This window comes from Triplophysa dalaica, chromosome 15, assembly GCF_015846415.1.
Source record: "Triplophysa dalaica isolate WHDGS20190420 chromosome 15, ASM1584641v1, whole genome shotgun sequence".
Taxonomy (NCBI): Eukaryota; Metazoa; Chordata; class Actinopteri; order Cypriniformes; family Nemacheilidae; genus Triplophysa; species Triplophysa dalaica.
This window is the reverse complement of record NC_079556.1, coordinates 19,856,748-20,433,463: the sequence shown is the minus strand read 5'-3', so window position 1 is coordinate 20,433,463 and position 576,716 is coordinate 19,856,748. Positions and strand designations below refer to the sequence as shown.

Here is a 576,716-nt window from a genome sequence, read left to right as displayed (position 1 = left end):
AATGAACAGATAAATATAAACTATTTCTGAGTAGCTAGAGCATCTCCTGCGATCGAGAGTTCTAGACTTTATTGAAATCGACCACACGAATGGGTCAGCACAAAGTTTTCATCGAGACACGAGCTGCCATATGCCGCGGCGAGTGCTGGCCGTTACCGCGAGTTGCACCATATCCCACAATCCCTGCGATCGGCACAGATGCCGTCTGTCTGTTCAGCGCGGGGTTTGTTTATATCGTGCGCGAACTGGCGTTTGATTCGCACCCTCCCTTTCCTCTCTGTATTTCTCTTTCTTTCGCGCTGACATCCTCTTCCGCGCTGCCCCCTGTCATAGCGACCATGCGGCCATGAATATTCAGTGATGGAGGCAGTCTCTCTACCCGCTGTGAGGCAGCGCTCCGGCCAGGGGCTCCCCAGAAAGTGCTGCCCCCCCGCACCCGCACTCGCTCTCGATCCCGGCGCCGAGCATTTGGGCCCTGTCAGCGGCGGCTACCCTCAGGACCCTTCAGGCCGGAGCGGCGACCTCCGCGTCCGTTCGGGCTGGGCCGGGCTCCAGGCGCGCGGGTCTGCCTGCGAGCCCATCTGTGTGGGGTCGGAAGTCACGGCGCGCCCTGGCAGGAGCCGCGGTGCCAAGAGCTGCATGCCCGCTGCTCCGAACAGTGGGAACCCGCTTTAATTGGCAAAACTCGACAGGACGGAGCGTGGCATCGCTCCCAAAGAAGGACAAACTTTCACGGCCCTTTTCCTCTTTTTGGACAGACTTTTGTTGGAGTGCGTTCAGGTGTGCCACGGAGACGTGACATGCAGAGAGCACGCTTTTTTTTGAGCAGGTGTAGTCTGACAGCGCTTAAAAGTTAAAAGTTTTCTTAATCAAATCTTTTATACTGTTATTTAGAAGCTTTTTCAACGCACTTAACTCTAATACTCTAAACTCTAAAAAAAAAATCATGAATTAAAACGACAGCTAAGAAATTCTGCCAAATATTTTAAAATATGTAGCTATTATAATGATCTAAATATTTATAACAATGCATTTATGAAATGAACACTAGATAAGTATTGCACATAATCTTTTAATTTAAAATCTTTTCCTATTAAAATGCACTATCCTCAACTTTTTAAACAAAAAAATCAACACAATCTTTCTTCTATACTCTGAATGTGTATTTACTTCAATCGGTAATATCTCACAATAACTTTAATTAACAATATTAGTGTTGTACAAATCTCTTTCAGAGCTGGACATATATATTATTTAAATTTATTTATATTTTTCTCTATCAACCAGGTAGAAAATTCTTAATTTTGAAGGAAGTATGCACATCTACATAACATTATTAGTCTAAACTAAATCTCACTACTGATCTTTACCCAGCATTCCTTGAAATGTGTGTTAATGAAAGTCACAGGAAAGTGTTTGAATAATGAAGATCCAGTAAATTAATACGAAACGTGAATGAGAAGAGTGAGGTCATTCTAAAAAACGACTTGAAATTCTCTTTCAGAAGGCCGTCACAAAAGCCACGTTCAATCCCATCATCCCCGGCCTGTTATCCTACATTGATAACTTCTTCCTTTCTCTCAATTTTAATTAAAGCTCATTTAAGATGCCAGCCTCGTTTAGTCGCTGACAAGATTCATCTGTGTTCCCGATATACAAATAAATGCGGGCGCGTAGCGGCGCTGCTTAATATTCATGAGCGCGAGGTGACACTGACTTCTCATTTCTAAAGCGATGCGTTCAGCAGATTCAGGCCCCCGCGGACCCCCAGTCAAATTTAATGCTCTTAGTGCAGTGACATCAAAAAGCCTGTAAGTCCGGCCATGGCAAACAGCTCGTGGATTTGAACTTTTCTGCCCCTCCCGGCGTCTGCTGGAATAATGCACCGTCGACAGGATTCGGCCAGAGTTCAATGTGAAGCGTGAAGAGGTAAAGCAAACACCGTCATTACGCGGCCGCGGAGAACACCAGAGGTTTTTAATGAGGTTGAGGTGTGACCTCATGCGCGGGGTCAAGAGGGAATCAAAGGTGACATGTAGCAAAAAGACGTTTTGATGATGAATCCCTCGAAATGTCACGACTCTAAAACATGACGCTTCTCTTATTTATTCATGAATCACAGCGCAAAGAAAACACCAGAGATCTCCTATAAATCAACAAGTAACCGTGTAAAAGTTACTAATAGTTGACGTATAAGCTCCTGATGTCAGCTGATATCATGATGTTGTTTTAGAGTTTCTCTACAACCGTAACATTTTGTTGTCTGACAAAAGATCAGATAATTATTGTATAATAACTGAATTAATTCAATCTAATATTCCATAAAAGCAAAAAAATAAAAATAAAGAGTTTCAATACATAAACCACCCAGCTGTTATTTTCTGTATTGTGTTGTACAAAAAACAACAAGTATGCAACCAAAAACACAGAAACCATCCATAGCATCTAACTTGCTAAAAGTCACTCAGAATCCCTTGGCAACCATGTAGCCACACCCTAGCAACCACCTATAACACCCTAGCACGACAGGAAGTTATTACAAGGAAACATCAGCAACATTATATTGAGGAAAACTAGAAGTCTGTGTGTTTGACGATATTTCAATATTTTGTGATGTGAAATAAAGTTAAATTTTGAAGTTCCTGCTTGAAAAAATCCTGCTTGTATTATTTTGGTTTTTGATCTGAATGATATTGGTCACTGGTCACACAACTGTTTAGGTTTGGTTTCAACAACAGAAATATCACTGTGTGTATATGATCAATAAAATACCGGTTGTAATAAATGGTATAAATAGGAAATCTATTGGATTTACTATAATAACTCTATTGGAAACTATAATGGGTCTCTACTGGTAAAGTGTTGGCATCTGGCAGGTGGGAACACCATTAAATCATACTGGAATAAGACCCTGAACACACTACTAGAAGTGATTTTGTACTGGTTTGAATTGTAAACAGCTGATGTGTCATAATGATATTTGTAATGAAATTCAATAGGAGTTTGTTTGTTTCAGCAGGGTAGTTGAGCACTAGTGAGTATTACATAGTCAGCTGCATCTCAAACTAGCAGTTTTTAAATCTTTTGTGAGTCAATTGTGTACATCATTAAAAATCGCACACATCTGTTAGTAGCTACTTCGTAGTTTTGGAATTATTGTTCACAGCGGGTACTTTAATGTCCTCTATGTATAAATGACTTTGGATCAAAGTGTCTGCGTATGAATAAATGTAAATGTTTCGGTTGTGTGAAAATCTGGTTAAATACAGCAAATGTGTCTACTCACCGCCTTCATCGTCAGAGCCCTCAGGGGTCTGTGGTCTTAACCTCTGACTTCAGACATACACAGAGAGAGAGAGAGAGAGAGAGAGAGAGAGAGAGAGAGAGAGAGAGAGAGAGAGAGAGAGAGAGAGAGAGAGAGAGAGAGAGAGAGAGAGAGAGAGAGAGAGAGAGAGAGAGAGAGAGAGAGAGAGAGAGAGAGAGAGAGAGAGAGAGAGAATGTTACACAAAACACTCACATACTCCTCTTTCTGACCAATCCTGAGCTCATCAAACACCGCTCTCACGTACTGTATATCGGATATGTTTTTGTTAAAAGAAATATCGTTAATAACGTAAAAATAAATGAAAATAAGAACACAATTCAAAGAGTGTAATGCAAACAGAAAGAGAGATGAGTGGAATGATTGATTACATGAAGCAGCGCATGAAAACAGATCTGCTCTCATCATCCTGTCTTTACATCGCCGTCAATATTCTTGTGTTAGTTATAATTCCTAACAACACAAACACACATGTTATGATTGAATGTTAAACTCACTCCTCCAGCTCCTCTGCCGCGAAACGCCTGGCAGACCTGTGGAGGACAACATAAAGCGAAGGTTAAAATAATCAACAATCACTACTCGCTTGTTCATTCATTCTCTACCTGAACAACATCATCTGTTTTAAGAGCTCAATATTTATCAACAAGAATAGAACAGAATAGAAAACAGTGAATTGTACAACGTTGTAAGTCTACGGGCTTAAGGGTGCAATGAGGTGAACAACATTATACATCATAGAATACACAGTAAAAGTGCACAATAAATATATTACAATCTAAGTACTTTTGCTGTTAATATGTCAGTAAATGGACACAATCCTCTGTGTCTCTCTGCCTTTTATATAAGATAGAAAGTGTTTTCCAGCATGTGACGTTGTGTTGGTGTTGAGCGCCACCTGATGGCTGCACACTGAAACATCTGTATAATCTCACACACAACGGCACTGAATCCAGTTGACTATAATATCATAAGCGTACATATAATATACAGAAATTGTACAAGCATTTTAGCAATGTATTTCAATGTTTCGGGTTGATAAGAATTGAATGTACAAGGATTTAATATTATCATGCATTCTGTTTTTTATACTTTTCCTGACTTTTCTTTATGTATACACTGTTTTCCACCTCTCTACTGTCTGTACTAAAATGTTATTTATGGCTGTTTTGCAACTGGCAGAAGCATACAGCTGCAGAAAAAAGACCATTTCAGAGACCACTGTTCTGATTTTAAATGTGTTTAGCTAAAATAAAAATAAATCTTTCATTCAGTAAACTACTTTTTCTCCCAAATTTCAAATAAAAATAATGGTTTTATTTGTATTTATTTGCAGAAAATGAAAACTGAAGAAACAGGTAAACGTAACAAATACTACAAAGAAAACAAGCTCAAATTAACTATTAAGCAATACAACACTAATAGTTCTAATTATATATATTATTTAGTTAGGAAAAATTCACAAATAACTCTTTAAGGGTTTTAAACACAGTTTCCATGTGTCTTGTTATGCTGTCAGTCTTTCACATTGCTAACTTCTGAGGTTTGATACAAGACTGGACTGAAATGACCACATACATCTAGAAATTAACAATAAATTAAAATTTTGAATGCTCTCTTAATTTTTTCCCTGCATGTATATACACAGAGATGGAGAGGAAAAAACATGCGTTTTAATAAAAATTTTTTTGAAAATGTATAAGATCTTGGTTATAACAGACGTGAGTCCATGCTACGCTCGTGACTGCATCACTATTAAGAGACGTGTAACGCTTGGCGATAAACACAGTAAAACTGTGCAGGAAAAGTTGTTGAGGATGAAACATTGTGGCAAGCTGGCTTGAAAGGTTCATGAATAAAGTGACAGATCATTTAGTGTCAATTAGAGCTGATAGATGTGCTAATCCTGGGATTTCTGCTGTGGGATTAAGTGCTGATTGAACACCAGAGGTGACATTGACATGAAGAACAAGTCCTTGTCTTCATCACAGAGGACGAGATTACTTTCTCTAAAAGAGAAGAATCAATGTGTTCACTTCATTCAGAGAACATGACACTCATAATACATTACTGATGGACTTCTTCAAGAAAACAAAAATCTGATGACATTCGTTGAGCACAAACCTACTAACAAGTTTTACCTTCCAACTACTTTTTACAAATGATTTACAAGTAACTTTTTGCCAAATAATAGTATATTCACCAAATCACAATGAAATATGTCATTGTACATGTCATAAAAAGTACACGTCCGACGGTATGTTCTGTGATCAGACTGAACTTCTGTGGATGTAAACATAGTGAGTAATTGATATTTATATGACAGTCTAAAAGTTTCAGTTTTGTTTTGTAAAGCACATGATGTGACAGGAGATGATGCCACCGTGTGGTGAATAATAATCATTGCTTCAGTCATCTGCAGTGTGTCAAGAAATCATCAGCAGGTCTTCTCAGAATCATCATCATATCACAATATTATCATGTGCACCTCTTAACATCTTGGCACCGATAAGTCACTTCATTTTAAAGGAAAAGTTCAGCTCAAAATCAAAATGGTCTTATCTTTCAGTCATGACGTTCAACATGTTTTAAGAACTCCCGGCATCTTCGCAACACAAATAAAGATATTTTAGGGACATCCAAAAGATTTTGAGGCTTCCTTATAGACATCATGGTCAAAGTTGTTGTCGAGGAATTTTTTGAAGCGACGAGAATGCTTTATGTGCCAAAAAATAAAACAAATAACGACTTTAATCGATATATTCTGTTCTGTTTTGTCAATCTATGGTGCACGTTCATGAGAGCACATCGATGCATGCACATCCTTTTCGTGCACCGAACGTCACATGGCACATGATAGATGAGAATATACCGATTAATGTGTTTGTTTTTTATGATAAGTCACTATATCTTTAAGAGGGTTTTATCTTTGCATTTTTCCAATAAATAAAACATCTCAAAGACTGAAAGACAAAGACCGACAGAGAGAGAGAGAATATATGAGCTCACTTGGCTGATCCGGTTCCTGTGCTCTCTTCTGCCCATCCGCCCTGTCTGCGTGCTGGTTTAGGTGGAGGACCCTGAGATCCAACACATAGACATCAGTATAAATACATCATATTATAGACCTGTGAAACTAAACATACAAGTCAAGTCTATCTGACAATCTGGCATGCTCAAATCTGTCGAACATGTCTGGGTGAAAAGTCTATGAAACATAACATATAACACGTAACATAATGATGTAACAATTTCAAAATATCACTGAGCGATGATAACTTGGTGTAAAGTCCACGGCACGGTTTTAATTGCTGTTTTTTTATGACATATGATGACTTGGAAACATGCCATAAGCATCCTCTTTTTTCTGTGTTGTAAATAAAAGCATTAAATCACTTTTTAAAGATTTTGTCTAAAGAATGTAATGAATGTATGCCTGATATGTAAGCGTGTAAATGTGGTATGTGGTATAAATGTGTGAGGCGATGGGCTGTGGGGGGGATATAAGTGTGGGAACTGCTCTGGCCAGTCATGATCCAAAATAGCTTCACATGAAAAAAAGTCCCGTTCGTTCTCTGATTCTGAAAATAGTTCTGTAAAGTCAATGCCGGCGGATGAGTTCATCTGAATAACGGCCCAGCTTTAAAATGAGAGAATTCCTCGGGGTACAGCGAGGGTGGGCGACAGATGCATTTCTCATTACCAAATTGGGTCTGCAAAGAAACCAAAGGGCCTCCAGGAATTCACTTTCAACATACACGAGAGCAAACAAACTTCCGTTCCTGGGTTCCTTCAGCAGGGTCATTTGTAAATCCTGATGTCAGTTTATAGAGATGATGGTGTTCCGTGTGCAACAATATACAACTGATGATAAAATCTTGAACCAATGTCCAGTGATTTACAGAAACTACCAAACACACAGTTTACGCAATTTGAAACAAATAATCTCTTCCCTGCTTCATAAATGCAAGAAAAATAAAACAGAAATTGTACTATCTAAAGGCATTAACATTAAGTGCAACTAGCCAGAAAAGTCATTTAATTACAACCCCAAATAAATACTATACGAATGAATACACACGAAAAGATATGTTTACAGAATCAAACTTTAACAATTCACCACACGTTATAGTCTGCGTTTGCTTTCTTTTGTCATGCATTTTTGTCAGTGTTATCAAAAATATTAATAAGATGCGCCACTGCCGTTACAATGAATGGCAAGGAATGTGAAAAATTCAAGTACATAGAACTTCGGACTTGTTAAGATGTAAATAACTGCCCAGAGGCGTTTCAAACATGGCCGCCGAGTGGCACGAGTTCGGCAAACGGACTTGTGATGTTGTGGGTCTTGGGTGGACCATGAAGATATCATGCCCAGTGCAGGGACAAACCCTAGACCATGGGTTGTCTCCAAAGCCCCTACTGTATTCAGTACCCCCCACCCAATCAATATCTACCCAATAAAATATTTTGAGCTTAACTTACCTGGTCAAACATTTTGCCATTCAGATGGCCAAATAGTAAGAAATATCTTTTTTAAAGTTTTTTTTTAATGTAAGTCAATGCTTAATTAGTCTAATTTAAAAATATTGGTGATCTTGAGGCCCCTTGGAATTTAGCTGTTGAGAACCACTTCAAAATAGCATGACACTACCGCTTTGCAATGTATGTTTGCTGTTTGAGTGAAGGAAAAAGCGCATGGCTGTCACTCATCCAGCCAGAGAAATGTATTTCATGTGGATGTAAGGTCACGGGGGAGCAGAGAATCCTGGATTTACACTGGTGAACGCAGCCTAATTTGGAAAGTTTACAGGAAAATAAACATAGCTTGAATTCCGAGCTGAATTCATGTACGGCTCTCAGAAATCTTGGGGACAAACCAAGAACGGCCACAGATGCCACAGATGCCAATGGCCTGCGCTAATGACATCAGACTCAACCGGCCTCCATCTTTAGCTCATGTTCAAGAGAAAGATCACTGACTGAAAGTTTAACACTCCCGAAACAGAAAATCAGCAACATTCCCACTCTTACTTACTGGTTTTATCACACAAGCTTGGCATTTAGCATTGATTTACAAAAATCTACGTCATGTCAGACGCTAATATTTCCACTCAGAGCCGAACCTGCATGACTGTGAACAGCTGCTCGAGTGCTTTCCTATTTGTCCTCCGAATGAACATGTCACATAAGTAAATTATTCAACACAAAATATTTTATTGGCTCATTTATAAATCTTACGCGAAAAAAAAAGTTTATTAATCATCTTTAAGCCAGGACACAGTGTTCAAACAAGACAAACATGCAGTTTGGTTTATTATCTTTATTAAACTCCAATCAAGAAGACGGATGAGAGATGTTTTCAGCTTTAGCCATTTTTAAGAATCAGCTTAAAACATATTTCTTTCGCCAGCACCTGACCCAATAATACAGACATATTTATTTTTCTCTTCTACTTTTTTCTATTGTTACGCCGTGTCTACACTGGATGTGAACGCACCAAACCCACATTGGACCCGCTGGTCTGTGTTTGTTTATCAGTCTGGCTAGTGGCTATTAATAAAACTATTAATATTTTACTGTATAATAATTGTAATAAATAAACAATATGTTGCATTTTTTTGTTTGTTCATTTTTAAATAAACAATTTGTTGGATGGCTCATGTAACTTTGTCGCATTAAAGTTTAGCCAAGTAACGGTTCTTTACTGGTTACCCAAACTTAAGCCTTATACGCACGGGATTAGTGTTATCTGGGGACCTCGTGTGATTTATAAATGACCTTCCCACATCTATATTTCATGTGGCTCATTCGCACGGGATATCAAAAATCTTCAAAACGGCTTCCGTTATTCGCAAACCTTGATAAAAATATTTATGAGCCCGTCAAATCACAGACATGCCGATTCGCACGGGACTGATATTATCACAGGACATCATTGTTCGTCAACATACGGTAGGTCATTTGTGATAAACGTGTTAAATTTTATTTAACAAGTACATGAACAAGTAGCAAATATTATTTTTGCTATGTATGTAACCAGTCCTTTAAATCTGATCATAGTGGAACGATAATCATGACTGAACACCCGCAGTTATGGGGGCAGGACAAGGCAGGTGATCACAACAGACTGTGAAATCATATGAAAACGTTTCAGTTTTTTTTGAAGAATCAGTCATGGAAAATATCTTTGAACACATGGAAAACAAATTCAAGACTTTTTAAAATGGCATTTAGGGACCCATTTTAAAATAAGGACGGACCTCAGAAGCGCTACTGACTGATGAAGATGATTTCCTCTGATTAGTGTCTTCAGCAGCGGTCATCTCAGATGACTGACGGGCTCTTCTGCCTGATCTGGCCACCTGAAGAACACAGTCAGGAGTCATATTCAGTTTTAATTCAAAAAATATATAGGCCTGTTTTGCTCAAAGAATGTAACAACACAACTTAGGTTTTATTCTCTTTTAAGTATATTTTCTATTATATCTTTATTTAGGTACAATTTCGAAGAACAGATAGAAAAAATAACAACATTGTAAAGAGTGTAAAATAAAATTCAGCATGCTTAGCAGGTTAAGACGGTCCAAGTGACGACATTACTGTTACTATAGCAACACGACGCTTCACCGTAGATTGTTTACATGCGATATAAGAAACATACACGCCTTGCACGCGTCACATTCAACACATACACATTATTATATGCGAATAATCTACACAACTAACGTTAGTTCTTTGGTAATGCGTCACATCCAATGGACCGTTTAGTCCACGAGAGACTTCGTTTCTAACGAACACAAACGAACTCAAATAACGCGCCATTGTGTGTCTACACGACATGTACGTGTAGTTATTATCATACACACGGCAATAATAGTACTTAAACGTGCATTAAACTCACATTTTTAGTAAATCCACCATCCGTGAGTTGAACAGTGTCGTCCATGTCTAACTGAGCCGCCACCCGGACGTGACGTCATATCGCCAGGATCACAGAGATTCCTCAAAACATCTGTACTATTTTAAAATAAAAGAAATCTACCACCCGAATTTGATAAATAAAAGTCATATATATATATATATATATATATATATATATATTGGTTTATATTTTGTATGTGTGTTGATGTATATTGATTGTCTTTGAATGTTTATTTTTTGTTTCGTTAAACAACAGGCTGATGAACAATAATAATAGATGTTTAAATCCTTATAAATTATACCATGATATCTTAGATTTTGTATATTTTATTTAGGCTAAATTGTTGATTTACTATAACTAAGCTCTTTGGAAAACCATGAAAATCCAGATACTTTACTGTTTTAATTACTTTTCAACCTTTGTACCCAGTTCTTCACAATACTGTGGTGTCCTAAATACTGTTTGTAGAAAAGACTCATATTTTAAATGGTGTTAAATGTGCACCTGACCTGCAAATACGATATCACCAGCGCAACTGGCCCTACCTTTACAGGTAAGGCCTGCTCTGCCCTGCACCAACCGTGTAGCATCGCTCTTCCCTCCAAACACTGTCCTTCACTCTAGGCCAGGTTAAAACCCGGCCGGTCATCAGAGACTTTATTACTTCTTCATCGTCCTCTTTTTAGCTACAGTACAGTTTCTGAAAGCTCTGATTTAATTTATTTGTATTATTTTATGGGGATAGTTGGCCTGGTCCATCAATATGAGCTCTTATATTGTTTACCAAGACACTGTATGTGGATTACAATTTATGCGACTTGGACCATGCCATATATAGAAATGTTGATGTGCCAGTCCCCACTGTAACCTGATATCAGTTATTTCATGAAAACTGAAGCGTGTAATGTGCATTGACATCTCTATGAGGTTAATAGGTTCCTAAACAGTGCAGTGATGTGTCTCTGTGCAAAGCCGGAGAAAACTTCATAGAGATGGGTATAATACTATCTAGAAGTCAAATAAAGGTCAAAAGGGTCGTGTGAGATCATGATAATGACATGAAAAATCTTCTAACAACTTTCCACAATTTTTAAAACAACACAAATTCGTTTTGCAGGTCGTTGGACACACCATTGAGTGTACACAGATCATTTCAAGACATTATGCTTCGACCGAACTACAAACATTAACCATTTAAGCCCGTGGTCAAATATAAATAAATCAAATGTAAATATGTTAGATGTAATAGTCCGGTAGGGGGCGCGCAAGACTTAATGCGAGTGTGCGAGAAGGAATTTGGCGTTTAGACAATCAGGATTACAATCTCATTTCTAAAACATTCCATTCGTTTCCTTTGGTGTCGGTTACGTAACGTGCAATTAAATTCACTGATTGGAGTTTTTATATAAAGCAATAGCATGAATGGGAAAGTCGAAGCGAGCGGTTGGGCTAAGTTTTGACACGCCCACCCGACGCGTCACCCAGCGCTCTGACTATAAAAAGCAGCGCGAGCGTATTCACAGTACTGTCAGTCCAGAGTGGACGCGCACTGAGGTAGCTCGAGCGTGCACATTTGACAGGAAAGTTTGCTATAAGTCGCTTCGGGGACAATATGCAATTTGGACAGCGAGACTGTAAACATTTCATGTGTTTCAGAGGGCCAGTGGTGCCATTCTGATGATGTCATGGGATTATTGTGGGATGTTTGTGTGCAATAAATTTACGGTATGGACTTTTGTGGAGCAAAGCGCCTCAGCACTTGAATTCCAGAGGACAACCTGGAGAACACCCGTCTGAAGCTCTTTTAACTGACAGTTTACTGTATCGACATCATGCATCCGACCAGAGGACTGCTGTTCTTCTTTCTTTTAAACAATTTCACCCTGAGCTTCTCTCTGTCGACCTGCACCACGGTGGACATCGATAACATCAAGAAGAAGCGGGTGGAGGCCATCAGGGGTCAGATCCTCAGCAAACTGAGACTGACCAGCCCGCCTCAGACCCTGGGCCCTAGTCAGGTGCCCTATCAAGTGCTGGCCCTGTATAACAGCACGCGGGAGCTGCTGGAGGAGGTGGGGCGAGACAGGCAGCAGAGCTGCGGACAGGACAACACTGACACGGAGTACTACGCCAAAGAGATACACAAAATCAACATGATCCAGAGCTCACCTGAAAACAGTAAGTCATCCAGTGATCCTGTTTCGGCACATCCGAAAAGTCATAAACAGACTCTCTGCTGATAGCGACACGTTATTTGTTATTTATTGAGACGCTGTAACGTTAAAATAAAACATAATATCTCATGACATTCAAAGCAAATACAGGTAAACCTGAGGACTATCAGATATCTAGAAGGAATCTTATCACACGTGACATAATACTATAGAATTACAAAAATAAACTGGTAAAAAGTGTTTTATATATATATAGGCTCCTATAATATTCTTTCTCTCTCTCTCTCTCTCTCTCTCTCTCTCTCTCTCTCTCTCTTTCTCTCTCTCCATACATATATACCAAACTAATCATGAGATAACTGAGTAAAAAACAAAACATGTTTTTTTTTTGTGCAGTACAATTAATATCAATCAAACTGCTGTTGGTTTGTTTTGATTTAAGACATAATAACCCCAAAAATACAGCTAACTAACACAATAAAAACAAGATTATAACAGAGTTATCTCATTTTGGAACCAAATTCTTCATATATATATATATGCATGAATGTATGTGTATGTGCACTTAAGGAACACTATGGACAATATGTCCTAGTCTGAATGGGTTGAAAATGCTTTTGTTTATTAGCCAATTAGACGCAGCCTGGACAATATAGGCTATATGTGTGTAATATTTCAAGATGAATCAAAGTTTGATGAGTGTTTGAATGAATCGTCTGTCAGGTGTTACTATAAAGAGCTCCTGTGTTACCAGCAGAAAATACCAGCGCAGTCTTTTATAAGCGCTGCCGTTGGGCCGACTCAAGTTACACCTCTCTACTATTCACAGTCCACTGGGAAATATACTCAAGAACACATGTTGATTCACTCCTGTTAATAAACGGCGCAATATCTTGGCATCTGAAAATGATTTGACATGATTAGTTTGGTCTTTTTCGTTCATCTGAGGGTCAATGCAGAAGAATTTCCACCAGTTTTCCATGCGTCCCTGGTTCCAGGCCAAGTTGAGAGAGACGGGCCCCAGATTATTTGAGGACACACGAGTTGTGTGAATGTCTTTCTAGGTTCTGTTGTCCAGCGGTGAGAGGAGACACTGCAGACCGTCCAATCGAAATAAGATCAGTCAAGATTTTTCCACATTCTAAATGAAAACCTCATTGTCTTTATCACTTGATGCTGCTTGTGACGTTCCTCAAATGCTACGCTGATAGAACCTTCTAGAGAACTCTTGGATACCCTTTTGAAGAAGCTTTTGTTTTGTTCCTTAGGAACGTCATAATTACACATTTCATGTGAACTTAAGATAGGGGTACTGGAGAAACCTCTCGCAGGAACTTTTTTTAAAAGCTTGCAGTGGTTCTCCGTTGGTTTTGGCATCAGTACGTTGGTTTTGCTGACATCAGACATTAGGTGGCAAATCAACATTGGGTCTGTGTCACACATCACACAATATGTACTTTACAATACTGTATGCGTGTTGGCATCCGCCCAAGTTGTCGGGACAGTTCATCCAAAAGGAAAATTTCTGTCATTTTACTCGCCCTCGAATTGTACTAAATCTGTGTAAAGAACTGCTTGCTTTCCGACATTTTTTAAACAGAACAAAGAAATGTATAAAGTATTTTTCCTACTATGGTAGTGAATGGAGTCCATTTACTGTAAGGTTACAAGCATTCTTCCAAATATCTTTCTCTGTGTTCATCACAACAAAGACCTTCATAAAGTTTTGGAACGACTAGAGAGTGAATAATTCATGTCTGTTCCTTTATAGTGACAGACAAGTGTTTAATGTTTTGTTAAAAAAAATTGAAAGCAAGTGTAATGGCGAGATAATGTAAGAATACAGTCAAAATAATTGCGTAATAATAAAACAGAATTATCATTTATATTCAGACGGCAATGCTTGTTTTACATCAACGATTACCATTTACTATGGAATGTAAATGTAAATGTTCATTTTAAGCATCCATGAAGCAAGATTTTATTTTTGTCATAAATCTATTTCTTGAGTTTGTGTAGAGGTTAAAAGTTAAAATTTTCTCAGTATGATCTCAGGCGTTTGTGTGGACTCTGTTGAGCGTCACTCGGTTTTGCCGTCCTGACGTGTGTTATTTTTGAATCATCGGTGCTATCAGATTTTTGATCCCACAGAGCACAAGTGTTTCAGCACACTCGCTCTGCTGTGGATTGGCAGCGGAATATCTTTCCATTATGTGGTTTTCAGTAAATCCAGCACGGGAGAACGTGATGGTTGATAATGTATGTTCGCGTTCCATTCACGTCAGCTAATGGCTTTTTCATGCGCTTGCAGCATGTGGAATCATTTGTTGCTTTTCTGCGCGTTTTCTCTTTGAAGCAGCGGTCAAGAAGTGTCGTGGACACCAGCGGCTCCAGCTTTTCTCACTCATTTCTCATCAGATTCTACTAACGTTCAGTCCTGTTGAGTCTTAATGACTTTATCGGAAAGTATTTTTCACATTCCAGCCCTGTTTAGCCTGTAATCGTGCGAGATTCTGTGCATCCATGTGAGATTCTGCACAGCACCTGTTTCCCTCACTGTTTTGGGCTTATGAAGAAGAGACCTCTATACTTTTCCATGAAATGTTCTTTGTTCAGAAGGGTACACTTCAAGACGATGAACAGTATTTGTTGGTTAATGGTGTCAGTATCAGCCGGAGAGAGACGGACATGGATCCCCGGCTGCGGACAGCACTAATGCGTGTGTTAGTGAGATGATGTCATTACCGAACAAAACAGAGAGCACGTTTGCTGGCCGAAACGCACACAAGCACAGGCTTTTTCCTCTCTTTTGGTCTCTGGTTTCGTGGTCACGTGAGGCGCGGAGATCTGCATTATCTCATCTGGCCGTGTTGAGGTCTTCCAGAGTTCTGCTGCGCTCACAGTAGTCACTCTGTCAAACAGTCACTTAACACGGGTCACGACCCACCCCCAAAATATTTACCACATGACCTCATTTCACATTCTACTTGCCATTTGGCACAGGACCTGGAAGAAAACACTTGGAGGACAATCTCCTTTGATTTGGACTGTACACTATACGCAGAGATGAATAGGATGGCTTTGGAGTTCTCTGGAGCTGCCAAATGCATAAATGTTTTTTTGGGGGGGCGGGGGAGTTTGAGAAACGTTTGAGTTCATAACAGTGAAATCCCTGATGTTTGATTGCAGATTGTTGCAGTCTTTGGCATTGCTGAAAGTCTACAGATGTTAAGATACTCAGGGATTTTTGTCATGAGGAAACTTAAAGGGATACTTTACTACCAAATCAAAATTTCCCAATGTTTTACTCACCCTCAAGGAATCCTAACTGAATATGGTTTTCCTCTTGAAGAATAATCCAGTCGGAGTTATAATACCATGTATAATTGAGCTTCCAAACGGTAGAATTGGAGTAAACCGGTGTTGACTTTTTGAAGCTCCAAAAGTGCATCCATGGATCAAAGAATTGCTCGACACGGCTCTGTGGTCTTAACAAAGTGAAGCGAATCCATGCATTTGTTTATGAGAAATGTCCATATTGACAGCGTTATTAACGTTGATGTCTAGCTTTCCTTCATTTGCATCTCTAATGCAAATGTTTTTATGGGAGATGACGCTGGCGGGTCATAAGCGCTGGTTTCCATCGGGATTTCTGGGTCTTATCAGCTCATTAAAATCTGAGATGTAAAATTGAATCTGTGTTTATTTACCGTGATGTTTTGTATATTTCTGGGTGGCTTTTCTATTCTGCACCATTCAGTTCCTGTAATGTGTGTGATGATTCTTCAGTTAGCGGCGTTTTAGAGGCGGCTTTTCATTATGATGTCCTGTAGCAATGATTTGATGATGGCCTTGATCAGCCTTCACATGAGGATTTTTGTAGTGAGAGACAGTAATGACATGTTACAGTTATGATCTGGATGTGTTTTTTTTTTCATTATGATGTCCTGTAGCAATGATTTGATGATGGCCTTGATCAGCCTTCACATGAGGATTTTTGTAGTGAGAGACAGTAATGACATGTTACAGTTATGATCTGGATGTGTTTTTTTTTTTTTTTTGTAGAACAGAATTACAGCAGAACAGAATATCTCTCAGTCATTGAACCTTTAAATATATCAAAATAAAAACAATTGTTCTCATTTCTGATCTGTTGTCCGGGCAGACATCCGCTCCCTGTCACCTCTTTCCATTATGACCTAATGGTACAAAGTTTTATTTGAAAACACATTGTTCTGTATAATGTGTGGCATGTATTACAGATGCTACTTCTTTGTTATAATGTATTACAAACTGTACACAAATATAGCAAGTCGAAAGTTAATAGAAAACAATTTCATGGGTTTGTGAAAAGGACAAGGTGGATTTTTTATTTTAAGAATTCTAGGAATGTAAACTCTGAAACTGAAAGAGACAAAAAAGTTAATAATAAAAAGTTCACAGTGATTATATACTATACTCTTAATATAACAAAAACAATTTCTGATTCTCCTTTTAGATCTTTCTTACATTTTTCCAATACAATTAACTTTTTCAATATAAATTCTGTGGATTAAATTCATACAGCCAATAATGGGTCTTCAAAGGCATTGTTAAGCACCTTTATTTTAAAGAGTGTAATAATAAAAGTTGAAGAATTGTTTGTTAGAAACGGAACAAGGTTTCAGTAACACTGTTTCTACACCAGATGCGTCAAGTGTATGTGAACTGTAACGATTCAGAAAATATCTCTATGCTGGGTTCACAGTATGATAAACATCACGGTTTTTAGGACGAAATTCAAAAATAAAACTGAAATTCAAAATATTGACAATTTCAGTAACTTTTTTTGCAAAATTAATTAAAAATATTAACATTTTAGGCTAAACTCAAAAATGTGCTATTTAACATGAAATTAGAATTAAGATCATTGTCAATTTTGACACAAATTTTGATTTTAGTTTTAGTCCGTTTAGTCATATTTTAGTAATCCCCACAGTTTTGCAAATTTTGTGCATTTAGTTTTATTTGACTAAATTTACATTATGTTTAGTCTACTATAATCTAACTGGTTTAACTAATTTAATTGGTGTAATTCAATGTTCCAAACAAAGATTTAACTGTTTTGACAGAATTTTCTTAAATTATTAATTAACTTCTAAATAAATGAAACCAGGTCATTACCTTTACTTTTCAAAAAAGTTCAGTAACTATTGGATATGCATTCATTGTTGCAACACCGCGAATATCAGATGTGTAACATACGACATTTAAAAATTCAATCAATCTTATTTGGACTTAATCGATTCGTTCGTGCAGTGAAGGGCGTATTCATTCAGTACATTTAACCAATGAAACGCTCTGACAGAGCTCACACTCAGACGCCATTGGCTCACATATCCTTAAATGTTTTAATGTACAATATGAATCACTTCAACTCTTCTATGATGAGAAGAGCGCAGGTTTTTTTGGCTTTCTTTAAATTGCATTTCACGTTATCCAGCAGCCTAAGTTAGAGGATAAATTAACATTGGCAAATAAAAACGCTTCTGCTTGCCTTTGTAATGAGTTTCGGGGTGACTCGCCAGCAGTCACGATTCAAGATTGCTGCGTTTTACCTGCCGATTGTGAAGGAAAATATGACGCTTTGTAACCACGTGGAGACACAGATTGTGTCTTCTGCTTCCCCTTCTCCCAGAGACTTCTCTCTGTATCATATATATGAGATAAGCACATGTGACGAGCCAGCGAGTGGGTAGCGTCTTGACCGCTCAACAAATAGAATTAACCAATATATCGTAAAATATCCCCCTCTCTCTAAGATGCGCATCGTTACATTTTTGCTTCGCGAAATATCGTACTACGAAGCATCCCTACAACCCAAGAACCCATAATACATAAAACATTTGTCCACACTGGATGCGATACAACAAAACCATTTAGAACAAGACATTTTTGGGTTGCGTCGTGCCGGTCACGTCCCGTGTAGACACGTGCAAGTCATTGTTTTGCACTCTTAGTCCTGTTTTGAGATTTGAGGTTCTTCCTGTGACATCATCAGTGATGGTTCCAGATCCCTCTGAGGACTGTCTCAGGAACGTCTGGATAGTGTCACCTCTGTGAGGAAGAACATCTCAAGACACAGAACTTACGGACACGGATGTTAGTGTCTGAACTGAGACCCCTAGAGATTCACTCTCTCTTGTGTTTCACTCAAAATACACTTTCAGTTGAGACATGTTGTTTTACTCGGTACATGAGTCCGGACACCAGCATACCTGTGTGATCGAGTCACACCACAACATGACTGGAAGATGCTGGAAGACATCAAAAAGGTGCTGATGATAATAAGATGAGATGTTCTGTCTAAAGGGTTTTCAGGCACTGTGATGTCACCCTGTTAGCATCTGACCTACACCTGAATCTTTGAGTTATACCAACATCTCTTGTACTTGCATTCATGGAACAAATGCGCTCCACACAAGAGTCCGAGCGTAATGTGAAATCCACCTCTGAACATGCGGTGGTAGGAAAAATGACATCATTCAGAAGGAAAGCAGAGGCTTGATTAGAATTTCAAATCTGTCTGAGTGGGGCTTTCCACCTTCACAGAGGAAACACGTGGACATTACAAATCACTCTCTCGCTTTCTTCACAAATCTTGCCTCGCTGTTTACAGTGGCGTCATAACCCAACTTGATAGAAGTGACTGATGTGGAACACTACACTGTCATCTTGGATGAGTTTATCACTTGAAGTGATGCTACAGTATGATATCTTTTCTGTCTCATATCTTTATGTCAGCATGTATATAGTGTAAGAAATGTTTATGTATCAATTCAGAATCAGGGAATCGTGTCAATGTCAAATTTATCTAGGAACATTTTGAAAATGTTTTGCAGGATGGAGTGCGATGGTCTCTCAACTTGATAATTCAGAATAAAGGCCTGTTCACATGAAGACTATAAAGTTTTAAAAATCGCACCATAATTAAGAGAGTACTGGAGTCCACATCATCATAACCATAATAGAGAAAACAATATTGTTGGGATCACACAAATCTTTTTGCCTGCAATGAATACCTACATTTTTACTGATTTTTATTCAGACATTCTCAAAACACTAAAGAACGGAAGAATCTAGCACTTCACACATGAAGAATATACTGTAGTACATGCAAAAAAGTATTGTAAGTGTCACTCATGTACATAGTTTTCATTCAGGAGCCTCTTTTGACACCAGTTCTCCAGGCGTTTTTTGCACTTTTCACTCCATTCACTCAAATGAAGGCATGCATGCACACACGCAAATACACATGCTTTAACATATGCATGCATGCACACACACAAACACTCAGATATACACATGCACTGTGTACAGTTAGTGTTAAACGAATAGCGTTTGGTAAAATGTGTCGGGGACGACGCAGCCGGTTTTAAAGGGTTAATGCGTGAATGCGTTTATGCTTCTTGGGTTAAGAAACGAATTCCAATTATTATCTGATTATCTTCCAAGAAAAGATATTCTGTTACCTACAATATATGCTAAATTACCAATACTTGAATACCTTTTGATTTGTTAAATAGATTTTGAGAAGGCCAACACATGTGTTGCATAAGCATGCGGTTTGCAGGAGGTATGTGCGGCGCGCGTCTGGCGTGATTTATACCGCAACAGCCCAGCTGGCATAATCTGTTCGTATTACATAAATATTCCCCATCAGACTCGCCAAACAGCCAGTCAGGAATGTGGTGGATGGCTAATGGATTCTGGTCTGTTGTCAATGTGCTCTACAGGACAAATACAACACCAAACTTCTGCAAATGACCGTTTCAAACAGAAAAGGTGAACTAAGTAACGTTAAGGTAGCACTGCATCAGTTATATAAAATAAAGACGGTGTCAATGAAGACAAATGATGCTAGAACATCTCTGACTGCAAGCAGCTGCTCTCAATGTGTTTTAGTGGATGTCAGGTGCAGTTCATCTGTAACATTGGACGTGTCTGAATACTTCTCTTCTTCATTTTAAACAAGTCTTTGGTTGTTTCATTTCAAACCTGTGAACTTCTTGTTAAATAAATGACTCTCACTGTGACATTTGGGATGTACATTTATCAGAAGTTGAGATGGCATGAGTATGTTTGTTTGAGTATGAGTATGAGTATGTTTGTCAAATTTCCTTTTACACGTTAAAACAATTTATGACATTAATTTCAACACTTTAACTGACAAAATTGTAAACATTTTACAAAACACGGTCTTAAAAATTCTCATTACCATAACCCGTAATCCCATATCATGTAAAAACATCAGAAGCCATGATGCCTAAGCAAGTTTTTTATTAATCAAACAAGAAGTATATTTAATGGAAAATTATACATATAACCTTTTTTTAAATGTGGAAAACGACCTGTATCGGTAATGGGATTGATAACAGTTGTATACACACCATGACAGGAGAATACTATGATTTTAACTAGAAAAATATGAAGTCATTAACCTGTTAGTCATTTGAAAAGTACTGGCAGATTTGTCTCTAAAAATTAAATCAAACTTAATGTAAATATATTTGTGTGTGTGTAGACAATCAATCTTACACAGGATGAGATTATCAGTCATGAACACTTCTTCCTTCCAGTATTCCTTCATTTGTATTAAACATAAATGTTCTGTCAATATTCTTTTGTCATTTGAGATTATCTAGTAGAACATCCAATTGTTTTTTTTCTAAATATGTAAATTTTTCTCTGTTTAAGTGACAACATATAATTCACTTTGGGATGCGTTGCGGTAGTGAGAAATTCAGCAGAAAAAGCCATTAAACAAATAAATAATGTTAAAATAAGGCTTGCTCCAAGGTATAGAACAGAATTATGTTTATGATAATTGTTTGCGTAACCGAATTATGTTTTAGAACCAAACTCTTACTGCCATGATGTTTCAGTGGTTTCTTGACAATATCGCGAACTTCCTCTTATCCAACCTCCGTCTAAATGAGAAACTATCTTTGCATTAACAAGTGCTGCTAGAAACTATAACTGTTGTTAATGTTATAGATGATAACTACAATTGAAACCTCTTGACTTTCAGATGACCTTCACTACTGTCCCAAGGGGATAACGTCGAAAGTTTTCCTCTTCAATGTCTCCAACATGGAGAAGAATGCTACCAACCTGTTCCGGGCTGAATTCCGGGCCCTGCGGGTGCCCAACCCCAACGCCAAGAGGAACGAGCAGCGTATCGAGCTCTATCAGGTGTGTACAAGAGTGTTGGAGATTTGTGTCCTCTCTGACTTTACACATTGGCGTTTTATTCATAGCACTGAATGTACAGTGACAGTGATGTGTGATGTGTGACATCATGGTAAACCATATAACCTCAAGAGAAACTCCCTACATTTATAACATAACACTCAAACACATACAGTTACAGTATTAATGTCTGTAAATAGTGCTCAACTGCTTCAGTGTGTTGGATATTTTTGCTTTAGTTGTTGTTGATGTAAATAGCTTGAACATTTTAGCTTCATGTTTAGTGAGACATGTCATAATTCATGAAAGGCAAAAACTTCAATTATCTGTGAACTGATCCTGCTGTTCATCTTCTAATAAATGATTTTTATAAAATCTTTTCATCTTCTCTCTTACAAATACAACCGTCATATTTCAGCATGTATTCAGGAATAGTAAAAACAAAAACTTTTTCATGTGATAAACTGGGTCTTCTCAAAGTCTGCATGTGACTTGTCATGTTGTCAACCTTTCACATTGCTGTTGGATGACTTAATGTCACTCCTGAGGTTTTGTTGAACTGGAATGAACACAACACATCACATCAAGAAATGATGATTAAATGAACATTTGGAATGATCTCTTCATTTTTCCACAGCTGTTTGTGACCTGGCCTGTCAAAACCCAGCTTGTCATTTTTTTTAACCTTGACATTTTTAAGACTGACTGCGTAAATGTCAAAGATTGACATCAATGTTTAGAGAGTCAACTTTTGTATTTTCTTTGTGAAACAGTATGATGTGGATTGATATGCTGCTGTGACTAGGGATGGGTACCGAGAACTGGAACTTTTCTGGACCGGCACATAATTGGGTCAATAACGGAGTATCGATAAACTTCACGACAAACGATGCTGTTATGGATGAGCAGTTTTATATTGGGATCGATATCGATGAAATCTTAACGTTACTCATCCCCAGCTGTGACTGTGATATCACGGTTTTGTGTTTTTGCTTTGGTGTTTGGTGATTCATGTCAGTTGGTTTTAAACGTTTCATTGAGGAATGTTTGATTCTCATACGTGAAGATGCTTCTGGAAGGAAGTAAGGTGACTGTTGGGTGACAGCACACACACACACATAGAGATGATGATGTCGTGTGAATTCATACGCAGTCGCTCGGTCTCCGCGGGTCTGATCTGTATTCCAGGTGCTGATGGATTATACAGAAGAACATTTGCACGATTGGAGTGAACAAAAGAAGCATTCTGAGAAACCCAAAGCTTGACTTTCACAGGCTGATGATTTTAACCGCAGACTCGGACTGCTGGGACCTGTTATATAATATATGGAGAGCGCGCTGGAGTCTATGCCTGTTGTATTTTTAGGGTGTTGGGGGATGGGGAGCATTTCCTGTCAAGGAGTCATTTGTCTCGGGGCCCAGCAGACCACCTCTCATCACTGACGCCACACAGGAGAGAGAGAGGGTCACTGAGGGCGATCAGACGGGTGTAGAATGAGCGTTGGCCTGTTAGGCAGCTCGAGTGGTCTCGATGGACCGCCCCAGTCTCACCGGATGTTAGATTAGGTCTTCGCTGCTCTTATCCCACACCACTTTAATGAGCCAAACTGTTGTGGGACATGCACACGCTGATGCTGTTGTTATCTGCAAATGTTAGTCTTTAGGAAATGAGACTTAGCATTGGAGTGCAAGTTACCGTATGCTGTTTGCTGGCATGATTGTTTAACATAAAGCAATTTTCTGTTTCCTATGTGTGCGTTTGATGTGATTGGTTACTGAGATGTTCTCAGGCTTTCACATCACAAACTGTAGTCTTGTCATATTTTCCACACCAGTAGAACGCATAAATCTGTGATTCTGACCCTCAAACGCTGTGTTTCTGCTCTGTGATTGTCAGATTCTTCGTAAAGAAGAGCACATTGCTAAGCAGCGCTACATCGCAGGCAGGAACGTCCTGACTAAAGGAACACCTGAGTGGGTTTCCTTTGACGTCACTGAGACCATACGCGAGTGGCTCATGTACAGAGGTATGTTAACATGTACAGCAACATTACAAGAACCTCCTGTAATCCATTCGTTCATGCTAATGCTAACATTAACACTAAAGTGCCGTTTCGTACACGCAACTCATTTTATGAATAATTTAGATACATTCACATGATTTTTAGCTCCAATGACAGTTAGGTTCAGGGGCGAGGCTTCATTATTGCTTTTTAAGTGTTCATTTTTGTGCGATTTACATGACCGGAACTCGTAAAATGGAGTGAGATTGTCCCACCTTTAATATTTTAAAGTGAAATCTCGCAGCTCTATTTCTGCCTGTTAAACTGTTTATTTTGTGATGGTCAGAGACAAACCTCGGTCTGGAGATCAGCGTTCACTGCCCTTGTCACACATTCAACCCCAACGGTGCCATCATCGAGAACGTCAATGAGGTCCTGGAGGTCAAATTCAAGGGTGAGAAAAATTGACTCTTATTTATGTGATCTAACCGTTGAGATGTTCCATGTTAGCACTAGCCATTCACTACACTAAGTTACTTTACATTATACTGCTTTAATCTGGCCTTCACCTCGTCTTCACTAAACCGTCATCCAGCACTCGTCTCATAATGATTGTGTGGTGGGAATGCAGTGCAGCATGGAATCTCGCTTTACCTCGGAGGGTCTCAGGGGTGTCTGGGGTTTTGGGAATGTTGGCTGGAATGCAGCGGGCACTCAGACGCTTGGCCCCCTTAATGAAAGAGGGGTGTCCGTATCTAATGGCAAGGTCTCGCCTGAGAGCTGAGCTGCTTTCACTATCACACACAGATTGAAGAAGCAGATGCATGAGAGGAGGTGATGAGAGATGAGCTGGAGATCTGCTGTATGAGAGCACTTGATGTACTCTACTGTAATCTCACACATCTCTGACTCTCACAGCTTCACGCTCTTCATAATGAAGGTGCTTAAAAGGTACTTCACAGCGATGCCGTAGAACAACCATTTTTGGTTCCACAAAGAACCGTTTTGGAAACAGAAAGCTTCTTCAGATGTTAAAGGTTCTTTATGGAACCAAAAGGTTCTTCTATGGCATCAAAGCACCAAAACACCACAGCGCTGTACTAAATATCAAAGAGGTTTCCTTTGCGAAAAGTTTTTGTTTACAGGTGACAACATTGTCGGAATGATGCCTGTTCACCCAGATCGTTCCAAACCGCTGTATTATTCATGACAGGCCAGTAGTTGGCGATGTCACTTTGTAAAGAAACACTTCACGCGTGCGCCCTCATGCACATTCTGCTACAGAAAATACACATTTTGCTTTTATAAAGTCGACACAAACACAGTCCTATTTTAGTTGTCGAGTTGGATTGATTGTCCCGTGAGGCTTATAGACTGAACACGTAAAACAGACAATGTCATCGTTATCATGATCGTATACACCGAGAAAATAACGGCATCAAAAGATTGCGTCCAAAACACCACTGCTGTGTAAATTAATGGGCAGACGCAGAGAATGTTTTCAATCGTTTCTGAAAGACCGTGTGATGTGGGTGTGTTGTTAGAAGTTTCTGTCTGCTGTATTTTCAGGGATGGACGGAGACTATGATGAGCAGAGCCGCTGGGATTTGTATCGGCTGAAGAAACCGAAGGACCAGCAGATTCCTCATCTCATCCTGATGATGCTGCCGCCGCACCGCCTGGACGTGATGCCGTCGTCTAGACGACGCAAACGCGCTCTGGACACCAACTACTGCTTCTCGTGAGCGCATAACACATAAAATTATCATCTCTGTGTTGCAAAAAACAATCAGCTCTGATTTTCTCAATTGCTTTTATTTTTTCCTTTTTGTTGGTCTATACATGTATGCATGGATATTTCTCTAAGACTAAAATGAGAAAGCAGGTGAAATACTGACTTGGTCTGGTGGTCCAGTATAAAACCACATTCCATGAAAGATCAGCACGCTACATTTGTGGGCAAGCGTGAATGCTTTAATTGGCACCTGCTGGTTGAAGTGTTGGGGAGGGCTCCCTGTCTCTGTGCAAGTTCAGATCTGTCCCGGTTTTCAGACGTGAGATGCCTTCACCCTGTAGCTCGTGGCTCTCTGTTAGCACTCGACACCTGGGCACGATCCAGGAGGGAAGAAATGACACGCCTAACAGTGGAATTTCAGCGTCTCAAAAGACTGTCTGACATGTTTATAAGGGCACACAGAGCCAACATGGAAGTGCGGGAGACATCCGTGCCATCTAACATGCACGTGTTGAAATGATGAGAAACTGATGGCCTTTCTTCTTCTTTACAGAAACTATGAGGAGAACTGCTGCGTTCGGCCGCTCTACATCGACTTCCGGCAGGATCTGGGATGGAAGTGGATTCACGAGCCAAAAGGTTACAATGCCAACTTTTGCTCCGGGCCGTGCCCGTACCTCCGCAGCGCCGACACCTCCCACAGCTCGGTACGTGTCATGTAGCATGCTAATAATGAAATATCTGTTGTTGAGGCGCTCTGCTAACTCTCTCTCTCTCTGCACAGCTGCTGGCTCTTTACAACACGATGAACCCCGACGCCTCAGCATCCCCCTGCTGCGTCCCGCAAGACCTGGAGCCCCTGACCATCCTGTACTACGTGGGCCGAACGCCTAAAGTGGAGCAGCTCTCCAACATGATCGTCAAATCCTGCAAGTGCAGCTGAGGGGTCCGGAGACCCTCGCACGGGTTCGACGCTTGAGGGTTACGCAGGGCAGAAACTGGACTGGAAAAGAAAATACCTCCGTTCTCACCTACATCCACACCCTGCCCTTATAGGATGACTGTGACATCTTCCCTCGGACGTTTTTTTTGCAGTATTTTGAACTGCCTCTGGGCAAAACTCACGGGCATTTGTGAACTCTTAATGACAGACGCTGCCCGTTCTGCTGGATTCACGGTTTACTGACTTACGATAAGCCAGACAACGTGTTTTTGTGTAAAAATGTTTGTGCACGGCATTCCCCGGATTGAACTCTTCAGTGTGTGTGTGTGTGTGTGTGTGTGTGTGTGTGTGTGTATGTGTATATATCACAGTAATCGACACTGTTTGTCTAACACGACAGATCATTTTAATACAAACATGCTGGAAATATTTTGAAGAGAACAACGTGTTTCGACTCGGTTGCGTTTACCTCTGCGAAACTGCAGAAGTTTTAGGAATTTTTAGTTCTTCAAATGAAGCCGATATTTCAGTTCAACACGATGTATGGCGATAGGTTTAGATTACTGCTATTACTCTTGAAAACACCTTTTTTTTATTAAAACATAGTCTTGGACAAAAGAGCTGTGTTTGACATTTGTTGTACTTTTCTGAGCTGTGACGAAAATATAAAACAACAACAGACAGCTAAAAACACTCAAGATGCAAGAAAATATGTTTTAATAATTTTCCTGGGGTGAAACAGAGGTCACAGATGTAACTAATTCACATCTTGAAATATTTTCTAACAGTTTTACTAACACAACTGGTAGCACAAAAGTGAACATGACAAGGTACTTACAATGTTATTTAAAGATCAAGTTCCATTTCTCATTTTTGGTCACGGATTAAATTGGAAATTCAAGTAAATTCAGGACGGATAAAAAACAAGAACAAACTAAACTGAACAACTTCATTTTCCATCATAAGCTTCATTTATGACACATGAGCAGATTTAACAGGTGTGAATTGAATGCAACTGGAAATAAATTCAACGGCTAAACCAAAGTTATTTGATGAACTATCCAAAACAGTGTACATCTGTGTACACAAATGTTTCTTTCCAAAGTTTTATTTGCTTATGATTGGTTTAGAGAAAGAATTCTAAACTTGTTCTGCTCATATTTCATAAACAAGCTCCAATGATTAGACACATTTTGACAAGTGTTTTACTTAATGTTAACATTTTGCCATAACTTGGGTAGAATTTTAAAAAGTTTAATTCTACATGAAAACACAACAAGCCAAAACACCAACAAATGTGTTTTAAACATGTTGATTTTTGTGTCAAGTGTTACCAGGACCAAACGTTACTCAAATATTCTACAACAGCTACAGAAAACTGTCATGAAGGTAAACTCTACCTGATCGCTAACTGAACATTGAACTTCATTAGTCCAAACATTACAATCGTTCACATAAACGCATGTAAACTTCTGAAAGAGGCACTTAAAAAAATAAGAGTTCATGTAAACGTCACGTTTATGAGCTCTGACTGTGTGTCAGCTGTCGTTCATTCTTCAGTCCTCCTGTTTAGTTTTTGACCTCAGAATGAAGTGAAGAGAAGCATTGATGAAACCTCCGACACAATCGCACGCATCATTTCTGGAGTGTGTTGAATTCACATGATGTGTTTAAGTAGAGAGAACAGGTGAACTGATGCTTTCAGTAGATGTGTAATGTGAAGCAGCTGATTCTGACGGTTGGTCTTTGGTTCATCTGTTGTTAAAGCCCTGAGTGTGGAACAGTTTACTGTACATTGACAGACCTGTGGATGAAGAACACAATTCAGTCATATAAATATAACACACCACAATATCCATCCATCCCTTCTCTGAGCACACTGAATAATTCACTTCATCAATAATCAGCATATGAACTGTCTAATCCAATGTTTACATTTGAAGAGTTCATTTGCAAAAAACGTTTTTTGTTTTAAATCATTTTTTTATTGTTAGTTAGCTGTTTTTTAGTTATAACTTAATATCAAACTGGAGACTGGTTTGTTTTGATTAGTTGGAAAACACAATAAGAATGTGATTTTTCAAGCTATCTTTTGCAAATGAACTTTATTTACATGTATGCATTTGGTGTTTATTTAAAGTTGTTTCAAGCCGTACATGTTACAAATCTATCTGTAGTAAACTTTGAGTACACAACTAGTTTGCAACTACTTTTTTGCATATAACTCTTCTACAATTGAATCGCAAGGGAATAAGTATAGTTTACTCGTTCAAAATTTTTAGCATATTTGTTTAGTTGATAAAAGTACACTTTGAAGACTTTTGTAGTGTTTATACTGCAAAAGTACATGTATGTTTTATAGGTAAACTGTTTGTATATTATATTTTTTTGCACATTTAAGTACACCACTATCTTCCTCTAAGTATTCATTTTTATACTTGAAATAAACATTTTAAGTGTGCTTGAAGTAAATGTCCATAATGAAGATTAGCTTCAGTTTCAAACATGTTGGATTTACTCTAAACTACTCCGAACTGAACTCGTCACTGAACATGAACATTTGTAAGACGTCCAAGTATGTTTATAAGACAGTGTGTCAAAACTTTGTGAGTATATAATATACAATTCCAATCAAAAGAGTAAACACAACTAGTAAACACAAGTCAAGCACTCTTAAGATACTTCATGATACTATTACAAAGTTTATCTCCCAAAAGATTGAGTACAAGTATCGAGGAAATATCGGTCGGTGTTAGTCACGTACAGTTACGTGTCATTTTAAGTTCAGTTCTGAGACGTACATTAAAAATATATTAACAAGTACACTGAATATCATACAACCGGGTTGTACAAGCTAGTTTATCTTACGTATAAATGAGAAATGAAAGATGTGTTTACAAAGGAGGAATACCCTACAGAGTCCATACAGTCTCTGAATGAATAAAAGCAGCAAGTATTATAACTAAAGAAGATTCATCGTGACACGACTCCACACACAGACCAATGATGAGAGAACTGAAGAGAACAGGGGCGGGTGATGATGTGAGTTCATGAAGAGTGTGTTTGATATGAACACTCAACTCTTTTCATGTGTCTCTGTTTATTCTGCAGCTCTTTTACACCGAGAAAACATCACGCCTGCCTTCCAGTCCACTGACACGACTGCTTTTCCACATTCAGCAAGAAGAAACGGGGGATGGAGAAAAGATTTTCCTCTCTCTCTGATGCCAGAATTTACAGTCAAATACACACACAGACACGTCACAGACACACTTCACTGACTTTCCATCTCATGGTCCTAAAAACCAGATCAGTTTCATAGACAAAAACATCTACATATTTATTTATGCATGACCTAAAAAAACCAAACTTAAGAATTAAGGGTGCAGGATAAAGCCCATGAGCTTTGAATTGTTAAATGTTTTGGACACTATAAAAACTCTTATTCTTCATAGTTTTGATGACTTGAAAAGTTGAAGCGTTCTGCCCAATATACATCTTTAAAAGTCATACCGAATCTTTGTGGTATTTTGCTTGATTGAAATTAAATCAACCGGATTTGTATTGTAAAACTCTTAACCATAAAGTTCGGGTTGTTCGGCTGCAATGTCAGCAAATAAACACAGCAGACAAAGCCAGCAGAAACCCCGCTGATGTGTTTACCGCAGACGGGGGAGATGAGAAGAGCCAGAGATGTGATGTGTATTGACGGTTGATTTGAGAGAATGTGAGCGTATGTCACAGTCCATCAGAGCTTCTCGCTCTCATCCACACTAAAACAACACAGCGCGCTCCAACATCTCCATCTGTGTGCTTCTGTTGTTATTTAAAGCCAAAACCTTATGAAACCACACAACAATGGACAAACGCATTCGTGAAATTCTGAAGCGCTTCTCTGCCGAGAGCTCAAGCCTGAACTTCGGTTAAATTACATTTCCATGAAACGCCTCAAACACAACCGCTGCGTTTCTCAAACATTTGCAGGTTTATCTGTCAATCAGCTGATCACTCAGACATGAGAATAATGCAGTCACATACATTACTAAAATATCAACAAAACAGAAGTGACAGAACAAAAGCTGCTCTCTTTTTTGGTTAGAACGGGCAACATATATTGTATTTTTAGCATTTTTTATTCTGATTATTCTGATTCTGATGAGTCCGTCTTGACGTTCAGACGTCTGTTACTCCCAGCTACATAACACACCGCTCATCAGAGTATTGAGAGTTGTCTTGACTACGGGATTAAAATCCTTTAATGCGCAGCTAGCTGTGGATTATTCCACATATACCATGATCATTTGCCAAGTTAAAGTTTTAACTGATGTTTACAGTGACGTTTTTTATCAGACAGGTGAAAATGAACAAACCGACTGGATCTACCTGTGCGTTAAGTAAGGGTTAATGTACTAATGATAATGTATAAGGGATAATGTAATGTCTGTTCGCGTCAGGTCCTGATCACACTGTCGGGGCTTCTTTCTGCGATAACAACTGGCTCCTTGTACATTATCCCGCTTATTACACGCCTACTTGCCACATGAGAAAAAAGTAGATGTGAAATGTGAATTGAAATATTTTATTTCCGCGAGGAAAAGCCGTTTAGTTTCGGTTTTAAAGAAAGAAATAATGTTCAAAGGTCAGGAACAGGCAAATTGGTTTAATCATTTGTAAATATAATATCATATATGTTATTATACATGGGTTACAGGGTGTTATTAGTTTTGAGCCGTTGTTATTTGAAAATAACAACCCTTGGAACGTCGCGGCTGGCCAATCAGAATCAAGCATTCAAATATGCTGTGTAATAACTGGAAATAACAAACGTGCAAATGTCGAAACTGGCCAATCAGAATGAAGCAGCAGTGTAATAAAGGTTTTTAATGCACACCTTCCAGCCAATCAGAATGGCGTATTCAAACACACAATGGTATAATGCTTAAAAAACAAATAAACTAAATATAAATATGCATCTCAGTAATGTGAAACTGTTAAGTGTCAGTCAGATTGACTGTTTAGCTAATTTGGGTACATTTACCTCCATGGATGTTTATTAATGTACACAGTTTCTTTTGAATTTAAAAAATAAACAAACTGATAAAGAGTCAGATCTAATGTTACAGAATTTATGAATAGCAGATCTTGAACGTTTGATCTTCACCTCACTATTCACAACTGTTACAGGACTATCATTTTTAAACTTTCTCACTTGACCTCTTTAACATCTTGAATTCATTTCAAACTACATACAGTAGCACTATTGTAAGTTACATATAACATGTCTCTCTCTCTCTCTTGAGCCTGTCTGTCAATGCAGTATTTGACATTGAGGACCAGCACATTCATCACACGTGTGTGTTCTCACCTGTCTTTAAACAAACACTGTCATACACAACATGATGTCCACTGAAGGTGTTGTGATTGGCTGGAGGATCGGCTGATGTTCTCCTGTAGGCACACACACACTGATCATGAAGAGCATCATCACTGAATCTCAAACACAACAAGCCTGTTTAAGACCATAGTACAACCTCAAAAATAATGTCAATAACAACAGAGATGATCTTACATTTAGATTATTGTTTTTGATGATATGATGGTTTAATGGGATGTGCAAACTGGTTTGAATGGTTTGTTAGATTCACTCTAGAGAGGATGAACAGGAGAAACAGACGCTCTAATGATCTGAATCATTGCTCTGAATACCGGCGGTCTCTTGAACTCATTTCTCTGATTTGGCGGACAGGATGGGAAAACAGAGACTGAAATCCGCTAAGCGTTTTTGAGAACAATAAATAAAGCTCAGCGGGTATTAAAGTGAAGAAACACAAGCAGAGCGGCATTAATGGACTAATGAGGGAACACAGTGCTGCCTTGTACACTTCACAAAGTTCTCCTTTCATTAGACTGGAGAACACTCAAAACTGTTAATACATCACCTCAACAGAAATACTGTTACAGATAAACACATCAACAGTACATGAGAGAGAGAGAGACGTGTGCGGAGAAATACTCAAGAACTATCAGAGTGGTCTTATGTTTCAGCTGATGAATGATGAGACACTGACAGAAAATATAAATGTCTCTGGCTCTTCAGCTGTCGCTCATGTCATCTTCTGCTGTGGGTTCACACTTCTGTTTCTCCCACACAGTATAACTGCACGAATGCAGCCGAGCCGAGAGAGAGAGACAGAGAGAGAGACAGAGAGAGAGAGAGAGAGAGAGAGAGAGACAGAGAGAGAGACAGAGAGAGTGAGAGAGAGAGACAGAGAGAGAGAGAGAGAGAGAGAGAGAGAGACAGAGAGAGACAGAGAGAGAGACAGAGAGAGAGAGAGAGAGAGAGAAAGAGAGAGAGAGAGTGCGTGAGAGAGAGACAGAGAGAGAGAGAGAGAGAGAGAGAGACAGAGAGAGAGAGAGAGAAAGAGAGAGAGAGAGTGCGTGAGAGAGAGACAGAGAGAGAGAGAGAGAGAGAGAGACAGAGAGAGAGACAGAGAGAGAGAGAGAGCGTGAGAGAGAGAGAGAGAGAGAGAGAGAGAGAGAGAGACAGAGAGAGCGAGAGAGAGTGAGTGAGTGAGAGAGACAGAGAGAGAGAGAGAGAGAGAGAGAGAGAGAGAGAGAGAGAGAGAGAGAGAGAGAGAGAGAGAGAGAGAGAGAGAGAGCTGTTCTGGAATTCGTCACAGAGAGAGTAAACATGACACAGACCCGAGCAAACACTGCGGACCCCCGTCACCCATCACTCCTCCACACACACACACACACACACACTTATGATGTACAATATCACAACTAGGAACAATAGAGTGATGAGGTGTGTGTACCTGTCAGTACAATTGCTTTGGAACCTGATGTTTCAAATATGATAAGAGGCGTTACATTTCCGTCACACGCTTGCAGTGTTCAAACAATCATGTCAGGGGGCGTGGCTTGTGTTTCTGGCCCTGTTTTATTTTTTAGCAGAAAGCGACAATGCCGAATTTCATTGCATCCCTACCTACTATGGTAGTCAATGATGTCCCGGAAATGTCAGTTGTTAACATTTTTCCAAATATCTTCAACAAAACAAAGAAAAGTATAAAGATTTATAACAACTTGAGGCTCATGAAGGTAAAGAGAGTCAAAACTGAGTATAAACATTCTCATCCTAACATTTAAAAGAGCATCTTATCCAACTTATACACTTAAACATCAGATACATATGAAAGAAAAATCAATTTTTGTAATATTGTCTTATATTTTGTTTTATAAATATTTTTGTGAGGTTCAACATGAATTATTCAACATACTTATTTGTATAAGTAAAGTTTTATTTAGTAAGTTACTTAATTTTCTAATAATCAATGTACAGTATATATTTTAAAATATAATTTTAATTGTTCAACTTTTTAATTTTAAATCACTTTTTATTTGAATCTAATTTATTTCCATGTATTTCTTTGTTAATGCTTGTTATTTATGTATTCATATGTTTTATTTGATTTATTTGGATTCATCTCTGGTCCCCCGACTGGAAGCTGAAGAGCGGTGAAACAGAAACACCCACAGGGCACACGGTTAATCTTGTCATTGTTATTCTGTAGACCTCTGTGTGTAGTGTTGTTGTTGTGTAATTGTGTCAGTAAACATGATGCAGTGCAGCAGCGTGGGAAACAGTGAAAACGCTCTGCTGGACCTTCAGCATCCCAGCGCAGCTTTCCACCGCACGCATAAACACCACCCGACCGCCAACCGCACTGTTTACTTAACACACAAACTGTGTGTGTGCTCGCATGTGTGTGTGTGTGCAGAGGATGAGAATAAATACTAACGGAATTAATGTCCTTCAACACAAGCATTACTAATGCAAACCATTGAACCTAAATACTGTCAGCAAACTCCAACAAATCTAAACCTTCCTGGAGACTTTATTATGTGCTGGAATTCAAAACAGCATCACAGGACAATCACACTGCACACAGCTTTGACATTAATGATTTTCACATTATTACACATGGACTACCTTCAAAAATGGATAGCGTTCAACTCAACATTACAAAGATTGTGAAAAGAAACTTGATTTCTTACTTGTGTAGACAGTGGGCGGTCCTGCACGCAGGTGAACCGCTGGGAGGTTTGGGGGTGAGTATGGGCATCCCGGCAGTCTGTCTGCGTCTGATCGTGTGGTCGACACGAGGAGCGTCCGGTGGGCTCACGGGAGCACGAGATGGATCTGCAGGTGCAGGTACGAGGTTGTGTGTGGTCAGAACGGCCTGAGACACAAACACAGGTGAATAAACCCGAGACCACCATGAAAACACATTAAACACGTCCAAGTGTGTGACACTTTGTGTTTGAATCGATTTCATTCCACCAGCTTAATGTGAAACTCAACCACCAGTCAGTGATCTGAAGGTGCATTCCCACAGAAAGTGTAAACACTGAGACCACATTGCTTTCTTTGTCCGAGTGGACGACCTCAGGGTGGGACCATCATTGCGTCCAACCGATGCCAGATGTGAGGAAACTCTGGAAAACATTAAGCGTTCCGTTTGATGACGCGAGCGCCGCAGATCCTCTTTTATCAATAATATCATCTTCATCACTTCAAGTGAATGTGCGTGCATGCAGAGCCACTGTAAACGCTGGAATCTGCTCAAAGTTTGTGATATTTCTTGTGTATTTATTTTGGAAATGGCGCGTCGAGAAGGACTGCACGTTCAGCAGAAAATTCCACTGGAGAAGACGTGGAACGAACCGCTCCTGCTGAAGAAATGACCTTATCTCAGGCTTTATTAAAAGCAGCAGCGTTTTTCCTCGCAGTCATTCGGGGTCGAGCTTCAGTTCATTCACTAAACGGCACGACTTATCATAACAGCCCGTAAATACTTTATAATCGGACATACCAGAAGGCAGGAATTCTGCACATTTCATTCTTGTTTAGACAAGTTTTCATCCGAACGAGCGCTTGGACCGGGTAAACATATTTTCCATCCTGACATGCCATTTAATGGCTACTAGCGTTGTGTGATCGGAGGGGGAACAGGAAGGCTAAGCATTCTTTCCATGCGTCTCTTCTGCCGTGTGGCGGCTGGCGTTTGATGAATGACTGGACCCCGCTCGCCGCTTCGAGCTCCTGCACCGCGGGCCAAGAAAGGGCACCTTTCTAATTCTGCCAGGTGGCCGTCGGCCAAGACGGTGGAGGAGCCGTGGAGTCTGCGCCCGGTACAGAGCACAACGGCCCAATAACACCCTCCAGTCGTCTGTTTTCAAGCGGACCTCTCGCTCTTTTAACAGTCAGCCCTGTAACTCAATGCGCGCAAAGCTCCCCTTAAATCATATAAACTGCCTCCCGAAAGATACACATGTGGGATTCAACATCTACTTCAAAAGTGAAAAACGACACAGTGTAAGCTTAAAAAATGAAGACAAAGAACAGTTGTGCTATAATCTTGCTAAGCGTGATTTTGTTCACACTGTTGAAGTGATGTTGTCATTCAAGAAAAAATTTGTGTGCACAACGTTTGACAGCAACAGGTTTCCACACTAGTTTAATAAAGTCAAGTAAATCCGGTTGGGAGTTTGTAAGTGAGGGAACTGAAAGGTTGACTCAGGCCAAGAGTCCACCCAACAAACATTCATCTGCTTATTTATTTCACAGCAGAATCCCGCTTAGATTCAGACCCACATCTGCTCTCTATGGTAGTGTAAAACCCTCTGGAGACCCTCTGGACCGATTGCTTCAGAGTAACAGGGAGGACATCTCAGGCCAGAAACGTTTGTGGGGGTGGCAACGTTTTCCCACAATCCTCTTCAGAAAACAAACTCAACTCAAGCCAAGAAAAATAAAAAGCCCCAATTGCCTTAATTAGAGATGAACGCCAGCACAGCGCAGTGACATCAGCATACACATATTGCAACACTGTTATGAATTCAGTGCATTCAGTCATGCTGAACAGGCACATGTGATGTCAATCACACCTCATACAGAATAAATCCATAGGGTATCACGATGAGAGTCAAACAGGAGGGGAATGGTTCTTTCACGTTTAACCAATGCAAAGAGTGAGTATGTGAAACTACCTTTATGTGATGTAGTAAAATATCGGAATGTAAAGATTATTCAAGAACAGGGCTGTCAGTGGATACAAGAACAAATGCTTTGAATCAGCTGATCACATTCACTTATCGCCTGATGATGATAATATCTTAATTCATTCAAGTGAAACAGTCAGGCTCTCTTCACTGATTTGTTTGAAAACACTGTTGTGAACGCTGTGCGATGATGCTGTTATGTGTTCGGTGATGACGCTGTTAAGGGGGGATGTGTTCAGTGATCAGGGATGTTTTTGGTGATGATGCTGTTATCGGGGATATGTTCTGTGAAGATGCTGTTATCGGGGATGTTTATGGTGATAACGCTGTTATCGGGGATGTGTTTGGTGATGACGCTGTTATCGGGGATGTGTTTGGTGATGACGCTGTTATCGGGGATGTGTTCGGTGATGATGTGTTTGGTGATGATGTTGTTATCGGGGATGTGTTTGGTGATGATGCTGTTATCGGGGATGTGTTTGGTGATGACACTGTTATCGGGGATGTGTTCGGTGATGACGCTGTTATCGGGGATGTGTGTGGTGATGATGTTGTTATCGGGGATGTGTTTGGTGATGACACTGTTATCGGGGATGTGTTCGGTGATGACGCTGTTATCGGGGATGTGTTTGGTGATGACGCTGTTATCGGGGATGTGTTCGGTGATGACGCTGTTATCGGGGATGTGTTCGGTGATGACGCTGTTATCGGGGATGTGTTTGGTGATGACGCTGTTATCGGGGATGTGTTCGGTGATGACGCTGTTATCGGGGATGTGTTCGGTGATGACGCTGTTATCGGGGATGTGTTCGGTGAAGACGCTGTTATCGGGGATGTGTTTGGTGATGACGCTGTTATCGGGATGTGTTCGGTGAAGACGCTGTTATCGGGGATGTGTTCGGTGATGACGCTGTTATCGGGGATGTGTTCGGTGATGACGCTGTTATCGGGGATGTGTTCGGTGAAGACGCTGTTATCGGGGATGTGTTCGGTGACGACGCTGTTATCGGGGATGTGTTTGGTGATGATGCTGTTATCGGGGATGTGTTTGGTGATGACACTGTTATCGGGGATGTGTTCGGTGATGACGCTGTTATCGGGATGTGTGTCGGTGATGATGCTGTTATCGGGGATGTGTTTGGTGATGACACTGTTATCGGGGATGTGTTCGGTGATGACGCTGTTATCGGGGATGTGTTTGGTGATGACGCTGTTATCGGGGATGTGTTCGGTGATGACGCTGTTATCGGGGATGTGTTCGGTGATGACGCTGTTATCGGGGATGTGTTTGGTGAAGACGCTGTTATCGGGGATGTGTTCGGTGAAGACGCTGTTATCGGGGATTGGTTCGGTGATGACGCTGTTATCGGGGATGTGTTCGGTGAAGACGCTGTTATCGGGGATGTGTTAGGGTGATGACGCTGTTATCGGGGATGTGTTCGGTGAAGACGCTGTTATCGGGGATGTGTTCGGTGATGACGCTGTTATCGGGGATGTGTTCGGTGAAGACGCTGTTATCGGGGATGTGTTCGGTGAAGACGCTGTTATCGGGGATGTGTTCGGTGACGACGCTGTTATCGGGGATGTGTTCGGTGATGACGCTGTTATCGGGGGTGTGTTTGGTGAAGACGCTGTTATCGGGGATGTGTTTGGTGATGACGCTGTTATCGGGGATGTATTTGTGACGACGCTGTTATCGGGGATGTGTTTGTGACGACACTGTTATCGGGGATGTGTTTGGTGATGACGCTTATCGGCGATGTGTTCGGTGATGACGCTGTTATCGGGGATGTGTCCGGTGATGACGCTGTTATCGGGGATGTGTTCGGTGAAGACGCTGTTATCGGGGATGTGTTCGGTGAAGACGCTGTTATCGGGGATGTGTTCGGTGAAGACGTGTTATCGGGGATGTGTTCGGTGAAGACGCTGTTATCGGGGATGTGTTCGGTGAAGACGCTGTTATCGGGGATATTTTTGGTGATGACGCTGTTATCGGGGATGTTTTTGGTGATGACGCTGTTATCGGGGATGTTTTTGGTGATGATGCTGTTATCGGGGATATGTTCTGTGAAGATGCTGTTATCGGGGATGTTTTTGGTGATGACGCTGTTATCGGGGATGTGTTCGGTGAAGACGCTGTTATCGGGGATATTTTTGGTGATGATGCTGTTATCGGGGATATGTTCTGTGAAGATGCTGTTATTGGGGATGTTTTTGGTGATGACGCTGTTATCGGGGATATTTTTGGTGATGATGCTGTTATCGGGGATATGTTCTGTGAAGATGCTGTTATCGGGGATGTTTTTGGTGATGACGCTGTTATCGGGGATATTTTTGGTGATGATGCTGTTATCGGGGATATGTTCTGTGAAGATGCTGTTATCGGGGATGTGTTCGGTGTTCGGCATGCTTTCCGTGACAACGTTGTTATTGGCGATGTGTTCGGTGACGATGCTGTTTTCAGGGATGTGATGTTACCTGTTGGCGAGTGCGGCTTTGGTTCAGCAGTTGTCTGGATCTCAGTTTCTGTTGCTGTAGCTGATGGATGGCAAACTGCAGCTGATAGTTGCTGGTGGCCGCCCTCTGTTTCTGTTCAACTGACTGAGCACTGACTGCATCTCCATCACACACACAGTCGACTTCACATGCAGTTCTGATGCTGCAGATACAAAGAATCAACTGTCAACAGGACACACAATAGACTGTGGCATAGATTACACAATCTCTATTCTGTTACTATTTAAAAACTTTTGAAAGTTGAATCAAAATAATTCCATAATTTGACTCCGACAGTAATCTTAGCTATGATACATTTTTCATGATATTTTAAGCACAACTGTTTTTTTATTCCCACTATTATTAGCATACTTGGTAAATATGAGCAAAGAAGGCTGTAAACATAAATCTGGTTTGAATCTCCTTTTGATCTACAATATTCCAACATTTCATTAATGTAAAACATTTTGAAGTGGTGGAAATATAACATTATGAAAAATTCTCTAATACACCTTGGCCACAATTATTGGCACCCTTAGAAATTCTTGTGAGTAAAATATCTCCCGAGTATATTCATATATTTACATTTTCTTAGCCCACCAAGGTGACTAGAAACATGATGTTGTCCAGTCATGACTTCTTGTTGCACAGGAGAATAAATATTGGTAAAACAACGACCAAATTCCCTTCATCACAATGTGTAAAACCAAAGAATATAGTTCTGCTGTGCAATAAAGTTCTGTTGAGCTACACAAAATACAAAATGGCTTTAAGGAAATAGTTGAAACAATAAAAATTCCCATTTCCAACATCAGGGCAATAATTAAGAAGTTTTAATGGACTGGAGATGTTATAAATCGGCCTTAAAGAGAATGTGTCTGTATTTTCTTAATGCACAGCAAAGATCATATTTTGAGTGGCCAGAGACTTTAAAAGGATCTTTTAATTTTTGTGTCAGAAAAAATAAATAATAAATAAAGGAAAACTGCACCTCCATCACCACAAGTTGTTTGGGACACTGTTCAAGAAACACATCTTCTGTTCTCATGCAAAAACAAACTCAACCATATTAATTTGCCATACTGGAACTGGAAGGACTTGGTTCTACAGCCATATAAAATGCTTTATTACTGTTAAATGTCTTGCCAGATCTTTACTGTTGTGAACCAACCATTATACCAGAGGTCCTGGACATCTTGTTCAGATACATGGCATCATTTTTTATCTCAAATACCAACAAATAAAAAAATAAAAACCTGACTTGCTCTGCTAGAAATTGTATAATGTGTCGTGGTTAGATCATCAGCTGGATCACAATGAACATCAAAATCAGCAAAAAAAATGTCACAGAACTCAAAATCAGTTTCTGAACACTATAGAACACTATAGAACATGAGTGGGATGAAGTGAAGAGGAGGGAGTACCAACATTTGAAGGATCTTAAGAGAATCTGTATGAAGGAATGGACTCGGATGACTTGTTATATATTCTCAAACCTCATCAGGCATAAAAGAAAAGACTCAGAGCTGATTTTAATGCAAATGGAGGCTGCAGAGAGTTTTGAATACAAGTGTGCCAATTATTGTAACCAGGGTTACGATATGTGATATAACCCCCCCCCACTTCAAATGTACTTTAATCAAATGTTTGAATTTTGATTTTTTTTATAAAAGATCAAAATGAAAAACAATGCGGATTTATTTGTACTCATATTGTTTGCTGATATTTACCAAGGGTGCCAATATTAGTGGAGGGCTCGGTTTAAAACATCTGCACGTAACTGCCTTTAAGATGATAAAACTGTTTCTCAAGACTGAAAGTAGAAACATATAAACAAGAAATGTATGTTGAATGTTGTCAGGTAAAGACGACACGCTTGTCCAATTTGACCACAGAGATAAGACTGAGATCTTGCAGATGAGATGAATCACAGGCTGTTCACACATCACTACATAACACAGTATACTGTAGGAGTGTAGGAGCTTCTAGAATGTCTCAACAACATCTAAGAGAAAATATATTCACTTTAACAGTCATAAATAAACAGACCCTGTTTTTGTAAAGCTAGCTGCTACACTACATATAAAGTCAGTAAAAGCTGTTCTTGTGCAACAGCAGAAGCAAAGACTCATGGGACTGGAGTCATGTGAAAAGATCCATCCACCCATGCAAATGCACAACAATTCTCACAATACTTTGTGACCCGTGATCACATCTGTAACACAAGCCTTCATGTGAGCCCGGAGACAACTTCAGTGAATCAGATCAGATTATTTCCATTATAAACAAATACGCACAGCATCTCGATTTTCATCTGAAATACAGTATAGCAAAACACTGCCAGCCATCGCCGTCACATGAATGTGCTCTGGAGAATGACGTCAGACTGTGAAGGAGGGATGTCATAATACCCTGCTGGAGTAAGTGCACTCTGGGACAGAATGATGAGGGACCCTCATACAGCCAGCAGTGTCACGATGTGTTTAAATAAGGGCCCGAGACAAAACTACCAGTGACGGTTCTCATGTGCTGTATTAATTCTATGGCATTAGACCCGGCCCTCCCATTAAGCGAACTAAGCGGCTGCTTAGGGCCTCGTGAGGGCCACATTAAATTACAGATTTAAATGTATATTCGCTTTATATTCACGACACACATCCAATTCTCACGCAGGACAGTACCCACTATTTTTTGTGGTGTGTGTTCAAATTTGTGAAAATACTGACTAAACGCAACATTGAAATATCAAAATAAGTGGGGCCAATCAAATGCAAGAAGGCGGGAATTACTGATTACAGAGCCGAGCAGTGACCAATCAAATCAAAGAAGTGGAAGTTACAGTCACGTCTTCAGCTGTAGTTCTGCAAGATGCTTTAGATTTAAAGTTTAACTAGTGCTGTGCAACAAAGAACATGTGACTAAGTGACTAAACATTTAACATTTGACAACTGTTTAGTGTTTAACGATAGAAATGTTGAAAATCCAACAGTATTCACTGATGCAAACGACAAAATGCTCCTCTAGATGAAAAATATGTCATTTATAATCATCTGTCAATTTAACGTTTCACTTGGGATAAGGTTAAGAATATTTGTATAAATGATATAAAAAATGTGTGGCTTTTAAAAGGGTGTTTATACGTTGTGGTTAAAATAATTAAAAAAAAAATACAGTTGTCAACATTTGAAGTGCATTAAAAAAACGTTTATCAAAGTTGTCGTGACAAGAACGGGTACTGTTCTTGTTTTAGGGCAACTTTGATGAACCTTCTTGATCCACTTCAAATGTTGACAACTGTATTTGCAAAGATTTTTGTTTTTATTTTATTTTTTATTTTAACCACATTGTTAAATGCATTGATCAATAATGTTTCTACAACCTTTGTATGATTAGTCCCTCTATGATCTGTGCTCCAATTTAAAGGGACAGTTCAGCTAAAATTCGAAGTAATGAAATCAAATGTTTTGACAATCACAATACACTTGTAATGCAAGGTTTCTGTGTTTTTGTTTTGATGACAGTCCTACATCCCAAACACAACTACAACTAATAGAATTGGGTTTGTTAGTTTTAATATGTGCGTGCACAAACATTGACAATAGTCGATTGTTTTGGGGGCACAGGGGGGACCCCAAATAAAGTCTGCTTAGGGCCCCGTAAAGACTTGTGCCGGCCCTGTATTGCATTATGAATGACTGAATGATAATAATACTGATATATTCTATCCTGTACCGTGGATAAAACATTTACACTCATTCTCTGTTCAGGATACTTACAGTGCATTTATTCTATACAAGTTTGGACCAATTTATGGATTTTATTTAAAACTAGGCAGAGTAATAAGTATTAAAGACAATTTTTTATATTAACTGAAGTTCTAGTGACCTGTCATCTTCGTGTGTCTGTGACTCTGTAAAAAAAAAATTTTCTATCCGTGACGATCCAAGATGACTCACTATGTACATTGCGATGCTCAGAGATAACACAGGTCACTTCACATTCAACTTTGAAATCTGTTATAGCAAATGACTTCATTTACAGCATATAACATTCATCACAATACTGAAACACGGTCAGTATTTACTACTGTGACATCAGTACTCTAAACATTCTGCAGTAATGCCTTATGACACAAAACTGATTTCTTTATTTTTTGCTTATGAATACATGAATTCACATGGTTGAAAAGCAGGTTGTTCAGATAGTTGCGTTTGAAGGAACGGTGAGATATAAACATTGGTGCTGATGCGTCTGGTGTGCAGCTTCATTCATTAACACAACACTGTCAACACATAGAGGAATTTCTCACCCGCTAACCAGAGAAAACTTACGTGAACCCAAACCCTCCAAATCATAGTAAAGAGAATAAAAAGCTTAAAATGAGAAATTTCAACAATATGACATGGTATTAAGATGACTGTATTTCCACTATACACTCATGAGTATTGACTTTAGTCTTTTAAACCTTTATGAATACATCAGCACATTTCACTGCTATATAATAATCACTTCAGCTCAAAGAAACTCTTCTAAAGCAACTTCCCTCATATAACAGAATGCACACAAAAATGCTAAGAATCCTTCTTCATCAAACACATTGAGTATACAACACGTGTTATGTGGAATCCATGTTTTAATGTCATTCTTTGTAAAGGAGGTGGCAACCATTCACAAACTGCGTTTGGGTTACAAAGAACAGGTTCGAATGCCATGTGGGTGAGAGTTGTGTGTGTGTGAAGGGGGGTTTTAGTCGGGCAGTGGGAGAAATCCTGGTATACTACGGTAAGAAGCCAAGTAAAGCAGACAGTAAATTCAGCATCATGATCTCGACGGGACACCACATTCTTACCCTCCAAAACCTAAATATTCAATAATGATGACATTCCATTTCCATACCGAGCCACATTTATTATTATCATCATCACTGCTAGCAATAACTTACTGGAAATGAATTTCCATCCATTCCAAGAACAGAGGAAGATCTCGTCCAAATGGAACTAAAATCAGTCGAATACTTGTGAAGAACCATCACGCTCGGTCGGTGAAAAACACACCTGACAGCTTCAACTTCAAAGATCACAACTTCTCTTTGAACAGCGTTACGTCTTAAGCCCCTTTGGCATCAAACGCAGCGCTCTTAACGTCTTCGGCATGTTTGGCACAGACCGCCGGCCCAGAAATCTCGAGGAGGTGCTCGAAAAAAAACCCATGCATTAAAGACAGCGTTGAGTGAATAAAGGGTCAAGTGTGATGAATTAAGATTCTTCTTCACTTCTTCTGAAGACCAAAAGACTTCAGTCTCGTGTAGTTTGATGTGTAGAACACACAGTAGCCAGAGGAAAGTTCCAGACAGAGATCTAACAAATGGGACGCCACGTTTTAAACGGGAATGAAATCTTCATCCCTAACACTATTCGGAATAACTGACAGTTCATGTTAATGGAAGACATCTTTCGGTCCATCTCTTTTAAATACACCCATGCTGTGAATATAACAGATTCTGTACGAGCACCATTCATCTGTTCGTTTTGTGGAAATACAAACATTTAAAAGGGGAAAAGGCAGACATTCCAGGAATTCCCTGATATTTCCATACATAAGGAAGGGCTGGACTGGAAAAACACTGAAGGGAAGACCAGGGCTAAAGTTTCTGAGATAGTCACTCACATATCACTGTAAAAATACAAGAGAAAACCCACAGAGTTAACCCTTTCATTGCATCACATTCTCTTCTATTATAACAGCTGATCCTGGAGCAGTAATGTGATGTGCGTGTGTGAGATGAGAGTTTAACTGCTATCTGCTCAATGGTTCACACGCAGAACAAACATCACTTTCAGATAGTGTTTCAACCTTTCCTGAGAATGTTTACTTTCTATAGAATTCCTCCGTTTGAGTGACTTTCACTCTAAACTCTTGAGACAGTTCTTCTGAGGCTTTTAGTTTTGAGTGCAGTTCTCTTTCACTGGAGGAAAAAACAACCGTGACTTTTACTACTCATTTATCTACAGGAGACAGTAGATTTAGTCAAACGATTTACACAACTTAAATATCTTAAATATCGACACAGTTTTATCCGTGAGCACAGTTTAGGGATGATGTTTATTCGTATGCAGAACCCAGAAGTGAGTTCGCTTTTCAGCACTTCCAGTCCCATCACTTCTAAGTCAATGGGTTTTTCATGGGTTTTTTGTCAAATGTCTGAAATTATGTCTGTGGTGAACAAAACCTATAAATATAAATACTTTTCATTCTGTGACAAAAAACATAATCAGTAATGACCCACTTTTGATTTGTAAAGCTATCACAATTCTTAAAAATGGTGGCTGCTAACATACATGGCAAAGCAACTACAGATGGTTTCAAAGTGCCAGCATAAACAAATGTTACTGTGCATGCGCACGTCCGTGGGCTACAGTTGACCTCCTGTAGACATTCACAAACAACAGAGTGCCTGTAGATTATAATATAATCAAAAGAAACCAAGAAGAACCGTTCCTGGGCTAAATATGTCTCTCCAATATTTAGACTGCGATCTCAATCTCAACCACTAGATGTCAATGTACCATATGGTTTCTTTAAATGCGACCAGACTACAGGACCCATTTAACACATTGTTTATTGAATAAAATGAACCCTAATGTATAACAAAATTCAACAAATAATTTATTTAATGCAATTATTATACAATAAAACAATAATATAAATAAAATATAATATAAATAGTTATATTATTAGACATTAGGCAAGTACAGACCGGAAGTTAACTGCAGTCCAGGCGTGCGCATCCGATGAAACGATTTATAGACAGTGTCAAGGACATCATCACGCAGAAATACCTCACAAATAATTGAACATTGGTACAAATAAAAAAGTTTCATACATGGCGTAAAACTATAAAAAGTTCTTGTCAACTTTGACAACACTGTATTTAATCATTCATAAAATGCTGGGTTTTTCCCATCTCCTGAAAAATGTCACAAAAAATGTAAAACCTGCGAATTTGGACATCCGAGGTTTCAGACGGACAGCGATATATAAGCTGATGATTGTATTTAGTCTTCAAAATGAATAAATGCTGTGTTAATTTGTAAAGACAAACTTGGGTTGAGTTGAGTTTCATGTCTCAGGCAACTTGTGATCTTAAAGGGACAGTTCACCCATGAATAAAACTGTTGTCCTCAACCTCAGATTGTTCCAAAGCTGTCTAAATGTCTTTGTTCTGCTGAAGAATGTCAGTAGCCATACAGATCTCATCCCCCACTGACTCCAATGGCAGTAAATGTGGATGAGATCTGTTTGGTTACTGACATTCTTACAAATATCTTATATCAAATAAATGTATACAGTTTTGGAACAACCTGGGGGGTAAATGATGACAGAATAGTAATTTTTGGCTGACCTGTCCCTTAAAGTCACTGTAATGTCTGTCACACAATAAAAATAATGTGCAGACAGAGAGGTGGGTGTGTGTACTTGTACATATGGTGTCAATGTGACATGTATAATATCAAAAAATCATCCTAAATTACGCTTTTTTTTTAAAGTCTACAGTTTTCTGTGATGGTTTAGGGGTAGGTTAGGGTATATAATTTGTGCAGTATAAAAATCACTACGTCTATATTGTGTTTGTGTGATTTCTCACCTGGATCTCTCAGCCGTCGTGTCTAAATGTGAGCCTCTTACAGGAACCCCAGAACCTGCTCTACTGAAGAGTCCACCGGTCAGATTAAGACCAGTCAACTGTGAGAAAAACATTACAAAACATCACTTTCAATTCATACACACACGCATGCACGACACACACGTCTAAAATTTCAATCAAAACATAGAACACTACACATGACGTTAACAACGCGTGTCAACACATCATTCAGTTAACAGAGTTGAATTCACTTGTTGTTCTACAGTAACTCTGGACTGGGCAGCAGTTTTATATTTGGAGTTGAATGAGACGGGTTATGTTGGGCTGTGATGATGTTTTTTGCTAATGGTCCGTGATGAAGCTGAAACGTTCCTTATATATGGCTCTGAGCGTCCGAGGTCACAGGCGTCTGAAAGTCCCGTTCTGTTTCTACAGTAAACCATTTCATCCACGTTCACACCGGAGCTAATCATCATAATTCTGATGTCATTATAAAGTGAAGAGAGACGTTATTCTCAGGTCTACAAACAGTCAAACGGTGTGTTTTCACTCACTGAAACAGCAGTTATTTGAATGATGAGATGTTTAAAGAGAGCGAATCTAAATGTGGAGTTTATATTTATACACCCAATGAACAAAATACTGCCCTGCAAAACACAAACACGGCCAAATCAATCATCAAATAAAAAACAACTCCAGGTAAGTAAATGACGTTCTGATGCACAAGTGTCTTTTATCAAACTAAAGTGTGTTATGCGGGTGCATTAAATACACAAGTTATTTTTAAGAGGTGTTTTGCAGAACCAGACGTTTGATTTTCCTCCAGAAACCCGATTTCAGTTTGTTCTTGTATTTATACTCCAGCAGTAAAACAGCACGAGACGACAGAACTAAAGCAAACACTTTCTCCAGTATCATGGAGTCAGAGATCTTGTGTGGTCTCATCTTAAATTCTCACTCCACTGCTTCAGGTGTTTGAAGGAAAGAGTCAAATCTTCACCCGCTGACATTCTCCAACATTCTTTAAGTTATAAGAATGAAGTACTGGCAGGAAAGAGCCTCCGGTGTGTCTGTGTGTGTGTGTTCAGTATGTGATGCTAATGAGACCACACAGACACAAACCTTCTGTTCATACTCACACTGACTCTCACACAGCTCTTCTGATACAAACAAACATCAATCACAACACTTCTTCTTTTTACTTTAGACTCAGAAAGTAGGGACATGAAGCAGATCTTGAACCCTCAGAGCGGGTATCAAGTTCCTCTCTCTAATCACGGGATAACTTGTGTTTTGGGTCACTTGCACTAACAAAATCTGTGGAAGTGTCTAACCATACGTGTCGAAATTTTACAAATTGTAAAGACGCTGCCCGGCACCAATTTGTGTCTATTTGAGTCTTTGGATTGAACTTTGTAACTGACAAAATAGTTAGATTCACTTCTGATGTGAACATGCCATTAGATTAAGTGTTGAAACCTTATCTAATGGAATGTGCATTTATGATATGATATTTACACATTTACAGCCATAGATATATAGACATAGACGTACACTTTATGTAAATCATCTGTCACATCGGGTCAAATCTGATCCGATCAAAGTTATTTTGACTGAAATCCTACTTTTACACATGTACGAATATCAAATGTGCTGTTGTTTAGACACCAACATTATAATCACTAAACGAACACAAGACAACAAACGAAGGCGCTAGCTAATACAACATTCAAATGTGACCGTAGTTTAAAAACCTGTAATATTGAGTTAACACATACAGTATAAAACAGTCCACATCACATTTTTACCTATAAAAGGTTTAATTTTTTTTATTGACAAGTGTGTTTACTCAAGCTCATCATCTAACAGAGTTTTATCAAAATAAATTGAGTAAAATCTAATATTTCAATACAAGCACTTCGGTGAAACATCATTTCTGCCATATATTAAATCTTAACCCACGCCAACAGTTTAAAAGTAGGCCTGACCTGACAACCCTGGATCTGTCTGGACCGGTTATATGTGGAATCTACATATTCACTGTATTTTTAACACTATATAAATGAATTAAACTATTTAAAACTGAATGTGTCACATGATCACCGGTGTGTGTCCACATCATGAGAAAGTGAAATGCTAAATCGGTAGAAAACTGATAAAGGTTTAACCTGTGGTAATGTGTGTTTGATGTTTGTGAGGGCAGATAGAAACTCACGTGTTGTGTGAGGAGACTGATGTGATTGGATGAGCTGTACTGTCGAGCCGCTTGTTTCTCCAGCAGTTTACGCAGAGCAGATACGATATCCTGCTGGTTCGACTGAGCCTGAGCCGACAGAAACTCCTTTTCTTTCACAACACCAGCAGAAACCGGCCTCAGTTTACTCACATTCATCTTCTCATTCACTGGACGACACAGCGAAACAGTTCACGTGAAAAAATATGCAATTCATTCCAGTCTCATACAGTAACCGCTAAGTCACACCCAGGTTGTTAACTTTAGTAAATAATTTAATTATAAACTAACATTGAACAAGATCATCTTTCAGTATATATAAGTCTTTGTTAATGTTGGTTAATATTCAATATGGGGCACTTTCCTGTACAGGGATAAGATTAAATCAGGACTAGGTCTTGGTTAAACTAGATAAGATTAAGTAGTTTCTACAAACATGTTTTACAAAAGAATTCTTCTCTGCATTCTGTAACAAATTATTGGCACTGATGTATATCCAGATTTGTCAGTGAAAGTTGCTTGTAGTTTAGACAGCTCTAAGATTGATTTTCAGATTGCGTTTTCAGATTGGGCGCGTTTGCTGGGGTCCGAACCCTAGTGCGATTGTTCACAGCGCCTCCCACAGCGTTGGTTTGGATTCACAATCAACATCTTTTGCTTTTTAATAATTTGGTGCTATTATGCACAGCAGAGTAAACGGCACTTGATCCTACTGTATGTATGTTGCATGTAATGTTAGACGGCTTTCTGCTGATGCACAAAGACTATTTTAAGGAAACAGCGTATTAGCATTGATTTGCCGCTCTGACTGGACTCACATCGCGCATATAATGCAGACTCAATCTTGCTCAAATCCTGGGTAAATCATCAAAGTTATCATCTCTTTCATATGTTCTATTGAAGTAAATACATCGTAATCGGCTAAGATGCATGCGTCGGTCACTTTACTTCCTGAGCAAGAGCGCACCCGTTTCCATGTTGCATCCACGTGAACCACGCCACAGTTCGAGTACCTCCTTCCGGTAGTCTCTGTGCGCACCATAGTTCACATGACAGCTTTCAAATTAGCGATCTGTCATGCGAACCATGCCCCGATCCAAACTAAACTTCAAGGGCCCTATCGTACACCGGTCGCAAGGCGGCGCAAGTGTTTGCGTGGAGATGGTGGTCTAGTGGGTTAAACCACTGAACTGGTAAATCAAAAGGTTGCTGAGCAAGACACTTTACTCCATGTTGCTCCAGGAAGATTGTCCCTGTAATAAGTGCACTGTAAGTCGCTTTGGATAAAAGCGTCTGCCAAATGACTAAAATGTAAAAAATGTTTGCGCTAGTCTCAGCTCGATGCTGTTCTCTATTTCCCGTCCTGCCTTGCCTCGTTTAAATAGCAAATGCATTTGCGCATATTGTGCGTCCATGGTCGTGTTGTCCTAAAAAGAGGTGTTTTCACTCGCATTGTTGGAGCGTTGCTATGTTGAGAAACTGAAAATATACTGTGCCATAGACCAACTCAAAACTGGTCTAAAGTTACAGTGCAATATTTTTGTGTTATTTAAAGAGCGTATTAGTCGAAAAATGTGGCTCTGGGTGGGTCCACAATACGCTTTCACTTTACTTATTACACAGAGGGAAGCGCAGCACAATGTGGATGATTATTATTGTGTGCATAAAGATAAAAATCCGGCTGGTCCTGTAGATGGTCTGCTGGCGCGCATTAACCTCACGAGCAGATGTGTTTCCTCTCTGGAGAAGCGTCCAGTCTTTGCTCTTGCTAATTCCGCCGTTTAAATAGCGAATCCGACATGGTGCGAGTGCAACTGGCTCTTAAAGGGAATGAGAGATGAGACTCTTAGTGGTTTACAGCACGTTACGCCCCAAAAACACCCATTTCTCATTAGAGAATCGGGATAACCCACTTAGACCATGTGCCTGGGCACACCGACCGTTTTCCCGTCATTAAACTAGCAAAAGTGGATTCGGACACTCCCTGAGTGCACTTGCATCCTGCGCTTTAGCTCATGCGCTTAGATCGTGAAAATAGGGTCTTAAGCCTTAAGCCCGGCACAGAAAACCACCCCTTTGAAGGTTCATTGTGAACGTTCATCACATCACTCTTTATTAGTGATGAGTGTTGAGCATGATGTCATTACCTTGTCCTGCAGAGGACGGTCGTGAGAATCTCCTGCTGGAGACGGATGTGTTCACACAGGTGGACTCTTGCGCTCGAGAGGTCGTCGGGTCAGTAGAGTCAGAGCGGGCTGAAGCCCATGTGATCCTCTCAGGTGTGACGCTGAAGGAGGAGATGTTGTTCAGAGGGTTTGGGGGGGGTCGGATGTAGGGGCGGGAGGGGGTTGTGCTGTATCACGATGTGCTCACATTCTAAAGGTGCTGTGTGTGATGGGCTCTGCTCTTCAGTGTTTCTGTTCCGCCTCAAAGAATGACAGCTGCCAGTCACTTGTGAAGCTTCTGATTGAGTCAGATTGCTTGTTTCATCTTCCGTATGGTCTTTGTTTCTGCTACGTTCACGTTGTATTGTGTGAGATTTATTTCTGCTATTGTGTTTAGTGTCACGGCTGACGTCTGTGTTTTGGGTCCGTATGATTGTGTCTGGATTCTCTGAACCAGCAGAGGCATCACCCACAACAGCTTCATGTGAATGATGGATGAAACCTTGCCCGAGTGTTGCACCTGTCACACACAACATCAGAAATGAGTAAATAAAGTTTATTTATAACAAAAACTTTTATTTAATTAGTAGAAATATCACTCACTGTGTGTGGGTTGTCTCAGATCAAGCTTCCTCTCGTTTTATCGCTGTGATGTTCTGTGCCCAGAAACACACTGGCAGACTTGTTCTTCTGACTGTAGAACGACAGGACTTCCTCCAGATCACCTTCACTACAAGAATAAGACAAAACCATCTCTCATTAGACACTTATAAACACGATTCAATTATTATTAGTTATTCATTTAAGCAATTAGTCGACTATTCACATGTTTATGATTTCATTATTTAAATATACATAGAGGAAGGAGCACATCAGTTCAAGTTTTTGTTTTTCAGGGATTATCATGTAACATCTGTAACATTGCTCTACATTACAAAGAAATAAAAAACATAATAATGAGCCTTTAAAATACAGAATAGGCGCTCAAGCACACACATGTAATGATCCGCTGTGACACCTGCAAAGGCTATGATGATAAATTATATGATTTATATGATTATAAAATAAAAAAACAGCTAGCTCTATTAATGCTGTAGAAGCAACATTTATCAGCTCCATCACATGTAATGAAGCTGAAACCGCATCACAATAACTTATTTATAATTTACAATCAAATGAGCAAATTATATTTGAGTATAAAGCTAAAGTGAAAAAAAGGAATTCACTGAAATGTTAGTGCAACAAACAAACAAACAGGCATTATTTTATAAACCTTATAAATATACTAATTAAAATTTAGTTAGTCAAAATTGTCATAAACAAACAAATAGTCAATTGTTAGAAGACCGGACCTCTTAACTAGTATAACTAGTATAAACTAGTACTAAACAACTATAACTACTAATGAACTACTGATAAAAAAGAAGTAAAGAACAGTGAGTGCGTTTACATGCACAAAATAAACGGATATCTATCAAAATTCAGCTTGAAAAGAAACCTGTTTTCACGTGTTTACATGCCTTGTAATAAACCAGCTACGCGGAAAACCGCGTTTACGTGGACGTTTGAGACTTGCCAGGTTTCTCACGTGCAGTGACATCATCGTCGATAGTCTGTTTAGTAATTAAAAATGCAGCGGGAAACCGGTCCGAAGCTCTTCTTATGTCCGCAATACCTGCATATGCAACAATAGATTTTCATTTTGACGTTTCTACATCAACTGTGTTATTCGAGAGCAGACTTTTGTAAGTTATTTTACTTTTACTACTGTGCTTTCAGACAAATAAACAAAACCGAGAGAAAACTGGTAAAGGTGTTTACATGCAGCGCAAAATCGGAGAAATGGGCAAAAAACTACCTTCGCCGATTGGTTTTTTCTTTATTTTAAATTATTTATTTTCTTTATTTTCTTAAATTGATTTTATGTGTTCACATCACCTTACATATGTCAGTTTATTAAGCTTAATGGGCGTAAGACTGTGCACGTAAACGCGCTCAGTGAGTTTCCAAAATGCAAATTAAGATGGATTAATGTGATAAAGACCTCGCCTCCAGAATAAACTCCTGTAAAACACTGGAATTGATGCAGTGATCTTCATCTGGAATCTTTTCCAAACTTCTCACCATTTCCATGGTTTCCTAATGATCATGAAGAAAAGTTCATTTAAAACAAACGCAACACGTTTCTCTGTCACATTATCATCATCTAAATCAACTGCTATTAATACTCATACATTCACAAATCATTCCTCTCTATAAATGTATTTATTTGTTGAGGATGGCATTTCATTTTGAACATCCTACATTCATTTCTATAATCATCTCCCAAAGCTCGTACATTAGATCTTACACTGCTATTATCATTAAAACCTGTTAAACTAAAGACTCAAATATAAAGTTCAGCAGTCAGTGTGTTGAGGTGAAACACAGACCTGGTTATAGAGCTGGATGAAGTTTCCCAGCTGATGTGAGAGGAGACGCTGGCGGTCCGGCAGTGACAGATGATGACCGTTCTCCATCATACACACGTCCTGCGGTAGATTACTGCTGGCCCTCTTCAGAAAACGCACAACCAGCTCCTAAACACACACACACACACGTCTGGGTATATTATCCTTTTGGGGACAGTCCATAGGTGTACTGAACTTTATACTGAAAAAAATATATATTATGCCCTACCCCTTAACCAAAAGATCATAGAAAAGTGCATTTTTAGATTTTCAAAAAATATTGTTCTGTACAATTCATAAGCTTTTTTTGACACAAGTCCTCATGAGTTTATGTGCATTCAGGTTTAGGTCCCCACAAAAAACAAGGACACACACACCCTTCTCATCAGCCCCTGACAGACACACCTGACATGCAGAAAGACGTGTGTGTGTATGTGTATACCATCTGATCGTGATCTTTCTGAGTCCACGCTGAGCTTCTGTGTTGTGTACTCTCGGTCAGCAGACGCAGCTGAACACGCTGCAGATAACAGGAAAACACCATCCGCGCCTGCACTTTACTGCGACACACACACACACACACACAAGACACACATGACACTGTGGCCGAGCTGCACTGTTTTCATCTATATACTTTACAATAAGCAGTATGCACATATATTTGATATAAAACACAGTTTCATGACCAGTGAGAATATTTACAGCAGTTCTGAATACGTCATGTGAAGTAAAAAAACGCCTCCTCACTCCTTCAATAACCATCAACTATTCACATTCTCGAGAGAAGATAAACAACCAAGCTACAATGAAAGGAAAGGTTTAAACAGGCATCTGATGTACAGTAAGAGTTCTCGCTCTCGGCCCGTCCTCACACTGGCAGGCACACAGGAATTTCTACAAACTCAGACATGTCATTATAATTCCATACTCGAATTACACTTCATCCCGTCAGGCGGCGAGCGAGCGAGCGCTGGGGATTCTGGGATCTTTATTGCGCTTTGGATACGAGTGTGTAATATTCATCAATGGGCCAAAGAGATTTTTTTCAGAGCCCTTGTATAACGTGATGGGGAGGGAAAATGTCTCAAGTGTTTCCAGCACTCCAGTCAAATGTTAAACAAAGAAAAGACATTCTGACTCCAGCCATTAGACGGCCAATCAGAGCGAGCCCATCTACACAGAGGTCAAGGTGAATGAGTGGGATTATGTCTACCTAATGTCTACCTGTAAGGATGTGATAAAACAAAAAGAGAATTGTGTGAGTGCACACTGACCTGAGACTCCAGCCCTGCTGGAGGATGTGTAGCAGATTGATTTTGGGTTTTGTGTGTTGTTTCAGGGGAGCGTTGTGTAAATGGAGCTCGTCTGCTGTATGTAAATGAGATGAGTTAAGCTCCGCCCTCCTCTCGAGGCCCTCCTCATTTTCACTGACGTGTGCCGAAGAAAGTTTGGGACCTGAAACACACATCACATATTGAAATGTACTTACTTTATACTTGGTGTGTTAAGAATCAAGCACGTCTGTTTTTCTCACACAATCCTTCAGGTCACTCTCTGAGAAATATAATTTTAATGTTTTTCAGCTTCTCATTTACTTGCGTCAGGAACTAAAACTAACTCTGTACAGGTAGAATGATGTCAGCAGTCAAAATAAAAATCAGCAAAACAACATTCTTGCACGAAAAAATTGACATTGCTCCTTTCATTTATGAGTTTCACTGTAAATATAAAAATAATGTTAAAAAAAAAGAGTTCGTTTGGCCTAATCAAAACCCATTTCATTCAAAATCCATGTTTTGATCATATTTGTTCATCTGATCTGGAGTGTTTGACAAACAGAGCCTTTTGTTTAAAACAGATCTTCGTCTCTCTCTTAGAGGAATTGTATTTGTACATATTCATTCAAAAAACATGTTTTGTTTGTCTTTGTGAATACAGGGTTTTTCCTGCATTGAGAAATTGGAGGCGGTCGCCTCAGTCAATTTTCATGCCGTCTCTGACTCTCTGAAAAAATATGTTGAGTATCTTTACAAAAAACACTGCGCAATGAATTACGCCTTTACGCCACAATGGAGGCGCTGTTTCGTTATTGGCACAGTACAGTGAGGCGCTGAAGAGTTCACTACAAGAGCTATACAAGGAGCTTTATTTGTGTTATTGTATCGACTAAACATGATTTTGTCATTAAGACAGCTACAGGAGGCCAACAGGCAGACCACTGTTCCGGTAAAAGGTGTCTGCAAGCGTGACCTGAGAGCCGGAAGTCTTTTTTGTTTGGGTAAATAAATGTTATCTTTTAAATAACTTATTAGTTGTCATTTTCATTTAATATTTAGAACTTTAATAAAAGTGTTTTGTTAAGCCACTTAAAGGGAAGATGGGCCTACGGGCGCGTTGTACCACCTCCGCTTCATATTGAGCCAGGAAATACCCTTGAATATGATAATAGTGCTGGCACTGGCAACTTTTTAAAAGAACATTGAAAGAGTTCATAGAATTATAATAATAAAAAAACATTGTTTACAAAAGTATTCATGTCACCTTCTTCTCTTCTTCTGTTGGGGGCTCGTCCGGGTTTACGATTCTGCTTGCGAGCCTCCAGAGTAAGGAGTTTTCTTTCATATTGGACCACATGATGAGTGTAGAATGCTGCCACAGCTACATTACCATCGACTCTACTCCTGCATGACAAACTTCATGTTTACTGTGTGTCTGTTTGTTGCAATGGTTGAAAGTAAAGATACTAACCTTGACTTGGAGGACGAAGCCGTTTGACCAGATCTAAGAAACAAAGAACAACACAAAGGAGAAATAAAATACAAGTTATTATATTTTTTTGAGGTCAACAGCATTGTAGTTTACCAGACGCTGCACACATGAAGACACATTCAACATCACGGCCTACTGGAACCTGCACAAAATCACTCAACCGCTCATGGTTTAATAAAAACTCTATCTCTCTTACACATAACAAATGATGAAATTATTGCTTCTCATATTATGGCCTCCTAGGATGAATCACATTGCTGTTTTCTTCATTATCAAGTCACTTTGGATAAAATCATCTATTGAATGCTAAAATGTAAATATATACAGAATGCTCCTTAAAGTCAGAGAATATCAGCCGTTTTATGACAAATATAAAAAAGTAGATCAAGTTTCCTTTAAACACATGAAGATCTTTCCAAGCATGATGGAAAGTCTTACCTTCCATGGAAAAGTTTCTTAGCCAACATGGCATTCATAGATGTCTTGTATTCCAGATAATCACTGACATAGAGATAAACAGAGAGAAAGAGAGAGAGAGAGAGAGAGAGAGAGAGAGAGGGAGAGAGAGGGAGATTAATGACTAAACAAGTCTCAACTGAGTCTGAGGTTACAGTTCAGTTCTGTTATTTTCAGATGTGAGCAGGTATAATATATAAAGGAGCAGATATAATCTAATCGAGATCATCTTGTTTAAATCTGGTATAAATTACTTTATAAACATTCTAAAATTACAAACAAGTATTTTGTATTCCATCTTTATTTTTTTTATAAATGAACAGATCTGGTCATCATCATAATGAGCATCAGATTATTGACCCACTGGTGTAAAATCCCATGAGTCCTCTGAACACTTGTGTGAACTCTCTACACACACTAAACCACAGCTGATGAAGTACGTAGTGCTCTTCACATTTCACCTGAACTAAAACTAAAGTTTCAACAGCTGTTTATATGATCTGATATTCATTCACAGATGTTGTGTTGTCTTTGGTCATCTCTACTCACACACACACACACACACACACACACACACACACACATCAAACACATCAAGCATCCACAGCTGATGTAATGAGTCACATTACTGTACATTTTACTCATTTTACTTAATATAACTTGATATACATGTAGAGGCACTAAGATCTTTAACTGTAAATAAAAATATAATTATAAAACGGTCAGTTCCTTGATGCTGATTTACTGAGCAGAGTTCTAAGCCGTTATAAAGTACCCTGATTTATAACGGCTGACCGCATTACATAGCCTAAATATAAGTCTATTTGTTCTATTTTATGAAACTTTGCTACGCATGTGGAATAACCATTTTATAAAAGCAATAAATCCTGCGAAGCAGTGGGTTACAAATGCATTGCAGCGAAGCCAAGCATCTCCCTTAGTCATTATAAAATGCACCGTAACCCACTGCTTTGCGGGCATTATTGCTATAATAGATAAACAAACATATAAATAAATGACAAAGCCCAAAACAGTTAAAAATTATACTCAAATTACCAGGAAAACTAAAAATATTAAATAAAAGCTATTTAAAAATGTTAAAATATAACTACAAAAATAAATGTTTTCTGACACAATGAACTAAACATCCCTAAAACTAAGTAGGGCAGCATGTCCTTCATTAAAGCAGCATTATTCTGTGACTGTCAGAATCGAGAAAAAAACAGAATGTTTATATGACAGCACTCATCAAATGATTTAGAAACAGTTGAACATGAGTGATAGTAAATGATGGTATTCATCTTGTAGATTCAGAATGTCATCTTTTGTTCCCTACATCTCAAGTGTTGTTTTCAATGGTTGTTCACTGATATTTCCTGTCACGTCCACGGAACGTTGGCTTAACGTCTGATGCACAAGGCACACTTTTCTGGAAACACTTCAGTCGACATCTGATTCGTCATCTGATCATTTCGCAGGATTTCCGGGAGACGTGCAATAAATCACTATCCACTAAACGCTTAATTCTTAAAAGTATGCGAAGATCACGGCATAAACTTCATTTTGTTGCTGTTAACTTTTGACACGTTTGTTAATGTACACCGGCCTGTTACTCCAGGGACATTTCCACACCTCTAAACATGATGTGGCACGAAACAAAACGGGATCGGTTGCTTTACCTGTCAGTCATATGGCCTCATGGGCAGGACTTGGCCAAAGAAAGCAGCCAAAGTTCAAGAGACTAGATATTTCCCATCTCTGTTCGAGCTACATCGTGATTGGTTAATGACACAGCCAAAAGTAACTGCCATCACTAAGGTCATTCCCTAGTGTCCATTAAGTCAAGATTCATAGTATGATTTAGAATAGTACACATATTCACATATGAAAAGTCATTACAAACACAAACCTGTGATCTTTAAAAGGGACAGTTCACCGAAAAATGAAAATTCTATTATAAATTACTCACTCTCTAGTTTTTCAAATCTGTATAAATGTCTTTGATCACAGAGAAAGATATTTGAAGGAATGCTTGTAAACAACAGTTCTTGGATCCCATTGACTCCCATAGAAGGAAAAATGACAAGGGTTGTCAAAAGTGCGCCAGAATTGTTTGCTGTCCCACTTTCTTCAAAATATCTTCTTTTGTGTTCAACAGAATATAAAATTGATAAAGAAATTGTTCCTACCATGGTAGTTAATGAGGTCCAAGATCTGTCTGGTCATAAACATTCTTACAAATACATTTTGCGTAAATGATCCCTTTAAGGATCTCTAAGGTAAAGTCAGGATTATTCAAATATTACTGTAAATAAGTACAGTCTATTTTCTTATCTACTGTACCTCCAGACGTGTACAATCTTAACATTTCTTTAACATGGGCTCAATGAGTAACGTAAAATGCACCTTTATCACAATGCTAACTGACAAATGAAAGTGTGTGTGTGATAAAACACTTGTGTTCACTCTCACCTGTACAGCTCCCAGGTGTCTGCGGTGGGGAAGATCCGAACAAACCCACCCCTGCGCTCGTATTCCTCCTGAACCCTCCTCAGAACTTTCACCTGTCCACACAAAACACATCACGCATCTGAGCAGCCAATCAGAATCAAGAGCATCATCATCACGAGTACAGGACTAAAGAAGAATAAAGACCTCCTCTGCTGTCAGGCCCACTGTGCTGTCCACATGTTTGCCTGTCTGTTTGTCTCTCTGAGCCTCGGGCCGGTGGACAGACGATGGTCTCTGACGGTGAGCGACACACAAAAACATTGATTATTTCACTTTGTATCAGAAAAGAAAAACAAAAGTTGCTATAGTGCGGGGAGACATGTGGTTTGGATGAATGTCAGATCCTGTAACTTAACCATTCAACAGCGTGTAGCAGACATGAAAAACTGAAGATCTCTCTTTTATCTCGTCACCATCTGATGCCTTGTATGCAGATGAAGAACATTGTAGAGTACATGTTTGATTCATGAATTACCTGAGGCTTCTGGATGGAGTTTCTCACTCTTGAATCGAATCCAGATCTGTCTGCACGTGACTGTCGTGATGATGGATCATGACAAACAAAACCTGAGAACAAGAAACACCTTACGTTCAGATAAGAACTGAAATCTGATGATGATTAATATGTGGTTTCATTTCATGTGCAACACTGCAGACATTCAGCACAAACTGAAGTGAAATAGTAGTTTATAATCTGATGAGAAGTTTCAGAAGGTTTGATTGACAGCTCCCTCAGAACACTTTGACTGTTGACAAACATTTAACACCATCACATACAACAACACGAGAGGGAAAATCCCCCCCGCATCACAACTGATCCCAGAACAGTCCTATTGACTGAAAGAACATGTCAGCTTCTCTGTTTTCAGAGAACTCGTCTATGTAGTTTGTAAATGTCTGATGAACTTTGTTCTGTCTACACAGCAAATCACAACATCAAAACACCCCTGAGCCATGAAGAATCACATTAGGTCTGGTTTCTAGTATTCTAAAATACTAATCCTTCAATCTGGTTTAAAACAATAATAAACTATTGGACAGTGGGTTAAGAAAAAAAAGTTTTTTTAATTATTTTGTCGTGGCTTTGATTCCTGTCTCCAGGTTCTGTGTCATAAACTGCTAAGACTAGTCTTTGAAAACTTCACAGCGGGTGTCTGTTGGAGTCATATGACGCAGCTGAAACAAATATTATGGTTTGTTTAAGATGTATTTCAATGTGTATACACGATTTAAGGTTAAAAAATTGTGTTTTTTGCACATACCGTGCATGTCTGTATCTCCTCTTTGCCCCGCCTCTCTGAAACGTGCAGATTTTTTACAAACCTCATCGGTCTAAAAAGCGAGGTGTGTTATGATTGGGCAGTTAACCAGTGCTTAATTATTGGTAGAATACTGCAAGCGTGTGACGGAAATGTAACGCCTCTTACCAAATTTGGAACATCAGGTTCCAAAGCAATTTCACTGACAGGTACGACCACCTTACTTGCGTAAACATTTGGCCGGTCTTAGTCAAATCATACCACGAAATGGCGTAGATTTGTGGGGGTGTAGTTTCACAAGGCGTTTCAAACAGATCTGGGTGAGCATTCACTTTTAGATAGAATGCATCTTTTGACACTATCAGTTTTGCTATTTTACATGAATGTGCAACTTATAACACACCAAAGACACAAAGTAACACGTGTTCGCGCCATACAACACCTATAAAGTACAGATGAATACTTTCTTGTGAATACATTTTGTACCGACTTGAAGGTACAGGTTGATGTTAATACGCCATAGGTCAAAGAGCACACGAGTCACATGACCATAAAACATGGCGGATGCAGTACATCCAATTTCTATTCATACTACCCCCACGTATACTATCTAGAAGGTTCTGTTTTAACAGTCGATAGTCTGGTACTTCATTTATATCAGAACGTATTGTCATAGTATGGAATTTCAGACGCAGCGGCAGTCTTTACTTAGCAGCTAAGTTTATGCAGGGAAGAAAAGCTCATGTCTATCTTCATGAAAGAAACATGCACTGTGTTGAATCTCATCTCAAGCAGATCGTATTCAAACATGAAAGACTTTACAGCATTATAACATGAGAGAAATCCAACTGTACAGTAACATGAATCCAGTGATTTAGAGACACATTCACATTAGATAACAGTGAAGCGTGTGTTTATATGATAATGAAGATGAGATGACTCACCCACAAGAGAAAACATATCAGAGATCATGCTGGCCTTAATCTTCAGATCCAGAGGAGCGTCACTGCAAACATGAAAACACAAAATAAAGCTCCATTATGAGCTCAACTTTATTTAGCATTGTTCATGACAACAGCCAATAAACACAAGACGACACACTTCAGACAGACATATACACCCTGATGTTATGGATGACCACTTTCTGGCTGCGTTTTATGTATATAAGAAAAAAAAGTCTTTCATGTTGTTCATTCTCTCCCTTATTATCTTCAGCTTTAATCCTCCTAGTATCATGGCCTGGTGTTAAATGTTAAAGGCTCTCCTGCTTGTAAGATTCTTTTACTTGTAAGATTCCTTCACAGCAGAAAACGTGACGGATGGGATGAATGTGTAAATATTGCTCACCAGGCCAACGATGGAGAGAGATTCACTTCCAACAGCCACGGTCTGAGGTTAGAATCCACAAGAACGTCGAATCCATACAGCTCTGAAAAATGAGACACACAAACACTGTTAGACGAGAGGAACTTTCCACACCGCTTTAGGATTTTAAATACAATCATTACAGCAGGAATGGAAGAAGAAGAAACACAAGCCACGTACACACAGAGAAAAGATTCAAAACTGAGTCTTCATGGGTTATTTTCTCCGTTATTTTAGTTTAAAATCTGTCAGTGAATTGTGTGTGAATGATTGTGTGGGTTTAGATATTGATCTGTTTCTGGCATTGATGCTCTTGTTATGTGTGCTATATCATAATAATCCATGAAAAAAGATCTGTTTCTAGTTATCCAATCACCAAAGAGCTCGTGAGAGACCAGAGACCACCTCACCATTTGAATAAATGCATAACCACGTCCAGATGCTTCTCAATACATTTAACCTGATGTTTGACATGAGATACCGACACACTCCCATTAACTTTACATGTGTTTTCAGTCAAACACGAGATCATGTGAGGAGATTTTGCTTTCAGCTGATAACACACACAGTCTGTATGACAAACACCTCAAAGTCACATCATCACCGGTGTGAATCTGAATGTTCAAACATGTTCGGTGTGTCCTGATGTGAAGGCTGCAAACGTCCTACAGCTTAATTATATCAGATACATTTCAAGCTAAGAATGAAACTACTGCGATTACGTCTTTGGAGGTATAAATGTTCATTTAAATACATGTTAATTAATATTATTAGAAAATAATGCACACACCTTTTGGCCACGGTAAAAAACATTGAGCCAAAGAGGATGTTTCTGGTATTTTCATGTTTCTTTGTTTCACTGTCCCACTGATTCTTTCATGACATTTGTTGTCGTCTTCACAATGTTCACGACGTTTGTATCATTTTACTTCAGGGCAGTCTAATAAAGCCGTCACCCAATTGTTGAAATTTTCATGCTCTACATAAATATTAGTATTCAATTCTTCTCAGACAAATTGTGTGATCTGTGTATTGTGGTGGACAGTAGACTACAGAATAAACTAAAACATCAGAACAAACAATATTTCACTGTTACTTTAATGTGGTCGAGTGGCCTGGAACAACTTCATAGGTGTGTGTTTGCAGATTAATAATAAACATCCTTAGAACGCTCATTAGCAGAATAAAGCATTTGACAGCCCTTTGGTATACACGAGTAAGATCGAAAAGACATTTAAAACACCACAGGCCAGTTTCCAGGACTAAGCCTAGTCCCGGACTAACAGAAGTGTTCCTGGCATCTTAAGCGAAAACAATTTGCACTGGCATATCTTAAAATATATCAGTGCGCTTATTTCGTCTCAAGATCAACACAGTAATGTTTTAGTATAGTGTATTTTTAACACAACTTAAATATCCTAATTTAACTTAGGCCTAGTCTTGGCTTTAGCACATTCTTGTCCGGGAAACTCCCCATAAATGTTTCTCTGGGGAACCAACAATGGTTCTTCTATGGGATCTCTGTGAAGAAACCTTATTTGTCTGCAGTCTATATAGGCAGCTTTCTTCTTCAACAGCATCCTAAGGGGCGATTCACATTTTGAGTCTAAAACCAGGTGGAAAAGTTGTGCCGTACTGCTTTCTCGTGCAGTGCTCATACGGCATTCTAAAAAGTTGAAATGTTTTCATCTGGATGCGGCACACTATTTGTATGCGCCTGGCGCGTGTCTACATTTAACTTGTGCACGCAAAAGATGCGAAATGTGAATCACCCCTAACTAAAAAAGAATCTCATCCCTGTCTGATTTATAACAAACCAGACACATGAAACCACGATCACAGTCTTATCCCAGCTTTGTTTTCTAGAAATGTCCAAAAAGAAGTGATGCAAACCGAGTTTTCGTGGACATTAAATAAATAACATAAACACAAATCATGGGTTGGGTTAAATTACCATAGAAAATGTTAAAACAATCCAGCATTGACGGTTGGATTTGTCTGTTTTGAAAATAACCCCAAATGTTCTTACATGTAGAGCATCCTTCCCTAGGTTTGGAGCAACAGAAGAGTTAATCTATAAACACACAGATCGAGCGATATATCAGCATTGAGAACACACAGAAACACGCCTTCACACTCCCCCTCTGAACGCGAGGAGCCAAGAGCCCATGTGCAAGATATTTTAGTCCAATTAGGAGCAGACACGGGGCCGGCCCGCACCTCAGTCCTCACCGGCTGCTTCGAGAACCCATTAACATCACCACAAAATATTCACAGCCAACAACAAGAGAAGATCAAAAAAACCACAGCAGCAATAACATGTTCATAACATGTCAAATCATCATCATCATCATCATGTGACTGGGTGTCTCCTTCAGAACACAAGAGCTCAAGGCTTTGGGTGTCTTTTCATAAACAATATAACTGAGGGTGGAGCGCCATGAGGTCACTGCTGAAATATATAATGTTTGTCATGAAAGACTTCTACTCGCTCACGGACTGCTGAATGACACACTGAACACCCGTACAGTAAAAAACTTCATGATAGTTCATGTTGATAGGTAGAAAAATACACTGTATGCACCAGTGGTATAATCAGTTAAAGTAAAATTAAAACCTAAATCATACATTAAACATAAAAAGTGATATCAGATTAATCCTAGAATGACAAAAGCACATAAAACAATTGCTAAAAATGAAATACAAGAAAATATTCAAATAAAGCCTAATAATGTTCACATTTGACTTCTTTTAAGATGGTTGCATCTGTTTAACATTATAATCCTATGGAGTACAGTGTGTTTTCAAAAAGGGATGAGCAGCTTTTAAAAGGAATAGTTCATTTTCAAAATACATTTTCATGAAAATGTACTCATCTCCATGTCATCCAAGATGTTTATGTATTTGCTTCTTTAGTCGAAAAGAAATAAAGATTTTTCATGAAAACATTCTTGGATTTTTCTCCATGTAGTGGACTGTCAAAATGACAGTTTCAGTGCAGCTTCGAATGCTTCAATATGCTTTATAAACACAAATGGTCGCCTTGCTCTGTTCTGCGATGCGCATTAATGACTTCACAAAATACGTTATTACGTTTAAAAGGTCACACTTGACGTAGGCAGAAGTACCGAGTCAGTGTTTACAAGTTGAACGTTCATGTTTTCAACGTAAATACATGAAGTCATGAATGCGCATCGCAGAACAGTGCTTTATAAAACGTATACATTTTTATTATTTTTAGAAAATAACGGATCTTTTCGCTAGATAAGATCCTTATTCATCGTCTGGTATCGTTTAAAGCCCTTTGAAGCTGCACTGAAAAAGTCATTTTGAGCTTCAACCGTTTGGAGTCCATTAAAGTTCACTATATGGAGACAAATCCTGGAATGTTATCATCAAAAACCTTCATTTCTTTTCGACTAAAGAAAAAAATACGTAAACATCTTGGATGAAAACAGGGGTGAATTCATTCACATGAAAATTTACTTTGAAAGTGAACTACTCCTTTAATTGTCACTGCAAGCATCTTTTCAAGTTATAAACCGCCCTATGTCAAGTGCCTTTTCACCGCTGACCAAGTAGCGAGACCTGTCTCAAACGCTGCCGCTGAAATCACTGCCTGATTGGGCAGCGAGGCAACAAGTCAGCTGCCTGAGCTTTGGCACGGAGCAGAGCCATGGAGAAGGTGCCGCTGGATAGACGGCATTTTAATTGCAAAACTGTTTTTTTACAAACATGAACAAGTGGTGTTTTGATGTATAAATACTATAAAACACAAAGAAAGCTGATGGTGAGGACGGTTGTATCTCTATGATGTTTGTAGATGTCATTCACATCAATAATGTGTCTGTTTCTATCTGTCCAAGCGACTGTGTCTTTTAAACAGTAGCACACGACCACACAAATGTACACAGTCGTGTGTCTGGCTGCCTGCGGTTATATTTTAAACCGTGTTTGTGTGATGTTTGTCATGTGGTGAAGTGTGATAAAACAGCACTGACTAATCAGGAATAAAAATAACACATGTTCATGAAAGCGGCATCATGCCGGCGGCATGCTGTTAATTCATGACAGAAACACACAAAACATCAACACATATCAGTCACTCTCACACATTCACAACTCAAGACGTTTAGTCCTGTATTTCATTCAATCCAGCGCCTTTCTTAAAGTGAAAATTCTGTCATCATTTATTCACCCTCGGGTTGTTCCAAACCCATTTCGTTCTTCTGCTAAACACAAAGAAAGATTAAATGTCAGTAACCAAACAGATCTCATCCCCCATTGATTCCCATAGTATTTATTTTTCCTACTATGGCAGTAAATGGAGGTTGAAATTTGTTTTATTACTGACATTTTTCCAAATATCTTTCTCTGTGAAATTGATGCAGATTTGGAGTCCTGAGGGTAAGTAAATGATGACAGAATTTTCATTTTGGGGTGAACTGTCTTTTTAAAGTCACGTGCACATGCTGTGAATATCTGTGTCAAACATCACAACTTATCAAAGACAATATTGAATGCTAATTAAACATCATTGTGTTATTTTCTAAAGTCAGTGAACGTCAAGTGAGTAACAGAAATAATATGAATGCCTGCCAATGTTGTGTGCAAAATAAAAACACACAATGCTGTGTGCAAAAAAAGACACAATTGTGCGACCTTGATTGTTGACCTGACAATGCTTTATTGTCAGGTCAACAATCAAGGTCGCACAATTGTGTCTCTCGTCGAGAGCAGTGATTAAATCATTTGTAATAAGAGTAGTAGCTGTTATCGTTCTATGGCCCACTCTAAATCCTGATTTAAAATATTGACTAACCAGGTATTCTTTCATTTGATGATTTACTATAGATTCAAATACTTTTGCCAAAACCGGTGGTTTAGAAATAGGGCGATAATTATTCACATCACAACCATCTTCTCCTTTTAATAATGGCATAACCATAGATGATTTCCATGATGTTGGGATAACATTAGAAGATAGACTCAGATTAAAAATCGTGCAATAGGATCAGACATAATATCTGCAGCCACTCGTCGAAGGCAAGTGGTCCAGTGGACTGTGCGCCGAAATGTTGTGCAGCAGCACTTCCAGCGACCCGAGTTCGAATCCTCGGCCCGTGGTCCTTCCAAAAATCACTTAAGGAGACCTGTCTGTAAAACTGAAGTAGGCTAAAAGATCTCAAAATAGCAACACAGCATGCCGCAATCTGAAGAAATTCAAGAACAGATGAGAAACAAAGTAATTGAAATGTATCAGTCTAGAAAGGGTTACAAAGCCATTTTTATGGCTTTGGGAGTCCAACAAACCACAGTGAGAGCCATTATCCACAAATGGAGAAAGTATGGAACAGGGGTAAACTGTCCCAGGAGTGGCCAGCCTACCAAAATTACTCCAAGAGCACAACGACGACTCGTCCAGGAGGACATAAAAGATCCCAGAACAACATCTAAAGAACTGCAGGCCTCTCTTGCTTCAGTTAGGGGCTGTGTCCACCAGCGCATTTAAAAGGCTCAAAACGGCAGGAGCTCGGCTGAAGACGCCCGCTGCAGGCGCAGCGTTCTGCTCAAAGTTGTGCATTTTTCAACTCCGGGCGCTCGGTCGAACGCCGGCGCCGATCGTGGGAAAACGCAAAGCACTAGCGCTGAAAAAAACATCAACTGATGGCTGTTTTTGAAAGCGCAGCGTTACTGTTGAAAACAATTGAAAAAACACGCCGGGCGCAGATGTTAACGCCTCGGTGGACACACGGCTTAAGGTCAGTGTTCATGATTCTACAATTAGAAAGAGAATTTGCAAAAATGGCATCCATGGGTGATTTCCACAGCGAAAACCAATGCTGGCTAAAAAGAACACAAAGGCTCGTCTCACACCAATAGTCAAACATGGTGGAGGTTGTGTGATGGTCTGGGGCTGATTGCAGCATCAGGACCTGTACATAACGCACCTGGGTTATGCACCAGGACAATGATCCTACACACACCAGCAAATCCACCTCTGAATGGCAAAAAAAAAAAATTAAAGTTTTTGGTGAGGCCTAGTCAAAGTCCGGGCTTAAATCCAATTGAACAGCTGTGGCATGACATTAAAGTGGCTGTACATGCTCGAAGACCCTCCAATGTGGCTGAATTAAAACAATTCTGCAAAGAAGAGTGGGCCAAAATTCCTCCACATCTATTTGAAAGACAACGCTTTATTTCAGTCGTTGTCACAAGGGTGGCACAACTGGTTATTAGGTTTAAGGGGCAATTACTTTTTCACATAAGGTCAGAAATGTTTGAATTGTTTTTTCCCTAAATAAATAAAACTATTATTTAAAAACTGCATTTTGTTTCTACTCTGGTTTTCTTTGTGTAATATTAAAATTTCTTTGATGATCTGGATAATTTAAGTATGACAAATATGCAAAAAAACAAAAAATCAGGAAGGGGGCAAATACTTTTTCACACCACTGTATATAAGATGCAAAATGCCAAAAATGTTGTCAAACCCTCCTGATTTCTTACAGTCTAATTTAAGGGGCAGCTTATGAACTTGGGTGGGCAATATATCTGATAAATCTAACTCAGAGTATGTTGATTCCTCCGTTCCCTGTTCACTGATAACAAGTGAACAACTGGTATCTGTTAACAGACTAACTGACTTTTAAAAATACTAATATACAAATATATAAAATATAAATATATATTGCAAAAATAAAATCTGATATTAGAGATAACATTTGCTGGCTTTCCCATACACTCACATGAAATGTCTTTATGTTCCATTCTTTGATGGTACTTCAAGTATTTCTTTGCATTGCATTTTTAACATTCCTGTCATGATACTTATGATCAGGACATTTATCTTTTTTGTCCAATAAAGAAACCTTTTATTGAACAGCTACAGAAAGATACAGATAAAGCCAAACATTGACAGGTGACATCAAATATCTGTGAACACTCCTATTTTAATCCTTCTTTCTAAAGTCAAGTTACACTCAAAATTCACCTAAATAATGTATCATAATGTAGGCCTACATTTTAAAATGTAAAATAAGTTTTAAATTCTATAATGCCTATATTATCCCCTAATGCGTCTGTGTTGTGTAGATTAATGAAATATGTGAACAACAATCAATTACAAACGTGAATAAAATCTTCCCTTCTTTGTTCTATGACAGGACTGTTTGATAGCCCGTTGGTGGGAGACAGGACCACTTCAAAATGGCCCTCAGTCAAACCAGAGTCAGGCTTGAGATGACCCTCAGATTTTTACATCAGTCAAATTTTATTTATTTAGGGTCTTTTGTATGCACATTTTGGAGCTTCAAACTCTGACTCTCCATGCACTCCCATTCTAATGCTTGGATGAGCCGGGATAAATTAAATATAAATTGTATTATAACTGCGACTATATTCATCTGAACCAAGAAAGTCATATACATCTAGTATGCCTTGAAGGTGAGTAAAACATGCAGTAATTTTGTTAGAGCTCTGAAATATCCCCTTAAATTACCAACCTGTCCCCTATAAGAATGAGTAAAAGTAAAGATGATATAAAGAAAATAATCTAGACTGATATCTAGACCCTTAAGATATGAAGATACAGAGGTGAACATCACTGTGTCTGTTCTCTATCACTCCACACATGTGTGTGTGCTGTATATCACCACATAAAAGCACAACAATATCTGTAAGTGTGTGTCCTACCGAAACAGTTCCACCGATGAGGGACGAACATCTTACACGCTGTGGCGATGTGAATCTCAGCACTCAGAACCGCTTTAATGATCAGCTCCTCAATCTGTCCCATCAGCACTGGCAAACATGACCAGCAGAATTCATTTCAACAATGGTGAAGAAAAAACACAAACAATGTACTCTTAAATAGATAACTGTGATAGAAACTGAACAGACCTCAGAAGAGCTGGAATGTTGTGTTTGAAACTTATACACGACTCTAAACGTACCGCTGTAGTGCTTTTAATCTATTTTAGCCACTATAGAAAATGTTTATACATATTTATTTTATTTGGCTTTTTTAAGTGTGCTTTGAGCTTGCCGTGATCTCATTTCACAACATGAGTGCAGTCACAGATGATCATAAGAACTATTAATGGTCTATCAGGCCTGTAACGCTGTAAATGAGCAGTTATGAACATCAAGCATTTCCACATAATCGTCTATCATTTCATGAGCAAACGCTCGATCTCTACTCACATGTGGTGTCTCTGCCCTCCTGTTTCAGATATCTCAGCATTGCACTCATGCTCCATTTGTTCCCATAATCCTCCACTTCAGGGTCATCGCAGCTGAAAGAGGAGCAACAAATGAGTAGAATGCTGCAATGTTGACAGCGTTAGCAAACACATGGATTAGCCCCAGTCTGACATCACATTCCCTCATACAAACAATGACAGACTATTATTACACGACCATTACTCACCTAACATAGTCTCTGCTCTTCTTGTTGACGCTGTAGTTGGTCAAATGCATGAACTGGTTCTTAATGTTTGCTGTGGCATGGTCATACTTCACTGTGGCAAACCTGCAACACACACCAGACAAATACACCATCATCAACTCAACGTTATGAAGGACGTTCAGTGTCCAACTGAATAAACATCTACTGTACCAAATCAAAAATTCACGTGAGTTATTCATGAGTTTTTATAAAAGTCCTCAAACTCAAACACACAAGAGTCCAGAGCCATGATTACACATCATAACTGAAGGATGACAGACTGATTTCTGAACAGAGATGACATAATACAAAAACTAGCCATAGTACATTTTGACATGTTTCATTTCATGTTTAGTCTTTAGTACTATAGTGTAGTGAAAAATCTGCCATGACACATACAGACAAACATGATCAGAAATAACTTCAAATGATGATGATAAAGCACAGAGGCTTTGAGAGGACACCACATGTAAAAGAAGAATTTCCTGGCGTTCAGCGAGCACCTGAACGCCTTTAAAGTCTTTGGGATCTCCGAGATAAGAGTTGGGTTGGGAATAGTGGGAGAATGCAGCGACCACAGTTCATAAGAGAGCGTGGTGAAAACAAACCCTGTGTGCCAGTCTGTAAAGACAACTCCAGCGCCAAACCTAACAGAGGTAAGCCAAGCGTTTCACACACACCAGACCACAGCGACCCACAATGCACTGCACATTCACTTCCCACAGTCTCACACACCACACGTCAGCTTCTCTCTCTGCTTTATTTGTGGCTTATTTTCTACAACAACGTTTTTACATGCTGAGGACGTGCTCACTCGTGTCAGATTTCTTGGGGCTAAATGCGTTCTTGAAAAATAGATCAAACTAAAAAACAACATTGGTCAGTGTACTTCCAGCAATGAGACAATGGAAATCTTTGTTTGAGGTGCAGATGCGCTCGTCCATGTCTACTGAAAACACATCTGCTGCCATCTAGTGTTCACATGCTTAAAAGATCACTCTCACACACACCATCATCACTTCAGTTTAGAACAAGGTCAAGGATCAAACCTACAGTAATGCAAAACAATTCAGACGCTTTAAAAGCAAACATGAATATCTTCTGTGTTTACTTAGAGAAGATTCACAGGGTCATGACGTGAGGGAAAATAAAACCACAGTTCAAATGTTTAGCATCACAAACTCACTTATTCACGGTTTATAGTATCTCTACATTTCAGAATAGTAATTCATCAAAACTATGTAACGTTGAAAATTATGATGTTATTTAAAAAAGTATAAAATAAATGTTACTATGGTAAAAAAATTCCTATCAAGCAGCTTATTGCAAGGACTCAATCTGAGATTTAATTTCTTATCTGATTATTCTTCATTATTCAGTCGTCAGTTTACAAAACATTATAATTAGATTTAAGTTTTTCATTGAAAGAAATGAAAATGTTTGCACAGTTAAATGTTCATCTACAAAACTGATTTCTAATATATAAACACATTCAGACCAAAAGGTTTGTAATATCATGAGAAACTCTAAAGTTACCAGTGTGTAGTGATTAGTCGAATACTGCAAGCGTGTGATGGAAATGTAGCGGATCTTTCCATTTTTGGAACATCAGGTTTCAAAGCAATACAGGTACACCCACCTTACTTACGTAAACATTTGGGCAATCTTATTTAAATCATACCACAAAATCATGTAGATTTGTGAGGGTGTGGTTACACGAAGCGTTTCAGGCAGGTCTGGTTGAGCATTCGCTTTTAGATAGAATGCATCTTTCATTCCGACACTTTCATTTGTGCAATTTTTTTACATGAATGCTGAAGAGATTTGATGTAAATGATGTGAGAGTTACCTGGCAAGACCCTCCTCATACAGATAAACAATCAGCGGGTCGTATGAGGTCACCAGCACGTACAGACGCACATCAAACTTAAAATCTGACGGAGAATCACAAACACAGTTCAGTGTCACATACTGAAGATCACACACAGATGAACTGATGATGATGTTTCAGACTCACCGTCGATCAGCAGCGGATTACTGATGTACCGCGACACCAGAATATTCTCATCCAGCGGGATCTGACTCAACTGACACACAAACACACATTAGCAACACGGCTACACAAACTAAACACCTAGAACAAGTAACAGCGTGATGATTTCATGTGGACTTACACTGCTGATCAGGTAGATGCCTCGACCCCTGGAGGACGCCACAGGTTTGATGATCCACGGACCCTTTTCTTTACTGAAGGAGCCTGATGATTACATGAGGACACACAGAACGTTATTAACCCTCAAACTGCCCTCTGATTGGTCAGAAGGAGAGGACTGTCCACTCACTGCTGAACTCTTGATACTCGGCCGGAAGAAGGAAGGTCTGTGGTACGATGTGAAAGTTGTGAAAGCCGTGGGTTTGCTGCATCCTCTGGATGTTTTTGTAGAGACGATCTTTCCGGGTCAGCTCGTACGATCTGAAGAAAGATGAGAGTGTTGAGCGTATGTGTGGAGCAGAAGATTTAATATCTGACATACTGAGAGAAAAAATGAACTCTTGAAATAACACAACAGCAGAAACACACCAATGATTTGATCTGCTGCGCTCTTATAGAGACAGACGTCCAAACTAAATGAGCACAAATCAAACCACCAGTGCATTGTGTGTGTGTGTGTGTGTGTGTGTGTCTGTGAAAATTACAGGAAAATGATTTGTGTGTTTTAATATTTATTCTATCATTTTATAGTCAGGTGGAGTGTCCAAGTGTGCTGTATGACACACAGTGTGTTATTGAGGTTTTCTAATCCAGTCACACCGACACACACACGCTACCACACAACCACACACCTGGGAAAGTGATTGACTTTCTGGAAGTCCTGTAGACTGTGCAGAAGGTGAGGCTTGAGGTGTGAGCCCGTCCACATCAGATTAAAATCAGTGCTGTTTGGATGCACCTTAAAACAACAACAACAAACTGACTGTACTGTAACATTAGTGTGTATTGTTTTGCATACTCAAGTTTACAGGCAGAAGTGTGTAGTGCAGTATATGGTTGTGTTGTATTTACCTCATGAAATCCATGATTGACTAACATTCCACGCACAAGACGACTCTCCGTACGCACAATCTTAAAGGCCAGTTTATATTCCTCTACAGAGAATAAAAATTTCAAGACACTTTACTTTCTGTCATTTATCAAAATAAATGATTTATTACTGGTCAGGAATTTGGATGCTGGTCAGAATTGAATGTAAAGGTAATCGTGATACATGATTATAATCTGAACTCTGATGGTAATACATGTAATGTATAGTGAGAACTGAAAGTGATTCTGTCACAAACACACATGATGAAAGTGTGTGTGTATGTACCTCCGACAGAGCAGATGTTCACATCTTTGGTCACGATGGCTTCGGCACAGAACAGCAGTACAGGAATCCGTCTGCTGACGCCACTCCAGCCGATACACGGATGTGACCTATCACAACACCACAATGACATTTTACACACCGACACACGTGATCTAAACCATCCTGAACACGTTGACGAGTGTCTTTAGGTGTGTCTGAGGACAGCGACACTTGCAGACCGGACAGAAATAATAAATTTACATTTTGCGAGAAAAGCGCTGACGGATGCTTTAGCAACTTGACACACAGAGATGACGTGTGATAACATGTTAAGGGTTGGATGATCACTTTGATTTATTTATGCATCGACACAATAGAAGCCTCTAGAAAAAGTACAATAAATACCTGTCGGGCATTGTGTTGGGAAATTATGAATCCTTAGGAAACAAACAGCAAAAACTAATGTGTTACATCATGGTTTAGGCACTTAAGTGTGTTAAAAAACACATTTTATAAATATTGTATCTAAAAACTATTTGAACCGAGCTGAACTCTGCCAAGATCAGACCACACTGACCTACAGTACAACTAACTGTACAACTGTTTCAGAACAGACATGTTTATATTTAGTCAAGATGAAGCTTGTGTGGATTGTGTGATGTCCTGTCACTGCTGATGACAGAAGTTCTTCTCACTTACTCGAGCTCATCTTCTTCAGATGAAGACTCAGACTGGACTTTCTGTGATCTGACCGCTGGCATCTCTCACTGTGTGTGTGTCAGCTCAACGTGTTCATCTCCAATCTCGTGACGTCATCTGAGCTGTGAATCAATTTCAACATTACTGCCGCGAATCAACATTTGTGTTGCAGCTCAACCGTTAACAATGAGAGAAAAAAGCACAAATTAAGTTAAAGGGCAACGGCAGGACTAGAAAAATAAGAAATATTATTGACAGAGGAGAGAGAGTTAACTAACGTTAGTTGTGAAGAGACTTTAGCAGCTAAGCTAACCAGTCTCTGATATAAAGTAAAGGTTTAAATTTCACAAATATCACATATCGTTCAAGTCAGTGTGTTAACTAACTGTGAGTTTCATTTGTCACTTACCTGTTTGTGTTAAGTGGACGCTTTTATGTGTATTTATTAAACATTAACTCCATTGCGCACACTGCGGCTAAACTGCTGACGTCTGTTACTATAACAACCAGCTGACGCCTATCAACTGTGCATGCGTGCTGAACTCATGACCTCCGTTACTAAGGTAACCAGTGGAAAGCCTAAAACCGCGCATGCGTGTCGAACTCAAGCAGTTGTGGCTAAAGGGGACACAACTACAACCGGTGATACAAAATCTCGCCAATTTTTTTAAAAAAAGTTATAAAAAAATGACATCAGCTATCGCCTAGACCTACCGTGACTCTAAACTTAAAAAAGGAAATTAACTGTTTAAAAATGATACGGTGTGCGTATGAAGTGCTCATGCCCAGTCGAGGTAGCTGTATCCCTTATACCCATAACCCTCAAATTTGGAGATAAGTCGGTGAGTCCGCCATATTAGGCAGGGCGACACGGCATTTTAAACACATACCTTTGGTTATTCGGAATAAAAAAACGATAACCTTTACATTTCTCACCCAATGCCCACTGGTTTATAATTAAAGTAAAGTATTCCGTTATGTATCATCTCCACAGTGAGACATTATTCAAGGACATGTGAAAATTAAATAAGATGTTGAAGATCCAGTCGGCCTCGAGGATAGTGAAATCACATCAGAGATGCCAGTTCACCCATCATCATCTGTCAATAACCAGGCCTGATATACTGAGTCTCCGACCCAATAATTCGCAGATTTTTCTATGCATTTGGCTATATTTAAAGGAAAAAGTGATTTTACATAGACCACACCGTGCAAGACCGCGCCCCCATCTATGACACGACACCGACCAAGTCTACTTGAGAAAGAAGTGAAGATATTCAAAACCGAAAGTAGAGACGTTGCCTTTCCAACTGTCGTCAAACAAAACGGTAAGAATTTACTAATAAATTTCACTTCAGCTTGTGATATAATGTCTTATATCTGACCATGTCTGCACTTGTTGTCGTCTTAATAGATCTGAATGCTTATTTAAAAACGATTAAATGTTAAAGATAAAACTAGTTACTTTGTATTAGCACCTATTGTATTATTGCTCCTGTCCTGTATGACATTTCGCTTATTGCTCCCTGAACTCTCTGTAAATCGCTTTGGATTAAAGCGTCTGCTAAATGACTGAATGTAAATAAGTAAAATCCAGACGAGCTCGAGGATTCATCAGAGAATTTTGACTTCCCAGCCGGCACATGACCGACCTTCAACGTTGAAATATGGTTGAAATAATGACAGTTGTCGTTTCAACGTTGAAACAACGTTGATATAACGTTTAATGCTAAATGGTTGAAAACCAACCAGTACATGACTGACCTTCAACGTTGAAATATGGTTGAAATAATGACAGTTGTTGTTTCAACGTTGAAACAACGTTGATATAACGTTTAATGCTAAATGGTTGAAAACCAACCGGTACATTACCAACCTTCAACGTTGAAATATGGTTGAAATAATGACAGCTGTTGTTTCAATTTTGATTGAAATGCTAAATGGTTGAAAAAGGGTAATAAAAACACTTATTAATCAACTTTTTTTTTTTTACAAGATTCATATGTTGTATCAATTAATGTATGCACAGAATAAATAATTTCTGCCTTTTAAATTATTAAGATCATTATTATTATTATTTATTATCCATTTACATTTTTATCATGAACCTTCTGGTATAAATATTATCAACAGCAATAAAAGATTGCGCTGCTTTACCACACTGAAACAATTCCTATTGGTTATTTAACCTTATTTGCTTTGATTATGATTGGTTAATCTGTCTGTCATTCATGAAACTGGCCAATGAAACTGTGCGCGCCATTTTATGTTTGAAAATATGACCGTTATCCTGACCGTCTTTCTGATCGAGGACGTCATTTGAAGCGAGACTGGTCTGGCCAAGGGAAGAGCACGATAGAAAGTGGTCTGCGAGGGCGCGGGTTCAAAAGGTAAGTCTTATTTCACAAATATACGCAAGGTCATGAGTTAAACGCATTATGTCAGTTCTTGCAAAATTGTAAATGCACAGTTTGTTGAATGAATTTACTAACTCGATATTCAGGGAATGCTTTTCCACATTTGTGTCGCGGAGGGATAACGTTACTTTTACAGATGTCGATTGAGGCCTAACGTTACTCGTGCCGCTTCAGTGTCGTTTTGTGCTTTTGCGGTTGCTACGTCGATTTTAAGGGATAAGACATTATACGTGTGCACACAGATACAAAATTTCAGGAAAAAAAGTGTAACGTTACATAAGCTAAATTTTCCGTTTGTCGTCATCATTACTGTCCATTCACGGTAATATCGCGAGATTGGAAGCGAGACTGGCCAAAGAAAAGAGCATGAAAGAGATGGGCGATATGGAAAACAATCCAATCGAGTTTATTTTATTTTATGTGTTAAATATGATTCACAATATTATCACGATTCTTTTTCATGTTAGTTTTACTGTTTTGCAAGTTGTCTAAGCAAATAATAGTAACGTTGTAAAGTAACTTTGACATCCTTAAAAGCTTTTCCATAAATTTATAGCAATTTTGTTGATCTTGGCTGTTTTGATTTTTCCCTTTAGGTGCAGTCGTCAATGCACACAACCCAACCAGTACAAAAGTAATGAAGACCATGTCCAAATATTTAAAATATGCACCAGAGAGGATGGGTGGTGGTGGCCGTAAGAAGACTCTTCCTTGAAGACACTTTTTTTCCTTCTTCTTTTTTAATGACTGTTGCTAGTAAAATGTTAAGTTCTACGAAAGACTTCTTGTTCTACAAACTTTCCTTACTTTTACTTGGATTCTTTTTCACTTAATTGTTGAGATTTTAGAATGTTACGAAATGAGTACATATGTTGGTCACGAAATGAGTACATATGTTTGTTATTATTTATATATAGGCTATTGTGTATATTTGCAGTGTGTATGAAATTAGAATTAAAAGCTTTTTCCCTCTGCATTCTGATATCATTAAACCCTTAAGAAAGTGCTTTGTTGTTGAATGAGAATTATTTTCAATAAATTATGTGAAAGTGTAAATGTAGAATATAGATGTATATTTAAATTCTAAGATAATTATTTTTCCATTTGGTGTAATTGTTCAAAACTTTTTCTTTAGAAAATGAAGCATCTCATCCCTGCACTGCAGATTAATGAACATCTAATTGTTAGAAAGAGAATTTTTTTTTTATGCCGTCCAATTGCAAATCATGTACAGCAAGTTTTATTAGTTGCTGAAAACACTATGTACCGAAAATCATAGTTTAAAACTCAGTGTTGACGTTTAAGCAAAATTACAGGTACGCCGGTGAAACAGGGTTACAATATCAACGTTGATTCAATTTGCAAAATCGAAAGGTGATTCAACGTCGACAGAAGACCATAACCCGAAAGGCAAGAGTGAAACGACGTCGCGATTTCAACGGTGAATCAACGTTGTTTCTTCCGCGGTGAAACGACGTCACAATATCAACGTTGATCCGTTTTGCAAAATCGAAAGGTAATTCACCGTTGATTCAACCATGGTACCTGACGTTGTTTCAACGGTGAATCAACGTTGAAATGCCGGCTGGGTTAGATCACATCTGAAATAAATACATGATACAAGAGTGTTTGTTGTTATACTAAATTATTAAAATCATTTAAAAAAATAATCACTTTTTTTATGTTGTTTTGGACTATTAAAGCTGCAATGTGGGGAAAAAATAATAATCTATTGACAGAAAATAGTCATCAAGGTCTTCAAGGGTGTAGAGTCAGCCACTGTGCTTTGAAGTTGAGTTGTTAGCGGTGGACTGAATCTCCACATTGCGACTTTAATACTAAACTATGAGAGGCGGACTCATGGTCACCTGACCAAAACAGTTATATTATGTGTTATTGTTTTGTCACTGTAATTCCTTGGCTTGTTCTATGGACTCCCTTTACAGAATCCTTACACAAACTTCAGCTTGTCCAAATTTCAAAATCCGGGGGGCACAAGTTATTTCCAAGACTTCCATAAGCACAACTCTCCTATGCTCGAAAAATTTGTACTGGCTCCCTGTTAAACATACATTTCAAATCTTTCATGGTTTTAACTTACAAGGCACTTGATAATTTGGCTCCCTCATACTTATCCGTTCCCCTTCATATAAATACACCTGAATGAATGATTCACATTTACTCTTCCATGCACTCGGACATCGGGGTTACAAGCTTTCGGATATGCTGCTGCTCCATACCAACAGAATTCACTACTGGTGGATATTGGTAATAGTAATAGTCTTTTGGTTTTTAAATGCAGATTTATAAAAAAGGTATTTTTTTAGGCAGGCTTTTATGTAATGTTTAGTTGTAGGTTGGCTGGGCTGGCTGATGTTTGGTTGTTTTACTGATGTACGGTGTCCTTGTGTCGTGAAATGCGCCTTCAATTTAAATAACATGTCGGAAATCTCTGCCGTCCTCTTATGTCTGATTCCTCCCCTCTGTCTCCACCATCGAGAAATGGACCATCCTGGGCCTCAGGCAGGAGATTTCCAACGCTGATGTCCACTTCTCCCGGTGCCTATACAAGGCTGAGCTCTCAACCACAGTAGACACCTCTTATCACAAAGTCAGTATCGACGCAGCGACCGCCCGCGCAGGGGCCCTTGATTCCATATTGTGCTCTGCCCAAGCAGACACCACTTAAAGGTTCAGTTAGTGAAATCTAGCGCCAAGGTTGCTAACTCCACCCCTCCCGATCAAAACACTACGCGTGCTGACAGAACATGGCGATTTGTAGGTGAGGGGACCGCCGGTGTATGTAGATAGAAACAACTCATTCTAAGGTAGTAAAAACATAACACTTTATTTTGTAAGCTCTTTATACACCTCTGAAGACATAGCTTTATATATTATATTGCAAATCTGTCAATAGATCCTCTAATAAAATAAACACTGGAGCTTAAACACAAAGCCAGTATCACCGCAGCAAACTCACTCGCAGTGGCCCATGCTTCCATCTCGTGCTCTGCTGCAACAGACACCACCCTCACTCCTACTGCCGCTTTTTCCACTTCCCCACTGCAACAGCTCCCGCATAGGCCCTGTCCTCTTCTCCGAGGCCGCTTCAGCCTCTCTGGGGATATGTTGCTGCTTACGTACGGCGACAGGGGCCGTTGGCAACAGGAAGTGGGTGTGTCTAGTAGATTTCGCAGGGAAGAGTTCACAAAACTTGAACTTTGGAAGCAACGAAATGCGAAACTTTGCAGCAGAAGCTTGCATTTCCGATCTGTTGCATTCGTGTGAGTATGAATGGAAGTCAATGGAGCAAAATGTGTAGCGTGACCGTACCTTTACTATCATTGGTAGTCGTTCGCGAAAGTTGTTCATCATTTGCATCAAGTCGACAATTTTCAACTTTGTTGCATCTCTGTATAGTCTTGATATAAAGTCATGTAGATATTTAATGTGTTTTCTGTGTTTCCGTTTACAGATCTGAGCTCAGTTTCACATGATGGAGAATAGAGAGAGCGTTGATTCTGAAATAAAACATTCAGAGAGAGAGACTCAGAAAACACCCCCATCATCTCCAGAACCCAGTGATGTGTCTCAGAAGAATGTCTTCACGGATCTCAGTGATGAATCAGTATCATCTGAACCTCTGTGAGTATAAACATGTTACATGTTAGGATTAGATTACAGTTTGGTTTTAATTGTTGACGTCATTTTACTCCAGAATTGTTTGATGGTATATTTTCTCATGGAACAAAAAAAAGGTGAAACTTAATAAAGATCTTTTTTACACAGAATAATGGTGGTAGAAATTAAACGATATGACCAAAATCATCACATTTATCAGTATTATCACAGTTCTGTCAGGACCACTGTCATCAAATATATAAACAACAGTATGTAAGATGTGCGGAATGAAACTGTTGTGGAAAAACTCTATGCCCATCCATGCAGCCTTGCACATCAAGGTGTATATTGCTCTTTTTCTTTTCATAAACATTAAATAAATAGCATTAACATTAATCATTGCACAATGGGGTCATGAGGTAAATGTTTCTTTAGTTCAGATTGAACACAAACTTAAGTGAGTAAATGTTCATATAAACACAACACAAGTCAGCTGTCTGCATGCATTGTGAGAAATCGGGGGGTATTCCAGAAAGCTGTTTATGTTACATATTTTAAGTAACATAAAATAACAGTTACAAACATCTCAACAAATCTACACTTACACTTACTACAAGATAGCAATGATCAGTAGGCTATATATAAAAAATATTATTGTATAAAAATAGTGCATATATTTCTATAAATAATTAATTCATAGCGTTTATAGTTTTATGAACATATAGCTTAAATAATTTATTTTTATGATTTTTATCCCGCACTTTATACACTGATGCCACATTAAGTCTTCTGTAAAAACGTTGTTTTACAGTTTAAAACTGTCCTCTGAAAGTACTGTATTTTTCTGCTATTGTGACCTCTGCATTTAACCCGTCTAGTGAGTAGTGAACTCACACACTGCAAGTCGTGAACACATGTACATCAAGAACAGTGGGCACTGCAGCAACAGGCCATGGGAGTAAGTGGGGTTCTTGCTCGAGGGCACCTAGGTCGTCTCTCTCTGGCCCTGAGAATCGAACCGCTAACCTTCTAGTCAGAGTCTGACTCTCCAGTCGTGGTCTAACCATTAGACCACGACTGCCCACACCGTTAATGCATGCTCATTTTCACCGGTCCCGTTTGGCATACCATTGCAATACATTACCATAACCTTGTCGCAACCATACGTGACACCCTGTTGGCTAAATCTGTACTACCCCCGCTGGCACTGTTGTATCTTCCCTGTGTCAACCGCTCTGGTACATCTGCTTGCTTCCTCTTGATGACGAATCTCCTCCACTACCGGGTGAAGCTGTTCCTTTGGTATCGCTTTTCACCATGTGGGTGTGGTTGATGCCAAACCAAGACCCCCTATGCCATGTTGAACTTGTCCCATGATGTCCTTATGTCTGAGAGCTGCCTTTGCATCTGCTACCGCTGTTGTTGGGTTCCATTTCCTCCCTATCGCTACTGTAGAAGCAATTTTAATGCTTAAGGAAGGATGAGTTTTAAGTAGTGCTGCCAATTTATTAAAAAAAATAGTCTGAGTAATACAAAAAATTAGGTGATTATTTGCGAAAATGATACTTGGGATTATAACAACGACTACATTATTCTTCCAAAAGAAAATCATATTCATTGAGGATGCCTTGAGGGTGAGTAATCATGGAAAATTTTAGTTTTTTGCCTGAAATATCGCTTTAAGTGTTTAAAAGCCTTTTCATGAATAAGAGCGTGATTATTTAATTTAGCATTAAATGACAAAAAAGAATGACAAAACAAATGGATGCTTTTTTCTTTGGGTTAAATATTTGCCAGTGGTCCCAAGTCCGGTGAATGGAATACATGAATGGATCCGTTCCCTTTTCTCCTGTTTGGCTAGTTCATAACAAAATTAGTTCCAATGAAGTATACTCAATACTGCTTTATTTTATAAAAGAACCCATCAAGTCGTCCTCTATAAATCGCATTGGAATGACGGCTGTACTAAATACATCAATTTAAATGAAAAGAAGCCGCAGCTTGCAGCGTTTTGAAATACTTTATTACATGCTGATGAATACTGACAGCGCTCTATGAATGACGTAGATGTGTGGAAATCTCTTGAGGCCACAGTATTCTTCAATGGTTGTGTTTAATTGTTGTTTAATGAATTATTGCTGATTACACTGAAATTAAAGTTAATGGAAGCTTTTCGAGGGCTGCCATTTGTTAATCTTTTTGGACATTAGCAAAAGATATTTGCAAAAAGCATCAAAGAATTTGATCAAAGATTGTTTTGATGACTTATAAATTGCTAAACACGTTAACTGATAATACCAACATTGTCACAGCTTTTTTTTATTGGTAAGTGAAAAAAATTTTGGGGCAAAACGTGGCCTGTTTTTTTTTATTGACGTAACATTTAGTTACTAACATTAAATAGGAGAGGGTGGTTGGATGAAGATGCATGCAGTCTTCCTTCTCTTTTGTCCTTGGCTGATCACATGCCTGTTTATGCTAAAATTATTTCTAGATCAGATAGTCAGAGAGGAGCATCTCCAGAACCCAGTGTTGTGTCTATGAAGAGTGACACCTCCATACATCATCCAACTACACGTGGTCATGGATCAGTATCATCTGACTCTCTGTGAGTATAAACATGTCTGACTGATTATTCAACTGATGATCATTGGTGTAAAGTGACATATTAAGCTAAAGGGAGACAGAAAACACAATTTACGTTTTATTTATACACAAATGTATTAACATTCACACATTGTTTTCTGTGTGTTGTTTGTTTATTTACTTTGTAGATCAAACATTGAATGTAAAGATGACGTGAGTGCAGACATGCAGCAGGATTCTCATCATGAATCAGTGGATGATGTTCTGCAGAGAGTCAAAGACAAACACAAAAGCATCATGAAGAACAAGTATGAGAGTTTATTTGAGGGAATCAAACAACAAGAGAATCAAACCCTCCTGAAGAGAATTTACACACAGCTGTACATCATAGAGGGAGAGAGAGAAGGAGTGAATGAAGAACATGAGGTTTTACACATGGAGAGAAAGCCCAGAAGAACACAAGAGCTACAAGACACTCCGATCTACTGCAATGACATCTTTAAACCTCAATCACATCAAAGACACAAAATCAAGATTGTTCTTACTAAAGGCATCGCTGGAATTGGAAAAACCGTCTCTGTGCAGAAGGTCATTCTGGATTGGGCCGAAGGAACAGCCAATCAGGACGTAGATTTCATGTTCCTGCTTCCGTTTCGAGAGCTGAACTTGATTCGAGAGCATCGCTACAGTCTTCACCAACTTCTGCTGGACTTTCATCCTGAACTTCAAGATGTGGACTCACAGGTTTATGAGGAGTGTAAAGTTGTGTTCATCTTTGATGGTCTGGATGAAAGCAGAATGACTCTGATGTTTTCAGACCAGAGTGAGAAAGTTTCTGATGTGACTGTCGCTTCATCAGTCGCTGTGTTGATGTCAAACCTCATGAAAGGAGATCTGCTTCCCTCCGCTCTCATCTGGATCACCTCCAGACCAGCAGCAGCCCATCAGATCCCTTCCAAATACATCTCTCGTGTGACAGAAATCCAGGGATTCAACAACGCTCAGAAGGAGGAATATTTCAGGAAGAGAATCAGCGACGAGCATCAAGCCAGCAGAATCATGTCACATATTAAAAGAGCGAGAAGCCTCCACATCATGTGTCACATACCGGTCTTCTGTTGGATCTCATCCACTGTGCTTCAGAAGATCCTGACACAAGATCACAGTGAAGAAATCCCCAAAACTCTGAGTGAAATGTACATCCACTTCCTGCTGATTCAGATGAAGATGAAGAATGAGAAGTATGATCAAGAGAGAGATTCAGAGAAAGAAGTGATTGTGAAACTGGCTGAAGTGGCTTTCAAACAGCTGATGAAGGGCAATGTGATGTTCTATAAGGAGGATCTGAGAGAGTGTGGGATAGACATCAATGACGCCGCGCTGTATTCTGGCATCTGTACTGAGATCTTTAAAGAGGAATCTGTCTTTCATCAGAGGAAAATCTACAGCTTCATACATCTCAGCTTTCAGGAGTTTCTCGCTGCGCTCTATGTATTGTACTGCCATTTAATGAAGAAGAACACTGAATCACTGAGGTTACTTCTGAATGAGAAATATGACTATTATATCAGCAGGTCTGAAGAAATATCTCTGTATTGGCTACTAAGATTAGCAGTAGATAAAGCTGTTGAGAGTGAAACTGGTCATTTTGATCTTTTCTTGAGATTTCTGCTGGGCATCTCACTGGAGTCCAATCAGAGACTCTTACAGGATCTACTGACACACACTCACAACAGCCCAGGGAACATCAGCAAAATCACAGACTACATTAAATATAAAATCAAGAACAATGATGATAAATATCTCTCATCTGAAAGATCCATCAATCTGTTTCTGTGTCTGTCTGAATTGAATGATCAGACTCTGAACAGAGAGATTGAGGAGTTTGTGAGATCATACAAACACTCAGATGAGAAACTATCTGACGCTCACTGTTCAACAATAGCCTACATGCTTCAGATGTCGGAGGAGGTGATGGATGAGTTTGATCTGAAGAAATACAACACATCACAGGAGGGCAGAAGAAGACTCATACCAGCTGTCATCAACTGCACAAGGGCTCTGTGAGTCTTAACATAGTTCTTTAGTACAAGTTGCATCTATAGCAGCACAAATGTATATAGGAAATTTATGAGATATGTTACTGAAGCAAATTTGGTGTTTAACTTAATCTCTCCGCCACAAACAGTCCAAAGTTTCACATACAGTCATAACTTCTGAACCGTACACCATAGAAACAAAATTACAATTTCTTCTGAATTCTGAGCTCATGTTGTCATGATATGACGTATCATTTTTAATTATTCGAAAAACGTATTTTATGAGCTTTTGATCGATTTGTACATTATTTGGAATCTAGAAGCAGTGCTGACCTCGTTATTACTGCTTGCAGCTATATTAATATCTAACTTTCTGTTTCTGTGTTTCTCACATAAAGTTTTATATTAACATATGTTACATTGTGCTGTTTTAAAGTCCGGGTAAAGGGAAATACTATAATTATTTCTAAACACATTATACTGTGGCGGGGTAAGAGACACAACACACACACAGTGGCAGTGAAAGCAACCCCGGTGGGGAATTTATTAAACAGCTTAAAAGGCTTAGTCCAACGGTGACACCCGGGGTGCTCATGACCTGCTCTCTGCCGCTCCATGCTCGTGCAGTCTGGTCCTCCGTGCTTCCCTCGCTGGCCTTCCTCTCGCTCTCACTCGTTGGGTAGATAAGACGCAGCGTCAGGCGTCGTAAGAGCCAGGACCAAGAGTGCTGGGAGCACGCAGCTTTTTGAGACGGGCCGTTTCCCAGGTGACGCTGATCCTGGATCGGTACCTTGACACAATACATTTTAGAAATGTATTGATATTGACATAGCGGACACGCCCCCACCGTTTGCTCATTTTTCCAAGATTTTGATAACTTATTTTAATTACTTGCCTTGTTTCTTAATCATTCCTATTAATAACTCGTAGTTGTTAATGTCACATTTTCCTATGGTGTGACAAACACAAAACTAATATTTCAGATTGGTTTACCTGGACTTTAAATTGTGAAACTTGATGAGGACGAATATGATGTTACTTTTGTGAGTCATTAGAATTTCTATGACCCAGATAATAAATGAAGTGACAAAAAGAAAATCCAAAGAAGGATGATTTTGTAGGGTAACTTTGTCTGTCTGTAGGTCATTTCATCAGTTTTAGACTGTAACCTGCATACTGATAAAACTGCTGTCATGAATGTTCTTTATAAATTCTGAGAACTGGAGTTAAACTGGAGAGTATAAGTTTGTTTGGTTGTTTTTAGATTGTCGAGATGTAATCTGACTGATGACTGTTGTGAGAGTTTGTCTTCATGTCTACAATCATCAAAGTGTCCTCTGAGAGAGCTGGACCTGAGTATCAATGATCTGAAGGATTCAGGAGTGAAGCTGATCTCTGATGCTCTCAAAACTGAAAACTGTCAACTACAAACACTGAGGTCAGACATTTTCAGTAAAAATAGTTTAAAATAATAAATGATGGTGCCTGTCATACAGTAGATGTTTGTTTCGAACTCTGGGACAAGTGGAATTTGTTTTGTTAAAACTCTGTTTGTCTATTTTTGTTTTGGTTGTGTTCAGATTGTCCGGGTGTAATGTGACTGAAGAGTGTTGTGAGAGTTTGTCTTCATGTCTACAATCTTCAAAGTCTCTGAGAGAGCTGGACCTGAGTAACAATGATCTGAAGGATTCAGGAGTGAAGCTGATCTCTGATGCTCTCAAGACTCAAAACTCTCAACTACACACACTGAGGTCAGACACTTCGGTAGCACTTTATTTTACGGTCCCATTTCCCATGAACTTTACATACTGTCTACTTATTACAGTCAATTGGGTATTAACAAGGTAATAACCCTGAACATACCCCTAACCTAAACTTATACCATGTAGCTAACTTATACTACCCAGTACTTTCTTAGGTGAAGGTACACTTAAGGTACACGTACTGTTAAATAATGTGCAACCGACATTTCACTAAATATTATTTTAAACAACTAGACTTTCTTGGAAAAACTTGCATATTATCAGATGTTAACAACATTTTAAATAGAAGATAAATATATGATTTATATATAAATAGTGTGCTCTCAAAAAAGAATTGTGCTTTAATTACCTGGATGACGAAAATATGAAGTTTGGAATACTGAATCAGAAAGAGCTTTATTGCGAAGTGTGCTTTTGACACACAAAGATTTTTCCTATTGACAGAAGCTTCCAGTGCACATACAGGTTAAAAAAGTGACAGGGCACAGGTAACATAAAAGTAAAAATAGATATGTGAAAAATAATACACACTTGACAAAAAGGACAATATGCAGTATATTGTATGTGCAAATGTGCTACACACAAAGCGTTATATACAAATTATGATGGGGAATGTGGAGGCTGTATATTACATCAATAACATATGTAAAATACAAAATGTATGAGTGTTAGTGATGCACAGATGGCGGTAAAATCCGCGGCGCTGCGGATGATCTGCGGGTCGGGTAATAAAAAAATACATTATGATTAATTGAAGGTGGTCGTGGGTGTATGATATCATATACAATATTAAAAAAAATTCTCCAAAAATATGAATATGTTTTAAATGCATTTTTATTCATGCGCAGCGCGGTAGAGGACGGTCTATTTCTTAAAGCAGAAATGGAAGCAAAACAGATCCGAGAGACATTTAATAAGGGAGAATTAAAAACAAAACAAAAGGTAGTGTTAGCTGGGTATGTAATATGCAACGACTGTGAGGCACTGAATGTACATGGAAGCGATAAGACTGGTACCTCTTATATGGTACATCATGTGTGTGCTAAACCGAAATATAAGATTTAAGCATTTACAAACAAAGACGGTGCTAGAAAATGATCTGAGTAATTAAAGTGAGGATCGGGTCCGGGTCGGGTGCGGATATCAATATCAGAGAAAATGATACGTGCGGGCGGGTGGCGGGTGAATAACTTATTTGAAGCAGCGGATGCGGGTGACATTTTAGCTTATCCGGGCATCTCTAATGAGTGTATATAGCTGTGTATTGCACATGTTTTATTTCACTGTAGGAGAACATTTAACTGTTCATGAGGTAGATGGTCTGAGGCAAGAGACTTTTCTATGTCTGTTTTGGTGCTCAGTCCTCTGTAGAGCCGACCAGACGGCAGCAGTTCAAAGAGGATGTGTGAGCTTTTTGAACTGTTGCCCTCTGGCCAGAGCACCAAACACCAGGATTCCCAGACACAGAAGCACATTCTTCCCCCAGGCCATCTCCCTCTTAAACAGATAACTGCTCCTTAAGAGCAATATTCCACTTTCACTACTCCTATAGTGTACACTATAGTGTGCGGGCGCTGCCCACTGCTCCGGGTATATGTGTGTTCATGGCTTGCTGTGCGTGTGTTCAGTACTGTGTTCTGTGAGTTAAATGCAAAGGTCACATTTAGGGTATGGGTCACCATACTTGACAAATAGGTCACTTTGACTTTTACATTACCTTCACTTTATTATCTTTTATCCAAAGCGACTTACATTGCTTTATCCTATACATTTTACATAGGTATTTGCAATCCCCTGGGTTCGAACCCACAACCCTGCGTTGTTAACGCAATGCTCTTACCACTGAGCTACAGGAAAGCTGTATTTATACATGTATATAACTACGTCTACTTACAACATTATCCATTTGCACAAGTGTACATACAATCTGTTAATATGTATATTCTACTATATACTACCCTGTACAATGTCTCTTATGTTATTTTGCCCCGTTTTCTGTACAATAGTCTTTTATTTTATACATGAATATTTTAGAATCTTTTAGACTGAAAAAGATTACATTGTATTCTCATTGTACTGAATGTCTGTACTAGAAGCTTCTAACACCAAAGAAAATTCCTTGTGTGTGTCAGGAAGGGAACAGCTGTGGGGCATGAAATAATTTACAAACAATAATGAGGAAACGAGGGGGCGGGGAGGAAGACGAGACCGGAGAAAGCGCATGTTATGTCAGAACCAACAATAACATGCCTCTCTCCACACTAAACATGAGGCTCTGTCATGATCCTGCCACTAGACAAAGAAAGACATGACATGATGAGGCATAATCATAACAGCCTCTTAGGTAACAAAAATACAAACTATAACATCAGTTAGATGCTAAATGAACTTGCCAACAAAATCACCATAAACATAAAACACCCTTTTGAATAAAATAATTAAATTCTGAAAATGTCTTTCCATTTTATAGGGAAACATTTATAAAACAAATATATGACCGTAGTTCTGCCATGAAACTCTAGACGCCAAAGTCCTAAGTCTAACCTGTCCGACATAATAACTACTACACAGCGAAGTGATTGGTTCCCTCCGTACCAGCAGCCAATGAGCTTGCTGATCTATGTTTAAATCTCTGTTAGTGATTGTTGCAGCAGTGCAGCGCGTTTCAGAACCCTCCTCCTTCCCCGGCTCCACCGTATAGATCTGGTACAAGGTGTTGATGTAAGCATGGGTTTTTATTCTTTATATATTATATTTATTATATATATTATATGTGCAAAAGCAGCATTCCTTATACCCACACAGCAGCATGTTGTGGATGTATTCGCAGTAGTAAGTCTCCTTACTTGCTCCGCCGCAGCAGCAGCGTAGCAGATCTATTCCGCCAAGACCAAATACATTTATATGTCATGTACACTACCATGCTAAACCCTCCGAGAGTTATCATGACAGAAATAAACATACTGCAAACGGCATCTCTTTAAAATACTAGTATAAAATAAAATATTGAGTTGCAAAGAGTAAAAAGTAAACAATGTAAATAATAAATGAAAAAAAACAGGCCTAGACTTTGTGCAAAGATAGGCAAACAAAATAAATAAATAACAAAAACAATTAACACTTTTTTGTATAAAAATAAACTGAACAATATTATGAAGAGAGAAATTTACGAAAATGAATGAACGAATAAACGGAGCAAACGCCAAACCTTAGAATAAAAAACAACAGGCTACAAACAAATGTCTTTTTAAAACTTTGCAAACAAATATAAATCCCATAAGTTCTTTCTTAAATGGTTTAGAATTTTAAACAAAACGTGGAGCAAACAATTTAAACAAAAAGAATACAAATAAAATGATGCTATCGAGAAAAATATCAGCCCAAACTGCCATATAAAGCCGAAAGATGAGTCTTGACCAGAAACCACGATTAGAAAATCAGTCTGAAGTTTTTAATCAGAATGAAAACAACCTCTTTACTATAGAAAGTGGGGCAGTTGTGCCCTAATGGTTAGAGTGTCGGACTCGTGACCAGAAGGTTGATGGTTCGAGCCTTGAGCAAGGCACCTTACCCCTACTTGCTCTCAGGGCTCTGCAGTGATAGCTGCCCACTGCTTCAGATGTACGTGTGTTCACCACTTGCTGTGAGTCTGTTCACTTCACTCTGGATGGGTTAAAAGCAGAGGTCACATTTCAGACAAATAGGTCACTTTCACTTTCAAAATGTAATAAATAACAATAAAAAACGTATAGCTAACAGAAACACTACAAAAAAGGGGAAATTAAGCTAATTTACTGTCACTTTTTTTCCTTCCAATCTTTTATTAAATATTATGTGACAGGAACACCAGCTTATCCACATTGTTGGAGAACGGAGCTTCTTGTCTTGTTCACAATGAAGCCAGCCTTCAAAAAGATGTGCTCTGATGGTGTGAATGTGGAGGGGATACAGCGCAGGGGCATAGCTGCTTTACTGAGCTTTTGATATCGTTCTTAATTTTTACCACCATGTCAACTGTCTTGAATCAACCTTTGTTTTTCAAGTACATCTTTTTCATTCTTCTCTTCTGCAGTTTACAGATACCTCTTAGTTACGCACAATCGGTTGTAACATAGTAGCAGGACGTTAAACATGTACACAAAACATATGTAATCATAAAACACACAAGCAAACGACTAGTTTACAAAACCTCTTAGTTACCCACACTCGGTTGTAGCATATAATCAGTGATCTCATAGGAGGATGTAGGAGGCTGGGAGCAACAACCAACGAAGAATGTTCAAATAGTTATGGCCTTAACCTAATACTCTAAAGTGACAAAAGAGGGGGTCACGAATAACTAATGCAACTCCTGGGTAGTTGGAGTCAAGCAGGCAATGACTCGAACTACACAAATCCACCCGGTGCAAACATTCACAACAACACGGGTGCCTCGTGACAGCTATAAATCACCACTGGAGGATGCATCTTCTCGTTTGTCAGTGAGTGCGTTTACATGCACAGTCTTAAGCCGATTATGCTTAATGTAGCTGATGTAGTATTTAAGGTGATGTAAACATGTAAAGCTAAAGGTTTTCTTTAATCGGAAATTGGCTTAAGCAGAAACTGATCCGCAGAGGTTGTTTTCTGCGTAGCCTTTGCTGGTTTATTACTATCCATGTAAACACGTGAAAGCAGGTTTCTTTTTAAGCTGATTTTTGTTAGATATCCGTTTATTTTGTGCATGTAAATGCACTCAAGTGTCAAGGAATGACAAACTCTTAAATCAAGGGTCTAATACAGCAGCTTGCTAAATGCTGGTCGTGAGATATCCCTTCAATTCCCATCTCTTGTCATTTCTTCAGTACTTTTGTGGTCATGGTTGTCATTATCCCGCAGCACCAAATGGCGTCTCTTCGTATTTCTTAACATAGGCAGTGTTCGGGTTGATTTCGACTTGCTTTGATGTCATACACTGACCAAGCTGGGCAGCGCAGTGAAGTTACTGACTGCGTCACGTGAGTTTTTGTTTTTTCGCGACTAACCGACCACTGGCAAATGTATTCGACCAATTAAGCCTCCTTCACATCGACCAACGTTTAGTCGACTATTTGGGGGTAGACCTTCAGAAGATGTTCTTTACAGACTGACATCATTGCTCATAAAACAACTTTTGTATAATTTTGTTGTTTAGATTGTCCGGGTGTAATCTGACTGGCGAGTGTTGTGAAAGTTTGTCTTCATGTCTACAATCGTCAAAGTCTCTGAGAGAGCTGGACCTGAGTAACAATGATCTGAAGGATTCAGGAGTGAAGCTGATCTCTGATGCTCTCAAGACTCACAACTGTCAACTAGAGATACTGAGGTGATTCTCTCTACACACTGATCTCACAAAAGCATTATTCTAAGAGAAGTGAAGAGTGTGTTGACATGTTGATGTGTGTGTTTGTAGGTTATCAGGTTGTATGGTGACAGTTGAAGGTTGTTGTTCTTTGGCTTCAGCTCTGAGTTCAAACCCGTCACACCTGAGAGAGCTGGATCTGAGCTACAATCACCCACAACACTCAACACTTCAGCTGCTCGCCTATCAAAATGATCCAAACTACACACTCAACAAACTCAAGTATGACACACAACATACACGTGATTCACACACACCAGTAGAATGTCACATCATGTTTCTGTGTTTTATGTGTGTTTGTGTAGTGTGAGTCATGGAGGAGAGAGAAGAATTACAGCAGGACTACACAAGTGTAAGTCTACACACACACGTACACACATCATGACACATGCAAAGAAACGCACATCTACTCACTCACTCATACACACACGTAGATTGATTTAATGATTGTTGTGTTGTTGTGTTATAAATGTCTCTTCTTGTGTTCAGATGTCTGTGATCTCACACTGGATCCAAACACAGCAAACACTAAACTCATACTGTCTGAAGAGAACAGAAAGATCACAGGTGTGAGAAAGCGTCAGTCGTATCCTGATCATCCAGACAGATTTGATCGTCCTCAGGTTTTGTGTAGAGAGAGTCTGACTGGACGCTGTTACTGGGAGGCTGAATGGAGTGGATCAGCTATTTATATATCAGTTTCATATAAAAGCATCAACAGGAAAGGGACGAGTGATGACAATAACAATATGTTTGGATTCAATGTAAATTCATGGAGTCTGAGCTGCTCTGATGATAATTTCACTGCTTTGCACAATAAGAATAGAGCTGTCATTGAAGTCTCTTCAGGTGTGTGTAAGAGAGTAGGAGTGTATGTGGACTGGTCGGCCGGCACTCTGTCCTTCTACAGCGTCTCTGACACACACACACTTACACACTTACACACATTCTACACAACATTCACTGAGCCTCTCTGTGCTGGATTTCATGTGTTTTCTAACTCCTCAGTGTCTCTGTGTGACATAAACAGCCTCTATAAAGAACCTCCTGTTAAAATGAAGAGAGAATCACACAAAACCAGGTGAGTTATTACTCATGAATTCTGTCAAATGTTTTTTGTTCTGATTACTTTCATCTGGACATTTTCTCTCTGACACACAATAACTGCCAGAAATGAGTAAATATAAAGATCATAAGTTTTTCCTAACAGCCATTAAACTGTATTTAAATATTTGTTACGTCAGGCTTTTAGTGACCAGTTTGATTCCATCAGAGGCAAAAGTCTTGTGCGAGTGGAGAAAGATTTTCTTTTTAGTTTTCATTAGTTGGTTGTTTTTGTGTCACCGATATAAAAATCTCATGAACAAGAGCAGATAAACCTTGTTAAAATGTGACCATGATATCATGCATTGGTGCAGTTAAAGTCTTTGACTATTTCTTCTTATGTGTTCTACAGATTCTCCAAAGCTAATGATCAGAATATTCACCCACTGCTGAACTGTCAGTCTTGCATCAGTATAGTAGATTCTGATCAGTGGGTTCAAACGGAGCCGTCGATCTGTACAGATGAAGACATGTCAAAGTTCAGGGTCAGCACTGAGCCAGGCCGCTACGAGTGTATCAGGACCAGAATGCGATGGGTCTGTGACTGTGACGTCACCCTTCAGTATCATGTCGTAGACCCTCGGTCCTTCAACGCACAGCTGGAGAATCTGCAGTGTAACCGAGTTGGTCCAGTGATTGATGTGACGGTGATCTCAGGAGAACTGGAAGAAGTTCATCTGCCCCACTGTGTCTGTTTAGGAAATGATGATCCCTCTCTCAAAGATGCTGTGAAAGCCCTCAGCATAAAAGATGAAGGAACATATGAAGAGCCCGTGCAGTTGACCCGATATCATGCTAAAATTGTCCACCCATCATTCTCTCTAAAAACATTAATTACACGTTTGAAAAGGCGATGGAATGAACACTGTGATCTTCTTATGTACATGTCTTGTAAAGATCCTCTCATTCTACATGTCTACTTTTTTCCATTTGATGATCATTTTAAAAATGCTGTGGAGGAAAAAGAAAAATCAAGCTATGCAATCGAGCATCCCAGACCTGACAAGGCATTACGGATGGAAACAGCCCACTTTCTTAAAGTTCCTGGTGCCTCTGTCCATCCCAAAGAAGGAATCACACTCAGAAGAGACATCATCCCAAATTTCTTCAAGGTCAAGACGCGTCTGGAGAATGATCTTGAAATGACTCTCATCAGAGATGGGGAACCAAACACTGTCTGGACTGCAGTCATTGAGAAAGATGAACTTGATCAGATCAATCCAAAGAAAGATGAGCTGAGACTGTTTCTGAAGAGTGATGAGGATAAAGCAGCATTTTTTGATGACCACTTTTCAGATCTCATTCAGAGAGTTACAAATGTTAAGATCATTGCCGATCAACTGCTTCAGCAGAACATGATTCACCAGGAACAATATTCAGAAATCACACATGACACATTAACCAGTGCAGACAGTATGAGAAAGCTCTGTTCAGACATTAAACGCAGCAACAATGTCACTGTGAAAGCCAAATTAATCACAATTCTTCAAAATGAGAAGCTTTATGACTTCAGCACATTTGTCTGATTCCACAAGAATTTTCTACTGATTATACAGAGAAAAAACAATTATTATTATACAACTAAAATATATGATTGGATATGGCTCTTGTTCTTAAAACTACAAGCACTCATCTCTGGGAAACCCAACTATATTTGGTCAACTCCGCAGTCACACCGAGTGGATATCTCTTCTGCGTGTCCCCAATATACCAGCCTGTTGCACCGGTACTTCAATATAGTGCCTTAGAACTTCTTACGTTTTGTTTCCAGTCTCTAAAGTACTGTGACATTTTTAAGCTTTGTCGAAAATACAGTCACCGTGGGTCAATACAGAATAACAGTTTTGATTATTCTAATGCCATAATATGTTTCTGGTTCACGTCTTTTTCAAAGTAAAAACCAAGACATGAGGTCAAAATAACTGCCAGTAGAGCCATGTACTGCCAGTAGAGGCATGTAGCCTCCATAAGGCCAGCCATTGATGGAGAAGAGTCTTTGATTGAGCGGTCACCAAGAAGTTGATGATCAATCTGGTTGAGCTCCATGATCATATATGTAGAAACTTACAGAAGGACCTACATCACTACAACACTGCACCAATCTGGGCTTTATTGCAGAGAGTTGCCAAACTCAAGCCTTTGCTCAGTGAAGACAAATGAAAACTTGAAATATGCTAAAACATACTTCAACTAATCTTTCAAACTGTCAGAAACAAGATTCTCTGGTTTGAGAAATCTCAGTTTCATGCATCATATCTGGAGAAAACCAGGCTTTGAATACCATCTCTGAATTGCTTAATTTTAATTGTTAAATGACATAACAGTCATGTTAAGTGAGTTCTACATTAACATTTTGTGATAGTACTGTAACGTAATTTCTCCACTGTGTTGAATTTCGAATAACAAACTAGCAACTGCTAATTGTTTGATTATTTGTAGATGAGTTAATGTTTTATGGGTATAATATAGACTAATATGGAGATTAAAACATGAATTCCACAACTAGTGATTTGCATTGTTAAGGTAATTTGGTCTTTTGTAAATGTTTGATTTTTAAATAGCTTTTAATATTACTCCATACTCTATGGATTATGTAGACTAATTTTCTCTTCAATTTGCAGAAGATAGGTTCTCAAAGAACAAGTGGAAGTACAGTATACATAGTAAGTATTGTGTGTTGCATACTGGCATAAAATATAACATCTAACAGAACGACTCAAAGTTGTGTCAGTTCAAGTCATTAAATGGATTTAGGGTGTATTTAACAAACAAATCACTCCTTGTCACGTATGCTTAGGGAAGAACCCAGATGGAGGCAGCAGAGCAGACACAAGGATTTATACAAACACAAAACAAATGCCCATGATAGGGGAAAAGCAAGAACACAACTAATTTGAAAACTTGATAAACAACACTTCCCACAACTGGGCAAAAACCAAAAAAAAAACAGGACTAGACTTCAACTATAATATGCCTAGGAATCCAACAGGGGGAATCTAAAAAAGGAAAGGCAAGCTAACAAGAGTATACAGGAGAGTACTACAATGGCACGAACTAGCAAAACAAACAAGCACAGGACAATAGACACGAGGGGATTTTTAAGGGAGACTAACAAAGGATAATTAACAAGGGACATCAAACACTCAAGGAAAGCTAACGAGGAAACGAGATGTCAGGAACAGAGACAAGTACTGGAGAGATAGTATAGAAGGCCGAAAGCTTCAAAATCTCTCTCTCCACATAAAACATAAGGCTTTGCCACAAGACCAAGAATAGACATGACATGATGAGGCAGAATCTTGACACTCCTCGTCTGTATATCAGCTCTTTAGAAATGCAGCTCGGCCAATGAGATTCTTAGATCAAAACAATCTTTCATTTATTCTGAAATGTAATGCCAGCAAATGCTGAAAGACTCACAAACACTGCTTTGTGAATTTTTATTTTTATGAAAGAACTCTTTATTTTGATGTTTGGTTTATCATACAATATATTGTTTTCACTTATAACTTTATACACACAGTATTTCAATTTAAGACCTTTTTTCTCTGTTGCTTGTACAAAAAGAAGATGCTTCTGATTATTTAAATGACATGTACACTTGTTGATATTTGTAACAATGTGACATTGTTTTTCTTTCTTAAGAACTGTGATTGTGACAAACCCATCACCTGTCGGAGAGAGACAGTCAAGTTCCTCAACATGTACTGCATTTGGAGGCTTCTAAAAGTGATTGTTTAAAAGACATTAATGGATGACCTTGAAAACCCTTGTTAACAATATATATGCCTGTAACAATTTTTTACAGCTATTGCGTGTGACCACAAAGGAATGTTTTGACTCTCTTTTATTAGTTTTTGCATGCAGAAAGATTTTCTATTTATTATGTCTTTTGCATAATTTCCTGTTTTATACTTCTGTCACTACTTATTATATAAATATAGTCACTTTTTATGTTAATATGTATTTGATAAGCTGTGAAAGATTTTAAGCGTGGTATAGAAATATATTTGAAATGAAGAGAATTGAATTTACTTCTGCACATGTACAGTTAGAGGAAAACAAGTATTTTTAGTGCAAAATTAAAATCTTTATGTCAAAAAGGTCGTTAGAAGTCTGCTTACTCTTTCAGAAAATCAGTGCAGGGCCCAGGGGGTCCATACATCCATCCATCCATCCATCTTCTACCGCTTATCCGAACTACCTCGGGTCACGGGGAGCCTGCGCCTATCTCAGGAGTCATCGGGCATCAAGGCAGGATAGGGGTCCATACAAAGTAGCCAATTTTTTTTTTTTTTGGAACAATTACAGTGTGTTCAATGCAAGCACTTAAAACGATTTCAATTTACCATGACATAAACCGCTGAGTAAGCACAAATAGTCTACTGATCCTTTCACTCCCGGGTGTAGAAAGTGGCCCTGATATGATGATCCTCGCCGTGGTTCATTATCTGTGGCTATCTCGTCCCTAGAGAAGGAAGGCCACAGCCTGTGACGGCAGATAGTAAGAACCTCTCGTCGTTGATAAAGTCAACCTGATGCTTCACCACACCACTGGAAGGTCACCATTCGCAGTAGTGCACACTTTTGAGTGACTTTTCAGTGTCGCTCCGCTGGAGGACGTAACTCAGAGTGCTGTGGCGTTTCCTATAGGGACACCATTCTGTCTCAATACAACGTTGAGAGACAGACAGAAAAACATCTTGGTTTTGACTGTAACCTCTGTTCCCTGAAGGAGGGAACAAGACTCTGTGTCCTTCATACCACAACGCTTCTCCGTCTGCAGTAGCGACCAGGAGATGCCTCTCAGGTTCCTCAGCCCAAAAGGTGAATACATGGGAACGCCATCTTCCTTTTGGACTCGTATGAACGGGATGGAGACTGGCAAGCCAGTTCCCGAACCAAATGTTGAAATGAGGAAAAAAGCAACAAGAAGGATAACAAGTATGAAATTAATGGTTTTATGAGAGGAAGTTTTTGTTCTTTTATACAGATGATCTTATGATCCAATCGAACAAAAAGTAGGTATTGGAGTGTACATTCCTAGATTTAAGAGAAAAATACGTTTAAGGCTAAGAGACAGATTGTATTTATACTTTACAGATCTAACTGGTATAATAGTGCGATTGCAGTGGGACAAAAAAAATGTACAGATACGGATCTATCACCCATAAAAATAAACTACACAGCAGGTGGCGGTAATACTTCTAAGCAGTGAACGACCATTAAACAACAAGAAGAAGAAATTCGGTTCAAAGTCCAAAGTATAAACATCCATGAAAACTCGCGCCATTTCAAAGCCACAGACTGTCATCAAACAACCACGAACTTCAAGGTAAGAAATGAACGTTAAACTAAACTTTAGCTTCTGATATAGTGTCTTTATATCTGATCGTGTTTTTATTTCACTTGTTGTCGTGTTAATCGATCTGAACGCTTATTTATAACTAATGAGATGTTGAAGATCCAGGCGGGCTCCTAACCCATACCCTTATCATGAAATCACAGAGAACTACATCTGAAAAAAACATGATAAAAGAGTGTGTGTTATTAAACAAGACTAGATTATATACATAATTGAATTTTCATTTTGGTATTTTGATTATTCTATGAATCAATTTACGATCAAGTTATCAGAACTATATGCTGAGAAAAACTAAATAACCCAAATAAATACCATTACAGAAATCCTAATGGTTTCCATTAAAACCTCTTATAAACCATTAATTTTTTCCTATTAAAACCATTACAAAATTCATTTTTTCGGGGTAACTATATATATATTTCAAATCTCAAGCACATAAGGCAGTTTTTATCCATTCATTTTTTAATCATATGAATATTTCCTTAAAGACAAACACAAAGCTTGTTTTATAAATGAGTTAATCGAATAAACGTTAATAATACATTTTTTAACAAAAAAATCACTTAAGACATTTCCTAAATCAAGTTCTAATAACAGAATTATGTTATATAATTTTTTGGTCAATTATTTCCTTTTAAACGACGGCTGTTAATCAAACATATGAAATATCAAATTCTTCACTGAAAGCGAAGGTAATGAACAATGAACATGTTACAACGCATATATTCAGCAGCAAGATGCTAATATACATCCACATGCCCCTACAAGTCTGTAATTCACAAACAGGTAGATTCGGTACTAATAAATGGCTATTGTGGTTCCGTTGTGGTTGTTGTTGCATCAGCCTCGTCTGAACTTGTTCCTTAAGGTTGATGGATGAGTTCTCTCCCGGGTCAATACGAGTTTTTTTATATTATATTTAATGGATATTTGTTTCGACATCGCGCCAGTTAACATACAACGACAGGCTAACTGCATACGGCGGGAAAGCACTCGGACGCACCAAATGGCTCGGGCGAGGTAACCGTTAATTGTCTAACACGGATGTCAATCAAATTCTTTAAGAATCTAAAACGGTATTTTATTATTTTAAGATACGAGATGACACAGTCATGTTTGTAATAATGTTGAATACAACAACATAACAATAAAGATTTTTTTTTCTTCTAATAACTGGATTGGCGCGTGCCTGTTGGTCAGCTGGCTACGGCAATGGTATGTAGATAGAAATGTCTCATTCTAGGGTGATAAAAACATAACGCTTCATTGTGAATTCTCTTTATGCACCTCTGCAGACATATTCATGTATATAATATTGCATTTCTGTCAAAAGATCCTCACAAAAATTACACACTGGACCTTTAATCAGTCGTTGGAAGCTATGACTCACTGAGCAACATGTTCTGGCAACAAATAATGTTCATTCCGCAAAAACTCTAAGATAATACAAGTCATGTGTTTAAAGTCATGTTCAGTTAAAAATAAAAAAGATTATTATAGGGTAAGTTTGCAGATTTTCAACCCACTTTGTATTGGTAAAATGTCTGTAATACATGTAAACGCACAATATTTGAATGATGTAAAACACATTATTCAGCAGAGTTTTGTGGACAAATAATACGAGTAACTCTAAAAGAAAAGAGTAAACATTGTCTGTTCACATACTTGTCATTATTGTTAACAATACGAAGTGTGTTGAAAATCTGTAAACGTCAGTCTTCATAAGTGGAGCTACGGATCTCTAGTTACTTTAGGATGCGCATCCACAGTAGGGATGGGTATTGTTAAGGTTTTTACGGTATTATTACTCTTAATGATACTGCTTACTTTAATGGTATTCTTATAAATACTATTGATATAAATAGAAACAAATTTAACAGAATTAATATTGCTTTATTTGAATTAACCTAATTAACAATAAATAAAAAAATCTAAATAAATAAAATAAACTATTTACAACAAAATCAATTATATTTTTCATAAATTCCTCCTTAATCCTTGGGGCATCAAGAGATGAACTGGGTTAAGAAGTCAAAAACAGTGCATCTCTCTGTCTGTACATGATGCACTTTAATGCTCGTCTTGTCAATGTCAGCATCAACTTTGGTGAAATGTAACCACACTTGTGAACGTGTAGTTATCTCCGCTATCGTCGGGAATTAAGGGCTTTTTCGATGCTCCTCATTTCATAATTTTGCCCCACGCCCATATTATACCGGTGTTGTGCTGAATTTGGATTCCCCGCCAGATTATGACCCCCCTCGTTGATTTTGATGGGGATTAGCTAATCCTGACCCTAACACCTAATGTTAGTGGGGAATGGGGGAGTCATAATTTGGCAGGGGTCATTTTCCGGCACAACACCTGATTTCGATACCCATCCCTAATCCTCAGAGGATTTCTTAAAATAACAGAATTTATGTTTTTTAGGTTTACTTATTCATTTAATGTCGTACAATGCCACTCAAAAAAACAAAAAGCAAGAGCACAGTAGCATTACATTCAAACAGCCAATAATATGCCATTTAGATTCTGAAATAGTTTAGTTAGAACCAATGGTAATAACATGTCAAATCATTTTCTAACGTTTGTTAGATAAAACAACAAATGAATTATTACTATTATTACTATTAGCAATAATAGTACTTGACAGATAAAAAAACGAACCCTTTCTATCAATGAATGGGAAACACCCCACACACATAAACACAAACACACTACATATTCATGTGTTTATTTAAAAACAACACAACACAGAAGTAAACTCTCACAGACACATTTTCTTTCACTTAATAGTGTGCACATGTCAGGGCTCGAATTCTCTCTTCTCACAATAATAGAAAAGAGAGACTAAAGATTAAAAAAAACTCGGTAGACTGTCTTTAGTCCTATCATAAAGTCATGTAGATGTTTAATTGAGTGTTTTATGTGTTTCTGAATACAGATCTGAGGTCAGTTTCTTAATATGGAGAACAGAGAGAACATTGATTCCAAAATGAAAACATTGAAGAGAAAAAGTGAGAAAACACCCCCATCATCTCCAGGACCCAGTGTTGTGACCCTGAAGAGTAACTTCTCCATGGATCGTCCACCTGAATTCAGTGATGGATCAGTATTATCTGAACCTCAGTGAGTATAAACTTGCTGTTGTTTATTTGAAGTTGTGAAACCAGGATTAGAATACAGTTTGGTTTTCATTTTACTAATTTTACTATATGCTGGAAATGTCCAAAAAATACAGACGCACATCAAGTTGTATATTGATTTTACATGTTGAATGCATTTTTTGTTTGAGTCAACATCAAATCAATTAAAAGTAATCATTGAATAATGGGGACATGAGGTAAAACTTTCTGTTGTTCTGACCGCCGATGCAAAAGGAGGAGGGATGTGCGTCGGGTGAACAACTCGTCCCCGTAAAAACGTAACCACTACAGAGACAGCAAGAAGAATCAGAGCTTTTGGTCAACCAGGCGAGACTTTGGTTAGATGATGGTAGTTGTTCTCTGAGGCCTCCGACCCAGAGCCAGCCCTGCCTTTCGCCTCATTTCTTCAGCCGACAACCTAGCGTTTTGTTACCACTACCGCTGCCTGCATCTGGGTTCTTCTCCTATCGATTCTTGAGACCTTTGTTTTATTCACATTTTGCTATGTTGCTGCCTTTATGCATAATTTTTTTTACATTAATCTACGCTCCATGCACAATAATGTCAAAACGAAATTTGCAGTTCCCTTAAAATACCTCAACACACAGCCATTAATGTCTAAACCGCTGGCAACAAAAATGAGTACACCCCTCAGAGAAAAAGTCCAAATTGGACCCAGAGTGTGAATATTTTGTGTTGCCACCATTGTTTTCCAGCACTGCCTTAACCCTCTTGTGCATGGAGTCCACCAGAGCTTCACAGGTTACCACTGGAGTCATCTTCCACTCGCTGGTGAATGTTGCACCAGCCTTGCGCTGCTCCACCTTCCGTTTGAGGATGCCCCAGAGATGCTCAGTAGGGTTTAGGTCTGGAGACATGGTTGGCCAGTCCATCACCTTTACCCTCAGCTTCTTTAGCAAGCCAGTGGTCGTCTTGGAGGTGTTTTTGGGGTCATTATCATGTTGGAATACTGCCCTGTGGCCCAGTCCCTGAAGGGAGGGGATCATGCTCTGCTTCAGTATGTCACAATATATCTTTGCATTCATGGTTCCCTCAATGTGTCGTAGCGCTCCAGTGCTTTTTCAAATCAGATCAGATTTTTCTCACTTTTGTTGTCAGCGGTTTAGACATTAATGGCTGTGTATTGAGTTATTTTTAGGGGACGGCAAATTTACACTGTTATAAAAGCTGCGCACTCACTACTTTACATTGTAGCAAAGTGTCATTTCTTCACTTTGGTCACTTGAAAATGTATAATAAATATTTCCAAAATTTTAGGTCACTTCTGTCAGATACTGTAAGAGAATGCATTTCATGAATGAGAAAGATTTATTTACTACAGTTTTGAATGATGACATGTGTCAAGTTTCACAAGAGACAGTTGTATTGTTTTTGAAAGGATTATTTATGTTTTATATGCTACATTTATTTCCAGATCAAAGCGTCAGAGAAGAGCTCATCCAGAACCCAGTGTTGTGTCTATGAAGAGTGACGACTCCATGAATCTTCCACCTGATCTCAGTGATGGATCAGTATCATCTGACTCTCTGTGAGTATAAACATGTATGATTGATCATTCAACTGATGATCATTGATGTAAAGTGACATATGAAGCCATGTGCAGCCATTTTAAAAGTGGGAGGACAGCTGTCAGGTGATGTGACCCTCAAAGCCATATTAACATATGCACATCATGTACAAAGTGCATTCATGTTCATATAATCGATTTTAAATAGAATGCTTATTAGTGTTTTAGCGCGCCCTAGTGGCAATTAGGGAAATGCCATAACAGTTTACAAGAACCTGTTCATGATGTGATATACTCAAATTTGAAAAATAATTGCAGGACCTAGGACATTGAGACCACTGCTGACATAGATAATTATATGTTTAAATAAAATATATTTATTTCACATATGTAAAGTATAGATGTTGCACAACACTTGACCAAAGTCTTTTATTTTAATTTTTAACTTTTGGACAAAAAAGGTCTTTCAGAAAAGACAAAAATTATGTTTAAAACGTAAAGGCTACAAAAACAACACTAAGAGGGAACAGAGGAAGTTAAATGAGTATGCAGATTGCATTTCATTAATATTATATCATTAACATTTTATAAAAATATATAAATAAAATTATGTATTTACAATGTTTAAATACTTTAAAAAATTGACATTTTCGTCTTTCATTGCAGGCCACAAATTGTTGAGCAATCTTTTTTCTATCCAATTTATCAAGGTTGTCCTTGTGTATGTGATATACAACAACTTCTTTATTGGGAAAGGATAATTCTACTCCCGACGCGAGCAGTACGAGGCGACAAAAGACTGCAGAACCGAATATCAGTTGTCTCATTTAGCAGATGCTTTAATTAAAGTATACATTTGGGCAATTCCAGCGTTATGGACTTGACATTTTGATTTATGGACGTGACATAAAAAAGCTCAGAGAATTAATTTCTTACTATTCTATTGAAGCATCTGTTTATATTTTACTGAACCCTTGGTGATAGAGTTTAAACATAAAAAAGTCAAGTCTGTGAAAAAAAATATATATTTAAAAAAAAGGGAAATAAATATGCGTTATGGATGTGACAAAAAAAGTATGCAGATTTTGGGAGACGGCTTTGTAGGATTTCTGTCAAATTAAATGCACAATCCTGAAGCAGTAATACCCAATGAATGGAGAAGGGATGCCTATTTATAGATCATCAAATAGTTACTTTATATCAATTTTCATAGGTCCATTTATGAGGAATATTTAGCGTTATGGATGTGACAATCCTGAAAATGGCACTTACCTGATTATGAAAAATCATGCCCTAAAAATAAAACAAATGCTTTACAAATTTGAAGAGAGATCTCACATGAGTATTTGAGCAACTAAATGTTAAAATCTGTACTATTACCATGTTAAAAACCACTGCTAAAAACTATTTTCGAGGTATGGTTGACATTTTCAGGGAATTGCCCATTTAACGCTTCGTATGCATCCATTATAGTAGGTCAAATGTCATCATAACCTGAAAATTCGATCGCATGATTTATTTAATCAAACATAACACATAGCCTATTTACAGTGTGTGTTTGAATAAAGGACGAATCCTCCTCTGTTCATTTCTGTGGTGCATTTTGCTCGCTAACGGATGAATGACAGAATGAAGGAATGATCGTAATAAGATTAAATTCTCATGACCGAGGTGCCAGAGGGCTTGTGATTGGATGAATGTTAGTTCACTCAAATCCAAGTAACAAACCAGAGAACAAGGGCGGGAATATTGGCAATTGGTCAAAAGGTGCGGGTGACAGAATCACTTGTTTATAGAAGTGAGGGGGAGGTGTCCCCCATGTCCCCCGCGGCTGCTACGCCCCTGCATGAAGCTACAGTGAAACATTGAGACAGAAAATACATGCTGTACATTCAATTAATACATTAATGTCTGAACGTTTACACATTCTTTTCTGTGTTTTTCTTTTCTCTGTAGATCACACATTAGATGTAAACATGATGTGAATTTAGACGTGCAACAGGATTCTCATCATGTATCAGTGGATGATGTTCTGCAGAGAGTCAAAGACAAACACAAAAGCATCATGAAGAAAAAGTATGAGAGTTTATCTGAGGGAATCAAACAACAAGAGAATCAAACCCTCCTGAAGAGAATTTACACACAGCTGTACATCATAGAGGGAGAGAGAGAAGGAGTGAATGAAGAACATGAGGTTTTACACATGGAGAGAAAGCCCAGAAGAACACAAGAGTTACAAGACACTCCGATCTACTGCAATGACATCTTTAAACCTCAATCACATCAAAGACACAAAATCAAGATTGTTCTTACTAAAGGCATCGCTGGAATTGGAAAAACCGTCTCTGTGATGAAGGTCATTCTGGATTGGGCCGAAGGAACAGCCAATCAGGACGTAGATTTCATGTTCCTGCTTCCGTTTCGAGAGCTGAACTTAATTCGAGAGCATCTCTATAGTCTTCACAAACTTCTGCTGGACTTTCATCCTGAACTTCAAGATCTTGACTCAAAGATTTATGAGGAGAGTAAAGTTGTGTTCATCTTTGATGGTTTAGATGAAAGCAGAATGACTCTGATGTTTTCAGACCACAGTGAGAAAGTTTCTGATGTGACTGACACTTCATCAGTGGCTGTGTTGATGTCAAACCTCATGAGAGGAGATCTGCTTCCCTCCGCTCTCATCTGGATCACCTCCAGACCAGCAGCAGCCCATCAGATCCCCTCCAAATACATCTCTCGTGTGACAGAAATCCAGGGCTTCAATGATGCTCAGAAGGAGGAATATTTCAGGAAGAGTATCAACGACGAGCATCAAGCCAGCAGAATCATGTCACATATTAAAAGAGCGAGAAGCCTCCACATCATGTGTCACATACCGGTCTTCTGTTGGATCTCATCCACTGTGCTTCAGAAGATCCTGACACAAGATCACAGTGAAGAAATCCCCAAAACTCTGAGTGAAATGTACATCCACTTCCTGCTGATTCAGATGAAGATGAAGAATGAGAAGTATGATCAAGAGAGAGATTCAGAGAAAGAAGTGATTGTGAAACTGGCTGAAGTGGCTTTTAAACAGCTGATGAAGGGCAATGTGATGTTCTATAAGGAGGATCTGAGAGAGTGTGGGATAGACATCACTGACGCCGCGCTGTATTCTGGCATCTGTACTGAGATCTTTAAAGAGGAATCTGTCTTTCATCAGAGGAAAATCTACAGCTTCATACATCTCAGCTTTCAGGAGTTTCTCGCTGCGCTCTATGTGTTTTACTGCCATTTAATGAAGAAGAACACTGAGGAACTGCAGATGATCCTGGGGGAGAAGTGTGACTATGATGACAGCAGGTTTGAGGAAATCTCTTTGTATAAGCTACTAAAATCAGCAGTAGATACAGCTGTTGAGAGTGAAACTGGTCATCTTGATCTTTTCCTGAGATTCCTGCTGGGCATCTCACTGGAGTCCAATCAGAGACTCTTACAGGATCTACTGACACACACTCACAACAGCTCAGAGGACATCAGAAAAATTACACACCACATTAAAGAGAAAATCAAGGGTAGAAATATGAGTGATGATGTTGATGAGGATGAAAATGAGGATGAAGATGAAGATGAGGATGAAGATGATGAGGATGAAGAAGAGGATTATGATGTTGATGAGGATGAAGAAGAGGATTATGATGTTGATGAGGATGAAGGTGAGGATTATGATGATGAGGGTGAGGAACGTCTCTCATCTGAAAGATCCATCAATCTTTTTCTTTGTCTGTCTGAATTGAATGATCAGACTCTGTACAGAGAGATTGAGGAGTTTGTGAGATCAGACAAACACTCAAAGAAGAAACTATCTGTCGCTCACTGTTCAACAATAGCCTACATGCTTCAGATGTCAGAGGAGGTGATGGATGAGTTTGATCTGAAGAAATACAACACATCACAGGAGGGCAGAAGAAGACTCATACCAGCTGTCATCAACTGCACAAGAGCTCTGTGAGTCTTCACTTCTCATATATTACATTCAGTTTCTGTGCATATAAAGTCACATGATCACGCTGTTTAACACTGTTTGTCATATTTAGCATCATTGTTACTACTGCTTATAGTACGTGAATGAAATATCTGTTGGTTTAGAAGAGCTCCGAGCAGCCAGATAAGTCGCACTGTAAAAGAGCTAGGGCCCTATCATACACCTGGCGCAAGAGTTTTTGCCAGTTTCAGCCTGACGCAGTATTGAATTTTTTCTGTACGTTCCCGTGTTGTTTAAATAGCAAATACATTTGAGCTCATTTGTGCGCCCATGGGCGTGCTGGTCTTAAAAAGAGGTGTGTTCAAGTGCATTGTTGGCGCGTTGGTATTTTGTGGAACTGCAAATAGACTGCGCCACAGATCAACTCAAACCTGGTCTAAAGTCAATGGGTCAATTTTTTTTAATAGTTATTAGTTAAAAAGTTGCATTAGGAATATGCGCCTATGGGCGGGTGCACAGCGCTCGTACATTCTGTTTATGACCATGCACCAGGGCACGCCAACCATTTTTCCATCGTTTATCTAGAAAAATTGGATTCGGACATGCCCTGAATGTACTTTAGATCATGCGCATAGATCGTTAAAAAAGGGCCACTAGTGTGCATGGCTTAACTTGTCGATAATGCACACTTACACTTCGCATCTGCTTACGTAAACTATGCAAGCTGTAATTTACAGTATCGTCTATAAATTGGCTACTATGCCCATTAGTCAAAACTTTGCTTGCTTTATCCCACTTATAAAGACATTAAATGAGAGAGACTGGGGAGGGCTCATTATGTTCAGATGTCTCTAAATTTTAAGAAAAAACATGCTTTTGAATGCTGAAATACAGATAAGACTCAATATTTCATTAAATATTGATTACTCAAACCGGACACTCATGCAAACAAAGGAGGATCTTTCATTTTTTCCCGTTATTTTGGTTTAAAAGGTGGGATGCGCTTTTAAAGGAGACCCTTAGAGTGAAAAGTATGCAGGTGTTTTTCTTAGATTTGTCCGAACTGATCAAAAATGTTGGAGATGAAAAATAAGTGAAGCCTTTTCTTCATTTTTAAAGGGCATTTAATTGCACCCTTTTCCGTCCGATATATTTACTGCATAGCAAGTTCAGAACATCCTTGTGTCCTAGCTTTCAAAAAATGAATATGAGAGTCACTTGAATATTAATGTTAAACAGATGTAATAAAAATGCTATCGTTATTAAGTTAAATTCTGAAACTTGTTTAGGAGAAATATGATCACTAGAATATCTGTGACCCAGATGATAAATAGAAAGTAAAAAAAAAATTCATAGAGAGATGTTCAGTTTCAGTTTATTTCACTTAAAAGCACACATTAATACAACTATTGTTGCCCAAGGTGCTGTACAAAGCAAAGTAAAACAAATAAAAACCAAAAGAATTACAAAGATAAATGCAAAAATAACCACAAAAATATAGAGCCACCCCGCAATACTCAGTAGAATTAAAAGCCTGAGATAATAAATGCATTGTTAAGCGTGTTTTAAAAGTAAATATAGCCAGAGCTTCTCTAAGACACAGGGGTAAAGAATTTCCCAGTCTTGGTGGAACTACCGAAAAGGCCAGGTCACCCCTAAATTTTAATCTAGACCTAGAAACAGTTAGAAGTAGCTGATCAGTGGATCTTAGGGATCTAGTAGGCGTGTGTTGTTCAAGAAGGTCTGCAAGATATAGCGGAGCCAAACCATTTAATAATTTTAAAACAACAGAAACGCACTTGCAGCCAATGTAGGAAAAATAGAACTGGTATGATGTGCTATCGTTTTCGAGTACTTGTCAGCATCCTAGCTGCTGCGTTTCAGACTGCCTGCAAACGGGACAACGCTTTCTGGCTAACTCCTATATAAAGGGAATTACAATATTCAAGCCTTGAAAAAATAAAGGCATGAATGACTTTCATATGCAAACTGTTGTAATTCCTAAACCGTTCACCTGATTTGGATGTAAATACCCTCAAATTAAAGCTGACAGTCTGCAGTTAAAGCACATCTTGTTTGTTTCATTTGAAATCCATTGTGGTGGTGTATAGAGCCAAAAATGTTAGAATTGTTTCGATGTCCCAATATTTATGGACCTGACTGTACTTGTTGAATACTGCAAAATAAATCTCTTCCAATATCTTCAATTGTTGCGTATACCAAGCTGCAGCAGACACATTTGAATGGCTTTACTTGTACCCATTGTGCATGAGCTGTCTCTTTAATACCACGTGGGTTGTATACATGTTGCTGCTGATTGGGCTGACATTCTTGACACACCCACTAAACAAAAAAAAAAATGTATCCATCCCTGTTGCACATCGTTGCAAACCGTTTCCAGGAAACATGTCGTCGAGCTTGAACATGCTCCTGCATGACGCACATGCGTGGTGCTGACGAGCATGCGTCTGTGCAGTGTTGACCCCAGTTGCACTGTGATCGCGCATTGGAAACTAACATAGAAGCCGAGAAATTGTTGAATATAGTCTGTATTTTTTTGTGTTTGCGCACAAACCGTAACCTCGTCGCTTTATAATTAAAGCTAAACCACTGGAGTGACATGGACTATTTCAGCGACGTTATAACTCACTGTCAACGCTTTGAAGTTTGGTTGCCTTGCAGTCTAAGGAATCAGAAAGCTCCCAGACATCATCAAAACTATCTTAATTTGCATTTTGAATGTAAATGGAGGTCCTTTAGCATTGACGAACGTCTTGAGGATCATTTATGACAGAATTCAAATTTTTCGGCATAGTTCCCTTTTAACTGCATCAAATGACCCTTTAATCCAAGCATCATAAACAGAATATAAGAAATAATAGACTTTTTCATTGTCTGTCATTGTGAGGGACACCCTCGTAAAAATCTGTCGTTATCTACTATAACCCATCACTTTGTTGCAGGGTGATGTGACGTTCTAATTAGCATGTTTGTGACGTCATTGCACGTACTTGCATGTACACTCTGAACTGACTACATGAAGTCGTTAACATATTTAATTGTTCTGTTGTCAGGCATAAAACAAAAATCAAAGACAAATGTTTACATTCATATGTCCAGTCAGTAACAATGATGTGTGCTTGTAAACCCTGTTTTGTAAGCATTGGTTATGATTATTGCGCTTCTGCCGCTCACTAAACGGAGAAGAAGCCCAGAGAGACATTTTTCCAATCACTCACTGAAAGCTAATGTTTATCCAAAATGACAATAGTTGCTATCAATTTTCTCAAAGAAAAAAGTCTGCAAACAGCGCACCACTGGTTCGTGCACACCTGCGTTTATCTAATCGGAAACACGCATCCCTTTGCGGTCGTGTTTAGGGCAGGGGTAGTAGTTTTAGTCCATTCACGATCATGTTCTGATGAAAGGAAATCAATGGAACTGGAAATTATAAATTGCCCTTACTGTAATTCATCAAATTCATGGATGATCTTCAGATTTTTCCGTCAGTGGTAAAAAAAACTAAATGACGGAGAATTTTCGGTTAACGCAACCTCTGCTACAGACATCTCACTTCTCTGGATTAAGAAGAGTGAACAAACAGTTTAAATGCCGCTGTCCACGTCTTTCTAATGAGCAAACCAAAGCCTACAGCACACAAATGACTCGAATCAAACTACTGGGAACTGTGTCTGACTAAATTACAAATTTACAATTATTTTTTTCTGGTTTATAATCACAACTAAACAGTTTAAGTTACAGCAGTGCTGTTTTATAGAATCAGAGAATTGAATCTGACTGTTGTGTAAACAAGATTATTTGGTGTTTATTATAATAATAGATATATGCCAGGTTTCACAGGCAATGTTTAAGGCTAGTCCCAGATTAAATCAAACGTTTGAGCTGTTTTAACTGAAAAGATCTTATAATGATGGTATGTAAGTACCATTGTTTTGTTCAAGATGAAATGTTTTGTCTTGGGTATTTCTATAAAAATGACTTCAAAATCTTAATGTAACTGAGGCAAATTCCTGGCTTAAGAAAACGCCCTTTTGTGAAACCGGGCCATAATATATTAGATCAAGACTCAATGTATATTAGTTTTAATCAAACATTATCTATTTATTGTTCTTTTATTTCATCCTGTTGAAAGTTTACTGACCGTAACCTGCCTCCTTAAATAATGCTGTTGCAGATGTTCTATATTTACCCTGAGATAACTGGTGTTTGTGTTTTATTTTGTTTTGGTTGTGTTTAGATTGTCAGGGTGTAATCTGACTGATGAGTGTTGTGAGAGTTTGTCTTCATGTCTACAATCATCAAAGTCTCTGAGAGAGCTGGACCTGAGTAACAATGATCTGAAGGATTCAGGAGTGATGCTGATCTCTGATGCTCTCAAGACTCACAACTGTCAACTACAAACACTGAGGTCAGACACTTTCACTGAAAATACTTTAAAATAATAAAAGACTGTCACACAGTCATAATAATTGTGTCTGTCATACAGCAGATGGACTATTAACTCTTAAACCTTAGCTTTCCAGTAGCTCAGTGGTGAAAGCATGGCTTTAGCAACATCAACAAGGTCATGGGTACGATCCTGTTAATGTTTTTTCTGTTTACTTTCTGTAATACTGTAGTACACTTTGGTATTTACACTAGTAAACTTTAGTAAATTGTAAGGTGCTATTATGTTTTATAGCTTTATATAGATTTGATTATATAAATATTTAGGCAGTACTAACTATTGATGTTGTACGATAAGTTTACATCACAAGTCAAATGGTTTGTTGCTCCCCCTCAAAAAATTATGCACAAGCCACCACTGTTAGTCTCCCTAATTAACACACCAACAAGCTGATGAGTTGATTCCGGTAGTTTACATACAGAAACATCTAAAATATTATTGGAGGAGGGACCAAGGACCGGAGTTGAGAAACACTGAATTAGAACATTGAGATAAATTAATAAAATTGCTGCAATCCAATTACAGTTTTGTCATTTATCCTAAAGTAAAAACTGTCCTTGGATCGATTAAATATTAGATTATTATAATTTTACTTTTTATTTAACGTAAATCAAAATTCAAATGGACACAAAGGATAAATGTTTTTTGAGAATAAAATATAAAATATATATTTTTTAGTTTGTTCAGGGTATTGTTTCTTTTAGTGTGGAATTTTGTGATGTTAAACCTCCCTTTGTTTAATTTTGTTTTGGTTGTGTTTAGATTGTCGAGGTGTAATGTGACTGCTGAGTGTTGTGAAAGCTTGTCTTCATGTCTACAATCATCAAAGTCTCTGAGAGAGCTGGACCTGAGTTACAATGATCTGAAGGATTCAGGAGTGAAGCTGATCTCTGATGCTCTCAAGACTCACAACTGTCAACTACAAGCACTGAGGTCAGACACTTTCACTGAAAATTGTTTTAAACAACTACATTTTCTAAATATGTTTAAGATAGTATTAATTAGCATGATGTTAAAGTAATTTAACTTGATGATGGTGATAATATATATTTTGGGATGCACCGATACCATTTTTTAAAGACCGAGTACTGATATTCTTTTTCTGAAACTCCCCAATGCCGATACCTATAACCAATGCTTGTATAATATACAATTATTTTAATAAACCAGTATCTTACTGGTTCACAGCTTTCCTGTAGCTCAGTGATAAGAGCATTGTGTTAACAACGCAAGGTTGTGGGTTCGATCCCAAGGGATTGCAAATACCTATGTAAAATGTATAGGATTAAGCAAATGTAAGTCGCTTTGGATAAAAGCGTCTGCCAAATACCTTAATATTAATATTTATATATATATATATTTCTTCATTTGTTTTATGGTCTACTTAAATTTAAGAACGATTTTTTTATTAGGTTAAATTTTTTATGATAAGTAGCAAAATTTTACTAGCATGTTTACTTGAGTTTACTAGAGTTTACCAAAGTAAACAATATACTCTCTGATCAAATTGTGTCCTCGGCTGTGTCTGAAACGTCTAAATGCTGCCCTCGGAGGCACCATTTCAAGGTAGGAAGGCATCAAGGCACATCCAAATCCAATGTTTGCTTTCCTTCCTTTCTCAGGCAGCATAGATATATCCTTCGCTGCGTTCAATTACCCACAGTTCTATGTGTGTGCTCACACGGAGAATGCGATTGGTCGAGCAGGGTAGAGTTAAAAAAATAAAATACATGTTTAAACAGTATCTGAATATTTCGTTAGCTGTTACATTAGCTGCTCAGTTTTTTTGGCAGCAGTAATAAATAAAATGTATTACAGAGATCAGAGTATGGAGTATGGTGATCTAACCTCACACTAGGTAAAATAAGCCTATTCATATATTTAAAATGGATCATCTGATGTGACATGTTGAATGAATTCAGCTCTGTATTGATCATCCAACTCTGGATATGACTCTCAGATCTTATTGATGCAAAGATTAGAGCTCGCTCAAGAAGCAGACAGAGCTGCATCGACTTCCATAAGGAACACCTTCACCATCAAGTTCTCGCTCACAGACCATGACCGGTCGACAAATAAACGCTGTGCATGCTTGAGTTCCAAGCATGCAATGTCATGATTCTGCCTCATCATGTTATGTTTCTCTTGGCCTAGTGGCGGGATTCAATTCAAGTTTCAATTCAAGTTTATTTGTAAAGCGCTTTTCACAATGTGGATTGTTCCAAAGCAGCTTTACAGGAGCAAACAGGAAAAACAGAAAAGGTAAAACACAGACCAGGGCAGGGTGTTTATAGAACAAGCAAGATCATTCTAATAATAATATCTAATTAATAAATTAATGCAGTCTCCCGGTGAGCAAGGCAACACTGGCCTGCTGTGGAAAGGAACCTAAACTCCAATGATTGATTAATGGAAAAATAAACCTTGGGAGAAACCAGGCTCAGCAGGGAGGGCCAGATCCCCTCTGACGTGTCATAGCTGCACTCAGTGACCCCGACCAAAAGCCACCGAGCAAATATCCACGAGGAATAGGGAGAGCCCACCATCCGCAACCCAGAAAGTCCCACTCGCCGAAACCGAGCAGGTCCAACCCGGTCCCACTCCACGATCGACACCAGAAAACAGAGGAACAACCAGGGAAAATAGTAATGGCATGTAACTTTATTCCTCTGTTGTCCGAAATCTTCCATAAAACAAGACCAAACCTGACACACACAGCCCCAACAATTAAAATCCCCCCAACCACAACCAACGAGCCCCCCCACTCCCCACAAACACCCACCCAGGAACCTCCAATCAGGGCCACTGAATGCATCTACAACTTCAAACTGCTGACATGTGATGTAAGTTTAAATACAGTTATTGTAAATACCAAGTATTGTAACTTCAGCATTAATTTGACAAGTAGTCCGTCTTTGCTCTTGGTTGGGGATGTAGTGGTCTGAGCTGGGATGGTCTGATGGTCGTATTTATCTTGGGTGGTGGTGGAATTGCCTTAGATGGAGCTGGGATGGTTAGTCAGTCTGCAGCTGTAGTTGACGTAATCTCTAGTTGGGGATGGGCATATGTCGATCATCTGGACCTGGCGGAATTTCTCCTTACCTTGGAATGGGCATCCCGAGCCGGAGGCAGAAAGAGAATAATTAGTGTAGCTGCTGTTCATTAACTATGCTTTAGTGAAAGCTTGGCTGAAAAGATTTGTCTTTAATCTAGATTTAAATTGGGAGAGTGTGTCTGTCCCTCTTGTAGTATCAGGAAGGCTATTCCAGAGTTTAGGTGCTGCGTATGAGAAAGCTTGACCCCTTTGGTGGATTTAATTATTCTAGGTGTTATCAAAAATCCTGAGTTTTGAGATCTTGGGGAGCTTGATGGATTGCAGCGTGATAAACGCTCAGGTAAGTAGGGGCAAACCGTTTAAGGCTTTGTAAGTAATTAAAATAATTTTAAAATCAATACTATACTTAATGGGTAGCCAGTGAAGCGATGATAAAACTGGGGTTATGTGATCGTATTTTCTTGACCTGGTTATAACTCTGGCAGCTGCATTCTAAACGAACTGTAGTTTGTTTATTGATGATACAGGACAACCACTAAGTAGAGCATTACAATAGTCAAGTCGTGAGGTCACAAATGCAGGAATAAGCTTTTCTGCGTCAGCAACACATAAAATATTCGTAATTTGGCAACATTTCTAAGGTGGAAGAAGGCTGTTTTTGTGATATTTGAGATGTGATTTTTAAATGACAGGTTGCCTTCTAATATAACGCCTAGGTCTTTAACTGTATTAGTTGGAGGAACAGTCAGCCTTCAATTTGCAGGCTGTAATCGGAGATATTCTGTTTACATGATTTTGGTGTGATAAGTAATATTTTTGTTTTGTTAGAGTTTAAAAGAAGGAAATTACTAGTCATCCAATGTTTTATGTCCTCGATGCACTCTGCCAGTTTGGATAGTTTGAAGGAATCATCTGGTCTTGATGAGATATATAGCTGAGTATCATCTGCATAATAGTGGAATCTAATTCCATGTTTTCAAATAATGTCGCCAAGGGACAACATGTACAGTATTGTTCAAAATAATAGCAGTACAATGTGACTAACCAGAATAATCAAGGTTTTTAGTATATTTTTTATTGCTACGTGGCAAACAAGTTACCAGTAGGTTCAGTAGATTCTCAGAAAACAAACAAGACCCAGCATTCATGATATGCACGCTCTTAAGGCTGTGCAATTGGGCAATTAGTTGAAAGGGGTGTGTTCAAAAAAATAGCAGTGTGGCATTCAATCACTGAGGTCATCAATTTTGTGAAGAAACAGGTGTGAATCAGGTGGCCCCTATTTAAGGATGAAGCCAACACTTGTTGAACATGCATTTGAAAGCTGAGGAAAATGGGTCGTTCAAGACATTGTTCAGAAGAACAGCGTACTTTGATTAAAAAGTTGATTGGAGATGGGAAAACCTATAAAGAGGTGCAAAAAATGATAGGCTGTTCAGCTAAAATGATCTCCAATGCCTTAAAATGGAGAGCAAAACCACAGAGACGTGGAAGAAAACGGAAGACAACCATCAAAATGGATAGAAGAATAACCAGAATGGCAAAGGCTCAGCCAATGATCACCTCCAGGATGATCAAAGACAGTCTGGAGTTACCTGTAAGTACTGTGACAGTTAGAAGACGTCTGTGTGAAGCTAATCTATTTTCAAGAATCCCCCGCAAAGTCCCTCTGTTAAAAAAAAGGCATGTGCAGAAGAGGTTACAATTTGCCAAAGAACACATCAACTGGCCTAAAGAGAAATGGAGGAACATTTTGTGGACTGATGAGAGTAAAATTGTTCTTTTTGGGTCCAAGGGCCACAGGCAGTTTGTGAGACGACCCCCAAACTCTGAATTCAAGCCACAGTACACAGTGAAGACAGTGAAGCATGGAGGTGCAAGCATCATGATATGGGCATGTTTCTCCTACTATGGTGTTGGGCCTATTTATCACATACCAGGGATCATGGATCAGTTTGCATATGTTAAAATACTTGAAGAGGTCATGTTGCCCTATGCTGAAGAGGACATGCCCTTGAAATGGTTGTTTCAACAAGACAATGACCCAAAACACACTAGTAAACGGGCAAAGTCTTGGTTCCAAACCAACAAAATTAATGTTATGGAGTGGCCAGCCCAATCTCCAGACCTTAATCCAATTGAGAACTTGTGGGGTGATATCAAAAATGCTGTTTCTGAAGCAAAACCAAGAAATGTGAATGAATTGTGGAATGTTGTTAAAGAATCATGGAGTGGAATAACAGCTGAGAGGTGCCACAAGTTGGTTGACTCCATGCCACACAGATGTCGAGCAGTTTTAAAAAACTGTGGTCATACAACTAAATATTAGTTAAGTGATTCACAGGATTGCTAAATCCCAGAAGAAAAAAAATGTTTGTACAAAATAGCTTTGAGTTTGTACAGTCAAAGGTAGACACTGCTATTTTTTTGAACACACCCCTTTCAACTAATTGCCCAATTGCACAGCCTTAAAAGCGTGCATATCATGAATGCTGGGTTTTGTTTGTTTTCTGAGAATCTACTGAACCTACTGGTAACTTGTTTGCCACGTAGCAATAAAAAATATACTAAAAACCTTGATTATTCTGGTTAGTCACATTGTACTGCTATTATTTTGAACAATACTGTATATGGAGAAAAGCAAGGGTCCTAAAACCGATCCCTGAGGTAATCCATAATTTACCTGCGTAAGATTTGATGATTCCCCATTTAAATGGACATATTGATATCTGTCTGATATGTAAGATCTGAACCATTGTAGTGCCTGTCCCTGAATACCGTATAATTGTGTAAACGATCGAATAATAGTTTATGGTCTACGGTATCAAATGCAGCACTGAGGTCAAGTAGGACTAAGAGTGAGATGTTACCTTTATCTGATGCAATAAGAAGGTCATTTGTAATTCTAACGAGCGCAGTTTCAGTGCTATGATGCGGTCCAAAGCCAGACTGAAACTTTTTGTGTATGTCATTATTTTGTAGAAAGTACACAACTGAGTGGACACTACTATTCTAGTACGGGAGATTTGAAATCGGTCTATAGCTTCCAAGTTCATTGGGGTCTAAGTTTTGTTTTTTGATTAGAGGCTTAATGACAGCCAGGTTAAAAGGTCCTGGGACATGGCCTAGGTAAATTGACTAGTTGATAATGTTATAAATGGGCTCAATTGCAACAGGTAGTAACTCTTTTAATAATGTAGATGGAATGGGGTCTAATAAGCATGTGGTCGGTTTGGATGTTGCAATAAGTTTACATAAATCTTCCTGTTTTATAGGAGAAAAACACTGTAGCTTTTCTTTTGGGGCGATGGTTGATACTATTTCATCACACACAATATGTTTTATGTGGAGAGAGACTATTTTGGGACTTATGGCTCGCCATACTCTCCACCCTGCTTGTCATTGTTCCTGCCCTCTTGTTTCCTCCTTAGTGCTCATTATTAGGTCCTGCCTCGCAGCTGTCCCCTCTTGATTTTGATCCCTTATAATGCCCTTGTGTTTTCTGTCCTGTACTGGTTCATTGTCACTCATTGCTTGTCTTAACAATTGGAGAACACACTTTAAATCTTTACTTCAAAACTAGCAATAATCTTTCCAGACGTTAATTTGTAAAAAAGGTATAATTTATGTGGTGGTGACATTTGTGTTCTTTAAACTACTTTTGTATCATTTTGTTTTGTTTAGATTGTCCGGGTGTAATCTGACTGATCAATGTTGTGAAAGTGTGTCTTCATGTCTACAATCATCGACGTCTCTGAGAGAGCTGGACCTGAGTAACAATGATCTGAAGGATTCAGGAGTGAAGCTGATCTCTGATGCTCTCAAGACTCAAAACTGTCAACTACACACACTGAGGTGTTTCTCTCTACACACTGATCTCACAAAAGCATTATTCTAAGAGAAGTGAAGAGTGTGTTGACATGTTGATTTGTGTGTTTGTAGGTTATCAGGTTGTATGGTGTCAGATGAAGGTTGTTGTTATTTGGCTTCAGCTCTGAGTTCAAACCCGTCACACCTGAGAGAGCTGGATCTGAGCTACAATCACCCACAACACTCAGCACGTCAGCTGCTCTCTGATATACTCAATGATCCAAACTACACACTCAACAAACTCAAGTATGACACAGAACACACACATGATTCACACACACCAGCAGAATGGCACATCATGTTTCTGTGTTTTATGTGTTTTTCTGTAGTGTGACTTTTGGAGGAGAGAGAAGAATCACAGCAGGACCACGCAAGTGTAAGTCTAAACACACACATTTAGCAACCTTTGCAAGGACATACATAGACACAATGAAATCTTTAGCCTGTCACCCTAACCATCAGAACTAAATTCCTGAAGACCTTAACTTTAACTTAACCTTAACCTAAACCTTATTCTAATCTAAACCCTAAAACAAAGTCTTCACCATCAAACAGCCCTTTAAAGAGGTCTCAGGAAGTAAGGAACGGCCAAAATGTCCTCACTCCACTGGTCTTCAACTCAAACTGGTCCTCACAGATACAAATACAATCTCACAAACACAGGTTTGTATTGTCATACTAGTGGGACTACTTCCATAGACTTCCATTGATTTTATATCATGCTTATGATATATTCTACCCCTTAACTTTATAATCACAAGCACTACGGAATTTTGAGCCTTTTTATTTAGTGAGGACCAGAAAATGTCCTCACAAGTGGGTTCACAAGTACTTTGCTGTCTAACTGAGGACATTTGGCCCTCACAAATATAGATAAACCAATATACACAACACACACACACACACACAGATTGATTTAGTGATTGTTCCGTTGTTGTGTTATAAATGTCTCTTCTTGTGTTCAGATGTCTGTGATCTCACATTGGATCCAAACACAGCAAACACTAAACTCATACTGTCTGAAGAGAACAGAAAGATCACACATGTGAGAGAGCGTCAGTCGTATCCTGATCATCCAGAGAGATTTGATGATGTTCATCAGGTGTTGTGTGGAATGAGACTGACTGGACGCTGTTACTGGGAGACTGAATGGAGCGAATCAGATGTTTATATATCTGTGTCATATAAAAGCATCAGAAGGAAAGGGAAGAGTGATGACAGTATGTTTGGACACAATGTAAAATCATGGAGTCTGGAGTGCTCTGATGATGGAATCACTGCATGGCACAATTATAATGAAACTGTCATTGATGTCTCTTCAGGTGTGTGTAAGAGAGTAGGAGTGTATGTTGACAGTTCGGCCGGCACTCTGTCCTTCTACAGCGTCTCTGACACACACACACACTTACACACGTACAACACAACATTCACTGAGCCTCTCTGTGCTGGATTTAGTGCGTTAGAGAACTCCTCAGTGTCTCTGTGTGACATATACTGCCTCTATAAGAGCCTCCTGTTAAAAAGAAGAGAGAAACACACATAACATGAGTTACTGCACATAAATACTGTCAAATCTTACATTGTGTACATTATGCTTTTTTTATCTCTCCCTGATACACAATAACTGCCATTAATGAGTGAATTTAAAGATCATAAGTTTTTCCTAAACTTTATGTAATTATTTGTTATGTTAAACTCTTGGTCACTAGATTGTTTCCATCAGAAATAAAAGTCTTTGTGCGAGAAAGAACAATATTCACGAATCATACATAAAACCTTAAGCTGTTATTAAAAAATGAGAAATCTAGCTGAAGCAACAGTATCAATGAGAAAGCCACATTAATCACAATTCTTCAAAATGAGAAGCTTTATGACTTCTGAACATCTGTCTGATTCTACAAGACCTTTCTACTGATTATACAGAGAAAGAATACTTATTACATAAAATGCACAAAAATATATTGTTCTTGTTCTTAAAACTGCAAGCACTCATCTCTGGGAAACCCAACTATTTTTGTTCAACTCTGCAGTCACATAGATCGGATATCGTGTAGCTTCTGAGTTGATCTGCTGGTACCCACGGCGAGCCCCTGCTAGTCGGTTAAAAAATGAGGATCTATGTGATGTTTCCATGGAGCTTCTTGAGCTGGATGATGTTCTCTACAATATTGCAGCCTGTTGCATCGATACTTAAATACAGTGTCTAGGAACTTCTAGAACTTATTCCGTTTTAGTCTCTGTATCTTCACCTTCACCCAACCATTTTTAGGCCTCGTCGAAAATACAGTGACAGTGGGTCAATACAGAATAACAATTTTGATGATAAAATGCCATAAAGTGTTTCTGGTTCACATTCAATAAAATTAGAACGCACTGTTGACAACTCTGTGCTCACGCCAGTGTTTTTTAGATTCATAACAATGATACAGAGTATTTATGCTTTAGGATCCGTATATGCTGCTCTATGTAATAGGCGGATAACTGCACCACCTACTGCATAATAGTGGAAACACGGATTGCTGTAAAATTTCCAATCGTGTCTGATTGCAGAGTGCAAGACAGAGGCGTAACTGGTAATGGGCGGAACTTGTAATGGGCGGAACCTGTAATTGTCCAAAACACACGGGACAACGCGAGATATCAAACGTGAGATGTTGGCAAGATCACCTTCTTATTTTATGCCTTAATAGTATGTACTGGTTTGTGACGGAAAAAGTATATATTTTTGACACCGGAGCAAATGTGTGCACTGGTACAAACGCGAAACTAAAGTCACAACTGTTTCCTTAGGACACTATAATTATTAACAAAGACAAACAGCAACTTGTTTTTACATTTAAGCATTTCTTTATTAATCATTTATTATGTATTATTAACTGTTTAGTTTTATTAACTCAGCGACGCATCATTTGGCCTATTTATTAATTTTGTGCAGCGCAAGTACACTACTACTCGCTCCGTACCGGTAGTGGTTTTTAATTGCTTGTCTTCACCAGATGTATGCGTGATATCCTTTGTGACACACCGTTACGAGACAGGAAGGAAATATTAACTTTATTTACATGTGGAACATACGACCATCTGTGACGTCTAACACCCGACTTCCACCGGGAACACTCTTCAAGGTTGCGCAGGAGAACAGAACGACATGATAGTAAAATACGTCCTCTACTGGCCACCTCCACCCTACAACACTACATTACGTCACAGTTAAAATGTGACAAAAATTTAGTTTAATAAACAAATAAATGAAAAATGATGCGTTTGTTATACACAATTTCTGAAGATGTTAGAGTTCTAAATATTTCAGCATACTTTAACAAATCTTCATTTAAGAAACACACTATGCTTTCATTTATTAATTGTTTATTATTAATTTATACATTTCTTTATTCTTTTTCACTCTTTCAGCCATTCACTCCCCCAGCCATTCATTCTTTACTCCTTTTTGGCCATGGCATTGACTCTTAAACCGTATTCATCAACACAGGTTGACAAAAATGTTTCCATGTCTTTGAGATGTTGAAACACAAACAAAAAGTTATCTCTATCCTCTGGGAAACGACCCTCCAGGACGAAACGATACCAATATGTGCGTTCCCCTATTATTGCATGAAAATTACTTAACAAATTAAATTTAAACTTTTATCTCGGGAAAATATCCTTACCGCTTTATCTATACGACCCGCCATCTTGCCGACAATGTGACGTTTTGATATCTCGCGTTGTTCCGTGTGATTTGGACAATTACAGGTTCCGCCTATTACAAGTTCCGCCCATTACCAGTTACGCCTATGTCTTGCAGTCCGCAATCAGATCCCACTCAAAATTTCGGCTATGCCGGAAAAACATGGTCTGTTAATTCACAAAATGACTGTCATTGGTCAGGAGTGACATAAATATAATTAAAACTAATTTTTTCAGGAAATCACTCCATTCCTCTAGGTTTTGTCTACGCTTGAGGTGGGGGCCTAGCGATGCTTTATAATAGGAGATAAAAAGTGTCATGAATATCGAGGGAGACAAGGCAGGAGAACCCAATTGCAGACACAAGAGGTGCTGGTACGGAGTTAAACAGATATTTATTTTACAAAGACACTACAAAAGGACAAAACAAAACCCACAAGGAGGAAAACAAGACAAGATGAACTAATAACCAAACAAGGACACGGACTAACTAAACTAGAAAACAAATATTTAATACAATCACTAAACTGAACTTACAGAACACGGGGTAACAGGAACTTTGGAGACCAGGGGCCTGTTGCACAAAACTAGGATAAGGGATTAAGCCAGGATATCTTGGTGATCCTGGCTCAATTGATCCGTAATCCGGTTGCACTAAAACTGGATAGGGGGCAGGAGGATATGTTATGGTATAAATTACCATGGAGATTTATTCTGTGGAGCTAGCCTGCTCCAGACCAGGCTAAATTCCAGGATCTATTTAATCTCATCCCTAATGTCAGTCAGCAGTCACCACAAATGGAAACCAATAGTTATTTCACTGCTCACTATACATTGTTATCACATTTAACTAGACCCACTGTCATTATTTAAACGTTTGTGATCATTAATTTCAATCATTTTGGATAAATAATGATTTTTAGATGATGTTGCTATCTTTAGATAATTTACAGTTTCCCATAGACTATAAGGCTATATATAAAATGATAGAATATTACGGCCACAGAGGGAAAAAAAAGACAAGTCATAATATTGTAACCAGTTGTTTTAAAGGAGGACAGTTGTTAAAATGACAGATGTGGGGCATTTCGTGAAATTTTACTTCAGTATGGTTTCATAAAGAAAGACATGCTGATGTGACAGAATATTAAGTATCACATTGTCAAGTATCAAAACTGTAAAAAGAATATGTAGCTTTTCTGCAGAAAGAACCAGCCTCATAAATGTATGACTTTATCCTTTTTCCTCAGTGTGGCCCTAGTACTCTGTCATATAAACAAATACACATTCCAAATGAATATAAAAACACAATGTGTAACATCATGTTCCTTTATTGAATAAGGACAAAGCAAAGCAGGTAAACCATCAGCTCCTTTCGAAACTGAAGTCACAGTGACTCTACAAGATGGAAAGCACAGAATCAAATCATATTATACAAAATGATACATACACATTCAAAGGTCTGTATATAACACACCCTGCATGTCTCCAGACTAAAATAAATTCAGGACAAATCCATACACATCAACTGAACAGACAAATGAATGGATGCAGTAGCCTCCCTGCAGCCTTGTATTACACACAGTATACCGCACAAACATCATAAGAGGCAAAATTCGTAAAAAAACGAACCCAAAAAAACCCAAATTCCTCTGCCACCGCAGGACATATTTAACCAAAATTGAAAGCACACATACTAACTAAAATAATTCAACACTTATTGGTCCCTCAGCAGCCGACCACTGTCGTCATCAGGGAAGATTGCCGGATTGTCCCAGTCCATGGCTGGTGGCACTCTGGGAGTCCTCTCCTTCCTCAGGCAGGCCACATTGTGGAGGACAGCACAAGCCACAGTAATATCACATGCCCTAACAGGGCTGACCCTTAATTTGTGAAGGCAGTGAAAGCGTGCCTTCAGGAGGCCAAAGGTCATTTCAACTCTGGCCCTGGTCCTGGCATGGGCATGGTTGTAGGCCTGCTGTGCTTCCTGGGGGTCTGTGAAAGGTGTCAGGAGAAAAGGCTGGCAGCCATACTCCCAGCAACACACCAGAGAATTCACCTGTCAACACAAAATCTCATCATTACTACCTCATAAACACAGTGATATTCTTGACACAGCCATGATGGTTATAAATAGGGGTTGTGTGTCTTACCTTGTGATAGGCACTGATAGATTTCAGAGGCCCGAAAGATTCTGGAGTCATGGACTGAGCCAGGCCATTTTGCCACAACATTGCGGATCACACAGTCAGCTTTGCAGACCATCTGAAATCATAAGATGAGGAATATTACACCAATCAATGCACATCACTGGCAATGCAGAGTGTCCTTCAATGGACAATATCAAAAAGTTATGTTCACCTGAACATTAATGCTGTGAAAGGATTTCCTATTCACAAAATCGGCCTCATGGGCACCTGAGGGGGCTTTTATCCTTGTGTGTGCAGTCCACTGCACCAATGACATTGGGGAAACCTGTCACACAAAGTAATGAGTATCCTACTATGTGTTAACAGTTGTCCTGTAATTTGTAGATCCTCTTACCTGCAATCCTATAGAACTCCTCTTTGATGTCACAGAGTCTTCTGTGGCCAGGGAAGGAGATGAAGACATCTGCTAATGCTTTGATAGCCAGACACACACTCCTTATTGTGCGGCAAATTGTGGCCTTGTTCAGCGGTTCTGCATCCCCCACTGAGTACAGGAAGGCTCCACTAGCAAAAAAGCGCAAGGCCACAGAAACCATTTGCTCCACACTCAGTGCATGGCTCCGTGCAGTGTGGTGCTTAATCCTGGGACCCAGTAGTCTGCATAGATACCTGATGCCATCTGCAGAAAACCTGTATCTTTCATATAGATGGTCATCAGGGAAGGCCAGTGGGTCCAACCGGTCCCTGAAGACCCTTTCTCGCCTGAAGGCTCTCCTCAGCACAAGTGCTTCTTCATCCACCACATCTCGCAAGAATGGGCATGCCATTGTCAGAGCAGAAAGGAACACACAGTTTTGGGCCTTCATATAGGCTAGTGGCCACACCTGGTGCTGGGGGGGTGGGCAAAAGAGGCCGGTGCCTTATAACGATGACTTGGTTGTACTGATTGCTGGGAAAATAAAAAAAACCTTAGAAAGATGCCACCGTCCTGTGTGCTCACAATAAAAGCTCATATGTCATAGCTCACTTGACTTTACGAGAATATACCTAATTTTTATTTTGAGCTGTGTCATCTTCTTGGAGCTGGGGGAGGAAAGAAAAATAATGATTAATACATTTGTGTTACAGTTAGCATACAGTTTACATTGAAGGCATATCTCACCTCCCTCTCAAGTTTTTTTATTTCAAGGTCCAGTTTCCTAATTGTCCTCTTTTTTATTTCGGACTCCAGTGCAAGATTTTCAATCGGTTTCTTCTTGTACTGAATGTCTATGTCTGCCACTTCTATTTGGCGCCGGAGGTGGTTGCCATACAACTTTCTGATAGCTTGTGAGCTCTGTGAACACAATACAATTAGCGCAGCTGGAATTTGGCAGGATGTGGTGTCCTTTTATTAATACGCACTATGTTGCCAGGCTGGTTTTCCCACTGTATAGCATCTGGGTCCTGTAAAAGAAATCAGATTTTTTTATTTTGATGAGGACTCCTCACCATTGTAGAGTAAATAGTACTTTCACAGTCTTAACATGATACCTCATGCCTTCTGGAATCCAGAGAGATGGTCTCCTCCTCATCATCGTCTCCATCATGTGCTGTTGCTGCTGCACTGGGGCTTTCACCCTATCACATTTAATCAGATTCATATTGAAGCTAGTAGACAAGACATGCCAGGCCTACAGTATGCCTTTGATGGAGTACTCACTGGATCAGCATCGTCTGGTGCTTGTGCTGGTGACAGGAACACAGTGCTGCCAGACACTGCAAGGCAATAGGTAAACCAAAGTCAGACAGTCCAAATTGATTCAATATGAATGTGGTTGTATCCCATGTAGAGATGGAAGGACATACCTTGAATGAAGCGGGTGGCATCTTGGGAGGAACCTATGCTCGTCTCTTTCCCCCCAGAGATCCCCTCTAAGACGGGCCTGCCTTTATTTAGCTCCAAGGCCATGTCCTCTGCTGGGGTAAGGTCAGCCTTTGGTGACCCACCACCCGTGCCTTGTCTGTGGGTATTCTTTTTCACTGCTAAAACAGTACAGACAATGTGTGAGCAGGCACCTTCTGGGTACAATATATGCTTGTGCTTTGTTAAATATTAGTCAGGGACCATACCATTGTGCAGAATGTTCTTGTATTTGATTTTGACCTGCTGCCATGTCCGTTTTGGCCCGTTCATGTTTAATCTACATCGCACGCACACACACACTTTATCACAAGAACATTTAATGGAATGACACTGCAAAAAAATGACTTGGTTATTTTTGTCTTGTTTTCAGTAAAAATATCAAAAAAAAAAATCTTAAATAAAGATGTATTTTCTTGATTTGCTAAATGACCTAGCAAAATAAGTAGACAAAAAGTATAAACTTTAAGTAAATGTGTGCTTAAAACAAACAAAAAAATAAAAAATCTTTCAATATAATACGAAAAATTCTCTTGAAATAAGTTTACTTTTTCCATAAACACTTAATTTTAGAAAAGTTCTCTTGTTTCACTGGCAGATTTTTTTGCTTATTTTCCTAGGTAATTTTGCTCAAGAAAATATTTAAGATTTTTTTTAACCGAAAACAAGACAAAAATACTAAGTAAGAAAGACATTTTTGCAGTGCAGTGAGCAACCGACCTTGGGTCCTTTGAAAGGCGCTATATAAATTAAAGTGATTATTATTATAGCTCATCTATTTATTCAAGTAAATTTTATTTATATAGCACTTTTCACAATTGTTTCATTCTGTCAAAGCAGCTTTACATGAATAAAAGCAGGAGAAACACACAAAAAAACGGTGGACAACATAAGAAGCAGAGTACAACGGCTAAGATTAAACCGTACTGAGCGCAGTAACGTTAAATAATAATGTAAGGCTTTAATAATAATTTATCATAGCTTTATACAGTGTGATGGAGTTACTTTACACAATTTCACTCATATCTGCAGTGCATTTCAATTAAAAATTTAACCGTTTCATAATTACAGTACAACTGCGTTTTTGGAGATGTGAATGAAATATTTGAATTGTAATTGTGATGTTTCAGCGGAGCGGTGAGTGTGTAATTGTGCACTACTTACGCATTCAGGCGGTCTGCAATACTTTGCCACGCTTTTTCTCTTTGCTTTATCACTGTGGCGGTGTTGCCTTTCTTCTTAATTATATCCTTTACCTCCTCGTATGCCTCCATGAGGATTTGTGCTTCCGACGGGGAAAAGTACGCGGCTCTAGTTGCCATGGTAAATCAGTTAATCTGTGGCGGGGTCTATTTGAGTGAGCCGTGAGCGCGCACCTATCCAGGATTGGTTTCACCTGGCTTAATGAATCCGTGTCTGCTCATCCTGGCTTGGTCTTTGTGCAACCAATTAAGCCTGGACGCACATATTTTGGCTTCATTGAACTCAGCTGAGTCATTTATCCCGGATGTCTTAATTCTACTTTTGTGCAACAGGCCTCAGGCAACTACAGACAGCAACAGCATACAACAACATTCACAGAGGGTGCTATCACCGGCGGCGCCAGGGGGGGTCTTGGGGGGTCTCAAGACCCGCCCAAAAAACGCCTTGACCCCCCATTTGACCCCCACCCCCTTCCTGATTAAAAAATATTTAATATATATTAATATATATATATATATATATACGGGATAAAGATTTAACAATGGTCCTCTTCAAACTACGCAGAATAATAATAATTCATAATTCATTCGACAAAAATATAAACATAAGAATCACAGCGACGCCCCATGAATGTTCCTGCCGCTGCGCCTTGCGTTATTGCGTTCAAGGCGCTGCCGCGAGCCCGCAAGTGCTGCAACGCACTTTATATCTTGAAGCTAAAAATGGATCGCTTTGGCATACCTAAAAACAAATTGAGAGCAGACGGAAATAGGAGTGAAAATATACCCGTTGCATTGGAGGGCGAGCCCTGCTTGATCCTAGAATTAGAAATAGAGGACACCGAGGAATTAGAGGATGAGGAGGTGGGACCAGAGCAACTCGCATATGGAAGCATATGTGTTACAAAATTCAATTTGCAATGTAATATGCAAAATGGCAATGCAGTATGTAAATTTACAAGGCAATTGTGTATCTAATTATACATTTCAAATAACATGTGCAACATTAAGCGCAAAATGAAAATAAAAAATAAATTATATCAATTACATTTGGGAGTTCCTACACGGGTTTTATGATGACAAATGTAATTGATATAATTGAATTTTTATTTTCATTTTGCACTTAATGTTGCACATAAGTTATTTGAAATGGAATGGATTTAACGGGGGATTTAAGCCATGGCCCAGCCGAGAAACCAAGACAACCTAAATTAAAATCATAACCATGTCATTCTGTTGGATCGCAGGGGCAGCTACCATACAGGGGTTTTAGTTACTCGTGGTTCAAACAGTACCAGTGGCTTGAATATTCTGTCAAAAGATGCGGCTTTTTGTTTTGCCTGTCTTCATTTTTTTAAGTGTGCATGGATCTTGTTTTATTTGTTAAGTAGCAGTAATATAGAGTTATTAGCCGTGTCCACTGTATTTTTTTTGGTTTTCATGAGACCCTCCTTGAAATGACCAGGACCCCCCATTGCCCCCCCAATCAAAATTGTCTGGAGCCGCCACTGGGTGCTATACACAGTACAAGTACAATGAACGAGCACAGGACAATGAACACGAGGGTGTTTTAAAAGGGAGACAGACAAAGGATAATTACCCAGGACCAGGTGTAGGGGATGAAACACTGATGGAAAAGTTAACAAGGAAAGGAGATGGCGGGAAACACTGAAGAGACACGAGAAAGAGCATGACAAGTCAATATTTAACCGAGCCATAACTTTCTCACACAAAACCCTAAGGCTATGCCATGACTCCGCTCCAAGAACAAGAATAAACATGACATGATAGCGGAATCATTTCAAGAAAGTGTACTCTAAAACTACCTTCTTATGCTGCTTTTGAATCTGTGGTGTTATTTGTTAATAGACCAACACCTACTATAATAACTACATTTTTTAATTGAACTTTCAGCTTTTCTAAATGTATCGTGTTCCATTTCTCCAAATGTAATTAAGGCAGGTCATTTTAACATCCATGTTGATAAAGCAACTGCCACTGATACAGAAGACTTTTTATCATGCTTGGACAGCTTTGAACTGAAGCAGGCTACAGATCAAAACCAAACAGACATAGAGATACAAATCACATAAAAAACGACATCAATGGATTTATATGTGTTGTAGCCTACGGTGGTTAGAAATCATGCTTGAGGTCACATAGTAAAACACAAACTTTTTTGTAATTTTCCATGTTAATAACCTTCCAAGTTCGTTATCTTATTTACACTAAATCCAGAAATGCATGCCCGGCTATGTAGCTGGCCCGGAAAAGCAAAAGCGAGCGATAATAATTCAAATTCGGTGTCCTCGTAAACTACATTTACATACAAGAATATTGGAATAGTCTCGAAAATAATATGAAAAACCTGCCATTTCCTATAGCCTATAGTAATTATGTTCAAGACTGCAGAACCCCTTGCGCATCAGTGTGCCTGTTTTTAAGTAACAGTTATTTTCCTCCTATATTTTTTCCTGTAAAGCGGCATTGAAAGACTTGGAACATTGCAAAAAAGCACTCTAAAGGTTTGGGTTATAACATCATGAATAATTCAAATAAAACGAATGTGTGTCGCCATGTTGACACTGGCTGTCGTTACAGTTTGTAATCCTTCTTATGACTATTAATGCGGTGATGCGCGCCTTCTTTTATTGTAAATATTCATTATTACACATACACCTAGCGGTTACAACAGCCCAGCTCACCAACTTCCATTAGAGGTGGAGCCCTAAACAACGGAGACAAGGAAGAACGTCTATCTTTATACGCTCATGCCATCTAGTGGTTATTTGTGGGTAACGATTAGACATGTAATACACAAATGAAACATTAACATTAAAAACATGAACACAAAGGACAGAACCAGGGCTGTTAGAATCAGCAATATCAGACAACACAGGAAACACAATTAATACGAAATGAACATTTAAATGTCATGCTAAGTATGCTTGAACCCACGCAAGCACGCACACATGAGGAATTTTGATTACAGTCATAGTCAATATAGTTTTTTAAGTTTTCTTTGTTTTCTTCCAATTTTTTTATTTAGGAGGTTACTGTTGTATATTTATTACTTTATCGTTTAAAGTATAGTGTGTTTGTTTACATGTGATACTGAATTTGATAACGCATGTTTATACTTACATTTTTGTGTTAGTTTGATTGATATATGATTGTCAGTTAACAGTTATATTCTTCTTTTGCTGTTGGTTGTGATGATACTATATCAGTTTCTTAATTGATTGCACAAAGATGCATTTATTTGTAAATATTTTCAGTTATTATGTCGAATGTTTATTTTTGTTGTCTCTGTTGTGTCATGTTTGTCATTTATGACTTCTGAATAAACCCTTAGTGAGTGAAAAGAGCTTGTACGTGTGTTACTGAGGAAGGTAAAGGTTCAGAAACCACAATAAAAATGCATCATATACAAATAAAATAGTATGATGCACATAGAATATATATATATGTTTTTAGGTATTTGCAATTAAACTATGTTCTGTTGATCTCTTTCAGGCGAATTCACCACGTGATCCAAAGATACTAGTAGTTTAATGAAAAACTGCATAAAGAGAAAAACAGTCTTTGTTTGCCAGAGACCTATGAATAGTATTCCAACCTGAAAAAACATTACAAAGTGGTGGTAAAAATTGTCATTCATATTTTGTCATGATTCCACCTCACCGTGTCAGGTATTTCTTGGTCTAGAGGTGGAATCATACAGGATCCTTTGTTTCATGTGGGAGAGAGACGATGTTGGCACCTATTTGGCAATTCTCTCTCTTTGGTCTGCGTCATCGTTCCTGCCCTCCTGTTTCCTAGTTTGTGTTAATTAGTTTATCCCCTGCACCTGTTCCCTCTTGATTTGGTTTCCTTTAAACATTCTCGTGTTCATTGTCCTGTACACGTTCATTGTGTTTACCTCGTTGCTTGTATGATGTACATTGTGAATCTCGTGTATGCATTTTGTCCCAGTCCTGTAATTTTGCTTGTTATATCGTCCATGTCAAGTTTTGGTTAGTGTTAGATTTGGTCAAGTGTTGTTCTCTTAGTTTAGTCAGTCCGTGTCTTTTCTGTTAAAGGTATCCTGTCTTGTTTTCCCCCGTGGGTTTTGTCTTGTCATTTTGATAGTGTTCATTGTTATAAATAAATTTCTTTCTGTTTAACCCCTCCACCATCTGTCTCTGCCTGCACTTGGGTTCTCCTGCCATGTCTTCCCGTGTAAACCATGACATATGTGCTTTGATGCGCACAAAAAAGAGCAATACTATGAGTGTGTTCTGTCGTTTTCTCTGAAAACACAACTCGTTACCTTGCCATTCAGTCAGAACCTTTAACCAAGAGGCCTTACAATCAGTTAATGGAATTGGAATTGAGAATATGGAAAAAGGTTAGGGTAAAGCCTTTTAGAAATGTGAGACTCAAACATGTAAATGTGTATAATTATGAGTTAATGAATTGGTGATGAGTATTTTATAAAGAATGGAAAACCTTAAAGGTAATGCCATTACTCATAACAAATAAACAAAAGTAAATAAAAGTTGTAATGTCTGTTACCAAGGCCGATGTTGGCTATGTGGAATTAATAAAAAGTTTATGTGAATATTCTATTCCAGAAATTAAATAAATTTGGATTTATTATTGCACTTTTTATAATTTAGCATTGTTGCAAAGCATTTGTACTGTGAATACAAATTAGACCAGACAGTAAAGTCAAAATAAAAGGTGTAGAAATATAGGAAAAACATGACCATTACCTATAGCCAAGACTGTTATTATGTCTAGCTGTAGCTATGTACTGTGTATACGCACACCTCTTGTTTAAATACTAGCAATGCTTTTAGGCGTATTTCAACGCAAAAAACGTGTCAAAAGTGTAAGCGTGGAAAAAACGGAGGTCAGAAGAATAGAGATCACAATCATTTGACGTAATATGAAGTTGCCGTCTAACAACATGAATTACGCTTAAATAAAATAAATACAATACAAAATAATACAATGCTGCAAAACTTGTTTTCTTTCGCTTGCAGCTTGATTTACACCTTTACAAAACTCTTTTGAAAATGCAAATTTATTTTATGCTTGGAATGCCACGTACGCTTTTACAAATGTTATCCTGCGAATGCAAATCTTTTAGGCAGGATTTTACCTTCATATAACCGTTACCGGAGTACCCGTACCCTTCTGAGGTAAGTAGTGATGTGCATGGGCGTAAATCTCATTTAACAGTGGGGGGGGGACAAGACACGTAACATTTCTCAAGAGCAATTTTTGAAGGGGACACAAATAATACAGTCAAAATTTAATAAAAACTACGACACAAAGCGACAATATGCATTAGGTTCATAGGCTTATCATGCAGACTTGCAGTCATATTATAACTGAACTGAACTGTCAAAAGTGAACAAAAAAGCTTTTCCCCATTTATATATTTTTTGTCTCTGTTGTGAAGACAGGAAACAAATATAAAAACACATTACCCATGATACTACATGTTAACAATGAGCCACTTTTTAAACACTTGTTATTCTGATTTATACTGCAACATCGTCTGACAAAGTTACTCGTTGATGAATCGCCCGAGTTTCAGTAAAGTGAATGTTTAGTTTATCCGCCGCGCACATAGGCTACTGCACAAAATAGATGCTGAGAAAGCGATCCTCTCCATCTGAATGAAAGCTGTGCACCTTTTGTGGACGCTAGATTCAGTCCCACCGTCACAAAATTGTAACCGGACTGTTCGCGGCTGTGTGTGACACGGGACATGAATGTCAGGATCGGTGGCTAATTGTGGTCGTTAATGTTCACATCATGCCAGTTCGCCAAAATAAAACAATGCATGAGAAACGGCTTCTGCGTGTTAGTGACAGTGTGTGACGTCCTATGCAACAAGCTAACTTTAACTAGCTAACGTTTACTAGCTAAGTAACGTTTTAATCGCTAACATAGCAGATTGATGGAAAATACATCGGTAATCAGCATTTTTTGCAACAACTTATTCATAAATGAATCACTATCAACTACACTAAAGCGAATCACTTCATTTAAAGGAATAAAATAGCCTTCTTATTGGAGTTCAACAACCGCTGATGAACTGAGCCGCTTACCTGACTTGAATGTGTTGCGCAATGGGCAGGTGAAATAAACAGGCCAAACCACTGTGAGAGGCAGGGGAGGGGGAATTTAACAGTTTCTAAACTTAAAACGCATTTTGTGAGTTTGTATTTTCTCCTTATTACACAATTAGTTTAGGTAAACATAAATATATTTATGACAATAGAGAATGCGAGTTTAATTTATTTGAGGGGGGGGACAACCCTCGCATGTAGGGGGACGTGTCCCATCCGCCCCACCCCGGGATTTACGCCCACGGTAATATGTCGTTCGCTAAGAGCCGATTCTTTGTAGCGAACGAGAAGAGCCGACTCTCATCGGGCAGAGCCTAATCTTTAGCCACAGGTAGGGGCGGGAATTTATTTGGATGGGCACCCCATGCGGCCCAACACATGGGAGGACAGATTAGTATGTGAAGGAAGGAAGGGGGAACACGCTCCGATGACACCGAGTGTAGTGGTACAGGCCAGGTACACAGAGCGACAGAGAGGCGGGATTTAAGTGTAAGCGTGTTGTAAGAAATGAGCGAAAAACGATAAGAAGATATCACCCCATCTGAGGCATCTTATTCTATGCCAACCTTAACTAACGAAGTTTCTAAAAAGGGATAGTTCACTCAAAAATGAAAATTCGGTTATAGTTTCTCAAAATAAATTTTGAAAAAGAAATATATTTGTAAGAATGGCAGTCAATGATGTCACAGAAATGAAAATTGCTAACATTATTACAAATATCTATCTAATTTATACAGGTATGAAATGACATGAGGGTGAGCAAATGATGACAACATTTTGATTTTTGGTTGAACTTTTACTTAAATGTTAAGACGTTTGCATTTATCTTATTTGTTAGCTGTGGTTCTTTTGTTCAATTGTTCCATTAAAGTTTTATCAACAATGTTAAATATTATGAATTGTGTAATTTTTGTAACAAAAAATGCCTAAAAAGAAGTATTTTTATGAAAAACATTATACAAAATGCTTAATTCTGAAAGCGTTCGCAATTGATAATTGGGCTAAAATATAAGGTGATTCTAAGTAAAGAGCCAATTGGGAGCCGTAAGAGCCGACTCTTCCATCACTAGAGGTAATCAAATACAGGAAGAAGGAAATCATCATACAAAATCGAAAGTAAAAACAACCATGACAATTCGCTATTTTATAGCCTTAAACTGACACAAACTATCGATATACATGTATGATGGTCTATCGCGATTTGAACGGGCATGATTATTATACCATGAACAATTGCACATCTACGGTTTTACATAAAAGATGAAAAAATCACCTGTGCAACTTTTGTCCTCTGGAGAGGTCACAATCTGAATTTGCGCTCCCTGTACACTGAAAATGGCAGAGACAGACCCTGTTACATCTGTTCTCCATCCCCCGCCGAAAAAGAAGTTAAAGTCTGTAGTATCGGAATACTTTGAACATAGGAAAGATGAACAGGGGATTCTCGAGGATGGATATCATATTTCCAAAAAATGTAGCGACAACGTGGCTACAAACGGAGGAAATACATCCGACATGTTTCCTCATGTTCGCGAGCACAAGGTAAAGGTATGTTACGATTTATAACTTAAGTGTATCATTTCCATTACACAGTGGACATACTGAGCAGTGAACATTGAATGTACAGTATAACGCGGATGTCGAATATGGCCAATTGACACACAATGTCTGTTTAGGAAAGGATTACCACTGCACCTTCTGTTGTAGGCCTACAGTATCACAAGAATTAACCCTAAAATTAAGTCTTAGGTATGTATGTAGTTTTTAGAATGGTACAATAATTTACAACAAGGTGCAGTTAACTACGTCAATGCCGTTTCCATGGTAACTTATTGGCGCCATTTCGTGTTTGAACGTGCCTGTCACAGTCTGGCCAGCAACTGCCAAAGACCCGCAGCACCATTTATTTAATATATTTATTAAGATAACGCAATACATGGGCTGCAAACATAGGCGCCGTTTCCTTTTTTCGCCAGTGGGTGCTCTGAGGCCCCAACCACATGCACATGCATGTCACCAAAGATTCTTTTTTTCATAAGCAAATTTTAATTAAAATATTTTTCAAACTCACAACGAAAAATTCATAATGTCTGTGACTTACAGCGGAGCATATGGACAAGAAAGTATAAAACATTTTAACAACTTTTGTACATTTTGTATTGTAGGCTTTTATTTTTTTATTCAGTGTACCATTAGCAAATGATAACATTAACAACAAACATAGTTTAAAATCCAACAAATTTGTTTATGTTCCAAAATATCAGTTACAGGAGTAAAAGAGAAAAAACATTCTGGAAACATTCCTGATCCTGAACATACTAGCATCTTTAACAGAGGCCTCATAAAATATTAGAAAAAGGGCCTATGCTTTGAATAAACATAACTTTGAAATAGTTCTAAAATAGAACGGAAATAGATCTTCCTAAAGCGGAGCCTGGACCCATAAGCAAATCGTAAAAGACATTTTTTGTTTCTATGAAATTGAGATTTTATACACATAAGCTTATAATTAAGATAGCCACTCATTTTAAATTCAATAAATAACAACTTTAAACATTTAAACGTTCTTAGCCTATTCATCAGTTTAGTCCAACGAAGAGCGTTAATTCATACTGCCACAAATATTCAGTCAGAACCGGAGCTTAATAACAAGAAAATAACAAAATATCTACAGCTTCCTTAAGAAATATATTATGCACATTGCACAATGTTGTAACCTACAATACGAATTTTTAATTCAGCTCTGTTTTAGCAAATGATTACATTTAAATATGCTTAAACTTAATTATTTCCAGTGCTTTCGACCAGCTAGAAAAGCTTTTACGAACTTTTACATATATTTTGCTTTACAGCAGAGTTCACAAAATATCTTGTTTTTGGAAGGATTGTATCCTATTCGGAGATATGTTTTTTTCCAGTTTTCTTGATATGTTCAAGAGTTCTGCCTCTCCCTTCCGCCTTTATTTCTGCTGCTGCTGCTGTCATTACTTGATGATGCCGAAGTTTTTCTTTAAATTACGAACCTGTCCATTTGTACGCGAAATATAAAGATGAGTTGACCATACCGCAACGATAATGAACGATGAACCACGCCTAATGCTGTTTGTAAGACCTCCGAATTACGACTCGCAAGATCGATCAATCAGAGAGGCACCCGAATTTTAAAAGCTTGTTTGATTGGTTAAAATTGATTGACAAACATAGTCCAATTTCCGTTGGTGCTGCAACTAACGATTTTTTGATAATCAATTAGTTGGACGATTATTATTTCGATTCACCGACTAATCGGACAAACTTTAATGTCATCTTCTGAGACCTACGCCACTTCCCACGCAAAAAATGGGATTTATAAAAACAAACTTGGCGGAAAAATTTGAGCACCTGCACGCAAACTCTGACCCATGCGTACGGACATCTTGGAGACAGAGCAGTTTGGCGACACCGACGATGAGTTAGTGAACTCAAGTTAGACTCCAAGTAAGTGTGATAATAACGATTATAGCATTAACGCCTTACACACAGAGTTTAAAGATCCACATTATCACGAAGATTAAATCTGCAAAATGTTTGCGCTTATAGTGAGTATAATTGTTTCATACATCTTCAAGGAAATCCAACTTGATTGAATAAAAATTCAATCTAAATATTTTTATCAGGGCTGTTTCACCATCACACACAGGAGGAGATGATCCGACTGCATGGATTACAGGAAATACGATAACTGCAGAACACAGTGTAAATAAATAACTAAATACATTTTCCTTCAATGGTGCATGATCATCGAACGTCAACGTCTGAAAATACACCCATTAAGCTCTCGCACAATCGTTTCTCTTTATGTCCTCTTTATCAGTCCTAATTATGTTCATAACAAAACCTGTATGAAGAAACATTCGTCTTTTACAATTATGTCTTCAAATCTGATCTCAGATGAAGGACACCGCTATGATGTAATTTTAATGCGGACTATGCGGTGTTAAAGATCAAACAATGCTGTTAAAACTTAAATTCTGCATTGACCTTCTTTGGCTTTAATATAATTATAATAATAACAATTATTAATTTTAAGTGAATCTCATGTGTGGCCGTTTGTGATTTTGTTACGGAGATAAAGAATGGGACCCGGTGTTGTCAGCGTGCGCAGCATTGACTAGGCACGCTCGGAGGTAAGGCGCACTGTCATGGTAACAGAGTCTAGTTCTTTTCCAAGATAATAGGTGCCCTGCGTGGGGGAGAGCTTGCTCTTGTCCCAGTTGACCCGTAGGCCCAATCGGTCGAGTTGGGTCAGTGTACGTTTTATTCATTTGATATCCTATTTGAAATAAATTATAGGAAACTGAAAGATGACTCGTTTTTTGTTTTTTCGTTTAGTTCACCAAACGAAAAATTACATTTAGGCCCGATTTTTCATTTTTCGTTTGCCGTTTAAAAAACGGATTTTGGACTCAATACGGGATTCGTATATGTGGGCGTTGCATTAACGCCCCTTTCTCCCGATTGGTCAAATCGCTCACCATTCTGTACGGACTTAATTCTACCCAGCAGATTAAGAGTCTGTACGAGTGCGATACTGACAAGTGTTTGCACTTTAAAATATGTTTACTTCAACCACCAGACAGCCTCGCATATCTTAGACCCGCTAGGTTAAGAGGGACGTGCTCACTGGACTTTCTCTTGTTTGCTGTGGACCTTGTCACACAGCAGTTTTAGTCATTGTTCTGTTTTTTTGCTATAAATCAGAAATGTCAAGGTTGTATTTTCCCGCAATAGAAAGGCGGTCGCATTGTGTGGGCGTGGCCTAAATGCGCTCTCTCTTAATGCGCTATAAATTCAAAGTCTACTCCTGATGCAAGTTTGGCCAAGTTTCACTTATATTCTTGTTTATTGTTATAAAACAATTTGATGAATAGTCTCTATATCACGAACTTGGATACAGATCATTTAGATCAAACTCCAAAAATTCCATGATGACCATAATTCTTAATTCTGTCCACAAGAGGGAGTGTCAGTCTCTTTCAATCTACTTGATCCACTCTCCGTACAGATAAAGTAACAAATATATCTATGTATTTAATCTGTACTGCCATGAATATGTCGTAGCTGTATGTCTGAGAACAAACATCACACATAAGGAACATCAATGAATCTGCACAGTTGGGAGCCTGCATGCAGATGTGTATGTCAGTTTGTAAAACACAAAATTTAATTCTGCAAAAACGTTTATTTTATTCTCACAACATCACATGGAACCAAACGAAATGTGACCTGAAATGTTTAGGAAATTTGAGTCAATTTATCACAAATAATTTTCTTTCAACAGCAACAATTTTATAGTGCAAGTTTACGAACATTGCTGAACTTAAAACAGCATTCTGTAATGATGATTGGGAACATTCTTTAAGGAGAAATAGTTCATGTCATCTATAAAAACATGTGAAGGGGTGGATTCCTTAGCTCCAACTAGATAGCTTCAATTTCATCCTTTGGTGTAGTTATTATAAATAAATAAATTATTGATCAGTTACAGTATATTCCAATAATAAATAATTCAATCAATATTCTTCTGCCCAATAATTATTGTGATCTGAGTAAATTATATGTACAGTATGCATGTATGTAAGTACAGTGAGGGAAATAATTATTAGATCCCCACACTGATTTTGTAAGTTTGCCTGCTCACAAATAAATGCAGGATCTATAATGTTTAGGTTTATTTTAACTGATAGAACCTGAAAATAAACCAAAATATCAGTGGAAATAAAGGTTATAAATTGATTTGCATTTCAGTCAGTGAAAAAAATATTTGATCCCCTACCAACAAGAAAGAATTCTGGCCCCAAAGATTGGTTATGGGCCTACATGGCCCACAGATTAGTCCTGTCACTTTAAGACAGTACTCCTAAATCATCTTGTTATGTATATAAAAGATGCCTTCCAACAGAATCTGTATCTCCCATTTCAACCTCTCCACCACTATGGTCAACCAAAGAGTGGCTTAAGGAGACGAACATTAAATGTCATTGCCAGTCTCTAGACCCTAATCCTATAGAAAATCTGTGAAGGAGGTTAAAACTACAATTTACTGAGCGACAGCCAAGAAACCTTAAAGATTTACAGAGGAGTGGACTCAAATATATCCTGACACATGTGCAAACCTGGTGACCAAGTATCAGAAATGTCTGACCTCTGTGCTGGCCAACAAGGGTTTCTCAACAAAGTACAAAGTTATGTTTTGCTTGGGGATCAAATTCTTATTTCACTGACTGAAAGGCAAATCAATTTATAACCTTTAAATAAAATTTTCCCCAGATTTTTTATTGTTAATATTCTGTCTCTATCAGTTAAAATAAACCTACCATAAAAATGATGGACCCTTCATTTCTTTGTAAGCAGGCAAACTTAAATCATCAGGGGATCAAATAATTGTTTCCCTCACTGTATGTATAATTAACAATAGTTTTAGCATTTGTCTTTTGTTTTAGTTTTTAGTTTAGACATTGACTCTTTGTTACCAGTATAAAATAACAGCTTTATCCGGTTGTGAGACTGTACATATCACTATGTTTTGGAAATGTTTGAGATAAAGCTTGAGATAGCAGTGTGTGTGTATGTGTTTGGTGGTGGAATGACTATCTGTAGGTGACCAGATTTATAGATATGCTAACCGTGTTGTGCCTAAACTAGAACTTCTGTTGTCATACAGTTTTGAAGATATGCTGTGAATTGGACATCCATGTGTACTGTAGATAGTATCCAAATAACCTTTGGTTTATTTGTATCAGTACCTATTGTATGATTGCTCCTGTTTGACATATCGCTTATTGCTCCCTGAACTCTCTGTAAATCTCTTTGGATAGAGACACTCACATACAGATGTCACGGTTTGTGAGCAAACACTCAAGACAAGCAGATTCTCCAAACGTGTATAATTTAATCCACAGAGACACAGGAAAAAGCACAACACCATAAACACATTCAACACCGGACAAATAACAAAACCAAAGGAAGAATTTAAATAAGACAGATAACAAGGGGTAGACAGGTGATGGGAATAGTGTCCAGATGATGGGGATCAGGTGAGAGGGGTGCAAAGGATTATGGGGAGTGTAGTCTGGTGATGGAAGCAGGCAGACTTTTAGCCTCAGACAAAGTTAATCTCCTATTTTTTTAAATAATTGAGGAACATAAATTGCTCGCTTGTTTTTATAGCCACTTTACTTGTCATCACTATACAGAGCCCTTACGGCATTGTTCCTGCCTTTTGTTTACACAGGGAGCTTTCTGATGCAGGGAACTTTATTAATACTTCTACTACTACTACAACAAATAGGTACCCTTCTAGATCAATCCCACTGACAGCAGCACTCTCATGGAATTTTACAGCACTTTTCTGCGATCAACGTCTATGAAAGGGGTGTTAGATGTCGAAGTAATAGCATACAGCAACTCTTAAATGTCGTACAGTACAACACGATTTACGATTTCTGCGTAAATATCACGCACAGTTGACAATAAGCATTGGTTCGCGTTGCGACAATACACCAAAAAACGAACAACTGGAGGTGAATTCTTCAGGCGGGCAGAATTAAGGCCGTACAGAATGGTACGATTTGACCAATCGGGTGAAAGGGGCGTTACAGCGCCGCCCACATGTACGAATGCCAAATTGATTTCGAAATCCGTTTTTTAAACGGCAAACGAAAAATGAAAGAACGAGTCATTTTTCATTTTCCATTAATTTATTTCAAATAGGATATCAAATGAATAAAACGTACACTCAATCCGTGTATCATTCGTTCTTTTCATATTCAATTGAGATTCCAAAATCGGAAAATTAAAAAACGGTTTGTTATTTAGTTATTCGTTTATAAATGTGATACCAAAAAACAAATAACGGGTCATTTTTCGTACTTTTGATTTAATGCTCAGATCAAAAATGGGAAATGAAACAAAGGGGACACGACAGATTTTGATTTTGAGATTGAATTTGTTCGATTTGGGTAAGCCGGAAGTTATCTTCGTGTGTATGTGTTGCACTTGGAAGTTTGCCGCATTTGCAAAAAGTTAAAAGAAGCCTGAAAATCCTCAATCTTGCAGTGATTGACTAAGTAATTGTTTTTGTAATTTCGTATCGACACCATGGCCGTACTGGAATCATATGCTGATTTAATTAAAGACTTATTTGAAACTGTCAAGACACATAAAGAGATGTCAACTACGCTGCAGAAGATGGGTATCCAGCGAAGTTCTGCTACAAAATGCTACAATAAAAATATCTGCTTTTTGGCTAGATGTTAGTCATGAATACTGGGTATAACTCCAATGTAGAACGTCTAACGCACCCTCAAAGAACTCGAGATATGGCACCCCAAATTGTCCAATAACCCAAAAATGCTACAGTAAAACTGTTTTCTTGCATGACGGTAGACATCAAGACAAGGTGTAACCTAGCTGTGGAACTTTTAACGCACCATCAAAGACATACTTGTACAAAAACACAGTTCTGTGTCAAAGTTTACTTAAATATATATACATGTAACTACATAGCAGTAATATAATGTGTGTATAATGCACTGGCTAAGACCACAAGAGTATAATAAATTGTATAAGAACAATGGATCAGTAAAAAATTAGAATAAGCTTTATTTTCAAATTGTGCACACAAAGACAAGCAACGTGTTGTGGTTTCAGGAGCTCAGAATGAAAAAATACAGTATAGACAAACAAAGGAAATAGAAAAAATAAATATATAGAATAAAAACAGTTAATTATATATATGCAAAGTATAACAAAACGGTGTATACTATGTTTTTTTTTACAAATATACACGTAAATTACTCATGCATAAACCGTACTGCATGTTCTGCACCAGAATATTGCACTTTCAAACATGTAGGTACTTTTGGATTCGATTAATATTCATGGTGGACATAGGCTGCCTAAAAAAACTGTTCGATCAAAGTAATATAGAGAATGTTAAGGGGAGTGGGTGATGGAGGTTCCACGTGAAGTTCACGGTCATCTCAAGGGGCATTCAGCAGGTCATGACTTAGACAGCGAGCAGCAGCCCATCCTCTGTGCACTCTCTCTCACACACGCACGCAGGCAGGCACAGACACACGCCAACAGACACACACACACGCGCGCGCACACAGAAACACACACACAAAAAAGTTTTTATTTTAAAAACGTAAAAGAAGAGAAACGCGAGATGGTCCCTAAGAAGCTAAGCGTGAATAAGAAACTGCGAATAAGAAGCTGGATTCAGCCTCGTCTCATTTCAGAACTTCGCTGGATACCCATCTTCTGCAGCGTAGTTGACATCTCTTTATGTGTCCTGACAGTTTCAAATAAGTCTTTAATTAAATCAGCATATGATTCCAGTGCGGCCAGGGTGTCGATACGAAATTACAAAAAAAATTACTTAGTCAATCACTGCAAGATTGAGGGTTTTCAGGCTTCTTTTAACTGCAACACATACACACACGAAGATAACTTCCGGCTTACCCAAATCGAACAAATTCAATCTCAAAATCAAAATCTGTCGTGTCCCCTTTGTTTCATTTCCCATTTTTGATCTGAGCATTAAATCAAAAGTACGAAAAATGACCCGTTATTTGTTTTTTGGTATCACATTTATAAACGAATAACGAAATAACAAACCGTTTTTTAATTTTCAGATTTTGGAATCTCAATTGAATATGAAAAGAACGAATGATACACGGATTGTACACGGACCGTACACGGACCTACAAGGTCCGTGTACGTTTTATTCATTTGATATCCTATATTAAATAAATTAATGGAAACTGAAAAAAGACTCGTTTTTTCATTTTTCGTTTAGTTCAACAAACGAAAAATTAGATTTCGCCCCGATTTTTCATTTTTCGTTTGTCGTTTAAAAAACCGATTTCGGACTCAATATGGCATTCGTACATGTGGGCGGTGCTGTCACGCCCCTTTCACCCGATTGGTCAAATCGCTCACCATTCTGTACGGACTTAATTCTACCCAGCAGATTAAGAGTCTGTACGAGTGCGATACTGACAAGTGTTTGCACTTTAAAATATGTTTACTTCAACCACCAGACAGCCTCGCATATCTTAGACCCGCTAGGTTAAGAGGGACGTGCTCACTGGACTTTCTCTTGTTTTCTGTGCACCCGTCACACAGCAGTTTAGCCTCTGTTTAAGCCTCTTTCAATCTACTTGATCCACTCTCCGTACAGATAAAGTAACAAATATATCTATGCATTTCATCTGTACTGCCATGAATATGTCGTAGCTGTATGTCTGAGAACAAACATCACACATAAGGAACATCATGAATCTGCACAGTTGGGAGCCTGCATGCAGATGTGTATGTTAGTTTGTAAAACACAAAATTTAATTCTGCAAAAAATTATTTTATTCTCACAACATCACATGTAACCAAACTAAATGTGACATGAAATGTTTTAGAAATTTGAGTCAATTTATCACAAATAATTTTCTTTCAACCTCAACAATTTTATAGTGCAAGTTAATGAACATGGCTGAACTTAAAACAGCATTCTGTAATGATGATTGGGAACATTCATCGATTAATGTTTAAGGAGAAATAGTTCACGCCATGAAAGTGAAAGTGACGGATTCGTCAGGTATGGTGACCCATGCCCGAAATGTGACCTCTGCTTTTAACCCATCCAGTGATTAGTGAACACACGCACAGCAAGTGGTGAACACACGTACACCCGGAGCAGTGGGCAGATATCACTGCAGCGCCCGGGGAGCATGTAGGGTTAGGTGCCTTGTTCAAGGGCACCGCAATCGTTACCCACCGGGCCTGAGGATCGAACCGGCAACCTTCTGGTCACGAGTCCGACTCTCTAACCATAAGGCCATTATGACTATTACTAACCATAATTGCCCCGTCAGTTATATTCCAAAAATAAATAATTCAATCAATATTCTTCTGCCCAATAATTATTGTGATCTGAGTAAATATATGTACAGTATGCATGTATGTATGTACAGTGAGGGTAATAATTATTTGATCCCAACACTGATTTTGTAAGTAATTTTGTAAATGCAGGATCTATAATGTTTAGGTTTATTTTAACTGATAGAACCTGAAAATCAACAGAAATATCAGTCAAAATAAAGGTTATAAATTGATTTGCATTTCAGTCAGTGAAATAAATCAATAAATATTCGATCCCCTACCAACAAGCAAGAATTCTGGCCCCAAAGATTGGTTATGTGCCTACATGGCCCACAGATTAGTCCTGTCACTTTAAGACAGTACTCCTAAATCATCTTATGTATATAAGAGAGGCCTGCCAACAGAATCTGTATATCCCATTTCAACCTCTCCACCACTATGGTCAACCAAAGAGTGGCTTAAGGAGACGCACATTAAATGTCAGAGCCAGTCTCTAGACCCTAGTCCTATAGAAAATCTGTGAAGGAGGTTAAAACTACAATTTACTGAGCGGCAGCCAAGAAACCTTAAAGATTGACAGAGGAGTGGACTCAAATATATCCTGACACATGTGCAAACCTGGTGACCAACTATCAGAAATGTCTGACCTCTGTGCTTGCCAACAAGGGTTTCCACAAAGTTATGTTTTGCTTGGGGATCAAATTCTTATTTCACTTACTGAAATGAAAATCAATTTATAACCTTTATATAACATTTCCCCCTGATTTTTTGTTGTTGATATTCTGTCTCTATCAGTTAAAATAAACCTACCATAAAAATGATGGACCCTTCATTTCTTTGTAAGTAGACAAACTTAAATCAGCAGGGGATCAAATAATTATTTCCCTCACTGTATGTATGATTAACAAAAGTTTTAACATGTGTCTTTTGTTTTAGTCCTCAGTTTAGGCATTGACTCTTTGTTTCCAGTATAAAATAACAGCTTTATCTGGTTTTGAGAATCTATATATCACTATGTTTTGGAAATGTTTGAGATTAAGCTTGAGGGAGCAGTGTGTCTGTGTGTGTGTGTGTCTATGTGTGTGTGTGTCTGTGTGTGTGTGTTAAGTGGTGGAATGACTATCTGTAGGTGACCAGATTTATAGATATGCTAACCGTGTTGTGCCTAAACTAGGGCTTCTGTTGTCTTACAGTATTGAAGATATGCTGTGAATTGGACATCCATGTGTACTGTAGATATTATCCAAATTATCTTTGGCTTATTTGTATCAGTACCTATTGTATGATTGCTCCTGTTTGACAAATCGCTTATTGCTCCCTGACCTCTCTGTAATACTCTTTGGATAAAAGCGTCTGCTAAATGACTAAATGTTAATGTAAATATATAGTTCTATCATTTTGGTTTTGTAACAATTTCTGAACCAGCTCATGCAGACCGAATGAGAAATCCATTTATAAAGCAGAGTTATATACACTGCCCGTTCAAAAACAGTCAACAACAGCATGAATTCAACTAAGCAAATAGGTAAGAGCCTCCCATTGGATTTGAGGTCTAGGTTCAGCAACGTTATGTGCCCAGAGAATGAGGTCAGTTGACTGAATGATCAAGTTATGCCATCAATGGGTTCTTTCCTTCCTGATGGCACGGGCAGATTTCAACATGACAATGGCAGGATTCATCGGGCTCAAATTGTGAAAGAGTGGTTAAGGAAACATATACATCATTTTCACTCATTGGCCACCACAGAGCCCACACCTTGACCCTATTGAGAATCTTTGGGATGTGCTGAAAAAGACTTTGCGTAGCGGGTAGACTCCCCATCAATACAATATTAGTTTTATCGTTTAGATTTTGTAACAATTTCTGAATAAACTCATGCAGACCGAATGAAAAACCCATTTATAAAGCAGATTAGTTTTTGTTGAGAAAAACCAGCACATCTAAATTTTCAGGTGAAAGTCGAGTCTGTAAAGTACCCTAGGTGTCGACAGAGAAACTTACATACAGATGTCACGGTTTGTGAAGCAAACACTCAAGACAAGCAGATACTCCAATCTGGTATAATTTAATCCACAGAGACACAGGAAAAAGCACAACACCATAAACACATTCAACAGCGGACAAATAACAAGACCAAAGGAATAAGACAGTAAACAAGGGGTAGACAAGTGATGGGAATAGTGTCCAGATGATGGGGATCAGAGTTATTCTGCTATTTTTTTTTTTATAATTGAGGAACATAAATTGCTGAATTGACGAAATGCATGCAGCAGGCAGTGAGAAGCTGGACTGATGCAACTCTGTCAAACACCCGCAATGCCCCGTGAAAAAGGATCTTTGTTAACGTTTTTACTTATGCTATTACACATGTATGTTTTCTATGTCTGCGTGTCAGCAGAGACCTTCTGTAGTACTTCGAAGAGGTCACATTTCTTATTCTTGACTGTCTGTGTCTTTTAAGTGTTTATTGTAATGGGTGACTTTTGTTGGAAAGATACTATATCATCATAAATCATCATAAATTACTGTATACAGAGGGATCTTCAACCCTGGACCTGGTGAACTACCGTCCTGCAAATTGCAGCTCCAACCCTGCTTCAGCACACCTTTCTGTAATTATCAAGCAACCCAGGTGTGTTTGATTGGGGTTAGAGCTGAAATCTTAAGGAGAGTAGCTCACCAGGAGCAGGGTTGGAGACCCCTGGTATTCAGCATACTGCATCTCTTAAATGTCGTACATTGCAACAGATATGTCTGCTTAAATATCACGCACTGTTAACAATAAGCAGTGGTTCGCGCCGACATACTTGCAATAACTTAAAAATGAAGGACTAGAGGTGACTCTTATTCTGCCTGGCAGAATTAAGGCCGTACAGGATGGTGAGCGATTTGACCAATTGGGTGAAAGGGGCGTTACAGCACCGCCCACATGTACGAATCCCATATTGAGTCCGAAATCCGTTTTTTAAACGACAAACGAAAAATGAAAAATCGGGGCGAAATCTAATTTTTCGTTTGTTGAACTAAACGAAAAATGAAAAAACGAGTCATCTTTCAGTTTCCATTAATTTATTTAATATAGGATATCAAATGAATAAAACGTACACGGACCCTACAACCCTCCATTTTCCTTTGTTCCTCGCTCTGTATTTGAACGTCAGCACCCTGCCTTAACAGAATGTTCGAGCTGTATTACCTCAGTTGGACTCTCGGCTTAGTTAAGCTTATCTTGTTTGGGACGTATTTTTGAGGTCTTCTTGCTGGAATTACTTTCTATGTGGATTACTCTTTTTTTTCCTTGGGATTATCCTGTCGTTGTGGATTTATACTTTTGCATTTTTGATATATATTTTTGCCTGGAAAACTTTTCTGGCAATCATTAAAAATGACATCTTCTTACTACTGTCTCTCGTTCATCTTCTGGGTTCTATCAATTACTAGTGGCTCAGTTGGCGTGATAACTGTTTCTCACACCGGAGACCTGAGTTCGAATCCGGGTCCTGACACAAGCCTTTGAAGGGTCTTGTTCAGAGTGCGTAGGTCCAGCCTGTGCGATGGGCACATCAAGAAAGCACATTTTCTTGGCGTCTTGCATCTGTGCAAGGTTGAGCCAAAGGTGTGTCTTGGACCACCAGAGTGGACATAGTCGGACCCAGCGCACGCTGTCACCATAGTCTGATGGTTCTGCAGCAGTTCCTGCATAACTGCTGGGTCGTGCTTTCCTTTGTCAACTGCTTCAATGCCTTGGCCTGGTGGGTCTGCACCATGGCCATCTTCCCTTTTATACCCATATTTACGGGCTAGGGTCTGGTATGCTGTCCTACTCACCAAGTTCATTGGCCTTTTAAAAGTACATTCGGAGGTGATAGGTTCTCAAGCCAAACCCCCATTCTGCCTGTCTCGAAACAACGTCGACACAATGTCGAGAGACAGACAGAAAGGGAACTAAACAGTTCTGAGGCACCATTGACATCCATTGTAGAATTTTTCCACTATTATAGTAGTCAATGGGGCCCCAGAAACATTCTTCCAAATATCTTTTTTTTGTACAACTAAATTTGTGCAGGTTTGAAACGATCTAAGTGTGAGTAAATGATGAAATAATGCAATTTTTTGGGTGAACTGTCCCTTTAAGTGGCATGAATGAATCTTATTGTAAATTGTGAATCTTATTGTGTCTCTGCTGCAGATAAGTGAAGTCAGTCTTGATGTGAAGGCCGACACAAATTCAGCTGTAAATGCTCCTGTACTCACTGGAAACACTATAACAGGACCCGTGAACATCATCTGCAGCTCATACACTGCAGGTACAATAAAACACTAACACAAAGAGAACATGATCAATTTCACAGTGTTTCATTCATGATTTCTCTCTTCACAGAGCATCAAAACTCCACCGACACGGCAAAGAACCGCACACAAGAACAAGGTGAATCAACACTTAACATAAGAACAGCACTATCGATTCTGTCCTGACTCACAGAAAACATGACTCAGTCAGTTATAGTTAAGTGTAGAGTGAATGAAACAGCCGACTTAGAGACTCTAACTTTAAACAATCCAGTTGAGGGTAAAAAAGTGATTTGTTGAGTGAGAACAGATCTTCTATCATGATATACTACACATCAGTTTGAGTTTTGTTTAAACTTATTCAACTAATGCTTTGTTTGGAGTCACTAGCCTGTTAAAAACTCCATCATGAGATGTGTTACACATAGATGATTGGCTCATTCCAAATGATACAGAAGAACTTGAGTGTGTTTCTGTAGACTGTGTACCAGTAAGATATAAATAAAACAGACACTAGACTGACTTCTGAAGTCTCTTTTTAGCAACTTGTCTGTTTATCATTTTATTTTCTCATCTCAACATGAGATATACGTACGTGAGACAGCTCAAGACAGCTATACACAATGCTGAATTTACTTAAAAATATGCTGCATCATTTTTGTGACACTCTTTTTAACCACATTGTACATGAAATTTTCAGCTGTGTTACCTAAAAGTCTTTAGTTGGCAATGCTGAATTTTTTAGCAAGAGATTCGGCTTAGGTGTATTATTAAGTGCATATAATTTAGATAACTGGTTGCAATTTATTTAAAGGGATTGTTCACCCAAAAAAGGAAATCAGTCCTCATTTACTCACCCTGAGATTGTTCCAAACCAAACTTGTATAAATGTATTTATTCTGTAAAACACAGAGGAGGATATTTGGAAGAATGTCAGTAAGCAAATAGTGGTCACCATAGTATTTATTGTCTCTACTATGGTTGTCGATTACTATTATTTTGAAATCTGTTACTGACACTCTTTCAAATATATTTCTTTGTTCCACCGCTTCGCGTCGGGTGCATCTTGGATCCCACCTATGATCTACTGTATATAAAACATCTGAGCTATAAAAACAAAACTAAAGTAAGCAAGATTCTGAAGACTCGAGACGGGACAGATATATAAACATATCAGATATATATATGCCTCATATTTTCTCAATTTTCATTTTGCTTAAATATATTTCATGCCCTATTTATTTAATCCTACCCAATGTCATGATGTGTTGAACTGTTTCATGTGAGATTTGTTTCATTTGGTCCGTAATTCTCCATTAGATGAATTTATATGTGTGAATAATGACGAACATACTTAGTAACATTTCTGTTGAATAAAATCTCTTTTATTCTCTTCAGTTATAATAACAGAAACTTTAGGACTGCAAGAGTTTTTGATAAGTCATAAGATCAACATGAAGGAGAATTCAGAAAGTGTTTTTGAGTGTATGAAGGAAAAAAAAGTCGATCTAAATGAGATTTACACGGATCTGTTCATCACAGAGGGAGATATGAAAGCAGTCAACTGTGAACGTGAGATTATGAATATTGATGATGCCTTCAGAAAAACAACCAAGAGATCACATGATAAACACATAAAATGCAATGAGATATTTCAGTCACTGAAAACCAAGAAGAAGAAGAAGATGATTATTCTGACAAAAGGCCTCGCTGGAATTGGTAAAACAGTCTCTGTGCAGAAGCTCATTCTGGATTGGGCCGAGGGAACAGATACGGCTAATCAGGACATAGACGCCATGTTTGTGTTTCCATTCAGAGAGATAAACCAGATTAAAGACAATCACATCAGTTTTCATGAGTTTCTGCTGGAATTTTATCCTGACATGGAAAAACTAGAGAAAACAAGTGTAATGAAGTTAACAGAAGGTAATGTGGCGTTTATCTTTGATGGACTTGATGAGAGTCGCTTGAGTTTGGATTTTAAATGCAGAAAGCTGAGGAGTGTCGAGGAAAGATCATCTGTAGATGAAATGATTATAAATCTGATCAGAGGAGATCTGCTTCCATCATCTCTCATCTGGATCACATCAAGACCTGCAGCAGCCAATCAGATTCATCCTAAGTTTGTTGGTTTGTTCACTGAGGTGAGAGGATTCACAGACCAGCAGAAAGAGGAATACTTCAGAAAGAGAATCAAAGATGAGAGACAAGCTGATGAAATGATCAAACACATCAAGAGATCTCGTAGTCTCTACATCATGTGTCACATCCCCGTTTTCTGTTGGATCACAGCTTCAGTATTTCATGATATTCTCATCCAGAACAATGAAGGAAACATTGACACAACACTCACTGAGATGTACATCCACTTTCTGCTGATTCAGATGAACATCAAGAACCAGAAATATGATGAGAAAGATGAAGAAGACTACGCAAAGCTCTTAAAATCCAATAAACCCATCGTTCTGAAGTTGTCCAAGCTGGCGTTTGAGCAGCTGAAGAAAGAGAACATCATCTTCTATGAGGAAGATCTTAAAGAATGTGATATTGATGCGAGTGAAGATTCAGAGTACACAGGAATGATCGCTGAGATCTTTAAGAAAGAATATGGTCTTCACAAGAGAAAAGTCTTCAGCTTTATTCATCTGAGCGTTCAAGAGTTTCTGGCCGCGCTGCACGTCTTCATCTGCTACCTGACCAACAACAAGAAGGACCTTGAGTTTTTCAACACACGTGGCAGAAAGATTACTCTTAATGTCATTCTGAAGAAGGCCATTGATAAAGCCATGGAGAGTGAGAGAGGACATCTGGATCTGTTTTTACGCTTTCTGATGGGCATTTCAATGGAGTCTAGTCAGAAGCTTCTCGAAGGTCTGCTCACACGCACTGAAGACACCACAGACAGCATCACAGACACAACCCAATACATTAAACGATTACAAAAGAACAAGAGGATCTCAGATGAAGCTAAAGTGAACCTGTTTTACTGTTTACTGGAGCTGAAGGATCAGTCATTATACGTGAGAATCCAGAAATACTTGCATCCAGATAAATCAGATTCAGTCATAAAGCTCTCAGATTCAATGTGTACACTGATGATCTATGTGCTGCTCATGTCAGAGAATGTGCTGGATGAGTTCAACATGAACAGATATGATACACGGGATAAGAAGAGACTCGTTCCAGCTGTGAGATGTTGTAGACGAGCACTGTGAGTACATTCAACGTTTTTATAGCCTCACAAAATAACAATATTCACTCTGTGAAAGTATAGGCTGTGAATGAACACTGGAATCTTTTTGACAGATTGTCTGGCTGTAATCTGACTGCTGAGTCCTGTGAAGTTCTGGCTTCAGCTTTTCAGTCCTCAAAGTGTCCTCTGATAGAGCTGGACCTGAGTAACAATGATCTGAAGGATTCAGGAGTGAAGCTGATCTCTGATGCTCTCAAGACTCACAACTGTCAACTCGTGATACTAAGGTCAGACACTTTCACTGAAAATACTTTAAAATAATAAATGATTGTGAATGCCATACAGAAGATGTTCTTTATTCACTTAAAATGAAATGACTGTGTTGTTTATTTAAAGAGCATTTTTACATTGGTGTAAAAGAAAAGTATTGTTTGTTTTTAACAAGTGTTGATTGATTTAAAGCATCAAAAAATAAATTTTGAGCTTTTTGAGACATTTTCGGCAAAATCAACATCAGGCACTTGTCAAAGTTTGTGAGCTTGTGAGACAGTAGTTCATTGATGTGTTGGTGCCTCATTATTATTCATGAACTGCTTGTTCATGAGAGCAGATGGATAAATCAAGAAAAAGCAGAACACTTACCAGGAGTCGCAGTATGTTATTTATGGTGGAAGAGCTTCTCCACAGAAAATGATAAATACATGACAGGTGCAGATTGCAAACTGGAACTCCAGGAGTTTTTTTTTCGGCGGCCGGAGTTCCTGTGGGCAAGTTAAGCTCTTTTTTGGAATGTGTGGTTCGTGTAATATAAAGTATGAATCACTTTTTCTCGGTCCCTCCCACTCCCCACACTTCTTCTCACAGCGTTCACGCCCACTTCAGTTGCATTTTCAAAACGACAGTGATGTAGACTGTAGCTGAAAAAGGGGGTGTCATGTCCCTTTAAAAGCAAATTTCACTCCCCTTGAACAAAATGAAAGACACAATTTTGTTGAAGGTTTATTTTTGACTACAGGTGTTTTTCATGTCACGTGATCACACAAGGTTGATAATGTGAGTTATGCAGAGTTCACCCTGGATCATTTTAGCCCCGATTTTCAATCGCCGAAAATTGCAAACAGATGGTTGAACCAAAGTTAAATCAGTGCTCGTTCACGTGAGTGACAATAACGCAGTGTGAATTATCCAAGACGTGATCTGAGAGAATCGCCAACAACCATTACATATTTGTCTTGCTAGATAATTTTTGGCTGAAAATGACATCAGCAATAACCTACAGCCAATGAGAAAGCAAGATACAGGGCAGGGAAATTTCAGGACAAGTTATACTCCAAGAATATCAGCAGCATTTGTTGAATTCTCTTTGCAAAACATGCAGTTTTTGCTCCTTATTTTATTTTTCCCTTTTACTGCAAATCAGCTGAAAAACAACAACAAGCTTCTTGCAGGCTACCATTTTCAACAAGAACTTCAGTCTAGCGCGAGAACTGTCTCTTATGTGATTTGAATTATTTCCTACATATCTTGGTGCGTGTGTTTGGTTATGAAATGACCAGGCAAGACGAAGCTGTCGGCGATTCTTCCTCTTGTAAAGTTATGATGTGTTATCCCTGGTCATTGATCCATCGTGCAGTGTGCATATAGCAGCAACAAAATCCCTCTTCAGATAGTCATGCATTGCGAGAAGAAAAGTGATGCAACGACTTTCAACTATCGATCATTTCAATCTCTGACAAGGTCTTACTCAGTCAATATTAAAGATATCAAGATATTTTCACAGAATGTTCTTATGACGCTGGTCAAACATCATAAGTAAACCTCATATAACAGTATAAAACAGTAAACAAGCCCAGTTCATCACACCTTAAAGATATCGGAGCCAGATCCTGTTCCCCGTCTCTCATCCTGTAACTTCCTGTCTCGTTAAACTGTCCTATCAAAATAAAAGCTGAAAAAGTCAAGAAAAAAAAGTTAAGTCAATTTGATTAAACTCGAACCATTTAACACTGCTGATTTATTTAATGCTAGTTTTGTTTTAAGTTTGTCGAAAGTTTTTAATAAAAATGACTCAAATTTTGACTCAAACACTAAATTGTAAATATTTTTCTTTAATTATTTGTTTTGGCTCTGGATGATTTGTTTTGAGTTACAGTAACAATGGAGATTAACATTAATGTTGCGCAGCCATTAATCAAACATGAAAATAATAAAAGTACAGTATTAGTAAACACATATGTAACTACTTGAGTCTTTCCATTTTTTTCAAAATGTTTAGGCTCATTCTCTTGATCCCCGACCAACAGCTCTTCCAGCAGTGTGATTCATGTGTTCCACCATTGATGCATGGAAGTCAGAGCTATGGAGCTACCAATTATTTCCTAATAGTCTGTTCAAAGCATCGGAGTGAGAGAAGAGAATATGAATATTAAAAATGTAGAAAAAATCAAAGGCAAAATATAAGGTAAACGACATGACCTTAGTTTGAAAAAGTCGGATTATCCTACGACTAAATACAAAATACATTAAAGAGTAACTAGCATATGATTTTTTAGCTCCTACTTTGGTTTATGGAGTGTCCAACAACAAGTTTATGTACATATAAGGTGTAAAAACACTGTTATGTCGTAATAATAGGTTATTATTCTTACCTTACTTACCTTACCTTACATGCTGTGTCTTTGACTGGTTGCAGTCCCGCTTGGACCAGTTGCAGATTTTTCATTGTTGGTCTTGTTATGTTTATCTGTGTCACAGGGATTTTTTATTTATATTTCAGCATTTAATTCGTGGTCAATATATAAAGAAAGTCAGGAATAAGAGCTCTGGCGTGGCATCGTATGACGTTAATTTAGCACCAGGTGGCATTAAGAAATCGGCATTTTAATATTAATATGCCAATCCAAAGCACGCAAATTGTGATCCTGTTGGCTTACGATTTATCAAAGAATCCCATATTAAAAGTCCCCATGAACCTGAAGTTGCGATTGTTTTTACTTCTGTATTCTGATGTGCTTCCGAGTTTAATGGAATTTAGTATGTGAAAAAATTGTGGCCCTGGCTTGTTTTTTCACTGTGATGTTTAAAAAGACACATCACATGTTGAAATGGAACTGGCAGCAGACTGACAGGTGAATCGGAGGAGTTAACAAATTATCCGCAAAAGCCATCCAACTGACGTCATTTGAGATAGATAGTCACTAGAGGACAGAATTGCATTTTCAGATTTTAACTGTAGATTATTAGGGAAGATACATTTTAAAAAGAGAATGACCCACATTGGTAAGCTATTAATAATAAACAATGATACAAAACATAAGAAATGGGGCTGTCATGATCTCGCCTTCCTAGCGGTTATTTATCTTTTTCTGGCCGACGGGATCATGACAGCCCTATTTCTTGCGTTTTGTTTTGGAAGCACATTGATTGTGCCTTGTGCTCTCCTGTCTTGAGTCTTTGCCCTGCTCCCTTGTTTCCTTATTCATTATCCCATTGTAAGTTTGTGTCCTTCACCTGTTGCCTTCGTTATGCCTATTTTGTTCCTCTCCTATTTAATGCCCTTGTGTTTGGTATCCTGTGCTGGATCATTTGTCTTCATCCCTGTCTTTTCCTCTTGCCCCTGGTCTGTATTTAAGTTTTAAGTCTTGAGTTCTGCTATGTCAAAGTAATGTTATGAAGAGTGATCAGATGAATTGCATAGTCCTTCTTTGCCATGAAAATTAACTTAATCCCCCAAAAAACTTTCCACTGCATTTCATTGCTGTCATTAAAGGACCTGCTGAGATCATTTCAGTAATCATCTTGTTAACTCAGGTGAGAATGTTGACAAGCACAAGCCTGGAGATCATTATGTCAGGCTGATTGGGTTAGAATGGCAGACTTGACATGTTAAAAGGAGGGTGATGCTTGAAATCATTGTTCTTCCATTGTTAACCATGGTGACCTGCAAAGAAACGCGTGCAGCCATCATTGCGTTGCATAAAAATGGCTTCACAGGCATGGATATTGTGGCTACCAAGATTGCACCTAAATCAACAATTTATAGGTTCATCAAGAACTTCAAGGAAAGAGGTTCAATTCTTGTAAAGAAGGCTTCAGGGCGTCCAAGACAGTCCAGCAAGCACCAGGATCATCTCCTAAAGAGGATTCAGCTGCAGGATCGGAGTGCCACCAGTGCAGAGCTTGCTCAGGAATGGCAGCAGGCAGGTGTGAGCGCATATGCACGCACAGTGAGAAGAAGACTTTTGGAAGATGGCCAGGTGTCAAGAAGGGCAGCAAAGAAGCCACTTCTCTCCAAAAAAAACATCAGGGACAGATTGATCTTCTGCAGAAAGTATAGTGAAGGGACTGCTGAGGACTGGGGCAAAGTCATATTCTCCGATGAAGCCCATTTCCGATTGTTTGGGGCATCTGGAAAAAGGCTTGTCCGGAGAAGAAAAGGTGAGTGCTACCATCTAGAGGTCTGCGCGGGACAGTTTTTTCCGTCCCGCAAGATTATATTCCGCACCCGACCGCTCCCGACATGTATTTAATTCTTTGTTTACCCGCTGTCCGCTTAGAATACATTTCTTCCCGACCCGACCGTTCCCGCTAAATTTATAATTTCTTTTCCACAATAACACATTTAAATTTCCAACACTGAAAGAGAGAGATAACAAATAAAACTGTAGGTTGACCAAAACATATTTATTTGTATTCGTCTTGTCAAGATGCTTTCAACACTTAGCCGTCAACACAAAAGGAACTTGTGTTGCAGAAAAAATGTCTATTAATAATTTGTTATTTTTATTCAAAGCAAAAAGGTTTTTTTTTCCATCTGCATCTATAAAACACGAAAAAGACTCCCATACATCAGACTTGCCTGACGTTGGTTTCTTAGCAGTAAACTGACCGTTTTCCAGTCCATGTTGAACATCCTTCAAGGACAGCGCATCCACACTTTGCTCTGCCATCTTTTTTCAGTACAGCCCGCTCTGAGGAGCGTTATTTAAATGCCGGACCTTAAAAAAAAACATAACGCAGAAAGCACGGGTCCATGTTTGGAGCGTGTGCACAATAGTCCTAAATGCAGACTAGGCCCTAATTGTGGTTGATAGGAATGAGTGCAGACATGTAGTTCTGAAAGGACGACGGGAACGGGATGTTTTTAGACCGCCCGTTCCCGTTCAAATTACACTAAAGTTCCCGACCGCTACCGCATTTAATTTGGAAATGTATCCCGCGTCGCAAGAACTCTGGTCGGGTCCCGCGGTTCCCGCGGAGAGCCGCGGGAATGCAGACCTCTACTACCATCAGTCCTGTGTCATGCCAACAGTAAAGCATCCTAACACCATTCATGTGTGGAGTTGCTTCTCATCAAAGGGAGTGGGCTCACTCACAATTCTGCCCAAAAACACAGCCATGAATAAAGAATGGTACCAAAACACCCTTCAACAGCAACTTCTTCCAACAATCCAACAACAGTTTGGTGAAGAACAATGCATTTTCCAGCACGATGGAGCACCATGCCATAAGGCAAAAGTGATAACTAAGTGGCAGCACTCATTGAGTAGGAATTATGAAACACTTTATAGCTCACATTCTTACCGTCTCTTCAGAGTCGTCGATCTTCGTGGGAAAGGGACGGTTTAGCTATACCTAATTGGGACGTGGTGTGGGCCGTGGTATGGGTGGTATGCTTTATGTTCTTTAAGAATCTGGCACATCAGATGATCCAATATAAATATATTAATAGGCCTATTTTACCTAGTGTAAGGGTTAGATCTCCATACTACTGTCGTGAAAAAGTGGCCAACATTCTCAAGTCTGCCATTCTAACCCAATCAGCCTGACATAATGATCTCCAGCCTTGTGCTTGTCAACATTCTCACCTGAGTTAACAAGATGATTACTGAAATGATCTCAGCAGGTCCTTTAATGACAGCAATGAAATGCAGTGGAAAGGTTTATTTGGGATTAAGATAATTTTCATGGCAAAGAAGGACTATGCAATTCATCTGATCACTCTTCATAACATTCTGAAGTATATGCAAATTGCTATTATAAAAATTTAAGCAGCAACTTTTCCAATTTCCAATATTTATGTAATTCTCAAAACTTTTGGCCACGACTGTATATCCCAGATGTCAGAAATTATTTCAGGAGGACTCCGTCACAGTCTGGAGCTTTGTTCTTAGACATGGAGTCAAGGGACAATTTTGCATCACCTGATAGTGTTCATCATTTTTAGGAAGATGAAACTGCTGAAGGACAGATAGATGGAAGTGTTCAGAAGAACTTTTAAAGGTCTGATTCATATCTTCTGGTTGGGTACATTAAACACTGTCTCTCTTTACAACATGTATGTTTGCTCTACATTCCATCTGTTTGATCCGTGATGGTTATCATTTAATTGACCTCTCACCAATGACATAATGAGATTCCCTCATGTGATGAATGAATTCAGCTCCGTGTTGATCAATCCACCTATAGATATGTTGCTCAGATCTTATAGATGCAAAGATTAGAGTCCAGTTTTACTAGATCTGACTAAACCTTTACCGATATATACTCTGTTGGGAGTTAATACTTCAAATCAACCACAGGGTAGTTATAGAAGGGAAGAACAGCAGACAGGAGACCAAGTGATATTTTGAAAATATAATTTAGAAGTGCTCAGTGACGGATACTTGAGATGCTTCTTTATCCCATGAGCCCACGGGACAGAATACCACGGCACCGGTTCGATACGTGGCTTGATCACGACGCCAGGACTCCAGCTGCGATGCTCGCCGGCAGTCTGGGCAAGGGACACTCATTTCAGTTCTTGGTCGCTCCGTGACTGCAGGGGTCGCTGCTGTCATTTCTCTTCACCTGATTACGTGCTGATCGTCCACATCTGCGTCTCACCCTTTATTACTTTGTTTGTTCCCGGACTCTGTGTTCAAACTTGAGCCATTATTCCTGTGATCCAAGTCTAGTTTATGTTATGGTTTTTAGACCCTTGTGTCTACTTTTGTTACACTGTTTTGGAAGCACGACTTTCCATATTGTTTTGTATTTTGTGTTACCTTTACGTGAAGATTCATGTTGGATAACTCAAGTCTCCTTTATCTCTGACCTTCTGCAAATGGGTTTTAACTTACCTTTGGAAATAGCTCACAGTGTTATCTCTCACATTTAGTACACAAGAGTCCCAGGTTTCGAAACTCACTACACACAACCCGTTACAACGTCAATCCGGTGGGTGGAAGCTCTGAAGAATCCTCAGCGTCTGATGCCAGGAGGTAGCTGTCCAATGCAGCACAGATAGTTTGTCTGCCGGCTGTGGGACGGTCCAGCGCTGCCCACCAGTGACAGGTTAGATGAGCATTGCGGGGCATGGATGGAACGAGAAGCCAAGAATTATGGTGCAACATCCATGTAGTCCCCATATCACCCTCGCAGGGAATGGAAATTTGCTCCTTTAGACTTCTGTTACTCGCTACCGAAACCCAGGGGAGAACTCCGTTGAAGGGAAGGGAAGGCGCCCCTGCTCGCATTGTAAATCCAGCAGTATTATTAAACTCTCAAAGAGAAAAGCGATCAGCATTCAGTAATGCCTCGCAGGTTCCAAAGATCAGAAGTGAACGAATGGGCATGCAGTCTTCCAGTTTCCCTTCATGTACGGGTCGGAGACTGGAATGCATTTGCCGTTATTCAAGTTCATTGTCCTTTTTAAATTCCAAGTTCTCAAGTTCAGACTCCATCTATCAGGACAACGTCGAAGTGACCCACTGAAATGGAAATATGACTAATGAATAAATATACTCTGAGAAGCTCCTTGGTAAAACTAACATGTTTACAAATGTAGGTAAAAATCTGCTGATAACCGCAGAACTTCCAGTGCGATGCTTTTTGGGAAATGAAAAGGGAACACGGCTATTTTTGAGTTTTTATAAGTGAACGCTTGCGATCATGCATTATAACTTTTTTGACAATGGCACATTCTTTCTTCATATTCTGTGGCTTATTTTTAGTCTAAACAATCAGTTTTGGACAACAGGCTGTAAAGCTTTACTTTAAAACTTGCAATAAACTTGTAATTTATGTGATAGTCACATTTGTGTTCTTTAAACTACTTTTGTTTCATTTTGTTTTGGTTGTGTTTAGATTGTCTTGGTGTAATGTGACTGCAGAGTGTTGTGAGAGTTTGTCTTCATGTCTACAATCATCAAACTCTCTGAGAGAGCTGGACCTGAGTAACAATGATCTGAAGGATTCAGGAGTGAAGCTGATCTCTGATGCTCTCAAGACTCACAACTGTCAACTACACACACTGAGGTGTTTCTGAGACTGATCTCACAAAAGCATTCTTCTAAGAGAAGTAGAGAGTGTGTTGACATATTGTTGTGTGTGTTTGTAGTTTATCAGGTTGTATGGTGTCAGATGAAGGTTGTTGTTATTTGGCTTCAGCTCTGAATTCAAACCCGTCACACCTGAGAGAGCTGGATCTGAGCTACAATCACCCACAACACTCAGCACTTCAGCTGCTCTCTGATAAACTCAATGATCCAAACTACACACTCAACAAACTCAAGTATGACACACAATATACACATGATTCACACACACCAGCAGAATGTCACATGATATTTATGTGTTTTATTTGTGTGTTTTTGTGTAGTGTGAGTCATGGAGGAGAGAGAAGAATTACATCAGGACCACGCAAGTGTAAGTCCTCCCATACATATTTGCGCAACTATCTTTGTGAGGACATACATTGAAGCTATGTTATCTTTTGCCCGAAACCCTAACCATCAGAAATAAGTGCCTGAGCCTAACCTTAACCTAAACCTGATTCTAATCTAAACCCTAAAACCAAGTCTTCACCCTCAAACAGCCCTTTAAAGAGGTCTCCGGAAGTAAGGAACGGCCAAAATGTCCTCACTCCACTCTTCCAAAATTCAAACTGGTCCTTATAAAGATACAAATACAATCACACAAACACAGGATTGTATTGATATACCAGTGGGACTACTTCCATAGACTTACATTCACTTTACATCATGCTTATGATATATTCTACCCCTTAACCTTATAATCACACAAGCACTATTTAACATAATTATGAGCTTTTTATTAAGTAAGGACCAGCAAAATGTCTTCATAAGTGGTGTTTTGCAGTCAGATAATGCCTCCAAACGACATCAGACTCAAGAGAATCGTTTTGAATGCTTTAGTGCCATGGGATTACTTCAAACTGTAAAATACAAATGGAGAATTCTAAGCATACAATAATTGATAACATGCTCATGCAAGAGAAATAAAGGCTGCATGCGTCGTACATAGTCAGTGTCCGCTATAACATCCTTAGCTAGAACGGTTTCCCCAATATATAAAAGAAACTTCCTTTCTGGTCTCTAAAGACATAATGAAACAAAATATCGTGGATAATATAAAGCAGCATTATTACATACCGAAAGTGCTTTGGAACAACATAAATCGATGAGAAATAGTAGTGATCCTAGACTGCTGCTGACACTAGACACACATAAATTATGTCATCACATAGGGACTTAGACAAAACACATGCAGTACCCAACTTTGAAGGTGTCACTAAACTACCTTTATGATCAAACCCGTATGCAAACTGTTCAAAGGAAACAGGACAAGTGGGTTCACAAGTACTTAACTGTGTAATTGAGGACATTTGGCCCTCACAAATATAGATAAACCAATATGCACAACACACACACACACACACACAAAGATTAATTTAGTGATTGTTGTTTTGTTGTGTTATAAATGTCTCTTCTTGTGTTCAGATGTCTGTGATCTCTCACTGGATCCAAACACAGCAAACACTAAACTCAAACTGTCTGAAGAGAACAGAAAGATCACACATGTGAGAAAGCGTCAGTCGTATTCTGATCATCAAGACAGATTTGATGATGTTCCTCAGGTGTTGTGTAGAGAGAGTCTGACTGGACGCTGTTACTGGGAGGCTGAATGGACCGAATCAGATGTTGTTATATCTGTGTCATATAAAAGCATCAACAGGAAAGGAACGAGTGATGACAGTATGTTTGGACACAATGTAAAATCATGGAGTCTGGAGTGCTCTGATGATGGAATCACTGCATGGCACAATGATAAAGAAACTGTTATTGATGACTCTTCATGTGTGTGTAAGAGAGTAGGAGTGTATGTGGACTGTTCAGCCGGCACTTTGTCCTTCTACAGCGTCTCTGACACACACACACTCACACACTTACACACGTACAACACAACATTCACTGAGCCTCTCTATGCTGGATTTAGAGTGTTAGAGAACTCCTCACTGTCTCTGTGTGACATTAACAGCCTCTAAAGAGCCTCCTGTTAAAAAGAAGAGAGAAACACACAAAACCAGGTGAGTTATTACAGATTAATAAATTGTCAAAACTTTCTGTTGCGGTTGCTTTCATGTGTAGATTCTGCTTTTTATCTCTCTCTAACACACAATAACTGCCAGCAATGAGTAAATATGAAGGTTATAAGTTTTTCCTAACAGCCATTAAACTGTATGTAAATATTTGTTACGTCAAACTTTTAGTAACTATTTTGATCCATCAGAGGCAAAAGTTCTTGTGCGAGTGCAGAAAGATTTTTTTAGTTTTCATTAGTTGGTTGTTTCTGTGTCTGCGATATGAAAAATCTCATGAACAAGAGCAGATAAACCTTGTTAAAATGTGACCATGATATCATGCATTGGTGCAGTTAAAGTCTTTGACTATTTCTTCTTTGTGTTCTACAGATTCTCCAAAGCTAATGATCAGAATATTCACCCACTGCTGAACTGTCAGTCTTGCATCAGTATAGTAGATTCTGATCAGTGGGTTCAGACGGAGCCGTCGATCTGTACAGATGAAGACATGTCAAAGTTCAGGGTCAGCACTGAGCCAGGCCGCTACGAGTGTATCAGGACCAGAATGCGATGGGTCTGTGACTGTGACGTCACCCTTCAGTATCATGTCGTAGACCCTCGGTTCCTCAATCTGCAGTGTAACCGAGTTGGTCCAGTGATTGATGTGACGGTGATCTCAGGAGAACTGGAAGAAGTTCATCTGCCCCACTGTGTCTGTTTAGGAAATGATGATCCCTCTCTCAAAGATGCTGTGAAAGCCCTCAGCATAAAAGATGAAGGAACATATGAAGAGCCTGTTCAGTTGACCCGATTTCATGCTAAAATTGTCCACCCATCATTCTATCTAAAAACATTAATTATAAATTGGATAATGTCATGGAATGCACACTGTGATCTTCTTATGTTCATGTCTCGTATAGATCCCCTCATTCTACATGTCTACTTTTTTCCATTTGATGATCATTTTAAAAATGCTGTGGAGGAAAAAGAAAAATCAAGCTATCCAATCGAGCATCCCAGACCTGACAAGCCATTTAGGATGAAAACAGCCCACTTCCTTAATGTTCCTGGTGCCTCTGTCCATCCCAAAGAATGGATCACACTGAGAAGAGACTTCATCCCAAATTTCTTCAAGGTCAAGACGCGTCTGGAGAATGATCTTGAAATGACTCTCATCAGAGATGAGGAACAAAACACTGTCTGGACTGCAGTAATTGAGAAAGATGAACTTGATCAGATCAATCCAAAGAAAGATGAGCTGAGACTGCCTCAGAGTGATAAGGATAAAGCAGCATTTTTGATAAGAATTATGCAGATCTCATTCAGAGAGTAACAAATGTTAAGATCATTGCCGATCAACTGCTTCAGCAGAACATGATTCACCAGGAACTATATTCTCAAATCACACATGAAACATTAACCAGTGCAGACAGTATGAGAAAGCTCTGTTCAGACATTCGCCACAGAAACATTGTCACAGAGAAAGCAAAATTAATCACAATTCTTAAAATGAGAAGCTTTATGACTGATTTTACATCTGTCTGATTCCAGAAAAGACTTTTCTGCTGATTATACAGGGAAATATTTATACATAAAATATATGATTTGGATCTGGCTCTTGTTCTTAAAACTACAAGCACTCGTCTCTGGGAAACTCAACTATATTTGGTCTATTCTGGAGTTACACAGAGTGGATATCTCTTCTCCTGGTCCCCAATATACCAGCCTGTTGCATTGGTACTTCGATATAGTGCCTCAGAACTTCTTACGTTTTGTTTCCAGTCTCTAAAGTACTGCGAAATTTTTAAGCTTTAATACAAAAAAAAAAAATACAGTCACCGTGGGTCAATACAGAATAACAGTTTTGATGATTCTAATGCCATAATATGTTTCATGTTCATGTCTTTTTCAAAATAAAAACTAAGACATGAGGTCAAAAGAACTGCCAGGAGAGCCCTGAGACAGGATTGTATCAAGATACAGATCTGGGGAAGACTTCTGCTGTTCTGAAGGTTCACAGAAGTATGTAGCCTCCATAAATCCTTAATGAAAGAGGTTTGGAGCCACCAGATCTCTTACTTGAGCTGAACTTCTATCCAAACTGAGCCATCGATGGAGAAGGGTCTTGGATTGAGCGGTCACCAAGAAGTTGATGATCACTCTGGTTGAGCTCCATGATCATATATGTAGACGGCAGAAACTTTCAGAAGGACTAACATCACTACAACACTCCACCAATCTGGGCTTTATTGCAGAGAGTGGCCAGACGCAAGCCATTGGTCAGTGAAGACACATGAAAACTTGAAATATGTAAAAACGTACTACAACTAATCTTATAAACTGTCAGAAACAAGATTCTCTGGAAATCTTAGTTTCATGCATCATATCTGGAGAAAACCAGGCACTGAATAACATCTCTGATGTATTACATGCAGCACAAGCAGCAGGGATGACCGCAGGATTTTGGATTTGGGGTTTTCATGAGTTGTAAGCCATAATCATCAAAATTATGACAAATCACGACTTGAACTATCTTGCTTTGCATTTAATGAGTCTGTCTCATATTAGTTTCACCTTTTAAATTGCATTAGTGAAATAAATGAACTTTTGCACAATTTTCTAATTATTCGAGTTTTGACCTGTGATGTAATTACTAGCAACTGCTAATTGTTTGATTATTTGTAGATGAGTTAATGTTGTTATGGGTATAATATAGACTAATATGGAGATTAAAACATGAATTCAACAACTAGTGATCTGAATTGGTAAGGTAAATTTGGTCTGTAGTAAATGTTTGATTTATAAATAGCTTTTAGTATTACTCTATACTCTATGGTTTATGTAGACTAATTTTCACTTTCATCTGCAGAAGTTGGGTTCTGAACCAAGTGGAAGTACAGTATACACAGTAAGTATTGTGTGTTGAATTATAACTTCTACCAGAACCATTCAAAATTGTGTCAGTTTAAGTCATAAAGTGGATTAAATGTGTTTTTAACAAATAATCAATCTTAGACTTTATATCAGCTCTTTAGAAATGAAGCTCTGACAATCAGATTCTTAGATCAAAACAATCTTTCATTTATTCTGAAATGTAATGCCATCAAATGCTGAAAGACTGACAAACCCTGCTTTGTGAATTTTTATTTATGAAAGAACTCTATATTTTGATTGATTGTTTATCATACTATTTATTGTGTTCTCTTATAACTTTATTCACAATAATTAAATTTAAGAATTTTTTTCTCTGTTGCTTGTACAAAAAGAAGATGTTTCTGATTCTTTAAATGACATGTACACTTGTTCGTATTTGTAATGTAAGTGTGAGTGTAATACTGTTTTTCTTTCTTACACAACTGTGATTGTGACAAACCCATCACCTGTCGGAGAGAGACACTCAAGTTTCTCAACATGTACTGCGTTTTGAGGCTTCTTAAAGTGATTGTTTTAAAAGACATTAATGGATTACCTTGAAAACCCTTGTTAAAATATATATATGCCTGTAAAAAATACTTTATACAGCATTTGACCACAAATTAATGTTTTGACTCTCTTTTATTAATTTTTGTATTTACTATGTAGAAAAGTTTCCTATTTATTGTGTATTTTGCATAATTTACTGTTTTATAATTATCTCACAACTTATTATATTAATATGTATTTGTAAAGCTGTGGAAGATTGTATGCGTGGTATAGACATTAATTTAAGATGAAGAGAATTGAATTTACTTTTTTTATTGATTTTGAGTCATCTGTACATGTACAGTTAGAGGTTACAAGTACTTTAAGTGCAAAAATAATATCTAAATTGGTAGAAAAGGTCTCTAAGAATTGTAGGGCCCAGGGGGTCTATACAAAGTTGTCAAGGTTTAAGAGGCAGAAGAACCCAAATGCAGGTAGGCGGTGAAGGAGTTATTAAACAAGATTTTATTGAAAAGACAGAACAAATACCCTCAATAAGGAAAAAACATTGACACGACAAAAATACTGAACCTAGAAACAAAACAAAAGACTTCCCATGAGGGAGCAAGAATTAGACTAAAACAAAAAACTCGACACAACGTCACAAGAAGCACAGGCAAGGTAAGTATCCACAAATACCGTGTTTGGTAAGCACGACACGACACAAGCACAGGACAATAGACACAATGATCATTTAAAGGGGAAACAGACAAAGGATATTTAATGAGGACCAGGTGACAGCAAACTCTGTCCGATTTCCCCTAAGCCTCCAGATCTGCTCCTAGTAGGACCTCCAGGCCTTGATGACCCGGGCCTCACATGATGCGCAATCAAGGGCACTAGATGTCTTCAAGATCTTCTCTCCAGAAGACGTAGAATAGGTTTTCCAGATCTTTGCAGCTGTTGATACCTCACACCTAACATCCCAAATCCCCACATCTTTCTTTTCCACCCACCAGCCATTCTTCCTCTACCAAACTAATGGAGAAAAACACAACAAACACAGACATAAACATATAGATTATAATAACAATATCTTTGATATCTATATTTCAAATTTATTTACAGTTGCTATTGCTATAACATACCTTTCTTTTTTGCCGAATATGACTCACAACGTTGACCACAGCAAACTCCCTTCTTCCACCAATTTGCTGGCCTGTACGCCGACTCATCCTTTCAACTGCTGTGACACAGACCTCCCTTATTTTCTATGCCATTTTACTAAGATTAGCTGAAATGCTTTCATACATCATGTCTATATGGTGTAACCGTAGACCCTGCGAACACCTTTAAGGGCAAATAGAACATGTAATTCTGTTTATGTAAAATTACTGACATTGTATGAATTATTTTAAATAATGCACATTTTATGCAAATAACACAGAGAACAGATACAAAGTGAGTTTATGATATACAGTGGTGCGCAAAATGATTAGAACACTGGTATTTTCAGCAGCTAAATTTCTATTTAAATTTATTTTGCTTTCAGTAGGAAATATCAGTTAACATTTCAAAACATTCATTTTGCCATTAACTGTAATAATGACATGAAGAAACAGACAGACAGACTAAATCCAGAAGAAACTGTGTCTCCAAGACGCTTCAAGAAACCTCCTGCAAAGCTCCTGAGAAACTCTGCTCAAGTACACCGAGGACAAAAGATGCTTAAAACACAAAGGATGCTCACAACAAATGTTGATTTCAACTGATAAAGAAAATCTTTTTATGACATTATCTTGACAGCATCCTCACTTAACAGCATTTTTACACAACTGCCTAAAACGTTTAACAGTACTGTAGCTTTGCAGGTAGGTTTCTTGAAGCATCTTGTAGACACAGTTCTTCTGTCTCACTTTGCTCTGTTTCTTCATGTCATTCCAGACCAAGCATATTGATCTTTATTATTTCTAACCAAGCATATTGATCTCCACTGTTCGTCCTTTTCTTAATTTTCATCTTCCGATGGCATGTTCTGCATTTAATGTTTGTTTTTAGAAGTTCCTTCTCTGTAGTAAATCTCTGGGTAAATCTCATTTGTTAATGTATAAAACAATTACTTTAGATAGTGATGATTGATGATTGTAGAGAGACAGCTAGTTTGTGATCTGGTGGGCGTGAGAAATTGTGCTTCTGCTTTCATACGCAATCAGTATGGGACTCAGGAAAAGTAGCTTTTCCAAATGTCATCACCGGGAGACAAAGGAATTGTACAGCAGTATGTTAACTTAACATGGAGAACTCCAACAAAAGACGAAAAGGCCAAAAGGAATGACAGCATGGAAATGGATGCATTGGAGAAGACGTGCGTCAGCGGCACTAGTGGTGAGTATGCTACTATGTTCAATGGCACACGTTATTGTTGATGGCTAGCAAGCTAATCGCTAGACACTGGGGACGTGCAGGGGGGCGGGAGCGCTGCGAGTGGGATGTGCCGCACTGCATGCACTCTCATGCTGGCAGTCTGGCTGTCAACAGTTCACTTTTGTAATGATATTTTGACTCTCTTTGTGTAATGCACATGGGCAGCGCGGGATGAGAGTTTGATAGATAACAAGAAATTAAATGGAACATTCTCAGTTAATTCAATAATCAACATTTACTTTCCATTAGGTGTCTCCATGGCCCCCACTGCACATCTGGCAGACAAAAGAAAATCCCATGATTTGGAGATGTGTAAACTGAGAGTAGATGGGCAAAAAGAGAAGATTGATGAGCGGACAAAGAAAAATGCAAATGATGTCAGGTGAGTCTCACAACACACATGTGTTCAAAATTACAGTACAGTTGAGTCTTATTATGTGAGTTCAGCTTTGTGCTCCTGTGTACCATGTGATGAGCCTTATGTACGTATCCATTTTAATAGCTCTTAAAAGAGAGGACACAGGTTCCAGCCAGAGGCGATTCCCTTGTCTTCAGATTACTCTCGTGACAGTATCAGAGGAAGATTCATCTGAGCTATGTCTGACTCCTCTACATCCTAAAGGAGGACAGTAAGGAAAAGAGGTTAAAAAGGGGTAAAGGAAACAAGTATGGGAAGAAGTCAAAGAAAATGGAAAAAATGAAGACACGTCAGAGAGGTTAGGATGCTTTTTACACTCTTACCACTCAATTGGTTATGGTTTGCCACTGCTTACACTGCGTTAAGAGGTTCAGTTAGACTTTTAGTTTTTTTTATAGATGTTCCTGCTCATCAAGGTTGCATTCATTCGATTGAAAATAAAGAAAAAAACTGTAATATTGTGAAATATTATTACAATTTAAAATAATGGTGTTCTATTTCAATGTACTTTTATTTAAAATAAATATAATTTATTCCTCTCATCAAAGCAAAATTTTCATCAGTCATTACTCTAGTCTTCAAGTTCACATGATCCTTCATCAGTTTTAATACTTTGATTTATTATCAGTTTTTGCAGCTTTTTTTGGAACCTCTGATTTTTTATTTATTTATTTCTTTCCTGAATTCTTTGAATAAAAAAGATAGTTATTTATTCAAAATATAAATCCTTTGTAATAATACACATGAACATTTTGATTCTTTGCACAGCCCTATGACCATTCAAAGGTTTAAACTCAATACATTTTCTTTAAATAAAAATACTTTTTTTAGCAAGGATGTGTTAAATTGATAGACTTGATAGTACAGACTTATATTGTTAGAAAATATTGCTTTTTTGAATAAACGCCATTCATTTAAACTTATTATTCATCACACAATCCCAAAGGATTCTGATTCTGAAGGATCATGTGACGATGAAGACTAATGATGCTGAAAATTCAGCTTTATGTTAAAGGAACAAATAATATTTTAAAACATATTACAATTGAAAACCATTAACAATGTCACTGTTTTTCTGTATTTTTGATCAAATTAATGCAGCCTACATGAGCATAAGAGACTTGTATAAAAACATTAAAAACCTTACTGATCCCAAACTTTTGAACGGTAGTGTATGTCTGTTGTATAGGTCTAGTTGTTTTTCTCTTGGCAGGTTCTTCCTGCATGATGTCACATTGCGTGCGTGCCATAAAAATTGCATTGCTGATTTAGAGGAACAACCCGGAAGACTAAACTAAATAAGAGGGTGACTTAAGCAGCTTTTACTACATTTAATCATAATTTCATAAGGTACAGTAAACTACAGAAAGTACCATTAAGAGAAGTATTATTTGGTTTCCTAAATAAATCAGATCCACGTAGCAAAATATCATATCACATGAAAAAGAAAAAATCAGCATACAACTAAACAAGTCTGTCATACTGCAGATTGAAACAATTTATGAATTAGGTGTGTGTGTCAAAGGGTGTGTGTGAATAATAAAAACAAATAAATAATTCTGTTTTTTCTGAATGACAGCCCAAACATCACAGCAGGTGGTGGCCCGATACAAAAGATTATTCTGCGCTTCAGTAGTGGAGGGACCATGTCAGCTGCTTTCAAACATGTTGGCGTGGACCGGAACACGGTCAATGCTCCAATCGCAGAGCTTTACAGAGCTGCACCTGACAAGTATAAGGAACACCTTAAAAACCACAGCAGTCAGGTTAAATTAATTGCATGTGCCACACAGTGTGCTGCCGTAATTCAGGAGGATACAGCTGCAGAAGATCCTATCAAATACTTTAAGACTTCTGGTAAGCTGCTGCCTCTAAAACGAAAGTGAACTGAGCTAGGATCTGGGGAAGTTTTCAAACTAAATCTTAAAATAATCAAAATAAAGTTGTACATTGAACCGAAATCCATCCACAATCTGCACTTCTGTTCAGTAATGTTTAAAAGTTAGTACTGAGGTTTTGAAATATTTTATGATATTATTGTTTTATAAAAATAAAAATTGTTATATTTTATAATCCAGCGTTGGCACTGGTAAATTTGTATCCAGCAATGTTTGCACTTTACAGAAATTAATTTTTATGTCCAAATGCAGAGTCCTGGTTGCATTTTACTGCACAGTTGTATTATTTCTGGAGGTGTGCAGGAATTACATTTTATAAATGACATTGCAGAGCTTTATTTTTCATTTTATGTTCATTTATATGTTCAGTTGTAAAGTTTTAATTTTGCAATTGGTTTAGTTTAGTTTTTTATATTAAATCGTTTTGTCTTCAATACGTAAAGTTTATTTCTTTTGAATTTTGAAATAAATATTTCTATGTTCTGTATTTCTCTGTGTTGTTGTGTTTTTCTTTTTTCTGTTTAGAAGATAACTTAGCCTTTAACTCTCATTTGTAAATGCTTTACAAGGCATAAATAGTCATCACTTTAGATAATAGTGAAGTATTACGGTATCTGTGACGTGTTGGACATCCACCGCAGCCAGATGCTTCTCGCTGTATCACCCATAAAAGTAAACTGCACAGCAGGTGGCGGTAATACTCCTAAGGAGTGAACGACCATTAAACAACAAGAAGAAGAAATTACATTCAAAATCGAAAGTTAAAACATCCATGAAAACTCGCGCCATTTCAAAGCCACAGACTCTCGTCAAACAACCACGAACTTCACGGTAAGAACTAAACGATAAACTTCACTTTAGCTTCTGATATAATGTCTTTATATCTGATCGTGTTTTTATTTCACTTCGTCGTGTTAATCGATCTGAACGCTTATTTAAAACCGATGAGATGTTGAAGATTTAACATTCTACTCACCTTTCATAAACGCAAATAATCCCAATGACAATTAATTACTAAAATTGTATTACTTATTGATCCAAACGAAAAATAAACATACGTGTACAACTGGTATAGATTTATAGAGAAGGAAAGAGAAGAAGATGAGGAGAAAGTTATAGGAGAATGTGGTCGGATAACATTTGGATAACGTCCATGTTAAAACATACTTAGCACACATAAAAAACACCAGAGAAGACATTTTCTTAGGTTGTTTTTAATACTACAAAATAATGCATTTTAGAGCAATGTATTTACGAGACATCAACCAATACAGACAAAAGAATATTTGGAAGCAGTTTACAGTAAATTTGCATTTTTCTGTTACAAAACGAACATTCCATTAGGATAATCATTCTTCAAAATGGGAGGTGTGGTGGGATGCAGAAATTAAACACGTATCTAAAAGCTGCTATATTGTTTTTTATTGTTTACTTTTATCAAAAGTAATGACAGTTTTATTTTGTTGCAAATTTGCTGTAAGGCATAGTTCAACCCAAAATGAAAATTCTGTCATCATTTACTCGCCCTCAAATTGTCCCAAACGTGTATAAATGTCTCTTTTAATATATGTAATACAATTTAAAGTAGGGAAGGAAGGAGACGGGAACCGGCAAACATTTAATAAAACAACAACAAAGTAAAAAGACCGTCGGCAGCCCCTCACGGACGACTAACAAAAACCACAACTATGAGCCACACCAGGTCCTCTCTCATTGACGGTCCGGTGTTATGCTGAAAAATGCACCCCTGCCAGATTATGCACCCCCTCATCCCCACAATGGTTAGGGTGAGGATTAGGTGTTAGGGGAGGGGTTAGGATTAGGTATGGGGAGGGGAGTGGTTAGAATTAGCCAATCAGACAGCGTGTGTTTGAAGGGGGTGCTTAATCTGGCAGGGGTGCATTTTTCGGCACAACACCGGTCGCTCGTGCTCTTATGCTCCCGATATCCTCCGTGATACGAGACCGATGCATGTACAGCTGACGCTCATTATCACTCACCGGCCTTGACTCATAGTCTCGTCCCATCTACTTCACTACAATATATAACACAAAAGAAGATATTTTAAAAATGATTGAAAACTCAATAGTTCTGGGGCACCATTGACTACCATTGTTGATTTTGTACGTTATTATAGTAGTCAATTGTGCCCCAGAACTGATTGGATACAAGCATTCTTTCAAATATCTTTACTGTGAACAACTAAATTTATCAAGGTTTGGAACGATCTAAGGGTGTGTACACGATGACAGAAGGTTCATTTTTGGTTGAACCATCCCTTTAAGTACCATGAATGAATCTCATTCATGAGTTCGCCTTGCCTCTAATGAACTGAGACTTGGCGTGCTGTCCTGGGGTGTGGGCTCCGAGCTCGGTGATCCTCCTCAAACTCGGAGCACCTGCCCCTTGATCGGGGCCTGCTAAATAGCCCATGTGACTGGCAGGTATGCGATGATGTTTAGTTTTGCATGGCAAAGTTTGTGAGCGTAGAAATGTCACTGAAACTTTGGTGAACACACAAGTTCTGTTTGAGTTCTGTTTGGCAAAGGTTAAAACGACCATTACGAGTTTACATCAATCGGATGAAGTCTCGTGTAGGTGATACCTGTGATGCCTATGGAGTATTGGCAGCATGTGCGTTGTGCCTAGCTGTATGTGCGAGCAGAGAGTGAGAATGTTATCCTTAGAATTAACAGCATCGTGCGTTTTACTATTCATGATTAGGGATGCTCCGATCCACCTTTTTTGCTTCCGATACCGATTTCGATACCTGAAATTCAGTATTGGCCGATACTGAGTACCGATCCTATACTAAGGTAACATTTTTAAAGTGCACAATTACTTAATAAACTGTGTGCATTGCTGTGCAAGACATCAGGCTCGACTTAACATTAATTTCCTGACCCGTAAAACAAAATAACAAACAAATGATTCACAAATTTAGTGAATTATTTATTAAACCAGCAAAATAAAACAAAATGTTCACTATCTTAAACTTGAAATTCAACATTAAAGTGCAAATTAAGCAGCTGAATAAAACAACAGCTTCACTAGCTTGATAAACAGGTATAAATTAATGGAAACAAAATCTCTTAATAACTGTTATGTGCAAATATAATTTAAAAATCAATGCACAATAAACAATAAAGCAGCTGAAATTGAGCAAAAAAGCAATAGCTTTACTGCTTTAGATATTCAAACAGGAATCAGTTCTTTTTAATGCTTTAGTCATTAAAGCAAAGTCCACTAAACTAAGCTAAAGTTTAGTGGAAATCAAATTTAACATCCAACACCGAAAGATAGATAAAACACTAGCTTCCCTAGCTTGGTAAAACTGCACATGTAAAAATAAACGGAAAAAGATATAATAGTTTAGTTGGTGCAAATAGAAATTCATTATCAAATTATCCCCAAAACTCAGCGAATTGACATCTTTATTTTTTTCCGTATACATGTTTGCAGACTTTCTGGTACAGTTCAGGTCTCAGTTAAATATTTACGCTTCACCATGTCGTACCGAGGCTCCAGGTGGTTTATAAGGAGTCTGAAGCCATTGTTCGCAATGATGGACAGCGGTTGCAAATCCATAAATATGAAATTCAGTATGCTTTCAATGATTTTCGCTGCTTTCACACTACCAGATGGAAATTTCTGAATTCTTTCCGCTGTCTCCTCCAAAGTTAGCTGCTTCGTACCGTCTCGTTTTAGTTTCTTCAGCTTATTGAACTCGGCGTGCTTAAATTAGTAACATTATAATGAACAGCTTTATCACCACCCCTCGGGATATTTACTTCGCGTGTATTGCAAACAGCGGTGTAACTTGTTGGCGTAGCTGTTCTAAAATAAATCTAAATGGCAGATATTTTTTGTCGCTCCATAATGTTCGCTGCTCAACGTAGGCTATGTTCGCTTGCTTCGCAAAGCACAGCCACGAGAGAGTTTAAGCGCCGGTGTCTCCAGGAACTTTTACATCGCCTAGCAGAAATTTTATGTCAGCTAGATCGGGTATCGGTGCAATTTGTCACCGATACCCGATCTAGAATTTTATTCAGTATCGACGCCGATTTCCGATACAAATATCGGATCGGAGCATCCCTATTCATGATGTTTCATTTTCAAATACAAGTTTTTTAGATTTATAAAGCACATTTAAAATAAACTTGGTTGACAAAGGTGCTGTACTCAGTTTCCTATGTCTGTTAAGACATGAAACGCACAAGAAAACAGATGGGCTGGTCTGTGATCTGAGCGATCTGATCGGATTATGCTCTGTAAACAGCATCTGATGCTCAGATGTGAATGGGAACGTCACGCTATGTAGAAAACGTATGCTGCTAGATGATACAGACTGGTTTTAGTTAACCAGCAGTCGATCCGGAAGTGCCAATCACGTTTACCAATCTCCTGAAGCTTATGTTCTGCTCAGATGACGTTCGCTGAACAGTATGGACGCCGAGGAAGTGCGTCAGTGCTGGCCAGCAATATCACACGCTTGAGAGCAGTAGTTGCATCGCGAGGTGACAGAGGATAAATCAAAAAATATCTATTTTTTCAAAGTAGAATGATTGTACTCACCCAGTTTCTTGCGTAACAGCGGGTTCGTTCTCCGAACACAAGTAAAATGCAGTTTATAGATGGCAACTAGTGAAGTATCTCTAATGAGGCATGGAATTGGGGTTGATTAGAATGACTGCTAGGGACGACAGAATTAATAGTTTCTTCCGAGATGATTGTTTCACTTCCGGAAGATGTGTTCAGCCATTGAAACCTAAACCTAATGGCATTGGCGTAACGTTATTGAATTAGGTCGAAATGTGGCAATTTTGCGGCTCGAGCATGAGTACATCCGTGTTAATTATCTGCACATGTTCCTCCCGAACATTGTTAATAAAACATAATTTATAAAATGTCTCTGCTGTAGATGGGTGAAGTCAGTGTTGATGTGAAGGCCGACACAAATGCAGCTGTTAATGCTCCTGTACTCACTGGAAACAATATAACAGGAGCCGTGAACTTCTTCTACACCTCAAACACTGCAGGTACAATAAAACACTAACACAAATAGATCATGATCAATTTCACAGTGATTTCATTCATCTTTTCTCACTTTCTTACAGAGCAGCAAAACTGTACAGAGACGTCAAAGAAAAACACACAGGAACAAGGTGAATCAACATTAAACATGACTCTATCAGCTCTGTAAATTCTGTCCTGACTCACAGAAAACATTACTCCGTTAGTTAAGACCGTACAGAGTTATTGCTTTTTGTGTACATGTGGTTTCAGTTGTTTCTAAATCTTCTTAAATTTAGAATAAGTTTTTGTATAATTTTTTGTTGAGTAATGACTTGTTCTTAAAATCGTTTGTGCACATTTCACACAGAAATTTGTGCATATCCAAGCTGTGAATAGAAGCCAATGACTTGATCCCACCTCTAAACTAATGTATATAAAACATGTGCTATAAACATAAAACTTACTGAGGAAGCAAGATTATGAAGACTCGAGAACGGACAGATATTTAAACACATCAGATATATACTCTATATATATATATATATATATATATATATATATGCCTCATATATTCTAACATTTCATTTTGCCTAAATACATTTCATGCCCTATTTATTTAATCCTACACGATTTCATGATGTGTAGAACTGTTTCATGTGAGATTTGTTTTATTTTGTCTGTAATCCTCCATAAGATGAATTTAAATGTTTGACTAATTATGTGTTTGTGTTGAATAATTTCTCTTTTATTCTCTTCAATTTATAATTAGCACTGCAAGAGTTTTTGAGAAGTCATAAGATCAATATGAAGGAAGATTCAGAAAGTATTTTTGAGGGTAAGAAGGAAAATGAAGCCGATTTGAAGGATATTTACACAGATCTGTTCATCACAGAGGGAGATATGAAAGAAGTCAACCGTGAACGCGAGATTCTGAATATTGATGATGCCTTCAGAAACACAACCAAGACATCACAGGACAAACACATCAAATGCAATGAGATATTTCAGTCACTGAAAACCAAGAAAAAGAAGAAGAAGAAGATTATTCTGACCAAAGGCGTCGCTGGAATTGGTAAAACAGTCTCTGTGCAGAAGCTCATTCTGGATTGGGCCGAGGGAACAGATACGGCCAATCAGGACATAGACGCCATGTTTGTGTTTCCATTCAGAGAGATAAACCAGATTAAAGACAAACACATCAGTTTTCACGAGTTTCTGCTGGAATTTTATCCTGACATGGAAAAACTGGAGAAAACAAGTGTAATGAAGTTAACAGAAGGTAATGTGGCGTTTATCTTTGATGGACTTGATGAGAGTCGCTTGAGTTTGGATTTTAAATGCAGAAACCTGAGGAGTGTTGAGGAAAGATCATCTGTAGATGAAATGATTATAAATCTGATCAGAAGAGATCTGCTTCCATCATCTCTCATCTGGATCACATCAAGACCAGCTGCAGCCAATCAGATTCCTCCAGAGTTTGTAGGTTTGCTCACTGAGGTGAGAGGATTCACAGACCAGCAGAAAGAAGAATACTTCATAAAGAGATTCAAAGATAAGAGTCAAGCTGATGAAATGATCAGACAAATCAAAAAATCTCCTAGTCTCTACATCATGTGTCACATCCCCGTTTTCTGTTGGATCACATATACAGTACTTCATGATATTCTCATCCAGAACAATGAAGGAAACATTGACACGACACTCACTGAGATGTACATCCACTTTCTGCTGATTCAGATGAACATGAAGAACCAGAAGTATGATGAGAAAAATGAAGAAGACTACACAAAGCTCTTAGAATCCAATAAACCCATCGTTCTGAAGTTGTCCAAGCTGGCGTTTGAGCAGCTGAAGAAAGAGAACATCATCTTCTATGAGAATGATCTAAAGCAATGTGATATTGATATGAGTGAAGATTCAGAGTACACAGGAATGATCGCTGAGATCTTTAAGAAAGAATATGGTCTTCACAAGAGAAAAGTCTTCAGCTTTATTCATCTGAGCGTTCAAGAGTTTCTGGCCGCGCTGCACGTCTTCATCTGCTACATGACCAACAACAAGAAGGACCTTGAGTTTTTCAACACAAGTGTACGAGCCAGAAAGATTACTCTTAATGTCATTCTGAAGAAGGCCATTGATAAAGCCACAGAGAGTAAGAGAGGACATCTGGATCTGTTTTTACGCTTTCTGATGGGCATTTCACTGGAGTCTAGTCAGAAGCTTCTCGAAGGTCTGCTCACACGCACTGAAGACACCACAGACAGCATCACAGACACAACCCAATACATTAAACGATTACAGGACAAGAGGATCTCAGATGAAGCTTCAGTGAACCTGTTTTACTGTTTACTGGAGCTAAAGGATAAGTCATTAAACGAGAGAATAGAGAAATACTTACATCCAGATGAATCAGATTCAGTCATAAAGCTCTCAGATTCAATGTGTACACTGATGATCTATGTGCTGCTCATGTCAGAGAATGTGCTGGATGAGTTCAACATGAACAGATATGATACAAGTGATAAGAAGAGACTTGTTCCAGCTGTGAGATGTTGCGGACGAGCGCTGTGAGTACATTCAGTGTTTTTATAGCCTCACAAAATACAATATTCACTCTGAAAGTATAGGCTGTGAATGAACACTGGAATATATTCTAGATCGATTTTTTTTCTACAGATTGTCCGGGTGTGATCTGACTGCTGAGTCCTGTGAAGTTGTGGCTTCAGCTTTTCAGTCCTCTGAGTGTCCTCTGAGTGAGCTGGACATGAGTAACAATGATCTGAAGGATTCAGGAGTGAAGCTGATCTTTGATGCTCTCAAGACTCACAACTGTCAACTACACACACTGAGGTCAGACACTTTCACTAAAATACTTAAACAATAAATGATAATGACTATCATACAGTAGATGTTCTTTACAAACTGACATTTTTTGCTTTTGTATCATTTTGTTTTGGTTGTGTTTAGATTGGCGAGGTGTAATCTGACTGATGAGTGTTGTGTGAGTTTGTCTTCATGTCTACAATCATCAAAGTCTCTAATAGAGCTGGACCTGAGTAACAATGATCTGAAGGATTCAGGAGTGAAGCTGATCTCTGATGCTCTCAAGACTCACAACTGTCAACTACACATACTGAGGTCAGACATTTTGCTAATATAATTTAAACAGAAAATAAAAAACATTTAAAATCATGTTTCCATCATCAAACACAATACTGGTCAAATAAGCCCTATTAATACATGTATTAATATACATTTAATGATGTGCCATAAGGCATCAGAAAGAGTAAACAGCTGTAATATAGGAATTCTACATAAAAAAACGGAGTTATAGACCTTAGAAAGTAAAGCACTAAAAGAGGTCTTAGAGTCCAGCCGCTCCTACTAAGGTGATAGTGACCCAGAAAATGCCATCGGCTTTTACAGCTCATCTCAGTCTTAAATAGAGAAACTGAAATTATTTATAGTTCCTTGACACTGAAAATATCTTTCAGGGTATAATGGCCACAATCACACCAGGCTTTAAACTCAAGGTTTTATTACTAGTAAACAAACAATTATTATGCCATAAAAAGTGTTGTCTTGGTCAGGCGCGTCATGAACTCATTTTTTTAAGGGGACACAGTGTGCACAACACAAAGAAACATGTCCTGTATTTACAAATACACACTCTTAAAGCAATATTATAGAAAATATCTCTTATGCATATTCGAAACATTGAGAGAAAAAAATGAAAACACTTTCTGATTGATATATGAATCCATGAACTAAATAAAATTTACATTTTTAATTGTAAACTTTATTTTATATAGCGCCTTTAAAAGCAGCATCTCAAAGCGCTTAGGCAAGGCAAGGAAAGGAAAGTTTATTTATATAGCACATTTCATACACAAGTGCAATTCAAAGTGCTTTACATAAAATGATTGACAGAAAGAAATAAAACGTATCTTTAAAATGCAAATGATTTAAGATCACAAAACTTTAGATTTTAAGAAACAATAAAACAGCAATAAGATTGATTAAAAATGTGAGTGTGTATATAGAAAGAATAAGAGCAAAATAAAAATAAATTAGAAATAGAAGTGCAGTTGATGTAAACCAGCACAGTGCTCAGGTTGTGAATCTACAGCTAAACAAGTGGGTTTTTAATCTGGATTTAAAAGTAGCTTCTGTTGATGAATGTCTGATATCTTCTGGAAGCAGATTCCAGCTACGGGTGGCGTAATAGCTAAACGCTGACTCGCCCTGTTTTGAGTGAACCCTTGTTATCTCTAACTGACTTGATCCTGATGATCTGAGAAGTCTGATTGGTTTATATTCAATAAACATATCCGAGATGTATTTGGGTCCTAGACCATTAAGTGATTTATAGACAATTAATAATACTTTGAAGTTGATTCTAAAAGTAACTGGTAACCAGTGTGAGGATCTGAGGATTGGAGTGATATGCTCAGATTTTTGGTTCTGGTCAGAATCCTGGCAGCAGCGTTCTGTATGAGCTGCAGCTGTCTGATGGTCATTTTGGGAAGACCTGTAAGGAGTCCGTTACAGTAATAAATTCTAGTAATAAACTCTAAATCTTGGTTTTGGTCTAAATCTTGGCTAGGTAGATCTGAGTGTCGTATGCATAGCTGTGGTAGGCAATTTGGTACTTTTTGATTATTTGGCCAAGTGGGAGCATATACAGCTTAGCGTACATATACAGATCTGAAATAAAAAGATACACACAAAGTACAAGCGATAAAAATAAAAATAAATAAAACAAAACAAGGCCAATATAATAAAACACAGAGAAATCACCTAAAAGCTAAACAAAAAAAGTAAGTTTTAAGGGACGATTTAAAAACACTAAGGTATTCGGCATTTCTAATCCTGGAGGGTAGGGAATTCGTCTTGGTTACGGATGAAACCTCAGTTCGCCGAGTTAACCACACCCACTTAATTACATGCTGCGGAGTACACGGAATAGAAAACCTCTTACGGTTGAAATATTATTCCGCGGTAACGGAATATTCCGTCATTGCGCCCAGCCCTACGGTGGTGCATAGGGCCATTGTGAAAGTTTTTTTTTATACAGCGTTATAAATAATTAAAAATATAACGGAAAAGTAATTATCTAAAACGTTTTAGTTTAGTTTAGCATCTGTGATTGGTCACTTGCAAAATGCAACCTGCCACCTTCTACATTTACGTTGTCATTTAGCAGACGCTTTTATCCAAAGCGACTTACAAATAGTTAGGGAGCAACAAGCGATATGTCATACATTCTAGTGGTAGGCGATACTGTAAAATTTTGTATCGATCCGATACCAAGTAAATGCAGGGCCAATATTGCTGTAGAAGCATTCACTTGAATTTACATTTACTTTCCTGTGTATGAAATGTCATGACTTATCAGATGAATGCATCATTAATTTGCTAAATCTGAATACATTTTCAAGACCACTAAAAAGTTTTGTGATTCGTGCTCTTAATGTGCCTATAGGCCAATTAATCATGTAGATGTTATAACACCGGGCATAATTTAAACCAAATAAATATATTTATTTATTTCTTTCTTTAATAGAATTTGCAAGCATGAACTTTACACCAAATTATCACTGGAAAATAGTAACAATAACAGATTAACAGAACAGAAAACCGATATATAACAAAACAGTTTCTCCCTATCCTAGTATTACTTGTCTAGCTTTAAAAAAAAAACAAAGTGCACTTTATTACTGAAGAACAAAGCTTTTAAAACTGCTTTTCCCTTTTTGTTCAGTGTTATGTTTAGACACAGTAATATAACAAATTAACATGTTTCCCTTTCATTACACTTTTTTAATTAAATTTATAAACAAAGTGCACACATTTGTTTGAGAAACAAAAAAAATAAAGTGTTTAAATAATAAAGTACTTTTAATCTTTGGCTTTTAACCCCTAAAGGCCCACCGTCATACATCGCAGTTCGCCGTGTTTTTATTCACAGAGGTGAAAAATCTCCACACGATGCTGCTCCTCTTCTTTTCGCTGGCTGCAGCTGCGTCTGCGTGCTTGCACTGCTAAGTCACGTGATAGCGGACTACTATGGGATTCCTTTTGTGCCAATAAATACGAACGTGAAAAAAATAAAATAAAAAAATAAACAACACGAAAGAAGAAATACACTTTGAAAACGAAAACAATGAACTCCAATTGCAAACTTTTAACATACTTTCAAACAAACTGCATTCATCATCAAATGTTTTCTAATTATCCTTTTCGAAAAGCATTGTTTATGAATACGATGCCCGAGATTTCGTTGGCGCTTCATTATTTTTCGTTTACACTGCAAAAAGTTTCGTTCGACCTTCTGGGACAAACCTCTCGCGTGGGCGGGAGTTAAAAGTGCTTTACTCTCATTGGCTAGTCAGATTTTGATCGACAGGTCCGTGACCTGGAAGTGGAAGAAGCCTCAGTGGCGGCGCGCAACTTTAGAAAGCGATCTGGAGGTGGACGGTGAAGTTACTTGTGATTAGTTACCTTTGTTATTAAACGTTTTTTTTGCTACAGTTTGGATTGAAATGTACGGAGCCGGGCCTGTCACCCGTCAGAGAAAAAAAAAAAACAAGACCTGCTAATCCGTGGCCACAGTTTTGTAATTCGTTTCCAAGGTTTAAAAATCCGTACGCACAGATTCTTGAACGGTTCCCACAGTTTGCAAATATGTGCTCTCGGATTGATAAACTGTACCCACGAGTATACAATTCGTCCCCTCCGCTTTTGAAATCTGTACCCACAAATTCATAATCTGTACCCATGCTTTCGCAATCCGGGCGCACGGTTTTGCAAACTGTACCCACGGATTTGTGGCCCCTCCCTCATTTTGGAAACCTGGCGCCTTAAGTCAAGGAACAATACACGCAACATTGTGCGTTTAACAACATTTTACAAAATTGAGAATTTCCTTAATTTTCTTAAAAATGAGTTGGATGCAAGACTGTCAGCTTTTCGAGGGGAGAAGGTAAACCCCAGTAAAATACGAGCAATGTACCAGGTTATGACGTAAAACATTTCAATTTATTCTCGATAAAAAGTAGAATCATGGATTTATTCAAATGTTGCATGAAGCATACAGCCCTTATTTCACTACAGTTTAAAACATGATTACCGTTGTAAAATCCATGGGTTTGCCAATAATCAATACCCAAAAACAGGTGATTACTTTTATTACAAAAAACTATAAGCTTCGGAAGGGAGTAGGTTACCAGTGAGGAAACATACAGAAAGATCATGTTTTTGTCTCGATACATAAGAGAATTCAAACGGAACATTTACATAATTTAAGTATTTTTGATGCTTTGAAAGCGACGAACATTGCATTATATTATACATTTGTTTCTGACTTTGTGCAATATACTGGATCGAACCAATCGCCATGTTCTTACCACTGAGGCACAGGAAATCTTATTAAAGCATAAAAATACTTTCGTGCCAGACGATATGATTAACATGAAAATATCCCTAACGAAGGCCAGCATGAATCGAAGTGAAATTATGTTGGTCATAAAATCAAAACAAACATGTAGATGGTTTCAAACTTATGTGACCTCCTTCTGCAGAACACAAAATATATTTTGAAGAATGTTGATAACCAGAATACATTGCCCTTATTATATAATAATAATAATAATTAGAATTATTAATGATTATTATTTCTTTTAGCTGTAATAGTGGCCTTCCATCTAATGGACACCACACATTTCTAAAAATATTTTTTTTTTGTTCAACAGAAATTAAATGACATGAGGGTCTGTATTCCTGTTATACAGAAAACTTTTCAGATTATTTTGGGACATACAAAACATCAGATGAATGACTTCTGTCATATATCCCTAAATTTGGAAACTTTGCTTTTGCCATAGATGAAGCTCCTCTCTCCAGTAAGTGGGTCAGCATCTCCACGTCGTAATTATCATTGCATATCCCTAATTGTGCTGTTTTTGTGTTGTCAATAAATCCAAATAGTCAATTTCTACACAGGATTTTTTTGAGTGTCTTTAGACTAATAGTTATCCTGTGTTTGACACTTAAATATATAAAGGATCTCTTTATAATGTAGACTCAAGTCAAAGTAATATTGAATTAAATCAAATCAGTCCATACCATATGATAAGGAATAAACAATCTGCGCTGAACAGTTTTAACACATAAGGGTAAACAGAGAGAGAGAAAGAGAGAGTTACTAGACAGTATTCTGTACAATGTATTTCAACACTGGTTCCTTTTAACCATTTACATAATTGACCGCATTTGAGGAAAATAACAGCACTACTTGTTAAGAATGTAAATGAATAGTAGATGTTTCTAAAAATGTAAGGTTATGCAAAAAGACTAGCTGGGCTCCGTACATTTCAATCCAAACTGTAGCAAAAAAAAAACGTTTAATAACAAAGGTAACTTATCACAAGTAACTTCACCGTCCACGGCCAGATCGCTTTCTAAAGTTGCGTGCCGCCACTGAGACTTCTTCCACTTCCAGGTCACGGACCTGTCGATCAAAATCTGACAAGCCAATGAGAGTAAAGCACTTTTAACTCCCGCCCATGCGCGAGGTTTGTCCCAGAAGGTCGAACGTAACTTTTTGCAGTGTAAACGAAAAATAATGAAGCGCCAACGAAATCTCGGGCATCGTATTCATAAACAATGATTTTCGAAAAGGATAATTAGAAAACATTTGATGATGAATGCAGTTTGTTTGAAAGTATGTTAAAAGTTTGCAATTGGAGTTCATTGTTTTCGTTTTCAAAGTGTATTTCTTCTTTCGTGTTGTTTATTTTTTTAAAAAAAAATTTTGCATTCGTTTTTATTTGCACAAAAGGAATCCCATAGACTACCAAACACAGCAAGCCAGGGAGGAGGAAACGTGTGTAAAACTAGGTGTATGTGAAAAAATAGTTCTTCTTTATTATACAATTATTAGCTACATTAGTAAATAAATAAAATCTGTAGTAAACACACAGTAGTATCGATATTTCAGGATCAATCCGCCCACACCTAATGTGCAGCAGTTGCGAGAGCGCATATAGATTTGCGAGAGCACTCATCCCAGCCCAAACTCGCGTAGCTCCATTAATGCGCGCTGAGCAGAAAAGATCCCTAGCGAGTATTCTTTTCCGATCGTGGATCATTTTCTGCCCGCTCGTGGTGTATAAATATGCCCTCGCGGAGCAGCTTTTTCACGCTTGTATATCATTATGCGCGTTTGCATCGCACGTACGCGCGCGGATTCCTTGCGCGCGACTTTTGGGTCAAAATAAACGCCATAGAGTTTGTCTTTACTGTATTTTACTTTAATGATGTGTTTTCAAAAAAAGTGAACCACAAACTAAAAATGTTTTAAAGCAAGAGGAAAATCCAAATATTTTTTATTTATTTGCGTTATGTCTGTTATCCGTCCTATTTCGTTTTTTAATAAATGTTTAATTATAAAGTTTCATTAAAAGTTTGTTTGACATAGGCTATTTTATAAATGTGTTTCTATTAAATATTAATGAACCACAAACTAAGCATTCTTTTTAAAGTAAGCCTAAGTGAGGATAAACAAATACCGTTTGTTTATTTCCTTTATACAACGCGAGTATGTCATGTGAAACATCTTATTCGTCTTATTCTGAAAATAATGTTAATAGTATTTTTTTGTTGAAGGAAAAGGAAGAAACTAAATGTCTTTCATTGAAGATCACAATAAGTTTATTTCCTCACCAGCATATCTTTAATTGGCTACAACTCGATTGTTACTTATATTTGGGATATTAAAATAAGTTTTTTTGTTTAAAACTGGATAAGAACTTCCACATTAAAATAGAACAAATGCACAATTTCAACCCTCTAAATTCAGAGAGGCTGTACAGAGAAGATGCATCTTCAGACGACTCTTAAAGGATGTTAGAATAGGACTATGTCTAATATGGAGTTGTAGGCAATTCCATCTCTTGGACTGCAAATGCCCGATCCCCCCTTCTGTTATAATTGTTCCTTGGAATCCATAAGATTCCTAGGTCTGAGGATCTTAAGAATCTCGAATACTTATGTACCCGGAGAAGCTCTTCTAGATAGGTTTGTATACGTATACCAGAAGTTTAAAATTAATTCTGTCTTTGACTGGCAACCAGCCCAAGGAAGTCAAGATAGGGGAGATATGGATGTATTTACAGGTCCCTGTCAGGAGTCTATATACGGCATTTTGGACTAATTGCAGTGCTTTTTGGCAGATACCCACATACAATGAGTTGCAGTAGTCAAGTCGGGAGAACACAAAAGCATGGATCAGCTTCTCCAGGTCTGATTGAGATAGAAATGACTTGACCTTAGCCAGTAGTCTCCGATGGAAAAATGCTGAGCTCACAACTGAATTTATCTGTTTATCAAACTTTAAGTCGCTACCCACAAATATCCCTAGTTTCTGATTTCTGATCTACAGAAGGGGTCAGTTCACCAAATTGGGCCTCAGTTCACAGTAAATAGCCTTATTTGGGGTTTTATTTAGTTATTATAAGCAAAAGATCAAATTTGTTTACCCTCTTATCCGATTAATCAAAAAAACAATAATCAAGAATCGTTAGTTTAAGCCCCAATTTATTGTGTATGTCTGAATATTTTACTACTTTTTGTTTCATTATTTTTCAGATAGTTATTTATATTTTCAGAATTTTGTATCTGTTACCTTGTGAAGAAGTTGGAGAAGTGTTTCTGTAAAAGGAAACCTTTATGCTTCTGTTATAGATGCAAATTTGATTGTCACCTTCACATGATGTAAAATATCACTAGAATGACTTTCTATATTGGGGTGGTTGATGGGGGGACATTCGCTGATTTCGCATACCCCTCCGAAAATGCCCCAGGCACTGAGTTCTGACCCATCAAAGTCACACAATCTTAAATCTATGGGATTTTTCGCATGGCTGGTCTACGTCGTACGCCCGATCGATGGCTTATAGAAGTCATAGCACACCTCTCCTCAGTAAAGCACACCATTTGAGCCTCATTCATGGGTCTACGAGCAGATGAGTTACACCACAGAAATAAACAGAAGAAGAAGCCGGCAGGAGAATAATAGTGATGCTTTACTTCACAAACACCACCACATTTGTGATTTTTTTATTATTTTGTTTTGGTTGTGTTTAGATTGTCCGGGTGTAATCTGACTGATGACTGTTGTGAGAGTTTGTCTTCATGTCTACAATCATCAAACTCTCTGAGAGAGCTGGACCTGAGTAACAATGATCTGAAGGATTCAGGAGTGAAGCTGATCTCTGATGCTCTCAAGACTCACAACTGTCAACTACACACACTGAGGTGATTCTCTCTAGAGAATGATCTCACAAAAGCATTATTCTAAGAGAAGTGAAGAGTGTGTTGACATGTTGTTGTGTGTGTTTGTAGGTTATCAGGTTGTATGGTGACAGTTGAAGGTTGTTGTTATTTGGCTACAGCTCTGAGTTCAAACCCGTCACACCTGAGAGAGCTGGATCTGAGCTACAATCACCCACAACACTCAGCACGTCAGCTGCTCTCTGATAGACTCAATGATCCAAACTACACACTCAACAAACTCAAGTATGACACAGAACACACACATGATTCACACACACCAGCAGAATATCTCATCATGTTTCTTTGTTTTATTTGTGTGTGTTTATGTAGTGTGGATCATGAAGGAGAGAGAAGAATTACAGCAGGACCACGCAAGTGTAAGTCTACACACTAGAGGCTGACACAGGGGTGGATTTTCAAACCTTTCCAGTCCTACTCCCACAAAAAAATCCCATCCAAATCCCACAAAAAAACGGAGAGGGAAATCCCGTCCCAATCCTGAAAGAATGACTCCCATTCCCGTGTTGTGTTGATTTAACGTTATTTACCTGCTCTTGGTGTCGGCAGGTCTTACTGTGAAGCAAATTTGGTTGGAGAAGCAGTGTTCGCAGACCGGAAATGGTTAAAATTAAGCACGTTTGGCGCTAAATAAAGATATTAGAGGATATTTTAGCTAGATCATCAACATAAATGTCCCTGAGTGCATGTGATGTGTAAAGCTCTGCTATGTAGACGCGCTGCTCAATTTAAACGATATAAAATGGCTCTCTGTCCGGAAAGAATGAAGCCGAGGTCCAGATCCGGATTTGGTGCATTACTACCACTAACTGTTACCGGTAATGGAGCGCATCATTCAAATATTCAATATGTTGGGAATGCATATTTTTCGCAATAAGATAACTACAATAAAAATAAAAAGTGATACAAAAATCTAATTTGTGAGTATAATTGTAACCGAGAGTTTCAGAATAAACACACAACTCAAATAAATTAACTATCTGTCATTTACATTTACATTTATTCATTTAGCAGACGCATTTATCCAAAGCGACTTACAAAGATTTAGGGAGCAACAAGCGATATGTCATACAGGAGCCATAATACATTAGGTGCCAATACAAGGTTACTGGTTGCAACAAAAGCTAGACCGCTACCTGTTGAAAGTTTTTTTTTTTTCATTTGTCTGTCAGGTATTCACAGAAGAGTTGGGTTTTGAGTAGTTTTTTGAATGTTGTGAGAGATGTGGTTGACCGGACAGAGTTAGGAAGAATGATCCACCAGGAAGGAGATGTGATGGAGAATGAGGAGGAAAGCGATTTACTGCCATTGTAAGAAGGCAATACAAGACGCCGCTGGTTTGTTAAACGCAGGGATCTTGATGGGGTGTAGGAGGGTGTGAAAGTATGCCGGTGGAGATCCAGTGATGGTCCTGTAGGCAAGCATTAGTGACTTGAATTTGATATGGGCTTCAACCGGTAGCCAGTGGAGAGAGATGAAAAGGGGTGTCACATGAGCCTTTTGGGCTGTTGGAAGCGAGGCGCGCGGCTGAGTTCTTATTCAGCTTGAACGGTTTCATAGCCTTTGCAGGAAGACCAGCAAGCAGAGCATTGCAGTAGTCCAACCTTGAGATTACCAGGGCCTGGACTAGGAATTGTGCCTTATGCTCAGTGAGATAGGGTCTCATCTTTCTAATGTTGAATAAGGCATATTGGCAATTCCAAGCACCAATCCCTAAGGGACCCCAGTGATCATGTGGTGAGCAGTGGACAGGTTCAAGTGTTTTAGCAGTAAATGGGAGGAGAGAGACAGGTCTGTAAATGTCGGTAGTAGAGAGGTCCAATGTGTTCTTTTTTTGTGGGGGCGTGACCTGGGCCTGTTTGACTGTGGATGGAAAAGTGCCGGCGAGCAAGGAGGTGTTAATGATGTCTGTGAGTGCAGGAGTGAGTGTTCTGGATATGGCCTGAAGGAGATGGGATTGGGTCAAGGGGACAGGTGGTTGGGTGGCTGGAGAGAAGTCTGGTGACTTCAGTGTCAGTCAGTGGGGCGAAAGAGTGGAGTTCAATGTTTGAAGTGAGGGTAGTGTGTACCAAGGTCTTAGGTGCTAAGAATTGTTTGCTGATGGATGTTTTCTCAGTGGAAAAACACAGTTAAATCCTCCGAAATCAAAGAAGAAGTGGACGGGGGCAAAGAAGAGAGTTAAATGTCTTGAAAAGCTGCTGAGTGTTAGGTGCATTGCTCACCTTGGTGGTATAGAAAGACTTTTTATCTGTGGTAACACTAGCAGAGAAAGAGGAGAGTAGCGACTGGTAGTCCCTTAGGTCAGCGCCATTTCCCTTCAGCAGCCCTGAGTGAACTCTGTTGTTCACAGAGGATGTCAGAGAGCCAAGGGCAGGAGGGGGTTGGTGCGAGCTCTCTCCAAAGAGGCGTGAGAGACTGTGGCACTTGACCCACTCGGCCGACTTTCTGGGCAGCCGAGCAATGAACTGCTCCAGCACCACCCGATTGATGATGCCGTCGACATTACCTTCCCCAGCTACCAGCCATTTGCTACAGGAGTCCCGGAGCTGTTGGCCATCACGAACATCAAAAAATGGCCTCCAAGCGGCGTTCACTGTCAGTCTGAAGATCAAACAAAGCCTGATGTTGCTCGTGGTGGAGGACCGCGAGGGATGAAATAACATCCGCAAACGGCGTAGCTGGTGCGGACTGCATGATGGCAGTGGCATCCTGCTTCCTTCCCGAGTTTCGGCACCAGTGTAACAATGTTCAGCTTCATAGAGAAGGAAGAGGAGGAGGTTAGCGAGACTAATACAGGTTTTTATTAAAGGTTCACAAAAAGACAGAATCCAAAACAAAGTAAATCGCTAGTGGCTCAATCAATTCACCGTAAGATTCCGGCTAAATGAAATGTAACAATCCTTCCAGTTATCAACTGCTCCCCCTTCGATCTCCCATGTTCTGTTCGTGAGTCTCTCTCTTTGTCTGTGCTAGCTTCCTCCTTTTATAAGGTCTGTCCACGCCATTACTGGAATTAGATGCAGGTGTTGATTGTTTGCAACTGTTCCACTTAATCACCGCTCGTCTCCCAGCTCTCTCTCCCGCAGCAGACCTCGCTAAACCACGGCCCCCTCGCCACATAAATATTCTAATGTGCCTTGCCGGTGTCTTTACTAGGTGGAGACACACAGGTTGAGGTGCATGTCTTTACACTCGCCGGTCTACACACGAGGAGGGCTGAACACAAATGCTGGCGAGGTAGAGACACCACTTTAGTATGTGTCGAGATTAGCGCAAACAGAATACAGCTGAACACTCCTATTAGCAAAACAAAGACTGAACGACTTAAATGGGCCACGGATCAAACAGCGATCAACTAGCTCGGTGCTTTTAAGTGTAAAACTATAATGTCTGGACGTTAACGAGAGGCTAACGGCAGCTTAATGTGACTTCATTTAAACACAGTACCCAACAGAAGAAAAACGCTAACAACTTAGCACTCAGTCAAAAGTAATTAAATAAAAAAGCTCAAATAATCTTACCTAACAACATGCAACAGTCCAGTTCAACAGTTAAAACAGGGTAAAGAGCAGACTTACGCACTACTGGAGACTTCTGCTGACTATTCGCTTCTCCCGAGCTACCCTACTTTCTCAGGTTTGACATACCTTACATTCTGAAACAGAACACCCAGAGTTTCCCTCATTTCACGTTTAATATGAGTTTTCACTAAACCTCGTTTCTGAAATGGGCCCCAGAACCATTTGCTGTTTATGGGAATCGTTGGAACAAAACACATTCGAATAAAGATTGATACTTAATTCTTAAAATAATAATAAACAACTCGCATTACATTTTTCTTAAGGTTGCTTTGTTCTGTCTTCTGAACCCAGGTGAACACCTGCGAACTGTAGCGGAGTCCACTTAAAAAGGGAGGTCTGGGGTGCGGTTCATGCGAACTCCATCAGGCTTCGCTGCTGATGTGAAAACAATCGTACCAAATCGCGGAAGTGAACCGATGTTCATGACATATATTTTGGTGAAAATGTGCGCTTGTGTGTGTGTTTCACTCACTTTTTTGACGAACGTGACTGACGTGCTCCAAGCAGAGAGCTGCATATCTCCTTTCTGTTTCCCTTTAGAGACCTTAAGAGCATTTGCGGTAGATTTATAGATGAAAGTGACGTTATGTACGGAAGCTTTGCAAACAAAACTAATGGTTAAATTTTTTGTTTTTACAAAAGTGAAGCGAGCAATGTAAATGCACTTTTCCACCTTCTGCATCATCTTTACAAGCTGCAGGCTTGATGACGCAAACGGCCCAAAGTTCAGCCCCCCGAAAAATTATGTGAATCCAGTTCAGTGGGGCAGGGGGAGTAATCGAACTAGGATTTGGAACAGGCAATATACCAACTGAGATAGCTGGGTACTCGTGTCCCACATGACAAACCTCAGTATAATGGGCGTAGCTGAGCAAAGCGATTCTATCCTGGGAACAGTCCTAGTCGCGGTAAATAAGTATGACTTAAAATATATGTATGACATTTAATATATATTTTTCACTTCTTTTCAGTTTCGTTTGGACATGCTCATATGTTGGTGTTTTGAGATATTTAAAAATATATGATGTAAAAGATTATTATATGGTACTGGAAAAAAGCTGAGATTCGGTGTCACCCATAGCCAGTTGTCACCCACTTTGGAAACCACTAGCCTAAACAACATTTTGACCACTAACTGTCATTAATTATTATTCATTCATTTTTCATTTGTAATGTTAACTCTGTGCTTATAATTATTAATAAGCGTGTTAGAGTGTGCATCATTCAGACAAAAATGTCAGCCTCTAATACAGATACACACACACACTTCAGACACACACACACATGAGTGGTTTATTATCTGGGTGGGGACAGTCAATAGCCGTAATGATTTTTATACTCCACAAACTGTAAATTTTATCCCCTACCACTTAACCTAAATATCATAACAAATGTTTAGCATTTTTAGATGTGGTTTTGATGATATACCTTTTTTGCCCGTGGGGACCTCAATTTTGGTCCCCACGGTGACATAACCCAAATAAGATGGTGTCTATTCAGGTTTAGGTCCCCATCTGGATATAAAAACAAGGCCAACACAGAGATTGATTTAGTGATTGTTGTGTTGTTGTGTTATAAATGTATCTTCTTGTGTTCAGGGGTCTGTGATCTCACACTGGATCCAAACACAGCAAACACTAAACTCATACTGTCTGAAGAGAACACAAAGATCACATGTGTGAGAGAGCGTCAGTCGTATCCTGATCATCCAGACAGATTTGATCGTCCTCAGGTTTTGTGTAGAGAGAGTCTGACTGGACGCTGTTACTGGGAGACTGACTGGAGCGGATCAGGTGTTCTATATCAGTGTCATATGAAAGCATCAACAGGAAAGGAAGGAGTCACGACAGTTTGTTTGGATACAATGTAAAATCGTGGAGTCTGGAGTGCTCTGATAACAGAATCACTGCTTTGCACAATAAGAATAAAACAGACATTCGTGTCTCTTCAGGTGTGTGTAAGAGAGTAGGAGTGTATGTGGACTTGTTCAGCCGGCACTCTGTCCTTCTACAGCGTCTCTGACACACACACACTCACACACTTACACACATTCAACACAACATTCACTGAGCCTCTCTATGCTGGATTTAGAGTGTATGGTTCTAACTCCTCAGTGTCTGTGTGACATAAACAGCCTCTCTACAGAGCCTCCTGTTAAAAAGAAGAGAGATACACACACAACCAGGTGAGTTATAACACATGAATACTGTCCAATCTTTCTGTTATGGTTGTTTTCATTTGTAGATTCTGCTTTTTTTCACTCTCTGACACACAATATATGTCAGTAATGAGTAAATGTAAAGATCAAAAGTGTTTTCCTAACAGCCATTGAACTATATGTAAATATTTGTTATATCAGTCTCTTAGTCACTAGTTTGTTTTCATCAAAAGCAAAAGTCCTTATGCGAATGGAGAATGATTTTATATTCAGTTTTCATTAGTTGTTTGTTTTTATGTCACTAATTTGAAAATTCTCATGTACTATAGCAGATTAATCTCGTTAAAAATTTGACCAAGATATCATTCATTGCTGCAGTTGAAGTCTCACTTTTTCACTATTTCATAATTCATATAAGATAATTTCATCTGCCCCACTGTGTCTGTTTAGGAAATGATGATCCCTCTCTCAAAGATGCTGTGAAAGCCCTCAGCATAAAAGATGAAGGAACATGTGAAGAGCCCGTGCAGTTGACCCGATTTCATGCTAAAATTGTCCACCCATCATTCTCTTTAATAACATCAATTATAGATATGATAATGTCATGGGATGAACACTGTGATCTTCTTATGTACATGTCTTGTAAAGATCCTCTCATTCTACATGTCTACTTTTTTCCATTTGATGATCTTTTAAAAATGCTGTGGAGGAAAAAGAAAATCAAGCTATCCAGTCAAGCATCCCAGACCTGACAAGCCATTTCGGATGAAAACAGCCCACTTCCTTAATGTTCCTGGTGCCTCTGTCCATCCCAGAGAAGGGATCACACTCAGAAGAGACAAGATGACTTTAAGTGGCGAGGAAACGGTTAACTGAGACATAAATGTAAATAAAACTAAATTGTTAAGGAGACTTAGTCCATTCCTCCAGGTTTTGCCTATGCTTGAGGTGGGGGTCTAGCGATGCTTTATAATAAGAAATATAAATTATCTTGTAAAACTGTACCTTTTAAGGCCTGATTCACATTTTGTGTCTTTTCCGCACGCAAATTTTCTTCTTTTAAATGTAGACGCGCGGCAGTCTCGCGAAATAGGGGGTGTTTTTCAAGAGCATCGGCGCCTTATCAAGATGTAAAGATCTCAACTTCATGACAAGAACCAAGCAGCCAATATAGACAAGCTCAATGAAAATGGAGACACAGCTGACCACAACATAACCAAATCTAGTAGCAGAGTTATTGCAAGGTATTTTCAGTGCATATAATCCATAGATCCTTTGTTTATACCTCCTCGTCTCAATGGCTATATTGTCCCATGGTTGCTTAGCGATGACAGATGCCAGGAGAGTGCAAAATGTCCAGGTGCTTTGGAATAAAGGAGAACACAGTGCAGCTCACGTTTTCTGCACGGTTTTAGAAGCGAAATGTTAATCAGACTTTATGCTGCTTGAATCTATATTGTTGCTTGTTAATGGACCAAAACCTACTGTCATAACTACTTTTTACTGTCTACCAAATTGTCATACAAATATTTTAATTAAACTTTTCTTTTTTCTAAATTTGTTGTGTTCCATTTCTCCAAATGTAATTACGGTTGATATTTTTCACTTCCAAGTTGATAAAGCACCTGCCGCTGATACAGAGGTATTTTAATAAAACCTTTTAATTGTAGTGCTTGTGGCACGTCTATAACTGATCATTAACTGGTGTCTGTCAGTGTCATTTAAAAAACTGTACAAAGTCATGCCATCCCTGATCAAAAAGAAGTTTATTCAAGTGTGCTATAAGTATACTTATTTAAACTTCTACTGCTTATGTACTTGTCCCACACTGTCTGTCCTAGACCCATAAATGAGGTGTTAAATTGTGCAGCTCATACAGGAGTGTTGTGCTATGACTTTAAAAGTGACCGTGCATATGATGGCGGTGAAGCTATCGAGCCATGCCCTAGCGATCAATTAGAGCACCCTAGAAACCACCTTACAACACCTTTGCAATGACCCAGAATACCTTAGCAACACCATAGCAACCACCTAAAAACATAGGAGTGCCAAGTTTTACCACAGCAAGTAAAGTTTATTTTACACATTTCATAATCTTCACATTTCTTCTTGTTTTTCTAGAAAAAAAACACATTTTAGTCTTAAAATAAATGTTCATTTTCTAGTTTACAGAGTAACAAGTATGACTGCTTGGAATAAAATAAATTCAAACGTGTGGAACTTAAATGCTTGCTTAAAAAAAATAATGTTAATCATTCTCCGATTGGGACTTCAGGTGAACCGAGAAAGGAGCAAGCTCTCCCCGGTGCAGAGCATCCTCTTTCTCGGAATGGAACTAAACTCTGTCACCATGTCGGTGCGACTGTCCTCAGTACGTGGGCTGTGCTACACTCGTGCAGGATTTTACAACCTTCGCGTAACCCGGTGTCAGCCCACGTCCTGCATGGCAATGGATGCCAGTCCTACATGTTGCCATCCGGGGGCGGAGACTGGCATGCAAATTCCATTAGCCAAATTTCATTGGCCTCTTCTATAGTAGTCAGAGTTTATAGGTTCACAAGAGCGAACCCCATCTGTCGGCTCGACACAACGTAGAGAGACCGACAGAAAGGGAACCTATCATTTCTAATTATACATTTAAAAGATCAATGCACTTGGTGAATGGCATGGCATGCCAGTCTCCACCCTATGCATACGGGTATAAAAGGAAGATGACGTGCCCATTCATTCACCTTTTGGGCTGAGGAACCTGTGAGGCATTCTCGGTTGGTGGAGCCAAACACTGACTGGCCTGGGCAAGTCAAAAATGAGTGTTACCATGAATCGTAAGCATGCAGTGGTGTAATAAGGCATTAGTTTGAGTGTGTCGACGACTATAGGCTCTTAGCAATAGCCGTACAGGCGGTGGCGTTCCTACTCTAGAGACATGATAGCCGCCTGGCACCGTAAGGAACACTGGGAAGCGCTACCCCGTACGTCCAGCCAGCCGCCGGTCTTACCTACTGGTACCTTGCAAGACGCGGGCTGACACCGGGTCTACACGAAGGTAGTAGAATCTCGCCAAATGTCTTGGCCGTAGCTCTACCCGCAGCCCTGCAGATGTCTTCCAGAGATGCGCCCTGAGCCAGTGCCCACGAGGAGGTTACAACCCAGGTGGGGTGAGCTCTCACGTCCACGATCCAGTGTGCCAAACTCTTATTAAACACATATTCAGGTCACATCACATAAATATACCATTGTATACTTTAGATTTTTAGTATAGTAGATTGTAGTATATTATGGTAATTATCAAAATCTATAAACATACACTAAAGTATTCTATAGGATTAGCAATAGTACATTTACTGTGGTAAAGTAAAAAAAGGTACAGGAAATTCATTCTGCAGTTTCCTATAATGCATACTGTACTTCTGCATTTTTTCATGTGAGATTGTCATAAAAAATCAAAGTAGTTTCAATGAAGCTAGCATTTGTAGTGAAGCTAACACATTTTTCAGATGGGTAGCTTAATTGTAACTTAAGTACTTTCATTCCTGAGTAGCCTGTAGCTTATCTAACTACAATTTTAAAGTTGCTTCTCTAACACTGGGAAACAGTAAATCACAAAAGAATTACTATCTGGGTTTTCACAAACTGAGTCACAAATAAATTGAGACAGACATATAGATAGACAGAGAAAGAAAGAAAGAAACTAATTTTATTAAAAAAATGTATTTATAGACCCATGATCGATGGTACTCGGGTAAAAGCGACAAAGCTGTATGTTGTAAAACCAGTTTTGTTTGTTTTCTGTTGACAAAGTGAAGTGAAGTGCTATGTGGTCAGGTGGGTCAAGGTGCCTTGCTCAATAGGTTCTCAGTAATGAGAGTAAGAAGAACGGAGTCGCAAACCTGCAGATTAAAAGTCCAACCCTCTTACCATTAGGCCACAACTGCAGCACAGTTCAGAACTTCGAAGGAGTTGAATCAAAGAGGGGTATTTAATAAAGAAACGAGGAAAACAACACGCCACATCCAAACGAAACAATCGCAGACAAAGAACTGAGGAGAACATGGCATTTAAAAGCAAGAGGAATGTAATCAGACACAGGTTTATGTCTTCTTTTTACTGCTGCCTTACAGTGTCACGGTTATGTATGGGTCTGTCATGTTTTTTATTATAAAGTGTTCGTTGTAGTCATTGTCCGTGGTCTTTGTAGTCTTGTTTTTTGTTTTTATCGTTTCATTGTCATCAGGTGTGCCTTGTTAGTCTTTAGTCCTAGTTTCATGATTTTGGAAAAATCCTTTCATACAGTGTCAACCCGTTCTCGGATAATTCAATGGCAAAACCATTACTCTTTTGACGTCATGCCTGGAGAAAAAAGACCAGTGACAACACAAAAACATGAATTGAGAAAAATAAAGAAGAGTCCTCATAGAAATAATGAATTCTAGAAAAACATCTCTTTAGAGCACAATAGTTGATTTATTATTACATTTTAAAACTACACCTAAACTATGGAACAGTCTTCTAATCTCTATCTGAACTCTGAAATGTTTTCAATGTTTTTCTTCTCACATGGGTCGACGCTAGAGGTTGCTTAAGAGGTCATTTCGATATTATACTGATTTAAGACAATTCCATTTACCCTTTGTCTGGGCTTGTCATTCTTACTGATGTTATATATCATTGTGTGAGTCTGAATGTACAGAGACATGAACAGGAAGTAATCTTAACTTTACTGTTGGTTTCTGGAAGGCATTTCTTTTACAGTGCATTCATGCTGTTAAACAAGTTTCAGTAGTTCATAAGAAAAACTCAACCCCATTTCCAAAGCATTCAAAAACATCTTGGATCTTACCTTTAAAAGAGGTGCAGAAGAGCTATCATCACTATTCAGGGTAAGTTTAAAATAAGATCATACAATGACTTAATATATATAATGAATATAAATGTGTCATTATTCCGTGTTCATTCTAAATTAACTTTATTATATCCAATGTACTTCTAAAGTGCTTTTCACAATTTTGCATTGCTGCAAAGCAATTTTATAGCAAGAACATGTCAACACTAGAAGTGACAATAGTAGTGACAACACGAAAACATGAATTGAGAAGTGAGAGAGTAAATGAATTCTAGAAAAAGATCTCTTGAGAGCACTTACACTAATAGTTGATTTATTATCACTTTTTAAAACTGCACCTAAACTATGGAACAGTCTTCTAATCTTTATCTGAACTCTTAAATGTTTTAAATGCATTTATTTTATTATTGTACAGCACATTAGTGAACTGCTGTGGTATAATTGTGCGTCATAAATGTGTAAGTCTCAAAAAGTAATTAGAAGATAACAAGAATCTAAGTTTGACTTCAAACAATTATTTCACTATGATTTCAGTATTTGATCTGACCTTATTCAGTCCATGTTTAAGAAATCAAGATGTTATTTTACAGAATGCTCTTTACATTATGTAGGAAATAGCTGGAGTCACACTCTAGGTGCAGATGGTTTAATGAATAATCCAGGTGTAAATACAGGCGACGGGTGAACAAGAAACAGGCAAAAATCCAGAGAACAACGGGTAATCCAAAAATAGGTATCAACTATAACAAGCAGAACTAGGAAACAGCAAACAGGTAGGCCTATACAATAAGTCAGACCAACAACAACAAACACGACTAATAACATCAATACTCCACCGGGAAGTAAAGAAAAGGCAGGAATAGAGTCCGTGAATGAGGTGCAGGTGTGTGTAATGAACAGGGGAGTGAGCGGAACAGACTGTGTAAGAGTGACGTTGCAGGGGCTGGTGAGGGACAATCCAGCATTGTTACAACATCTGGACTATTAATGTATCTATACCAGATGAAACGCACAAGGTTTAAAATCATTACTGATATAGAAATAATTGTAGCGCTGGTTATCTCGCCTGGTGTAGACAAAAACTCTAAACAACATGGAAATTCCATCTACCTTACGTTCTACAAGTCATCTGAAAAATGTCATCTGTTGACATACCATACAGCTTTTGTTCTGACTAAATGAAATAAAGACTTCATGGTATATCACGGTAACGTTTTAGATTACAGCCCACAAGGTACTGCATAATTAAACAAATTTACAGTGTTACTAGTTGTAAAAAATACAGAAATAATGCAAAGTTTGGGGAACAAATTGTCAGGAAAATGTAAAAAAACTTTATTTTAAAACTAAAAGGTGTGCTACACAGTCTTTTGGGAGAAAGTTAGCATTAACATACACAACATTTTACCCAAGCTACAGCAGTTAACATGCAGTTGTCTCACAGATAGTAATAAAACATGGGAACGAATGGGAGTCTTGAAAAGGAAAACGTTTGGGAACTAAAGTTGAATGCATATTTTTTCCTAATGTCTTCCCGTTTGAATGTGTCATCGAATTTGCCTCAACCATTAGTATCAAGCCAAAGTCAGACCTGAGACTGTTTAGAGTAGACACTTGTACATGTGCAAGAAAACACACAACTTCCATGTCCAAATTTATTTTCATTGGGAAAGGTAAAAAGACATGAATACATCACCTTTAAAAATAAGTATACAAGTAATATACAAATAAGTATGACATTGACATGTTCTTAGCCCAACTGATCCTTGGTTTTCACCGCCAGTCTCTTCCATGTTCACTCAAAACAAAAGCTCACAAACAAAACATTGAAATATTAATAAATGAACCTAAATACATGTTATACCATATTCTGTTCACCGGATGTATGTAAATGTATATTTTCAACATTATAGCAGATTCCCGTATACTATATAGGCATAAAATATCTCATTAATAATTAAAAAAACATATATTATGTGAAGCTTACCTGTGTGGTGTGTCAGTCAGCAGGACTGTTGAGTCAGGACTGTGATGCTGGTCAAACAACTTATTAGGAGGCAACTTCCAATAACCAATTTAATTTAAACTATAAAATAGGCGCAAATAATAGGGTTCTTCAGAAAGATTGATTCTTTATAGAACTTTTAGGAGTGGCAAAGGATCTTCAAATAACTTTTTTTAGAGCTTACAAAAGTGATTTAAGTCTTAAGAGGAGGGCACACGTTTTAACTATTGCCTCAGACAGATTTGACCATGTGACACTCTAAATGTTTTGGTCACCAATATTTATGTGCTAGTGTGCTGTTCAGTGAAGTTCAAGGTTACAAATGAGTTCCTCCATTAATAAATACAAAGTGGGCAATAGTCTTTAATTAAATAATTTTGGTGCCGCACTAATCATTCTACTCACAATTGATATCATAAGTTGTAGTCAGGTTATGGTGCGTGGGTCAGATGTAGACTGAGAAGCCATGTGTTAGCGTAGCCAGAACTCAACATTACTACAGTATTTTGATTACATCATCAAATCACACCTCAATCAAAAAAAACCTCAATTGCAAACAGTCCACATGGATCCTAACTGTAATTTTGAAAGCCATTTGTCTTCTCGTCCTTCAGAGGTGCTGGATGATGGCGTCTGTTAAAGAGCTTCTCTTGAACTCACTGAGAGAACTGAAAAAAGATCAACTTAAAGAGTTTCAGTGCCACCTGAAGGATATCGACGGTATTTCAACTTCAGAAATGGATAATCCAGATGTCTTAGAGACAGTAGAGAAGATAGTGGAGCGTTATAAACAAGAAGAAGCTGTGAAGATGATGGTGGAGCGTTATAAACAAGAAGCTGTGAAGATCACACTGGACATCCTGAGGAAGATGAACCAGAACCAGCTGGCTGAAGAACTAGAGAACAAACATAAAGAAGGTAAAGCAAGAGTTTCATATCATGTCAAAGTTTATGTTGATTGTTATTAAAGTAGGGTGACCATACTTGTCATTTTTCCAGGACATGTCCTGGCCAGGATTGCGTCTCTTTAAGTTAAAAAACATTATTAAATGAACAGTTATTTATCTTAAGACGTAATCAGTGTAGCATCATTCTTACCTTGAAATTTAACAGCTGCATTTCTGAAATAAAACATTAAAAAATAAACCTTGTTGAAGTATGCGCCCGACAAATGTGAGGAAGTCACGAATTAGAGCAAATCTCTGTTAATTTACAGTAAGAACATTTGTATATGAAAACTTCAGCTTCTAAACTATGGAGATGTCTTAAATACGATAGATACTGAGAAAACGGAAACAAGTTGAACTCAAAGAGTTTCAGTGGAGCCTGACGGATCTTGATGGTGTTTCATCCTCAGATCTGCAGAATGCAAATGTCTTAGATACAGTAGATAAGATGGTGGCGCATGATGGAGCAGAAGAAGCTGTTAAGATTACACAGGACAACCCAAGAAAGATGATACAGATCCAGTTGGCTGAAGAGCAAGAGAACAAACATAAAGAAGGTAAAGCAAGCGTTTCATCTCATGTCAAAGTTTATGTTGATTGTTATTAAAGTAGGGTGACCATACTTGTCATTTTTCCAGGACATGTCCTGGACAGGATTACGTCTCTTTCAGTTAAAAAACATTATAAAATGAACAGTTATTTATCTTAAGACGAAATCAGTGTAGCTTCATTCTTACCTTGAAATTTAACGGCTGCATTTCTGAAATAAAACTTTAAATAATAAACCTTGAACACCACGGAGGAAGCCACTGCTGTCCAAAAAAACATTGCAGCAGGTTTGAAGTTTGCAAAAGAGCACCTGGATGTTCCACAGCACTACTGGCAAAACATTCTGTGGACAGATGAAACCAAAATTGAGTTGTTTGGAAAGAACACACAACGCTATGTGTGGAGAACAAAAGGCACAGCACACCAACATCAAAAACCTCATCCCAACTGTGAAATATGGTGGAGGGGTTTGGGGCTGCTTTGCTGCCTCAGGCCCTGGACGGATTACTGTCATCGATGGAAAAATGAATTCCAAAGTTTATCAAGACATTTTGCAGGAAAACTTAAGACCATCTGTCCGCCAACTGAAGCTTAACAGAGGATGGACGATGCAACAGGACAACGACCCAAAGCATAGAAGTAAATCAACAACAGAATGGCTTCAACAGAAGAAAATACGCCTTCTGGAGTGGCCCAGTCAGAGTCCTGACCTCAACCCGATTGAGATGCTGTGGCATGACCTCAAGAGAGCGATTCACACCAGACATCCCAAGAATATTGCTGAACTGAAACACTTTTGTAAAGAGGAATGGTCCAAAATTTCTCCTGACCGTTGTGCAGGTCTGATCTGCAACTATAGGAAACGTTTGGTTGAGGTTATTGCTGCCAAAGGAGGGTCAACCAGTTATTAAACCCAAAGGTTCACATATTTTTTCCACCCTGCACTATGAATGTTTACATGTTGTGTTCAATAAAAACATGAAAACGTATAATGTTTGTGCGGTATTAGTTTAAGCAGACTGTGTTTCTCTATTGTTGTGACTTAGATGAAGATCAGAACACATTTTATGACCAATTTATGAAGAAATCCAAGTAAGCCCAAAGGGTTCACATACTTTTTCTTTCGACTGTACAATGAGCGAAATAAAAACAAAAAACTTGAACTTGGAATATGTTAAAATTCCCCATGTGATGGGCTTTCCCCAATCGCATAACAAACAAATATTAGACTTCGTTACATCTAAAGCTCTAATATTTAGGAGCTATAAGGAATTAAACATCAAGAAGCCTTTACTGTTTAACAGTAATGCTGAGAGTAATGTTATGTCTTTAATGATCAAGGATTTAACCTTCTGGTTGTTTTACCTTAAAGGTGCAGCTGCAGTCGACAGTAAAGCTGAGGATTACAGTGAGTTCAGCAACAGACTGAAGAACGACTTGAAACAGAAATATGAGAGAATTATGGATGGTAATTCACACCAGAATACGCACTTGAATGATATTTACACTGATCTCTATATAGTAAAGAATCAGACGGGTGGAGTAGTGACTCAACATGAAGTGAGACAGATTGAATTAAACAAAACTGCTCCTGAGAACACGTCAGTCAAGTGTAATGACATATTTAAAGTCCACCGTGATACAGGTCGACAAATCAGAAAAGTGCTGACGCTGGGCATCGCAGGTGTGGGCAAAACTGTCTCTGTCAGTAAATTCATCCTAGACTGGGCTGAAGGGAAAGAAAATCAGGAAATCATCTTTATTTTTCCTCTGCCCTTCCGTGAGCTGAATCTGATTCAAAAGAACGACAGTCTAATGGAGCTGATTAATAAAAACTTCTTTAGTTCTAATAAACAACTGTCTTCACTGCCTAAACAAGAAGATAAAGTGATGTTCATCTTTGATGGTCTGGAGGAGTGTCGCTTCTCTTTGAGCTTTGAGAAGACCGAGAGATTGACAGATGTTTATGAAAAAACAACAGTGGATGTGATAGTCACAAACCTGATCGAGAGAAATCTGCTTCCATCCGCTCTCATCTGGATCACCTCCAGACCGGCAGCAGCCCATCTGATACCTCCAGATTACATTCACCAGGTGACAGAGATACGAGGATTCAATGATGAGCAGATGGAGAAATACTTCATTAAAAACAGCAAACCTGACATGTCAGAGAGAATCATCTCACACATGAAGAGATCCAGAAGTCTGTACATCATGTGTCACATTCCCATCTTCTGCTGGATCTGTCTCAGTGTTCTCCAGCCTCTGATCACTCAAGAGAATCAGGACAAAATTCCCACAACTCTCACAGGGATGTACATCTACTTCTCACTCTCTCAGATGGAACAGATGAAAGCAAAGAAACAAAGTGACAACGATCCTCAGTCTTTTGAAGGTGTTGTTCTGAAGCTCGGGGAACTGGCCTTCAAACAGCTTCAGAAAGGAAATCTGATTTTGTACAAAGAAGACCTTGAGGAATGTGGGCTGGATGTCAGTGAAGGTTTGGTTTTCTCTGGGTTATGCAATCATATTTTTCAGACTGAAAAGCCAGTTTCTTGCAGGGAAATCTACAGTTTTGTACATAGCAGTGTTCAGGAATTCCTAGCTGCCCTTTACGTGCTTTTCAAATACAGAAACAAAAAAACAAACCCATTCCGCCTCAGAAAAAAAGACAAATTAAAAATTAAATTCAAGAAAAATTCACTGTTTGACCTTCATAAGACTGCAATTAAAACTGCTCTTCAGGGTAAGAACGGACACCTGGATCTTTTCCTGCGGTTCCTCGTGGGTCTCTCACTGGAGTCAAATCAGAATGACCTGAAAGATCTTCTGCCCTCACTGAAGATCAAGGCAGAAGACATGAGACAGACTCCTGAATATATCATACAGACAATTTATAATGAAGAATCATCTGAGAAGAGCATCAATCTCTTCTACTGTCTGAATGAACTGAAAGATGATTCACTGATAACAGAAATCCAGAAGTATCTGAATTCAGGAGCTCTTTCAGAACAAGATGTCTCTTCTGGTCAGTGGTATGCTTTGGTGTTTGTGCTGCTGTTGTCTGAAGAGATTCAAGAGATGTTTGAGATGCAGAAATACAGAAGATCTGATGAAGCTGTGAATCGACTTCTGCCAGTGATCAGAAAGACCAGAAGAGCTCTGTAAGATTCATCTCTTCATTCATAAACAATAACACTTCACTGACACATCTGTGTAATCTGATCAAATACCACTTTTTATAGAAAACATTATAGTTTTATTATTTATATAGATGTTTATTATTCCATTGATGTATGGTTTGTTAATATTTGGCAGACATAACTTTGAATATCTAGAATCTGAGGGTGCAAAAATTTGAAGTATTGAGAACATCACGTTTATTATAGTTATTATTATAATTACTTACTTAGACCCTTTTAAGGGAAATCTGTTTTGGGAAATACAGGTAAAGCTGCACAAACAAAGTACCAACATCAATGCCAATTACAACCATCCATAAACAATAACACTCACACAATCCTACCCTTTTAACAACCTTGTAGCCTATTCTCCATGAAGCACATGAGAAGGGCCCTGAGTCATTTTCTTTGCATATTTAAAGATACGCTGGATAAAATAGATTGAAGATTGAGCTAAATCTCCAGATCAACCACTTTCATTTGCTGAACACATCAAACTACTGCAACTGAGATCTCAGAGAGAATTCTGAATGTAGATCAAGGGTGGGAAACTTTGATCCTGGAGGGCCACTGTCCTGCAGAGTTCAACTCCAACCAGCTCCAACACATACCTACCCAGAAGTTCCTTGTAATCCTGAAGACTTTGATTAGATTGTTCTGGTGTGTTTTAACATATGGATATTAACACAGCAGGACAGTGGCCATCCAGGATCAAGGTTCCCTACTCTTGATGTAGATCAATAGACCTCTGAAAAATATCTACCTATGTAGGGGCTATTTCCTCTGCAAAGGTTCACAAAATAACAGCAGAAATACCATCTGGCCAAGTTGCCCTTTTAGTGTCAAGAACTTAAAAAAACCTTAACCACATCAGACAAAGTCATCTGAGGTTTAGATACTTAATCGTCAATACAAATGCCCCCCAATACATCACTACAGTCATAAGAATCAACATCAAACCTAAACAGAAATCATTTAAGCTCATGTGCCATCATTAGCTTATTGACAGCATGCAGAATTTTTACTCTGATCACTGTCAATGAAATCTCTGTAATTCTTACGAGTTTCTCTTATTTTATGAAGAAGTTTATCTTGAAACAATTTTTGAAGTTAGGAGTAAGGTTTTTTTTAAGCCAAGTGTTTCTGATTAATACACTCTTGAACCTCCTTGGTGATGTAAAGCTTGTTATTCGAAAACTGTTTTATCTGTGTAACTGGTAGTACAGAGCTTAGTATTTGCAGCCCATTTCATTATGTCTGTCAATATCTGGATCATACAACACCTCAACGTCAGTACAGAGAAAGCAGCCTTTTAATATTCAGCAGGGTTTGAGCTTGCTATTGTTGGTTTAATTTCTACCCGGCTTTTTTATTGCAGTTGACATATTGTTGAAAACCAGGCAGAAATCTTTTGAGATAAATATGATATCACCAAGAACAATAGAGTAGCATTAGGTGGCACATAAACAACACAGAAAACAACATTGCCAAACTCCCGTGGCAATTAGAATGGCCACGAAGTAATGAACAGCACAAACAGTCACTTCCATGTCTCTGTCACTTGTAATTTCCCTAACAGTAATGCAACCACTTCACGGATCCTTGAAATAACGACAAACCCTACCGCTGCAGAATTTTCTATTGGCTTATCGCTGTAATGACATTTTGGAAAGTAGATGAACCCGAAAAAAATGAACCTGTTTCTGGCCATTTTTCACAATTTTGCAGCATCCATTCACATTACTGGCATAAATATATCCATGCCACTTATGACGGGTTTTGTCGTGCAGGGTCGCAAATATATTTGTTGTCTATTATAGCAGTAAAGGTTTAATTAAAATGTAATTTTGTTTTGCCTGCACACAGTCTTCAGAACTGTAATCTGACTGCTGCGTGTTGTGAGAGTTTGTCTTCATGTCTACAATCATCAAAGTCTCTGAGAGAGCTGGACCTAAGTAACAATGATCTGAAGGATTCAGGAGTGAAGCTGATCTCTGATGCTCTCAAGACTCACAACTGTCAACTACAAACACTGAGGTCAGACATTTTCAGTAAAAATAGTTTAAAACAATAAATGATGGTGCCTGTCATACAGTAGATGTCCATAACGAACTCTGGGACAAGTGGAATCTGTCTGTTAAAACTCTGTTTGTTTAATTTTGTTTTGGTTGTGTTAAGATTGTCCGGGTGTAATCTGACTGCTGAGTGTTGTGAAAGTTTGTCTTCATGTCTACAATCATCAAAGTCTCTGATAGAGCTGGACCTGAGTAACAATGATCTGAAGGATTCAGGAGTGAAGCTGATCTCCGATGCTCTCAAGACTCACAACTCTCAACTACAAACACTAAGGTCAGACATTTTCTGTAAAAATGGTTTAAATCAATAAATGATAGTGACTGTCATACAGTAGATGTTCTTTACGAACTCTGAGACAAGTAGAATTTGTGTTGTCATAACTTCTTTTGTATCATTGTGTTTTGGTTGTGTTTAGATTGACGATGTGTAATCTGACTGATGAGTGTTGTGTGAGTTTGTCTTCATGTCTACAATCATCAAAGTCTCTGAGAGAGCTGGACCTGAGTAACAATGATCTGAAGGATTCAGGAGTGAAGCTGATCTCTGATGCTCTCAAGACTCAGAATTGTCAACTACACACACTGAGGTCAGACATTTTCAATGAAAATATTTCAAGGGGTCATATGGCATGAACACGTGTTTTTCTGTCTCTTTGGTGGGTTATAAATTGCCCATGCAAATCTGAACAAAAGATGCATTCTATCTAAAAGCGAATGCTGACCCAGACCTACCTGAAACACCTTGTGTAACCACACCCTGGCGAATCTACATAACTTCGTTACATGATTTATCTTCGACTGCCCAAATGTATCCGCAAGTAAGTTGGGCGTACCTGTCAGTACATGTGAAGAGGAACCTGATGTTCCGAATATGGTAAGAGGCGTTACATTTCCGTTACATTCTTGCAGTATTCGACCAATCACTATGCACTGGTTAACTGGCCAATCATAGCTATTCAGAGAGATAAGCTTTTGTTAAAAAAAGACCCCAGTTTCAAGTGGGTCAAAGAGGATATACAAACATATGCATGATCGTGTGGAAAATACAACTTTTTTTAAGCTTAAATCGTGTATAAGCATTGCATCACAAGTTGTAATTTACAACTAAAACACACAATAATATTCGATTGAGCCGTGTCATATGACCCCTTTAAAACATGATTTAACATTATTTAGTATGCTTCTGGCATAATTTGCAATGAATTTACATGATGTTAGCATTTTTTTCCGACTTATTTTAACATTTAGCTAATCTCTATTAGCAATTAGCTATTCACTGCTAACATGTGTAGCCGGCATGCTACACATACTAAGATGGCGTTCCGAGCTTCGACCAAACTTTGCAGTTTTTCGTCTGTTTAATTGTCATTTTAGTGTTTTTTTGTGCTGTGGACGCTGTTAGTCTTATTTTATATGACAGAAGCACACTCATTTGTCGCTAACCGAAAACCAGGCTTAAAGTTCAGAAACGCCGGCACTTCGTTTACAAACACGGCACTCCGCTACCAACTATTCTGCTGACTAATGTCTAATCGCTGGACAATAAACTTTGACGAGAAACAAGGGACTGCTGCATTATCTGCTTAGCAGAAACCAGAATGTCTGTGAAGGTACCAGATTCAGCCATCGAGCTCACGGGGTTCTCTATACACAGCGCAGATAGAACAAAAAAGCTCACAGGGAAAAGCAGTTGTAGTTGTTTTTATCAACAACTTGTGGTGTGATCGAAGGTACAAACACTCCTGCAAATCCTCCTGCTCTCCTGACCTGGAATACAGTATGCTTCTGTTTCGACCATACTGGCTTCCGAGGGAATATATTGCAGTTATCATCACAGCTGTTTACATCCGTCCTCTGTTTTGATCATGTTGACTTAAAAATGTTCCAGGCTGCTTCTGACGATGACATCGAGGCTTGAAACATGTACTGTAACATGCTTTATCAGGAAGTGTATAGAAGAAGTGGTGCCGACAAAAAAATCTGCATCTACCACATTAAAAAAGGTTTCATCGATGAACTCTCGCTCTCGAGCTCCCCTTGATGGATCACGTGTTGCAGGAGTTCAACCCCTTATATCTTTAAGTGGACCCCACAGAGTTTTCTGAGTCTTCCAATTTTTCAAAGTCATCTGAGCCTTCCAGATCTACCAAGCCTTCCCAAAAGGCTTCAGATTCTTTCAAGTCTTCAGAGCCTGTCAAGCCTCTAGAGCCTCCCAAGCCTTCAGAGCCTCTGAGGACCGGCCACAAGAAGCACCTCCTTGCAGCGGTCTTCCTGGCTGTCTCCAGCATTCTCATAGAGGCCAAGCCGATCACCTCCTCATCCACACCCACTTGCACTGCGATGGCTGCCAGTGTGACCACCATGGCACCCCATATCCCTGACTCCCCAGCCCCACTGCTACAGCAATGGTAGCCATCCCTGAACCCCCAAGGCCCTCTGAACTGCCTGAATCTCTGTGGTTGCCCGTGCTCCAAGATCCTCTGTTGCCCCCCTCATTCCCTGTGCTGGGAGCACCGTCCAGGATGCCCATCACCCTCCTTGTTATTCCTTCCTGAGGGCGAAGACGCGCCTTACGAGGAAAGTACCGTCACAGTCTTGTCTGTTCTCTTGCCAGTTTTTCCAGTGTTCCCCTTGAACTCTGTTTCCCATAAGACTCCGTCTCCTTTCACGCCCCACGCTCCCACAACTGTCTTGTGTCTGCAGTCCCTGCACCTGTCAGCAATCCCCTCATCATCCATACTGTATATATACTCACCTCTGTTCCCGTGTCCTTTGTCTATGGTCTCTGTTGTGTTACACTGTTTATCATACCCTATAGGATTATGCTGTTTCGTCTGTATATTTGGTTTAGATAAGTGTTATCTCTGAAATCCTCCTCCATCGTATAGTATGTCTAAGAGAAGTTGTTGTGTGGCTCTTATGCCTCAGGGGTACAGCACAACTCCATTGTGGGGTATGTTTTTACAGAGCCTGCCAGCCTGTTCAAATGTGGTAACCCAGATGTTTCTTCTAAATCATCGGTCAGAGCTGTACCTGTCAAAGTGTATTTCAATGTCCTGTCTATGGGATTTTTGCTAGGGTGCTCAAAATGGTTGCTAGGGCATGGCTTGATTGTGTCACAATTAGGGATGGGTATCGTTAAGGTTTTAACGGTATTACTACTTTTATCGGTACCACTTATCGATCCGGTACTTTAACGGTACTCTTATCGGTACTTTTTGTTGTGTTTTTTTATGAAAGATAAAACTAAAGCTGGAGTTGTTTTACTCTTATCGGTACTTTTTGTTGTGTTTTTTATGAAAGATAAAACTAAAGCTGGAGTTGTTTTCACTATTTAAAACATTCTTTACTGACCTTACATATCTTAATGCATGTAAAAGATGACTGATTCCCGCCTATTATTCATAGAGAATTAAAATAAAAATGCATGGGGGCCTAAGTTTGTTTGTGTTTTTTGTTGTTGTTGTTGTTTAATAATACAGAAAAGGTATTCCAATTATGTGTTGTGGCTGGAGATCTTCTCTTTTGTGATGATGTGTGTAGTGTAGCACATGCACATGCATCAGCAACAGGCCCTGTCAGGTTCATGCCTTAGACACTTCATACATTCAAATCCTTGCTATCAGATGCCCAGATGTCATTTCAAATCATGGTCTTGTCCTGGCTGTGCAGTGTAACATGTTTGGGCTTAAAAGTTATACAGGTTTGGAACCTCTTGCAATGTACACACACACACAAAGTTTATGTATTTCATCACTACAAATTAATTTTTAGGCAAGCTCTGCTTTATAATTTTTTAAGCGTAATTTACCATTATTCATCCTTTTTAAATGCAGTACTGTGAAAGCATTTTTTATGTTTAAGATTTATTTAGGCTACTGCAGAAAAAAAAACTCTAAATATTTATATATAGGCTATTCTTTAATGTGATGTGTGTTTATTAAATTATTACATACTAATTTAAAGAAACCTTATGCAATGTTTATGTCGGCGGTATAGGCTACGTACCTCAGGACGTGGATGATGAACTAGTAGCTAGGTTGTCGAAATCTTTGCATTTATCTGTCTGCCCATTAATCACTTTTGAAAGATGTTTTGTCAGATTGCTTGTGTTTCTGCTCTTTCAAGCAAAAATCTTGTTTCACTTGTCGCAACGAGCATTGTCTGCATCCACTCGACCGTTTGATTCTCTCCGCCATCGTCACTCTATTAACGCGCGTTTTTTATGTTGTGCGCGCGCGAGCTCTGTGTAGTGTTGGACTGACGGACATTTCGCGTGCGAGATTGCGATTAACGAAAATGCAAGTAAATGTCTTTAATATTACCGCATATTAGAAATGGTTGGTCAGTTAAAATATGCTAGGTACTAGAGTTGAGCCGGATACTCGGCTGAAACGAGTATCCGGTACGGATAAAGCACTTTTGCCGAGTACGAGTATCATACGAGTAATACGAGTCAATATCTGTGCTCGGATTGAATAAAAATCCTCATTGTGTTGCTGACTGTGTCCCGCTCTGGTCACTCACACACAGAACACTGAGAAGAGAACAGCGCTTTGTCTATCTGTCTCTCCCTCAGTCACTCAGGTTTGCGGGTCTTTTCCGTTAACGTTTAGGGTTTCTTCAGCGTCAGGTTTGTTTTTTATTTCGGTTTGTAGTACTTACTTATTAACGAGAAGAGTTCTGGTAAACGTGGGGTTTGTTCAGACGTGGTGCTTGGTAGAATGCGTCTCGCGTTGCGTCTCCGCCTGTCGGAGTTTATTTTTCTTTTTTAAACCGTCAGCTGGCTCTAACCAGTTTTTAATTAAAAGTTAAAAAAATAAAGTTATGTTGAGATGAAAACTCTTGTTCATTACATTTTACTTCATAATTGCAACCGCATGTGTTGTATTGTTGCCAAACTTGTTCTGAATATAGTTCGTTTGTTATCGTGATCAAAACCATTGATCTGAAGCTCAATGCTGATGCTGTCTTGTAAATAGTTTTATTATCAGCAATAAATATAACAATTTCTGATCAACCCATATCAATTGCATGCTTAAAATAACATACCGGTTAAAGCCCCGCCCATATCAAGACAACCCGACCCACTTTCGGGTTAAATCCCGCCCATTTCCGAGTTAGGCCCCGCCCAGTCCGAGTACAGATACGAATACAGATAATTCATATGGTTGACAGATACAGATACGGATACAGATAATGCTGTACTCGCTCATCCCTACTAGGTACGTTTATTTAGCAACAAGAAATAGGAAATGTTTTTCTTAATTTATCCAGTACCGACAGCAGAACCGTTAACATCAGAGCTTATCGATACTTCGGTCTTTTATAATTCAGCACCGGGACCGATAAAGTACCGAGTTTCGGTACCCATCCCTAGTCACAATTATCCTGAAAGACTGCTTTGTTGAGTAAAATACGGCCACCCCTGTCTCTATGGCACTGATTCAAAGTCATGTTCAATACTAAATCCCTATGTAATTAACCATAGTATAAAAAAAACAATCTTCCTCTCACCATAATATCTCTATACTTTCGTGTGGCTATATAATTTACACCCGATTTTGAGGTGTCATCTTAGCCTCCACCTCTTGGTGGTAACCATATGTATCCACAATATCCTCGCTATTACCTATCAAATTTACTCACAATGTTAAGTCTATTGGATTTTATTTGCAGTCTTAAGTTTCAAAAGCTTTATTGTATGAAAACTGACAAAGACAAAATCAATGTATGTTGTCATGTTGATGTTTGTGTTTGCAGGTTATCAGGTTGTATGGTGAAAGATGAAGGTTGTTGTTATTTGGCTTCAGTGTGGATTTCAAACCCGTCACACCTGAGAGAGCTGGATCTGAGCTACAATCACCCACAACACTCAGCACGTCAGCTGCTCTCTGATAGACTCAATGATCCAAACTACACACTCAAGTATGACAATCAAACACAGGCGTCGGAATGACTAAAAATTTAGGTCGGTTCATCCCCGGAAGAAATGTTAGAGTGTAAAAAGTATTTTTGATGGTAGGCTACATTGACGCAAGTTAGAATCAGCCTTTTGATGATCTTGATCTTCGTTTTGTCAAAATCAATCTTCATTTTCACTTCACAAATCAGAAAGTACTAGCATTTATTTAAATCAAAATAAGAAACTATTTGAAGAATGGAAACAGGTGTTTAATAATAAAGTGTATGGTAAGGTTAGGGCTAGTTAGTTGTTAGTTATTATCCCAATTAGTTGCAATTCATTTAATAAATTTTATAATTATAATCATTTACACTATTACGGTTAATATGTTGTTTACCTTGCTGTGTCGAAGTGGAATGGGCCTTAATTCATATGGACTTGTATGAGCCAGGTGGAATGGATTTGAGGAAGAAGTAGTGTGGAAGTCAAGACTAGCTAAAAAGGCGGATAGTAGTTTAATTTATTAGGCATGTCTTAAGTGGAATGATTTGACTGACGGTGTTCTGAAAAGTGAACAACATATGTGCCAAATTAGAGACAGTGAAAGTGAGTGGGTCCAATATACATAAAATGTCTCCGACGCCCATGCACTCAACACAACTGACATACAAATAATTCAGACACACCAGAAGAATGTCAAATCATATTTTTGTGTTTTATGTGTGTGTGTTTGTGTAGTGTGAGTTATGGAGGAGAGAGAAGAATTACATCAGGACTACACAAGTGTAAGTCTACACACACACAGATCGATTTTGTGATTGTTGTTTGGTTATAAATATCTCATTTTGTGTTCAGATTTTCTAAACCTTACACTGGATCCAAACACAGCACACCTTGAACTCAAACTGTTTGAAGAAAACAGAAAGATCACATGTGCAGAAGAGCATCAGTCGTATCCTGATCATCCAGACAGATTTGTTGATGTTCCCCAGGTTTTGTGTAGAGAGAGTCTGACTGGACTCTGTTACTGGGAGGCTGAATGGAGCGGATCACATGTTTATATAGCAGTGTCATATAAAAGCATCAACAGGAAAGGAAGGAATGATGACAGTTGGTTTGGATTCAATGAAAAATCATGGAGTCTCAAGTGCTCTGAGAACAGATTCACTGCATGTCACAATAATAATAAAACAGACATTCGTGTCTCTTCAGGTGTATGCAAGAGAGTAGGAGTGTATGTGGACTTTTTTGCCGGAACTCTCTCCTTCTACAGAGTCTCTGACACACACACACTCAAACACTTACACACATTCAACACAACATTCACTCAACCTCTCTATGCTGGGTTTTTTGTGGATCTTTACTCCTCAGTGTCTCTGTGAGATTATAAAACTGATGGTTCTGATCTTTGATTCTGATTGAGTCATGTTGTAAATAATTTCAGAGACACACAAGATGACTATTTTATATCAATATCATTACATTTGTGTTGCTGTGTGTTTATATGATAAATTCTTGTCATGTATATTAAATAATGGTTTTGTAAAAGCAATAAGTTGTGGTAACGCTTTAGATTATGACCCGCACAGAACTGCATAAGTAAACTGAATTTACGGTGTAAGTTTTGGTAGTAAAAGGCTACGTGTAGGTGTAAGGAAACAAGATTTTAAGTTAGGGTAATAAAGGGGTAGTTTTTCCTTCATTGTGGTTTTTGTGTTTTGGTTTTTGTCCTCTCTATTCCTTAGCCTGTGTTCATAATTTGTTAATTATCTCCTCACCTGTTTCTGTTTCCCTTGATTTCGTTTCCCCATGTTTGTACCTTCGTTCATTGTCTAGTCTTAAATGTTACTGTTTCACTTGCTGATGAGTTACGTTGTGTTTTTGAGCGATTCCGCTCCTCGATCCCTCCCGCTTCAACCCCCAGCGGGGACCAAGCAGCGGGGTAGAGGAACGAAGCGCTCGGGGAAGTGCGGCCTTTCTCCACAGAGAGATATTTCACTGGTTTGTTTCTCCCTGCCTGACCAGCGTCCATCGGCATCCGCCGGTGACTTGGTCTCGTTTGGGGGAAGCGAATTCGAGGAAGACAACAGCATGTCGTTAGCGGCATCAGACGGTGAGGAGCTGTAGGGCTCGGCTTTCACCCTGCCCCCATACCATCTGTAGAGAACAGCGAACCCAGGTTTTATGGGTTAAGGAGCTGGGCTTGGAGTGGTCTTCTCCGGAGGAACCTGGGCGCCGCCCAGACCTCGTCAGTGGACTTTACCGTTCTTCCCGGAAGTTCATGATGAACTCACCAGGTCATGATGCGACCCTCTTCTTCCTCCGCTCTGTCCTTGGTTGACGGCCCAGAGGAGAAAGGCTATTAGAAGCTGCCTCCCCTGGATGAGTCTGTGGCCGCACATCTTTGTCCAACCATGGTCATCGGTTGGACGGCGAAAGCGGCTCATCCCTCCAAGCCGTGCAAAACCACCTCGGCCCTTGCTGGACGCGCTTTTTCATCCGCCGACCTAGCGGCTTTAGTACTGCATTCCAAGCGGCTAAAGCACTACTTTCCTAGGCAGGGATCCAGGTTTACCAGGCCAATCTTCTCCATGGGATGGGCGAGTCCGGCACTGACATCGCGCCCTTTAAAGAGCTGCGAAGCGCGACGGATCTTGCTCTATGTGCCACCAAGACCACGGCCCAGGCGATTGGCAGATCGATGGCCAGTCTCGTGGTACTCGAACGCCATCTGTGGCTGACGCTCACGGAGATCAAGGAGGCTTACAAGGTCCTCTTCCTCGATGCTTTGAATTCAGCCACCAGCCTCTTCGGACCGGCAGTGGAGGGTTTTGCGAAACGTATCACGGAAGTGCAGATGTCTTCGCAGGCCATGAAACACATCCTGCCCAAGAGACCCGGATCCATACCTTCTTCGGCTCACCCCAACCCAGCGCCGACTCAGCAGCCGGTGAAGGCCATGCCCCCCTCTGCTCAGAAGACAACCGAAGCTGTGACTCGTAAACACTCTCGCTCGCGGAGACGTTTCCCCACCCTCAGTGCCAGGGACCCCGGCCAAAGATCACGCTGGACCCTGCGCCTCAGGCATCATCCTGAGACCAAGGTGAGGAAAAGGAAGGGACTGTATCTCTCTGTCGCTGGACCTCCTTCAAAGAAGGCTCTTGTGTGTGCCAAGGACCCCGTTCTGTTCCAGATGCCGGCAAAAATATCTTTCCATTCATCGTTGCAAATGCCAGGTCTGTTGTAGTACCCGTACCACCCACAGCTGTTTTAGCAGATACTTTTATAAACACAAACATTGTCTGAAAAAGAGAAACCTTCCTCTTCCATTGTCCACAGGAGTCAAGCCCCCAAAAGACGGTATACCTCCCCAATGCATACAACCCCTTGCCCTACGGGTCGAGGCCTGGCAGGCCATCCCAGAGGTGTCGCATTGGGTTATGGGCATAATATCTAGAGGATATTCACTCTAGTTTGCTCGCAGACCCCAGCGGTTCCACAGGGTCATCCCCACCCAGGTTCAGAGCGCGAATTCACAGTTGAGGAACTTACTGGAAAAAAGGAGCCATAGAACCGGGTCATCCAGATCAAACCGAGTCGAGCTTCCACAGCCGTTACTTCCTCGTACCCAAGATGGATGGCGGTCTCTGCCCCATCCTTGATCTCAGACATCTGAACCGCGCTCTTATGAAGTGCACTTCAGAATGATTACACTGAAACAGATCCTCTCGCAAACATGTCCAGAGGACTGGTTCCTCTCCCTGGTACTGAAAGATACGTACTTCCACATCCAGATATCCCCCCATCACAGACGATTCTCAATCACAGACGATTTTTTTGTCCGATCGGACAGCATGACAGTGGTATCCTACAGAAATCACAAGGGGGGCCTCTCCTCAAGACGCCTTTTTCCCTGGTATCTTCGCCTCTTTGAATGCACCCAATGCAATCTGCGCTCACTGAGGGCAACTCACATGCCGGGCAGACTGAACCAGGGAGCAGATTTGCCATCTCGGAGCAACGTCCCTTCAAAGGAATAGACGCTCCACCCCAGGTCGGTTCAGAGAATCTGGGAAGTCTTCGGCAAGGCAGAAGTCAACCTTTTTGCCTCGAAAGACAACACTCATTGCCCAAATTATTTTTCGAAGGACAGGGAAGCCTTTGCCCACAACTGGCCCAATCGGCTCCTTAATGCCTTCCCTCCGATCGCTCTCATACCACAGACGATCACAGAACAGGCGCACAAGGTGCTGTTCGTAGCCCCACTCTGGAAGAACCAGCCTTGGGTTGCAGAACTGTCTGGGTTGCGGAGTCAAGAGCTCTGTCTACAAGGCGATTCTATACCCTCAAGTGGTCTGTCTTCTCCGCCTGGTGCTCAACCCGCGGAGCAAACCCAGAATCCTGTGACATATCACTAATTTTGTCCTTCCTGCAGGAGCTGATGGATTAGAGCCGCTCCCCTTCCAAGCTCAAGGTCTACGTGGCAGAAATTGCTGCTTCTCATGCCCCGATAGAGGGCCATGGAGTAAGGAAGAACGACTTGGTCATTCGGTTTTTTAAGGGTTTCAGGCGGCTACGCCCTACTCGCCCCCTCACCGTTCCCATATGGGATCTACCCACGGTGTTGAGAGCTCTGAAGGGTTCTTCCTTCGAGACTCTACAGTCTGTGGACCTTCATCCCCTAATGCTTAAAACCGCTTTACTTCTAGCATTAGCATCCGTAAAACGTGTGGGCGATCTGCAGGTGCTCTCTGTGAGCCCCTCCTGTCTTAAATTTAGGCCTAACGACCCTTAAGTAGTCCTCAAACCAAGACATGGTTATGTACCTAAGGTGCTCTCTACTCCCTAAAGAGCACAGGTAGTGACACTTTCTATCCGACACTTTCTACACCCTCCTCCGAGCAGGACCCAGAGGTGAATCTGCTCTGTCCAGTCAGAGCACTTAAGATTTACATCGAGCGTTCCGCCCCCTTCAGGCAATCGGAACACCTCTTTGTCTGCTCGTCGACCGCACCATAGGGTCTCATTAAAGGCAAAATCCAATTCTTAGGATCTCATTACAACTGACAGAGAAAGAAAGCTAATTTGGCCCGCTGTAGAACTTATTGTTTTTTGTGGGTTTAAGCTTACATTTTGGAATAGTTTACTTATTTGACATCGATTATGCCTGTGGACTCATTGAGCTTTACTAGTCAGCAATCTGAGGGTTTTGTGAATTTTGTTCCTTGCTGTTTTTTGTTTCTTCTTTTGAATGTCTATTTCAGTTCTTTCACTTAATGCCAGGGGGTGACGTATAAAATGTAAAGTGTAAAGTATTATTTTTTTGTATGCTATGTCTCATAAAACAGTTTTTTTTAACTCATTCTGTTTGCAATGACACCTCTTTTTGGAAAAACCAATGTGGCGATGATGTTTGGATGGCTCATGATTCAGAGTATTCTGCTGGGCTCATGATAATGTAAGAACATGTTGGGGGTTCAGTGAGTTATTTTGATATTAATGGGTACTTTCTGTTATTGTTAACATTATTAATAATTTTTCTTGTGTTATTGATCAATATTTATGGGTATACAGTAATACCTCCGAAAAATGGAGAGAGAATTGTATTATACCTTAATACAATCCCTAATGCTTTAGTTTGTATTGGAGGAGATTTAAAAATTGCACCTCATAATAGTGTTGATAGATTCCCGCCTTAACAATCCGCATCTCTTAATTCAAAAGTGAAAATGTTTATGGAAAAAAATTCCAAATGATAAGTCATATTCGTGGGGTAACAAGTATTAGTTGAGACATTCTCAAATAAATGATTGGGTTGTACAATACTTATTTAAAGATAACAAGGCTTCAGACAGTATTCTACCATCTGACCGATCACCACGCTATGCTAAGGTTCTAGGGCCTCTTACTGGAAGATGAATTCCTCTCTGCTTGAGCATGATGACTTAAAAAAAGGATCTTATTTATAATTATGTACGACTGGAAGAGAGCTTTATCTGATAAAAAATTCAGTCTAGATTGGGAGCTACTCAAATGTGAAGTATGTGTTTGCATCAGTTTGGCAAAACAAAGAACGTATGAAGAAGTAAAGGTTACATCAGATATGATAACCCTTGAAGAAAAAAATTCAGAAAAGGTCTATCAGATGCTTAACTTTACTTGCAGAGCTGAATTCAAAGTAAGACAGCAATTACACTTATAAAACTCAAGGCTCATTCATCCGTTCAAGGAACAAAAGTTATAAAGAACAAAAATAATTTATTTTTATGTTAAAATAATGCTTTGTGCAAGGCAGAGAACACAATTATGTTTATATGATAATTTCTGTGTTACTGAATTATATTTGTAACCTACAAATCATTACGGCAATGATGTTCAGAGGTTCTTGAGAATGACCGTCTATCTGCATCCAGGTGTATGCATTCTTCTACAAAAAGCAAGTGATTGTCCTTCCTGCACCCAGTCCTGTCTCTGAGGAGTCGCACTGAAGAACCAGGTCTTCGTCTGGACTGTAGTGCTTCAAAACAGGTGCAGATGCAATCGTTAGAGAAACCTGCCAGATGTCACGTAGGAACGCTTTTAGGAATATCCAAAAATAAGTTGAATGTCAAAATTGTGTTTTAATTAAATAATTATTCTATAACATCATGTATGTTATCTCTGAAAACATCTTGGTAAAATTCACTTGTTTATTGCTGAAAAATAGCGATTTAAAGTGGCAAGCTTATTTTTAAGGACATGCACGGCATAATTATCCTGGTGGGCAGCTGCTCATCAATGCGATCGTGAGGCATGCAAGGGATGATCAAAAGTTCGGACACTATGCCCATAATAATCAACGTAAAACTTACTTCACCACTCAATAGTTTTTGTCCTCTTCAGCTTAACGTTTGCCTTGTGTAGTGATGCAGTACAGATGTTGACAGACGTTTTTATATGGTTGTTTTTATATTCTTCAACACTAAGACATGTTTTCTTGTATTAAATTGTTTATAGAGTAAGTCTTTAACAACTGTAGAGTGATTATACTTCTGATACTTGACTGTTCCGCTTTTATTTTCAACATTTTCATCTTTTTTATTCCGCTCCTGAAAATCATAGTGTTTACCCAACTTTAGATAACAAGAACTTTAATATCATTCAACTTAAGGTATGAACGAAAATACAAACAGATTTGGAAAGGGCTTGAGCTTTAATATGGTATAAAAACCTGTCAAATGTAAAATTTCACCATGTGATGGGCAGATTGCAACACAATAGTTTCAGTTTAATGAGCACTTCTTCCTGAAAATATCTGTCCACTCCCAAACCACATCTCTTGTGTCAGCTGTCTTCATGTATCACAGTTGTCAGTTGTTATTTCACCATACCAAATCATCTCTGTAGCCTCTTCACATCTGACGGTCTTGGCAATTTCACTATGGCTCACACTTTCTCTGGGTCAATCTTTAGACCTTCTGAGTTCAGTTGTTGTCGGTCCAGTGAAGACTCTTGCTTTAGTCATATCCAGAAGAATTTGTAGGTGTTTCATAAGAGCCACTGGAACTCTTTTCTTTAGTAGCCACACCAGTTCAACATCAGGGTCCACCCCAAGGTTATATATATTTCCGCTACAGGCATCCGTCTTGTGACTCAATGTGGCCCTTGTTAAGAAATATTCTCTTCCAGCTCTCACTGATGTTCTGAGCAACTCACACTTCTGCAAAAGAAACTTCCTCGATTTGACTATTTAGCTGAAATGTTCTGGGCTGACTGCTTGGAGAGCTCTGCTGGTAGCAATTCTTGCACAGACACATAGCAATACTAGATATAATCCCAAGTAATTCTGGAAAAGATTTCTGAGGTTGGAAGTGCTGTGACTGTCAACAAGACATAACAGCAAATCCACAGAGTAAGTAAGAGTTTTTATTATGTGAGAGGTTCTCTGTTGTTGTGGTTTAGTCAAGCAGAGTAGGGGCCCTGCTTGAGCTGCAGATCACCTGTTGAACGAGAGCTTGTTTTTCCAACTTTATACTGTATTGAAATTGGATTTTTAAAGAGCATGTTCCCCACATTTTTCAACCTTTAGTTAGTATGTTATGTTGCTGTTTGACCATAAATAATATCTACAAAAAGAGTTTCAGAAGAAGGGACTTTAGACCGGAAGAAATCCAGTCATTTTGTTAGAAATAGGACAACGACGAACAATAGACTTGAAATATGTGAAATATAAAGCGTTTTTTTTATTAGAAACATGAACATCCATTGTTAAACACCCCAAAACTTCTAAAGCCTACTAAAGCCTCTTAAACAGCCAAAGACTGGGTCCATAAAGGGGATTTTGCATCGACTCTGATCAGTCCAAGTGTTTGTTCTATTTGATTGTATTTGTAGCTCAGTGTGTCTCTGTTGTTTTAACCTCGCTCCCTGAGGAAACACCCATACTATTCATAGCTCACAATGAGTGTTTCTATTGGACACAACCGTATGTAGATAACTTGGCAGGATGGAAATTTGGCGAATATGAGAAAGTATTGGGATGAAGGCACCCCAAAAGAAATAAAATAAAAGGGTATAACCAAGGGAAATTTTACACATTTAAAACCCTCCAATCTGCACATTTAAACAATAAACTTGTGTCCTGAGAAAGCGTGTCTCAAGACCCTTGGTCCTGCACTGTGAATCGTGTTTAACTTTCAGTGTCATAAATCCGATTTAGCTTAATGGCGGAGTGATACAAAAGGTGAAGCGGTTCATTCGGTGGTAATGGTGTAATATCAGATTCGAGAACCAGAAAGAACTGTTGTTGAAATGTTTACTTTGGACTCCAGTGACTGGTGAGGGTAGTTGTTTGCACTGGTGCATCGGTAAGGTTAGGTTTAAGGTTGTTGTAAGTGTAGGTGGTGGCTAATATAATTTATTGTAATTTTATGGCGAGATTTTGCATCACTTCCAGCCGTAGCTGTATCCCTTCTAGCCACAACTTTGTCTATAGTTTCCGGATTGAACAACATGTTTCCTGGAAACGTTGTGAAACAGAGTTTCAGATACTTTTTTTTCTTGTCAAATAAAATCAAATAACTTTTATTGTCACATCACCACAGCACCACAGCACAAGTGCCTTGGTGAGTGAAATTCTGAGTGCGTGCTCCAGAAAGTGCAGAAATAATTTACATATATAGACAGTACTATTTACATACATACAGACTTATACAGATGACAGTGTGCAATATACACAACATATACTCAATACACACAGTGTACTATTTTACATACTAACAGTTTCAATACACATTATACACCATATGTACACATTCTGAGTTATGTACACACAATAATATGCAAAGGTGCCGCAGATTATAAACAAACTGGATATGCATTGTGGTTTTAGTGCAGTGTGTACGTGTAGTCCAGTTTGAACTGTGTTAGAGTTAAAGTGTGGCATACCGTAAAGTGGGAGTGTGCTGCAGGGTGTGTTAGTTCTGACTGTTCATTAGCCTGATAGCCTGAGGGAAAAAGCTATCCCTCAGTCAGCTAGTGCGGGATCGGATGCTGCGGAAACATCTTCCCGAGGGCAGCAGAGAGAGCATTTTAACAATGACATTGGAGCTGTGGCTGCACAGTCATGTGTATACAGGGAGTACAGGAGTTGGCTGCGGACGCAACCCTGCGGAGCACCACTGTTTAGGGTCAGTGTGAATGAAGGGTTGTTGCCCATTCTAACAACCTGACTTCTGCCTGTCAGGAAGTCACGAATCCAGCTGCACAGAGATCTGTTTAGTACCAGATTCTGGAGCTTGCACTTACTGTCATTTATATTCCCAAAAGGTCCAAAAATATATTTTAACAAAAGAAGAGATATCAGCAGTAAGGGCCGTTCATATAATCCAATAAAGAAACTCTGACTGAACAGCAGAGTTCATATCACAGCTATACCAATCGAGATGGGCCTACAAAGAACGATATAGTTGGGATCACATTCAGAAAGTTATTTTTCCATCTGATGAACAATAAAACATCATGCCAGATAGTTTTCTGCTGATTGTATAGACGGTTTCAAACAAGAACATAAACAACCGTCACTTAACTTCTGGCACATATGTCTAACCAGGGTTATTTTGGATTAAAAGAAGAAGAAGCGTTACTTGGCAAAATGTAAATACAACAAAATTAGACGACCCATTCAAGAAATATATTATTTAATAAAATGAATATACAATAAAATTCAACAAATTGTTTATTCAATACACTTATTATACAATAAAATATTAACATAAATTAATAAAACCATATACTGTGTAAAAATAATATAAATAGTTATATTAGCCACTAGCCAGATCAATCAACAACACACAAACCAGAAGTTAACTGCGGTCCGATGACACCGTCTATTCTTTAATGTTGATCTATAAAGTTAATATGTCCCGAAGTGTTTCTTTTTCATTTTGTCTTCAGATTAGATCAGTTTCACTGGAAACATTTGAACAAACTAGTTCCTTGACCAACTGTTTTCCGATCAAAATACTATCTTGAGTTGTTAATTTGACAGGTTTAAGTCTAAAAACACTTGTTTCCTGTTTATTTGTTTACTACACAATAGATATTTTGCCGCAGTAAAAAACAGCAGTAGTCTTCAGGTCAGGTCGCACATTTGAACTATGACCTCAGACAGATTTGATAATGTGACTCCCTAATGTTTTGGTCACCAGAATTTATGTGCAGTTTGGTGTTTATTGCCGTTGAAGGTTACAAATGTGACTCTAATATGTAAAATATCCCTTTAAAACTCTAATAAACACAAAAATGGGTGACAGCCATTCATTTAATCATTTCTGTTCAGCACGTATCATGTCTTCTCACAATAGAACACAGTATCATTAGGTCTATAGTCAGTTTATGATGTGTTGGTCAGATCAGACACAGGACCCAGGTGTACAATGACTTAAACTTTACTACAGTAATTAATTTACATCAGGTGTCTCAAACTCAGTTCCTGGAGGGCCGCAGCTCTGCACAGTTTAGCTCCAACCAGCTCTAAACCACACCTGCTTGGAAGTTTCTAGTAATCCTGAAGATGTTGATTAGCTGAATCAGGTGTGTTTGATTAGGGTTGGAGCTAAACTGTGCAGAGCTGCGGCCCTCCAGGAACAGAGTTTGAGAACCCTGATTTACATCATCAAATCACTCCACGATCTGACAAACATGATAAATGTGTTCAGTCAGTATGAACAGACAGAAACACATGCAGAAGATGAACAGCTCACTTTTATCTTTTATCTTTTTTTTTAACTTTTATCTTTTCTGAACCACATTCTTGGTTTGTTTTTTGCACAGCAGATGTTAAAATGAATCTTATTGGTTAAACTCTACATGAGAAGTAATGAGTTTAGAAAGCAAATTGCCCACATGGATGCTTACTATATTATAAAGCCCTTGTTTCAATTAATAATTACACAAATCACACCCTGTTAGATTTTAGTTGAAAATGATTGCAGCACTATAGTTTAACAGTTCAGACAAGATTCTTCTCAGATGTTCAGTGACTGTAAAACTCTTCACTGTATGTGACCACTTACTGTCTCTCAGTATCAGACTCATGAATGATCTCCTCTCAGCATAATTTTAGAACAAAACATTGTCTCACCTTCAGAAACTGTCTGAGTTGGTTTTCTTCCGGTCCTGCAGAAGTGAGTCAGTGGTGGATGATGGCGTCTGTTAAAAAGTTCCTCATAGACTCACTGGATGATTTGGATAAAGCTCAGCTGAAAAGGTTTCAGTGGCACCTGAAAAATGATCATAAGCTTCCAGCTTCTGGACTGGAGGAAGCAGATGTCTTAGATACAGTAGATAAAATGGCGGAGCGTTATAAACAAGATGAAGCTGTGAAGATCACACTGGACATCCTGAGGAAGATGAACCAGAACCAGCTGGCTGAAGAACTTGAGAACAAACACAAAGAAGGTAGTTTCATCTGATGTTAAAGTTCACGAGTCTGTTATTCTCTCTGCTTCATTTGACAGTAAAGCTGTTGAATTGAGTTCAGCAACGTACTGAAGAAAATCTTATAAATTTGAGCGGTAATTGAATGGTAATGTCTGAACAATATTGAAACCTATCTCTACATGCTGAAGAATGAGACTGATGGAATAGTATCATTTCACATACACACATAACACATTTTTTCTGTACCATATTTCAGTCCACACCAGAAGCTTCCCTCAAACCACTTTCAGAAAGAATAACAACCCTCAGAGCCTGTTTACACCTGATATTAAGATGTGTTTTGGCCGATCGGATCACAAGTGGAGGACACTAAATACTGGTGTAAACAGGATGAGCGTTTTGAGCTTGTCCACTTTCGACCACTTCCAGAAGTATTGGAAAGCGCATTCAACCTGATTGTGTTGATTTAAAGATACATTATGGGACATTATTGGAGATATGCTGGGCAGACAAGATCAAACCTTTGCTGGCCAATGAAAAACATACCAATCAAACATACACTCACCTCGCCGTGGTCTCGCGGCTATCGGAGCAGAAATATTTTGAGTAGCTCTTGTCATTTGGATTACTTTTGTTAAATTCACTGTGGATTCTATTTTTTGCCCAGAGGATTATTTTCTTGTGGAAAATAAATCTAGATATTTTTTTCACGTGAGTGTCTATGCGTGTTGGATTCCACCACCCTGTGGCTCTGTGGTAAATGGTCTGATCGCTATCTATACAACCCGGGTTCAGGCCTCAGCCTGAAACATGCTTTTTGGTCACAGTCCAACCCTGTTGTTGACACTTTCCTGCCACGTATTTAATTTCTATAATTCTTGTTGGTAATTTTGAGGACAAAACCCATATTTTAAGAAATGGGTGTCAACACTAGTGGTCGAAAGTGGACAAATGAGTCAAAATAAAACACCAGGTGTAAACGGGTATGTGTCTTCTTTATCTCCATCATAATACCTGGTACAAACAGGGCCTCAGATGGCCAGAATTAAAGACACAAATGAGCCACAACTGACCAAAATATCAGCTAATTCTCTGTCGGCAAGAGCAACGTTTCAATCAGAACTCTTGATAAGAAAACAGTATGATGAACAAATAACTATTCCGTACTTACTTTGTGAGGATGGATCTGGACCGAACCATATTCATTCCAGTGACGTTACTTTGTGATTCTCATATTCATCATGACGACATAACATTGGACGTTGTTGGGACATGGTGTTTTCCTCCTAAAGACGTACCTGGATAAAAGCGACCATATTCGTCACAACATTTGTACCAAAAAATAACAACGTTACAATTGCCCCCCAGCCACATGTGTGATGCACACAATATCTTGTACCAGTGTCATTAAAGTTTGGTTAAAGACAAATATATTTAAACATAGATTTAAATCACTGACGCTTCAGATGGGTAAGGGTAATTTTGCAACCTTACCTTAACTCACTAGGTACTCCATGCCTATACCCTCGTCATCTTCGGTCATCTTTAAGTAAAGTTTTTAAATACTACAGAAGTAAAGAGATGGGTAGGATCAGGGATGTAGAGTATGGTCATGCAGAATATGTATAAGTACTACTAAACAGCCAATATGCCAATAATAGGCTTGCTAATAACAACAACTAGTTAATAGTGAGAATTGCCCCCTATACTGAAGTGTTACCCAACTTTCTAATCACCTTTCATAAAAAAATAATTACAAAACACAAATAAGCCCTAGACCAATTAATTTCAAAGATTTAATTATTTATCCAAAAGAAAAATGAAGATATGTAAAAATGGTTTTATGTAGTTTGATGGACAAGGGGAAGAAAACCGATGAGGAGAAAGTTGAATGAGAGCTCGGTCGGATAACATTTGGATAACGTCCATGTCCAAACATTCTTAGCACATATGAACACCACAAAAGAGATTTACTCAGGTTGTTTATAATACTACAATAGAATGCATATTGGCGCAACGTATCTACTGTACGTGAGAGACATCAACTTTTATTAAAAGCATATACTCCTACAAGGTAAAAATGTATATACATTAAGATAAAAAGCTCTGAATGCTGTACTTAAAGAAAATGTAAAGAATTGTTTCATGTGTTGTACCCATGTTATGTTGTTGCTATCTACCTTTCATAATTTAAGTTGTTGCGCTTGTTATAAATCACATGGCTAATCTGTGTACCACACTTGTATGTAACGTGTGCATTGCATTTCAAGCATACGTGTCCAGCTCACAAATGTCTTTGTGTTGTGTGCATTCGCGTTTATAATACGTCCGCATGTCCGTCTCTGGTCACGGCCGTTCTGGACTTTGACAGAATGTCCTACTGGTCAGTCCGCCCCTGCTCCCACGTGCTAAATGTGACGCTGAAGCTGAAGTAAACTTTTATGTTGGATTTACAGGGTGTGTGGAAAATTGACATATTTAATTAGAAATACATATAATTTTAATTTTTTGTATGAAACATTTTTGTTTAGTGTGTAATACGAAAGCTTTGTTTTTAATATAGCTAACAAAGTTGGGCATATACAAGGTAATTAGAAATATTAAATGTTATATTTAAATGTATTTAAATGTTAAAAATATAACAACATTCTTTAAAGGGAAAACAGAGTATTTGATAATTTAGTCCTCTTTAGGCCGTAACTCAGACAGTTTCTGCATATCTCATGTTAATCTTGAGTACTTACAGAATAGTATCGCACTCTTCAAGTCTTCAGTTTGATGACATTTACAAAAGACAGATATAGTTGTACGATTATTTCCTAAAACATACGACGCGTGCGTGGGGGGGTTTGTGTTGGAACTAAAGCATGTGCACACCCATTGCCAACAAAACACAGACATATGACTCGCGTGCGGTTCATGGCCAGCATCTTTTAGCGCTGGAACAGCTCCATCTATCAGTTTCAAACGATCTCCGAATCCAGCGTTATATCCACTGTCAGTACAATTGCATTGGAACCTGATGTTCCAAATATGGTAAGAGGCGTTACATTTCCTTCAAACGCTTGCAGTATTCGACCAATCACTACACACTGGTTAACTGGCCAATCACAGCACACCTCGCTTTTCAGAGAGATGAGCTTTTTAAAAAATCTGTGCGTTTCAGAGAGGCGGAGCAAAGAGGAGATAAAAAACATGCACGATATGTGGAAAATGAAGCGTTTTTAAATCATGTGTACACATAACATTACATCTAAAACAATCGATAATATCAGTTTTAGCCGTGTCATATGACCCCTTTAAATGATCAAGGATTTAATCTACTGGTTGTTTTATCTTAAAGGTTCCGCTGCAGTTGAAAGTAAAGCTGATGATTACATTGAGTTCAGCAACAGACTGAAGAACGACTTAAAAGAGAATTATGAGAAAATATTGGATGGTAATTCACACCAGAATACGCACTTGAATGATATTTACACTGATCTCTATATAGTAAAGAATCAGACGGGTGGAGTAGTGAATCAACATGAAGTGAGACAGATTGAATTAAACAGAACTGCTCCTGAGAACACGTCAGTCAAGTGTAATGACATATTTAAAGTCCGGCTTGATACAGGTCGACAAAACAGAAAAGTGCTGACGATAGGCATTGCAGGTGTGGGCAAAACTGTCTCTGTCAGTAAATTCATCCTAGACTGGGCTGAAGGGAAAGAAAATCAGGAAATCATCTTTATTTTTCCTCTGCCCTTCCGTGAGCTGAATCTGATTCAAAAGAACCACAGTCTAATGGAGCTGATTAATAAAAACTTCTTTAGTTCTAATAAACAACTGTCATCACTGCCTAAAGAAAAAGGTCAAGTGATGTTCATCTTTGATGGTCTGGATGAGTGTCGCTTCTCTTTGAGCTTTGAGAAGAGCGAGAGATTCACAGATGTTCATGAGAAAACAACAGTGGATGTGATAGTAACAAACTTAATCCAGAGAAATCTGCTTCCATCCGCTCTCATCTGGATCACCTCCAGACCAGCAGCAGCCCATCTGATACCTCGACGCCACATTGACCAGGTGACAGAGATACGAGGATTCAACGATGAGCAGAAGAAGAAATACTTCATTAGAAACAGCAGACCTGACATGTCAGAGAGAATCATCTCACACATCAAGAGATGCAGAAGTCTGTACATCATGTGTCACATTCCCATCTTCTGCTGGATCTGTCTCAGTGTTCTCCAGCCTCTGATCACTCAAGAGAATCAGGACAAAATTCCCACAACTCTCACAGGGATGTACGTCTACTTCTTAATCTCTCAGATGGAAAAGATGAAAGCAAAAAAACAAAGTGACAACGATCCTCAGTCTTTAGAAGATGTTGTTCTGAAGCTCGGGGAACTGGCCTTCAAACAGCTTCAGAAAGGAAATCTGATTTTCTATAAAGAAGATCTTGAGGAATGTGGGCTGGATGTCCGTGAAGGTGTGGTTTTCTCTGGGTTATGCACTCAGATTTCTGAAAAGCCAGTTTCTGGGAGGAATGTCTACAGTTTTGTACATCTCAGCGTTCAGGAATTCCTCGCTGCTCTTTTCGTGCTTTTCATTTACAAACACAAAAAAAAAAACCCATTCCGTCTCACTCTCGGAGGCAAACTAAAAATGACATTTGCAAATAATTCACTGTTTGACCTTCATAAGACTGCTGTTGAAAATGCTCTTCATAGTGAGAACGGACACCTGGATCTTCTCCTACGGTTTCTCGTGGGTCTCTCTCTGGGGTCCAGTCAGAATGAGCTAAAGGATCTTCTGCCCTCACTGAAGATAACAACAGAAGACATGAGACGCACAGCTGAATATATCAAAAAGAAAATTAAGAGTGGAAATTACGGATCATCAGAGAAGAGCATCAACCTCTTCCACTGTTTGAATGAACTGAAAGATGATTCACTGATAACAGAAATCCAGGAGTATCTGAATTCAGGAGGTCTTTCAGCACAAGCTCTTTCCTCTGTTCAGTGGTCTGCTCTGGTGTTTGTGCTGCTGATGTCTGATGAGACTCAAGAGATGTTTGAGATGCAGAAATACAGAAGATCTGATGAAGCTGTGAATCGACTTCTGCCAGTGATCAGAAACACCAGAAGAGCTCTGTAAGATTCATCTCTTCATTCATTCATATTAGCATGCCACTGACACAATTATCTCATAAAATTTAATTTGATAAAATTCAACCTTTCTATTAATCAATGTGTATTGCAAAAAAGTTAACGTTAAAGATGAGAAATAACGTTATATTTACAAATGATTAAACCAAATTTCCTGCTTGTAACATTTGAACGTCGTTTCTTACCTTAAAACCAAAAGTAAACGGCTTGCGAGCCGCATTCATTTAAAATGAGCTTATTAAACATTTCTAAATCACATTTCATGTCCAGTTTTTTCTAATGTGGAAAGTAGCCGTGCAATAAGTGGGATAATGTACAAGCAACCGGCTGTTATCGCGAAATAAGCCCCTTCACTGTGATTCAAGACCCTCCACTTCAAGGCTTGTTTCTGCAATAACAACTGGCTGCCTGTACATTAAGGACATAAGTGTTTAATTTTAATGTATTGTTTGTGTTTTTCTTTCACATAGTCTTCAGAACTGTAATCTGACTGATGAGTGTTGTGAAAGTTTGTCTTCATGTCTACAATCATCGACGTCTCTGAGAGAGCTGGACCTGAGTAACAATGATCTGAAGGATTCAGGAGTGAAGCTGATCTCTGATGCTCTCAAGACACACAACTGTCAACTACACACACTGCGGTGTTTCTCTCTACACACTAATCTCACAAAAACATTATTCTAAGAGAAGTGAAGAGTGTGTTGACATGTTGTTGTGTGTGTTTGTAGGTTATCAGGTTGTATGGTGACAGATGAAGGTTGTTGTTATTTGGCTTCAGCTCTGAGTTCAAACCCGTCACACCTGAGAGAGCTGGATCTGAGCTACAATCACCCACAACACTCAGCACTTCAGCTGCTCGCTTATCAAAATGATCCAAACTACACACTCAACAAACTCAAGTATGACACACGACATTCACACGATTCACACACACCAGCAGAATATCAGATCATGTTTCTGTGTTTTATGTGTGTGTGTAGTGTGAGTCACGGAGGAGAGATAAGAATAACAGGAGGACTATACAAGTGTAAGTCTACACACATGCACACACACAAACACCTGACACACACCTGACACATTTTAATATTTTTTTAAGTCCACCTAAAGAAAATATTTTACAGGGACATAAATATTACAGATGCAGTTAAATAAATATAAAAACAGTCATGGACCAGTGGTATACAACAAATCTACAACTCAGTTGTTAGGGATATAAAAAACAACGACTATATATATATATATATATGCTGTATATGTATATAAGTGCTGTAGACATCCCCTTATAAGCATGGCAGCCACTCAAGATGTGTGGCGATGCAGACAATGAGAAAACAAAGTTGCAGGATACCAAATAGAGAGATTGAATCTAGTAGGAAGTACTTGTAACCTAGCTTTTGCTGTTAAAATAACAATGTCCTCACTAAGCACAGCATTCTTCAAAAATTAGTGATAGACAGAGTGATCAGTAGAGGAGAGGCATGCAAGTTTTCGCTGAAGTTTCAATCCAGCCCTGTGTTGTTTTTGTCGATGTTGGATCCAAGAGTGTTCGCCGTGCCCCTACAGATTTTATAGGGTGACTACTCTCACCATATGTTGCTGTTGCTTTTGCAAAGGTCAGAGGCTCAGCATTAATGTCCTCAGAAACTCTCACAGTCCCAGAGTCAGACCGCACCCTTTCCTGTGATACTCCAGATCGATCACAAAGATCATTCAGATCCGGCCGTTTGTGGGGCTCTGATTCCTTGGCCAACAGCACCTTGCGTTTACTTAAATCCAAGAACAGGGAGGATCGAGCCAACTCCCTTTATCGTCGTTATTCAGCATGTTCAGAATTCGCATGCTGGTGTTAATCCATGTCACATTTGGTGCCTTCCCATTGAGGATGAAAGATAACATCACAGTATTAAGTCTAAACCACTTTCGCACTAAGCTTACCGTTTTGTTATTCATTTCGCTCAGCACTTTTTGTTGTATGTGGACCTTGGAGAACAGGTGCTGTACTTTAGACGGTGCCACCTGTTTTAGAGCCTGACTTCATGGTAAGGAAGGAGAGATATATCTCTCCATGTCGATGGATCATCAGGGATGTTGTCTTTTCTTTAGGGATTCTATGGATTTGTGCTGCTTTCCATGAATCTGATGCCTATTTCCAAGCAGGCATTACAAATAGTTGTTAAGATCTGAAATGTCTGTGTGGTTTTAAAATCCTCATATATCACGTCATTTCTACAACTCGTTTTATAGTTGGGTAGGTTGTTTAAAGCAGACTGTACCTCCTCATATGTGAAATGCGTTGTTTCAGGAAGAGAAGTTGGCAGTTTCAAATACAAGGTGGAAACGGTAAATCATCATTATGCCTCTAGTTTCTGCATTTATTATCATTATAAGTTAGTACTGCTCTTATGTCATAAGGACAGGGAGGAGGGTCCGGATTGTGACTGTTGTGTAAAATGACTTGAATCGCTTTAAATCTTCTATGCTGCCACAAATATGCAAGTTTACTTCTGCTCACCTTTTTGTTCCACTTGCTATGAGTCACTCCTGTCCACAGAGAAGTCATGACAGTTTCCCATAAATAGCACAGCCGTTCGCAAATCCAATCAGCTGTCTAAATCAGTGTTAATTCGTCAGGATTATGTTGTACCACCTGGAACTTCTTCAGGATTCTCGCCACATTTTTCAAAAGTCATAGTCCGAAAGCTTACTGCTGTGACTCTCAGCTGAAAACACTCCATTCTTGAAGAATATCCCATTTACCAATGTGAGTAATGTTGTACACTTTCCCGAGTCACCGGAGGAAGCTACATTTTTCTCATGCTGGAATTTGGTGTTCAAACAGTCTCTATAAATTCTTTCATGAGACTGGAAAGCCATCCATTGATACTCTGACAGCATACAAACATACTGCTGAAGAGTCGTAAGCTCTGCTCCATGCGGTGCTAGTAACGGCCGATCGTTGCAATCAGACACATAGTCCATAAAAGTTGCCATAATATCTTATCTGCATCTATTACATTAACTATGGCACACACACATATACCTGCACACAAACCTGACACACACACACACACAGATTGATTTAGTAACTGTTGTGTGGTTGTGTTACAAATTTCTCTTCTTGTGTTCAGATGTCTGTGATCTCACACCGGATCCAAACACCGCAAACACTCTCCTCAAACTGTCCGAAGAGAACAGAAAGATCACAGGTGTGAGGGAGCGTCAGTCGTATCCTGATCATCTGGACAGATTTGATTATTGTCCTCAGGTTTTGTGTAGAGAGAGTCTGACTGGACGCTGTTACTGGGAGGTTGAATGGAGCGGATTACACGTTGACATATCAGTGTCATATAAAAGCATCTACAGGAAAGGAGATAGTCTGGGCTGTTGGTTCGGATACAATGATAAATCATGGATTCTGAGCTGCTCTTATAAAACATTCACTGCACGTCACAATTTTAAACGAACAGTCATTGATGTCTCTTCAGGTGTGTGTAAGAGAGTAGGAGTGTATGTGGACAAGACGGCCGGCACTCTGTCCTTCTACGGCGTCTCTGACACACACACACTCACACACTTACACACATACAACACAACATTCACTGAGCCTCTCTGTGCTGGATTTCATTTGTTTTCTAGCTCCTCCGTGTCTCTGTGTGACATAAACAGCCTCTATAAAGAACCTCCTGTTAAAAAGAAGAGAGATACACACATAACCAGATGAGTTATTACAAGGGGTGTAGTTGTGTACCGAACCGTTACGGGCAACATTATAAATATAGTCATCATTCCTATGGCCTACTCCTTCGAAGGGCAGAGCCCTTGGAGTTTAGACTTTGGAGTGAACAGGGCATTTGAGTGCCATTATGTAGACGTTTGGAATGCACTTGGCTAAGGAAGTGACGGCATTTCCTCATTATCTTCAGTTGGCATGTTCCTGTGAAAACAAGGATTGTGTCCATTTGGAATTTTCCCCGTGACAGCTTGTGATGGTTCGGTAAGAATACGCACACCGTTACACCTCTAGTTATTACAATTAATACTGTTACTGGGTGTGAGTGTGTGTCACTAGTTTGTTTCCATCAGAGGCAAAAGTCCATGTGCGAGTGGAGAAAGATGATCTTTTTAGTTTTCATTAGTTGGTTGTTTCTCTGTCACTGATTTAATAATTCTGTAGGGTTGAAAAAATAACAGGAATGTATTGCCGTGTCAAGACCCCCCTCTCCTCCCAAAAGACACCAATTGTCCTTCTAAAGATCACAGTGGTGCTGATAACGATCAACCACTATTGTCCAAGATGTTTGTTTATTGTGGGTTGAGTACACTAGGGGTTAAACATGATTGGTCAATTTGAATGTATCATGTTAGGTTTAGTCACATGGTCAAGGAAATCAAAAGGAAATGTAAGACGTGCTCAAGCTCTGTTCTTCTCCTCTCTATGAGCTCTGGCTCTTTTTATCTTGGCTCTTCTTCTTCTAAACTTTCTCTCTTGTCTGTCCTGTCTCTCAGATTCTATCTCATAGGAAATTATTACTTGTATCATTTTATGCATTTTACATGTAACTTCAATTTAAGGCTGTTATTAAACACTTTCATTTTCAAATGTGCAAACTAGTTGTTTTTTCATGTGAATATTTGAATGCTCCATATTTCAATAAAATATAGTAATGTTATAGCAACACTCTGACACATACATAGCAATAATCACTGCATCTATTTCAATTGTTGCTATAAGAAGCAGAAGGCTGGAATTGGTCCAGAAATACAGTTTTATACCAACTTGCTGTTAATGTTTCTTGAGTCATTTGGGCATCCCTATAGCCTGAACCACTATAGTGGAACCACCCCTACCAAGCCAAGGTTTATGAAGATGTTTCTGAAACTATTTATAACAATTTCTACAGTGTGAAACAATGAGAAACGTTCCTAAAATGGCTGGTAGGAAATGCTAAGTGATAAGATCAGCGGACATCAGAAAACACAGCCCAGATCTGTGAGAAATGACCAAACATTTGATTCTACTATTATGATTGATGATACTGGAGTAAAGAGGAATGTGAGTTTAAACACTGCAGTTGTTAATGGATTACCAGCCAAAGACTGATTCATTACTTCTCGGACAAGGCTGAAGGTTTCATGTGGGTGAAAACCAGAAAGAAAAGAACACCTCTAATGGAGGAACAACTTCATGTAAGAAGTTGAAAAAGAAGCTTAAAAAATATATGAGGAAAACAGACGCTAACCCTGGAAGATCTTACCCAGCATGAAACTGTTATTACTTTTAGTCAATCACATCAGTTTGGTCAAGGGATTCTTTTCCATGACCCAGATCAAGAAGAACAATAGGTTAAACTGGATAACGTCCTCCGAGATGATCTCTTGAGAGTCTGATTGAGGAAGAAATGAAAGATCCAGTTATTCTCTCAAAACATCAACACATATCTAGGCCTGGGGGAGTCAGCGCTTTGCAATGGTTTAATGCAAACAGTAATTTTATGTCTGATACAAAAGAATCTGAATAAACCAGAAGTCTCATTAGCTTGGTAAAAAAAACGCAACAGAGGTACATATTAACTTGTTATAAATATAGAATATTAAAAAAAATCACCAATAAAGGAATAAGAAGGCCCTTGGATTGATGCTGTTGTGTAAAAGACCCAAAGATAGACAACATTTGCATTTTGCTGTGTTGTGGTCAGTCACTTACCACCAGTGTCAGGGGATTGCTCAAGCAGATTTCTCAAGCTCAGCATTAAACATCTCTGACTTTGTTTACATGCACCCTTATAATGCGATTATAATGCGATTTATGCAATATTGCGATGACACTTGACCTCATGTAAACAATATTTAGATCTAAATAATGCCATTAAGATCATAATCACACATGTGGCGTATGCTGATTTAAATCGTAGTAGCAGATATGTAAACATCTTAATCGCATTTATTACCTCATTCGAAAGTGACTATGTGTTAGTGGGTCCCGAGGACCAGGATTTAAAACCACTGCTCTATGTTTTGTGGGAGCACATAAGGTTTGTACTGAAGAGATGTATTCTACAGTTAAGCTTGGTATTCTAAAGTTCGGCTAGTCACCCCTTGTCAGAGGGTTAAGTGCTTGACACACACTGGGAATAATACATGGAATATATATATATAATATATATATATATACATAATATCTTAAAATGACTCGGTACTTGTTGACAGTTACCAAATCACTAATTATTTAACAGACCTACAACATATACAGTATCTGCATTTACAGCCTTTACTGATGAGCACATTATTTTAATAGCTGCCTGACAGGAATCTTTAGTTTTTTCTGTGATATTTAACCATTTAAATCTTCTTAGATGTAAAAGCTGTTTTAGAAAATGAGAGATATCTTATAATGTGTTAAAAAATTTCATCGACTGGCGTGTTATGGAGATAGGTGATGCATTTTATCTGGTAATCACTCTGTATGGTCAACAACAATTTCTTATTGATGTGATTTTGTCTAATGTAACTTTTTTGTATAATGAAAAGGTGTGTTTGTCACAAAGTTTGTACACCAAAACCCTAACCCTTATTTCAAATTATTTATTTGTAGATATAGCCTACTAGCATACTACTAGAATGCATCCAGTGTGCTCTTTTAATGTAATTCATTTCCAGATGTAATGAATTGAAGCAAACACATCTTGAAATGATAAGACATGAATGTATTCTGATCTGAACAGCTTTCATGCATTAGTTTCACTTTTTCCTTTTGAAATGACATCTTTCCTTTTCTTCTTCTTTTTGCTCTTAACTCCTGCTTTAGCGGCGTCTTGAGTGTTTATTGCAGGTCTGGAGCGGGTCAGGTTAGCTGTGGGACTCATCACACTAGGGTTAGATGTGGAGTGAATCCTCTGAGCTGATGTCGGTTTGCTGATGGCGGGTTTGGTGCCGCTGGAGGAGAGGTTGGGTTGGGAATACGAGCGCACGTCCGCTGAGCTGGGAGGTTTGTATGGCGTGGCGCCGCCTATCATGGGCAGGTGGACGTGCTCGCTGCTCATATTCTGGACGGAGTAACGGCTGCTGTTGGACATGATAATGTGATGCCAGGAGCTCAGCGGGGTGGCAGAGAAGTGCCGCGGGCCGGTCCAGTCTTCTCTGGCACCGCTGGGTGAGATTATCATGGAGCTGCGAGGGGTCACTGCCTCCACGGCGCTCTCGAAGGTCTTCAGGATTCTGTCGCTCTTCTGTTTCTCCTTCTTCTGTCGAGACTCCACTTTCCTCAGCTGCCGACGGTGATCTCGCATCATCTGCTTCCGCGTGTCCGCCAAGCCTCTAGAATACAGAAATCTGTCTGTCAGTGGACTACAGTTAGAGACATCAGAGCTCATGATTAATGACATCATCATAAAAGTTGATTTTTAATGTGAAACGTCCACGTGTGATGTAAGAGAGATCACACCTGTAATCCACAATGCCTGTGCCGTCTCTGTCCAGCCTCTGAATCAGTTCCTCAATCTGAAATTTCTCCAGCGGGATAGTGGATTGCTGACGGGTCACAGAAAATAGTAAAACAACACATTAATGCTGCTTAATACAGGCAATGAGTAAATATTCATCTCTTAACAGAATTAATGTTTGTGAAAGATGACACAGCTTTAAACCTGAACAGCCTTTCTGAAGTCCACGACAGACACTCTCATGGTTCCGTCCTTATCAATGTGACGGAAGAAATCCCACAGACGAAGCTTCCGCTGATCAAGATAGTCCTGAAAATAACATCACGTCACATGAATGTCAGACACACTTAAGAAATAAAAGTGGTTCAGTTAGAGTTTAGTACCTGAATGATCTTCATGGGGTCTGTGCGCTTGCGAGGTTTTTTGGCGATGAATCCCCCGACACCTCCATACTGAACCTCCAGACTGAGACGCTCCTGACAGATCAACTCTAACAACTGGACGAAGTTCTCATTCACCAGCACGTTCTACACAAACACACACAGAAACAGATGGACAGTCCACAGATGGACATCATTCACATATCTTTTTAGAAATATCAATACACATGAAAGATTGTTTGTTAGTTATAAATGTAGAGTGTTGGTACGATGTTGTAAATGACTCACACATATGTTGAGCTCCTCAATGGCACTTTTAGACGTTTTCTTGATGACATTTATGAGAGTTAAAGCCCCCTCCACTGTCAATGAGTTATACGCCAGCTGAAAAAATACCACAACTCCAGTTTATAGAATACAACACAACCCATATTTAGCTCTGATTTTATCACAAACATTCATTTTTATATGTCAAATTGACGTGTTAAGCATGCATTTGTATTGAAGAATTCTAATTAAGGTCTAACTAGCTGGAATATCATTGACATGATATCGAGTCATTTTGCTCACAAACACTACAGTTTTAAAACTACACAAACTTATGTTAAGTGCAGTCAGACAGACCAGAGATCTATCAGACGGACCTTCAGCACTCGCAGCGTGTCGTTGGCCTCCAGACCCTTACAGAGCATGCTCACACCCTCATCTGTTATGCGGTTGTTGTTCAGGTTCAGATGCACTAATGTGTTGTTGAATTTCAGGGCTTCACCTAAAGCTAAAGCCCCTTCATTGCTGAAGCCGTTCCAGGACAGATCCAAATGTTTCAGAGTGCTGTTGACCTGAAAATAAATTATAAAAAATACTCTCCTGCATTATAACAAAATAATATAACAGAAGAAAGTCTCAGGTTACTGCTGTAGCCATGGTTCTCTGAGATAGGGAATGAGACACTGCATCATGGAATAACTTTATGAAGGCCAGCAGCGCCTGAAATGGAGTGTTAAACTAACAGGTGATTTACAGTCGTGATGGCGGAGAGTGATAATTTGTGATGGGAATCCCGGAAGGCGTAAATAGGAAGAGGAAGCAATGCAAATCAGCTTCCTGAACAACTTCCGAAGGTCAGGAAGAATGGATAAGTAGTCTTTTTTCTCAAGTCTTTTGTAGTGAACCAGTCTTCAGATCTGATTCTGGCCACAATAATACGAATAGTGTGCATGTTGAATTTGTCAACTCAGAGATTTGTTGAGATGTCTCAGATCTAAAATGGGCCTAAGCCCTCCATCCTTCTTCAGAAATATAAAGTACCAGCTGTAAAACCCTGTCTGGTGTGCAGGGAAACATAGTCTATGGAGCCTTTCACTAAGAGAGACAAAACTTCTCTTTCTAGCACCCAAGCTTGTTTGGGGTCCACATTGGAGGAAAACACCCTTCTGAAAATCTTATAACCCTTCTCTATCATGCAGAGAACCAATTGTTTAAGTAGCTTTTCCACCTTTTTTGTAATTGCACTAAAGGAGTTAGCCTCTCGACTTTGACTGTGTGAAGTGCAAGTTTGATGTAATGCATAAGAGCTTCTTCTGATTTGAGAACAGTCATAATCTTAAATCAGGATTAACCTGCCTGGATGCCTTCTGCGGTTGCTGTGTTTTGCTGCTGCCTGTCTGTGACTACCAGCGCCTGCTGCTGTCTTCAAGTCATTAAGCAGACCAATTTGGTTTCACATGCTATTTCTGGAGTCTACCATAGAGTCATTCCATGATGCAGTGTTAAATTCCTTCGAAAGGTAACGGAAGATATGCTTGAGATCTTGATGGAGTCTGACGACAAAAGGCAACCGTTTCATTCCAAGGTCAAGTATTAGACATTGTTCAGTTAGAAATAGAAATGTGTTGTGTTTTTTCCTGTACAAATCTTTTTTACTGTTCTGCTGAAGAAACAATTTCACCTGTGCTTTGATGTGTTACTGTGTTTGTTCACCTTTAATCCGGCACAGAAAGCTACAGCTCCCTTCATTCTCAGACGATTCCAGCTGAGATCAAGAACCTCCAAACCATCATTGTTGGCTGAACAAAGATTATCTTCATTGTGAAGTTTGACACACATTTATGCCTTCACAAGTATATTTTCTATATTCTCACCTATCATTTGACCCAGATGTTCTCCTCCTCTAAGGCTGAAGTGATTGTGACTCAGATCCAGCTCCTTGACTCTGTAGTTGCTCTGAAAACACAGAGACATCGTGTTTTATTTGGTAACAACGACAAGCTGGAAGATTTGTATTTCAACTCACCGCAAAAGTGTCTGCGAACCATCTGGCATCATCTTCAGCAAATTTATTCCCTGTTTCACCAAACACCATCATCACAATAAACATCATGGTCAGAGCGAATGAGAAGTAAAGATGCACAAAATACCTGAAAGTTTTAATGATTTGATGGAAATGTTTTCCAGGAGCATTTTAGCAACACATTCAGCACCGGCAGACTGCAGGTTATTGTTTGAAAGATCCTGTGAGAAGATGATAAGTAGATTTGAATGTTTTATAAAGTCTGAGAAGTAAACAAACTGACACACTTACAAGATGTTGGATAGTGAAGTTGGCCCTCAGCATCTGGGTGAGATATCTGGCTCCTTCAGCCGACAGACAGTTATCAGCGAGCTGTAGGGTTGTGATGTTCATGTCTGTCTATACACACACAAATATATAAGATTACATAAACACCAAAAATAAAAACAACAACACTCATTCTCACCACAAGAGCGATGGCCAGAGCTTTCCCTCCCAGAGGACCCAGTCCATGATGATTCATATTAATGGTGTCACAGCCCAGATGTCTGAGAAAATATCTGACGGGCACCACACCGACCAGTTTACACGCCTGCAGGTATAATTCTCCAGTAGACGGCACATCCTTCACACTGTGCTTCACCTCTGACAGACAAACACAAGTGCACCTCACATATTACAACACTTGATAAAGGGGATTTGATCCAAACGTTCACGTTACCTCCAGCGTCTGTGTCACATTCATCATCCACCATCACATGATCTGAATCTTCAATCAAACTGAGAGAATCTAAAGAGAGAAGATTAACATTCATATCATCACCTCTCATCCTTCAGCTAGAGTTATTCAATGTATTTTGTGTTCTCTGTTTCAGGCTGGTTGTGTCTTAGCAACAGTTTAACATGTGATACTGAACTGAGAGAGAGAAACTCATCAAACATGTATGACAGTGAGATCCTCAACTTACCAAAGTCTCTTTAAACAGTTTAGATTTCTTACAGTAATATTGCTTTCAGTTGATTAATGCGTTCCGATAAAAAAATATTAAAATCATCACATTGCATTGAAACACAAGACATGTAAAATGTGTGAAAAACAACTACATATTATCAAAAAAAATTAGCAGTTAAAGATATATGATCATTTTTGTTTCGTTCTGTGAACTACTAACAACATTGCACCCAAATTTCAAATAAAAACATTGTTTCTATTTGCATTTATTTGGATGAAATTAAAAATGGAAAAAACGATTGAAAATAACAGAAAAGATGATCTGTATTTTTTCTATTGAGATTTTCCATACAAATTTCAATCATATTATCTTTTAAGCAATACAACAGTAATATTCAATTTAATATCTGACTTTCATGAGGGAAAAATAAAACAGACAGTGGACAGAAATGACCACAATATCTTAACATCTTGGCATCTGTTCATTGCATAAGTCATTTAATGCAGTTTTAGTGGTTACGACCATGGTACTATTTTCACTAGTTACAAAACTCAAATCCTCAAATGTACACTACAGTATTTATTGAAGTTTATAAAATTACAATAGTTAACACTATAGAATACTATCATATACATTATAACATTAAGTGTAGTAATTCCTATAATATACTAGAGTTTACTGTTATAACAAATACTGAATTACAATATATAAGCATTGATGTGGAATGTTAATTTGGGATTTAAATTTGAAAAAATAATAATAATAATACACTAATCCTTTCTCTCAACAGGTAGTGGTCTAGCTTTTGTTGAAACCAGTAACTTTGTATTGGCACTTAATGTATTATGGCTCCTGTATGAACTTTCGCTTATTGCTCCTAAACTCTTTGTAAGTCGCTTTGGATAAAAGCGTATGCTAAATGTCTAAATGTAAATGTAAATACAATGATGGTTTCAAAGTATTGTTTATATTTATTTAGTAAATTCAAAGATAAACACAATTCTCAATTGAATGGATATCTCCTCCACGTTATCATTGAGTGAACACTAAACTGCAGAACAAAGAAACATCAAAGATTGCAGAAATGAACAATTTATGTTTGAGATTATGAGCGTTCTCAAATCGGGATTCGTCTGCCTGGATACCTTTTGCGGTTGCTGCCTCGACCCCCAGGCTCTCTATTCGGGGGGCGAGCTGCCACACTGTGTTTTTGCTAATGCGTGTCTGTGACAACCCGCGCCCGGAGAGGAAGATCTGCTGCTGTGTTCAAGTCGTTAACAGGACCATGCCTGTCAATTTATGTAAAGGCGATCTGAGGTGACAGTTGTTGGTGGTCTAAATCACATCAATAATGTTAGTGTAGACACCGTTGCCTTACAAACTGTTACAAATTCTGCTTGTTTTAATAAATATTTATTTAAAACGTACCTTCAAATTTCTCCAAACAGTGACTTTGCCCCTTTGTTCTTTAGAAATTAAAGTTGCAGAGCACAACAGTGGCGGGCAGAAGCAACCCATTACAATATCCCAGCAGATTTTACCCAGCAACTGGACAACTAAAACAACCCAAAAGGGTTTAACATGTGGAAAAATAACCCAACAAAACAACCCAATGGACTCAAGCCAGCATTATACCTTTATAATTAACCCAACCATTTTTAGAGTGAATTATAATTAAAAAAAATATTGGGTATATTTGAAACAACCCTGCATAGGTTCATAACCCAACGGTTGGGTTTGTCCATTTTTGACCCAACGCTGGGTTGATTTCATCCAACATTTTTAAGATTGATATTGCAAAAGCTTAACACTATCTACAATGGTGTGTATACAGACACAGAGCAGTCTGTAAATTTGATACAGTTGAGCTTGTGTTACAGTTTGTTCAGGGTTCTGATGGTCAGCAGGCAAAAACTATTCTTCAGTCTGATGATTCTGGACTGAATGCACCATTTGGTGGGTTCCTCTGACATCAAAATATAAAATGTCCTGTAGTGATGATAGTTTTTTGTCAATGATGAATACAGCTGCGGTCGAGAAAAGAACAGCTGCCAAAACCAGACAGTCACACACCTGGTCAGAATGCCCTCACTGCATCTGTAGAAGTTCAGTGAGGACTTTGTGAGGGAGACCAAACCCCTCAAGTCTTCATAAGAAACAGAGCCGCTGATGAGCAGATTGTGGTGTGAAGAGATGAGGACAGCACACCAAACAACTTGATGCTCTTGAGTCTTTCTACAGCAGATCTGTTGATGTAAGGGGGCGTGGCCGACCTCCTGTATCCTCCTGAAGTCCACCATCATCTCTTGACATTGTGGTTAAATGCCAAGTTCATTCTTATACGTCCAAATATTAAGTTTGTCTAAATAAAAAGTGACGAGCTCATTAAGTGTAATTTGAAAGAAGCTAAATGGTAATGCTGCTTTTTGCAAGCTCCTTTATGTATTTACTTTTTCTTTACACGAGTTGAACAGTGAAGACAAAGCATGAAAGTGATTTTGTGCCTTTTTGAGACGGCATCATGATATTTACAGTAAAACTATGGTAACACAAATGTTTATTAAAATTGTCTTTAATCCCTGCCTCCAGAAAACACACAGCCAAGATCATTTTTGTCAGCCATAACACTGTATGTCTCTCACGTTTTCTTTATTTAGAAAATCATATATAATCAAAATGTAAAAGAAAAGACGAAATAAACCTTAACACTAACACTAACTTTAGCTGCTAGCCATCTATCTTGATGCTCGCGCTGAATGAATTCCCGCGTCTCGGCAGAAGATGGCGCCCGCAGCATTTCCGGCGCACCGAGTGTCCAAATTTACTCACTCATTTTCACCCGCTCATAAAGTGGACTACGTTAGTGAACTAATGTAGGGAATAGTGACTGAGGGTATAGTGGGCGATTTCGGTCACAGCCTCAATAATATATAAACGCATAAATAATAATCAAAAACGTACGCTCTGATGTACCGGTGCACGGCACGCGCGTGTTGACGTCACGCCGATGGCGTCACCGCAGCGAGCCCAGCGTCCCTATCAAAGTTTTAAGTGAAACATGATTGCCAGTCTGATCTACATCGTGCTGTTTCCTTTGACGAGGCTGATCGGACGCGTCTCAGGTAAAACTCTTGTCGTGAACACGCTGACAGAAAGTTTAAACTCTTCGTCACTTGTTTGTGTTGAGAAAGATGCGCGTCCAAATAAACCACTGCACTCATGTGTGTGTCTGAGAGAGTTGAACGAGGTGAACAAGACAAAATAAGCCAAGTTTCGATTTATTTACCTAACAGGAGCGTTTAAAGTGTATGGTTTGATATACTGAAACGACGACGAATGTCGCTGGTAACCATAGAAACGGAAGCCAGCGACCGCTACAGCTGATCGCAATTTACACGCGTCATGTATTCACCCTCATAGTAATAATAGTAAAGCGCGCTGTCGTCACATTCTGTTATGTGGGTTGTTTGAAGAGATCCTGGAGCATTTAAGGGGTCATGTATCCTATTTGTTTGATTATTTAAGTTGCTTGTTTTGTTAAATGCAGATAAACGTAAATAAAGAGATGAGTGGCAGTCTTCATTCATTTATGGTACATGCAATCAAAGTCATTTTACTTTCGGATGTGTATACATTGGTTCTCTGAAATACGAGAAGTGCGTTTATCTATAGTTTTAATCTTTGTTCTCCTCCTAAACAGATGCATGTGTCACGTTTATATTTCTCTTGACAGGACTGTGGCGGACGACACCGTGTGCGTACATTAATGGCAGAGAGGTTGGGGATGTTTGTGGAGCTCCTTACAGACGGCTTCCGGAGCTTAAGACGGATCTGTTACAGCACTGCAACCGCACAACGCGCATCATTCCCGGCCCAGAAGGCACGGAGAGGGAACACACCTGTGGAATGGCGCAGGGACAAGCTCCTCCGGACAGCGAGGAGACGGTAGGTGAAACGCAGAGGAGGCGAGAGGACGAGCTGGATGAGGAGGTGATGTGTGACGACACGCAATCAGTGACGGAGGAGAACACCAGTGAACACAAGTGCCGCTCAGAACTGGCGGAGGGTTTGGAGGACATCAATGATGTGGCTTTGATGGCAACAGAAGCTGAGATCACAGCATCATCAGTGGACGGTTGTGAGGAAATAACTAGCGACTGTGCCGCCGTGGTCAATTTCATCCAAGAGCCTCCGCACAGCCTGGATGACACGACCTCAGCCGAGAGCGAACCGGACCATGCTGTTGTGAGCAGCGGGTCTCTGGATCTAACAGCAAAACTTCACGTAAGTGATGAAGGAACGGATGCGACTGCTGAAACAGACTCCCACATGCGTGAAGATGATGATGATGAAGAAGAACATCCCAGGGCTTGTTACTCTGAAAGTGAAGCTCAGTTCATGACCAGCCATCCCGTGTTTGATTTGAGGGCGCTACTTGTGGATTCTCACGGCATTCAGACAGCAAAAGAGCCCATCGGTTGGCATTTTCCAACAGGTTTGGGACTGTCAGACGTGTGTTTTTGCCCTTATGTGCAGTTTCCGGCACTCAGCTACTATCCTGCGTTTCAAGACGATAACAATATTGAAGGTGGGAGCATCAGAAAAACACCTACTAGTGAATAGAGAGTTTCTCATAATGTTAGCTTGAAATGAATTTTGCATTCCAACGTAAAAAAGAAAGACTGATTTGAATGATGTTTTTTCCTAATGGTTTAGTCCAACACATTCAAGTGCATTCAAGACAATTGGACAATTTTTAGTCCCAACATATTTCTGTGGTTTTTCATAGTTCTGTTGGCTAAATATGTGTTCATTTCTCTTTTCCAGTGACGTGGAGGCTATGGGAGGACCTGAGTGAAGCCTGTGGTGAGCCGTGTGTGGACCTCTTTGAATTCAGCATCATGTCTTACAACATTCTGGCTCAGGATCTGCTGGAGGCTCATCCAGAACTCTACACACACTGTCAGGGGGAGATGTTGGTGTGGGAATACAGATTTCATCTCCTCCTGCGGGAGCTGCGCGTCTGGATGCCTGATGTACGTCAATACAAACTCATTCATGTACACCGGACATGAGCGACGGCATGCGACACAATAAAAGACAATAGAATCCATTTAAGAATGAGGCATTTGTCTTGTCATATGGAACCGCATCAAGCATGGGTGCATAATTACTGATTATAATGGGGTTTATTATGTACCGACCATCGGTCTCTGCACTTACTGTTTTAATTACATTTCTTCATCATTAGAGTCTTACTTAATCAGTTTATTTAAGTTATTTGAAAATTTGCTGAATAATTACTGAATTTGCACATTTCTGAAAGATAATTTTTGTCATTTATTACATTTCTGAAATATTTAAAGATGTTAAATGTATCTTATTCTCCAAGTGACAATTTACGATTTAAGGTTTAGATTAAATCGCAGTCATTTGTGACAATTAATTAATGATGAAACGCAAAATATGAAATGTAGAACTAAAAACACACTATTCATACGTCTTAGACTTGTGATTTCCCTACTTAATGAAAAAGTGGGTTTGTGGCATTCACACCAGTGACAATAACTATAATTATAAAGATTGTTCTGGATTGAAGAGAATTATGAGTCCATACCACAAACAAAGTTAAACATTCAGAGTGATTCATGAAACTGCACTTAAGATTGTTCTTAAAGTCCCAGTAAAAGAAAAATAACAGTACTTATTTTTCCAGGAAATATTGCAGCATTTATAGTAAATAGCTTATGAATGTGGGTCATTTTCTTTTTTAAATTCTTGGACTCACATAATTTTCAATTAAAACCCATAATGCACTTCCGCCCCGAAATGACTATCCATCTCAAATGAAGTAAACTAGACAGCTTTGCTGGTGCATCTGTTAACTCCTCCCCTCAGCTGTCAGTCTGCTGCCAGTTTCATTTTAAAATCAACAGCTGTTTTTACACATCCAATCAATTTGCAGTGAGAAATGCATGCCACGCCCACTAATTGTCTCCTTTGAGATTCCTTTTCAGACATATATGTGTCAGAATAGGAAGGTAAAAACAATCGCAGCTTCCGGTTCACATAGACTTTTATTTTATTGAAATATTCCAAGTAATACGCTTTGTTAACGATTATATTCACCTTCTCCTGAGGTAACAGTAGATTCATCTCATCATCTATACAATACGTTTTATTTGTTTAAATACCGCCCCTCACATTCTCATGTAAATATATTAGCGTGTGATGTGTTAAACGACTTTAGCGATCGCACGTTAGCGATCGCTAACGTTAAAAATCAAAGCTTGAATCATAATTTAAAGATGATGTTTATCAAAGTTTATATTTCAAGAATTTAGATTCTTGGAAAATTAATGTTGGGATTTTTTTTCCGGGATTACAAAATATTCCTTATGTTTTTTCTTACATTAGAATTTAAGAAAAAAATGAGCAGTTGAGAAGAATTTTCTTGAAAATGTTTTGTGAATCCGTTTTTTTTCTATCAATTTACAGTAAACCTCTACGTCATATGCAATTTTCGTGAATGCAGTTGTGATTCTTGTCTTGATGTGTACAGATTCTGTGTCTTCAAGAAGTTCAGGAGAATCACTTTCAGGAGCAGATGTATTCTGTCCTTATTGAGATGGGTGAGGTGACGCTCTTCTTCTCAAAACTCAACATTAATTCTGTTGTGACATCTGTTCATGAAACGACAGCTACAGTAGACTTGACTGAAAATTAATATGACATGTTCATCTCAATAGCGATCTTAATGTCCTTTTTCATGAGTTTCATTCAGAATTCATGTTTAAAATCACCAACATGGGTTCACACCGTCATGTTATGTCGGTTTTGTTTGTTTATGGAAGTGGATTGTGTTTTCTCAGGATACACCTGCATCTATAAGCGACGCACCGGTAGCAGAACGGACGGCTGCGCTTTGTGTTACCAGAGCGAGCGTTTTACTCAACTCTCCGTCAACCTGCTTGAGTTTTACCGACCCGACTGCGAGCTGCTGAACCGTGACAACGTGGGCATTGTGTTGCTCCTTCAGCCAATCACAGAGCAGGGGGAAGCTCTCAGTCCCATATGTGTGGCAAACACGCACCTGCTGTTTAACCCCAGGAGAGGTGACGTGAAGCTGGCACAGCTGGCCATCGTGTTGGCTGAGATTGACATGATGATGAAGAAATGTGAAAGTCAAGGTAGAAGTTGTGAGGTTGTTCTGTGTGGAGATTTTAACGCATTACCCAACTCACTTCTGCTGAAGTTCATCACCAGCGGGGAGCTCTACTACCTTGGCTTACCTGCCTGGATGGTGAGGGTCACATTTATGTCATGTCACATAAACAAGATGTGCAGTGTCAATGTAGCCTCATGGTGTTTGCTTGTCAGTTATTAAAACAGCTTAAAATGTGTCTCATCCAGTCAGATACGCCATTTATTTCTCAGGAATAATCTTTAGTTTGTGTCGACAGGTTTCAGGTCAGGTGGATTTGTCTAGTAAATTTCATCAAAGTAGGATTTTCGAGCCGCTGTGGCCGGACAAACTCGGCATCAATGAAAACTGTCAGTATGCGGTTTATTCTGACCCGAGGACCAGCGGCCCAGGTGAGTGTCACAGAAGCCAACAGCAAACCTGGGACAAATTTTGTTTTCATTTGGAGGAAAAACAAAGCACGAAACGACTTTCCGTAAATCAAACTTGTGTTTTAAAGGATCATTTACAGTGTATAATATCGTACAATAACATTGTGTTAATTTTTTTTAACTATGTCTGAGGTCAATTGACACCCCGAGGTTACTTTGACATTTCTGGAAAATATGCAAATTGTGTTTCAATAGCTTTGTATACCGTGTTGGGCTATATGACACCAGTTTTTATGCTTTTTTGTCGTTCCAATTTCTTCGATTGTTTATCTCATTTGTAAATCACTTTGGATTAAACCATCTGCTAAATGATTAAATGTAAATGATTCTCTCTCACTTTTGTTTGGCTTGTTAATGTGATAGTTCATTCAAAAATGAGAAATTTCTCATCATTTGCTCACCCACATGTCATTTCATACCTGTTTAAATAACTTTGTTCTGATAAACATCGAGAAAGATATTTGGAAGAATATTAGCAATTTTCAATTCTGTGACATCATTGACTATCATAGTTGTAAAAATGTAATGGTAGTCAAAGGTACCCCAGAACTGTTTGTGTTCCTAAAGTCTTCAAAATATCTCACTTTGTTTTCAACAGAACAAAGTATAGTCAGTATATATATAGCATATAAACAATATATGTTTCCTAATAGTGGATGATGTCAATTGAAAATTGCTAACATTCTTACAAATATCTTTCTCTGTGTTTAACAGTACAAATACATTTATCAACCTGAGGGTGAATAAAGGGTTGACAGAATATTCATTTTTGAGTGAACTATCCCTTTAAAGTCGGCATGAAATGGAAGTAGCGATTGTCTTTTTTCCGTATCTTGATGTATGCCCAAGTGAAAGGACTTCAGAAATGAGAACAAAATGTAGGTCGGGACTTGATTTCATCCACTGACATCTTGAAAAAAGGTGAAAGATTTGAACGCCAGTTTGCAACAGTCAGTTATTGCATCCCCGCACTCGCACCATTCCTCGTGACCAGAAGTGAAGAGAGCAGTCGTTTCCAGAGGGGGAGGAGGTTAACGTTTTTTATTAAAAATCAAAATTTTTACCTGACCTTTTGTTATATAAGAGGGAATTGTATTCACGCGAACATCATGTAAGTGTCAGAAATGAAAACGCGCTTGTTACCGAGATTACATCTGTTATTGACACCAGACACAGCGAACGCCAGGTTCTGGAATGCACCCATCTGATGATCACTGACTCCACAGAACGAATATCCTACGACTACTTCTCTAGCCCCACCCACTGGTTCACACATGATAATTCTGAAGTAACACAAGTGGCGCAGAACCAGATTGAGCGAGCAAGCAATAAACAAACATGCCTTCTAAAGATAGCTAAATATTGTGGAAGAATACAGTTGCTGCATAACCTTCCTTCGGATTCCGATATTAGGAATGCATGGTTAAAGTTATTTTTAAAGATGTTCCAGCTCATGTGGGAAAACATGAAGTGTTTGTTTTCGTCATTTCTCTAAGGAATCCTTTGTGAACAAAGCACAGATTGACACAGGATTTGCGGAGAGACTAAAATTAAAAAGCAATGCTGTGCCGTCAATATTGGATCCAATAGGAACGGCACAGCAATCTTATGCTAGTAAATATTTTTGGACTATGCGTCACTATTGCTTTGTAAGAGATCACTTGATGTGCCCTGAGCTCTACTCACACGATATTAGTATTACCTGTGGACCTCTAGTCATTTAAATTAATTGCAGAAGTTGTCTGTGATCTTAAGCCTGTGAGAATCGGGATCTCTGTGATTTGCCGGGCTCATATATCAGGGAGGTCATATATAAATCACAGGTGGTCTCCAGTTACTTATGCTGTGCGAAAACTGTGAATGGTGCTAATGTGTAACCTAATATTATGTCTCAAACCAAATTCACAGATGTCTCCAACAATGCAAACTGCTATCCAATCAAAGCAGTGGGTGTTTGCTTATAAAGTCTATAATGTGGCACGCCCAAAACCGAGCGTTTGTAGAGTTTGCCTCAAAGTTGCCTATTACTTCTTGATTTTGATGTTTTTACATGTAAAAATCACGCACATGTCATAAGTGGAGCTCATACAACAGTATGAAACAATAAACAAGGCCAGTTCATCATATCTTTAAAGATTACATGTGCAAATGAATAAAAAATACGATGTGCACGGATAAATAATGAATAATAAATACAATTAAAATGATCACAGACTTTACAATAATTATTTTTACACATTTTTACCCAGTGATTGTGATGTATGGGGTCATTTTAACACCATTAACTTTTTTGTGGAAAACACTTTTTTTCCCACTTTCTTTGGCGAATGGGAACACACATTTAACATACTCTGAATCACTAAACTGTTGATTCTAGCACTTCTGAATGAACAGCTTGATGACAAAACAAGTGATGGAGATATTTTTAATGTGGTCTTCATTTTGTTTAAAAACGATAACACTTTGCAATATGTTGCTATTTGTTAACAGCAGTAAATTCATTAACTAACATGAACTAACAATGAACATTAGAATTTCTCAGCATTTATTCACCCTTGTTAATGTTTGTTAATGTCAATACAGTTGTTCATGTTAGTTCATAGTGCATTAACTAATGTGTTAACAGCGACAATATTTGATTTGAATAATAGTTTAGTAAATGCTGAAATTAACATGAACTAAGATCAATAAATGGTTTAGAAGTGTTGTTTACTGTTAGTTCATGTTAGCTCAGGCATTAACTATTTGTTAAAAAATATAGCACCTTTTGTAAAGCGTTACCAAAAAACATGTAGATCTGGTTTTGTTTGTCTTAGATATGTTAATTTAATAACTATTAATATAAGAGCATGTTTTGTGCCTCAATCTTTCTTTCCGTAGAGAAATTGCAGTACAGTCATGATTTTCTTCGCCGGCTGCAATTCTGTCAGGCGTCATGTGTGCGACCACCAGACTTGGACTTTATACCTGGAGTCACAGACAATACACCAGGTGCAGTACAGTAGTGCCTGTGACTCTTTCAAATCCATTTTCTCTATTTCTATTGCTTTTAAACATGATGAGAGTGAACAAAATATCAAAAATGTCTCTCGTGTTTCTGAGGAGTCACACGTGTACCTCATGCTTTTCTCCTTTCTTCAGACCCTGACGAGATCCACATGTTAAGTTTCAGGTGAGTTTAGTCTGAGATGACGTTCACTGTACTGACTGAAGTTACGATACCAACTGAACTTTTGGCAGGTTCAGACACACTTTATTTCACGGTCTGAAACTGACGTCAGCCTACCCTCACACCCATCTCATCACTCACAACTGTGTGCTCACCACACTGAACTCAGAGGGAGGAGCCATGGTGGACTACATCTTCTACTCCACTCCGACACACGACGCTGCTCACGTGAAAGGTATAATGCACAAATAAACTGGGATGTTCCATTCAGAATTGGAGTCGATTCCAGTTCGTGGTTTTAGAATCGATTCCAAGAATTGATTCCTAGCTGCTGTTTTCAATCCCTGCTCAATTCCCTGTTTTACTACAGATTAGTATTTATTATTAAAAAATATACATTTTTTAATGAGATGCAAAACACTTTTCTTAGCTGTCACTTTTTACAAGTAATAATTCTTTATTGTTTTTAATGACAAAAATCTTAACCAAATATGTCGATCTTGTCCTGCAATTCCAACGTATCTATAATAATCTAATTTAAAGGTTGTTTTCAAAAATAAAGCACAGGTACTATTTTTAAAGTTATTCAGCAGTGTTCACACAAATTCTTGAGAAATATAAATAGACAGATCGATAATCAGTAAATTGTATTAAAAAATATGTAAGAATAATATGCATATTAATATATGAAGGTTATTAAAGAGAAGTCGATTCCTTTAACGCCTTGGAATCAATTCTTTTTTAAATTGATTGCCCTATATACGCTGTCATTTGTTCTTCTCAGCCAATCAAAACGAAGCAGTTTTCATCACCTTTTTTTTCACTTTCAGTGAGTGTTCAGTATCTTCAGATATTGCTTTTGTCATTACTCACACTGATTTTCATGTTTCTTGATACACAGTAACAACTTGTCACATTGGGCTGTCACATGACTCATGATGTCATTGCCCATGTTTTGTCTCCACAGAGAGAGGTGGTGGTTTGAAGCTACTCGGTCGTCTGTCATTGCTGTCTGAAGATCTTCTCTTGTCACTCAAAGGACTTCCCAATGAAACGTTTCCTTCGGACCACCTCAGCCTACTCGCCAAATTTCAGCTCTCTTGAGTATTTCTCCGCTCTGTTAAATATTTTCTGGCTCTGTTGAGTACTCAATGGCTGATTTCTGCCTAGTATGTCTTTACCCTGCTGAGTATTGCTGGACATGTTTGAGTTTTCACTGCACTTTTGAGTATTTGTCTTCACTCTGCGGTATTTCTTGACATTTATTTCTCTGCACTTTTGTGTACCTCTTGACTCTTTTGAGTACGTTTCGGCTGTGTTGGGTATTTATCTGCTCTGATTAGTATTACTCATTATTTTGATGAGGATTCTCTGTTACGCTTAGTATTTTGTGGCTTTGCTGCCTATTTCTCAGCATTTTTGACCATGTCTTGGCTCTGCTGAGTATTTCTTTGCACTTAAGTATTTTTCACCTCTGTTGGTTATTTGATGGTTAAGAACCATGGTTAAGTGTGTATGTCACACACTAAATACAGTCAACACCTCTGATTGTAGTTGACTTTAGTATTTGGTGATTGTTATTTTTAGATTTAAACCAGTGATTCATTACTAGATTACGAGAGATTTATTTCACATCCTTTTGTTTTATTTGCAATACTGGAAAATGTAAGCAAACCGTATGTACATCTTTTTTTATGAAAATGCGGTAATGGTCCATTTGCTCATTTTTGTGTTGAATTATTCTGAACATTGTTGTTTTCACTTTGAATTTCTATTGTAAATGGAGCAAAATAAATGACTTCATGTCTGCTTGGTGTTGTTATTCCGTTTAAACATACTGACAAATTATTTTAAAAAAAATAAGATGGCAGACGTCTCTAGAGCTAATTCCTTAAATTATTGAAATTAACATTCAATACAAGATGTTGTTTGAAATTGGCAGTACCGTAATTAAATGTAAACACATAATAACTGGAGCTTTTGATACAGGTTTTAATGTATTTCAAGTGTCACAAATGACTTTTTGATTACAAGTGTGACATTACAGTGCTGTGACATCATAGTTAAAGTCTACATTACCATAATCAACAGAAGACATGAGAGACATCCAGTGTAGATTATCTCGTGTGTGTTTCAGTGAAGAAAGATTGTGTGATGAATTGATGCTTCTCATAACGCACAGATTTACAGAAGATCATTGAACAGCACCGATTCTTACACTTGTAGTAAGCACTTCATAGGGTCTCTCAACCAGCATGACTGGCCTCTGTGATGTGTACTAGCAGATCTGTGTTAAGTGTCACTATAAAAAATATATATATTTCTGATAACAGAATACTAGAAATTAAATCGCAATTATCAAAACACGTAAACTTTTGTCTTAATCTGTAAAATCGCCCCAAAAAACATGCAGGAATTTAACTTCTACAAAGAGATTATTTCATTTGTATGTGCAAAATGTTAATGAATCAATTATTATTTAATGATGAATTTAGTATTTCTTTGGAATATTGCGCACTGATGATTTGAGCAAAATAACAACAGTAATGTGTATTCAAAGCTATAATCAAATCATATGGAAATCTTAAATCATATAAAAATAAAATGGGGACTTCAGGCCGTATCATAACTGAACCCTGTAACCACCATCACATTTAAAAAACATGAGCAGATTCATCATCAAACCCCGCTGCTCACGACAGAAGACTGAAACATACAAATATTTGGTCTGTTATAGTCCCGGTCGCATCCAGATCATTCATGAAACCTCATGATGGCAACAAAAAAAACTTGAAGTGCAAATAAGACAGTGTGTTGAGTTTCATCAGATCAGAGTTTTCATCGTCACCAAAAAACCCTCAGTTCTTACAAAGGCACCCAAGAACTGGATTAAAAATTGTCTCTATATAAGACTGGTTAGTTGAGTTAAAAGTTAAATCTACTGTATTTACAGATGTGGCTCGGGCTGAATATATAAATATGATGTGTCGCTATTCTACTGAACGAATCACTTCAGGTGGTATAAATGAACATTCTTAAGTGTGTACCCTTCAAAGTGACCACATTCTCTAAAGTGGAATACTGCACAGGTGCAAGACTTTATCCTCGTTGTTGAGTTTCAGCATTCATTCGCTTAATATCTTTCTCCGTTAATAAACGTTTGTGTTGTTTCACACCCTGATCTGATAACCATTAACATCTGCTGCTGGTCCTGACTGTGAAGGTTTTCTCTCCACTGATGACCTGTGAAAGACAACACAACACTCAGTGTTATTCAAGTGTACAGTTAGTACACTGCTTTAAAACTAAAAATAAGTGTATGTACTATCGGTCTCCTTTTTGACAAATTTGACAATTTCAAGTACAAATATTTACATTTACGCATTTGAAAGATGCTTTCATCCATTGCATTCTGCTATACATTTATGTAATTATATTTAAAATTAGAACTAAATTAGTGCAATTTAGTCTCAGTTGGCACTGAAATAGTTCAGTGTACTCAGTGTAAGTATACTGACAGTGCTAGTCCAAGACTAAGTACAACATGAAGTAATACATTACTAGCTCATATTATTGTACTTACTACATTGAGTATACTTTAAAAACTAACTTTACGTATACTAAAAGCAGCATGGGAATATTTGTAGCAATAGCCAAAAATATAATATGGGTCAAAATGATCGATATTTTCTTTTTTGTTAAAAATCATTAGGATCTTAAGAAAATATCATGTTTCATGAAAATATTTTATAAATGTACAACCGTAAAGTTATATCCAAACATTATTTTTGCAGCAAAATCGCTAACAAAAATGCCCGGAAACATTCCTTCAAACTTCACTCGCTGCTGCCCGCTCTTTGGGAATTACCCACTCAAATTTGTTATCTATGTAAAGCTTAGAATTCCAGCTTTTGGGTTCATCCACCCTCCACCACTTCATTACAGCGACAAGCCCATAGAGAGTGTTAATGGACAACTTTAAAGGCGATTTTCTCAAGATTTAGAATTTATTGCAGCCTCCGATTCCCTATTTTCAAATAGTTGCAACTCAACCAAATACCTATCTTAACAAAGCATACATCAATGAATAGCTTCTTTATTCAGCTTCCAGGATGTATGAATAAGATTCTCAACAGACACACTGATGGTTCATGCGCTCTTGTGAAGACATTTTACTTAAATTAACAAAGAGCAACATGTTTACAAAAAAGGAAATTACAGCATAATTTCTTCTGGCCTGTGGAGTAGTGTTTCAGAAAACTTTCTTTGAAGACAATCATTATTTATGTTTTCCAGTTAATATAATGAACCATGATTTCTGTCTGTGCTATAAGCTCTGAATTATAAGAGGAGGCTGACGCATGTTAAAGGGGTTCCTGATAAATCCCGGGACGTACCGTCTATCACTTTGACTGTTCTTCCGCATGGGACTGGCTGGATTCCTCAGCGGAGATCCCATATCCTTCTTTCTGTCTTTAGTGGGCGATGACGGAGTGGCTTTCCCAATCTGAAACATAAACATCTGATTTTGTGTGTCTGAAAGATCATAAGAACAGTTTGATGTTGAAGAATGCATTCAGGTCATCGTTACCTTTAACCTCATATCACGAGTGTATCTGTCCAGCTCTTTCTTCAGCTCCTCTTTGGACAGTTTGTCCACGTCCAGCACAGAATGTTTCCACTCGATCTGCTCCACGCTGTGAGGGTCGTGTGACACGTAATGGCCGATCTTCACCTTACACAGCGTGTGCCAGTAGCCCTGATAAGCCACCTGGAAGTCCTGCACGAGGTCGGCGAGTGTTTTATACTCCAGCGGTTTGTACATCAGGTCCTGGCGCCGGCTGATCCCGAGGGCGCCGAAGCGTCCGCCGCTGTGGACCCCCAGCACGATGTGACAGAAGTGACTCCCTGAGAAGCGCGTCTTAAAGCTGAGAGGAAACCGCTCCACGCTCGGCAAACTGTTGGTGAGGTAACTGACCGGTCGACGCTGTTAAGATCAACACTTAATGCACTGACAGACATGGTGAGCAGAAGCTTTGAATCTGGTTTAGTGTTGTTCAAGTTTATCAAAATACATGTAGTTCTAAGAGCCGTTTTTAAATTTTTAATGTAGTTTTTACTGCAGTACTAAGTCTTGTTCTCACTGTTGTTCTTACTACAAGTTTTATTGTCGTTTCCTGTAGTTCTTCGTGCATGTTTTTCTGTTGTTCTTACTGTGGTTTTTACTGTAATTCTTACTTTCTTCCATTTGTTTTTTGCTGCAGTGCTAAGTCTTGTTCTGACTGTACTTCTTACTATAGGTTTTACTTTAGTTTTCTGTAGTTCTACATGCAAGTTTTTCTGTAGTTCTTACATTGTTTTTTTATTGATACACCATGATTGAGTTCTTACTGTCTTACTTTAGTTTTTACTGCAGTGCTAAGTCTTGTTCTCACTGTAGTTCTTACTATAAGTTTTATTGTATTTTACTGTAGTTCTTCATGCAAGTTTTTACTGCAGTTCTTGCTGTCTTTAGTTTTTCGCGGTCGTGCAGTCTTGTTCACGCTGTAACTTCTTAATGTACGTTTTTCTGTATTTCTTGTTTTTCTGCAATTCTTAATGTTAGTTTTACTGTAGTTTTTACGGCAGTGCTCAGTCTTGTTCTCACTATTGTAGTTTTCTGTAGTTCTTCGTGCAAGTTTTTCAGTAGTTCTTACTGTGGTTTTTACTGTTTTTCAGTCCAGTGCTAAGTCCTGTTCACTCTGTAGTTCAGTAGATTTACAGTATGTAGTTCTTAATTTAAGTTTTTCTGTAGCTCTTGTTTCACTGTAGTTCTTAGTCTAGTATAAACTCTTGTTCTCACTGTAGTTCTTAATTTAGGTCTTATTGTAGTTCTCTGTAGTTCTTCATGTAGGTTAATCTATAGTTCTCACAATACTTCTTGTTTTTCTGTAGTGAGTTTTATTGTAGTTCTAAATTTAGTTCTTACAATATTCTCATTTCCCCCCAGGACAAATAACACCCTGCATATTCTTTCCATGTTTAATCTGGACTTTAGCAAACTCAATAAGTGTCTGGTCCCTCTAGACTCCCCTAAGAGCTCAACTGATCCTACAGATCTGTCTGAGCCTTGAATCCTCGACACCCACAGTAACATAAAATCCACCTGAACTAAATAAAAGGCCAATTCACATAATGACTGAATACTATAACATTAAGAGGTGGTTTTCCAGGACACAGCTTAAGCCTAGTCGCAATTTAAATGTCAAAGGTGTCTTGATCATATCTGAAAATATATCAGTGCCATTGTTTTGCCTCATGATGCACACCAGTAAATTTTTGTATTTTTAAAAACGACTTGCACATCCTGATTTAACTAAGGCCTAGTTCTGGTTTAAGATATACCCTGTCGGGAAAGCATCCCTAAATGTATTAGCCTGCACACCGGCGGATTCACTGTAACTCGATAGTGCTTGATATACAGGAGCACGTGATTTTTATTGAAGTGAAGGATACGTTGCGAGGATCACGGCTTCCAAACATTTGATTGGCAGAGATTCTCGTGTCATTTCCTTGGCAATGTCCATTAATCTGTGGAAGATAGCATGTAAGTAATCTAAAAGAGTCTGATGAAGCCATACTGTATCCTCTCTCACATATTCATAATCACCTACTGCTGCCATCGGCTTGTAATTCTTTGTATGACAGCGATGGCTTCAAATTGTGACTAGTTAAGATTCAAGCATGAATGTTTCAGATAAAATTGTGTGCACTTGATCTTACGCTGTGAGCGGTCGGCTCTTCTTTATCTCAAAGAACTGTGTTCCAGTGTGATTGTATCTGAGAGACACTGTTAAGTACACTGCAACACTCCATCGAGGTACAAATAGGGCATTACACACAGTCAACTACTACACACAATATACTGTTGAAGTAAATCAACTACAAAAACTCACAACAAAAAATGAAAGACGTTACACTTCAAAGTATTTCTACTAAAAGCATAAATGCACACACGATGCACAAATTGTTTAAACGCACAAAGGAGTAGAGGATACTGTAGATCCCTGATGTATTTTTGTATGGCTTCCAGACGCTGAGGAATACTGCTGTTGGGTTGGAATGTAGGCACACTTGGTATTGGAATCTGTAGATTATAAAAACAACTTTTATTTTCAGAGTAAATATCAAGCTTGTTTGTATATCAGTGTGATACAAGCCGCTGTGTTTACCAGATTACAGCATCAGCTGAAAAAAGTTTCTTTGGGACACCACATTTATACATAAAGAATATAAAACGCACATAATAAAGAATTTAAACATATTGTTAACCATAGCAGCAAACAGGTTAAAAATGGCACAAATTCTGCCAGAACTGTTGTTTTTTTAATCCAAATGACTAAAGATCAAAGATTACGATTTTGCATCACCTTGGGAAGGTCGCTGGTTGCCCAGATCTTCTTCCCTACATTCTCTCCATCGGGATGGATCCGGGCGACCTGCCTCCACATCTGTTCCCAAGTCTCCTCATTTATGGGCAGACCGCCCCGGTTAATTATGCAGGGAATCCCACCATCCCTCAAATCTTCCCCCTCGTCCTCTTGTTCCTCATCTCTGTCCTCAACCCCTCCCAAACTCTGAGGGGTCCGGATCATTCTGAGGCCAGCAGAGGAGGCGCTGGCACGCGGCTGGATCACACAGGCCCTGAATCCTGAAGTCCGGACCAATCTCCTCGGAGAGGAGCAGTGATGGAAAGAGCCGCAGCAGCACACGGGCATGGACGGGTCACACACACACACAATGGGTCAAACACTGTCTCTCTCTCTCACTGGATCACAAACACTCTCTGTAGGGTGGCTGGGTGACACACTCGGACCCCCAGCCAAATCTCTGTCAACACATGTCAAGCAGCATACTAGTCTTCAAGTGCAAAACTAATATGTATGAAAACACAAACCCCCTTTAGCTCTACTTGTCAGCACAAACTGAATATCAGATATAACGCTCAAGAAACATTGAACATATTACAGCTGATCATATCAGTAACAATAGAGATCAATACGCGTCTGATTCATGAGCCCCAACCGCCCTACAGCATCAGAATAAACATCAGAACAGATGAAATAAATCTGATATCTTCCATAAACAATTACAGGCAGTCCATTGTCACATCGACGGGTTGAATCAAAGCGTCTGCCCTTAATCTTCAGCGCATCACAAACAATACAGTAAAGACGCGCCGGCGAACGCGCCGATGACGTCACCCCACCGCCGACTCAACGCGTCCCGCGAAGCTCAATGTCATTACGCGCACGTATTTACATACAATACAATGCGATGCAATAGTTTCCAATAGTTAGCTTCATCGTGATGGCTGCCGGTTCGAGCCATCGCCCAGTCGTCTCTCAGACCCGTTATGTGACGCGGAACGATGCCCGAGTCGTTCTTTCGAGCTGATTCACTTGGATGATTCGTTGGAGTCGAATCGCAAAACGTTGTCGATCGTTCCGAAAACTTTTATACTTTATTTTATTTAGCAATAAACCTGATATTATTAATAATATTGTGAATACATTAGTGATGTCGATTTACCAGTTGTTGGAGTAATAAAGTCTAAAGAGTTATTAGAGAACTTCTATAAACGTCTTTGAGGCGAGGACTCGGACGAATCATTTTATTGAAACGATTGGTCCGAGTGTGTCGACTCGCTAAACGATTCACACGATTGATGCTCGCAAATCCTGATTTTCTGCGCATGCGCACAATGATAAGATTAGCGTCCTGGGCAAGGACATCGAGATCCACTCTTTTGAGTATATATGAGTATAAATTAGCGCTTTATTGTGTATTGCTGTACACCTGTGACAACTTGTCCCAAACCTGACTATTATGAAAAACGCACATTTATTAGCTACAATTAAATCAAAAATAGGATAAAGTCATGGAGAGTCAGATATGGGCGGTTTACTATATTTTAGAAAAATGCAACTAAAAGCATACATACAAAAAACATCCAATAATTGTATTGAATGAATCTTGTTTTGTTGTGTTGATGTGTCAATTTCTGACATTTTGAATAAAATATACTAGATCTAGTCCTTTGCTAATATGGTTGTGTAAAGCATACAGTATAAAGAAGCAAATCTCATGATTATACTGATGATGTAGAAAACTGACTAGGATATACTTAAACATCAACCGTTCAAACAGATAAAACACAATCACGCACTGATGCATAAAGACGTTTTCATTTGGTTGCAGCAGCAAATATACATTTTTGCATGAAGTATTTCATGTCTTATTTGGCAAAAAAACACACCAGACTGACAAGCATTTGTTCAAAAGAAAGAAATAATCAGTAGTTTGAACACTTCACCGTGATTTTAGAAAATGATGTAATATATTCAGCACGCTATATGTGAAACTGCACACACGGGTGTATCAGAAGAAAACATAAAAAGAGAGACATGTGCGTATGAGGAACACGCTTATGTGAACCCCATCAGACACCTCTGAATGTAACAGAAAAACACTTTAAAACTGTCGTAATACTGATGCTGATCGAAGAGACTTAAACATTTCATCCTTGTTAAAAGAATGTAAAAATGATTAAAGACAAATGAATGAAAGAAAATTAAAAAGCGTTATGACACTTATGAAGGGTTTGTTTCATCTTACATATGCTCTAATTCACCGTTTTCTCCTGAATCAACCCGCCATACAGCACTAAAACACACATCAGCTTGACGTGAAACAGTCTTTGGTTGATATTAAAAGGCACTCTGTGATTTGGCTGACAGAAGCTTATTTGGCTTTAAGAGTTTCTCCGGCCGGAGCAACAGAACATCAGTTCCACTCAAACATACTGTGAACACATGAAAGCGTTTTACTTCACAACACTCAGTGTGACTGAAGGGTGCCGAGAGAGTAATTGTTGATTTATTGTGGATCTTCTTCATGTCCACAGTGATTTTGGTTGATCTCCTTAAGTGGAGCAGAAGCTCTGAGGTTCTCAATTGCTTTCCACAATCTCTCGTTCTCTTTCAGTTGGTCGTGGTACTGAAAACAGAAGAAAAGCTTCAATAACTCCATCGGTAACGTATATTCACGGAAGCTGCTTTTTACCAAACAAAAGTTTAAAGAAACAAGCTTGCCTGTGCAAAACAGCATCACAATGACGCTGTATTTGACACAATTAAATTTTTTGCATTTCACTGACCGTTATTTCACGTAACCTTCAAAGAAACAAAGCATGGTGGCCATTTTATCTGTGTATAACTTGCATGAAAAAAAACAGACCAGAAAAAGTCCAAAAGCTTTGCGGATTGACCAAATCAAATATATATAAGCTTCTAAAAACAAAGTTAGAAAAGACGGACCTGCTTTTGTAACAGCTGAATCTGGACATCCTGGCGGTTCACTGTTTCTCTGAGCTGTAAAAATGAACAGAACTTTGTCAATTTATTATTTGACAGTCCGAAGCTTAAAAATAAAGATGTTTAAAGCGTACGCATGCCAGCTCGACGCTCGCCCCGCAGCAGTTCTGCCCCTCCGTCCCATTCACACGATCTTCATCCGCACACGCTGTCGCCTGTGAAACAAAGAGTGACGTGCTGAAGAGAATCGTGAGGAATTCAATGATTCGTGATTTTCAAGTTTATTGGTCATAAAGAGATGAAACCTGTATGAAGTTCTCTGTTCTGTTCTAACACAAAAAAATTAGGAGTGTGGAAAACCAAAACGTTCTGGGGCACCATTAACTTCTATAGCAATGTCTTCTCTGCTGTGGTGGTCAGTAGTGCCCCAGAACGGTTACAAACATAATTTTTTTGGTGTTCAACAGAACAGTTAACTTTATACAGGGTTGGAACAACTTGAGGTTGAGCAAATGAAGACAGAATTGTGATTTTTGGGGAAACTTTCACTTTAAGTTTTTACAACCTTAACCTCATAAAAAATACGGTCTTCAATACAGCTGAATCTTACCAGGAGATCCTTCCCGCCGACGGCGGCTGCCGCTGCTTTCAGCTGGTCGAGTTCCTCGTAGGGCATCGTTTCGCTTTCTCTGTACGCAGGCGCCAGCGGATTGATTGAGTCGCTGGAATCGTCCGGTAAGGGGATGAATTCGGCATCCAGCAGCTCCTGCGCTCATAAAGAATCAAGCTGGTGAGGAAAAGTCAAGCTGCTGTTTTTGAGAACATGACGCCAGATGTACGTTTCAGATTCACCTTCCTCAGCCATGAGGGGCAGGAGCTCTCGTTGGTCTTACTGTCTATTGGGAACATCTCCAGACCCCGGTTGTCCAGGTCGGCCTCCACGGTTCCTCCCAGCATCCCATCACGCAGCTCGGACTCGGTCGCCGAGTGCGTCTCCAGCTCGATGGATGAGGTCGAGCACTGACCTACAGATAACAGTTGAAATAACATCCCAGACGGTCACAATTACAGCTCAATCTCAGATGTCAGAAGTGACAGTGAACAGAAATGAAGTCTCTTTTCTGAGTTCTATAATGAATATTCGAAAAATAAATTATGTTTTGATTATGTGTGATGTTAATGTGGCATGATTGACTGGATTACTGTCAACAGTGGGACAAATTCATCCAGGATATCCATTTCCTACATTGTCAAGATAGCTAGATGTGTGAAATCTCTGTTCTCACCGCTTCCGATAGACAGTCCACTGCTGTTTGAACGGATGGTTTTAGAGTTCAGAACTTTTTCTGTGAAGAAAAATGAAGAATTATGTATGTTCGCCCTTTTCGTTTCAGAATTACGTCATATTAAACACAGGCGAACACATTTGAAAATAAATACGGTTGTAAAGTAGCAGTGGTACTAACCCATGATGATTATAGTGTGCCAACCTCTGCACGACAGGTCGGGCACGTGATGTAAAGAGCCAAAGATGGGACGAGGAAGGGCAGGACACACCTCTGAACCGAAGCCTTTATCCGCGGGCATCCCGAGGCGGCCGTTCCCTGCGTTACCCCACACAAAGATCTGATTATCTGAGGAGAGGAGGAACACGAGTTACAGCAAACACATCTATCCATCCACACGCAGAGTCCTATAATGCTTTGTTCACACCAAACGTAAACAATCGCTCTTTATTACTTGCGAGAATAGTTAGTTATTTCAACGTGCGTGACACGAAAACCTTCGCACGTCCGAACCCGTCAATCAGTAGGTGTCCATGAGCTCTTTGCACAAATTTCTGGCTAATTTCAACTCGCGCCAATTCGCGTCTTTGCATTGACTTTGTGTGTAATTTGGTGTGAACAAAACATGACAGTTCGAATGTACACACAGAGCTGGAAATGGGGGGGACAGAGTTCGACCTTAAGGTGTAGAGAATGTCCATATTTTATCCATAAAATGGCCTCCAAACACTATTCCCATTTCCTTTGTAAATACAGTGGCATGTTCTGCATCTGCGATGTTAAAATATAAAATATATGCCCAACTGGAGCCCCCATCCCCAGTGAATCTCAGCCATTTCCAGCTCTGTGTGTAGCAGATACTTGTCAGAATCAAAAGGACATTAAATAAAATTTAAGGCAGAAGAGAAAACATATTTTGTCGTCTGAACACTTAGTGATGTAGGTGGTAAATCTTGATCTCTTCACATGTGCTCCTGCGCTCACCTTCTGTGGCGGCGATAGTGAATCCATCACCGCAGGACACCTTTGTGACCCCCTTCCCCCCGAACGGTCCCACGAGAAGCTGGACACCCTGATGTTTCTTGAAGTCTTTCACACCCAGCTGGCCAAATTTATTACAGCCGAATGTCATCAGACGACCTCGCTCTACAGACACACAACAGACATTTTAAGTGCTGGTGACTAGAATGACGTGACAATCTTCTGAAGTGTGAGCGGTATTTACCATCAATAGCCGCTGTGTGAGTCTTCCCCGCAGAGATGAACTGAATCTTGAAGCGTGAGAGGGGTTTGACCAGCGTGAGTGAGGTGGTGTACGGTACAACCTCATAACCCTACACACACAGAGACACACATAGTCATTGTACTCAACAGTTCAAGCCAATCAACCGCTCTGATCTCCTCCAGTCTACGCACATACCTCTCCCGAGTGGTTTTTGATTCCTATGATGCCCTGATTCAGACCCAGTTTGTTCGTTTCGTTGTTCCCGCAGGCTAATACTCTTCCCGACTCTGTGAGGAGGAACGTCGCGTCCGCTCCGCAGTACACTGCGTTAATAAAGGCTCCTGCGGGAACCTCCACCTACAGAACAAAATAATATTTATTATAATAATATTTTTTTCAAACCTATTGACCTGAAAGAGCTGAGCCGGGTTTCCCGAAACCTTCTTAATGCTAGGTCGTTCTTAAGTTATACCTTAAGCTGTACCTTATCGTTAATATGTGTTTCCCGAAACATACATTGTGTAATTTGGCGTTTAAAGAGAAAAATTGTGGTATAACGTTAATCAACTTGCTGAGATACTGCTAATAATTTGGCTACAACAAAGACGGCGTCATCCGCAGAGCATTTTAGTGCATTTAATCCGGGAAAACCTGATTACAATTTAATGCTGCAATTATAATTATAGAAAAGTTAACCTGCCACGGGAGCAAATTCAGCAGCTTTTGGATCTTGTCGGTCTAACTTTGTCAAGACTAACTCAACGGAGCAGCCCCTAAATTCCGCTCTTCTAGCTATAGATTATATGTTCCACGATCTGTGCTTTTCTTGAGTAAATAATGACACTATAGCAACATATATTATGATAATATAAATCAGGAGTTCCCAAACACAGGTATAAAGGTATCAAAGGCAGGCGATCTCATGGAAAACCTTTTGAACAGAAAATAGGGAAACAACACACATTCACTTTTTATTTTCTTGTCATGAATGAATTCATTTAATTTCAATATCAAAATACCTGCATAATTATGGCATGCTTGTTTATATTATTCCCCTCGATATTGTAAATGTGATAAATAATGTTGATTATATTTTAATGTTTTAATAAACGCGACCATAAGCTTACACGATTCACGCTGTAAATGCTGCTCGCGCATCAAGTGTCCAAGCACAATAAACTATGAACTATACAAGTAATTGTTTGTTGCTGGAATAAACTATTTCAATGCACAGCAAACAGCAAGTGGCTTTGCGTGACCCTACGACCCAAAGTTTGAGGTCTTTTTAAAATAAATGACCGTACTGCCAGATAGTGTAGCGGGGTTTATACATTTGGGCATGAGATTGCGGGTTCGCACACTAATTTCACAACTAAATAATATCCATGGTTGGATTTAGTTTGCCATTTTTTTTATTTTTATCATATGAATGCTAATAAATGCCACTTCAACTATTTCTAAAGTGCTTTAGTAAAGAACGCCAGTACCTCACATAAAGCGGTGAAGCAGTCCCTGTATAGAGTGAATAATTGATTGTCGAGTGATTGGTATCCATTAATTCAGCACCACAGCCATGGACAGCACCTGGACACGTGGGACGTAAGAAAGTCACCCCCTAAGGTATAGTTCGGGAAACACGCCTAGAAAAAGTATAACTGGAGTTAAGGTGTACCTTCAGAGTCCTCATAACGCGCTAAGAGACAACGTTTTCGGGAAACGCAGCACTGATCAGTACATTTAGTGATCAGTACATTGAATAGCTATGGCAACATACAGACCGGCTTTCACTAAATCCTTTGTGTTTCTAGTCTGATGATATCACGCGGGCGTGTTATTTTTTGGCGAAGGTTCAAGGAGCATAGGAAGCCTACATGGTTTAGGTATGGGTTAGGGTTAGGGTTTTGTAAGACTCAAAAAATCATGGATATAGTCAAAACCAACAAGCCACTCCCACGTGTCAGACTTGAAACTCCAAGGATTTAGTGAGAGCCCATTTAGATCATACAAATCAATATTAATTAATTCAAATAAAATTAATTCGCTTATATTTTAATAGTTCCGTTTTTATGTTAATTTGAGTTAATTTCATTTTTGTTTAGTTTTTAATTATTTTTAGTCGATAATTTTTGTGCATTGCATTGGCTTAAACTTCAGTTTACTAAGGCAACATTTTACATTTTTGTCTAGTTGAAGTTTTTCGAATAATATTCAGGCTAATGATTTCAGTAAACATAAATATATTCAACTTGAGTAAACTTTAAAGGGATATATTCAATGGTATCAATTTGAGTTTACCGTTCTGTTTAAATACAAATGTTTTTCCCTCCAAAATTGGAGTGGTTTCCCAGACAGGGACCAGACTAGTCCTAGAATAAAATAAATGTTAGAGCTGTCTAACCTGAAAACAACTTGCACTGACATATCTTAAAATACACTGATGCCATTGGTTTGTCCTAAAATAAACATTGAACACTGAGAAACACTGCCAACCACAGCTTTGAACTGAAGCCATCTTCACACAGCCAAAACACACAGTCCGTTTCTATCTGAAGAAGAGAAATAAGAAGATTTAGACTCACTTTCATCGGAGAGGAGAAATCATCCTCACAGTCCAAACCGAGTCGACCTGCAGAGGGAACAGTCAGTCAACAAGTCTTACATTTTTCAGTCGCAGAGAGAAACCAGCGTGTGACTCTGTTTACCGTGTTCTCCGCAACCCCATGAGTAGATGTCTCCACTGTGAGTCAACACCACCACGTGATTATCTCCACATGACACCTGCTTCACCGGCCGCTCCTCGAAGAACTCCAGGAGAACCGGCTCCAGAACCTCCATGCCCAGCTCGTTCTCCACACCGATGCAGCCGTAGTAATCCGACCCGAACATGTACATCTGATCCTCATCTGTCATCAGAACACAAAACGGCTTACAAACCACAGCGACACGTGATTTTTCACACAGCAGGACGTCCTTCAAGGTCCTTTGCTCACCTGTGACACAGGTGGTGAAATCGGCCCCACAGGCCACCTGTCTGATGGCTTTACCCTGGAGACGCTCCACTCTCCGCGGCTGTCGGTATGACGCCTGATCACCGTGACCCAGCTGACCCACCATCTTGGCTCCTCCCTGAACACTCTACAGTCAAATACATGACACATCAGTGGGAAAGAAAGCACGTGTTCACTCAGTGCTTCTCCTGTTTACTCTTCAATAGCTTCACATTGTGCGACAACAGGATGTGACGTCAGGTTTTGTTGTATGTTATAGGAAAATACAGCATGCTTACAGCCCACGTGTACAGCTCTTTCTCTACAGTAACGACGGCAAAGTGCGTTTCTCCGGCACACACGTGCTGCGCGATGCTGCCGCCCTTAAACATGTCCAGCTTTTGCGGTGTAAACTTCCCCCCGCCCCAGAAATACACCTCCCGCGAGCGCGTGGTCACTACAGGCAATCGACGTCTCCGTCACGGTGTTCAACCTTGAAGAAATGAGAAATAAAACGTCACAGGGTTCACGAGATGCAGAAACACTGGAGAGGACCGATGGAGTCGTACTCACTTGGGTTTCTTGATGGCGGAATTCAGGGTTGCTACTCTCTCCTCCAGCTCTCTAAACACAAACAACACATCAGCATAGAAACACAGACAGAACAAAAATTCATATTATATCAAATCTTGGAGTAGATGACACATGTAAGTGTGCAGGGAATACAGTAAACCAACTCACGTTCTGACTGAAGAGATGACGGGCCGATCCAGAACCTCCTCTGCTGTGGGCCTCTTCTCTGGATCCTGATCAACATCAACACAGATGACATCATCATGACATCATTTCACGTATGACTGACAGTTACGGTAGCACATGGCTCGTGTTCTGGTACCTGATCTAAACACTCGTACACCAGCTTGATGAGATCAGAGGAATAAATGTCCGAGTTGATCTCCATGGTCCAGTTACCCTGGACGATCTTCACACACAGGTTCAGAGCATTCTGGGAGGAGACCGGACAGAAGAGCTTTTACTAACACACTTCACGATAAGAGCGATGTGTCACTTTATGTGCGTGGTGAATTACCGTAGCATCAAAGGTCCTGGTGAGGGCCAGAAGCTCGAATAAGACACATCCCATGGCCCAGATATCAGATTTGAAGTTATACTTCACTCCTTGACACAGCTCAGGAGACATGTAGTACGGGGTTCCCACACACTAGGGCGAATTTAATTTAAAACATCACAAGACGGACACGCGAGGTTGGACAAATACAACCGGATAAGAAGAATAACAGACAAATCCACAGCACGGATCTCAAACCAAATGATGTTGTGCGATGTGGAGAACTCACGGTTTCAGCCATTGAATACTGAGAGTCCAGTTTCTTGGCCAGCCCATAATCTCCCAGCTTGATCAGGTTGGTTTTGGTGAGAAAGATGTTCAAGGTTTTGATGTCCCTTTAAAGAGAAGCGAGAGCGTTTATTATACAATAGTAATGTGACATCCTCACCCTTAAATTGAGATTTACCTATGCAGGATTCCCGCTTTATGAATGTGAGCAACCGCAGCGACGATCTGATATAAATACCACACGACCACCTACAATAAACAAACAGTTTGAATTAACTACTATGCGACTTTCTGATTGGTCAGTCACGCTGATCTGATATTCTTCATAAACCACCACACATCCAGAGGTTATGTTACAATAAAACACTTATGTTTCACCAAATAAAACAATTATTGAAAAATTATTTTATCTAGAATGTTGTGGAATTTGTCTCTATAATAAAGTACAGTAGCCACGTAGTAATGTAAAGCAGATGTGTAAGACAACATATTTAAAATCACAATGGTCTTAATGTAAATGACAAAACAAACGACAAATTGCACCGACAAATTTGTTTCCAAATTATTTTCAGCTGTCCGTGTCATGTTTGGCTTTGAATAAGAAAGGTCAAACCGTCCGCCTGAACATTTGTTTTTCGGACATGTGATCGCTACTGTACCTCTTCCTTGAAGAGTTCTCCTTTCTGCTGGTTGATTTTGTCGTACAGATTTCCACCTGCGCACAAACAGGCACATTCAGCACCACATTCGTGTTGAAATGTCACAGTTATGTTTGGTTTATGAGATCAGTACCATTGCAGTACTCCATCTCGATCAGCAGCATGTTTTTGTCCATGAAGTGATTGAAGTAGGCGATGATGTTGTTATGCTGGAGAATGGCCAGAATGCAGATCTCATTCATGACATCTCTGCGCTTCTTGTCTGAGAGACAGTTCAGGTCGATCTCCTTCCACACCACCAAAGAATTATCCTGCACAGAAGGAAAAAACACCAATAAAAGTGTATGTTTACCCTGTAGAGGACCGCCCACATGCACACAAACAACATATTAATGAAGGACACATTGATGTGATTTCCAATCAATAACCCCTTTATCCAGTGGGCGTGGTCAACCCCCTCAAAACACCAGTCAGAGGTGACGTGATTAATAGCAGCAGTTCAATCTTACCTCGGTGCGTCTGTAAAGAGTCGCTTCTCCAAAAGCTCCCTTTCCCAGCACCCGAATGGGAATGTAATGCAATTTATCCTCTTCTCCTGTAAAAGTCCCTGTTGACGAAGATCTGCCAGCGACCGATTCACCTCCATCTGAGTTCAGAGAGGCGTAATGCCTCTCATACTCATCCAGAGACATCTCTCTCTCTCTTTCTCTGACGCTCGAGCGATCCGTTCACGAGTAAATAAGTTGACGTTACACTTGAAGATTTGTTTTGATTCCTGGCCTGCTTCAGTGCAGCGCTCGTTCACTTCATTCAGGCAGAACAGTGGCCTGTCCGTCACCTCAAAGTCACACAGATCTGCTGTCTGTCACATTAACCCACTTTTTCGTCGTTTAACGACATAACGCCACTTTGTTGCGCCCAGTTTCTACCCTGCAAATTGAACTACAAGTTAGTGTTGGGAGTCGTTTCCGACATGGAATCGGTTCTTTCGCTGTTTTGAACAAGTTCACGTTATGCGGGCTGTGGTTTTACAGGTGAGTCGAATCTTTGAGAGTCGACTCACTGTTGACAGGTCGTATTCGGACAACCATCGACACAGGAACCGGAAATAGCGCATTTTAAACAACCCAACATGTCAAAATAATGCTCTAGTCATAGTTCTAAAATTAATTTACTTACAATTATCAATATATACTGTATGTATATTACTGTATGTATAAGTTGTCAATTAGATTACAATAAAATAATATCATATATTTGTTTGTAACAGTTCAACTCTGATTTAACAAACACGTTTGAATGGTTTCTGTGAAAATGTTGCTTTATAAAATCAATCCAGTTATTGATTATTTTTCTATTTTTTTACTTTGTCTTAAAGGCAAACCTTATTAAAATAGATTGAATTACATTTCTGTACAATCTCTGGATTTTTTATCTTTTAGAATTTGTATTTTTCTATCTTTTAGATACTTCAAGATACTTAAAAAACAAGGGTTTATTTTCCAGCAATTTTACATTTATTCTTTCCCAAATTTTCCCCCCAAATGTACATTTATGAATACGAAAAAAATCTTATATTTATTATACCTGTCTTTCACAGCTCGTCAAAAATTATGCGGCCTGTGATTGGTAGAATCTCCCATAAGTGGGCGGTTGCTTGAAGCACCGCCTCCAAACTATCCAATGAGGTGGTGGTACGACCTGACGGAAGCATCGTTCGCGATTGTGATTGGTCAGCATTCATGTCCTGAGCTGGAGGGGTCAGTTGTGTTTGGATTGTCGAGCTGTAACTGTTATACTACGACACCTGACTGAGGTAAGAAGACTGAATAAAACCGAGTAACAATGAATGTTCACAGTGATAGTTAAGATATGATCGTTCAGTCATTTACATAAAACTAGCAGAGTAATGTATGATAATGTAGCATGTGATGTGATGCAGGTGCTGAAGGATGAGTCGTCTTGTGAATGTGTTGAGGAGTTGGCTGCTCATGGTGTCTGTGATCGCGGTTGGAAACACGGTTCAGAGTTTCAGAGATCACAGCTTCTTATCTGAGAAACTCTACACAGGATCACCTGAATATGGTCTTAACCCAACACACCTTCATTTATTAATAATAGAAATCATTCACTGTAGTCACATATCTTATATACTGTTTGCTCTGTTTTATATTTTCGGTGCTTTACTGTATGTTTCATCTTTGTGTTTTTTTTAGGAACGACTGTTTGTATGCCTACATGTATATTAAATAAATTACACCCGGGGCAGGTTGTCACACTTTACAAATCCATATTTCTAAAGTTTAAAGTCTAAACTCAATTTCTCTACAGACCCAACTAATGACTGTAAAGTAATCTATACGTTTCTAACGTTATTATCCAGAACAAAATACACATTGAGAAGGCTCAGCGGAATAAAACATGTGACAACTTGCCCCAATCTGAGCTACAGTATATAAAAATGATCTTGTCTTTACATTCATTAAACATTGCAGTGTGAAACACACAAATTGAACTTTTTTTACCAGCCCTTATCTCATACAAGAAAATAAATATGAGACTTGCTGAGCATTTTAATGTTAATCTTCATGCATGTACACTAAAATTGCTGGGTTGTTTTAGTGTTGACTGTAACAAAATATGGAGGATGTGTGAAAACCAGTAAATGATATGTGCTGGTGTTTGACTCTTTAGTGAATGGACTTCAGGCGAGAACCTTTGGGATATGGACCCTTCTGTCTTCCATCATACGCTGTGCCTGCGCTGTAGACATTCGAAACCGAACGCAAGTCTTCACCTTCTTAAGAAAACACTCATGCCGTATAATCATAAAGGAGCCGTTATGTTAACGTGTTTTATATCTTTCAGGCTTTATCATATCACCCTGTGGACATTTGTTCTGGCTCTCGGACACTTTCTGTCAGAGGCTTTCATTTATAAAACCGCTCCTTTGACCATTGGTGTCATGGCTCCTCTGATCGTGGCAAGTGAGTGACGACTTCTCGTCATCCCATGAGATGTTCATGAACAATATTCTAAATGTTTCTTAAAACATCATCTTCGCTCTTTGTGTTTCAGGTGTCTCTATTGTGGCCATGTTAATTGGCTTTCACAGCATCGATGATCCGCAGGAAGACGTCAGAACCCGACAGAAGAAGAGGAACTGAAGAACCTTCCGTGTCCTTCCAGTAACATTCACATCATCATGTTCTGATGCCTCCAGACGCTGGAACATGGGAACTTTAAAGGGTTCGATGGAAATTTAAAGTCCTGCTTCAGGTGGACAATTCTTCTGAACGTCTGTTTGTTGCTCATGTGACCGGTGAAGGCGTTATCATTGGTCGACCAATGTTGTCACAGTATCCAAACACCTTGGCCTACAACTACCAAAACGCTTTCAATTTACTGATATTTTAAGTATTTCAGAGATTGAAATCACCTTTTTATATGAATTTGTATATTTTAAGCTGAGCTCATTCATCAGGTGCATTCAGCTTTTCCAGTCCTGAAGAAGTTCTCATGAATACTGGAAACCGTCACTTCTCATCAACGCTTTGTTTTTATTAAAACAATTTAATTCATAATGTCTACAAATTTATATCAAGCGTGTACACATCTGCTGTAATGATTTTAAATTCAGTGTTTACATGTATTATTTAAATAAATGTTAAATCATAGTCTAACATCAAATGACTTCAGATTAACTTGAGTTTAAAAAACTAGATTTTATTATTGATTATGACAAGTGACACAACACTGTATTGATTTTCATACAAATACGGTAGTAAACAACATCAGTGCTTCACATGTAAAATAATAGATTATTCTAAAGATTATTTGAACAATTTTATAGAAACCGAATGGAAAACTAAGATCTAAATTCAGTCTGTCACCTGTACAGACACTGACTGGAAAAAAGAAAGATTTCACTTCAGACTGATCTAGTTCGTATGACACACAACTTGCAGTATAACCTCATAAATAAACCTGAAATAAATTAACTTAAGCTAGTAGATTCAGTTCTATCTGAAATACTCAGCGCAGTTTTTAATGTTATTTATTGTTGTTTTAGTCGAACGTCTCGGTGTAAGATTCTGGTAGGATGATGGGCTACGCTGGTGGCGCCAGTTGAAGGGTCAAAACAACCACACTGATATGAAGAATCAGGTCTGGCCAGTCAATGAAACAGTCATTGGACTCAATCCATGTAGATATGTGACTCAAATATAACTAAATGGCTAGCAGTGCGCTAATCTAGTACGCTGAACAATTATAAAATGTTTAGTGTGCTTAAGGGTTAGCTAACTATAAATCACAACGAATAACAAATATTTAACTTCTTAAACTTGGTTATATACCAATATTTATCAAATAATGTACAATATGTTTATAATCTAATCAGACACCAATTAAAATGTTATTCTGCATTTTGACTGGGTGAGTAAAATCAATTAATGATGTAACACTGAGTCTTCCTGTCAGAACTGCCATCCAATTGTCCGTTTCTCAGAAGATTTCAGCGTGTTGTTTAAAACCATTGATCTTCCATGATCATAACGGATGTCCAGCATCGATGATCACCCGCGTACACATCTCCTGTAAAAATCTTCTCACAACCATCCCATCCTTTCAAACTACTTGTTTGATACACAGATCATACACATAACTCAGAGATAATGAGTGACTTATCATTATTAAATTACATTCTTTGTAAAAGTATTTTTTTCTTAATAATGCTATAAATATCGAAACACAAAGAGTGTTTCAATACAATAAATACTTAAATAGTAAGTATATCAAATAATAACAGCAAATGTGGGAAAGCAGATCTCTATAAAGCTAGCAAACGTCACATATGTTTCCCTTTGGGAATTCTTGTGGACCTAAAACTTCACGATTGTTTCATTCACAGATGTTTTCTTGTTGAGAAAAAGCTTCTCTACTGAAAGTCTTGAAAGAGCTTGATCTTTGATGTGTCATTGAAGTCCAGTTACATCTTCACCTCCTTCACCACAGTCGCTCTTCCGTCCTCAACATGTATGTTTGATTTCTGAACAGAAGACAGATGACAAAGGGTTCATGCACATTCATTCACACTCTCAATGTCTTTTAAAACATACAGAACTAGGCTGTAATGCATCAATTACAAAATCATCAGAAAAAAAAACATTCCAAAAATTTAAAGTTATCCTAAATCACATCTTAATATCTTCATTGACTGTAAAGGTATCTTTGACGTGAACAATGTTACGCTTGTAACAGAGCAGAATCAGAGCGGATGTGTACGGAGTTGAATGAGGGTATCTGTGGACTCTTATCTCTGACCGAAGTTAGCAAAATTGTTCTGTACTGTATCCACTTGTATGCCAGCTGTTCTGTACTGTACTACACTGTACTGCAAAACATTTAGAGGTCCTGTTTTATACTCTACTGCGCTTTACTGTACCGCAATGTATAACATACTCCACTGTTCCGTACCAAACTCCATTGTATGGTTTTTACTCTACTATACTCTATTACCATGCTATACTGCGCTGCGATGTATTCGACTGCACTCTTCTATACTTCACTGTAATGTGCCAAACGCAACTGTATCAAACTTCTGTGCTGTTTTGTACTTTACTGTACATTGTTGATATTCTTTGCTCTACTGTAAGATATTTTACAGCACCATTCTCTTCTGCGCTATACTGTACGATGCTCTATTCCACTGTACTATACTGTGTAGCTTTATACGGACCTGAATGCACTATACTGTGCTATAGACCACTTTCGTAAGATGTTAACACTGGTTCAGAAGCACTTTCAGTTTATTTATTTTTTGTATTTTTATCATACGTTTAAGTCATTTTAAATTGATTATAAATATTCTGTTGATTGTTTTGTGCAGTAGTCTATTAAAAAAACGAAACGGGAAGTTCTTCTGGAAACTGTCAACGACACAGTTATGAGCAGAGGAATGCCTTTGGACCTCATTTACAGCTCAGAACATTCTGGAGCCAGACCTTATCCACAGCATCAATTGTGTTCTAAGGGAAAGTCTGTGTTTATTTCCAGAGAAGACGCCGGCAGAGGTTTCCGTTATTTGCTTTGTAGGTCACTTATCAGTCTGTTAAAACATGCTTTCATCTACGTTTAATACGTTTATTTACTTAAATGTCCAATATAAGAATTGAGTTGTATAATAGGGCTAGTAAATAAATCATAATCCAACAAACTGAAATAAATGTAGCCTGGCATATACAGCGGCAGTGACACAAATGAAACATTTAGATGCCATACACAATTCACTAACAACTAGAAAAAAACCACATCATCATCATCATATACTGGATGTGTAAAGCATCTGTCAAACATCAGCTCATTAACGTGATTCACTTTGTTATAAAGTATGTACATCATGTGGTTATGTTTCAACTTTTGTGGTGCTTAAATATTTAGTAATGTGTCAATGATCAATGTCTATTTACTCCATAACTACTGTAGGCTAAGATGTAACACACACACACTCAATGCAAGCATCAGCTCTACGCAACATCATCCACATTTCACCACTAGATGGCTCTATTGAGTTTTCAAAACATATTTGAGTTACTGCTGTTTGAACTACTCTTATTTTAAAAACCTCCTATTTTCCAATGACTTTATAGCCAACAGTCCTCTCCAGAAGCATTTGAACCCAGATAAATAATATCAGTCTATCCTGCAGTGGTACCTGGAGTGCTGTCATGAACTGATGGATGGTTAATGAGACGACTCGTCCTGGAAGACACTGTATGACACTGTAGACCCGTAACGCTGCACTGAAGACCAAGTGCCTGTGTTCTAGAACAATAACCTTCCATCAAACACAAAGGACCAAAATATCCCAGATTCCCCAGAACTGCTACACCACGACCTGGCCGACAGTAACACCACAATAATCCCATTTCCATTCACGACAATAAACCCAGAAGAGAAGAGAGATCCCAAGAAAGACACTTGAGAAGCAGTCAGAGATAAAAAAAACATTTCCCAGCAATGAAGTCAATGATGAAGAGGAGCATGATGACCTATTGTACGACACGATGAAACAACCAAGCACTACACACACACACACACTCATGTGAGCTGAGATAATAATCTCCTAAAATAAATAAGTCACCATTAGATAAATGCATCTCACGTGTACTTGAATGCCTATTTAAGCTCTTCTCCACATACACTGATATGAACTCTGAAAACACACTGCAAAATTTGTATTTCTTACGAAAGATTTTAGTTTTATTTAGGATTTTTGTTTTATTTGTAGAACTATCCACAACGTTTTGAATCAAGATGCATTCACTTGCAAAGGGTTTCAAGATATTTCAAGATAAGTCTTGCTTCATGAAAGAAAACATAAGAATTAAGTATGTTTATATTTAAAACAAGCATATAAATCTGAAAAATAATCTTAGCTTTAATAGTTTCTAATTCAAGATTATTTTTCTAAAATCACTGGCAGATTTGTTGCTTGTTTTAAACATAAATGTAGGCTACATAATTCTTATCCTTTAATAATATTATAATATACTCTTATACATCAAATGCTTATGCGTGCTTATATTTATTAGCATATTCATATATAGCTGCGGAAAAATATAAGCGACCATTTCAGAGAGCTTTAGTGAGATTTAGTTCTGCGATAACAATATTTCTCCCAAATTTCAAAAATATTGTTTCTATTTGCATTTATTTGCAGTAATGAAACAGAAAATAACAGAAACGATGCTTCCTTATTTTTTCAGACCTCAAATACTGCAAAGAAAACAAGTTCAGATTCCATTTTAAAGAAATACCACAGTCATATCAATTAGGTAAAGTTAAAAAAAGAGTTTCATGTGATAACCTGGATTTTCATAGTTTTCATGTGTCTTGTCATGCTGTCAGTCTTTCACATGGCTGTTGGATGACTCATTTTTCTTGAAATTAAACAGACACTGGACTGGAATGGCCCAAATACATCTGAACAATACATTCAAATCATCTAGAAATCCTCATTTAAAAGGAAAATTTGCAATGATCTCTTGATTTTATTCTGCTGATGTATATACTCATGTACTCATATATAGCATACTCACGTATTCTCACTTAGTTAATCTTAGTTATTGGTATACTGTGTTTCACATTTGTATGCTACTTTTTTTTAGCAGTGTGTATTTGAACAAACTACTGAACTTTATCATAGCTTTAATGGTATAAGCCTGTTTTCCCTCTAACACTGATGTGTGCCAACTGCTCATGTCCTGTGTGTTGATTAACAAACAAGTGGATAACAATCTGTGCTTTGGATAAAGAGCAGCTCCTTCATCATAAATATCACAGAACAAAATCTCTTACGTAACAGAAGCAACACAAGAATGTGTTCTCGAAATCAGAAACCAAGATTTGTCAGAGAAATAAGCAGCACACAGAATCCCGCAGAGAATGTCCAAAGGTTCGCAGGTGAGAGGACAGACTTTAACCCCGAGAGATTAAACTAAAACACACTTACTGGATTTGTCTCCGTCTCAGATTGATTGTTGGCCTTTTGTCGTCTTAGGTCAGATTTTATAAACGCTGTGAAGCAGAAAGCTATTAACTGAGTATGAATAACAGGAACATGAAGAGAAAATGTCACCACGAAGAACGATTTATGATTTCCTTTGAGTTTCACATGAATTTTATGCACCACAGTTCTCAAAAACAAAAAACTGATTTTCTGGAATGTGTCACGTTTTAGATGAATTAAAGAAAAAGTCCCCCGCCAAAAAAAGTATTTCATCATTTATTTACCCTCATGTCAACCTGTATGAGTTTTTTCTTGTGCAGAAAACAACAGAAGATATTTTCAAGAATGTTGATAACCAATCAACACTGAACTCCATTGACTTCCATTGTATGAACACAAAACCACTGAGACGTTTGTCAAAATATCTTCTTTGTGTTCCACTGATCAAGGAGCCTTATACAGGTTTACAACCACATGAGGGAGACTAAATGATGACATTGTGTTTTATGTGTGTGACTCTACCTGTCATGATGGAGCCGATGAAGAGGAACACACAGAGGAAGATGTTGCCGGCTAGTGTGCCGAAGTTATCAATGATTTTGCCTTGAATGATGGTGAACATGATTCCAAATATCTGCACACGACAAAAATATCTGAGCATGGGCATTGTTTTGATTCGATGATTAAGATAATATAAGGTTGAATTTGGTGACTTTGAAAAATCGGGAAAAAACATATGTTGAAGTAACACTTTCATGCTGCCAAAATGTCCAATATCTCCATGAAAACTCAGCTCACCACTATAGGCCAAATGTACTTATATGACTTATATGTCAGTGTAAGCCAAGTGTATGTAAAGGTATACTAATAGCACAGGGATGCCAGCTGTGTAATAATAATGTGATAGTTCTCTGATCTGTGGTTTGGCTCTTGATAAACATATTAAAGCCCAGAAGAGAAGATGTGACCTGTGCTGAGCAGTTGAGCAGTCCTGATGATGTTCCCTCAGACTCTGGATACGTGAGCTCCACTGCAAACTCAAAACCCAGCGGCAGATAACCCGTCATGAAGAACCTGAGGTCACCAAATATCACAAAAACACATACTCATAAAGCTTCAGATCTCACACGCATCTAATGATGATCTTTAGTCTTATATCAGATTTTTACCAGGTGATTTCTACGTGGTTTGCTCTGAGATTAATAACAAAAGATTACATAAAGAGTGTTGTACAAACAGCCCAAAAAGCTGAATGTTCCCCTAACATTAATGTTTGGTTCCGATATGTTTTATGGCTACCATATAACAGTGTTGTAAGAACGTTAGTTTAAGGTTTTTGCAACCATTAAATGTCGCAGGGACGTTATTATTAAATATCTCAAACTAACTTCAACAGAACATTCCCTAATGGTTATCTTGCAATCCTAAAACGTTTTTACAACATTTCCAGAAAGTGTTTTTATTTATTGAAAAACAACAGAACATTCAATAATGATAAATTGGTTAATTAACAGTTTAGTGAAACCCTATGAGAGGGTTTTAGTGTCACATTGCGTTTACTTACACAAATAAAATGACAAATCTAATATTTATGTAAGCGAGTTGTCAAATAAAGGTGGAGTTCAGAGGAAATATCAGTTGTATCATCATAAATAAAATATGCCACATCCTGGTTTGTTATCTAATGCGATGGCAGTCATACTTCTAAATGTGACGTTTGAAACACATATGTGGTTGCTTGGTTGTAAGGTTGCGTGTCGTACCCCAGCACTCCTGATGTGAGGAACACAACCCAAAGATGGCCTAAGTTTAGGGTGAACGAGTAGATGACCATCCCCACAAACGTCAGCAGATAAACAGAGAGCGTCGTCTGCCTACAATACAACACAAACATATTGTTACCACCCAAAAAGATCAAACTTGCTCATTAGATTGAGCCAACCTCTGAAAATATGTTCAGAATTAACCATCAGACAAAAATGAAAATTCTTTTACATGAATGCTATTGGTAACCTAGGAAAACAATGAAGTCCTTATACTAATAATACAGTCAAACACCAGGGAATACAAAGGAAACAAGGATGTTGTATAAATGTTGTGTAAATGTTATTTTTAAACTTGCAGGACGTGTTTTCTCTCATCTCTTTTGAATCAGGCACGCCCCTTTCATAAACACATCATTGAAAAAACAGGGTTTTACAGCTTCGGCTACCTTTCAACAAACTTTATTATAAAGAAGCGTCGTTCTGTACAACCACGTGTAAGAAATCGGCTCACTTCAGCACAAGCCTAAGGCTATTCAGACTCGGATACGATTTAAAGTGTCAGGATGATGTGTCCACTGAACAGACAGTTCTTAAACCGCATTCACAATAGATTATTGACCTCGTTGGAGTGAAGTAGAGCCTTCATAACACTTCAAATGACTGTACTGATACCAGTCTTTTCATTCTTAATCTGAGTTTCATAAATCATGGAAAAGTTGGATGAAAATATAAAAATATAATTGAGCTGACTTAAAAACAACTGATCGTCCTAATACGGCATATTTAAATACTATTATTAAGTTATTCCTAAGTACTTTGATACTTCAGGTTAACAGACTTCAGTCACATTTAGTCATCTTAAAGAATTCCTTTCATTTAAATATAAGGCACATTTTGGTTTTATATTCATCAAATATCGGCGGATAAATATTGGGGTTAAAATAATGCAATTCTGGGGTAAAGTTATTGGAAAGAAACTTGGGAGTCTTTTGTCTGTCTTTTATACATCTGATATACTAAATACTCTTAGTTGAAGGATGCAACACTGCTCTATATGTACTCAAGATTAACATGAATGGCAGAAACTATCAGACGTGTTGTTATCAGAGAGACAATAAAATAGATGTTATGAACTAATTCTGGAAGCGCGTGCAGCGTGGGTCATAAACACGCTCGGTAAATCCGATAATTAAAGGCAATGAGAGAATCAAAGAGCCCATTACAGAGATAAGGACGTCACATTTAAGACCTTTGACGAATTGAGTAATAATCTTGGAATAAATCAAGATACATAAGGCACAAAACAGAGTTTTTATAATTAAATCATTTACAGTATAATGCTCAGGTGATACGTTTATTTTAAACATCTATATTATTACATTTAGGACTATAGTTACCATCAAGTTTCAGCAATGCCAAACATTAAAAACATAAATCTTTTATTTCATATATCACTGTTAGATAACATTTTGAGCTACAATCTGTGATTTGTGTTGCCCAGAAGGTCAAAGAGTGCACAGGTTTGGAATAAAATGACAGTCAGTATACTGTATAATAGTTTTTGGTGAACTGTTGCTTTAAGGATCCACAGGAAGTGTGTCACTTACTTGTAAGTTTTGGTCTTGTCTAACCAGATTCCACAGATGAGAGATCCGACCATACCGGCGATGACAAGAGTCAAACCAATTCTCCCAGCATTCACCTCTTCACCCTGACAGTAACACAAGAATAATGTTTCACGAGACGCAAGTCATGTAATGTACTTCTCAGAAATATACTGTACTTACATTTAAGAATACTTAAGAATTTTTTACTATCAACTTTACTATTTACTTTAAGTACTTATTTTAAATATAAAAAGGATAGGAATATATAAGTGGTATTCAATACCACTATAAAATACTGTATAAAGAGTAAACTATACATATAATATAGAGTGTAAAAAGAATACTGAGAGCCTAAGAGATCATTTATTTTTGTATGCAAACCCCAGAAGCGAGTTAGCATTATAGCACTTTCTGGTTCCATCGCCCAAAGTCTATGGGTTTTTTAATGGGTTTTTGGTTAATCTATGGAAAAAATCCATAGGCTTTTGGTCAAGGGAACCACTTTGGCGCTAATTTCCGGGTAAACCAGGGATGGATTACTGACCGAGCCAATGGTGGCAGTGCCCGCGGGCCCTTGACTTCAATGAGCTTGAGGGGTCCCTGGGCATCAAGGTTGCGCCATCGAGTTTGGTACAGAAAACCCAACAACGATGAAAACAAATGTTTATCTATGTTTAATACATGGGTCCCATAGCCTATACAAGGCCTCTGTGGATTCCCTGTAAAAACCGAATGATCAACAAGTCATGGAAACACACTTTAACTTATTAAATTAACTTTAACTTATTAAAATTGACTTATTAATTAAATAACAACACATTTAAATTGCATTTTCTGAATATTTTGCTTGATGATTAGATACAGACATGTGTCACAGGGCCATTTTATGGTGAGAAATCATTTTTTATTTATGTGATGCATTAAATACGTGTTTATTTGACAGTTAATTAAAGACACGTGTTTCATACGCCTTAAAGGCATTTGATGCAGAGCGAGAACGGTTTTCATCTTTACGTTCACTTTCTACAACTGTGAATGCGCAGCTAAGAGAAAGAACGGATGAATTGTGGGAGGGGGGCCCTTGAAGGTAACCTTTGAAGTCCTTATCCGTCCCTGGGGTTAGCCTACAAATATCTTTGATGCACTCAATTGTCCATTGTCTGAGGTGTGTGAGCCGGTGTTGGGTGTAACTTGTTACTAAGTAATTAGATACTGTAATTTAATTACTTTTCCCTTGAAATATTAAAGTAATCATTTTTTCTGTAATTTAATTACACTTACTTGTGATGTAATTGAAATAAATACTGTGTGTTAAATGTGTGCACAATCGTGGAATTGACATTCAAATTCAAAGTCTAACTTTAAAATCTGTGCTTTAATGCATAATTCTCACATCTGTATTACTTTGGTCAGTTAATAATACTACTTTATGTCGTTTTATATTATTTATTTAAAGGAAATAAAAGAGCCAATTCATGTCTATCCTTGAATCACTTAACTAATCAAGGTTGATGTAGGATATAGAAAGTAATTAGTAATAAGTAACTGAATACTTTTTAGAGAGAGTAATTTGTACAGTAATCTAATTACACTATTGAACATGTAATTAGTAACTAGTAGTTCATTACTTTTTCAGAGTAACTGCTCAACACTGTGTTTACGTGTTACAGAGTCTGGTGGCTTTAGGAAAGCAGCTCATGTTGAATTTAAAGCGGCCCTAACACACGCTCTTTCTGCCAATCATCTTTTAGCGCTGGGACGGCTCCATATATCAGTTTCAAATGATCTCCAAATCCAGCGTTATATCCAACGTTTACATAACATTCATCACCCAAATCCAGTAAACAAACAAACACCTGAACTTTGCGAACATATGCTCTCTCTCTCTCCTGCACACAAGTGAAAGTGATGTGTGCACATGCTCCTTCTCCTGCTCTCCATACTGACGCGTGGGCGTGCCGCGTGATTTTCCGGGAGAATTGTCCAATAAGGGACTAAAAAAATTGTTACGAAACAGTTTTATATGTTCAAAAAAACTTTCCGAAACCTGTACGATGGCTGGGGGACTGTATCGAGCACAGAAATACTACCTGATACGCCCAACTCGATTTTTGACAAGTTGACCATGTTAAGCATGAGAAGACAGCACGTTTAACATTGTGAAGAAGTCAAAAATGTACTACAAGTATTGAACTTATGAAGTTATGGTAACGATTAAAATACATTCTGTAGTTGCGCAACTTTAGTTAACAACTGTTACATTTATACAACTCTAAAGTTGATTCAATTTAAATAGAACACTTTCAGATATACTATTAATTAACTGCTACTAGTATACTTACTACAGTCCATAACACTAAACTATACTTGAAAATCATTGAGGTATACTTCATAAAATAAACTAGTACTCATTTATTGTGGAGGACAAAGTTAAGACTTCTTTCCTTTTAAGCATTTCAAAGCATGAAAATTGTGAAAGTAAACTGAAAGTCACCTCAGTTCATGTTTTCACTACAGTATACTGTCAGTGTGATTAAAGTCATGTAATATTATGAGAGCAGAACTCACTGGGTAATGTTCAATTATCATCCGGTTCAACAGGGTGGAAACAGCATAGAAACAGCCCACATTCAGTCCTGACAACACAAAGACAAACACGCTATCATATATACTGCGACATTAAATGACATTGTTGTGGATTAATGACCAATAATCTTATTTTGGAGTCTAAAACTCTCAGCTTTATTTAACACATTTAGGTGTTAATTTCTGCACTGTTATAAGGCTGCACACATATACAAATATGAATTGTAAATTCACAGAGGTGTAATGTCACGTGCGTGTTTAGAGCTCATATAGAGAGGACTGTTGTGAGGTGTGTACCGTAGCTGATGAGGAGAATGATGAAGGCTCTGTTACACAGAAGTCTCCGAATAGAATCCAGATATGAGGACTGACCCGCAGGCATGTTTCTGAGCGCTGCCTGAGACTGTGATGGAGGAACTTTCGGTTTATCCTCGAACGCTGAAACACATGCAGTGAATTAAATACATAATACCATAATACAACAGTGATTCAAACTCTCAAAAATCTCTACAGTTGAATCAACAGGTGCTTAATGTCAATCATAACTAGATTGCTGAAAGTCTCCAGGTCCGATTTGAGCTTCCTTTCATGTCATTTAGAATGGAAATTGAGATTATAAAGGTCGAAAAATGTCCAGTAAGCACAAGTCACATGATGTTAAGTAGATGTTTCTCAGAATCACTTTACATTTTAACTGGCCAAAATAACAATATACAACACCAATATACTAGATATCATGAGATGAACTGATAAAGAGTAAAGAAACAAATCTAGATGAGATCTCCGTAATATCCCAGTTATTTCTCTCAGAAAACAAAGAGATTACATGAAAAGGAAATTTTGCTTAAGTCTCCTGAGAAGAAATCTCACAAATGTCTCTGTCATTACAGTTTCAGAAGAGATGTCAACAATGTGTCAAACTGAGCTCAGGTTTGCGATCAAAAGTCAATATTACTGAACTCAAACATGACTTCAAACATTTCTCATCAAATTTACTCAGATCCAGATTATTTTACCTCTACAGTACATTCATTTGACACCTCCAGACTCTTCATGTGTTTCAACTCTCATTTGTGTCTCCTAAACAGTTTTAGGATTTTCTTCTTTAAAATGATAAAGTGTACTATACAAAGCAAAAAATGACATTCTTACCAAGTGTTTTGTCTTGTTTTGTACTACAATTATCTAAAGATACTTAATCAAGATGCACTTTCTTGACAAGAAAAGTTACCTAAGATATTTAGTCTCTTTTAAATGAGAAAAATAGACGAATTAAGTGAGTTGATGGTAAAAACAAGCAAAAAATCAGCTTGTTTTACCGTAAACTTACTTAATTCATATATTATTTTTCACAAAACTTTTCTTTAGAAGAAATTGTATAAAGATTTAAGAACTTTAAGATATTTTTACAAAAAAAAAGACAAATTAGTAAGAATGAAACATTTTTAGAAGTTAAGAAGCAGACTTTTGTTCACGGTTTTATAATATTTATTGTTTTTCATCTCTCTTAGAGTCTTATGTGTTGACACGGTAAACAGTAGATGGTCCTACCGAACACAACCAGCACAAAGATGAGGGTGGCCACAGCGGCGGTGATGTAGAACATGATGCTGATGTGATGTGACAGCTCATTCATGTCGTCCACGTTTGGCACCAGGACCGGCGGCACCAGAAATCCAATTGCAACGCCCAGCTACAAAAAAAAAAGAAGTTACTCAGGTTTGGTAAAAATACGACGTTTATGATCAGATCTGTGCACAGTTTGATTTGTTTGAGTTATGTTTGTGAAATGTGGACCACACCTTAGACCACACATCAAAGTTCCTTCAGTGACAAACATCCTCCCTGCTAACTTACATCAGGGTCAGTTTAATACAGATGGAGGTGAAGATGTGGCGCTGGGTTCAGGCAGTGATTTTTGTAATATACCGGCGTGCTATAAACCTGAGCTGCAGGGTAAGAGTTGATGTCTTCTGTGTCACTTTCATTTTATTTCTCATAACACTAAAGTTAACAGCAGCCCTTTACTCCTTCATCCAAACATTTAAATGATGAGAGATGGTGTTAAACACCAGACATAAACTCCCTGTGGGGTTTTATAAACTCAAATCTATTCACCTAACGTGCAGCTGTACATTGAACTCAAGCCAAATCAATAATAGTATAGTAGGCCTATAGTATATAGGCCTACGCTGCAAAAAATGAATTTCTTGCTTAGACTTTTTGTCTTGTTTTCAAGTAAAAATGTCTAAAAATTCTTGAATCAAGAAGCATTTTCTTGATGAGCATACGGAACTAAGAAAATAAATCTTGTTTTTAGTAAAAATATATGAAATTTCATAGAATTTTTGTTAAAAACAAGCAAAAAAATCTGCCAATGGGGTAAGAAAAATAACCTTGAATTGAGCGACTAAGAAAAAGGTCAACCTTAATTCAAGATTATTTTTCTTACCCCATTGGCAGATTTTTTTGCTTGTTTAAAGCACTAATTCACTGAAATTTCATATTTTTCCCCAAAAACAAGACTTATTTTCTTAGGCCATTTTACTCATCGAGAAAATGTATCTTGATTTAACAATTTGTAGACATTTTAACTGGAAAACAAGAAAAAAAGACTAAATTACAAAGTCATTTTTTGCAGTGTACTATATATAGTAAAAGTATATTAAACAGCTAATAATATCCATTCGCATCAGGAGTCAGGGTTATTGCCCACAGATACAATCTCAATATATTATGATGAAATAGATGATGTCATAAGGCTCAATTTCAGCATCATGCTCTGATGAGACCAAGCAGAAAGAACATTTCAAGCCTTGGGTTTTGACAAATGTTACAAATATAAAGGTACATCATTGACAGTATCTTTGCGTGCTCTAGGTCAATATATAAATAAAAGAGAGTGTTATCTAGTATTTTAATGCATACTGCTGGTCTTCAGCTGGTTATTCCATCATTGACATAATTTTGGTCTTCGTCATCTTTTATCAAAATGTGATTCGCTCCACCTCACATGTGACTTTTGTTCTGGCTGACATCATTAATTCCTCACCAACCCCTCCCACCAACATCTGATATATGTTTATGATATTTTAAATGTTTACGAGCTGACTGACTTGCCGCACAAGTATTTCATTCATTCATCAGTTTACTTTTTCTTTTGTTCTCTATTAGATTTTGCATGTGAAACATTCCATGTCGACTTTAAGCAAAAAGATTTCTCTTAAGTCACGATGAAAGTATTTATACTCTGTGGGATTGTCACATCAGCTGCCACGATTGAACTTCATTGAGTTGATTTAGGGATTACGTTCAAGTTTCCGAGTAAAGTGAAGTTAAGTTTACTTAGGGCTACTTTTGTGTCCTTTCCATAGAAACCAGAAAAAACAACTTTTATTGATATTGTGTGTGTTGTTTTTAAAACAGACGGTTGATTATATCATCACAATAAAATAAAGGCACACAGTACTATTGGTTTGTGCCACAGGTGTCCCTGTCCAGCGCGTTACGCACCTGGTTTCCAAACACACCGATGGCGCAGCCGGTGGACACCTCATCCGAACCGAACCACACAGACGCGATGTGAGACGGCATTCCCAGAATAAACACCTGAGCGAACGAACTGGCGAACTGTCCGAGCATAGTGACCCAGAACAGAGTGGGCTGAACACTGGCCACTTTAATCCACGTCCCCGCGCAGTTGATGGCTGCGGCCACCAGTGCGACCACGCGCAGCCCCTTCCTCTCCAACAACCATGTCACTGGAAAGATGAAGGGAATGTAAGTCAACATGTAGATCATGGACAGCCAGTCGATGGCGAATGAAGAAACGTTGTAAAACTTCATAAAGATGTTGTTGATGATTCCATACTGGATCCACTGGAAAGCGTTGCACAGAGAGTAAGAACTGAAGAGGAACACTATGAGCCATCTCCTCCGGTACACACGGGTGGCGGGTTCAGTGTGATCGGAGTTCGGATCGGAGCTTCTGGGAAGCACTTCGTCCTTTCCAAAGGAATTGTCGCTCTTTTCGCACATGTTGTATCCCTGAAATCAGCTCCAGAATGAATGAATAACAACACGGACGCATGAAATCAGTTGCGCTCTGCGCGCTCGAGTCCAAACGCACCCCGGAAAAACTTCGTTCAGGAGCCAATAAACGTGATGCAGGGCAAAGGTTAAGAAAGTCCTGATGATCCCTCCTGGAAAAACACACTCTTTTCTTATCACTGTGATTCAAACATGTGAGGTTGAAAAGTCCATATCATCGTCGTCTCTCTCTAAATAAACGGCGTGTAAAGGTTTAATAACTCAGAACACGAATTCGAGTGTATGTGTGGTTTAAAACCTTGTCAGGTAAATGACGTGTATGGAGTTAAGAGGCCCCCTACTGGCTATGAGAGACTGAATGTGTACAATAATGTCAAAAATTGTCTCTGTTAATGCATCTTATTTCAGCTTTAAAGAAAAAGGGATTTGAAGTAATTTTGGCTTGAGTGCACATGTAACTTGTGTCACAAACTCAAAAAACAAAATCAATTCAAAATCAAACTTAATGAAATACCTTTGTGTATAGGACCACTATTGTGTTTTGTCTTTAAATGATGTTTAGTGTTTTGTTGGGGATTGTTGGAATGTGAAATGTAACAAAGACTGAATCCTCACGGAATATAAATGGTTCATGTTTTTGGTGTATATGTGGGTCAGTAAATTCTGGTTTATCAGAGATTAACTGAATTCTTGTGTATGTAGTCACGGAATGCCAGATGGGTTGTTCACTCCTGCTAGTGATTTAACTAGTCTTGTGTTGAGCATTCATGTTTTTCCTGTTTTTATCCCATCGGATCAAAAAAAGTATAATTTATTTTTCAGAAATTAAGCTGTTTTAAAAAAATATCTTTCTAAAGTAAAATTAACATTTATTTTACATTTTAGAAGTAAATAAAATTAACAATAAAAGAACACTAAATAAATGCACGATTTTTGTGCTTTTAAATGTATTAAAAACAAATACAGTGTGACTTTGCCTTAAAAATGTCATTGGGATCATATAATGAACAAATTTGTTCACAAAGGTCACAAAAAGATAACATAAGGTCACATAAAACACTGATCATTGGAATCTAAATCTATATCAGTGATGTTATAAATGTTTCATTTGTGACACTTTTAAGCATTACATTATTAAATAAATTATATAAATAATCACGATAACAGGATTAACAGGGTCTTTGATTTATATGCTCATTTAACCACTAGATGAAACAAATTGTCTTAATCCTGAACATAAACCGAGATTATTTTAATATTATCTAAAATAGAAAAAACTATGAAAGCCAGATTTTGTTTTATGTTTGTTATATGTTACGCAGCTCTCTGTGATACTTTTGATTGGTCAATTGCGCCACATGGTAGTTTCTGTCAATTTTCAATTTATAGCCTGAACAGATGTGGAATTCATACTCTGTAAGGGAATATATTTTTAAATAAACACTTTACCAAAAAGTACAATTTTATTCAAGTCTGTCAACCCCTGCAGGACTCCAACACACAAACATAACAGAATAACATTTATGAATCACTTGTTTAACAATCGTTGGCAGTTTTCACGCCACATAACGAACTGAATCAAATAAGCAGAGGTTATGAAATTGTTGCATGTAATGCACAAGAGAGTATAAAAATCACATACAAGAAATTGGCAAGATTTGAACAGTTTGTACTTATGTGCATATATAAGAAATACATTAAAATGATCACTGTCTGGATAACCTGCTCATTGTCTAAAACAGATGTCAATCAAACTCATCAAACATTATGCCAAAACCTTTTTTTATTTTAGATGCTGTAATAAAACAATAACTTCATAAATTTGTGGCTTAAAGTGAATTTATAACAGCTAAGAGATGTGTTAGAAACAATGCAACAGGTGTTATACAATTACTGTAAAGCACAGACACAGATATTTATTTTAAAAAATGATGTAGTATGAAGTATTTTAAGTACTTTAAAGCTTATTTTTAACGCAATATTCCATGAATAAATCAAGTAAAATTATCTAAATTATTTCAGCACGTCACATGATACACTTATAACAATTCAAGAAGAAATACTAATTTCAGTTAACTTCTTGTTCTTTTTTAACTTCAGTTTAACATTTATTATTGTTCACAACATAAGAGTTGTTCAAGTAGCTGAGAGTTGTCTGAGTACCGGCATTAACGTCATTATTTACAACACGCCTCAGCCAATCAGGATAAAAGTTCAGAACTAAGATGTTTGTGAATCTTTTGGGAATGGGATTGAGTTTTTCTACGGAACATAAAATGACTGAAACTGGTTGAAAACGATTAAACTTCCAGAAACAACTGAAAACAAAACTGTTCCGCATTCACCTAAACAACCGGCAGCTGTTTTCCACTTTAACTCTGTAAATATATAGCAATAAAGGATTTTTCTTCTGTTTAATACAGTTATAAAATTAAATATTATTTCTATTTTATAATATCTTCATTTAACTTGCATATGGTTAGATTTGAGATCAGCTTGTGATGGTACAATAATAAATAATTTAACATCAGCAAATACTGACAAGCCCAGACAAAAGTAGTCCTGCTTGACCTCAGTGCGGTCCCTGTATACAACAGTCTCCATCTTATTTCTGCTTTGACCTTCTCATGATGGGATGAAATGTTGTCTAAGAGTGAACATGTAACTTCTTTCTTGACGTAGGAAAGTCAACTTTCGGAATAAAAAAAAAAACCTCATTAACATACCTTTGAGGTCTTCTTAAAACCACAAACCTCAGGTGATTCTCACCTCATTTTATATTGTGTTTTATATGGAATTGTTTGTATTGCATGTTAAGTGATGTTTAGTGGCCTCATAAAGTGATTGTTGCAGGTGATGTGAATTATATGAAAGTATAACAAAGACTCTTGGACTGCGAATGGTTCAGGTTTTTTTGGTGTATATGTGGGTCAGTGTTGTAACCTCTGATTGATCAGAGATTAACTGAATTCTTTGAGTCTTAACTTTGAAATCCCTTGTTAAATGAAATCAAGCTGAAATCACACATAACTGACGAGAGGCCTTCAAATGAAAAACAGTGTGGAGGCAAATTTTTAACATTCTTTATGTCCCGTTTGTTCAAATTAAACTAGAACATTTGTGTATCGTATTAAATAATATTAATACATTTTTTCAAATGTATTTTGTAAAATAAAACACTAATCAGTTCGACTTAAATTCTCTAACATTTCTCTATAACAATTCTCTATTGTTAAATGCTTAATGTGTCACAAATTAAATTACAACAATTAATAAAACATACATATTTGTAATAACATGTTAATCAGGGTCTTTCATTTTCTGATTTCGCCACAAGATGGAGCAACTTGTCTTAAAGTTTTTTACAGTCACTAGGGCACATATCTCAATACTTTACTTTTGCAAAACTCTTCACACAGTGAGCACAACAATAGTCTGTGTGAGCTCAACTCGGTGAACCCACAGAGTAACTAGCACATGTTTACTCTTTTCAAAATTGTTAAACTAAATAAAACAGCAATATTCTGCCTCTCAGTAATGTATTACTGAAATATTTTGAACCCACAGCAAATTTGGAGTCTCTAATTCAATGCCTCTAGTGTCACCAACAGTCCAAAGTTTCACATACATTTTAACCATAACTTCTGAACCGTGAGTGCTAGAAAAAAAGGTTTTTCCTTTGAATCCTTGGCTCATGGCGATTCAATTGCACCCTGTGAATTTTCTGTCATGAAAATGAACTCCTTCTTGGGCTTTTGTCCAATTTGCATGAACATGAAATGTGGTATAGCAACTAGAGACAATCCTCGATTCCTCATACCTTTTTGTATACCATGCAAACGAATTGGATGGTGAGCACACCAAAATGTATTTAATGCTGTATCTTCACCAAACTTTTGCACATCTACACGAAACTTGTTATGTCATCATTGGCAAATCTTGTTCCCGACCAAAGCTTGGTGACAGCGCCACCTATTGGTCAAGAGTTTGAGTACTTACATTGTGTGCTAAGTGCTTCTTCTTCTGTTCGTAGATCTGCTATTTAAAAACCCAACATATATATTCTATTTTTCCATGTTGGTCTTGACCCTGTAATAGCTGCTTGCAGCTATATCTTTATGTTTGTTTTAATTCATATTTTATTAGACAGCTCTCTGGGACACTTTATTCTGATTGGTCAATTGCTGCACATGATGGCCAAAATTCAATTCATAGCATTAATCAGAACAGATTGTGTAATTCATAAATACACTGACTTTTTAAAAATTATGAATTTATGTTAAATATATCTATTGCACTGCGAGTTCCTGACAAAAGCCATTTACATTTTGCAAAAATTTCACAGAATAACATTTTACAAGAATCAATTGTTTAATAATTGCTTGCAGTTTTCACAGCCATACAACAAACTGAGTAAATCACAGCAACAGGGGTTATGAAAGTGTTGCATACAATGTATCACATCAAGTGATAAGTCCATGTAATGTACAAGGAAGTATAAAAAACATATATATAGTATATAACTATAATAAATTGGCAAGATGTAAACAGTTCATACATATGTGCATACATGACGCCTGCGTCAGAAAAACAATAATAAAGAAAACTGAAGGCAGTAAACAGTGAAGTAACATGACAATGACGAATGTCTGTGCAGCATCATTCAGTTATCATGATGAGCCACAACAGGCGCGTCCAACCATCCTCTTCATTATCCGCGATCAAATTCTTTTTTAACTAGATGAACTTATGAACAAACATATAAGGCACTTTATGACAGCACATAAAACAAGATAAACAATCCTACAAAAGTATTGTAACTGCTGACATGCAGCCCAATGTAATGAGGCCGTGAGTGTATTTTTAGTTTCCAATGTCCTGGGTCAGAGAGGAGTCACTCTCTCTTTCCTAAAATGTCCAAGTGCTTCGAGTCAAGTGCTTGAGCTAGCTGGCAATGAGCTCACCTGTAAACAGTAATGTGGAATTGTGTGTGTGGATGGTTCTCATTTGACTTCCAGCTGCTCCAGGAGAGGGTTGCTCTCCTTTTCAGGGGTCTTGACGCTGTCTGTCCTCACGATGCAGGTGGGCCGATGACGGTTGAGCATGAGGATAAGCTGCTGCCGTTCATGTTTCAGCTCTTCAATCTGTGCTTTCAGGTCTGAGTTCATCATTTCCAGGCGTTCCGATTCCTACAAAGCAAGAGATGAAAGCTGATTAACACACTCAGTGTAAGTGAGAGACTATTGGAGTATACTGAGTACTGAAGCAGAAAGGGTACTGGAGCGCATAGCGTTCTGAAGGGTATAGGATCCTGAAGCATATAGGGTACTAGGGGATATAGGGAACTGCAGTGTAAAGGGTATTGAGGCATATAGGGTACTGTAGAATAAGGGTACTAAGGTGTACAGAGTACTGGAGCGTATAGGTGACTGCAGTTTATAGAGAACTGGAATAAGCAGGGTACCTGAGCGTACAGAGTACTGAAGCAAATAGGGTCCTGGAGCGTATAGAGCACTGGAGTGTATAGGGTACTGGAGCATATGGGGTGCATATAGAGCATATAGAGGGTCGGAGCATGTAGGGTACTGCAGTGTATAGGGTACTAGAGCATATGGAGTACAGGTACATTTTGAGCACATAGCGGTCTGGACCATATAGGGTACAGGAGCATATAGAATTCCGGATGTATACACGACACTGGAGCATATACTGACCTTTTGTAAATATTCTGTTCTCTCTTTCTTTTTATTTCGACATCTTGCCGCTGCCACTTTGTTTTTCTCTCTTCTTCTTTTCCTGCGTTCTTCCTCTTCATCTCTCTGTATGAGCAGAAACATCAACATTGAGGTTTTCTAAATGTGTATTTTTCATACTATATTTATGTACGTTTCAGAGTATAATAAATTAAATTAATTCAACAAGATCATTACATTAAGAATTATTTTCAGACAGAAAGAGTAGTTGCAGCAAACGTTGGATCACAATTCATTACATAAATATGAGAGGCTGCTTAGACTATCAGTAGCATTACAAAAGACTAGTGTGAAATATCCAAAAGCTGAAATTTGGTTGAGATCGTATTTTTTATCAAAGGAGTAGTTCACCAATTTTTTTTTAATTGTGTCTAAGGATGCGACGATCCGATATTTTGATTTCTCATGTCATTCGATAGGTTTAAGTGAAGAACAAATCAATATAGCATATTTAGTCGGGGAAACTTTGACCTCCGCTGGTGCTGTCATCTGTCAATCTGCAGTCAGCATGCGAAAGTGTTTGGTGGCAGTCAGGACGTAACTCTTCCCAAGATATGTTATGTATATTTACCGCATAACAGTAAAGAACATAAAAGCGCATGCGTTAAGAGCATCATTCTGTGACCAGGAGCACTTTTGTGTCTCTCTTCACAAAATAATTGAATTTTTATATGGTGATAGTTTTGTGCAAAAAACAGAGATGGATAACTAAAGCACATTTTTACTATTGTACATAGTATCTGTATTTTGAGACTTTTGGAAAATATGACCTCTCAACATTATAAAGGACATACAGGCCTACTTTTACCCCAGTACATTTCATAAATATGTTTTTTACCTTTAATACAGTACTAAAATACATAAAAAACCCAGTACCTTTCCACTTTTAAAGTAAAAATACTTCTTTAAAAGTAGTAGATTTTATTGTACTCACGCATTACAATGTAAAAAACAACATTCATTTATGAAATGTGGTGGATTAATAAATATGATATATCCTTTATAATGTAGGGAAGTAAAATAATTCAGAAGTAAAACTATTATTATTAAATGTACTAACATTGATCAGGACAAAACAGTTCTAGAATCGGATCGGAATCAGTATCAGCCGACAATCAAAATTCAGGTATCGGAAAAAGTGGTATTAGAGCATTCTACATCATTTCCTCACCCATTTGTCATGTCAAACCTGTATGACTTTCTTTCTTCCACAGAACAGATAAGATTATTTGAATAATGTTGTTAAAAGCCCCCCATTAATTTGCATTGGTTACAGTAGAAGTACATTTCTGTGCTGTTCTGTTACCGACATTTTTCTAAATATCTTCTTTTGCATTCTGCAGAAGAAAGTCACACTGGTTTGAAAAGACAAGATTGATGATGACAAAATTTTCATTTTGAAGGTGAACTACTCCTTTAATAAAAAGTTATTGTTTTAATAAAATGCAAACCTTGTAATGCACTACAAATCACTTTGGATAAAAGTCTTTGCCAAATACATAAATGTGTAACTGTAGAACAAGTCTGAAAAAGGACTCAAGGCATTTGACGATTGGTAGACATATAGGTTGCTACATGGTACAAGACAGTAATTGTTATATATAGGCTAAATTTATTAAAATATGAATGTCTTTTGTTCTATTGTGAGCAGCATTTTTCATGTTAAATATTTTGCTATGGTGTCTTACCATGTTGCTGATTTGTGTTTCATTTGTGCTCATTTGAGTTCAGGGTGCAAGTGTGAAGGGATTATTAGAGATACAACAGTTACTCTCAGATTAAAGGAGTGTGTGATTTTTACACTATTCTCCGGCACTAGATGGAGTCGCTGCAGTTCTGTTATTATGATGTATTGTGAAAACAGATGTGTACACACATAAGACAACACCACCATCAATCTGCTTTAAATAAACAAATACAGATTGAACTATTTATTATCTATGTCTATATGCTGTATACTACTTCAGGACAAAAACACAAATAATACAAAAAACAACCTCAGCTTTAATGGGCAGCGGTCGTTTCAGTTTGCCAAGAAGATGAAAAGGGGACAGCATGGCTCCGAGGTTGCAGAGGTCGGCATATTTCAGCTGGTCAGTTAATGTGGTGGCAGAAATGCCCGCCAGAGGTCCCAGGCTGGCCAGTGAGGCGGCGGTCACTGAGGGGTCAGGAATCTGCCCGGGCATCATGTCACACACACCCGTCACCACACCTGGACAACAGAACAGGATCATTAATCAGCAAAATACACAGTTTACTACAGGGAACAATTAAAGTTATCTAATATTAAAAATATGAAAATGTTTCTAATAAAACATAGGTCTTTAAATTATTCGAAAGACAATAAGAAGCCACTACAATTATTAACTGAAAATAACAATAAACTTTAACCAAACAACTAATACGGAATTAAAAAAATCAAACCAATAAAGCAATATAAAAAAATGTAATGATAAAAGCAAATAATAAATTGCTAAAAAATAAAAAAAAAACATGTAAAAAGAAGGACATCAAAACATATTAATTTAATGTTGTTAAACACAAAAATATTCACATACATTTATATTATATATTAAGGAAATATTTTGATATTTAGATAAAGGCAACCCTTTATTTGGGAGGGGCAGAAAAAGCAGGCAACGCTCTTAACCCCAGATTCAGGTCTGCGGACCATCTGTGTCCGGACATGGTTCTGTTTTCCAGCTCCGGTAGGACAGTCATCATAGTTAAGTTCTCTGTACTTTGGGAAGAGGCCATTAATGAAGCATTTGAAAGAAAGAATCTCCGGTATGCCAACTTGGCAGCGGCTGCTGAAGATCGGGGTTGGACAGCAAAAATGTTCCCGGTGGAAGTGGGTTGCTGGAGCTTTGCTTCCAATTCCACTACAAGGCTGCTTATGGAAGTGGGGACGAGAGGACAGGCCCAACGGACGATAGTCAAATAACTTGCCACTATTGCTGAGAGAATCAGCCACTGTCTGTGGTTGAATCGGAAGGACACAATGTGGGCTGCCAAATGACCACGTAATAAAATAGTGTTGTATGTTGTAATGTTATGCCATACGGAACCGGGGGCACTGAGCATGCATTAATGGTGCCAGTGTTGCTAGAACAGCCTTTCACCGTGTCTACACCAGACGCAACAGGCGTGTCCTCAGTGAACCTGCTTGTTCTCAATGGGTTTGTTGCACCGCATCCAGTGTGGACAAAACTTTAAATTATAATGTGTTCTAATGCATTTCTAATGTCGTGTCGCGCCGGTGTAGACACGGTGTTAGCCAATGGGTTGGCATGTATGGTCACGTTGAGGTGCGATGCCATTGAGCAACCACCAAAGCAATTGTTGTTGAGGCTGCAGCCACTTACTCCCCTAGTCTGAACGCTCCAAAATATTTTAAATATGAAATAAAAAAGGAAAGTGAAACACAAAAACATAACGGACAAACGAAAAAGCAAAGTGCTCAATCCTTATGTCACCACCAGCACATTTATTATGAATATTTGCCAACCATCATCCAGCACTACACATGAAAGTATCATTTGTATCATTCAGCTAGTCATAAACTAAAATTAAAACACAACAAAATCGAAATGATTGAAGATTTGAAATGATCATCCAGCAGAAAGCATCAGGTCAGACTCTGACTCGCCATTATGATATCAGAGCATGTGTGGTTCACATGAAAAACTGGAAGACCTTTCACGGGTAAGAATGTGTTGCTTTATGGTAACTTTTGTTTTGTTGTGTTATGAGCTAACACCTTCGTCTTGTTATATTGTGTTAATTATTGTTGGATCTACAACAGCACGCGACATTTGATATTCATAGAAGTGTAACAATGGCAGACACACGTTCAGTTTGCTCTCGATTGTTCATACAGACCTACTTGACTGTTCCAACATGGCGGACGACTTTCGTATAGCAGCCCACGAACAGACGCCAATGAAGGATCTAAATGCTACATGGCCAGTTGAATATGAAAGTGTTGCTATTGTAAACAGTGAATATATCTGACTATTAAATGGGATATAAGCCCAGTATAATAGAAAGGGCATGGTTGAGCAATCCTTAGTGACAACAATTTGTGCTGACATATCTTAAAATATATCAGTGGCATTGTTTTGTCTCAAGAAGTAAACCAGTAAATCACATTTATAAAAGCTGCTTAAATGTCCTTATTAAACTATGGCATAATTTGAATCCCTATCTCTGAAACTAGGATGTCTAATACTGTATATCGGAAAGCACTAAATGCAAATGTCTAAGCAATTATCATGATGTGATTGATTATTCATTCGAAATAATGAAGTTAGTATAAGTCTGTTGTTTCTTTTGATTTAATAAATGTTTGCATATTCATACAGCAAAATATTATATTGGGGATTACCAAGGTTTCGTGACTTGTATATTGTATGATTAACGCTGGTGAGCTGACAACATTTTTTCTTAGAAATCTGGCGAGGAAAGGGTTGAAATACAGCAATCTGCCTGGAGAGTCTACATTTCTCACAATTAAAAACATATCCATTAGAACGCAACCTATTAGAATCCCAGACACCTTGTTTTGAAAGTAACAATGGAAAGTGAATTTGTGTTGTTTTTGTGAGAAGCACAGAAGTGGACGCAGACTCATTTCCCTGAAAGAATCACATCCATCAGCCAAGATCCGCCCCTGCGTGTTTCCTCATCCAGAGCTGTGTGCTGCTGTTCTCCGTGTCAGCGCTGAGGAATGTGACCACAAAGAACATGACAACGCCACTGGATCCCTGAAAAAAAGCCGATCGAGAACCGCCATACCTCCGAACAAACCACAGACCAGCGTAACTCCTCCTGAGACCTGGACATGATCTCCACGTGACTTACTGAAGAAAGGTGCCGTGCTTTTCTAGAGACTGAACATGCAATGTTTTTTCCTCACGAAGATCAAACTCAATTTAATCAATGTAACCACCAAAACATCCAGACCGCAGAGCACATCTGATTTTTTTAAGACACATCACATCCCTATAGACCAGAAACACCTGAAATCAGACTGAGACAGATATCACATCATACTGAATGTTGTTAACTCCATTTAAAAGACTGGGTTTACACAGATTGTGTCCCAAATTTGGCAATCCTTTTCCTTTAAATGAAAGGATTCGTTCTCCGATGCAGCGTAAGTCTCAGATGATCTGAGTGTTTTCACATGTGATGCAGCATACATGAACACCGATGTCCGTGAGGTCTCCATTCACATGCACCCGATGGAAAAATGATTTGCACATTCAAAATCACCATCTTCCAAACCTTCAGCACACAAGTTCCAAACAAAACTTCATAGAAACCAGGCGAGACAAGCGCGTATTGAGGGAATGACACGAAGGACTGGGAAAAATAAACAGAATATAACAGTGTTCTCTTTGTTTGGAGGTCCACCGGAGAGCTCTTTAGAGCGACGGCTAGAGACTGAGAACATTGACACATGCTACACTAACATTTTACCCCATTATTACACACCCTGTAACTGATCCTTCACTGCGGACAGATAGAAAACACATGAGCTAACAGATGAGACGTTATTTTTTTTTAGATGAGACGTTATTATGGACAACAAATAACAAGGTGCGAAAAATCAAGGCTGTGTTAAATCCATTATCTCTGTGTTAAATTCTGCATAAACTAGCCGAATAACACATCCAAACTAACAGATATATGTTAGTAACTGAGAACTTCACTTTTTAAAAACACAAATGTGAAAAGGACGAATACACAGTTACACACACACTACATGGGCATCCTGGAAAAGATCCAAGCAAATTGCTGGGATTCATTTTACTCGGCAGAATGTTCTGGGGATACCTTTCACCGTTTCAGACTCATTTTTCACAGCTTCGAAATAGAAAAGTGCCCGAGACGTCCTTCCATAACACACTTTAAATATTTCACAATCATCGAGCGTAAAGCCAGGCTTAAAAACACAGAGAAGAATCGATTCCTGAAACAGATCTTGAAATATTTAATCACAACCAGATTTCTGAATACCAGTGACTCGAGCTCAGATTTATCCATGTGCATAAAAGAAAAAACATGATTCAGACGTACGTGTTACGAAAAAACTGGACAAGCGTGAAAAAGTTCAACAAACCAATTCATCTCTGCATCTTTTTATTTCATTTATATGATTCATCATGTCAGATTATATGAGTAAGATACAGTGTTTGAGTCATGAATTTGAGAATATGCGAGGAGTTTGATAAATAGCCAACACAAACTATTTTAGATTCCTGTATTCTCATATTCATTTCACATTGTCTTCAAATTCCGCAAATGTTTTGTTTATTTCCAGCTTTCAAAGTGGACTCGAGGATTTGGACGCCACAATATCTTCAGTGTGTCTCTTAGTTTGTATGATGCTGCAAAAGACAGATTCAATCTTAAGCCCTGCGTGCATTTACAAGTTACAAGAGTCAAAACAAGTAAATGAACTCCTTTGCCCTTTTGTAGATAAACACTAAACAGAAAGCATTCTCAGCTGCTCAGACATGAGTTTCGCTTCCATAAAAAAATAAGTGGACGATAATATCTTAATGCTCAAAGCGAAACTGCCTGTCATTGCATAACAGTTCTGTTATAATGCTGAGAAAACACACTGACCTGTGAACAGTACTGATAGATTTGCATGTGTTCACGATGACACAAACATCAGTGATATACAAACATAAAGCCTGACTCACTGGCAGCCTCAGATGCAATCTGCACACTTCTCATGTGTTTTCAGTGCTGAGGCGCAATGTTATAAAACATTTCTTTCATAACAATCTGTTCAACTCAATTGAGAGAAGGCTATCTCATAAGCAGCTGAACGTGTTGTCAAAAACGCCAAAATATATCTTCAAATAAACAATCGAACAGGAAAATATAATATAATCTGCTGTGCACTATTGTTCGTACCACTTCTGTTTGTTTTGTTTACTGTGAGATAAACTAAACCCTATAAAACTTGTTTTAGAGAAAATAACGTCAATGACAATCCACACAAAAACGACTTGTATTATAATAAATAATGTACTATATCTGTGAATAAAAAAAAAATAGCCCACTTGTCCCCAATTAAAAAAAAACATTAAACATTAAAACAAGAAAGAAGACCAAAAAAGTTTTGCCCTGCAAAATCCCCATGTTGTTTATTATTAATCCACAATAGCATCAATTAAAAAAGCAAGCTGACAATAGAAAATGAACGTGGGAATGCACAGTCTGTTATCTCAGACCGGAAGTGCATCTTATGTAACGTGAACTTGAGTCTGTCATCATCCTCCTCACATATCGATGGAGATAAGAACTACTGATCTGCGCGTGCACGGGTTATTAACTTTACGTGCAACAATACGACACACACAGCACACTTAACGTGCACTAATGTCTCGCGCTATGTAACGTTTAGTGTTTTAGGACACCGAGGACGCGTCTGAGAACCTAGTGAGCTCCCTTCACATGCAGCATTAATGCGCGTCAACGTTTAGTGTTTTAGGACACCGAGGACGCGTCTGAGAACCTAGTGAGCTCCCTTCACATGCAGCATTAATGCGCGTCAACGGTGCTCAAAAATGCACCCTGTGAAGGGAGCGCAGCAGGTTTTCGCACGCGTCCTTGCGGAAAACGCAGGGTCCGACTCGAACGCGTGCAGAAGTTGGTAAAAGTCGTGCTCGTACCTGACTCGGGTCCCGTGGCGAGCGGATGGAGTCCCTTTCTGACGTCAGGCCGAGGTCGCGAGTAGATCTTGAAGAGCGGGAAGCGTTGCATCTGATCCTTGATCGGGAGGATCGAGGAATGCGGAAGTGGGACGTCAGCGGGGAGGATGAGGAATATGGAGCGCGCGTGGAGCGCTGGAGAAGTGAGAAGAATACTTGCTCCTCCCCTTAGAAACCAGCAAACAAACATTACACACTGGACAAAGACTGCTGGTGCCATGATAAAGTGATGGCAGGACATTGTACTTTGTTGGAATTGACAGTTGACTTAAATGGGTTCATTTCAAGGGACAGAAAAGTAAAGCAAGCAAAATTTACCTGTATACTCAGATGAAAAATTTTGAAGTATCCTTAAGTATTTACTAAAGTACACTGGAGTAGATGCTGAAGGATGCTACAGTAATTACTTCACTTTGTTCATGTACACTACTGCTGTATAATGTATACATTAATTTTTAGTGCAACTTTGTTAATGCATTCTGTAGTGTTAACTGTAGGAAATTGATATACGACTAAATGTATCCCTTAGTAATTGGTAAACTGCAATGCACTGTAGTATATTATAGTATTATTTACCCCACTTTGTTAATGGATACTGTAGTATTCTGTAGTATTTTTAAACTGTAAACATTCTAGTATACTTTAATATTTACCAGTAAGATTTGAAAACATTAGTATCTAGAAAGTTTACCATACTTATATCCTAATCTACAACAAAATGTCACAGTTATCATGTATAATTCGAAATTACTAACTTTTTTATATCAGAATCAGAAAGAGCTTTATTGCCAAGTATGGTTTTGGTGACAAGAGCATCCAGTACTCAGAATCAGCAACAACACACAGAGACCATCAAACAATAGAAAACAGTTACAGATTATTTAAATTAGGGCCTATGGATAAAAAAAAATAAGAAGTACAATACAATAAACATAAGAGTAAAGCTATAGAGACTATAGTCATATGGTATGTAAATACGTACAAGAAAAAAATAAGAATAGACTAGTAGTAAAAGGTATGTGTTATACATAGCAGAATGAAATTTAATTTACAGAAAAAGTTGTATAAAAATAGATAGTGTATTATCTGCAGGATATATTTAAAATTGCACTTTATTATTATTGCACAGAGTTTATTTTACGTACATTTTTTGCACGCAAGTTCTTAATTGCATGTCAAAAACATTTAACTGTTCAACAGGTAGATGGTCTGAGGGAAGAAGCTGTTTTTGTGTCTGGTTGTTTTGGTGCTCAGTGCTCTGTAGCGCCGACCAGACGGCAGCATTGTGAAGAGATGATGGCTTGGATGTGAGAGGTCCAGGGTGATTTTCTGAGCCCTTTTCCTCACTCTGGATGTATACAGGTCTTGGAGGGTGGGCAGGGGAGCACCAATGATCTTCTCAGCTGTCCGAACCGTCCTCTGTAGTCTTCTGATGTCTGACTTTGTGGCTGAGCCAATCCAGACAGTGATGGATGTGCAGAGCAGAGGACAGACTATGACTGCTGAGTAAAACTGTTTTAATAGAGTTTGTGGGAGGTTTTATATGTTAGATTAATATCACTTACAGTTTCAATTAGTTTTCTTTGATCATAAATCCATATTAGGGTAAATTTGAAATCATTTCTCTCAAGGCTAAGGAGGAGAGGTACAGTACATAAAGCGTGAGCATCTGCCTTGTTTCCAGTGAGCCCGTTGTGTTGTAATGAAGATCCTTGAGGACCCAATAGCCCAGTTTTTAACTATCGGGAAGCAGGTGTGCTAGTGCGTGCCAGGGCCAGCCGTGTTTCCACTATCATTTCTGGGGCTTGATCATGCCTCGCCGGGGCTTACCCGAGGCCAACAGTAAGGGTTTTTTCCCCACCGAATACCTTTGGTCGAAGCGTCATATGCATTTTAAATGTACAACCTCTTCCAACATTGATGATTCAGATTCAATCCAAGGTTATTTTAGTGAACTAAAATAAAAAACAAAACAAAAAACTTAATAAAAATAACATAACATAACTAAAAATCGTAATAAAACTAAATAATAACTCTGGTTTATTCAAATGCTTTATATTTGCTTTCTGCAGCAAATTCTGCATTTATTAACATTTATTTATGCTACTAAGAGAAAACCGTTTGATTTTAATCATATATTTTTTTTACAGATTTTTAAAAATATATTTAAAGACATTAACAATTGTAGATCAGTGTTGTGTTTTTGCTTTCTACTTCAAATGCGTTAACAAACACTAATGAATGAGACTGTATTGTGAAGTATTAAAGAGCATGTAAACATAAAACCACATATTTCTATTCTGTAGTCATGTTTACGTCACAAAAGACACGAGAACAAAAGAGCGTGAATGTTTTTCACGTGGATTTATTCAGCAATCAATGCTCAAATTTAAAATGTAAAAAAATAAATTATCATAAAATACATCTCCATCGATATAGCACTGGATGTTTTCATGGAAAACTCTAAACGTTTGACGTGGAAACACAGTCGAATGGTGACGCTGAGGTATGTGATAACTGTCATGACTGCATATTAAAGCACAACACGGGTCGACAATAAAAAACGAACACAAAATCGCCGTCCATTTCACAATACTGAACTTAGCACCAGATCAAACAGATATGGAACCGATACATATATATTATAGATATTATATACTGTATATATATATACTTTTATGATATTTCTGTGCATGCTTTGTAAACTGGAACGTAGTTCATATCAGCTCATAAAAGAACTCCATGCTCTTGGATTTGGGCTACATCAAATGTTTCTGGAAGAAAGATACATCCCGCACCGAACATGTCATGGATGCGGCTGGCGTCACACCAACACCACACATCTGAACATCTGAATCATAAAGGCCGTATCCAGTGATAAAGAGCAATATCGTGACGTCACGTCGTCTGTGTTTATAAGGCCAGTAGAGTTGGAGAGTTGAGGATATCGGCGCTTGATTCTGCTTTGTTCGCTCCACCTTTGCAGTCCAGTCCCTCGGCAAGAGAGTCCAGGTCTGGGCAGGCAAAGGTGAAGACGGACAGGTAGTTGCTGCAGGTGGGTGTCGACGTGCACACCACCGGGGTGCTTAAAGGTTCGAGGTCATTGGCCACAGACTTATAAAGGGTTTCCCAGTCTGTGATGCCCAGCGAGCCGGTCAGGTCTAAATCGGGGACGGAGCGGGCCGTGTCGTCGCCGGAAGCGAGGAGCTCGTCCTTAATATCCAGCGAAGGCTCCAGGTCGCACAAACTGACCTCTGCACTTGAGCACAGCAAAATGTTGGAGTTGCCGGAAATAGCAGTGGACGGGACCATCGGAACCTCCAGGTCCGGGAGAGAGACGATGTCTGATGGACTTTCCTCTGAGGGTTTGGTGGAGGTTTCTGTAGCTGGAAGCGGCTGAGGAGACTCTGGAAACATGCAGTCAAGGTCTTCAGGGAGCTGGCAGAGAGGTTTATGAGTGGCAAGGACAAACTCCAGCCTCTCCTTCTCCTTCAGGAGGTTCTCAATTTCAGTCTGGAGAGCAGCTTTTTCCTCTTCTAGCTTGTCGGTTTCCTGGTTGAATTAAAAATGGCAGATTTTAAATACGCTCACCCAATGCTTTCATCATTTATTTGCCCTCTTATCTTCTGTTGAACACAAAATGTTTGTAGAAATCCAGGCTTCTCTTTGGGCCTAAGGAACTTCAAAATAACAGAAAAGCATCATAAATGTTTGTATCTTTCGGGTCGTCTGATGTCATATGGAACATCAGGTTTGTGTGGCAAGAAGAGCAATGGTGGACAAACATTTGAAATCTTGTTGTGCCGAATTTCACCAAAACTTTTGTCTGTTGGTCTCACACAATGCTAATGTATGGCTTTTGCATGCAAAAAAAGAAAAGAAAAATTACAAGTGATTTCAGGTTATGTGCTTAATAGTGAGCAAAAAAAGAGAGAAAAGGAGTCAGAAATCTCACAGATGAGAGTTTCAAAGGAGATCTCAACAACGTCTCAAGTTCAGAGTTCCGATTTGTCAAGTGTGCAGTCAAAAGTCAATACTATTAAAGATCTTAATAGAGAACTCAAACGTTTCTCATCAGATCTCCCCAAATCCAAAATATTTATTCTCTGAGGTCCTATGGAATAAATATGGATTTGGATGAAATTCAAAAGATGCTACCCTGTGGAGTTTACTTGTATTTTTAATCTTAATTAAATATCATCCTAATCTAATTTCTGGTTTTATTATAGGGTACATTTTATCCTTCAATAGCTTAAGTCTTAAAGGGACCCTCTGCCGAAAAATGAAAATTCTGTCATGAGTTACTCACCCCCAAGTTGTTCATCAACATTATGACCTCCTTTTATCTTCAGAAATCAAATTAAGATCGTTTTGAAGAGGTCTGGGAGCTTTCTGACTCCATAGACTGCAACGTAACCAAACTTCAAAGTGCTGAAAGTGAGTAAAGATATTGTTGAAATAGTCCATATCACTCCAGGGGTTCAGCTTTAAATATGTAAATCGACGAGGATATATTTGGCGCGCAAGCTAACAAAAATACATACTATATTCAATTACTGTCAGCATCACATCCAGGGAGAGCACCGCTCGACGCATGCTTGTCAGCAGCACACCCATTGGAAACTAACACTGAAGTCAGGAATATAGTAGAATTTAGTCCGCATTTATCTTTGGTCTGTATCTAAATTTGCATTCTGAAGATAAACGGAGGTCATAGGGTTGATGAACGACTTGAAGATGAGTAATTCATGACAGAATTTTCATTTTTAGGCGAGGGTCTATTTAAAAGGATTTTGTTAAATGAATATTCTGTCATCATTTACTCGTGCTCATGTAAGTTCATACCTATATAAATTACGTTCCGATGAACACAAAGAAAGATATTTGAAAAATGTTAGTAATTTTGAGTTCCAGGACATCAATGACTACCAGAATTAAATGGTATTCAAAGATCCCCGAGAGCTCTTCGTTTTCCTAAATTCTTCAAAAATGTTAGTAATTTTAAATAAATTAACAAATATCTCATTATGTGTTCAACAGGACCATAAAATCCGATATTTTTTTCCTGCTATGGTAGTGGATGATGTCCCAGAACTGAAAATTGCTGACATTCTTCCAAATATCTTTCTCTGTGTTCATTGGAACAAAGAAATTGGTAAAGGTTTGGAACAACCTGAGGGTGAGTAAATGATGATAGATGACATTTTTGGATGAACGTTCCCTTGATTCACTGTGACATATGTAGCTATATATAACAAATAAAAATCTTGAATCAATAAAGTCCAGGTATAACAAACATGTGTAAGGTATTTTCTCACCATTTGTGTTTAAAATCCACATTTTGTACACATTGCCCTGCCCAAACAATTTTTTATGATACAATATTTGTGTTTGCTTTTATCTGTACCTTCATGTTTCAACAGTATTTTTTTTGTGTACCACAGACATATTCATATGTTTTTTAACGATATAAGGTAAAGTCATCCATGTGTATTTTTGGGAGAGCTGGTGTGTTTTGAGGTGGGTATGCTACTCACTGTCTGAAGGGTGTCTGTAAGTTCTCTCCGTCTGTTGCGACACTTTGCTGCAGCCATCTTATTCCTCTCTCTCCTGATCCTCTTCTTTTCCTCTTCCTCCGGTGAAAGCTGCTCACAGGTGAATTGCACTTATTATTTGGCAGAATCAACGCGTCTCGTGCACCTTACAAACCTTCCGTCACAATGGCAAAAGCATCTCTGCAGTGCGTCTAAATATAGGCTATTGTTGCAGACTGCTTGTGACTTGAATATAAAGTGGATGCTGCTGGTCCAGGCATAATGCCAGAACCTCGCTGCATCCCCATCAATCCCCTGCAACATGAACACGCGTGCACGCACGTACCTGCTCGCTCTTGCTCTTCCTGGCTGCGCATTTTCCCTTGGCCCCAGCTGTCTTAGCTTTGGCTCTGGCCGGAGATGGAGAGACGGACGTGATGAGGGTCGGCTGGACCATCCACTGCAGGTCCGGGGTGCTGGAGATCGCCGTGACCGTGGGAACGAACGCACCCGCAGGCTCGGTGTCCGCGCGCGAGCCCTGCGCACATTATTGCCGCGCGTTATAGGATGCGCTTTAATCAGTTTGTGTGTGTTGTACGTCACGCTGTCGTGCATTCACCTTTTTCACTTTGCATGTATGACGCGTTGTCGAGATATACTCGAGCGTCTAAAAATAGCCAGCTGCTGATCAATATTTAACTTTGCCATTGTCTCTGACGTCAATGGTGACGCAGGGCTGCTGTGGGCTCTCCTCAATGGATTTATTTCTCTCAATGATCAGCTGCATTTTTCACGATGCTTTGCCATGTTTACTGCATTGAGAGGGATGCCCAACAAAACGTCACGTGCATCACAAATTTAGAGATATGATATTATCCTTACATCTCTGGGCTATAATATATATATAATTTGATAAATCCCCGATTCTAAAATAGCTGTATCCTATAGCTTCAATATAGGCTCTAATAAATATTAAAGTATTTTTAAAGATAAAAATGTATACCTTAAATTCATTGGTTGAACGCGTTTGCAATGTCTTTATACCAAATGCATAAATGTGAATGTTTACAGTGATTATTAAGGTCTAACAAACGTGTGGAGGGCAACATTTTCACCACACAATGAAAAATGATATTAGGATTATATTTGTGCCCACATGCACCAAATATGGATTTTATAATGTACATTGCATGCGTCACAGATGTGATATGTGCCGTACCTGTTTGCTGTCCGTCATCAGCGGGTCAGCGCCGGGCTCGTGCGGGCGGGTGTCCTCGCAGGGAGAGGATGCCGAGTCCGGGTCACTCTTCTCTTGGCTCGGGAACATTTCTTCAGCACAAATGATCAAAAATGTAAATACGATTCCAGGTGTTATGGTCCAAATCCCTCGTTTGATGAGTTGCTATCTCCAGGTTTATAAACCTGGTCAGTGATACAGAGCTCTGTCGGGTCCTCCTATTTATAGTCTGCACGAATTTTATGAATGAAACGGGCTGTACCATTCCGCACGCGGGGGGGAAACGTGGGAAACGTGCAGGTGACGCGTCGTTTCTGCGAAGACAGTCGTGCACACTGTTGTATTTTACTCAGATGTGGATTTTGAAAAACACTGTGATGTTTTAAATCAGGACGGGTGGATTTGTGGCCCTTGTAAATGAGAGATGTGGTACGTGCCAGAGATTCATTCATAAAATTCAGATGGACCCTGATGTGCATGATGGCAAAACGCGTTTTCGACACAATACTTCGCTGCGCAGACACATCGGCGTATGAAATCGAAGTATCGCGCGAGCTACTGGAAAGCTGGGCTTTAGAATCGTTCTCACGATACTTTGATTTCATACGCCTATCTGAGCAGTTAGCATGAAGTGAACACAGATTCAGCACATTCATTTAATGTATACTATGACCTATACACGATCGTTCGATCAATCAGAAAATAATCGCACTATTTTAAACATTTTAACTCACGATTAAACAACACGCTGTATTTTTTACACTCACGTTTATAAAAACCAACCTGCAAGTCATTGTCAGGTGATTCAACACTTAAACATGATCTTATAATATAAAAGAACAATATGTTAAACAACAGTTAAATAGTGATCCGCATCTAATTTAGATTCGTTGGTCTGACCCCTCTAGTCTCAGCATCTGCACCTGCTCTCGCGTCAAAAGGTGACGTCACGCCCTCACACAGGAAGATGACCACATAAGGACAACTACGTATTGGGATTCCAGTGATGAGCATTTCTGAAGTGAAACTAATACTCATTCCTTTTGCTTGAGTTTAGATTTCTATTTTTTATAGATGCTCTAAAGGAATTTAAATGGGCATGTAATCACATATTTGTGAAACTATTAGTAGCCTAGTATTAATGATGCAATTAAATAGTCAAAGGTCTAATAAGGGTAAATACATTATAAAGAATTTACATTTTAACTCTTTAATGCTGTTGCTTCTGCAGTAAGTCTCTCCGGAAAGACGCTTTATAGACTCAAGATCTTTTGCTTTGTTCATTAACTTTCTATATGACAACTGGGTAACACCAGAGAATGTTTACTGTTATCTTTATGAGAAAGAAAATTAAAGAAATGAATTTTAGCATGTGGTGTAGGTCATCTGAATTCATACTGAAATACTGGATGTTGTCTATGTAGCTATAGAGGAAATAAAATGTTTTAAAGGGATACTTCACCCAAAACTGAAAATTCAGTCATCGTTTACTCACCTTCGAGATGTTCCAAATATGCATATATTTCTTTGTTCTGATGAACCTAGAGAAAGATATTTATAAGAATGCCTATAATCAAACAGATCCCACATTGACTCCCATAGTAGAAAAAACACTTTACGCACAAAAGAAGACATTTAAAAAAATGTAGGAGTTCTGGGACACTTTTGACCGCAATTGTAGTTTTTCCCATGATGGGAGTCAATGTGGGAGGGGGGGCATTGGGGAGGCATTGGGTTGGTGCTTTAGTTGGGGGGGTGGCTTGGTGCTTCAGTTGTTCTTCAGAGGTTCTTTATGATGACCGACTTATTAGCACCATTTCCGTACAAAGAACATGTTAAGCCCCTGTATGGTTCCATATAGCAGTATTTTCTTTGAGAGTGATGGTTTCTGAGGCTAAACTCTGCTTCTTTTAACACTGTACACATTTGTAAATGAGGGAGTTAAGGTCTTTGCACATACAGTCCGGAAATTTCAAATTAGTTTTTTCGTATATGGCGATCGTTTGTACGGTGTCTCTGAAGAGTCAAAACGCTACGGATGTGAAAAACGCAGAAAATCGTACCCAGTCCAATTCTTTTATGAAGGACGAAAATATTGGAGGGAGTATTTAAATGCGATTGACACAACGTGAGGTCGTATTTATTTTTTACGTGCAGAAATTTCGCACTCAATGTGCAATGGACTTCAACTCTTGCCTTGATGAGTAACCTCAGTACTCAGGTTCATAATGTTTCCTTCAAACCTCTGTGCTGTTAATCTGGGTGTGTTATTCAGATTCAGTTTTATATACTTGCTCAGCAACATTGAAAACTAACAGAAGGAGTCAACATCCAGTCATGCGCTCTGACCTCTGTAGGGTCACAGGAACAATGGTGTCTGTTTAGCATATCACACTCCAGCCATTAACTCTTGATATATGGTCAGTCCATCGCTGTACAGAAATCAACAGTTTACACATGTCTGCGATATTAAAACCACACAAGTAATACTAAGTGCACTTGCTTCGCTTGATAAATTACAGAACCATACTTGGGTATAAGTGGAGTCTCTTAAGGGGTGATGGAGTTCAACCTCAAAAATGTAGAGGATGTCCATCTTTTATGGTTTCCAAATGCTATTCACATTTCAGTCAGAGGCATTTTTTTTAATGTGTTACAAGTATAACATGTGTTATATATATATGAAAAATATCCCTCACTGTTGTCCCCCTATGAATCTCAGCCATTTCCATCTCTGGGGATATAACACCCTGCCTACAACGTAAGACTACTGTTTTTATAGTTTGGTGATAAAATGCACTTTTAACGTTACTAAAAAACATTTTTTGATCGTCACTGAGCGAACTTTGAGAGAACTGTAGGAGAACATTTAGAAAATGTCAGTGAAGTTCTGAGAATGTTCCTTGATATCTGGGTCAGTACTGAATGTTATGTTTATATAAATGTTACATTATTTTACTATCACATTGCATTCTGGGATTATCATGGTAAAGGTCACGATACATCTGTCACATGTGCACATGTGTGCACACATCAATACAGCGGCTGGGTCTTAAAACGGCTCCAGCAGAAAACAAGCGTTCGGCCTCTGCTGGGTAAGTGAGAGAGGGAGGTGGAGAACATTCATTTCCTGGAATGTTTGGCTCTCTCACAATAACTGCTTTCATTCTGAGCTCCTGGAACTGAGAGAAGGCAGACAAGCTCCTCAACATAGACGTGAAGCATGGCGTGGAAGCAGAGTTACGAAGAGCTGTGTATTCTGGACAGCGTGCCACATCTGCCTAAATCTGAATTTAATTTAGAGAGAGAGGAAACACCCGCAAAAGTCCAGCTCTCCAGCGGAAAGCTTAAAGAGACAGTTCACCTCAAAATAAACATTCTGTCATCATTTATGCAACCGCATGTGGTTGTGCTTCGGTGGAAGGCAAAAAAATATATTTTGAGGAATGTCTCAGTGGTTTTGTGTCTATACAGTGGAAGTCAATGGGGTTCAGTGTTGTTCACTTACAAACATTCTTCAAAATATCTTCTTTTGTGTTCTGCAGAAGAAAGAAAGTCTTACATGTTTGACATGACGGTGAGTAAATGATGAATGAATTGTCATTTTTGCACAAACTATTTCTTTAAGAGGATCTGCATTACTTATTTTTAAAATGATTAGAAATTGCTATTCACAAATTACATATGAACACCCGATTGATCTGTAGATGCCAACGTGTTGCCAGTTTCCATCATGGTGAATGAAGTTCAAAGTTACTGGTCCTAAATCCTCTTTGTTTAAATCAAGTTTGTTTTAATATGGTGAAAACGGACATGTGTTCTTTAAATCACTTCCATGTGCTATTAAACTTCTAAATACACTGTACATCTTTAAACTGTCAACTAATTTGATGAATGAAACACATCTGCTTGTGTTGAAGTGTTTTACAACCTACTTCATGAACATTTAAATATTATTCTTTTAGTCCTTTGACATAAAGGATATAGACACAACATAATTTGATGTTACAGAAGCACAGTGTCTGTGTCTGTTAGCGTCTCAGAAATCTCAGAAATTAGATTTAAAGTCAATACAGATTCAACCTAAAACACTTTTCTGGAATAAGATGTACTGCGGTTTGTTCTGCTTTCTCGTATCTTTCTCAGTAACAGGCAATGGGCAAGTGTGTGAAACATACCATATTAAAGCCTAAAATAAATAACCTACATATCTACATACATAAATACTAAATACATCAACGCACTACTTTGAAATCCTTGAAATCCAGTTTGTCAACCGTGTGCTCATTCTTGAACTCCGCTTTGGTGATTCGAGATTGAGGACTGCCGATGGTCTGGAGCCAGTGCTGCATCTCCTGGACTTTAGAAGCGGAACCCTGCAGCTGCCCTTGAACTGTTCCAGCATCAGTGTTCTGAACCCAACCAACCAGTCCCAGCTTCTTACCCTCTGCCTGCAAACACATCACACATACTGTACTGATGATTATAAAGTGACAGAAGCCTTTTAGTGAGTCCTGCTGTGGTTCAAAATGTGATTTTTGTTTACATATAATTGTGAAAAATGAAGAAGATAGAATATGGGGTATTATTGAAATTTTTCTCAATACAAAGCACACTGATGGAATGTGTTGTTTGTAACTTGACATTTCTATAGCACTCGTAGTGTGTATATATTTTGTATTATATTAGTAGTACTTACTCTCAAATAATCGGCTAAAGCTTGAAATCAGTTTCAATATCTAGGTCAAAACTGTTCAAAATTGTAAAGTAATTCAATACAGTAATGAAGTTGTTACTATAGGGATTTTATTCAACAGGTAATCAAATTAGAATACCACGGATACAGCTGTGACAGCACTGGGATGTCGTCAATACAATGAGGTACCAATACATTACAGATAAGATGCATGATGCCAGATTTTCACAACACAATTATCATGACAGTTGTTCTCAAAAGGTAGTTCACCCAAAAATAAAAATGATGTCATCATTTACACACCCCAAGGGTGTGTCAAGCCTGTATAAATGTATTTGTTCTGTTAAACACAAAGAAAGATATTTGTAAGAATTTCAAAGCATTTAGGTGGCTGACACAAGACGGACATGTCGTCACGTTTTTGCTTCTTTGCTGAAGAAGATAACGTATTTACGAAACTTTCACTGTAGAAGAGTTTGCCGTTTAGGGCTACTGTAGAAACAACATGAAGAATTAAATTCGCGGTGTACTGTATGATAGATAGAAAAATCTCATTCTAAGGTAATAAAAACATTAGGCTTCATTATGTAAGGTCTTCATACACCTCTGAAGCCAGTTATGTATATTATATTGCATTTCTGTCAATAGATCCTCCTTAACATTCCACATTTAAAGAAAAAGTTTAAATGGATGCTGAATAATTTACAATATAATATGAACACAATATTGGTGATTGTGGATTTAAAAAACAGGGATATTGTCAATAGTTATAGATTTTAAAACCCCTGCTGTGTAATATAGCATATAGTATAATAATATACTAATATAGTATATAATATATACTATATATAATACTAATATAGTATAATAGGAAATGGTATTTTAATTTTCAAACAAATGTATTCTTTTATAACAGGTTCATATTTTTACAACATGCAAAGTTTTTGGGGTAAAGTGTTTTATTTTGTCCTGGACATTACCAAAACATATGTTAAACAGGTTTTTCTAATCTAAATCATTCATGATGTGATGGGCATTTTACCTGTGTGTATTTTCTGAAGAACACACCCTGCACTCGCCCTAACACCTCATAATCCACAGACAGCAGCTCTTCACTGGACATGATCACAATCTGAAACACAAACCCACACCACCTGTCATTACATCATTTATTCATTCATAGTCCTTTCTTTAAATCATCTTTATTTATTCATGCGGCAGTCGATATGAGCACACGTCACAGACCTTTCGACCAATTAAACTCAAGGATTATTCCAGGGCTTCTACTTGATAACAAACCTGTCATAAACATTCATAAACGATTGCACCACAATGGACATGTTAAGATATTTAAGCATGAGCATTAAAATATAAACAGCTTCGACATATCAACATTTTTATAATTTTCTAGAAAAGCAGAGAACAGGAAACTCTGATATTTCACAGTTTCTCAAGAGCATGCTCGTACATCCCGCTGAAATGTACGATTATCAGTAGACTTTCATTTAAAATCCTCTATCATACAATCTTTTCAATTCAGTTCTTGACATATGTATGGATTTTAAAGCGTCTACCGCTTAATATTTGGTTTATTTAGTAACACAGGCTAACTCACCTCTGTCAGCATGTCACTTTTCCGGGTAACTGTCTGACATCATGCAGCTCTAGCCAATAGGCGTGCTCGAGTTCATGCAGCACTGCGCAGACCAATCGTCGTATGACATCGCCGTACCGCGAGAGCCGCAAATATCCCGGAAGTTTGCCTTGTCTTGTTTCTAAGCAACGCTTGTAAACACAACTCCTAACGGGATTTTATTGAGCTCGAGTCGATACAGCGCTTTACTCTCGCAGAAAGCTCATAGATGGTGAGTTCAAATGATGTAGATTTTCTCATAATTTAATGAATAAAACAGGAAATTAATAAAGTTGAGGAGACATAAAAATGTTAAAATGCTCGTTTTTTCATCACATTATGCCAAATTTGCTTTTCTTCACTACGGTGACATTTTTTGTAAACAGTCGTTATACAAATTACAATCAATCCACCAAAAACATGTTTACTACGTTAAAACCATAGTTAATTTTCCGAAAGGTTTGTATATTTATATTCCATTTTAATTAATTAAATCTAATATGATTTTAAATTGTGTTTTTTTAGCCATAAATAAGAAGATGCTATAAACATATGTACGTCTTTCAATTTTTTTTTTTTTATTTGAATGTTTAATTTCTCACTTCACAGACCTTCATTTTTCACTGAAACGCCTGATGTTTGACAATTAACGTCTTCTTGAGCTTCACATTATAAAAACATGCAATTGGCGCCACACCATCGCCTCACACATCACTTTTGGGAAAAAGTAACAATATCACCAAAACTTCCATTGTTGCACCGAGAGAACATGAGTAGACGGAGCGGTCGTCCCTCAGGAATGGATCACAACTCGGAACAGCATCCCTGGCAACCTCCGGACAGAACTCAGAGAAGAGACGAAATATTCCTGGAAGAGCAGAATGGATATGTTCCTTCACGGAGAGCTTCTGACGTGGACAAAGTGTTTCCTCTAAAGCCGGTCCTCCACAAGAGAGCATACAGCCTGAGCAACTACCACATCAACAGTAACGTCTCAGAATATCAAGGGAGATTTTATTCATGTCTCCCTAGACTGAATGATGTTAGACAACAGCAGAAGTGTGTGAGGAAACCAGAAGCTCCAAAGTCAACCCATGAACAGGTAACAGGAAGAAACAGAACAACACAGAGCGGTTCAGACGGTGAGCACCGCGAACAAGGAAATTCAGAGAAACTGTCCAAGGAGATCCACTCGAATGAGATGATACTGCAGGAGAAGTTTTATAGAGCTGGGGAAACATTGCGGAGAATCCAGAGAGAGAGGATCAGTCGACACGATAGTGTGACCAGAGACGAGAGAAATGAACGATTTTTAGAAAAGGAGAAGTGGGAGAACAGATTGTACAGTGACCGAATGATGGATTGGACAGATATGCGCATGAAAGGAGGGAAAGCAAGGACGACATGGGAAGATGGGACGATTGGGAACGTAAGGTGAATGAAAAAACAAAGGAGGGCAGGAGACAACCTTTGACCTCAGAGATGACAGAGTTTAACGATAAGAGAGAGCGTGACGGATATGAAAAGATAGTGAAAGGGCGGAGAGGAGAAACGATGAGAGAGAACGGGATGGGTTGGGATGCACGGGACAGGAGCTACCGGAGGAATTTGGAAGAGGTCGAGAAATATGACAGAAGAAGAGAAGACGAGGATCAGTGGGACATGAGAAAACCAGGATCATCAGACAGATCTCATCTCAAACAAGACATATACACAAATGTGCTTCTGTCAGAGAGGAGAGAAAGTAAGGAGACTTCGTATGAACCGACGTCAGGTGGAAGGAGAAGAAAGAGTCCGGACAGGATTCCCAGTCAGAGAGGAAAGCGCCTCCTGCAGGTGGAACTCAGTCCGGAGGAAAATCCACAAGAACTCGTGGCGTGCAGCGTGTGTCAGAGACAGTTCTTACCAGACAGACTGCAGACGCACATGAGGATCTGTGAGAAAAAACGGCCTCAGCGTAAGATCTTTGACATGTCCCAGCACAGGGCCAAAGGAACCGAACTGGAGGAATTCATGAAGACCAACGGCAGAAGCAAGACGCCTGAAGAGGTTTGCAGATTTAACATTCATTTTCTTTTCTTCTTTTATACTAAATGTATCCACATTTAAACCAACCTTGGTTTGTAACAAACCAGAATTTTTAAATTCTTTCATTTTTACTTTATACTGTTAACATTTGCAGATTAAGAAGCGAAGCACGTGGCGTCAGAAACACGAGGCCTTCATTCAGAACATTCGTCAGGGTCAAACTCACGTGCCACAGTCTGCTTTAAACCTGAATCCTGAATATATAAGCTGCCCTCACTGTGGCCGGACGTTTGCCCCGGGACCGGCGGAGAGACACATCCCCAAATGTCAGAACATCAGGAGCAGACCACAACCACCCAAACAAATAAACAACACCACCAGGAAAAAGATCACACGCCAGTGAACAGTAAAGCTGCCATAACGCTTTTAGTGTGAGATGTAATGATGTTTTGCTTTTCCAGTATAACACATTGGAGTAAAATGAAGTTAGAATTGTGACAAATAAGACCTGAGTGTATAGACAGCTATGAGGTTGTTATCCCTTTATACATTTATTTTAGACTCAGCCATGATTTTATTAGTCAGTGAAACTTTGATGTCCTTAGAAAACAAATAAATGTGAAGAATGTTTAAATTAGATTTTGAATAGTTTACACTAGCTCAACAGATAGTAAGGTGTTTTTATAGACTTAGTTAAAGAAGTGATAATGCTTGTTTCTGTTATTAACTTGACTTGATTTTGAATTGACACATAATTCAGTTATTTGTTTTGAGATTGTTGTGGCTTTTATACACTGACTATGCAATAAAACTAATTACATATGATATATAACATAGTTCATGTTTAAACTCTGCAGAAGACATTCGTTTTATTGATTCATTGGAAAGTCACTCGTCTCCACCTGCTGGTGTAATGATGTACTGCATCATCATCGAATATGAATATGAATATGAAATGTGTTCAATACGGTGAACAAAATGACGACAGTGGCCAAAATGATTCATGATGATACTATAACATATAAATAAATGGTTTTACCCGTTTTAATCATTTCAGTTATATCATGGAACATGATGGTGTAAATCTGTCATAAAGGTGGAAAAAAGAGGTTATAAATAAACAACGATTTACATTTGATGCATTTGGCAGAGGGTGAGAGTGCATTTTTTGTATATATTTTGTTATTGAGTGAGTTCTCTGTGAATCGAACCAATGAATCTCAATGCAAAACATTTTTGTACTCTACAACCCTGTTCTTAAATACTGATCTCTGGTTTTGAATAATGCTTGAGTTCTGACTCTCGTGGGATTTCTTTAGGAGACAATGCTGAGAGAGTGATGTAACTAAAAGTACAATTAGAGCTAAATCTATGTTTATTTATCATAATAATATAGAAATTAATCTACGGATACAATGAGATGCATTCAAAGGCTTCAAAAAGCATATTTAGGTGCTGATAAAGAATGTGTCTTAATAAATAAAGATGCAGTAGATAACTTCTTAACACTAGTTCCTAAGAGACATCCCCGAATCAGTACATGATTTATTGAAACAGCTTTTGGAACAAAGCTCAGTTCCATTACATGTTTGTGGACCACCAAAAATTAAAAGTTATCAAGTTATTTGTTATTAAGTATGTTTATTCACCATCACATACTCAACACAAACTTTTTTATGTGTTTGCCCTCTCTGTCACAATGGTAAGAATCAATGATGACATCATCTGTCCAGCATCATGTGAGTGAAGAGCAGCATCACAGTGACAGATGTGACACATCAAATCTTACATTCACATCAAAGTACTCTGAATAACTCATTGTTCTGTATTAAAGGCTTTGTTTGATTAGTTTTACTTTCAGGTGTTAATTATATGTTAAAATAAACATGTAGGCCTAGCATAGTTAACATGTTTATTATGAATTACCAGTAAGGGTAAGTCCTTTATTATTTCTTATCATCAGTGTGCACATTCACATGTTCTCATTGTAAGTATTTGAGATCAGATTACAGTAACACTTAATTTGACGGTGCCCTTGTTACACATGTTATTTACTATAGTATTTACTATACATTATGCAAAATTACTACCCATATACCACCACCTAATCCTAAACCTAAACCTATAGTAAGTACGTGTAGTTAATTATTATTATCTCTTATTAAAATCTCTACAAACATTCTTAATAATATAATGATAAACATTTTCCCAAAAAGGTTTCAAAAATGGGCATTACCAGTATAAATTAACCATAGTTTCTAAGCAATCATACAAAAGGTGATCACAATCCATAAGGAAATGTTTTGTGGGGTTTATAAAAGTTTAAATGATACTTCCTTAATTTAGTTTAATTAGTTTATACTGTAAGGAAAAGATATAGATTCAAACGTATTTAACAACAGATTTACACCAATGAGTGCTCTGAATTAAAGTGAACCAACTGACTGAACATGAAACCACATAATTATATTATATATTGCTTATTGTGTTGTAATAGAGTATTAAAAATAATGATTTATTTTTTGTAATAATTCACATTACGCAAGTATTATAAATAATATGATATTTTGCAAGTTAATGTATGCATATTAACATAATAGTTCATATTTACATGAAGACATCCAGACTATCTTCAGATATCAGTGGGTTAAACCGGTCTGTCTGATTTCTGACCTGAGTATCAGTAAATTAAACTCTATGCAGATTATTGGTCAGATTTGTGGAGAAGATGTCGGCTTCTCCTCGGGAGGGATGGAGACCATCTCTGGCGATCAGCTCACGTCTTCTCCAAAAACACTTCCAGTTATTAATGAAACCCAGGTGATGACGTGGACACCAGTCACACATCCAGTCATGTAAAGACATTAATCGTTTATATTTCTCTTGAATTCGACAGCTAGGGAGGGGGCCAGAGAACACTACAGTGTCTGACAGAGTTTTGGCATATTCACAATTCTACAATTTATTTTAAATTCTACAATTATCTTCAGCAAATGATCTCTGCGTATCTGAATTTTTGCAGAGAGTCTGTGCAGGTGCGGACTGGACTTAAGATGAACTTATGTGAACACATAAAACATTCAAACCATTCAAACACTAAAAAACTGATTCGTGAGCACAAGTGAACAGAGAGGATCGACACTGTACGACTCTTCTGTAAATAAAACAATACAATATTGGAGTTTGGGTTCCTCGCCACAACAGGGCAGTGTTGGCTTGCTCACCAGTAGACTGCATTAATTTAATTAAATTATTTAGTTATTAGATATAATTTATTAGAATGATCTTGCTTGTTCTATAAACAACATGCACTGTGCTGTGTTTTACCTTTCTGTGTTTTTCAGTTTTTCTTATTTGTTCCTGTAAAGCTGCTATGGAATGCACATTGTGAAAAGCGCTATATAAATGAACTTGAATTGAATTGCTGTCTAAATCTGGACTGAACCTGATAAACAAGACAATAATGTCATAAAATAATAACAAAACAATTGTAAACAAATAAAATTGAACTGGACAAATGTATGAACTTACAGATGTTCTTCTCAGCAGAAGGTGTAGTGGACATGTTTCTGGTTGTGTCTGGAGCAAAGTACACACTCCATTTAGGCACTTCTAGCTCAACCTGCGCATGTGATGTTGGACCTAGTTGATATTTATCATCAAGCAGGTTTGAAGATTGTGCAACCTGCTTTGTAACAACATCCTGAATCTCTCTGTGCAACTCAACTGTAAATACAACAAACAGAGAATGAATACATTCATACATTCTACTTAAAGTAGTTTGATGTAGTAGTTATGATGATGGATCTTGAAAGACTCTAACCTGTGAGATGGGACACCTGTGTGTACAGGACACTGATGTGAAGCTCTTTAAAGGGATGATGATGGTGATACTGTTGTGCACACCATAATATTTACACAGATCTGTGCAGATGTGCCCTACATCAGATTATCATGTTCTTACAGGCCGCAGCCAAAAATCACCAATCATATCAAATTGAGGTGCAGATTCATCACGAATACATTAAATAATCGTTTCTTTACCGCATTAATACATTAAATAAACTATGTTTCACTGCATTCATAAATGCAATTATACGGTTAACATTAAGTAGGATATAATGAAGGCTGAAAACGAGGAGGAGTTGTGTTTTAACATATGTTTACACTTTGTCACCAGACGCTAAAGGACTCATGTCAGCGTTCATGTCAAATTCACAACACGATCCAGTAAACACTTTATATAAATTTTAAACAGGACATTCTGTCAAAGTCCAGAATGACCACACATTAACTTGCATAGGCTAATGTACTTGAGGAGCTGATCGTGTATATTTCTATATTTTATAATTTTATAATAAAATATTTTACAAATTTTAAAATAAACATGTAGTTCACAAATATACCGATGTTAATAATGTATAATTGAAGATTAATTTCAACATTAATTGGCCAGATGAAGTTGCCAAGTATAGAATGTTGTTCCGCACGCCACCTGGTGGATGTTGCGTAAAGCACAACAAACATTTAATTCCAAGAAGTGTGCCTGCAGGAATGTGTGCTTTAATGCTCTTAATTTAAAACAAGATTTGAGCTTATTGTTCAGACTGAAACCTATTTGAAAGTGATTTGTTTTAAAGTTCAGTGAACAGCAGTGGACAGATAATGTAGTCGTATTGACCTCTGAGTGAAAAGGTTAATTCAGTAAAATTAAATATGTAATACTAGGTAATTCAAAATAAATACATATTATTGTAGACATTAGAGACATATGGAAAAAACTAAAAATATATGAATAGAATGCTGCTAAGGCTGTCTCATTTAAAAGATCATTCAAATAAAAGTATGTGTTTAAATATATAGACATCATATTTTCATTAATAATTCTGTTGCACTATTGTGTGTTTACATCTGTGTAAGGTTGGTTAATTAATGTACCGTTGCTCAGTTTAAGAAATGCCTTTTATCAAATAGAAATGTCTGGCTTCAACTAAAAGGTGAGAAACGTCTCTGCTGTGTTCAGATGGCTGTGATGATGACACAACTAGGAAATCATCTGTAGGCTACACCGTCTCATTTTGATAAACCCTTGATGACATCATAGCCTCTAGAAGTCCACATCCTTTGAAGGAACCCACCTTTAAATAGAGACACAGCCATTTTGTCAAAGAATATCCTCACAAAGATAACTTTACAAACATGATTGTGAGTATGAAAGTGTGTGCTACAGAAGAGTATATACAAATAACCAACACGGACATAATCAGAAGTACTTTAATGGTTGTGCAGGTAAATGAATTAACTTATCCAAGTCCTTTTGGATGAATGGCAGCGTGAAGATGGCTGATCTTCCAATGTCTCTTTTATGGTGATCGTAGCACAGCGCCTCTTCCCTCCATAGGGACACTTAAGGAGGATTAACCTCATCTTCTAAATTGGGAATCTCAGATCATGTCATCCTTCACTCCTGCAGCTGCATAAGTACAAATCAGTGATGTCACAGGTCAGCACAACAGTACAAAGTCCAGTGTTTATGAAGTTTGTTATTTACACTTACTGCAGATTATACTTTATTTGACAAATAATACACTCGTGAAGTTAATAATTCTAAACTATGACTACATTAAAAAATGCAAGCGAAGATGTCATTCTCATCACCGGTCACAGTTAGATGATGATGATGATGATGGATAGAGCCATCAAAGTATTCCTCTCTCTCCTATTCCATCACATCGAGTGAAGCTGTACAAAACTTGACTTTTCTGTCACCGGTCACACCTATTGTACACTGTGCAGTTTTTAATCAAATATGGGATGTCCCCTCTTCATCTTCAGGACTAGCAGCTATATTTCACATTGACTCATGTGATGATTAGCCTACGGGCACTAAATTTGGGTTACCAAGTTCATTGAGTCTTTCAACAATATTATTTTAAACAACAACAAAAAAAAGTGCAGCTTTAAAACAAATAGTCATAATGTCAATCAATTAAAACAATACTTTGGGTGTTACATTTATCCTACACAAACTTTAGTAACAATAATGTCATAAGAATAAGAGGATCTGTCCCGTTATTCCCACAGTATTATTTTAATACTAATATTAGTCATATTTAATATAATATTAATACTACAGTAAACTATACAAAAATGTATTGATACCACTGTAATACTGTACAATGTGCCCTATTTAGCATCAAAGTACGACAACTTCAGCCTCTTGCTGCCGGTGTGACGTCACGCGACCCCTCCAATGACCGCGAGGGAAACCCCGTACAACCGGAAGCGGAAAAAACTCCCGCGGCATGAGTTTCACCGCCATTTTGCATCAGCGCTGTAGACGGGAGTGAGAGCGCAGAAACGGCGGGGATCTGGCCACTTTATTTCTCTCTCAACACGTTTCCCTTTGGATTTAATCCAACCTAACCCGAGATAAAAACTGACAGGTATGAGAACCCTCTCTTAAGCTTTCGTTAACGGACAGTCCGCGATATTTGAGCGCCTAACTCTCGCCTCTCGGCTTTCAAACAAAAGTGTGGAGTGATCGCGCGCGCCTCACGCCGGCTTCTCTATTAAAACGGACTCCGCACGCGGCTTAACTCGAAACGCACACGCGGGACACTCTTACATATTAATTCATCGTTTACACTCGCTAGTATGCGTGATGTGCACTTAACCGGGTAAAAGTGTTGATGTGTGTCGCTGATTTGTTGGCTGGACAAACACAATGTTTCCCCCTCCCCTCAGCACAAATACACTCTCGCGCACGTTATCAGACAAACAAACTTAACACCACAAACGCGTGTGTTTGAGAACTTGTGTTAAAAGTGCTAGTTTGTCATTTTCGGAAGTGGATCATGTATCTGGCCTGCTCTAAATATTCATTTTAGGGGAGGAAAACGGGGTTTCTTACAGCTCGGAGTGTCCACGTAGCTCGCGTGTTGTGGCCTAGTGTATGTGCCCTTGTCACACTGACATGACAAAGAGACACAACCCATAATATTCATTCATAAAGTCGTCGCTACATGACACGAAGTCCGGTTATTCAGACGAACAACTTGTGTTTGAAAGCAAAATCAAGTATTTTGGGAAGGCACAGGTGTTTTTTGATAACCGGTCCGAAAATAAAGGGTTCGAATCGTGAATTGTGTTATGCTGTGAAGTTGTCATTTACGAGAGTTTTGTGTAATGACAGGCGTTTCAGACACGGATTGTTTTCATACAAGTCTCAGTTTATATGTGAATAAATTGCACATGCTCGTCAGTATATATGTGGTGCAGTGCGCATGCGCGCGTGTAGCGCAGAAGCGGCCTGACGAACACGTGGACTGTTAGCTGATGTACAGTATCAAAAAAGTCCGGTTGTGTTTCAATGTTTTTGTAAATTGAGGGTATTCTTTAATACACAACATGCAGTCTGAATACACGGCACGATATTTACAGATCAGTTAACAATATATGAAACGATATAACTCTGTAGGATAACGCATGTGTATTAAATTGCTAAAACTATTAGCACACACTTTTAAAGTGTTTATTAAAAAGCTGAAGATGAAATCGAGGACATGCTTCTGGAAGTCAACCAAGTGGTCATGTCTGATAAACAGTCTAACGCCATTGCATTATTTAGTAAGTTAAAATTTTGCATTTGTCTTCACTGACGTAGTATCTTATCAGGAGGCGGCAGGTTCCCACCCATAACTGTCACTGTACATGACACAATGGATCTTTTGAAAGGAATTATTATTATTAGAAACCTGACATGTTTTAATATATGGAGTTGTTGTAGATGTAATAATTATGCTAATATAATACTTAATTCTGCATTAAGCATTTATTCCTGCATTTTGTGCTAAAATTCTTATGAATGAATGAGGGACATGTGTTTTATGTGCTGTAACTGGTAATGTGAATGTCAACATTTTCCTCCACATAAAAAGTCCTGAAGTGTAATATCCTCACACTTCCTAAAGTACACGTTTGCCATACAAACTCAATTAATGTAATACATGCATAAGCTATAGATTTTGTGCAAAATGTTGTTAAACAAAGTCAGATCACGGAAAGTAATATTTGCAGTGAACGAGTTGTTTTGAATAGGTTTTTTGTGTATCACTGCTTGGGTGTTGATGGGTTTTCCACATTCACGTCATGCAACTTTGCATTGGTTTTGTCTTAATTTGACTCATTTTACTTCACAGATTTACGGCGACATGGCCACGGAGCATATAACAGAGCATATAAATGGGAACGGTACGGATGATTCAGTGGAGTCTTCACCTGCTCCCGCCCATTCAGAGCATTTCCAGCTGTTATTAGACGCAGGCTTACCGAGAAAAGTCGCTGTCAAACTAGATGAAATTTACATGGCAGGTGAGAATATTTCTTTGGGATGCTGTGTGACTTCTCATGACTCCTGGAACCATGTTTTGTGATAAAACGTTCATTTGCTCTGTTTTTCCATTAAAACTATACAGAGACAACTTTTGTTTTAAGCGCTTGATAACGTCTGTCAAATCTGAATGACATATTAGTATTTACTAGGTATGTTTTCAGATGAAGTCTAACAATGTTGTTAAGCTAAAGGATGTGCGTTTTTTACTTTTTTCTGCTTTTGAACGATGCTTTTATCCAAAATGACTATAAGGTCAATCAAGGTACATATTGACCTTGAACCCGTGACCTTGACATTTCGAGCCTCACGCTCTACAAGCTGAGCCACAGGAAATATTAACAAAAAAATTAAGGTGATTTATGTAAACGTTTTTTTTAATGGGCATGAATTGCCGGTGAATCTGTGAGCAACATTGTTTGCTTTTGAATGTACATTTAGAAGGAATATTAAAGAAAATGAGGGAAGAAATGAAATTATTTGCAATAGAGATGTTTTAATTGTGTAGTAGTAGTGATGTCAGATACTGTGGTCGATACTAAAATGTAATGAATGCTGTAATACCAGTCTGTTTCTGTAGTACAGTAGGACTGAATTCTGTCAACCTGACAGACGGCTTCTTTTAAACTCTGTCAATGCATTCTTTGTGCAACGTCTTTATGAACTTGTGATGCTCATAAGTGTATGACTGCATGATAAATTTGTAAAACCATCATCTTGGCAAGATTTACATTTGTCAAATCCAGTCTTAAAGGCCCAAAAATGAAAATTCTGTTACCATTTACTCGCCTTCGAGTTGTTCCAATTCGATATACATTTCTTTGTTCCGATGAACACAGAGAAAGATTTTTGGAAGAATGCTAATAGCCAAACAGAATCCGCCCCCCCTTTGACTACCATAGTAGGAAAAAACACTGGCTGTCAAAAGTGCCTTAGAACTGTTTGCTGTCCTACATTCTTCAAAATGTCTTTGTTCAACAGAACAAAAAAAATTATATAAGGTATTTTTTTGTACTATGGTAGTCAAGGGGGCAAAATCTGACTGGCTAAAACACATTATTCCAATATCTTTCTCTGTGTTCATCAGATTAAAGACATTTATACACATTTGGAGCAACTCAAAGGTGAGTTTATGATGAGAGAATTTTCATTTTTGGCTGAAGTATCTCTTTAAGAGTACATTTTTCGAAATTGAGATTCTTACATAATCTGAAATCTGAATAAATAAACTTTACATTGATTTATGGATTGTTAGAAGGATAGGACAATATTTGATAAAACTATTTAAAATCTGAGGGTCCGATAAAAAAAACTATCTGAGGCACTGTATCGGACCATTGCTAAGAAGAAACAGGTTTGTTTTAACATTCTCTGTGGGCTTATCATGCAGTGAAGAGTAGATGAACCTGAAATATGGAATTTTAAACTTTACACGGGTACCAAACTTGATGTGTAATTCCCAAAGAGCGGGCAGTAGCGAGTGAAGTTTTTAGTTGTCTTTGTGGCCATTTTTGTTTAATATTTCACTGCATCCACTCACAAAAATAAAGTTTTGATATTTTTAATGGTGGAAAATTTTCAAAATATCCTAGTGGTATTTGGTATACAAGGAGAAAACTGTAATTCTGACCCATATAATGTATTTTTGGCAATTTTTACAAATGTTTTTGTGGTGCAGGGTCACATATGTCTGAAGTGACTAAACAGGTGGGACAAAAACGGACACATGTGACTAAAACATTAGATTGCAATAATGCACATGTCGTTCACAGCTTATGGCTGGATGACAGACATTTCACCGGTTTTAGGACTGACAATTAATGTTAGTATCTTAACTGCACTAAACCTTACTGTAAGAATGAATAATGTTTGTAGAAGACAAACGCTCAAGTCTCAACCTATTGTTATATGCATTATTTGCATTTATATATTTCTGACATCATTGATTGTGGAGAGTGTGGCGACGTGATGATTTCAGTAGGATGTTTAAGAATGGTCAGTAATGTGATGTATAAAAACGCATTGTTTTGTGCAGGTTTGGTGTCACACAGCGATCTGGACGATCGGGCGATTGAAGCTCTGAAAGAGTTTAATGAAGAAGGCGCGCTGCAGGTTCTCTTGCAGTTTAAAGACAGCGACCTGTCACATGTTCAAGTATGTTTGACAATCTCAACTTACACGGAGGCAAACACTGAATGTTTAAATGAATCATATGATTTTTGCTTTGTTTTAGTGTTACACAAGTGGACAGTTTTACACTAGGGTCTCTAGGTTGTTAAATGACTTTTCTAAAAAGTTGAGACCATGTAAGTTTTGTTTAAGATTGTTCCAAACCTGTATCAAATTCATTGTTCTGCTGAACACAAATATAAAAATGGGTGTAAGTGTACATGTGAATGTTACTGTTAGTTTTATTCTTGAGCACATGTTTACCTCTTTCTCTGTGTGTTCTGAACAGAATAAAAGTGCCTTTCTGTGTGGAGTGATGAAGACATACAGACAGAGAGAGAAACAGGGCACCAAAGTGTCTGATTCCAATAAAGGACCCGATGAAGCCAAAATCAAAGTAAGTCTGTCCATTAACATTAATGATTATTTTAATAAGTTTATCATTTCTGTCTGTCATTCACGCCATCTGTCCTTCTGTCAACTCTTTTTATTAAAACTTGCTGAATGTATTTTGCACAAAATTAACTTTGACATTAACTTTGAGAAAACTTCTAAGTAGTCAAAAATATAAGTGAATATCTGTCATCTGCTAGCAGCTAGATCATAGTAATATAAAATAAAGTTTTAGCATTTTAGAGCTTTATTTATGATGAATCACTTCGTTATTTCCCTTTCTGTTGTGAGTCGCTTTGGATGAAAGTCCAAAGTCTGTTTATTAATGGCTAAATATAGAGCCGAGTTAGAAGTTTAGTTTTGTAGCCTGACAATTAAAAGGTGATGATGTATTGCTTTATTTTGTTGGTATACAATTAAAACAAACAACTGTAAAGGATCATAGAAATCGTACATTGTGTACACATTCATAATAAAGTTTTGCCAATGTTTTCTAGAGATAAAATGTTGTGATAGTGTTTTTCTTTTTTAAAGATGCTCATCTTTTTCTCACCCGTTATGTCACCAGGCATTGCTTGAGAGGACCGGTTATACGCTCGACGTGACGACAGGTCAGCGGAAGTATGGCGGACCGCCTCCAGGATCCACACACGCTGGAGTTCAGCCCACTGTCGGCACTGAGGTTAGTGCTGTAGAAAATACACACCCCTTAACACTTGTCAGTATCTTTTCATTTAGGGTCTTTTTTGCTTTGTAGCTGTATATACAATCAGTTTCTTGTGGGTCACTGTTTGGCACTAACAGTAATGTTGAAACATTGACAGATATTTGTAGGAAAGATCCCGAGAGATCTCTTTGAAGACGAGCTGGTTCCTCTCTTTGAGAAAGCCGGACCCATCTGGGACCTGCGTCTGATGATGGACCCCCTCAGCGGGCTGAACAGAGGATATGCTTTTGTCACATTTTGCACTAAAGAAGCCGCTCAGGAGGCCGTCAAACTCGTAAGTGACGGACTGTCTGTGTAAGGGAAATAAAGGAAATTCAGTCTGTGATTTAGATTTTTTCTTGCAGTGTAACAACAATGAGATTCGGCCGGGCAAACACATTGGTGTTTGCATCTCTGTTGCCAATAATCGTCTGTTTGTGGGCTCCATTCCCAAGAGCAAAACTAAAGAGCAGATAGTGGAAGAGTTTGCCAAAGTTACCGGTAAGTGTCATTGTCATATCCTGGCTAAACGTACTGGTTGCTAAAGATTGTTCAGTGAATAACTGAATGTGCTCCATCTCAACAGAGGGTTTGAATGATGTCATCCTGTATCATCAGCCTGATGACAAGAAGAAGAATCGAGGCTTCTGTTTCTTAGAGTATGAAGATCACAAAACAGCCGCCCAGGCACGCCGTCGCTTAATGAGTGGCAAGGTGAAGGTCTGGGGGAATGTGGTGACCGTAGAGTGGGCCGACCCCATCGAAGACCCTGACCCTGAGGTCATGGCAAAGGTAGCATGATGCTTGAATTCACCAGTAACGTTTGTGTGCATTTGATTCACAGAAGATTCAGAAACCCTTAAATTACGTACTGTCCAATAATTCTATCGTGGTTTGTTATATTTTTAGGTCAAAGTCCTGTTTGTAAGAAACCTGGCGAGCACAGTATCAGAAGAACATCTGGAGAAAACGTTCTGTCCGTTTGGCAAACTGGAGAGGGTTAAGAAGCTCAAGGATTACGCCTTTATTCATTTCGAGGAGCGTGACAGTGCGGTTAAGGTGACCGTCTCATCTTGCTCTGAAGATGTTGCTGTTTGATGCACGATTTTGATCAAACTTGTGTTTTTCAATAGGCTTTAGCTGAAATGCACGGGAAGGATCTGGAAGGAGAACAAATCGAAATCGTCTTTGCTAAGCCGCCTGATCAGAAGAGGAAAGAACGGAAGGCCCAGAGACAAGCTGCTAAAACTCAAATGTAAGACCCTTCAGAATGCCTTTTCCAAAAACATAAAAGGAGCGTTTCATCCTGCTCTGTGTCTGTATGTCTGATCACGTCTGTTTGCCGCAGGTATGATGATTACTATTATTACGGGCCGCCACAAGTGCACCCTTCATCACGAGGCAGAGGACGAGGTGTGAGAGCAACTTATTCCTACCCTCAAGACTATTACAGCTACAGGGATTATTACGACTACTACGGCTACGACTATCACAACTACAGAGGAGGCTACGACGATCCGTACTACGGCTATGAGGACTTTCAGTCTCACTTTAGAGGAACGGGCAGCAGAGGATCTCGCGGGCCAACACTGTCTAGGGGCCGGGGCTCCGGCATGGCAAGAGGAAGAGCCGGATACTCTCAGCGCGGAGGTCCGGGATCCGGACGAGGTGGGCGTGGCTCTAGAGGTGGCATCCAACAGCGATGTCGAGTGGTACGTGATGTGTGGGTGGAGCATTCTTGGAGTGTTGGCAGGAGGTTTTAGACTCTTGTAGGTTTAGATCCTCAGATTCTTAAAAAAAACGAAATTCTTTCCCCTTTATCTCTCAACATACATGTTCTGGCGTTTGTTTTTCCCTTTCCCCTTTTTCACATTGCTTACGTATGCAAGGCACCGTGCGGGAGAAACGGACCAAAGGTTTGCACTTTTCCTTCATTTGTCGCAGTCTCATTAATTTTGTCCAGCCTGTCTGACTGAATAAGACTTAAGACAAAATAGTCATTTTGTACTGTGAATCTTAGTAATCTTGAGACTTTTGACAATGAATTGGTTCACGTGCCTGCTTTGTTTTAAAGGCTGTTTGAATCACTATAAATTGAATTTTGGAAGTTAATGTCAGGAGTGCCTGTTCACTCCAGATGTAAACTAATCTGACTCCAGTACAGTAGACGGAGCTGATCGACCAGAAGCTCCTCTGTAAACATTCACCTGTCACACACATCAGCAACACAGAACAAGCTTGAGATTAAAGGAATAGTTCACTGGAAAATAAAAATGATCTCAATTCTTCATGCTCATGTCATCTCAGATGTTTATGACTTCCTTTCTTTAGTTGAATTTTTGTAGACATTTACACTGTGGCTTCTATATGGGATCCAAAAAGCACAAACATCCATGTCAGCTTAAAAATGTTTTCCTGAAGGTTTTGATTCGCTTCAGAAGACATTTATTAAGCCACAGAGTCATTGAAATTTCTTTAATGAATTTGAAATAATATGAAACTCATTGATGATTTGATGGCATTTTAATATAAAATGATGTTCAACTGAAGACATCATATATATATCATTCTCAGAATTTTTATATTTGAGTGAACTGCTCAATGTCAATAACACAATCAAAATAACATGATGAGAACCGATAAATTAATGAAATTGTTTATTCTAATTCCAAGACTATTACAGATTTATTGATGTTCTGTTTGGGTTATTGTAAATGTATCATTAATTTTCAATGTAGTATACATTTATATCGACCTAGCAAATGTAATGGTTATTGAAGAAAATAATAATGTAAACCCTAAATATTCTGCTTAAAAATCTGTGCTTATGATGATAAAGTAATAAATGACTGAATGTGATCGGTGTTAACCAACCTTTTTCTTTTAAAATTCACTTAATCGTAAACTGATTTTTTTAGGATTCTAATCTCACCTTGTTGTAGATCCTTGAAGATCTAATGTTGATGTCTGTATTTGTATATATCCTGAATGCTAACATGTGTGTTTTGTTTTGGCAGGGGAAGGGGGTCGAGGCTGGTCCTGACCAGGTAGTATGAAGACTGACTTGTTGTATGGGGTTACACCGGACTCTACAGTGTTTATAAGGTTAAAGTCGACTCAATGGTCCAATGATATTCCAGCTTTTATTGAAGCATATCTCCTATATACTGCCACTTCTGACGAAGCAGAAAAACTCAACAGTCATCATCTTGGACTTGCAGTTCTCACACAAGGAGCGTGTCCATGCCCACATTTTGGAAATTGAAGTTCAGATTCTCAAGAGTCCCATAACATCAAATGTGTTGCACTTTTATTTATTTTACTTTTGTTTTGTTTTGTTTTTCTCTCCTGGGTTTGAAGTGGCTCGGAGGAGCGTGATGATGCTGATGTATAGTTTTGTCTTGAGAATATCCATGTTAACCTTAAACGTTTGGCTAGAGACCTTCTGCAGGTTTTGGTGTAACCACCTGACGTGGGTGAGTCAGGCATTCCAGAAGCGCGGTTCTTTGAGAACTTGTCTTTTAAGGGTCGGTTAACTACCTCAAGTAGAGAGGATTCAACTACCCTGCCTGTAATGTAAATAGAGACGCTTAAAGCTTAGGAGCAGGGCTTGTTTCTTATGAAATATGCACGAGGGCAGCGGCACTTCATGTAATATAGTCGATCCTCTGCTGCTCCGCCATTGCAGTCAACAGTCAAACTGGACATGCAAGTGAATCTCATGTGATGAGCCGAAACAAACCCTGCTCTTATTCAACTCTTTTTAACTGAAGTAGCCGCCTCAGATGCTTCTTCAGATTCTGTAGTTACTGGGTGTATGATAGTTTGGAATAAAATGTTACTTTTCTATTGGCTTAACATCACAAACGCAGCCGCTGCGTATCTCGAGCCTCGCAGTGTCCGTTTTTCTATGGAACCGGTTCCACTTTCTGAAGAACATTATAGAATTATGTAGGGTTTTTTAATCGATCATGAATTTCATCACGCTCTCGTTGGCCAACAGATGAACTTTGTGTAGAAAAAGGGACACTGCGGCCTGGGTTTATATTTCATATATATAGGCAGCAGGTGAGCGATCCATTGACCCGGTTTTGTAAACAGTTAACTCCCTCTCAATGAAGCCGTAACATTGCAACCTTTTGAAAAGATGTGAGCAGTTTTAATCTATTGTTGGTGGCCAACAATGTTTTTGCATTCCAGCAAATAAATTGTTTTATACTGTAAAATGAGGTGAGTGTAACTTATTTTTGTAATAAAGGTTTTGAATTCTATCTTAAGTGTTTGTACGGTCTTAATCTCGTCTGCTCATAGTTTCATTTCATTTACACACACTTGCAGATGGATATATACACAGATGTCTTGTGTAGTAAGAGTGGTACAGGAGTTTAGACTGTTTTCAGGTAAGTGTTATAAAGGTCTACATGAAACAGGATTATGGAAGGGGACACGGGTAGATGTGCTTTGCGACATCAGATGTTGTCATTGTTATTGAGCTTGTATGTCCTTGTCAAAGCTCCACTCTGTGTAATACAAATATTACACTTGCAGAGTAAAGAGTAAGTCTTTTTGGAAATAACTTCTTGCTCTATCAGAAACGTCATTGCAAGAGTGGGCTGCGGTAACAGACAAAACAGAAACGAAGTACTCGAATAAGAGTTTATATTCAATAAATGTGACCCTGAAGAACAAAATTAGTCTGAAGTAGCACAGGAACAATTTTAATAATCACCAAAAATAAAGGGTATGAGTAAAAATTACAGGGTTTTCTTTTATACCCAAAAATCATAAGGATATTAAGTAAAGATCATGTTCCATGAAGATATTTTATAAATTTCTTACTGTCAATGTATAAAAACTTTATTTCTGTGAGTGGATGGTCTGCTACAGTGCTTATGATTAAGAAATTCAAAGTTGATTTTCTCAATATTTTGCTTTTTTTGCACCCTCAGATTCCAGCTTTGTAAACGTTTGTTGTTCCGCCATATATTCTCCTATCCTAATAAACCATATATCAATATAAAGCTGTTTTCTTCAGCCTTCAAATGATGTAAAAATCTCAATTTTGAAAAATGTACACTTAAGACTGGTTTTGTCGGCCAGGGTAACATATGAATCAGATTACAAATAATTGACCAAATAATAGTTTTACAAATAATTAATTGAAGAAATAATTTAATGAGTAATTAATCAAATACCTTAACAACAATCATTTAAGAAAATAATTGACCAAATAACAAAACATTTTTGCAAAAAACGAGGTTTATAACAATTAATTGAACAAATTACAAATAATTAATTTCAAACAGGATTTTTAAATATTTTTAAATAATGCCTTATTGTCAAATTAATTTCCGTACCCCATTTTCTAAATTGTATATTTGTGTCAGGGTCAGAGGGTTTCAAAAGTAAAATTGCATCAAAAATGAATTGTTAATGTTGAGTGAATGCTCTCCACACATAGTGAACTTCAATCAAATACTTCTGCTTCAAAACCCATTAAAAACACTGACCCGTATGAAATATCTGTTAATGCTCGAAGTAAATGGAGGTCGTCTGACTGACTTGGAGAGTTTTGCATCTGAACGGTGGTGTCCAAAACCATATTGGAATAGTGCAATAATGAACAAAAACAAATGTACACTCCGAAATCATTCATCCATTGTGAGGCTGGTGATCAATAAATTCCCTCATGTCGACAGATGATGGCACTCACAGCTTTCTAAGACATTATCAACAGTAACCATAAAACTTCAGCAGTATAGGCCTGTCACTTTTCCATCTGTTCAGGAAAATTCAACTATTAAGAGATATTACAAGCCTGCAGATTTTATACCTACCCTGTAAATACCTAGAAGGAGGGAATATTAACAGATTAATAACAGAGAAAAATGTTGCAATAGTTTTTATTTGACTTGCCCTAAACAGATTATGAAACTAAATTAGCTGCACTTGGCTTTCATGATATATTATACAGTACAGGTACATCTAAAGAAAATTGAATATCGTGAAAAAGGTCCATATTTTTTGTCAGAAAGTGAAACCCATATATTATATAGATTCATAACATATAAAGTGAAATATTTCAAGCCTTTATTTATTGAAATTTTGATGATTATGGCGTACAGACAGGGGCGTAGTTTATGGGGGGGATGCGGGGGAGGTAACCCCCCAATATTCAAATGCATGTTACAACCCCTCCAATATTTCAACTTGAAAATCACAGTAGATCAAATGAAAAATATGTAGAATTAGTTTATTTTGTTACAATAATTTTGTTCCTAATCAAATATTAGTTTGTCATGATAAATTAGACAAAAAATACTCCCCCTCCATTGAACCGATTGGTAACGCCCAACCAATGAGTCGCACTTTCACCAAAACAACGCGAGTGGTGTTTGAATGGAGAGCACACGGGTAACTTAACGTACACCAAAAATGAAGAGAAGCGCTGCACAGCGGACTATATATAACTGCTGGTCAAGTTTAAAACAAAATAAAGCATGTACTGAGAATGAGGTGTGAGAATATTGTGTAATAATAGTACACACCTTATATGTTAGCTTGCTAATCCATTGCAATGTATTTATATATAACTATCAGTATAACAAGTTACCAAAGCAGCCATCTGTTTTGCTAGTTTATTTTTCAATAGTGTCTGTAATTATCAATGACAAAAGCATTCACATTGATGTCTGTTTTCTTCCTAAAATAATCTGACTTTTGAACGAATTGGATGAATGAATAATTTAAGTGGTTTACTCATTAAAACAGTGAATCGCTGCCGCCTACTGGCGCTTTCAATACTTCATTTCTTTCTTTTTATAATCTCTTCTATGTTAGAATTTATGAATGAGGATTATACACGAATTTCATAACGTTATGAGGTGTATAATCTCTTAACAAGTTTTTTTTACATATTTAAGGTAAATATAGCAGCAGGGTAGAAAAGTCACAGTATTTTGAGCTTTCATTTAACCTGTGTAATTATAATCATTGTTCTGTTCCTTTGAGGAAGTGGTGTATCTAAATTTCACGTTTACAGTTGTTCAAGAGCCGATGTGTTTCCCTTTAAAAAAAAAAAGCATTTAGGTGGAATGTAAAAATCTTAAAATAAATGTCTAAATGTTGTCTCTTTCATATTTGTTTATGTTGAATTTGTAATCAGTTAAAGCATATAGATGGATGGATTGATCTATGGATGGATGGATGGATATAGAAATAAATTATCCAATGACAATACACATTAAAAAATTAAAATAAAATAACAGGCAGCATACAACCCCAGAAAGCACACGTACGTCTGCAAGATGTCTGTTAAAGATCACTTCATCTGGAAAGGATCTGCTGTTAACTAAGATCTGATAGACATCTATAAGATGTCAGTTTACATACATTCTAAATCATTACATATTAAAGACATCTTCTAACAGGAAACGTCCTATAGACGTATTGCAGATGAGCAAACACTCTAAAAAATACGTCTTCCAGATGTAAACACACACATCAAATAGACGTCTCCGTGATGCTTGTGTGCTATTTGGGACGTTCAACCCCCCCCAATGTTCAAACCAAATCTACGCCTTTGCACATGTCGACAGATGATGGCGCTCACAGCTTTCTTAGACAGTATCAACAGTAACCATAGATCTGCAGCATAGGCCTGTCACTTTCCCATCTGTTCAGGAAAATTCAACTATAAAGAGATATTACAAGCCTGCAGATTTTATACCTACCCTGTATATACATAGTGGGGGGAATATTAACAGATTAATAACAGAAAAAAATGTTGCAATAGTTTTTATTTTACTTGCCCTAAACAGATTACCAAACTAAATTAGCTGCACTTTGCTTTCATGATATTATTATACTGTACAGATACATCTAAAAAAATAGAATATTGTGAAAAAGATCCATATTTTTTGTCACTCATTTTAGAAAGTGAAACCCATATATTATATAGATTCATAACATATAAAGTGAAATATTTCAAGCCTTCATTTATTGAAATTTTAATAATTATGGCGTACAGATAATGAACCCAAAATTCAGTGTCTCAGAAAATTGGAATGTGCACAAGATCAATAAAAAACGTGAAATGTCTGGATTCTTTAAAGTATGTTCATTTCTATGCACTCAATATTTGGTTGGACCTCCTTTTGCATGAATTACTGCATCAACCTGGACTTCCATTACACCTGAGCAGTGCCACAGGCTGAATGCCTCCATGGCACGCCACATTTGAAAATATTTTCAAGTTGACATTTCAGTGTTTGAAGTCTTTTTATCGCCACTTTTCCCAGTGAAGAATTAAAGGTGGAATATGTATCATGAGTAATGATTCAGAGCTGTAAAACAGCTTTATTAAACATCTGCCAATGATCTGTTTTTTCATCAGTGTACCTGAGGCACATATTATATACCAACAGAAATGCTGTTAAGTCATTAACTCATGGCTTCACTTTCTTTGGTCACAGGCTGCATGGGAACAATATGATCTTGTGAACCACAACAGAAAGCAACCTTTCAATCTTATTTTGGAGTGTTAAACACACACTAACTGTATGTTTCATGCTTTTATCGATTATAGAAATAAATATTTTTTTACACTCTTTAATGAAAATGAATAGATTATTTGAAAGACTGTGTGCATATGTGTTTCTCAAACTATGTGTGTTTGTCTAAATATTCTTTGTATAAGCGCAGTTGAGTTGGAGTTTTTGGCCCGAAGTGTGAAAACAGATTATTCTGAAGGGCAGATGCTGTAATTCTCATGAGGAAGATCCTTGTGCAGATCCTTCAGACTGTATGAACAGAACACATCAATGACATGTTGAGACTCTGGGTCTGTATGAGCTTTGCTTTTTTTATGGTGGGGCAAAAAACTTCTCTTGATGTCATCTTCGTTTTCATTAACATTCTTTTAAGCATCTTCTGTAACCTATAATCATGGGCGCCGTAAAGGGGTGGAAGGTTAGGACGATTCTAAGGGCCCAGGCTGATTTAGGGCCCAGAAGAGCAGACCCCCTTTTTATTTTCCTATTTGTAGGGGGCCCAGAAATTTTGGTTCTTATAGGGCCCAGAATTTCTGGCGGCACCCCTGCCTATAATCATCACTACAATCAATGACAATTTGATCATTTTAAAACGTTATCAAATTCACTGACATCAGATAGTCAGACTTCAGAGACAGTATAAAGAGAACGGCTGTGTTCATACACCTTGGCTCAGAACTTCATTCAAGTAGCATTTGTCAAAATACAGCTTATTTGTATTTATCAAACCATTTCAAAGTGTCGTGTTTGGCAGCAATGTCACACATGAGTATTGTCAATTATTCAGAGGTCTTATAGAGTAAATAGTTTTTCATGTTGCTAGTACTCATACATATTTAAGGCAAATTGTTTGTCTCTAACAAAAAATAAAAGATTTTAAAAATGGTACATTAATGCCCTGTAAATGTGTTCAGTGTTCTGAACCCGTTGCGTGTTAATTCTTAATATTATCCAAATTAACTCCTTTAAATTTATATGACCCTGTCTGTGAAATCCATGGTTAAGTATCTATAATTTAATGCAACGTTTTTCCCATTGACTTATCAATGAAATATTGCAATATTAAATAGTCTTATCAGGACCAAGGTGAAAACAGGACGTGTTGTTCTGAGCGCTGACCACTAGGCCATGGTAAGTGAGAAATTGAAAAAGTCTTTACTCAGTGTTTCACAAAAAATACAAAGAATTCCTGGCTTAATCACAGAAGTCCATTAATAATAGTTCCAAACAAGCAGGTAAGTATCTTTGCCAAAAATTCTAGAAGGTAATCCAAAACCATAAATAAAAATTAGAACAAAAGTCTGCTTGACCATAGGAAGATCAAGACTGAGCAAAGAGACAAGTGAATGTTGGGCTAACATACACACAAACTGAAGCTCAGGTGATCTCAACGTCCCATAAAGAACCAGCTGTCAAAGGGATGCTGTGGGAGCTCTGGTAGTAAAGGTTCAAAGAAGCTTTATTGGCATGATCAAACAAATGTTACATTGCCAAAGCAAATATAAACATTCTGCACAAATACAGATTAAGAAGAAAATAAAAGTATATGAGAATAACTGTTGAAAAACAGTATTTGCTGGGTTAGCTATGTATTGATGCTGGTTTGACCTTCTTAAACCAGCTACGGACCATCTTAAACCAGCATGTGACCATCATAGACCATCTTAAACAGCTATTGACCAGCACATGACCAGCTAAGGACCATTTAAAGCAGGACATGTCCATCTTATACCAGAACAAACCAGCACCCAAACATACCAAAACGAGAAAATGCTGTTTTTCTTCAACAGGGCTTTATATACATATCAATATAAACAGAAAAAGAAAAAGAGCAAAGTATTGATGAAATTACTGAGGGTGACAGGATTCTGTTATGTTGTGTCAGTTTGTGTGTGTTGTGTCAGTGTCACACAGTGTGGACACAGTCGCTCTTCTCTTGGTGTCCATGTCTGTCTGTGTCTGCTTGTCTCTACCATGACCTTGTGATCACTGAGTCTGTACACGGTCAAGACTTTTCTTAGTTTATGGTCTGATACGGTTGTGAGGTTTTCTGCCAGTTTATATTCTCTGTTTCATGACAGATTACATTTATATGTACTTTGCTGAGCTGTTGTTTCTGTTCAGTGTTTGAGATATTTCTCTTTTTGTGTTTTTATCATTTGGTTTAGTCTGGCTAGGGTTTGGTTGGGCATGTTTTGGGTTTTAGTGTCAGTGTTGAGATCAGTTGAAGGGTTCAGCTCTTGATTGCTAAAGGCTTTGTGATGGAGTGTCTCTTTATCACTGTTCTTAAGGTGACTGGAGAATGTTACAGCTCTTTTTGTATTTAAATTCTGAATAAATTTAAATTTCTAATTCTGCTCTGCTCTGCAGGTGTTGTTTGGAGTCTTTCGCTGCTCCCGTAGAATGTTATTACACATTTCTGTTAGCAGAATCTCTATTGGGTGTTTGTCCCATTGGTGAGCTCTTGGTTGGTGAGAGGGCCCTAAACCCGACTCTGTGTGTGTCCTGACTCAGGACTATCACTGGATCTGCATTGTCTTCACACCCTCCTGCACTCCTACACCCCATCAAGATCACTGCGTTCAGCAAACCAGTCTTGTATTGCCTTCTCATAAGGACAGTAAATGGCATTCTGCTTCACAACTCCTTCCTGGTGGAACATTCTTCATAACTCTGACCGGTCAACCACATCTCTCACAACATTCAAATCTCTTCTGTGAATACCTGACAGACAAAATAAAAAAACCTAACCTAACCCTTTCTCTCAACAGGTAGTGGTCTAGCTTTTGTTGAAACCAGTAACTTTGTATTGACACCTAATGTATTATGGCTCCTGTATGATATATCACTTGTTGCTCTCTAACTCTAACTTTGGATAAAAGCGTCTGCTAAATGCTAAATGACTAAATGTAAATGTTTTAGACTTTAACCTATTATTTTCTCTTTCATATTCTCTGGCGGTATGTGTCTCTCTCCTCTTTTTCTGTGTGTCTGAATCAATCAATGTATTTTTTAAAAACAACAAACATGTTCTGTTTTAGGCTTTTCCCATTAATTTCCTATTGCCTGTCATTTTTGACCAAACACACAGTAGAAGATTCAGTCATTAATTTTTATTAGGATTAATTTTTATTCCAAAACAATGTGTAAAATGCTCAAATGAGCCAAACAGCATATGAAGGATAAAATAAAGAACATCTTTCTTTGACTTTCTTCTTTCATGTTACACTAAAGCAATCTAAGAGAAAAGTGAAGCAGGTTTGCTATTACATGTCGGCAAAAAATTCTGATAAATTTAATTAAAATGAAGATTACAGTTTTAGGTTAAACTATCTTTTCCACTGTTAAAATGTACTCAGTATCATTAAGATATGGCAACATGATGAGATCACGTGAATCTTAATAAGGAACGCAACACACCATCACAACAACTGAACAACAACTGCCAACACTTAGCAAACAGAGACACTAAAACACAAATGTATCAAATGTACACAAGTATATACATTATATTATATGTTCTGTATCAAATGTAATATACGTGTGTTTTTCTTCAAATAAATGAAACCTGCATCTATTACAGGCAGATAAATACACTAGAACAGACTAGAACAATATTTATTATTTACATCAGTCATATTGTTCACCACTGGAACTCTGACCAGCGTCTGCTTGATCCTTTTAGTGATCTGTATGGACAAAAGGAAACAAAAAGTCAATTGATCTGTATATACCATACCAATCACTACTGTAGACACATGTTCTTAATTCACATTATCTTATTTGAGAAAATAAATGTAAAACTGCATCACCAATATTCCAGAAAATTAGCATTACAAATAAAAGTTTATGCAAATGTGGTATTAGTTTCTTTTTTTAAACAGAATAAAGAATAAGTTTGTATACCTTCAGTCTACTCAGAAATATATTTAAAATCACACTTCAGTAAAGGCCTTCTTGACACATACTGACAGAAAGTTATTTTGGTCTACACTCAATATTTGATCACTTGTTCCCTTTTGGAACATGATTCTGTAGCTTCTCAGATAATACACACAACACATGTTGCTTTCTTTATGAAACTCAGATCTTTAGACTTCACTTGGAACACATATATGATAAATGTTCAAACTGATATGCAAAGAATCACAACGGTTGGTGTTCTGGTTTTGTGTCCATCATGTTATTCAAGTGTTGACGTTTCCACTTGTAATATTTTGAGCTCTTTTCTCAATTTTAGTGTACATTGATAAACTGTATGTGAAATGAATTTAATATGAATTTTATTTAATGACACTCAGGTGCAGGTATTATTGTGAAAGTAAACAGTGAAATCTAGCCATTTTAAATAAAACACATTATTTCAAATGATTTATAAACCGATAAATTGTCACAAAATGGAAAAGACAAAATTAAAATGTAATTTCTGTTATAAAGTGAGTTGGTCGCATAAACAATATACTGTATAGTGGTATGTTGTGTGTGGTCTGCTGTTTCTCTCTGTCACTGTTTCTGGAACAGAGTATTTCATGTTTAATCAGTTTTGATTTGTACATATTGTTCCAGTAATTATCATAATGCCATATTAAATTTATGACCAAGTTTGCAGATATACAATAAGAATATTTATCAACGGCTTGGAAACGACTTGTCATATGTAGAGGACATTCAGAATGTTGTGCATCAAGCATCTATTTACACAACACAGTATCTGCACATCAGATCGCCGTTCCCTCTCTCAAACACTTTTATTTTCACCTGCTCTCTAAGAAAATACATTTGTGCAGAGTTGTGTTATTTTCTGCTTTCCTGATTTCCACATTGTACACAACGGCAACGCGACTGGAAGAAATACCCAAACGAGTCTAATCATCCTTACAGCCACTCAACACTTTGTTCCTACACAGCTAATCAAATCATACAAACTGTGTTTTGCAGTTGTCACACATTTTAATATGTTAAAAAATACAGCTAAATATGATGTTATTGATGCATTGATTACAAAACCTGCTGATTCATAGTTCAGATCATATACATCAAACTGTTCAAATGAGTTTAAACACACATACAGAAATCATAATTCTTATTTAATTTTTAAAATGTAATTGAATTTAAGACACAGTACTTTTTTGAGATGAAGTGTCCTCATCTTCCTCATGTGATGATGATGATTCATCCCCATGTGCTGCTGATTTTCCAGACACAAGAGACAAGCCCCATGACAACCAACCTTGACTCTTTAGTCTGTGAGGAGAATCATAAACAAAAGAAAACATTTAAATAATAAAAAACACACAATAAAACAAGGGGACCATTAAACTACGATCCTAAACTCTAACACCTATCAGGTCTGTTAGGCACATGGGAGTGTGTCATATATTCCCTTTGTGTTGTGTTATTGTGCTTTGTGTGTCTTCCTTGCTCCTACTGTGCCTTGTTTGTTTGTCTTGTGCTTTTGTCAGTCAGTGTTCGGTGTTGCCAGTGAACAGATGTTCCTTGTGTTTCCAGTGTGTTTCTATTAATACTCCTGAACTTAGATCTTCTGTCTCTACCTAATCACTTCATCATGTGACACAGTGATGCTTAATGACCAGCTTAAGTTTACAACGCACATCACAGACAGATACTCCATCAGAAACATGTTAAACAGCTCATAGTCCAATCTGATGAAATAAGTATAAATGTGTAAATCCTTCAGTTTACTCACCTCAGTTTACAGTTAGAGTCTTTTAGCATCTCACGCAGCTTCTCTGAGTTTCCTAGTTTATTTTTGCTCAGATCAAGAACCTTTAAACGTCTCACTGCTTGTGTCTCAGCCAAACATGAAACATCTGTAATGCTACAGTCATTCAGTCTAGAAAGACAACAAACACAAAAAGACATCACAAACACAGTTCCACATGATGAAAATTCAGCCTCTTCATATAACAGTGAGGATACAATGACTCGGTTTGCACTGATTTTAAAGAGTCAATAACACATATTCTCTGATAGATCTGTCAATCATTAAAAAGATTATTTTGACAATTCAATAAGACTCACTTCAGTTTCTTCAGTTTACATTTTGAATGTTTCAGGAGATCACATAAGACTTCGACTCCTAAGTGTCCCGGTTTATTTCCACTGAGGTTCAGATGTTTCAGGTGTGAAGGGTTTGAACACAGAGCTGAAATCAGTTGAGCACACTGGTCCTCTGTAAGACTGCATCCACACAACCTGCAGAGAGAAAGAGAAATAAAATGAGTTGTGTTAAAGCAACAAATTCATGTGTATTGTGCTGCTCATGGGAATCTTATAAAGCAACATTATTCACGACCAGTGTTGGGTAAGTTACTCTGAAAAAGTAATTAATTACTTGTTACTCATTACATATTCAATAGTGTAATTAGATTACTGTCCTAATTACTCGGTCCAAAAAGTATTTAGTTACTCATTACTAATTACTTTCTATATCCTACATCAACCTTGATTAGTTAAGTGATTCAAGGATAGACATGAAACGGCTTATTTAATTCATTAAAATAAATAATATTATTAACTGACCAAAGTATTACAAATGTGAGAATTATACATTAAAGCACAGATTTTAAAGTAAGACTTTGAATTTTGATGTCAATTACACGATTGCACACGCATGTATTTCAAAAAGTATTTAGTTTAATTACATCAAAAGTAACTGTAATTAAATTACAGAAAACATATGAGTAATCCCTTACTTTACTTTTTCAAGGGAAAAGTAATTAAATTGCAGTAACCAATTACTTAGTAACTAGTTACACCCAACACTGTTCACGACACTGGTAACAGACAATAGCGCTTATCAACCACACGGGGGAACCTGTGAGCAATAGTTCTATAGTGCTGCTTTAACATTGAAAAGATGGGTAGGTCAATTCCCACCGTCTGCTTTTAACCCTGCTGTTCATTACATTACATTTACATTTACATTTTAGGCATTTAGCAGACGCTTTTATCCAAAGCGACTTACATTGCTTTTTATCCTACATTTTACACAGGTATTTGCAATCCCCTGGGACCGAACCCACAACCTTGCATTGTTACCGCAATGCTCTTACCACTGAGCTACAGGAAAAATCAGCATGCTGAAAGCCATTGTTTCCTATGTTTTATTTCTAATGCATTAAATTAAGTCTTTTGATTATCAAAAAAAGAAAATATTAAATGTAATGTGAGAAGTGTTTTTTTCTCAGTGTAGTGTGTAATTTGTGGTTAAACTATAATGTAAATACAATATATTGTAAATAAAAACACTATATAATGTGTGACTGGTCAGTTTAAAGAATTTAAAGCAAAACCCACACACATACACATACACAGACTATCTTTTATCAGATCACACAACATCAGTAATCTAAGGAATAATTCTGCTTTTATTATGTGACTGAATATGACTCACTCCAGTTTCTCCAGTTCACAGTGTTTCAGTAGATCACATAAATGTTTGACTTCATCGTCTGTGATTTCATTCTCACTGAGGTTCAGTTCTCTCAGGTGTGAAGGGTTTGAACACAGAGCTTGAATCAGGACGACCAACTGTTTCTTATCTATTCTGCATTCACACAATCTGTAGAGATAAAGTAAGATTGGTCAGATCTGGTCATCAGTTACTGATGTGTAACTTAACTCATGTGTACACATAACATATAACTGTACTAGGAGCAAACACAACAACACAACATGAGTTTACTGTTACTATCAATATAAATTATGAAAATACAATGTTAAGAAAAACGTCTTGGTTACTTAAGTAACCTCAGTTCCCTGATGGATGGAACGAGACGTTGTGTCGAGAACGACAGATGGGGTTCGCCCTTGAGAACCAATCAACTCTGACTACTGTATAAAACGAAGCCGGCGTGCAGCATTCATTTACCTCTTGTTCTGAAGAGCCTGGGAGCCTCTCACGACTGCAGCAGAATACGATACGTGTTTGTGGCATAAGGGACACAATGTCTCGTTCCCTCCATCAGGGAACAGAGGTTACATACGTAACCAAGACGTTCCCTTACTGTCGGTCTCTCGACGTTGTGTCGAGAACGACAGATGAGGTTGCCTACGGAAAACGCCACAATGCTTTATCGCGTCACAATCTCTAGCGAAGCGACGGTAACAGGCCTGGGCGTGTCAGCTCGATGCTTTCGCGAAAGTGCCCAGGAGGTGGCTATACCCCGTGTGGATTAAGCCCTCACTGCCAGTGGGCATGGGAGATTCTGAGATCGGAATGCCGTCGTAACGGCATCCGCGACCCAGTGCGTCAGCATCTGCTTGGAGACAGCCTTCCCCTTCTGCTGTCCTCCAACACAGACAAGGAGCTGGTCAGAGCTACTGAACCTCTGCGGGCGTTCCAGGACACAACACGGATGGGGTTGGGTCTTCCTCCCCGATGGGAAGCGCCTGCAAGTCCACCACTTCTTCCCGGAAGGGAGAAGTGGGAACTTTGGGCACGTATCCGGCAGTGGTGTAGTCGGAGCCATACGTACGCACACGCCGTATGCTTATTTTTTCCACAGCGCTCTTTGCGTATAACGACTTCTAAAGATCAATTTTAGCGTATACCCACTTGTTCTCCTTCTTAACGTCTCCAAGCTGATTTGTGGTTGCTTTCCCTTTAACCGTATCGCGTTCACAATTCATTCATACAATTGGTGCATTTCTTAAGAAAATTTAAAACCTCCAACCTCCGCCAACCGCGCTAACCACATCATCTTCACTGTTGGGAATTAGCCTGCGAGGAGCTCATCCCGTCAATGACTGAAAGAGTCCCGCTGAAGCCGTCAGCTAATATTGATAAAACTGCTCACTTTTAGTCAAAGCTGGTTTAAAGGGCGCTCAGTGGCTCCTCTCATCTGGCATTGACACTGAATTCACAGGTTCTCTTGCGCTGCTTTATCTCTTTACGATGTTGCCGTGCATTGCAAATCTTTGGTATCTGTCACAACTTTTAATAGTAGCTTTCTTTAAATGACACATGAGGAAATGAAACAAAGCATTTACATAGCCCTACTGTTTAATGTCAGAATCCTTACATTTTCTATGTATCCTCGTTCCCATTAAAGTCATTGTGAACTAGAGATGCGCGGATAAGCTAAAATGCCATCCGCATCCGCTGCTTCAAATAAATTATCCACCCGCCACCCGCCCGCACGTATAATTTTCTCTGATATAGATATCCGCACCCGACCCGGACCCGATCGTCATTTAAATTACTCAGTAAATTTTCTAGCACTGTCTTTGTCTGTAAATAGTTAAATCTAATATTTCGATTTAGCACACACATGATGTACCATTTTAGAGGTACCAGTCTTATGGCTTTCATATACATACAATGCCTCACAGTCATTGCATTACATACCCAGTACTTCGCTAAAACGTTCCTACACGGTACTGTTCTTTCCTACCTTTTGTTTTGTTTTTAATTCTCCCTTTTTAAATTTCTCTCGGATATGTTTTGCCTCCATTTCTGCTTTAAGAAATAGACCGTCCTCTACCGCGCCACGCGCACATTTCTTTAAAATGACTGCAAATTAGCGCATGAATAAAAGTGCATTTAAAACACATTCGTATTTTAAGAGAATGTGTTTTTTAATATTGTATATGATATCGATATCATCCACCCGCGACCCAACCGCAATTAATCTGAACGAATTTTTTTATTACCCGACCCACCTGACCCGCGGATCATCCGCAGCACCCGCGGATTTAAGCGCCATCCGCGCATCACTATTGTGAACCTACTTGTTACGTTTATTCCACATTTAAAATATTGTAGTCTGTTTTTACCACAATCTTAACTTTATACATTAATATCTTCCCCTTAAATTATTGACAAGTACTGACAAAGAGATCGCAGTGGTGACAAAGTTACATCAGTAAAATCTCGCATATGATGGTGTATTACAAACATATTATGCTTTGTAAAAAATATTGTATTGTGGTTGACAGTGCTGGCATAGACCTGTTTTTTCCAACTTTATTTTTTTCCAATTCTATAACTTCATATTCAAAGCATAAGCAAAGAATAATGCATAAATATTTAACTGAAATAATTGTCATATTACTAGAAAATTTAACTGAAATAATTGTCATATTACTAGAAAATCAAACAAACACACTGGTCTTTTGGCCATGTGTGGTCAGGGTTATCGTTGTATAGTATATTACACCACTTTTTTTTGTTAGGACTACACCACTGGTATCCGGGCCTGGGTCTCAAGATAACGTGAGAGTTTGCCAGGACCGATGAGGGGCTCTTGGACCCACATTAGGGTCCCAAGAGGGTATGGAGCGGAGATGAGGCGGATTCTGCCCTCTCGCGCCCCTTAGGAACCTGGTGACCAGGTTGTGTTGCCCTAGAAACTTTCCATCAACTGAGACATGATGAGTGGCGATAGGGACTACATACACTTTCAGTGTGTAGGGGAGATGTTAGTCTCAGTGATGCCGAAGTCTTACACGCTTTGGACGGTAGGCGTGGCCGATTCCCCCAAGTGGTAGCCGTCTGCGACACAGGTGCACAGCAGCCTCACGTTCCAGCCTTTGGCTGCCTCACCATCGAGGGAAGTAAGGGAGCCAGAGCCGGTTTGACTGGAGCGGGCCATGAGTGGAGCGCTCCAAGTTTTACACAGCTCCTCATGCACCTCCGGGAAAAAAAATTCCCCCGGGGTGGGCGCGGATGACACCGCACTCCGTCCTCTGGAACCAGGTATCCCCTGGTTAGCATGGTTGACATCACTTCTGTCTCCCTCCGATGCTCATCTACGTCATGCATCGTTTCCGAGTGTGTGCCTGAGGATTCGGCCCGGCATGCAAATTTAATTGGCCGAATTTCATTGGCCTTTTCTATAGTAGTAAGAGTTGATTGGTTCTCAAGGGCGAACCCCATCTGTCATTCTCGACACAACGTCGAGAGACGGACAGAAAGGGAACACTGTTTGACTATATTATCATTTTTATGTAAACTGTAACTTGTGTACTTACACTAATGTTTTCAGTTTGCATTGTGGATTTTTCAGTAGATCAGAGAGTTTATTAACCCCTAAAGTTCCTAGTTTATTTCCACTGAGGTTCAGGTGTTTCAGGTGTGAAGGGTTTGAACACAGAGCTGAAATCAGGTGAGCACACTGTTCCTCTATAAGACTGCATCCACACAACCTGCAGAGAGAAAGAGAAATAAAATGAGTTGTGTTAAAGCAACAAATTCACGTGTATTGTGCTTCTAATGGGAAGCTTATAAAGCAACATTATTCACGACACTGGTAACAGACAATAGCACTTATCAACCACACGGGGGAACCTGTGAGCAAAAGTTCTATAGTGCTGCTTTAACATGAATTGAAAAGATGTGCAGGTCAAGTCCCACCGTCTGCTTTTAACCCTGCTGTTCCTTTTCAGCATACTGAAAGCCATTGTGTCCTATGTTTTATTTCTAATGCATTAAATGAAGTCTTTTGATTATCAAAAAAAAGAACATATTAAATGGTATGTGAGAAGTGTTTTCTTCTCAGTGTAGTGTGTAATTTGTGGTTAAACTATAATGTAAATACAATACATTGTAAATAAAAACACTATATAATGTGTGACTGGTCAGTTTAAAGAATTTAAAGCATAAAGCAAAACCCACACAGACACACACATACACAGACTATCTTTTATCAGATCACATAACATAAGTAATCTAAGGAATAATTCTGCTTTTATTATGTAACTGAATATGACTCACTCCAGTTTCTTCAGTTCACAGTGTTTCAGTAGATCACATAAATGTTTGACTCCATCGTCTTTGATTTTATTCTGACTGAGGTTAAGTTCTCTCAGGTGTGAAGGGTTTGAACACAGAGCTTGAATCAGGACGGCCAACTGTTTCGTATCTATTCTGCATTCACACAGTCTGTAGAGATAAAGTAAGATTGGTCAGATCTGGTCATCAGTTACTGATGTGTAATGTACAGTTAAATTAACTCATGTGTACACATAACATATAACTGTAATAGGAGCAGAACACAATAACACAACATGAGTTTACTGTTACTATTCAATTAAATTATGAAGATACAATGTTAAGAAAAACAATATTTGACTATATTATCATTTTTATGAATAATGTAACTTGCATACTTACACTAATGTTTTCAGCGTGCATTGTGGATTTTTCAGTAGATCAGAGAGTTTATTAACCCCTGAAGTTCCTAGTTCATTTTTACTCAGGTTCAGATGTCTCAGATGTGAACAGTTTGAACACAGAGCTGAAATCAGCTCATCAATGCATTTCTTTGTAATACTGCCTCCAGACAACCTGTATAGACATGATGTACAGAGAATAGCATGTAAAATTACTGACTTTTGTCAAATTCAAAGCTCTCTTAGAACAACTACTGACATAGTTGCCAAGTCCGCTTATAATCCGCGACTTTGGACTTGTTTTTTTATCAAGCCGCGTTAAAAAATCATAAGTCGCGGGTTGCGTTTTTTTGGGCTTATTTAAAAAATATTTGTTGCTCGTTAGGAAAATTTGACAAGCAACTTCGTTTCTTTAAATTTATGGTCACAGCTTTACACGCATGCATTGATTGACACTTTCAGATTACAGCTAATCGCCAATCAATGAAGTAATATCAATTCTGTAACGTATTTCTTCAAAACATTCAGCCCCCTCCTCCCCCTCTCCCCTCATTGGAGAAAAATCTAATTCAAAGCGCAGGCGCGTGACGTTGTAATCCAAGCTATGACATTTAGATGGAAATAAATAAAACATGTAAATTTGAGAAAACAATGGCACCAACAAAGTGGTCCAAGTATGGAAAAAAAGTACAACAAAGCCCTTTAAGGCTCTTATCTTTTACTTCTTTTCCATCTCTCAACCCTATTCTGCTCACAGGTCAGTGAAGATGAGTGGTTAGAGCGTGCCCTCACGTTTTGTTCCCGTTTGCTGATTTTTGCTAAATATCTTCTGCTCTTCATCTTAAAATAAACAAGAATTTCCAGTTTAAATATTGCAGGCTCATTTATTGTAAAAAAAATAGTTAATGATAAATAAGAACGATGGTAAAAAATAGTCGAAGTATATTGGGCTTGTTTTGGGCTTGTTTTTAAAGCTGAGGTTGCTTATTTGTCTCGCGAGAGTTGGCAACTATGACTACTGACATAAGTTATAAAGGTTTAATAAAAAAAAATCCAAGCAAAAATAAAACCTGACATTGACTGTAACATAACTCTGCACCAGATCTCTAGTTTCTTAAATTAAATTTGAGCTAAAAACACTTTTATGAGGTCTCTTCAGCTAGAGGATGAAGCGCCTTAAGAAGGTCCGCCCAAGAGTATCATCAGTCTTTAGACTTGTTCGACTTCATTTTAAGTCACATTCCTTCATCATCAATCGTAATAACGGTGTCTTATCTTTTAAATATCTATCATCTTTGCCTCTTATTACCAGACATGGTCATTTAAACTCTTTAAAGGTCCAGTGTGTGATTTTTAGGAAGATCTATTGACAGAAATGCAATATAACATCCTTACATACATGTCTTCAGAGGTGTATAAAGACTTTAAATAATGAAGTGTTATGTCTTTATTATCTTAGAATGAGCTATTTCTATATACACACACCGTACGTCCTCTAACATGGAATTCTCCGGTTGTTTCTACGGCAGCCCTAAACGGACAAACTGCTCTACAGAGTGTGTTTCCTAAATAATATTTTCTTCGGCAAAGAAGCAAAAATGTGAAAACATTTAGTTCTGTCAGCCACTGTAATAATTTGAAATGGAGGGGTGGAGTGAGCCATTGGTTTCAATTCGTAACCTCACCACTAGACGACGCTATATTTCATTTACTGGACCTTTAACAGAGAGTTTTGATAAGAAATGTGCCCCAAATGATTGTGATTCTGTATTTGTGCAGGATGAGTTTTTTCCACAGCCATGTGATGATAAACAAACACTATAAAGACTTACCTCAGTGTGTGGAGTGTACAGTGTTTATCCTGCAGTAGATCACAGATCTGTTTCACTCTTGACTCGTCTAGTTTATGATCCTTCAGATTCATTTCTCTCTGGAGTAAAGGATTTATATGAAGAGTCTTCAGATACTCAAAGCCTTCCACAGCAGAAGAACTTTTCAAAAACCTGCAGAAATCAGAAAGTTGCAAAAACATTAAATGTACTCAAAATATACAATATAAAATATGTTGTAGAAGATGACGTTTAAATAAACTCTGGCAGCTTGTGTTGATGAAAACCACTTTTCACCCTTTTTTTTTGTTGTTTAATCTTGTATTCAGTTCTATGCAAATATCAGATTGTGTTAATATAATAGTAAACACTATATATAAATATTGTATTTAGCCTGAATATGATTGTTGTTGTATTAATTTAACACATCTCACCTCACAGTGTTCAGTGCACAGTTTGTGTCTTGTATTAAATTATAGATGAGTTTGACTCCTGATGGTCCAGGATCATTTCCAGTGAGATCCAGCTCTATCAGATGTGAAGGGTTTGATCTCACAGCTTCAGACAAACATCTGTAACCTTCTTCTGTTATACTGCACTCAGACAGACTAGAAAACAGACATTTGAAATATTAAAGTACATCTAGTATGTGTTTATATTTGTAAACTGTTTTATATTGATAAAACCCAACTACATTGTTTCTTCCTTCTCTGGTCAGTGGAGACAAAATTCATGTGTTCTCTTAATGTAGTTACCTGAGTTTCTTCAGTTTACAGTTGGTATGTTCTAGTCCTTTCTGTAGTTTCTTCACTCCTGAATCCAGTAGATTATTGTTACTCATGTTGAGTTCTGTCACACTGGAGTTTGATCTTAAAACTGAAGCTAAAGATGAACAACTTTCTTCTGTTAGACCACAATCCCTCAATCTGAAACATTCAACAGGGAAAACAAATGGTCAACAATTGTTTTTACAATTTACAAACATGTTTCAGTAAAAGGTGAATAATAAAAACCAGCTGCAACAACAATAACAATAATAATAAACAATAATAAATAACATTTCGACTTTGTTCTCGTAACATTTCGACTTTGTTCTCGTAACATTTCGACTTTAATCACGTAACATTTCGACTTTATTCTCGTAACATTTTTACTTTATTCTCGAAATCTTTTTTTTTTTACTTGGCACTAAAACGCCGTCGTAGTTAGCTCAGTCTGAACATGTTAAACAATGATTGTTAAATGAAACAACAATAATGTCAATTATATGGCACATGCTTCATGTTCTCTTGTTTTTTTTTTCAAAACGCTACAAATCCATCCTTTTTTTAAAATGTTGGTTTATTTCTTTTTAAAAACAAAAAAACAAGAGAACATGAAGCATGTGCCATCAGGGACTCATAAATTAATATAAATCAAATAAATGCAAATGCATGAAATAAATTACAGCCAAATAAAATAAATACTAACCAAATAAATATTAAAATAAAATCAATATTTTAAATTTCATGTTTCAATATTTTCCACCACATACAATTAATCATTTAGAAATAACACATACAAATACCACTAACGAGCGGATTCTGATTGGTCGAGAGGACATATCGCATTTTAGCTAAACACAGGTATCTAGCGTTTTGAAAAGAAACCGCATGTTGCAGTACATTTTAAACAAGGAAATATAGCGATTTGACAAGAAAGATTGATGGAGCAGTGAATAGGTTTAGTACACAGCCAAATGGCATGACAAACAAATTTTTCTTAAATTTGGTACTTAATGCGTTTTGGAAAAGAGCTCTTCATATACATTTATATCCTTGTTTTAAAGTAACTAAAAATAAATATCAAATAACTCACATGAGTGTGTTGAGTTTACAGTGTTTATCCTGCAGTAGATCAGAGATCTGTTTCACTCTTGACTCGTCTAGTTTATGACTCAGATTCACTTCTCTCTGGAGTAAAGGATTTATATCAAGAGTCTTCATCAGATACTCAAAGGCTTCCACAGCAGAAGAACTTTTCAAAAACCTGAGGACGGAAGACAACAGGTTTATTATTAATAAACATTTATTGTGATAACCTTGTATTGCAATTTTAAAGATTATACCACAAAATCATAACTCAAACACATATTAATTTTTTTGAAGAAAAAAAAAATCAAAACAATTAGTGTTTTTATTATTTAAGTAAAACTTCACCTCACAGTCTTCAGTTTACAGTTTTTGTCTTGTATTAAATCATGGATGAGTTTGACTCCTGATGGTCCAGGATCATTTCCAGTGAGATCCAGCTCTATCAGATGTGAAGGGTTTGATCTCACAGCTTCATACAAACATCTGTAACCTCCTTCTGTTATACTGCACTCAGAGAGACTATGAAACAAAGTACAAAAGTTTTGTTATTTATACATTTTATTCATAAACATTTACTCTGAACTCATTGACTTTGATTAAAAGTAACTGTGACACATCTGAGGTTTTTTCTCCATTTATTCATCATTGGAGTTTTTGGTTTGTCACCACAGGGTCGTGTTGGCTTGCTCACCTGGAGACTGTTGATACTAGATTAGCTTAAAGTTTTGGTAAATTCTGTTAACATCACTTTATTAGAAGTATTTTGCTTGTCTTATAAACACCATACACTGTTCTGTGTTTGACCTTTTCTGCAGTTTTCTGTTTTTCTGTTCTCATTTAAAGCCGCCTTTGAACAATGCACATTGTGAAAGTGATATATAAATAAAACTGAATTGAATTTCCTGTAGTGAATAATTGAACACTTATTGGACCTAATTCAACAAACACTGTATACAAGTGTTGTCTTATGAGACACTGATGATTTTTTCTTTGGATTTTACTCGGTTCTGAATCTCATTCTACATTTAGAGCATTCTATAATAAAATGTAATTGTGTTTGAAGAAATATATCAGTGTGAAAACACACAAATACATGAACACACAAATTTAGTGACTGAGAATTATAATCTACAGCAAACACGCAAACACACACTGGCAATATTTTATTTGTACATTCTCACTGCAGGTGAACAGATGTCAAACTGTATAATATTGTCATGTTTGTTGTGTTGTGTGGAGTGTGTGTTATAGATGAACTCACTTGAGTATCTGGAGTTGACACTGAGGATTCTTCAGTCCCTCACAGATGTGTTTGAGTCCTGAATCCAGCAGACGACTGTTGTTCAGATTCATCTCTCTCACGAGGGTTTTACAGGAGAGAACAGACGCTACAGCTGAACACTGTTTCTCTGTCAGCTCACACTCATTCAATCTAAACACAATAACACAACATCATCATCAGATCTTAATAACACACACATGTATGAAGGTGTATTATACTGTATATATGAAACTTACATGATTTTCTCCACTTTACTATGAGAGTCCATCAATAGAGCCGAGAGTTTCTCTCCATCCAGATCTCTCAGTTTATTGTCACTCAGATTCAGTTCTTTCAGCAGTAATGGATTCAAACCCAGAACATCAGTCAGATAAACACAAGCTGCTTCTGCATCATCACTCTTCAAGAATCTACAGACAGAAGATTGTTCATATTAAATGTTATCATTCTGTCTCTTAATCACATCATTCTTTAAAGCTCAAGTGCAGTTTTTGACTATCATATTTACTGCAGTGAAACTGGAGACAAAAGATTTCTGACAGAATTTCAAGTATTCTGTGTGTTTTAAGCTGCCTTTCCACAGCACACAACATGGTCATAAACTCTTAGTCTGAACATAAATCCACAATAATATGTAGAGAAGCTCATTCTAGTAAAAAGCGTATGAGCGTTCATCCTACAAGTTTTAACAAAGGAATGCAAACTATAAACAGTTATGTCTACATGACAAAAGACTGATAATACTTTAGGTGAATAATTATTATTATTTGAGATAAACCAAAAGCCTCCACAAGAATAAAGTGTAGTTAATAATTATTTTCTAAATGATTAACTAATCCTTTAAAATGATTGTATTGTTTTGTTTCTTACTAAATTAATGCAAATCATTTTCTTCTTTGAATTACAATTCAGTAAATTCCTCCTCTGGTCCTTCTAAAAATATTGCAGTTACACACTGTCTGATCAACCTAGTTTCATAAAACAGACTTCACATGTGTGACGAATGTTCAATATTTAAAAGCTTTATTCACCTCAAAGTCTTCAGTGCACAGTTTGTGTCTTGTATTAAATCATAGATGAGTTTGACTCCTGATGGTCCAGGATCATTTCCAGTGAGATCCAGCTCTATCAGATGTGAAGGGTTTGATCTCACAGCTTCATACAAACATCTGTAACCTTCTTCTGTTATACTGCACTCAGACAGACTATGAAAAAAGGTTTTAATTTAGTTAGTTTTAATATAACTAAATAGTAAATCTCACCAGTGCAGAATCCTTCACATACATGCATTAAGAATAAATGAACATGAATGAAAAACACATACTTGAGTTTCTTCAGTGTACACTGTGAGTTCTTCATCAGATCAGAGATCTTCTTGATTCCTGAGTCTCCAAATGTATTTCCACTCAGATTCAGTTCTTTCACATGTGATGGATTCACATTTAAAGCTTCTGTGAGAGCAGCACAACCTTCTGCTGTAATACTACAATAATTAAACCTGAAGAGACACAAAGGACTCATGTTAACACTTTATAGGGCAAGTTACCATATTTGGTAACTTAATCGACCAATCACAACTGCGAGTCTAGATTTCTAGAAATTAGTGAATATTGTTGCTAAAAAATAACAAGGGTAATAAGAACAGGACTAAATGATAAGACAGAACAAAACACTACCCACTGAGGGGCAAAAACAGGAGAACAAGAAACTAAATAAACTTAACATGACTGGGACTAAACGAAATAAACAACACATCTGGAAGCTCTGCATCTGGTCCCTTAAATGTCTACTTTACCCTTGAGCAGGAAGCGAAGATTTAATATTACTTGATTTCCTGATCTCTTAGATTCATTCCCACTTCTCCCCCTTACTCCTACATTTCTCCCCCCCCCCCTCTGTTTAGTACATTGATCTAAAGGTGTATCTCCATTCTCTTTTGGTTGGAGGGGTAGGGTAAAGGTTTAGCCAAATACAGCACCTCAAACAAACATTTTTCATGACCTTGCGAAGTGTTATAACATTATCCTGCATATACCAACAACAGCGACAACATGGCATTTTAAACTGTCCATTTCCTGTGGCTCAGTGGTTTGAGCATGGCGCTGCAAAGCCAAGGTCATGGTTTGATCCCAGGGGATTGCACACATTCATGTTTAGTAGAATGAAATGTCAGTCGATTTGGATAAAAGCGTCTTCCAAATGCATAAATGTAACTTTAAAAAATGTGAACATTGTGAAAAAAATGTGGTAAATCCACACTGGCAGACCTCATCACACAGTTCAGGTCTCATTAACCTTTTATAAAAGATTGGGGCTCTTTGGGACAAATCCCTCGTGTACTATATTGACATGTCTCGCTCTCATCAGGGAACGGATGTTATATTAGAAACCACAACATTCTCTTAACCCTCTTTACAGTACTTCATGATGATTTTAATGAGAAAAACACATTTGAAAATGTCCCGTAATTTCTGTCTTTGCTGAATAGAACACCATATATAAAAATAATATAGAAATAACTCACTTGAGTGTGTTGAGTCTACAGTGTTTATCCTGCAGTAGATCACAGATCTGTTTCACTCTTGACACGTCGAGTTTACGTTTAACCAGATTCAGTTTTCTCTGGAGTAAAGCGTTTATACCAAGACATCCAGTCAGATACTCAGAGGCTTCAAATGCAAAACGATTTCTCAAAAATCTGTAGGAAAAAAAATGGCAGAATTTAAATTATTTAAAATATATAGACCATGTTTTTTAAATTAAACTCCAGCAGCTGGTGCTTATGAAAACCATTTCATTTGAATTGCTTTTGTTTAATATCAAATTAAATTAGTCAAAAACAACAGATTATACCAACAGTGTGATTATAATAGTGAAATCAATTCTCTAAGAACATTAAAAATGTTTAAGAGTTATTTTGGTGTGCATGATATCTGTTAAATGCACAGGTAGGTCTAATCAGTTTTAATCTCAAGTCTAAATGAATGCACTACCTACAGTAAAACATTGGTAACATAATAAACAACATTTATTAAAACTATTAAAGAATTGCTACACCATGTTCTTCAGAAATTATGGTGTAACATCATTGTTTTTGATGTTATGGATTCTCACAGCTTCATAAGGCCAAGTAAAGAGATGCGCAGAGTGCGGGGTACTCTCTATCCCTCTTTCTCTTTCTCTCTCTCTCTCTCTCTATCACCCTCTCTCTCTCTCTATCACCCTCTCTCTCTCTCTCTCACCCTCTCTCTCTCTCTCTCTCTCTCTCTCTGTTGAATTCAATGCAGACAGAGTGCTAGATCTACTGAGCCGTAACTGATGAAAATAACTCATTTCATGATTTGTACCCATCTGTTCAAAAATTGCACAACAAACATCAATCATATCTTTAACTTCAACCAAGTCTTTGCTGAATCACTACTCTCGTATTTAGTTTTCACACTCACTTCACAGTCTTCAGTTTACAGTTTGTGTCTTGTATTAAATCATAGATGAGTTGGACTCCTGATGGTCCAGGATCATTTCCAGTGAGATCCAGCTCTATCAGATGTGAAGGGTTTGATCTCACAGCTTCAGACAGAGCAACATAACCTTCTTCTGTTATACTGCACTCAGACAGACTAGAAAACAAACATTTGAAATATTAAATCACATCTAATATGATACTGATACCTTAGATTGTTAAAACAGTGCATTGTTGTAAAAAGTGCATTATATCTTTACAGGTTATTAGAGAAAAACAATATTCCTTATTACTGTTGACAGAAACAACAACAACAACACATAAATGTGTAATTTCCGTATTATGAAAGACAGCTTTCCTGTAGTTCAGTGGTAAGAGAATGGCATTAACAACGCAAGGTTGTGGGTCGGATCCCAGGGGATTGCACATACTTAGAAACAAATGTTTACAATAAAGCAATGTAAGTCGCTTTGGATAAAAGCGTCTATCAAATGCATAAACGTAAATGTAAACCTAAAGCATCCATTTCTCCTAATGTAGTTACCTGAGTTTCTTCAGTTTACAGTTGGTATGTTCTAGTCCTTTCTGTAGTTTCTTCACTCCTGAATCCAGTAGTTTATTGTTGTTCATGTCAAGTTCTGTCAGACTAGAGTTTGAGCTTAAAACTGAAGCTAAAGATGAACAACTTTCTTCTGTTAGACCACAATCCCTCAGTCTGAAACATTGGACCAGAAAAACATAATTTACAATCACACACACAACTTAATTTCAACACGGCTGTTATGTGTAGGCTTTACTGAGTCATTCTTATAACTCACTTCACAAACAGACAAATAATGATAAAACCATGGGGTCTGGATTATGGCAAAAATATTAAAATAATAATTCAATGACTCCCTTTTAATTATAATTGACATTATTATCAAATAATAAACATATTTGTTCAAATCATTACACTTTAAACATTTAGGGGTGGTTTGTCAGGTCTCTGGTCTAGCGTCTGTGAGATTGTTACACTTATTTCTTGTTGGGGTTGTCGAGCACGTGGGGTTTGGTTTTTCCTAGTCTTTCAGTTTATTTAGTGTCTGCATTTCATCCACTCACCTCGTTACCTTGTTTACTCCCTCATTATTAGTTAAGACTCTGCACCTGGGTTTCCTGATTTTTCCCAGCTGTTCCTTGTTTTCTTCTAGCCCCATTGTCCTTATATTCCCCTTGTCTTCTCTTGTCCGTTGTCAGTCCGTTTTTTGGTCTTTACCGAAGCTTGTCTTGTCTAGTCCTGTTTTGCCCTGGCGGATTTTCGTGTCAATAACCGTTTGTCTTGTCTAGGCTCCTGAGCTGAGTTACCACACCAAATACCTACCTCTGTCTTGCTCAATGTCAACGCTCCTAAGATCCAGGATCTCACCTCTAGATGCAAGGGAACTAACTTCAACATCATAGGGAATCAATCTATGCTCCCGGGACTTCAGCAGAGCCACTGAGGGTGACTTTCTCTCCTCTCAAGGAAACCCATTACAGTGGGAGGATTCTAGCCGCGTCGGCGGACTTACGTTTGCATTTTTGCCTGCCTACAGCTGGTGGATTTTCCCTTGGCCTCCGTGAGCGGCATTACGTCCCTTTACCTGCCATCAGCAGGAGGATTTTTTGTTGGCCCTCGTTGGGCGGATTTACCTTTTCATTTTTACGGATTCACTTGACTGAACTCCCTTGCTGTTCCTCACTTCAAAGAGAAACTCCCTATTTGTTTTCGGCCGAGCGCTCGAGCCTTTTTGTGACTTTGCCAAGTCCCCATTGTTGTCAGATTCCTTGTCATATCAACTGTTGTTTGTTCCCTGCCTGGAATATTAATAAATATTCAGCTACCTGCACTTGACTCGTGAGTCGTTCCTAACAGAACGGACTGACCAAGATGGAGTCAGCAGGATCTGATCCGGTTCGCACAGCTCTTGCTCAGCAGGGGGCGTTGTTAGGACAACAGGCGTCCCGATTACATGCTACCACCCAGGAGATAGGAGCTCTGAACACTCGTGTGGCTGAACTCGCGTCACTTTTTGGAGAACTTCAGGCTGCACCTATTGGCCGAGTCCATGAACCAGAGCCCCATGCAAATAATCCACCCATTTATAATGGTGATCCTTTGTCTTGTCGAGCCTTCTTGTCACAGTGTGCCCTAGTCTTTACCTTACAGCCTCGCCGTTATACCTTGGAAGCCACTAAGGTGGCCTATGTAATCACGCTTCTGTCCGGTTCAGCTCGGGACTGGGCAGTGGCAGTCTGGGATTCGAGCGCACCATGCTGTACTACCTTTGAACTCTTCCGTGAGGAGATGATTAACTTATTTGATCGTACGGCTCAGGGGGATGAAGCAAGTGCTCAGTTATCTCGTCTGGCCCAAAGAGGAGGATCGGTCACAGACTATGCCATTCGACTCAAGACCCTTGCGGCTGCATGCGACTGGAATCAGAGCGCCCTACGTGCTCGCTTCCTGGATGGTCTGGATGCTAACATCGTGGATGAACTGGCACCTCCAGAAGAACTGGAAGACCTTCCAGAAGAACTCTAAGCTCTCATCACTCTATCAGTGCGAGTCGAGAGTCGTCTAAACCAATGCAGTAAACGCCTCCTCACCAACCCCTTCTGGAACTCTCCTCCAGTGGGGAATACGGAACCTCAAGGCAACTCACCTGCTACTTCGGAACCCATGCAACTGGGGCGCCTACGCCTCACCCCCCAAGAGAAACAGCAGCGTTTAGCCCAAGGACTCTGCTTGTACTGTGGCAAGGCCGGACATTTTGCTATTCAGTGCCCTTTAAAATCCAAAGCCCGCCGGCAGATCGGAGAGTACTGGTGGGCGCCATCTCCTCTTCAAGCTCTCCTTGCAGCCGCAGTCTGCTTCCTTTTCGCCTGCAATACCTGGGGTGTGTTCACTCGGGCCAAGCCCTCCTCGATTCAGGAGCTGAGGGCAATTTCATTGGAGTCTCCACTGCCCGTGAGTGGGGAATTCCTCTCCTACCTCTTGCCAAACCGATTGATGCATGGTCTCTTGCGGGCAAGCCACTATCTACCATCACCCACATCACCCCCTCTGTGAGTCTTTCCCTTTCGGGTAATCACCATGAGAGGATTGTGCTGTACGCCATCGAGACCCCCGAGAACCAATTGGTGCTGGGGCATCCTTGGTTGGTGCAGCACAACCCTCACATGGATTGGGGTTGTAACTCCATTTTAGCCTGGAGCCAGTCATGTCATGTTTCTTGTCTAGGTTCTGCCTCCTCTCTCTCTGTTTTTTGTCCTCCGCAGGCGCAGCCAGCAGACCTGAAGGGTGTCCCGGTGGAATATCACGATCTGGGAACTGTATTCAGCAAGTCCCGGGCCACCTCTCTTCCTCCACATCGCCCCTACGACTGCGCCATTGAACTCCTCCCTGGCACTTCTCCGCCCAAGGGTCGGCTGTATTCCCTATCTGGTCCTGAGAGAGAGGCCATGAACACGTACATCCAGGAGTCTCTCCTGGCTGGTCTCATACGGCACTCATCCTCCCCAGCGGGTGCAGGCTTCTTCTTCGTCCAGAAGAAGGATGGCTCCCTACGCCCTTGTATCGACTATCGAGGTTTGAACGACATCACTGTCAAGAATAGGTACCCCCTACCTCTCATTTCTTCTGCCTTTGAGCTCTTGCAGGGAGCCCAGGTCTTCACTAAATTAGACCTTCGCAATGCCTATCACCTAGTCCGCATAAAGGAGGGAGACGAGTGGAAGACAGCTTTCAACACACCTACGGGACATTATGAGTATTTGGTTCTCCCCTTTGGTTTGACCAATGCTCCTGCTGTCTTCCAGGACCTCGTTAATAGCGTTTTGGGTGACATGATAAACCAATTTGTCTTTGTGTACTTGGATGATATTCTTATTTTTTTCCCCCTCTCTCCATGTGCACACCCAACACGTTAGACGGGTCCTCCAACGATTACTTGAGAACCAGTTGTTTGTCAAGGCGGAGAAGTGCGAATTCCACGCAGAGTCCGTTACGTTCCTTGGCCATATCATCTCTTCCCGTGGGATAAGAGCAGATCCCGCCAAGATTAGTGCTGTTGCCGAATGGCCCAGACCCGACTCTCGTAAGGCGCTCCAGAGGTTCCTGGGTTTTGCCAACTTCTATAGGCGTTTCATCAGGAACTTTGGCCTCATCGCCACACCTCTCACGGCATTGACCTCCACCAAGAGGGTGTTCAGATGGAATCATGACGCTCAGGTGGCCTTTGACACTTTAAAGTCTCGTTTTGTCTCTGCCCCTGTCCTGTCTTTTCCAGACCCTGAACGCCAATTCATTGTAGAGGTCGACGCCTCAGACGTCGGGGTCGGCGCAGTTCTATCTCAGCGGTCCGCTGCTGATGGGAAGGTACACCCCGTGCCTTCTTCTCCCACCGCCTTGGTCCTGCAGAACGTAACTATGATATTGGTAACCGTGAGTTGTTAGCGGTAAGATTGGCTTTGGGAGAGTGGCGTCATTGGTTGGAGGGGTCAGCGCAGCCCTTCTTAGTCTGGACGGACCACAAGAACCTGGAGTACATCCTTTCGGCCAAGAGGCTGAGCTCCCGGCAGGCTCGCTGGGCACTCTTTTTTTGGTCGCTTTAACTTCACCCTCTCGTTCCGGCCAGGTTCCAAGAACATTAAACCTGATGCGCTCTCATGTGTGTTCGAGGTCCCTGAGAGAGAGTCTTCGGAGAAGTCCATCCTCCCCGATCGGATGGTAGTGGGCGCTCTCTCTTGGGGAATCGAACGACAGGTGATGGAGGCCGGACGAGGGGTGCAAGTACCTACGGAGTGTCCGGTGGGTAGGCTATTCGTGCCGGCTGCGCTGCGCCCCAAGGTCCTACGATGGGGTCACTCCTCCAGACTAGTCTGCCATCCAGGTAATCGGGGAACATTGGCTACCGTCCGCCAACGTTTTTGGTGGCCATCACTGATCACCGATGTCAAACAGTTCGTGTTGGCCTGTCCGACTTGTGCTCAATGCAAGGCTCCTCGTCACCCGCCCGCTGGTCTGCTTCGCCCGTTACCCATTCCCTCCCGCCCCTGGTCTCACATTGCTCTTGATTTCTTCACAGGGCTCCCTGTTTCCAAAGGTAACACAGTGGTTCTCACTGTGGTGGATCGCTTCTCTAGGGCGGTTCATTTCATTCCCCTCCGCCCGGGAGACGGCCCAGCTGATGGTGGACCGCGTCTTCCGCCTCCATGGGTTGCCGGTCGACGTGGTCTCCGATAGGGGGCCTCAGTTCTCCTCCCGGTTCTGGAGAGAATTTTGCAAACAGATCGGGGCCTCCGCGAGTCTGTCCTCTGGTTTCCACCCTCAGACCAACGGGCAGTGTGAACGGGCCAACCAGGATCTTGGTAGAATGCTCCGCTGTTTGACATCTTCCTACCCGAGTTCCTGGTGCTCTCAACTCTCATGGTTAGAGTACGCCCACAACTCCCTCCCGACGGCTGCTTCCGGTATGTCTCCTTTTGAATGTTCGTTAGGATATAACCCTCCTCTGTTTCCCGCACAGGAACCCGACGCTGCGGTCCCGTCTGCCCTGGCCTTCGTTCAGCGCTGTCGCCGGACCTGGAGGAAGGCCAGGGGGGTTTTGGCCCAAACCAGAAGACGGACCAAGGCAGCAGCTGATCGTCACCGATCCTCTCCTCCAGCCTATGTGTGTGGTCAACGAGTATGGCTCTCCACCAAGGACCTTCCTCTCCGGGCACCTTCTCGTAAGCTTCCGCCGAGGTTCATTGGGCCATATCGTATCACCAAGGTGGTTAATCCGGTGGCGGTTAGGCTCAGACTTCCCCCTTTCCTTGGTCGGGTCCACCCAGTATTTCATGTTTCCAGGGTTAAACCTGTGCTCTCCTCACCTCTTCATCCCGCCAGTAACCGCCCTGTCCCGCCGCCTCCCCGTCTTGTGGATGGGTCTCCCACCTACACGGTAAGGAGACTTCTTGACGTTCGGCGACGGGGCAGAGGCGTTCAATACCTAGTGGACTGGGAGGGGTACAGTGCAGAGGAGAGAAGTTGGGTACCGGCTCGGGACATTCTTGACCAGTCCTTGGTCGTGGACTTCTACCGGCGACGAGGTGAGCCCCTTCCTAGTGCGCCCGGTGGCGCCGCTGGGAGGGGGGGTACTGTCAGGTCTCTGGTCTAGCGTCTGTGAGATTGTTACACTTATTTCTTGTTGGGGTTGTCGAGCACGTGGGGTTTTGTTTTTCCTAGTCTTTCAGTTTATTTAGTGTCTGCATTTCATCCACTCACCTCGTTACCTTGTTTACTCCCTCATTATTAGTTAAGACTCTGCACCTGGGTTTCCTGATTTTTCCCAGCTGTTCCTTGTTTTCTTCTAGCCCCATTGTCCTTATATTCCCCTTGTCTTCTCTTGTCCGTTGTCAGTCCGTTTTTTGGTCTTTACCGAAGCTTGTCTAGTCCTGTTTTGCCCTGGCGGATTTTCGTGTCAATAACCGTTTGTCTTGTCTAGGCTCCTGAGCTGAGTTACCACACCAAATACCTACCTCTGTCTTGCTCAATGTCAACGCTCCTAAGATCCAGGATCTCACCTCTAGATGCAAGGGAACTAACTTCAACATCATAGGGAATCAATCTATGCTCCCGGGACTTCAGCAGAGCCACTGAGGGTGACTTTCTCTCCTCTCAAGGAAACCCATTACAGTGGGAGGATTCTAGTCGCGTCGGCGGACTTGCGTTTGCATTTTTGCCTGCCTACAGCTGGTGGATTTTCCCTTGGCCTCCGTGAGCGGCATTACGTCCCTTTACCTGCCATCAGCAGGAGGATTTTTTGTTGGGCGGATTTACCTTTTCATTTTTACGGATTCACTTGACTGAACTCCCTTGCTGTTCCTCACTTCAAAGAGAAACTCCCTATTTGTTTTCGGCTGAGCGCTCGAGCCTTTTTGTGACTTTGCCAAGTCCCCATTGTTGTCAGATTCCTTGTCATATCAACTGTTGTTTGTTCCCTGCCTGGAATATTAATAAATATTCAGCTACCTGCACTTGACTCGTGAGTCGTTCCTAACATTATTTCCCGGAAAGGGATTATCTTAAACCAGGACTAGGTTTTAGTTAAATAAGGATATTGAAGTTGTTTTTAAAAACATACTTTACAAATAAAGATTATTCGTGTGAATCTTGAGACAAAACAAAACAAACATATTTTTGGATATGTCAGTGTAAGTTGTTTTCGATCAAGAAACCTCTAACATTTCAGTTAGTCTGGGAAACTGCCCCTTAAAGTCTGGTTAAATGCAATTTTTAAGAATTGATTCTAAGCACATTGTAAATTGTCACTGAACCATATCAAGTTTCGTAGTAATATACTATTGAGTTTGTAAAATAATCTAAAGAGAGCATCGACATGATTTATACTGCAAAAAACTATTTCTTATCAAGCATTTTGTCTAGTTTTCTAGTAAAAATATTAAGAAATTCTTAAATCAAGATAAGTTAACTTTACCAAGAAAAAGAACCAAGATATTTAGTCTTGTACATAATCCTCATATTTTGTTTCATTAAATATTAATGTTTAAAAAAAGCAAACATTCTTACAATGGGGTATGTCAAATAATCTTAGTTGAACTTAGTTTTAACGTTTTCTTGAATAACTAGTTCAAATGTATTTTTATATAATATATATATTTTTCTCTTCAAAATGTTTTTGTATTCATTTATTTCTTATCAAGAGGCCACACGAAAGAATAGAAATCTTGAAGATTTTGACAGCGGTTCGCCAGTTGATCACTGAGATAGACTGACACGTGACAACAAACGTCACATTAAACACAAGTAACATAAACATAATAATGCTAAATTAAACATATTAGCAGAGAAACTATTAAAGACACCATGAAATCAAACAGGTAAATTCTAAGTGTTTTACACAGTGTTGCACATTATTATAAATGATTCATCCGTGCACACCACTATTCAAAATTCCTTTGCAATTGTTATCTTTAATCAAAAACATGAATCTCCTCTCCCGTTCTCAACAACAACTCTTCACCACATGACGTCAGAAACCAAAAAGAGGTAGAATTATACTGACTGTCCAGTGGCCAGGCATTTTCAGCCACCCCCTCCATGCCCAACTTACAATAAACCAATCAAAACGGAAGGCAAAATAAAGCCCCGCCCTACAATTTTTTACATTTCAGAAACCGTTTCACTTGGATACACGTCACGATATGGAAAAGAAGTCAATCGCAACTTCCGTTTCGTGGTGACTTTAATTCTTACTGATATGGTGGTCAATATTGGTACTGCATGCCTAATTGATGGCCAGCAAATCTTTTTTTAGTGTGGGAAAAATAATTGAAGAGAAAATAACAAATCAGGAAGGAAATGAGAGAATTATGAGAATTTTTGAAGATATGTTTTTAGAGAACAATTTTTTAACAGAAGTTTATTTTTATTTTTTTATTGCAGTCCAGGGCTTCCATATATTATTGTTTTCTTGTTTTAAAGTAACTTTAAATAAAGAGCAAATACTCACATCAGTTTCTTGATTTTACAGTGTTTATCCTGCAGTAGATCACAGATCTGTTTCACTCTTGACTCGTCGAGTTTACGATTACTCAGATTCAGTTCTCTCTGGAGTAAAACATTACAACCAAGAACTCTACTTAAATAATTCAAAGCTTCCACTGCAGAAGAACTTTTCAAAAATCTGGAGACAGAAGTTAACAATGATATTATTAATAAACATTTATTGTGAAAACCTTTTATTGAAATAATGAAGATTAATACATAAAATCATTCCTTAATACCAAAACAAGTTGCAAAACAGTCTATTGATTATTTTAGTAACACTCACCTCACAGTGTTCAGTGCACAGTTTGTGTCTTGTATTAAATCATAGATGCGTTTGACTCCTGATGGTCCAGGATCATTTCCAGTGAGATCCAGCTCTATCAGATGTGAAGGGTTTGATCTCACAGCTTCAGACAAACATCTGTAACCTCCTTCTGTTATACTGCACTCGGACAGACTACACAAAGTATAAAAAAAATGTGTAATTGTTTTGATCTTCAGCAAACAAACACATGGAGTTGAAATGAAGGCCTTCATTATTCAATAAGAAATGAATATTACAATGATTTGACTGCAGAGAAACAGACTACAGGAAATTTGTACACAATCTTTCTCAGATCAAGCTATAACGCACATCAAGTTAGTTCAGATGTATCAGTTATCATTTTCATTTTAAAGGGTATTTAGTGTTTTTTTATGTATAGTTTTACATATGTTTGTTTTTACTTGGTTCTGAATTAATCCAAACTTGCAGTATTAAAAATGGAGTTCAGTGTGAAATAACACAGTTACCAAAAAGTCATTATCCTCATCAAACACACACTGGTAAACTTACATTCATACTTCTCCACTTATGGTGAAGACTTTATAATATTGTCATGTTTGTTGTGTTGTGTGGAGTGTGTGTTATAGATGATCTCACTTGAGTATGTGGAGATGACACTGAGGATTCTTCAATCCCTCACAGATGTGTTTGAGTCCTGAATCCAGCAGACGACTGTTGTTCAGATTCATCTCTCTCACGAGGGTTTTACAGGAGAGAACAGACGCTACAGCTGAACACTGTTTCTCTGTCAGCTCACACTTATTCAATCTAAACACAATAACACAACATCATCATCAGATCTTAATAACACACACATGTATGAAGGTGTATTATACTGTATATATGAAACTCACATGATTTTCTTCACTTTACTATGAGAGTCCATCAATAGAGCCGAGAGTTTCTCTCCATCCAGATCTCTCAGTTTATTGTCACTCAGATTCAGTTCTTTCAGCAGTAATGGATTCACACCCAGAACATCAGTCAGATAAACACAAGCTGCTTCTGCATCCGGACTCTTCAAGAATCTACAGACAGATTAAAATCTGTTAATATCACCTCTTTAAAATGATTGTTCTCATAATTATTTATTCTTACAAATAACATCGCATTTGTAATTCAAAGCTTTGCAAAGATTTGATTAAATCCAACCATGTACAAATAACTGGATACTTGATATTCTGCATTTTATAAGAATATTCACCTCACAGTGTTCAGTGCACAGTTTGTGTCTTGTATTAAATCATAGATGAGTTTGACTCCTGATGGTCCAGGATCATTTCCAGTGAGATCCAGCTCTATCAGATGTGAAGGGTTTGATCTCACAGCTTCAGACAAACATCTGTAACCTCCTTCTGCTATACTGCACCCGGACAGTCTACACAAAGTATAGGGGCTTCATTAAAAAAAGTCAATCAAAATAATGTATACATATACATTTATAATTATGTTACATACAAAGAACCAAAATTATTTTTCCTTGGGTAGTTAAATACTATATTAGATAACATGCATATGTGTGATAACCAACCTTTTTTATTATTTCGAAAAAGAAAGTGACCACGTAACGGCTTAAAAAAAGTTGCTAAACAGCGATGCCATAGATGAACCATTTGTGGTTCCTCAAAGAACCATTCAGCAAAGTTTCTTAGAAGAACCATCTCTTAGTTTATTTAAAGTCTGAGGAACCTTTTTTCTGCATAAAGAATCTTTTGTTCTTCGGGTGTTAAAGGTTCTTTATGGAACCAAAAAGTTCTGTGGCATTGAAGAATCTTTTGAAGCACCTTAAAGAGTATGTTGTATTTCTAAATGTTATATTGATGAGACACTGCACCCATGCAGATCGCTAGTAGCATTTTAAAGCAATATTATAATTATGTCTCTAAAATTATTTCAGTGGTAGAACAACTCTTAACTGGACCAACTCTACTACCCCTGCTACCAAAGTAGGCTTTTTCACTCTTAAAAATAAAGTGCTTAAAGCTTCTTAACTGCGATGCATTTTTGGTTCCAAAAAGAACCATTCAGTCTAAGGTTCTTTAGAGAATCATTTCTTTCTTATCTTTTTATAATCTGAAGAACCTTTTTCGCCACATTTCAGATGTTAAAGGTTCTTTAAGGAGCCAAATAGACAAAAAAGGTTCTTCTATGGCATCGTGAAGCACCTTTATTTTTAAGCCTGTAAGCTAATACACTCTGCAAGTTTGGTGTTTGGGTCAGTAAACACAGCCCCGTCCGTCCCCTGCCTGCAGGAGAGTGCGACCTGCTTTATTGCATATGTCACATATTTTACTCGTAGCCTGGGTGAAGTTAGCCAACAGCTAACTATTAGACGAAATGATCCGGAGCAAGCAAATAAACCAAAGAGGGTTTCATCAGGAAGCGAAGAAAAGAAAGCGAGTGATCAGACACAAGCCTGTGAGAACCGTTAGCAAAGTTCAATATTATTGTTTGAATTCCAAGTAGTTCATGTTTAGATCAAACACATTCAAACCTCAGATTCTTCAGTCTGCAATATGAATTTCTTAGGAGAGTGGAGATTTCCTTTACTCCTGAATCTTCCAGATTGTTTTCACTCAGATCCAGCTCTGTTAGATGTGAAGGATTTGATCTAAAAGCTGAAGCCAGAGCAACACAACCTTCTGCTGTAACACAGACGCTACTCAGCCTAAAGAAAAGGGGAAAAGCAAAAAGGAGAAAATAATTTTAAACATTTATATTTTGACAAAGATACATCACCTTTCCATCAAAATGACATAGCTTTACAAGGTCTGCTTCTCATCATTCTACAGCAGGGATCTCCAACCCTGCTCCTGGAGAGCTACTGTCCTGTTTCAGCACACCTGTCTGTAACTAAGCAAACCTGAACACCTGGATTAGATGGTCCAGCTGAAATCTTCAGGGCCGTAGATCTCCAAGAGTACCACACTGAATTTAAAAGTAACCCTTTCTTACAAGTATTTATAAATATATCATACTCTATGTTTGATCTTTACATATTCTTTGTTAACATGTATTTGTTTTCTGATTTACCATAGACACCAAAAACAATTCAATTCAATGTACTTTAACACGTTTAGATTAAGATTAAACACATACTTGAGTTTCTTCAGTGTACACTGTGAGTTCTTCATCAGATTAGATATCTTCTTGATTCCTGAGTCTCCAAATGTATTTCCACTCAGATTCAGTTCTTTCACATGAGATGGATTCACATTTAAAGCTTCTGTGAGAGCAGCACAACCTTCTGCTGTAATACTACAAGAACTCAACCTGAAGAGACAGAGAAACTCAAATTAAAATGTTTATATTAATCTAGATGAGTAAACCCTCATGATCATCAAATATCTTTGAATCTTTCACGTTGGTAATGTCAAGTCATCATGAAAAAGACACTTACAGGATATATTATGTATTGCTTTATGTCAAGTTGTCATAAGAGTTTGCTTAATTGCAGACAAAAGATGTTTGGTAGTGACGTTCCTTAAAGTTACACACAGATTTTTAGACTTCCGTACACATTTAGTTCAAAATGATAAGACCAATCTATTCACCATGTAGTTATTAGAGAGAGTGACACTGTAATGATTCTTGATAAAAATATGTTTAGGGTTGTTGGTAAATCAGCCTCAGCCAATGAACTTAAACATACACTGTTCTGGTAGTGACATGAAAATGTGGGACACAAGTTTTATCATTTAAAAAAAAATGGAATTATATTTATTTTCATGAGTTGAAATTTAAGGGTTGGGGTTCAGGACACCCATCTGCCACATGAAAGTACCCAATAAATTATGATTTTATATATGAAATTTACTGATATTGCAAATATTATTGTGGTTTTATAGAAGGATTTTAGTAAACAACTAAGATTTGAATACGTGAATGCTTTTTAAAAGTATTTTTGATGTGGGACACCAGTTTGCACAAATTCTGTAGAATGGACCAAAATGAGAAGTAAACAAAAAAAGATAAATAATTTGTATTATTAAAAATGTATTTTGTTTACAATCGCTTATGATGAGTTTAAACAGGAAACAAATAGACATGACGGTTAAATGTGACCGCTGACATTCTGAAAATAACCATGGAGCGATTCAGTCAGTACATTCTAGTTAAAGATACACACGCCAGACTAAGATCAAATATATTGAGTGTCATTATGTAGCGTGTGACACTGAGGGAGTAAGTGATGAATGGAGATGCGTGAGGCTAGTAAAGAAACATTTCTGTCCGGCAGAATGTAACAAGTATATTGATAATACTCACATGATTGTGTTGAGTTTACAGTGTTTATCCTGCAGAAGATCAGAGATCTGTTTCACTCTTGACTCGTCTAGTTTATGATCCTTCAGATTCACTTCTCTCTGGAGTAAAGGATTTATATCAAGAGTCTTCATCAGATACTCAACAGCTTCTATTGCAGAGGGATTTCCTAAAAATCTAAAAAGAAAATCATGATTTCATGTTTAAACAAAATACAAATTTTGTGTGTCTCATGAGTTGTGATTTAAATGTATCTTGTGCTCTTTTATATTTGATATTTTTAAGTGGCAGCCATGTGGAGTGTTTACCATATGACAGGTCAAACTACAATCAAAATAATATAAAACAATCACAACAGGATTATTTGGCCAAATCATGCAGTCTCATTAAAATCACAATGATTACTGTATCGTTTCATATTATACACTGTTACAGAAAAAATAAGATAGTATTTTAAAATCACTGAGCACTGGTCGACTTAGGCAATGCAACATTTATTCTTTTACTTTACCTCACAGTGTACAGTGCACATTTTGTGTCTTGTATTAAATGATAGATGAGTTTGACTCCTGATGGTCCAGGATCATTTCCAGTGAGATCCAGCTCTATCAGATGTGAAGGGTTTGATCTCACAGCTTCAGACAGAGCAACATAACCTCTTTCTGTTATACTGCACTCAGACAATCTACAACAAACGTTTGAAATAATAATGAAAACTACAACTGATATTTGTGACTCTGGCTGTGAAAACCCAGCAGAACCATTGATCACATGTATAAGTATAAGTAACACAACTGCAAGTTTTTCCCTTTTCATTCAAACTGCTAACAGAATCGAACAATAAAAACGACATCTTCCTTTACAATTATTTATTTGTTAATTTAAGGGGATTTTTCTAAACTTGTGTTCTCAATGTAGATACCTGAGTTTCTTCAGTTTACAGTTGGTATGTTCAAGTCCTTTCTGTAGTTTCTTCACTCCTGAATCCAGTAGATTATTGTTGTTCATGTTGAGTTCTGTCACACTGGAGTTTGATCTTAAAACTGAAGCCAAAGCTGTACAGTTTTCCGCTGTAAAACCACAATCTCTCAATCTGAAACATTCATCAAGGAAAATATTTACAAACAAAACTGAACGTCAACACTGTTAATGTGTGTAAATGTCAAATATCATCATCTTTAAAGGGGTCATGACTTTAGTGGGTATTTTATTTTAGTTTGATGTTTGAGGTGTAGTTATAATATAAAAAAAATTGCCCCCTAAAAAAGTTTTTTTTAAAGTGACCTTATTCCAGCCCGTTTTTTAATCTTCTTTTAGGGGGATTTCAGATTTGTGCATTTTCCTCTTAAGAGCAAGTTGACGGATCATCTCCTTAACTTGAATACAAATATTATTAATATAAAACATAAATGAATATCATTTGTCCTGTTTACTAATATTTATCATTTCTTACGTAATAACCAGGGTCGGATTTACGCAGAGGCCTACCGGGCACGTGCAAAGGGCACTATACCAGCAGTTGGCCTTGGCAAATTTAATGTGCAAATTTTACATTTATTTTATTTTCTCAACAAAGAAGCGCTGAATACATGTCAATAATGTCATGATTCCACTATCATGTCATGTTTATTCTTGTTGTTTGAGTGGAGTCATGGCATAACCTATGGTTTTGTGTGAGATTGAGTGATCTTTCTCGTCCCTCGTCAGCTTTCCCTGAGTGCTAATCCCCAGCACCTGTTGCTCGTTTCGATCCACTGTTGTTTCCCCTATAAAGAGTCCTCATGTTTCTTTGTCTCGTTGCTCGTGCATTGTATGTGTTATGCTGTTTGATGTCATGCTCTGTAAGCTGTATGCTGTTCGTGTTCCTGTTCCCCGTATCTAGTAAGTCTTAGTTTAGTGTTTGTATCCCAGTGTTTGTTTGCGTAGTTTAGTTAGTCAGTGTTTCCTGTCAAAGTTTATATTTCTTCCTGTCTGTTTTCCCCCTCGTGGGTTTTGTTTTGCTTGTTTAGTTTTGTTCATGTTTTATGTTTAATAAAACACCCTTGTTACATCTATACCGTCTGTGTCTGCCTGCACTTGGGTTCTCACGCCATGTCTCAAAGAGAGATTCCTGACAAATAAAGGGATTGTTTTTGCAGTTGTGAAGTATTAACCGTAGCGAATAAATCAAATAAATAATCCTTATGCATTGCCACGCTGCTGAGAGGGACATCTAGAGGCGAGTAAATAAACACTGTGTTGTATAAGCCTGCAGAAGTCACGTGTAGAAGACAGAAGGAGGCAAAATGAGTTTAAAACCACAGAAATGTGTCAAAGAAATATCAGATCACTGTCTTTAATGGTCATCGTCTTGTGAGACAGATGGATTTGGATTACGTTGTGGAAGAGTTTTCTCTAAGAGATGCCTCTCAGCTAATTTAAAACCAATAAAATGTAAAATCTGTTTTTTAAAGATAACGTTAAATGCTTTATTGTTGATATTGTTTTTGAGATTTGTTGATATTTGTAATGCATGGACTGTTATATACTCGTCTTCTTAATGCAGAAATGTAAATGATATGAAAATGAAATGATATATGGAGTTGGTTGTCTAGTGGGTTAAACCACTGAACTGGTAAATCGAAGGTTGCTGGTTCGATCCCAGCATCCACCACCAGTGTGTCCTTGAGCAAGACACTTTACTCCATGTTGCTCCAGAGGGATTGTCCCTGTAATAAGTGCACTGTAAGTCGCTTTGGATAAAAGCGTCTGCCAAATGACTAAAAATGTAAAATGATGCAATGCAAAGGCAAAATTTATTCCCACGTGATATGAGCTGGAGAGGTCAGAAGCTTTTCAGGTGTCAAGTACTGCAAAATATAAATAAACTAATTTGTGTTGTTTTTTGTGCGTTTTACACAGAGGACGTTTTTCTATACCCCTCTACTACTTTTATATAGTTTTTCTATGTAACACGCTCTAGACAGACGTGTTTAACTAACTGTGTCTCGGGCCATTGGCAGCATCTCTCACACAAGCGCCATGGTTTTAATACTCTGTATCAAGTTGAAAACTTCCATTTTTACACACAGTTCAGCTCATCAATGTCAGTTCCACAGCAGTTGACCAATCAGAAGTGTCGTAAGCTTTTGTTTACTTTAGCAACTTGGCATAAGGCAATTTCTGTTGTCAAAAGAGTGCCACAAGACCGTTTTAGACGCAATAATGCATTTGGTGTGAACCGCTCCTAAGTCCTGTGTATTTGGGCATAGGTGCAACACTTTTCATGTAAAATATGTGATGCCTGGGGGCCTTTGAAACATCAGTGCCCAGGGCACATCAAAATCATAATCTGTTCCTGATAATAACCCATGTTTGTTTGTGAGGAGACACAAATAAAACAGCTGGCTGTGTGCAATATATTTTTCCTGATACTAATGAAATGTATGTGAGAAAAAAGTAAATGTTATGTGCAGCATATTTTCCAGGCATCTGTACATCACGTATTTTAATGTAAAGAATTCAACCTGAACTGAAACATACGAAAGTCACTAAAATATGTCAATATGTCAATATGAAATGAATATGTAGTTTTTGTGTTTTTGACTGTATATTGCTTATGAGATTATGAGGGCACAGGAAATAAAAAAAACAGATATCCTGCACAGATAAATCGTTCATAATTTACACTGCAATATTCCATACAAATGTAGCTAAAGGCACCAACTCTCCCTTGGCGCCATCTGGTGGTAATTTTGTGAACAAGTTTTAAATGTTAATTGTGGTGATAGAAACACATTGTGGTTGACTCCTCAGTGTAAAAAGATCAAATACTCACATGAGTGTGTTGAGTTTACAGTGTTTATCCTGCAGTAGATCACAGATCTGTTTCACTCTTGAGTCATTTAGTACACGATTACTCAGATTCATTTCTCTCTGGAGTAAAGGATTTATATCAAGAGTCTTCAGATACTTAAATGCTTCCACAGCAGAAGAACTTTTCAAGAACCTGCAGTTGTACAAGTTAAACAAATCAAACTATATATATATAAATGATATCTACAAGCCCAGTAACTGGTGCTGATCAAAACAATTACACTGTCATTTATTTTCAGTAAGTCTGTTTTGATAAAACAGATTGTATAATAATACTGAAATAATGCCTTTATGAATAATAAGCCTTACAAGTTTTGTTTTATTTTAACACATCTCACCTCACAGTGTTCAGTGCACAGTTTGTGTCTTGTATTAAATCATAGATGAGTTTGACTCCTGATGGTCCAGGATCATTTCCAGTGAGATCCAGCTCTATCAGATGTGAAGGGTTTGATCTCACAGCTTCAGACAGAGCAACATATCCTTCTTCTGTTAAACTGCACTCGGACAGACTATAAAACAGACATTTGAAATAGTTGATCACATCTATAAATGGCATGTTTCCATAAACTGTTTATTATTAAAAACACAAATGTGTCGTGTCCTCCTTTTCTGGTCAGTTCATTATTACTGCTGACAAAATCAAACTTTCTTTAGTTTCTTTACAGTAATTTTCAAAAGGATAGAGGGGATCCGTTTACGTTCACCATTTGTTCTGTAGTTACCTGAGTTTCTTCAGTTTACAGTTGGTATGTTCAAGTCCTTTCTGTAGTTTCTTCACTCCTGAATCCAGTAGTTTATTGTTGCTCATGTCAAGTTCTGTCAGACTGGAGTTTGATCTTAAAACTGAAGCTAAAGATGAACAACTTTCTTCTGTTAGACCACAATCCCTCAATCTGAAACATTCAACAAGAGAAAAAACATTTACAAACACACCAACAAGTTACAATTATGAATGAAGTAATTCCAAAAAATATGATCTTTTTTATAAATTTCAGCTAATATGATCTTTTTTATAAATGTATATATATAGGTATTAATTTAATATAAATAAAGATAAAATCCTCACATGAGTGTGTTGAGTTTACAGTGTTTATCCTGCAGTAGATCACAGATCTGTTTCACTCTTGACTCGTCTAGTTTATGATCCTTCAGATTCATTTCTCTCTGGAGTAAAGGATTTATATCAAGAGTCTTCAGATACTCAAAGCCTTCAACTGCAGAAGAACTTTTCAAAAACCTGCAGAAAACAAACAGCTGCCATTGCATACAATTCAGCAAAAAAAAGTCAAATATTTCAATGTCCAGCAGCTGGTGAAAACCATTTCACTCATTTCTTTTGTTAAATCTTGAATTCACTTCAGTACAACAACAGATTGTGTAATGATAATAGTAAAACACTATCTAGGAATAATTCACCTGAATATGATTGTTTTTTATTTATTTCAAAGTAGCTCACCTCACAGTGTTCAGTTCACAGTTTGTGTCTTGTATTAAATCATAGATGAGTTTGACTCCTGATGGTCCAGGATCATTTCCAGTGAGATCCAGCTCTATCAGATGTGAAGGGTTTGATCTCACAGCTTCAGACAAACATCTGTAACCTTCTTCTGTTATACTGCACTCAGACAGTCTATGACAAAGTTTACAATTCACGTTAAACGGGTAAATCACTGATTTATCCACTTATTGGACCTAACTGTATAGACTACAGAACACGATCAACTGCATTTGTACACAGAATCTCTTCCAGATCAATCTATAACAGACATCAGTTTAGTCAAACACTTAATATACTTTACAATAAATCTGCCCAATTAATGAAGTAGATGAATTACATATATTTATTGTAAAGTAAATTCAGTATTTCAACCGCTTGTAGGAGAGTGTGATTGTTTTTGCAAGTTTGGTTTTACTTCTGAATTTCTTCATTCATTCAGAACCTTCTTCTTTTGAACTTAAAGCAACGGAAAATGATTTTAGTATGAAATCAAACAAATACACAAACTGTGTGCATGTACACACAGTTAGTGAATAAGAAATCTTACTTAATGATTTTACCTAATTGATCACTGCAGGTGAACAGATGTCAATCGGTATAATATTGTCATGTTTGTTGTGTTGTGTGCAGTGTGTGTTATAGATGATCTCACTTGAGTATGTGGAGATGACACTGAGGATTCTTCAGTCCCTCACAGATGTGTTTGAGTCCTGAATCCAGCAGACGACTGTTGTTCAGATTCATCTCTCTCACGAGGGTTTTACAGGAGAGAACAGACGCTACAGCTGAACACTGTTTCTCTGTCAGCTCACACTTATTCAATCTAAACACAATAACACAACATCATCATCAGATCTTAATAACACACACATGTATGAAGGTGTATTATACTGTATATATGAAACTCACATGATTTTCTTCACTTTACTATGAGAGTCCATCAATAGAGCCGAGAGTTTCTCTCCATCCAGATCTCTCAGTTTATTGTCACTCAGATTCAGTTCTTTCAGCAGTAATGGATTCACACCCAGAACATCAGTCAGATAAACACAAGCTGCTTCTGCATCAGGACTCTTCACAAATCTACACACAGAAGAAATTATGTCATGTTGTCTGTTGTTGTTCACATTATTCTTTACAGTTGTTTCTCACGGCAGTATGACAGTGTCTCCAGTATCACAAAAGAGTGAATCTTCTATACTCAAAGATCATTTCTGAGAGTTTTGTGTCTCAAAGTCATTGTGATGATATCATGTTCTCTTGTGTGTGGTATTTGGTGATGTGTGAAGTAAAATAGGGTTGTAAAACAGTAGGAAGTGAAATGATAATGCCAAATGAAATACATTTAACTTACATAAAGAGGAACACTGGATGTGATCATAGACACAATTCTAGTTAGTTCAAATGTTTAGTTGTAAAACTTAAGTACTAATACAATTTCTCTCTTTTTAAAATTGCAGTTCAGTAAATTCTTCCTTCCATCATTTTCACTGAAATCGCAGTTCCACACTGGTCTGTTAATCTGATCTACACCTTCACATGTGTGACTGATATTTAATATTTAAAAGTTGTATTCACCTCACAGTGTTCAGTTTACAGTTTGTGTCTTGTATTAAATCATAGATGAGTTTGACTCCTGATGGTCCAGGATCATTTCCAGTGAGATCCAGCTCTATCAGATGTGAAGGGTTTGATCTCACAGCTTCAGACAGAGCAACATAACCTCCTTCTGTTATACTACACTCGGACAGACTATAAAACAGAAATTTGAAATAGTTAGTCATATCTATAAATGGCATGTTTCCATAAACTGTTTATTATCAGAGAAAGGTGTCATTTCCTCAAGCTGTGAGTTCTAAACTCAAATGTGCAAGTTTTGTTATAAAACAATTCAGGATTATTACGGATTATTGACACAGAGGAGCCATTGTAACTCTTATTATTGTTTATGCCTTCAAGTTTCAATCATTGTTTGTCAGCATGATAACTATAGTAGTTAAACTATGATTAAATATAGTAAGTACATGTAGTTAATTATTATTACCCAGCACTTGTTTGAAACAAGTTTAAAGTCGCACATTAGGCAGCAGCACTGACTTATAAAATGTTAGTTCTTTATTTAACAGTGACCATTTACATGTACAGACTACAAATCTGCTATGTAATTACTAGGCACCAGCCCTGAAACCAACACACATAAAGTTCTGGTATTTAATTTGGTCAATTTTGTTACACTGTCAGTGACCGAGCAGATCTAGTCCCGTATTGATTTTATTTCCTACTATGGCAGTAAAATGAAATAATCCAACACATGAGCAATACATAAAGTGGCGATCTGTAAGAATAGCCTCTTCGTCGCCATCTCAGTTTGTAATTGTTACTGCGGGTGATGTGAGGAGGTATTTTCTTTACATGAGTTGAAAGAGTTCTCAACTGCGAGAATGAGTCCCATGTTTTCAGTCGTGTGCTGTGATAGTGCACCAGTGAGAATCTTTACTGTACATCAGTAGAGCATAATAAACTCAGATAACGTGGAAGATGATATAACACAAAACAAATAAGAACATAAACAGACCCTAATAGAGAAAAAGAGGCTGTGCTGCAGTGTTAAGATATTATTTTGTGTGCTTGGTCATATCCATACTGCCAACACTACCGTTTCGGCCGGGAGTTTCCCGTTTTGTTATTTCTCATGGAAACTCATGTAACGTGAACCGGAGTGATCATCTAATGCAATCGCGGGTTTCAAATGCTGACAGGTGTCACGATACACACAAAGGTTGGGACTCAAAAGCGGGGATTACAAACTTAACATAGACAACGAGCACACTGTGAGCTGTCAAAACAACAAGGAAATGTGCACGACAAAACAAACACATACTAACTCACGACATGACCGGGACCACAACAACAAGTACGGTCATAAATCATTATACACCGTACAACTATAAACAACTGTGAAATATACGCAAAACCTTGCTATCATATCCTGGAAATATGTCAGTAAATTTGAGTAAAATCACAGGCTTCAATCACTCTGTGTGAATTCGTGGCACGTGAAATACAGATGTGGGGAGGTCATTTCTAAATCACACAAGGTCGCCAGATACAACTAATCCTGTGCAAATAGGGTTTAGGTTAAATTTATCATAATGAACATACAGAGAGAAAGAACAGCCGATGAAACCGTATCTATCCGTATTAACACAACAAGTGCGCTACGGTTTTTGTGTTATATATTGAAATGTCACCTGTCCATAAGAACTAAAGTCATGGTTGCATCCGTTCACGCCTCCTTTGAAATGTCCTGCAAATATTCATTCTTGTTTTCGCACGAGTCCTCTCACATTCCTTATTGCTTTGTAAACTCTCATCAGTTTGTACTTTTTTGGTTTTCACAACTGATGAATCCCCAGATGTCAGCGCTTCTTGGCGTTTAAAAGTAAAAGTACTAAACGCCGCCAAAAATAATACTAAAAGTTTCCAAGAAATTATTCTGTATACAATGCTACCCAGCAGTTGTGATGACACGCTAAAAAAAAAGCAGCATCCACACGCGGGCTAGCAGCGGATCATCTTCGATCTGTTTAAGAATGTGATGAAATGACACATAGACGAAAGACACCAAATAAGGATTTCCGGATAAACACGACCCAACAAGGAAAATTACAAACCAATATTACAAGCTTTCAGTGAGAATCCAGCGATGGTAATGACACGGTTTTAAACTCCGTTCTTTCATGTACTTGCTCAATATTTTGTTTTATTTCATTTTTTTATTTAAAAAAAACTTACAGAAAGCCACTTTAACCCAGCAAGAGAATTCATTTTACCCACAGGTTGGGTCATATAAATAACCCAGAAGTCAGGGTTTAATGGGACAAACCCATATCCAACTTAGAACAGCAATAAGAAAACATTCAAAATCGACTGTCATCAAGTCATTTTGGAAACACACTTTTTTAATTTTGCGAACAAAATTGTCTGTTCCCTTCAATGTAAATACTAAGGTTAACAAACAGCTCTCAACTCAAAGGCTAAAACAGGTCAAATATTCATTCTTTTTCACTTACTTTAATATCTTCAGTTTACAGTTTTGATTCTTCAGTCCATCAGAAAGAAGCTTCACTCCTGAATCCTGTAGATTATTGTTACTCAGATCAAGCTCCAGCAGACTGCTGCTGTCTGAACTGAGAACTGAAGTCAAAGCTGAACAACTTTCTTCTGTAAGATCACACTTATTCAAACTGAAAAAAATAAAAAAACACATATTAAGAAAGTGTGTAAACTGACAGTAGCACATTCTAAACTCCACTGGATTAAATGTTTTCATTCAGTCAAATGATCCCTTCAGATGCACCAACTTCTAAATTAACATGCTTTGTAGTTTAAGTTTATATTGTTGTAATTGTTGCTACTGTTGTGATTATCACATTCCGGTGATATATACAGGTGATATACAGACCTATGAAATATCTAGCCAAACATAAATGACAGAAGAAGCCTCCTGAAGCTGTACGTATTCTTAACAATGGAAATAAGCATTACATTCATCGACGACCTTTACATGTATATAATCTGAGGTGCTGATCACAGACGGGTTATGTGTTGGGCACCATATTTAGTGCCAAAATTTTCATGACAAAAAGTTGGTGAATCCCTAGTTTTATTCAGTAAGAAAAGGGTTTCATATGAAAACTACACACAAGTTAGCGGCGAAGTAAACCCACAAAAGCTGTCTACAATAAAACGAGAACAAAATATTTTTAGTTCACAATCATACAACAACAGATTGTGGAACTCCAGCAAATGGGACTATAGAATCACTCCAGACACATGTCCTATTTGTGCCTTTATGAATAATATTAGTTTATTTACAATGTTTCTGTTTGTAGTCAATCTTATTGTGTATAAATAATTTGTCTGTTTTCACACCTACCTCAGTATCTCTAGTTTACTCTTTGTTTTCTCTAGTACGGCACAGAGCTGCTTGACTCCTGAATCCTTCAGATTATTATTGCTCACATTGAGCTCTTTCAGACTGCTTTCTGATCCCACAACATTAGCCAGAGCTGAACAGCATTTGTCTGATAAGTTACAATCATTTAGTCTATAAAGAAAACAAGTCAGATCACAGCATTCGATGCATTTGCCACGTATTGTGTTTACAGTCATTTAAGTAAATCAAATTTCATAATAATTATTAATGTTTATTATAAGGTTGCTGTCCTCCCTAAACCTCAGATGTCCAAATTTGCTGTTTTGTCAGGAAATGGAAAGTTGACAAGCACTTTTTATGTTTTATGATGATAATAATGATTTATGACAAAAACGTAACCCAGTGCAGAGAAGAAAGGTTTTAAAAGGACAGCAGCTATAAATATTATAATAAATACAGAAGTAAATAAATATTAAAAAGCCTTGACTGACTATTTTACATTTACAATTATGCATTTGGCAGAGGCTTTTATCCATAGTGACTTACATTGAATTATCCTACACATTTTTGTTTCTAAGGAAGTACAATCCACTGGGTTTAAACCCACGATCTTGCGTTGTTTACGCAAAGCTCATACCACTGAGCTAGAGGAAGGATAGTTGTGGAGGACAAACATGTGATAAAAACATTGGTATTATGTGCTCAAAAACAATCAATGAGCACATTTTTCAGATGAGAGTCACGTTACTTACAGAGCTCTTTTGGAGGCTTTGACCACCGGCAATAGTCTAATGAGACATTCATCTGATTTCTTGAATTTCTGAAGCTCAAAGTCCTCCAGTTCCTCATCTGAGGTCAACAACACAAAGACCAGAGCAGACCACTGAGCAGGTGAGAGATCAGCAGATGACAGACTTCCTTCTCTAAGGTGCTTCTGAACCTCTTGTACCAGAGATTGATCATTCAGTTCATTCAGACAGTAAAACAGATTGATGGATCTCTCTGGAGAGGAGTTTTCATTAAACTTCTGCTTGATGTATGCAACTATTTCCTTGTAGGTCTGCTCATCGCTGTCTTGCTGTGTCAACAGACCTTGTAAGAGCGGCCGATTGGAGTCCAGTGAGAGACCGAGAAGAAAGCGAAGGAAAAGGTCCAAATGTCCATTCTCACTCTCAAGTGCCTTATCAACAGCAGTCTTCAGTAAATCAATCATTGTTTCGCTGTTGTATAGTCTCCCGAGCTTTAATAAATAAATCAAAAATTTGTTTCCTTGAATAAAGACATTTTTCTTTTCAATGTCCAGAATCAGATGTGCATACAGAGCTGCGATGAACTCCTGAATGCTCAAGTGAACAAAGCAGTACATGGTCCCCAGAATGATCCCCGTCTCCTGTTTAAAGATCTGAGTACACATCCCTGAGTACACGGCTGCCTTAGAGACGTCAATGCCACAGTCCTTCAGGTCTGAATCATAGAAGATCAGGTTGTTTCTTTCCAGCTGTTGAAATGCCAGTTTGCCCAGTGACAAGATAGCGTCTCTATCCCAGGAGATATCTGGCGAGTGTTCTCCATCATACTTTCTTCTGCTCTGTTGTATTTGAAAGCGAAAGAAATGTGTGTACATCTGTGTCAGAGTTCTAGGAGTTTCCTCAGTGTTTGATTCCTGAAGTGTTTTGGTCGTGTCGTCAGACTGTTGATTGTTTTTCTTCTCTAGAATGTTCTGGAGGACGGTGGCTGAAATCCAGCAGAAGACTGGGATGTGGCACATGATATAGAGACTCTTAGATTTTTTTACATGATCTATGATTGCGTCGGCCATATTCTCATCTGAGAATCTTTTTCTGAAGTACTCTTCCTTCTGTGTGTCATTGAATCCTCGTACCTCTGTCACCCGGTCGATACAGTCAGGAGGAATCTTACCGGCTGCTGCTGGTCTGGTGGTTATCCAGATGAGAGCAGAAGGAAGCAGATTTCCTTGGATGAGGTTTGTTAGGAGAACATCTAGAGGAGCAGGTGAGGTGATATCTCTCCATGTCTCATTACCCGCAAACTTCAGAGGAAGACGACATTCATCCAATCCATCAAAGATGAACAGGATTTTAAACTTGTTATTTCTTGTAAGGTTCAGTCCTTTTATCTCTGGGAAACACTGATGTATAAGGTCCATTAAACTCTGTGTTTGTTTGTCTTTTAAGTTCATCTCTCGGAAAGGTAGAGGAAATATGTAGCTGATATCCAGATTTTCTTTTCCTTCAGTCCAGTCCAGAACAAACTTTTGCACTGAAACAGATTTTCCAATGCCAGCAACTCCTTTTGTTATTACAGTTCTGATGTTCTGGTCTTGTTCATGTGGTGCAAATAAATTTGTGAATTGAATCTGTGTCTCTGATGATTCCAGACACCTGGAAGTGTTCTCAATCTGTCTAACCTCATGCTGAGTATTGACCTGTTCACCTCCACCCTGAGTGATATACAGATCTGTGTAGATCTTATTCAGAAGTTTAGAGTCACCCTGCTTTTCAATTCCTTCAAATACACATTGATACTTATTCTTCAGGTTTGATTTCAGTTGATGTTGATTAATAAAGACTATCACCTCATCTAAACAATCATAAGAACAAAAACAAAGCTATTAATCCTGATACAGGTAACAATAAGACAGATAGTGATGTCATAGGCCTCTTACCTTTCAGAGTATCAGCAAGTTCATCTTGTTTCATACTTCTCAAAAAGTAAAGTGTGATATTAAGAGCTGCTTCTCTGATGATGTTTCTATCCTCCTTAAGTTCCTTCATATATTGTTGTACGGTTTCTTTTTTCAATATTTTCCTAAACTTTTCCAGCTCATCCTTTAGAAATTGTATCATTTTTTTCTCAAGGTCCTAATAATAAAGCAAGAACAATAAATATTATCTCATATTTTCCAGAATGACATCAGTGTGTCTTATTCTGCCTTAAAGCTGGGCTGTAAAACACTTTTGTAAATTACATCGATTTAACAGACACAAATAAGGTTTTTCTTACTGTCATACATCAACACAAAAGTTTGAGCAATGAAGAATAAAGTCATCTTTACATTTTTGTGATCGCTGGAATTTCAGTGAAAGACATGCATATTCTACATCTAATGTATGTTTGTTAAATACTAAATACATTTGTAATGAAAACAAGATTCCTGAGTGTCATTATTCAGTAAGGGACAAAAGGGTTAATCATTGTTAAGCCATTCAACCATCACTGACTGAACGGACTGATTTCAAGAGCACAGAGTACAACGCTTATCTAATGCTGTTAGAGAATATCTTCATTTACAGTCAACTTTAAGCTTTGTAACTTTTATTTGCCTTACAACATTACACACTGACTAACTAAGCATAATATAACTCCTTCAAGTTCTAGCTTGTCAACAGTTTGAGTTATTTGTATATCTATATTCATTTGATTTGAAGCAAATTGTAAAAGTGGTATAAAAATTAACTTGACTGTTTAATTAAAGTCTTATAAACCAGTCTAATTTAATGTATAAGTCCCTATTCTGTCCTCACAGTCCAGTGAGCTTTGCATTTTTAATCTTTTATGCAAGAAAACTTTACTGTAATAATCAGATAGTGTTTTATTCACCTTCCCTAATAATTCTCTTGAACATGAACAAGCGTTGTAAAGTAATCGCAGATTCTATGAGCCACTACTGCCAACCTGAGTATATTACACTAATGGGAAATTAAATGAAAATACGTTAAAATGAGTGCCAACTTTCTTTTGAGTGCAAAATAAACAATATTCACCTCCCACAGAGTATATAATTTAAGCATATGATCAAAGTGGTGTAAAGTTAGAATTGAAGTATGGCAATCCCCCTAATGCAGAGATTTTTAGTGTGTGCCTCTCACGTCCTCAAAATGCTGTTTGATCGCCCCCTGGTGGCTAGATGCAATACAAGTCATAAACGCAACCCTCTTCATGTAAACAAATGGGGCAGGAATCAAAATATACAATTACTTTACAATTCCAAAAAAATCCCCAAGATGTTTTTATTAATTTAGTCAGTTATCACGTCGATGTAGGTCCAAGAGCTCGTTTTTCGAATAAGTCTGGTTTAAGTTTATGTTATTAAGATGGGGATGGTATTAACATGATTTATAAAAAGTTCTGTCATGAAACTCTAGATTTTACAGTCCAATGGGTCTTACTCAATCGAACATGATACATTATTACCACACAGCACAGCTGATTGGTTCTTTGGATATCAGCAGCCAATGATCTTGCTGCTCAATATTAAAATCTTGTCTGATGCTTGCTGTAGCAGTTCCAGTGCGCTTCAGGAACCCTCCACCTTCCCCAGCTCCACTTGTATAGAGGTTATTCATATATGTTATATGTGCAGCAGCAATATTTTACATGCTCACAGCAGCACGTTGTGGATGTTTTGGCAGTAGCAAGTCTCAGTACTCAGTACAAGTCTCAGTTTCGGCTCGAGGTTTCACAAAATTTGTTGCCAATTCTCTATGCTTTCATTTATTTGTTTGCCAATTTAAGTTTATATTTAGCTTATATTTAGCTTTGCCTGGCTAAGCATAACTTCTTTTTGTGTATTGTGTATCATGCATTCTTATCGCACATGAAATGAATCTCTGTGTTCTGAATTTTATCAACAAATAAATATGAAGTAGTTATAAAACAGTCGTTTTTGTCATTTTAAACACAGCAATTCACTAATAGCTTAACAACAGATCTTATTTATATAGATCTAATATCAGTGATATAATACATGAAGGCAGTTTTACTATCACTGTGTTCAGCCACTCAAAATCACAGCAATGGAAGTTCTTTCACTTTCAAAGCTCTACATTAAAGATTTACAAAAAAAAAAAAAATTCTACCTGAAAGATCGAAGAAAGATGCTCTGTAAAATTCTTACTGAATCCTTTACTCTGGAAGTCTGCATCTGAAGTCTCAAACCTGTTGGCCAAAAAAATCTCATTAAAGAGGAAATTAAGGTACAAACGGTTCAGTGGTTCAGATTGGGTTATGTAGTCTCACAAAGCTCCTCATAAAGATCCCTATAAATATATGACACTTCATTGATAGTTTACTACTGCTATTCATTTAATACTGTGTTCAAGATTTCTCATACTTCTCATCTTTATCGTCTTCTTGAGAAATCTTTACATACAAACATAGCTTTACTCTTTATATCTTTATTTATGTTTATTGTGTTGTATTTCTTAATTGTTTATACCCATAGACCCTTATTTAAATCATCTGTGTACTGTATTCTATTGTGTTATTTTCTCTGTGTACTGTTGTTGCTGTTTCTGTGTACTGGATGCTCCTTTCGCCAAAACAAATTCTTTGAATGTGCAAACATACTTGACAATAAAGCTCTTTCTTATTCTGATTTAACTACAAGAGGAACATCACTTGACAAAATTGATCCAGCTGTACTAGTAATAAATGACATAATGTCTTCTTATTCTTTTCTGCATTAGGGGTAAATATAATGAACCACTTCACCGTTAGTAAGAAGTTTTTTTCAAACTCCAGTTGAGGAGTCAGAAGTCACCTGTTGCAGATGATTCACTACACTTCACAGCATCAGTGGTGTTTGCTCTTTCTGGCTAATTCATGTTGTGTGTATCACAAAGGATGCAGGTGAGAAACTTAAGTGTGCAAATCTTCATTGACAGTTTACTCTTGCTAATCATTTAATACAGAGTTCAAGGTTCCCTTTCTGTCGGTCTCTCTATGTTGTGTCGAACCGACAGATGGGGTTCGCCCTTGAGAACCTATCAAATCTGACTACTTTAGAAGATGCCAATGAAATTTGGCCCATAAAATTTTTTGCATAATCAGCATTCATTTACCTTTTGTTCTTCAGAGCCATCGCTCATTATTACAAAACAGTTTAAAACTAAATTTAAAATCAATTGCCAGATCTACGATGTGGAGCAGCGGATCGTCCCTATCCTAACCTTCCCCTGGGCGTCTTCAGAGGTGTTAAGAGTTATTCCAAAAAGTCCTTTCAAGGGCTGAGCATTTCTCCAGCACGGCATGTCCCGCTGTTCTCTTGGGTACGGCTCCCTCATCAAGGAGGGGGACGGACACTATAGCTGCATCAAGTGTCTGGGCATCCAGCAGGCTGAGGCAGCTTTCGTAGACACATTTTGCCCGCACTACGTGCAGATGGTCATTCAGACGTTGCGGTCACGGGCGCCACCACTTCGTTTGCTACCCGGGCTGTGACGTCGGTGGCTATGGCCCCGCTGTCTGCTGGTGCTAGCAGCGTTGGTGATATGGGGACTTCTGTGAGCGTAAACCCGCCAGCCAAGCGCTCACGGGCCGCTCACACCCCGCCTCGCCTCATCTGACTATTCCCCAACTGACGGTGGCAAACCGTCCGGATCCTCAGCCAGGTTTTCGGAAACGATGTGTGAGGATGATGAGTTGTCCCACGCAACATCGGAGGGAGACTTGTTCGAATCAGACACTGAAGACTCCGAGCTCCCCCTCAAGGGGGGTCGAGCTCAGGAGGAAGCAGACGTCGACCATGCTAACCCGGGCAGCCACGAGGGGTCGGAACGCAGTGTCAAACTGTGCCCACTCACAGGGCCATTCTTCCCGGAGGTGTATGAGGAGCTGTGTAAGACTTGGAGCGGCCCATTCATGGCTCGCTTCAGTCAGACCAGCTCCATCTCCCTTACTTCCCTCGATGGTGGGGCAGCCAAAGGCTCCGTCGATATCCCCCAGGTGGAACGTGTGGTCGCGGAGCACCTTTGCCTGGAGGAATCGGCCACGCCTTCTGTCCAAAGACTTCGGCATCACTGGTGTGGGCCAGGCTGCCTCCTCTCTTCACGCCATGGCCATCCTGCAGGTCCACCAGGCCAAGGGGTTGAGAGAGCTCCACGAGGGTAAGGCCGACACGGGGATCATGCAGGATCTCAGTGCCGCCTCTGACCTCGCCCTACGTGCGACCAAGGTGACTGCACTGGCCCTGGGCTGGACGATGTCCATGCTAGTGGTCCAGGAGAGACATCTCTGGCTAAACCTTGCGGAGATAAATGACGCCAAGAAAGTCAGACCATTACAGCCACGCCGCTGATCGGTCGGTATGGGAAGCTTCCTTCCACATCCAAAAGGCCGGGCCCTTCACAGGGTCTGGCACCCACATACTCAAAAAGAGTGTTTCCGTTCTCTCCGGGTGTCCCTCGCAGCCGCTCTCACACTCCGCTGGACTGTGTTCAGCAACCCGACCACACGTCTTGGCGAGACGCGAGGTCGAACACACATTGCAGCCGCCACCCCTCTCAACACGATAGTGTGTGCAGCTTTTCCGCCAGGCAGGTAAGTCCGCCAGCCGACAAACCACCCCTGTGGGAATGGTGAAGAAGACCGTCCCCTTGGTCCCCCTGTCTCAATCCCTTGGAGCTTGGCAATAGCTGCCCACACTGTCTCGGTGGCGGTGGCTACTGAGGACGGTCCGTCTTGGCTACTTGATCCAGTTCGACTGAAACCCTCCCAAGTTTTAGGGCATCCTCTCCACCTCAGTCAGAGGCAGGGACAGACTTCGGTACTTCGGGCAGAGGTCGCCATCCTTCTGGTGAAACAGGCCATCGAGCTTGTCCCTCAAGCCAAGATGTTCAGCGGGTTTTACAGCCGTACTTCATCGTTCCCAAAAAAGACGGCTGGTTGCACCCCATTCTAGATCTGCGTACCCTGAACAAGCAACTTCACAAGTTGCCGTTCAGGTTGCTCACACAGAGGCGGATCCTGACATCCATCAGGTGTCAGGACTGGTTTGTGTCAATCGAGCTGAATGACGCTTACTTTCACCGTTCCTACGAGTGACTTTCGATGGGCGGGCATATCAGTACAGAGTCCTCCCTTTCGGTCTGTCCCTGTCTCCACGAAGATCGTGGATACCGCCCTTTCTCCCCTCAGGGAGAAAGGTGTGCGGGTACTGAACTACCTCGACGACTGGCTTATCTTTGCGCACTCGCGAGATCTGTTGTGTACACAAAGGGACCTTGTGCTCCGGCACCTAGATCGATTGGGACTTCAGGTCAACCGAGAAAAGAGAAAGCTCTCCCGGATGCAGAGCATCCTCTTTTTTGATATAGAACTCAACTCTGTCACCATGACTGCACGGCTGTCCGCGCCCAGTCCGTGTATAACACTTCAGGCAGTCAGCGGTCCCCCTGAAACAATTTCAGAGGCTCCTGGGACACATGGCGTCCTCGGTCGGGGTAATACCCCTCGGGTTGATGCACATGAGACCGCTCCAACACTGGCTACAGAGTCGAGTTCCGAGGAGAGCGTGGCACAGCAGGCATATGGTGATTACGCCTCTCTGCCGACGCAACCTAACCCCCTGGTCTTCCATGACCTTTCTCCGAACTGGGGTCCCTCTTGGGCAGGTGACAAGGCACATCGTGGTGATGACGGACACCTCCCTGCAGGGGTTGGGTGCGGTGTGCAATGGGCACGCATTAGGGTGTTGGACGGGCATCCACCTGCGCTGGCATATCAATTGCCTAGAGTTGTGTGCTGTGCTACTTGCACTGAAGAGGCTACGGCCTCTCGTGCAGGACAAGCACGTGCTGGTCCATCTAGACAGCACTACAGCCGTGGCATACATCAATCGTCAGGGTGGCTTATGCTCACGACAGCTAACACGACTTGCCCGACGCCTCTTCCTGTGAAGTCAGCAGGTGATCTGCTACCTGCGGGCCACACACATCCCAGGCAACCTGAACCAGACAGCCGACGTGCTCTTTTGTCAGCATAAGCCTCACGGAGAGTGGCGACTCCACCCCGCGCTGTCCAGCTCATTTGGATGCTGTTCGGGCAGGCCCAGGTAGACCTGATCGGCTCCCACGACACCACCCATTGCCCGCTTCGGTACTCCCTGGCCGAGGCCCCCCTCGGCATGGATGCCCTTACGCTGGCCGAGGGACAAGCGGAAGTACGCCTTCCTCCCAGTGAGCCTCATTGCACAGACACTATGCAAGGTCAGGGAAGAGGAGCACCAAGTGCTAATAGTTGCGCCGTACTGGCCCAACCTCTATGTCTGGTCTCTGGACGGGACGAGGAGATCCTAAGTAGGCTGAGTAGACCATCACCTAGGCTAGGGGCCAAAGTTCCCACTACTCCCTTTTGGGACCAAGTGGTGAACTCCCAGGCGCTCCCCCTTGGGGAGGAAGACCCAACCCCATCTGTGTTGTGTCCAGTTCGCGCACTGCGCCTCTACTTTGACCGCACGCAGAGCTTCAGCTCTGACCAGTTCTTTGTCTGACCGGAGAACAGCATTAGGGGAGGGCTGTCTCCAAACAGAGACTGGCGCACTGGATCGTGGATGCCGATCACAAGATCTCCCGTACCCATTAGCAGTGCGGGCTCACTCCACACGGGGTAAAGCCACCTCCTGGGCACTGGCCAGAGCCGCCTCTCTGGCAGACATTTGCAATACAAAGTTGTGCCGTTTTCCATGGGAACCCCATCTGTCGGTTCGACACAACGTCGAGAGACCGACAGAAAGGGAATGTCTCGATTACGTCTGTGGCGGCACTGAGATTCTGCATGATCCCCGTGTCGGCCTTACCCTCGTGGCTCTCTCTCAACCCCTTGGCCTGGTGGACCTGCAGGATGGCCATGGCATGAAGCTACAGACGAAACCGAGACATTTCTCATACTTCTCATCTTTATTGTCTTCATGAGACATCTTTTTAATCAGCCCACTAAACTTTAATACAATAAATATGTCTATATGTGGCATACAATAAGAACATTTTTTATTTACTTTTCAGTATCTGATGGTGTTTTTTCCCTGAAGTTTGGTCCTTTTTCTTGGGACCAGTCACTCTTCACAGACACAGAGCTGAGTACAGATGATCCAGATCTTTCACTATAGACACAAAGATCATAGAGACAAACATTTTACTACAAGAGGAACATCACTTGACTTGACTTGAATTAAGTTAGCTGTACTAGTAATAAATTACATAATGGACTTCTAATTATTTTCTGGATAAGGGGTGAATATAACAAACCACTCAACTGTTAGTAAGAGTAATTATTTTCAAACTCCAGCACTTGTGCTATTATTCATTTTACTAGTCATTTGGACAAGCAGTTGACTAGTTGAGCAGTTAGTAATCACCAGATGATTCACTACACATCACAGTATCAGTGGTGTTTGCTCTTAATGGCTAATTCATGTTGTGTGTATCACAAAGGATGCAGGTGAGAAACTCACGTGTGCAAATCTTCATTGACAGTTTATTGTTGCTTAACATTTAATACCGAGTTCAAGGTTTCTCATATTTGTCATCTTTATTGTCTTCAGGAGACATCTTTTTGATCAGCCCACTAAACTGTAATAAAATAAATACAGTTGAAAGAAAAAGTATGTGAACCCTTTGGGCTTACTTGGATTTCTTCATAAATTGGTCATAAAATGTGTTCTGATCTTCATCTAAGTCACAACAATAGAGAAACACAGTCTGCTTAAACTAATACCGCACAAACATTATACGTTTTCATGCTTTTATTGGACACAACATGTAAACATTCATAGTGCAGGGTAGAAAAAGTATGTGAAACCCTAGGCTAATGACTTCTCCAAGAGCTAATTGGAGCCAGGAGTCAGCCAACCTGGGGTCCAATCAATGTGATGAGATTGGATGTGTTGATTAAAGCTGGCCTGTCCAATAAAAAACACACACCAGTTTTGAGTTTGCTGTTCTGAAGAAGCGTTGTCTGATGTGAACCATGCCTCGCACAAAAGAGCTCTCAGAAGACCTACGATCAAGAATTGTTGACTTACATAAAGCTGGAAAGGGCTACAAAAGTATATCTAATAGCCTTGATGTCCATGTGTCCACGGTAAGACAGATTGTCTACAAATGGAGAAAGTTCAGCACTGTTGCTACACTCCCTAGGCGTGGTCGTCCTGTAAAGATGACTGCAAGAGCACAGCGCAGAATGCTCAATGAGGTGAAGAAGAATCCTTGAGTGTCAGCTAAACACTTACAGAAATCTCTGGCACATGCTAACATTTTTGTTGACAAATCTACAATAAGGAAAACATTAAACAAGAATGGACTTCATGGGAGGACACCACGGAGGAAGCCACTGCTGTCCAAAAAAAAAATTGCAGCACGTTTGAAGTTTGCAAAAGAGCACCTGGATGTTCCACAGCACTACTGGCAAAACATTCTGTGGACAGATGAAACCAAAATTGAGTTGTTTGGAAAGAACACACAACGCTATGTGTGGAGAACAAAAGGCACAGCACACCAACATCAAAACCTCATCCCAACTGTGAAATATGGTGGATGGGGCATCATGGTTTGGGGCTGCTTTGCTGCCTCAGGCCCTGGACGGATTACTGTCATCGATGGAAAAATGAATTCCAAAGTTTATCAAGACATTTTGCAGGAAAACTTAAGACCATCTGTCCGCCAACTGAAGCTTAACAGAGGATGGACGATGCAACAGGATAACGACCCAAAGCATAGAAGTAAATCAACAACAGAATGGCTTCAACAGAAGAAAATACGCCTTCTGGAGTGGCCCAGTCAGAGTCCTGACCTCAACTCGATTGAGATGCTGTGGAATGACCTCAAGAGATTGATTCACACCAGACATCCCAGGAATATTGCTTAACTGAAACACTTTTGTAAAGAGGAATGGTCCAAAATTTCTCCTGACCATTGTGCAGGTCTGATCTGCAACTATAGGAAACGTTTGGTTGAGGTTATTGCTGCCAAAGGAGGGTCAACCAGTTATTAAACCCAAAGGTAAACATGAAAACGTATAATGTTTGTGCGGTATTAGTTTAAGCAGACTGTGTTTCTCTATTGTTGTGACTTAGATGAAGATCAGAACACATTTTATGACCAATTTATGAAGAAATCCAAGTAAGCCAAAAGGGTTCACATACTTTTTCTTTCAACTGTATGTCTAGATGTGACATACAATAAGAAACACTTTTTATTTACCTTTCAGTATCTGGTGGTGTTATTTCTCTGAAGTTTGGTCCTTTTTCTTGGGACCAGTCACTCTTCACAGACACAGAGCTGAATACAGATGATCCTGATCTTTCACTAATGACACAAGAGAGAAAATCATTAAAAATGTTTTTCTGTGTCTAAAACTGCTCACTTCTTCTCTCCTTCACTGTTTCATATATAGTGAATGACATCTAAGTCTATTGGGAAGAAGAGAATGACAATAAGTGAGCGTATAAATCACTTGTTGGACAGAACCATCTTGGACAATCATCATAATCATAACCCTTACCGTGTTACACCTGTGTGTGGTTTAACAGATTGCTGAATGGTTATGTGAATATGGATTTGACTGTTTATGGACCTTAATCTTACTTTTTTGAAGATTGTAAGGACTTGTTGAAATAAAACTCATCTCAATGATAAATACCACAACATTTGACATGTCTGACATATTCTTATGTAACTTTGTTCAGTAAATGACAAAAGACAATAAAACATATCTGACTCTTACATGGCAATGGTGTTAGTTGGATTGTTTTATTTTGGTTACCTCTTTTCCTTTGGGAGACTCATCTTTGGGCTAGACATTATTTTGGAGCTGTCACAGCACTGATGTATTTGTGTGGATGAAGACAGTCATGACCTGGAGATCAAAATATTGGTGTTGATTACAGGGGCACTTCAAAATAATATGTATTATCCAAACGGCCAAGTTCTGTCCCGCCTCTGCTGGGGTTGTACCCGGAACAAGAGTGCACGGACGGCCAGTGGCGTAGCCATGGGGCAAGCAAGGCAGGCAATTGCTTTGGGCTCACTTTTGAGGGAGCTACCAAGGCCTGATTTTTTTTAAATATATTATTCTGTGTGTTGTATTTGATGAGCCATCTTGCACAGAAGTGACGGTGAATGGGGGGGGGGGGAAATAGTCCTTATTGAATTATAACAGTTTGTCCAAAAAATGTCAGCAGGGGACCTCTCAGAAGGTAATTGCGGACTGACTGAGGGGCGATCGAAAGGGGGCAAAGCTTTAAATTAAACATGGCATTACAGAATAACTGCTTATTGTATCACACTGTAGGGGGTTATGTTGTGCTAAAGACCAATAGGATGTATACGGTCCTGTTTAAAAGGATACTTCACCCAAATATTCTGTCATCATTTACTCACCTTCCAGTTGTTCCAAATCTGTAGAAATGTCTTTGTTCTTGTGAAAACTGATATGTGGAATATTGCTTATAACCAAACAGATCTCAACACCCATTGACTCCTGTAGTAGAAAAATGTCAATGGTAGTCAAAAGTGCCAAAGAACTGTTAGCTGATCTACATTCTTCAAAATGTCTTTTGTGTTCAACAGAACAAAAAAAATGAAAATGAAAGGGAATTTATCCTAGTATGGTAGTCAATGAGTGTTGAGATCTGTTTTGTTATATGCATTCTTCCAAATATCTTTCTCTGTGTTCATCAGAACAAAGACATTTATATACATTTGTAACAACTCAAAGAATTTTCTTTTTTGGGTGAAGTATCACTTTACACTCACCTAAAGGATAATTAGGAACACCTGTTCAATTTCTCATTAATGCAATTATGGTGGTGGTGTAATGGTGTGGTGGATGTTTTCTTGGCACACTTTAGGCCCCTTAGTGCCAATTGGGTTTCGTTTAAATGCCACGGTCTACCTGAGCATTGTTTCTGACCATGTCCATCCCTTTATGACCACCATGTACCCATCCTCTGATGGCTACTTCCAGCAGGATAATGCACCATGTCACAAAGCTCCAATCATTTCAAATTGTTTTCTTGAACATGACAATGAGTTCACTGTACTTAAATGGCCCCCACAGTCACCAGATCTCAACCCAATAGAGCATCTTTGGGATGTGGTGGAACGGGAGCTTCGTGCATCCCACAAATCTCCATCAACTGCAAGATGCTTTCCTATCAATATGGGCCAACATTTCTAAAGAATGCTTTAAGCACCTTGTTGAATCAACGCCACGTAGAATTAAGGCAGTTCTGAAGGAGAAAGGGGGTCAAACACAGTATTAGTATGGCGTTCCTAATAATCCTTTAGGTGAGTGTATATATATATATATATATAGATAGATGTTAAGATGTTTGAAATAATTCATAACAATATCAATTAATCGTTAAAAAACTATGCATGTTGGGCCATTTCTTAGTGACAAAAACGATTATTTATGATACCTCTCAATCGCGATATACGACGAAGTTATCTATTAGGTCTGTCCGGGTGGTTTGTAATGAACAGCGAACCCCTACTGGAGAAATAAGGAACAACAGTGTCCTAAAACTGCATAGGGCGTAAAACCGCATGCTCAAGGTCTGCAGACTCGCCCTTCTCAGATTAAACAGCATTTGCTTTTTGAGCGGTCTAAACTTATTTACAGAGCGCATTTTTTATTTTGAGTGCGGATCCCTGCCTACAGGCCTAATGTTACACAAGTAGGCCTACACTGAATCTACACGAGGATGTGAAGGGCACGGAAAAGTCCGTTAGACCTTCCATTTGGAATAGCCATCAAAAAGCAATTAAAACACTTTTTACCTTTAAATGTTATAATATTCGATGCCTTTCCGAAGAATTGTTTGAGCAACTTTGCCCGCATTCGGCAGCCTGCTTAACTGTAACCTTTTTTACATAAATCATACAAAATTGCCTTTATTTTAACTTACTTTTCAGCTTGGTTTCTTGTCCGCTTCAAAGAGAAACGTCTTCTATATCTGAAAATACTTCTTTTTAAGTGCAATATAAGAGGGAAGCGATAAACAATCTCTGCCCCCTACGTGATGTTTTCTGTCTCCATCATGTTGTTTTTGACTTTCAGTTTCACTACCAGATCATGAGATATAATCACGTGACTGCAACTGACGCAGTTTTTATTCGTTCATTCTTGTAGCTACCACACACATACATTGAGTATAAAGTTTGTTCATCTTAATGGTATTGAATGCTGATTAATGTGTTTATGTGTCTTAATATTTTTATTTTGTGTTTTTATTATACTGTATCTCCGAGGTCTATGCATATTCTGAATCATATATAAATTACACTCAGCCTTCTGTCACTTGTAGTGACCTTGTGCGCCAGTAGAGTGCACTCCTATCCAGAATGTTGCCATTCGCCCTGGACTTCATTTTCCTCAGTCCATTATCTGGACTCATCCCTCATTGGATGCAGCTGTGCCTTGTTAACCTCACATACTGTATATTTAAACCAGGCTGTGTCCGAAACAGCCCCCAATACCCTAATATAGTGCACTATTTGAGGGGATATCCATGTTTAGTGTATAGCACGCTTTACTGGTGTGAAAATGTCAAGGATAAACTAAAAGTGTAGATAGTCCTATATCCAGTACATTATAGACGACATATTTTTGTAGGCCAACCCGGAAGTTCCCTCGACCAAAAGCCATTGCATTTTTCCCAAAGACATGCTCGATGACGTCTAACGTCCCCACCAAAGGAAGTTGTCGCTTTTTGATACGTGTTAGCAACCGCCGATTTAAAGACACAATAAAGGTTTAAAAAAACACAAGCGGGTTATAACTGGTGTGTTTTCTGTCATAGGATAAAACATGAAAATATTTAGAGCATTTGTTAACCACAGTCCTTATTTCAGGCAATTTGCCAAAAACCCATTAAAAAGAACCGGAGGTCCTAAAATGCTAAAACTCGCTTCCATGGTTTGCATAAAAAATATGTTATCTCTGTGGCTCTCTATTTCAAGTGCAGGCAGTCCTGCCTGTTGCAACATTCACATTTCTGTCGTCTCTTAAAAAGTAAAATGTTTCCTCCAAAAAGTGATTTGTTCAGTGTAGTGAAGCTTCTCTTCTATTGACATCCATTAAAAAAAACGTTGGTCTCCTTTCAGCCGTTACATGTTTTTGGCCGATGGTTGCAGGCTTCTCTTCTAAAGTGGATTTGTTTTACCCGTTTATGCGTAGAATACAGCATGGCGGAATCTTCCCAAAATGTAGTGCGCAACCACAGTTTCCTGGACCCTATTAAACTGCAAAGATGACTCGGTGGGAGCCTTGATGGCACATCGCACTGGAATGAGCATTTAACTTACTTCAGATAACTTCTTTAATCACCTTGTTAACAGACTTAAATTCCAAACTGTTACATCCAACTTACAGTACAACTAACCCTACAGCTTTCAGGATGTCTGTTTAATATTAATTATTTTCCCACCAGCCTTTTTTTATAAAGTTGCCAGCAGGCATAAATCATTTGTGATAATAACATTAAGTAGGCTTTAGGTACACCCCATAATATTTTATTTATTCAATATATGAACATTTATTACATGAGAAAACATTCCCTTTGCTTTTAAACAGACAGAAAACAAGAGCCATATTATTCTATCTTTATTTGACAAATAATACTTGTTTTGGTGCTGTAAAAGCTGTACTTTTTTATGATATGTATGCGCCCCCCAAATCAGCGACCTATGAAATAAAGCAGTCAAGAGCAAATGCAACTGCAAGCAAATGTGATTGATACACATCAAAGGTATCGCACTGAAGATTATTTACACACACAATATACAGAAATGTTTGGATTTGAATTTGGATTTTTTCTTGAAGTGTAACAACAATGAAATTCGGCCGGGCAAACACATTGGTGTTTGCATCTCTGTTGCCAATAATCGTCTGTTTGTGGGCTCCATTCCCAAGAGCAAAACTAAAGAGCAGATAGTGGAAGAGTTTGCCAAAGTTACCGGTAAGTGTCATTGTCATATCCTGGCTAAACGTACTGGTTGCTAAAGATTGTTCAGTGAATAACTGAATGTGCTCCATCTCAACAGAGGGTTTGAATGATGTCATCCTGTATCATCAGCCTGATGACAAGAAGAAGAATCGAGGCTTCTGTTTCTTAGAGTATGAAGATCACAAAACAGCCGCCCAGGCACGCCGTCGCTTAATGAGTGGCAAGGTGAAGGTCTGGGGGAATGTGGTGACCGTAGAGTGGGCCGACCCCATCGAAGACCCTGACCCTGAGGTCATGGCAAAGGTAGCATGATGCTTGAATTCACCAGTAACGTTTGTGTGCATTTGATTCACAGAAGATTCAGAAACCCTTAAATTACGTACTGTCCAATAATTCTATCGTGGTTTGTTATATTTTTAGGTCAAAGTCCTGTTTGTAAGAAACCTGGCGAGCACAGTATCAGAAGAACATCTGGAGAAAACGTTCTGTCCGTTTGGCAAACTGGAGAGGGTTAAGAAGCTCAAGGATTACGCCTTTATTCATTTCGAGGAGCGTGAAAGTGCGGTTAAGGTGACCGTCTCATCTTGCTCTGAAGATGTTGCTGTTTGATGCACGATTTTGATCAAACTTGTGTTTTTCAATAGGCTTTAGCTGAAATGCACGGGAAGGATCTGGAAGGAGAACAAATCGAAATCGTCTTTGCTAAGCCGCCTGATCAGAAGAGGAAAGAACGGAAGGCCCAGAGACAAGCTGCTAAAACTCAAATGTAAGACCCTTCAGAATGCCTTTTCCAAAAACATAAAAGGAGCGTTTCATCCTGCTCTGTGTCTGTATGTCTGATCACGTCTGTTTGCCGCAGGTATGATGATTACTATTATTACGGGCCGCCACAAGTGCACCCTTCATCACGAGGCAGAGGACGAGGTGTGAGAGCAACTTATTCCTACCCTCAAGACTATTACAGCTACAGGGATTATTACGACTACTACGGCTACGACTATCACAACTACAGAGGAGGCTACGACGATCCGTACTACGGCTATGAGGACTTTCAGTCTCACTTTAGAGGAACGGGCAGCAGAGGATCTCGCGGGCCAACACTGTCTAGGGGCCGGGGCTCCGGCATGGCAAGAGGAAGAGCCGGATACTCTCAGCGCGGAGGTCCGGGATCCGGACGAGGTGGGCGTGGCTCTAGAGGTGGCATCCAACAGCGATGTCGAGTGGTACGTGATGTGTGGGTGGAGCATTCTTGGAGTGTTGGCAGGAGGTTTTAGACTCTTGTAGGTTTAGATCCTCAGATTCTTAAAAAAAACGAAATTCTTTCCCCTTTATCTCTCAACATACATGTTCTGGCGTTTGTTTTTCCCTTTCCCCTTTTTCACATTGCTTACGTATGCAAGGCACCGTGCGGGCGAAACGGACCAAAGGTTTGCACTTTTCCTTCATTTGTCGCAGTCTCATTAATTTTGTCCAGCCTGTCTGACTGAATAAGACTTAAGACAAAATAGTCATTTTGTACTGTGAATCTTAGTAATCTTGAGACTTTTGACAATGAATTGATTCACGTGCTTGCTTTGTTTTAAAGGCTGTTTGAATCACTATAAATTGAATTTTGGAAGTTAATGTCAGGAGTGCCTGTTCACTCCAGATGTAAACTAATGTGACTCCAGTACAGTAGACGGAGCTGATCGACCAGAAGCTCCTCTGTAAACATTCACCTGTCACACACATCAGCAACACAGAACAAGCTTGAGATTAAAGGAATAGTTCACTGGAAAATAAAAATTATCTCAATTCTTCATGCTCATGTCATCTCAGATCCTTCCTTTCTTTAGAAATTAGATATTATTTATTAGAATGATCTTACTCGTTGTATAAACACCATGCACTGTGGTGTGTTCTAACTTATCTGTTTTACCCGTTTGCCCCTGTAAAGCTGCTTTGAAACAATACACATCGTGAAAAGCGCTGTATAAATAAACTTGAATTGAATTGAATCTTTAGTTTAATTTTTGTAGACATTTACACTGTGGCTTCTATATGGGATCCAAAAAGCACAAACATCCATGTCAGCTTAAAAATGTTTTTCCTGAAGGTTTTGATTCGCTTCAGAAGACATTTATTAAGCCACAGAGTCATTGAAATTTCTTTAATGAATTTGAAATAATATGAAACTCATTGATGATTTGATGGCATTTTAATATAAAATGATGTTCAATTGAAGACATCATATATATATCATTCTCAGAATTTTTATATTTGAGTGAACTGCTCAATGTCAATAACACAATCAAAATAACATGATGAGAACCGATAAATTAATGAAATTGCTTATTCTAATTCCAAGACTATTACAGATTTATTGATGTTCAGTTAGGGTTATTGTAAATGTATCATTAATTTTCAATGTAGTATACATTTATATCGACCTAGCAAATGTAATGGTTATTGAAGAAAATAATAATGTAAACCCTAAATATTCTGCTTAAAAATCTGTGCTTATGATGATAAAGTAATAAATGACTGAATGTGATCGGTGTTAACCAACCTTTTTCTTAAAAAAAATTACTTAATCGTAAACAGATTTTTTAGGATTCTAATCTCATCTTGTTGTAGATCCTTGAAGATCTAATGTTGATGTCTGTATTTGTATATATCCTGAATGCTAACATGTGTGTTTTGTTTTGGCAGGGGAAGGGGGTCGAGGCTGGTCCTGACCAGGTAGTATGAAGACTGACTTGTTGTATGGGGTTACACCGGACTCTACAGTGTTTATAAGGTTAAAGTCGACTCAATGGTCCAATGATATTCCAGCTTTTATTGAAGCATATCTCCTATATACTGCCACTTCTGACGAAGCAGAAAAACTCAACAGTCATCATCTTGGACTTGCAGTTCTCACACAAGGAGCGTGTCCATGCCCACATTTTGGAAATTGAAGTTCAGATTCTCAAGAGTCCCATAACATCAAATGTGTTGCACTTTTATTTTACTTTTGTTTTGTTTTTCTCTCCTGGGTTTGAAGTGGCTCGGAGGAGCGTGATGATGCTGATGTATAGTTTTGTCTTGAGAATATCCATGTTAACCTTAAACGTTTGGCTAGAGACCTTCTGCAGGTTTAGGTGTAACCACCTGACGTGGGTGAGTCAGGCATTCCAGAAGCGCGGTTCTTTGAGAACTTGTCTTTTAAGGGTCGGTTAACTACCTCAAGTAGAGAGGATTCAACTACCCTGCCTGTAATGTAAATAGAGACGCTTAAAGCTTAGGAGCAGGGCTTGTTTCTTATGAAATATGCACGAGGGCAGCGGCACTTCATGTAATATAGTCGATCCTCTGCTGCTCCGCCATTGCAGTCAACAGTCAAACTGGACATGCAAGTGAATCTCATGTGATGAGCCGAAACAAACCCTGCTCTTATTCAACTCTTTTTAACTGAAGTAGCCGCCTCAGATGCTTCTTCAGATTCTGTAGTTACTGGGTGTATGATAGTTTGGAATAAAATGTTACTTTTCTATTGGCTTAACATCACAAACGCAGCCGCTGCGTATCTCGAGCCTCGCAGTGTCCGTTTTTCTATGGAACCGGTTCCACTTTCTGAAGAACATTATAGAATTATGTAGGGTTTTTTAATCGATCATGAATTTCATCACGCTCTCGTTGGCCAACAGATGAACTTTGTGTAGAAAAAGGGACACTGCGGCCTGGGTTTATATTTCATATATATAGGCAGCAGGTGAGCGATCCATTGACCCGGTTTTGTAAACAGTTAACTCCCTCTCAATGAAGCCGTAACATTGCAACCTTTTGAAAAGATGTGAGCAGTTTTAATCTATTGTTGGTGGCCAACAATGTTTTTGCATTCCAGCAAATAAATTGTTTTATACTGTAAAATGAGGTGAGTGTAACTTATTTTTGTAATAAAGGTTTTGAATTCTATCTTAAGTGTTTGTACGGTCTTAATCTCGTCTCCTCATAGTTTCATTTCATTACACACACTTGCAGATGGATATATACACAGATGTCTTGTGTAGTAAGCGTGGTACAGGAGTTTTAGTTTAGATAGTTTTCATGGTAAGTGTTATAAAGGTCTACATGAAACAGGATTATGGAAGGGGACATGGGTAGAAGTGCTCTGCGACATCAGATGTTGTCATTGTCATTGAGCTTGTATGTCCTTGTCAAAGCTCCACTCTGTGTAATACAAATATTACACTTGCAGAGTCTTTTTGGAAATAACTTCTACCTCTATCAGAAACGTCATTGCAAGAGTGGGCTGCGGTAACAGACAAAACAGAAACGAAGTACTCCAATAAGAGTTTATATTCAATAAATGTGACCCTGGACAACAAAACCAGTCTTAAGTAGCACAGGAACAATTTTAATAATCGCCAAAAATACAGGGTATGAGTAAAAATTACAGGTTTTTCTTTTATACCCAAAAATCATTAGGGTATTAAGTAGATCATGTTCCACGAAAATATTTTATAAATTTCCTACCGTAAATGTATAAAAACTTTATTTCTGTGAGTGGATGGTCTGCTACAGTGCTTATGATTAAGAAATTCAAAGTCGATTTTCTCAATATTCCCGCCATATATTGTCCTATCCTAATAAACCATATATCAATATAAAGCTGTTTTTTTCAGCCTTCAAATGATGTAAAAATCTCAATTTTAAAAAATGTACACTTAAGACTGGTTTTGTAGGCCAGGGTCACTAATAAGAAATGTATCCGATTGCAAATAATTGACCAAATAATAGTTTTACAAATACACAAATAATTAATTGAAGAAATAATTTTATGATTAATTAAACATACCTTACGAACAATAATTTAAATAATCATTTAAGAAAATAATTGACCAAATAATAAAACATTTTTGCAGAAAACGAGTAATATAACAATTAATTGAACAAATTACAAATAATTAATTTTAACAAATTACTTAACAAATAATTAAATTTAATAATATTTTTGCAACTGAATTGTGAATATACTGAATCATTAAATCACACCAATATCAATATTTATGAATTTGTTAACCGTTCCATGACTTATATTTTAAATATATCCACACATCACACCCCGACTGGTTTCAAACAGGAATTTTTAAATAATGCCTTATTGTCAAATTAATTTACGTACCCCATTTTCTAAATTGTATATTTGTGTCAGGGTCCGAGGGTTTCAGAAGTAAAACTCTGCATCACAAATGAATTGTTAATGTTGAGTGAATGCTCTCCACACATAGTGAACTTCACTCAAATACTTCTGCTTCAAAACCCATTAAAAACACTGTACCGTCTGAAATATCTGTTATTGCTCGAAGTAAATGGAGGTCGTCTGACTGACTGGAGTTTTGCATCTGAACGGTGGTGTCCAAAACCATATTGGAATAGTGCAATAATGAACAAAAACAAATGTACACTCATCGAAATCATTCATCCACTGTGAGGCTGGTGATGAATAAATTCCCTCATGTCGACAGATGATGGCACTCACAGCTTTCTAAGACATTATCAACAGTAACCATAAAACTTCAGCAGTATAGGCCTGACACTTTTCCATCTGTTCGGGAAAATTCAACTATTAAGAGATATTACAAGCCTGCAGATTTTATACGTACCCTGTAAATACATAGAAGGAGGGAATATTAACAGATTAATTACAGAGAAAAATGTTGCAATAGTTTTTATTTGACTTGCCCTAAACAGATTATCAAACTAAATTAGCTGCACTTTGCTTTCATGATATTATTATACAGTACAGGTACGTTTAAAAAAAATTGAATATCGTGAAAAAGGTCCATATTTTTTGTCAGAAAGTGAAACCCATATAATATATAGATTCATAACACATAAAGTGAAATATTTCAAGCCTTTATTTATTGAAATTTTGATGATTATGGCGTACAGACATGGGCGTAGTTTATGGGGGGGATGCGTGGGAGGTAACCCCCCAATATTCAAATGCATCAGTTACAACCCCTCCAATATTTCAACTTGAAAATCACAGTAGATCAAATGAAAAATATGTAGAATTAGTTTATTTTGTTACAATAATTTTGTTCCTAATCAAATATTAGTTTGTCATAATAAATTAGACAAAAAATACTCCCCCTAAATTGAACCGATTGGTAACGCCCAACCAATGAGTCGCACTTTCACCAAAACAACGCGAGTGGTGTTTAAATGGAGAGCACACGGGTAACTTAACGTACGCCAAAAATGAAGAGAAGCGCTGCACAGCGGACTATATATAACTGCTGGTCAGAGAGGGATGCAAAAAAATAAAGCATTTACTGAGAATGAGGTATGAGAATATTGTGTAATAATAGTACACACCATATATGTTAGCTAGCTAATCCATTGCAATGTATTTATATATAACTATCAGTATAACAAGTTACCAAAGCAGCCATCTGTTTTGCTAGTTTATTTTTCAATAGTGTCTGTAATTATCAATGACAAAAGCATTCACATTGATGTCTGTTTTCTTCCTAAAATAATCTGATTTTTGAACGAATTGGATGAATGAATAATTTAAGTGGTTTACTCTTTAAAACAGTGAATCGCTGCCGCCTACTGGCGCTTTCAATACTTCATTTATTTCTTTTTATAATCTCTTCTATGTTAGAATTTATGAATGAGGATTATACACGAATTTCATAACGTTATGAGGTGTATAATCTCTTAACAAGTTTTTTTTAACATATTTGAGGTAAATATAGCAGCAGGGTAGAAAAGTCACAGTATTTTGAGCTTTCATTTAACCTGTGTAATTATAATCACTGTTCTGTTCCTTTGAGGAAGTGGTGTATCTAAATTTCACGTTTACAGTCGTTCAAGAGCCGATGTGTTTCCCTTTAAAAAAAAAAGCATTTAGGTGGAATGTAAAAATCTTAAAATAAATGTCTAAATGTTGTCTCTTTCATATTTGTTTATGTTGAATTTGTAATCAGTTAAAGTATATAGATGGATGGATTGATCTATGGATGGATGGATGGATATAGAAATAAATTATCCAATGACAATACACATTAAAAAATTAAAATAAAATAACAGGCAGCATACAACCCCAGAAAGCACACGTACGTCTGCAAGATGTCTGTTAAAGATCACTTCATCTGGAAAGGATCTGCTGTTAACTAAGATCTGATAGACATCTATAAGATGTCAGTTTACATACATTCTAAATCATTACATATTAAAGACATCTTCTAACAGGAAACGTCCTATAGACGTATTGCAGATGAGCAAACACTCTAAAAAATACGTCTTCCAGATGTAAACACACACATCAAATAGACGTCTCCGTGATGCTTGTGTGCTATGTGGGACGTTCAACCCCCCCAATGTTCAAACCAAACCTACGCCCTTGCACATGTCGACAGATGATGGCGCTCACAGCTTTCTTAGACAGTATCAACAGTAACCATAGATCTGCAGCATAGGCCTGTCACTTTCCCATCTGTTCAGTTAAATTCAACTATAAAGAGATATTACAAGCCTGCAGATTTTATACCTACCCTGTATATACATAGTGGGGGGAATATTAACAGATTAATAACAGAAAAAAATGTTGCAATAGTTTTTATTTTACTTGCCCTAAACAGATTACCAAACTAAATTAGCTGCACTTTGCTTTCATGATATTATTATACAGTACTACAGATACATCTAAAAAAATAGAATATTGTGAAAAAGATCCATATTTTTTGTCACTCATTTTAGAAAGTGAAACCCATATATTATATAGATTCATAACATATAAAGTGAAATATTTCAAGCCTTCATTTATTGAAATTTTAATAATTATGGCGTACAGATAATGAACCCAAAATTCAGTGTCTCAGAAAATTGGAATGTGCACAAGATCAATAAAAAACGTGAAATGTCTGGATTCTTTAAAGTATGTTCATTTCTATGCACTCAATATTTGGTTGGACCTCCTTTTGCATGAATTACTGCATCAACCTGGACTTCCATTACACCTGAGCAGTGCCACAGGCTGAATGCCTCCATGACACGCCACATTTGAAAATATTTTCAAGTGGACATTTCAGTGTTTGAAGTCTTTTTATCGCCACTTTTCCCAGTGAAGAATTAAAGGTGGAATATGTATCATGAGTAATGATTCAGAGCTGTTAAACAGCTTTATTAAACATCTGCCAATGATCTTTTTTTCACCAGTGTACCTGAGGCACATATTATATACCAACAGAAATGCTGTTAAGTCATTAACTCATGGCTTCACTTTCTTTGGTCACAGGCTGCATGGGAACAATATGATCTTGTGAACAACAACTGAAAGCAGCCAAAGAAGCATCTTGAATCTCTTTCAATCTTATTCTGGAGTGTTAAACACACACTAACTGTATGTTTCATGCTTTTATCGATTATAGAAATAAATGTTTTTTTACACTCTTTAATGAGAATGAATAGATTATTTGAAAGACTGTGTGCATATGTGTTTCTCAAACTATGTGTGTTTGTCTAAATATTCTTTGTATAAACGCTGATGAGTTTGAGTTTTTGGCCTGAAGTGTGAAAACAGATTATTCTGAAGGGCAGATGCTGTAATTCTCATGAGGAAGATCCTCGTGCAGATCCTTCAGACTATATGAACCGAACACATCATTGACATGTTGAGACTCTTGGTCTGTATGAGCTTTGATTTTTTTATGTTGGGGCAAAAACTTCTATTGATGTCATCCTTGTTTTTTTATTAACATTCTTTTAAACATCTTCTGTAACCTATAATCATCACTACAATCAATGACAATTTGATCATTTTAAAACTTGTAATGGTTTCTGGACATTGTTGCTTGACGTACTCTTTTTACTACTTACTAAAGAGAGCTGTGAGCTTATTTTATGTCTTTCTTCACTGACATCAGATAGTCAGACCTCAGAGACAGTCTTAATAGAACGGCTGTGTTCATACACCTTGGCTCAGAACTTTATTCAAGTAGCATTTGTCAAAATACAGCTTAGTTGTATTTATTAAACCATTTCAAAGTGTCGTGTTTGGCAGCAGTCACACATGAGTATTGTCAATTATTCAGGGGTCTTATAGAGTAAATAGCTTTTCATGTTGCTAGTACTCATACATATTTAAGACAAATTGTTTGTCTCTAACAAAAAATAAAAAGATTTTAAAAATGGTACATTAATGCCCTGTAAATGTGTTCAGTGTTCTGAACCCGTTGCGTGTTAATTCTTAATATTATCCAAATTAACTCCTTTAAATTTATATGACCCTGTCTGTGAAATCCATGGTTAAGTATCTATAATTTAATGCAACGTTTTTCCCATTGACTTATCTATGAAATATTGCAATATTAAATAGTCTTATCAGGACCAAGGTGAAACCAGGACGTGTTGTTCTGAGCGCTGACCACTAGGCCATGGTAAGTGAGAAATTGAAAAAGTCTTTAATCAGTGTTTCACAAAAAATACAAAGAATTCCTGGCTTAATCACAGAACTCCATTAATAATAGTTCCAAACAAGCAGGTAAGTATCTTTGCCAAAAATTCTAGAAGGCAATCCAAAACCATAAATAAAAATCAGAACAAAAGTCTGCTTAACCATAGGAAGATCAAGACTGAGCAAAGAGACAAGTGAATGTTGGGCTAACATACACACAAACTGAAGCTCAGGTGATCTCAACGTCCCATAAAGAACCAGCTGTCAAAGGGATGCTGTGGGAGCTCTGGTAGTAAAGGTTCAAAGAAGCTTTATTGGCATGATCAAACAAATGTTACATTGCCAAAGCAAATATAAACATTCTGCACAAATACAGATTAAGAAGAAAATAAAAGTATATGAGAATAACTGTTGAAAAACAGTATTTGCTGGGTTAGCTATGTATTGATGCTGGTTTGACCTTCTTAAACCAGCTACGGACCATCTTAAACCAGCATGTGACCATCATAGACCATCTTAAACAGCTATTGACCAGCACATGACCAGCTAAGGACCATTTAAAGCAGGACATGTCCATCTTATACCAGAACAAACCAGCACCCAAACATACCAAAACGAGAAAATGCTGTTTTTCTTCAACAGGGCTTTATATACATATCAATATAAACAGAAAAAGAAAAAGAGCAAAGTATTGATGAAATTACTGAGGGTGACAGGATTCTGTTATGTTGTGTCAGTTTGTGTGTGTTGTGTCAGTGTCACACAGTGTGGACACAGTCGCTCTTCTCTTGGTGTCCATGTCTGTCTGTGTCTGCTTGTCTCTACCATGACCTTGTGATCACTGAGTCTGTACACGGTCAAGACTTTTCTTAGTTTATGGTCTGATACGGTTGTGAGGTTTTCTGCCAGTTTATATTCTCTGTTTCATGACAGATTACATTTATATGTACTTTGCTGAGCTGTTGTTTCTGTTCAGTGTTTGAGATATTTCTCTTTTTGTGTTTTTATCATTTGGTTTAGTCTGGCTAGGGTTTGGTTGGGCATGTTTTGGGTTTTAGTGTCAGTGTTGAGATCAGTTGAAGGGTTCAGCTCTTGATTGCTAAAGGCTTTGTGATGGAGTGTCTCTTTATCACTGTTCTTAAGGTGACTGGAGAATGTTACAGCTCTTTTTGTATTTAAATTCTGAATAAATTTAAATTTCTAATTCTGCTCTGCAGGTGTTGTTTGGAGTCTTTCGCTGCTCCCGTAGAATGTTTTTACACATTTCTGTTAGAAGAGTCTCTATTGGGTGTTTGTCCCATTGGTGAGCTCTTGGTTGGTGAGAGGGCCCTAAACCCGACTCTGTGTGTGTCCTGACTGAGGACTATCACTGGATCTGCATTGTCTTACTTTCACACCCTCCTGCACTCCTACACCCCATCAAGATCACTGCGTTCAGCAAACCAGTCTTGTATTGCCTTCTCATAAGGACAGTAAATGGCATTCTGCTTCACAACTCCTTCCTGGTGGAACATTCTTCATAACTCTGACCGGTCAACCACATCTCTCACAACATTCAAAAACTCTTCTGTGAATACCTGACAGACAAAATAAAAAAACCTAACCTAACCCTTTCTCTCAACAGGTAGTGGTCTAGCTTTAGTTGAAACCAGTAACATTGTATTGGCACCTAATGTATTATGGCTCCTGTATGATATATCACTTGTTGCTCCATAACTCTTTGTAAGTCGCTTTGAATAAAAGCGTCTGCTAAATGACTAAATGTAAATGTTTTAGACTTTAACCTATTATTTTCTCTTTCATATTCTCTGGGGGTATGTGTCTCTCTCCTCCATTTCTGTGTCTGAATCAATCAATGTATTTTTTAAAAACAACAAACATGTTCTGTGTTAGGCTTTTCCCATTAATTTCCTATTGCCTGTCATTTTTGACCAAACACACAGTAGAAGATTCAGTCATTGATTTTTTTTAGGATTCGTTTTTATTCCAAAACAATGTGTAAAATGGTCAAATGAGCCAAACAGCATAAAATAAAGAACATCTTTCTTTGACTTTCTTCTTTCATGTTACACTAAAGCAATCTAAGAGAAAAGTGAAGCAGGTTTGCTATTACATGTCGGCAAAAAATTCTGATAAATTTAATTAAAATGAAGATTACAGTTTTAGGTTAAACTATCTTTTCCACTGTTAAAATGTACTCAGTATCATTAAGATATGGTAACATGATGAGATCACGTGAATCTTAATAAGGAACACAACACACCATCACAACAACTGAACAACAACTGCCAACACATAGCAAACAGTGACACTAAAACACAAAATGTATCAAATGTACACAAGTATTTACATTATATTATATGTTCTGTATCAAATGTAATATACGTGTGTTTTTCTTCAAATAAATGAAACCTGCATCTGTTACAGGCAGGTAAATACACAGACTAGAACAATATTTATTATTTACATCAGTCATATTGTTCACCCCAGGCAAGAATAGAAGTGTGACACAATAAATATTGGAGGTTATGTGTATTCCTTATATTTTCAGTCTGTGCTCTGCCCAGCGTCTGCTTGATTTTTTGTTTGATCTGTAGGGACAAAAGTAAACAAAATGTCAATTGATCTTTATATACCATAGCATTCACTGATGTAGACATATTTTCCTTATTCACATTATTTTATTGAGAAAATAAATGTAAAACTGTATGCATCGCCAATATGATAAAAAAATAGCTGTACAAAAACAAATTTATGCAAGTGTGGTATTAGTATCCTAATTTAAACAGAATAGAGAATGAGGAAGTAAACCTTTAGTCTATTCAGAAATATATTTAAAATCACACTTAAGTAAAGGCCTTCTTAACTGAAAGATACTGAAATAAACAATAAACAACAATAAAGATCTGGCAAATTATTTAACTGTGGACATTGGGCTTTGTTTTTCCTGTGTGCACCAAATCTTGTGTTACAAAATATTTTTCATTTCATATGGCCATAGACCCCAATCCTAGTTGAAATTCTGTATGGCAGATTAATATGGTGGAGTTTGTTATTACATTGAGAGCAGAAGAAGTGTTTCTTGAACACCTACACAACCTGCGGTGATGGAGGTGCAGTTTTCCTTTATTATTCTTAAATGCTTTCTGACCCCAAAATTCTACTGATTACTGCAATTTTCCATCTGTGGTCTGTGAAGAGTTTTTTGCCACTCAAATTCATCTCCTCGCTGTGGATTGAAACAATATAGACACACATCCTGTTTCAAGCAGATTTACAGCATCTCCAGTCCATTAAAACTTCTTGATCATTGCTCTGATGTTGGAAATGAGATTGTTTTAATTATTTCCTTAAAGCCATTTTGTATTTTGCTGCACATCAGAACGATTCTTTGATTTTATCCATTGTGATGAATGATTAATGGGGTTTGGGCTATGTGTTACTATTCTCGTGTGCGAGTCATGACTGGACAACATTATGTTTCTAGTCACCTTGGTGTGCATAGAAATTGTAAATATAAATTTGAATATAGACTACTTGAAAGATATTTTACTCTTTATTTTAATAATTGTGGCCAGGGTGTATTAGAGAAAAACATTTATTTATATTGTGAAATACCCCCCACTTCAAATTGCTTTACTTTCATGAATAGTTGGAATTCTGAAGATTTTTTAAATAAAAGACCAAATGGAGAAACTGGGCTGGATTGTGTCCACCCTGTTATTCAGGTATATATTTTTTGAACTATCCACTTGTAATATTTTGAGCTTTTCTTCACAACTTTAGTGTTCATTGATAAACTGTCTGTGAAATTCATCTTAAATTGCACTCAGTAGCAGATGTTACTATAAAAAGCCTAGACTTAACTGTTTACTTTTAAAGAAAACCCCATTATGTGAAACGTCTTGGTTACGTCTGTAACCTCAGTTCCCTGATGAAGGGAATGAGACGTTGTGTCGAGCCGACAGATGGGGTTTCGCCCTTGAGAACCTATCAACTCTTACAACTATAGTAGAGGCCAATGAAATTTGGCGAAATGAAATTTGCATGCCGGCCTGCGCCCCCAGATATCCGGTATAAAAGGAAGATGACGTGCAGCATTCATTTACCTCTTGGAGATCGCATGGAAGGTGTGGACTGAATAGTTTACTGTGAGGTGGAGGTGCACCTGGGGAACGTCATGGGTTACCAGGAGTGGGAACCAACTCATGAGAATACATCAGACGTTACAGCCCTCGGAGGGGGTGTTACAGACGTCCGGTAGCACTAGGTCCGGTAAGTGTTTTCTGTGATAGTTCATATGTTCTCCCGGCCTAAGGGGGAAGGCTGCTCTGCCCAGCCCACCCCCCAGGGAATGCTTGCTTAGTGATGCATGGAATGCCTGTTCTTAACCAGTGGTTGGGTAAGAAGGGAGGTGGATGGGATACCTGTTCTTAGCCATGTGGTTGGGTAAGAAGAGAGGTAGATAGCACACTGACCCAGCCTGCTTGACGGTGGGAATGTGATTTTGGAGGCATATGCCCTGCCGGATGCCAGTCCTACATGTTGCCACGCAGGATGTGGGCTGACACCGGGTTTACACAAAGGTCGTAAAACCTTGCGAAGGCATTGGGTGCAGCCCAACCCGCAGCTCTACAAATGACTGACAGAGAGGCGCCTCTGCTTGTAATCGGTATGCTGCCGTGGCGGCATCCGCAATCCAGTGCGCCAGTCTCTGTTTTGAGACAGCTTTCCCCTACTGCTGTCCTCCAAAACAGACAAAGAGCTGGTCAGAGCTGAAGCTCTGCGTGCGGTCCAAATAGAGGCGCAGTGTGCGTTCATGACACAACATGGATAGGGTTGGGTCTTCCTCCCCACTGGAGAGCGCCTGCAAGTTCACAACTTGGTCCCGGAAGGGAGTCGTGGGAACTTTGGGCACGTATCCGGAATTCAAGGCAATCCGGGGACACAGAGAATGCGAGGAAGCGAGCGCCATCAGGAGGGCCGTCTTACTCGAAAGGGGAGGAATATCGGAACCTCCGAGGGTCTCTAGGGGGGCCCAGAGAGGCCCGCCAGGACCACATTAAGGTCCCAAGAGGGTATGGAGCAGGCGTCTGGAGAGTTGAATCGCGTAGCTAATACAGATTGTATCCCGCAGCCACCATGGCGGTTTGGTAAACTATTGTCAAGGCATTACGTCTTGGCTAGGGGTACGATCTGCTTCATCCACCTCCAGGAAGGTGGTAGGATGGCTGGCAGTGCGGATCCCTCGTCCCCCAGAGAGAGAGGAAATTTTGAGAAGTGGGCTGTTGGGACAGGGCAGGACCGTCCCGAATCGACCAACCAGCGATGGAATGGCTTGGGTCAGGCCCGAAGATATTCTCAATCTCCCTGAGGTCTTCCCATGAGGGCCGCTTCTGCCTCCGCCGCGGCTGCTGACGGGGTGGTGGTCTCCTGGGCTGCCTGGAAGCACATAATGCACGAGATCTCAACGGTAGGAGGACGGCCGAGGAGGATATGCTTGATAGCCTCTGTCTCTGCTTCTTTATTGTCGAGGAACTGCTGCTCGACAGAATCACCCAACAGCCCCCTTGCAGTCGGTGCGTCGAGAAAGCGGACATTCTAAGTGTCTCATCTGTGCAAGGTTTGAACTCTTTGAAAGTGAAGATTTGTCCCTTTCTGGCCTAGCCTGATGCTCCTCGGGGTGCTCTGGATGGATTTGACACGTGCAGGAGACAGTTGAAACCCTGAGATAGGATGTATTCTAAATAGGGGAAAGAATGTTCTTTTCGACGTCGATTCTCAACCCGAGAGCATTGAGATGAGCTAGGACGACATCCCAATGTCAAAGCACTAGCTCTGCAGACAGATCTTAAATCAGCCAGTCGTCTTTGAGATGAGCTAGGACGACATCCCAATGTCGAAGCGCTAGCTCTGCAGACAGATCTTAAATCAGCCAGTCGTCTTTGTAATTCAAAATGCGGATACACCGGAGTCGCAGACGAGCCAGAGCTGCATTCATGCATTTTGTGTATGTGCGGGGTGACAAGGCTAGGCCGAATGGAAGAACCCGATACTGGTAGGCTTCGCCCCGAAAGCAAACCTCAGGAATCTTCGGTGTTGTGGCAGGATCTCTATGTGACAGTATGCGTCTTTGAGATCGATTGTCACGAACCAGTCTTGGCACTGTATTTGAGCTCAATCATCTTGATTGTCAACGTTTTGAATTTGAGTGTTACCAGTAAGCGGTTCAATCCGCGAAGATCTAGAATTGGACGCAAACCCCCATCCTTCTTGGGAACTAGAAAATACCAGCTGTAGTAGCCGGACTCTCTGTCTGATAGGGGAACAAGTTATATGGCCCCTTTGTCCAGCAGAGCTTGTTATTCTTATTCTGTTCTATGCCAAATGATGTGCTCGTTCTGGTTGCACAGACGTGGAGACCACGCCGTTGAAACGCTGAAGGCGATATGCAAATTGAATCCTGTAGCCCTTGGCTGCAGTCCATTCTACCATGCAGAGATAGCTGGCAGTAGTTTCCACGCTGCCAGCTTCTCTGGTAGGGGTATCAATGTCAACACTTCGTCTTGTTAGGGGGGATGCCAGACATAAGGCGTCCTGTAGTGTGGCAAGAGATGACCGAATATTTAGCATTTTTGAGACCGCTAATCCCCAAAACGCTGGTAGCGGAGGAGATTGCAAACGGCCCTGTGAGGGAGCCGAAGAGCAGCCTCTAATTTCTCTTGGAATTTTTAGCACCTCTCTCTGGGGGGGCACACCCCCACATTCCCGGGCACACATATCTCCCGTGGTGGCCTGAGGGGCGCGTTGGGTCGGTCCCCTGCTTCTGCTAGGGGGGAGGCACGATTCGCCACACTTTCCCTGATGGCCTTACGCCTCAAGTAGACCGATCCCACCCGAGACCGTGTGCCTGGTTGGGACTGGATCGTGGTGGGGAAGATACCTCACGAATTCTTCCTCGAGGCTTCCTGCCTCCCAGAACCTGGTGACCACGGTGTTAACCGCATTACCAAACAGTCCAGAAGGCGAGATCAGGGCATCAGGGAGGAACAGCCGTTCCAGAGGAAACTCTCACAAGGAGGCACACATCTCCGCTCTGAATTTGACATAACTTATTTAATTAACTCGTCTTAAATATACGTATAAAAGGCTGTATGACGGTAGTGCTTGGACACTTTATATATCGCTATATATAGACTTATTTGGTAAACTCCTTAGTTTAACTCTTTAGTTATCTCCTTTTTTTGAAATAACGCAAATTAAACATGCACATACAAAGCGGTCCTTGAAGACAAAAACCTGAAGACACGTTTGCGCCACGCGTATTTATAACCTGCAGGTACTGTTGTAATTAGCCACGTGACCTTCCAAGGATATTTACAGCCAAACAAATTTGCCTTGTTTGACAAACGTGCTTCACAACCGGTCGAAAAAAGACTGTTCTCCAAAAGCATTTGAAATGCAGCATCGAGTGTAGCTTTTGATAGGAAACTAGGCTTTTTAAAGAAACCCCCAATATGTCAAAAAATGTATAAGGGTCAATGACGTGACATGTATTTTTTGTGTCCAAATTCATTATTTTCCTAAAAAGAATTTGAATAAATACATGTCATATATCAAATGGATCTACAATATGTCCTTTATAAGAAACCCTTTTCATTTTATTGAAATTCAATAGATTTTTTGAGTTTTGGTGTTTGAAAGACCAAAAATGTCAGGTGGTGCGACCGTCCGAACATACAAACAGAGAACAAAACTGAGAAATAAATGTTAATTTTCTCAATAAAATTCTTAATAAAATATTTTGGCATGATTTTATGTTAAATTTCTTATATATGAGGGGAAAAATACTCTATATTATTTTAAATTAATATATGGTCGCACCACCTGACATTTTCTTATTTGTCATTGACCCATAAACCGATAAGTTGTCAAAAAATGGAAAGATAAAATATAATTTCTGTTATAATGAAGTGTGTTAGATGCATAAACCATATATAGTGGTACTCTGGTCTCACCTTCACTCTCATCCTTAGCATCTTCTTTATGATCATCAACAGTGTGATCTTGTGATAGGACCGCTTCTTCTCTCTCTGTCACTGTTCCTGGAACAGAGTATTTCATTTGTTTTATCAGTTTCGAGTTCACATCACAAACTATCCACTTGTAATATTTTGAGCTTTTTTACCAATTTTAGTTCATATTGATAAACTGTCTGTAAAAATTGATTTAAAATTGCATTCAGGAGCAGATGTTACTATGAAAGTAAACAGTGAAGTCTAGGCTTTTTAAAGAAACCCCCATTATGTGAAATGATTTATAAATCGATAAGTTGTCATAAAAATGGAAAAGACAAAATGAAAATGTCATTTCTGTTATAATAAAGTGTGTTAGATGCATAAACCATATATAGTGGTACTCTGATCTCACCTTCACTCTCATCCTTAGCATCTTCTTTATGATCATCAACAGTGTGATCTTGTGCTAGGACCGCTTCTTCTCTCTGTGTCACTGTTCCTGGAACAGAGTATTTCATTTGTTTTATCAGTTTCGAGTTCACATCACAAACTATCCACTTGTAATATTTTGAGCTTTTTTACCAATTTTAGTTCATATTGATAAACTGTCTGTAAAAATTGATTTAAAATTGCATTCAGGAGCAGATGTTACTATGAAAGTAAACAGTGAAGTCTAGGCTTTTTAAAGAAACCCCCATTATGTGAAATGATTTATAAATCGATAAGTTGTCATAAAAATGGAAAAGACAAAATGAAAATGTCATTTCTGTTATAATAAAGTGTGTTAGATGCATAAACCATATATAGTGGTACTCTGGTCTCACCTTCACTCTCATCCTTAGAATCTTCTTTATGATCATCAACAGTGTGATCTTGTGATAGGACCGCTTCTTCTCCCTGTGTCACTGTTCCTGGAACAGAGTATTTCATTTGTTTTATCAGTTTCGAGATCACATAACAATCTATACACTTGTAATATTTTGAGCTTTTTTCCCAATTTTGATTTATATAAACTATACTGTGCACTGTGAACTGTGCATTCACAACCTGAGCACTGTGCTGCTTTACATCAACTGCACTTTTATTTCCAATTTATTTTTATTTTGCTCTTATTATGTTTATATAAACACTCACGTTTTTAATAAATTTTATTGCTGTTTTATTGTTTCTTAAAATCTAAAGTTTTTGTGTTCTTAAATCATTTGAGTTTTAAAGGCACGTTTTATTTCTTTCTGTCAATCATTTTATGTAAAAAACTTTGAATTGCACTTGTGTATGAAATGTGCTATATAAATAAACTTGTCTTGCCTAAACTGTCTGTGAAATTGATTTAAAATTGCATTCAGGAGCAGATGTTACTATGAAAGTAAACAGTGAAGTCTAGGCTTTTTAAAGAAACCCCCATTATATGAAGTGATTTATAAATCGATATGTTGTCAATAAAATAGAAAAGACAAAATGAAAATGTCATTTCTGTTATAATAAAGTGTGTTAGATGCATAAACCATATATAGTGGTACTCTGGTCTCACCTTCACTCTCATCCTTAGAATCTTCTTTATGATCATCAACAGTGTGATCTTGTGATAGGACCGCTTCTTCTCTCTCTGTCACTGTTCCTGGAACAGAGTATTTCATTTGTTTTATCAGTTTCGAGTTCACATAACAAACTATACACTTGTAATATTTTGAGCTTTTTTCCCAATTTTGATTTATATTGATAAACTGTCTGTGAAATTGATTTAAAATTGCACTCAGGAGCAGATGTTACTATGAAAGTAAACAGTGAAGTCTAGGCTTTTTAAAGAAATCCCCATTATGTGAAATGACTAATAAATCGATAAGTTGTCAAAAAAATGGAAAAGACAAAATGAAAATGTCATTTCTGTTATAATAAAGTGTGTTAGATGCATAAACCATATATAGTGGTACTCTGGTCTCACCTTCACTCTCATCCTTAGCATCTTCTTTATGATCATCAACAGTGTGATCTTGTGATAGGACCGCTTCTTCTCTCTGTGTCACTGTTCCTGAAACAGAGTATTTCATTTGTTTTATCAGTTTCGAGTTCACATAACAATCTATACGCTTGTAATATTTTGAGCTTTTTTTCACAATTTTAGTTCATATTGATAAACTGTCTGTGAAATTCACTTAAAATTGCACTCAGGAGCAGATGTTACTATGAAAGTAAACAGTGAAGTCTAGGCTTTTTAAAGAAACCCCCATTATGTGAAATGATTTATAAATCGATAAGTTGTCATAAAAATGCAAGACAAAATGAAAATGTCATTTCTGTTATAATAAAGTGTGTTAGATGCATAAACCATATATAGTGGTACTCTGATCTCACCTTCACTCTCATCCTTAGCATCTTCTTTATGATCATCAACAGTGTGATCTTGTGATAGGACCGCTTCTTCTCTCTGTGTCACTGTTCCTGGAACAGAGTATTTCATTTGTTTTATCAGTTTCGAGTTCACATAACAATCTATACACTTGTAATATTTTGAGCTTTTTTCCCAATTTTGATTTATATAAACTATACTGTGCACTCTGAACTGTGCATTCACAACCTGAGCACTGTGCTGCTTTACATCAACTGCACTTTTATTTCCAATGTATTTTTATTTTGCTCTTATTATTTTTATATAAACACTCACGTTTTTAATCAATTTTATTGCCGTTTTATTGTTTCTTAAAATCTAAAGTTTTTGTTATCTTAAATCATTTGAGTTTTAAAGGCACGTTTTATTTCTTTCTGTCAATCATTTTATGTAAAAAACTTTGAATTGCACTTGTGTATGAAATGTGCTATATAAATAAACTTGTCTTGCCTAAACTGTCTGTGAAATTGATTTAAAATTGCACTCAGGAGCAGATGTTACTATGAAAGTAAACAGTGAAGTCTAGGCTTTTTAAAGAAACCCCCATTATGTGAAATGATTTATAAATCGATATGTTGTCATAAATATGGAAAAGACAAAATGAAAATGTCATTTCTGTTATAATGAAGTGTGTTAGATGCATAAACCATATATAGTGGTACTCTGGTCTCACCTTCACTCTCATCCTTAGCATCTTCTTTATGATCATCAACAGTGTGATCTTGTGATAGGACCGCTTCTTCTCCCTGTGTCACTGTTCCTGGAACAGAGTATTTCATTTGTTTTATCAGTTTCGAGATCACATAACAATCTATACACTTGTAATATTTTGAGCTTTTTTCCCAATTTTGATTTATATAAACTATACTGTGCACTGTGAACTGTGCTTTAACAACCTGAGCACTGTGCTGCTTTACATCAACTGCACTTTTATTTCCAATTTATTTTTATTTTGCTCTTATTATGTTTATATAAACACTCACGTTTTTAATAAATTTTATTGCTGTTTTATTGTTTCTTAAAATCTAAAGTTTTTGTGTTCTTAAATCATTTGAGTTTTAAAGGCACGTTTTATTTCTTTCTGTCAATCATTTTATGTAAAAAACTTTGAATTGCACTTGTGTATGAAATGTGCTATATAAATAAACTTGTCTTGCCTAAATTGTCTGTGAAATTGATTTAAAATTGCATTCAGGAGCAGATGTTACTATGAAAGTAAACAGTGAAGTCTAGGCTTTTTAAAGAAACCCCCATTATATGAAGTGATTTATAAATCGATATGTTGTCAATAAAATAGAAAAGACAAAATGAAAATGTCATTTCTGTTATAATGAAGTGTGTTAGATGCATAAACCATATATAGTGGTACTCTGGTCTCACCTTCACTCTCATCCTTAGAATCTTCTTTATGATCATCAACAGTGTGATCTTGTGATAGGACCGCTTCTTCTCTCTCTGTCACTGTTCCTGGAACAGAGTATTTCATTTGTTTTATCAGTTTCGAGTTCACATAACAAACTATACACTTGTAATATTTTGAGCTTTTTTCCCAATTTTGATTTATATTGATAAACTGTCTGTGAAATTGATTTAAAATTGCACTCAGGAGCAGATGTTACTATGAAAGTAAACAGTGAAGTCTAGGCTTTTTAAAGAAATCCCCATTATGTGAAATGACTAATAAATCGATAAGTTGTCAAAAAAATGGAAAAGACAAAATGAAAATGTCATTTCTGTTATAATAAAGTGTGTTAGATGCATAAACCATATATAGTGGTACTCTGGTCTCACCTTCACTCTCATCCTTAGCATCTTCTTTATGATCATCAACAGTGTGATCTTGTGATAGGACCGCTTCTTCTCTCTGTGTCACTGTTCCTGAAACAGAGTATTTCATTTGTTTTATCAGTTTCGAGTTCACATAACAATCTATACGCTTGTAATATTTTGAGCTTTTTTTCACAATTTTAGTTCATATTGATAAACTGTCTGTGAAATTCACTTAAAATTGCACTCAGGAGCAGATGTTACTATGAAAGTAAACAGTGAAGTCTAGGCTTTTTAAAGAAACCCCCATTATGTGAAATGATTGATAAATCGATAAGTTGTCATAAAAATGCAAGACAAAATGAAAATGTCATTTCTGTTATAATGAAGTGTGTTAGATGCATAAACCATATATAGTGGTACTCTGGTCTCACCTTCACTCTCATCCTTAGCATCTTCTTTATGATCATCAACAGTGTGATCTTGTGATAGGACCGCTTCTTCTCTCTCTGTCACTGTTCCTGGAACAGAGTATTTCATTTGTTTTATCAGTTTCGAGATCACATAACAATCTATACACTTGTAATATTTTGAGCTTTTTTCCCAATTTTAATATATATTGATAAACTATACTGTGCACTGTGAACTGTGCATTCACAACCTGAGCACTGTGCTGCTTTACATCAACTGCACTTTTATTTCCAATGTATTTTTATTTTGCTCTTATTATGTTTATATAAACACTCACGTTTTTAATAAATTTTATTGCTGTTTTATTGTTTCTTAAAATCTAAAGTTTTTGTGTTCTTAAATCATTTGAGTTTTAAAGGCACGTTTTATTTCTTTCTGTCAATCATTTTATGTAAAAAACTTTGAATTGCACTTGTGTATGAAATGTGCTATATAAATAAACTTGTCTTGCCTAAACTGTCTGTGAAATTGATTTAAAATTGCATTCAGGAGCAGATGTTACTATGAAAGTAAACAGTGAAGTCTAGGCTTTTTAAAGAAAACCCCCATTATGTGAAATGATTTATAAATCGATAAGTTGTCATAAAAATGCAAGACAAAATGAAAATGTCATTTCTGTTATAATGAAGTGTGTTAGATGCATAAACCATATATAGTGGTACTCTGGTCTCACCTTCACTCTCATCCTTAGCATCTTCTTTATGATCATCAACAGTGTGATCTTGTGATAGGACCGCTTCTTCTCCCTGTGTCACTGTTCCTGGAACAGAGTATTTCATTTGTTTTATCAGTTTCGAGTTAACATAACAAACTATCCACTTGTAATATTTTGAGCTTTTTCCAAATTTTAGTTCACATTAATAAACTGTCTGTGAAATTGATTTAAAATTGCACTCAGGAGCAGATGTTACTATGAAAGTAAACAGTGAAGTCTAGGCTTTTTAAAGAAATCCCCATTATGTGAAATGATTTATAAATCGATAAGTTGTCATAAAAATGGAAAAGACAAAATAAAAATGTCATTTCTGTTATAATAAAGTGTGTTAGATGCATAAACCATATATAGTGGTACTCTGGTCTCACCTTCACTCTCATCCTTAGAATCTTCTTTATGATCATCAACAGTGTGATCTTGTGATAGGACCGCTTCTTCTCTCTGTGTCACTGTTCCTGGAACAGAGTATTTCATTTGTTTTATCAGTTTCGAGTTCACATCACAAACAATCCACTTGTAATATTTTGAGCTTTTTTACCAATTTTAGTTCATATTGATAAACTGTCTGTAAAAATTGATTTAAAATTGCATTCAGGAGCAGATGTTACTATGAAAGTAAACAGTGAAGTCTAGACTTTGTAAAGAAACCCCCATTATATGAAATGATTTATAAATCGATAAGTTGTCATAAAAATGGAAAAGACAAAATGAAAATGTCATTTCTGTTATAATAAAGTGTGTTAGATGCATAAACCATATATAGTGGTACTCTGATCTCACCTTCACTCTCATCCTTAGCATCTTCTTTATGATCATCAACAGTGTGATCTTGTGATAGGACCGCTTCTTCTCTCTGTGTCACTGTTCCTGGAACAGAGTATTTCATTTGTTTTATCAGTTTCGAGATCACATAACAATCTATACACTTGTAATATTTTGAGCTTTTTTCCCAATTTTGATTTATATAAACTATACTGTGCACTCTGAACTGTGCTTTAACAACCTGAGCACTGTGCTGCTTTACATCAACTGCACTTTTATTTCCAATTTATTTTTATTTTGCTCTTATTATGTTTATATAAACACTCACGTTTTTAATCAATTTTATTGCTGTTTTATTGTTTCTTAAAATCTAAAGTTTTTGTGTTCTTAAATCATTTGAGTTTTAAAGGCACGTTTTATTTCTTTCTGTCAATCATTTTATGTAAAAAACTTTGAATTGCACTTGTGTATGAAATGTGCTATATAAATAAACTTGTCTTGCCTAAACTGTCTGTGAAATTGATTTAAAATTGCATTCAGGAGCAGATGTTACTATGAAAGTAAACAGTGAAGTCTAGGCTTTTTAAAGAAAACCCCCATTATGTGAAATGATTTATAAATCGATAAGTTGTCATAAAAATGCAAGACAAAATGAAAATGTCATTTCTGTTATAATAAAGTGTGTTAGATGCATAAACCATATATAGTGGTACTCTGGTCTCACCTTCACTCTCATCCTTAGCATCTTCTTTATGATCATCAACAGTGTGATCTTGTGATAGGACCGCTTCTTCTCCCTGTGTCACTGTTCCTGGAACAGAGTATTTCATTTGTTTTATCAGTTTCGAGTTAACATAACAAACTATCCACTTGTAATATTTTGAGCTTTTTCCAAATTTTAGTTCACATTAATAAACTGTCTGTGAAATTGATTTAAAATTGCACTCAGGAGCAGATGTTACTATGAAAGTAAACAGTGAAGTCTAGGCTTTTTAAAGAAATCCCCCATTATGTGAAATGATTTATAAATCGATAAGTTGTCATAAAAATGGAAAAGACAAAATAAAAATGTCATTTCTGTTATAATAAAGTGTGTTAGATGCATAAACCATATATAGTGGTACTCTGGTCTCACCTTCACTCTCATCCTTAGAATCTTCTTTATGATCATCAACAGTGTGATCTTGTGATAGGACCGCTTCTTCTCTCTGTGTCACTGTTCCTGGAACAGAGTATTTCATTTGTTTTATCAGTTTCGAGTTCACATCACAAACAATCCACTTGTAATATTTTGAGCTTTTTTACCAATTTTAGTTCATATTGATAAACTGTCTGTAAAAATTGATTTAAAATTGCATTCAGGAGCAGATGTTACTATGAAAGTAAACAGTGAAGTCTAGACTTTGTAAAGAAACCCCCATTATATGAAATGATTTATAAATCGATAAGTTGTCATAAAAATGGAAAAGACAAAATGAAAATGTCATTTCTGTTATAATAAAGTGTGTTAGATGCATAAACCATATATAGTGGTACTCTGATCTCACCTTCACTCTCATCCTTAGCATCTTCTTTATGATCATCAACAGTGTGATCTTGTGATAGGACCGCTTCTTCTCTCTGTGTCACTGTTCCTGGAACAGAGTATTTCATTTGTTTTATCAGTTTCGAGATCACATAACAATCTATACACTTGTAATATTTTGAGCTTTTTTCCCAATTTTGATTTATATAAACTATACTGTGCACTCTGAACTGTGCTTTAACAACCTGAGCACTGTGCTGCTTTACATCAACTGCACTTTTATTTCCAATTTATTTTTATTTTGCTCTTATTATGTTTATATAAACACTCACGTTTTTAATCAATTTTATTGCTGTTTTATTGTTTCTTAAAATCTAAAGTTTTTGTGTTCTTAAATCATTTGAGTTTTAAAGGCACGTTTTATTTCTTTCTGTCAATCATTTTATGTAAAAAACTTTGAATTGCACTTGTGTATGAAATGTGCTATATAAATAAACTTGTCTTGCCTAAACTGTCTGTGAAATTGATTTAAAATTGCATTCAGGAGCAGATGTTACTATGAAAGTAAACAATGAAGTCTAGGCTTTTTAAAGAAACCCCCATTATGTGAAATGATTTATAAATCGATAACTTGTCATAAAAATGGAAAAGACAAAATGAAAATGTCATTTCTGTTATAATAAAGTGTGTTAGATGCATAAACCATATATAGTGGTACTCTGGTCTCACCTTCACTCTCATCCTTAGCATCTTCTTTATGATCATCAACAGTGTGATCTTGTGATAGGACCGCTTCTTCTCCCTGTGTCACTGTTCCTGGAACAGAGTATTTCATTTGTTTTATCAGTTTCGAGATCACATCACAAACTATCCACTTGTAATATTTTGAGCTTTTTTTCACAATTTTAGTTCATATTGATAAACTGTCTGTGAAATTCACTTAAAATTGCACTCAGGAGCAGATGTTACTATGAAAGTAAACAGTGAAGTCTAGGCTTTTTAAAGAAATCCCCATTATGTGAAATGATTTATAAATCGATAAGTTGTCATAAAAATGCAAGACAAAATGAAAATGTCATTTCTGTTATAATAAAGTGTGTTAGATGCATAAACCATATATAGTGGTACTCTGATCTCACCTTCACTCTCATCCTTAGCATCTTCTTTATGATCATCAACAGTGTGATCTTGTGATAGGACCGCTTCTTCTCCCTGTGTCACTGTTCCTGGAACAGAGTATTTCATTTGTTTTATCAGTTTCGAGTTAACATAACAAACTATCCACTTGTAATATTTTGAGCTTTTTCCAAATTTTAGTTCACATTAATAAACTGTCTGTGAAATTGATTTAAAATTGCACTCAGGAGCAGATGTTACTATGAAAGTAAACAGTGAAGTCTAGGCTTTTTAAAGAAATCCCCATTATGTGAAATGACTAATAAATCGATAAGTTGTCAAAAAAATGGAAAAGACAAAATAAAAATGTCATTTCTGTTATAATAAAGTGTGTTAGATGCATAAACCATATATAGTGGTACTCTGGTCTCACCTTCACTCTCATCCTTAGAATCTTCTTTATGATCATCAACAGTGTGATCTTGTGATAGGACCGCTTCTTCTCTCTGTGTCACTGTTCCTGGAACAGAGTATTTCATTTGTTTTATCAGTTTCGAGTTCACATCACAAACAATCCACTTGTAATATTTTGAGCTTTTTTACCAATTTTAGTTCATATTGATAAACTGTCTGTAAAAATTGATTTAAAATTGCATTCAGGAGCAGATGTTACTATGAAAGTAAACAGTGAAGTCTAGACTTTGTAAAGAAACCCCCATTATGTGAAATGATTTATAAATCGATAAGTTGTCATAAAAATGGAAAAGACAAAATGAAATTGTCATTTCTGTTATAATGAAGTGTGTTAGATGCATAAACCATATATAGTGGTACTCTGATCTCACCTTCACTCTCATCCTTAGCATCTTCTTTATGATCATCAACAGTGTGATCTTGTGATAGGACCGCTTCTTCTCTCTGTGTCACTGTTCCTGGAACAGAGTATTTCATTTGTTTTATCAGTTTCGAGATCACATAACAATCTATACACTTGTAATATTTTGAGCTTTTTTCCCAATTTTGATTTATATTGATAAACTATACTGTGCACTCTGAACTGTGCTTTAACAACCTGAGCACTGTGCTGCTTTACATCAACTGCACTTTTATTTCCAATTTATTTTTATTTTGCTCTTATTATGTTTATATAAACACTCACGTTTTTAATCAATTTTATTGCTGTTTTATTGTTTCTTAAAATCTAAAGTTTTTGTGATCTTAAATCATTTGAGTTTTAAAGGCACGTTTTATTTCTTTCTGTCAATCATTTTATGTAAAAAACTTTGAATTGCACTTGTGTATGAAATGTGCTATATAAATAAACTTGTCTTGGCTGAACTGTCTGTGAAATTGATTTAAAATTGCACTCAGGAGCAGATGTTACTATGAAAGTAAACAGTGAAGTCTAGGCTTTTTAAAGAAACCCCCATTATGTGAAATGACTTATAAATCGATAAGTAGTCATAAAAATGGAAAAGACAAAATGAAAATGTCATTTCTGTTATAATAAAGTGTGTTAGATGCATAAACCATATATAGTGGTACTCTGGTCTCACCTTCACTCTCATCCTTAGCATCTTCTTTATGATCATCAACAGTGTGATCTTGTGATAGGACCGCTTCTTCTCTCTGTGTCACTGTTCCTGGAACAGAGTATTTCATTTGTTTTATCAGTTTCGAGTCCACATAACAAACTATCCACTTGTAATATTTTGAGCTTTTTTCCCAATTTTGATTTATATTGATAAACTATACTGTGCACTGTGAACTGTGCATTCACAACCTGAGCACTGTGCTGCTTTACATCAACTGCACTTTTATTTCCAATGTATTTTTATTTTGCTCTTATTATGTTTATATAAACACTCACGTTTTTAATCAATTTTATTGCTGTTTTATTGTTTCTTAAAATCTAAAGTTTTTGTGTTCTTAAATCATTTGAGTTTTAAAGGCACGTTTTATTTCTTTCTGTCAATCATTTTATGTAAAAAACTTTGAATTGCACTTGTGTATGAAATGTGCTATATAAATAAACTTGTCTTGCCTAAACTGTCTGTGAAATTGATTTAAAATTGCATTCAGGAGCAGATGTTACTATGAAAGTAAACAGTGAAGTCTAGGCTTTTTAAAGAAACCCCCATTATATGAAATGATTTATAAATCGATAAGTTGTCAAAAAAATGGAAAAGACAAAATGAAAATGTCATTTCTGTTATAATAAAGTGTGTTAGATGCATAAACCATATATAGTGGTACTCTGGTCTCACCTTCACTCTCATCCTTAGCATCTTCTTTATGATCATCAACAGTGTGATCTTGTGATAGGACCGATTCTTCTCCCTTTGTCACTGTTCCTGGAACAGAGTATTTCATTTGTTTTATCAGTTTCGAGTTCACATAACAATCTATACGCTTGTAATATTTTGAGCTTTTTTTCACAATTTTAGTTCATATTGATAAACTGTCTGTGAAATTCACTTAAAATTGCACTCAGGAGCAGATGTTACTATGAAAGTAAACAGTGAAGTCTAGACTTTTTAAAGAAACCCCCATTATGTGACATGTTTTATAAATCGATATGTTGTCATAAATATGGAAAAGACAAAATGAAAATGTCATTTCTGTTATAATAAAGTGTGTTAGATGCATAAACCATATATAGTGGTACTCTGATCTCACCTTCACTCTCATCCTTAGCATCTTCTTTATGATCATCAACAGTGTGATCTTGTGATAGGACCGCTTCTTCTCTCTCTGTCACTGTTCCTGGAACAGAGTATTTCATTTGTTTTATCAGTTTCGAGTTCACATCACAAACTATCCACTTGTAATATTTTGAGCTTTTTTACCAATTTTAGTTCATATTGATAAACTGTCTGTAAAAATTGATTTAAAATTGCATTCAGGAGCAGATGTTACTATGAAAGTAAACAGTGAAGTCTAGGCTTTTTAAAGAAACCCCCATTATGTGAAATGACTTATAAATCGATAAGTTGTCATAAAAATGGAAAAGACAAAATGAAAATGTCATTTCTGTTATAATAAAGTGTGTTAGATGCATAAACCATATATAGTGGTACTCTGGTCTCACCTTCACTCTCATCCTTAGCATCTTCTTTATGATCATCAACAGTGTGATCTTGTGATAGGACCGCTTCTTCTCTCTGTGTCACTGTTCCTGGAACAGAGTATTTCATTTGTTTTATCAGTTTCGAGTTCACATAACAAACTATACACTTGTAATATTTTGAGCTTTTTTCCCAATTTAAGTTCATATTGATAAACTGTCTTTGAAATTTATTTAAAATTGCACTCAAGGGCGATGTTACTATGAAAGTAAACAGTAAAGTTTAGGCTTTTTAAAGAAACCCCCATTATGTGAAATGATTTATAAATCGATAAGTTGTCATAAAAATGGAAAAGACAAAATGAAAATGTCATTTCTGTTATAATAAAGTGTGTTAGATGCATAAACCATATATAGTGGTACTCTGATCTCACCTTCACTCTCATCCTTAGCATCTTCTTTATGATCATCAACAGTGTGATCTTGTGATAGGACCGCTTCTTCTCCCTGTGTCACTGTTCCTGGAACAGAGTATTTCATTTGTTTTATCAGTTTCGAGATCACATCACAAACTATCCACTTGTAATATTTTGAGCTTTTTTACCAATTTTAGTTCATATTGATAAACTGTCTGTAAAAATTGATTTAAAATTGCATTCAGGAGCAGATGTTACTATGAAAGTAAACAGTGAAGTCTAGGCTTTTTAAAGAAACCCCCATTATGTGACATGTTTTATAAATCGATATGTTGTCATAAATATGGAAAAGACAAAATGAAAATGTCATTTCTGTTATAATAAAGTGTGTTAGATGCATAAACCATATATAGTGGTACTCTGGTCTCACCTTCACTCTCATCCTTAGCATCTTCTTTATGATCATCAACAGTGTGATCTTGTGATAGGACCGCTTCTTCTCCCTGTGTCACTGTTCCTGGAACAGAGTATTTCATTTGTTTTATCAGTTTCGAGATCACATCACAAACTATCCACTTGTAATATTTTGAGCTTTTTTACCAATTTTAGTTCATATTGATAAACTGTCTGTGAAATTCACTTAAAATTGCATTCAGGAGCAGATGTTACTATGAAAGTAAACAGTGAAGTCTAGACTTTGTAAAGAAACCCCCATTATGTGACATGTTTTATAAATCGATATGTTGTCATAAATATGGAAAAGACAAAATGAAAATGTCATTTCTGTTATAATAAAGTGTGTTAGATGCATAAACCATATATAGTGGTACTCTGGTCTCACCTTCACTCTCATCCTTAGCATCTTCTTTATGATCATCAACAGTGTGATCTTGTGATAGGACCGCTTCTTCTCCCTGTGTCACTGTTCCTGGAACAGAGTATTTCATTTGTTTTATCAGTTTCGAGTTCACATCACAAACTATCCACTTGTAATATTTTGAGCTTTTTTTCCAATTTTGATTTATATAAACTATACTGTGCACTGTGAACTGTGCATTCACAACCTGAGCACTGTGCTGCTTTACATCAACTGCACTTTTATTTCCAATGTATTTTTATTTTGCTCTTATTATTTTTATATAAACACTCACGTTTTTAATCAATTTTATTGCTGTTTTATTGTTTCTTAAAATCTAAAGTTTTTGTGATCTTAAATCATTTGAGTTTTAAAGGCACGTTTTATTTCTTTCTGTCAATCATTTTATGTAAAAAACTTTGAATTGCACTTGTGTATGAAATGTGCTATATAAATAAACTTGTCTTGCCTAAACTGTCTGTGAAATTGATTTAAAATTGCACTCAGGAGCAGATGTTACTATGAAAGTAAACAGTGAAGTCTAGGCTTTTTAAAGAAACCCCCATTATGTGAAATGATTTATAAATCGATAAGTTGTCATAAAAATGGAAAAGACAAAATGAAAATGTCATTTCTGTTATAATGAAGTGTGTTAGATGCATAAACCATATATAGTGGTACTCTGATCTCACCTTCACTCTCATCCTTAGCATCTTCTTTATGATCATCAACAGTGTGATCTTGTGATAGGACCGCTTCTTCTCCCTGTGTCACTGTTCCTGGAACAGAGTATTTCATTTGTTTTATCAGTTTCGAGATCACATCACAAACTATCCACTTGTAATATTTTGAGCTTTTTTACCAATTTTAGTTCATATTGATAAACTGTCTGTAAAAATTGATTTAAAATTGCATTCAGGAGCAGATGTTACTATGAAAGTAAACAGTGAAGTCTAGGCTTTTTAAAGAAACCCCCATTATGTGAAATGATTTATAAATCGATATGTTGTCATAAAAATGGAAAAGACAAAATGAAAATGTCATTTCTGTTATAATGAAGTGTGTTAGATGCATAAACCATATATAGTGGTACTCTGGTCTCACCTTCACTCTCATCCTTAGAATCTTCTTTATGATCATCAACAGTGTGATCTTGTGATAGGACCGCTTCTTCTCTCTCTGTCACTGTTCCTGGAACAGAGTATTTCATTTGTTTTATCAGTTTCGAGTTCACATAACAAACTATACACTTGTAATATTTTGAGCTTTTTTCCCAATTTTGATTTATATTGATAAACTATACTGTGCACTGTGAACTGTGCATTCACAACCTGAGCACTGTGCTGCTTTACATCAACTGCACTTTTATTTCCAATTTATTTTTATTTTGCTCTTATTATGTTTATATAAACACTCACGTTTTTAATCAATTTTATTGCTGTTTTATTGTTTCTTAAAATCTAAAGTTTTTGTGTTCTTAAATCATTTGAGTTTTAAAGGCACGTTTTATTTCTTTCTGTCAATCATTTTATGTAAAAAACTTTGAATTGCACTTGTGTATGAAATGTGCTATATAAATAAACTTGTCTTGCCTAAACTGTCTGTGAAATTGATTTAAAATTGCACTCAGGAGCAGATGTTACTATGAAAGTAAACAATGAAGTCTAGGCTTTTTAAAGAAACCCCCATTATGTGAAATGATTTATAAATCGATAAGTTGTCATAAAAATGGAAAAGACAAAATGAAAATGTCATTTCTGTTATAATAAAGTGTGTTAGATGCATAAACCATATATAGTGGTACTCTGATCTCACCTTCACTCTCATCCTTAGCATCTTCTTTATGATCATCAACAGTGTGATCTTGTGATAGGACCGCTTCTTCTCTCTGTGTCACTGTTCCTGGAACAGAGTATTTCATTTGTTTTATCAGTTTCGAGTTCACATCACAAACTATACACTTGTAATATTTTGAGCTTTTTTCCCAATTTAAGTTCATATTGATAAACTGTCTTTGAAATTGATTTAAAATTGCATTCAGGAGCAGATGTTACTATGAAAGTAAACAGTGAAGTCTAGGCTTTTTAAAGAAACCCCCATTATGTGAAATGACTTATAAATCGATAAGTTGTCAAAAAAATGGAAAAGACAAAATGAAAATGTCATTTCTGTTATAATAAAGTGTGTTAGATGCATAAACCATATATAGTGGTACTCTGGTCTCACCTTCACTCTCATCCTTAGCATCTTCTTTATGATCATCAACAGTGTGATCTTGTGATAGGACCGATTCTTCTCCCTTTGTCACTGTTCCTGGAACAGAGTATTTCATTTGTTTTATCAGTTTCGAGTTCACATAACAATCTATACGCTTGTAATATTTTGAGCTTTTTTTCACAATTTTAGTTCATATTGATAAACTGTCTGTGAAATTCACTTAAAATTGCACTCAGGAGCAGATGTTACTATGAAAGTAAACAGTGAAGTCTAGACTTTTTAAAGAAACCCCCATTATGTGACATGTTTTATAAATCGATATGTTGTCATAAATATGGAAAAGACAAAATGAAAATGTCATTTCTGTTATAATAAAGTGTGTTAGATGCATAAACCATATATAGTGGTACTCTGATCTCACCTTCACTCTCATCCTTAGCATCTTCTTTATGATCATCAACAGTGTGATCTTGTGATAGGACCGCTTCTTCTCTCTCTGTCACTGTTCCTGGAACAGAGTATTTCATTTGTTTTATCAGTTTCGAGTTCACATCACAAACTATCCACTTGTAATATTTTGAGCTTTTTTACCAATTTTAGTTCATATTGATAAACTGTCTGTAAAAATTGATTTAAAATTGCATTCAGGAGCAGATGTTACTATGAAAGTAAACAGTGAAGTCTAGGCTTTTTAAAGAAACCCCCATTATGTGAAATGACTTATAAATCGATAAGTTGTCATAAAAATGGAAAAGACAAAATGAAAATGTCATTTCTGTTATAATAAAGTGTGTTAGATGCATAAACCATATATAGTGGTACTCTGGTCTCACCTTCACTCTCATCCTTAGCATCTTCTTTATGATCATCAACAGTGTGATCTTGTGATAGGACCGCTTCTTCTCTCTGTGTCACTGTTCCTGGAACAGAGTATTTCATTTGTTTTATCAGTTTCGAGTTCACATCACAAACTATCCACTTGTAATATTTTGAGCTTTTTTCCCAATTTAAGTTCATATTGATAAACTGTCTTTGAAATTGATTTAAAATTGCATTCAGGAGCAGATGTTACTATGAAAGTAAACAGTGAAGTATAGACTTTGTAAAGAAACCCCCATTATGTGAAATGATTTATAAATCGATATGTTGTCATAAATATGGAAAAGACAAAATGAAAATGTCATTTCTGTTATAATAAAGTGTGTTAGATGCATAAACCATATATAGTGGTACTCTGGTCTCACCTTCACTCTCATCCTTAGCATCTTCTTCTTATGATCATCAACAGTGTGATCTTGTGATAGGACCGCTTCTTCTCTCTCTGTCACTGTTCCTGGAACAGAGTATTTCATTTGTTTTATCAGTTTCGAGTTCACATCACAAACTATCCACTTGTAATATTTTGAGCTTTTTTCCCAATTTTGATTTATATTGATAAACTATACTGTGCACTCTGAATTGTGCATTAACAACCTGAGCACTGTGCTGCTTTACATCAACTGCACTTTTATTTCCAATTTATTTTTATTTTGCTCTTATTATTTTTATATAAACACTCACGTTTTTAATCAATTTTATTGCTGTTTTATTGTTTCTTAAAATCTAAAGTTTTTGTGTTCTTAAATCATTTGAGTTTTAAAGGCACGTTTTATTTCTTTCTGTCAATCATTTTATGTAAAAAACTTTGAATTACACTTGTGTATGAAATGTGCTATATAAATAAACTTGTCTTGGCTGAACTGTCTGTGAAATTGATTTAAAATTGCACTCAGGAGCAGATGTTACTATGAAAGTAAACAGTGAAGTCTAGGCTTTTTAAAGAAACCCCCATTATATGAAATGATTTATAAATCGATATGTTGTCAACAAAATAGAAAAGACAAAATGAAAATGTCATTTCTGTTATAATGAAGTGTGTTAGATGCATAAACCATATATAGTGGTACTCTGATCTCACCTTCACTCTCATCCTTAGCATCTTCTTTATGATCATCAACAGTGTGATCTTGTGATAGGACCGCTTCTTCTCTCTGTGTCACTGTTCCTGGAACAGAGTATTTCATTTGTTTTATCAGTTTCGAGTTCACATCACGAACTATCCACTTGTAATATTTTGAGCTTTTTTTCCAATTTTGATTTATATAAACTATACTGTGCACTGTGAACTGTGCATTCACAACCTGAGCACTGTGCTGCTTTACATCAACTGCACTTTTATTTCCAATGTATTTTTATTTTGCTCTTATTATTTTTATATAAACACTCACGTTTTTAATCAATTTTATTGCTGTTTTATTGTTTCTTAAAATCTAAAGTTTTTGTGTTCTTAAATCATTTGAGTTTTAAAGGCACGTTTTATTTCTTTCTGTCAATCATTTTATGTAAAAAACTTTGAATTGCACTTGTGTATGAAATGTGCTATATAAATAAACTTGTCTTGCCTAAACTGTCTGTGAAATTGATTTAAAATTGCACTCAGGAGCAGATGTTACTATGAAAGTAAACAGTGAAGTCTAGGCTTTTTAAAGAAACCCCCATTATATGAAATGATTTATAAATCGATATGTTGTCAACAAAATAGAAAAGACAAAATGAAAATGTCATTTCTGTTATAATGAAGTGTGTTAGATGCATAAACCATATATAGTGGTACTCTGGTCTCACCTTCACTCTCATCCTTAGCATCTTCTTTATGATCATCAACAGTGTGATCTTGTGATAGGACCGCTTCTTCTCCCTGTGTCACTGTTCCTGGAACAGAGTATTTCATTTGTTTTATCAGTTTCGAGTTCACATCACAAACTATCCACTTGTAATATTTTGAGCTTTTTTCCCAATTTTGATTTATATAAACTATACTGTGCACTGTGAACTGTGCATTCACAACCTGAGCACTGTGCTGCTTTACATCAACTGCACTTTTATTTCCAATGTATTTTTATTTTGCTCTTATTATGTTTATATAAACACTCACGTTTTTAATCAATTTTATTGCTGTTTTATTGTTTCTTAAAATCTAAAGTTTTTGTGTTCTTAAATCATTTGAGTTTTAAAGGCACGTTTTATTTCTTTCTGTCAATCATTTTATGTAAAAAACTTTGAATTGCACTTGTGTATGAAATGTGCTATATAAATAAACTTGTCTTGCCTAAACTGTCTGTGAAATTGATTTAAAATTGCACTCAGGAGCAGATGTTACTATGAAAGTAAACAGTGAAGTCTAGGCTTTTTAAAGAAATCCCCATTATGTGAAATGATTTATAAATCGATAAGTTGTCATAAAAATGGAAAAGACAAAATGAAAATGTCATTTCTGTTATAATGAAGTGTGTTAGATGCATAAACCATATATAGTGGTACTCTGGTCTCACCTTCACTCTCATCCTTAGCATCTTCTTTATGATCATCAACAGTGTGATCTTGTGCTAGGACCGCTTCTTCTCTCTCTGTCACTGTTCCTGGAACAGAGTATTTCATTTGTTTTATCAGTTTCGAGTTAACATAACCAACTATCCACTTGTAATATTTTGAGCTTTTTCCAAATTTTAGTTCACATTAATAAACTGTCTGTGAAATTGATTTAAAATTGCACTCAGGAGCAGATGTTACTATGAAAGTAAACAGTGAAGTCTAGGCTTTTTAAAGAAACCCCCATTATGTGAAATGACTTATAAATCGATATGTTGTCATAAAAATGGAAAAGACAAAATGAAAATGTCATTTCTGTTATAATGAAGTGTGTTAGATGCATAAACCATATATAGTGGTACTCTGATCTCACCTTCACTCTCATCCTTAGCATCTTCTTTATGATCATCAACAGTGTGATCTTGTGATAGGACCGCTTCTTCTCCCTGTGTCACTGTTCCTGGAACAGAGTATTTCATTTGTTTTATCAGTTTCGAGTTCACATAACAAACTATCCACTTGTAATATTTTGAGCTTTTTTACCAATTTTAGTTCATATTGATAAACTGTCTGTGAAATTGATTTAAAATTGCACTCAGGAGCAGATGTTACTATGAAAGTAAACAGTGAAGTCTAGGCTTTTTAAAGAAATCCCCATTATGTGAAATGATTTATAAATCGATAAGTTGTCATAAAAATGGAAAAGACAAAATGAAAATGTCATTTCTGTTATAATAAAGTGTGTTAGATGCATAAACCATATATAGTGGTACTCTGGTCTCACCTTCACTCTCATCCTTAGCATCTTCTTTATGATCATCAACAGTGTGATCTTGTGATAGGACCGCTTCTTCTCTCTGTGTCACTGTTCCTGGAACAGAGTATTTCATTTGTTTTATCAGTTTCGAGTTAACATAACAAACTATCCACTTGTAATATTTTGAGCTTTTTCCAAATTTTAGTTCATATTGATAAACTGTCTGTGAAATTGATTTAAAATTGCACTCAGGAGCAGATGTTACTATGAAAGTAAACAGTGAAGTCTAGGCTTTTTAAAGAAATCCCCATTATGTGAAATGACTAATAAATCGATAAGTTGTCAAAAAAATGGAAAAGACAAAATGAAAATGTCATTTCTGTTATAATAAAGTGTGTTAGATGCATAAACCATATATAGTGGTACTCTGGTCTCACCTTCACTCTCATCCTTAGCATCTTCTTTATGATCATCAACAGTGTGATCTTGTGATAGGACCGCTTCTTCTCTCTGTGTCACTGTTCCTGAAACAGAGTATTTCATTTGTTTTATCAGTTTCGAGTTCACATAACAATCTATACGCTTGTAATATTTTGAGCTTTTTTTCACAATTTTAGTTCATATTGATAAACTGTCTGTGAAATTGATTTAAAATTGCACTCAGGAGCAGATGTTACTATGAAAGTAAACAGTGAAGTCTAGGCTTTTTAAAGAAATCCCCATTATGTGAAATGATTTATAAATCGATAAGTTGTCATAAAAATGGAAAAGACAAAATGAAAATGTCATTTCTGTTATAATAAAGTGTGTTAGATGCATAAACCATATATAGTGGTACTCTGGTCTCACCTTCACTCTCATCCTTAGCATCTTCTTTATGATCATCAACAGTGTGATCTTGTGATAGGACCGCTTCTTCTCTCTGTGTCACTGTTCCTGGAACAGAGTATTTCATTTGTTTTATCAGTTTCGAGTTCACATAACAAACTATCCACTTGTAATATTTTGAGCTTTTTTACCAATTTTAGTTCATATTGATAAACTGTCTGTGAAATTGATTTAAAATTGCACTCAGGAGCAGATGTTACTATGAAAGTAAACAGTGAAGTCTAGGCTTTTTAAAGAAATCCCCATTATGTGAAATGACTAATAAATCGATAAGTTGTCAAAAAAATGGAAAAGACAAAATGAAAATGTCATTTCTGTTATAATAAAGTGTGTTAGATGCATAAACCATATATAGTGGTACTCTGGTCTCACCTTCACTCTCATCCTTAGCATCTTCTTTATGATCATCAACAGTGTGATCTTGTGATAGGACCGATTCTTCTCCCTTTGTCACTGTTCCTGGAACAGAGTATTTCATTTGTTTTATCAGTTTCGAGTTCACATAACAATCTATACGCTTGTAATATTTTGAGCTTTTTTTCACAATTTTAGTTCATATTGATAAACTGTCTGTGAAATTCACTTAAAATTGCACTCAGGAGCAGATGTTACTATGAAAGTAAACAGTGAAGTCTAGACTTTGTAAAGAAACCCCCATTATGTGACATGTTTTATAAATCGATATGTTGTCATAAATATGGAAAAGACAAAATGAAAATGTCATTTCTGTTATAATAAAGTGTGTTAGATGCATAAACCATATATAGTGGTACTCTGGTCTCACCTTCACTCTCATCCTTAGCATCTTCTTTATGATCATCAACAGTGTGATCTTGTGATAGGACCGCTTCTTCTCCCTGTGTCACTGTTCCTGGAACAGAGTATTTCATTTGTTTTATCAGTTTCGAGTTCACAACACAAACTATCCACTTGTAATATTTTGAGCTTTTTTTCCAATTTTGATTTATATAAACTATACTGTGCACTGTGAATTGTGCATTCACAACCTGAGCACTGTGCTGCTTTACATCAACTGCACTTTTATTTCCAATGTATTTTTATTTTGCTCTTATTATTTTTATATAAACACTCACGTTTTTAATCAATTTTATTGCTGTTTTATTGTTTCTTAAAATCTAAAGTTTTTGTGATCTTAAATCATTTGAGTTTTAAAGGCACGTTTTATTTCTTTCTGTCAATCATTTTATGTAAAAAACTTTGAATTGCACTTGTGTATGAAATGTGCTATATAAATAAACTTGTCTTGCCTAAACTGTCTGTGAAATTGATTTAAAATTGCACTCAGGAGCAGATGTTACTATGAAAGTAAACAGTGAAGTCTAGGCTTTTTAAAGAAATCCCCATTATGTGAAATGACTAATAAATCGATAAGTTGTCAAAAAAATGGAAAAGACAAAATGAAAATGTCATTTCTGTTATAATAAAGTGTGTTAGATGCATAAACCATATATAGTGGTACTCTGGTCTCACCTTCACTCTCATCCTTAGCATCTTCTTTATGATCATCAACAGTGTGATCTTGTGATAGGACCGATTCTTCTCCCTTTGTCACTGTTCCTGGAACAGAGTATTTCATTTGTTTTATCAGTTTCGAGTTCACATAACAATCTATACGCTTGTAATATTTTGAGCTTTTTTTCACAATTTTAGTTCATATTGATAAACTGTCTGTGAAATTCACTTAAAATTGCACTCAGGAGCAGATGTTACTATGAAAGTAAACAGTGAAGTCTAGACTTTGTAAAGAAACCCCCATTATGTGACATGTTTTATAAATCGATATGTTGTCATAAATATGGAAAAGACAAAATGAAAATGTCATTTCTGTTATAATAAAGTGTGTTAGATGCATAAACCATATATAGTGGTACTCTGGTCTCACCTTCACTCTCATCCTTAGCATCTTCTTTATGATCATCAACAGTGTGATCTTGTGATAGGACCGCTTCTTCTCTCTGTGTCACTGTTCCTGAAACAGAGTATTTCATTTGTTTTATCAGTTTCGAGTTCACAACACAAACTATCCACTTGTAATATTTTGAGCTTTTTTTCCAATTTTGATTTATATAAACTATACTGTGCACTGTGAATTGTGCATTCACAACCTGAGCACTGTGCTGCTTTACATCAACTGCACTTTTATTTCCAATGTATTTTTATTTTGCTCTTATTATTTTTATATAAACACTCACGTTTTTAATCAATTTTATTGCTGTTTTATTGTTTCTTAAAATCTAAAGTTTTTGTGATCTTAAATCATTTGAGTTTTAAAGGCACGTTTTATTTCTTTCTGTCAATCATTTTATGTAAAAAACTTTGAATTGCACTTGTGTATGAAATGTGCTATATAAATAAACTTGTCTTGCCTAAACTGTCTGTGAAATTGATTTAAAATTGCACTCAGGAGCAGATGTTACTATGAAAGTAAACAGTGAAGTCTAGGCTTTTTAAAGAAACCCCCATTATGTGAAATGACTTATAAATCGATATGTTGTCATAAAAATGGAAAAGACAAAATGAAAATGTCATTTCTGTTATAATGAAGTGTGTTAGATGCATAAACCATATATAGTGGTACTCTGATCTCACCTTCACTCTCATCCTTAGCATCTTCTTTATGATCATCAACAGTGTGATCTTGTGATAGGACCGCTTCTTCTCCCTGTGTCACTGTTCCTGGAACAGAGTATTTCATTTGTTTTATCAGTTTCGAGTTAACATAACAAACTATCCACTTGTAATATTTTGAGCTTTTTCCAAATTTTAGTTCACATTAATAAACTGTCTGTGAAATTGATTTAAAATTGCACTCAGGAGCAGATGTTACTATGAAAGTAAACAGTGAAGTCTAGGCTTTTTAAAGAAATCCCCATTATGTGAAATGACTAATAAATCGATAAGTTGTCAAAAAAATGGAAAAGACAAAATGAAAATGTCATTTCTGTTATAATAAAGTGTGTTAGATGCATAAACCATATATAGTGGTACTCTGGTCTCACCTTCACTCTCATCCTTAGCATCTTCTTTATGATCATCAACAGTGTGATCTTGTGATAGGACCGCTTCTTCTCTCTGTGTCACTGTTCCTGAAACAGAGTATTTCATTTGTTTTATCAGTTTCGAGTTCACATAACAATCTATACGCTTGTAATATTTTGAGCTTTTTTTCACAATTTTAGTTCATATTGATAAACTGTCTGTGAAATTCACTTAAAATTGCATTCAGGAGCAGATGTTACTATGAAAGTAAACAGTGAAGTCTAGACTTTGTAAAGAAACCCCCATTATGTGACATGTTTTATAAATCGATATGTTGTCATAAATATGGAAAAGACAAAATGAAAATGTCATTTCTGTTATAATAAAGTGTGTTAGATGCATAAACCATATATAGTGGTACTCTGATCTCACCTTCACTCTCATCCTTAGCATCTTCTTTATGATCATCAACAGTGTGATCTTGTGATAGGACCGCTTCTTCTCCCTGTGTCACTGTTCCTGGAACAGAGTATTTCATTTGTTTTATCAGTTTCGAGTTCACATCACAAACTATCCACTTGTAATATTTTGAGCTTTTTTTCCAATTTTGATTTATATAAACTATACTGTGCACTGTGAACTGTGCATTCACAACCTGAGCACTGTGCTGCTTTACATCAACTGCACTTTTATTTCCAATGTATTTTTATTTTGCTCTTATTATTTTTATATAAACACTCACGTTTTTAATCAATTTTATTGCTGTTTTATTGTTTCTTAAAATCTAAAGTTTTTGTGATCTTAAATCATTTGAGTTTTAAAGGCACGTTTTATTTCTTTCTGTCAATCATTTTATGTAAAAAACTTTGAATTGCACTTGTGTATGAAATGTGCTATATAAATAAACTTGTCTTGCCTAAACTGTCTGTGAAATTGATTTAAAATTGCACTCAGGAGCAGATGTTACTATGAAAGTAAACAGTGAAGTCTAGGCTTTTTAAAGAAACCCCCATTATGTGAAATGATTTATAAATCGATAAGTTGTCATAAAAATGGAAAAGACAAAATGAAAATGTCATTTCTGTTATAATGAAGTGTGTTAGATGCATAAACCATATATAGTGGTACTCTGATCTCACCTTCACTCTCATCCTTAGCATCTTCTTCTTTATGATCATCAACAGTGTGATCTTGTGATAGGACCGCTTCTTCTCTCTGTGTCACTGTTCCTGGAACAGAGTATTTCATTTGTTTTATCAGTTTCGAGTTCACATAACAAACTATACACTTGTAATATTTTGAGCTTTTTTCCCAATTTAAGTTCATATTGATAAACTGTCTGTAAAAATTGATTTAAAATTGCATTCAGGAGCAGATGTTACTATGAAAGTAAACAGTAAAGTTTAGGCTTTTTAAAGAAACCCCCATTATGTGAAATGACTTATAAATCGATAAATCGATATGTTGTCAAAAAAATGGAAAAGACAAAATGAAAATGTCATTTCTGTTATAATAAAGTGTGTTAGATGCATAAACCATATATAGTGGTACTCTGGTCTCACCTTCACTCTCATCCTTAGCATCTTCTTCTTTATGATCATCAACAGTGTGATCTTGTGATAGGACCGCTTCTTCTCTCTCTGTCACTGTTCCTGGAACAGAGTATTTCATTTGTTTTATCAGTTTCGAGTTCACATCACAAACTATCCACTTGTAATATTTTGAGCTTTTTTACCAATTTTAGTTCATATTGATAAACTGTCTGTGAAATTGATTTAAAATTGCATTCAGGAGCAGATGTTACTATGAAAGTAAACAGTGAAGTCTAGGCTTTTTAAAGAAACCCCCATTATGTGAAATGATTTATAAATCGATATGTTGTCAACAAAATAGAAAAGACAAAATGAAAATGTCATTTCTGTTATAATGAAGTGTGTTAGATGCATCAAGCATCTATTTACACAACACAGTATCTGCACATCAGATCGCTCTCACCTCTCTCAAAACAGTTTTGTTTTCACCTGCTCTCTATGGAAATACATTTGTGCAGATTTGTGTTATTTTCTGCTATCCTGATTTCCACATTGTACACGACAGCAACAAGCCATCTACTCTTCCATAAAGCCACTCAACACTTTGTTCCTACACAACTAATCAAATCATGCAAACTGTGTTTTTGCAGTTGTCACACATTTGAATATGTTAAACTGTACAAATGGTGTAAAAAAAAAAATACAGTTAGGTCATTTATGCATTGATTACAAATCCAGCTGATTCATAGTTCAGATCATATAGATCAAACTGTTCAAATGAGTTTAAACACACATACAGAAATCATAATTTATAACTTATTTCATTTTTAAAATGTAATTGAATTTAAGACACAGTACTCTTTTGAGATAAAGTGTCCTCATCTTCCTCTTCTGATGATGGTGATTCATCCCCTTGTGTTGCTGATTTTCCAGACATCCAAGAGAATGAGACCCATGAGGACCAACCTTGACTCTTTAGTCTGTAAGGAGAATCATAAACAAAAGAAAACATTTCAATAATAAAAAACACACAATAAAACAATGGGACCATTAAACTACGATCCTGAACTCTAACACCTATTAGGTCTGTTAGGCACATGTGTCTTCCCTGCTCCTATTGTGCCTTGTTTGTTTCTCTTGTGCTTTTGTCAGTCAGTGTTCGGTGTTGCCAGTGAACAGATGTTCCTTGTGTTTCCCAGTGTGTTTCTATTAATACTCCTGAACTTAGATCTTCTGTCTCTACCTGCTCATTTCATCATGTGACAGAGTGATGCTTAATGACCAGCTGAAGTTTACAACGCACATCTCAGACAGAAACATGTTATACAGCTCATAGTCCAATCTGATGAAATTATTATCAATGTGTAAATCCTTCAGTTTACTGACCTTAGTTTACAGTTAGAGTCTTTTAGCATCTCACGCAGCTTCATCTCTGAGTTTCCTAGTTTATTGTTGCTCAGATCAAGAACCTTCAAACGTCTCACTGCTTGTGTCTCAGTCAAACATGAAACATCTGTAATGTTACAGCCATTCAGTCTAGAAAGACAACAAACACAAAAAGACGTCACAAACACAAAATGACATCACAAACACAGTTCCACATGATGAAAATTCAGCCTCTTCATATAACAGTGAGGATACAATGACTCGGTTTGCACTGATTTTAAAGAGTCAATAACAATTATTCTCTGATAGATCTGTCAATCATCAAAATTATTAATTTTTACAATTCAATAAGACTCACTTCAGTTTCTTCAGTTTACATTTTGATTGTTTCAGGAGATCACATACAACTTCGACTCCTAATTTTCCCGGTTTATTTCCACTGAGGTTCAGGTGTTTCAGGTGTGAAGGGTTTAAACACAGAGCTGAAATCAGGTGAGCACACTGGTCCTCTGCAAGACTGCATCCACACAACCTGCAGAGAGAAAGAGAAATAAAATGAGTTGTGTTAAAGCAACAAATTCATGTGTATTGTGATGCTCATGGGAAGCTTATAAAGCAACATTATTCACAACACTGGTAACAGACAATAGCGCTTATCAACCACACGGGGAACCTGTGAGCAAAAGTTCTATAGTGCTGCTTTAACATGAATTGAAAAGATGGGCAGGTCAATTCCCACCGTTGCTTTTAACCCTGCTGTTCTAGTTCAGAATCCTGAAAGCCATTTTGTCCTATGTTTTATATCTAATGCATTAAAATAAGTATTTTTATTATAAAAAAAAAGAAAATATTAAATGGTGTATGAGAGGTGTTTTCTTCTCAGTGTAGTGTGTAATTCATGGTTAAACTATAATGTAAATACAATACATTGTAAATAAAAACACTATATAATGTGTTACTGGTCATTTTAAAGAATTTAAAGCATAAAGCAAAACCCACACAGACACACACACATACACAGACTATCTTTTATCAGATCACACAACATCAGTAATCTAAGAAATAATTCTGCTTTTATTATGTGACTGAATATGACTCACTCCAGTTTCTCCAGTTCACAGTGTTTCAGTAGATGACCTAAATGTTTCACTTCAGTGTCTTTGATTTCATTCTGACTGAGGTTCAGATGTTTCAGGTGTGAAGGGTTTAAACACAGAGCTGAAATCAGACCACCACACTGTTTCTCTGTAAGACTGCATCCACACAACCTGCAGAGAGAAAGAGAAATAAAATGAGTTGTGTTAAAGCAACAAATTCACGTGTATTGTGATGCTCACAGGAACCTTATAAAGCAACATTATTCACGACACTGGTAACAGACAATAGCGCTTATCAACCACACGGGGGAACATGTGAGCAAAAGTTCTATAGTGCTGCTTTAACATGAATTGAAAAGATGGGCAGGTCAAGTCCCACCGTCTGCTTTTAACCCTGCTGTTCCAGTTCAGAATGCTGAAAGCCATTGTGTCCTATGTTTTGTATCTAATGCATTAAATTAAGTCTTTTGATTATCAAAAAAAAGAAAACATGAAATGGTATGTGAGTGTTTTTTTCTCAGTGTAGTGTGTAATTCGTGGTTAAACTATAATGTAAATACAATACATTGTAAATAAAAACACTATATAATGTGTGACTGTTCATTTTAAAGAATTTAAAGCATAAAGCCAAACCCACACAGACACACACATACACAGACTATCTTTTATCAGATCACACAACATCAGTAATCTAAAGAATAATTCTGCTTTTATTATGTGACTGAATATGACTCACTCCAGTTTCTCCAGTTCACACTGTTTCAGTAGATGACCTAAATGTTCGACTTCAGCGTCTTTGATTTTATTCTGACTGAGGTTCAGTTCTTTCAGGTGTGAAGGGTTTAAACACAAAGCTTGAATCAGGACGTTCAACTGTTTCTTATCTATACTGCTTTCACACAATCTGTAGAGATAAAGTAAGATTGATCAGATCTGGTCATCAGTTACTGATGTGTAACTTAACTCATGTGTACACATAACATATAACTGTACTAGAAGCAGAACACAATAACACAATATGAGTTTACTGTTACTATCAATTTAAATTATGAAAATACAATGTTAAGAAAAACACTATTTGACCATTTTATCGTTTTTATTTAAACTGTAACTTGTGTACTTACACTAATGTTCTCAGTTTGCATTGTGGATTTTTCAGTAGATCAGAGAGTTTATTAACCCCTGAAGTTCCTAGTTTATTATTACTCAGGTTCAGATGTCTCAGTTGAGAACAGTTTGAAGACAGAGCTGAAATCAGGTCATCAATGCATTTCTTTGTATTACTGCCTCCAGATAACCTGTAGACATGATGTACAGTGAAGAGATGAACATGTAAAATTACTGATTTATCAAAATAATACAAGTTCAAAGCTCTCTTAGAACAACTACTGACATATATTATTAAGGGTTAATAAAACATTTTCAAAGCAACAATAAAACCTGACATCGACTGTACCATAAATCTGCACCACAGCTCTTGTTGTTTAAGTTAAAATTGAGCTAAAACACATTTTATGAGGTCTCTTCAGCCAGAGGCTGGCAAGTGTAACCAGTTCTAATCGCCCCGGTCTGCACAGGCCAAAACCAGCGTCGGTCCGGATGGGAGACGGGTGTTCTAAAGAGGAGCCTAAAGATCACAGTCTCTAATGTCTGTCTCTAGAGCATCTCTGTTGGTCGAGGAGTGAAGTTTACCCACTGAACAGCTCTTCACTAGCTGACCTCTGTTACACAAGCCTCTTTAGAGAGTTCAGGCCAAGAGTATTATCAGTCTTTAGACTTGTTCAACTTCATATTTAGAGTCACATTCTATCATCATTAATCGTAATAACGGTGTCTTATCTTATTTATATCCAGTATCTTTGCATTATTACCAGACATGGTCTGTAACACTCTTTAAAGGTCCAGTGTGTGATTTTCTGGAGGATCAATGACAGAAATTTAATATAATATACAAACATACTGTATATCTTCAGAGGTGTATAAAGACTTTAGATAATGAAGCGTTATGTCTTTATCTTAGAATGAGCTATTTCTATCTACACACACCGCGGGTCCCCTTACATGGAATTCTCCGGTTGTTTCTACAGCAGCCCTAAACGGACAAACTGCTCTACAGAGTGTGTTTCCTAAATACATGATCTCCTTCAGCAAAGAAGCAAACATGTGACAACATTTTAGTTGTGTGTCAGCCACCGTAGTGCTTAAAAATGGAGGGGCGGAATGAGCCATTGGTTTCAATTCACAACCTCACCGCTAGACGATGCTAGATTTCATACACTGGACCTTTAACAGAGAGTTTTGATAAGAAATGTTCCCAAATGATTGTGATTCTGTATTTGTGCAAGTTGAGTTTTTTCCATTGTCATGATAAACAAACACTTTAAAGACTTACCTCAGTGTGTTGAGTGTACAGTGTTTATCCTGCAGTAGATCACAGATCTGTTTCACTCTTGACTCGTCTAGTTTATGATCCTTCAGATTAATTTCTCTCTGGAGTAAAGGATTTATATCAAGAGTCTTCAGATACTCAAAGGCTTTCTCTGCAGAAGAACTTTTCAATAATCTGCAGAAAACAGAAAGTTACAAAAAACGTTAAATGTAGTTAAACTGAATTGGTGTTTCTACAAATATAAAATATAATATATGTTGTAGAAGATGAAGTTTAATTAAACTCTGGCTTGTGTTGATGAAAACACTTTACACACTTCTCTTGTTTAATGTTGAATTCACTTCAATGCAACAACAGATTGTGTTAATATAATAGTAAACACTTTCTATAAATATTGTATTTAGCCTGAATATGATTGTTTATGTATTAATTTAACACATCTCACCTCACAGTGTTCAGTGCACAGTTTGTGTCTTGTATTAAATTATAGATGAGTTTGACTCCTGATGGTCCAGGATCATTTCCAGTGAGATCCAGCTCTATCAGATGTGAAGGGTTTGATCTCACAGCTTTAACCAGAGCAACATAACCTCCTTCTGTTATACTGCACTCAGACAGACTAGAAAACAAACATTTGAAATATTAAAGATCATCTAGTATGTATATTTTTTGAAACTGTTTTATATTGTTAAAACACAACTACATTGTTTCTTCCTTCTCTGGTCAGTGGAGACAAAATTCATTTTTACTGCTGACAAGATTTACATTAATTTACTTATTGAAACAAGTGAACTGTTTTAAACATGTGTTCTCTTAATGTAGATACCTGAGTTTCTTCAGTTTGCAGTTGGTATGTTCAAGTCCTTTCTGTAGTTTCTTCACTCCTGAATCCAGTAGTTTATTGTTGTTCATGTCAAGTTCTGTCACACTGGAGTTTAATCTAAAGACTGAAGCTAAAGATGAACAACTTTCTTCTGTTAGACCACAATCCCTCAGTCTGAAACATTCAATAAGAGAAACAGATTGTCAACAATTGTTTCACAATTTACAAACATGTTTCAGTAAAAGATGAAGAATAAAAACCAGCTGCAACTACAATAACAATAAAAAGAAACCCACTTATCTTTATTGTCTTTTACTTCTTTTACATGGACAGGACAGTATAGAGAGACAGGAAATTGTGAGAAGAGAGAAAAGGGAACAGGAGCTGGGAGTCCAACGCCCGAAGCGTTACTGTGCCACTGGTGCCAACAAACCCAGTTATCATAATAAATCCCAGTAATCAAACACACAGAATTACAGTTAAATTCATACTCGATGGTCCAAAGTCTGTTTATGGAACTACTTCCACTCAGCAGTCATGTTTGTAATGTCCCTGGCAAGACCACAGTCCTATCTACTTGAATGGGCGAAGACTATTATTTAAAAATATATATATTATAAATAACATAATTCCGACCAATTATTAATTCTGACATGAACTGTCCTTTTATTTCCTTTAAAGGTTGCATCAGCTACTGCATGTATATATACACTTACATCCTTGTTTTAAAGAGACAATAAATAAAGATTAAATCCTCACATGAGTGTGTTGAGTTTACAGTGTTTATCCTGCAGTAGATCACAGATCTGTTTCACTCTTGAGTCATTTAGTACACGATTACTCAGATTCACTTCTCTCTGGAGTAAAGGATTTATATCAAGAGTCTTCAGATACTCAAAGGCTTTCTCTGCAGAAGAACTTTTCAATAACCTGCGGACGGAAGACAACAGTGTCATTATTAAAGAACATTTATTGTGATAACCTTGAATAGCAATGATAAAGATAAAACCACAAGATCATAACTCAAACACATACTCAATTTTTTGAAGGATCTAAATCAAAACAATTGGTATTATTATTATCTTAGTAACACTCACCTCACAGTGTTCAGTGCACAGTTTGTGTCTTGTATTAAATCATAGATGAGTTTGACTCCTGATGGTCCAGGATCATTTCCAGTGAGATCCAGCTCTATCAGATCTGAAGGGTTTGATCTCACAGCTTCAGACAGAGCAACATAACCTCCTTCTGTTATACTGCACTCAGAGAGTCTATGAAACACAATACAAAACTTTTGTTATTTAAACATTTTATTCATAAACATTTACTCTGAACTCATTGACTTTGATTAAAAGTAACTGTGACACATCTGAGGTTTTTTCTCCATTTATTCATCATTGGAGTTTTGGTTTGTCACCACAGGGTCGTGTTGGCTTGCTCACCAGGAGACTGCTGATATTAGATTAGTTTAAAGGTTTGATAAATTCTGTTAACATCTCTTTATTAGAATGATCTTGCTTGTTCTACAAACACCATACACTGATCTGTGTTTGACCTTTTCTGCGTTTTTATGTTTTTTCTTTTTATCTTCTCCTGTAAAGCCTCCTTTGAACAATGCACATTGTGAAAGTGATATATAAATAAAACTGAATTTAATTTCTTGTATTGAATAATGGACCACATATTGGACCTAATTCAACAACAACTGTTTACAAGCGTTGTCTTGTGAGACAATGATGACGTTTTCTTTGGATTTTAGTTGGTTCTGGATCTCATCCCACATTTAGAGCATTCTACATTAAAATTCATTGTGTTTAAAAAATGATATCAGTGTTAAAACACACAAATACATAAACACACAAATTTAGTGACCGAGACGTATAATCTACAGCAAACACGCAAACACACACTGGCAATATATTATTTGTACATTACCACTGCAGGTGAACAGATGTCAGTCGGTATAATATTGTCATGTTTGTTGTGTTGTGTGGAGTGTGTGTTATAGATGATCTCACTTGAGTATGTGGAGATGACACTGAGGATTCTTCAGTCCCTCACAGATGTGTTTGAGTCCTGAATCCAGCAGACGACTGTTGTTCAGATTCATCTCTCTCACGAGGGTTTTACAGGAGAGAACAGACGCTACAGCTGAACACTGTTTCTCTGTCAGCTCACAGTTATTCAATCTAAACACAATAACACAACATCATCATCAGATCTTAATAACACACACATGTATGAAGGTGTATTATACTGAATATATGAAACTCACATGATTTTCTTCACTTTACTATGAGAGTCCATCAATAGAGCCGAGAGTTTCTCTCCATCCAGATCTCTCAGTTTATTGTCACTCAGATTCAGTTCTTTCAGCAGTAATGGATTCACACCCAGAACATCAGTCAGATAAACACAAGCTGCTTCTGCATCATCACTCTTCAAGAATCTACAGACAGAAGATTAGTTCATATCATATGTTATCAAGGTGTGTCTTGTTTACATCATTCTTTACAGCTCCAGTGAAGTTTTTGACTATCATATTTACTGCAGTGAAACTGGAGACAAAAGAGTTCTGAGAGAGTTTCAAGCATTCTTTGTGTTTTAAGCTGCCTTTCCACTGCACACAACACTGCTGGGATTCACTCAGTAACAGTGGTAATAAACTTTTAGTCTGAACATAAATCCACAATAATATGTAGACAAGCTCATTCTAGTAAAAAGCGCACGAGCGTTCATCCTTCATGTTTTACTAAGGAATGCAAACTATAAACAGTTATGTCTACATGACAAAAGACTGATAATACTTTAGGTGAATAATTATAATTATTTGAGATAAACCAAAAGCCTCCACAAGAATAAAGTGTAGTTAATAATTATATTCTAAATGATTAATTAACTAATCCTTTAAAATGATTGTATTGTTTTGTTTCTTACTAAATTAATGCAAATCATTTTCTTCTTTGAATTACAATTCAGTAAATTTCTCCTCTGGTCCTTCTAAAAATATTGCAGTTACACACTGTCTGATCAACCTAGTTTCATAAAACAGACTTCACATGTGTGACTAATGTTTAATATTAAAAAGCTTTACTCACCTCACAGTGTTCAGTTCACAGTTTGTGTCTTGTATTAAATCATAGATGAGTTTGACTCCTGATGGTCCAGGATCATTTCCAGTGAGATCCAGCTCTATCAGATGTGAAGGGTTTGATCTCACAGCTTCAGACAAACATCTGTAACCTTCTTCTGTTATACTGCACTCAGACAGACTAGAACAGAAACGATCACGGATAAACATTATAAATGAACCAATGAAGAAGTCTTAGTAGTTGTTTCACTTTGAACATCATCTCACCTGAGTATGTGTAGTTTACAGTTTGGATTCTTCAGTCCATCAGAGATCAGCTTCACTCCTGAATCCTGTAGATTATTGTTACTCAGATCAAGCTCCAGCAGACTGCTGCTGTCTGAACTGAGAACTGAAGTCAAAGCTGAACACATTTCTTCTGTAAGATCACACTTATTCAAACTGAAAAAGACAGCAACAAAAACACATCAATCTAATATTGTGCTGAGGAAAAATCAGCAGACAGTCATATGTTTCACATTTGTTTGATTTTGTTGAAATTCCACAGACACTGGAATAAAATGACCGACAATACATCTAGAAATGCTGATTAAATGAAAATTTGGAATGGTCTCTTATTTTCTTCAGCGGCTGTCATGATTGTTGTGTTAATGGATGTTGTACATGAGTGTGTGTGATGATGTAATAGATGAACTCACTTGAGTATGTGGAGATGACACTGAGGATTCTTCAGTCCCTCACAGATGTGTCTGAGTCCTGAATCCAGCAGACGACTGTTGTTCAGATTCATCTCTCTCACGAGGGTTTTACAGGAGAGAACAGACGCTACAGCTGAACACTGTTTCTCTGTCAGCTCACACTCATTCATTCTAAACACAATAACACAACATCATCATCATCATCAGATCTTTATAACACACACAAGTCCGTCAGTCTGTTAGATGTACTAAATGAAGAAGAAGAATCAGGGTTAGAAGGTTACTTATTCATAATACGACCTGCTAATATCAGCTTTATATTTTATAAAACAACAGCTGGCCCTCATTGTGTTTCTGTACAGGTTCTTAGAGACTCATTCTCTCCTTTTCTTACCTTCATGAAAACATCCACCATAGTGTCAGTTCCAAAGCAATCTGCCCTAACCTGCCTTAAAGATTACAGACCAGTGGCAGGAAAAGACTAGTTCTTAAGGACATCAAAGCAACCCACTCAGATAAAATAGGTCAATAGACCACACCATTACCATCCCTCCACACTGCATTGCTCTATCTGAGTTTTTATGTTTTATGTTTTTATCAGTATTTTAAATATTTTTTTATTTATAAATCTTAATTAATTTAAAATACAGTTTATTACAGTTTAGTATATAGAAAATACCTATTATGCTATTCATGATTAAGAGTATAAGAAAGTGATAATCCATGACTAACTGTGCATTAAAGGATTTTAATGCACGACATGGAGGCAAAGAACCACCTCACGAAGGGCATTAATGCGCAGCTAGCTATGGTTTATCCCTTACATAAACTGAAATTCATGTCATTTCAACACAACCTTTGCACACAAATTTAAAGACTGCCATAATTTACTTAATTACTATACATGATTTTATGAAGAGCTTAAAAGCTACTAGCTGGACTACAAACACAAATTCACTGGTTATCACAGCCGTGACTTTACTTCCTAAAAACTCTCAGGTAAGTTCATCTTCTCCAGCACTTATTTACTTCTACCGTTGCTCCATTGAAAGTGCTCTGATTAATGAGATACTATTGTGGTGCGAAAACTGTTCAGCAGCTGACAAAAAGCCTCGACAAACAGTCATAAAACAGTAGAGAAAAAATAAACACACATCTGCCTACGTTGTTACACTTCCAAAAGGCGTCCAATATCATTAAAGAGGAACACCACACTGTCAGGAAAAAAAGTTTAAAACTGTACCCTTTCTGTCGCTCGTTTGTTACCCTTACAGGTTCCTTTTTGGACCTTGACGGGTATGCAACACATAAAAAATCTGTACATTATTGTACCTTAAGCACCTGTTGTGTAACAGTAAAATACAAAGGTACAAAACATTTAACTTTACCTTTAAACGTAAACAATAGGATTACATACACATTATATTGTGTTTTGTATACATGTAAGTGTACCACCCCAGCTTTTTTCTGACAGTGCACACTGCACATACCCTGTCTGAACCTCTACTGTCAGAGAATACAGGTCCATCAGAATACACCACATTGCTGTTAAAAATGATTTTACACTAATACCATGTTAGTGCTGAACTATGAACTAATCTAATGTAGAGAAGCATCTTTATTGCAGTTTAATATTTCTGTTAATCAAGACTTGATGACTCATTTGACTGATTGGCCATTTTATTCATGTTTTGGTTGTAATACTTAATGCTAGAAACAAATGCATTTTTATCATAACTCCAACTGCAATAGATAACACTTCCACATATTTGTGTCCTGATTACATTATTCTATTACAGTAGATGTAAGCAGTTACTTCCCAAACCTGAATATAATATATATATATGAAACTCACATGATTTTCTCCACTGTACTATGAGAGTCCATCAATAGAGCCGAGAGTTTCTCTCCATCCAGATCTCTCAGTTTATTGTCACTCAGATTCAGTTCTTTCAGCAGTAATGGATTCACACCCAGAACATCAGTCAGAGAAACACAAGCTGCTTCTGCATCAGGACTCTTCAAGAATCTACAGAAGAAAATCAGTTCATATTACATCACCCAGTTAAAAGGACTGTTCACATAATTATTTATTGTTACAAATGACATCACACTTATCCAATTCAAAGCTTTGCAAAGATTTGATAAAACTTTAACTATATAAAAACAACTGGATATACTCACCTCACAGTGTTCAGTTTACAGTTTGCGTCTTGTATTAAATCATAGATGAGTTTGACTCCTGATGGTCCAGGATCATTTCCAGTGAGATCCAGCTCTATCAGATGTGAAGGGTTTGATCTCACAGCTTTAGACAGAGCAACATAACCTCCTTCTGTTATACTGCACTCAGAGAGACTATGAAATAAACAAAAAATCATATTAGATTCTAGATTAGATTAGAAGCTCTTTTATTTGTTTATTTTATATTGAATTGTTAGCTCTATAGTTCAAGGGCCCTATCTTGCACCCAGCGCAATTGACTTTGTACACCGACGCATGTGTCATTCCTATTTTGCACCCGCGCAAAGCGCGCTTTTCCCTCCACAGAAGCACGTCGCTAAACTAGTGAAAGAACTTGCGCTCCCTGGGCGGTTCAGCGCAAAAAAGGAGGCGTGTTCCGGCGCAAACAATCCCTGGTGCTATTTTGCTGTTCCATTAAACAATTGCGCCACTGACCAGAAAAAACCTAGTCTAAAGTCAGTGGCGCGTTGTTCATTATGCTATTTTAAGGGCGCATGCTTGACCATAATGTATAGCGTGCACAACGCGCATACACTTTGCTCATGTAATCTACACAGATGCAACAGTTATTTTTGCAAATCATAAATTGTTACACTAAAAAAATATTAACACATGAGATGACGGAAATCATTGTGGTGTGCCACGAAGATGTGAAAAAATAGGCATAAATCTAGCTTACAAATTATTCAGGCTAACTGTAGTAATTAAGGATCAGACCTGTTTGTCCAATAGTGGGAAGACATATATGTATATAAGGACATCTGACAAATTGGTTTGTCCGTCAAGAACCAGGAAAATAAATCGACTGAAAAACTGAAAAAACTGAAAGACTGAAAAAAAAAGACTGTGAAATCACCTTTACCATAATGTAAGTACATTAAAAACCTTAGTCTTCAACTTACCAGTTAAGTTGAGCGTGCGCCTGGTAAATACGCCATAATAATAGCAATCCATATTGGAACTTGCGCACCTGCTTTAAAAGGGAATGTTGGATGACGCTCTGATTGGTTTATTTCACGTTACGCTCAAACCACACCTATGAATAATGAAGCTACTTCAGACCAACCCATTTTAGATTTGCGCCGGGCGCAAGAGACATTTATCACGCCGGGAAAATAGCAACAGCGCCGAGACCCGCCCACAAAGTTACTTGCGCTTCGCGCTTTGACACTTGCGTTTCAGATCGTTAAAATAGGGCCCCAAGTGTGTAAATATGTCTGAAAATGTTGTTTGCAGTCTTCATTTACATTTTTCATGAAACTTCATATAATGAATTAGACATTTATCCATTTACATTAACAAGAATAAATGAACATGAATGAAAAACACATACTTGAGTTTCTTCAGTGTACACTGTGAGTTCTTCATCAGATCAGAGATCTTCTTGATTCCTGAGTCTCCAAATGTATTTCCACTCAGATTCAGTTCTTTCACATGTGATGGATTCACATTTAAAGCTTCTGTGAGAGCAGCACAACCTTCTGCTGTAATACTACAAGAACTCAACCTGAAGAGACACAAAACAAACTTCATCTACATGAGCAGAAGATCAAACAAGTACATGATGCTTCACTGATCATAACCCTCCTCAAAATAAATTTTTCATGAGAGTCTGAATTAAATGCCAAGTATAAAAACAGTATAGAAATAACTCACGTGAGTGTGTTGAGTCTACAGTGTTTATCCTGCAGTAGATCACAGATCTGTTTCACTCTTGACTCGTCTAGTTCATGATCGCTCAGATTCACTTCTCTCTGGAGTAAAGGATTTATATCAAGAGTCTTCAGATACTTAAAGCCTTTTGCTGCAGAAGAACTTTTCAAGAACCTTTGGACAGAGGTAAAATGTAAAATGTGTATGGTTGTCACAACCTTTTGTTGCATCTACAAACCTATATAGAAAACCATATTAACCATAACATATCAACACTTTTTTCGTTCAACCATAAAAATAATTTAAGTAACACTCACCTCACAGTGTTCAGTTTGCATTTTGTGTCTTGTATTAAATCATAGATGAGTTTGACTCCTGATGGTCCAGGATCATTTCCAGTGAGATCCAGCTCTATCAGATGTGAAGGGTTTGATCTCACAGCTTCAGACAGAGCAACATAACCTCCTTCTGTTATACTGCACTCAGACAATCTACAACATACATTTGAAATAATAATGAAAACTACTACTGATATTTGTGTCTCTGCCTTTGAAAACTCAGCAGAACCAATGATCACATGTATAAGTATAAGGAACAAAACAAGTTTTTCACTTTTCATTCAAACTGTTGACAGAATCAAACAAAAAACGTCATCTTTCTTTACAGTTATTTACTTGTTAATTTAAGGGGATTGTTTTAAACATGTGTTCTCTTAATGTAGTTACCTGAGTTTCTTCAGTTTACAGTTGGTATGTTCAAGTCCTTCCTGTAGTTTCTTCACTCCTGAATCCAGTAGATTATTGTTACTCATGTTGAGTTCTGTCACACTAGAGTTTGATCTTAAAACTGAAGCTAAAGATGGACAACTTTCTTCTGTTAGACCACAATCCCTCAGTCTGAAACATTCAACAGGGAAAACATTTACAAACACACAAAACTGAACTTTTTCCTCCAAACACGTTTAGTGGAATTATGACCAAAAAGTTATATTTTGGTCTCATCTGACCACATGACTTTCTCCCATGACTCCTCTGGATCATCCAAAGGTCATTGGCAAACTTAAGACGGGCCTGGACATGTGCTGGTTTAAGCAGGGGAACCTTTCATGCCATGCATGATTTCAAACCATGACGTCTTCATGTATTACCAACAGTAACCTTGGAAACGGTGGTCCCAGCTCTTTTCAGGTCATTGACCAGCTCCTCCCATGTAGTTCTGGGCTGATTTCTCACCTTTCTTAGGATCATTTTCTAATGATTGCTCCAGCAGTGGACCGTTTTTCACCAAGCTGCTTGGCAATTTCCCCGTAGCCCTTTCCAGCCTTGTGGAGGTGTACAACCCTCGTCTCTAGTGTCTTTGGACAGCTCTTTGGTCTTGGCCATGTTAGTAGTTGGATTCTTACTGATTGTATGGGGTGGACAGGTGTCTTTATGCAGCTAAAGACCTCAAACAGATGCATCTGATATAGGATAATAAATGGAGTGGAGGTGGACATTTTAAAGGCAGACTAACAGGTCTTTGAGGGTCAGAATTCTAGCTGATAGACAGATGTTCAAATACTTATTTGCAGCTGTATCATACAAATAAATAGTTTAAAAAATCATACATTGTGATTTCTGGATTTTTTTTAGATTATGTCTCTCACAGTGGACATGCACCTACGATGACAATTTCAGACCCCTCCATGATTTCTAAGTGGGAGAAAATGCAAAATAGCAGGGTGTTCAAATACTTATTTTCCTCACTGTATATATATATTAGTGGTGGTGGGCATATATTAATTTTTTTAATCTAGATTAATCTTGGAATTAATTTAGATTAATCCAGATTAAAATGGCTCATTTGAATTCTGCCGAAGGCATTCAGAATATGTGTGCAACCCAAATAATGACTAAAAGTAAGTCTTTGAGAACGGGTTTCTCAAGCCAGGTGGCGCATTAGACCAGGGGCTCATCTCCTGTTTCCAAAATGCATCACAAACTGCTTGAGAAAGCTGTTCTACTATGATAATTGGTGATGAAAATAAATTATGTTCAATAAGATGTGCTTGTGTTTACTTCCGCATTAGCTAAGGGATGCTTTGCGTTTAGGTGGTACTTGAGACTGGAAGAGCTCCTACAGTACATTTACATTTAGTCATTTAGCAGACGCTTTTATCCAAAGCGACTTACAAAGAGTTAGGGAGCAACAAGCGATATGTCATACAGGAGCCATAATACATTAGGTGCCAATACAAAGTTACTGGTTTCAACTAAAGCTAGACCACTACCTGTTGAGAGAAAGGTTTTTTTTAAACCAACTGTATGTAAACCAATTCCGTATAGTAAACCAATTCCACATTGAACAAGGTGCAAACAACCTCAGTCTTGTCGAGGTTTCCATTGGGAAGCTTCTTAAAAACAAATTTTCCCTGAAGCAACCCGGCGGCTTCAAAGCTGCATCCATGTTATTACGTCACGTTTGAGGTGGTAATTTCACAGTAACGTTATGTTGTGTTCAGACCAAACGCGAATGGCGTGTCAAACACAAGTGATTTACATGATAAATCAATGCAAAGAGGCGATAGACCTACTTACCGCCGATAACGGCCCACCACTAATATATATATACATATATATACATACAAATATATACATACACACTAATACAAATAATAACATCGCAATGTCTCCACTCAGCCTGACATAAAAGCCAAAGAATACAGGTGTGTCGTAAGTAATGTCTTAACAATTCCAACAGTCTGAGCAGTTCTTAAATGTACAGGTTGACCATTCCACAAGTTTGGTGCCACCACTGAAAAAGCACAGTCTCCTTTATTTCTTAATCTGGTTCTCGGAACATCAAGAAGCATCTGATTACATGACCTAAGTGCTCTTACAGGTACATGTACATTCAAAAGCTCAGATAAATAGACAGGCGCTAGCCCATTAAATATCATCATCTTTAAAGTTGGTAATGAATTTAGTGAGTATTTTATTATAGTTTGGGGTGTAATTATATATGAACAAATTGCCCTCAGGGCACATCAAAGTCATAATCCGTTTCTGGTAATAACTCATGTTTTGTTTGTGAGGAGACGCAAATAACACAGCTTGATATGTGCAATTTTTTTTCCTTAAACTTATGAAATGTATGTGGGAATAAATATGTGTTATGTGCAGCATATTTTCCACACATCTATACAAAAAGTATTTTAAAGTAAAGAATTCAACCTTAACTGAAACAAACGAAAGACACTGAAACATGTGAATACATCATTTGAAATTAATATATATATTTTTTGCTGGATATTGCTTATGAGATTATGAAATAAAAAACAGATAACCTGCACAGAAAAATCTTTCATATTTAACACTGCAATATTCGACACAAATGAAACTAAAGCCACCAACTGTCCCTTTGATCCATCTGGTGGAAATTTTGTGGACAAGTTTTCCATGTTAATTGTGGTGATAGAAACACATTGTGGTTGACTCTTTACTGTAAAAAGATCAAATACTCACATGAGTGTGTTGAGTCTACAGTGTTTATCCTGCAGTAGATCACAGATCTGTTTCACTCTTGACTCGTCTAGTTCATGGTTACTCAGATTCACTTCTCTCTGGAGTAAAGCGTTTATATCAAGAGTCTTCAGATAGTCAAAGGCTTCCACAGCAGAAGAACTTTTCAAGAACCTGCGGTTGTAAAAGTTAAACAAATTAAACTATATATATATAAATGATAACTACAAGCCCAGTAACTGGTGCTGATCAAAACCATTGAACTTTCATTTATTTTCAGTTAGTCTGCTTTAATAAAACAGATTATAATTATAATACTGAAACACTGTCTTTATGAATGATAAGCCTTACAAGTTATTTTGTATTATTTAACACAACTCACCTCACAGTGTTCAGTGCACAGTTTGTGTCTTGTATTAAATCATACAAGAGTTTGCCTCCTGATGGTCCAGGATCATTTCCAGTGAGATCCAGCTCTATCAGATGTGAAGGGTTTGATCTCACAGCTTCAGACAGAGCAACATAACCTCCTTCTGTTATACTGCACTCAGACAATCTACAACACAACACAATATTTTGTTGTTTTACAATAACATGGTATTCTGCAGTTGCATTTGACTAAAAACAGCAACAGTTAAATTGCTCTGGAATTTTTACAGAGAGTTTGCCTCATTTATGTAAACTAGTTTACTTTGAACGATTAATTCTGTTAAAGAGATATACTGATATACTGTACGTAATTTTTTATTCCTCAACAACCTTGGAGATGGTACAGTTGTTTTAGTAAATACTTAAATATGCTAAAATTTTAAATACATTAAATGTTTATATTTTTTAGCTCTCATTTTATTCTGCCGTATTAACTTTCAAATGACCCTAAATGGATTTTGCACTTTAAGATATAAGTTTGTTTTCAAAGTCCCCTCTCAGTTATCTAATAATGTTGTAATCTAATACATAATAAGAAAAGACAAAACAGAAAACCTACAAAAAAAACATATGTCTTATACTGATCTTGCAAAATAGTTTTATATAAAAACACAAAATATGAAAATGACAAAACACGGAGCAGTTTCAAAACTGACACTCTTGACACCCAGGCTAGAAAAAAAATGATGAACTCACTTGAGTATGTGGAGTTGACACTGAGGATTCTTCAGTCCCTCACAGATGTGTTTGAGTCCTGAATCCAGCAGACGACTGTTGTTCAGATTCATCTCTCTCACGAGGGTTTTACAGGAGAGAACAGACGCTACAGCTGAACACTGTTTCTCTGTCAGCTCACACTTATTCAATCTAAACACAATAACACATCATCATCATCATCAGATCTTAATAACACACACATGTATGAAGGTGTATTATACTGTATATATGAAACTCACATGATTTTCTCCACTTTACTATGAGAGTCCATCAATAGAGCCGAGAGTTTCTCTCCATCCAGATCTCTCAGTTTATTGTCACTCAGATTCAGTTCTTTCAGCAGTAATGGATTCACACCCAGAACATCAGTCAGATAAACACAAGCTGCTTCTGCATCAGGACTCTTCACAAATCTACAGATAGATAATAGTTAACTCTGTCAAATCAACAGCCAACTTGGTTTTGTCTCATAAATTATATTCCCTAACTAAGGAAGTTCATGTTAGACAAGCCTTGCATTAAAGCAAAAGTGAAGACTCAAAAAAATGTTTACTGTGGCAAACATTGTCTCAAGTGTAAAAAATAAATTCTCCCCACACAGAGAAAAATTTGAAAGAAATCTGAAGTCTTAATGTGAAATAGCAAACAAGGGTTAAATGAAAGCGACATTTAGTTAAAATTCTATTTAAGATTTCTTTCATATAACTGCTATATGTATAACACTGGAAGGTGGCGGACCACACAAGATGATTTCACAGACGTTTTAATGACAAACAATTCAAGGAAACAGGTAAACATCCACAGGTAAAACTTCTACAGATAAACATCCAAAGAGGTAACAATCCACAGGTCAACAGCCACAAGTAAACATCCACAAGTAAGAATAACTAGGAGCAAGGCTACTGGGTCTGAGCTAGCAGTTACGACATAAAACATCTAGACCTGCCAACATACACTGAACAAAGGCTAGTATCAATAGAGTCCAGGTAATGATGGTGATGACTGCCAGATGAGGGTGATGGCAGATGAGGTACAGGTGAGGGAGAGTGAAGGATCCCTCCTTAGTATGAGGGGTGAACACGCGGAAACTGACCGTAGAGAACACTGGGAGTCAGACTGGGGCTGACAGCACCGTGACACTATAACTGATATTTATGCTTAGTTATGAACTGAATATTGGAAAATTACAAACGGGAAGTCAATGGAATTAGCACGGACCAGGAGAAATAATGACAGCCAGAAAATTATTCTCTGACAAGAATTATAAGAAATTTCAAAAAAAGTGATATATCTTATGAACACTAGGTAAAAACTATGAACACAATCAAAAACGCCATTTTGTAAATCTTGTGACCCATAGGGGGTGCTGTTATTGGATTTGGCTAAGTCCTAGGTGTTGATGACACGTACCAAGTTTCGTATCAATGGATCGAAGTTACAGCCTGCAATACATTTTTGGGCCAAGTTTGTTCAAAGGTTATGACATCGCAAACTTTTCAAAGGCAAAAATCTAAATTCATCTATTCAAGATGTGTGCTACTGTAATAGGCCGGAATGTAATAAGGGCTCTTAAGACAGCCTGGCCTTTTGTACAGATTGATGAATGGATGACATGTGCAGAGTAAAATTTTCTGCAGATCATCACGTTCAAAGGTTAAAGCCATTTGAAAAGTGAATATTTTGAACAGCTGGTGGACCTATAGAGTGAGTCATAATTAGTGGCCCCCATAATTAGTTACATGACTCTTGAGGACCAGAACTACAACTATGCCAAATTTCATTCATTTCCAACATACAGTTCATAGGCCTGCCATAGACTCCCATTGGGGAAGAATACCAATAGAATCAGTATTTCTTCTTCTTATTTGTTATCTATATAATATAAAAGCATAAATCACCTCACAGTGTTCAGTTCACAGTTTGTGTCTTGTATTAAATCATAGATGAGTTTGACTCCTGATGGTCCAGGATCATTTCCAGTGAGATCCAGCTCTATCAGATGTGAAGGGTTTGATCTCACAGCTTTAGACAGAGCAACATAACCTCTTCTGTTATACTGCAGTCAGACAGACTATGAAATAAACAAAAAATCATATTAGATTCTAGATTAGATTAGAAGCTCTTTTATTTGTTTATTTTATTGAATTGTTAGCTCTATAGTTGAAGTGTGTAAATATGTCTGAAAATGTTGTTTGCGGTCTTCATTAACATTTTTCATGAAACTTCATATAATAAATTAGACATTTATTCATTTACATTAACAAGAATAAATGAACATGAATGAAAAACACATACTTGAGTTTCTTCAGTTTACACTGTGAGTTCTTCATCAGATCAGAGATCTTCTTGATTCCTGAGTCTCCAAATGTATTTCCACTCAGATTCAGTTCTTTCACATGTGATGGATTCACATTTAAAGCTTCTGTGAGAGCAGCACAACCTTCTGCTGTAATACTACAAGAACTCAACCTGAAGAGACACAAAACAAACTTCATCTACATGAGCAGAAGATCAAACAAGTACATGATGCTTCACTGATCATAACCCTCCTCAAAATATTTTTTTCATAAGAGTCTGAATCACAACCAGATGTGTAATCATGTAATTTAACACAATGTTGAATTAAATTCCAAGTATAAAAACAGTATAGAAATTACTCACATGAGTGTGTTGAGTCTACAGTGTTTATCCTGCAGTAGATCACAGATCTGTTTCACACTTGACTCGTCTAGTTTATGATCCTTCAGATTCACTTCTCTCTGGAGTAAAGGATTTATATCAAGAGTCTTCAGATACTCAACAGCTTCCACAGCAGAAGAACTTTTCAAGAACCTGTGAACAGAGGAATTTTACATTGATATATGTAAAATGTGTATGGTTGTCACAACCTTGTTTTGCATCTACGAACCTATATAGAAAACCATATTAACCATATCATATCAACACTTTTTTCATTTAATCATAAAAATAATTTTAGTAACACTCACCTCACAGTGTTCAGTGCACAGTTTGTGTCTTGTATTAAATCATAGATGAGTTTGACTCCTGATGGTCCAGGATCATTTCCAGTGAGATCCAGCTCTATCAGATGTGAAGGGTTTGATCTCACAGCTTTAGACAGAGCAACATAACCTCCTTCTGTTATACTGCACTCAGACACACTATGACAGAGAACAAACACATTTTGACAATTTCAGATCAAAATAAAATTGCTCCGATACAAATCACTTAACCACATGGGGTTAAATTAAAGCCTTCACAATTTCCTCAAATGAAAATATTAAAATGACCATTCATCTTTTTATAACAATACAATCATTTAGTAGTTTTAGCACTTTATTATAAATGAGTTTCTCATGCAAGAATATTGTTTGCTTTAAAATACATATTTAACCCACTGGAGTCATTTGGATTACTTTAATGTTGGATGCTTGTGATTTTTGGAGCGTCAACACCGTATAAGAAAATAAAGTGAGAACAATTTTAGTTTTTTTTAAATCACCAGACAGCGGCAGCATTTTTATTAATTTTCACAAAAGGTTAATGGCCTAGAATATATTCCTCTATAAACATACAAACATTTTTGTGAAATAACAGAGCCTCTGGTTAAGAAAAGTTGTATATTTTCATATCTTCCTTTTAACACCTCTCAAATGTCGGCAGGTTTCTTCAAAATTACAACAATTTTGATCAAAAGCTGAGAAAGTTGCTCCGCACAAATCTGATTCTCAACAATGATCAAAACATGCCTTTAGGTAGATGTAGATGCCTTAAGCCCAAGTTGTACAGAATTATCATTTATTTGTGCTAGGAATGGTGTAGCCAAAGCAGAGCTGTGTACCGTACGCCTTCGCCTGGAAATCACCTTTCTTAAACCTTTGAATAATTCTACATGGAGCACAAGCGCTGCGATTGGTCAAAAAACTCTACGATAGCGTTGCATTTACTCATACACATTTCAGAATGATTTATCTAAAATTATTTATTCTTCTATATTTAACAACCGAAGCTGCAAGAAAACTAAATGTTTACGTGACGCTATCACTGCTAATGCTTATGTGCTAGCATACACAAGCTGCGGCTTCTTCTGCTCTTTCCTTGATACTGTGGTTTACACAAGCAACACTGCAGTGGACACTGACAACCAGCAGTCGTTTTCTGTCAATGTGGACAACGACGCAGATGTAAATGAAAACCGATGCTTGCCCATGGCGTAGGTCTAATGCAGGACTATACAGTACATCAGCCTTCACAGTCTCATTAGCAGGTAACAATGCCACCTCCTGTATAATAGTGAAAACATGGATTGCCAGAAATTTCCATTGTTGAAGGGAAACAATATATTTCTGACTAACATACTAAAAAAAAATGTTTTTGCGGATCAAGCACTCTGTATTGTGGATTGTACTGCATCTACCGATCGGTCAGTCATGTTCAGTGAGCAGACACTGTAGTCAAGGTAGTTTTCTCAGCATCTATTTTATGCAGTGTGTGTTCAGCAGATAAGCTCTGTTGGCAGAGGCAGTGCACTACATGGGAAAATAACCATCACTCTTTTGTTTATTAAGACTGTAGTATTATGGGTAGTGTGTTTTTATATTTGTTTCCTGTCTTGACAACAGAGATAAAAGATATATATAAATCAAAACAGCTTCATGAGATGTTCACTTTTATTACAGTATTTGACAGTTCAGTTATAATATGACTGCAAGTCTGTATGATAAACCTATGAACCTAACGCAAGTAATATTTTGACTATTATTTGTTCCCCTTCAAAAATTGCTCTTTATTGTCCCCCATACTGTTAAAAGAGATTTACGCCCATGGGACCGACCCAACAGTCTGGTGGCCATGATTGTTTTCACTCCAAAGTGCACTTCAGAGGGCGATATATCCCGTATGGAACAAAGCGTTTGAGAGCATGTTGTGCTTGTGGGAGGTCTGCAAAGCTTGTCAAAATTAGTATAGAACAAAGTTACACAAACATGTAGTAAATGCACACAACAGAAACAAAATGATCATTTCAGGAAATACGAGGGCACTTTGGAGTAAGTCACAAGTCCCCGGCTGTAATATATATTATATTCATTTTAACATTTCATTTTAATCATGACAAGCGTAATGAATCCAGTTTATACCAAAATGACTTTTCTTCACAAGTATCCAAGTTTAAGTTTGAGTTCATGAGTCCAAGTCAAGTTGCAAGTTTATTAGTGTTTGTCTTAAATGTGGCTCAAGCCCAAATAGCAGTCTAGAGTTCATCACTCCATAATGGTCATATCTAGTAGTCAGATCTTTCAATAACAGTCATATTTTGTGTTACGTTATAATAAGAAAATATTTTTGAATTTTATTTATTTAGAATTTTATTTAACAAATATTATTATACTTTAAATTTTAACTTGTATATTTAAAGGTAATATTGAAAAAAAATGACATGAAACAATGACAGATTGTTGTTTTACCTCAGTATCTGTAGTTCACATTGTGGATTCTCCAGTGCTGTACAGAGATGATTTGTCCCTGAATCTCGCAGGTGATTGATGCTCATGTCCAACTCTATTAAACTGGTGTTTTCTGAACTAAGAACAGCACTGAGAGATGAGCAGCTTTTCTCAGTTAGCTCACAGTTACGGACCCTGAATGAGATGACAAATATAATTACAAAACAATATATTTTTAGAATGTCAGACAAAAGTAAAATAAAGAAAGATAGTTGACAGAATCAACATGTATCATTTATGTTAAAACTCAACAAACACACTTTTCAAGAAAGTTGTAAGATAGAATAAAAGACATATTACATATACAGTTGCAGTATTTAGTTTTTCATCCTTTAATTTGTAAAACCATTGTCAGGACTGCGCCTGCTCGTGTTTGCAACCAAAGATATATATATACTATATACTGGCACTGTGGCAGGCCATCCACTCACAAAAATAAAGTTATTATATATTTAACGTCATACGATGATAGATTTGCACAGGACCGCAATTAGTTGAACGCATCTATTCTAAAGAAGCTGATTAGCTTGTTCTGGTGTTTTATATCAGAGTTGGGGATAAACTGTGCAGGAAATGGATCTCGCGGGCCAGAGTTGAGAACCACTGGGCTATAGTTTGAGAGTGAAATAAGATGGCTAGCAACAGACTAGAGGGTCCAAGAGATGTGGTGACAACAGCTGCGCAGAGGGGGCCCAATCTGATTTTTTGTCATGGGGCCCAAAATTCTCGTTGGCACCCCCGAACGCACCACAGGTTATGACTTTACATCAGAATTTAAACAAGATATAGATTTAGAATAGTAAACTTCATTTGAACTTCTAGAAAAATGACTTAAATTTGCTCATCAATACTCACTTTAGTTTTGTCAGTTTGCAGAGTGAATTCTGTAACAATGAACACAGATGATTGACTCCAGAGTCTCCTACTTTATTTTCACTCAGCTCCAGCTCTTTTAAGTGTGAAGGGTTTGAATTAAGAGCTGAACTCAAAGCATCACAGTCATTCTCTGTTAAACTGCAATTATTCAACCTGTAAAAATAAGAAAGTGAAAAATCAATCGTATAATAAAACTATTATTGTATAAATATAACATGCTTTATATTTACAGAAATATGTAATCCTCTATTTCTTAGTTTTTTTTAGCTCTTTACTGACATTAGCTTTTCTAGTTTGCAGTCCTTATGTTCTAGTAGAGTGCAGATCTTCTTCACTGCTGGGTCTCCAAGTTCATTCTTACTCAGATCCAGTTGTCTCAGATTTGAAGGATTTAAAATAAAAGCTGAAGCCAGCGCAGCATAACCTTCTCTTGTAATGTTGCTTTCATTTAGCCTGTAAAGGGACACAAACTCTCACATAGAATTCGTATAATATCAGCAGGACTTATAACCATTTTAAGGCAATTATTAGTTTTACAATCATACTTACTTTAAAATCTGAAGTTTGCAGTGTGAATCAGCCATCAGATCAGAAAGACTTTTAACATCTGAATCCCCATTAATATGTTTGCTCAGATCCATCTCTCTCAGAAGCAAGGGGCTTTGTCCAAGAACAGGGGTTAGACGATCACAGAGTTTCTGTGCCGTGGGACTTTTCAACAAGCTGAAAGTAAATATTTAAGAACTATAATAAAAATGTTTTTAAAACATTCTTTTCTTTGTGCACATTAAATGTTAAGTTACTTTTCTTTATTCCTTTATCTTCCTTCATTTCTGACACATTATCCCTTCCCTTAAAAATTTAACCTTATTGTAAAGTTCCATCAACAACTTTAAACATTGAATTTCTTAATTTATTGTTAATTCAGTACTCACCTCACAGTGTTCAGTGCACAGTTTGTGTCTTGTATTAAATCATAGATGAGTTTGACTCCTGATGGTCCAGGATCATTTCCAGTGAGATCCAGCTCTATCAGATGTGAAGGGTTTGATCTCACAGCTTCAGACAAACATCTGTAACCTTCTTCTGTTATACTGCACTCAGACAGACTAGAACAGAGGACAAATTAATGCTATGAATAATAAATCATAATAAATAATAATTACAACAATGATTTGACCATTTATTTCACCCCGTTGATCAAAAGCTGTGTAATTCTCCATTAGGACACTAACACAATGAACAGAAACACACTACAGTATGTGATGTGCTGCATTTGTACACATAGTCTGTCCCAGAAACAGCACATCAATTTAAATGCTAGGTTATTAGGTTGATTTATTGTAAAGCACATTTAGTATTTTTAGGTCCATTCTGTGATTTTTGTTTGTTTGTTTACTTGGTTCTGGATTTCATCTTTCAAACTTAGGTTGTTGTAAAGTGAGTACACAAAGTTACTGAATTAGACATATTATTTACAGCAAACACACAGATAATGTCGTGATAGATGAACTCACTTGAGTATGTTTAGATGACACTGAGGATTCTTCAGTCCCTCACAGATGTGTTTGAGTCCTGAATCCAGCAGACGACTGTTGTTCAGATTCATCTCTCTCACGAGGGTTTTACAGGAGAGAACAGACGCTACAGCTGAACACTGTTTCTCTGTCAGCTCACACTTATTCAATCTAAACACAATAACACAACATCATCATCAGATCTTAATAACACACACATGTATGAAGGTGTATTATAGTGTATATATGAAACTCACATGATTTTCTCCACTTTACTATGAGAGTCCATCAATAGAGCCGAGAGTTTCTCTCCATCCAGATCTCTCAGTTTATTGTCACTCAGATTCAGTTCTTTCAGCAGTAATGGATTCACACCCAGAACATCAGTCAGAGAAACACAAGCTGCTTCTGCATCAGGACTCTTCAAGAATCTACAGATAGAAGGAAATCAGTTCACATCACCTCTTTAAAATGATTGTTCACATAATTATTTAGTGTTACAAATGACATCACATTTCTTTAATTCAAAGATTTGGAAAGATTGTATTAAATCCAACCATTTACAAATAACTGCATATTCTGCATTTTATCAGAATATTCACCTCACAGTGTTCAGTTCACAGTTTGTGTCTTGTATTAAATCATAAATGAGTTTGACTCCTGATGGTCCAGGATCATTTCCAGTGAGATCCAGCTCTATCAGATGTGAAGGGTTTGATCTCACAGCTTCAGACACACATCTGTAACCTTCTTCTGTTATACTGCACTCAGACAATCTACACAAAGTATAGGGACTTTATTATAAAAAGTCAATCAAAATAATGTATACATATACATTTATAATTATGTTTATCATACAAAAAACTACTAGAATATTCCCTGGCTAGTTAGATACGAAATTAGATACCATGCATATGTGTTATAACTGACATTTTAGATAATTTCGACAAAGAAAGGGAATTTAATTCACAACTTCACCAAATAATGGCTTATGTTACATTCTACATTTTATATTGATATGACACTGCACCCATGCAGATCACAGCAGAACCACACTCTGCAGGTTTGGTGTTTGGGTCGGTACACACGCCTGCTTTACGGCATACGTCACAAATTTTACTCGTAGCCTGGGTGAAGTTGCCCAACAGCTAACTATAAGACAAAACAATCTAATATGCAAGTCCCAAAGCCAGAGCCAGCAAATAACCCAAAGAGGGTTTTGTCAGGAAGTGAAAAAGAGGGATCGGACACGAGTCTGTGAGAACCGTGAGCAAAGTTCCATAGTGTTGTTTTAATTCCCAGAAGTTCATGTCTAGATACACATGCAAACCTCAGATTCTCCAGTCTGCAATATGAATATCTGAGGAAAGTGGAGATTTCTTTTATTCCTGAATCTTCCAGTTTGTTTTCACACAGATCCAGCTCTCTTAGATGTGAAGGATTGGATATAAAAGCTGAAGCCAGAGCAGCACAACCTTCTGCTGTAACACTGATGCAACTCAGCCTAAAGAAAAGAGTAAAAGCAAAAAGGAGAAAATCGTTTTAAAAATTTAAATTTTAACAAAGCTTCATCACCTTTCCATGAAAATAACATATTTAACATGAAAGTAAAATTAATATTTATCTCAATGTATGAAAAGTATTTAGATTTTACTAAATGTTTCTAAAACAGAATCCATGTTGTCTACCCTCAGCTATATCTACTGCAGAGTTCCTCCCTGAGTTTTCTGTCACTGTTTTGCACATGTCTCTGAATCCCATCTTGGTTCCTGACACAGGGTGCTCATCAAATATTTACTCATTATGTTTAATACAAAGTTCTTTCATGAAATTCTGACAGGTCTTATTCTGACATAATACATCATTACCACATGTTGTTTGCTTCTGAACATTTCAATCTTGGCTAGTGTTTGCAGTAGCATCTTCCCCAGCTCGGCCTATATAGATCTGCTACAAGATGATTCATACATGCTATAAAGGGGTTATTCAAATATGTTGCAGTATACAGTATGTGCAGCAGCATCATTTTCTACATGCATGTAGACCTCAGTACTCCTTACTCCTAAAAACATTCTCACAGCTATCGTATTCGAATCGAGTGGTGTCAAACGATCACCTTCACTCTTGTGTGTCCTAACTGCCAGTGGCTGCACACAAGTTTTCATCTGAAAACGTTTTAACTCATCTAGTGCAAATTTCCTTGTGCTCTGTCGCTAAACAACAACAAGTTAATATTTTGTAGTACGTACAATTATTATCATTATAAAACTGGAAAGCAACCACAACAACTTCATCACATGACATCATTTTCATTTTCCTTGTACATACTAAAATACAAAAAACATATTTTCAAATGTATCCAGTTTGGTTTAAAAAAGCTCATCTCAGTGTGAATGGATGGCCAAAAAGGAGAGAAAATATGTGTGTGGACAAGGCCTGCTTCTCATCATCCTACAGCAGGGATCTCCAACCCTTCTCCTGGAGAGCTACTGTCCTGATTCAGCACACCTGTCTGTAATTATTAAGCGACGTTTGATTGTGGTTTGAGCTGAAATCTATAGGACTGTAGCTCTCCAGGAACACTGAATTTGCAGAGTTACCCTTTCATGCCGGCATTTATAAATGTTTCTTTTAGTTTGATCTTTTCGTATTCTTTGTAAAAATTGTATTTGTTTTCTGATTTACCATAGACACCAAAGACATTTCAATTCAATTTACTTTTACACATTTAGATTTAGATTAAAAACATACTTGAGTTTCTCCAGTGTACAGTGTGAGTTCTTCATCAGATCAGAGATGTTCTTGATTCCTGAGTCTCCAAATGTATTTCCACTCAGATTCAGTTCTTTCACATGTGATGGATTCACATTTAAAGCTTCTGTGAGAGCAGCACAACCTTCTGCTGTAATACTACAAGAACTCAACCTGAAGAGACACAAAACAAACTTCATCTACATGAGCAGAACAAACATCTACATGATGCTTCACTGATTATCATAATCCTCTTCAAAATATTTTTTTTCTCAGGAGTCTTAATTACAACCAGATCCTGAAAATGTTATTTACCACAATGTTGAATTAAATGGCAAGTATAAAAACTGAATCAAATTAAGCTCGAATTAAAATTTTAATATTTATCAAGATGAAGTAACCCTCATGTACAGTTTGGGGTCAGGGACTTGATTCAGTTGTTTTGAAGGTGTGTAAAAAAGTGCATACTTCATCATTTCCATCCTTCTCCAACATTGGAAGTTTCTTAGATTCGCTTTATCGGGCAGTGCTTACCAATATTAAGTGCTTCCATTCAGCCAAGGGTAATGTACCTAGTGATAAATTGTTCAATTTTTTGACATACGGTCGAGGCAGGGGCTTAAGGTTGCGGAACAGATTTGGGAAAGGTTTGGTTCAAGAAGACCTTCTCTATGCACTTTTAGATACGCAAAGTGATACAACCTTTATTCTGGATAAAGTGGCTCAAAATCTTGATGCGAACAAAGAGAATGTCAGTTTACAGCTATCTACAGTGTCAGCAAGGTCAACAGTCATAACTTTTCAAAAACGGAAAAATGTACAGGTGAGAGGTTACACCTCAGAGAAAAGGATTCCATTGCCATCAGTCTTTACAAGGGAGTTCATTCCGGCAAATAGGTCACACATCCCAACTTCAGAAACAGCTTAAACTAACCTCATTTGGAAAAGTTATCAGACAAAATTTTGCCATTGCTGAACTGTGAAGTAGGCAATAATCGGCTATAACTGCCAGCAAGCCCTGCTTCCTCAGGAAGTCTTGTCTCGGGAAGAAAATCAGCCATACGCCCAACGAACCGATCTTGGCTGGAGCACTTTGAGTGCAGGACTCGTGTCAAGGAAAACATTTAAACAGACATAATCAAGGCTCTCGAATCCGACTTCATTGATCATAGCACAGATGATAACCCAGTTTCTCAGGAAGACCTTCTTTTCTTGTCCAAGGTAAAGGAAGGTATAAGACAAAAGGAAAATGGCCACTTTGAACTTCCACTTCCCTTCAAGACGGACAAAACTTATCTGACAACAAGCAATCGGCTGTCCATAGACTGAATTCGTTAGAGCGATGCCTGAGACGAAATAAACAATATAACGTTCGTGAGCGAAATTATAACTCGAGGAGATGCAGTGTGAGTTCCTCTCCATAAACTTGAGAACCAACCTGCCTGGTATATTCAGCACCACAGAGTTTACCATCCCCACAAACCAGGGAAAATCTGTTTAGTTTTTGATTGTTCAGCAAGCTTCCATGATACCTCTCTAAACGATCACCTTTTAACTGGTCCTGACCTGAACAACACATTAGTGGGAGTGCTGTGTCGATTTGGAAATGGTCCAATAGCCATAATGTGTGATGTCGAACGAATGTTCCATCAATTTCATGTTGCAGGGAATTTGGATTCCAAGCCCAATATGCATCGGATGAAAGTACATGTGTTCGGAGAGCTTCATCCCCAGGTTCCGTCAACTGTAGCATCTGTCAACGATCCTATGGATTCTTTGCTCCATTTCTACTGGTCGGCAAACAAATCCTTCAGGTGTTGTGTAGAGATACAGTGAACTGGGACGAGGAACTCCCTGGACACATTTTATAACAGTGGGAATCATGGCTTCGAGACATGCCTCACTTGGCAGATGTCCTTAAAAGGGAACTCGAAAATCTCCAAGAGTACTATTGGACTGACTCAAAGGTGGTCCTTGGCTATGTGAACAATGCTGGCAAGAGATTTTACATATTTGTAGCGAAGCGAATCGAATCGAATCCATTGCATTAGATCCAGTACCAACCCTGAGCAATGGCGACATGTCAGCTCTACAAACAATCCAGCTGACCACGCCTCAAGAGGGCTTAATGCAGTTTAATGCAGTTCTCAGGTTGGGAGAATGGTTGTCCCATACAACTTTCCTGTAGCTCAGTGGTAAGAGCATTGCGATAACAACCCAAGGTTGTGGATTCGATCCCAGGGGATTGCAAATACCTATGTAAAATGTATACGATAAAGTAATGTAAGTCGATTTGGATAAAAGCGTCTGCCAAATTCCTCAATGTAAATGTAAACTTGCACCATGATGTAAAGCACCCTGCAATACTTCCACATGTGTCGGACCTCCAAGCATTTTCTGTGTCCCCGGATTGCATTAAATTCGGCCCTGTCAAACTCTCACGTTATCTTGAGACCCAGGCCCGGATACGTGCCCAAAGTTCCCACTTCTCCCTTCGGGGACCAAGTGGTGAACTTGCAGGCGCTCCCCATCGGGGAGGAAGACCCAACCCCATCCGTGTTGTGTTGGACCGCACGCAGAGCTTCAATAGCTCTGACCAGCTCCTTGTTTGTGTTGGAGGACAGCAGAAGGGGAAGGCTGTCTCCAAGCAGAGGCTGGCGCACTGGGTCGTGGATGCCGTTACGACGGCATTTCGATCTCAGAATCTCCCATGCCCATTGGCAGTGAGGGCTCACTCCACACAGAGTTTAGCCACCTCCTAGGCACTGGCAGAAGCGCCTCTCTAGCAGACATCTGTAGAGCTGCGGGTTGGGCTACGCCCAAACACCTTCGCAAAGGTTAACAGCCTTCGCGTAAACCCGGTGTCAGCCTACGTCCTGCGTGGCGACATGTAGGACTGGCATCCGGGGGGACGTAAGCCTGCGAAAGCACCTTCCCACCCTCCAAGAGGTTGGGTCAGTGTACTATCTACCCTTTTCTTCTTACCCAAACACATGGCTAAGAAAATTGGTACCTCACCAACCTTCCTTCTTACCCAGACACTGGTTAAGAACAGGCATTCCATCCATCACTCAGCAAGCACCCCCTGGGGGTTGGCTGGGCAGAGCAGCCTTCTCCCTTAGGCCGGGATACCATATGACCTATCACAGATGTTCTAACCGACCTGGTGCCATCAGACGCAGTATCACCCCCCCGTGGGCTGTTCCGTCTGCTGTACCCTCATGACAATGGTTCCCACACATGGTAACCCATGAGCTTCCCCAGGTGGACCTCCACCTCGCGGTTAACTACCCAGTCCGCACGTTCCATGCGTTCTCCTCCAAGGACGAGACCATACATATATCTCCACCATATTCCTCCCCACGGGTAGGAGGTGGCCTCTGCAGCGCTTCTCTGATTAAGAGTTGCGCTCACCCGGTGTAAACCCGAGCCTGTAGAGAGCTAAGGCCCCGTCCGTGAAAGGTTACCGGTCAGGGCTGTACCCATCTTTCTCCAAGAAAGCTCTGGAACCCCCCGACCACCACACTGGAAGGTTACAAGTTTCACGAAAGCTTCGAAATGACACGCCCAGGCTTGTAACTGTTGCTTCGCTGAGATTGTGACGCGATACAGCGTTGTGGCGTCTTCCATAGGCAACCCCATCTGTCGTTCTCGACACAACGTCGAGAGACTGACAGAAAGGGAACGTCTTTGTTACGTATGTAACCTCAGTTCCCTGATGGAGGGAACGAGACGTTGTGTACCTTATGCCACAAACACGTATCGTATTCTGCTGCAGTCGTGAGAGGCTCTCAGGCTCTTCAGAACAAGAGGTAAATGAATGCTGCACGCCGGCTTCCTTTATACCGGATATCCGGGGGCGGAGCCCGGCATGCAAATTTCATTCGCCAAATTTCATTGGCCTTTTCTATAGTAGTCAGAGTGGATTGGTTCTCAAGGGCGAACCCCATCTGTCGTTCTCGACACAACGTCTCGTTCCCTCCATCAGGGAACTGAGGTTACATACGTAACCAAGACGTTTTCATCTTATTTGTCCTTTAACTCCTCCCCTTCAGCTGTCAGTCTGCTGGTTGGGTCATTTCAAAATCAATGCAACCGCTGTTTTTACACATTCAATCAATTCGCAGTGAAAAATGCAAGCCACGCCTAGAAATTACTTTTCACTCGAAAATGTGTCTGAATACGGAAACAATCTCAACTTCCAGTTCAAGGGGACTTTAAGATTTTGTTTATATCTACTTTATAATATATTTTTTTCTACTTAAAAGATATTGCTTCCACATGTAAATCAATTTCAGTCACAATTTTAAGTTAACAATTTTCAAGTGTGACGTATGCGATTTGTTTTATTTTGAATCCAATCTTTCTATGTAAAAGGCATAAAATGTATCATACCGATTTCAAAGTTAAGGATTCATTATTATATATACATTGAACCAAACACTATCGTAACATCTTAGTTGATAATTGAATATACTTTTTGACAAAACATCCCATGTTTCGGTCATGACACACACATTTTCAGTAGTGATGGAAATGTTTTGGTAATGATAAATGAATATTTAATTTGCAATACTACAGGCTGTATCTCGCTCTCACCCGCAAGTACTCGTGCAGGGATCTGCACCAGCATATAAAAAGCTCATTCTCAACACGTATTTCAGAAGTCATGTTGTTTTGTAAAGCTGTTAATAGTTTTAATAAACTTTAACTTCAGGCGAGCAAGGTGAAACTTGCGTTGAAATGTGCGATGATCCTGCCGCGTGAGCGCTTTTACATCCAGTTTTGAGAGACGCGTGAGGAGTCACCAGAGACTGGAAGAGCAAAAACAAGCCCGAGAATAATCAAACCTAAAGACAGAGAGTCGCAACACACTAAAATTTCTCATCTAATAGAGAGTGAAGAGCGATAAAGACAGAGTACAGACCCCATGAACACCAGTTTATAACACTAGTATATTCATATAGCCTACTGTACTCTCATTGTTTGTGCATATTCATACTTCACTGTTATACATGTTGTCTATCTTCCTACTGTATACATATGATATAGACAGAAGATAAATATAAAAAAATAACACATCTGATTATCAGAACTTAATTTGATATCTTTAGTACATTTCACAACTTCACTACATTTTAACTATGGTGAGCATTTAATAATAAATAAATAAATTAGTTAAATCAATCTAAGAAAAATTACGTATATGATAAAGAATTATAATGGGGGATTGCGTCTTGAAAGATATCGTTACAGTGAAATAAAATTACTCATTGCATGAAATCGATTTTTGGCCATTACGCCCACAACTAGTGAACGCTTACAGATAGCAAATAAACTTACAGGCATATCTTTCTCCAAGCAAAGATTGTTCGCGTCATGAACCGGAACTCCTGCTGTACGATGAATGAGAACTAAATCTCAAAACTGCGCAAACTTTAAAGGACCATGTGATATTTCAGTTTTTCTTTTTTAATAAATCTACAAAAACGTCGACAATTCTGTGTTTTTCTGTCAATATGGGGTGCTGTGTGTACATTAATGAGGGAAAAGCAAATGGCTGCAATATGACAAGAGTGAAAAATTCAAGGGGGTCTGAATACTTTCCATACCCACTGTATATTTAGCTAACTGATGTTACACATATTATTGTGGGTTTTGAAAGATTATAGAAGGATTTAAGTAAACAACTAAGATTTGAATACTTGAATGCTTTAAAAAAATTATGTGGAACAGCAATTTGCGCGAATTCTGTAGAATGGGCCAAAAATGTCAAATAAACAAAAAATATATATAATCTGTATTGTTAAAAATGTATTTAGTTTACAATCACTTTTGACGAGTTTAAACAGGAGATGAACAGGACATGAGGGTTAACTGTGACAGCTGACATTCTGAAAATAATCATGGAGCAATTCAGTCAGTACAGTATTCAGTTAATGATACACAAGTCGAACAGTAAGATCAACTATATTGAGTGTCATCATGTAGCGTGTGACACTGAGGGAGTAAAGTGATGAATGGAGATGAGTAAGGCCAGTAATAGAATGTTAGGTGTGTTAGATTCTGGCCGTCAGAATGTAACAATTATATTGATAATACTTACATGAGTGTGTTGAGTCTACAGTGTTTATCCTGCAGTAGATCAGAGATCTGTTTCACTCTTGACTCGTCTAGTTTATGATCCTTCAGATTCACTTCTCTCTGGAGTAAAGCATTTATACCAAAAGTCTTCATCAGATACTCAACAGCTTCCATTGCAGAGAGATTTCTCAAAAATCTAAAAAAAATCATGATTTCATGTTTAGACAAAATAAAAATCTGCCAACATGTTATGAGTTGTGATTTAAATGTGTCTTGTGCTCTTTTAAATTTATATTTGTAAGTAGCAGCAATGTGGAGTGTTTATCATATGACAGGTCAAACTACAATGAAAATATTACAAAACAATCACAACAGGATTATTTGGCCAAATCATGCAGTCTCACAATGATTGCTGTATCTTTTCATAATATACACTGTCACAAAAAAAATATTATCACTATTTTAAAATCACTGAGCACTGGTCAGCTTAGGCAATATAATATAATTGATTTTGCTACTTTACCTCACAGTGTTCAGAGCACAGTTTGTGTCTTGTATTAAATCATAGATGAGTTTGACTCCTGATGGTCCAGGATCATTTCCAGTGAGATCCAGCTCTATCAGATGTGAAGGGTTTGATCTCACAGCTTCAGACAAATATCTGTAACCTCCTTCTGTTATACTGCACTCAGACAATCTACAACATACATTTGAAAAAAATAATGAAAACTACTACTGATATTTGTGACTCTGCCTGTGAAACCCAGCAGAACCAATGATCACATGTATAAGTATAAGTTACACAACTGCAAGTTTTTTCCTTTTCATTCAAACTGCTGACAGAATCAAACAAAAAACGACTTCTTTCTTTACAATTATTTACTTGTTAATTTAAGGGGATTGTTTTAAGCATGTGTTCTCTTAATGTAGTTACCTGAGTTTCTTCAGTTTACAGTTGGTATGTTCAAGTCCTTTCTGTAGTTTCTTTACTCCTGAATCCAGTAGTTTATTGTTGCTCATGTCAAGTTCTGTCACACTGAAGTTTGAACTTAAAACTGAAGCTAAAGATGAACAACGTTCTTCTGTTAGACCACAATTCTTCAGTCTGAAACATTCAACAGGGAAAACATTTACAAACACACAAAACTGAATGTCAACAATGTTAATGTATCTGAATATCAAATATCATCATCTTTAAAGTGGGTCATGAGTTTTGTGGTGTAATTATAATATTTTAAAAAAATTGCGTTTTCCCTTTAAGACCAAGTTAATGGGTCATCTCCATAATTTGAATACACATTTATTGTTAATATTAAACATGAATGAATAACAGTTTTCCTGTCATTGTGTAATAACCGGGGACGGATTAGCACAGGGGCCTACCGGGCACGTGCAAAGGGCACTATCCCAGCAGGTGGCCCTGGCAAATTTAATATGTGTACATTTTTCATTTATTTTGATAATATGTCGTAATCAGTGTTGGGTAAGTTACTCTGAAAAAGTAATTAATTACTAGTTACTCATTACATATTCAATAGTGTAATTAGATTACTGTCCAAATTACTCGGTCCAAAAAGTATTTAGTTAGTCATTACTAATTACTTTCTATATCCTTCATCAACCTTGATTAGTTAAGTGATTCAAGGATAGACATGGAACTATTTAATTCATTCAAATAAATAATATTATTAACTGACCAAAGTATTACAAATGTGAGAATTATACATTAAAGCACAGATTTTAAAGTAAGACTTTGAATTTTGATGTCAATAACACTATTGCACACGCTTATATTTCACAAAGTAATTAGTTTAATTAGATCAAAAGTAACTGTAATTAAATTACAGAAAACATATATAATCCCTTACTTTACTTTTTTAAGGGAAAAGTAATTAAATTACAGTAACTAATTACTTAGTAACTAGTTACACCCAACACTGGTCGTAATGGTATGCACATTAAAGGTTTGGGTAGTCGTGGCCTAATTTTTAGAGAGTCGGGCTTAGACCAGAAGGTTGCCGGTTCGATGCTCAGGGAGGGGAACTTCTAAAAGGAAATCTCAGGTTTTTAGGTATGAAAAAAGAGGTGCCAGACTTATGTTAAGGGGGCAAATTCATTAACATTAGTTGCAGTGAAATGTAATCTTCATTTTCATGGTACAAGTTGTGTGTGACAACCCACTACGAACAAGTTATGGTAATAAATTAATTATTGTTTATCATTTAATGTTATGTTGGTATTATGAGCCGAGCATAACACGCGATCCGGGCATCCAGTGTGTAAACTTAAAATAATTAAACTAGCTTACAATCTGAGTGAACAAAGATTTAGGGACACACACAATTTATAATTTTTATTTTCTGTATATTATATAATCATTACAGTTGAAGTGAAGATGCGTTAAATAAGACGTGACAACTCAATATGTCTTCTGTAGCAGTAACTTAACCTTGTGGTGACGCAGTTTCATTCTTATTAAGTTTATAGTTATAGCGGATCGAATATTCGAATATTGAAACATTAGTGCACATCCCTAGAAAATGGGCCGATGCCGTCCGAGACTTGTTGTGTTCAAACCAAACGGGAATGGCGCGTCAAGCGCGAGGGATTTACATGTTAAGTCAATGCAAAGACGCGATCGACCTACTTGCGGCGCGAATCGCGCGAGTTAAAAAAATCTGAACTTTGCCGAAAATTCGCGCCGCGTTAACCAATCAGGAGCTTGCTCTAGTAGTCAGGTGATTATGATGTTGCGAGTGGAGGCAGAAATCCCAAACAATAATGGAGGACAAAATAATCGTTGCTGTATGTGGATACCTGGTGCTGGACGATGCATCTTACTTTTATCGCAAACAGAAATAAAAAGGATCTTGCTTGGAAGAAAGTGAGTGAGGAGGTCGGACAATCTGGCAAGTTGTCAAAAACGATCTTACACAATTTGAGCAATATATATACGAGACTGGAGCCGCCTGGCAGAAGCTCCTCCCATGACGCGAATTCGCGTCTGCAATTAAGTGAATTTGACGCGCGAATGAAGCGAGTAAACTCAAAATGTTCAAGCGTCCAACTACTCGCGAATAGCGCGATTCGCGTTTAGTCTGAACACAAGATTAGGCACGTATAGCACATATAGTCTCGCTCTGCTCTGTGTCAGTGCGTGGCTCTTACTGCACTCTGTCGTGACCCGGTATTGTTCTCACGTTTAAGTTTTAACAATTGACTTTGTTATCAGTGTATTTATTTACATTGATAATGGCGGAAAAATATTATCTAAAATGCAACATAGTTATTAAATGCTTGTAAAACCAGCACATTCACGAATTAACCGAGTGTGCAAAGAAATACATCTCTGCGCGCGTTAGCCGTGCACTGCCTATTTGATTAACGTGTTTAACTAAAACACAGAGTAAAATTAAAGTTAAATCTGTCCACCGTCCATCGGAAGTAGACTTAGAAATTGAGCTCATGGGTGCTTTTTGTCTGTGCACTCTGCCATTTTGTCTCCGTTTCAAAGACACCATTGCATAAGCAAGTCTGTGACCTCTTTAAGCTCTGCTCTTGTTGCTTCTTTAATTAATATAGACCAAATTCAGTTTCCAAACGTTTTTTAATGATTTAGTTTATCCTTATTTCAAAATGTGAGAAGGGACAGTCACTTAAGTGACCGGGCTATGCCCCCTTGTTTTTTCCCACTGGCTCAATACTGGAGCTTGTTTTTTTCCCATGCATCTTAAACTTGCAACCAGAGCACATTGGTTGAAAAAAAGCTGTCCAGCAACTAGCACTTTTGGCTGCGTAAACGCCCTGGTGGATATACAGCATATATTGGTATCGGCATCGAATATCGGCTTAACTGAGGTGGAAATTGTCGGCATATCAGATATCGGCAAAAATCCAATATCGTGCATCGCTAGGCAATTCAACTGTGCTGAAATAGTGGCATTATGACAGCTAAACCTATAAGGCGAAACGAAAACAAAAAAATCTCAATAAAGAAACGCTGAATACTCTGGAATAAAGGGATTATTCTTGCTGTTGTGAAGTATTAACCGTAGCAAATAAATCTAATTAATAATCCTTATGCATTTCCGCACTGCATAGAGGGACATCTAGAGGCGAGTAAATAAACACTGTGTAATATAAGCGTGCAGAAATCAAGTCTAGAGGTCAGAAGAAGGCAAAATGGCAAATGGGTTTAAAACCACAAAAATGTGTGAAAGACATGTTGTCTTTAATGGCCATTGAATGTAGTCTTGTGAGACATCTGGATTTGGTTTACGATGGGAAGAGTTTTCTCTGAGGAAATCACAAAAGATGCCTCTCATATAATTTAAACCAACTTTTTAATTAAGATAACTTTAAATGTTTTGGTGTTGATATTGCTTAATTTGAAATGCATGGACTGTTAATTACTTGTCTTCTTAATGCAAAAATATAAATGATGCAATGCAAAGGCTAAATTTATTCCCACGTAACATGAGTTGGAGAGGTCAGAAGCTTTTTTTAGGTGTCAAGTACTGCGAAACAAACCAATTTGCGCTCTAGACAGACATGTTTAACTGTTATACCTGTGTCTCGCGCCATTTGGAGCGTCTCTCACATAAGCGCCAAGGATTTAATACGCTGTGAGTGGAAATAACTTCCACAGCAGCTGAGCAATCAGAATTGTTGTAAGCTTTTGTTTACTATAGCGACTTGGCATATGGCAATTTCGGTTGTCCAAAGAGTGCCACGAGACCGTTTTTAGATGCAATGATGCGTTCTGTGTGAACCCCTCATAAATTCTGTGTATTTGGGAGTAGGTGCAACACTGTTCTTTAAAATATGTGATGCCAGGGGGCCTTTGAAACGTCCGTGCCCAGGGCACATCAAAGTCATAATCCGTTCCTGATAATAACTCATGTTTTGTTTGTGAGTAGACGCAAATGAAATGTATGTGGGAATAAAAATGTATTATGTGCAGCATATTTTCCACGCATCTGTACAAAAAGTATTTTAAAGTAAAGATTTCAACCTGAACTGAAACATACTTAAGACACTGAAACATGTGAATATATTATTTGAAATGAATATATAGTTTTTGTGTTTTTGACTAGATATTGCTTATGAGATTATGAGGGCACATGAAATTAAAAAACAGATAACCTGCACAGATAAATCGTTCATAATTAACACTGCAATATTCCACACCAATAAAGCTAAAGCCACCAACTGTCTCTTTGAGTCATCTGGTGGAAATTTTGTGAACAAGTTTTCCATGTTAATTGTGGTGATAAAAACACATTTTGGTTGAATCCTTACTGTAAAAAAAGCAAATACTCACATGAGTGTGTTGAGTTTACAGTGTTTATCCTGCAGTAGATCACAGATCTGTTTCACTCTTGACTCGTCTAGTTTATGATCCTTCAGATTCACTTCTCTCTGGAGTAAAGGATTTATATCAAGAGTCTTCAGATACTCAAAGGCTTCCACAGCAGAAGAACTTTTCAAAAACCTGTGAACAGAGGAAATTTACATTGATATTAGCCTATATGTAAAATGTAATGTCACAACCTTGTTTTTGCAACCATTAACCTACATAGAAAAAAATACAATTTACCAAATTAACACTTTAGTAATTCTACAGTGAATTATTTTAGTAATACTCACCTCACAGTGTTCAGTGCACAGTTTGTGTCTTGTATTAAATCATAGATGAGTTTGACTCCTGATGGTCCAGGATCATTTCCAGTGAGATCCAGCTCTATCAGATGTGAAGGGTTTGATCTCACAGCTTCAGACAGAGCAACATAACCTCCTTCTGTTATACTGCACTCGGACAGACTAGAACAGAGGTATGAAATATGAAATCATATCTATAAATGGCATGTTTCCATTAACCATTTATTATTAAAATAATTTCCTCCTTTTCTGGTCAGTTCATTATTACTGCTGACAGACTTTCTTTAGTTTCTTTACAGCAATTTTCAAAAGGATAGAAGGAATCAGTTTATGTTCACTATGTGTTACCTGAGTTTCTTCAGTTTGCAGTTGGTATGTTCTAGTCCTTTCTGTAGTTTTTTCACTCCTGAATCCAGTAGATTATTGTTACTCATGTTGAGTTCTGTCACACTGGAGTTTGATCTTAAAACTGAAGCTAAAGATGAACAACTTTCTTCTGTTAGACCACAATCCCTCAATCTGAAATATACAACAAGAGAAAAAGCATTTACAAACACACACAGTAATGCTGAACTCACTTTCTGTCCAAAGCTTCTACACATGTTACACTGATGAATGAAAGTAATTCCAAATAATATATTTTGTATAAATGTATAGGTATCATATTCTGGTTATTAATTTAATATAAATAAAGATGAAAGATCAAATCCTCACGTGAGTGTTTTGAGTTTACAGTGTGTATCCTGCAGTAGATCACAGATCTGTTTCACTCTTGACTCATCTAGTTTATGATCCTTCAGATTCATTTCTCTCTGGAGTAAAGGATTTATATGAAGAGTCTTCAGATACTCAAAGGCTTCAACTGCAGAAGAACTTTTCAAAAACCTGAAGAAAACAAACAGCTGCCATTATATACAATCAGCTTAAAAAAAGTCATATAATTCAATGTGCAGCAGCTGGTGCTGAGGAAAACCATTTCACTTATTTCTCCTTTGTTTAATTTTGAATTCACTTCAGTACAACTGATTGTGTAATGATAATAATAAAACACTATCTAGGAATAATTCACCTGAATATGATTGTTTTTGTTTTACTTTAACACATCTCACCTCACAGTGTTCAGTGCACAGTTTGTGTCTTGTATTAAATCATAAATGAGTTTGACTCCTGATGGTCCAGGATCATTTCCAGTGAGATCCAGCTCTATCAGATGTGAAGGGTTTGATCTCACAGCTTCAGACAAACATCTGTAACCTCCTTCTGTTATACTGCACTCAGAAAGACTATGACAAAGTTTACAATTCAAGTTAAATGGGTAAATCACATCATACACGTGAGTTAAGACACATTACAATGATTTCAACACTTGAAAGAACTTTAGAGACTACAGAACATGATCAACTGCATTTGTACACAGAATCTCTGCAAGATCATCTATAACACATTAGTTTAGTTTAACACTAAAAATAATTTACAATAAATGAATTTAATACATCTACTTCATTAATTGGGCAGATTTGTTCTAAAGTACATTCAGTATTCCTACAGCAAGCAGGAGACTGTGATATTGCAATTTGCAAGTTTGGTTTTACTTCTGAATTTCATCCTTCATTTGAACTTAAAGAACCAGAAAATGATTTTATTATGAAAACACACAAATACACAAACTGTGTGCACATACACAGTTAGTGAATAAGACATCTTACTTAATGATTTTACATAATTTATCACTAGAGGTGAACAGATGTCAAACTGTATAATATTGTCATGTTTGTAGTGTTGTGTGGAGTGTGTGTGATAGATAAACACACTTGAGTATCTGGAGTTGACACTGAGGATTCTTCAGTCCCTCACAGATGTGTTTGAGTCCTGAATCCAGCAGACGACTGTTGTTCAGATTCATCTCTCTCACGAGGGTTTTACAGGAGAGAACAGACGCTACAGCTGAACACTGTTTCTCTGTCAGCTTACACTTATTCAATCTAAACACAATAACACAACATCATCATCAGATCTTAATAACACACACATGTATGAAGGTGTATTATACTGTATATATGAAACTCACATGATTTTCTTCACTTTACTATGAGAGTCCATCAATAGAGCCGAGAGTTTCTCTCCATCCAGATCTCTCAGTTTATTGTCACTCAGATTCAGTTCTTTCAGCAGTAATGGATTCACACCCAGAACATCAGTCAGAGAAACACAAGCTGCTTCTGCATCAGAACTGTTCAAGAATCTACAGACAGAAGAAATAATCTTATCTGGTCTGTTGTTGTTCACATTATTCTTTAAAGTTTTTTTAGTGACATTATGACAGTGACTTCAGTATCACTGCACTTAATGTGAAAAGAGTGAATCCTCTATACTGACAGATCATTTCTGAGAGCTTTGTGTTTCAGTCAGTGTGATGATATCATGTCCTCTTGTGTGTGGTATTTGGTTATGTGTGTAGTAAAGTAGGTTTGTAAAACATTTAGAAGTGAATTGATAATTCCAAATGTTAAACACATTTAACTGACATAAGGAGGAACACTGGATGTGATACTAGACATAATTCTAGTTAGTTAAAATGTTTAGTTGTAAAACTTAAGTACAAATAAAATGTCTCTCTTTTTAAAATTGTAGTTCAGAAAATTCTTCCTTTCATCATTTTCACTGAAATCGCAGTTTCACGCCGGTCTGTTTATCTGATCTATACCTTCACATGTGTGACGGATGTTCAATATTTGAAAGCTTTACTTACCTCACAGTCTCCATTGCACAGTTTGTATCTTGTATTAAATCATAGATGCGTTTGACTCCTGATGGTCCAGGATCATTTCCAGTGAGATCCAGCTCTATCAGATGTGAAGGGTTTGATCTCACAGCTTCAGACAGAGCAACATAACCTTCTTCTGTTATACTGCACTCAGACAGTCTATGAAATAAAATCATATTAATTCAATTTAATTCAAGTTTATTTATATATCGCTTTTCACAATGTGCATTGTTCCAAAACAGCTTTACAGGACCAAACAGGAAAAACAGAAAAGGTAAAACACAGCACATTTTAAATTCATATAAGCTCATTTATTTGTTTCTTTTTTATTGAATTGATGGCTATATAGTTGAAGTGTGTAATTATGTCGAAAATGTTGTTTGCAGTCTTCATAAACCTTTCAATGACACTTCACAATAAATTAGACATTTATAGGTTTATATTAACAGGAATTAATGAACATGAATGAAAAACACATACTTGAGTTTCTTCAGTGTACACTGTGAGTTCTTGATCAGATCAGAGATGTTCTTGATTCCTGAGTCTCCAAATGTATTTCCACTCAGATTCAGTTCTTTCACATGTGATGGATTCACATTTAAAGCTTCTGTGAGAGCAGCACAACCTTCTGCTGTAATACTACAAGAACTCAACCTGAAGAGACACAAAACAAACTTCATCTACATGAGCAGAAGATCAAACAAGTACATGACGCTTCACTGATCATCATAACAATCTTCATAAAACTTTAAATCACAAACAGATGCTGAAAAGGTAATTGAACACAATGTTATTAATATAGAAATAACTCACATGAGTGTGTTGAGTTTACAGTGTTTATCCTGCAGTAGATCACAGATCTGTTTCACTCTTGAGTCGTTTAGTACACGATTACTCAGATTCACTTCTCTCTCGAGTAAAGGATTTATATCAAGAGTTTTCTTCAGATACTCAACTGCTTTCACTGCAGAAGAACTTTTCAAAAACCTGTGGACCGAGGAAATTTACATTGATATATGTAAAACGTATTGTAACAACCTTGTTTCACAATCAAATTCTTTGTTATTCTACAGTAAAAATAATTTAAGTAACACTCACCTCACAGCGTTCAGTGCACAGTTTGTGTCTTGTATTAAATCATAGATGAGTTTGACTCCTGATGGTCCAGGATCATTTCCAGTGAGATCCAGCTCTATCAGATGTGAAGGGTTTGATCTCACAGCTTCAGACAGAGCAACATAACCTCCTTCTGTTATACTGCACTCAGACAGACTAGACCAAAGAAAAAAATATTTATTGTGAGTTCTAAAACTCAAATGTGCAAGTTTTGTTCTTTTAAACAATTAAGGATATTTCAGGATTAGTGACACAGAAGAGCCATTGTTAAACTTATTATTGTTTATGCCTTCAAATTTCAATATAGTAGTTCAACTATGATTAACTATAGTAAGAACATGTACTTAATTATTATTAATCAGCACTTATTTAATAACACTGTAACCAGGGCAACAGATAAAGTGTAACCCAAACAGGTCTGAAGATGCACATTAGGCAGCAGCACTGATATAAAATATTAGCACTTTATTTTCCAGTGCTCTTTTACATCTACAGACTACAAACCTGCTATGTAATTTCTAAGCACCAGCGCTGAAACCAACACATATTAAGTTCTGGTATTTTGTTGGTCAATTTTGTTACACTGTCAGTGAATGAGCAGATCTAGTCCCATATTGACTCCTATAGGATTTCTTTTCCTACTATGGCAGTAAATGGTTGATAAGATCTGCTTGGTTTATGACATTCTTCCAAATATTTTTCTTTGTGTTTAGCAGAATAAAGAAATGTATACAGGTTTGGAACAATCTGAGGGTGAATAAATCAGTAAAGAGTAAAAAAATATTAAGGTAATAATTAATCGAGCCAAATAGTTTATTTTACTCACTGGTTGAGTAAAATTAAGTAATCCAACACATGAGCAATAGGCCTACTTAAAGTGACAATCCGTAAAAATAGCCTCTTTGTCGTAATTTTGGAAACATGCTATTTTTATTTTGCGTACAAAATTGACTGTTCCTCTTAAAAAAATACTATATGAGCTACAGGACAGCTCTTAGACTTTAAACTCTCAATTTCCTGACAAAACAGCAAATTTGGAAATCTGCAGTTTTGGGAGAACAGCAACGTTATACTTAATTGTATAAACAGCTCTCAACTCAAAGGCTAAAAAGGTAAAATATTCATTCTTTTTCACTTACTTTAATATCTTCAGTTTACAGTTTGGATTCTTCAGTCCATCAGAGAGCAGCTTCACTCCTGAATCCTTTAGATTATTGTTACTCAGATCAAGCTCCAGCAGACTGCTGCTGTCTGAACTGAGAACTGAAGTCAAAGCTGAACAACTTTCATCGGTAAGATCACACTTACTGAGCCTGAAAATAAAAAGATATGTTAAGAAAGTGTGTTAACAGACAGTAGCACATTCTAAACTTCACTGGATTAAGTGTTTTCCTTCAGTCAAATGATCCCTTCAGATGCACCAACTTCTAATTTAACTTGCTTTGTTATTTTAGCATATATTGGGGTAATTGTTGCCACTGTTGTGATTATCACATTCAACAGAGAATTTTTTCCAGAGCTAGACCGGTGATATACAGACCGTAGTGGAGTAGGCGGGGCGAGACCGTGGTTCGAGACCGGTGAGTAATTGTTAATGAGCGCCAGCTGTGCGCGCACCGGCCTCGTATCATGTAGGAGATTGGGAGCATATAAGAGAACCAGCGAGAGGACCGGGCCCCGAACATGTTTTATGTTTGTATTTATGTTTTATTCGCCGACCATCGACCGTGAGGGGCGGCTGGCTGTCATTTTAATTTTGATTTAATTTGATTAAATCTTTATGTAAATGACTGCCGGTTCCCGCCTCCTTCCTTCCTTTTAATGAACCTTTCTATACAGACCTATGCAATATCTGGCCAAACATAAATGACAGAAGAAGCCTCCTAATGTCACGGGTTCGTGCAGGGAACACTCCAAACCAGCAGATAACAAAACAAAATTAGTTTAATTAAATAGCGAACACAAGGAAATGCGGGAAACACACAACACCACGCAACATTAACAATACTGGACAATGAATACAATCAAGGGGAGAACTTAAATACAACAGAGAACGAGGGCTTACCAAGTGCAAGGGATGAACTAAATGAGACACAGGTTAAAACAGGCAAGGGACAAATGAACTAATAAGAACATCAGAAACAGAAGGCAAATACAAAACAGAGAACAACCGTGACACCTGAAGATGTACGTATTCTTAACAATGGAAATAAGCATTACATTTATCCACAACCTTCACATTTATAAAATCTGAGGTGCTGATCACAGACGGGTTTAGTGTTGGGCACCATATTTAGTGCCTAAATACTGTAATGCTATTTTCAGTGGAAAATTGTCATGACAAAATGTTGTTGAATTCCTAGTTTTATTCTGTAAGAAAAGGGTTTCATATGAAAACTACACACAAGTTAACAGCGAAGTAAACACACAAAAGCTGTCTACAATAAAACGAGAACAGAAACATCTTTAGGTAACAATCATACGATAACAGATTGTGGAACTCCAGCAAATGATTCTATAGAATCACCCCAGACACATGTCCCATTTATTCCTTTATGAATAATATTAGTTTATTTACAATGTTTCTGTTTATAATCAATCTTATTGTGTATAAATAATTTGACTGTTTTCACATTACGTACCTCAGTATCTCTAGTTTACTCTTTGTTTTCTCTAGTACGGCATAGAGCAGTTTGACTCCTGAATCCTTCAGATTATTATTGTTCACATTGAGCTCTTTCAGACTGCTTTCAGATCCCACAACATTAGCCAGAGCTGAACAGCATTTGTCTGATAAGTTACAATCATTTAGCCTATAAAGAAAACAAATGTCAGATCACAGCATACAATGCATTTGCCACCTAATGTGTTTACGTACATTTAGAGATTTCAAATTTCATAATAATTATAAAAATGTAATATAACATTGCTGTCCTCCCAAAACCTCAGATGTCCAAATTTGCTGATTTGTCAATGGAGAGTCTAAAGTTTAACAGTCTCAAGGTCATGGGTTTGATCCCAGGGATTGCACATAGTTAGAAACAATATATAGTGTGATGGAATGTAAGTAGCATTGGATAAAAGTGTCAGCCGAATGTGAATGCAATAATTTTTATTTGTTAAATATTTGCAAAACCTGTTGACTGTCATAAAGGGTGAGTGATAATAATGCTATATGGTAAAAAAGTCACCAAGTATAGAGAAGCAAGGTTTTAGAAGGAAAGCAGCGGTAAATATAATAAATACAGAAATAAATAAATATAGTAAAAGGACTTTGACTGATTAACTGATTACCAAAGAATGTATAATTTTAACCCCTTGGTACAATGGTTGGTAGCAAAGAGAACAAAATACTTTCCTCACTGTTGTAGAGGACAGACATGTCATAAAAACATTGGTGTACTTTTTGGTTTTTGCTCAAAAACAATTAATGAGCACATTTTTCAGATGAGAGTCACATTACTTACAGAGCTCTTTTGGAGGCTTTGACCACTGGCCACAGTCTAATGAGACATTCATCTGATTTCTTGAATTTCTGAAGCTCAAAGTCCTCCAGTTCCTCATCTGAGGTCAACAACACAAAGACCAGAGCAGACCACTGAGCAGGTGAGAGATCAGCAGATGACAGACTTCCTTCTCTAAGGTGCTTCTGAACCTCTTGTACCAGAGATTGATCATTCAGTTCATTCAGACAGTAAAACAGATTGATGGATCTCTCTGGAGAGGAGTTTTCATCAAACTTCTGCTTGATGTACGCAACTATTTCCTTGTAGGTCTGCTCATTGCTGTCTTGCTGTGTCAACAGACCTTGTAAGAGCGGTCGATTTGAGTCCAGTGAAAGACCGAGAAGAAAGCGAAGGAAAAGGTCCAAGTGTCCATTCTCACTCTCAAGTGCTTTATCAACAGCAGTCTTCAGTAAACCAATCATTGTTTCGCTGTTGTTTTCTACTTCTGTGTGCTCTTGAACAAATGCACTTGTCTTTGTGGTGTCCAGAAACAGATGTGCATACAGAGATGCGATGAACTCCTGAATGCTCATGTGAACAAAGCAGTACATGGTCCCCAGAATGATCCCTGTCTCCTGTTTAAAGATCTGAGTACACATCCCTGAGTACACGGATGCTTTAGAGACCTCAATGCCACAGGCCTCCAGGTCTGATGCATAGAAGATCAGGTTGTTTCTTTCCAGCTGTTGAAATGCCAGTTTGCCCAGTGACAAGATAGCGTCTCTATCCCAGGAGATATCTGGCGAGTGTTCTCCATCATACTTTCTTCTGCTCTGTTGTATTTGAAAGCGAAAGAAATGTGTGTACATCTGTGTCAGAGTTCTAGGAGTTTCATCAGTGTTTGATTCCTGAAGTGTTCTGGTCGTGTCGTCAGACTGTTGATTGTTTTTCTTCTCTAGAATGTTCTGGAGGACGGTGGCTGAAATCCAGCAGAAGACTGGGATGTGACACATGATATAGAGACTCTTAGATTTTTTTACATGATCAATGATTGCGTCGGCCATATTCTCATCTGAGAATCTTTTTCTGAAGTACTCTTCCTTCTGTGCGTCATTGAATCCTCGTACCTCTGTCACCCGGTCGATACAGTCAGGAGGAATCTTACCGGCTGCTGCTGGTCTGGTGGTTATCCAGATGAGAGCAGAAGGAAGCAGATTTCCTTTGATGAGGTTTGTTAGGAGAACATCCAGAGGAGCAGGTGTTGTGATATCACTCCATGTCTCATTACCCGAAAACTTCAGAGGAAGACGACATTCATCCAATCCATCAAAGATGAACAGGATTTTAAACTTGTTATTTCTTGTAAGGTTTAGTCCTTTTATCTCTGGGAAAAAGTGATTTATAAGGTCCCTTAAACTCAGTGTTTGTTTTTCTTTTAAGTTCATCTCTCGGAAAGGTACTGGAAATATAAAGCTGATATCCTTATTTTCTTTTTCTTCAGTCCAGTCCAGAACAAACTTTTGCACCGAGACAGATTTTCCAATGCCAGCGACTCCTTTCGTTACTACAGTTCTGATGGTTTGGTCTTCTCCAGGTTGCTGAAATAAATTTGTGCATTCAATCTGTATCTCTGGTGATTCTAGTCGTTTTGAGGCGGCCTCGATCTGTCTTATCTCGTGCTGAGTATTCACCTGTTCACCTCCACCCTGAGTGATATACAGATCTGTGTAGATCTTATTCAGAAGTGTGGAGTCACCCTGCTTTGCAATCCCTTCAAATACACATTGATACTTCTTCTTCAGGTTTGATTTCAGTTGTCGTTGATGAATGAAGACAAGCTCATCTAGAAAAACATAAATACTTATGTTAAATCCTCTTTTTTGTCCTACATTTACAAGTCACTATGACAGATGGTGACATCATGAGCATCTTACCTTCCAGAACATCAGCAAGTTTATCTTGTTTCATACTTCTCAGAAAGTAGAGTGTGATATCAAGAGCTGCTTCCCTGATGTTGTTTCTATCGTCCTTAAGGTCCTTCACAAAGTATTGTGTGTTTTCTTTTTTCAATATCTTCTTAAATCTTTCCAGCTCATTTTTCAGAAAAGTGATTATTTTGTTCTCAAGGTCCTGATAATAAATCAAGAACAAAGAAATGTAGACTCATCTTTTCTAGAATGTCTTAATACTGCCAAATCAGGCAATGGCTTCGGGCGTTTGTGAATGAAGGCTCCTCCGAGAAACAGAATTGGACAGGCTTTTTAGGCAGGATAACGAAATTTGAATTATTAACACTGTCTCCGCAATATCTCATCACATATTCTTAAACTACAATATTAATTTCTCATTATAAATGCAATCAAACGTTAAATTTAACATTTCTCTGCCACCATTATATATATATTTCTCGCGCACTCACACGCAGAGCACCAGCGCTAACACCAGCTGATTATTTGAATCAGGTGCTCTATAAAGAGAGACTTCTAAAACATTCTTGGGTTGGGGGCCTAAGGACTGGGATTGGCAAAAACTGGGTTTGGTAAAGAATTGGGTTAGTTTGAACATACTCCCACCCTCCTGTAGTGTTGACCTATAATGTAACAGGGCTGTACAGTCTAACATATATACTGCCAGTCCAAAAAAAGTCACCACCTGGATTTAACTAAGCAAATAGCTCCCATTGGATTGGAGGTCTAGGTTCAGCAACGTTATGTGCACAAAGAAAGAGTATAATAGATGACAGGTAATTCCATCAATAGGTTTTTTCTTCCCTGATGGCACAGGCATATTCCAAGATGACAAAGCAAAGATTCATCGGTCTCTAATTGTGAAAGAGTGGTTAAGGGAGCATGAGACATACAGTATTTTTTACACATGGATTGACCACCACAGCATCCACACCATGACCCCATTGAGAATATTTGGGATGTGCTGGAGAAGACTTTGCGCAGTGGTCAGACTCTCCCATCATTAATACGAGATCTTGGCAAAAAATGAATGCAACTCTGAGCGAAAAAAAAAGGATATTCCTGAACATTTCAGAAGTTTATCGAAACGATGCCACAGTGAATGCGTGCCAAAATTAAAGCTGAAGGAGGTACAATGAAATATTTTAGTGTTTGACTTTTTTTGGACAGGCAGTGTCTATTGCACATGCTAAAAAAATATCTGTCAGTGCGAAGAATACATTTCCCAGTGTAGCACACGTGCGATGCAGTTTGGTAAGTGCAGAGAAAGAGCTGCGTGTTTGTGTATAGTGTGTTTGTTGTTGTGCGTGACAACGTCTTGCGTCTGGCTGCATTATGTCCATATAACTACTGTAGATGTGGACTCGCGGACGTGAAATCCTGCAGTTTACATATGTCATCTGGCTGTTCTGCATTTGTGAATGAAAGAGCTGCACATTTGAACATACTACACCACGCGTGACAGGGGACTTTTCTGCAGCTCACAGTATGAGGAAATGAACATGTGAACTTCATACCCAGTGTTTCTCTGAGAGTTTATTTCACAAGCATTTCACATTTTGAGTAAAGCTACAGTCAACCATAGTGAAACTTAAACACCTTCGGGAAGATCCTTCAAAATAAAAGTCCTGTTATCCTGAACACTCAGATGAAAGAAAATCTGTAGTATACTATAGTGTTTGCTAAAGATAATTGTAGTAAATTGTTAAACTGTTGAATACTATAGTACGATTCAAATATAATATAGGATTTAGTACTTTTACTGCAGTTTACTTACCACAATTATACAAATATATTATGTTTGTATAGTACAGAACTTGAAAAATGAAAACTAATTTAGGTCAACTAAAAATGATATGGCCCTAATTTATCCATCTGTATGTAACACCAATGTCATGTGTCCGTGACCGGTCTATTCGTGTGGTAAACTGCACTTCTGTATTTAAAAAGATGAGAACAGACATTTCATTCTTGTGCTACAACTATAAAGATTTATCGGCATATGACATTAAAGTACCATAAACTGCATAACGTATACTGCATTCGCTATGTAAGTGGTTTTCAATACTGGTTGACGGGTCCACTCTACACATTTTGTAGGTCTCTGTTATCTGTAAAAATGCGTTCTTTAGTGTCCTTGTGTTCTCGCTCTACGTCAGCCATAACCGTCAAAGACCGGTTTCATTATTCAAGATCAGAGAACACATGAAAGTCCCCTGATGTGTTCTTGATATCAAGGATGCATTTTCAGATATTCGTGTATCGAACACGCTTTATGTACCATAAGTCAATGCGAGTTTGTACCTCCAAGGTTTCCTCGCAAGTCCAGTCTGAGAAACGGCCACACAGTTCAGTTCATGGAGATCTCAACTAATAAGCTGATGATCTGTGTCAAGTGTGCTTGATAAGTAAGACATTCAAAATGGGCAGAGTGGTGGATCCCCAGGAACAGGATGGAAAGCCACTGAGCTTGTTCAGCCCCCAAAATGACAACAGGGAAAATCCTTTCACTACAACAGACCTTTATCAAATATTTATACAAATATTTGTTCTTACCTGAAATATCCAGAGAAGGTGTTCTCTGAAATCCTTGCGGACCCTGTACATTTTTAATTCTGCATTTGATGACTCAATCTGAATCCTATTTGCAAAAAAGATTTTGTCACCCGTTATGTTTAAAATATATATATTTTTTTTTACATTTACCTGTTATAATGATTTTAGGATAAACTTTACACAATGATTTTCTTTGCCTGAACTGCTTTGTGAGGAGATAGGGTTAGAAAAATCATGCCGGATTATATGAGCGAAACATATTCTGGTCTGAACCAACACATCTAGATTCTTCTTAGGTTTTGTCATGTAAACTCTCTAGAGTAAAGTTGTGTATGTGTACTCACATGTTTAGAAGAAAAGATGCCAGTTCTTCATCACTCTTTATTCCCTTCTGCTTCTTAAGTGTTTTCCATCGAGTCATTTCTAAACCAATATTTACTACTGTACTCGGCCACTGGTTCCTAATAATCACATACAAAAAAGAGCATGAGAACTAATGGGGCTAAAGCATCATAATTTTAACCATACAATTACTGTTTAAAATTAAACTTATAAGGTTGCACAATATATCAAATTTATTGAAATATCACAACTTAAAATATTCAAAAAGTTATGTTTAATCCAAGTTTAAAGTTGATGCAGACAGCAGAAGCAAGTTATCGTATGTCTTGTGTCGTTTCCATCAAGATTGTTCACTTCTAGTTAAACACTCACAGGCATTACATTATGACAGATAAGAATAATAATAATAATTCACTGCATTTTTAATTAATGCTGTGTTGTGGTAAAATAGCAACTGATTTAGCAGCTTGTTTATTTAAAATAAGTCTTTGTTGATACTCTTGCTTTTACTACTATTGTTAAAATAAGCGAGTCATCTCTTTTGTGGAAGATTACTGTAATGCAAAGAAAAAGAAAACACAGGTAATACAGTACACAATAAACAGACTTATGGTAAATGTAGTGAATGATGAGAGTCAATATTTATAGGGAATGAAACCACTGGTGGTCAGGGACGGGTACTGCACCATTCTTGTTTGTGACAACTACACACTCACACAAAGTGTTCTCCTGACAGAAGATCCTTAAATTAAGACATTTTACGCACAATATCATAACATAAATAAATATCAGTATGTTAAATTTATATTAGTGGGGAAAGATCATCTTCACTTTATGCCTCTAAGCACGTATGATGATGTCTGCAGCTCTGTTATATTGAAGAGGAAAAGCTCAAATGTTTTAATGGTTGACGTTATCTTGTGGTCCGGATGAAACGCATGCGAGTTCTGCCTTTTGAATATCCCTACACTTTAAATTAATATATATTGAAGACAAGATTATATTTTGCTGACAATTAATCATTCTTAGACATATAATGATTTTTGCCCACATTGTCTTTTATTTACTTTATAATCTTTTATTTTTTAAGTATTTATTTTCTGCTTAATTTTTTTATGGTCTCAGGAAATTATTTTGGCAATCAATTAAAAACCAAACATTCAACATTCTGAATCACAGTGAGTTTCTTGAATATATACTGAAAATTTAAGAAACAAAATCCAAATAAATAAATCCTAATTTCTTGGTGTAATTGGTTTGATTTTATTTTTACCTTCTGTTCGCTGATGGTGTTTTTTCACTGAAGTTTGGTCTGTCATCTTGAGAATGATCACTCTTCACAGACACAGAGCTGAATGCAGGTGATCCTGATCTTTCACTAATGACACAAAGAGAAAAGGACAGAATGGTTATTTTCTGATGAAAGCGTGCAGATCTTCACTGACAAATTGATACAAAATAAAATTGTTATGAAATTTAATTCTTAAGTGACACCAGAGCTATTGAAAGAGAGAGTCATGACAATGGAAGTTTGAAATATTGAGAAGCTCTATAAATCGCCTTTGCTGTAAAAATCTGTTCCATTAAAGTCAACAGAATTGACCTGCGTCTCTCTCTCTAAACGGCTCTGGGTGACCATAAATAGATTAAGGCAGGTTTGCAAAAAAATTGAAAATATTGCAAACCATTACTGTCATTGAATCCATTATAGGTCTGTCACAATATACACATTTCTCTTAACAATTATTGAGGTTGTAAGAATCCATGATAATGGTAATATCTTGATATATCTTTGAATAAATTATGGTGAAATATATTTTTTGTCTTAATGGTTTTGTTTATTTTTAATTTTTACCTTCTGGTCGCTGATAGTGTTTTTTCACTGAAGTTTGGTCTGTCATCTTGAGAATGATCACTCTTCACAGACACAGAGCTGAATACAGATGATCCTGATCTTTCACTAATGACACAAAGAGAAAAGAAATAAACTACAGGGAAGAACCTCAAATTTATTTGAAGAGATTGAATTAACTGGGCTAGCAAAAAAGAGGACATATTGGCATTTTCTGCTGAAAGTGTGCACATCTTCATTGCCAAATTAATCAATTAAATTGTTATAATAAATTAAATTTAAAGGATTGGTAGGTTTTGGGCTTTGCTCAGGTAGTGTTGTTTGCCACTTTGTTTCATCTCCATAAAGAACGAACAGAACATTTCTTATTTGCATCATCATAGAGTTTATTGGCTCCACACCATCGTGCATAATCCAATATATTTACAGACATAAGGTGCATACAATTTCCATGATCATGTTGCGTGATTGCGAATGCAGTAAAACCTTATTGCCCTTCCGGGTCAAACACCTGCCTTTCAACATTAGATAGGTCGTGTAAAAACACAATACACCGCCGTGTTAACACCGCCGCTCAGTGGCTTAAAATGGAAATAGCACCCCATAATACAGTTTGGCTCCTACAAATACTATAATACTGCCTTTACTTAACAAATATCCAAATCTCAAAACCAGTTTATTTCTTCTCCCTATGGATCCTTATAAAATAATCAGATTCTTTTAAAATAATCATCTCCCAGTCCAAATTGTAAGTGCTTCAAATAGGTACACCTGTGGCGAACCACAAGTATTATGTTTATTATGAGACATTCACCAGGGTACTGTACCTTTAAGGGAGGGAGGAGTCAGTGTAGTGATGTTCCGGTTTTTACGTGTGTGGTTGTTTTGATCTCACTCGCTGTTCGTCGTGAGGAATATTAAAGTGGATATTAAACTGACTCGACGCATCTTCGTCTCTTGTCTCCTCGTTTCTTGTTCTCCACAATTGGTGACCCCGACGCGTGTTGGATACGGCTGACTTATGTCACAACACGAAGGTAGTGAAAATGCGGCTGCTAGCGGCGCTGCTAGCGGCGCTGCTAACGTTGGTGCTACCTGCGCCGCCACCGTAAAATTACCGGACTTTTGGCAGCACAACCCACGGCCGTGGTTTCAGCATATCGAGGCTCAGTTTCAGCTGAGAGGAATAACGCAGGACGTTACGAAATATTTCCACGTGGTAGCAGCACTGGATGCCTCGACCACAGCAAGGGCTATGGCGCTGTTAGAGGCTCCTCCGGTTGACCGAAAATACGACGCACTCAAAACTTTCCTCTTGAAACTTTTTGAACTGTCGGAGCTGGAGAAAGCAGACCGCCTGCTGTCTCTGAACGGCCTTGGCGACAGCAAGCCTTCCGAGTAAATGGAGAGGATGCTAGCTGTACTGGGCGCCGCGGATCCTTCTTTCCTTTTTGCCCACATTTTTCTGCGGCAGCTCCCAGTACCTGTGCGCACCGCGCTGGCCAGTTCCAGCCTCCCTTCCTCGAGAGACTACCGGGCGCTGGATGTGGAGGCAGACAGGATTTTTCTCGCCAACCGGCAGCAGTTTGTCCATGCACTGTTGCCTCCCCAGCACGCCGCTGCCCCGTTTGGCCCCACAGAGGATGACTTGGACACTGCAGCTGCCGTGACGGCCCGCCGACAGCGTGAGGACGGTTGGTGTTATTACCATTCCAGGTTTGGGGCCAAGGCCAAGCAGTGTCGCCAACCTTGCAGTTTCAGAGCCCAGGGAAAAGCCAGGGCTGGCGCTCATTAACAGCTATGGGCGCTGGCCGTGACTGCAAGCTGTTATTCATCACTGACACCTTGTCTGGCCGGCGGCTGCTGGTTGATTCTGGGGCTCAACGCAGCATCCTGCCGGCGACAGCTGTGGACACTATGGTTGGCGGGCACGGCCCCCCGATGGACGCTGCCAACGGCACACCCATTCGTACCTATGGTACAAGGTATGTGGAAGTGTGTTTCTGCGGGCGGCGTTTCGGCTGGGATTTTGTAATGGCCGCTGTGTCTACGTCGCTCCTGGGGGCAGATTTCCTTTGTGCTTACAGTCTGTTGGTGGATGTTACAAACTGCCGCCTAATCGACGCCCTGTCTTTTGCTTCATACCCCTGCACGCTTGGAGGGGTGGGGGCGCTTTGTCTGTCGAACATGCTTGCTACCGGGGACTTGTATCAACGCCTGCTATCTGAGTTCCCTGATATCACCACGCCCACTTTTTCATCGGCGGTGGCTAAGCATGGCGTGGAGCACTACATCACCACGGTTGGCCCCCCAGTCTATATACGGGCCCGGCGCCTCGACTCAGCCAAGCTTGCGATCGCCAGGCAGGAGTTCGCTACCATGGAGCACCTCGGCATCGTGCGCCGCTCTAACAGCCCGTGGGCCTCCCCCCTACACATGGTGTCCAAGGCTGATGGCGGTTGGCGTCCCTGTGGTGATTTCCGTCGCCTGAACAACGCCACCACTCCCGACCGGTACCCAGTGCCGCACATACAGGACTTCTCCGCTCACCTAGCTGGTGCCACCATCTTTTCCAAGGTGGACCTTGTGCGCGGTTACCACCAGGTGCCTGTCCATCCACAGGATGTCCCAAAGACAGCAGTCATCACACCCTTTGGCCTTTTTGAATTCCTTCGGATGCCATTCGGCCTCAAGGGCGCAGCGCAGACGTTTCAGCGCCTCATGGACTCTGTGTTGAGGGACATGCCATTCTTATTTGTTTACTTGGACGACATTCTCGTGGCCAGCGCGTCCGCAGACGCTCACCTGACGCATCTCAGGCAGCTATTCGGCCGACTCAATGAGCATGGGCTCATCCTCAACCCGGCTAAGTGTGAGTTTGGCCGGTCATCCATTACTTTCCTCGGCCACCACGTCACCCCGCAAGGGGCCGTTCCCCTCCCTGCCAAGGTGGACACCATCGCCAGTTTCCCACGCCCACGGACTGTGAAGTCCTTGCAGGAGTTTCTGGGTATGGTGAACTTCTACAACCGTTTCCTTCCCCATGCGGCTCAACTCATGCGACCCTTATACGACGCCTTGCAGGGTTGGAGGCCGGCGGACGTGTTGGATTGGTCCCCAGAGATGACTCATGCCTTTGATGCTGCCAAAACCGCGCTGGCCAACGCTGCTCTGCTGGCGCATCCGTCCCCGACCGCCCCTGTTGCTCTTACTTCGGACGCTTCTGATTACGCCGTGGGGGCTGTGTGTGAACAGTGGGTGGGTGGAGCCTGGCAGCCGCTGGCCTTTTTCAGCAGGAAGCTCCGTGACAACGAGAGGAAATACAGCACCTTTGACAGGGAGCTCCTGGGTCTTTTCCTCGCCACCCGTCATTTCCGTTTCTTGTTAGATGGCCGGCGTTTTACTGCTTTCGTTGACCACAAACCGCGGACGTTTGCAATGGCGAAGTCTTCAGAGCCATGGTCTGGTCGACAGCAGCGTCAGCTCTCTGCCATCTCCGAATTTACCACTGACATTCAGCATGTGGCCGGTAAAGACAATTTCGTTGCAGACTGCCTTTCCCCAGACGCTGAGGTGCAAGCCTACAGGACAGCCCCCACGGCGTTGCTCATGGAGGATGTGGTTTTTGACACGGCCAACGCTACACTCCTCTGCGATGTCTCCACTGGACAACCGCGCCCTATGGTACCTGTTGGCTGGAGGCGTAAGGTTTTTGACGCCATCCACAGTCTTTCCCACCCAGGGGTGAAGGCCTCTACAAAGCTGGTGGGGGCCAAGTTTGTCTGGCCAGGCCTGCGGAGGGACGTCAGGGCCTGGGCGGCTGCCTGCGTGGCGTGCCAGCGAGCAAAGGTGACCCGGCATACCAAGGCCCCTTTGGCACCGTTCAAAGTGCCAGAGAGACGTTTTGATCATGTGAATGTGGATCTGGTGGGCCCACTTCCCCCCTCCCGTGGTTACACATACCTCCTCACCATGGTGGACAGGACCACCAGATGGCCTGAAGTGGTTCCCCTGTCTTCAATTACTTCAGCTGATGTGGCCCGGGCATTCATTATGGCTTGGGTGGCCCGTTTTGGCACACCATCCGACCTCTCCTCGGACCGAGGTCCACAGTTCACATCGGAGCTTTGGACTGCGGTCGCCGAGGTCCTGGGGGTGAAGGTCCACCGTACCACGGCCTATAACCCACAGAGCAATGGACTTTGTGAGCGGTTTCATCGCGACATGAAGGCCGCGCTAAGGGCCAGCCTTACGAGCTGCGACTGGGCTGACCGCCTCCCATGGGTCATGCTTGGCCTTCGCTCTGCGCCAAAAGAAGATCTTCAAGCCTCATCGGCCGAGCTTGTGTACGGACAGCCTTTGCGCGTTCCAGGGGAATTTCTTCCTGATGCCGCGGCCCGGTGGTCGGTGGCCTCTCATCGTGCTGGGGCCCGGGACATTGCTGATTCTTTTGTTCCCATTCCCAAATCTCACCGTGGCCTCCCAAACTCCTATGTGCCCAAGGATTTACTGTCGGCCAAGTATGTTTTCATCCGCCACGATGGCCATCGTACCCCGCTGCAGCCCCCCTACGATGGACCTTTCCGTGTCCTGGTGGGGGGGTCTAAGAACTTCGTTGTGGATATGGGGGGCAGGCCTGAGCGGGTGGCGATAGACCGTCTCAAGCCTGCTCATCTTGATATTGGTGCACCACTTCAGCTGGCCCAGCCTCCACGGCGAGGGCGCCCCCCTTCGGCAGCTTTGGCCCCTGCCCTGCCCCTGGCCCTTCTCCTGTTAAGAGAAGCCGTTATGGCCGCCTTATTCGCCCTACTGTACGTTGACTTTCCTAAAAACTGTCAAATCTGTTCTGTTTTGTTATTATGTATAGAGTCCTATGTTTTATTAAGGGTGAATTCTGGGGGGGCCTGTGTGGCGAACCACAAGTATTATGTTTATTATGAGACATTCACCAGGGTACTGTACCTTTAAAGGAGGGAGGAGTCAGTGTAGTGATGTTCCGGTTTTTACGTGTGTGGTTGTTTTGATCTCACTCGCTGTTCGTCGTGAGGAATATTAAAGTGGATATTAAACTGACTCGACGCATCTTCGTCTCTTGTCTCCTCGTTTCTTGTTCTCCACACACCCATTAAATCCATGACAGGATTCCATGCTTGGCATTCTCCTTGTCATACAGTATTTTCAAAACCCTACGCGTATCATGGAAGGCTTGTCTTCCAAGCACAAACATATTTTGGTTATTGATAATGAGGTTTGGTAAACATGTTTCAATTCTCTATGATAAGGCCTTGAAAAGTATTTTTGTTTGGTTACACTGCTCATGCACTTTAGTGCCTCTTGTAGTTCTTCGATGCTTAGATTTCTCTCCAAATTACATTTAACTTCTGATACTTTATGAAAAAGAAGTTCATCTATAAAAAACATATTGTCTTTCCAAGGTGTTATTTTATTCAGATTATGCTTAAATTGGCTTTTCTAGGTTTTCTTCTTGTGGATCATATATTTTGGATTTATATATTGTAAAGCTTTCACTAAAGTGATTGTCTGGTTAGTCTATAGAAAAAACTGGTCTTTTCAAGTATCCAAAGATTTCACAAAATTTGGATTCTATAATTTTAATGAATAGTAGGTCAGACAGGCAGCTGATCCACCTGGTAAACTACTAAAATGAATTTCGCTCAGGGACTACATGTTAAATACTTTTTCATGTGTAGGTTGCTTATTTGGATAAAGCTAAATGAATAAATGTAAATGTAAAATGTTTTGACAACAAAATAATCAATCAGTGTTTTAAATCAATCTTTATACCTCTTAACAAACTATAACTGTATCCAAAACAATGAATGACTTCATCTCTGGTATTAATTTGTCCTATGACAGATGATCAAAGAGTTATTCTTAATGACACGAGCGGAGTGAGTTTGAGAATTTGCTATAGTACCCATTACTTGAGATGTTTAGAGGTCTTCTGTCATGTGAAGGTCCCCCTGAGACCTTACAAGATGTAAACATTTCACTTATCCTAAAAAATGGGAATCCCCCAGACGTGTGCTCTTCATACAGACCTACAGCGCTGTTAAACTGTTTTCATGGAATTATAAAACTCTATTTGACATTTATTACTTCAAATGAAATGCAAAAACTTTGAAGCTTGTTGTGTCAAAACTGCTTAGAATGCAGTAATAACCATTTTATTCCTAAGTGGTGAAATGTAAGATATTTGTTTTGACTGTATGTAATTCATGCAATAATGTAGATTCAAGAATGTACTTCATGCAATAATATTAGAAGGTTTTTAAAGACAATACATATGTTTAATCAAAAAATGATGGATGGACTTGTTCTTTCAGTACTTGCCATAAAGGCCTTCGATCTGATTGCCTTCTTTATTTTCTGTTTTAACACAGTCTGGTTAGGGGATCTTTGTAGACTGGATCAGAATATGGATGATCACCCACATGCAGCAATACTGTACCAAAGGGCTTAAATCAGATTGCTTCATAACTTGGCTTGTGCCGAAGCGTTCAAAACACAGTCTGGAAAGATTACAGTTATGTTTCCATGTGAGCTTGGCTCGTCCTGGCACAATTGAACCGGTTTAACACAGTTATCTTGAAAGAGAACTCAATTCAGCATTTTGCGCACTGTGAGTGACACAAACACAGAGTAATCTTTTTGCACCTTAATATTTAAATTGACAATGCTTAAAAACATGTGATTCAAGCAAATTTTGGTCCTGAGTGTCATTGACACTTTTTTGTTGAAATCTGAACACTTAATTTACCTTCTGGTCTCTGATGGTGTTTTTTCACTGAAGTTTGGTCTGTTATCTTGAGAATGATCACTCTTCACAGACACAGAGCTGAATGCAGGTGATCCTGATCTTTCACTAATGACACAAAGAGAAAAGGACAGAATGGATATTTTCTGATGAAAGCGTGCAGATCTTCTTTGACAAGTTAATAAATAAAATTGTTATGAAATTCAATTGCTGTTTGCATGGTCATGAACAAATAAGCATCATATCCCGATGGCTAATAGTTTTTGTATGTCTTTAGGTAGGCTAACATTACATCAATTCAGGGAGGTTTGCAAGAATTGTGTCTTCTAAACAAATGTGACACTGGACCGCAAAACCAGTTCTACAGGTCAATTTTTTTGAGATTTATACATCATCTGAAAGCTGAGTACATAAGCTTGATGTATGCTTTGTTAGAATAGGACGATGTTTGGCCGAGATACAACTATTTGACAAACTGGAATCTGAGGGTGCAAAAATATATCGAAAATGGCCTTTCAAGCCGTCCCTGCGCTGTAGCAGGCCATTGCTAAGAGGAAACAGGTTTGTTTTAATGCTCTCTATTGGCTCACAACCGTGATGATGTTGTGGAGAGTAGAGGAACCCGAAACCTGAAATTCAAAACTTTACCACGGTACCAAACTTGATGTGTAATTCCCAAAGAGCGGCAGCAGCAAGTGAAGTTTGTAGGCATGTTTCCGCCCATTTATATTTTAAATTTCTGCAACCACTCACAAAAGTATATTTTTGTTTTCCTCATACGTAGCACCTAATCTCTGGAATAACCTTCCCGATACTATTCAATGGTCAGACACACTCTCCAAATTTAAATCTAGATTTTATTAGATATTATTTACTAGAATGTTCTTACTTGTTCTATAAACACCATGCACTGTGCCGTGTTTTACCTTTTTGTGTTTTTCTATTTGTCTTATTTTCTCCTGTAAAGCTGCTTGCATATTGTGAAAACTGCTATATAAATAAAATTGTATTGACTTGAAAAGTAAAAGTAAAGATCCAGGTTGACAAATATTTCAAACCATTTAATCATTATAGATTTATAGATATCATGGCTGTAAGAATCCATATGATGGATGATAGTATTGTGATATTGTCACACATAAATTTAGGCATTAGTTATTTTTTAAATTTGTGTCTGATTACTTTGATTTTATTTTTACCTTCTGGTCGCTGATGGTGTTTTTTCACTGAAGTTTGGTCTGTTATCTTGAGAATGATCACTCTTCATAGACACAGAGCTCAACGCAGACGATCCTGATCTTTCACTAATGACACAAAGAGAAAAGGACAGAATGGTTATTTTCTGATGAAAGCGTGCAGATCTTCACTGACAAGTTGATACAAAATAAAATTGTTATGAAATTTAATTCTTAAGTGACACCAGAGCTATTGAAAGAGAGAGTCATGACAATGGAAGTTTGAAGTATTGAGAAGCTCTATAAATCGCCTTTGCTGTAAAAATCTGTTCCATTAAAGTCAACAGAATTGACCTGAGTCTCTCTCTCTAAACGGCTCTGGGTGACCATAAATAGATTAAGGCAGGTTTGCAAAAAAATTGAAAATATTGCAAACCATTACTGTCATTGAATCCATTATAGGTCTGTCACAATATACACATTTCTCTTAACAATTATTGAGGTTGTAAGAATCCATGATAATGGTAATATCTTGATATATCTTTGAATAAATTATGGTGAAATATATTTTTTTGTCTTAATGGTTTTGTTTATTTTTAATTTTTACCTTCTGGTCGCTGATAGTGTTTTTTCACTGAAGTTTGGTCTGTCATCTTGAGAATGATCACTCTTCACAGACACAGAGCTGAATACAGATGATCCTGATCTTTCACTAATGACACAAAGAGAAAAGAAATAAACTACAGGGAAGAACCTCAAATTTATTTGAAGAGATTGAATTAACTGGGCTAGCAAAAAAGAGGACATATTGGCATTTTCTGCTGAAAGTGTGCACATCTTCATTGCCAAATTAATCAATTAAATTGTTATAATAAATTAAATTTAAAGGATTGGTAGGTTTTGGGCTTTGCTCAGGTAGTGTTGTTTGCCACTTTGTTTCATCTCCATAAAGAACGAACAGAACATTTCTTATTTGCATCATCATAGAGTTTATTGGCTCCACACCATCGTGCATAATCCAATATATTTACAGACATAAGGTGCATACAATTTCCATGATCATGTTGCGTGATTGCGAATGCAGTAAAACCTTATTGCCCTTCCGGGTCAAACACCTGCCTTTCAACATTAGATAGGTCGTGTAAAAACACAATACACCGCCGTGTTAACACCGCCGCTCAGTGGCTTAAAATGGAAATAGCACCCCATAATACAGTTTGGCTCCTACAAATACTATAATACTGCCTTTACTTAACAAATATCCAAATCTCAAAACCAGTTTATTTCTTCTCCCTATGGATCCTTATAAAATAATCAGATTCTTTTAAAATAATCATCTCCCAGTCCAAATTGTAAGTGCTTCAAATAGGTACACCTGTGGCGAACCACAAGTATTATGTTTATTATGAGACATTCACCAGGGTACTGTACCTTTAAGGGAGGGAGGAGTCAGTGTAGTGATGTTCCGGTTTTTACGTGTGTGGTTGTTTTGATCTCACTCGCTGTTCGTCGTGAGGAATATTAAAGTGGATATTAAACTGACTCGACGCATCTTCGTCTCTTGTCTCCTCGTTTCTTGTTCTCCACAATTGGTGACCCCGACGCGTGTTGGACTTATGTCACAACACGAAGGTAGTGAAAATGCGGCTGCTAGCGGCGCTGCTAGCGGCGCTGCTAACGTTGGTGCTACCTGCGCCGCCACCGTAAAATTACCGGACTTTTGGCAGCACAACCCACGGCCGTGGTTTCAGCATATCGAGGCTCAGTTTCAGCTGAGAGGAATAACGCAGGACGTTACGAAATATTTCCACGTGGTAGCAGCACTGGATGCCTCGACCACAGCAAGGGCTATGGCGCTGTTAGAGGCTCCTCCGGTTGACCGAAAATACGACGCACTCAAAACTTTCCTCTTGAAACTTTTTGAACTGTCGGAGCTGGAGAAAGCAGACCGCCTGCTGTCTCTGAACGGCCTTGGCGACAGCAAGCCTTCCGAGTAAATGGAGAGGATGCTAGCTGTACTGGGCGCCGCGGATCCTTCTTTCCTTTTTGCCCACATTTTTCTGCGGCAGCTCCCAGTACCTGTGCGCACCGCGCTGGCCAGTTCCAGCCTCCCTTCCTCGAGAGACTACCGGGCGCTGGATGTGGAGGCAGACAGGATTTTTCTCGCCAACCGGCAGCAGTTTGTCCATGCACTGTTGCCTCCCCAGCACGCCGCTGCCCCGTTTGGCCCCACAGAGGATGACTTGGACACTGCAGCTGCCGTGACGGCCCGCCGACAGCGTGAGGACGGTTGGTGTTATTACCATTCCAGGTTTGGGGCCAAGGCCAAGCAGTGTCGCCAACCTTGCAGTTTCAGAGCCCAGGGAAAAGCCAGGGCTGGCGCTCATTAACAGCTATGGGCGCTGGCCGTGACTGCAAGCTGTTATTCATCACTGACACCTTGTCTGGCCGGCGGCTGCTGGTTGATTCTGGGGCTCAACGCAGCATCCTGCCGGCGACAGCTGTGGACACTATGGTTGGCGGGCACGGCCCCCCGATGGACGCTGCCAACGGCACACCCATTCGTACCTATGGTACAAGGTATGTGGAAGTGTGTTTCTGCGGGCGGCGTTTCGGCTGGGATTTTGTAATGGCCGCTGTGTCTACGTCGCTCCTGGGGGCAGATTTCCTTTGTGCTTACAGTCTGTTGGTGGATGTTACAAACTGCCGCCTAATCGACGCCCTGTCTTTTGCTTCATACCCCTGCACGCTTGGAGGGGTGGGGGCGCTTTGTCTGTCGAACATGCTTGCTACCGGGGACTTGTATCAACGCCTGCTATCTGAGTTCCCTGATATCACCACGCCCACTTTTTCATCGGCGGTGGCTAAGCATGGCGTGGAGCACTACATCACCACGGTTGGCCCCCCAGTCTATGCACGGGCCCGGCGCCTCGACTCAGCCAAGCTTGCGATCGCCAGGCAGGAGTTCGCTACCATGGAGCACCTCGGCATCGTGCGCCGCTCTAACAGCCCGTGGGCCTCCCCCCTACACATGGTGTCCAAGGCTGATGGCGGTTGGCGTCCCTGTGGTGATTTCCGTCGCCTGAACAACGCCACCACTCCCGACCGGTACCCAGTGCCGCACATACAGGACTTCTCCGCTCACCTAGCTGGTGCCACCATCTTTTCCAAGGTGGACCTTGTGCGCGGTTACCACCAGGTGCCTGTCCATCCACAGGATGTCCCAAAGACAGCAGTCATCACACCCTTTGGCCTTTTTGAATTCCTTCGGATGCCATTCGGCCTCAAGGGCGCAGCGCAGACGTTTCAGCGCCTCATGGACTCTGTGTTGAGGGACATGCCATTCTTATTTGTTTACTTGGACGACATTCTCGTGGCCAGCGCGTCCGCAGACGCTCACCTGACGCATCTCAGGCAGCTATTCGGCCGACTCAATGAGCATGGGCTCATCCTCAACCCGGCTAAGTGTGAGTTTGGCCGGTCATCCATTACTTTCCTCGGCCACCACGTCACCCCGCAAGGGGCCGTTCCCCTCCCTGCCAAGGTGGACACCATCGCCAGTTTCCCACGCCCACGGACTGTGAAGTCCTTGCAGGAGTTTCTGGGTATGGTGAACTTCTACAACCGTTTCCTTCCCCATGCGGCTCAACTCATGCGACCCTTATACGACGCCTTGCGGGGTTGGAGGCCGGCGGACGTGTTGGATTGGTCCCCAGAGATGACTCATGCCTTTGATGCTGCCAAAACCGCGCTGGCCAACGCTGCTCTGCTGGCGCATCCGTCCCCGACCGCCCCTGTTGCTCTTACTTCGGACGCTTCTGATTACGCCGTGGGGGCTGTGTGTGAACAGTGGGTGGGTGGAGCCTGGCAGCCGCTGGCCTTTTTCAGCAGGAAGCTCCGTGACAACGAGAGGAAATACAGCACCTTTGACAGGGAGCTCCTGGGTCTTTTCCTCGCCACCCGTCATTTCCGTTTCTTGTTAGATGGCCGGCGTTTTACTGCTTTCGTTGACCACAAACCGCGGACGTTTGCAATGGCGAAGTCTTCAGAGCCATGGTCTGGTCGACAGCAGCGTCAGCTCTCTGCCATCTCCGAATTTACCACTGACATTCAGCATGTGGCCGGTAAAGACAATTTCGTTGCAGACTGCCTTTCCCGGGCTGTTGCTGGGTCCGTCCATTTAGGCCTTGACTACGCTACGATGGCTGTGGATCAGACCACGGACGCTGAGGTGCAAGCCTACAGGACAGCCCCCACGGCGTTGCTCATGGAGGATGTGGTTTTTGACACGGCCAACGCTACACTCCTCTGCGATGTCTCCACTGGACAACCGCGCCCTATGGTACCTGTTGGCTGGAGGCGTAAGGTTTTTGACGCCATCCACAGTCTTTCCCACCCAGGGGTGAAGGCCTCTACAAAGCTGGTGGGGGCCAAGTTTGTCTGGCCAGGCCTGCGGAGGGACGTCAGGGCCTGGGCGGCTGCCTGCGTGGCGTGCCAGCGAGCAAAGGTGACCCGGCATACCAAGGCCCCTTTGGCACCGTTCAAAGTGCCAGAGAGACGTTTTGATCATGTGAATGTGGATCTGGTGGGCCCACTTCCCCCCTCCCGTGGTTACACATACCTCCTCACCATGGTGGACAGGACCACCAGATGGCCTGAAGTGGTTCCCCTGTCTTCAATTACTTCAGCTGATGTGGCCCGGGCATTCATTATGGCTTGGGTGGCCCGTTTGGGCACACCATCCGACCTCTCCTCGGACCGAGGTCCACAGTTCACATCGGAGCTTTGGACTGCGGTCGCCGAGGTCCTGGGGGTGAAGGTCCACCGTACCACGGCCTATAACCCACAGAGCAATGGACTTTGTGAGCGGTTTCATCGCGACATGAAGGCCGCGCTAAGGGCCAGCCTTACGAGCTGCGACTGGGCTGACCGCCTCCCATGGGTCATGCTTGGCCTTCGCTCTGCGCCAAAAGAAGATCTTCAAGCCTCATCGGCCGAGCTTGTGTACGGACAGCCTTTGCGCGTTCCGGGGGAATTTCTTCCTGATGCCGCGGCCCGGTGGTCGGTGGCCTCTCATCGTGCTGGGGCCCGGGACATTGCTGATTCTTTTGTTCCCATTCCCAAATCTCACCGTGGCCTCCCAAACTCCTATGTGCCCAAGGATTTACTGTCGGCCAAGTATGTTTTCATCCGCCACGATGGCCATCGTACCCCGCTGCAGCCCCCCTACGATGGACCTTTCCGTGTCCTGGTGGGGGGGTCTAAGAACTTCGTTGTGGATATGGGGGGCAGGCCTGAGCGGGTGGCGATAGACCGTCTCAAGCCTGCTCATCTTGATATTGGTGCACCACTTCAGCTGGCCCAGCCTCCACGGCGAGGGCGCCCCCCTTCGGCAGCTTTGGCCCCTGCCCTGCCCCTGGCACTTCTCCTGTTAAGAGAAGCCGTTATGGCCGCCCTTTCCTAAAAACTGTCAAATCTGTTCTGTTTTGTTATTATGTATAGAGTCCTATGTTTTATTAAGGGTGAATTCTGGGGGGGCCTGTGTGGCGAACCACAAGTATTATGTTTATTATGAGACATTCACCAGGGTACTGTACCTTTAAAGGAGGGAGGAGTCAGTGTAGTGATGTTCCGGTTTTTACGTGTGTGGTTGTTTTGATCTCACTCGCTGTTCGTCGTGAGGAATATTAAAGTGGATATTAAACTGACTCGACGCATCTTCGTCTCTTGTCTCCTCGTTTCTTGTTCTCCACACACCCATTAAATCCATGACAGGATTCCATGCTTGGCATTCTCCTTGTCATACAGTATTTTCAAAACCCTACGCGTATCATGGAAGGCTTGTCTTCCAAGCACAAACATATTTTGGTTATTGATAATGAGGTTTGGTAAACATGTTTCAATTCTCTATGATAAGGCCTTGAAAAGTATTTTTGTTTGGTTACACTGCTCATGCACTTTAGTGCCTCTTGTAGTTCTTCGATGCTTAGATTTCTCTCCAAATTACATTTAACTTCTGATACTTTATGAAAAAGAAGTTCATCTATAAAAAACATATTGTCTTTCCAAGGTGTTATTTTATTCAGATTATGCTTAAATTGGCTTTTCTAGGTTTTCTTCTTGTGGATCATATATTTTGGATTTATATCTTGTAAAGCTTTCACTAAAGTGATTGTCTGGTTAGTCTATAGAAAAAACTGGTCTTTTCAAGTATCCAAAGATTTCACAAAATTTGGATTCTATAATTTTAATGAATAGTAGGTCAGACAGGCAGCTGATCCACCTGGTAAACTACTAAAATGAATTTCGCTCAGGGACTACATGTTAAATACTTTTTCATGTGTAGGTTGCTTATTTGGATAAAGCTAAATGAATAAATGTAAATGTAAAATGTTTTGACAACAAAATAATCAATCAGTGTTTTAAATCAATCTTTATACCTCTTAACAAACTATAACTGTATCCAAAACAATGAATGACTTCATCTCTGGTATTAATTTGTCCTATGACAGATGATCAAAGAGTTATTCTTAATGACACGAGCGGAGTGAGTTTGAGAATTTGCTATAGTACCCATTACTTGAGATGTTTAGAGGTCTTCTGTCATGTGAAGGTCCCCCTGAGACCTTACAAGATGTAAACATTTCACTTATCCTAAAAAATGGGAATCCCCCAGACGTGTGCTCTTCATACAGACCTACAGCGCTGTTAAACTGTTTTCATGGAATTATAAAACTCTATTTGACATTTATTACTTCAAATGAAATGCAAAAACTTTGAAGCTTGTTGTGTCAAAACTGCTTAGAATGCAGTAATAACCATTTTATTCCTAAGTGGTGAAATGTAAGATATTTGTTTTGACTGTATGTAATTCATGCAATAATGTAGATTCAAGAATGTACTTCATGCAATAATATTAGAAGGTTTTTAAAGACAATACATATGTTTAATCAAAAAATGATGGATGGACTTGTTCTTTCAGTACTTGCCATAAAGGCCTTCGATCTGATTGCCTTCTTTATTTTCTGTTTTAACACAGTCTGGTTAGGGGATCTTTGTAGACTGGATCAGAATATGGATGATCACCCACATGCAGCAATACTGTACCAAAGGGCTTAAATCAGATTGCTTCATAACTTGGCTTGTGCCGAAGCGTTCAAAACACAGTCTGGAAAGATTACAGTTATGTTTCCATGTGAGCTTGGCTCGTCCTGGCACAATTGAACCGGTTTAACACAGTTATCTTGAAAGAGAACTCAATTCAGCATTTTGCGCACTGTGAGTGACACAAACACAGAGTAATCTTTTTGCACCTTAATATTTAAATTGACAATGCTTAAAAACATGTGATTCAAGCAAATTTTGGTCCTGAGTGTCATTGACACTTTTTTGTTGAAATCTGAACACTTAATTTACCTTCTGGTCTCTGATGGTGTTTTTTCACTGAAGTTTGGTCTGTTATCTTGAGAATGATCACTCTTCACAGACACAGAGCTGAATGCAGGTGATCCTGATCTTTCACTAATGACACAAAGAGAAAAGGACAGAATGGATATTTTCTGATGAAAGCGTGCAGATCTTCTTTGACAAGTTAATAAATAAAATTGTTATGAAATTCAATTGCTGTTTGCATGGTCATGAACAAATAAGCATCATATCCCGATGGCTAATAGTTTTTGTATGTCTTTAGGTAGGCTAACATTACATCAATTCAGGGAGGTTTGCAAGAATTGTGTCTTCTAAACAAATGTGACACTGGACCGCAAAACCAGTTCTACACGTCAATTTTTTTGAGATTTATACATCATCTGAAAGCTGAGTACATAAGCTTGATGTATGCTTTGTTAGAATAGGACGATGTTTGGCCGAGATACAACTATTTGACAAACTGGAATCTGAGGGTGCAAAAATATATCGAAAATGGCCTTTCAAGCCGTCCCTGCGCTGTAGCAGGCCATTGCTAAGAGGAAACAGGTTTGTTTTAATGCTCTCTATTGGCTCACAACCGTGATGATGTTGTGGAGAGTAGAGGAACCCGAAACCTGAAATTCAAAACTTTACAACGGTACCAAACTTGATGTGTAATTCCCAAAGAGTGGCAGCAGCAAGTGAAGTTTGTCGGCATGTTTCCGCCCATTTATATTTTAAATTTCTGCAACCACTCACAAAAGTATATTTTTGTTTTCCTCATACGTAGCACCTAATCTCTGGAATAACCTTCCCGATACTATTCAATGGTCAGACACACTCTCCAAATTTAAATCTAGATTTTATTAGATATTATTTACTAGAATGTTCTTACTTGTTCTATAAACACCATGCACTGTGCCGTGTTTTACCTTTTTGTGTTTTTCTATTTGTCTTATTTTCTCCTGTAAAGCTGCTTGCATATTGTGAAAACTGCTATATAAATAAAATTGTATTGACTTGAAAAGTAAAAGTAAAGATCCAGGTTGACAAATATTTCAAACCATTTAATCATTATAGATTTATAGATATCATGGCTGTAAGAATCCATATGATGGATGATAGTATTGTGATATTGTCACACATAAATTTAGGCATTAGTTATTTTTTAAATTTGTGTCTGATTACTTTGATTTTATTTTTACCTTCTGGTCGCTGATGGTGTTTTTTCACTGAAGTTTGGTCTGTTATCTTGAGAATGATCACTCTTCATAGACACAGAGCTCAACGCAGACGATCCTGATCTTTCACTAATGACACAAAGAGAAAAGGACAGAATGGTTATTTTCTGATGAAAGTGTGCAGATCTTCACTGACAAGTTGATACAAAATAAAATTGTTATGAAATTTAATTCTTAAGTGACACCAGAGCTATTGAAAGAGAGAGTCATGACAATGGAAGTTTGAAATATTGAGAAGCTCTATAAATCGCCTTTGCTGTAAAAATCTGTTCCATTAAAGTCAACAGAATTGACCTGAGTCTCTCTCTCTAAACGGCTCTGGGTGACCATAAATAGATTAAGGCAGGTTTGCAAAAAAATTGAAAATATTGCAAACCATTACTGTCATTGAATCCATTATAGGTCTGTCACAATATACACATTTCTCTTAACAATTATTGAGGTTGTAAGAATCCATGATAATGGTAATATCTTGATATATCTTTGAATAAATTATGGTGAAATATTTTTTTTTGTCTTAATGGTTTTGTTTATTTTTAATTTTTACCTTCTGGTCGCTGATAGTGTTTTTTCACTGAAGTTTGGTCTGTCATCTTGAGAATGATCACTCTTCACAGACACAGAGCTGAATACAGATGATCCTGATCTTTCACTAATGACACAAAGAGAAAAGAAATAAACTACAGGGAAGAACCTCAAATTTATTTGAAGAGATTGAATTAACTGGGCTAGCAAAAAAGAGGACATATTGGCATTTTCTGCTGAAAGTGTGCACATCTTCATTGCCAAATTAATCAATTAAATTGTTATAATAAATTAAATTTAAAGGATTGGTAGGTTTTGGGCTTTGCTCAGGTAGTGTTGTTTGCTACTTTGTTTCATCTCCATAAAGAACGAACAGAACATTTCTTATTTGCATCATCATAGAGTTTATTGGCTCCACACCATCGTGCATAATCCAATATATTTACAGACATAAGGTGCATACAATTTCCATGATCATGTTGCGTGATTGCGAATGCAGTAAAACCTTATTGCCCTTCCGGGTCAAACACCTGCCTTTCAACATTAGATAGGTCGTGTAAAAACACAATACACCGCCGTGTTAACACCGCCGCTCAGTGGCTTAAAATGGAAATAGCACCCCATAATACAGTTTGGCTCCTACAAATACTATAATACTGCCTTTACTTAACAAATATCCAAATCTCAAAACCAGTTTATTTCTTCTCCCTATGGATCCTTATAAAATAATCAGATTCTTTTAAAATAATCATCTCCCAGTCCAAATTGTAAGTGCTTCAAATAGGTACACCTGTGGCGAACCACAAGTATTATGTTTATTATGAGACATTCACCAGGGTACTGTACCTTTAAGGGAGGGAGGAGTCAGTGTAGTGATGTTCCGGTTTTTACGTGTGTGGTTGTTTTGATCTCACTCGCTGTTCGTCGTGAGGAATATTAAAGTGGATATTAAACTGACTCGACGCATCTTCGTCTCTTGTCTCCTCGTTTCTTGTTCTCCACAATTGGTGACCCCGACGCGTGTTGGATACGGCTGACTTATGTCACAACACGAAGGTAGTGAAAATGCGGCTGCTAGCGGCGCTGCTAGCGGCGCTGCTAACGTTGGTGCTACCTGCGCCGCCACCGTAAAATTACCGGACTTTTGGCAGCACAACCCACGGCCGTGGTTTCAGCATATCGAGGCTCAGTTTCAGCTGAGAGGAATAACGCAGGACGTTACGAAATATTTCCACGTGGTAGCAGCACTGGATGCCTCGACCACAGCAAGGGCTATGGCGCTGTTAGAGGCTCCTCCGGTTGACCGAAAATACGACGCACTCAAAACTTTCCTCTTGAAACTTTTTGAACTGTCGGAGCTGGAGAAAGCAGACCGCCTGCTGTCTCTGAACGGCCTTGGCGACAGCAAGCCTTCCGAGTAAATGGAGAGGATGCTAGCTGTACTGGGCGCCGCGGATCCTTCTTTCCTTTTTGCCCACATTTTTCTGCGGCAGCTCCCAGTACCTGTGCGCACCGCGCTGGCCAGTTCCAGCCTCCCTTCCTCGAGAGACTACCGGGCGCTGGATGTGGAGGCAGACAGGATTTTTCTCGCCAACCGGCAGCAGTTTGTCCATGCACTGTTGCCTCCCCAGCACGCCGCTGCCCCGTTTGGCCCCACAGAGGATGACTTGGACACTGCAGCTGCCGTGACGGCCCGCCGACAGCGTGAGGACGGTTGGTGTTATTACCATTCCAGGTTTGGGGCCAAGGCCAAGCAGTGTCGCCAACCTTGCAGTTTCAGAGCCCAGGGAAAAGCCAGGGCTGGCGCTCATTAACAGCTATGGGCGCTGGCCGTGACTGCAAGCTGTTATTCATCACTGACACCTTGTCTGGCCGGCGGCTGCTGGTTGATTCTGGGGCTCAACGCAGCATCCTGCCGGCGACAGCTGTGGACACTATGGTTGGCGGGCACGGCCCCCCGATGGACGCTGCCAACGGCACACCCATTCGTACCTATGGTACAAGGTATGTGGAAGTGTGTTTCTGCGGGCGGCGTTTCGGCTGGGATTTTGTAATGGCCGCTGTGTCTACGTCGCTCCTGGGGGCAGATTTCCTTTGTGCTTACAGTCTGTTGGTGGATGTTACAAACTGCCGCCTAATCGACGCCCTGTCTTTTGCTTCATACCCCTGCACGCTTGGAGGGGTGGGGGCGCTTTGTCTGTCGAACATGCTTGCTACCGGGGACTTGTATCAACGCCTGCTATCTGAGTTCCCTGATATCACCACGCCCACTTTTTCATCGGCGGTGGCTAAGCATGGCGTGGAGCACTACATCACCACGGTTGGCCCCCCAGTCTATGCACGGGCCCGGCGCCTCGACTCAGCCAAGCTTGCGATCGCCAGGCAGGAGTTCGCTACCATGGAGCACCTCGGCATCGTGCGCCGCTCTAACAGCCCGTGGGCCTCCCCCCTACACATGGTGTCCAAGGCTGATGGCGGTTGGCGTCCCTGTGGTGATTTCCGTCGCCTGAACAACGCCACCACTCCCGACCGGTACCCAGTGCCGCACATACAGGACTTCTCCGCTCACCTAGCTGGTGCCACCATCTTTTCCAAGGTGGACCTTGTGCGCGGTTACCACCAGGTGCCTGTCCATCCACAGGATGTCCCAAAGACAGCAGTCATCACACCCTTTGGCCTTTTTGAATTCCTTCGGATGCCATTCGGCCTCAAGGGCGCAGCGCAGACGTTTCAGCGCCTCATGGACTCTGTGTTGAGGGACATGCCATTCTTATTTGTTTACTTGGACGACATTCTCGTGGCCAGCGCGTCCGCAGACGCTCACCTGACGCATCTCAGGCAGCTATTCGGCCGACTCAATGAGCATGGGCTCATCCTCAACCCGGCTAAGTGTGAGTTTGGCCGGTCATCCATTACTTTCCTCGGCCACCACGTCACCCCGCAAGGGGCCGTTCCCCTCCCTGCCAAGGTGGACACCATCGCCAGTTTCCCACGCCCACGGACTGTGAAGTCCTTGCAGGAGTTTCTGGGTATGGTGAACTTCTACAACCGTTTCCTTCCCCATGCGGCTCAACTCATGCGACCCTTATACGACGCCTTGCGGGGTTGGAGGCCGGCGGACGTGTTGGATTGGTCCCCAGAGATGACTCATGCCTTTGATGCTGCCAAAACCGCGCTGGCCAACGCTGCTCTGCTGGCGCATCCGTCCCCGACCGCCCATGTTGCTCTTACTTCGGACGCTTCTGATTACGCCGTGGGGGCTGTGTGTGAACAGTGGGTGGGTGGAGCCTGGCAGCCGCTGGCCTTTTTCAGCAGGAAGCTCCGTGACAACGAGAGGAAATACAGCACCTTTGACAGGGAGCTCCTGGGTCTTTTCCTCGCCACCCGTCATTTCCGTTTCTTGTTAGATGGCCGGCGTTTTACTGCTTTCGTTGACCACAAACCGCGGACGTTTGCAATGGCGAAGTCTTCAGAGCCATGGTCTGGTCGACAGCAGCGTCAGCTCTCTGCCATCTCCGAATTTACCACTGACATTCAGCATGTGGCCGGTAAAGACAATTTCGTTGCAGACTGCCTTTCCCGGGCTGTTGCTGGGTCCGTCCATTTAGGCCTTGACTACGCTACGATGGCTGTGGATCAGACCACGGACGCTGAGGTGCAAGCCTACAGGACAGCCCCCACGGCGTTGCTCATGGAGGATGTGGTTTTTGACACGGCCAACGCTACACTCCTCTGCGATGTCTCCACTGGACAACCGCGCCCTATGGTACCTGTTGGCTGGAGGCGTAAGGTTTTTGACGCCATCCACAGTCTTTCCCACCCAGGGGTGAAGGCCTCTACAAAGCTGGTGGGGGCCAAGTTTGTCTGGCCAGGCCTGCGGAGGGACGTCAGGGCCTGGGCGGCTGCCTGCGTGGCGTGCCAGCGAGCAAAGGTGACCCGGCATACCAAGGCCCCTTTGGCACCGTTCAAAGTGCCAGAGAGACGTTTTGATCATGTGAATGTGGATCTGGTGGGCCCACTTCCCCCCTCCCGTGGTTACACATACCTCCTCACCATGGTGGACAGGACCACCAGATGGCCTGAAGTGGTTCCCCTGTCTTCAATTACTTCAGCTGATGTGGCCCGGGCATTCATTATGGCTTGGGTGGCCCGTTTGGGCACACCATCCGACCTCTCCTCGGACCGAGGTCCACAGTTCACATCGGAGCTTTGGACTGCGGTCGCCGAGGTCCTGGGGGTGAAGGTCCACCGTACCACGGCCTATAACCCACAGAGCAATGGACTTTGTGAGCGGTTTCATCGCGACATGAAGGCCGCGCTAAGGGCCAGCCTTACGAGCTGCGACTGGGCTGACCGCCTCCCATGGGTCATGCTTGGCCTTCGCTCTGCGCCAAAAGAAGATCTTCAAGCCTCATCGGCCGAGCTTGTGTACGGACAGCCTTTGCGCGTTCCGGGGGAATTTCTTCCTGATGCCGCGGCCCGGTGGTCGGTGGCCTCTCATCGTGCTGGGGCCCGGGACATTGCTGATTCTTTTGTTCCCATTCCCAAATCTCACCGTGGCCTCCCAAACTCCTATGTGCCCAAGGATTTACTGTCGGCCAAGTATGTTTTCATCCGCCACGATGGCCATCGTACCCCGCTGCAGCCCCCCTACGATGGACCTTTCCGTGTCCTGGTGGGGGGGTCTAAGAACTTCGTTGTGGATATGGGGGGCAGGCCTGAGCGGGTGGCGATAGACCGTCTCAAGCCTGCTCATCTTGATATTGGTGCACCACTTCAGCTGGCCCAGCCTCCACGGCGAGGGCGCCCCCCTTCGGCAGCTTTGGCCCCTGCCCTGCCCCTGGCCCTTCTCCTGTTAAGAGAAGCCGTTATGGCCGCCTTATTCGCCCTACTGTACGTTGACTTTCCTAAAAACTGTCAAATCTGTTCTGTTTTGTTATTATGTATAGAGTCCTATGTTTTATTAAGGGTGAATTCTGGGGGGGCCTGTGTGGCGAACCACAAGTATTATGTTTATTATGAGACATTCACCAGGGTACTGTACCTTTAAAGGAGGGAGGAGTCAGTGTAGTGATGTTCCGGTTTTTACGTGTGTGGTTGTTTTGATCTCACTCGCTGTTCGTCGTGAGGAATATTAAAGTGGATATTAAACTGACTCGACGCATCTTCGTCTCTTGTCTCCTCGTTTCTTGTTCTCCACACACCCATTAAATCCATGACAGGATTCCATGCTTGGCATTCTCCTTGTCATACAGTATTTTCAAAACCCTACGCGTATCATGGAAGGCTTGTCTTCCAAGCACAAACATATTTTGGTTATTGATAATGAGGTTTGGTAAACATGTTTCAATTCTCTATGATAAGGCCTTGAAAAGTATTTTTGTTTGGTTACACTGCTCATGCACTTTAGTGCCTCTTGTAGTTCTTCGATGCTTAGATTTCTCTCCAAATTACATTTAACTTCTGATACTTTATGAAAAAGAAGTTCATCTATAAAAAACATATTGTCTTTCCAAGGTGTTATTTTATTCAGATTATGCTTAAATTGGCTTTTCTAGGTTTTCTTCTTGTGGATCATATATTTTGGATTTATATCTTGTAAAGCTTTCACTAAAGTGATTGTCTGGTTAGTCTATAGAAAAAACTGGTCTTTTCAAGTATCCAAAGATTTCACAAAATTTGGATTCTATAATTTTAATGAATAGTAGGTCAGACAGGCAGCTGATCCACCTGGTAAACTACTAAAATGAATTTCGCTCAGGGACTACATGTTAAATACTTTTTCATGTGTAGGTTGCTTATTTGGATAAAGCTAAATGAATAAATGTAAATGTAAAATGTTTTGACAACAAAATAATCAATCAGTGTTTTAAATCAATCTTTATACCTCTTAACAAACTATAACTGTATCCAAAACAATGAATGACTTCATCTCTGGTATTAATTTGTCCTATGACAGATGATCAAAGAGTTATTCTTAATGACACGAGCGGAGTGAGTTTGAGAATTTGCTATAGTACCCATTACTTGAGATGTTTAGAGGTCTTCTGTCATGTGAAGGTCCCCCTGAGACCTTACAAGATGTAAACATTTCACTTATCCTAAAAAATGGGAATCCCCCAGACGTGTGCTCTTCATACAGACCTACAGCGCTGTTAAACTGTTTTCATGGAATTATAAAACTCTATTTGACATTTATTACTTCAAATGAAATGCAAAAACTTTGAAGCTTGTTGTGTCAAAACTGCTTAGAATGCAGTAATAACCATTTTATTCCTAAGTGGTGAAATGTAAGATATTTGTTTTGACTGTATGTAATTCATGCAATAATGTAGATTCAAGAATGTACTTCATGCAATAATATTAGAAGGTTTTTAAAGACAATACATATGTTTAATCAAAAAATGATGGATGGACTTGTTCTTTCAGTACTTGCCATAAAGGCCTTCGATCTGATTGCCTTCTTTATTTTCTGTTTTAACACAGTCTGGTTAGGGGATCTTTGTAGACTGGATCAGAATATGGATGATCACCCACATGCAGCAATACTGTACCAAAGGGCTTAAATCAGATTGCTTCATAACTTGGCTTGTGCCGAAGCGTTCAAAACACAGTCTGGAAAGATTACAGTTATGTTTCCATGTGAGCTTGGCTCGTCCTGGCACAATTGAACCGGTTTAACACAGTTATCTTGAAAGAGAACTCAATTCAGCATTTTGCGCACTGTGAGTGACACAAACACAGAGTAATCTTTTTGCACCTTAATATTTAAATTGACAATGCTTAAAAACATGTGATTCAAGCAAATTTTGGTCCTGAGTGTCATTGACACTTTTTTGTTGAAATCTGAACACTTAATTTACCTTCTGGTCTCTGATGGTGTTTTTTCACTGAAGTTTGGTCTGTTATCTTGAGAATGATCACTCTTCACAGACACAGAGCTGAATGCAGGTGATCCTGATCTTTCACTAATGACACAAAGAGAAAAGGACAGAATGGATATTTTCTGATGAAAGCGTGCAGATCTTCTTTGACAAGTTAATAAATAAAATTGTTATGAAATTCAATTGCTGTTTGCATGGTCATGAACAAATAAGCATCATATCCCGATGGCTAATAGTTTTTGTATGTCTTTAGGTAGGCTAACATTACATCAATTCAGGGAGGTTTGCAAGAATTGTGTCTTCTAAACAAATGTGACACTGGACCGCAAAACCAGTTCTACACGTCAATTTTTTTGAGATTTATACATCATCTGAAAGCTGAGTACATAAGCTTGATGTATGCTTTGTTAGAATAGGACGATGTTTGGCCGAGATACAACTATTTGACAAACTGGAATCTGAGGGTGCAAAAATATATCGAAAATGGCCTTTCAAGCCGTCCCTGCGCTGTAGCAGGCCATTGCTAAGAGGAAACAGGTTTGTTTTAATGCTCTCTATTGGCTCACAACCGTGATGATGTTGTGGAGAGTAGAGGAACCCGAAACCTGAAATTCAAAACTTTACAACGGTACCAAACTTGATGTGTAATTCCCAAAGAGCGGCAGCAGCAAGTGAAGTTTGTAGGCATGTTTCCGCCCATTTATATTTTAAATTTCTGCAACCACTCACAAAAGTATATTTTTGTTTTCCTCATACGTAGCACCTAATCTCTGGAATAACCTTCCCGATACTATTCAATGGTCAGACACACTCTCCAAATTTAAATCTAGATTTTATTAGATATTATTTACTAGAAATGATGTTTTATTAACAAAGTTCGGGAGGAGCACATGCAAATAATTAAGCAGCTGCTCGGCATCAGAAATCACGCAGCTGCCCGACATTAGCAATCACATCACTTATCCTTCCAATTCAGAACGAGCTCTATAAATTGTGAAACCGCCTTACCTCCTTCATTCATAGATTTTTGCAGCATAACGCAGCATGTCTGAGTACGAAACCGCAGATACGGATAACAACGAATCCCTCGCCGCCCAGGGTCCTTCAGGAAACCCGGCCGCCCACCAAAGCACCAACACCAGCCTAGAAGCCACCGCGGGAAAGACGACTGAGACACCAAGAGGCCGCCACCCCTGCCGCACTGTCCGTCGCACCCCAAAACGACGGAGCAATGCAGCGTCATCACCTCCCCCATCCAGGGCTTCGGCAACTTCGTCCGCGTCCTCTTACACGTCGGCCCAACGCTCGATTCCCGAGATGAGGAAGTGGACCGTCGTAACCCTACGACAGGCTTTAGGAAACGCAGACATCCCGTTCTCCAGGAAAGCAACCAAATCTGAGCTGTACAACATTTACACCGCCTGCCAACCCGGAGCTCCAACAATGGCGCCTTCTGCAAAACCAAAAGCCACTGCCAAGATACGAAACACCACGATCTCCCAACACCAGGCAGCAACCACTCCAACCGCACCGAGGAAGAGGCGCCGTTCGCAAAGCAAGCATCGACGGCCCTCGGCCAGCTTAGGCCATGCCCCGGACCACGCGGATACCAGCAACCAGTTGGGCGCAAGATCACCCGAGTCCAGCTCCTCCGACGACCCCACGCTGACTCTCCACCGCCACGGCAGCGCGAGCACGCACCTGCCAGCGGCAACTTTTCCTACCCTATCAGGCTATCCTCCTTCCCACTTTCCCTCCGGGCTCTGGCCTGCAGCCCCAATGCCTTCAGATGCCGCGAGGTTGCCTCCGGCACAGGCGCAGGCTCAAACCTTTTTCCATTTTCCTATTGCCACAGGCTCTGGAGCTGACCAAAGCGTGATGCTGCATCCGTACGCGGCTCCAGCAGCCGCCCCTTTTTTCCCACGCACTCTATCCTACCCTAGCCACTGGCCTGCAGCCACACTGCCAATTGATAACGCGAGGCTGCCTCCGTTACAGGCACAGGCTCAGGCCCAAGCTTTTTCTCCATTTCCTATTGCCTCAGGCCCTGGAGCCACCCAAAACGTGATTCTGCATCCGTACGTGGCTCCAGCAGCCCCCCCTTTGTTCCCACACACCACACCCCGCTCCCGTGCCGCCTTCACCATTCACCCCGCAACACCAATGGCCATCCCCCCGAACGCTCCAGCCTGGGAACCTCCTCCCGTAGCCAGCAACATTACAGACCAGATATTAGCAGAAGTTCAGGCAGCTAGCTTCAGAAGCAGTCCAACACCCCACTCTAGTACCTCCCTATTCGGAACTAATATTCCCCTAGACCACCCACTGAAGCCCCTCCTTGACGTCTCTCTCAGCCACATCATCCTCTCAGTCTCCCCAAGGACCCTACAATCTTACCTCACAGCTTGGAAACGCTTCAAATCGTTCCACGCTAGATTCATCCTAACATTCCCAGACTTCTCAATGCTAGCCATCACCCCATTCATATCCCACCTAAACACCTCAAAAACCTCCAAGCCAGTTCTATTAAAGGATACCTAAGCGGATTACAATTTTTCCACAAACTCCTATTCGGATCACCTTCACCCCAAATAGCCAGCTCACAGACCTCCATGCTAATCAAAGGCATCCAAAGAGCCCACCCCTCCCGCCCTGACCCCAGGAAACCCATAACACTAGAAATACTAACTAAGTGCATAAACACTCTCCGCCAAGGCTACCACTCCACGCACACTTCCCGCACACAGGACGCCATGTTCATGTTAGCTTTTTTCGGTAACCTCAGATGTTCAGAATTAACCATCACATCCAAATTCAACCCAGACATCCACCCCACCATTTCAGATCTCTCCGTAATGTACGACGACACAATATCTTACTTCATTAAACAGAGCAAGACAGACCAAACAAAGAGAGGCCATCTAATATACATTTTTAATCTACCATCAGCTCTCCAACCATACCAAACCCTCCAAGCCTACCTCCAGCTCAGAAGCACACAAACCCTAATCCCCTCTGACCCTCTCTTCGTAGACGATTTCAACCGCCCCACCACGCGTTTCTGGTTCCAGAAACACCTCAAGCTAGTCCTGATCCAATCAGGCATCCCAGCAGATAACTTTTCCAGCCACTCCTTCAGAATCGGAGCAGCCCCAACAGCGGCCCAAAAAGGACTCTCCCAGCACCAAATCCAAACACTCGGCCGCTGGTCTTCAGAAGCCTTCAAAAGCTACATTCGTTCCGATCGTTCCCACATTAAAGAAGCACACCGGACCCTCATCAACCAAAACCGCTAACCCCAGTCCGCCGGCAATCCCACACACACATCAGCAGCTCACAGCACAGCCTTTTCCTATTTTTCCACACTGTTGCAGCAGTGCCACCCCAGCAGGGGTCTCTATCCATATCTCACACTGCAGCAGCAGTGCTACCCCAGCAGGGGTCCTTACCTATATTTCACACTGCAGCAGCAGTGCTTCCCCAGCAGGGGGGCTTTCACCTGCATTTCCCACCGCAGCAGCAGTGATGCCCCAGCAGGGGCTTTTATCTATATTTCACACTGCAGCAGCAGTGCCACCCCAGCAGGGGTCTTTACCTGTATTTCGCACCGCAGCAGCAGTGCCACCCCAGCAGGCGTCTTTATCTATATTTCACACTGCAGCAGCAGTGCTTCCCCAGCAGGGGCCTCCACCTGTATTTCCCACTGCACCAGCAGTGACGCCCCAGCAGGGGCTTTTATCTACTTTTCACACTGCAGCAGCAGTGCCACCCCAGGAGGGGTCTTTATCTGTATTTCCCACTGCAGCCGCAGTGCCACCCCAGCAGGGGCCTTTACCTATATTTCACACTGCAGCAGTGCTCCCCAGCAGGGGTTTCCATCTATGTTTCCAACTGCCGCAGCAGTGCCACCCCAGCAGGGGTCTTTATCTACATTTCACACTGCAGCAGCAGTGCTTCCCCAGCAGGGGCCTTCACCTGTATTTCCCACTGCACCAGCAGTGACGCCCCAGCAGGGGCTTTTATTTCAACTGCAGCAGCAGCTGCCGCCACAGCAGGGGCCTCTATCTCACACTTCCGCAGCAGTACAACCCCAGCAGGGGTCTTTTTCTATCTCACACTGCAGCAGCAGTGCTTCCCCAGCAGGGGCCTTCACCTGTATTTCCCACTGCATCAGCAGTGACGCCCCAGCAGGGGCTTTTTATTTCAACTGCAGCAGCAGTATCGCCTCAGCAGGGGCCTCTATCTCACACTGCCGCAGCAGTACAACCCCAGCAGGGGTCTTTATCTATCTCACACTGCCGCAGCAGTACTCCTTATCTATCCCACACTGCCGCAGCAGTACAACCCCAGCAGGGGTCTTTATCTATCTCACACTGCCGCAGCAGTACAACCCCAGCAGGGGTCTTTATCTATCTCACACTGCCGCAGCAGTACAACCCCAGCAGGGGTCTTTATCTATCTCACACTGCCACAGCAGTACAACCCCAGCAGGGGTCTTTATCTATCTCACACTGCCGCAGCAGTACAACCCCAGCAGGGGTCTTTATCTATCTCACACTGCCGCAGCAGTACAACCCCAGCAGGGGTCTTTATCTATCTCACACTGCAGCAGCAGTGCTTCCCCAGCAGGGGTCTTTATCTATTTCACACTGCAGCAGCAGTGCTTCCCCAGCAGGGGCCTCCATCTGTATTTCCCACCGCACCAGCATTGACGCCCCAGCAGGGGTTCTACCTATACTCCACACTGCAGCAGCAGCGCAACCCCAGCAGGGGTCTCTCATCTACATTTTCACACCGCAGCAGCAACGCCACCCCAGCAGGGGCTTTTTTCCGTTGTTTAACTACCGCAGCAGTGCTACCCCAGCCGGGGCCCCTTTTATCTATATCTAAATCCGTCCCAGCAATGCCGCCCCGGCAGTAGCCTTCTACCGCCTCAGACGTAGCGTCGTCCCAGTAAGGGTTTCCCATACACGTCGTTTAAACTGCAGCATCAGCTCCTTCCGCACAAGGGCCTCCATCCTCATTTCCAATGACCACTCTAGATCCGTACCGCACAGAAGCCCACAGAAATCAACCCCGCAGAGGCTCCAGCCGGGACCCTACTCAAAACAAAGGCCAGCAACTCACAGCTGCAAACCTTGCTAATTTTTGGGGGGGCAATATCGCCCAGCTTTGGCTGCTGTCCTGCATTAGTCTTATTTTTTGGGGGAAAGCGCTCGGGGCACGGGCAACAGAGACCAGAGCCCTCGCCCCGAACAAGGGGGAGCGCTCCGGGGTCGGGAGAGAATGCCGACCCCGGAGCCCTCTCCCCGGACAGCACGCCGAATATGCATACTAAATTCTCAGCGTAACCACGCTGCCCCCCCCTTTAATTATTTGCTAAGGTGAACTCGTGAAATGATGTTTTATTAACAAAGTTCGGGAGGAGCACGTGCAAATAATTAAGCAGCTGCTCGGCATCAGAAATCACGCAGCTGCCCGACATTAGCAATCACATCACTTATCCTTCCAATTCAGAACGAGCTCTATAAATTGTGAAACCGCCTTACCTCCTTCATTCATAGATTTTTGCAGCATCCCACCTCCACCCCGACTCCTCACCATAAAAACTATTTTCTACCGAAAAGGGGGGGGGGGAAGCGCTCGGGGCACGGGCAACAGAGACCAGAGCCCTCGCCCCGAACAAGGGGGAGCGCTCCGGGGTCGGGAGAGAATGCCGACCCCGGAGCCCTCTCCCCGGACAGCACGCCAAATACGCAAACTAAATTCTCAGCGTAACCACGCTGCCCCCCCCTTTAATTATTTGCTAAGGTGAACTCGTGAATGTTCTTACTTGTTCTATAAACACCATGCACTGTGCCGTGTTTTACCTTTTTGTGTTTTTCTATTTGTCTTATTTTCTCCTGTAAAGCTGCTTGCATATTGTGAAAACTGCTATATAAATAAAATTTTATTGACTTGAAAAGTAAAAGTAAAGATCCAGGTTGACAAATATTTCAAACCATTTAATCATTATAGATTTATAGATATCATGGCTGTAAGAATCCATATGATGGATGATAGTATTGTGATATTGTCACACATAAATTTAGGCATTAGTTATTTTTTTAATTTGTGTCTGATTACTTTGATTTTATTTTTACCTGGTCGCTGATGGTGTTTTTTCACTGAAGTTTGGTCTGTTATCTTGAGAATGATCACTCTTCACAGACACAGAGCTGAATGCAGGTGATCCTGATCTTTCACTAATGACACAAAGAGAAAAGGACAGAATGGTTATTTTCTGATGAAAGCGTGCAGATCTTCACTGACAAGTTGATACAAAATAAAATTGTTATGAAATTTAATTCTTAAGTGACACCAGAGCTATTGAAAGAGAGAGTCATGACAACGGAAGTTTGAAGTATTGAGAAGCTCTATAAATCGCCTTTGCTGTAAAAATCTGTTCCATTAAAGTCAACAGAATTGACCTGAGTCTCTCTCTCTAAACGGCTCTGGGTGACCATAAATAGATTAAGGCAGGTTTGCAAAAAAATTGAAAATATTGCAAACCATTACTGTCATTGAATCCATTATAGGTCTGTCACAATATACACATTTCTCTTAACAATTATTGAGGTTGTAAGAATCCATGATAATGGTAATATCTTGATATATCTTTGAATAAATTATGGTGAAATAATTGTTTGGTCTTAATGGTTTTTTTATTTTTAATTTTTACCTTCTGGTCGCTGATGGTGTTTTTTCACTGAAGTTTGGTCTGTCATCTTGAGAATGATCACTCTTCACAGACACAGAGCTGAATACAGATGATCCTGATCTTTCACTAATGACACAAAGAGAAAAGAATACAACTACAGGGATGAACCTCAAATTTATTTGAAGAGATTGAATTAACTGGGCTAGCAAAAAAGAGGACATATTGGCATTTTCTGCTGAAAGTGTGCACATCTTCATTGCCAAATTAATCAATTAAATTGTTATAATAAATTAAATTTAAAAAGCATCATATCCCACTGGATAATAGCCTGGCGTGAGATGGGACGGGGATGGAACAGTCCAGGTGCGACTCGACAACGATGTGGTGGCTGGAGTTATGGTCGCCCGGGGAGAGAAGTCGGTGGCGGTGCAGAGTACCTGTGTGGCATCTGGGACGCGTCTTCCCTTTTCCAGTTATTTCAGGGCCTTGGCCTCGCAGGATAGCTCAGGTGTGGAATAAGGAGGCAGCTTGACCCGCAGCAGCAAACATACATGCCTTGGAAGGGAGCATATGTCAACCCCTTCAGGTGGCGGCGGTCTGCGGGCACAGATGTACCGCGATAGCCACCCCTGTATAGATGGAAGTCAGGGCAATGGAGCTTGTTTGTAGTGAACGTGCAGAAAAGGGGGCGTTCCAGGTCTTAGCGAGCTCCTCATGCACCTCCGGAAAGAAAGGTACCGGGGCAGGTACCAGGAGTCAAGCGGCAGCAAGTGCAAGCATGGCTTATATCTTCACAATAGCCTTGTCCTGAGCTCGACAAGCCGGGAGCTCCAGGGAGTCTTCAGGGTCTGATACCAGCAAATTGGCAACCAATAATGCAATGTAACCCTCATCACGCACTTGTTGCATGGTTCTGCAATGGACGGTCGACTGCCGTCCATCGGAGACGGGTTCGGTGAGATGGAACGGTATGCGAGGTTGACACAGGTGGACTAACGTCCATGGGAGCCCCCATAACACCAATGTCGCTCGCTGCTGCGGACGGCTGGCCAACCGCTGCGGGATGGGAAGCAGACAAAGTTGTGGCTGCGTCTAAGAAGAACACAGCCAATCGTGACCACAACACCTTGATAGACAAATGCTTGCAGTGCAGGCATGTCTTATCAATGAACGCTACTTCAGCATGCATGCGACCCAAGCATGTGACACAGGTATCATGCCCGTCGGGTTGGAAGATCAGGCGGCTGCATCCAAGGGCACAGCGGTGAGACATGTTGAGAGACAATGCATAATATACTCTTTTAGACACCTTGGTCTGCTGCCTGAACGCCCAGGGAAGCACACCAAGGGGACGAATCTGCTGCTCCACATTTTAGAATCAAGCAGAATACTTAAAAATGCTCTGTATAAATGAATGACTCGCTGGTTCCGAAAAACAAAAGTTGAATGAATGGGCACTCTTCCTTAATATCCGTATCCACGGGGTGGAGACTGGCAGGCCATGTCATTCGCCAAGTTCATTAGCCTTTTAAAAGTACAATTATACTGCATTTCCACCACGGCTGGTAATGGTACTGGATCTGGTTCCCGGTGGAGGATGGCAGCGTTCAGAACCGACTCATGTTTCCACTGGCAGGGAGCAGAACCCTCTACATCAATCCAAGTTCATATTTATCTCCATGTTCATTTTTTTTAAATGGAGTAATATGAAATAGAATGATATAAAACACAACTGTGCTTCCTGTCATTTCCCTTTTTAAAATAGTCATATGTGATTTATTCAACATATGCCTACTCTGATTATTCTTAATGTTTTTAAATAAAATAAAATATTATATAAAACACAGTCTATTATTAGAACGTATAAGATGTTTGTTCGATACATAATTTGTAAGCAAAGAATTTAATCGAAAGCCAATATCATGGCACCGTCCCAGGAATTTCTTGAGCTGAAAAGCGCAGCCCGGTTCCGGCACCTGCACCAACCCTGGTGGAAAAGCGTAGTCAGAGAGAGTAATGGGCAAAAAACTACCTCTGCCAAGCGTTTTTTCCTTATGCCGTTTGTGAAAAAACAAAATATACAAAAACTAAAAAGCATCAGAGAAATTAAAATAAAATAGTTAATCTAATCTGCCCGGTCAGCTGTTTCTCATCATCAATTGAATATAAAATACAGGTGATATATTTGTGTTGTTATTCACAATATGAACAGTTGTTCACTTTGGCTTTGTAACCTATAAATTAGGTTTAGAAGGTGATGTTATCTGTTCTGACATACAGTGTGAAAGCATTTGTAAATTTGGCAGTAAAAACACGTTGTCTTGGTCTTGGTTTAGCATTTGTGTAAAAGAAGTTAAAGCATTTTAAGTCTGTGTTAAATGTATTGCCTAAACTGCCAGATGTTGATATAACTGTGTAAATGGTCTAGAACATTTCTAAAAGTATTAAAAAATTGTCATAGCAATTCACATATTTTTCAAAGATTTTAACTGGCATCCACTGCGGCCAGTATTTTTTTTTAAACATTTTTACAATAATAGGGAGGTTTGCAAGAATTTTGCCCTCCAAGCAACTATTTCACACCATTCATGTCATACAATCCATTATAGCCCAGTCAACACATGAGATCATGCGATGATCACAATGACATCACACGATTCTCATACTTTGATACTCACATTGGGAGCAAAACGTGAGCACATTGTGGGTTCAAAAGATTCTCATACTATGATACTCACATTGTGAGCAGTATGTGAGCTCAAGAGCCTTTGTGAATTTAAAATGTTGAGCAGGTTGGAGGACGCAGTTCAAATATCGGTCACCAGGCATAAAATCATCTATATCTTGGATAAGATTCCTTCGCATCTACAGCACACATATCAGACAATGATGCTCAAACGCTGATATGTTCTTCAAGTATATAGAAAGATTAAACCAGTCTTATTAACTCCTTGATTTCATGTAACAACTTGAAATATAATCTGGATACACAATAAACTTTAATAAAATTTACAGAAAGGATTTAGCATGTTTTGATAAAATGTTATTTAATAACAGTAATAATATAACTTTAATTTTTTCATTCATTCATTATTTAGTTCTTCTTTTTTTAACATTAACTTATAATGACCAATATATTACTACCGTTATTAAAGTTAGTTTAAATAAACACAATTGTTCATTAGTAGTTGTAATGTTAGTTTATTGTGTTAACAGATATAACTTTTGATTGTAAAAATTATTGATAAATGTCGAAATCAATATAACTAAGATTAATTAAATGTTGACCACAGTAGAGCACACAGTGAGTGCGTTATGAGCTTTTTGCGCCCCATCCTAGATGGGCCCCCCTGGCCCTTGGACGGGAGAATGAGATCCTGAGTAGCCTACCCCCAGCGGTGTTGAGACCATTACTCAGGCTAGGGCCCCGGCCACTAGGCTACGCCCAACACCTTCGCAATGTTTTACAACCAACTCGACGTAAAACCGGTGTCAGCCCGCGTCTTGCATGGCAACATGTAGGACCGGCTGTCTGTAGGGCTTATGCCTGCGAAAGCACATTCCCCCCTTTCCATAGGTGGGTCAGTGTGCTACTTAGACTCCATTCTTCCCTCACAGGGTGAAGAACAGGCATTCCATCCATTACTAAGCAGGCACCTTCTGCGGGCGGGCTGGGCAGAGTAGCCCTGCCACATAGGCATTTGTACCTTCTGAGTTATCCACATGTAGCTCTTACCGGACCTAATGCTACCGGACATTGTAACTCCCCCACTCAGGCGGTTCCGTCTGATGTATCCTCATGATTGGTTACCACCTTGGTAACCCATGACCTTCCCTAGGTGGACCTCCACCTCGCGGTTCACTACTTCAGTCCGCATATATCCCCTGACGGAAAGACCATGTTGGTGTCTCCACTAAACTCCTCCCTACGGCAGGAATTGGTCACTGTAGCACATCCCCCATTTGAGGAAGTAGCGCTTAACCAGTGGCCTTAAAGTACCGGTTGGCATCTGGCTTTTAGAGAAACAAGGCCGCCGCCCGTGAGGACTGAAGGCAGGGGCTTCCCACCTTTTCAAAAAGCTCTGGAACCCCTATGGAAGTAAAATAGTGCCTTATGTGTTTGAAGCAAAGAGACGTGCTGAATAGCACTAACTGAAAAAAAATGCATTGTATTAACAGTTCTTGCATTTTAAGGTTCTGCAATTCAATATGGTTGTACATTTAAACTGTGAATATTTCAAATTGAAAAATTTCACACTCGGTTTCACTGTCTAAAAATTAAAAAATCTAAATTCACCTTTTAAATTTCATTAAAAAAATTGAACTTGTTTTTAAATACAACCTTTAATATTCGACGGATAATTTTCAGGCCATATTATTTCGATTTAAAAATTCGCTTCCACAAATTCAGCGGTTCAAATTCGGCTTGAAATTCAAAGTTTCACATCCGGGAATCCCAGGAAAAGCAATAGAGCGCTGATTCTACAAATGCATGATCTCTTCCTGCTGCCTGACCGCTTCACCAGCAGGTGGTGTAAGTCGGTTCTGACGTAGATCAAATCAAGAAATGCAGATACTCTTTAAATGTTTGCCACAGAGTCCACTCATCTGCTCGATTAAGTCAATTTAGTTGTTCTCATAGATAGCTTCTTAAACATCATCAACCTTTTTAGAAATTTAACTGACGCTTGCACTGCCAGTAGTTTGCACAGACACACTGAAGGCCTATTATGCTCAGACTATGAATCTCCTCCTGTTCTGGCTTAAATGAATTAGGTTATGTTTTACTTCAACACATCATGTTCACATAAATACTATGCATCATCAGCATTTACAGGACATTTATTGTGTTTAACTGTTTAAAGTGGTCAAATACTGAGATCTCAACCAGCATCTCATTGATAACTGCTCCGACTTTAACACGTATGCAACTCTCTCAGTAGTGCTTCTGTTTATATGACATAGAAGCAATCTCTACAGACTTTCTTTTAATTTTCCTCACATGATCTTGTTTTAATTTGCGACTCTCAGAAAATGCTGTATTTTGTGGAATTGTGGAAACGTTCGTCGTTTTTATTTTGTTAATACAAAATAGAAAAAAACGATCTTTTAGCCAAGCGAACTTGTCGAGTAAGCCAAATAAAATTGACCAGATACAAATAGACATCACGTTCTTTAGAGCCAGAACAGACCCGAAATGTATTGTCGAAGCCAAGAAAGAGACCTCACGGCGTTATGGATATAACAGCTGTAAGATGGTGTTCCCCAAAATGTGCGACAAACTGCTTGAGTTGATGTCTGTTAATAAAATGCAAAAATGTCAATTACGGTATTAATCTAATTATGAATTGGAAATTTTAGTGTAACAAATATTTGTTGTTTCCATAACAATTAAACTGATTCAATTTTTATCTTTCAAGTCGATTCGGTAAAAGTAAATTCATTTTAAATTAGAGACGCAATGCCATATCGGACACAATCTTTGTCAACGTAGACGTGTTGTTAGACCCGTTGCCGCTGGGACCCATAAGGATCTAACAGACCTGTACACCTCATCGCAAAGTGTCTAAAATGTATGTGTACAGTTCAGATAAACGATCAAGTTTACCCTCTTTAAACTTATGATGACTGAATGAGATGCGTAGGTAGGTGTCTTATTATTGCAGTATTTCAGTTTGTTTTTTATTCATTTCTTCATTTAGCCTAATAGACTACACTTGGCTATATTTTTCGTTCTGACCTCAGAGATTTCAGATGAAAAACAGGCATAATTATTTCTATTGATATGTCTCTTCTAAGTGGCTATTAGTTCGTTTAAGTTTAAGCATTTATATCCTACGTTTAAAAATATTTTACAATTACGTTTTGAAGAAAATACTTTACTTTTAATTGGTCATTTATATTGTAGATTATTTTACGTTGTGATAAAATAGTTAATGGCTTGTTCTTATATCTGTTTGCACTACTTTTTCATTTCCTACTGTAGTCAGTTTTAAATGGATATTTATTGTTTTTTTTTTCCTATTTAGTTTTATACCAAAATAAAGTTTCATTTGAATCGTTAAGCTTATTGTGATCGTGTTATGAACCTAATGTAATGGTTTAAAATCTTGTTGTATTGTTTTCTGGCACATTTAATCATATACCATCGCATGTGTCATTAAAATAGCTTAATGAAATTAACTTATTTTATTTTAAAAACTCAATACACAGTATGGTTTAGTAAAGCACTGTTATATATCCATTTTTTCTCATCCCCGAAACTCAAACCATTATTTGATGACTTAAGATGGTGCTTATCAATAGCACGATTTTATGTTTGTATGTGGCAAGATACAGAAATTTGCGTGCATTTGATACGCAGGTGTAATTTACCCATACCATCTTAACCAATATTGTTTTGCTTCTGTATGACATATCGCTTTATTGCTCCCTGACCTCTTTTGAAGTTAATTTGGATACAAATGCTTAATGCTGCTAAATTACTTAATGTTATTATATCATATGCACGTAAACGTAATGAATGCTTATAAATAGCAAGCCAAATACAAACATAAACTCGTACTCTAGATAGACAGTACAAGGAGATCGGGTAGAATATTAAAATAATTAAATTAAAATGTATGACTAGTCCAATGATTCCAGGACACCTAGAATTGTCCCCGTGCTCCATGTCCTTTAGGGCTAGTGGTGAGCTAAGCTGCCAGCACAAACGTCAATATTTTTCTTGATGATGTATAAGAAGCTATCTATGAGAACTAAATTCACTTAATCGAGCAGATGAAAGGACTCCGTGGCAAACATTTAAAGAGTATCTGTTTTTCTTGCTTTGATCTACGTCAGAACCCGACTTGCACCACCTGCTGGTGAAGCGGTCAGGCAGCAGGAAGTGATCATGCATTTGTAGAATCAGCGCTCTATTGCTTTTCCTGGGATTCCCGGATGTGAAACTTTGAATTTCAAGCCGAATTTGAACCGCTGAATTTGTGGAAGCGAATTTTTAAATCGAAATAATATGGACTGAAAATTATCCGTCGAATATTAAAGGTTGTATTTAAAAACAAGTTCAATTTTTTTAATGAAATTTAAAAGGTGAATTTTGATTTTTTTAATTTTTAGACAGTGAAAACGAGTATGAAATTTTTCAATTTGAAATATTCACAGTTTAAATGTACAACCATATTGAATTGCAGAACCTTAAAATGCAAGAACTGTTAATACAATGCATTTTTTTTCAGTTAGTGCTATTCAGCACGTAATTTGCTTCAAACACATAAGGCACTATTTTACTTCCATAAACCCCCTACCTATCAGCTGGAAGGTTACAATTATGCGAAAGCGCTCACATCTAACATGCCCAGGCCAGTCACCGACGTTTTGATAGAGATTGAGTTTTCAATAGGAATCCTATCTCTCGGTTCAACACAACGTCGAGAGACCGACAGAAAGAGAACGTCTTGGTTACGTATGTAACCTCAGTTCCCTGATGCAGGGAACGAGATGTTGTGTCCTTCTTGCCACAAACACAAGCCGACCGCTCCAGTACTCGTGAGAGTCTCTCAGGCTCCTCAGAACTAAGGTAAATGAATGCAGCACGCCGTCTCCCTTTCATACCCGGATATCCCGGGACGGAGTCCGGCATGCAAATTTCATTCGCCAATTTCATTGGCTTTTTCTAAACAAGTCGAAGTGATAGGTTCTCGAGGGCGAACCACATCTGTCGGTTAGACACTACGTCTCGTTCCCTCCATCAGGGAACGGAGGTTACATCCATAACCAGGACCCTCTCAGCGTGCTTTGCATCTGACTGCATTAGGAGATTATTATTTGTATTAACTTTTTAAGTGTTTTTAATTGTTTTTCAGTAAAAAGAAAGAGTTGGTAGTGATTTTTGTGGATATATTTTTGAGATATATAAGAGTTTTGGTTTTATTTTTAGGTTTTGTTACTGTTGTTCAGAAGAGCGAACGGCAGTGAGCATTTTACAGTTGTATCTGTCTGCCAGGAGCTGCGACATGAACCTTATCTCTTTCCACACATGCACAGTTCATTACTATCGGCAAAATGACTGAACGCAGCAAATGTTCAAAAGTTTGGTTAAACTTTGTGAAAAAAGATGATAGCATTGCCACATGCAATACTTGTGGTAAAGATATTTTGTGCAAGGGAGGAGGTACCTCTAATATGCTGAAACACGGCTTAATCAGAAGGAATGCACAGTGTTTAAATCTCCCAGCCTAGAGTCCATCTTCTACAATGCACCAGATAGCCTACAGCTTATATTAGTAGGAATAGTAGCGTCTCACACTCAAGTACAAAATACAGATAGAGATGAAAAGATAATCAGTTTTGTTTAAGTTAATAAAAAAATTTAAATAGTGTTCACAAATGTATAGATTCGGCAAACAACAGGTCAACATGTCTTGTTTATTTTAAATTATATAATATATATATATATTAAATAATTTTTTTCTCTCCCCCCAAAAATATCACACGCGCACCTGATGCGCTCCTGCGAACGGAGAGAAAGAGTTCACACAGATGGAAAGTGCATCCTTTTGCAGTGTTCAATAGGTTTTGGTTGTTGACGTGATCGCGTAGATGCATCACACAAGCACACATAACATATGCACAAAACACACGCGCACACAAATATTTCTTTGTTCTGCTGAACACACTGGAAGATCTGGAAAGAAAATGAAATCCAATCCTGCATTGCATTGACTCCCATTGTATTTATTTTCCCTCTTATGGCAGTACATGGTGGATGAGATCTGCCATTAGTTCTGAGAGTTCAGCAAAACAAAGACATTTATACAGGCTTGGAACAATCTGAGAGTGAGTAAATGATGACAGAATCATTGGTTTCTGTATTTTTGGTCTTATAGGTATCATTTTATTTTTACCTTCTGGTAGTTGATGGTGTTTCTTGACTGAAGTTTGGTCTGTCATCTTGAGAATGATCACTCCTCATAGACACAGAGCTGTCAACCGGTGATCCTGATCTTTCACTAATGACACAAAGAGAAAAGAAATAAACAGTTAACTCATTTGAAGAGAATTAATTAACCTTGTTAGTGAAAATGGACATAATGGCTATTTTCTGATTAAAGCGTGCACATCTTCATTGACAGATTAATAAATAAAATTGTGATTGAATTTAATTGATGTTTGCATTGTCAGGAAAAAGCATCTTATCCTGTTGGTTTTTCTCAGTCTTTACGTGACACTAAATATATTCAGTCTGGTTTTCCGGAATTTTGTCTTTGATAGAAATATTTGAAACCAAAAATAAAGTTACTGTTAATTTACTCACTCCCAGTCCTACTATTTTTCAAGAAGGTATTTGATGGAATTGTTGAAAATCAAATTAACAAAAGTAAAAAAACGCTAATACAGTCAGATCAAAAGTAATACCTGCTCCTTGTGATGTAACACTTGGGTCTTATAAAGCGAATCAATTGATCAGTTCAAGAAACTATATGCCATAATCATAAATTATTGCATGTGCAAAGTGATTGCCTGGCCGATTGAAATGTAATTAATATCAAGTCTTTGAAAAGACCGATCAAATTGCTTTATAAGACGTCAATCGTTATAAGGGGTGGGAATTACTTTGTATTGAATACTCCGTGAGAGATGCGAGACCGGTGGCCCCTTGTGGCCCTCGTCCCGCTCTGCTTGTCACACAAGTAACTATGATATTTAAGATGGTTTTTGATATTATTTTAATACTATTGCAATACTGCAACTAAACAATCCAGTTTCTGGATGGTAACCAAACACTTTCATTTTCTTTAGTTAAGTTCACACTGAAAAAACAGTAATGATTTTAAGTAGTATAATACCTTTTTTTCAACTTTTCTAATTTACTTCATTAACCACAGCCTAAATGTATGCAAAATTACGAAAGGTGCTGTATAAAGAAAATGTATTTAAGTGAAATTGCTTACCTCTGTTTCTCTGGGAGACTCATCTTTTTTCCTCAAATGTTCTGTACACTTTTCTCTGAAATCACGTCATTACATCATGACCTGGAGATCACAGTCGTAGTGTACATTTCAGAAAACAGTTCAGACACAAAAGAAATTTAGACTATGAGTAAAACCATGCAATAGAAAACAACACTACATTGGCATGTATCAACCAAACAATGTGTTGTTGATGCCTTAACGTCAAGGGTCAGTTTAACAGAAGAAGAAAAATTAAACTAGGACTAGGCTTTACTTAAATTAAATTAGTAAAATTAAAATCTAAAGTTAAATAGTGTATTCATTGTTTTCATGGAAAGAATAGAATTGATAAATTGACTTGATAGTTACTATCTTTTCAATTGTATTATTCAAACAAGGTGCATCAGCCTGCAACCCAAAGACTGTGGTGGAACGTTTAGTGCAACTGCATTAATAAAGTGAATATTTGTGCTAAATAAAAGACGTCGCCATGCAAATGCGAAAAAACTGAACAGCCATAAAGACAACATATATAAATGGTCCTGTCAGGGCCGGGACTCGAACTCGGGTCTCCCGTGTAGTGAGTGAACACTAACCACCAAAGCCACTGAGGAATGGTGAACCCAAAGAGGGACGCACACACAGATGTTTGGGAAGCAAAATAAAGCAGATCCTTTTAATCCTTGAGGCACAGGTAAGAAGGGTAACAAAAACAACTCCGAAGAGGTCAAGCAAAAAAATAAGAATAAAGTTCTTATAAAGAACCTTAACTAAAAAATACTGGTAATCCAGATAAAAACAAAAATGGGAAAACGGGTAACTTAAACAACTCCGTAGAGGTAGATCGAAAAATAATAATGATGACGTTCTCAAAGAACTCCAAAAAGCAACAGCACATGAAGACACAACACTCGAGACTAGGGAACTTGGCTACAAAACGTCAAAGACTGAGCAACGAGACAGGGAACAAGGACCAACTTAAATACACAGGGGACAAATGGGGAACAGGTGAAAACAATAACACTAGGGAACACCAAACAAGGAGACAGTGACATCCAGTGTCTGGAGACTGAAAAAAGTCCTAGATCCTGACAGTTCCAATCTGGGACCCAAGTACAAAAGGCCTATAGGCAGGGGTGCACATGAGTTTTTCTGTCAGGTTCTCAAGAGAGCACCTGGAGATTCGCTTTGGTGCTCACACTCCGCATAGTGTGACAACTTATATATACACCTATTAAAAAAGTTACTTTTAAAGAACAATAAACAAAATAATACAGTGACTAAAACTATATTTATATTATTTTAAATTAAACTTAAAATACAATGAAATGTATTACTTCTTACATTAATTCATATTAATATTCAACACCAATTCAACATCAACCCAAAACGACAACATTTTAGATTTTTTGACAAGTTGTTAAGTAAGTTTGTGAGCATTTGCGAGCGCACATGGAGACTTTCAGTGCAAAGCTAGGATTATAACATTGATAAATACAGGCTTTGTGCAAGTGTCAAGTTTAAACAGCTTGTCTTTTTAGAAAGTTAAACAGAAGCAGCGTTTATTTCGACGTGCAACCAAGGCCGGATTAACCATATGGGCAACTGTGCAATTGCCCAGGGGCCCACAACCTCTAAAGGGCGGTGACGCCAATCAACTTGCACTGAGTCGGTCGCGTGACGGCAACCGCCGCTACAAAACACAACTCAAACAAAGCAAACATGGCGAAACTCAGTGGGTGCGCTAAACGGAAATAAAAAGCAGAAGGATATCAGGAACGCAGAAATTGTTCGATAAATTAGATTAGATTAGATTAGATTCAACTTTATTGTCATTACACATATACAGGTACAGTGTAACAAAATGTAGTTTAGGTCTAACCAGAAGTACCGTAAATAGGGAATTTATTCACACTAGTGAACGTTAGCAACTGTTCTGCTAAAACAGCATCCTTCAACGAGGACAGCTCTGCTAGCCAGGACATTTCTTCACTGACGGTGTTATGCTGCAAATGCACCCCTTCATCCCCACAATGGTAAGGATTAGGTGTTAGGAGGGGGGAGTGGTTAGAATTAGCCAATCAGACAGCGTGTGTTTGAAGGGGGTGCTTAATCTGGCAGGGGTGCATTTTTGGGCACAACACCGGCGCTAGCTAATGTTCACAGACCAGAGAAGAGCCCCTGGCTGCATTTTCAACCGACGGCCCGAATTCTGCTGCGAGAGCGTCCGTTGAGGGAAGCGGTGATGGGTCTCGAGTCTCACCGCCATCTGAACCGCTCGTGGAGTCTGTGAGCAGCCCCTGTACCACAGACACGGCTCTCTGCACTTTCTCTCTTACACCAGTTTGCACATTCAAAATCCAGAAAAATGCCAGTGTAAGATGTGTTTGCCAAATGAAATCAAGCATTTCAAATTTAAACATGCTCTTGCCCATTATTTAGGATTAAACTTGAGTATTTTGCCAGATTATTTAGCATTTCTTTTAGTCTTGTCTAATTGAGAGAAATGTATAGATTTCTAAATCTTTATCTTGCACTGAAATGTTTAACCCTTGCCTGTCTTGTTGAACTGTGATGTGACAGGTTGTTTTCTGTTTTAAGACAAGTTAAAATGAGTTTAGGAGCAGATAATACTGCATTTTATTTATTTTTTCCTTGTGGTGGATCCATGAAAATGCTGTAAATTGTTTATTGTTGTCGAGAGAAAACAGCAGATTTCAAAATGTATTGCACTATAACTTGATTGTCCTGTTGAATTCTGAGGTGATTTCTGTTTAAAATGAACTGAGGACCAAAATGCTACTTGATTCTAGGAGATTATGGATTTTTTTTGTGTCTTTGGACTTCCTCTTGATGGCTCTATCAATTCAATACATTTGTGCTGGGAGTAGGTGTTGTTGTATAAATACTGGATTCTTTGAAAGTGGTCGCTTATTTATTTATGTCTGTAACTGGAGGACACTTCCTCCACTCTGTATGTAGTGGGTCAATTTTGCCAGATTATACTGATGCCGAGCGTTTTGTTTTCATATGGAAGTAAAATAGTGACACAAATAGAGTCGTGCTGAATAGCACTAACTGAAAAAAAAATGCCTTGTTTTATCAGTTCTTGAATTTAAACGTTCTGGAATTCAATATGGTTGTACATTTAAGATGCGAATATTTCAAATTGAAACATTTCACACTCAGTTTCACCGTCAAAAAAATGTATAATCAAAATTAACCTTTTAAATTTCATTAAAAAAAATTAACTTGTTTTTAAATACAACCATTAATATTCGACGGACAATTTTCAGTCCATATTATTTTGATTTAAAAATTCGCTTCCACAAATTCAGGGGTTCAAATTTGGCTTGAAATTCAAAGTTTCACATCTGGTAATCACAGGAAAAGCAATAGAGCGCCGATTCTACAAATGCAAGATCTCTTCCTGCTGCCTGACCGCTTCACCAGCAGGTGGTGCAAGTCGGTTCTGACGATGATCAAATCAAGAAATGCAGATACTCTTTAAATGTTTGCCACAGAGTCCACTCATCTGCTCGATTAAGTGAATTTAGTTGTTCTCATAGATAGCTTCTTAAGCATCATCAAAATTTTCAGAAATTTAACTGACGCTTGCACTGCTAGTAGTCTGCACAGACACACTTTAGGCCTATTATACTCAGACTTTGAGTCCTCCTGCACTGGCTTCAAGGAATTAGATTATTTTTTACTTCAACACATCATGTTCACAAAAATATTATGTATCATCAGCATTTACAGGACATTTATTCTGTTTAAAGCGTTCAAATACTGAGATCTCATCCAGCATCTTATTGATAACTGCTCCAATTTTAACACGTAAGCAACTCTCTCAGTATGTGCTTCTGTTATATGACATAGCAGCAATCTCTACAGACTTTATTTTTATTTTCCTCACATGATCTTGTTTTAATTTGCGACTTTAATATGCTGGATGTTGTGGAATTGTAGAAACGTTTGTTGTTTATATTTTGTTAATACAAAATAGAAAAATTGATCTTTTAGCCAAGCGAACTTTATGAGCAGGCCAGATAAAATTGACCGGATACAAAAAGACAGAGCTTTATTTAGAGCCAGACTAGACCCGAAATGTCTTGTGCAGCCTGCAGCCAAGCAAGATACCTCACGGCGTTATGTATCTAACAGCTGAAGGATGGTTTTTGACCGCAAAGATACAAACGTTGCATACTGTGTTTGTTTCCCAAAATGTGCAACAAACTGCTTGAGTTGCTGTCTGTTAATGAAATGCTAAATTGTCAATAACTCACGGTATTAACCTAATTATGTCTTTCAAAGTTTGGTGTAACAAATATTTGTTGTTTACATAACAATTAAACTGATTTAATTTGTGTCTTTCGAGTTGATTCGGTAAAATCAAATTCATTTTAAATTACCAGAGACTCGATGCCATATCGGACATGACATTTTGTCAACGTTTTAGACCCGAAGCCCCTGGGACCCATACGGATCTCTAACCAAACTGTACACCTCAAGGCAAGGTGTCTAAAATGTATGTGTCCAGTTCAGTTAAATGATCAAGTTTACCCTCTGTGACGAGCAGGCCAAGGGCCAATCAGCGTCGCCATGGAAACCAAGCAATTATGCCATACCTGCTGCACGTCGTCAGCAGCTAAGGCACATCAAGGGCACGCTTTATAAGCAGCACAGGAACAGGAAGAAGGGAGGACTTGTTATCCTGAGAACCTCTTGATGACTAACCGTGTGCATGTTTCTTTGCTACAGAATCCAGCGGCTGAAGACGAGCAGACTCTCTTGCACGACTGCCCACTCACGGATCACTCTGCATGTACGGGACTGCCACGGACCACACCATGGACGGAGATAGGAGCTAATTCCCTTTTGTTCACCAGCTTCACCAAATTCACGTTTGTCACTTTCAATATATCTCCCTCCGGGACGTGTAAAATTACAGTACTGTGTCTGTTGTGCTTTCTGCCCGTCACAGTTGGTGGAGAATGCGGGCGTAGCACAGCACAGCTGTTAATTTCATCTAATATTTGTCCTCAGGAAAACCTCTCTCTCTCTCTCTCCCTCCATTTTGTCTACGGAAGACAGCAACCAGTGAGATGGAAGAGCTTATCCGGCGCCTCACGGAAATATCTGCCCGACAGACGCAGGTATCAGAGCAGTTGAGTCACCGACAGGAGAGAGTGGAACAAATTCTCGAAGCCATGACTAACGGCTCGTCCCCAATTCCGCTCCCGGAAGCCAGAGGTACCGCCCACCGCCATTTGACCAAGCTGACAGAGCTGGATAGCGTGGACGCTTTCCTACATACCTTTGAGGTGATAGCAACGCGGGAAGCCTGGGACAAGCGTGAGTGGGCACGGATCCTGGCGCCCTTCCTGACGGGAGAAGCCCAGCAGGCCTACTATGCTCTCCAGCCGCCGCCTACACAAAAGACCGAGCTGAATACCCTGATCCGTCAGTTCTCAGATGTGTTTCAGGAACGGCCCGGGCAGACCCATGTCATTCAACACGAGATACGAACACCTCCAGGAGTACTCGTCCGGCAGCGGCCCTATCGAATCCCGGAAGCTCTTCGGCTGGCTATTGAGGAGGAAGTGACCAGAATGAAAGAATTGAAGGTGATTGAACCGTCGCGTAGCCCGTGGTCTAGCCCCATTGTCATGGTTCCAAAGCCCGACGGGTCACTCCGGTTCTGCAATGACTTCCGGCGCCTCAATGAGGTTTCCAGTTTTGATAGCTATCCCATGCCCCGGGTGGATGAACTGTTGGACCGTTTGGGTAAGGCGCGCTTTATATTCACATTAGATCTTACCAAGGGCTATTGGCAAGTGCCCTTGTCACCAGAGTCAAGGGAAAAGACGGCCTTTAGCACTCCGTCAGGTCACTGGCAGTACACAGTCCTGCCGTTTGGGCTACACGGGGCACCTGCCACGTTCCAAAGAATGATGGATATTTTGCTGTGGCCCCATCAAGAATACGCTGCTCCGTACATTGATGACCTGGTCATCCATTCGGGGTGTTGGGAGGAACAATTATTGAGGCTCCGGAAGGTCTTGCTGGAGCTTAGACGAGCGGGTCTGGCCGCAAACCCGGGGAAGTGTCACCTGGGTCTAGTCGAGGCACAGTATCTGGGATTTCGAGTTGGACGCGGAATGATCCAACCTCAACCCAAGAAAGTAGAGGCCGTCCAGAAGGCACCTAGGCCCACGACGAAGACCCAGGTACGAGCCTTCCTTGGGTTGGCGGGCTACTATCGATGCTTCATCCCTGCTTTCTCTACTATAGCAAGTTCCCTGACCGACCTTACCAAAAAGGGGCAGCCGGAGAAAGTACAATGGACTAAAGAGGCGGAAAGTTCAGACCCTGAAGCAAGCGCTATCGTCCTCGCCAGTTCTGCAAGCACCGGACTTCGGCTGCCCCTTCACCTTGCAGACGGATGCCTCTGATACTGGAATAGGAGCCGTCCTCTCACAGACCAAGGACGGTGAGGAGCATCCAGTAGTGTACATAAGCAGGAAGCTTACCCCCGCAGAGACTCGGTATGCTACAGTGGAAAAGGAGGCCCTCACTATTAAGTGGGCAGTCCTGGAGCTGAGGTACCACCTAATAGGCCGAAAGTTTACGCTTGTCACTGATCATGCACCGTTGGTGTGGTTGTCCAAGGCAAAGGATACAAATGCTCGAGTGACCAGATGGTTCCTTGCGCTCCAGGACTTCCATTTTGAAATCCAACACCGGGCGGGGGCCTCGCACGGAAATGCAGATGGATTGTCTATGATGTGGTAAGGTCAGGGACATTCTCCCCCCAAAACCCTTGGGACCCTCATAGGAGGAGAAGGGCTTCCAGGTTGACGCTTGGGGGGGGGGGAGTGTGACGAGCAGGCCAAGAGCCAATCAGCGTCGCCATGGAAACCAAGCAATTATGCCATACCTGCTGCACTTCGTCAGCAGCTGAGGCACATCAAGGGCACGCTTTATAAGCAGCACAGGAACAGGAAGAAGGGAGGACTTGTTATCCTGAGAACCTCTTGATGACTAACCGTGTGCATGTTTCTTTGCTACAGAATCCAGCGGCTGAAGACGAGCAGACTCTCTTGCACGACCGCCCACTCACGGATCACTCTGCACGCACGGGACTGACACGGACCACACCACGGACGGAGATAGGAGCTAATTCCCTTTTGTTCACCAGCTTCACCAAATTCACGTTTGGCCCTTTCAATAAATCTCCCTCCGGGACGTGTAAAATTACAGTACTGTGTCTGTTGTGCTTTCTGCCCGTCACACCTCTTTAATCTTATGCTAACTGAATGAGATGCAAACATTTTGCTGAATATACGCAACATGCATGGTGGGATGGTGGAACAAAAAAACGTTATAAGCTTGTAAAGTTTGCTAAGTGCTTGTACTCTATCCCTTTAGGGTCCACGGACCACGCCATCACAGCCGGTGTACCTTGCTAAAATGCTTATTGTTGCTTTTTCTTCGGACCAGATGACCAGACATTGATCTGCCCTGCTGTTTAATTCTAAGTAGGGCTGCAACTAACGATTATTTCAATAATCGATTAATCTATATATTATTTTTTCGATTAATCGATGAATCGGATAAAAACCCCAAAACAAGAAAAGCATTCATTTTTAACCCTTTATTCAAAATCAGAACTAAAATCTTCAGAAAGTGCACAAACATGTTGCTCCTTGATCATCCCTGAGCTGTTATAATAATAATAAAATAAAATAATAGTGTTGACTAACACAAAAAACAAACACATGTTTGCCCAATTTTTTTTTTTTAAATAAACTGCCACCTGAGGTGCCAGAACAATTAATAATTTATAAAAAATAAAGAACAATACAAATCAGAAAATTTAGCAGGATTTGTTTGAATGTCAGAACTTGTTCCCTACACTACACTGCAGACGCACACACAAGCAGATGCACAGACGCACACACAAGCAGATGCACAAACTCTCACACTTACACACACACACACTCTCACACACACACATACACTCTCTCTCTCAAGTTCACTTGAAGCTTATTCATTAAATTATAACCATCATTGTAGTAAGTGTAAGGTTCATTTATACACCACATTTAAACACAGCTTAAGATGACCACGTGCTATAAAATAACTTTAAAATTAAATTAAAAAGTACAACACACACACATATATTTGTCAATAATAACCTATATGGGACAAAGCACAGAATATACACTGCATACATTGCTTTTCTAATTTAGTAGTTTTGTCCTGTTGTCAGTCCAAATATCAAAAAAATCTTAAATCAAGATACATTTACTAGACACATGAAATAGCATAAGAAAGTATGTCAAAACACCTCAAAATTAAGTGATTGTTTGCTTAAAACAAGCAAAATTATCTGCCAATGGGGTGAGAAAAATAATCTTAATGAGATATAATCTCAAACATAAATTTTAAGCATCACCTAATTTTCTCATGCCATTTTTCTTGTCAAGTAATCTCGATTTAAGATTTTAGATATTTGGACTGGAAACGAGACAAAATTACTAATTAAGAAAAGCTTTTTTTGAATAAAAACGTGTCTTTAGTCTTGCAATGCAAAGTGCAAAGTAGCTATACCATTATTTATACGTGCTTTATACGGTTGTTAGCGAGCTAACGCTAACTTGTCATGCTTGTCCATCTGGATAATGAGTAAACATTATGTTCCTCACTTCAAAACAGAACAAAAGTAGGATTCTGTAGTGACTTAACCTGCTGTTGAACTCCCTTCATCCTCATCAAAGACTCCAACATGTTTGCGTTTCAGGTGCTGGATCATTGCCGTGTTGCTCCCGTGTCATGCCATGTCGCTTTTGCATATTTTGCAGTTAACACACTGTTTCTGTTTATTTAATGTGAAATGCTCCCACACCTTGGATGACTTGGGTCGCGCGGATTTCTCTGCCTCCGCCATGTATATTTCCTCCGCTCGTTTTTTTATTTTTGCTCCGCCCCGTCTATGAGGTGCCGATTCGCCGAACTCTGCTAGCATCAGTGCGCGAGAGAGACCGAGTGTGTTCACTCCGCTCCGCGCTCAAATAAAGTTTTTCTTTTATAATCAAACGTCTCCGTGTCGCGCGACACAACGAATCGATAATGAAATTCGTTGCCAACTCTTTTAGTAATCGATTTTTATCGATTTAATCGATTCGTTGTTGCAGCCCTAATTCTAAGTTTCTCCTCGTAAGGAAGACTTTCTAATGGCTTTGCCAAAATCAGGTCGACAATATTAGCACTGTCTGCCATCGTTTGTCGTGAAGTTTGCTAGCTGGCTAGTTCAGACTATATGAATTAAGGAACAAACGATCTAATATATATATCAGTGGTGGGCCGTTAACGGCGTTACAGTGAGACTTTTATCGTGCGATAAAAGAAATGTCGCCATTAATCTATTCTCAAAGTTGGGTTGGGAGCTGGGTCTATACTACGCAAGCTATGATGACTTTCACCTTGATATTTTAGCGCGGATGTATACCAGCTTAACTCCACTGTACGGGGCGAGAACGAGATTTTTCAACTCGCGTGATTCGCAGAAGCCGCCTCATCATCTCATAACCAGGGCTTCATTCGCGTCCTTAGCGCCGCCTCATCAACTCATAACCAGGGCTTCATTCGCGCGATTCCCGCAGCAAGTAGGTCTATTGGCTCTTTGCATTAACATATAAATCACTCGCGCTTGACACGCCATTTGCGTTTGGTCTGAACACAACATAACGTTACTGTGAAATTACAACATCAAACGTGACGTGCTAACATGGATGCAGCTATGAAGCCGCCGGGTTTGCTTCAGGGAATATTAATTTTTAAGAAGCTTCCCAATAGAAACCTCGACAAGACTGAGGTTGTTTGCACCTTGTGCAATGTGGAATTGGTTTAAAAAAAAAACTTTCTATCAACAGGTAGTGGTCTAGCTTTAGTTGAAACCAGTAACTTTGTATTGAGATCTAATGTATTATGGCTCCTGTATGACACATCTCTTGTTGCTCCCTCACTCTTTGTAAGTTGCTTTGGATAAAAGCGTCTGCTAAATGACTAAATGTAAATGTACTGTAGGAGCTCTTCCAGTCTCAAGTACCACCTAAACGCAAATCATCCCTTAGCTAATACGGAAGTAAACACAAGTTCATCTTATTGAACATAATTTAATTTTCATCACAAATTATCATAGTACAACAGTTTCCTCAAGCAATTTGAGATGCATTTTGGAAACAGGAGATGAGCCCCTGGTCTAATGCACCACCGGGCTTGAGAAACCCGTTCTCAAAGACTTACTTTTGGTCATTATTTGGGTAGCACACATATTCTGAATGTCTTCGGCAGAATTCAAATGAGCCATTTTAATCTAGATTAATTCCAAAATTAATCTAGATTAAAAAAATTAATCTATGCCCACCACTAATATATATATATTTAATTCAATGAATGTGGTGTGAAATTGTGTGAAATATACGATGAAGGTTGCAGCAGTTTGTCTTTCGACTACACATGCAAAATCCGCGATGGGACTGAGTTGGAAATGGAGACACAGAATGATAGGCGTCATAATCTGAAGACCACGCCCACGCCCACACAAACCGTCTCTTTGCATTGCGAGAAGCTGCCGCCTCCTTGTCATTTATGATTTACAACATAACACATTGTCACATATCAGCTTTTAGACATTCTTTTTTTTAAGCAAACAAGCTAAAAAAAAACAAGAAATACGTTTTTATAAGCTGTCGACCCCCAAAAACAAGCGTTTTAGGACATAAAAGGGATTAAAAAGAGATGACAGACCCTCCAATCATCACGCAGACGCTCGGAGTCCAGGCCAGCCCACTCCTCCATTCATCCCAGAGACGCTGAGCTTCCGTGGGCGGGACATAATCGCAGCATTATCCAATGACCGTTTTGTTTCTAAGCACTGAAAAGAACTGTTTAAAGCAGCCCCATTGAAGTCAATGGACGCTGGGCTTCAACAGAGTAATGCACTGTACGCTACTGGAATGAATGAGAAGGAAATCGAGTCAGCCGACCTAAGTAGCTGATTCTGAACGAAATTGTTTTCGTTCGAGATGAACGTGTTTAAGGCATTTTTTGTCAATAAAATGTTAACATAATAGTACATATATTTGACCATCATTTTTTGACAATTATAGGGGAAGCTGAGCTTCCCTTGCAGTCTTAAAGAAATCGCGTCTGCTATACATAGTCCCATACATACTACGTTTTGCTGTGACTGACGCGAAAACTTCGAAAACTCCTCACCCAAACGCTGTAGCTTGTTCGTGTTGCGCGTGTATCATTTCTAGAGTCTGTGTTCTACGGTGTGAAACTAAGTCGGTCTTATTTCAACTACCAAAGGAAGAACGTCTGAGGGAAAAATGGTTACAATTCATATTTTTAAACGATACCAAAGGAGTATAACCCCAGGGTTTGACTGTGCGCGTGACATTTCACTGAAGATTGGTTTAATAATCTTGGCGCGTTCACTGCAGTGTATGTGAAACGACTATCATTGAAAGAGGGGCAATACCAACTCTATTTGGACATGTTAGCTCCACCGAATCACAACCTGTGAGTGTGACTATTCATTTTTGTATTAACTTTCAAGAAATATGTTTGTACATTATGTCTGTGTTTAGCTAATGCATATAACCCTAACATTAGCATGTACCATTATTTCTGGCGAGTTACAGTTCTTTATCTGGCTATTTACTTTGCATTTTGACACATTTGCCGCACGTGCACCTTCATAGATATATTTGGGTGATAATACAATAATTTTTCATAACGTCGACTTTCTGAAATGCTCGGTACCATGGCAACCCACAGTTAAGACGAAATAATAGTATTACTAACGTATTCACAGTATTTTAAGAAAAAAAAAGGTTTTATTTCATTGATGAGCAAAAGCACAACATGCATGTTGTCACTCTGGGAGTCACTGACAAACATCCTGCTCCAGTCGTGGTAGAGTTTGTTGTGGATTAGCGTCTTCTGATGCTTTCTCGTCAGACTCGGGCTCAAATTGATAAGGTAAAATCGCCGCCATCTCTAGCTACACATATAATATAAATGACATCCAACCACATGTAAACCGTAATCCTGTAATGATGGTGGTGGGGTTCCATTTGCAACAAATGATGAACGCGTTTGACCAATAACAACAGACTAGACCATCTGACCAATCACATGACACAAAGTTAGCGGGTAGGCGGGGCCTAGACGGATGAATCGTGGAACGAATCATTTGAGGGTCAGTCAAGAAGGAAAGTACGAATAACTGCTTATTATTATGAGATTATAGTGTTTAAACACATTGTATGTACATAAACGTGTGTTGTTAGACACCCCATAAACCAAAGTAGGCCTAAAAAACCATATGCTAGGTACTCTTTAATATATTAACAACTGAATGACGGCACTTATTAACAGTACGTCGATCAGCATCAACCGCACATAATGCTAGAACATTTCCTTGTAAAATATGAGCATGCACATTTATACCAACTAAAAAACTGTGTGATTGATCAAGGAAAATATAATAAACCCATAAAGATTTGAGACCAGACATAACACCCGTTTAAACGCAAATGATGGAATTTATTAACAGTTCAATTAATAGCTCAACAGGCTTCCATTTCTATTGTTATAAAAAAGTTTCTCCAGTCTGGCAGAGATCGTTTTTCTAGACTAACAGCAAACTCGTTCTGTACAAACTCAATAAGATTTCTAAAACCCTCTCCTTCGACAAAGCTGATCGGAAGCATATCCTTAGCGATTATCATAGTAATTAAAGCTGTTATTTGCTCACCCCGTCTAGCATCCAAATTGTTTGATCTGACCACAAAACTAGCAACTGATTGCTGACCTTAACCAGGGGCCCAACCACCTGGACCTGGGGCCCTCTAAGTGCAAACTTAGAGTAAGTCAACACCAGAAAACGGAATACTCAGGGTTTTAGGTTTCAGAACGCGAGGTATGTCAAACCCGCTACTGCGCTATATTATTCCGGTATTGATTTGTGTTCCAAATCGCGCTCTATTTAGTCACACAGACCTTAAAATGGCATGTCCGTTTATTCAGGAACCCATAGATGAGGAAGCTGCATTAATTTGCAGAGAATTATATTTATGTCGGGAGAGAATTGTGAGGCCCCGTTTGGACGTTTTATCTTAACTTTTAAGGCCAGTTTAAGAAGTATATTTAACATTTCCCAATCAGAAATCCTACTAGCAAGAGCATTTTATTTCTTTAAACTTTCCTGAATGAATGATGTTATTGTATTTTAAAATGAAAACAAGATTTCGAGAATAAAGTCGAAATGTTACGATAATTAAGTGGAAATGTTACAAGAATAAGGTCGAAATGTCACGAGAATAAAGTTGAAATGTTACGAGATTAAGGTCGAAATGAGTTCTTTATTTGAACTCTTTGTTAGTTAATTTGAATAAAAATGCTAAATGCTGCTAAATTACTTACTTAAATGTTCATATGCACGTAAACGTAATGAATGCTTATAAATAGCAAGCCTAATACAAACATAAACTCGCACTCTAGATACACAGTACAAGGAGATTGGGTAGATATTAAAATAATTAAATTAATATTATAAATGTATGACTAGTCCAATGATTCCAGGCCACCTGGAATCACCACCTTTCCAGGGCTGATAGTGGTGAGCTAAACTGCTGAGCTAAGCTGCCAGTACAAACGTCAATACATTTTCTTTGGATGATGGTTAAGAAGCTATCTATGAGAACAACTAAATTCACTTAATTGAGCAGATGAGTGGACTCTGTGGCAAACAAATAAAGAGTATCTGCATTTCTTGATTTGATCTACGTCAGAACCGACCTGCTGGTGAAGCGATCAGGCAGCAGGAAGAGATCATGTATTTGTAGAATTGTCTCTCTGTTGCTTTTCGTGGGATTCCCGGATGTGAAACTTTGAATTTCAAGCCGAATTTGAACCCCTGAATTTGTGGAAGCAAATTTTTAAATCTAAATAATATAGACTGAAAATGATCTGTCGAATATTAATGGTTGTATTTAAAAACAAGTTGAATTTTTTTAATGAAATTTAAAGGTGAATTTTGAATATTAAATTTTTTGACAATGAAACCGAGTGTGAAATGTTTCAATTTGAAATATTCACAGCTTAAATGTACAACCATATTGAATTGCAGAACCTTAAAATGCAAGCACTGTTAATACAATGCATTTTTTTAAGTTAATGCTATTCAGCATGTCTCTTTGCTTCAAGCACATTTGTCACTATTTTACTTCCATATTTTCATAACATCATAAATGAGTGGCCTGGACAAGAGAACATAGTGGTGCAATTGTAGTTCTATCAGGATTTGCACATCTGAACATTAAAATGCACTTGATAACAGTTAGTTATTGCAATATTGAGTATATTTACTGTAATTTATTCTGTAGTTTTGCCAGATTATGGTGATCCTGGGGTCGTGATGATGTACTCGAATATTGTTGCTTAGGGTACAGTGAAGTGTTAATCTGGCCCTGCGTACAACGCAGAGCAGTGCAAATCTAGACATTCACAGACTCCGATAAAGGCGGAGTTACAAATACTCCGGTTTGTCATCATATAGGTATTGTACTTGTGCATTAAAAGCTTCCAGCCATGTCAGTACGCATATGAGCGGTCTAAACTTATTTACAGAGCGCAGTTTTTATTTTGGGTGCGGATCCCTGCCTACAGGCCTAACGATACCCAACTAGGCCTACACTGTATCTACACGAGGATGTGATGGGCACGGAAAATTCCGTTAGACCTTCAGTTTCGAACAGCGATCAAAAAGCAACTAAAACACTGTTTTTACCTTTAAATGTTATAATATTTGTGGCCTTTCCAAAAAATATTTTTTTAGCAACGTTGCTGCTTCCGCAGCCTGCGTAACTGTAACCTTTTTTTATACATCATATAAAATTGCATTTATTTTAACTTACTTTTCAGTTTAGTTCTGGTCCGCTTCAAAGAGAAACATCTTCTATTACTGAAAATACTTATTTTTAAGTGCAATATAAGAGAGGAGCGATAAACAATCTCTGCGCCCTACGTGGTGTTTTCTGTCTCCCTCCTGTTGTTTTTGACTTTCAGTTTCACTACCAGATCATGAGATATAATCACGTGACTGCAACTGACGCAGTTTTTATTCGTTCATTCGTGTAGCTACCACATACATACATTGGGTATACAGTTTGTTCATCTTAATAATATTGAATGCTGCTTAGTGTGTTTATGTGTCTTAATATTTTTATTTTGTGTTTTTATTATACTGTATCTCCGAGGTCTATGCATATTGTGAATCATATATAAGTTACAGCCTTCTGTCACTTGCAGTGCCCTTGTCCGCCAGTAGAGGGCACTCCTATCCAGAAAGTTGCCATTCTCCCTGGACTTCCTTTTCCTCAGTACATTATCTGGACTCATCCCTCATTGGATGCAGCTGTGCCTTGTTAACCTCACATACTGTATATTTAAACCAGGCTGTGCCCAAAACAGCCCCCAATACCCTAATATAGTGCACTATTTGAGGGGACATCCATTTTTAATGGTGTCGGAATTCATATGGACATTGTTGAGTGCGCTCATTCAATCCCAGGATGCATCAAATTAACGATTTTACAACGATGTACACTCACGTCTACCTGCTGTGTCTTGGCAGAAGATGGCACCCGCTGCATTTCTAGTGCACAGAGGGTCTGAATTTACTCACTCGTTTTCAGCCGCTCCTTAAAGGGGACTATATTAGTGAACTAATGTAGGGAATAGTGACTGAGGGTATAGTGGGCGATTTCGGACACAGCCCAGGTTCATTCCGTCATTCTATGCAAAATCTTGTAGGCCTATGTGTATGTGTGCATTCTCTTTTGTTCCTTGGTTTTGACTGCCTGTGTGTTGCCTGGTTTCTGGGATATTCCGTTTTCTCGTGTCACCACATCTGTTTTGTTTGTGGATTGCTTAACTGTAACTTCTGACCGCTTGCCCGTTTATTGTATTTTTATATGATGTCTTTGGGTTATCCAACAATAAAGCTGTAATTGGGTCTGTAAACCCGTGTCTAACAGAGCAGTGATTGTGACACGGTCCTCCATTGAGAGTCCTTTGGCTTTCTCCAAGATGAATTTTAAGAACTGTTACAGTTCCAGCCATTTTTTTTAAGGAACAATGGCAGACAAGAAAAATTGGACATGTCATGTTCCTCCGCAAGAATATTTCCATCATCTAATGCAAATGAATAATCATACGTATCGCAGTCTACTTTACAGAACATCACCGGCAAAAACTGGAAAACAGGTCTCCTTGCATCCGGTTCAGGAGCTTAGAAATCCAGATTTTCCACGCATATATAACACTCTTTTACTGGTGTGAAAATGTCAAGGATAAACAAAAAGTGTAGATAGTCCTATATCCAGTACATTTGAGACAACATATTTTTGTAGGCCAACCCGGAAGTTCCCTCGACCAAAAACCTGTGCATTTTTCCCAGAGACTTTTGATCGCGAAAAATAAGATCTGTGGTTAACAAATGTTCATGACGTTTACATGTTTTGTCTATCAAGATAATCTTTACAGATTATAACAATATTTGTTATTTTTGAAGCCTAAATACAATCGGCAGAAGTAAAAAGCTAACACGAGGCTAAAGCAAATACACTATTGTCGCTTGATATCAACGTCACCACCACCAAACCTCTGACAAGTTTTTCAAACTTTATTAAAAATGTGTTCCCTGGTATTTGAAATGACTCTGTGAATGAATCCCCAACAATGTTTTTAGAGATTTTTGCCCATAATGCATTATTTGTGAGATTTATATGCTCGATGATGTCTAACGTCCCCACCAAAGGAAGTTGTCGCTTTTTGAAACATTTTAGCAACAGGCGTTTTAATGACACAATAAAGGTTTAAAAAAACACAAGCGGTTATAACTGTTGAGTTTTATGTCATAGGATAAAACATGAAAATATTTAGAGCGTTTGGTAACAACAGTCTTTATTTCAGGCAATTTACCAAAAACCCATTAAAAAAACCCAGAACCGGAAGTCCTAAAATGCTAAAACTCGCTTCCGGGGTTTGCATACAAAAATATGTTATCTCTGCAGCACTCTATTCAAGTGCAGGCAGTACTGCCTGTTGCAACATTTGCTATTCTGTCGTCTCTTGAAACGTTATCTCAGAAAAGTGATTTGTTCAGTGTAGTGAAGCTTCTTTTCTATTGACATCCATTAAAAAAACGTTGGTCTCCATTCTTGCGTCCCGCTGAAGCCGCTGCGCTAGCATTAGCCGTTACATGTTTTGGCTAAGGGTTGCAGGCTTCTCTTCTAACGTGGCTTTGTTTTCACCCTTCTATACATAGCATACAGGATGCAGGAATCTTCCCAAAATTTGGTGGACAATGACATAGTTTCCTGGACTCCATTAAAAAGCAAAGCTGATTCTGTGGGAGCGTTTATGGCACCGCACTGGAATGAGCATTTAACTTACTTCAGATAACACAATTTATTTAATCCTCTTGGTAACAGACTTTAATTTCAAACTGTTACATCCAACTCTACTACTTACAGTACAACTAACCCTAGAAAATAATGAATAAATTAATTTTCAGTCAAAATTGTGTTACGTTGATCATAAGTGACGCAATTTGTGTAAAAACCGAGCTGAAGTCATTTTTGTGATCTACTGTTTTCAATATAGAATCTTCCTACATACTGATCCTTGATAATTACAGACAGGTTTGTTGAAACAGGACCGTAGCTCTCCAGAAGCAGTGTTGGATATAATGTCTTTCAACACTAGCTCCAAACACAGAAATACGGTTTGAAGTATTTGTAGTATTTATGTGTCTACTTGACAATGTGATAAGATTATTTACATTTACATTTAGGCATTTGGCAGACGCTTTTATCCAAAGAGACTTACATTGATTTATCCTATACATTTTACATAAGTATGTGCAATCCCCGGTGGCTTAGTGGTCAGCACGTTCGCCTCACACCTCCGGGGTTGGGAGTTCGATTCCCGCTTCCGACTTGTGTGTGTGGAGTTTGCATGTTCTCCCCGTGCCTCGGGGGTTTCCTCCGGGTACTCCGGTTTCCTCCCCTGGTCCAAAGACATGCATGGTAGGTTGATTGGCATCTCTGGAAAAATTGTCCGTAGGGTGAGAGTGCGTGAGTGAATGAGTGAGTGTGTGTGCCCTGCGATGGGTTGGCACTCCATCCAGGGTGTATCCTGCCTTGATGCCCGATGACTCCTGAGATAGGCACAGGCTCCCCGTGACCTGAGGTAGTTCGGATAAAGCGGTAGAAAATGGAATGGAATGGAATGTGCAATCCCCTGGTATCTGCTCTTACCACTGAGCAACAGGAAAAATGTATTATATTATGTAAGGCAGCCATTTCATCAACATGAATACCTCGTGGCTTTTATCTACAGTGGTATGATTCTTTAAACACAGGACAGTCAGATAGTCAAACATTGTGATTTTTGAGGAAACTTTATTAACTTCTTGTTACAAACTAGATTGCTTTGGCAATTTTGTAACAAAACACATTAATGCCAATAGGTTTAATGAAAATATGACTCCAACAGCAGAACACTTGCAATGATAAAAGTTTATCGTGGGATTTGCCTTCACTTTAACCCTTAGTTGTTATTTCTAAGCTGAAAATAAAAGAAAAGGTCAGACCAAACAAAAAAACAAACAATAAATGCAAGTAAGGCCAAAACTTTAGTTAGAGAATTTCTGACATTTTCATTTGAGCAAATACAAATCATACTTAAATGAAAGCATTTTAAAAGTGTTAAAGGATGTAGGGGACGTTCTTCTCTCAGACTCCCAGAAGTTTCTTGGCCATATAGCCGGGCATATTGTATAGGAACAGGGCGAAGATGGCGAACAGAAGCAGCGCCAACACAATTTTGATGACCAGCCACTTGTACTGTGTGCAGATGAGATAGCGGATGGCCTTTAGCGGGCTAAGGAACCACAGGAATGTCGTGTCAGGACGGCTGGTGGAAAAAAACCAGGAAACAAACTTTTAAAATGAGTTTTTAACATATACAGTGCCAGTTTCACAATGTTCATCTCGTGGATTTACACAAATGCAGTTGCTGCAAGTTTGTTGCAAATGTTTTATGTTTAAGTCATACCAATGACGACATGAAACATTCTAGTTTTGTCTGAATAACAAAATGTATTCAAATTTCGCTCACAAATACTGAAAATAAATGAACTCTGAACATGCTTGTTTATATCAAAAACGATTCAGAATGAAATCATTCATTTTTGGACAAAAGGAACTGGAAATAAAGTGAACAATAAAGACTGTCGTTTGTGCTGCACTGATCAAGAACTGGTAATAAATCAAAAGCATGTTATAGTTTTTATTGATTTATTTGTAACATTCAAATCACACAATAACACATCTCAGTAATGCAATATAAATTTCCAAACTTACTAAAATACACATCTTAAATTAACCTTGGAGATGCAAACCAGACATCTTTATTATTATTTCTATGCAACTATGCATGAAACAATAAAACTCAGTCAAATGTTGATATATTGTTAGTTTGGGTTTAATGAATTTTACATCAACTTTTCAGTTTAGTGTATTGAATGATTTTGAATAAAGTTGAGAAACAGCAAGACGTCTCCAACAAACAAATATCACAAATATCATTGGGACAGCCAGCATGTGAATGTTGCCGTGCTGAAGAGCATGAGAAAGCTTTTCAAGCCCCTAGAAGTTTTTTCACCATGTATCCGGGCATACTGTACAAAAACAGACCCAGCATGGCTAATAGCAACAGAGCCAACACAATTTTGATGACCAGCCACTTGTATTGTTTGCAGATGAGATAGCGGATTGCCTTTAGCGGGCTAAGGAACCACAGGAATGTCGTGTCAGGACGGCTGGTGGAAGAAAACCAGGAAACAAACTTTTAAACATGGGCTTTTAACATAGACAGTGCCAGTTTCACAATGTTCATCTCATGGATTTACACAAATACAGTTGCTGCAGGTCGTTGCAAATGTATTATGTTTAAGTCATACCAGTAACTGCCTTGAAAAACAGATTTGTCTGAATAACAAAATGTATTCTAGTATAATACAATTTGGCTTACAAACTGACATTAAATGAACACTGAACTTGCTTGTTAATATCAAAATCGGTTCAGAATGAAAGCTTTAAGTACTGGAAATAAAGTTATTAAATAATTATAAATAATAAGATAATATTAAAAACTGTGGTTTGTGCTCCACAGATCAAGCACTGGTAATAAATCAATTAAATGTTACAGTTTTTATTGATTAATTTGTAACATTCAAATCACACAATAACACAGCTCAGTTGTCACAAATTTCCAAACTTACTAAAAATCACATCTTCAAATAACCTTGGAGATGCAAACCAGACATCTTTATTATTATTTATATGCAACTATGCATGAAACAATAAAAGCTCAGTCAAATGTTGATATATTGTTAGTTTGGGTTCGATTAACTGTTCAGTTTATTGTATTGAATGATTTTGAGCAAAGTTGAGAAAAAGCAAGACTTCTCCTTCCATCAAGTACTTTTCAAGCCACTAGAAGGTTTTTCACCATGTATCCGGGCATACTGTTCAAAAACAGACCCAGCATGGCTTATAGCAATAGAGCCAGAACAATCTTGATGACCAGCCACTTGTAGTTGTTACAGACTAGATAGCGGTTTGTTTTGAGCGGACTGATGAACCAAAGGAAGGTTGTGTCGGGTCGGCCGGTGGGACAAAGAAAAACGGCTGGTAAAACTCATTTGCAGCCTTCTCGTCCTGACTTAATGTGTGATAACTTTAGTTGTGTCTACTGTTTGTGTAGCTTTTAGAAAGTGAAATGAATAAGCACCAAAACTTCACATTATAGTTCACTGGTTTACACGTTTGTGAGAACATTTTCTCACAAGTATTTGGTTCATTTGATTTGAGCCAAATCTCTGTTGGTGAGAGAAAATTACTTTTCAAGGACTTTGTAATACTCCATATAAAAGTAAATAATTAAAACTACATTGTTATTTTTTATGGACACACTAAGAAAAAATATGTATAGCTCATTTAAGTTTGTTTTATTAAGTAAACTTGAGCAAAGTTCTAGTATATTTAAACATTTTAAATTATACTTTATGTTGTTGGTACGAGTACTAGTGTACTTGTACTGTAAGTACACTACTTAATAATACACTGTAAAAACAGTTATAACATTTTGTGTGTTGTCCATAACTGAACACATCTTTGTGTTATTTCTAGGAAAACACATTTTTGTAACTTTTAACTGTCCCTTTTATTTATTTAACACAAAATAATGTGTCAATCTTATTTTGATTTTAATGATTAAGATATGAAGGATGTTAAAAAATGGTTTTGTGGATCTTACTTGGGTTTCTCGAGTGGTTCGGGTTCATTGCGTCCTTCACCCACAGGACTCTTCTCAGCCTCTTCACTCGTCATCAGATGCAGCTCCGCTTCTACTTTCCCCTGAAGAAATAAACACGTGTGAACCGACTGTGTGCTGATGGTCTGGAATCAGCATTTTACCATCGAAACCTTTCGTGCTTTAAAGACTGAGGGCCCTATCTTGCACCCAGCGCAATTGACTTTGTACACCGACGCATGTGTCATTCCTATTTTGCACCGACGCAAAGCGCGCTTTTCCCTCCACAGAAGCACGTCGCTAAACTAGTGAAAGAACTTGCGCTCCCTGGGCGGTTCAGCGCAAAATAGGAGGCGTGTTCCGGCGCAAACAATCCCTGGTGCTATTTTGCTGTTCCATTAAACAATTGCGCCACTGACCAGAAAAAACCTAGTCTAAAGTCAGTGGCGCTTTGCGCGTTGTTCATTATGCTATTTTAAGGGCGCATGCTTGACCATAATGTATAGCGTGCACAACGCGCATACACTTTGCTCATGTAATCTACACAGATGCAACAGTTATTTTTGCAAATCATAAATTGTTACACTAAAAAAATATTAACACATGAGATGACGGAAATCATTGTAGTGTGCCACGAAGATGTGAAAAAATAGGCATAAATCTAGCTTACAAATTATTCAGGCAAATTTTAGTAATTAAGGATCAGACCTGTTTGCCCAATAGTGGCAAGACACAAGGGCCTAGATTTGGTTTGAACATTGGGGGGGTTGAACGTCCCAGATAGCAAACGAACATCACGTAGACGTATATTTTAGAATGTTTGCTCGTCTGCAATACGTCTATAGGACGTTTCCTGTTAGAAGATGTCTTTAAGATGTAATGATTTAGAATGTATGTTAAACTGACATATTATAGATGTCTATCAGATGTTAGTAAACAGCAGATGCTTTCCAGATGAAGTGATCTTTAACAGACATCTTGCAGACGTACGTGTGCTATCTGGGGTTGTATGCTGCCTGTTATTTTATTTTTTAATGTGTATTGTTATTGGAAAATTTGACTTTTCTACCCTGCTTCTATATTTTCCTCAAATCTGTTAAAAAAACTTGTTAAGAGATTATACACCACATAACGTTATGAAATTCGTGTATAAGCCTCATTCATAAAATTCTAACATAGAAGAGATTATAAAAAGAAAGAAATGAAGTATTGAAAGCGCCAGTAGGCGGCAGCGATTCACTGTTTTAATGAGTGAGACACTTAAATTATTGATTCATCCAATTCGTTCAAAAGTCAGATTATTTTAGGAAGAAAACAAACATCAATGTGAATGCTTTTGTCATTGATAATTACAGACACAATTGAAAAATGAACTAGCAAAACAGATGGCTGCTTTGGTAAGTTGTTATACTGATAGTTATATATAAATACATTGCAATGGATTAGCTAGCTAACATATATGGTGTGTACTTAGCTATTATTACACAATATTCTCATACCTCATTCTCAGCACATGCTTTATTTTTTTTGCATCCCTCTCTGACCAGCAGTTATATATAGTCCGCTGTGCAGCGCTTCTCTTCATTTTTGGTGTACGTAAAGTTACCCGTGTGCTCTCCATTCAAACACCACTCGCGTTGTTTTGGTGAAAGTGCGACTCATTGGTTGGGCGGTACCAATCGGTTCAATGGAGGGGGAGTATTTTTGTCTAATATATTATGACAAACTCATATTTGATTAGGAACAAAATTATCGTCACAAAATAAAGTAATTCTACATATTTTTCGTTTGATCTACTGTGATTTTCATGTTGAAATATTGGAGGGGTTGTAACTGATGGATTTGAATATTGGGGGGGTTACCTCCCCCCCATCCCCCCCACAAACTACGCCCCTGGCAAGACATATATGTATATAAGGACATCTGACAAATTGGTTTGTCCGTCAAGAACCAGGAAAAAAAATCGACTGAAAAACTGAAAAAACTGAAAGACTGAAAAAAGACTGTGAAATCACCTTTATCATAATGTAAGTACATTAAAACCTTAGTCTTCAACTTACCAGTTAAGTTGAGCTTGCTCATATTTTTTCCCATCCCCATACAACACAACTTCTCTGTCTTTCACTGCTCTTACAAGAACATCAGTCTCCTCGGCTGTGAACCGCTGCTGGCGTGCGCCTGGTAAATTCGCCATAATAATAGCAATCCATAATGGAACTTGCGCACCTGCTTTTAAAGGGAATGTTGGATGACGCTCTGATTGGTTTATTTCACGTTACGCCAAAACCACACCTATGAATAATGAAGCTACTTCAGACCAACCCATTTTAGATTTGCGCCGGGCGCATGAGCCATTTATCCCGCTAGGAAAATAGCAACAGCGCCGAGACCCGCCCACAAAGTTACTTGCGCTTCGCGCTTTGACACTTGCGTTTCAGATCGTTAAAATAGGGCCCTCAGTGTTAAGATAAAGCAACGAGTCACAAAAAGCTGTGTGCTACATTGATCCAATGTAAATACTGAACATTCCATACGTTACACATCAATAATATAATATGCCAATAAAAAAATATTTCAACCCAAAAGATAAATCACAGGTGAGCTATCTGTAAATCTCAAATGGGTAAATGGAGAGCAAATGGAAACTTTTTAAATCTGCGTCCCGTAAGAGATAAAATCGTAAGAGAGAATTCTCCTAAGAAAGAGTCAGAAATCTCGCACATGTCTCTGAGTTTCAGAAGAGATCTCAACAATGTGTCAAACTAAAATTTGTCTGCAATCAAAAGTCAATATTATTGAAGATCTCGATATGAACTCAAATATTTCTCATCACATTTAACCAAATCCAGATTATTTCACCTCTACAGTCTCATTTGTTTGTTTATTTCTCATATGTCTTTATAATTTCTAGATTCATTGGTGACTTACTGTAATTTCCAGCTCATCGTTTTCATCTCTGGCCACGAACGGCCACCATCCTTTAATTCTCTTCTGTTTGAAGATGTTGACCATGGGCATGTCCTGTTCGTTGATGACCATGTCAATGGAGCACTGCTTCGCCGTCTTGGCCCCACGAGGGAATCGGTTGAGATCCAGTTCAATCGCACCTGAATCACAAACAAACATTTGTGTGATGACATGAAAGACGACTGTGACTCTTAATGATTCTCTTTATGATAATAAACACAACATCACACCCAGAAAATCATCGGCGGAGAAATGATCGGCATCCCAGACTTGTATATTCAGTCGGGCAGGAATCTTATACTCGGTCTCATCCCAGGAAAACATGGACTCTTTCTTTGAGATGACGATCTTCTCCTCTGCCTGCAGATAGTCGAAGGGATAAATGAAGCGCCAGTTGAAGTTTCCTTCACCGGTCAGTGAATGATAGTGGACGTCAGTGTCCTGTTTATCCTCCTGTTGACCCTTCAGCCAGCTGGTGAACACACATGTAAAAACAATTCATTACTTCATGTCACCGAATTGGTGTTTGTGTAGTGATGTCATGCGTGACGTCATACCCTCGAACGAATATGTCACTAGACTTTTCTCCCGTGAAGATGTCATCATCCTCCAGGACCACCTCATCTGTGTTCCACACGATCACCCGCAGCTCAAACCTGTCCATCATTAAAATATCATTACAACATCATCACAGAGATGAAATGCTGTATTAAGATCAGTAAATGGACTTTACTTCTTTGGTTTGCGTGGAGAAATATCAAGAGCAGGTCCTGGAGCAGGCATATCCTTCGGAAACATGTCCACCCACATCTCAATTCTTCCCTGTATCATGATAATCACATGTTAATACATCATCTTCATCTCTGGACGGATCATTTGTCCGTTAGATCATTCCTGACCTGCTCGATGCCGGGTTTATCAGGATTCAGGAGAGGTCTCGTCTCCACGTGCTCGGGAACCAGTTTGCAGCCAACTCGTGGCATATCATCCCATCGATTGAGCACAGCGAGAGCCAGATGTTCATCCGTCTGTTTCTTCAGTCCTGTAACAGAGATGTTAAAGAACTCTAGAACCCCAACACTGCTGTAAACCAGCTGGCTTTATATTTAAAGATTTTACATTGGAGCCCATGAGAAAAAATGACAAAACAAAAAGTTTTTAAATACTCTTGAACTGTTTCATTTCAAGCGCTTCATGGTAATACCGTTTTCATCCTCGATTTCGGTGGGTCCCGTGTAAACTCTGTTGGCCACCTTCACTCTTCCTCCCGGGCCATACTGGGGCTGATCCATTTTGCTGTCTTTGCAGAGTTTGGCGAGGATTTGTGTCGGTTTCAGGGGGTCTCTCCACACGTTATAGCCATGACTTAACAAAACAGCAGGACAAATTATGTTTTTTATCATCAGCGATATTGTACGTATCTACTCCAGATCATGACAGCAGCGGATCAATGCTCACATTGCATAGCTGGAGGTGAGGCCACATATTGCCCGGTGTTTGCTGTAGTAACGGTTTTCCAAATCAATCTTCGTCTCTCCAATCAGATCATCGGTTCCCACCAAATCCCAGTCATAGATGGACACGGTGAGGGTGGAATCCATCGGAAGTGTTGCTTCAATATCAAAAGACCTGAACGTTTGGAGTAAACAAGTTCATTCTGATTGTAATATTTATATTATTAAGGAGAATGAGAATGACAGCTAATGTACTAACTTTCCAAACACAGGGTTGAGCTGTTTAGAGATGTAACTCTCTTTGTCCTTGATCTCAGATTTTCCGAGTTTAATTGCAACATAAGGATCCGCTTTCCCATTGATGTCTGCGGGATGGAGATCTGTTGCCTGAGACAAAGTCATGCAATCATAAATGATTATTAAACATGTGCAATAATAAAAATAGATATAATAATAATATAATTATTATTATTATTATATGTTAAAAATATATTATAATTATTATAATTATTATAGCATAATAAAAAGATATAAACGGCTGTTATGTGAGTCGCACATACCCTGACGACATAGACTCGGACCATGACGTTTATTGGGTCGTTGTGTGGAATGTTCTGGAACATGCCCATGTTGGAATCAAAGCTCATTTCTCTGGAGAACTCATCTGATAGAGGAACTTTATAGATACACAAAGAGCCCTGCAGATGAAACAGAGAAAACAACTCAAACAAAAAATTAAACATCTAAATGTCCTTGAATAACATATTGGATCCTGTTTTTTTGTTTTTTCCTAGACAGCAACTCAGTGTTGGCCCAGATCCGGCCTACATTTGGTACATCTCATGCAGGGCCAGATGTGGGACAGATCTGGGCCGAGACAATGTTGCTGACTAGTCACCTGATCCAAATAATGTTCAATTGCACTGTTCCCTGATGACAGAGGAGAAAGCTCAACAACAGACCTTAAATTTGCCAATGAGTCTGTCCTCATCGGCTGCGTTCTGCTCCACATCAGCATCGTCTGAGCATTTCCCTCTGAACAGGTTAAAGGTGTGAAGCCAGTCTTCAAAACTGTTGTATTCAATCTCAAGTTCTCTGTTATACACCTGTGAAGAACACAAGATGTTCCTCAGACCTTCACGTGAAACCAGACACGAAGAACTGCTGGACTTTGTACGTTTCTAAGTGTGTATATTTATGAAAATGAATGGACCTTAAGCTCCTCAATCTTCTGTCTCTTCTTCTCTGGTCCGGTCTCTCCAGGCGCTGGCTTGTGCCTTCCCTTCCCTCGCTTCTTCCTGCCTGTCGGATCAAGATAAACATGCAAGCATGTGTGAATTTTCAATAATATTTTTCATTGAGTCATGTAAAAATGTGTAATATGTAAGCTTTTATATAACAAAAGAAAACAAGAATTTAACGCAATATAGGTTGTATTGAAATAACTGTATTTTTAAAAGCCTCTGATCTGCTATGATGTTGAAACTGAGTTACCTTCTCCAGATTCGAAATCATCCTTCTCTTCAGCCTCGGCTTCTTGTGCTTTAATTATCTAAAAGATGTCATTATTACACATTTAAAACAGTTAGATAAAGACTCCTGCATAGTCGTTTCCGTTTAAAGGAATAAATTGTCACATATTAGCTTTCAGATTTTTTTATATTATATATGAAGAGTTTATTTAGAGAAGGCCTATAAACTCTGTTTTTAAATTGATTCAAAAATCAGGTTTTTATTATGTTATCAAGGTTTTATTGTGTTTTATTGTGTTAGTTATCATGTCTTGAATAAAAACAAAACGTCTGCAGTTTTATTGATATTAATTGGGATTCACAATAAAAAAACGAGTTATCTCATTTTGTAACCAAACTCTTCATGTATTGTATGAGTAAATCTCACATCTTTTAGTGTCTCAATAGAAGCGAAGTACTTGGACCACCAGTCCAGCATGCTCTCATCTAGCTCCTCCTCCTCTGGCTCCTCCCCCTTCTTACGCTTCTTTTTGCCTTTTCCACCTTTCTCTTCCTCCTGTCACAGTGTTGAGAACAATAAGAAAAACAGTTAACACACATTATACTTCATCATGTACTGAATTAACACCAAAACTCTACAGTACATTTACTGTACTCACCATATCAATCTTCACCACAGCGTCAGACGCCTGCAACACAGTCAATGTACATGTCATTACTTATATATACTCTCATTGTTTATTTATTTAATATTATGTACATTGCAAAGTGTTGAAAAACTTTCATAATATTAGTTTCAATAAATATTTTTGTAAATATATAAAATATATAAAAATATATCTGAATTAGCAGTGAGTCTAAAACTATAAATGAACCCTTATTTTAAAAATAGGTGTCAAATTGTCTTTAATACAAGAATTTGGTGATTTATTTGTGACATTTTTGTAATTCCACTAGTAATTTTTTACGATAAAGTAATTTAATTTGCAAAAGTATTTATTAAAAAACATTAATAAAATATGCTTTATATATTCAGTTAACCATTTAACAATATTATCAGTTTTTATTACTAATTTGTTCACATAATTTGTTCATATTTTTTTCAAGTAAGTAGGCTACATAGAACTTTTCCAAAAAGCATTAAAATACACATTAAAAGCACATAAAAATACTTGTTTTTTGTATTTACTTGATAATCTATTACTAGATTCTATAGCATTTTTTAACCATGCTATAGTAAATATTAAAGTATACTGAATCATTTACTGTTACACTGTTACATACTGAGTCCAGTTTGACCACTGTCTCTGTCTTCTTGACAGCTGGTTCTGGTTCTGTGTGGATAACAATCTCTTCTGTAAAGGAAACGACAGTGTTAGAAAAACTACTGCAAAAATAATATAAAACATATGGCCAAACAGTGATGCAGAATATTTAATAATTTGCTTCGCAGCATTGAAATTCCATATAGTTTGAAGCTGAGCTGAAGATGCAAACGAAAGGTTTGTCTTCTCTTATCGTACGCACCCATAGCAGACCAGTTATTGACGCTCTTCTCTGTCGGTCTGTAAATGAACTTGCGCAGAGTCGTGACGGCGTGAGAGCCCACCAGCGTGTAGCGTCCGAACGCCCTGCAGTCCACTACTCGAATGTTCAAAGGAGGATGAAGAAGCTCATTCTCAGGCAGATCCTGAACAACAAGTGTGAACGTTATCAAGTGTTTGTGATCCAATCGACTTTATTTACAAAAGATACTTCAGTGAGAACTCACCACTTCAAACCACTTCACCAGAGTGCTGAAATTAGGATTCTTCTTGTAGTTTTGAATCAGAGATGACTGAACGCCTTTCCCCGCACACTCGATGTCCACACGAGGACGATCCACTTGTGCCAGATTCACTCGCTTCAGGTCCCTCAGACCCCAGAACAACACCTGAGGTGTATTTACACACACCGATCAGTTAACGCTCATCATTTGAAGTGACACAACAAAAGGATTCAAACTCATTTCAAAATGTTGTATGTCACTATTATAATAAACCAACACATCATAACTCAGATATTCACACACTAATGTTTATCCAAATATATCTTTGTGGGTTACTGTACTGTACTATATCCATTACTGTACTGTTTACGGTTTATAGTGTATAAATAAATACACGTCTGAGCTGTTCACCTCAATTCTGTATCTACTCAGGACGGGTCTGATTCCGATAGGAACAGGCAGAATTGGACCGCGGTCAATATCTGTAGGTCCATCTATGGGAGGCAGATCAGCCTTTCCACCTGGGCCGATCTGAAAGAGTTACACAAGAGATGTGTGAGCACACAAACAAACACACACACAGTACGGACACACACACGTGACACACCTGTAGCAGTTCAAAGGCTGCGAGCATTTCTCCAGCGGTGCAGTTACCGCGGTAGATCTGGTAATACTCTAACTGAGGAGGGAATCGTGGAGGACCATAATGCTCATCTGACATCTTGGTTGTAGGTTTAGCAAATGTGCGGCCCATGAAATCAGCTTTACCCTACACACACAGAATGAGATGGAGGTATAACAGCAGCAGGGAGGGTCATCAATAATCACACAGAACATCTCACGAGCACTCACGACTGTGTCCTGATCATAGATCTCGATGACGATTATAGGCGGATCATCTCTCAGTTCACCTGCCTCACCGTACAGCTCCACATTATCAAACACCATCAGCTGATCCCACGTGGGACACAGGGTCTCATTCAGGATCTGACAGATAACAGTCAACACAATTCGTTCACTCTCTGATGCAAAACATTTAAAAGTGAAAGTGTTTGTTAGGTGGGACGTTTACGTCACCTCTGTTACTTGACTGTGAGTGGAAAAGAAAACCCGAGCGAAAGGGTCCGACAGTCCAGTGCTGTCCGCAGCGAACAGACTCCGAGCCTGATACATGTGGACCCTCAGCTGGAAGATCTGTTTCACTGTTCAGACATTTAAACACAGCATTCAAGCGTTAGTCTGGAGTGCTACTATGATAAATGCTCTGTTACCCGGTTATCTTACTGGTGTACTGCAGACTGATGGGTGGGGACGACTGCACTCCTTTGACTGCACTGTTCTCCTCAAACCCGTTGGGTAGTCCATTCAGGTAGTCCTTACGCTGTCGGTTCAGGCCTAGCCACAAATACAGCTCGGTTTTGGCCTGAACGGTCCACCCCGCTGGCCCAAAACTCTTCTTACCAGGGAGCTGGAGAGAGGGAAGAATCTGTTAACAATAATTTGGAGATGGTGTTCAATATAACATTTTTACTTTATCACAACAGTACAAAACTTAAAAATTGTGTCACTGGCTGTGTGAACACAAATAAAATCATAGAAGTGATATGAAGAAACGAAATGGTCCTAAAGCACTGTGAGCCTTATAGGACCTCCATAGGAAATTAGTTAGAAACAGGAAAAAGTGATTGAATGCTACAAACCTGGCGATTTTTGTGACACAAAAATGATTAAAAGATGTGATTAAAAAAGACCTAAAACGTCACATTCTTACTGCTGACCAACAAAGGAAATGTATTAAATTAATATTTCTTACTGTTGAATATAATGTTTATTTATTGCATACATTTTATATAAGATTATAACATTTCCTAAAAATCTAAAATATCTAAGTAAAAATTATACTCAACAATATTATCATAATCATAATAAATAAAATGTATTGTCATAATAATGTTTAATTCAATATTAACTGCATAGATATTACATAAACCATAGATAAAGTATGATAAAAATATATATTATTAAACATTCAATTATTATAATGATATAATATACAATGGAAAAAACATATTATATGCATCGCACAAATAATAAATTAATCCATAAAATATATAAAAAATATATTAGTGATCGCAAATATTTTGATTTGAAAATTTGATTGTATGGAGTGCTTTTCACAATTTCCATTGTTGCATAGCAGCTTTACATTACACAATACTAATAATACATCTAAGAAGAAGAAGAAAAAGAAGAATAGATGATAACTAAAATAAAAAAGAAGAATAGATGATAACTAAAATAAATGTATTAAAATACATGATATTTTTGCAAGTTTTTCTCTATGCAATTTACGTTGATGAAAATTATACTATGTGGAATTATTAGATACTGTAAATTGTTCAATTAAAGTTTTAGGTATTCAGTTACTTTAGACCAGGAGGAGTACTGGTGCGGGTCAAAGACATAGACGACTAACCTTGAAGAAGATGGTCTGGACCTTCCCACAGTCTTTCCCCTTCTCTTCTTCCAGCGGAGAGTGAAGGATGTCTTTGGAGGGAACACGAGCGTACGCGATGCGCTTGTTGTTGCTTATCATCCATATGTAAATATCTGGAATGCTGTGTTGAGGCTGAAATGAAATTTAAAGTTAGTATGTTTGTGAATATTTTGCAGGTGATATGAATCATGTACACGAGTACACAGGTGAATGTATGATGTGTCACCTCATCAGACAGGAATCTGAGCTTCAGTAGAAAGTGTTGTGCCAGTTTGATTTTGTCTCTCACGTTACTCTTCTTCACCTGTGATCTCATGCTCTTTGCCTGCTGGCCCATGTTCTCCTGAAGACGTTATAAACAGAAACACAATACTGAGTCTACAGCATCACAGAATGGACGAGACACTCTGGAGATCTGTGTGTGTTTTACCAGCTCATGCATGCAGGACTTCAGTCTCTCCCGGTCCAGCTTTGTTTTTCCAGTCTGGTTCTGGTCATTGTTCACCAAAGTTACGAAGGTGCTGAAAGAATTCATTGTTCACAGAGAAATCAGTGTTTCATAGAGTTGTATTTTATGTGAAAAGGTTTAGAACTCTCAAGAAATTATGTTATGCACTTTGTGGCCACAAATAACAGTGCTGACATTACTGTAGACAACACTTTGGAAATGAAAGCTTCAATGGAACTTGCACTAAGTCATCAATTCAAATTTCAACACTGTTACTCTTTAAAAAAATCTGAGAACAGCTTTGGTCATCAAATGTTATTGTATTACATTATAAGAAGTCAACCATTTTGTATCAATAAAAAATTACAAACATATATAATGGATATATTGGCCAAAATAACTAGCTGATATACTGATAAAGACTGTTATTATAGGTTGGTAGTTTTTTACAGTTATTTGCATCAGAAAAACATGTTTCCTGACCTGCAGCCTTGGCTGAGGTCTTCTAGGACTCCTCTGAGTCGGCGTTCAGGATACGCCTTCTCTGTTTTAATGATCTCCTGAACATCATTTAACCCATCTTCCTGTTACACAATAAACAGCTTTAGTTTTACATGTATTATTATAAACACCAGTTGTAGTTGTTAAGTTAAATAAAATATATTGTTAAACATTAAATTAAAACAAAATAGTCAAAAGTTGCAAGTAACAGGGTTGACACTCAGGTGATAGCCCACTTTTGACTAAATGTGTGTTTATAATGATTAATAAATATATTTCCTATATTTAAAAAAATATGTTCTTCCTACAATAACCTGGTAACAGGGTTGAATGCTTGAGCTTTATGGATCAAAGAGAATGGAAATAATTTCTATGAGGCTGTAAAACTAATCCAAATACTATTATTTCTTTAATGTCAAAATATGTTAGAAATGCTTCAAGAAATAAAAAACAAATATGCAGTAACACGGATACTTAAATTTACTTAAAACTTAAAACATGGATAACAGTGGGCCTACTATATTTTTGCAAATAAAGTGGCAGGATTTGTTATTTAAAACCAGGTGTTACATAAAATATGCAGGTGACAATTTCTGATATTAGAGCTTATTAAACATAGGTCTCTTAAAAAATGGGGTATGTGCCTGTGTGTTTGTGGAAGTGCCAATGTTCAGTTCATGTTACCAGTTTATCTGCAATATTGTCCATGATGTTAGAATTATAAAGCCGTCGTCTCTGGTCCTGCCACCAGCTCTTGATACAGATACAGGGCTTCCTCTCGAAATAGGGCAGGTGGAAATAATTTCTGAAACAATAAGAATAGACATTATACTGGACTTCAACACACACAGATGAGAAATGAATGCGGTGGGTTTTGATGAGTTATCAGACCTGTCGGTGATGACGGGCTTCATTGGAGGTGTGGTGGAAACTGAAGACATGTCTCCATCGGTATCCATCTCTCATCACTGGAGCCGTGAATGAGCTCAGACTCTTCATCATCTCCATCTCCTTTCTTCTTCTTTGATCGTGGTTTGGTGGGAGTATCAACCTCACTGCCGTAGTTTCCTTGTGTTGAGAGTTTGATAATGAGGATTTTAGATACATTTCCAATTGCATTATTTGCTTCAATGAAACATTATTAAAATGCATCTTTTTTACCAAGTTCAGATATCAGGTTGTTTTTGGTTTACAGAGATTATTTTATTATATTGTGGACATGGACACTGTTTTATTGGAAAAGGTGGATCATTTGTAATCATTGATTTCGTATTGAATATTTCATATTTAAATGATCTCCATCAGTGGCGTAGCGTCTGGGTATGCATGGTACGCAGGTGCATATGCGCCCGCATCAAGTTTTATTCATGGCTGTATAATACTGTAAATGACTAGATGACTGATCTCAGATCTGGTATACTCATAGACATACAGAGGGTCATCCGCCAGAACATTATTTTAGAGTGTAAAAACAATGCCAGCTTGCCAGCAGCTTCAATGGTGTAGTGAGAAAGATGTGTGGCAGCAGTTTTGACACATCATGTGAATGTGGAGTTCGAAACCGCCTTTTGTCAAACTGGCTCTTCTACATTTTCACATCACTTATTAGATCATAAAAGCATTTATTTTCATATTTGAAAATGTGATTTACCTATTGTAACCTCAAAGTTGATGGGTTTGTCTCCAATCTTTCTGTCAATCATAGTGGCCTCGAGGAAAGATCCGAAGAGAAAGAATTCCTCAATCTTTCCTGTGGCATTCTAAATATACAGAAACACAAACAAACAAGTTCTGATATCAATGTGCTCATGAATAATTCACTAGCGCTCTGGAACAGCTGGAGATATTAGCAGGTTCATTTTTGACAGCAGGTAAACAGCCGAGTAATAAATGAGTATTACTGCTCCATGAATAATGTAGAGAGAGATAAATACAGGGAATAAATTATTCACTGTCATTGTCCTGTCAATGGATCACGTACATCTGAGATGTTGGGTATCCCCTCCACCTGCACCTCAGTGGAGCTCATGACATCTGGAGAAGAGGTGTCCAGTATCTCCACAGCCAGACTGACGAGCAGCCGGGCACGGAACGACACCCCCTCCCCCAAACCTTCGTTCAAGTCCTGGTACTCGTCCATGATGGTGTAACTACGTGTTGAGCCGTACATGTTGACCCAAGCCGGCCCCAGGGTTGGAAGGAAGCCTATCAGTGAGAAAATTATCCATCAATGATCCCAACTTATGACCAATGACGAATTTATGATATCTGATGAATGAGCATTTCTGAAAATCACTTAATTCTTCTGAATGTGAGAAATTTCTAATCCTTTAGAAGATTTACTTAAGATTATCACAATTCCTTTTCATGTGAACCCTGTTGGATCTCTTGAAAGGTGGAGAAACATATTGAAAGCAACTTGACTATACCTTTGTCTCCATCATTTGCGATCTTTCTCAAGTCGATGAAGTGCGTTCCTATGGCCACATCATTGACTTTATCCGAGTCGCGGATCTGCACCTTCATTCTACGACACAGAGGTGGAAACTGCTCAGTGAAGACGATCTGCTCGTTCCAGATGGGTTCATAACTGCTCTTCTGGATAGACGTCTTGCCCTGCATTGTGCACAGACGACAACTTCAGTTTGTTTTGTGAAAACAAATGCTGGTGAATTTTGCCAGAGTTGTGCACACCTTCTGTCCTGCGAACAGAACCTGGACGTACGGATCCACCAGGTCCTTGTTTTCTCCAATGAACGCTTTCTTGACATTAGCCATGATGCTGGTGTTCATTTTGGGCAGTCCTTCAGCTCGGTAGATCTTCAAGTAGAATTTCGCCCACTGACGCTCAGCTGGAACGTCTTCTGGCAGCAGAAGATTCCTGGAACAAGACAAAAGAAAAATAAGACGCATGTTTTCCTGTCAAACACAATCTCATAGGGATTCTTGACTTTTTTATAAAGTTTGCTAATTAATATGCATTTGTACTTCTCTTTGTACATTTTGATATGATCTTGCTTAGAACCAGTAATGGATAGGTTTAGGGGTCAGGCTTCATTATTGCACAAGATATTTGGGGTGGAGATTATTATTAGCATTGCTGGTTGCTAAGATTGCCAGGGTCTTGTAAGTGTTGTCTATTGTGTTGTTATGGAGTTGCTAGGGTGTTGCTTGCTAGTTTACTTGTGTAATGTTGGTGCCAGCCCAAATCAAAAGGGTGAAAAATGTTAAACTGAAGGTTTACGGTTTATTTGAAAAATGCTAACTATGAGAACTGCTAATTCCAACAGCACAAATCGGTTGTTTGTACCCCTCTATGTCGTCCTCTTCGGTCTCATTTGCTTTATGAGGAGTTTTAATAGTATCGCCTTTTGCAACAACCGATACGTCACACTTGACATAGCCTTTGCATCCAGCGGTGATGTCATCAGGGTCACATAAAGTGGCCCATTTGTGGAAAAACTGATGCTCTGTGGAGGTAAAGACATATGGAGAATTCCTGAAGATGTCCAGACATCTGTGATACTGAGATGTTATAAGTTTAAGTAAGACAAGGATTTACCAGGTTGCGAATATACCGTGCCCACGTCAAGCTTGAAGCTTCCAACAAGCGTTCCACTTCGCAAAAGATTTTTAGAGTGGATGACCTGAAGGGGGAATCAGATTTTATTGATCATTAAAACAAATGGTCTTCTGACTAAATCTGTTTGTAACATGACACTTACTGATATTTTCAGGATCTTGTCAAACATGACGTCAGGAGGAACGCTGAAGTCGAAAACAAAGTACTGCAGGAAACATGTTGAACATTAAGAGTGGATTTGACTCTTATAGATATTTATGAGTGTTACGTTGGCACAGTAACAATCTCAACATACCTCATTGTAGTAAGGGCAGTTAGTCGACTCCTTCATTGAAGTGTACTTCTTGTCATCTCCAATTTCTACACACACCACTGGATCCATATTCAGACCCACCAGCTGTCGGGCCTCTACGACAGTGACACTAACCTGGCATAATAAATGATAAGATTACTGTATATGATTTTTACAGTGTATTATTTGATTGAAGTAATTTCTTGTCACATACTTGGAAATCCATTGGTCTTCCAGCGCTAGGTTCGATCTTGATGTCTGGCTTTGATCTGCAGAATTGACGGAATTTTTGGGGAAAAATAAATTAAATGTTCATTAACCTTGTATATTTGGGCAATTCTTTGAAACAGTGCCTTTTCGTTTTTTTAATAGGTGAAGGAAATGTATTGTTGAACATTGTTGAACATTTTGAGTCATAATCATCAGATTATAGATATTTTACTATATAGAGAATTTAATGCAATGTTTTTTGCAATTCACATGTCTATTATGAGTAGTTTACTGTACATAGTAGTCATGGTAACAGGGCTGACATTTTTTGATTGGTGACAAATAAAACGACACAGGGAGATTGATACTTTAACGGGATAGTTCAAACAACAATAACAATTCTGTCTTGAATAACCACACCCCCAGTTGTTCCAAAGCTGAATAAATGTATTTGTTATGTTGAACACAAAGAACGATATTTGGAAAAATGTTTCTGGGACATCATTGACTACTATAGTATAAAAAATTCAAATGGTAGTCAAAGGTGGCCTTGAACCGGTTCCTTTCCTAAATTCTTCAAAATATCTCATTTTGTGTTCAACAGAACCAAAAAAGTATGCATTATGTTTTCTCACTATGGTAGTTATTGATGTAACAGAAATGTTAGTTGCTAACATTTTCCCAAATATTTTCTCTGTGTTCATCAGATCAAAGGAAATTGATTCAGGTTTGAATTACTTGAGAGTGAGTAAAATCATTTTCTTTTTTTGGGGAGCATCCTTTTAAAGTGTATTACTGTAATAGTAACAGGGTTGATGCATAAGCGAATTACACAACACAATGTCAAAATACTGCTAGAAAGTTTATGGTTTATTTCCAAAGCAGGATCTTTGTCAATATGATGACAGTAAAAAAAGTAAATGTCTCATTAGATATTGTTACTAGTCAGTTTTACACCTGCTGTATACAGGCTAATGTCAGGGACAGATGAGGTCCTCAGATGAAGTGAAATGTGATGCACAACAGTCACCTTTTATTGGAGACATTGGTGGTGACTGCTGTTACTGAGGCTAGTGAGATTGTGTCAGGATCTGGCATTCTCATGTCTTCTGTCTCCAGTATGGCTGGTTCATCTAAAAGATAAATACATACAGTAAATATTATTATCATTACGAACAGCACTGTTGTCTTCCATTGTAGTTCTTACAATAAGCAATAACACTTGTGTTCACATCAAGGCTAGATCTAAGAGTATATTATGCATTCATTTGAAATAAATTACACAAAAATACAGATATTGTAAATTTCTCACAATTACAAGATTTACACAATGAGGTAAACAGAAGATATGACCTTGAGCTTTTCCGTCATCCTTTGATGCACGATGCTTGTTGCGTTTCATTGTTGCAGATGATTGGATTTATTCTCTGGATACAAACATAAACAATAAATGAATAAACAGAAATACAAATATTTTAAATGTATCTTTTTTACTTGCATTTTACAGATATGATTTTTCATTTTTACTCAATTATACAAATATGCATAAAAAATCTGATATCCAAATATATACTCTAAAAATCCTGTGTTGTTTAACTTTCTTGGGTCAAATAAGGACAAAGTCAACCGTGTAACTGATCCTACACTGGCTTGTTTGAACCCCTTCTTGGGTTAAGTATGAATATTTTTAGGTGCACTTTAAATGAAATGTGGGTATGTCCACATTTTACCCACCATGTTGAAGCAACCCAACATTTTTTAACATCAAGCCATTAATGATGAGAGGGTACTTTTCAAATAAGATAATTTAATATTCATTGGATGATTAGTGTTGTTTATTATCATTGGAATATATAGTGTGTATAAATTGGCTCCTGATTTGAATTTTATTTCAACATAAGAATAAAACATTATATGAATGAAAATAAAAAGATGTTACTAACTACACAGCCAAATAAACAGTAATAAAATTTGAAAGACACCTTTTCTGCCTTATCTACACAAAGAAGTACAACACAATATGTTGGTATAGCTTACAGTGGTTGTATCCTTTAAAGGTAAATAGTCCAGTGTACTGTTTGAATATGTATAAAGGGAAAACTATACCGTATGGTTAAAGAGTGATTTATGCAATCCAAATGTTATTTTCTAAAGAGAAAACGGTTTCTAAAGAATTGCATTCATTACTTCATGTAATAACTATTTTTATGCAAATTTTAAAGTGTATTTGAAACCTGACTTTTAAAATGCAGTGTTTTCACATCACACGATACAACAATGAGTAACTTGTCTTAATGCCTTCAAAAGTGTATTAACGTTATTAAAAGAAACATTTTGGAATCTTCTGTTTCACTTATACACTAAACACCCATGTAGATCAACTTTGAAAGCCATTCTCGTTGAGTTACATTACAAACTACAATATTTCGTTTCCTATGAGAGGTAAAGTAACCGAGAGTCTGAGTCAAAGAGTTCATACTCACAGAGCGATGCGTCTGCTCGTCTATTCTCTCAAACACATCCAGCAGTTTGCAGAAGACACAAACTGATCCAATACTTCAACAGATGTCCTGGAAATAAGGATTCTACATACTCATTATTGACATTTGTATGAGAATCAGAGAGGCCACAAAAGTATCTCAAAAAGAGTTGTGTTCGCAGGAAGCCTGAAGTTGGTCTGGAGTGATGTGATATGCTAATGAATACTGAATGAGTGTTGAACCCGACACTGTGGTAACTAGAACTAGATCCTGATGTGAGATCACATGGAATAGTCTCTATTAACATCAGAATAAAAAACAGCGCACAGTAAACCAGCATGATAAACCAAAGGTATGAAGAGAAATACTGCACAAACACCACTAATCTCACTTTTAACCTGATCATATCTTTACAAAAGTATGTTGGCCGATCACCTGACCTTTATACTCAAAGCTTTAACATTCATACATTTTAAGACACTTTGATAAAACAAGCCTGATCACACAGGAATTCATAACTTTTTCACAAGGTGGTGAGTTTACATGAATTCATGCAAATTAGCCAACTCATCATTGACATGACATTGTGTTGCATTAGAAGATTTAACATTTAAGAATGTGTGTTCTCTGGGGCTCAAACCTACAGGATATGTTCTGCTATTGCAATGCTAAACAAGGATAATTTACATACTTTTCAAGCATTTTCTCTGATCATTTTCCACCTCGTCGTTAAATGTATAAATAGAATCTAATCCTATACTGTACCGTTTGCTGTTGGCACCCAAAAAAAATGATTAAAATACTCTTGCACTTTGATCTTAACAATATAAGTGGAAATAACCATTATTATTATATATTATATTATATAAAACCATTCATTAACATTTAATTTCCAAGCATTTTCACACTTTGTAAAAGTAGCTTTAAAGCACATAGTGCAGTGGTGGTACAGATAGAGACAAGGCATTCACAAAGAAAGCAAGACGTTACAGTATTCTGTGATGATAAAAGAGGGGTCCCACAGTGAAAGTGTACATTGATTTTTACAAAGTCTGAAGAAAGAGCAAGTAATGTTGCTAGGGTGTTCTTCTGGTTGTTTAGTGGCCCAAGTAAAACAAGCTCCACCCACACGTCTACATGATGTTCTGGCCACTCCTTTTGTTCTTATTCATCATCAAGTGAAAAACGAATCATTGGGACAGTAACAAGCCGCATGATATATAATCATGATTTACCCTAACAAGCCACATGATAAGAGACAGAGTGTCATTATTGAAACACATGAAGAGTCTGGAGTTGCAAAATGAATGTAGATTGTAAAATAAATCTTTGTAGAAATACAATAATCAGCATTTAGGAAAAAAATGAGTTTATATTGACATCATCATTAATGTGGAATTTTGATTGCAGACTGAGCTCAGTTTACACATTGTTGAAAAATCTTCTGAAACTCTAATGACAGAAACATTTGTGAGATTTCGTTTTTCTCAGGAGAAACATCTGAGATGCAGATTAGAAAAGAAAAAGTTAATTTGCTCTCTATTTAATCTCATTGATGTCTATGAGGCATTTCAGAGAGAAAGGGCAAAGAGAAGATACAAACATGCACGGTATGTTGAAAATACAGCGTTTTTGAACCTTAAATCATGTACACGCATTGTATTACAAACTAAAAACAACAATATTTGTTTTAGCTGTGTCACATGACCCCCTTAAGATATTAAAGGAATAATTTGGAGATTTTAGCGGCATCTAGCGATGAGGTTGTGAATTGCAATCAACTACTCACTTCAACCCATCCCTTTTGAACCTCTATGGCGGCTGACACGGATTAAGATGACATCACTTATCGCTTCTTTGCCGAAGGAGATCACACATTTACGAAACGCGTTCTGTAGAGAAGTTTGTCCGTTTAGGGCTACTGTAGTAACAACATGGCAAATTCCATGCAAGAGGACCCGCTGTGTGTGTAGATTGAAATAGCTCATTCTAAGATAATAAAAACATAACGATCATTATGTAAGCTCTTAATACACCTGTGGATACATAGTTATGTATATCATATTGCATTCCTGTAAATACATCCTGCTAAATATTGCACACAGCACCTTTAAAAACATCACGTCTGTGACTTTCTTTCTTATGGGTGGCACATATGAGTTACATGATAAATGCTGATAAGTGTGTTTCACACATGTACCTGACCTTAAGAAACCTTGATTGGGTTCTTCCCATGTTTGATCAAATCACTCTAACTATGACTAATGTTCACACTGGCCTTAAGAAATAAAAACACACATCATATAGTCAATGTCAGTATGTGCGGTATGGTATCCACATTTATTCTTGATCATATGATACTCCATTAATTATACAATGTGTGAAGGGAGCTACGAGTAATTCCCCAGTAAATTTAGTCTTTGTGTTGATAGATTTTGCTAAGAAATCAAACAGGCTCGGTCTTTAATAATTGATGGCGTCTTGTTCCACCGGTAACTCACAGACTACCTGATGACACGTAGCTCTGGTAACCAGTAGTGTCCTGTGTCAATCTACAATGCAAATGTGTTGACATGTGACACGGAACATCTTATTTATAAAAACTCTATGAATGAGATTGAATTCAATTTCAAGCAATCTTTTTTATTAAACCAGTCAAATATAAGTTGCATGTAAAGTCTTTCAAATGTGATTTGTAGAAAATGCATAGTGCTATATAAAAAATCCTGAATATATGAACTAAATCTCTACTGATGTTTTAGAAAATGTCACATTTAATAAAAAAGTTGAATGAAGCACAACACCTGCGCTGTCTCTTCTGTGCTTCACTGACAGTATTATGCGATCTAACTAAAGTGATCAGCTCATGAATAATTCAACATTTAAGTCTAAAGTTGCCCGTGTCCAATGAGACGCCTTCAATTATTAAACGATGACAATCAGTGTCGCACACGTCACCCACAATGAGTTACTGTAGCATCATCGCCATCGTCCTAGCGTATATTTAAACACCACTAGACAATAAATGCACATACT

General features: G+C 38.5%; 25 protein-coding genes, 2 long non-coding RNA genes and 1 pseudogene across 41 annotated transcripts in view; 12 read left to right on the top strand and 16 right to left on the bottom strand.

The window, feature by feature from the left end:
- Positions 1-10,331, bottom strand: part of LOC130436494 (intraflagellar transport protein 43 homolog) — a 27,807-nt gene extending 17,476 nt beyond the window's left edge. The window contains exons 1-5 of one of the 2 annotated variants that reach the window (XM_056767172.1): positions 10,228-10,331; positions 9,587-9,688; positions 6,333-6,403; positions 3,821-3,856; positions 3,287-3,333 (exon numbers count right to left, since the gene is read on the bottom strand). In XM_056767172.1, the coding sequence (XP_056623150.1) occupies positions 3,287-3,333; positions 3,821-3,856; positions 6,333-6,403; positions 9,587-9,688; positions 10,228-10,272 (301 nt within the window). In that variant the 5' untranslated portion in view covers positions 10,273-10,331. The remainder of the gene's footprint in view (positions 1-3,286; positions 3,334-3,820; positions 3,857-6,332; positions 6,404-9,586; positions 9,689-10,227) is intronic. The other variant, XM_056767173.1, reaches the window with a different exon arrangement.
- A 1,462-nt stretch (positions 10,332-11,793) lies between these two features.
- Positions 11,794-26,907, top strand: tgfb3 (transforming growth factor, beta 3). Its single transcript, XM_056767171.1, has 7 exons — positions 11,794-12,426; positions 21,493-21,656; positions 23,551-23,680; positions 24,003-24,110; positions 25,226-25,397; positions 25,945-26,098; positions 26,176-26,907. The coding sequence occupies exons 1-7, from the start codon at positions 12,081-12,083 to the stop codon at positions 26,332-26,334; spliced, it is 1,233 nt and encodes a 410-aa protein (XP_056623149.1). The 5' UTR covers positions 11,794-12,080; the 3' UTR covers positions 26,335-26,907.
- An 88-nt stretch (positions 26,908-26,995) lies between these two features.
- Positions 26,996-74,761, bottom strand: ttll5 (tubulin tyrosine ligase-like family, member 5). The gene is given in 33 exon segments (XM_056767731.1): positions 26,996-28,138; positions 31,700-31,782; positions 34,396-34,580; positions 38,881-39,061; positions 46,544-46,641; positions 48,759-48,946; positions 50,924-51,114; positions 51,116-51,461; positions 51,589-51,671; positions 52,986-53,080; positions 53,374-53,520; positions 53,834-53,951; positions 54,666-54,846; positions 55,933-56,072; positions 56,140-56,172; positions 56,599-56,661; positions 59,089-59,180; positions 59,272-59,361; positions 59,603-59,694; positions 61,331-61,392; positions 61,734-61,815; positions 69,447-69,554; positions 69,957-70,048; positions 70,183-70,284; positions 72,050-72,134; positions 72,218-72,287; positions 72,375-72,457; positions 72,543-72,673; positions 73,045-73,151; positions 73,265-73,347; positions 73,569-73,675; positions 74,247-74,368; positions 74,656-74,761. Coding segments are annotated over 32 exon segments (3,633 nt in total). The 5' UTR covers positions 74,309-74,368; positions 74,656-74,761; the 3' UTR covers positions 26,996-28,085.
- Positions 74,762-74,880: 119 nt separating this feature from the next.
- LOC130436850 (NACHT, LRR and PYD domains-containing protein 3-like) lies at positions 74,881-97,185 on the top strand. Of its 7 annotated transcripts, none has more exons than XR_008909115.1 (13): positions 74,881-75,574; positions 80,139-80,308; positions 82,779-82,892; positions 83,059-84,933; positions 86,174-86,347; positions 86,490-86,660; positions 91,846-92,016; positions 92,104-92,274; positions 92,358-92,404; positions 92,542-93,133; positions 93,509-95,679; positions 95,778-95,819; positions 96,802-97,185. XR_008909115.1 is itself a non-coding variant. In XM_056767835.1 (11 exons), exons 2-11 carry the CDS (start codon positions 80,157-80,159, stop codon positions 94,680-94,682), a joined length of 4,641 nt encoding a protein of 1,546 aa, XP_056623813.1. In that variant the 5' UTR covers positions 74,881-75,574; positions 80,139-80,156; the 3' UTR covers positions 94,683-96,189. The 7 variants fall into 7 exon arrangements, 1 of the variants encoding a protein (XP_056623813.1); XR_008909118.1 differs by lacking the exon at positions 96,802-97,185 and adding an exon at positions 95,954-96,189 and having other exon boundaries at positions 93,509-95,489; XR_008909116.1 differs by lacking the exon at positions 96,802-97,185 and adding an exon at positions 95,954-96,189.
- A 1,231-nt stretch (positions 97,186-98,416) lies between these two features.
- Positions 98,417-120,828, top strand: LOC130436851 (NACHT, LRR and PYD domains-containing protein 3-like). 4 transcript variants are annotated; one of them, XM_056767838.1, is made up of 11 exons: positions 99,359-99,541; positions 99,722-99,736; positions 101,466-101,650; positions 103,103-103,216; positions 105,152-107,182; positions 111,418-111,588; positions 112,390-112,560; positions 118,367-118,537; positions 118,625-118,798; positions 118,882-118,928; positions 119,518-120,827. In XM_056767838.1, exons 3-11 carry the CDS (start codon positions 101,487-101,489, stop codon positions 120,093-120,095), a joined length of 3,621 nt encoding a protein of 1,206 aa, XP_056623816.1. In that variant the 5' UTR covers positions 99,359-99,541; positions 99,722-99,736; positions 101,466-101,486; the 3' UTR covers positions 120,096-120,827. The 4 variants fall into 4 exon arrangements, with proteins under 4 accessions (XP_056623814.1, XP_056623818.1, XP_056623816.1 ...); XM_056767836.1 differs by lacking the exons at positions 99,359-99,541; positions 99,722-99,736 and adding an exon at positions 98,417-98,491; XM_056767839.1 differs by lacking the exon at positions 99,722-99,736.
- A 3,052-nt stretch (positions 120,829-123,880) lies between these two features.
- LOC130436853 (putative nuclease HARBI1) lies at positions 123,881-125,255 on the bottom strand (annotated as a pseudogene).
- Positions 125,207-127,614, bottom strand: LOC130436779 (uncharacterized). The gene is made up of 9 exons (XM_056767730.1): positions 127,457-127,614; positions 126,502-126,572; positions 126,238-126,414; positions 126,092-126,147; positions 125,923-126,009; positions 125,794-125,835; positions 125,552-125,725; positions 125,437-125,472; positions 125,207-125,338 (listed from the first exon to the last, which is right to left on the bottom strand). The coding sequence occupies exons 1-8, from the start codon at positions 127,612-127,614 to the stop codon at positions 125,437-125,439; spliced, it is 801 nt and encodes a 266-aa protein (XP_056623708.1). The 3' UTR covers positions 125,207-125,338.
- A 7,119-nt stretch (positions 127,615-134,733) lies between these two features.
- Positions 134,734-162,915, top strand: LOC130436852 (NACHT, LRR and PYD domains-containing protein 3-like). Of its 3 annotated transcripts, none has more exons than XM_056767842.1 (10): positions 134,734-135,164; positions 148,736-148,853; positions 148,928-148,975; positions 150,235-152,047; positions 152,143-152,316; positions 160,157-160,327; positions 160,410-160,583; positions 160,671-160,717; positions 161,812-162,398; positions 162,783-162,915. In XM_056767842.1, exons 1-9 carry the CDS (start codon positions 134,958-134,960, stop codon positions 162,354-162,356), a joined length of 3,297 nt encoding a protein of 1,098 aa, XP_056623820.1. In that variant the 5' UTR covers positions 134,734-134,957; the 3' UTR covers positions 162,357-162,398; positions 162,783-162,915. The 3 variants fall into 3 exon arrangements, with proteins under 3 accessions (XP_056623820.1, XP_056623821.1, XP_056623819.1); XM_056767843.1 differs by having other exon boundaries at positions 134,734-135,170; positions 150,379-152,047; XM_056767841.1 differs by having other exon boundaries at positions 134,734-135,170.
- LOC130436778 (NACHT, LRR and PYD domains-containing protein 1 homolog) lies at positions 162,724-165,916 on the top strand. The gene is given in 3 exon segments (XM_056767729.1): positions 162,724-163,681; positions 163,684-164,879; positions 165,262-165,916. Coding segments are annotated over 2 exon segments (1,212 nt in total). The 3' UTR covers positions 163,938-164,879; positions 165,262-165,916.
- Positions 165,917-171,303: 5,387 nt separating this feature from the next.
- Positions 171,304-193,233, top strand: LOC130437171 (NACHT, LRR and PYD domains-containing protein 3-like). The gene is given in 13 exon segments (XM_056768377.1): positions 171,304-171,365; positions 175,456-175,573; positions 175,652-175,699; positions 176,320-178,117; positions 178,227-178,400; positions 178,518-178,688; positions 186,699-186,869; positions 186,957-187,130; positions 187,218-187,264; positions 192,085-192,278; positions 192,281-192,469; positions 192,471-192,671; positions 193,095-193,233. Coding segments are annotated over 11 exon segments (3,225 nt in total). The 5' UTR covers positions 171,304-171,365; the 3' UTR covers positions 192,612-192,671; positions 193,095-193,233.
- A 3,339-nt stretch (positions 193,234-196,572) lies between these two features.
- On the top strand, positions 196,573-213,803 carry LOC130437170 (NACHT, LRR and PYD domains-containing protein 3-like). The gene is made up of 12 exons (XM_056768376.1): positions 196,573-196,733; positions 197,382-197,524; positions 198,099-198,260; positions 200,107-200,410; positions 200,850-200,996; positions 202,361-204,152; positions 206,037-206,207; positions 206,349-206,519; positions 206,662-206,832; positions 212,009-212,173; positions 212,889-212,935; positions 213,006-213,803. Exons 4-12 carry the CDS (start codon positions 200,116-200,118, stop codon positions 213,530-213,532), a joined length of 3,486 nt encoding a protein of 1,161 aa, XP_056624354.1. The 5' UTR covers positions 196,573-196,733; positions 197,382-197,524; positions 198,099-198,260; positions 200,107-200,115; the 3' UTR covers positions 213,533-213,803.
- LOC130437172 (uncharacterized) lies at positions 200,295-201,540 on the bottom strand. Its single transcript, XR_008909144.1, has 3 exons — positions 200,591-201,540; positions 200,477-200,517; positions 200,295-200,388 (listed from the first exon to the last, which is right to left on the bottom strand). It is a non-coding gene; the product is annotated as an uncharacterized LOC130437172 (long non-coding RNA).
- A 6,068-nt stretch (positions 213,804-219,871) lies between the features above and the next one.
- Positions 219,872-233,820, top strand: LOC130437388 (NACHT, LRR and PYD domains-containing protein 3-like). The gene is made up of 7 exons (XM_056768761.1): positions 219,872-220,041; positions 223,780-224,090; positions 227,416-229,207; positions 229,693-229,863; positions 229,951-230,121; positions 230,203-230,249; positions 232,351-233,820. The coding sequence occupies exons 2-7, from the start codon at positions 223,832-223,834 to the stop codon at positions 232,941-232,943; spliced, it is 3,033 nt and encodes a 1,010-aa protein (XP_056624739.1). The 5' UTR covers positions 219,872-220,041; positions 223,780-223,831; the 3' UTR covers positions 232,944-233,820.
- A 2,127-nt stretch (positions 233,821-235,947) lies between these two features.
- Positions 235,948-240,161, bottom strand: LOC130436777 (leucine-rich repeat-containing protein 74A). The gene is made up of 13 exons (XM_056767728.1): positions 240,015-240,161; positions 239,798-239,974; positions 239,623-239,730; positions 239,459-239,552; positions 239,335-239,384; positions 239,183-239,264; positions 239,022-239,107; positions 237,686-237,880; positions 237,330-237,425; positions 237,045-237,188; positions 236,866-236,970; positions 236,664-236,749; positions 235,948-236,536 (listed from the first exon to the last, which is right to left on the bottom strand). Exons 1-13 carry the CDS (start codon positions 240,159-240,161, stop codon positions 235,948-235,950), a joined length of 1,959 nt encoding a protein of 652 aa, XP_056623706.1.
- A 2,897-nt stretch (positions 240,162-243,058) lies between these two features.
- On the top strand, positions 243,059-252,897 carry angel1 (angel homolog 1 (Drosophila)). Of its 2 annotated transcripts, none has more exons than XM_056768422.1 (10): positions 243,059-243,406; positions 244,018-244,872; positions 245,112-245,320; positions 246,847-246,916; positions 247,157-247,587; positions 247,748-247,880; positions 250,800-250,910; positions 251,061-251,091; positions 251,160-251,323; positions 252,056-252,897. In XM_056768422.1, exons 1-10 carry the CDS (start codon positions 243,343-243,345, stop codon positions 252,190-252,192), a joined length of 2,205 nt encoding a protein of 734 aa, XP_056624400.1. In that variant the 5' UTR covers positions 243,059-243,342; the 3' UTR covers positions 252,193-252,897. The 2 variants fall into 2 exon arrangements, with proteins under 2 accessions (XP_056624400.1, XP_056624401.1); XM_056768423.1 differs by lacking the exon at positions 243,059-243,406 and adding an exon at positions 243,699-243,876.
- A 163-nt stretch (positions 252,898-253,060) lies between these two features.
- vash1 (vasohibin 1) lies at positions 253,061-259,490 on the bottom strand. The gene is made up of 7 exons (XM_056768424.1): positions 258,498-259,490; positions 258,126-258,214; positions 257,851-257,907; positions 257,584-257,658; positions 255,680-256,061; positions 255,486-255,595; positions 253,061-254,331 (listed from the first exon to the last, which is right to left on the bottom strand). Exons 1-7 carry the CDS (start codon positions 258,843-258,845, stop codon positions 254,259-254,261), a joined length of 1,134 nt encoding a protein of 377 aa, XP_056624402.1. The 5' UTR covers positions 258,846-259,490; the 3' UTR covers positions 253,061-254,258.
- An 808-nt stretch (positions 259,491-260,298) lies between these two features.
- On the bottom strand, positions 260,299-270,000 carry LOC130437281 (serine/threonine-protein kinase Nek9). Its single transcript, XM_056768583.1, is given in 24 exon segments — positions 260,299-261,126; positions 261,447-261,500; positions 261,578-261,658; positions 262,054-262,209; positions 262,296-262,468; positions 262,730-262,789; positions 262,910-263,077; positions 263,714-263,875; positions 263,955-264,063; positions 264,150-264,311; positions 266,534-266,580; positions 266,657-266,857; positions 266,945-267,089; positions 267,241-267,402; positions 267,404-267,434; positions 267,515-267,565; positions 267,683-267,747; positions 267,837-267,947; positions 268,032-268,163; positions 268,300-268,405; positions 268,477-268,547; positions 268,958-269,013; positions 269,091-269,268; positions 269,467-270,000. Coding segments are annotated over 24 exon segments (2,784 nt in total). The 5' UTR covers positions 269,650-270,000; the 3' UTR covers positions 260,299-261,006.
- A 654-nt stretch (positions 270,001-270,654) lies between these two features.
- On the top strand, positions 270,655-273,148 carry erg28 (ergosterol biosynthesis 28 homolog). The gene is made up of 5 exons (XM_056768427.1): positions 270,655-270,773; positions 270,900-271,042; positions 271,652-271,742; positions 271,826-271,944; positions 272,036-273,148. The coding sequence occupies exons 2-5, from the start codon at positions 270,910-270,912 to the stop codon at positions 272,122-272,124; spliced, it is 432 nt and encodes a 143-aa protein (XP_056624405.1). The 5' UTR covers positions 270,655-270,773; positions 270,900-270,909; the 3' UTR covers positions 272,125-273,148.
- A 140-nt stretch (positions 273,149-273,288) lies between these two features.
- On the bottom strand, positions 273,289-287,769 carry flvcr2a (FLVCR heme transporter 2a). Of its 2 annotated transcripts, XM_056768425.1 has the most exons (11): positions 286,942-287,769; positions 284,980-285,121; positions 283,726-283,866; positions 283,411-283,478; positions 280,843-280,946; positions 279,233-279,343; positions 278,438-278,543; positions 277,992-278,103; positions 277,473-277,537; positions 275,673-275,782; positions 273,289-274,007 (listed from the first exon to the last, which is right to left on the bottom strand). In XM_056768425.1, exons 1-10 carry the CDS (start codon positions 287,464-287,466, stop codon positions 275,702-275,704), a joined length of 1,455 nt encoding a protein of 484 aa, XP_056624403.1. In that variant the 5' UTR covers positions 287,467-287,769; the 3' UTR covers positions 273,289-274,007; positions 275,673-275,701. The 2 variants fall into 2 exon arrangements, with proteins under 2 accessions (XP_056624403.1, XP_056624404.1); XM_056768426.1 differs by lacking the exon at positions 275,673-275,782.
- A 4,088-nt stretch (positions 287,770-291,857) lies between these two features.
- Positions 291,858-301,558, bottom strand: jdp2a (Jun dimerization protein 2a). The gene is made up of 4 exons (XM_056768747.1): positions 300,926-301,558; positions 295,229-295,443; positions 293,193-293,297; positions 291,858-292,667 (listed from the first exon to the last, which is right to left on the bottom strand). Exons 1-4 carry the CDS (start codon positions 301,203-301,205, stop codon positions 292,482-292,484), a joined length of 786 nt encoding a protein of 261 aa, XP_056624725.1. The 5' UTR covers positions 301,206-301,558; the 3' UTR covers positions 291,858-292,481.
- A 1,750-nt stretch (positions 301,559-303,308) lies between these two features.
- Positions 303,309-308,656, bottom strand: fosaa (v-fos FBJ murine osteosarcoma viral oncogene homolog Aa). Its single transcript, XM_056768014.1, has 5 exons — positions 308,519-308,656; positions 307,718-307,827; positions 306,845-307,036; positions 306,502-306,609; positions 303,309-304,516 (listed from the first exon to the last, which is right to left on the bottom strand). The coding sequence occupies exons 2-5, from the start codon at positions 307,823-307,825 to the stop codon at positions 303,878-303,880; spliced, it is 1,047 nt and encodes a 348-aa protein (XP_056623992.1). The 5' UTR covers positions 307,826-307,827; positions 308,519-308,656; the 3' UTR covers positions 303,309-303,877.
- Positions 308,657-311,517: 2,861 nt separating this feature from the next.
- acyp1 (acylphosphatase 1, erythrocyte (common) type) lies at positions 311,518-314,103 on the bottom strand. Its single transcript, XM_056768212.1, has 3 exons — positions 314,047-314,103; positions 313,474-313,563; positions 311,518-312,186 (listed from the first exon to the last, which is right to left on the bottom strand). Exons 1-3 carry the CDS (start codon positions 314,056-314,058, stop codon positions 311,971-311,973), a joined length of 318 nt encoding a protein of 105 aa, XP_056624190.1. The 5' UTR covers positions 314,059-314,103; the 3' UTR covers positions 311,518-311,970.
- A 96-nt stretch (positions 314,104-314,199) lies between these two features.
- Positions 314,200-317,230, top strand: zc2hc1c (zinc finger, C2HC-type containing 1C). Its single transcript, XM_056768163.1, is given in 4 exon segments — positions 314,200-314,296; positions 314,674-315,413; positions 315,416-316,113; positions 316,247-317,230. Coding segments are annotated over 3 exon segments (1,617 nt in total). The 5' UTR covers positions 314,200-314,296; positions 314,674-314,743; the 3' UTR covers positions 316,496-317,230.
- Positions 317,231-322,382: 5,152 nt separating this feature from the next.
- syncripl (synaptotagmin binding, cytoplasmic RNA interacting protein, like) lies at positions 322,383-332,023 on the top strand. Its single transcript, XM_056768156.1, has 12 exons — positions 322,383-322,538; positions 324,294-324,465; positions 326,520-326,638; positions 326,943-327,050; positions 327,615-327,728; positions 327,871-328,047; positions 328,118-328,253; positions 328,339-328,544; positions 328,662-328,811; positions 328,886-329,007; positions 329,101-329,464; positions 330,770-332,023. The coding sequence occupies exons 2-12, from the start codon at positions 324,306-324,308 to the stop codon at positions 330,806-330,808; spliced, it is 1,695 nt and encodes a 564-aa protein (XP_056624134.1). The 5' UTR covers positions 322,383-322,538; positions 324,294-324,305; the 3' UTR covers positions 330,809-332,023.
- A 7,372-nt stretch (positions 332,024-339,395) lies between these two features.
- Positions 339,396-549,673, bottom strand: LOC130436438 (uncharacterized). Its single transcript, XM_056767084.1, has 99 exons — positions 549,540-549,673; positions 534,541-534,621; positions 533,494-533,598; positions 524,609-524,713; positions 524,031-524,132; positions 517,867-517,971; positions 511,026-511,130; positions 510,443-510,547; positions 509,247-509,351; positions 502,438-502,542; positions 501,855-501,959; positions 500,659-500,763; positions 493,881-493,985; positions 493,299-493,403; positions 492,028-492,144; positions 491,684-491,768; positions 489,095-489,290; positions 487,182-489,003; positions 486,357-486,527; positions 484,854-485,027; positions 483,697-483,870; positions 483,412-483,585; positions 483,079-483,252; positions 482,584-482,757; positions 481,903-482,076; positions 481,646-481,816; positions 480,944-481,117; positions 480,549-480,719; positions 480,183-480,353; positions 479,823-479,996; positions 479,497-479,667; positions 475,108-475,278; positions 474,697-474,870; positions 474,196-474,369; positions 468,090-468,263; positions 466,669-466,842; positions 465,941-466,114; positions 465,596-465,769; positions 465,339-465,509; positions 464,757-464,930; positions 464,371-464,544; positions 464,101-464,274; positions 463,801-463,974; positions 462,907-463,080; positions 460,429-460,602; positions 457,681-457,854; positions 457,421-457,591; positions 456,678-456,851; positions 456,299-456,469; positions 453,521-453,691; positions 453,113-453,286; positions 452,799-452,969; positions 452,476-452,649; positions 451,083-451,256; positions 450,754-450,927; positions 448,899-449,069; positions 448,468-448,641; positions 448,208-448,381; positions 447,385-447,558; positions 447,128-447,298; positions 379,468-379,641; positions 376,973-377,146; positions 376,304-376,477; positions 376,047-376,217; positions 375,353-375,526; positions 374,963-375,133; positions 374,619-374,789; positions 374,232-374,405; positions 373,856-374,026; positions 370,961-371,131; positions 370,550-370,723; positions 370,042-370,215; positions 368,872-369,045; positions 368,267-368,440; positions 366,977-367,150; positions 366,627-366,800; positions 366,370-366,540; positions 365,731-365,904; positions 365,410-365,583; positions 357,414-357,584; positions 356,853-357,026; positions 355,931-356,104; positions 354,731-354,904; positions 354,438-354,611; positions 353,643-353,816; positions 353,386-353,556; positions 352,470-352,643; positions 352,129-352,299; positions 351,027-351,197; positions 350,706-350,879; positions 350,275-350,445; positions 348,444-348,617; positions 348,045-348,212; positions 347,303-347,476; positions 343,722-343,889; positions 342,347-342,520; positions 342,012-342,158; positions 341,430-341,548; positions 339,396-339,993 (listed from the first exon to the last, which is right to left on the bottom strand). Exons 2-99 carry the CDS (start codon positions 534,561-534,563, stop codon positions 339,986-339,988), a joined length of 17,262 nt encoding a protein of 5,753 aa, XP_056623062.1. The 5' UTR covers positions 534,564-534,621; positions 549,540-549,673; the 3' UTR covers positions 339,396-339,985.
- si:ch73-50f9.4 (uncharacterized protein LOC799740 homolog) lies at positions 379,535-395,166 on the bottom strand. The gene is made up of 9 exons (XM_056767089.1): positions 395,044-395,166; positions 392,895-392,987; positions 392,333-392,437; positions 390,130-390,234; positions 385,214-385,292; positions 383,020-383,215; positions 381,086-382,934; positions 380,334-380,481; positions 379,535-379,641 (listed from the first exon to the last, which is right to left on the bottom strand). Exons 2-8 carry the CDS (start codon positions 392,930-392,932, stop codon positions 380,457-380,459), a joined length of 2,397 nt encoding a protein of 798 aa, XP_056623067.1. The 5' UTR covers positions 392,933-392,987; positions 395,044-395,166; the 3' UTR covers positions 379,535-379,641; positions 380,334-380,456.
- Positions 408,472-414,620, bottom strand: LOC130436443 (uncharacterized). Its single transcript, XR_008909079.1, has 2 exons — positions 414,532-414,620; positions 408,472-409,104 (listed from the first exon to the last, which is right to left on the bottom strand). It is a non-coding gene; the product is annotated as an uncharacterized LOC130436443 (long non-coding RNA).
- Positions 549,674-554,290: 4,617 nt separating the features above from the next.
- LOC130436439 (otoferlin) lies at positions 554,291-572,602 on the bottom strand. The gene is given in 42 exon segments (XM_056767085.1): positions 554,291-554,512; positions 556,012-556,112; positions 558,937-559,115; positions 559,206-559,447; positions 559,533-559,631; positions 559,709-559,797; positions 559,875-560,017; positions 560,180-560,340; positions 560,434-560,604; positions 560,689-560,816; positions 560,990-561,127; positions 561,392-561,535; positions 561,643-561,731; positions 561,924-561,981; positions 562,329-562,457; positions 562,561-562,590; positions 563,186-563,256; positions 563,429-563,591; positions 563,673-563,834; positions 564,081-564,200; positions 564,277-564,438; positions 564,522-564,656; positions 564,747-564,871; positions 564,954-565,137; positions 566,146-566,298; positions 566,393-566,509; positions 566,597-566,687; positions 567,098-567,198; positions 567,800-567,920; positions 568,007-568,079; positions 568,082-568,183; positions 568,767-568,875; positions 569,097-569,320; positions 569,545-569,731; positions 569,810-569,996; positions 570,426-570,585; positions 570,678-570,762; positions 570,841-570,903; positions 570,994-571,125; positions 571,205-571,259; positions 572,231-572,333; positions 572,554-572,602. Coding segments are annotated over 42 exon segments (5,316 nt in total). The 3' UTR covers positions 554,291-554,331.
- Between the last annotated feature and the right edge of the window lie 4,114 nt (positions 572,603-576,716).

What these genes read in the sequence shown, in the direction of transcription:
- si:ch73-50f9.4 (XM_056767089.1), bottom strand. Translation starts at nt 392,932, where the DNA reads ATGTCTAGCCCAAAGATGAGTCTCCCAAAGGAAAAGAG. An exon ending in ACACCATCAGATACTGAAAA is followed by an intron (nt 385,293 to 390,129) that starts GTAAATAAAAAA and finishes TTTGGCCAACAG; the next exon opens with GTTTGAGACTTCAGATGCAG. An exon ending in ACTTGCTGATACTCTGAAAG is followed by an intron (nt 382,935 to 383,019) that starts GTAAGAGGCCTA and finishes ATGATTGTTTAG; the next exon opens with ATGAGGTGATAGTCTTTATT.
- LOC130436777 (XM_056767728.1), bottom strand. Translation starts at nt 240,161, where the DNA reads ATGAGAGGTGATGATATGAATGTTAATCTTCTCTCTTTAGATTCTCTC. An exon ending in ACATCTGGGTCAAATGATAG is followed by an intron (nt 239,108 to 239,182) that starts GTGAGAATATAG and finishes ATCTTTGTTCAG; the next exon opens with CCAACAATGATGGTTTGGAG. An exon ending in CTTTCTGTGCCGGATTAAAG is followed by an intron (nt 237,881 to 239,021) that starts GTGAACAAACAC and finishes ATTTATTTTCAG; the next exon opens with GTCAACAGCACTCTGAAACA.
- LOC130436438 (XM_056767084.1), bottom strand. Translation starts at nt 534,563, where the DNA reads ATGAGTCTCCCAGAGAAACAGAG. An exon ending in TGTGCACTGAACACTGTGAG is followed by an intron (nt 480,720 to 480,943) that starts GTGAGATGTGTT and finishes TGTTTTCTTCAG; the next exon opens with GTTTTTGAAAAGTTCTTCTG. An exon ending in TGTAAACTGAAGAAACTCAG is followed by an intron (nt 370,724 to 370,960) that starts GTATCTACATTG and finishes CGTTTGTTGTAG; the next exon opens with ATTGTCTGAGTGCAGTATAA.
- LOC130436852 (XM_056767841.1), top strand. Translation starts at nt 134,958, where the DNA reads ATGGCAGAGACAGACCCTGTTACATCTGTTCTCCATCCCCCGCCGAAA. An exon ending in CTGCAGCTCATACACTGCAG is followed by an intron (nt 148,854 to 148,927) that starts GTACAATAAAAC and finishes CTCTCTTCACAG; the next exon opens with AGCATCAAAACTCCACCGAC. An exon ending in AGATGTTGTAGACGAGCACT is followed by an intron (nt 152,048 to 152,142) that starts GTGAGTACATTC and finishes TCTTTTTGACAG; the next exon opens with ATTGTCTGGCTGTAATCTGA.
- syncripl (XM_056768156.1), top strand. Translation starts at nt 324,306, where the DNA reads ATGGCCACGGAGCATATAACAGAGCATATAAATGGGAACGGTACGGAT. An exon ending in CCGATGAAGCCAAAATCAAA is followed by an intron (nt 327,051 to 327,614) that starts GTAAGTCTGTCC and finishes TTATGTCACCAG; the next exon opens with GCATTGCTTGAGAGGACCGG. An exon ending in TCCAACAGCGATGTCGAGTG is followed by an intron (nt 329,465 to 330,769) that starts GTACGTGATGTG and finishes TTGTTTTGGCAG; the next exon opens with GGGAAGGGGGTCGAGGCTGG.
- LOC130437388 (XM_056768761.1), top strand. Translation starts at nt 223,832, where the DNA reads ATGATGGCGTCTGTTAAAAAGTTCCTCATAGACTCACTGGATGATTTG. An exon ending in TGAGAACAAACACAAAGAAG is followed by an intron (nt 224,091 to 227,415) that starts GTAGTTTCATCT and finishes TTTATCTTAAAG; the next exon opens with GTTCCGCTGCAGTTGAAAGT. An exon ending in TACACACTCAACAAACTCAA is followed by an intron (nt 230,122 to 230,202) that starts GTATGACACACG and finishes GTGTGTGTGTAG; the next exon opens with TGTGAGTCACGGAGGAGAGA.
- LOC130436779 (XM_056767730.1), bottom strand. Translation starts at nt 127,614, where the DNA reads ATGGCAACTAGAGCCGCGTACTTTTCCCCGTCGGAAGCACAAATCCTC. An exon ending in ATTGCAGACCGCCTGAATGC is followed by an intron (nt 126,573 to 127,456) that starts GTAAGTAGTGCA and finishes CGTGCGATGTAG; the next exon opens with ATTAAACATGAACGGGCCAA. An exon ending in CACCAGACGATGCTGATCCA is followed by an intron (nt 126,010 to 126,091) that starts GTGAGTACTCCA and finishes TAAATGTGATAG; the next exon opens with GGTGAAAGCCCCAGTGCAGC.
- fosaa (XM_056768014.1), bottom strand. Translation starts at nt 307,825, where the DNA reads ATGTTCCCGAGCCAAGAGAAGAGTGACCCGGACTCGGCATCCTCTCCC. An exon ending in GGAAGAGCAAGAGCGAGCAG is followed by an intron (nt 306,610 to 306,844) that starts GTACGTGCGTGC and finishes ACCTGTGAGCAG; the next exon opens with CTTTCACCGGAGGAAGAGGA. An exon ending in TTACAGACACCCTTCAGACA is followed by an intron (nt 304,517 to 306,501) that starts GTGAGTAGCATA and finishes TAATTCAACCAG; the next exon opens with GAAACCGACAAGCTAGAAGA.
- LOC130437170 (XM_056768376.1), top strand. Translation starts at nt 200,116, where the DNA reads ATGATGGCGTCTGTTAAAGAGCTTCTCTTGAACTCACTGAGAGAACTG. An exon ending in AGAGAACAAACATAAAGAAG is followed by an intron (nt 200,997 to 202,360) that starts GTAAAGCAAGCG and finishes TTTACCTTAAAG; the next exon opens with GTGCAGCTGCAGTCGACAGT. An exon ending in AGAAAGACCAGAAGAGCTCT is followed by an intron (nt 204,153 to 206,036) that starts GTAAGATTCATC and finishes GCCTGCACACAG; the next exon opens with TCTTCAGAACTGTAATCTGA.
- acyp1 (XM_056768212.1), bottom strand. An exon ending in TCTTCAGAAAATACACACAG is followed by an intron (nt 312,187 to 313,473) that starts GTAAAATGCCCA and finishes ATGTGTTTGCAG; the next exon opens with GCAGAGGGTAAGAAGCTGGG.
- LOC130436851 (XM_056767836.1), top strand. Translation starts at nt 101,487, where the DNA reads ATGGAGAACAGAGAGAACATTGATTCCAAAATGAAAACATTGAAGAGA. An exon ending in TCAGTATCATCTGACTCTCT is followed by an intron (nt 103,217 to 105,151) that starts GTGAGTATAAAC and finishes TTTTCTCTGTAG; the next exon opens with ATCACACATTAGATGTAAAC. An exon ending in TGTCAACTACACACACTGAG is followed by an intron (nt 118,538 to 118,624) that starts GTGTTTCTCTCT and finishes GTGTGTTTGTAG; the next exon opens with GTTATCAGGTTGTATGGTGT.
- tgfb3 (XM_056767171.1), top strand. Translation starts at nt 12,081, where the DNA reads ATGCATCCGACCAGAGGACTGCTGTTCTTCTTTCTTTTAAACAATTTC. An exon ending in CCAGAGCTCACCTGAAAACA is followed by an intron (nt 12,427 to 21,492) that starts GTAAGTCATCCA and finishes CTTGACTTTCAG; the next exon opens with ATGACCTTCACTACTGTCCC. An exon ending in CCTGGAGGTCAAATTCAAGG is followed by an intron (nt 24,111 to 25,225) that starts GTGAGAAAAATT and finishes CTGTATTTTCAG; the next exon opens with GGATGGACGGAGACTATGAT.
- jdp2a (XM_056768747.1), bottom strand. Translation starts at nt 301,205, where the DNA reads ATGTCCTGCCATCACTTTATCATGGCACCAGCAGTCTTTGTCCAGTGT. An exon ending in CGCCACGGGACCCGAGTCAG is followed by an intron (nt 295,444 to 300,925) that starts GTACGAGCACGA and finishes TCTGTTGTCCAG; the next exon opens with GTGTGGTGACGGGTGTGTGT. An exon ending in CGCTGCCCATTAAAGCTGAG is followed by an intron (nt 293,298 to 295,228) that starts GTTGTTTTTTGT and finishes CTGCTCATACAG; the next exon opens with AGAGATGAAGAGGAAGAACG.
- vash1 (XM_056768424.1), bottom strand. Translation starts at nt 258,845, where the DNA reads ATGCCCGTGTGCTGCTGCGGCTCTTTCCATCACTGCTCCTCTCCGAGG. An exon ending in AAGAGCCGACCGCTCACAGC is followed by an intron (nt 257,659 to 257,850) that starts GTAAGATCAAGT and finishes TATCTTCCACAG; the next exon opens with ATTAATGGACATTGCCAAGG. An exon ending in AACAGTCAAAGTGATAGACG is followed by an intron (nt 254,332 to 255,485) that starts GTACGTCCCGGG and finishes TGTCTTTCACAG; the next exon opens with GTCATCAGTGGAGAGAAAAC.
- flvcr2a (XM_056768425.1), bottom strand. Translation starts at nt 287,466, where the DNA reads ATGTGCGAAAAGAGCGACAATTCCTTTGGAAAGGACGAAGTGCTTCCC. An exon ending in TCGGTGTGTTTGGAAACCAG is followed by an intron (nt 285,122 to 286,941) that starts GTGCGTAACGCG and finishes TTTTTTTTGTAG; the next exon opens with CTGGGCGTTGCAATTGGATT. An exon ending in CATCGGCTCCATCATGACAG is followed by an intron (nt 277,538 to 277,991) that starts GTAGAGTCACAC and finishes TCTGCTTCACAG; the next exon opens with CGTTTATAAAATCTGACCTA.
- LOC130436850 (XM_056767835.1), top strand. Translation starts at nt 80,157, where the DNA reads ATGATGGAGAATAGAGAGAGCGTTGATTCTGAAATAAAACATTCAGAG. An exon ending in TCAGTATCATCTGAACCTCT is followed by an intron (nt 80,309 to 82,778) that starts GTGAGTATAAAC and finishes AATTATTTCTAG; the next exon opens with ATCAGATAGTCAGAGAGGAG. An exon ending in AGAGAATCACACAAAACCAG is followed by an intron (nt 93,134 to 93,508) that starts GTGAGTTATTAC and finishes TGTGTTCTACAG; the next exon opens with ATTCTCCAAAGCTAATGATC.
- angel1 (XM_056768422.1), top strand. Translation starts at nt 243,343, where the DNA reads ATGATTGCCAGTCTGATCTACATCGTGCTGTTTCCTTTGACGAGGCTG. An exon ending in AGACGATAACAATATTGAAG is followed by an intron (nt 244,873 to 245,111) that starts GTGGGAGCATCA and finishes TCTCTTTTCCAG; the next exon opens with TGACGTGGAGGCTATGGGAG. An exon ending in CCCGAGGACCAGCGGCCCAG is followed by an intron (nt 247,881 to 250,799) that starts GTGAGTGTCACA and finishes TTCTTTCCGTAG; the next exon opens with AGAAATTGCAGTACAGTCAT.
- erg28 (XM_056768427.1), top strand. Translation starts at nt 270,910, where the DNA reads ATGAGTCGTCTTGTGAATGTGTTGAGGAGTTGGCTGCTCATGGTGTCT. An exon ending in CACAGGATCACCTGAATATG is followed by an intron (nt 271,043 to 271,651) that starts GTCTTAACCCAA and finishes TTGACTCTTTAG; the next exon opens with TGAATGGACTTCAGGCGAGA. An exon ending in GTAGACATTCGAAACCGAAC is followed by an intron (nt 271,743 to 271,825) that starts GCAAGTCTTCAC and finishes TATATCTTTCAG; the next exon opens with GCTTTATCATATCACCCTGT.